The sequence below is a fragment of the Periplaneta americana genome, chromosome 16, assembly GCF_040183065.1.
Source record: "Periplaneta americana isolate PAMFEO1 chromosome 16, P.americana_PAMFEO1_priV1, whole genome shotgun sequence".
Classification (NCBI taxonomy): Eukaryota; Metazoa; Arthropoda; class Insecta; order Blattodea; family Blattidae; genus Periplaneta; species Periplaneta americana.
The window spans coordinates 101,805,646-102,382,361 of NC_091132.1; the positions used below are offsets into that span (position 1 = coordinate 101,805,646).

At 35.5% G+C, this 576,716-nt stretch overlaps 2 protein-coding genes and 1 non-coding gene across 6 annotated transcripts in view; all 3 read left to right on the forward strand.

Annotated features, from left to right (window-relative positions):
• The first annotated feature begins 17,520 nt into the window (after window positions 1-17,520).
• rau (RA domain-containing protein rau) lies at window positions 17,521-393,683 on the forward strand. Its single transcript, XM_069812601.1, has 7 exons — window positions 17,521-17,668; window positions 194,744-194,891; window positions 380,098-380,275; window positions 380,857-380,999; window positions 382,766-383,014; window positions 385,868-386,054; window positions 393,544-393,683. The coding sequence occupies exons 2-6, from the start codon at window positions 194,745-194,747 to the stop codon at window positions 386,030-386,032; spliced, it is 882 nt and encodes a 293-aa protein (XP_069668702.1). The 5' UTR covers window positions 17,521-17,668; window position 194,744; the 3' UTR covers window positions 386,033-386,054; window positions 393,544-393,683.
• Window positions 266,576-266,649, forward strand: TRNAS-GCU (transfer RNA serine (anticodon GCU)). Its single transcript has one exon. It is a non-coding gene; the product is annotated as a tRNA-Ser (tRNA).
• Window positions 393,684-449,002: 55,319 nt separating the features above from the next.
• Cad88C (cadherin 88C) overlaps window positions 449,003-576,716 on the forward strand; it is a 488,883-nt gene continuing 361,169 nt past the window's right edge. For 3 of the 4 annotated variants that reach the window (XM_069812621.1, XM_069812619.1, XM_069812622.1), the window contains exon 1: window positions 449,003-449,113. The gene's annotated coding sequence lies outside the window, so the exon portion shown is untranslated. Of the gene's footprint in view, window positions 449,114-528,532; window positions 528,591-576,716 lie in introns of all 4 variants that reach the window. The other variant, XM_069812620.1, reaches the window with a different exon arrangement.

Here is a 576,716-nt window from a genome sequence, read left to right on the forward strand (position 1 = left end):
CTGTGATTTCATAGAGCAACCGACTTTTCTACCGCACACTTGACACATTACTATTTTTCCATCTGTAGTGAAAGCTTCGTCCATCGCAATCCATGATTTTATTTTAGTCGTTAGAGTTGAAGATACAGGGGCCATTTTAGTTAGTTAAAAGCAATAGATAAACTCAATTGCACGTTATACTGTAAGTACTAAAACTAAAGAACTGAGTGAAATGAATGACACAACAGTACTGCAAGCACTGTTTCGCTTTACTACATTAGGAGAAAATAAGAGGAGATGTGGGACACATGAATTTTAGTTGCTCCCTGTAAGAAACAAAGTACCTACTAAAATCTCAAACTATAGGCATTTACAAACTGTTGTTTGAAAAGTGACATTCCTGTCTCATTCAGAAGAGTAGGATTATTTCAGCCGAGAACCTTACTTTCTAATTGCTCGGAAAATCCCATTTCCGTATATGTCAACTAAATTTAAAGTAAAGAGGTCAAGCAATAACCTGAAAAGCTATTTATTTTAATCTTTCAACATCTTTCCAGTTTGTTCCTTTACTTCAGCTTCTTTTCAAAAGTCGCCTACTTTATTGCGGCTCATGTTAGACTTGACACGGGTTTTCCCTGGAAGGATTAGGAAGAGTGTGGGTAAGGTTGCAAATTGCATGGGAACGGCTTGTTAAGACGTGGGCAGAACAATTATAGTTCGAGACAAATCATGTCCTCGTCCCACTCCACCACATGAAGGCAACGCTACTTTCTGAGTGATTTTTTCAATAAAAGGTAGTTGTATGAGAAAAGTTGCCTTTTGTTCACTTATATTTACAGTGGGTGGTATGGGGTGAGTGCCTCTATTACTTCCTGGAACTAAGAATGTTATGTTTCGTCCCGAAATATATCCTTTCTTGGGTAGGTAAAAAGGCTTTCTTAATATGTGTATTTCAAATTATAAACTTCCCCAGCAGAATTTTTTTCTCCTTTCAGGGAAGTAAAAATGAATAAAACCCCTAAATATGTAGATTTATGTAATACGAAACCATAATATGTAATGTGGGGTAAATATTTAAAAATATGTAGTATCAAATTTTAATATATTAATGGTAATTACAAGATTCACAAAGATTTGTTATATATATAAGATTAGGTTGAAAGGAATATAATATGTAATTACATAAAAATCCGGTCCCTATTTATAATTTTCGTCTTTAAAGGTTAGATTACATTGACTATTACACTCTTACTACGTCATACTACTTTTGACCAATAAAACGGTACGAAAGGACGTATCTCAGCCAATCATGGCTGCTTATCGCACAATTTTATCGCGTCCCTAGCATTTGTTTAATTTTATCGCGTCCCTAGCATTTGTTTCTTTGTTTGCCAACATTTCAACTGCGCTGGTCTGGACGTAAAAAAAATTATAAACCACTCCAGTCGATGCACAGCAGTTTCAAATATGACTCGCATTGGCATTCAAGAACAAGAATTAATAAAAATCACTATGCATCTTCTGAAATCCGATTTACAAATAAACGAAGAGCACCATTCAGAAATCCTGAATAAGTTGAATACACCATGTAGGCCTAAATCAATGAGTTCCACTTCTATTACGCATACGTCCAATATAACATCAATTGAACCACCAACCACATTCAAATTTGAAAATTGTACATTCAATAATTATTCCTTTTAAAATTATTCATGTTTATTTTTTGTCATCGTCGTTAATTAAAACTTTTCTAACAATTGTGTATGTTAGTTAGGTTATGTTGTAGCTTCTGCTATATGGTATTATGGATAGTCACGTATCAGAGATTGTTTAATATTAAGATTTATTGAAAATCATCTGTCAAGTGACGTTGATTACTGGGATTCGGTTAATTGAAGTGGAATGTTGCATTTTAATAAAAGTGAAACTGAATCAACTAAACCTTCTTGACTAGTAACATTGCCATCGTGTATAATAGATCGAGAACTTCTCGACGAGAAGGCATTGCTCACTACTGCCATCTAGCATGCATCTAGCGTAATATTTGTAATGTTGAGATGGTACAATAATACATTTGAAGACAGTTGTATTTTCGTAAGTCAATTAATATTTTATTGTATTGGAGTACTTCTTTACTTCTCATCTTTATATACTTTCTTCTAATCGTGTAATAGTCAATTAAATCCCACTCGAGTTTTGATTTTCTCTAGATAAATCAAAACCTCTAGTGAGATTACTGTTGATAATAATTAAATTCATTTACCCTTCCCAGAAATTTTTCTAGACAAATTTTGCTTCGGATGTTTCTTTACAGAAAAATGTCGTGACTTTTGTTTTTTTTTTTTATATAAAATTGTCATACCGTATTTACTATCTGATACGTATTAACTAATAATAATAATAATAATAATAATAATAATAATAATAATAATAATAATAATAATAATAACGTAGTTTAAATAGAAAGTATTTGAGAACGGCGGCTCATTGTATGAAAACTTTAATACAGTATAGAGAGAGCTGTATGTCTAACAATCCGGAATACTTCACTTCATCTGCTCTGTCTATTGCAGGAAAAATGAAAGCAGAGAAACTGCGTTTAAATATGTTCCTCTCACCAAAAAAGAACACAGCAGACTATTCGTGTTTCCTTCCCTGAGAACTCCAAAGACTTCATTGTGTCGGGTCTTTGTACTCCAGTTTTCTCAGGCTTACCTCACTCGTGGTGAATGCTTCGAATTCCAACGTAATGTCTTTACAGTTCTCTTAATAATTTGATTTTAGGGGTTGGTGAGAATCTCTGCACAACTTCTAACACGTCTCCACTTCTAGAAGAAGCGTTGATAAATAATTGCATCCTTTTTTGTGACGCAATAACAGGAACGCTAAGAGACTTTGTGAACTACTGTCCGTTCGAATGACTATGTCGCAGGGTCGTCGAAACGGGGGAAATCAAGTGACAGTTACTTGACGAGGTCCTTTTCTTTGCATTATTTTAAACAGTTGGATAATATTACGTAGACTTCCAATTCCGTACAGCAAATATTTTCAGGAAAGATCCTAACAGCCACCCAATGGTCTTTACAGAAACGGGTGGGAAACCGGGATGCGACATAACCAGTCGGACAGCAGTACTCTGTAAATTGTAAAAGTAACGTCAGAGATGAAATGAAATTTTGTAAGTGATTTTAAACACTAGCAAATGTCACAAATCAACATAAATTGATCAACTATTAATAAATAAATGTGTAAATAAAAAAGGAGTTATTTAATTCATATATTCCAATTAAAACCTTAAAAAATATATTGATATACAATGTATAAATTGAAAGTGATAAGTAACGTCATCAGCATGATCACCATCACTACCATTACCATAAATCTGTTCATTCGGCGATAAATTCATCATGCGTTAATCGTGAATTTATCTAGCGTGAATGAATGATACTGGTGGCATTTGTTTAAATTCACGAATGTGTAAGTTAATATTCATCATCATCATCATCATCACCATCATCATATCATTGTCATCATCATCATCATCATCATCATCATCATCTCCTTCAAGACTTAGGTCTTCCGACCTGTTACTCCACCATTAAAATTGGTCTCCCCGTCTCTTAACTGGTCTTCCTAGTATTGTATAGCATTGCATTTTATTTATTAATTAGCATTCCATGGTATTCGTACATTGCTTCACAGTTAGAATATGGAACAAGTCAAAAACTTAATACTACTTTCTTAATTTATAGTCACAGTCTAGTTGAATATATACAGAAGAGATTTACAATATAGTCTGCTAGTGCAACACAAAGTTTTAGTATCAATTTCATGAAGTGTTGTTGAATGTCACCTACAGAATAGAAGGCGTGAGAAATTAGATACTTCTTTAATTTGGCCCTAAATAATATTATATTTTGAGTTTCATTTTTTTATATCCATAGGGAAGCTATTAAAATTTTTACTGCCATATAACGCACTCCTTTTTGATAGCACGATAGACTTGCCGATGGAGTATGAAAGTCCTTTTTTGACGCGTATTTATGCTATGAACTGTTGAAATACAACGTTTTCACGATTACACACGAGGAAGATTATTAATGAAAAAATATAGTGACAAGCCATGGGCATTATTTGTAGTTTTTTTTAAATATTTGTACACGATTCTCCAGATTTGGCGCCTACTATTATTCTAATTGAATGGTGAATTTGCAAAACGACTTAAGTCCACATTTGGGAGTTTTGAGTTGAGAGCATGATTATGTTACTATGTGCAAGGGGCATCGTTTAGAGGCAGAATGACTTTAATCCACGACTTTTGCATAGTTTTCCTTAGCAGCAGAATGTTTCGTTAAGAGGTAAAATGACTTTAGTCCTGGACTTAAGTTGTTTTGCCTGTCAAGTATGAAATTTTAATTATACAATCAGCTGACAATTTTTTTTTTGTCTGTTGTCATTGGCAATTCTTTAGTTGAGAAAATTCATTACGTTTGAAAAACAGAGCATGAAAATGAAAAGGAATATGTTCAGTAATCGTGCTAAACTTGTAGCTGAAGTAAAAAGTATTGCAGAATGGAGCCAAGTTAAGTATCGAGAGAGGATTTTCTTGCTGTCACATTTGACTACATGAAACATGTATGCTTGTCTAAACACCAGTTCAGGATATGCACTACTATCGTCAGCTTACTGTCCCAGCTTTCTCTGTGCACAACATGAAAACTAGTGAAATGCCCTTTTATGTCTACCATGAGGTACAGGCCAAGAAAAGTCTTAATGAGGTATGTAATTTTCTCCTGCACACTACTTCGTTAACTGTGTCCCACCCAGTATATTAAAGAACTGTGGTTGTTTTCCTACAGTTGTTCGGGACAAAATAAGAACAACACACTAACAAAATTCTTAATGGCAATAAGTGCTCAGAAACATTTCTTCAACATAATACTTCTCTCCTTCAGAGGTCTGTGCTCTTGTGTTTAAAAAATTGTTCAAAATAATGTTGTTCAACAATTGCAATAAGGTTACTTTATGATTCTGGTATAAATACATTTAGTTAAACATATTTATGTGTCAGTAACCTAGTAGCCTAATTATGATGCAGAATTGAAGTTAATTTGCGGAACAACTTAAGTCCTGAAGATAATTAATTTTTTACGACCTGAAGAAGAGTACAAAAGTATGAATTTTTATACCAAAAAAATTTCTCTTACATATCTCTTACATATGAAAAATTATATTGAACAATATATGGTTCAGCGAGGCCAAAAACAGTTTTCTTTAATTTTCTCAAAGCTACTTCTAGGGACTTAAGTTTTTTTTTTTTGCAAATTTACCATTAAATTACTCTTTTATGTAGGAGGAATATACTGTTACTATCTGTGGAATTTTCCCAGAATATTATTCCAAAAATCATTACCGAGTGGAAGTACGCAAAGTGTATTATTATTTTAAGGTATTGATATTTACTGTCTTTAATTATTTCTTTAATGTGATTTTTCAAATGTAACACATCGATTTTTAAGCCAAGAAATTTGGTTATTGTTGTTTCTATTAGGACCTATTGTTAATTATTGCGCTTGAAATTTAGACAGGATTTAAAATCGATTATGGACAGCATTTAAATTGAATTATACCTCCTCTTTCCTCTTGGATTATGGCTGCTCTAGCAATACGTGTAGTTGGAATTCTATGTATGTGTTCTTTCCAGTCCTGTTGTTTTGTTCTAATTATTTCTATTATACGTTATATATTTAGTTCATTTCTAATATCTTCATTCCTCTTTCTCTCTAATAAAGTGTAGCGAGCTAGGCCTACATATCTCAAAAACTTCATTTCTCCTCCTTCGATTCTTCGTTTGTGGTCTTTGGTTAGAGTCCAGCACTCACAACCGTACAAGAAAGCAGGAATTGCCATGACTTTATAAAATTTCAATAAAATTCCTTTCGCACATTTTTACCTGAAGTACGGCGAATTGTACCACAAAAATAGTTAAATATATTTAATTTATTATCAATTTCAAACTTTTTCTCATAAGTTATAGAGCAACCCAAATATTTTAATATTAACTTGTTTCATTATTTTACTATCTATAACTATTTTTGCTCTAATTGAGTTCCTAAAAAAGCCATTGTTTTTGTTTTATTTATAGATATTGTCATGTTAAAACTAGTCGCTGTTTGATTCAACTTGAAAATTCTTTTTTGTATAGTATTTTCATTTTCACTTGTGAAACCTGGTCATTGGCAAATTTACAGTTGTAAGTTGCAAATAGTACAGTTGTAAGACTTATTTAATTTATTTTAAAATACATTAAATCAATCAACCAAATTTCTATGACCTCGTCCAAATATAAATTAAAAAGTGTCGTTGATAAGGAACACTGTTGTCGGACTCCTTCATTTATTTCTGCTGTATCATTTCGGAATGTTTTTATTTGCATTGTATTATATCTACAGGGATTCAACTATTGGATTTTAGCGTTATACAGGGACATCATTTTACTTTTACTTCAATTTTTATTGTACCTGAGTTTTTGAATGTACTTCACGACCACCCCCTCTACTAATGAAGTTCAACCGTCCTCCACACAGATCCAAGACCGCATATACAGTCATAGTAGCCTTACGGTCATAGTGAACAGTACGTTTCAGAAATATGTTCGCGTTTTCCAGTGACGAAAGAGCTTTCAATATTGCAAAAAATAAAGTGCCTGAATAAAGGATTATCGTGATAGGATAAATAAAGTAATATAAATTACCTTTATTACATTTAATAGAATTAAACTATTACCTAAAATATCAAAAATTTTTGTGCACCATCTTAAAATAACAAAAAATAAAGTGCCTGAATAAAGGATTATCGTGATAGGATAAATAAAGTCATTTTCCATTTGCCTACGTCGCATCCCGGTTTCCCCCACCTGCATCTATTCGCCTCTCTGTAAATGCTAGTGGCTGGGCTGTCTTACCTATTTTCTGAAAACATTAATTTCTGTTAGGAATTCGACGTCTACGTAATATTATACCCATACAATTGTTTAAAATAACTTAAATAAAAGGGCCTCGTTAAGTAATTAACTGGCACGTGATTTTCTCCTTTTCTACGACGCTGCGACGTAACCACTTCAACGGACAGTAGATAGCATGTCTGAATAATCTTATCCTTTCGGATCGGGCAGAAGTGAAAATTGAATTTACAGTACGTAAGGTCTCTTTTATAGAGTAGCTACAGAATTATTTCAACATGAGTTACTAGTACGAAATACGAACCTGGTAATTGGAATTATGCACAATAGCCTATAGTGCGAAAATATGCACATTAGAACTGCAGCCTGTATCGAAATGAACGGCTACCATTTTCAAAAATGTGTTTAAATATCCATATTATGATTATTTTTCAATTTAACTTCATTCTCTATATTGTACGCTAATGTGCTGTAGACAGTATAATATACACTACCTAATGAATACGTCCGCATGGAAAGCTCAGTTCGTGAGTAAAAACACGTATTGTTAGTACTGTACTGTATTTTTATTAAACAAAAACCTAATGAAAATTATCAAACTCAAAATCGCAATATTTCCTAGTTTACGTAAATGGATGAACTACTTTTCTTCCCTCCTATACCTAGTAAAGTGATTTGTTCGTATATTACGCCAGTATCATCGAATTCCAGTCGTGGAAGGGGGTAGCAAACGGTGTTTCCGCTTCTTAATCGTTGATCCAAAGGTATATCCAGGTTAATATTAGAAATGGTTGTAAAAATAAAATGATGTCCCTGTATAAAGACTCTCTATAGCTCTTATTAAATGAGATGGAATTCCTCTATTTTTTAATATTCCGCGTAGTTTATATGTATTTACTTTATCGAAAGCATATAAGTTAATATTTAATAACATTAATAAGCTAGGTATATCGTCGACTCATTTCTGAAGCCCCATAAGTCCAATTTTTCCCCAACGTAGAAATCTGTGCATATTTTCAAAATGCGTCTGCTGATAACACCTTGTTAGTCTGAAAATGTTTCTAAATTTTATAAATAACAAACGCATGACCTTTGTTAAATGGAGATAAAAAGAGTAAGAAGTTATTATATTCTCTTGTACGCTCATGTTCAAAAATGGCCGGGAAATGTAAACAGATCACTCGCGCTCCAAGACTGCTGTTTGAGACAGAAGACGCTCGAAGTTATGCTAATGATAAGTAAACAAGACATACTCAGCGACGGAAGTCTGTGCGTATTACATCTTCTGTGCAACATTAAAATTCAAACTATAAAAACAAACAAATTAATAAAGTTGAGGGACATGGAGTAATCAGTGCATTGGCGGATACACATTTAGTGTCAACTCTTTAGCAAGATTAATGGCCGATTTCACCAACCTTCGTTATCATTATATCGTCTCGTTAAATAATTTAATGACATGTTAGTCAATTTTTGTGTTTCACCAATCATCGTTATTGCTAACGAATCTTTAAACTCATCGTTAATTTATTAGGACCTAATTCGTCGCGTTAAAACAGTAACGATGGGTTAAGAAGTCAACAACATGGCGGACGTATTCGATGTTGAAATTCTGCAACATGATGGCGAACTTTCATATGTTGTAATAACACTTGGAATAATCATTTTGAAGATTTAAGTGATAAAGAATTTCACGAAAGCTACACATTAAGGAAATAAGTAATAAGAATGATTCTAGAAGAAACTGAATATAGGTTAGAATACGACAGATAGAAATCACCCACTTAACTCCTCTGCAACAGATTCTTCTCGCTTTAAGTTAATGTTACGGGAAGTTTTGAAATAGTAATTGGTTATATGAACGGAATGTCAAAAGCTGTATTGTCTAGATCAGCGATGTCAGGCAGGGACTAAACGGAGCGGAGCGCTCCGCTAGACTGGTTGCGTGCTCCGGTGTTTCCACAGACATAAGCAAGTTCAAGCTCCGATCTAGCTCCACAACCGGTATTGGAGCTTACAACTCTGACACTACTGGTCTAGATATCTGAATAAAGTATCAGATGTACATCAACATTACGACCACAATACATTCATTATCTTTATAATAGGCCTACAGCTAAATTTCCTGTCGTCATTGACAACGATAGAGTGTGTAGGCTACATGTTCTCCTGGCAGTAATATGGCCAAAAGATTCTGCAACAGAAGGTCCTTTTTTTCATTCAAAATTTAAACAATTTCAAAATTGTTACAGGGTACATAAATCTACAATAAATACAGCATAAAAGTAGTATGCAATTTATGGAAGAGGCGATTTCCCATCCTAAATTTAGGCCTAATAATAACAGTATTGTGGCACAGTTCTGAAGCTGTTTACCTTATCGTCCGCAAAACTTTCTTATATTTCCTTTAGAAGTTACAAATTAACTGCTCTACATTCCTATTTACATTTGGAAGCATCTGGTTTTTTTGTTTTTAAATTAAGGTATGACAACATACTGTATTTAGGAATAATATCAAGAACAAGAACTTTTAGATGTTCTTAAAATTACAGCCTCTTACACGTTTGCCTATGATTGTTTCCTTATGCCAAACGAAGTCAGCCATGATCATATGTAACCAATGAAATTCGCGATTTCGAAGCCATGGTAGTATGAGAAATAAAACATGCAGGATATAAGTAAAAAATCTCCACGTTAGTAAACGCACGTTAATTTTAAAGAAACGAGGCATGGTGAAACTGTCAACTTTTAAAGACCTCGTTAAAATTAAATGATCCGTTTATTGACAAGTCATTTGTGCTAATTTAAAGGAGCTTGGTGAAACCGGTCATAAGTATTGTAAAAATGGCTTTATATCTCTCATTGATTGATAAAAGACGCATTATAGGTATATGGGAGGCTTAAATGCCTCCTGAATAACAACTTTGCTCATGACGTACAAAGTTGAAGTCGTATTTCGATTGATGAAAGCATGGCATGAACAAGGAGAAGAAACAGAATTGTATACCAAAAATTACGACTCCTCAACAAGGCGCCACGTTTGGGGAGAGCTTCAGCGTCATCCTAAGTTCTTCGAACATTGAATTAATTCGATGTACGTCGCTTGAGGGCTGTGATAGAGTGCAATGGTAACAGGATTAATTGTTAAATAACATTTGTGTGAGGAAGAAAGAGGAGTTAAATTATTGTTTAGTATCAAATTAAATTGAAGTGTCAGGTGTGAGATCTCTCTGTTGTGTTCATTCATTTCTGACCTGTGGCTTTAAAGGTGTATTTGTTCAGTGTTCTTTGTTTACTTACCGTAGAAGAGGGTAAAGTCGATCAAAATTTTGCAATTTTTTTAATGATATTGAGGTTATGCAATGGAGCGAAGTTCCTCAGAAAAAGCGTTTTGTCTTCATATTCTTCACTTATGAAGGTACGTTACAAGAATTTAATTACAATCTATAGAAAACTGATTTTTTTTATTTGACTTGTGATCGAAGTTACCTGCTTAATTAGGGTAAAGTCGATCACCATTGAATTTTTAGTTTAAGATCGATTTTAAAATATTGCGGAGTAAAGTCGATCACTGTTTATGTTTTTAAAAAACAAATTAAGTGTATCGCATATATTTTATTTGTTATAAGGAGTGTAAAAAACAATAATAATCTACAATATATGCCTATAGCATATTATATAGTGTATCTTTTGTTACTGTGATCATACTATTCGATACAATTAGGCCTATAGGTCTCCACTGTACAATCGTGACTATGATTCCAACTTATAAAACATAAAAACACATATTAATACTTCACGTACCAACAAATAAAGATTTAAGAATTCAAAATTTACATGCAAATACCACACTTCAATTATAATCTAAAATGCAATTCAACATTGCTTATGTTTATATCAGATGTTATTTGAAATATTCCCCTCCTCATGTCATTTTAAAAATTACGTTGTTCCCATAGTCAGGTACAGAGGGGTGTACAAAATATGTTCCTTTGGCAGTGCTTCTCATACGCAAGAAATTCACCACAATTTCGTCTTCCTCTTTCCCCACTATCCCATCAATATAAGCTATATTATGACACTTTTCTGTTTATAAGTGTTAGTTGGAGGTATTTCGGTGAACAATTTATTCTTCCTGCTGGTCCTATCTGTTTCGAGTAGGTCGATGGCATGATCGACTTAACCCTACAAAGGTACAAGTTTTCTTAAAATAATAAGTTTCAATACTAACATTTACGAACTGCAAAACTATTATTTCAGGATACAATCTCAACGAAAAGTACTTGTGTATACTTCCTGTCTCCTTTCACTGCTGATTATAATTTAGAGTTTGTAAGACTTTGTTTTCATTTAAGGAAAAAGTTGAAAATAACAATTTTCACTTCAACGGTAATTACACAGTGTTCCCATTGTTGACATTCGCAGGCTTTTTGTTGTCCCTCTCGCTTACATTTGCAATGTCAGGCAATGAAGTCAGCATAACAAAATTTTAACAAGTAACTGAGAAAATATATCATTTTCAATAAAAATCGCCAATGATCGATTATACACCCACTAATTGACTTTACCCACTTCTACGGTACCACACTTATAACAAAAACTTGCTTGTATCATTAATAGTAGTCGTATAAATAAGTTACAGTTTATCTATATATGAAACTGAAATTGGCTTAATTTGTATGGTTTAAATCGTTTGCCTACAGAAGAGGTAATACTCAAAGATTAACACCTTTCCTACTATCTGCCACTGAGTTCATCGTGTTTACTTAGCAGCGCGCGTGTTCCGTCTCAAACAGCAGACTTGGAGTGCAAGTGATCTGTTTACATTTTCCGGTAATTTCTGAGAATGAGAGTACAATTTTCTCAAATTCAGTTACGGGGTTTTAAAAGTAAGTCAACGTTATAAAGAATAAATAAAACATTGAAAAGAATGCAGTAAGAATCATGATGTTTTTTGACATCCATTTTCTTTTCAATGCAACTGGATCATCGTGGAACTTCGAGTTTGTTCTTGTCCCTTGACATTGTACCAAATACCTTACTATAATAATACCGGACAGCTAGCAGTTCTGCGCGCGAACGACGCTGGTGCTGCTACCTAGGCAGCCGGTGTGGAGATACTCGCGAAACAAGCTGTAATCAATTGCAATGTAAGATATCGTTACTGGGCTAGTTAATAGTTTTACTAATTAGTGCTGTGTTAAAATGTCAGGGTGTATATGTACTGTTTATAATTGCTACAATTACAGCATTACAAATTACTCCAAATTGTACTTTCGATTTCCGACAGTTCATAAAACGTGAGTCAACAACATTCTTCAGTAGGCCTAATGCCTTTGTCTCTGTGTTGATAGAACAATAAAAATTACCTTTTTTATTTAGGCATAATAAGCGAATAGACGTTAAAATATATTGGAAATTTTAAGATTTCAGCAAATTAAATTTTATTGTTGTCCACATCCCTTTACTAATTATTACAAGCATCACATTACTACCATTTTTATCTTTGCAGTTGTCAGCAAAGCGTCATTGTAAATTCATTCTTATAAATGTCAGAATTAATTTTGTCTCACTAAAGCAAAGAAAAAATACGCAAGAATTAACTGAAAATAATATGAAGCATGCAATATTTCTCATAATATGCAGCTTTGATATAAAATAATGTTACATTAAATACGGTAATATTCAACATTTCTTAAGTCTTTCGTATATTATTCCACATTAGTACATCACATTTTAAACAATAGTCCGATTTCCGCTATGTTAATATATTTTGTATTTGTGAACGTAATTCCACACCCCTCCGCTAGATGTCAAGTCCGCGATATTTCGCACTCACGTCAATGCTGCTAGTATACAGCTGTCCGTTATTATTATAGTAAGGTATTTGATTGTACATAGCCAGATATAAACAGACTGAATAGCCCAAGTCACCATTTTGTTGTTATCCGAAAGTTGAAATGTCACTGTCGAAAGTTGTTAGACTATTAAATAATGATATTAAAGGTATTTAGATGTTAATGTTAAACATTTAAGAGGCACTACAATGCTATTAACTTGTCACGATGTCGGCTTAAAAAATTAGCAGACCTTGAAAACTTCGTATAACTGACCTATCTCATATAAACCTATTGATAAAAAAAATACTTAATTTCTATTACATAATAGGAATACGTTGCAATTATGAACTTAACATAAAGAAGCTATTGAAACACAACTGGAGAAAGATCATTCATAAAGAACAAATCATATAAAACAAAATAAACAACAATAGTACATTATGCAACGAACCTGTAATGGTAGGAATTAAGACGCGAGGATGTTTATGAAACGAGCGCAAGCGAGTTTCACAATTTTCATACGAGCGTCTTAATTACCATTATAGGCAAGTTTCATACGACTTTTTATGCTCGACCATATTTCTAACTTGAAATTATTCATAAGTATTCATGTTATTGTTATGTGAGTGAGTGCAATAGCCTACCTCATGAATTGTGACATGTGCGCAGACGCGAAAGTATTGATTTTTTTTCCGGGAAACGAATGTCGACGACCTTGATATGATCTAGAGAATAAGATAAACATTAGTCTTGATATAACCTTGAAATTGAATTCGACATTGAAAAACGAGATGACAAATTGAATTTATTTGAATATTATTTACAATTAACGCTAATTATTATAGTAACAGAACATAACCTTCTGCGACAGTATTGGATTTCCAGCCTCCATGACGTTTCCCTCGTCTTTCGATTGCATATCCGAGAATAATCGAAAACCTGAACTTTAATGAATAGGTGTACTTTAATGACATGCATTAAAGGACTGCTACCAGGTGTATAATTACTACATTTCGGCATGATCGAGCATAAATAATATAAAGTCACAAGTTTCGTTATGTTTTCCCTCTATCGACCAGCCATTTCTGTCTTAGGTCACTGCATTTCGATGCGTGTTGTGACTGATACTACAAAGAACACACACAACTACCGGCTAAGTGCGATAATTAGTATACGATAATTTTGCGTTATTCTATACGAGACTGATTGGTTGAAATTCAATGGATTCTTACAGTGAATGGAAGTATGAGTGAAATAGTCTTCTACAATACAACGAATGCTGATAGTTTCGCGATAATTTAATTGCGCTTCACGAATGTATGTTGTCATGATATTTTTATCGAAACCGAAGGAAGAGAAAAAATTATCTTATGACAACATACTTGAGTTTAGAAGCTCAATTAAATTAGCACAGAGAAACTATCAAGCACGAATTGTAGTCAGTGAGATAATTCCGATGCGAGAAAGATGTCGTTTTGATTGCATATTTATAATATAATCATGATGTTCATATTTATGGCAGCGACTTACCGCTTTCATCATCACAAAACACACAAATTTTATCACCTTCATTGCAAGGAGAAAAACGCTAAATTAATAAATTAATTAATAAATTCATAAATTAATTAATAAATTAATAATGCAGTAATATCATGAAGTACAAGAGCATAGCACCTGGCCTAAAGCATAGGAAGCATGTAAGGCCTATATTACACTATCAAATTTCTGTGTCGCAGAAGTTTGATAAAATAATATGATAAAATCTTTTACAGTGTAATATAGTTATATGATCACATCTAGCTGTTTGATTTAGTTCTTTGATAAAAGTTATGGTCATCATCATACCTTTGATAAAATCTGTGACTGAGAAGGGAGAAAATGGCGGTCATTAAGTATACATGGTCCGTGAAAACCACAAAACTTTTAACATCACATTATGAGTCACATGAAATGTTTCATTATCCATTATTAATTACTTAGTATATATAGGGACATCATTTTATTTTTACTAACATTTTTAATATTAACCTGGTTATACCTTTGAATTAACGGTTGACAACCGGAAACATGTTTGCTACCCCCTTCCACGACTGGAGTTTAGTGATACTCTCGTAAAATACAAACAAATCACTTTACTAGGTATAGGAGGGAAGAAAAGTAGTTCATCCATTTATGTAATCTAGGAAATATCGCGATTTTGAGTTTGATAATTTTCATCAAGTTTTTGTTTAATCAAAATACAGTACTGTATCAACAATGAATGTTTTTACTCACGAACTGAGCTAGCCATTCTGACGTATTTATTATGCAGTGTATATTATACTGTCTACAGCACATTAGCGTACAATATAGAGAATGAGGTTTAATTGAAAAATAATCATAATATGGATATTTAAACACATTTTTTAAAATGGTGGTCGTTCATTTCCATACAGGCTTCGGTTCTTTTGTGCATATTATCGCACTATAGACTATTGTACCTAATTCCAATTACCAGCTTCGTCTTTCGTACTAGTAACTCATGTTGAAATAATACTATACCTACTCTATAAAAAAGTACCTTACGTACTGTAAATTCAGTCTTCACTTCTGCCCGATCCGAAAAGACAAAATTACTCAGACATGCTATCTACTGTCCGTCCAAGTGGTTTTGTCGCAGGGTCTTAGAAAGGGAGGAAATCACGTGACAGTTAATTACTTAACGAGGCCCTTTTATTTAAGTTATTTAACAGTTCTATAATATTACGTAGACGTCCAATTAATGTTTTCAGAAAAGGGCTAAGACAGCCCAGCCACTTGTCTTTACAGAGAGGCGAGCAGAAGCGGGTGGGGGAAACCGAGATGCAACGTAGGGAAACGGACGACAGTACCTGTGCGAAAATATGATTCAATATTGAAAGCTCTTTCGTCACTGGAAAACGCGAACATATCTCTGAAACCTACTATACTCACTAACTCAGTACTGCTTACTATAACTGTAAGGCGACTTTGACTGCATAGGCGGTCTTGGTTCTGTGTGGAGGACGGTTATAAGTTGACTAGTAGAGGGGGTGGGAGTGAAGTACACTCAAAAACTCAGGTACAATAAAAATTGAAGTAAAAATGAAGTGATGTCCCTGTATAAGATTTCACATCTTCATACTGAAGTTCTCTCAGTAGAGTTTGATGGAGTCCTTTTCTATCTTTTCTTCCTACCCCAATCTCTAACCCAAATCGTCGGCTTAGACGCAGGCATGTCAATTGATGCCCACAGGAGCAAGCGCGCGCTTTAGAGCCCAGGAGAGGCTGAGCGCTTTACAGCGGAAAGGAAAGAGACAGTCGAAAGAGGTGGTATATGCCGCTTGGTCGAGCTATATTCAGGGATGGCCAGCACTGATTCAATAGATAAAGGGAAGATAACTTATTAAAACTGTATCCATGTTAATTTTTAGATTTGCCTGAGAAGTATAAGTGCATTATAGGAATGTATGTATTAATTTTAATGCTCATTTTTCACAAATTTGATTTTTTTATTCAAAAGAAATATTTTCTCAACTTTCCGTATAGAAAAATGAAATTTTCAGGTATAGGTCTATTTATTTAGCAGCCTTACAGAATGTTTTCGTAAATGTAATATAGGCTACCGTGTATACGTATTACTGAAGATAGTGTATTGAAAATTTTGAAAATATTGGCATGGAAATTGTTTGTAAGGAAATGAATTAACAAAGCAACTACTGTTACATCATAAGCAAAAGATACATGCCCATGTGTTGTAAAAATGACAGCTCTATAGCTTCAGCAGATTTCGAGAAAATCATTTAATATTCTGATGATAGGAAGTTGCTCACAGTTATCACCTTAAAAGCATAATGCGATAAGAGTTTTGTTATGTAATATTAGTTACACTTAAAACAGATGCAGTACCTAGGTAACTTTGCTTTGTACTGTAATATTGTTTTGATTAGTTTATTGATTACTTTTGTAAGGCTAAAGATACCATCAATCCAACTTATCATGTCATACTCAAGTTCTTTCTTAGGAATATCACTTTCTTTATGAATGATGTGTTTCATCCAATTAATACAGTATAATATTATACTACTATGGAATTTAAGTGAATATTCCTTGTTAACTCTCTATTATGTTATTAAGATTTAAAACACAAGTGCAATATTAAGAAATCAGTGTTAGTACTTTTGTTTTACAGACAATATTGATAATATTAAACAGGAAGAAGCCATATAAAAATAACGACATAAAATTTCATGTTCCGTTTGAAGATTGTGCACCACTGTTTTCTTAATCCAACAGGTTGCTTATTCATATACACAACCCTTCCTCTTTCCATACTTAGCGCTTGCTGCCCGCGCACGACGTCAAGATCAGAAAGATGCACTTGCTTTGACATCACTGCGTCTAAGCCGACAAAATATATTGTTTCTTTGATTTCTTCTTTAGTATTAATGCAATAACCAATTAACCATTAGTGCATATTTTACAGTTACAACAAGCATAGAACTATTGTGGTACGTATTATTAGAACTGTGATGAAAGATATGATCAAAGTTTTGACAGTGCGATGTAGTGAAGCGCTAGTTTCTTTTTACGACCGTACACAAGTCATTGTTTGGAAGAGAGTACACGGGGAGTTGTTGATAACTTTGACGTCATACGAGACAGTGTGATTGGCTGGATAGGAGTGACGTCACGCAGCACAGCACGCGGCTCGACCGAGCCGCGACGGGCGTTAGTTGTCTGTGTGCTTTCTGAGTGAGTGGAGCGTGTGTTAGCGGCACAGAGGGGCCGCCTCCCTGTCTTCGCGACCAGACGCGTTGTGCTGTGCCTTGGATTTGTATTACGCGGATACCCGAGTGCCACTTAACCAACAATTGGAATCGGAATCAAGGTTTGTTTGATTAACTTATAATCTATTAATCAGGTTGACGAGCTTGAGAAGCATGAGAGAGTTCTCTGCAAGAATTCTTAACAAATCTACTTCAGCTGACAAAATAATTTCATATGCTTACACTAGTTTTTTTTGATTTCACTTTTGTGTAAGATCAACCTGCGTGAATTTTATTCCGTAGCCTCCCGAGTTTTTCAGTAATGTAAATAACTCTTGTGAGGTAACTTCTTACGATTTCTGACACTGCTGTCTGATGGCATAGATACATTTAGGTTCGAAATTATTATAATAAGAAACGTTAAGTAAACTAGGCTAGTACGTACTACAGGTTTCTGAAATGATCACTTCTCGCATATTAACATTTTATTTCATATCAGTAACATTATACAGGACATAATTTTATTTTTACAAACTTTTTTAATATTAACTTGCCTATACCTCTGGATCAACGGCGTTTGCTACCCCCTTCCACGACTGGAGTTCGATGATACTGACGTAATATACAAACAAATCGCTTTACTAGGTATAGGAGGGAAGAAAAGTAGTTCATCCATTTATGTAAACTAGGAAATATTGCGCTTTTGAGTTTGATCATTTTCATTAGGTTTTTGTTTAATCAAAATACAGTACATTATTAACAATGAGTGTTTTACTCACGAACTGAGCTGTCCATGTGGACGTATTCATTATGCAGTGTATATTATACTGTCTACAGCACATTAGCGTACAATATATAGAATGAAGTTAAACTGAAAAATAATCATAATATGGATATTTAAACACATTTTTGAAAATGGTGGCCGTTCATTTCGATACAGGCTTCAGTTCTTTTGTGCATATTATCGCACTATAGACTATTGTACCTAATCCCAATTACCAGTTTCGTTCTTCGTACTAGTAACTCATGTTGAAATAATTCTATACCTACTCTATAAAAGAGTACCTTACGTAGCCTACTCTAAATTCAATCTTCACTTCTGTCCGATCCGAAAAGATAAAATTACTCAGACATACTATGTACTGTCCGTCCAAGTGGTTATGTCGCAGGATCGTAGAAAGAGAGGAAATCACGTGACAGTTAATTACTTAACGAGGCCCTTTTATTTAAGTTATTTTAAACAGTTGTATAATATTAGGTAGACGTCCAATTCCTACAAGAAAGTAATGTTCTCAGAAAAGAGCTAAGACAGCCCAGCCACTAGCTGGCGAATAAAAGCTGGTGGGGTGAACCGGGATAAGGCGTAGGCAAATGGATGACAGTACCTGTGCGAAAATGATTTAATATTGAAAGCTCTTTCGTCACTGGAAAACGCGAACATATTTTTGGAACGTACGGTTTACTATGACCGCAAGGCTACTATGACTGTATATGCTGTCTTGGATCTGTGTGGAGGACGGTTGAACTTCATTAGTACAAGGGGTGGGAGTGAAGTATATTAAAAAACTCAGGTACAATAAAAATTGAAGTAAAAATAAAATGATGTCCCTGTATAAGCTTATCCTATGTCAACAATATGTCACCGACGTTAGCCGTTTCGTCACATATATGACTGTTTTATGCTATTAAATACGTCAAAAAAATAATGCAGTAGTGGGTTTTAAATCTGACAGTTTTTAAATCATAGAATTCTTCGTTACACGAGAATACAACCCATTCATCCACCTTTATAATAATAATAATAATAATAATAATAATAATAATAATAATAATAATAATAATAATAATAATAATAATAATAATAAGCGAGCGACATTTCAATCGCAGAAGTCATTTGATTATACCAACGCAGCTTCTACGAAACAGTGTGCGCGCTCACATACACTCACAAGAAAAATAACTACAAGGTACGTTCACAAATTTAATGTATGAAACTATCTCTGAGGAAAATATTTAAATTAATATAAATAACTGTTTCCTAGTTCTTCCCTCTGCTTTCCTCTTTCTTCCTGCAACTCTCCTAACTTCTCTTCTGCTTATTTCCGTTTTCATCTTGTCTTTTTCTTCTTCTTTCCTCTTTACAAAGTTAGTTTCCTTGATTCTTTTTCTTGTTTCTATCGCCACGTGCTTTGTTTTTTTTCTCACTCTATCATTCTTTTCTCCTGATGTTCTTCTTTCAAGACCAAACAAAAATGTATGCTAATTTAGTATTTCGAGATTAGAATAATGACATTCCTATAATTCATCTTTGTATTAATTTTTATTTTATTACTTCTATAAGAAATAGTTTTTTTTTTTTTGTTCTTAATACCGTAGTTGTTTCTTTCATTCTTAATGTGCGTTAACATTATAACAAATAAAATTATCCTGAAAAGTCCTGCATACCTATAGAGCATATTATGAAAGCCAATCTTCAGTATCGAATAGAGATGGGTTCCTTCACAGGTTAGTACGGTGGGAGCGCGAAATTTATAACTCCAATGAATTTGCAGGACGCGTTTCTACATTAAATAACCACTACAATTGACCAATCAGCTACATTTATGTTGTTCGCTATTTAGCTGTATACGTAGTAAAACGAACCAGTAAAATTTCAAATTGTAAGATTATTGTGTCTATTAAGTATATATTACAAAATCATCGTTAAGTTAAGGGTCTATACTAATACTAATACTAATACTATAATAATTCTAATACTAATATGTATATTAATGTGTTAATTTTTATTTTTACTGTGTACATTTTTTTATTGAATTATCGGCTTCTGTTTTTATGTGCTTCGTATTTGATTGTAACAACATTAATATGTATTCCACTATGTTTATTTTTATTTCATGAGGTAAATTTTATGTGACTATCTCTTTTGATCTCATTATGTACCTAAATTGTATCAGTATGTAATTACTTAATTCCGATCCAGTTTTATGTTCAACTGTGTAAGCAAGTTTTAATCCTGGTTGAGTGTAAGAGAAGGCCTTATGGCCTTAACTCTGCCAGGTTAAATAAAGCCATTATTATTATTATTATTATTATTATTATTATTATCAGGGAACGGATTTATATGGACTAAAAATATATGAAATATGTAAATATATATGTAGTTATTTTTACCAAAATATGGAATTAAATATGGATTTTTACCAAAATATGGAATTAAATATGGACTTAAAATTATAAAAAAATGACTATGTACGTTAAATATTGGTACATTTTAATCAAACTAAACAAAAAATATAATGGACGTACCTTATCTTCCAATGTAGTTTCAACAAAACACAATTTTTATTGTCTGTTACCATAACAATAGGTTACAAACATTTCTTTCAAGTGCTGAAAAGTGAATCTTCTTCTATTGTCTCTGAGGATAGATTTATACTGACTAAAAGAGCGTTCGACGTCACAAGAAGTAACTGGTACATAATTCAATTTCACAATGTCTGCTGGGGATAAGTCCAAGTTAATCTTCACTGTTGATTCACCACTCATCACAGCAACAACCTTTTGTAGTTCTTCATATCCAGGGTTTTTTGAAAGTACAGTGTCCACCTTAGCTCTTACTGCATCTGCAACTTTACTTCTACCACGATTCAGTTGTTCCACAGTACTATTTATAATTTCAAAACTTTCAGATAGTGAAAGGTGCCTATTTTGGAGACTTTTGAGCGTTTTTATGATGCATGAAAATGTATGCTGAATGTGAGCTAAGTCATTCTTCACACTTATGTCACAGGTAACTGTTTTCGCAGTATCAATTGAGACTGCATCTTCAGAGTCCAATGCAAGGAGAACATTGTTAATAGAGTCTATATGTTCGGCATAATATTCAACTGCTTCTAGCCATGTACCCCATCTAGTTAAAATTGGCTTTGGTGGCAATGGAATTTCAGGGTACATTTCTTTCAACACGTTAACTCTACTGGGAGCTTTGAGAAATACTTTTTTCACTGATGAAATCAACAAATCTACTTTAGGGAAATTGTCTCTGACCACTTCTGCCACACGATGAAATGCATGCGCCACACAAGTAAAATGAGTCAATTTAGGATATACAACAGATAATGCTTGTCCAGCTTTGACCATATAAGGGGCAGCATCGCTAATAAAGAATAACACATTATCGTACATAATACCCTTTGGCCACAGGATACCCATAGCTTCGTTGAACAGTTTAACTATAGTTTTGTTATTGCACTTTTCTAGAACATCACAATGTAAAAGAATTCGTTCAGAATATTGTTCACTTAACAAACCGATAACTACATTACCAACAAGTCTACCTTCTTTGTCGGGAGTCTCATCAATGGAAACCCAAATTGAACTATCTTTAATTTCATCTCTTATCTTCTGTATTGTCTCATCGTAGATGGATGGAGCATACGTCTTCCTAAGTGTTGACTCATCCGGGATTGTATGTTGAGTATATTTTTCAAGGAATTCCCTGAAGACCTTATTCTTTAGTTTGTAGAGAGGAATATCAGCAGAGATGAGAGAACGACACAGGTCGATGTTAAACTCAGATCTTACATTCGATGTTGTTGGTTGTGTTAAAAACAATTGTCTCTGCTTGGAATTTAGTTGTTTGTTGGCCTGATGTTTACTAGTTGTAATGTGTTGTTGCACCAGGAACTTTTGTGTAGATGATACTGCACACTGACACAAATTACAAAATAATATTTTATTGTCAGTTGATAAACCATCTTCTTTAAATTCTGAAATGTAACTTGTTAGTTTTGATTTTAAATTGACTGAATGACGTACTTTTGGCATATTTACCGTCTTTATAGTATGATTTACAAAACTGAACCTATGTGTACTCTGACTGGCATTTAACTGTTGAGCTGCACAACTGAAGTCTGTTAAAAATTTTAAATTAAATTAGTTTTGTAACTTACTTTCCCATTGTTGATAGGACTGCTAATTTTCAAATAACTCTGATGTTAAAGGGATTACTGAACATGTGTTTAAATCTCTATTGTTGAAATGTATTTTTAAAAGTTAATGGAATTTTGTTTTGTTTTATTGTTAAACCTAATATAATATGGACTGTTTTATATGAAATATGGAAAATATATGGAAATTAACGAAAATATGTACTAAACTCTAAAATATGGAAAAATATGGAAAATAAAAGTAGGATTTTTCAACCCTACACATTGTGAAACATAAAGATAATGCAAAATATAAATTATATTAGCTTTATAAGTAAATATGTATTTACATATAAATCCTTTTCCTGATTATTATTATACATTGCAAATGTAGCCAAACTAAGCTCAGTATTTATAAGTGTATTAAAAATAAAATTATGGTCCTTTAATATCACAAAGACTTACTGTTAATATTCTTTATTTAACAGAAGAAATTACTGAACCATTACAATGTTTCATAGTTTGTATAAATTAGTGCACCTACACCTCAACAGAACAGCTGTCATGGTTGAAATAAATGTATTATGGATTGGGATTTTGGAAATGGAACAGTTCCTGAACATTTCGGTGATTATTACACTTGCTGTCATTTCGGAACTATTCTTTGGAACTAGTACTTTCTTGAAACCGCAACACTGGAAACAGTTCCGGAAAAAGAACGACTTTTCCCACCTCTACGAAGAGGCAGATGTGCAGGATACGCTAGGCTTCAAAGTTGCTGATGCTGTTCGAATCGAAATTACGTGTGATAGCTGGGAGATGTGCGTGGGTTGACAATGGAGAAGTGCAGTAAAACTTGCCTTCCGGACACGTATTCTGGCCGGATGCATGTCTGTCTGCTTTGTTAATTTGCGAGAACGTCACAGTTACTTTCGTCGCACACCCTGAGTATCATTTTTATTGCTGCTTAATATATTCCTCGTGTGTAGTCCACCATTTACTAAGTTGCATGTGTAATAGCGAAGATTCCCGCCTGTGAGAGGAAAATGGGACTTTATGTAGTTTCATATATTGTACGGGTCTGATTAGATTCTGTATCATCTTGCGTTTAATGAATATACTGTAAATGTACAGGGACATCAATTTATTTTTACTAACATTTTTCATATTCACTTGGCTATATCTCTGGATCAACGCCGTTTGCTACCCCCTTCCACGACTGGAGTTCGATGATACTGGCGTAGAATACAAACATATCACTTTGCTAGGTATAGGAGGGAAGAAAAGTAGTTCATCCATTTACGTAAACTAGTAAATATCGCGCTTTTGAGTTTGATAATTTTCATTAGATTTTTGTTTAATCAAAATACAGTGCAGTATTAATAATAAGTGTTTTCACTCACGAACTGAGCTAGCCATTCTGACGTATTCATTATTCAGTGTATATTATACTGTCTACAGCATATTAGCGTACAAGATAGGGAATGAAGTTAAATTGAAAAATAATCATAATATGGATATTTAAACACATTTTTGAAAATGGTGGCCGTTCATTTCGATACAGGCTTCAGTTCTTTTGTGCATATTATCGCACTATAGACTATTACATCTAATTCCAATTACCAGTTTCGTCCTTCGTACTAGTAACTCATGTTGAAATGATGCTTTACCTATTATATAAAAGAGTACCTTACGTACTGTAAATTCAATCTTCACCTCAGTCCGACCCGCACAGATAACATTACTCAGACATGCTATCTACTGTCCGTCCAAGTGGTTATGTCGCAGGATCGTAGAAAGGGGGGAAATCACGTGACAGTTAATTACTTTTATTTAAGTTATTTTAAACAGTTGCGGGTGAGGGAAATCGGGATGCGACGTAGACAAACGGACGACAGTACTAGTGCGAAAATATGATTCAATATTGAAAGGTCTTTCGTCACTGGAAAACGCGAACATATTTCTGGATCGTACTATACTCACTAACTCAATAATGTTTGTGTTTATTACGACCTTAAGGCGACTTTGACTGTATACGCTTGGTTCTGTGAGGAGAAGAGTTGGAAGTTGACTAGTAGAGGGGATGGGAGTGAAGTACATTCAAAAACTCAGGTACAATAAAAATTGAAGTAAAAATAAAATGATGTCCCTGTATAAGTATATGATGTAAACCAGAATTAGAATGACTGTTACACTTTTACTACGTCATACTATTTTTTACCAATAAAACGGCACGGAATGACGTATTTCAACCAATCGTGTCTGCTTATACTGCAATTTTTATCACCTCCCTAGCATTTGTTTTTATCACCTTCTAGCATTTGTTTCTTTGTTTGCCAACATTGTACTTTCAATAATTGTACCTCTTCAAAATATGATTCAAGTTTATTTCATCATTCTTAATGGAACCTTTTCTATCATTTGTCTTGTTTATAATATTTAGGTTATGTTACAGCTTCTGCTGTACGAAATTATGGACAGTCACGTATCAGACATTGTTTAAGATAGCCTTATATTGTTCGAACATGACAGAGGCAACGAAGACGTTAAAAACTTGATATTATTTTATTTAATCGCAAGATCTGTGCTAAAATCCTTAAGCGGTTAAAACATGAGTAGAGGACAGAGAATATTTTTATAACAAGGTGAAACAAACACGACAGGCCTTGTCGGCCTGAGTAGCGTAGTCTGTATAATGCTGTATAGTGTGCTTAAATGCGACAGGCTAATGTCATTAGATTTACTGGCATGTAATAGAACTGTTGCGGAACAAAATTCCGGCACACCGGCGACGCTGATATAACCTCTGCAGTTGCGAGCGTCGTTAAATAAACCGTAGGCCTAATTTAAAATTTAAACGTCAGACCTTCTGCAGAGCGAAATCGGCATTATGTACTTTTTATTTTCTTGCACATCGGACCGTCCTTACGTATTTCTTCATTAATAATTTCTGATGGACAGTATTCCTTTGAAACACTTTTTCCAGTCATTCCCGTCATACTCATAGCCAACGTTAAAAATGGATGTCAAACATTTGGAAATTCAAGACCGTCGTTGAATTAAGATAAAATTATTTTAGACTGGCATCTTAGGATTCATTTAGTCTTAAAGTTTTATATTCCTGGCAGGAAACTTCTAATTTTCTTTTTGACTCGTTAGTTATGCTTTTAACATTTTCAGCATTTTCTCATTTCTTTTGTGTGGCCTGCAATTTGTCGCATAAATCTGATTTCGCATGCTGTAATTTAGAAATGTCTCGTTTCCTAAGAGCAAATTACTAGACCACGTACAGTAGTTATGACAACAAACATGCATAGCGCACCATTCACTATGATGCGCTTCGAAAATCTGTTGTAACTTCGTAATAAGAGTGTAATCTCAATAGTTTATTTACATTTTGTGTTCCAATTAACCTCAGAAATCACTTCCATAAACCGGGGGAGAATTTCAGGTGATCGGGGAGGCCATGCTACTGGACCTCCTCAACCAATCCATAGCTCATATTACCTCCGGTTAGAAAATGGGGTGGTGCCCCGTCGTGCATAAAGAGAAAGACAGCCTACACCACTGAATACTACACGTACTTACTAACTCAAGTAAAATGATAGACTCCCTAATATCTTGGACCGTTGTTTACCACTACATTCTCTGTTTACTTCTGTTGAGGGATGCTATCTACCCTCAAAACATGCACCATTGTTTTGAATTTCGTGAATCACCTTGTATAAAACAAGAGTTCATAAAAATGAGGGACTGGGCACCAAATAACTTGGAATCTGACCGAAATGAGAATGCAGAGACCACGTCGACTGGAAACCTGATATGTCCCACAAGTGCCTTCGTAATAATGCGGAAATGGGAAAGAAGAGGAAAGCGTAAAGACGATGGAGGACGAGTAAATGGAAAAAAAGGACAGGAAGAAGAAAGAATTCGTTTGTAGAATGTGTGATTTTTATCACTATAGACTGCGACTAGAAGTGGAAGGAAAATAAAATGTTGCTTCAGGACAGTTGCGGAAAAGAAGATTATCATAATACCCCGTTCGAAAATAATAGTTACGTGAACAGACAGGAAAATGATAAAAACTGTTAATGAGTTCATGTCGAAATATTCCTTCGAATTGTGCATTCACATCCCTACAGCATATATACAAATACCTGTTAGAAATAAATATAAAGTAAGTACATAATTAAAATAGGACGTTTGATCCAGGGAACATTCGTGTTTGATAGAAGGATAAATCGTTTAATATGTTACTTAATTTAAATTGTATTTAAATAATTAAAATGCGGTCATTTTGGTCCAGAGAGCAATCATTTGGTGCAATGACAATTCCTTTAACTTGTTTCTTAATTGTTATTACATGCAACCATAGTTTAATGAAGATTGACATATCATTTAGTTTTAATGTGTATACTTTATACTTTACTTGCTATAGGTTTCAGAAGTTACTGTAATAACATTGTAGAATTATGTCCATCAAGAGAAACTACACTTCCCAATGGTGAAATAATAATTAAACAATTAATTAGCTTCCGATATTACTTCATACAAACACAGAAAAATTCTCTGTAGGCTATGTTTAATAGATTTCGATTGTTGTTGTCCAAGGCCCCTTATAGACGAAGGCATTTGTTTTTATTTCAGTACAGTGGCTTAGATGGCTTTATTGTAATTTTAAAACTCAGTTATCTCATTAAATATCAGTCCTATCAAAATTTTGTATAGAATAAAACTTATCGGAAATTATTTTTAAAGAACCTTTTGTTATGTAATATTTTTCATGAAAATCAATAATAAGCGAGATATTTCAATTTATTTAATTCAGGCCCCCTTATAGGCCCCCTTTAAATAAAGTATTTTGAATGCCATATAGCCTAAAATCTAAATTACAACGAACTTAATTTATATTCCAATTTTCATATAAATCGGTTGAGCCATTATCGCGTGAAAAGGTAACAGACAGACAGACACAGACAGACATACAAACAAAAATTAAAAGAAAGCGATTTTCGATTTCAGGATGGTTAATTATACATGTTAACTCCAATTATTTTTGCAAAATCGAAAATTACCAGAAAGAATTTGGCTATAGATTTATTATTAGTATAGATTAGTATAGATAACAAATTATCTTATACTAATTGTAAGGGTGAGAAAAATTACTTTGAATGTTGTATTAAATAACAGCGCGAGAACTTCTCCCCAGACGTGTGATAGTATCAAAGTTCCAGAACAGAGATAATTGTTGCGCTCAGGTATGAGTTCGATTCCCGCGTGGGCTAATTACCTGGTTGGGTTTTTCCCGAGGTTCTCCCCAACCGTAAGGCGAATGTCAGGTAATCTATGGCTAATCCTCGGCCTTATCTCGCCGGATACCATTCTTGCTATCACCAATTCCATCGACGCTATATAACCCAGTTAAATAATCAAGTATACACAATCAATGAAGAACTTCGTCACAGTTCTGAACATCCCTCAATCTCCGTAATATTGGTATCTGTCAAACAAGAACGAGGCCTTTTGATAGTAGTCCACAGCAGTTCTTCAGTACCGGTACTCTTTTGGTGTGTGTGTGTGTGTTTCTCTCTTTTTTTTTTTTTAAGCAAAACAGGCCAGACGCCTAGCCCTGAAGTAAGAGAGAGAAAACAAGAAGAGGGACACGGAAGGCAGAAAGGGGAGAGGGAGTAGGAGACTTAGAAGAATAGAGAAGAAGAGAAATGAAAGAAAGAAAGAAAGAAAGAAAAAAAAAAACAGCGAGGATGGTATGGCTACGAACATCGTAGAAGGAAATTGTCTTGAAGATGTTGAATTGACCTTCCTCATCGCCCTTAATGTCACAATCTTTGTGCGAATTAAAAACTTCTCTGCTCGTCGTATTGAACGCTATTATAAAACATTTCGCCCTGCTGGACAGTGAGTTTCTAATTAATATGCAGACCTAATTCATAATCAAAGACAATAAGAGCATAGTACTGTTCTCCAACCCGGAGATTAAGCGTGAAAGGAATGTGCTTACTATTGCGTCATCTATTGGAGCTAAGTACATAGATAATATTACCGTTATAACGTCAGTTTAAAAAACATGCGCTCTCCTGAATATGTTATTTCCTGTATGGAGGGATGAAAAAACCAGGAAATTAACCGTGATCTAATATTGTAACTAGGATAGTATAAATATGTATCAGTGTTATCGTTTGTGCTTTGAGAGTTAGCTAATGGAGATGCGTGTACCCACGTGTGTGACCTTATGGCATCAACATTCATTCATAGCATCACCCCGCTGCCTCTCATTCCCCTGAGACTTTCTCCTGGTTGTAGTACAGTATGGACTACATTTCTACATTTGTTATTTTCAACACAAAATGTGGTGAATATTTTTATTTCTGTATCTCATTTGTACATTACTTTCGGATCGTGTGTGTGTGTGTGTGTGTGTGGTAAAGGTTGACCTAGAAGTTCAATAGCTCTTCCGCTTTTAAATTAGAGTACTACCTACAGTATGTATATTTGTACATTGTCATTATTACAAGAGTATATCTTAAATGGAAAACGCGGCGTCTAATCTATCCCAGGTCATGGAAACCACAGTCAGCAGTTGCAGTCTTCTTCTGCAGAACCTGGAATATTTCTAAACATTAACAGTAGAATGACAACATTTATAAAGTGTACTTTCCTGATAAGAAAGAAACTTTTCCGTCCTCCTGTTAAACATAGCTTCATTTAATTAAAAAATGAAACTGAAAGTAAAATTCTATCTTTCGGAGCTTATATTTTGTGTCTTTAAATTTACTTGCTGATAATCATGACAGTGATATTGATGGACTGTGCGCAAGTGTAGGCCTTGAAAATATTAGGGATGACAATGATTATTATTACAGCCAATAAACTACACATTAAGAAAAGTAACTATTGATCTATTAAAACAATCATTATTATGTCACTTTAGTCGTAATGAGAACAAACACGAAACATAATGCAGCCAGTGCTGAATTGTGGTAGTCGTAACTTAATAATAGTAGTAGTAGTGGTGGCGGTGGTGGTGGTGGTGGTGGTGGTGGTGGTGGTGGTGGTGGTGATAGTTTAGCTTTATTTTGTCTGACAGAGTTAAGGCCAAAAAGCCTCCTCTTCCACTCAAATGCATGCATACATACAGACATACCTACCTACATATAGACAGGGTGTTTAAAAAGTGTCGCATACTATTAAAAGAGGTAGCATAGGTCGAAACTATGAAAAAAGTTCCTATAAATAAGTGTCCGGAAACAAGTATCTGTTGAGATATGGGCCATCTGTATTGTGGCCTATGATCGTCATTCGTTTAAAAACACAAAACAATGGTCCATGTTTTGAGAGTGGATAGCATCCCTCAACAGAAGTAAACTGAATGTATTTGTAGTAGAAAAGAAAGGTTCAGGATACTACGAAGTCTATCATTTTACTTTAGTTAGTAAATACGTGTACGCCTAGTATTCAGTGGTGTAGGCTGTCTTTCTCTTTATGTACGACGGGGCACCACCCCATTTTCTAACCTGAGGTAATATGAGCTATGGATTGGTTGACGAGGTTCAGTAGCATGGCCTTCCCGATCACCTGATTTAAATTCTTTGCATGTCTAGTTATGGGGACATTTAAAGACATTGGTGAATACCACATCAAGGATGAGAATGGTGACTTGCTTGCAGACTCTCCATCAATCCTAAACAGATGGAAAAACTATTTTGCGCAACTACTAAATGTACATAGGCCAAATAGAAATGATCGGGACGAAATTGAAATACAAACTGCTGAGCCATTTATACCCGAACCCACGCTTTCAGAAGTCGAAATTGCGATAGAAAATCTGAAAAAGTAGAAGTCTCCAGGTATCGATCAAATTCCAGCAGAATTAATACAAGAGGGTGGGAGTGCATTATATAGCGAAATTTATAAACTTGTACTTGCTATTTGGGAAAAGGAAATTGTACCAGAACAATGGAAGGAGTCCATAATTGTACCTATTTTTAAAAAGGGGGACAAAACCAACTGTGGTAACTTTCGAGGAATATCACTTTTGTTGACGTCGTACAAAATTTTGTCCAATATTCTTTTGAGAAGATTAACTCCGTACGTAGATGAAATTATTGGGGATCATCAGTGTGGTTTTCGGCGTAATAGATAGACTATTGATCAGATTTTTTGTATTCGACAGATAATGGAGAAAAAATGGGAGTATAAGGGTACAGTACATCAGTTATTCATAGATTTCAAAAAGGCTTATGACTCGGTTAAGAGGGAAGTATTATATGATATTCTTATTGAATTTGGTATTCCCAAGAAACTAGTTCGATTAATTAAAATGTGTCTCAGTGAAACATACAGCAGAGTCCGTATAGGTCAGTTTCTAACTGATGCTTTTCCAATTCACTGCGGGCTAAAGCAGGGAGATGCACTATCACCTTTACTTTTTAACTTCGCTCTAGAATATGCCATTAGGAAAGTTCAGGATAACAGGCAGGGTTTGGAATTGAACGGGTTACATCAGCTTCTTGTCTATGCGGATGACGTGAATATGTTAGGAGAAAATACACAAACGATTAGGGAAAACACGGAAATTTTACTTGAAGCAAGTAGAGCGATCGGTTTGGAAGTAAATCCCGAAAAGACAAAGTATATGATTATGTCTCGTGACCAGAATATTGTGCGAAATGGAAATATAAAAATTGGAGATTTATCCTTCGAAGAGGTGGAAAAATTCAAATATCTTGGAGCAACAGTAACAAATATAAATTACACTCGGGAGGAAATTAAACGCAGAATAAATATGGGAAATGCGTGTTATTATTCGGTTGAGAAGCTCTTATCATCCAGTCTGCTGTCGAAAAATCTGAAAGTTAGAATTTATAAAACAGTTATATTACCGGTTCTTCTGTATGGTTGTGAAACTTGGACTCTCACTCTGAGAGAGGAACATAGGTTCAGGGTGTTTGAGAATAAGGTGCTAAGGAAAATATTTGGGGCTAAGCGGGATGAAGTTACAGGAGAATGGAGAAAGTTACACAACACAGAACTGCACGCATTGTATTCTTCACCTGACATAATTAGGAACATTAAATCCAGACGTTTGAGATGGGCAGGGCATGTAGCACGTATGGGCGAATCCAGAAATGCATATAGAGTGTTAGTTGGGAGACCGGAGGGAAAAAGACCTTTAGGGAGGCCGAGACGTAGATGGGAGGATAATATTAAAATGGATTTGAGGGAGGTGGGGTATGATGATAGAGACTGGATTATCTTGCACAGGATAGGGACCGCTGGCGGGCTTATGTGAGGGCGGCAATGAACCTTCGGGTTCCTTGAAAGCCATTTGTAAGTAAGTAAGTAAGGTGAATACCACATCCATCGATAACGTACAAGCGTTACAGGAGCATGTATCCAATGTATGTGAGTAAATCCGACAACAACCAGGTGATCGCAAGAGTTTGTGATTCACTGAGAAGGGCTGAAGCATGTGTAATAATGCGTGGTAACTACATAGAGCACCTTCTGTAGTGTCTACGTAACAGACAGGTGGGTGTCATAGGCCACAATACAGTATGGCCCATATCTCAACAGATATTTGTTTCCGGACACTTACTTGTTTATAGGAACTTTCTAGTTTCGAACAATTCTACCTCCTGTAAAAATATGCGACACTTTTTAAACACTGTATATACTGTACACACAGTGTAAACTGTATAAGCTGCCAGAAAAATACTGATGAGAGCATAAATAACTGGAGAAAGAATTTCAAATATTTTTTTTTCTGTAACTGTTAAGGTTTCCCTAGGGAAAAAAAAGTGTTTCGCGAGTTTAAAGTTTTTGAAAATGGCAATAGACTGTAAATATTTAATTTTCCCGATACGTACGCCAAAACAGTTGTTTGTTACTCTTTTGTATATTGGTATGTGTTGGGCGCAAGGTCATTGGCAATGGCATTCACATTCAGTCGAAATGTAAACAAATAATTAGAGCATTATCAATCTAAAAACATAGTACAATGTACTAAATTACAAATTAAAAATTAAATTATAAGAATTACATAAATTTCACTAGACATTTTGTTCAATAGACTCTATATAATTTTGGCAGTTTATATCGTTTACATCCTATATAAATGCTGCCACATTGTCGAGCATACTTGTATCACACTTGACTAGGCCCGTAACACACTATACCGAGAACTATGAACTGTGTTTGGAGACCTCAATCAACGAGTTATAATACTGTACTAGTAACATAACTCATTGTTAAGCGATACTTTGATCTTCACACTAATAGCGGGAAATATGTTGCTACAAAGTGGAACCATCTCTGGATAGATCTTTAAAACAGGATTTTTATTACGCCATACGGAAGGATGTGTGGTATGAGTTGATAGAAATTAAATCCGTGGCGCTACAGCTCATGAAGGACCAAGACCGACCAGCCGGCTGCTGGCCTCACGTCCACATGCCGAAGCAGAGATGGAATTTGATAGAAATAATGTTACATAAATTTGAACAGCTGACTTTCTATTAATATATTGTTCAGTTTTACTCATCTAATATAGCCTACTCGTAAATTTTATAGACTAAAATTCGGATAGGTTACCTTGGGAACGGGAAATACAGGTGATGGGGGTAGCTATGTTTTAAAAAATCGCTATGCCTTATTTTGAGCGTTATTACGTGATAAAGGAAAGCATTTTCCATAGCGTGACAAACGCATTACATATTTCTCGCTGTGGTGTGTTATACTGGCCTAACTGACGGGCTCCTAGCAGTAGCAACAAGTTGGTAATGTCATGACATCAAATTCGTAAGCCATGCGGCTAGCGAGCTGTCACAAGTCGAAAGAAACATTAATGCTACTACTATACCCATGTAGTTAACACACACTCACCTCTGTACCAACAGGAAGCATGATTCAACTACTGTACACACAGTAAGCATGCGCTCGCACACAAGGTCACAGTACTATGTATATACGGCATGCGTTGCGTACTACTGCATAACACTTTCAGTCCTGAAAACCTTGGAATTAAATTCATATCTGATCTTAGGGTACGAACGCCGTTGACACGGTAAGCTTGGAGGTAAGAGGTTGATATTAACAAGAACGGATCTGCATTCCGACGAGTTCCAACCACTGGCAGACATACTGTATGTGGTAGAAGAATACTGCAAAAGACGTAATTTTCCGATGTATCGGACATACTGAACGGAAACACATTGGATTACGAAACGCGCGCGGGTCTTATACAGGGACATCATTTTATTTTTACTTTAATTTTTATTGTACCTGAGTTTTTGAATGTACTTCACTCCCACCCCTTCTACTAATGAAGTTCAACCGTCCTCCACACAGATCCAAGACCGCATATACAGTCATAGTAGCCTTACGGTCATAGTAAACAGTACGTTCCAAAAATATGTTCGCGTTTTCCAGTGACGAAAGAGCTTTCAATATTGCATCATTTTCCATTTGCCTACGTCGCATCCCGGTTTCCCCCACCTGCTTCTATTCGCCTCTCTGTAAATGCTAGTGGCTGGGCTTTCTTACATCTTTTCTGAGAACATTAATTTCTGTTAGAAATTGGACGTCTACGTAATATTATACCCATACAATTGTTTAAAATAACTTAAATAAAAGGGCCTCGTTAAGTAATTAACTGTCACGTGATTTTCTCCCTTTCTACGACGCTGCGACGTAACCACTTGGACGGACAGTAGATAGCATGTCTGAGTAATCTTATCTTTTCGCATCGGGCAGAAGTAAAAATTGAATTTACAGTACGTAAGGTACTCTTTTATAGAGTAGGTACAGAATTATTTCAACATGAGTTACTGATACGAAGTACGAACCTGGTAATTGGAATTACGTACAATAGCCTATAGTGCGATAATATGCACATTAGAACTGCAGCCTGTATCGAAATGAACGGCCACCATTTTCAAAAATGTGTTTAAATATCCATATTATGATTATTTTTCAATTTAACTTCATTCTCTATATTGTACGCTAATGTGCTGTAGACAGTATAATATACACTGCATATTGAATACGTCCGCATGGAAAGCTCAGTTCGTGAGTAAAAACACTCATTGTTAATACTGTACTGTATTTTGATTAAATAAAAACCTAATGAAAATTATCAAACTCGAAAGCGTGATATTTCCTAGTTTACGTAAATGGATGAACTACTTTTCTTCCCTCCTATATTTAGTACAGTGATTTGTTTGTATATTACGCCAGTATCATCGAACTTCAGTCGTGGAAGGAGGTAGCAAACGGTGTTTCCGGTTCTTAATCGTTGATCCAAAGGTACGTATAGCCAGGTTAATATTAGAAATGTTAGTAAAAATAAAATGATGTCCCTGTATTAACGAACATTTCTCTGTAGAGATTTAAGTCATTGCCGAAGCTGATATGTAAATTAATATTAATAGTCATTTATGATACAAGTTCATAAGGAATTCATTTTGGCTTCGTCTCGTTTCACAAACGTGCCAAACACATGCCAAAATGATAACTTTACGAATGTGTATCATACAATATTTTTTCTACATTAAATAAATATTTCAAGTTCGAGAGGCACTAAGATCACGATGACCACCTCTGTGGTGTAGGAGTCAGCATGCTGGTCTCTTACGCAGAGGTCTCGGGTTCGATTCCCGGTCGGGTTGAATTCCCTGGTTGAGTTTTTCAGGGTTTTCCCTCAACCGTAAGGCAAATGCCAGGAAATTCGGTCCACAATATCCCTGAATATCACCGGCCTCATTCATCACCGAAATCATATTCATAACAAATCAGTATTTTTTTTATTTTATTGGGTTATTTTACGACGCTGTATCAATATCTCAGGTTATTTAGCGTCTGAATGAAATGAAGGTGACAATGCGGGTGAAATGAGTCCGTGGTCCAGCACCGAAAGTTACCCAGCATTTGCTCGTATTGGGTTGAGGGAAAACCTCGGAAAAAACCCCAACCAGGTAACTTGCCCCGACCGGGATTCGAACCCGGGCCACCTAGTTTCGCGGCCAGACGCGCTGACCGTTACTCCACAGGTGTGGACAAATCAGTAATACATATACAGTTGCCATCTAGTACAGAACAATAGAACCAGTCTCAACAATAGTACACAGGCCTTCGGATTTCACCTAAAAATGATTAACTCGCGATATGACCAAAGATGTTAAAGCGAGTATAAATAACAGCGAGGAAAAAAAAGATCACGATGTCATGGCCGTCTAAACTCAGAACCATTAAGAAATGAGTATCTATGGAATGACAGCCTGTTTGAAATGACAGCTTGTTTTGTTCATGATCACGATTTCATGGCCGTCTAAACCGGCGATAATCAACAATGCTATATCTGATTGCGGTAATTTCGAGAACATTGTATGGTTGCTGAATATTCAGGTTTCGAGCAGGTACCCTACCCAATCCTAGACCAGCCCCTTCTGTGCGTCGACAGCGACGATCTGGGAATGCTATGGAATGATGATGAAGTGGAGATCGATGTTGATGTACAATACATGGAAATGGGAGAACCCGAGAAAAGCTCAAAGTTGTCTATCACAGTGTCATTATGTTTTAATGTAGAATCCCATACCTGGCCGGGACTTGAACGTGGGCCGCTTGCTTATACAGGGACATCATTTTATTTTTACTTCAATTTTTATTGTACCTGAGTTTTTTAATGTACTTCACTCCCACCCCCTTCTAGTAAACTTCCAACCGTTCTCCACACAGCACCAAGGCCGCGTATGAGATACTGAGTATAGTACGTTCCAGAAATATGTTCGCGTTTTCCAGTCACGAAAGAACTTTCGATATTGAATCATATTTTCTCACAGGTACTGTCGTCCGTTTGCCTACGTCGCATCCCGATTTCCTCCCACCCGCTTCTGCTCGCCCCTCTGTGAAAGCTAGTAGCTGGGCTGTCTTAACTCTTTTCTGAAAACATTAATTTGTTAGAAATTGGACGTCTACGTAATATTATACAACTGTTTAATATAACATAAATAAAAGGGCCTCGTTAAATAATTAACTGTCACGTGATTTCCCCCCCCTCTTTCTACGACCCTGCGACAAAACCACTTGAACGGACAGTAGATAGCACGTCTGAGTAATTTTATCTTTTCCGATCGAGCATAAGTGAAGATTGAATTTACAGTACGTAAGGTCTCTTTTATAGAATAGGTACAGAATTATTTCACTATCAGTTACTAGGACGGAGAACGAAACTGATAATTGGAATTAGGTACAATAGTATATAGTGAGATAATATGCACAAAAGAACTGAAGCCTGTATCGAAGTGAACAGCCATCATTTTCAGAAATGTGTTTAAATATCCATATTATGATTATTTTTCAATTTAACTTCATTATCTATATTGTACGCTAATGTGCTGTACACAGTGTAATATAAGCTATACTGCATAATGAATACGTCAGAATGGATAACTCAATTCGTGATTAAAAACACTTATTGTTAATAGAGTATTGTATTTTAATTAAACAAAAACCTAATGAAAATTATCAAACCCAAATTCGCGGTATTTCCTAGTTTACGTAAATGGATGAATTACTTTTCTTCCCTCCTGTACCTAGTAAAGTGATTTGTTTGTATTTTACGCCAGTATCATCGAACTCCAGTCGTGGAAGTGGGCAAGTTAATCCGAAGGTATAGCCAGGCTAATATTAGAAATGTTAGTAAAAATAAAGTGATGTCCCTGTATAAACTGCAAACGCAGTGTCGTTTAGTTATCTGTGATTTCGAACAAAATGTTAACCGTTTTGCTTAATCATCTGCAATAATGAGATGTGGAGTAAGGAAAATAAATCTACTAATTCAAGGGAAGGTTAGTGTAAAGGTTGCTACTATTTGGTCTTTAAGTCAACACCTTCAGAATAAAAACAGCTGTAATATTTGACATCCGGCTTTCTAATGCTCCATGGAGCAGTGGATTTCATTAGATACATTTAAGGCGTGCAAATTTATCTAGTTCCGGTATCGAAAACCAAACAAGAAGTCCTGTATCTTTCTATCATGATTGCCCTTGGATTTAAAATGATTACTATCGGAAATTAAATGAATTTTTTTTTTTCCTTTTTATGATCTGTAGTCTTATCGAATAAAAAAGAGGAATGGAAGGTCGCAATACTTCGGTCCATAAGTGCAACCTAATCATTTTTAAGTTGAAGGTCAAACGAATGGTTGGACGAGAAGCAATCTGCTCAAGTGTGCAGTTTTTTAATGTAAATTAGAAGTTAAAATGATCAACTTCTTTATGGGACGGGAACATCCGATAGAGTTTAATACATTTTTTTCCTATTTGCTTATTCTTATGTTTTGTTAAATCCGTTTCTTATTCGTGAAAGTTAATCGTGTCCTCTACAACACAAGCGATAGTTTTATATTTGAAAATTGAGCGAAAATGGATTGAATTCCCGGTGTGGAATTGTGTTATATCCCTCCAATAGATACTGTGATCCGCTCCGTAGCTGCGTGGTCTAAGGCGTCATGCCTTGGACTAGCATTATGAAATAAATCTTTATTCCAGTTTTCATTGGGGGAAGAAATTTTCCTATGAAATATCGGCCAGTGTATGGGGGCATCGTGATAAATATGGAGAGCTACAGTACAGAGAGTAGCGAAATCTAGTTTCGCAAGTCAGCTATAACAGCAGACGAGAAACGTTGTACAGGGACATAATTTTATTTTTATTAACATTTTTAATATTAACCTGGCTATATCTTTGGATTAAAGGTCTAGAACCGGAAACACCGCTTGCTTCCCCTTCCAAGACTAGAGTTCGATGATTGGCGTAAAATACAAATCACTTTACTATGTATAGGAGGGAAGGAAAGTAGTTCATCCATTTATGTAAACTAGGAAATATCGTAATTTTGAGTGTGATAATTTTCATTAGGTTTTTGTTTAATCAAAATACAGTACTGTATTAACACTTAATATTTTTACTCACGAATTGAGCTATCCATTCGGACGTATTAATTATGCAGTGTATATTGTACTGTTACAGCACATTAGCGTACAATATAGAGAATGAAGTTAAATTGAAAAATAATCATAATATGGATATTTAAGCACATTATTGAAAATGGTGGGTGTTCATTTCGATACAGGCTTCAGTTCTTTTGTGCATATTATCGCACTATAGACCATTGCATCTAGTTCCAATTGCCAGTTTCGTCCTTCGTGTGAGTAACTCATGTTGAAATAATTCTGTACCTACTCTATAAAAGAGTACTTTACGTAGGCCTACTGTAAATTCAATCTTCACTTCTGCCCGATCCGAAAAGATAAAATTATTCAGAAATGCTATCTACTGTCCGTTCAAGTGGTTTTCTCGCAGGGTCGTAGAAAGGGGGGGGGAAATCACGTGACAGTTAATTACTTAACGAGGCCCTTTTATTTAAGTTATTTTAAACAGTTGTATAATATTACGTAGACGTACAATTCCTAACAGAAATTAATGTTTTCAGAAAAGAGCTAAGATAGCCCAGTTACTAGACTTTACAGAGGGGCGAACAGAAGCAGGTGGGGGAAACCGGGATGCGACATAGGCAAACGAACGACAGTACCTGTGCGAAAATATGATTCAATAGTGAAAGCTCTTTCGTCACTGGAAAACGCGAGCATATTTATGGAACGTACTATACTCACTAACTCAGTACTACATACGCGGCCTTGGTTCTGTGTGGAGAACGGTTGGAAGTTTACAAGTAGAGGGGGTGGGAGTGAAGTACATTAAAAAACTCGGGTACAATAAAAATTGAAGTAAAAATAAAATGATGTCCCTGTACTATCCCCACATTATTCCTGTACTGATTGCATGATCGTTTACCTCTGCTTGCTGAAGCGTGTGGATGTGAAGTCAGCATGAGCTGTCGCGCAACAAATTATTGTAATAGATACTGCAGTGTGTCCCTTTGCTGATAGCTGTCCTGTCTTGTATCAAAATTAGGTGATGACGGTTACATTACTCCATATTACTACATTGTTTTTTTACAGATGACTAGGTCGATATAGGAAGATTAGAAGATTAAATTCATGTAGCAGTGAATAAATTAAGTCATGTTGTCAAATAACTCAATGTGAAAATTTCAATTGAGAAAACTAATGTTACAGAGTTTAAATAAGAGTAAATTAAATTAGGACGAAAATTTTAATAGGTTTTTAAATAATACAGTGCTTTTCAAAAGTAACTCATAGTTGCAATTAAAACTGAATGAGTGGATTTTGAAGAAAAATCTTAGGCACGTCAAACCTTGTGTTCAGGAAGGAATATTTCCATGGAAACAAAATATTTTTGCGACTGTTGGGAAAGTTATGGCGTCATCAAGAACATTTTAAATTACACCCGATAGTTTTTAATACCATCTAAAGTAGCATATTTTGTGCAGTACTGTACATTTTTTGTTTTATACAGAAGCTCTATGACTATGGTTACTATTATAATAATTTTATTGTTGATGCATTTTGTTAGCCCTTGTGTTATGAAAAGCATGTTTGTTGATGGAATCAACATAACATAATAATTAATGTTCTTGACACAAAATGAGAGACTTGAGATCCTAATCACAATAGGATTTATAGCGTTACCACTACTGTTATACGAAGTGAAAACTGGATGTTGACAACAACCAAATTAAAACATATGGGCTATTCCATCTCAAATCAACCGAAATATAGAGAAAATTTACCTTGCAATTTTTAAATACAATGAAACTTTTCTGTCCGTTGACAACTGTGATACAATGCTTTGTGCAAAGTTTGAGGCATCAGAACTTCATAGTGTTTAAATTAAAGATATTTAAATTTATCATATTTTCATAAAATTAGCAACTTTAAACTGTTGTGGTTCCGAAATCCTTTCACCCAATGATCAAAATCATGGTTTATTTTGATGCTGAGAAATTAAAGTTTATATTGACATGTAAACAGTTTTTTCTTACTTTTTATGGAAATGGAGAAATTGAGATTTTTCTTCATTAAGACTCCTTTGCCCACGAAAAAATATTTTTAAAATATATGGTTAGATTCCGCATTGAAAGTACAAATAAACACATATTTTGTACTGGTGCACCGCTGATAAGAAAGTATTGAAAATATCAAATAAAGAAAATAAATAGTACGCGCGTGAACTAACCAGCTGACTGTGAGACGGGAACTAGCCGAGGCAAGCAAGGCCAGGAAACAAACACGTGATGTTTCGTCTAGTAGCGCATAGCTGAGCTAACTTCTAGCTTTATCACAAGTTTTCATAAACACAGGAGTAAAATGACGCCCAACGCTCGCTTATCTTCATCTCTCGGCCAGTGCGTGCGATACTGCGCCGTTCAAGTTTAGGCATGTGAAAGTAATTTATTTAATACCCTCGAAACTTATTGCCGAGCCACTAATGAAACAATGCCGAATCCTTCTTAATAATGCAAGGTTTTTTTTTTTCAATATTTTTTACATTTTTACAAATGGGCAAAAAGCCTAAAAGTAAGCAAAATCAGATTATCTGTCTCTCTGCATACAATTAAAATAAGTGTTACTTGTTATCATAACCTACCAAATGTCAGCTTCAAAATGAGCTCCTGTTCAATGTTCTGCAGTAAACGGTTCCAGAGTTCTAAGCGCTGAAAGAGGCTTGTTTTTATAAAATACGCTAAATTTGTCGCTTAATAGTACGAAAACAGTTTGACTTTCGATACTATATTTTTGAAAATGCACTCTCCTCAGCACCTTGTATAAATAGGGAAAAAATTAGAGTATAAAAAATGCGAAGTTTTTTACTGATAGATTTCATATGGAATAGCCCATATATAGAATCAACTGGAATGAGGTTTCTTCACTATGTGTAACTGATTACTCATTGCTTGATCATGAGCTAAGTATAATTAAATTAGGAAAGAACTGACCGTTGAGAGCATCACAGATATAATTACACGATATAGAAATTATTGAATTAAAAACATCGTACGCGATTATAGGATAGCCAGAACGGCACTACAGTGTAAATTGTAAACCTACAGGATAACGAAGCCAAGGACACACTTAGAAGGGATACAGAGAACAAACTTCAGGAACTGGAAGGGGTCTAAGACCTAAACCTTGGTGTCGATTATGATAATGGTGATGATGATTACATGTCCATGGAGTTCTACTGTTTTTGAGAGTCCTCACAAGGATGGGGATGGAAATGATTCAACACATCCTTGAAAGTAGATGATGTTTATAATTATGTTTGTTTTTAAAAGTATACAATATCCCTATGCGTTCACTTGATTTTGAACAGCGATTTATAAAAAAAAAATTATTTAATATAATATGGCACTCTAGAATGCCCAAAGGTTTATTATGAATTCATATTTTAATGATTATAAATCCTCAACTTTACTAATACTTCTGTTTTCGTCTTCGGGATGAAATAAAAATATGTATATCCATATTTAGAGTTTTCTGTTGGCTTGATATTCGTTAATGGATTTAAAATTAATGCCATTCTGTGGGGGGGGGGGGAAGACGATGCATGTACCAAACGTATCTATACGTAAACTTGGGTGAGATGGACACTTATTTGTATTAGAATTATAGCTCACGAATTTAAATACATTCTTAAATATTTTAGGTAATGGCCCACTCACATATAAACGTATCGATACACAATGAACTTTTCACAAAAAACATTGAATGTTTCGGGTTTTGCAGAAACTTAAAACTTGCAAAAATGCCGAGAAACATTATATTCAGGCTTTCTGGACACAAAAGCTTAATTATATATTTTTTTCTTTTAACCTTTAAAAAGGTCATAAACCGCAGACTCAGACTGGAGGCTCTTAACTCCTGTGTATTCCCGGTGCTAACATACGGTTGCCAAACCTGGGCCCTCACAGAGAGGCAAAAGGTGAACATCGAAATATGCCAAAGGAAAATGGAGAGGAAGGTAGTTGGCGTTTCACTGAAAGACAAAGTCTCCAACACGGCACTGCAGAAAATTACAGCTTCTGAGATTATCACAGAAAAAGTGGAAGTGGGGTGGTCATGTAGCAAGGCAGCAACAAGGCAGATGGGCGCGAGAAACCACCATGTGGGACCCATAGATAGGAAGGAGAACACAAGGCAGGCCAAGAAGAAGATGGGCAGATACATTCAAGCAGCAGCTGGGAGGGAACTGGTCAACCATCGCCCGCAACAGGAACGAGTGGAGACGGATAGTGAACAGACTCATATAGATCTAAAATTTGACAAACTCTAGTGTATCTCACATAGTGAATGTGAATGTAAATATTGTTCACATGAAATAGCTTATCATATGAACCACACCAACCGAGCTTCCCCTCCTGTAGGAGGCCCTAGCCCTTCATGGGACACAGTGGCTTCATTCATTCATTCATTCATTCATTCATTCATTCATTCATTCATTCATTCATTCATTCATTCATTCATTCATTTATTCATTCATTCATTCATTCATTCGTTCATTCATTTATTCATTCATTCTTTAAAAATAGTCTCTAAATAAACTTTCGCATACTTTGTCTTTATGATATTGTTAATAACATTAACATATATCCATAAACATACTCTGGGATAGGGTATATCCTATAATTAGACGTTTCTTCACTTTGATTGTAATGCATGCTTCATGGTACCAATATTCTTTGCAGTGGAGAATACAATCAATCATTCGAAAATTTTAATACTTATATTGTCATTACTATTACAGTATTATTGTTATTACTATTACGAACATTCTAGAATAGGTATTACTTGAAGCAGGAAAAAGAGGACGACCGAGAAGATGTTGGAGAGAAAATGTGGAAGATCCAATAAAGACTATGATGCTAGAGAACTTGTATGAAGAATGAAATGGAAACTGATGGGAGGGTCTCTCTTTCCCTCTCTCCGTCCCCTCTCCCACTCTCTTCCTCTTCCCTCCCTCCCTGCCTCACTCGTATACATAGTATATACGTTCACATTCACATACCCATGCCCTCATAAACATTATGTATGTTATACTCATATCCTCATATTCTTCCTCACACTCGCTAGAAATCGATTAATATATTTATTAAAAACTATTGCAATTATTATGTATGATACAACTATTATAGTACATTATGCAACGAGCCTATAATGGTAGTAATTAAGAATGTGTAGTAATTTATGAAACGAGCGCAAGTGAGTTTCATAATTTTCATACGAGCGTCTTAATTACCATTATAGTCAAATTTCATACGACTTTTTATCCTCCCATATTTCTAACTTGAAATTATTCATAAGTATTCATGTTATTCCTATCTGACTGAGGAGCGGAACTGACCTTGTGCAATACCTCGTAAATTGTGAGATGTGCGCAAACGCGAAAGTATTGATTTTTTCCGAGAAACAGATGTCGACATTGACCTTGACATTGAAAAACGAGATGGCAAATTGAATTTATTTGAATATTATTTAAAACTAACGCTAATTATTATTATAGTAACAGAACTGACTTTATTTCAAATATAGGTGATTTATTGATTTATTGTTGTCTTTAGATTGCATATCCGAGAATAATAGATACTTGCGCTTTCATATTGCTACAATGGTATTTTCTGATTGGTGGAACACCTGAACTTTAATGAATAGGTGTACTTTAATGAGGTCTATTAAAGGGCTGCTACCAGGTGTATAATTACTACGTTTCGGCATGGTCGAGCATAAAAATTATACCATAATTATTAGGGCATGATCGCGAAAATAGATTAATTGTTCTGTAATATGTGATGCTATCTTGTAAATTTGTGTTGGCTCATGTTGTCATTATACTTTCTAATAAACATTTTCAGGAATACTTTATATATGGAGCTTAAATCCATCGCACTTATGTGCCATATCAGTCATCTCTCAGTCATTTATACCTATACAGATCTCGCATACATATTTCTTTGTTTGCTCTGATAGGCTATATTTCGTAATTTGAGGTCTGGTTAACGCGCTTCCAAGTGAATTGTTATCAACTACCTGTTACGATATATATTAAAAAAAAACGGAAATTACCACAACAAAAAGCCTGTAGTGCAGAAAGTAGGACTTCTGATAAGCTTCTTATCACATATACTTCATAGTTTCGTTCCTTAGTGAAAGTATCCGTTAGGACCATGCTTTGAACAGAAGTGTTCTAACCTGAATATTGTAAATAAATTTAGTGTACCGGTAACAGTTACTCAGTCACTGTAACTTATTTTTACCTCAGCACACACAACTTGGATACTTCACATTATGTATTATGCAATTTTAAGGAGAGCACGTTACAACGTGACTCAAAATATTGTTTCGATTTTAATATGGTTTATTTCGGAAAGTGTGTAAGCTGTAGGAACGCAGTTAGTCTCAATAGACAGCTAATTTAAGCGTAGGCCATCATATGCACATGCGCTGGCTATTTTTGGAAAATGTAATTGTTGGAAAACGGCACTATCGAAACCTCAGCTTAATGTGCTCTGAATTTCCCAGCACTGTCACTGCAAGAAAAGGAAGAAGAGTTCATTTTTCAGCAAGATGGTGCCTCACTTCTAAACCTTAAAATGTATATACGAGCTATTCCATCTCAAATCGACCGAAATATAGAGAAAATTGACCTCACAATTTCTAAACACAATGAAACTTTTTTTGTACGTAGAGAACTGTGATATAATGCTTTGTGCAAAGGTTGAGGCATCAGAACTTCATAGTGTTTATATTAAAAATATTTAAATTTATCGTATTTTCATAAAATTAGCAACTTTAAACTGTTGTAGCTCCGAAACCCTTTCACCCAATGATCAAAATCATGGTTTATTTTGATGCTGAGAAGTTGAAGTTTATATTGACATATAAACAGATTTTCTTACGTTTTATGGAAATGGAGAAATTTAGATATTTTCCTCATTAAGACGCCTTTGGCTAGGAAAAAATATTTTAAAAATATATAGTTAGATTCCGCATTGAAAGTACAAATAAACATATTTTTTACGTTGGTGGGACGTTGATAAGAAAGTATTGAAAATATCAAATAAAGAAAATAAATAGTACGCGCGTGAATTAACCAGCTGACTTGAGACGGGAGCTAGCCAAGACAAGCAAGGCCAGGAAACAAACACGTGATGTTTCGTCTAGTAGCGCATAGCTGGGCTAGCGTTATCACAAGTTTTCATAAACACAGGAGTAAAATGACGCCCAACGCTCGCTTATTTCAGCTCTCGGCCAGTGCGTGCGGTACTGCGCCGTTCAAGTCCAGGCGTGTGAAAATATTCTAAGCAAACAATGCCGAATCCCTCTTAATAATGCAAGGTTTTTTCTCAATTTTTTTTACATTTTTACAAATTTGCAAAAAGCCTAAAAATAAGTAAGATCAGATTATCTGTCTCTCTGTGTACAATAAAAATAAGGATTACTTCTTAACATAACCTACCAAATGTCAGCTTCAAAATGAGCTCCCGTTCAATGTTCTGCAGTAAATGGTTCCAGAGTTCTGAGCGCTGAAAAGGCTTGTTTTTATAAAAATACGCTAAATTTGTTGCTCAACAATACGAAAACCGTTTGACTTTCGATAGTATATTTTTGAAAATGCACTCTCCTCAGCACCTTGTATAAATAGGGAAAAATTAGAGTATAAAAAAATGCGAAGTTTGTTACTGATCGATTTCATATGGAATAGCCCACACAAAATATGTACACCAAAAGTCCTTAAAATAAGTTATACATGCAAATACACACTAAAAATTTAAAAAGTATGTACTTTTAAATGCACTGAAAACTATGAACCTGACATACTAACCTTGGTGTGGGTTTTTGCAAAAATCTAAACACTGTTCATATGATGATAAATATTCCCATTATAATTTTTCAGAAAAGAAAAATTTGTACAAATTTAATTAATCGTTTTTGTAGGAAAAAATCTCATTTTAAATTTTCGGTTATGAACTTTGGCAGAAAAGAAGGGGCAAAATTTAAAGTCTGGTCCACACTCGGATTGATGTCAACATCACATCAAACCCTCCTGTCACTTTGTTCATCGCTCTCGTCTTCTGCAGTTTCCTCATTCCTTGCCAGCTTCTATTAGCAACTGCTCTTTCCTTGTTGCATACTGTTCGACTCATATTTGACCGCAGCATCCAGCGCCTTAAATTCTTCGTCAGCTCTGAGCACCGTATCTCTAGTAGTTTCATGTTTTGATGGTGATTGAAAGGATGTTTGATAGTTTGATTTTATGTATTCCAAGTTCCTATTCACTCTTTATGCAGTCATGACTCTCTTCGCATCCGCCGCACACATTTTAACGGCAAAAGTGTTTTGTCGGACATTTTAACGCTCTCATGGATAAATAATATTACTGGAGGATTGAAAGTAGTGTTATCTTAGATAAATCAAGGTGGCTTACTTATTTACTGGCTTGTAAGGAACCCGGAGGTTCATTGCCGCCCTCACATAAGCCCGCCATTGGTCCCTATCCTGAGCAGGATCAATCCAGTCTCTTATCATCATATCCCACCTCCCTCAAATCGATTTTAATATTATCTTCCCATCTACGTCTCGGCCTCCCCAAAGGTCTTTTTTCCTCCGGCCTCCCAACTAACACACTATATGCATTTCTGGATTCGCCCATACGTGCTACATGCCCTGTCCATCTCAAACGTCTGGATTTAATGTTCCTAATTATGTCAGGTGAAGAATACAATGCGTGCAGTTCTGTGTTGTGTAACTCTGTCCATTCTCCTGTAACTTCATCCCTCTTAACCCCAAATATTTTCCTAAGCACCTTATTCTCAAACACACTCTCAAAGTGAGAGTCCAAGTTTCACAACCATAAAGAACAACCGGTAATATAACTGTTGTATAAATTCTAACTTTCAAATTTTCTGACAGAAGACTGGATGATAAAAGCTTCTCAACCGAATAATAACAGGCATTTCCCATATTTATTCTGTGTTTAATTTCCTCCCGAGTATCATTTATATTTGTTACTGTTGCTCTCAGGTATTAAACCAAGGGGGCTTACACGTTGAATAGGTAATGATGTTCAGGATTCAGAAGAACTTGAAAATAATTTTAATAGGACATTTTTGGGCAAATATGCGGATAATTTTCCTAACATGCAAGATACTGCTTTTGTTTTTTTATACGTATACCATTAACTTACTGTATTAAGATAGAACAGTATTAAACTTGAAGTCATAGTATCGATTGACTAATTATTTCTCAGTAGGTTCATTTATAGTAGACATTATATATATATATATATATATATATATATATATATATATATATATATATATATTTTATATTATTAGTCACAATTCAACAGTATATGGATCATATGCGGAAACAAAGAGGAAGGCAGAAAATAGGAAAGATTGGAGGAAGACCTGCAGTGAAAGACCTGCCCAAAGAACACTGAATGAATGAATGAATGAATGAATTGAACAGTGTTTTTCATTAAATGACTTGTACATAGTATTGTATTTTAATATTATGTACATTTTAATGATTTAATGAAAAACGCTGTTGAATTATGATTAATAATATAAACATGTCTACTATTACTGTATGAATGAAACTTTTCTTACGTAACTAATGTAAAAAATACAGAAATACTGTAACTGTATTTTTTAGTCAGTTTCATGATGTTCTGAGATTATCCACTACCTTTTAATCCCCAACAAAGAATCTTTAATGAACATTGAATTCGCTTCATTTATGAAGACGTTCATTTGAATATAACACAGATGTAGGCTAAAATGTTCACCAACAAATTTATTAAAAATGAAAGTTAATGTTAATGAATAGCTATTGGGGGCTCACGATAGCGTCGCGGTTAAGGAGTACTGCTACAAAGCCGAGAGATCATGGCTTCTATTCCCGCTGGAGTCATGCATTTTTTCCATTGCTTCTTCCGGCCCTGAAGTCTACTCAGCCTCTAAGAGCAATCAGTACCAGGGGTATTTCCCTGGTATAAAAGCTGCGAGACTGACATCCCTACTGTCATCAATGCCGATTATTTGTGAAAGTTGGAGCCTTTACCTTCCGTTTTATCCTGTAATGGTGTTGGCTTACCTTCAGCTATTTAATAAATATTGAATGAATGAATGAATGAATGAATGAATGAATGAATGAATGAATGAATGAATGAATGAATGAAATAGCCTTTGGATTTCCCGTGAAGGGCTATGGCCTCCTAAAAGGGGAGCTCTTTAGAGATCATGCGGTGAGCTAATCCGCATGACTGTAGATTCTGTTCTATATAAGTTTTGTTCGTCGTTTGTGTGTGTACACTTGCGCTCTCACTCGATACTGGCAAACTGTAGCGATCTCCATTCTTCTCGGTTCTTGGCTGTTCTGGACCACAGGGGTCCAGCTAGGCTCTTGAAGAAGTCCGCCCATCTGGTCCCAGGTCTTCCTCGGTTTCGCCTCCCGATGCGTGGGTCCCACTTGGTGGAAATATGCGCCCATCTGCAGCCTTGGAGTCTCGACATGTGGCCTCCCCATTTCCATTTCAGGCGTTCCCCTTGAAATATTAGATGCCATAAAAACATTTTCACTTATTGTAAAGTAAATGTGAAGTCAATCTAATGACAGGCCAGTTCGGCCTAGACTCTTAGAGGGTGGCGAGAGATTAAGACTTCCTTCCACCTTTATAGACAGTCGGTATTTAATAGCAATAAGGATCTCAGTCCTGGGTACCCGCCGCCTTTTACCCCCAAGGAAATGCTCCTGGTACGTATTTTTGTTAGAGGCCGAGTAGACTCCAGGGCTATAGTGCGCTGAAAGGATTAGATCAATGGGAAACCCCATTAGTCTACTGCAGGCATGTCAATTGATGCCCACAGGAGCAAGCGCGCGCTTTAGAGCCCAGGAGAGCCTGAGCGCTTTACAGCGGAAAGGAAATAGACGAAAGAGGTAGTATATGCCGCTTGGTCGAGCTATATTCAGGGACGGCCAGCACTGATTCAATACATAAAGGGAAGAGAACTTATTAAAACTGTGTCCATGTTAATTTTTAGATTTGCCTGAGAAGTATAAGTGCATTATAAGAATGTAAGTTTTAATTTTAATGCTCATTTTTCACAAGTTTGGTTTTTTTATTCAAAAGAAATATTTTCTCAACTTTTCGTATAGAAAAGTGAAATTTTCAGGTATAGGCCTATTTTTTTAGTAGCCATACAGAATGTTTTCGTAAATCTAATATACCGTAAATACGTATTACTGAAGATAGTGTATTGAAAATTTTGAAAACATTCGCATGGAAATTGTTTGTAAGGAAATGAATTAACAAAGCAACTACTGTTACATCATAAGCAAAAGATACTTGTCCATGTGTTGTAAAAATGTCAGCTCTATAGCTTCAGCAGATTTCGAGAAAATCATTTAATATTCTGATGATAGGAAGTTGCTCACAAATATCACCTGCGATAAGAGTTTTGTTATGGAATATAGTTACACTTAAAACAGATACAGTACCTAGGTAACTTTGCTTTGTACTGTAATATTGTTTTGATTAGTTTATTGATTACTTTTGTAAGGCTAAAGATACCATCAATATAAATTCCAACTTATGTCATACTCAATCTCTTTCTTTGGAATATCACTTTCTTTATGAATGATGTGTTTCATCCACTTAATACAGTATAATATTATACTACTATGGAATTTAAGTGAATATTTCTTTTTAACTCTCTATTATGTTATTAAGATTTAAAACACAAGTGCAATATTAAGAAATCAGTGTTAGTACTTTTGTTTTACAGGCAATATAGATAATATTAAACAGAAAGAAGCCAAATAAAAATAACGACATAAAATTTCACGTTCCGTTTGAAGTTTGTGCACCACTGTTTTCTTAATCCAACAGGTTGCTTATTCATATACACAACCCTTCCTCTTTCCATACTTAGCGCTTGCTGCCCGCGCATGACGTGAAGGTCAGAAAAATGCGCTTGCTATGATATCACTGGCGTACTGCGTCGGGAATTGAACCAGCGACTTTCGGCTTGTAGCGTTACGCTTTCACTGAGACGCTACCGCACGCTCCTTTACTATGTACTGTAATTAACCCAAAATAGAAACATTTTTCTTCTCAAGCATTTGAGTAGTCTATCAGTGTTAAATAAGTTACTCATTTTGTTCTCTCACCCGCGACAGGACACAAAAATATTGTGGCCCTTCAAGGAAAACAATCGGGAACCACTGCCTTTGACAGACGTTTGTCTATTTCGCCCGGTAGTTGCTCATCTTGTTAGGTGCTTTGCAAAACGCTATCTAACATATGATTCATTTCGGAATGACTGGCGGACTTTCTCTGCAGTCCATGAGTTGCGTAAGTCCTATGCATCACATTCAGATACTGCACCTTGAGGTTATCGCCCACTTTCACAATAGGCCTATAAGGAGTTACGTCGCTAAGGTAACCAGGAAATGTAAAATGGTCAAAAATGACATTTTTTTGTTTTTAGACTTAAAAAATCTACATTTCCCTAGGGTTAATTTGATGTTTGATTTATTACAAAAATATTTGAAGCCTCTAAGAGAGTTTCAAATTATTGATGTGAAAGATACAGTATGTATTTAAATGCCACGCCCCCTTTGAGACTTTTTTTTCAATCCTGTAATAGTTTTAGAATAGGATTTTCTCATCATTATCCTGATTCTGGATTTGTGTTTCAAAAATGAACACGTCCATCTCTGTTTGTTTCAAAAAACGGACAAAACTCAATCTTAGTTTCAAAAGTAGACAATGTAATGTTTCTTAATTTTCCGTAAACTTAATTTTTCAAACTAAATTCCAATTTTTCTCAGGATTGGTTGGACCAATCTGCATGAAACTTTGAATTATCCAATCATGTTCGACTTATGTGAACTAAAAGTATTTCAATATTTTAATTATTTCATAGAAGTCCATACCAATAATCACTGCAAAATATGAAGAAAATTACATTACTTTTTCAAATTTCCAAAAAAGAAAATATAGCCTATATACAGTGTGAGCATAAATGATTGCCCTAGTTACAAAATTATTTGTGGACTAACGATTTAACATAGAAAATATTTAGATACACAAGTAGATAGAGAAACTCTCGAAGTTTTTTTAACATACCTTATAGGTGCTCGATGTATGCTCCCCATCAAGCCGGTAGTCCAATTCGTCCCATACACGATGAAGTGTATCCATGTCTATTGCAGCGATGGCGTTGATGATGCGGTCGCGTAACTGTGGCAGATTTGCCGGTAATGGAGGTACAAAAACAGAATCTTTAACATATCCCTATAGGTAAAAATCACAGGGTGTTATGTCAGGGGAACGTGGAGGCCAGGACAATAGCTACATATCGTTTCTGCTCGCACGACCAATCCATCTGTTTGGCAATCTGTTGTTCAGGAATTGCCGGACTTCGTTGTGGAAGTGAGGCGGAGCGCCGTCTTGTTGATAGATAAAATCAACGTTCAACTGTTTCTTGTGGGATGCGTGGCCGACCAGGAGATTTTCCTTCACACAGACATCCTGTGGTCACTAATTGATTGTACCATCGTCTAACGTCTTGGTGTCTGGTGGATCTTTATGGAATCTTGTTCAAAAATTTCGCTGCACTGTTATGACTGATCTTGTGGAATGAAATTCCAACGCTACAAATGCACGCTCAACACCAGTCGCCATTTCTGTAAACTCAGGTCCTCTACCGGTAAGAAGTGGAATTACGCCGCGCGGATAAATTCAAATAAAACTTTGAGAGATAGCCTACCTTATTTGGTAATATCAGTACCATTGTTGTATCATTCACGGTTTGTCTATAAAAAAATCCCCAAACTAGGGCAATCATTTATGCTCACCGATATATATATATATATATATATATATATATATATATATATATATATATATATATATATTCCAAACGCAACATAGAACAGTAATTCTAGTTTAAAAATTAAATTATGACCTTATTCTATGTCAAAAAATTTCATTCCATTCACTCCACTAGTTTCTGAGAATAATTGAGGCGCTGACATGGGAAAGGTAGTAACTGCCAAAAACAAAATTTTTCAGGGGAAGCAAAAAACAAATTTATGAACACTTTCTCACTTACATTATTACAGAAACTGCTTTAAATGAAAGGCATACACTCGTGTTTGTGTTACATATTAAATTTGAAAAATCTGACACAGATTTATCTGTGAAATCCTATTTTATGAAAATACAACATTGAAATCACTCCTTAGCCAAACTGAGAATTAACGTTATTTATACATTATGCACAAATTTTTCGGTAAAATCCATGATACTCTTCATCGAGGAAGTCTAACATAGATAACAAGTCTCTCTTTTTGGCATCAGGGACGACTGGTCTTCATTCAAGGCGTTGCAAGCACTGCAAGTTAGTGATTGACGTTAATGACTGTGCTTTCTTAAAAATCCTGCGCTCTGTCCACATTTCAAGGTCATTAAATGACTGTCTTGTTTTTATTAGAGGAAAATCAGCTCTTGAGAGTCTAATCCAGTTGAGGGTGCTGATTTTGATAGGAGTAGTATTCAAAAACTTGTCACATTCTGCAGAAAAGTCGAAGAAATCCTTATCCTTCATCATTATTACATTATTAGGCCTTACCTCTTCTGGATCCATGGTCTTGCATTTTTTTTTTATTTTCTCTATGATGCCAAATTCCCTATCACATGGCATGTAGGAATGTTTTGAAACCAGGAATTTCAATTCCAATGAATCAAAAAATGTTTCTTGGCAATAATGTAAATCAGGACCATTAGAATCATCCGATTCTTATTCTGCCCTGCACAGAGCCCATATTTGTCTAGACACACTCTGATGTTGTAAAAGGAGTTACTACCTTCTCCGCGCCAACAGCTGTGCACATACAAGTTACAACATCTAGTGACTACGTTTCCAACTTTGTTTCATTACATACGTACATACTACCTTCTCTGTGCCATTGGCATGGCCATTTACTACCTTCTCAGTGAAAAACCTAAAAATTCGAATTTTTGGCAGTTACGACCTTTCCCATGTCAATGCCTCAATTGACATTTATAGCTCATTATTTTCAGTTACATTTCTGCTATATTTATTTCGAAAACATTTTATTAAAATTGTTATATTATGTTTACTAAAATGTTGAAACATATGTAATGTTGATCAGAGTTTTCTTTATGTATTAAAAATTTCAAATAAAGTACTTTGATAGTTTATGAGATACAGGAAGAAATGTGCGCTGCTATATTTTATAGTGGATTTACACTTCTTACTTGAATTTTCTTAAAATTCTGACAAATGAGAGAAAAGAACGAGCGAAATACACCTGTGATAAATGATTATGGTGGTGGTGATGGTGATGCTTATAATGATAATAAATTTCATAAGTTGAGAAAGGTATGGTTAAAGGGGAAAACTGAGAGATTGGATGTGGAGTCGCGGGTGGACGGTCTCGTTCGTGCTGTCGATATTCTCTCGCGTGCAGGGCGTGTTTGAATACAGAATTGGCATGCTACTCTTTTAGATGCTGCTGGCTTGAAGTTTGTGATGCATAGCTTCGCCAGGATGGGCACGTACGTGGGTTTCTTGCGCATTTGTATTCTGCTGCTAGTCGTCAGGTAGGTACAACACACGTCTGTGTTCTCACAGCAGCCACAATGCATACACTAATAATTATTGTGTTCCATTGTCATACGATATAGAAATACTAAAAATACGAAGGAATTATTGCTGTGCGTAGATTTATATAGGCTACAGATGTTCGTATATACAACTCAATAGACATTTACAACTAGATTCATTACTTTTTGCTAGCTCTGGTGGCATCCTCAGAAGATGAATTACAACGTTCAACTTTTAATTTTAACAAAATTGGAATTAAATATGATATGAAAATCAATAAAGAAAAAACTAAAATTATGGCCTTCTGCGGAAAATACCCTGTGCCTAGCAAAATATGTTTAGATTAAAAAATATTAGAAGGAGTAAATTATTTTACTTATCTCGGATACATTTAGCAGACATTCCACAGAAAATTTCTAAATACACCAAAACAATGGGAATAATTAACAACATTATGAAACCTTCCCTAGTACAAAGATATACTAGAATTCGCCTATACAAGACCTTGGCGAGACCTGTACTTTGTTACGGCAGTGAGGCATGGACATTGAGGAAGAAAGACGAAAGCAGAATAACGGCCAATGAAATGAAATTTATGAGATGTACAGCGGGATATACGAAATGGGATCACAAACGCAATGAAGATGTAATTGAAGAATTACAACTAGAACCTGTAATTAATCACGTAAAACATTATCAGAACAACTGGATAAATCATCTGCATCGCATGCATAGAAATAGAATCCCAAAAGTCATGCTCCACTATCGTCCAAACGGGAAGAGATCTCTCGGTCGTCCAAAGAAGCTCTGGATTGAAAATTCAGCTGTGAGATCGTAACAGGCTATTTGGCCTAATTCTTGAAGGGAAGAAGAAGAAGACGAAGACATGTTCGTATAATAATAACAGCAATAATAATAATTGAATACCTGAATTTATTGACATACATCCCAAGTCCAACATTAACAGAATTTGACATTTTAATTGACCTACAGTATGTTATGTTTTGCATATGCTACCATACTGTAAACAAGAATATCCCAGGCAATCATTTATGCTCGGCCCCGGAACAATTTTTCCCTCGAAATTATTCAAGAATATCCCAAGTCCGACTGTAAGCCTGTGTTTTTGAGTCCTACAAATATGTACAATATATCAATACTCGTATGCCAACCAAGCCTATGTAGTTTACATGCTATGCTGAACAATTTACTTCATACATATACATCTTGATTGCACAACTTTAAGTATCACTTCGGAAAACGTATTAGTCTTTCACGTGTTAAATTTTGTTGCCTTGTTAACGTAAAATTTAACACGTGAAAGACTCTAATACGTTTTCCGAATTTACTTCAATTAGGATCTTCAATATGGTTGTAGCACTGAAATCGAAAACAACAACTGCCACCACCACCACCACCACCACCAGTGTTTTCCACTGTACATAAAAACGAACTGAAAGCAAAGCATTCTGTCATATAGCAGAAATTAAGCCATTTACAGACGAGGAGATTGTTAAATTAGTGCCTTCTAGCTGTAGACCTATGTGTCACTTTACTTTCTAAATTTCCAAAACAAAAACAGATTACAGATCAAATAAAACAACTCGACCTGCTTGTATTGATGTGATTTTGCAGAAGAGTAACAAAGTCCGACCTTAAACTTAAAAAATATCAATCATATACCAGTATTATTATTATTATTATTATTATTATTATTATTATTATTATTATTATTATTATTATTATTATTATTGCAGTGGTGATATTTTAATAAATTGTGACGCCGTGCCTATACCTAAGAAGACACATGACATTACATTGGCGATATACAGTTCTTTTTTTATATCTCTGCCAGTGAGTGACCAGTAAATTTCAAATGACGTTTCTTAGTCGTGGGCGTCAGACCATTGAAAAACATTACGAACCCCCCCCCCTTCTTTCTCTCCCCCCCCCCTCTCTCTCTCTCCGACCCTACCACAGACTTGACGTTACACAGAGGCAATGATACAGAATATATAAGATCTGTATGTACACTCATGCCACAGACGAGCTTCAAACTCAAGGTTGTGGATTCCATACAATGTCAGAACCGTGTAACATATATACATAATTTATTCCATATGTACAAGCATTTGTCAGTAACACTTCATGCCAAAGGAGTGCAGCCGAAACGAACTGAATGATCCTAGTGCATGAATGTTGTTAACGCGAGAGAGTTAGATGCATTTGCCATGGTGACCGGAATGAAATGTGCGCCAGCATGCTTCTGCTCTCTTCTTACGTGAAGCTGGGTGACGAAACATTCACGCGACAGCATGTAAATCAGATAGTGAAAGAAACTGTGGGGAATTTTATTTTGCAAGTGTTCAAGGTTAAGCAAAGCAATTTGAAAGTTCCCTGAGAACATTTCTCAACAATGTTTTCTGTGAAATCGATTGTGTCACTGCTTGTCGATGTATTTTGACGTGTTTCAGTGCTGGCGACTTTCAAATGAACTTTATCAACAATCTTAACACCTCTTTTGAAAGTCTCTTCCTAATTCCCGTACTTCTCTTCCGTCTTCTATTACTCTTCATATTTCTTATATTTTCATTTTTAATTCTTCTCATACTTTTTCCTTCTTTTACTTTATTATACGAACATGTTCTCAGCGTCTTTGATACCAAGAAATTGGTTTTGGACATATCGTTTATCTGTTTGTCGCAAGAGTTTATATTCAGTAGATTATCTACTAATACATTTATCAATAAATGATTCAATAAGAAAATAATTTATCATTATTTGAAATCAGCACAATGACAGCTTATTAAAAGCAAAGCAGACAATTTTCTTCGTGATTTTAACAAATCTCCATAATCATCTCATCATAAGTGTAGTGTAGACCAGCCTCCTATGGCGAACCATGGGCAACGACTCTGTCGGTAAATTGGTCTACATAGCCTAACTGGCTTCATGTGGGTGAATGACATAAGTCAAATACTCATCGTTAGTAAAAAAAGAAAAAAGACTGAGATTACAGTATACTGAAAAATGGAATAGTGAGATTCTTGGTAAAGGGAGAATGATTTCTTCAGAGATATTCATTATCTGCAGAATATTATTTTGCTTAACATTTGATTTCCCAGTGCGTCCGCGCTTGTCCTTTATCACTAGGGAGCGGATTTTTATGTGTTAAAAATTTAAATATATTTATTTTTTATGTGCTAAAAAGTACGAAAATATTTGCTAAAAATATATTTTTTTAAATATGACAAAAATACCTTACTTAGTTTGAAAAAAAAATGTTACTAGATACTCACCAACCACGCTTGCGCGCTAGTAGTTGCCCGAGAATTGCAGTGAACAACAAAGATCATTTCCAAATTCTCCATCACAAATGCATGCCGATTATCTCTGGACAACGACTTATACTGTGATCTTTCCACATCACAGGACGTCAGACGTGCATATTTAAAGAGAGAAATGTCACGAACACAAACGCCGTCAATACTTGAGCAATTTTACACATTTTTTTATATCCACTGTTTTTCCCCAAACACATTTTGGAATTTGTTCCTTAGTACTTGTACTTCTGAACCTGGTAGCGAGTCTAGTGTAATTTCCACGACACGCAGCTCCCTGTTTCAGACAACAGGTTTTTGGATGTTTCGAGTTTTTTTATGGTGTCACACAAAAAGCTTAGATTTGCTAATAGGAAAGCCAAATATTTTTAAACAACCATCTTTCAGTATATCTTGAAGGGTATCGATTGACGAAGCCCGATAACAGGGAATCACAACAAGATAATATATATTGCCTTACTTGGTAGACATGAGCGAGAGGCGAGAGATTTGTTTAAATTAAATACTGTTCATACCCGAGCTCTTATCTGTTGTGTTTCACAAACAAAGCGTTGAATGAAATCATCTTCAGCAACAATAAAGATTCCTAATGATGTGTTGCAAGATCTCTCCTCCTTGTCCATGTTAATTTATTCTCTAATAATAGCATTGATATGCTGCCTAGCAGTTCTCAGAACTTGAGGCGATACTATTACAAAAATGTATCACGGGTACACCACACAGCGCTTAGAAACACGAAGCAACCAATAATTCTTAAAAAGATAACATACATCTGAGTGATATAATTGATTTAGTTTCAAAATATTAAAATTTCTTGTAAAAAATTATTTAAGTAAAAATACTCCAAGATTTATGTGTTTATAATAGATTTCTTGAAAATGTGTATTTACATTTTTTTTTTGTGAAAATGTGTTTTTATGTGAAATAAAATTCGGGTTTTAAATTTGAAACTTCATGTTCGGAATTTTTAACTTTGTTAATTATGTTTTATCACACCAAAAATAATATTTAATTACATAGGAATCCGCTGCTTATTTATCACTTCAGTGATGGAAGAAATGTCTCCCTCGGCTCGACGACTGACGATACTGTGGGATGCGGCGATAGTCGCTGTCTTTGCTGTTTCAGGAGCTCGCTCATGCGCGGCTGGCCACTAAACGTTCTAGTTGACGGTCTTTTCGGCTTTCCTCTTCGAACAGTTACTTAGTCCCTTAAATGGGATAGTATGAACGAAATGATGAAGTTTTTAGGCTAGGAGCTCACATAAATATGAGTCCCAAAAGCAAGGGCTCGAAAACTTCGTGTACTTTTTTTTAACTTACACGTCCCTCTTTCTCTCTTTTTGAAACGATATAAAATTAACCACACACAAGAGGTCTGTGTACTCCACTTGGACCTGTCTACTGCTCTCGTCAAATTAAGACTTTTTAATGAATATCGGAAAAGGACAACTAATAGTGTGTTCGTGACAAACATGGTTTCTGACAATGATCGAAAAGAGAACTGTATAGATCTGAAACTTCATTCGTGTTTCTAATAAGTAAATTATGTGTTTAGGGTATGGGAATTGACCACTATCACGTATTTTTACGCTGGTCACAGAAAAAAATGGTGTAATTATTCATGTTATTAATCTTATTTTAACATGTAGCCAATCGGCGATGTATGCAGAGGAGGGGGAAAGGGACTGGTCACCCTAACCCATTATCTCCTGGCCTAGTTGTCGCATGAGTGATGTCTTATTGGTATCTCTTATGAGGTTCAGACCTGTCTTTGGACAGTTAACTAAATAACAACAATAACAGTCTTGCAAATCAAGCTTTCAAGTATAACTCCCTGTAAAGTTGATTTGAATAATTTCGTAGGAAAATTGTTCCGGGGCCGGGTATCGAACCCGGGACCTTTGGTTAAACGTACCAACGCTCTACCAACTGAGCTTCCCCGGGAACTCTACCCGACGCCGATCGAATTTTTCCCACTATATCCACAGACCTCAAAGTGGGCTGACAACCGTCAAGCAACCAACATTGAGTGCACACTAACTCTGACTTAAATTGTGGTTTTCTGTTAACGAACAGTGACGTGTATTATGCAAATCAAGCTTTCAGGTATAACTCCCTGTAAAGTTGATTTGAATAATTTCGAAGGAAAAATTGTTCTAGGGCCTGGAACCGAACCCGGGACCTTTGGTTAAACGTATCAACGCTCTACAAACTGAGCTACCAGACACCGATCCAATTAGTGTGCACTCAATGTTGGTTGCTTGACGGTTGTCAGCCCACTTTGAGGTCTGTGAATACAGAGAGAAAAATTGGATCGGTGTCGGGTAGAGTTCCCGGGTAGCTCAGTTGGTAGAGCGTTGGTACGTTTAACCAAATTGTTCCGGGGCCGGGTATCGAACCCGGAACCAGGGTTCGGTACCCGGCCCCGGAACAAATTTTCCTTCGAAATTATTCAATAACAATCTTCTTTTTTTCTAATTTATTATTTATACTCTTCATTTTTTCTCTCTTACTGGTCTTCTTGCAGTATCTGTTTTCTTGATGTATTCTCCGAAAGAAGTCAGGGTATTACATATTGAGAACACTGTAACAACATAACATTATAATAATTATATATAATTTATCTGTGATCATTGTAACTAATATTGTGCTATTTTCCTGGTTTGCAAGATGTAACAACTCGTGATGAGGAAACTATGACTATTTATGGATTGACATCCAATATCACGTAAACATCTTACTTGCTTGCTTGCTTGCTTACTTACTTACTTACTTACTTACTTACTGGTTTTTAAGGAACCCGGAGCTTCATTGCCGCCCTCACAAAAGCCCCTATCCTGAGCAAGATTAATCCAGTCTCTATCATATACCACCTCTCTCAAATCCATTTTAATATTATCTTCCCATCTACATCTCGGCCTCCCTAAAGGTCTTTTTCCCTCCGGCCTCCCAACTAACACTATATGCATTTCTGGATTCGCCCATACGTGCTACATGCCCTGCCCATCTCAAACGTCTGGATTTAATGTTCCTAATTATGTCAGGTGAAGAATACAATGCGTGCAGTTCTGTGTTGCGTAACTTTCTCCATTCTCCTGTAACTTCATCCCTCTTAACCCCAAATATTTTCCTAAGCACCTTATTCTCAAACATCCTTAACCTATGTTCCTCTCTCAAAGTGAGAGTCCAAGTTTCACAACCATAAAGAACAACCGGTATCCCGTAAACATCTGCTCACTAAAAACTTTGCTCACGTCTGAATATAAAATGGGCTGCTGAGCAGGAAACATACCCAGCGCTTCACTTCTTTTTCTTTATATCCGTAACTTATTAGAAAGGACTTGCTAGTCAAGGGGAAATAACAGATTTTCTGTCGGATTTCAAATCCGGATCTCCAATATGGAAGGCGGACGCTTTAGTCACATTTTCTTAAAATGTGTAAACATATGGATTGCCCGGTAAGTTATGATGCTTCCTATTTGGAGCCCTGATGTACCGTACTCATAGGAAATAGCGAGAGGACGAAGATGTTGCTGATTGAGAGGAATGAAGCAGACCGGCTACACAGCCGCCGGCTGCGGATGCCGCTGGAATGCTACTCGGCTAGCTGCTAGCTCCAGCCTGTGTCAATATTACGTCTTTGCGATACGCTTAGTGCAGGTCGAGTTCGCTACTGTAAGCCTATCATTAAGGAGCAAGTGATATGGTGTCCGACATTACAACACAGAGGGAACGGGCTATTCCATATGAAATCGATCAGTAAAAAACCTCGCATTTTTTATACTCAAATTTTTTCCCTACTTATACAAAGTGCTGAGGGGAGTGAATTTTCAAAAATATACTATCGAAAGTCAAACGGTTTTCGTATTATTGAGCGACAAATTTAGAGTATTTTATAAAAACAAGCCTCTTTCAGCGCTCAGAACTCTGGAACCACTGCAGAACATTAAACGAGAGCTTATTTTGATGCTGGCATTGGAACCATTGCAGAACATTGAACGAGAGCTTATTTTGAAGCTGACATTTGGTAGGTTATGTTAAGAAGTAATCCTTATTTTTATTGTACACAGAGAGACAGATAACCTGATTTTACTTGCGTTTAGGCTTTTTGGCCATTTGTAAAAATGTGAAAAAAATTTTGAGAAAAAACCTTGCATTATTAAGAGGGATTCGGCATTGTTTGCTTAGTGGCTCGGCAATAAGTTTCGAGGGTATTAAATAGATTATTTTAACACGCCTAGACTTGAACGGCGCAGTACCGCATGCAGTGGCCGAGAGCAGAAGATAAGCGAGCGTTGGGCGTCTTTTTACTCCTGTGTTTATGAAAACCTGTGATAAAGCTAGCACAGCCATGACTGCTAGACGACACATCACGTGTTTATGTCTACTGGCCTTGCTTCCCTCGGCTAGCTCCCGCCTCATAGTCAGCTGGTTAGTTCACGCGCGTACTATTTATTTTCTTTATTTGATATTTTCAATACTTTCTTATCACCGTCCCACTAACGTAAAAAGTATTTGTTTATTTGTACTTTCAAATCGGAATCTAAACATATATTTTAAAAATATTTTTTCGTTGCCAAATACGTCTTAATGAAGAAAAATCTAAATTTCTCCATTTCCATAAAAAGTAAGAAAAACTGTTTACACGTCAATATAAACTCTAACTTCTCAGCATCAAAATAAACCATGATTTTGATCATTGGGTGAAAGGGTTTCGGAGCCACAACAGTTTAAATTTGCTAATTTTATGAAAATACGATAAATTTAAATATTATTAATTTCAATACTAAAGTTCTGATGCCTCAAACTTTGCACAAAACATTGTATCACAGTTGTCAACGGACAGAAAAAGTTTCATTGTATTTAAAAATTGCAAGGTCAATTTTCTCTATATTTCGGTCGATTTGAGATGGAATAGCCCGAACGCACGTTATGTGAGGAAAAGAATAAAATTATTGCAGACCGAAAAATAGGAAAGAAGAACTAATAAAAATCAAACATAGAACACATAGAAACGCAGAAAGAAATATGGACGAAAAGACACTCAAATAAACTGAGAGAGGGACAGACAGACAGACAGACAGACAGATTGTACTATAAGAGGAAAGGACCACGTTTTAATATCATTTTATGCAAGAGAAATTATTAAAACATTTATCTCCATGGAGACATTCTAATTTATCCTCATTTGTCTATATTGTATAAAAATCTTTGTTATAAGAAGCTACTCTTTGCAGATTTTCTTATGTAATTGTTCTTTTCAAGGTACTTGAACTATGATTTGATACTGAAAAAATAGCATTTGTGTCTTTATTTCAAAACTGTTGACTTCGGCTTATCTTCAGTGCAATGACGATTTAAACCTCGACTAAAATGACTTCATATAACCCTTTAATATCTATATGCACCATTGTGTCGTTTATAAAAAGAACTTGATAAACTTAAATACCAAATCAATAAATATGCGAAATTTATAACAAAATAAATTCGTAAAAAATAAAAACTCGACTATCATTTTGAAGAGAAGGAAATTCCAATTTCCCTTTAGAGTACTTTAGTTTCTATGTACCTATACACCATGTATCATATAGGCCAGCCGTGGCGAAAATGTGGCTCGCAATGATAGCTATGCATTTCTCTTGCTTACTACCTCCCCCAACTCCCACCCTCTCACTCACTGGAGTCAAACTCCGTTCCATTTGTATTTGTCTGTGACCTGCGAGTGGCGTATCATCGCATTGTCTTTCTCGAACCTATGTACCTCTACAAAAACGAAAGTTTCAAGTAGGATGAGAGGACGCATTTTTTGCTGTCAATATGATGAGAATATTAGATGTATGATTTGTTCACAAGTATTACGAGGAAAACGGTTGCATAACATAAAACGGCATTATACTACATGTCACTCATGAAACATTAAAAGGTTAATAATAATAATAATAATAATATTTATTATTATTATTATTATTATTATTATTATTATTATTATCTCTGTACGTCGATGCTTTTTTTAGTAGATGTACGAATAATGCGGTTAAATCTTCAATTTAAACTCACAGATTTACAATGTGATGTTAAAAATGAAAGCTAGATGCAAGGACTTGACAAATGTTGAACTTTTCAAATCTTAGCCAAAAAATAAATATCCGAAGCTTCGTTCTTTCGCTTGGTCTGTTGAAGCCATGTTGGCTACAACTTAAGTTTGTGCAAAATTATTTTCAACAATGAAAATAGTAAAAACCAAATTTAGGTCACGACTGACAAACTAATAAGTACCTTCGTGATCAACTACGACTGGCAGTAAGTGACATAGTTCCTGATTTTGAAACTCTGTCGCAGAGATATTCTGAAGACAGTTAATTTTAGGTTGTGATAATGTGTCCTATGTTTTCCTATTCATTCTTTTCTTCGTTACACGTACTAAACATTAGTTTGTAGCCTTGTACTGTATAAAATTATATTTAAGTGCTTGACGTTAGGAAAATGAAAATCCGTTAATAAGTCAGACAGTTGCTTCAATTCCCCTTCGGGTGTCCGCCTCCCTCCATAGGTGCTATGCACGTTGCAGGTTACACAGTGGCTCGGCGCACGATCACATTTTCGCCACGGCTGATGTAGGCTATCATACCTGCATTATAAATCTACCTATGATACCTAACCTAAACTATTCTAGCATATATTCTCTGACCTAAACAATTTCATCTATACTGCTCTACCTAACGCGTTATCTACCAAGACAATCTAAACTTTAGATTCTAAAGTAACAAAACTTAACGTAAACACTTCCTTTGCCACCTAAAATAAACCTGCCGAAAGTAACATCAAATAATGTAATGCCCTGATCTACGTAAACCAAAATTTTAATGCAACGTGAGGAATAAAAACAGTTTGTAATATATTAATAAATCAGTTCTTATATCATTCTGTGTTGCAGTACCGTTTGAAACTCACTATGGCGAAAATAGTTCAAAAATTATCTTCAAGAACGATCCCAAGGGCTGAAGAATTACGGGAAAAATACCTTCTTCAGACTTCGAGGAGTGAAAATATTATTTGCGAGGTCGATAGAGAATATGGCTACAGAGCACTGGTTTGATACAGACCCAGAAACAAAATTTGGGCCACACCACTGAGCATGCGCAGTATGTTATAACTGGAACTTGGAAAATTCAGGTGGCTCAAATTTTGTTTCTGGGTCTCTACAAACAGCACGGTATATGCATAGTTAATCAAGAAGGTAGTTACGTTGTAACTTGATGAATTCATTTACAATGTGGAGAAGATGGTTAGCACTTACTGTCAACAGTGACGAAGGGGCAGGAAGTAGCTAACTGTAAGTTTCATTCAGCAGGCGGAAGACGAAGTTACTTTTTGTTTTGTACTTCATAACTTTCACGGAAACTTATAATTGAAAAAGATGGCAAGTGATTCCTAGAATCCCTGTAATTGTGTGGAACGTTTAAGTAGTTGATGCTTGCATGATTTCAAATTATTGTAGGTCACCATTTGATGAGAATCGTTTTAGCATTGTTATAAAACAAAGAATTTGAACTTTTAATGTGTAGGCCTATCGTCACCGGTGCAAGGAAATAAACGCAGCATTCGGTTCTCAAGCCACTAGTAATATCCTGAATGTAATACAAAATACGATGATATTCAAACTTAATTTATTTTCCAATAATGATATGTTGTGGGTTGCATCGGCCTGCTACTGCTAAGGAGCGAGATGCACGTAATTTCAGACTGTTCCAGAAATGGTAACGGACATTTTTTCCGAATGGGTGGCCATTTAAACATTACACTTTAAGAACATGGGAAATTTTGGAACGAAGAGATTATCGAGCTCTTTATTTAATGTAATACAATTCTATATACAAATATGACGAGTACTATACAGTAAATGGGAGAAATAAGAGTTAAAAATATAAACAGGTGTTAAACAGTAGTATAGTTTATCTTCGACATTATTTAATAGGCTTAGGTATACTACTAAGATTTATTTCAAATCATCCATCCTCAAGTGAGGTTGACCACTGGGATCCGGAATTAACAAACATAAAAGATAAAGGGAAATGAAACGAGCAAAATAATGATTCGATTTGTACATTAAAACAAAAATTTACGTGTTAAAATACAGATGATAGTGTAGAATTTGAAGAGAGGCCTTAAGAATTTCCATTACAATCTTCTGAACCTCATAAAAGGGAATTTGAAAGGATTTAAGGATATTACATGTAAATTTTGGTAAACAACCCCTCGCTCCAAATAGTAAGCCTGTAACATCCCAGTTGTAAAGCGAAATCCCATATTTTTCACTGAGGTATGGAAGACAAGGTACATATTTAGCTAGCTTGTCATCATTTATCTGCAGTGCTTGATTTGTGTCTCGTTCAAAGCAAATTGTAGGGTCTAAGACCATCGCTTTCTGGGTTCTTCTATTGACGGCAATTATATCGACTCTTCTATGAGAATCGTCTTCAGACACACAATGAATCTCCTCATGTACTTCCCATCCTCTGTTTCTTAGCAGGTGGTCAATTGCTGTACGGGGACGATGGTGTCTGTTGTTACGCAGTAGCTCTCCCTTCTTACAGAACCCCAGTACGTGGCCAAGTAAGCAAATGGAAACAAGAAACTGAGAAAGGCTTTTCAGGTAAAACTATTATATCTCGGTTTACTTTCATATTCTGATATCTGGAAGTATCATATGACGATGTGGATAAATTTCAACCTGCACTTCTCTATATAAGTTATGCATTGAATATAATCATAAAATATCCAATAAGAACACGAAAGTCATAACTTTCATTAGTAAATATCCTATCCACTAAGGAATAACAGTATACTTGATGGAGATATTAATTAATTCATTCATTCATTCATTCATTCATTCATTCATAGTGTCCTGTCCAATGGAATTGGAAAAGAATTTACGGGAGGGAGGACTATGCCCAGCACTGCGATCTGTTATGATCTATTGCGCTAACCCTCAAGCTAGATGCATCCGCAAACTCACTCCGACTGAATACACTAGGGTTCCGTGTGTAGTGTTTATAAATGATCTTGCCCCCCTAATAAAAGATGTAGGTCATCCCATATTATTTGCAGATGACACAAGTATAGTAATTACAGCCAATAACTCCAACACATTCCAATCCTCAACAGAGGAAATTCTCTTTAAAATATGTGACTGGTTCTCAGTCAATAAATTAGTATTAAATTGTAACAAAACTAACATAATTCAATTTAAATCCTGTCCAAATTCAACGTCGCAAATTTCTAGCACAATAATTAATAATAGATCCCTATTAGAAACAACAAGAACCAAATTTCTTGGCTTAAAAATCGATAATGTGTTAAATTGGAAAAATCATATTAAAGAAATTACCCCCAAATTAAATTCAGCTTGTTTTGCTATTAGATCTATGCAAAAGATAGTAAATATCAATACCTTAAAAACAATATACTTTGCATACATCCACTCGGTAATGAGTTTTGGAATAATATTCTGGGGAAATTCCACATATAGTAACAATATATTTCTATTACAAAAAAGAGTAATTAGAATAATAGTAGGTGCCAAATCTAGGGAATCGTGTAGGGTTATTTGAAAAAAAAAAAAACTACAAATAATGCCCATGGCTTGTCAGTATATCTTTTCATTAATAATCTTCCTTGTATGTAATCGTGAAAACTTTGTAACTAATTCAACAGTTCATAGCATAAATACACGTCAAAAAATGACTTTCATACTCCATCGGCAAGTCTATCGTGCTATCAAAAAGGAGTGCGTTATATGGCAGTAAACATTTTTAATAGCCTCCCCTTCGATATAAAAAATGAAACTCAAAACATAAAATTATTTAGGGCCAAATTAAAGAAGTACCTAATTTCTCACGCCTTCTATTCTGTAGGTGAATTCATGACATTCAATAACACTTCATGAAATTGATACTAAAACTTTGTGTTGTACTAGTAGACTATATTGTAAATCTCGTCTAGATATATTTCATCTAGACTGTGACTTTAAATTAAGATTTTATAATAGTATTAAGTTTTTTGACTTGTTCCATATTCTAGCTGTAAGCATGTATGAATACCATGGAATGTTAATAAATACAATACAATACAATACAATACCCAGGTTTCGAGCAGGCAACCCCCTTCGTCCCTAGGCCATGCTCTCTCCATGCGTCGTCAGCCGGCGATATGGGAATAATGACGAAATGAAGAAATGGTGAGGGAATGATGTAAATGCCTAATATGTGGAAAAACGGGAGAATCCCGAGAAAAACCCCACCTGCGACCTTGTCCGCCACAAGTGTCACTGTGGATTTTCCAATTAAAAATCCCAGGCCTTACCGAGACTGGAACCCGAACCGCCTGCGTGACAGGCTGAAGATCTGACCACTCAGCCACCGCAGAGGGTAGTGTTCTGCCCAAGTCAGGTCTTTCACTGCAAACCCAACATTCTCCAGTCTTTCCTATTTTCCACCTTACTCTTAGTCTCCGCATATGATCCATAGTCTATATCTTAATGTCGTCTATTATTTGATATCTTCTTCTGCCCGGAAATCTTCTCCCGTTAACTATTCCTTCCATTGCATCCTTCAGTAGGCAGTTTCTTCTCAGTCAGCGACCCAACCAATTTCTTTTTTCCTTCCTGATCATTTTCAGCATCATTCTTCCTTCACCCAGTCTTTCCAACTCAGCTTCGTTTCTTATTCTATCTATTTCACATGCTCCATTCTCCTCCATATCCATATTTAAATTGCTTCTAGTCGCTTCTCTTCACTTCGCCGTAATGTCCATGCCCCCAAATACAATACTACACTCCACACAAAGCAGTTCACTAGTATCTTCCTTAGTTCTCTTTTCAGAAGTCCGCAGAACCTTTCTCTATTGAAAGCTTCCTTAGTTATTGCTGATGAAGATATTATGCTAGAACGAATGTCAACTTTTAATTATATATCCTACCATAAAGAAACAGATATTCGGTTTAAACTGAAAATATAGGCTATGAAAATGTATTTTAGCTTTAAGGAGGAATTTAAGGAATTTAAAATACCGAACTAAGAAAGAAATACAACTGATATGTTATAATGTGAAGGTTTTGCTACCAGTACTCTGTTTTACGGAAGTGAAGCTTGAGTATTGTATAAGAAGGATCTGAGATTAATTGAAACAGAATAAATGATATTTTTAACATAGTGAAAGGGTGTAAATTTCAGGATAAAAATCCCTAATGCCAATCGATATAAGAAAAGAACGGAATTTGGAAGGTATGGCTTATAAACTGGCAAAATAGCAAAATATTAAATGCAACATTAGGAAGAATGATAGATATAGACTTCCTAAGCCAGTCATGTCAATTGATGCCCACAGGAGCAAGCGCGCGCTTTAGAGCTCAGGAGAGCCTGAGCGCTTTACAGCGGAAAGGAAAGAGACGAAAAAGGTAGTATATACCGCTTGGTCGAGCTATATACAGGGATGACCAGCACTGATTCCATGGATAAAGGGAAGAGAACTTATTAAACTGTGTCCATGTTAATTTTTAGATTTGTCTGAGAAGTATGAGTGCATTATAAGAATGTAAGTTTTAATTTTAATGCTCATTTTTTACAAGTTTGATTTTTTGTTCAAAAGAAATATTTCCTCAACTTTTTTTTTTTATAGAAAAGTGAAATTTTCAGGTATAGGCCTATTTATTTAGTAGCCTTACAGAATGTTTTCGTAAATCTAATATACCGTAAATACGTATTACTGAAGATAGTGTATTGAAAATTTTGAAAATATTCGCATGGAAATTGTTTGTAAGGAAATGAGTTAACAAAGCAACTACTGTTACATCATAAGCAAAAGTTACATGCCTATGTGTTGTATAACTTCAGCACATTTCGAGAAAATAATTTAATTTTCTGATAATAGGAAGTTGCTCACCAATATCACCTTAAAAGCATAATGCGATGAGAGTTTTGTTATGGAATATTAGTTACACTTAAAACATATACAGCACCTAGGTAACTGTACTGTAATATTGTTTTGATTAGTTTATTGATTACTTTTATAAGGATAAAGGTATCATCAATACCAACTTCAACTTATCATGTCATACTCAATATCTTTCTTTGGGATATCACTTTCTTTATGAATGATGTGTTTCATCCATTTAATACAGTATAGTTGTAGTACTATGGAATTTAAGTGAATATTCCTTCTTAACCCTTTATTATGTCATTAACATTTAACATACAACTGCAATATTAAGAAATTGGTATTAGAACTTTTGTTTTACAGACAATATAGATAATATCAAACAGAAAGAAGCCAAATAAAAATAACGCCATAAAATTTCACATTCCGTTTGAAGTTTGTGCAACACTGTTTTCTTAATCCAACAGGCTGCTTATTCATATACACAGCCCTTCGTCTTTCCATACTTAGCGCTTAATGCCCGCGCACGACGTCAAGGTCAGAAAAATGCGCTTGTTTTGACATCGCTGTCCTAAGCAGATAGGTAGGTCTATTGAAATGTCCTCGTGAAGACCACCGAAATGTGTGAATATCTAAAAAGATATGCTGGGCAGTGTGGATCCAAACAGATTTAATGTCTAAACTGTGAAAGGAGGAAGAATAAAATATTATACATTTTCAATAAAATGTTATAAAATTTTGGATCATTGTGTTAAAATCGCTCTTCACTTTATTCAGCAGTAAAAATATCAACGTTTATGTTCTGTGCTTATAAGTCGATTGCACTAGATGTAGCCTATAAGTGTTTCTTTTTGCCACCAACATCGAGTCACTTGCTTAATCAGTCTAGTCGTAATGGTGACATTGTCGGATGACTACGTAGGTTCCAGTGTCCTAATTAATGTTCACATCAGGATTGCTTGTACATGAAACTGGAAATAGCAGCGTAATCTACAGCTGGACCATCTTTACATCTCGAGTCATGATGCTGGAAAATGACTTGGTCTGCTTACTACTGTGACGAAGTGTTTAGTTTTCAGCTAATCTACTGGATGTGGGTCAGCAGTTACTGCTTACATGACTTGACATTTCCTTGTTTACATTCATATGCAGTGAGTATTAATTTTGTGGCCTTAAAATCATTTTCAGCTTAGAAATGGGTTTGGAAACATCTGCTCTTTATTATAAGTACAAATAACTTTATGCTCGACAATGCCGAAATGTAGTAATTATACACCTGGTAGCAGCCTTTTAATGCACCTCATTAAAGTACACAATTCATTAAAGTTCAGCGTTCCACCAATCAGAAAACATCATTATAGCAATATGAAAGCGCAAGTATAGATTATTCTCGGATAAGCCTATACAATCGAAAGACAACTAGCGAAACGTCACGGAGGCTGGAAATCCAATACTGTCGCAGAAGGTTATGTTCTGTTACTAAAATAATTAGCGTTAATTGTAAATAATATTCAAATAAATTCAATTTGTCATTTCGTTTTTCAATGTCTAAATCAATTTCAAGGTTATATCAAGATTAATGTTTATTTTACTCTCTAGATTACTGTATATCAAGGTCAATGACATTTGTGTCTCGGAAAAAATCAATACTTTCGCGTCTGCGCACAACTCACAATTTACGAGATATTGCACAAGGTCAATTCCGCTCCCCAGTCAGATAAGAATAACATGAATACTTATGAATAATTTCAAGTTAGAAATATGGTCGAGCATAAAAAGTCGTATGAAACTTGCCTATAATGGTAACTAAGACGCTCGCATGAAAATTATGAAACTCACTTGCGCTTGTTTCATAAACATACACGCGTCTTAATTACTACTATTATAGGCTCGTTGCATAATGTACTATTATCACACAATTCGTAGTTCAGATATAATACGCGTCTTTGGCTGCTGTGCTGGGGAGTTGATTCGATTCCTGCTTGAGCTGATTACCTGGTTGGGTTTTTTCCACGCTTCTTCCAAATCGTAAGGCGAATGTCAGGTAATCTATGGCAAATCCTCGGCCTCATCTCGCTATCACCAATTCTATCGATGCTAAATAACTAGTAGTTAATACAACGTTGTTAAATAACCAATTAAAATAATGTGCAAATTCGTGAATTAAATCACTTATTCTCCCAACACGTGTCCCACGCCGTGGCGTCGCGGTCTAAGGCATCCCGCCTAGGACTCGCGTTACGGAATGCGCGCTGGTTCGAGTCCTCATGGGGGAAGAAATTTTCTCATGAAATTTCGGCCAGTGTATGGGACCGGTGCCCACCCAGCATCGTGATGCACTTGGGGAGCTACGATAGGTAGCGAAATCCGGTTGCGAATACCAGCTATAACGGCTGGGGGGATTATCGTGCTAACCACACGATACCTCCATTCTGGTTGGATGATCGTCCACCTCTGCTTCGGCATGTGAAGCCAGCAGCCGGCTGGTCGGTCTAGGCCCTTCATGGGCTGTAGCGCCACGGATTATTATTTATTATTATTCTTCCAACACGCAATGATTTTTGAAGTTGGTAATTACCGTATATTATCTGTATATCGAAGTAGAAAGACGTCTGGTATCGAGATTGGTATAACACATTGTTACATAGGGATTTGTACATTATCGCATGGAAAACGAATTTAAAATCTGCTTATATTTAAAGCGCACATGTTCAAATATTTGTGGCCATAATTTGATGTAAGTTTTACGCGTTATAATTTAGGAATATTTTAAGATGTAATACAAAATGTTTTTTTTAATAGACTTATGACCATAAGTGCACACATTTCGAAAATAATTAAGTAAGGGGCTTGATTTTATACTGGTTGTTCTTAATAAGATAATATTTATATAACTGGTTATTTTACGGCGCTGTATCAACTGGTATGGCTATATAGAGTCTGAGTGAAATGAAGGTGATAATTCCACCGAAATGAATCCAGGATCCAGCGTCAAAAGATGCCCAGCATTTCTCTTATTGGGTCGAGGGAAAACCCCGGGAACACTTCAACCAGGTAACTTATCCCAGCCAGGATTTGAACTCTGACCCGTTCGTTTCATGATCACACATACTAACATTACTTTACAGCGCTGGACTAAGGTAATATTCAAAATATACTATTATGATAGTGGTTCTATGATTAGTTATGTTGACAAAAATAATCATAATTTTCAAATGGCATGTAATAGTGAGTAAAGAAAAATTCAGGAAACTAGAAACCTTTGTCTCACACCTTATATTTCTAAATCACAGTTCTATAAAAATTACATCAAATTATGTCCCTTCATTTGTTATCATGGTTACACCACATGCTTCTATTTTGGTCGTCCTTTGCATGCTGTCTATTGGTTTTGAGTAGAATTATCGTTATTTTCGATTTGACAGGAATTTGTATTCTTCGAATGGGTTTAAGTACCGGTACGGTAATGAGGGATCGCAAATCAAAGTGTCGCCCTAAAGTGGATCGCGCCCTCAAAGAGTTGGGAACCTTGGCCTAGCAATAGGCCTTGTATTAAAAATCTTACTAGTGAGATTTATTTAATGTGAACTTGTCTAGACTGTTGTAAGGAACTCTCACTAGGACAAACTCCGTAAAACATGTTACCATTTTATTTGATATTTTTAGATTTATTCAACAGTTGGTTGGCTTGATTTTTGTTATTTTGTAATGTAATTCCGTCTGTTAACCCCCTGAGTCCTGAGACATTTTTTGTTTCATTTTGAAGTTCAATATAATTCTGCACTTCAAAAAAGAAAAAGTCACAGCTATGAGGAAAAATGCTGAAAAAATTCTGCAGGTTACAGTTAGGGCACAAATGCACTATATTATACTATACTTCGGGTCTTTGCACATACATCTTATCATGGTATAGTATACTATACTTCGGGGGGCAAATCATAAAACAGCAAACGCTAAGCTCCGCCCACGACTCCTTTCCACTTTTCCCCTACAAGCTCACTACACAGTCTAGCGGGAAATAGTGGAAATAGGGGTTTAGGGTGGGGTGACATCTAGTGGAGGAAATTGGAACAAAAAGAGTGAATACGGCATCTATGAAGCAAAAGAGGAACTTCTTCCTGTTTCCCTGTGTCTTTCCTCTCTGCTTCATGTTTCTCTTTTTTTTTTTATGACTTTGCGGAGGGCAGTATTCGATCCGTCGATCTTCCTAACGAAACGCACGCACGCTTTTTGGTCACGCTTTAGACCTCTCGGCTACCGAGACGAGTTGGTGGTAGAAGGGAAAATGAATCTATATTCAAGGGAACTGCCATAACGTATTGCAGAAATACAATGTGTGTCGTTGGATATGTCTTGTTGTCTAATGCACATTAATTTGGTTGTATTGTGTTGTGTTGTAAAATATGAAATGCGTGCGAGGCGGTAGGCAGTGATCCACCGAAGCGGGGCAGATAGTAGAGAGAGAGAGAGAGAGAGAGAGCAGGCGAGCGAGGTGCCGAGCGGCGAGGGTGGGGATAACTTCCCCTACTGGCGTTCGCTGTTTTACGATTTATCCACTTCGGGTCTCTGCACATACATCTTATATGTTATACCCTAGATCATATATGTAACAGATAACTCCTCGCTACGTTAAAATCAGCAGCACTTTGAAGAGAACAACCGCCAGGATCGCCACCCGTCCGCCGTAAACGAACACGAGATGGCAGCACAGTCGCTAATGCATTTCAAATGGGTATTATGACGTGACTTCTTATGTAACAACTAGATGGCAGCGTAGTAAACCTGACAAAAGTTGTTAACCTCAAAACCTATAAGCCCGACATATCTGTTACACATATGATCTAGGGTTATACTATACTCTCAGGACTCAGGAAGTTAGTCTAATAACGCACCCGACCCGCTGTGAGTTTCACTGAACTCATTTCAAATGTCTCTAACTCACTCTCTCCCTGGCATGAACTCGCACATCTCAAATTTGCTAGCAGTAATCTCAACAGATTAACTCCATTTAAGACATTTGTCCATTTTTGCATAGAAATGAAGCACTGTCTTCATTCACTTAATTACTAGTGACTAATGGATTGAGCTACCTCTGATTGAGGTTCTGGCTGATATGTTCATCTATTATCAGGCAGTACATCTCAATTGACGATATGTGTCAGAGGAAGAACAATTGTTTGTATGCATCTGAAGTCTGATTAGTGTAATATGTAGCTAGTCGGCGATGTATGCAATGGAGGGGGAAAGGAACTGGCCACCTTACCCCATTATCTCCTGGCCTACTTGCCTCATAAGTGGTGCCACTGGGTATCACTTGGTATCACTTGCGAGGTTCAGATCTGTCTTCGGACAGTTGACTAAACAGCAATGGATTGATCAGACTTCAGTTAGTCTACATGAGACAACGAAGAGAGAACTGAAAATTGACGACGACAATCTTGACGTCATCAAAGACAAATGAACGAGCACCTAATAACAAGTTTCATAAGATCGCCAGTAGCTAGTTTGTGTAATTCACAGATTGTCGTCAACCATGTTTTTATGTCCAGTTCTTAGAAATTGATACGGACGATGAATTGTGAATACCGAACAGTGACAAATCTTTCCATTAGGAGATATTCTCTAGTTAAGTGTAGACACAAATTTTGGCTGCTTCATTGTTCACTGTAAGACTTCATTTCCTCTTCTATTTCTTAGTTCCCCCCCCCCCTTGACATACTTCTGCCTTGTCTTGTCTTGTCTTGTCTTTGTATATCGCAATTTTTCCTATTAAATTTTTTGACGAATTTTTCTCATATATTCTGTAGTACGTCAAGAATGCCCTTTATTATCTACACTTTTCAACATCTACTAGGAGAATTTAGTGAAGAACTGTTTTCAGAATATAGGAGGCGTGATAGTAGAAGGAAGAAGAATAAAGTGCATAAGATTTTCTGATGATCTGGCGTTGTTAACAGAAGAGGAGATAATACTAAGAGATATGCTACTGGAGCTAAATTACAACTGTGAGCAGTATCAGATGAAGATAAATGCAAACAAGACAAAGACCATGGTCATAGGAAGAAAAATAAAGAAGATAGGGCAGTAGAGCAAGTGGACAGCTTCAGATACTTGGGGTGTACTATAAGCAGTAACATGAGCTGCTGCCAGGAAGTCAAAAGGAGGCAAAGGAAGCTTTTAATAGAAAAAGGAGCATCTTCTACGGACATCTGCAAAAAGAACTAAGGGAGAGACTAGTGAAGTGCTTTGTGTGGAGTGTGGCATTATAATGGGCAGAAACATGGACATTACGACGAAGTGAAGAGAAACGAATAGAAGCATTTGAAATGTGAATATAGAGAAGAATGAAGCGTGTGAAATGGACAGACAAAATAAGAAACGAAGCTGTGTTGAAAAGAGTGGATGAAGAGCGAATGAAACTGATCGGGAAGAAAAAAAGGAATTGGCTGGATCACTGGCTGAGAAGAAACTGCCTACTGAATGATACACTGGAAGGAATGATGAACGGGAGAAGAGTTCGGGGCAGAAGAAGATATCAGATGGTAGACGGCATTAAGATGACTTATATGGTTCATATGCGGAGACTAAAAGCAAGGCAGTAAATGGAAAATATTGGAGAAAGCTGGGTTTGCGGTGAAAGCCCTGCCCTTTGTTAGAACATTATGAATCTGAAAGTCACTTCAAATGGGAGTGATACAGTACAGATGAAATGTATCAGTTTTACGCACATATTAATGGATCTTTATTCACATTCAAAATCGCATAGTAGAATTCAGTTGAAACTGTTCCTGAACAGTTTTGTTTTTAATCCTTCTTTGTACATACAATGAAGTAGAGATAGTTATTTATGCAATGATTGTGGAAAGACGAACTGTTTACATGAGTGGAAAGATTCTTAGCACGAACCGTTCGTAGACCATTTCTAAAATTACACGAATGCAAAAAAGTCCACACCATACAAGTTGCATACGTAATCTTATTTATTACTATACCAAAAATACACATTTTCACTTAACCAGTCGTGCATGGAAGACCCTGTGAAGTTTTGAATTCCCTTATTCGTTCCAAGTTCAGAAACATATGAATTATCGGTACCAAACAAATAGGTGACATTTAAATAGCACTGTGTAACTGTATAATGAAATGTGTGTATATGCTGAAATAGATTTGAATAAGGAACTCTTATTTTCTTTAAATGCGATATTTGAAGAAAGAGGCAAAAAGTTTAAATTAAATTACGACGACATTCGACTATAAGATAATGTTTTCAGTCTGCAAATATGAAAGAACTAATTTCCTTTTGACACAGATGTACTTGTTATTGTTCGTGTTTACGAATGGAAAGCTCGGTGTCCATTTAGCTTAATCGCCGAACAGATCCTAATTAACATATAAAACGTCCAATCTGTACGTTAACGCTTAATTAGAAAGGTACCCTAGCTAATTTTACTTAATGCTATTTTCGTCTTCACCTTGATCGCGGTTGTCATAGCCACCTTCATAATGTTTATCTTCGCTATCGCCCTCTCCGTTACCTTTGATAAGGCAATTATTTCGGTTGCCTTGGTCATAGTCGTCGTCTCGGTCGTGTTCACAGTCTTCTCGGTAGTCATCCCGGTTGTCTTAGTTGTGTGGGTTGTTTTAGTTACGGACTATTGTGGTCTCGATTATCTAGGTTGTTTTGGTTATTGCGTGTTGTAGCCTCTGTTGTTTTGGTTACTGTCTATTGGCATAGTCTCGATTAGCTCAGTCACTATCGTTGTCTCGGTTGTTTTTGTTACAGCCTATACATTGTAATCTCGATTGTATCGGTTGTCTAGATGACTTTCGTCGAGCCTGTTGCTTTGGTTACTTCCTGTTGTGAAATCTGTTGTCTCATAAAGAAACATTATCAGGGGGCAGATAAAAAAAGTCAATCTTTTTTCTTCTACCATGTTAATAATGTCAAAACAAGTGCTTATACAAATTTTGGTCACTCGAGCGCAATTACGAGGCTCCCCCCCAGAAAATAAGTTTCCCTGGGGCCGTTTACACAAAGAAAACACAATTTCATGGTAAGATTTATTGAAAAGATACAGAAATTGTTGAGCATATTCCACATTTGTCATACCGTGGAATCAACTTTTGTATTTCTGTATCGTAGATGTCAGCCGCCTGGGATCGGAACCAGTGTGTGACAGCCGTCTACTCCTCTCTGTTGATCCCACGGTATGAGAAATATCTCGGTATCGATTGCAAATATGTTGAAAAATAGCTCAACAATTATTGTATCTCTTCCAATAAAACTTTCCATGAAATTATGTTTTCTTTCTGAAAACTGTTCCAGAGAAACTCGCTGTCTGGGGGCCCTCGTAATTGCGTTCTAGTGACCAAAATTTGTATAAGCACTTGTTTTGACTTTATTAACACAGTGGAAGAAAAAATAATATATTTGTTTTTAATTTACCCCCACGAGAATGTTTGCTTGTCAGTTATCTTGGTTGCTGTTGTCACGGTTGTCTTGGTTACTGTCTATTATCTCGTTACAGTGTATTGTCTTCGTATCGATTGTTTGGTTACAGCCTATTTTCATGTCTCGATTGTGTTATTTATTGTCTACCGTCGATGCTATCTCAGTTATCTTGGTTACCATCTAATTTCGTCTCGGTTGTCTTCTTAACTGCCTACCGGGGTATCTGTTGTTTTCTTCAATATCTCGATTCTGTTTATCATTGTCAATTCCGCCGTTTGGTATTGTTTTCGTTAACATATCAGCTCGTTAGAATGATACGATTTTGATTTGTGGGTAGTTGTAAAGTCGCATTATTAATTGTGATATTGCAGAAATCCTCTGTAACTGCGCATATCATTCCTAACCAGTTTGGTGTTGTTCTGTGTACTCCGCTTTATTATTTATTATTAGGGAGCGGATTTTTATGTGCTAAAAATTTAAATATATTTATTTTTTATGTGCTAAAAAGTACGAAAATATTTGCCAAAAATAAAATATATATATATAGATTTTAAATATGACAAAAATAGCTTACTTAGCTTGGGAAAAAAAATGTTACTAGGTACTCACCAACCACACTTGACTGTTAGTAGTTGGCCGAGAATTGCAGTGAACAACAAAGGTCATCTCCAAATTCTCCATCACAAATGCTTGCCGATTATCTCTGAACAACGACTTACACTGCGAAAAAGATCTTTCCACATCACAGGACGTCAGACGTGCATATTTAAAGAGAGAAATGTCACAAACACAACACCGCCAATTTCACCTACAGGCACATCCTACAATACTTGAGTAACTTTACACATTTTTTTATATCCACTGTTTTTCCCAAACACATTCTGGAATTTGTCCCTTAGTACGAGTGTACTTCTGAACCTGATAGCGACTCTAGCTTAGTTTTCACGGCACAGGTTTTTGGATGTTTCGAGTTTTTTTATGGTGTCACACAAAAAGCTTAGATTTGCTAATAGGAAAGCCAAATCGTTTTTTAAAAGAACATCTTTCAGTATATGTTGAAGGATATCGATTGACGAAGCCCGATAACAGGGAATCATAATAAGATATATTGTCTTACTTGATAGACATGAGCGAGAGGTGAGAGATTTGTTTAAATGAAATAATGTTCATACCTGAGCTCTTATCTGTTGTTTCACAAACAAAGCGTGCAATTAAATCATCTTCAGCAACAATAAACATTCCTAATTACGTGTTGCAAGATTTCTCCTCCTTGTCCATGTTAATTTATTCTCTAATAATAACACTGATATGCTGCCTAGCAGTTCTCAGAACTTAAGACGATACTATTACAAAAATGGATCACGGATACACCACACAGCGCTTAGAAACACGAAGCAACCAAGAATTCTTAAAAAGATAACGTACTTCTGAGTGACATAATTGATTTAGTTTTAAAATGTTTAAAAGTTCTTGTAGAAAATTAAGTAAAAAACTCCGATATTTATGTTTTTGTAATAGGTTTCCTGAAAATATGTATTTACATATTTTTTTGTGAAAATATGTGTTTTTATGTGAAATAAAATTCGACTTTTAAACTTGAAACTTCATGTTCGGAATTTTTAACTTTGTTAATTGTGTTATCACACGTAAAAATAATATTTAATTACATAGGAATCCGCTCCTTATTTATTATTCTCCGATGAAAATGTAATTAAACGAAATGTGTCATAGCGATACAGTCTTCATAACGACACAGTCTTCATAACGACAATCAATTTTTACTTTTATAATAAAATAAAAGAGATTTGTATGATCTGAGTAGCTGCAAGACTGGTTTTACCAGATTCCATTATATACGTCACTTAAACTTCCAAGTCCTTACAGACGCCTCTTGGGCCTGTAGGCGGTACGGTCGAAAGATGCTTTAGCGTATTGAAATTGCAGATGTAACCGATTAATAGTTTGCTCTGGAGGCTAAGTGGTTTTATTGTAACACCTACTGTGGTGGGAAAGCCGAGACTCGCAGTTTTCGAGGCAAGACTCGTCGCATGGGAAGGGAAGCGACCTATATATATCAGGAGAACGATTCACACTGCGTTACTTAACCAGCATGTGTTGTCTTATTTGTGGTGACCTAACCTGGTTAACAAACTTTAGTTCAAGTGATTATATGCTTGTCATTATGGACGCTTTAATTAGTGATCACGTCTCGTAGCTTTTTAAGGTTGAGAACTCGTTGTATAACTTATAGAAATGCATATTATTGTTTTATTCGGAACCCACGCAAGCAGCCTGTACAACTGAATTAATTATACAGCTCTCTAGCACAGTAGGTTTTTCTTATGAAGGTGCTAAGAAGAGTCGCTGATCTCCGGATCTTGCTATTTCATCCTATACAGTTTCAGTTGCTAGAAATTGGAACTCGCTACCGAGTGATGTAAGGGGTTGTTGGACAATAACTTCATTTAGGTCAAAATTACATAAATTCTTACTTAACAAATTAATTGCTGATTAATATGTATTGTACATATAATGAAACTAACATCTGTCCATTCTTATTATTATCATTAATTTCTCCAAATAGATTTACAAAACCTCTAATGGCAATTACATTAATATTCTCATTATAGAAATATATTATATACTAGCCGTACCCGTGCGCTCCGCTGCACCCGTTAGAAATAAATATAAAGTAATTACATAATTAAAATAGGACTTTGATCCAGGGAATATTCGTGTTTGATAGAAGGATAAATCGTTTAATATGTTACTTAATTTAAATGGTATTTAAATAATTAAAATGCGATCATTTTGGTCCAGAGACCACTCATTTGGTGCAATGACAATTCCTTTAACATATTTCTTAATTTTTATTACATGCATCCATACTTTAATGAAGACTGACATATCATTTAGATTTAATGTGTATACTTTATTTTACTTGCTATATGTTTCCATTGAATTATGATAATAACTTAATTTAAACCCTTGTTTTCTACATATTCAGTAAATGGCGCTTGGGCCACTATGGTTTTGAACCTTCCAAATAACTTAAATAACTTATATTATATTATATTATATTATATTATATTATACTCGTATTATATTATATTATATAAAAAATGTGTTGATAAGGGATGTACACCGATAAGTAAGTTTTTAATTTGTTATGGGGGCTCTTGAATCTCAGGAGGAACAAATTTTATTTTACAACAGCGCAACATAATCTGCTTGGCTCATTACCCAATTTTTTTGCATTGCATTTATGCATATGTATTTTATGTATTTTAACACGATTCAATTGATCATAGTTAAAATTTGGATTATAAAATAATGGAATGCTAAGCTAACATATTATTACTGCATACTAAATCAATACACTCTTGTGGTTCGTTAATTCTCTGAGATAAACATTATTTTAAGAAATACAGGAAACGAATACACAGAATAGCCTGTCAAGTTGTTTGTGCACCTTCCAATGGTGAAACAATAATTAATTACACAAATCGGTTAATTTAGCTTCCGATATTACTTCATACAAACACAAACATTCTCTGTAGGCTATGATTCATAGCTTTCGATTGTTGTTGACCAAGGCCCCTTATAGACGAAGTCATTTGTTTTTTAATTCATTACACGGCCTTAGATGGCAGTTATTTTAATTTTTAAACTCATTTATCTCATTAAATATCAGTCGTATCAAAATTTTTCAAAGACTAAAACTTATCGGAAATTATTTTTAAAGAAATTTTTGTTATGTAACATTTTTCACAAAAATCAATAATAAGCGAGATATTTCGATTTAATTCAGATTCCCTTATAACCCACTTTTAAATAAGGTATTTTGAATGCCATATAGCGTAAAATCTATGTTACAACGAACTTAATTTATATTCCAATTTTCATCGAAATCGGTTCAGCCATTATCGCGTGAAAAGGTAACAAGCATACAGACAGACAGACAGACAGACAGACAGACATACATACAAACAAACAAAAATTTCAAAAAGGCGGTTTTCGGTTTCAGGGTGGTTAATTATATATGTTAGGACCAATAATTTTTGGAAAATCGAAAATTACCAGAAAAACTTCGGCTACAGATTTATTATTAGTATAGATATAGGCCCTATATATATTTTTTTCTCCCTGTTACATAGTTCTAGTAAGCTTATATTAAATTAATTTTTATCATTTTACTAGCTATCTCAAATCTCAAATCTCAAAACTCAAATTAATTATAATTAATTGAATTAAATTAGCTCATAAATTAAGTTACTACTTTACCTTATAGGTTTATCTAAATTTAAATAAATATGAGTCTACTAGTCGTTAAAACTTAACTGAAGAATATTGCTGGAGAACCTTTTAAGTGTAGTGTAAATATTCGTAATTTAAATATGTATTATATTGATTAAGGCTGGTTGAGTGGAAGAGAAGGCCTTATGACCTTAACTCTGCCTGCGAAAATAAAAATTATTATTATTATTATTATTATTATTATTATTATTATTATTACTATTATTATTAATCCTTCTGCATTACAAATTTCAAACATAATCTGATTTAGTAAGCCAATCAGTTTTCTCTGTGATTATCGTACAACATCAGGACTCAAGCGATGCCACCTTCCTCACGAATTCCAAAGGTTACGTGGAATGTGGAACGTTCAACGATACTGTGCAGTAGATTTCTGTTCTTTCCTTCAACCAACGTCAAATTACTGTATAGCGAGATATTCTCTTAAAAATTTAGTTACGTACATTGGTCATGAACTGTAAATTTTGGTGAGAAAATGTGGCTGTGTAGTAGGTTCCTTTCTCAATATTTTGCAGAAATTATGAAATGTGGAAAACAATTAAATGATGGTGGGGAACCGGAAATTTTACGAGGAAACATTTCCAAACTCAGTTTTTCTCCACAACTTCTGTCTTGCATCTCAGGAAATCGGAAGCGAGTACACTGGAAGAGGAAGTTGGAGAAGAATAACATAGCTTTCATTTAACTATTTCTTTGTATCGTAATGCAGTGTGAGAATTTGTAATTAATATGAACTTTCTGCTGGTTAAATCATATGCAATGATCAATGGAATAAAATAAACGATATCTTTAGCTTTATTTCTCAAGCACTGTATATTATTCGTCTTGTTGTCTTCTTTCTTATCTTTTTCTCATATTCGGTGAATGCTGATCGTGTTTAAATTGCGTATCTAATAAGAAATGCAGAGTAAGTAAGTTGTCCATGTAACAAGACCTTCTCTGATACTACTGGCTCAAGAACTCATGCAAGATATCTTCATATGGATTCTAGTGCTCTGCAGTCTTAGCTGTGATCCGCAGATGGAAATGCCATGAATTAAATGAACCATATGTTGATCAGTAGTGAATGCTGTAATACTAATAATATGATGGACATATGTAGTTAGAATGGGGCCAAGAGTGATTCGAACCATTTTAACCACTAGATATGAGGGAATTGACCAACATATAAAATTCAAACCTCTTCCTTGTTTTCCTTATCTTCTCTTACTCATTCTTTTTATTCCCTTGTTCTCATTGTCTTCACTTTATTCATCTTGTCTTCCATTTGTCCGTCCTGTCTTCCATTTTTTCGTCTTCCGTTTTTTCGTCTTGTCTTTCATTTGTACTCCTTTATCTTCCCTTTGATCTTCTTGTCTTGCCTTTGTTCTCCTTGTATTTCCATTTTTTTTTCATTGTGTTCTCATTGTTTTTACTTTATTATCCTTATATAAAGCCTTCTGGGCGCTAAAGTTTATACTCCTCGACAGGTCCATAAACCGCAGACTCAGACCTGAGGCTCTCAACTCCTGTGTATTCCCGGTGCTAACATACGGTTGCCAAACCTGGGCCCCCACAGAGAGGCAAAAGATGAACATCTAAATATTATGCCAGAGGAAAATGGAGAGGAGGGTAGTTGGCGTTTCACTGAAAGACGAGGTCTCCAACACAGCACTGCAGAAAATTACAGCTTCTGAGAACATCACAGAAAAAGCCCTCATAACGAAGTGGAAGTGAGGTGCTCATGTAGCAAGGCACAACAAGGCAGATGGGCGCGTGAAACCACCATGTGGGACCCGTACATAGGAAGGAGAATACAAGGCAGGCCAACAAGAAGATAGGCAGATACATTCAAGCAACAGCTGGGAGGGAACTGATCAGCCATCGCCCGCAACAGGAACGAGTGGAGACAGATAGTGAACAGACTCATATAGATCTAAAATTTGACAAACTCTAGTGTATCTCACATAGTGAATGTGAATGTAAATATTGTTCACATGAAATAGCTTATCATATGAACCACACCAACCGAGCTTCCCCTCCTGTAGGAGGCCCTAGCCCTTCATGGGACACAGTGGCTTCATCCATCCATCCATCCATTCATTCATATCCTTATATTTCTCTTGTTTTCCTTGCATTTCTCTTGTTCTTCTTGTATTTCCCCTTTTCCTTGCATTCTAATTTTCCTAGTTTCCTTTCTCACGTAGTTCTACGTACATATGTGCAGCATAGTACCTATCGACAGGTGATGGCTCTCACATGTAGTTCTATGTAAAGATATACCTGTGGATTTTAATAGTAAAATTAGAAGCAGAATCTAAAGTTATTACAGAAGTAAGAAGATAATAGGTAAAATTGTAAGAACAAGGAATTCACTGAGGTGAATTGCGCCCTGGGAAAGTACTTACATAACTGACTCGTTGATCACCCTTATTGCCACGGGTGCAGTAGAAGACGAAAGTAGTATATCTTCTATGCGACTGTTGTGTTCTTGGGGAAACTAAAGATCCCGTTGAGAAACTTTTTGCCTGACACTTTCATCAACATTCCGAATTCGAACATTCTAAAGTTCGTTTGAAGTCTTGGTTAACATGAGTGGCGATCAAGTCGTAGAGGGGATAGTAGGCCTATATGGGTCCATACACTTGGTCTAAATGCGCATGCTTGTGTCACTCTCCACCCTCTACAGTACAGTCCGTGACACTCTGAGAAACACTTCATGTCTCATCTGGCATCAAGTTCAAGCTTATTCAAACGTACTCTTGTTTCTATTTCTTACTGGGCTTGAGTGGGAGTTCAGATTTTTTCCAGCTGCGTGATAAAAGTATAGATCTCTCACAATGCAATTGCGCTACAGCTTACAAAATGATATATGTATATATATATATATATATATATATATATATATATTACTTTTATAGCACGTTGTATCACACATTACCAAACTTCGGATTTTTAGGTTTTAAAAAAGTGAAATTAGGGTTTTTCAGCTCTTGTTTTAGGATTTCTTAGGACTTTAAATCTTATATTTAGGAATCTATAGGCTTTTGCGGAAAAAATTTAAAATAAGGAACATAGCAATACTATTAGAACTAAAACATCCGTTATTATAACGTTACAAATCTAAAAAGTAACCTGATGATTCACCTAATGATGATAAAATTTTTTATGGAATTATTTACAGTATAGTCTATTCTTCACCTGACATAGTTAGGAACATTAAATCCATACGTTTGAAATGGGCAGGGCATGTAGCACGTATGGGCGAAATGCACATAGAGTGTTAGTTGGGAGGCCGGAGGGAAAAAGAACTTTAGGGAGGCCGAGACGTAGATGGGAAGATAATATTAAAATGGATTTGAGGGAGGTGGGATATGATGATAGAGACTGGATTAATCTTGCTCAGGATAGGGACCAATGGCGAGCTTATGTGAGGGCGGCAATGAACCTCCGGGTTCCTTAAAAGCCAGTAAGTAAGTAAGTATAGTCTATTACGTTACAATACTGTATCTCTAATAAGTTATTACTTATTACACCAGCAAACCATTCATTTAATTAGTGCTCCTAATATGACACTGAGCAATGTAATATTTTGTTTTCAGGAGCAAAACATCCTCAAATAAATCCTCTTTACTGACCAGTGTTGCAGATTGTGAGTGTACTAGTCGCCGTTCTGAAAGTTGCGTGTGGCCTAAGGTTGCCTTAAAATCTAATAATAATCACCGTAGACCTATTCTGAATTCCGTGTAATGAAAGTATACGGCACATATTATGTCCTTGAATTGTATATGCGCTTATCTTATAAAGTACTATATTTGTTTACATCGGTTCGTATCTTTGATGGGGAATAGCGAGAGTAGGAATAACTATACGACTATGAAGGAGCTATATGAATCAAATAAGACAATAGGCCCACCAAGGTTACTATTAAATATTATAAATGGGGCATGAGTATCTTACGTCTGTCTTAACTGTAATCCGCTCGGAGTTGTTACATCTTGAAAGATATAGGGCAGACTCGGCTAATTAGGGTTCAGGAAGTGACATGTCAGCATTTTTACCGTAAATCAATTTATACAATAATTACAAACAAGCAATAGGGGAAGAAGAGGAAAATTCATCATACTAAGGAAATTTTGCATATATTAAAATTACTAGGAACCTTAAATTTTAGTTATAGCCCTAACACACAATAAGGAAACAATACAAGTGTTATCATTGAACCGTGGGGCACCTTTATCGCTTGGTACAGCGATGCCTAACCACCTGCGTTCAGAGCATTACGCAACTAGCAACGCATTTATTTTTAAGAGTAACGTCTCCATTTTACTTCACAATATAGTGAACCTTACTGGCAATGCATTGCTTGCGGTATTTGCCCTGCATGCAGACGGTTGGAAACCAATGACATAGAATTATCATATGAAGAGTTCGCGGGAAAAACGATGAATGTCACATTTCTATTAAGGATTAGATAATGATCTAATTGAGTCTATAACTGCTAGATGTAGTGCTGTTTCTATAGAAAATAAAGGGAAGAATTACTGTATTCGTGGTGATAATGCTCCTTTTTACCATTTTTCATAAAAAACAACATTAAATTTCGTAGTGATCCATGAATTAGATAATGGCATCAACTTTAACAAAACTGTGCCATTCATCGTTTTTCCCGCGAACTTTTCATATGTCATACGCTGAAATGCTCTCTAACTCCTACAAATATCACAAATGAAATTATCTTGAATATTTTCAATGTCACAACACTTCATGAGCCCATTGTTTACACTCATGGCACAGGATCATGTAATTACCTTTCTTGATAAGGAGAAAATGCTCGTTAAAATTGCCCTTTATTTTGGATATGTGGAGCTGGAAAACTTCCTTTATCCAGACTGAAGAGTAGGCCTCGGAATGTTACATTTTTTTGATACAGAATTAACGCTCTTAATTTCTGTCTTATGTTCTAAGAGAGCCTTACGTAAGATCTCTTTCATTATACTTGTCCACCGTTTTTCGGATGTAATTCTCACTATTTTATTATGGTTTAGAAAAATCGTCTTAAAATAATAAAGAAAGAATCATTGTAAAATACGGATTTCATTCACAAAGAGAAGAAAAAAACTGCTTTACTGTTCTATAAAAAGAAACTAGCACGGGGCAAGTTCGGCAGGGGTGATGAACTTTCCCCTAGTAAATACTTTTTCGAAAATAAATTGTAGCCTGTCATAGAAGCCAGACACAAGTATGCGGACAGAAAATTAGTGTAACTAAGAACTGATTTTATCACTAAAATAATTGAATAAAATATGGCATATTATATTCAGTAACAAAAATGTCTTAAAGAAAATAGGCAAATGCTTTCACATCAATGAAAGAGTGATGCCTGATCTGGTGCTTACACCTTTATGGTACTACAGCAAAAATAAATAAATAAACCGGAATGACTCTCTGGTTGGTCAATACCAGCTCCCACGAAGACTGACTGCATAAAGTTATTAGATCTTCCTGGAAGAGGTGACATCAGAAATGCTAAAGTAGCATCATTGGGTGTACATAAAGTTATGTCGTTCCAACGTAATGGTGCAGCTGCTCATTGTGCTGGTGCCATGCGACATCTGGAAGTCATATTTATCACGTGATGGATCGGAAATGGAGGACCAATTTGTTGACCTGCAATTTCTCCAGACGTGTCAGCTCCGTATTGTTTTCTTAGAGGATATATCAAAGAATTGATTCACTCTGATCCAGTAGAATCTGAATAAGATCTTACCGCTAGCGTTGCTGACTATTCACAAACTATCCAAGATGTCCAAGGAATTTTCGAGAGAATACAGTGTGCTCTTCGTAGGCATATTCTTTGTCTGCATTAGAGCTCTTTTTGTATCTAAAAAGTTGAAATTCTTACGTAAAGCAAAATCTACATGCCTTTTCTTTTTTTGCCACTATCACAATGTCATTAATAGCTGTGCAGTGGCACATAATCCACCACACTTTCAATGCTATTCAGGAGGTTATCTAGCCCTACAGCGATCCATGTTGCGAAACTTACACTCACAGTAATTACGCATTTGCGACTCATTGTTTGAAACCTAAATGTCTCTTTTGGTCCAATCTGTTACCTCACAGATTGTTTAAAAAGTAATTTTTCCACACTCTATACGTTACATTATTCAATTCCACCGTGTATTTGATCTTTTAAAAAGCTATAGGCTATATTATCGCCGCGGCCTCATGCTTAACATGTCGGCATCATACAATAACGTGCGGTGTGCTTTTAAAACATAATTTTGCCGACCGATGTTGCTCTGTAGGTTTCACTCTAAGCGTCACGTTGTCACGTCTACTTCCTCGATAAGAATAAGCACTAGTTTGTTATATTGTTAAATGGCTATTATTATTATTATTATTATTATTATTATTATTATTATTATTATTATTATTATTATTATTATTATTATTTCATATTCGAGTACGTTGACATTCTTAACTCTTAATGATAACTCTTTAGTAATAATTTTTAATCACATACCTTAATTAATAATTATATATAATAAATTTTCAGTCAAATACACTTTTCAGTTTGTGAGGTCAGATAATCTGTTACATCACAATATTTATTACAAAGTCACTAATATTTTCGACTTTAAAAAGTCATCATCAGGTGCATGAGATGCAAACAATTTTAAATTAGGTGATAGTTGATCTAACAATTAATGATATATTAAGTAATGCACGTGCTGGCATTTACAAGTATATAAGTTTCGTGCCTCTTGAGGTAAACTGTACATGGTAAAGCTGAACACTGATGCTAGGTTCTCGTATGTGTATAAAACAAGGAAAGGCACAGCATGATATTAACCTTATACAATTAAGGCTAAATATTCTCATTAGGTCATATCATTAAAATTAAATTTGTACAGTTTGATATTAACTATGTTAAAATGTTAAATATAATGTATAAATTTAAAAGGGATGGAAAAAGCTGTGATGCTAATGCTGTTGGTAGGAGAGCACGCAGTCTAATTCGTCGTGGTGAATGCCATATTTGTCTGAAAATATTTAAGTTAATAGCTTATTATTAATTTTGAAAGGTTGTGAGCTGATTCAGCGTTTTTTTTAAAGTTTATTATATTTATACTTACATAGTTGTTCAGTTGTTTACGTCCAGACAAGGAGGCGTGTTTCACCCGACGTTACATGTTTTAGAGTGAGTGATGATGTATGGACAGATAACTGAGAGGGAATGCCAGGAGTGACACTGTTCGATAATATTTTATTTTATTAAGTGATATAGGGGATTACGTAAATTTGGTATTTGCTCATTTAGTAATGGATTATTAGGGTCTTGACTTTTTACAATAAAAAACTCTTCTGCAGTGTTGATAAGGTGGGAATTATTTACTATTTTTTAAATTTTTAAGGTGTTTTGTATACTATTAATTTCGTGGCCTGAATCAATAAGATGAGCAGCAAATTTAGATTTATTCCTGTTATTATGGAAGTCTGATTTATGTTCTTTAAATCTAATATGGAAATTCCGTTTGGTTTGACCTATGTACTTTCTATTGCAATTTTTACATTTTAATTGATAAATACCGCTTTGTGAGAATTTATTCGTTTTACGCAATTTGTTGGGAATGATGCTATTTATTTTGTTGTTAGTTCTGAAAGTAATATGTATATTTTCTTTTTTAAAAAATGAAGTTAAATGATTATTAATTTTTCCAAAATATGTCATTGGGTATCTAATTATATCTTTTTTTGGATTTGTGGGTTGTAATGTGGTGAAGGTTTTATTTTTATTTCCTAGTCTCTTGATTCTATTTCGAATATAGTTTTCAATTGTGTTTCTGTTGAAGCCATTGTTTATGGCGAGTTGTATTATGTATTTTCTTTCTTTTGTATAAGCTGTTTGACTTAAAGGAGTATTTATTAAGCGGTCAATGAGATACCTAAATTTACATAATTTTTGTGAATATGGGTGGTTAGATGTTTTATGTATAGTATAATCAACTGAAGTAACTTTTCGGTAAATATTGTAGGTGAGTTTGGATTTGTTTACTTTAATAGTTAAATCAAGAAAATTGATTGTTCTTTGCACTTCTTCCTCATATGTAAATTTTAGGCTAGGATGTAATTTATTGAATGAAGTAACTATAGAATCAGAAGATGATGTGCCATTGTGTATGATTAGGGTATCATCTACCCTACAAAATCAGCATAACATAAAAAATTATTCCCGATATGTAGATGATACTTTTCTGAACCAACATGTCTTTTAAATACATACCTTAATGTTCGTCCTCAGCAAAAGACATTGCAACCTCGGTTTTAGTCCACGTGAATTAGACAAGTAGGTGTCATTTAATAATGGAAGCAGCTTATTGGTTACAATATTGAAATTGAGGCGAGTGATTGGAGCGGCGACATAAGAAATTGAAAACAATAATGCAATTAAATTTCAAAGACCTGCCGAATATTATGCACGAGGCCGCTCAAATACCTGCCGAATGTTAACCATGAGAGCGCGGCGATAATACCAGACAGTCCTCTTTGTGTTACATGTGAACTGAACTGCACTATTAGAACTAGGTTAACGATTAACTAATTGGACTCCAACGATTGTTACTCTTTGCACATCCAAAGATCAGCGAAAATTAAATTCGCTTTTGTTGAGACGATTGAATAATTGTGAGAATATAGAAGAAATTGATATGATTCTGAGTCACAAATTACAAGTTAAACTAATTATCGAATTCTTGACCTCTAGCGTACTGAGCCACACTCTGAAGTTGTCTCTGCATATTATTACTATTGACAGTGATGTTGTTAAGCATGCCTTGTCATAAATACGGTGTAGTCATTAGTTTCTATTCCATATCAAAATTTAGATGAATGTTCACTTGTGTTCGTTAGTGCAGTGGTATGACATGCATGCTATATAATGACTACAAACAAGCTTTCATTAAAAGCTGTTGAGACCTGGTTTCAACACGGCACGGGCGTCACGCGAAGGTACGAGGTATTAATTGTACACGGCACTGAGCATTGCAATCCTTCACATGAAACTTGGATTCTGATCTCCTTCAGTCACATTATGCTCCTTGTGTTCATTCGTTACACATTATATGTTGGGAGTATACTGTCTTTTTTTTAGTTCCTCTGATTGAAGTTCTGACTGATGTGTACATCTATAGAGGTTCTGACTGATACGTACAGTATATCTGTTGACAGGCAGTACATCTCACTTCACGATATGTGTCAGGGGAAGAACAATTGTTTGTATACATTTGAAGTCTGATTAGTGTAATGTGTAGCTAATCAGCGATGTATGCAATGGAGGGGAAAAGGAACTGGCCACCCTGCCCCATTATCTCCTGGCCTAGTTGCCTCATAAGTGGTGCATTGTTTTCATCACTTGTGAGGTTCAGATCTGTCTTCGCACAGTTGACTAAACAACAACTGTATGAAGTCCTTCACTGTCCGTCAAGTGGTCCTGGCTACAAGTTCAGCGAATTCTGGTTAGATTTTTGATACGAAATTTTATGTTTATTAACCGGACGGAATGAGTTTGTGCCCCGCATAACTTTTTCTGTCGTTAGAGCGTTGGCATTGTGTCGTAATATGTCAAACTTTCGTTATTAGAGTCTGCTGTTTATGGAGAGTTAGAAGAAATTTGTTCAGCAGTGAAAAGTTTCACTTGTAAAAATGTAATAACAATAATGTAATCATAATAATAACAATATGTGTATTTAGGATTTCACGATGGATGTGGTCAGAAATAGAATTCAAAGTATTCCACCATGTCCTGGAACATTAATTTCTAACATTTTGAAATCAAGGCAGATAGGTATGACCAGAGGAATCGCCTACTCTGTTGAACTCGTTATGTGTGACTGCTCCAAACAGCTAATGATGATAATAATAATACAATAATAATAGTTACATTCGCACAACATTGCGAAAGTGCACAACTACAGGTTGGAAGTGATATAGCTCTGCAGATTGAAGAGAACAGTAGAACATTAAAACAAATAAGATCCATTATGTATTTTGTAATTAAAGTGCATGGTTAATATTAGAAGTTCGCATAGTTTGGCACCAGCGCATCGTTAATTCACCTACGAAAACACAGGTGCATTCGGTCTGAAATTGAGCGCTCCGTCCATTAGTCATTGCAATAGGGTTGCCAGACTTCCTAATAGCAAGATACATATTATTTATTTTAATTGCAACAAGAAACCGTCCATTTTATTGGAAAACTGCAAAGGAATAAATAATTCCTTATCAGTTTCTCTAATGCTAAGAGTCATAATCGTACGGGTAGTACTTATCTAATAAAACAGTGTTAACATTTAGGGAACAATAATTTTTTTTCCGAGAAAACTTCATTTGGGACTAATATGTTATAATTTTTGTTGTACTCTATCCAAGGAATAAGATGTTAAAATCTGCACAGTTACAGTATATTGCTTCCAATATGTGTAAACACACAAGAACACTGCTAACATTTGAAAGAATAGTAATTTATGTAACTAGTGTATAATCTTGATTATGGCATGAATGACGCTAGCGCGCTAATTTTCACGAGTGTTTCTAATGAAGATTATACACGTGTTACATACAAAGTTTTATGCTTAGTAGCCTATTACAATATGTAAAATATCTATTATAAATTTAGAACATGTAATGTTATGACGTAGTAGAGACATGAGTACTGGATATGACGTAATATATTACATGGTTACTAAGTAACCGTTTCTAAGACAGTGCTATTTTATTGTTGTTTTGAAGTTTTTTTTTTTTTTACAGTTACGTTGTATAGGGACATCATTTTATTTTTACTTCAATTTTTATTTTACCTGAGTTTTTTAATGTACTTCACTCCCACCCCTTCCACTAATGAAGTTCAACCGTCCTCCACACAGATCCAAGACTGCATATACAGTCATAGTAGCCTTACGGTCATAATAAACAGTACGTTCCAAAAATATATTCGCGTTTTCCAGTGACGAAAGAGCTTTCAATATTGAATCATTTTCGCACAGGTACTGTCGTCCATTTGCCTACGTCGTATCCCGGTTTCCCCCACCAGCTTTTATTCGCCAGCTAGTGGCTGGGCTGTCTTAGCTCTTTTCTGAGGACATTAATTTCTGTTAGGAATTGGACGTCTACGTAATATTATACAACTGTTTAAAATAACTTAAATAAAAGGGCCTCGTTAAGTAATTAACTGTGACGCTATTTCCTCACTTTCTACGACCCTACGACATAATCACTTGGACGGACAGTAGATAGTATGTCTGAGTAATTTTATCTTTTCGGATCGGGCAGAAGTGAAGATTGAATTTACAGTACGTAAAGTAGGCCTATTCTTTTATAGAGTAGGTACAGAATTATTTCAACATGAGTTATTAGTACAAAGAACGAAACTGGTAATTGGGATTAGGTACAATAATCTATAGTGCGATAATATGCACATTAGAACTGACGCCTGTATCGAAATGAACGGCCACCATTAAAAAAAATGTATTTAAATATCTATATTATGATTATTTTTCAATTTAACTTCATTCTTTATATTGTACGGCTAATGTGCTGTAGACAGTATAATATACACTGCATAATGAATACGTCCACATGGACAGCTCAGTTCGTGAGTAAAAACACTCATTGTTAATACTGTACTGTATTTTAGTTAAACAAAAACCTAATGAAAATGATCAAACTCAAAAGCGCAATATTTCCTAGTTTACGTAAATGGATGAACTACTTTTCTTCCCTCCTATACCTAGTAAAGTGATTTGTTTGTACATTACGCCAGTATAATCGAACTCCGGTCGTGGAAGAGGGTAGCAAACGGCGTATAGGCAAGTTAGTATTAAAAATGTTAGTAAAAATAAAGTGATGTCCCGGGTATAAAATTGTGTTGTGAGGCGGTGATGTCTTCGTGGAATACTAGTTGCAAGGTAACCTTTTCTGGCACCAGTGCCAGAATTAGGCCAATTATGCACGATTTGTAACGTCATAACAAGAGTGTTTTAATGCTAGGATTGCATGAAATAATTTATACCTTACAAAATGTGCTTATAAAATTGACGTAAAATTCCTCTGACGATCCAGTTCGATGAATAATACAACCGGTATAATAATATTAATGTACACAAGATATCCCAATATATGTATTATTCAATAACAAAATGACCCTTAATTACAAAAATCAACAGCGAAAGTCCGAAAGGAGATTGATACAATATGCACTCCATTTCTTTCAGAAATTGGAATCTAAAGATTCTATACAAGAAGAACCAAATAATAATTCTTACTGAAATATTGTTCATTTGCTGAACATTGATTCTAGCTATACAAACAAATTAAAATGACGGTACTCAACTTGGTGCGCAATTTTTGTGGTCTCGCACCGTGTCATGAATATAGAAACATCCAAAGATTTGGAGCAACATATCAGCTACATCACCAGGAAAGCAAGGAAAGAGAAAACCTTCGCTACTGGCTTTTGATAAAAAGGGTTCAACAGATGTGTTAATCTTTCATTCCATTTCCCGATAAAAGAACTGACACAAAGCTTGAGAATTTTGGATACAGTGATATGATGAAAATAGCTACCTGCTGTTGAAACATGTGGAATACAGTTCAGCAGACAAAAATTAACGATCTATTGAATGCAAATAATTTAATTTCAGACAATGAAGACAGTTTACAAAGAGCAACCAAAAATTTGAATTAAATTGCAAAAGTTTATTAATTTAAAATAAATATCTAAAACAAGTCACTAGCATTTCAGAGAAAGGATAGTCAATGAGTTAACGTACAATTGAACAAATTTCATAATTGAATTATTTCAGAAACATTACTTCAAATTCATGACATAGAACAGAAAATACATAAATATGCTCCAATTTTGTAAATGACACAGTAGGAAGGAATTTTGGAAAATAGATGTTAAATGAGATCCAAATTAAATGCGTAATATAGCAGCAAAATATGTTGTATAATTCTGAAGCGAAATATGGGCATTAAAATCAATATAAAAACCAAGACTATAGGAAGCGCAAATTATTTTTTCGACCTTTATTAGGATTAACAAGATTTAATTGTCAAAGAAATGAAGTTGTAATGTAAAAATTAAAAAGTTAATATATTTCCAGGAATCGATGATTACAGACAAACATGGAAATCGCATATAGAAAGGATGAAAAATTCCGTATTTCCAAAAACAGCAATGTCATACAAACTAAGAGGAGGTAGAAGAGACCAAGAAAGGCCACTCAAAAGGTGGATGAACCAGTGAAAACCGGAAAAATCAAGTACAGTCTAACCCGGAAACTCGGAAGATCTCTCACCAAATTATTCCATACAGAATTTCTCGCTCGGGTGTGATTGATCACAGTAATACTCAGCCTAGGGAGTCCAGCCGTAGCTCAGTCATCTAGCTAACGACTTTACGTCGATATGACAGAGATTTGTTTCCCGACAGTTCCAGTGAGACGTGGTAAATAAAGCATTGTGGAACAATTTTTTTCAGGCTAGATAAATGTTCGCTATAAGTATTTACATATCATCTGGTCCCATGTCATATTTTCTGTGTCGCATCTTTAGTTTGAAGGGGAAATAAGTAGAGAAGTACCGGCACGTTACATTATTGTCCACCGGAACATAAATTGTTTTATAAGTTTGAGAACAAATAGCATTAAATTATTCTTTGTTGAGTAGTATTTGTAACATTTATGATTTTGAACTTGAAGCCTTGAAGGAACTGAAGCGAAAATCTGTTAGTAAACACCAATAGTAATAAACATGGACCCTTTCGTTCTGCTGCTTATTTTAGTCATTTATCCAGCAAACGGACAGAGTTTACCGCGACATGTATCCAGGAATGCGTCTGGTCAAAGCGAAATGCTACACTGCTGAAGATAGAACGATGTTACATTACTCCGATGTGACGCTTTGGGTGAACCCTTCTCTGCTTACTTGCGGTCCTTATAGCAGGAAATAAGCTTGGATGTAATGGCGGTCTTCCTTCATGGTCTCTAGACTCAATTGTCCCAATTCCCCTGAGTTTCGTCAATGGACGTTCTTGCCCCTACTTTGAGAACATAGCTAGTTCGCTTCGTGCATGTACTGTAGTAACTAAATGGTTCTTCTGTCTATTCACTGCTTCGTTGCTCCTTTTGTAATTGTAATAGCATACTTTCTAAAACGCTGTGGAGAGATCTCCATGAGGGAGAATTATGCAGTTGGATGCGAAAAATTCCATCTGTCATTTTATTACAGGTCAACTTTACCACATTGTTGAGGCTTGTAAGAAGTCTGTAATTGGTGTTTTATCTTCTCCCTTCGTTTTCATTCTAACCCTTCTTTCTTTCTCCCTTAACCTCACATACCCTATTATGTATTGTTTCCTTACTTTGTTTCTTTTCACATTTCCTTTTTTCCTTCATACTTTTCATTTTATATATGTTATATAAAGTACGGAAAACTGATGCTAATAAAGATATACTTTGAGGTCCACACCTGTGGAGTAACGGTTAGCGCGTCTGGCCGCGAAACCACATGGCCCGGGTTCGATTTCCGGTCGGGACAAGTTACCTGGTTGAGGTTTTTTCCGGGGTTTTCCCTCAACCCAATATGAGCAAATGCTGGGTAACTTTCGGTGCTGGACCCCGGACTCATTTCACCAGCATTATCACCTTCATCTTATTCAGACGCTAAATAACCTAAGATGTTGATAAAGCGTCGTTAAATAACCTACTAAAATAAAAACATATATTATATACTTTGAGATTCTCATAGAAATAAGTGACTCGTTTCCAGAATTGAATAGAATATTTTAGAATAGAATAGAATGTTTAATTTTCGCTGGCAGAGTTAAGGCCGTAAGGCCTTCTCTTCCGCTCAGTTAGCCTTCATCATTACAATAGTGACATACATTTTTAAATTATGAATATTTACAATACACGAGAGATTCTCCAGCAGTATTCTTAAGTTAAATTTTAACGACTACTGCATGTTTATTTAATTTGAGATAAAGCCTAACGATAAAGTAATAATTTATGAGCTAATGTAATTCAGTTCATTCTATATGCAATATGATTAAGTTGAGATAGGTAGTTAGTTAAATGATGAGAATTAATTTAATAGAAGTTTACTAGAATTATGTTATAGGGAATAAATATATTGATATAATGAGAATAATATTAATGTAATGAGAATTTGCCATTATAAGTTTCGTAGTCTATTTAGAGAAATTAATGGTGATAATATTTCCGGTATGTCGCGTGTTTTCATGTGTGCAACGATTTCATATAAACTCAATTTGTTCATATTCAGTATCTACAGATGAATTCATCTGGAAAAAATGGACATGAAAAAAAACAATCATTTTCACTAATTTCAACTTGCTCGAAATAATAATAATAATAATAATAATAATAATAATAATAATAATAATAATAATAATAATAATAATAATAATATCAATAGCAGCCTGAAAAGATTCCATAAAAGCTGATACTTTCTCCCAATGGAGAATAAATCTTTTGCAGATATCCTACATATAATTGTAAGCTATGTATGGGATTCTCGTGCACTATTTACATTTCAGACATTCAAAACTATGACACTATCACGTTTCACTTGTTTAATTAGCTATTTAACTGATTATTAATTTGGTTACTCCCTAACTAATAGCTTTCGTATAGTGAAGGATTCTCTCACATAAACCATCATATAAATACAATAACGATACTTGTTCTTCTCTTGTACGGAAGAGTGGCCAGAAGGCTTACACTGCAGCCTGAGGCTTATTGTTCTTACCACTCCTATTCTGTGAATTACTGGGTTGCCGAACGGCCGCGCTCTTGTACCAGTACAGCACGCCGGACCATGAACTTAACCCTGGTTATTGTATGGATGATGATGATGATGGTGATATACTAATTAGATAGCAACAACAATAGCAACAATTTTTTAAGATACGCATTGATTATGCAGTTGAGATATGTCTTTGTGGGCGACCTCTTACTGTTATAAGTTCCAAAGCAGATATTTTCTGCCAGGAGCTGAGTTTTTGAAAGGAGTTCTCGGACCTGCTGGATAATACAACAACACATAAACAACCTTGTTTTTTTTTTTTTAAACTGATGTCCTCAATTTTCGCGATGCACCACTGTCCATTGTAGATGCATGTAACAGTGTCACGTGGCTGTAAACTCACAGGTACGCCTACAATCGTGCTGATAGGTTGATCTTCAAATTATTCTGATTTTGCTATCAAATAACATCTCATAGTGTTTTAAGCAACACTATGAAATTTGTGAAATTTTCGAGTCTGTAATTCTCTGATCAAATCCGTCCTTTAGTTTTTCTGCGTGCTGACATATACACTGTTCACAAATGATTACCCTAATTATAAAATATTATGACTATTTAATGTAGTCTACATTTAATGAAGCAGAAATTTATACATCAGTGCATAACACAAAGTTTTCAATCATAAAGAAGAAACTTAAACTTCAATATGTGCGCCCCTGATAGCCTGCAAATTATCCAACCGATATTCGGCTTCACGCCACACATTCTACAACATTTATGGTGTGACATGTTCAATTGCACGTCTGATGCGCTGTCATCCATGACTTAATTAACTTTACGTCAGCTGGGTTCTTTCCATAACGTGTCCTAAGCATTCGCTGCACACGGAGATTTTGTTTCTGCAAGCCAGACAACACATTGAGCCTTTTCCTGCGCTGAAGCCATTTTGTTGATAAAGCAGCGACGGCGCTCTCAGTGATGAAAATGGTGTACAGATCACACCTGTACAAAACTTTGAGTGCCCAAGTTTACCTGCAACAAAAAATCTTCAGTTACTATCATGGGTAAAATATTATAAATTGCTGTAATCAGGGCAGTCATTTGGGCATGTATTTTGCTCCAACATACAATACTTTGATGAGAAGATAACTGATACCAAAGAAAATGAGCAGCATTATTTGACAGAAGAGCATAATATAGAATTGAAAACCTGAAACAGAAGTGTGCTATCATTCCTAAAGAAAAAGTAAAGATTCTCAATTCACTTCCAAATTCTTGGCTGAGATCTGATTCTGGATGTTTCTCATCATTTGGCGAAACTGACAGAAGAGCTAGTGAGAGATCAAGTTTTATTACCGGAAATGGGTAAAACAAAAGGAGTAGGAATCATTGATGATACTGTAGAGAAAGTGATTAAATTTTATGATGATGATGATGAATAGAGTAGATTATGTTCTGGGACTGAAGGTTGACACAGAGTTGAGATTTTGATCAGACTCATATTTGGGAACTTGATAAATTGTCTATTATCTTTGGTGGGAATTGAGAATAATTTACTTATATTATTATTATTATTATTATTATTATTATTATTATTATTATTATTATTATTATTATTATAATACTTTTATTTTACTTTTCAAATATGATCTGAATCAACACATCACTGCGATTCCCTGTAGGACTTGTGTTCTTTTTCACATAACCCGTAACTTAGTATTTAAACTTTCAGCATTATTTATTATTAAGCGTGTGAAATAGGTCTTCACAGTCATGCAACGAGGCTGCTGTGGTATCAAGAATCTCATCAGCGATGTCTTCATTTTTTCACATGACTGTGGCTAACTTACAATGTGCAACGTCTACCTTGTAATCACTACATTTCGTAATTCAGTTAGTAGAAAATTATCTACTCATTTATCCCAAATTTACAATTAGACTCACTGCAAAAGTTCACAAAAACAAACACGAGAGGAAATCTGAAGTCAGAATTTGTGTTTTGGGCACGAGGTACCGGTTTGTTCCATTATCATCACTGCCGCCTTATGTTATCCTCTGAGCACGAGGTACAGCCGGTTTATCATTATTGTCGCCTTATGTTATCTTTTGAGCACGAGATACCGCCGGTTTGTTCCATTATCATCACTGACATGTTATTTTGAATACGGAATTAACTCAAATTTGTAAAATTTTTAATTGTGGCGTTACTCTTGCCGGGGTGCGAATGTATATTTCAGCTTTTAGTGCATATAAAACATATTTAGTTATTTTTTTAGCAATGTGGTGTTTAAACGAAGGTTAAGAATACGAATAATCGAAAAAATGGATTACATAAGCAACGCCGACATTGAATATTTTATTTATGGCAATCTGACAACATGCAGGCAGTGCACTGTTGTCGGCGAATCATTGTGACAATTCCGCGGCAGTCAACAAAGCACTCCATAATGAAATGCACTGCTGACTGTGTGCAAATGTATAATATAGAGACGTTATGATGGATGGGAATTGAGATTAAAAGAACCGATAATCAAAACAAGAAACCGCGTTTTATCTTCCACATCGCACGTAGGTAACATTTTGACAGTCGTTAGAAAAACCTGTAATATGATCGACGCGGAAGTTACAGGAAGTATTGTTAGACTTCTTTGTGCTCACTAAACTCGAATTTCGCCGCCTGTCAACAAAAGGCCTAATATAAGCACAATAATGCAATCTTGTGTGTGTTATTATCGCCGCACTCTCATGGTTAACATTCGGCAGGTCTTTGAGCGTGCATAACATTCGGCAGGTCTTTGAAATTTCATCATCATCATCATCATCAAATGCTCTTCGGATTAGGCCGTTGGGCCTGTTCCGTCTCCTGGATTCAGCTGGTCCCTCCACCGCTTCTTCGGTTTGCCGCTGTTTCTCCTTTCTCTTGATGTGTAGTTTAGGATATTTTGTGGTATTCTTTCTGGGGGCTTTCTGATCACATGGTCGTACAATTTCTTCTGTATGTATCTAAAATTGTAGTTATGTTTTGTATTTTTAATATGTTGTGAATGTCCTCGTTTCTTTGGTGATCAAGAAGTGTATAACCTGCTAGTGGCCTTAAGAGTCGCATCTCAGCTGCTTCTAGTCTTCTGATCTGCTGTGAGGTGAGTGTCCATGTTTCAGAACCATATAGTGTTGGTACCATTATTGTTTTGTAAAATTTTAAAACAGTCTCAGTTCTAACCTTCTTCAACAGTGTTCTTTTAGTAGTGCTTATGAGTTGCTGATATTTAGCCATTTTATTGTCAAAATCCTTAGGGGAAATGTGAGAGAGGTTGCAACCTAAATAATCAAGAGTTCACTTGTTCTAATATATGATTATCTACAACTATTTTTGATCTGATAGAATTTGACCCAGAGAATGCTAAAACCTTGTTTTTTTTTTTTTGTTGAAATTTTCAAATTACGTATATGTTTTCGAAAGTTTTTTCTAATTTGTATAATGCTCTTTGCATATTATCTTCCGAGTCGGCAACTACGATTTGGTCATCTGCAAACAGTAATGTGTCTAAAGTTGTATCATTTAATTGTTCTTTCCATTCCCTGGTCAACTCATCTAAAATACATTAAATAATAGTGGGGATAGTGGACAGCCTTGTTTCACTCCTTGTGTTGCTTTCCTTGAATTTTTGGAGATTTTATTTTTTATTCTGACACTAATTTCTGTTTTTATATAAAGGCTTTGTATTACTCTTATTAAATTTTGTGGTCTACCTTTCAATTGTAGGATTGTCCATAGCTTTCTCCTGTTCACATTGTCGAATGCCTTTTCATAATCTTTGAAATTTAATTGCATTATTGTTTTCAATTTCTTATGTCGCCGCTCTAATCACTCGCCTCAATTTCAATATTGCAACCAATAAGCTGCTTCCATTATTAAATGACACCTACTTGTCTAATCCACGTGGACTAAAACCAGGGTTGCAATGTCTTGTGCTGAGGACGAACATTAAGGTATGTGATTAAAAATATTATTAAGAGTTAAGAGTGTCAACGTACTCGTATATGAAATAATAATAATAATAATAATAATAATAATAATAATAATAATAATAATAATAATAATAATCATTTAACAATATAACAAACTAGTACTTATTCTTATCGAGGAAGGAGACGTGACAACGTGACGCTTAGAGTGAAACCTACAGAGCAACAATCGGTCGGCAAAATTATGTTTTAAAAGCACACCGCACGTTATTGTATGATGCCGACATATTAACCATGAGAGCGCGGCGATAATACTTGTTGACGTGGCAAATCAGATTATTTTATTCTATTACGGTGACATGTCAAAGAAACTTCGACAGTGTGTTAAGAGTGCATTGTGTTATAGAATAGCTTAGCTGCACGAAATTTTATTATTAATTTTGAATTAGTTTTATCAACGATGCCTAACGATAAATGTGTCAAAAATGTACTGCTTAAGCAATGCGTTGGACACGCAACTTTAACAACTGATGGTGTCTCAATATTCTTACGTAAGCAGAATCATCAATAATAGTAAATTGCTTAAAATAAAATAGTTTTTTTTTTTTGTTTCAACAGTTCATATTCTGTTACTTATAGTGCACACATCCTGGTTTTTAAGTGCATACGTGCATGCATATTTTGCCATTTTTAGTACATATGAATCCTCCCCCTAGTCATAAAATACTTTGCGGCTAATATGAGCCTATGTTGGGTTATTACTATTACTGTTACTGGCACTGCTAGACTATTACAGCTGTTTTATCGGCACAATTCACGAACAACCACTGCATTGACGGCGCATATTTTATCACACATGGAACGTAAACAGCAGCTGTGATTGCCCACTCATGCTCCAGTCCACATCTTGTAAGTCAAGCAGGATGTTTGCCTAGACTGATGTTATCTCATATTGATATATATTCCCTGTGAAGGTGCCGCCAATAGCTAGAATTATTTTATTACTTCCGGAAGCACTAGATATTAATATAATGCTTCAAATAAGTATTTAAGGATTGTAATCCACAATTTTTATTACATACTGAACTGAGGCCTATATTTCATGCAGTGAATTTATGAATATGTGATAATACTATGCACTGTGCTAATATAAAGCTACATTTGTAAATTTAACGTATCGGTACGTAAGTTTCTCAGTTATTCAATATAAACATTTTAACTGTAGATTTTATTGAAATTGCGCTAACGGACTACAGTGAATGTAAAAAGTATTCGCACGGTGGGTAATAAAAATATATAGCAATAATAAATGTCCTTCAAATCATATACTCTTAACTTGTTGGACATGAACACAAGTTACGCACAAGTTATACATTCTCTGTTATTTGTTTACATATAAACACAAAATTAATTGTACAATTCTCACAATAAACAATTATGTTTGATTAAAACACAATGCTACCAAACAAAAATACGAACAAAAAGTATTCGCACACTGGTCACACTTTAGTCAATTCCTTTTCAATTTCAATACTTTGTAAGGTAGCTCTTGCATTTTACAATATCCTCTAACCTTCTGGGGACAGCATTAACTAAATTTGAAGTAATATTTGCTGGAATGTTCCACTCTTCTATAATTGCAGTCTTTAGAGACTCTTTGCTGGTAATATGCCTAGTTCTAAGTCATATTTCTAAATAATCCCAAAAGTCTCGATTGGGTTGATGTCTGGTGACTGGGGAGGTGCCTGAAGGTATGGAGGGATGCTATAGAGAATCCACAGTCAACTATTGTGGGTCGTATGTTTGGGATCGTTGTCTTGCATGAATATGAAATTGTTCCTGATGTCCAATTTTTGGGCATTACATGATCCTTAAGAATATAAATGTAACGTTGGTGATCCATATTGCCCTCTGCAAAAGCCAACGACTCCACTCCTGCGGGACTCATGCACCCCATACTAGTACTCAAACTCCACCGTGTTTTTCTTTTCCAGTTCAGCATTTTTTTTTCTCCATACGAAACTTCTCCCATCAGACTGAAATATATTGAATTTACTTTCATCAGTGAAAAGCATTCTGTTCCAAAATTCTTGGGGCCGGTTAAGATTTGTTTCAGCAAAGTCTAATCTTTTACTCTTATTAACTTTACTTATGTAGTATTTCCTATGGTTGATTCTACCATGGCATTCGCTGCTCCTTAAGTAATTTCGAATTGTACTGTTACATACACTTATACCGAGATCATATTGAAGTTTCTGCCGCACTAATATGCGGATTCTTTTTAATTTTTCGTATGATTGCTCTGCCAATATATTCGTTTTTTTTTTCTCTGCCGGCCACTTCTCCTTAAATTTTCGTTAGATTTTCTTTCCCCGTATCTGTCTATGATTCGCTTGATAGTTGACTTACCTCTATTCACAATCGTTGATATTTCACTCAATGTTTTACAGACGAATAATAGTAGCCCTTTCTTTCTTAGAAGTTTCTTTCTCTCTTTTAGTCCCATTTGACGTGATAGCTATATACTACTTGTGCTGGAATCAAACTGTCTTGGAACATGCATTAGGAGCGTTTTCTTAGTACCATGTGCCTACTGCGTTCCGCATGAGTGCTTTTATTCGTCAACAGAATTGAGTGTGCGAATACTTTTTATGCTGTAATTTTGTTAAGCATTCAATTTATTGAACTATGACAGAACGTACACGCAAAATTATGAAAATTTATTGTATTTGCTATGTGATGCATTATTATTATTATTATTATTATTATTATTATTATTATTATTATTATTATTATTATTATTATTATACATGAACAGTTTATTTCATACCAAGAATTAATAGTACTTCATTTAAGTCTCAATTTGTAGTAAAAATGTCGTCGTGCGAATACTTTTTACATTCACTATATATTACCTTATCTACTGATCTAGCGTTACATGTCACGAAAGAGGAGCGGAATTCGATTATGGAAGATACTATGTGCTTTGTGTAGAGCAGAACGACTATGGGGCAAATTTTTCTTTCCATTTTCATATAACCATTAGCTATTATCACCGTGCCATAATTTTATCGTCTACGAACAGCCTCTAGCCAATTGCAACTGTCAAAGCAATATTCCGTTAAGAGTTCGCTGGGTCCTGATCACTTGATCTCTTTAGTTGAAGCATTTCTTAAGCATGACATTGCTGATTTTTCGGCGATTAATAGTAGGCCTACGCAATAAAAGAAACTTCTTGGGGGTTGCAGAGTGTGTATTAGGATCACACGATCAGCCAGACGGTGCTCACAAGTGACGAACAAGACGTGTCCGGGTCAAAGTTCATGTACCCAGCCCTCACAGGCCGTGTGGGTGGCTATTGATTGTCAGTTGAGCAGCTTCTTTGCTTGTTACATTACCTAATTTAGAACTACGTTGCGTGGATGAATCTAATCGCTGAATGATAATTAAGTTATATTCCATGCAAACATCCAGTCGAGGATTTTGTTGTTCCCTACAAGGACTTACAGATCTGCCACCTGTAGGCCTATCTCGTACAAGGAACAATACTCACAGCCTGCGCTTTGTCTTGTAGTGGGTGTAACGGATATACGTGATAATGCGCTTACGTTTCGTGTTCGGGTGAGGGACCCGGAGATTTTCGAGGAAGAACAATATCGTGTTCGCTAGTGACCCTCATGCTCACTCTGTGGGAATGTGCCGTTATCGGTGTTTCATCAAGGTATCGAGCCCCGTAGTCATGGTGAAATGTACCATCTTTTATATAGAAGTCTGGCGACTTCTTTCCGATAGCTGAGTAAAGAATTTAAATGACCAAATTACGCACAAAGAAAGACCACGCAGATTACCTGTACTGGAATCTTGTCATATGTGGATCATTTGCAGAATTTGTATAACAAATGACGTCCATCAATTCTTACCCTTCCCATTATTGCATTTATAACGATAAGTTATGATTTTCTAACAGTGAGTAGTTTCAATACTAATGTAGTAAACGTCACAAGAATTATTTCCTTCATGTGAAATATTTCGCGAGAATAAAATGAAATTCTCATAGTAACAGCTAAAATGCTGTGTTCATACTAGCTAAGTGTTTAAAATGAAGCATGATTATGTCCAGATAAAGGTTTGTTTAATAATGTAATTGAGAAAAAAAATCAAAGAAACATTAATTGATATTATCGAAACTTAATCATTTATGTCTGAGTTTATATTTCCTAAAATATTATTGCATAATTACTCTAGTCCAGTAAGTCAGTCAATAATACGAACGTGTTTCTCATCAATCGCCGCCACATAATGTGAATAACAACAACAATAATAATAATAATAATAATAATAATAATAATAATAATAATAATAATAATAATAATTTATGCTAGAACAAAGATACATATTGTTTTTATATAATAATAATAATAATAATAATAATAATAATAATAATAATAATAATAATCACCAGCACTCCCATCGTATTCAGTGGGCATTTCACATAATTTTAAGGCTTTTTATTAAATAAAACAGTAAAAAGTAAAAAAAAAAAGGATAATAAAAGAAAAACACATAAGCTTATCACAATAATTGTAACTTTAAATTTTCTCTACAAACAGTAAAATTTTAATTGTTTTTTTTTTCTTTTACATCGGGAGCGTTAGGTAGGCCTAATTGTATGTTTAATGAATATTTCACCTTTTCCTGTGTTTTATTTTAATGTTTCCATTTTTTTTACTAACAACCAAGCAGGTAAAAAAGGTAATTTTTATACCACCATGTTAATAATGTCAGAAAAGTGCTTATACAAATTTTGGCCACTCGAGCGCAATTACGAGGGCTACAAAAATAAGTCAATTACGAGGGCTATAAAAATAAGTTACTTGGGGGCCGTTTACATAAAGAAAACACAATTTAATGGAAAGATTTATTGGAACAGATACAGCAATTTTTGCGATATTTTTCAACATATTCTTTACTGGAACTGAGACATTTGTCATACAGTGAGATCAACTTTTATATCCTTGTGTCGTAGAAGTCCACTGTCTGGGATCAGAACCAGTGTGTGACAGCCGTCTGCACCTCTCTGTTGATCCCACGGTATGACAAATTTCACAGTTCCGTGGGGAATATTTTAAGAAATAGCTCTACAATTGCTATATCTGTTCCAATAATTTTTTCCAATGAAATTGTGTTTTCTTTCTGTATAAACGGCACCAGGAAGACTTTTTTTACGGCCCTCGTAATTGCGCTAGAGTCCCCAAAAGTTGTACAAGCACTTGTTTTGATATTATTAACATGGTGGAAGAAAAAAATAACTTTTTTATCTGCCGCCATGAGAATGTTTGCTTGTTAGCTTGACAGGTTGCATATTTTTAGAAATGGCTCCACAGATTTCTTCAACAATCTTTGAAACTGTCAATCTGTTAATATGATATTATAAAGCCATGAATATAAATGGGAGTTTGTGCTGGTAAAGATAATGATTAGTTCGCGTCAAAGGTCTTAGAGATATTAATATGACAGCGACACGAATGCAAATTACTCTTACATCAGGCATAATACATACAATTCAAGCGTTAAGTAACATAGGTAACACCTAATAAAGTTTTTAGATTGATGGCAGAGAGTACTATAGCTGTTTCGGTAGGACGCATGAAAGATCGTCAACACGGTTCAACCCAGTAACCAACAAATGGAACTGATTGGATGCTGACCCAATTACTTCAAGCATAAAGCTCTACTCGGTTATTTCCTTCTTGCAGAAGTAGATGCACTAGCTCTTCAACTTGCATTTCCATTAGTACAGAAGTAATTACTCTTTCTGTAATGAAGAACTGATGTCAATGCTATACCTGTGAGTGTATGGTTATTTTGTAAACAGTAAACTAAAATTATTTAATACCTGTACATGCTAAACAAAGTCAAAATACTCTTGTTAATGTGCTAGTCTTTGGTATTGCTATTGATATGATGACTAAAGAAATTTAAAACAATCCGCAGGAAAGGTTTAATGATTTTTAAAAGTAGAGTTGCGGTATACAGAGTGGAAGTGGAATAACCCTGCAGATTTTCAGAACGAATAGTTCATGTTGTATGTAACAAAAAATATAATACCATATTGGTGGAAAGTTTATAGTTTTTTCAGAAAAAAAAATGTTTTATCCCAAATGTTTAACACCTTCTTATTCGCGTCATTTTTGTCCATATGGATGGAAAATGTAATAAAGAATCATTTATTCCTCTGGAATATTTCCATAGCGTGGACGGTTTTCGTGTACTTTTAATTCTAAGCTACTGAACGATGCGAATAGATTGCAACATTGCCAGAGGAGAGGTTCACCAAGGGCAGTCGAGAGAGTTGTGGCTCGCGTGGCAATTGCAGCAGCTGTCCCCTATAAGAAATAATCTACTACGAATTATACTTACAAGGGTTACAACGTTTTTACGTTAAATGTTAAATTTATGATACTATACGTAAAATCCAGAATGCTGCATTGGAGTTAAATCGCTCGCTTGAACTCGGTCGAGTGTCGCACCCTCGACTGAGATACGATCGGTCGTGATACGCTCGTAATAAATATAATCACAGTACAAGGTCATCTCACCGACATGTCTTATCTTGTATGGAAGGCGACAGATAAGATACACATATGTTTTGCTCACACGGTAAAAATAAGGCTTTATTTTCTGCGTTTATGATAAACGTTTAATGGAACAGTCAATGGAACGTACCAAAACAGGAACATGAAGTTATAAATAAAATAGTATGAAAAACTTCCATATACAGTTATTATTGCTAATTAATAATTATTCAATATTTGATTTACCACATTATACAGTATAATATGATTGGTCCATACATAGTGTTCCGCCTATATACTGCGACAATGTAGAAACGTTTTACAAAATATTATTGATATAGCAGTAGGTTAATAACAATATTAGTACAGAGATAACGTCACAGAAAATATAATAAAACGAATAATCATGCTGCACAACTGTTACAGACGCAAAGATTGATACACTAATTATTAGAGATTACTATTATTATTATTATTATTATTATTATTATTATTATTATTATTATTATTACTAGAAAACTTGATACAGTTCTTACATTATCGTGATTGTGTCCTCCGTTTATAATAATTACATTTACATCCAATAACATCTATCAGGTGTGGCAAAAACAAAATCACTCCTGTGTGGGGGGGGGGGGGAAACATTCACCTACAACATTTATATTACATTTTAAAGCAAGTTTTGTAGTTGTACTATGGAGAGGTTTGTTAAACACTGCAAAGTTTTGAAATGATAAACATTTATGATGTTACTACACAGTTCATCACTGTAACAAGAACGAATGTCTAACGCTCGGCTTACCCCGTTCGAGGATTTATCGCTCGTGACAATTTTACCCATCATGCATGTGCGCTACCTATCGGATTATGCTATGAACTACTTGGCGCTCGAGCGAAAACGTCCGATGCAGAACTCTGCTGTGTACAATATGTTCGTTTGAAATAGATTGATATAAGCGGTTTACTCCGAAACTGTAATATCTAACATGCTTATTGAAGAATATCTAATTACTTACATAATATATTACTTACCCTCACATAATGAAAAATACATTCTAACTATTGCTATTTTTAGTATTCTGAAGTATGGAAAACAGGTCTATAAATAGATATTTTTTGAAATCAATGAAATTGAATTATTTCACACTTCAAATATTGCACAAGAAAATGTCTACTTCGTTCATAAGTATTGTACTTAAAAAAATCTTTCGGTATTGACAAATTATCAAGGTTGTACTTTTTACTTTCACTAGATAACTTTATTATACAATAATGATACACCTTAAAAAAGTAAACTCAATAAATAGTAAAACAAAAACAAAAAAAAATACAACTTCTGCTTTTAATATGTTTACTATGACAAGAGACTTCGAGCAGTCGAACTCTTAGCTGAGCTGTCAATCATCTGGCCACTATAGAAAAGACGAACCACGGCTATGGCAATTAATGCCATCTATGGCTCACTCTGACAGACCTGAATACGTTGATCTCTTACATATTCTGTATTACGGAAAGAAGGAAGAGGGGTGTGTTAGTGGCGATGTTGCCAGACTGCTGAAACTTCCAACTTAATTTTCTAAATAACCGTGCATTTAATCACAAAACATAATAGTCTATAGGTTTCCTATTCGTTTAACTGTACCGCGTCCACACCTGTGGAGTAACGGTCAGCGCGTCTGGCCGCGAAAACAGGTGGCCTGGGTTCGAATCCCGGTCGGGGCAAGTTACCTGGTTGAGGTTTTTTCCGAGGTTTTTCCTCAACCCAGTACGAGCAAATGTTGGGTAACATTCGGTGCTGGACCCCGGACTCATTTCACCGGCATTATCACCTTCATATCATTCAGACGCTAAATAACCTAGATGTTGACACAACGTCGTAAAATAATCCAATAAAATAAATAAAATTAACTGTACCGTATTGTCCCTTTCAATCTGCAGGGGTTATTTCACTTCCATCCTGTATAAGTTTCTTCCCACCAAATTGTCTTCCTTCTCTTTGTTCCTTCTCTTCTCAAAGGCGGAGCAGCGGTATAAGATGTTTAAAATGAAACACATTACTTTGAAACGTTTAAGGCTCTAGTTTACGCCTGTAAAATACGGAAATATGTAAAATAAAATATAACTGAAGGATATTTCATGCATGGGAATATTTACAATAAAGAACAAAAGTATAGGTATTTAAAAGAAATTTAATGGACTAAAATTTTCATTAACTGGTATTCGATGGAACTATTTCAGGACTGTCGTATAGTTATTATTATTATTATTATTATTATTATTATTATTATTATCATCATCATCATCATCATCGTCGTCATCATCTCGTTTGAAGATATCACAAATCTTAGATATTACTAATTAAATTGTTCATTTTCAATAAAAGTCTTCCATATTTTTCTCATGCTTTCAGGCCTTCATCCTGTTCTCTCTCTTCACAGTGAAGACATGTATTTTAAACAGTTTTTATTTTTCCGTGGTAAATTATTATTTCTGAGAATGAAATCTTTAATTTGGACTGAAATTAGTTCAGAGCCTCTTGATAAATTTGATCTATATTACTTCCGGAACAGTTACGTTGACGCTCTCTCGAAGGGTTTTCAATTCGTCTCCATGTTATGCAGAATGTATTCTTAGATGTACTTGTGATCTTGAGAATTCTTCCTAAGACAGAATTTACTGGAACCAAAGGTCTACCATATTTTGCATCATTATAGTCATTTTGGAAATACGCGTGAACGTGGAAAGTTGCATGGATGTTTGCGTCGAGATAGTAATATATATTCTTATTGAGGAGCTCGCCGTCCTCTATTGAATATTGTTTAATCAATGACTTTATGCACTCATCACGTAGATACATATTAATGGAGAAAACTTCGTTCTGGCACCGGGAATCGAACCCAGGACTCTCAGGTTGGCGCGCTGAGTGCTCTTACCATCTGAGCTATGCCGGAGTTCGATCCACAGCGCCGACCGAACTTTCCTTTTTTGTATCTTCAACGGTCTACTACATGCGTAAGACTCAGGTAAGTCATCACGACTGTTTTTCTTCAATTTCAACGACTTGTAAAATCCATGGTATTCTCTCGATATGGACAAGATCCTCGCACATTATTTTGGGACCTGAAACTTGGCTTCGGTAATGGGGAGGTCTAGACTGTAGCCTTTTGGGGATGGACCCTCACTTGGTCTGTCTCTTGGTACTGTACTTCTTGGTGGAAATCAGATTTGGAATTATCTTTAAAAATATTTGTCTTAGTTCTGTTCTTAGACACTGCAACCAACAAACACTTCTTCATGGAATGGTTTTTTAAGTCTTCTTGCGAAAATGACTTAAAACCATCAAAGTCATCATGAAGCATAGTTTTCACATGAAACGGCGAAGGTTTATTTCGGATAGTACAAATCAGTTTTGTCCATCCTTTAGAACTAAACTTGAACTTTGTGTGACATCATGAAGACTGTAGTCATGTTATGGTAAGACGTCACATACGTAGTTACAAACACGGGGTTTCTATTGTCCCGCTTTTACGTTAAGTTTCATCCCAGATGTAACACTGTGCATCCTGGTTTCCAAATTGTACATCTCAGATTATAAACAGCTGATTTATGGAGGTAAAATATTGGACCTGCCTGCCCCTTTGGTGTATTTAAGACTGCTTGTAGTTCAAAATTGTAGGAGAATACTTTCGATCTTCACAAGATAATGCTTTGTCTTCATCCCTAGCCTCTCGTGCAGAGTTCCTTTTTCCATGTGAAGCTTATAACCGGCATGTATGCATGTTTTTTTTTTTTTTTTTTTTTTTTTTTTGGGAGATACGAGTAACATTGTAATCGTTGATAACCTGCCTGTATTTCTTAAAACCGACGAAGATCTAAACCACACATTTTGCATCTCTACTTGACTTCATCTTGAGCCTTACTAACCAAATGACTTGTACTAAAATGTAAAAAACAATAGTATATTTGTTGAAAATACATGCAACAATGCTATTGACATAATTACGGGATCAACATAGCAATACAAATCTGATGTTAATAAAATATATAAAAATAAATGAATGAATGTGCTCCATTGTTACAAGTCCAATGCCAAAATAACACATGTAGCACATCCGTTAATACTGTCTTACTAGTCTGTTACAATGCTCAGTGCCAAAATCACGAATGTGCCGCATGCTTTTGGCATTGTACTTATTAATCTGGAAGTACATAAGTGTTTTAAGAATTATTGCGAATAACTCGTTCTTGGTTTTGGCATTATATTACTAACAATATATAAAACTCGCATAATAGCCTATGTCATGGGAAATAAAAAATAGCCATACAACTCTATTATTTGCAATAACTTTTATTTTTTTTATTTCTTTAATTTATTTATTGTCGCTTTAACTTATAACAAAAGTCATATCGCGACATACTTTTATTTGTAACTTGTAAAATTATTATTCCATTCTCTTGTACCGATGAAGAAATAACAGATTTATATCTACGAGGCGCATCCAGAAAATAAGTTTCCCGATTTTTCCCCTTGAAAGTAAACGTAATTAGCCGTGTCATTTCATTAGCTAGTTCCATTCACAGGCGGCAGAGTTCTACGACAGAGGGATACAAAAGTTGATCCTACGATACAAGTGTCTCAATTCTGATGGTGGCTATATTGAAAAATAGCTGAAACATTGCTGTACCTGTTGCCAATAAATGTTTTCCTGAAAGTGTGTTCGTTTTTTTTTTAATAGGGAAACTTACTTTCTGGATGCGCCTCGTACATCACTTTCATACTCCTGATGCTGTACAGATAACTCACAGTAATCGATTCGTCTTATTATCTTCACGAACTAATATCCTCATTCCAAGCAGATCACACAAAGAAAATGTTTGTCTGAGAGCGATTGCTATTGCTAGTCTGGAGCATTTTCATCACTACTTCCTCTTTCCACGTGTTGTGTGCCATTAAGTATAGTCCTCTGATTTTAGTCATGGTTTCATTTTCTAACAATTTCTAAGAGTCATAACAGAAAGCCCTTAACAGAAGATATAGGCCTAATGACAAAAGTGACATCAGTAGATAATTGGTGCTCAGTCGAAAGGGACATTATTAGAAGTGCACTAAAGATGATCCTCTAAGAAAAGCGTGCACGCTGTTTGGTGTGACTCAGTTATTAACAATTCTAAACATGCACTGACTGTACTTGGTCTGCTGTTGCAATGCTCCGGTAATTGGCTTCTAATATTTTCACGGCCTGCTGTTAATTCTAATATTTTCACGGCTTGCTGTTGCGAAGGTGTGAAATGGGAGAAATTTAAGACGAGAGGAAGCCAAAATAGCGTGATGGCTATTTGTAATTGAAGGAGTTCTTTGGACTCTTCACATGTACAGAGGATTCGTATTCATAACACCTTTTACTCAAAGGCTATACATGGACTATTTTCACTCATCAGACTGTCACACAGTGCAACTGCGTTAATTTGAAGTAACCATCATGACGGGTTTTCCACCTACAACACATGACGTCACATTAACTGTGGGTAAACATTCGTGATCTAGTCGTGATTTGAAACCATGACAGTGGCTTCCACTCGGGGGAAAACTGCATGTTAATTGGAGTATGCAACGACTGTCTTTTGTGTTTTTAAGTGACTTATAACAGGGGTCCTCAAACTTTTTAGGCCTGAGATCACATTCATGAAATTAAATGCGGTAAAGATCGAATGATATCTATAGCTAACATAATGAACAAAATCTGTCATATAGAGCTATACTTACTTACTTACTGGCTTTTAAGGAACCCGGAGGTTCATTGCCGCCCTCACATAAGCCCGCCATTGGTCCCTATCCTGAGCAAGATTAATCCAGCCTCTATCATCATATCCCACCTCCCTCAAATCCATTTTAATATTATCTTCCCATCTACGTCTCGGCCTCCCCAAAGGTCTTTTCCCCTCTGGCCTCCCAACTAACACTCTATATGCATTACTGGATTCGCCCATACGTGCTACATGCCCTGCCCATCTCAAACGTCTGGATTTAATATTCCTAATTATGTCAGGTGAAAGATATAATGCGTGCAGCTCTGCGTTGTGTAACTTTCTCCATTCTCCTGTAACTTCATCCCTTTTAGCCCCAAATATTTTCCTAAGAACCTTATTCTCAAAAACCCTCAATCTCTGTTCCTCTCTCAGAGTGAGAGTCCAAGTTTCACAGCTATACAGAACAACCGGTAATATAACTGTTTTATAAATTCAAACTTTCAGATTTTTTGACAGCAGACTGGAAGACAAAAGGTTCTCAACCGAATAACAACAGGCATTGCCCATATTTATTCTGCGTTTAATTTCCTCCCGAGTGTCATTTATATCTGTTACTGTTGCTCCAAGATATTTGAATTTTTCCACCTCTTCGAAGGATAAATCTCCAACTTTTATAGTTCCATTTCGTACAATATTCTGATCACGAGACATGATCATATACTTAGTCTTTTCGGGATTTACCTCCAACCCTATCTCTTTACTTGCTTCAAGTAGAATTTCCGCGTTTTCCCTAATCGTTTGAATAGAGCTATACTTAGCTACATATTGTATTACAATTAATCACTTTAACAGTACAAATACAATTTTAATACTAAACTATTACAGATACGTATATTCTTTTTCACATAAACCATATAAAGACCATAACGTTATGTCATTGCATTACGCATTTTCAGAATGAAATTAAATTCCATGATAACCGTCAACATAATTTAGTGAGATGGTTGGCTTTACACAGAAGAAGCAAGTTTATTATGATCTGTTCAGTACTTTGTCAGGGCTAGTCTAACGCAGTCTGAAAGGTGAGAATCTGTTAGTTTGTTCCTACACTTAAATTTTATAAGTTTAATATAGAAAACGACTATTCGCACAGATAACTTGGTCCGAAAAATGACAAGGCATATGACGCCACTTTTAAACTATTAGGATAACTTATTTTTCTGCACTCGCTGAATTCCAGAAGTTGTCTTCTTTGCGTTCTGCTTTTAATGAAATCGGTTTGTAATCCAATTACTGTAATGTCATTTTCAAGTCAGATTCTCTGCCTGAAAAATGCGGAAGGATATTAACATCTTCCACATTCACTTTTTCGAAAGGCTAAGAAAGATGTAGGCTAACTGGTTCCATTGCATAGAAATCCGAAAAACGGGTTTGAAACTCTGTGTTCGTTGCTCTGAGGTTAGCTCCATACCCCTTTGCACCTTAATGGTTCAAAGAATTTTCTTGACGAGTGTATTGAACAGTAGATTGAGGGAAATGTTTCGCATTAAATTTTTGCACTTGTGCTATCCAAAGGTCTAATTTTTGCATAAAACCTTCTATAGATGGCATAATAACCATAATTTGATCTTTTCTCGAAGTTTCTTGTTTAAGTCATTTAATTTAGCTGCCGCTTCAGTTATACGGGGTAAATAGAAACTCAAACAACCATCTCAATCATACAGTTCTGTGTAGTCTTACTGTCTTTCAAACACAAATGAGGAGCAAACTTTCAAAAGAGACTTTGTCGACAAAATAAAAAAATTAAATATAACTTTGTTTTACCATTAGAAGGATCATATGCACTTTTCAGTATACTCATACCGATAAAAAAAGTATTTCTCCTGTATAACGCAATGTAAGAATTGAGTTTTTTTTCAAAAACAGCTAAACTAAATATAATCAAACACGACTGTCACTTCCAGCAAATCACAGCCAGGTTACCATGGAAACCAACGTTTCAAAATTTATTGCATGTGCTCCATTAGAGCTGACTCATGCATTATGGTGAGGTGGTTTGTTGCAATATTAAAGTAAATTGTTGTTTAGTCAACTATCCAAGGACAGGTTTGAACTTCATAAGTTACACCAATGAGGCATCACTCATGAGGCAAGAAAGCCATTAGACAATTGGGTAGGGTGGCCAGTTCCTTTCTCCCTCCGTTGCACATATCCCTGACTAGTAACATGTAACACTACCGTACTTCAGATGTACACAAGCAATATTGTTCTTCCTCTGACACAATATATCGTGAATTGAGATGTACGATTGCATCCTTATTCCGAAGAGATCAATTGCCATGAAATCTGATTGCACTGTGAGTCTAGGGGATGCTAATCAAGAGAGCAGAAAGAAAGGTGAGCGTTTGAATGGAAGAGAAGTTAATAAAATAAGGAAGTACAGTATGGTGCACTTGTTGAACATAGAACTTGAGAGAAACAGGAAATGTGAGGAAAATTCTAGTCAAACGCTTTGGTGAGAATTGGTACAACGATACAAATCTTCAGTGGTATAAAAACTCTTCATCGATTCTGTTTCTAATGTCCCAGATGACGAGGGAAATCCAATGTGTGATGTTTAGAAGACGATTGGTTTTCACGTTTAAAAAAAGGCCTGTGAAGGAATATTTGGTCAGTATAGTTTATTGTTTTCTCGAGTTGAAATTTTGTTTGTTCCTTTTTTGTAAGTGTTCTTTGACTTAGGTCAAGTTGATTTCGAAACTACTTCGTAAAATGACTGCAATAATCTTCTGACATGTATATCCAATCAAAAAGTAATACTGTATCCAGCATTGTGACAAACAATACCAACAATGTATAACCTGTTCCATCAAAAGCAACTCTGTCGAAACTTTTATATTAAATTTCTACAATGGCAATTGAATTTGAGTTGAATATTTTTATACATTCTGAACAGATTGATATTCATAATTAGGTAGTCAGTACACAGTAATTGTAACATTGGGAAGATAATAAAATGCATTTTTTGTTCATATCCTAAAATTCGAATTGAAGGACAAAGTCTCTTTTGAATATTTGCTCCTCAAATACCTTTATATTTAGTAGAAGTTCCATAAATCTGCTTATAACCCTACCTATACTCAGCCATCGGACTTCAGTGTGCAACAGTAAGTATGGGTACTCTTCCAGTTCTAATAGCACTCTGCACGTTTTTCTTTGCAGTGATTCGGGGCGAATCGAATTCGCAGTTTTAATGACAATACTCATAACATGTGTCATTCTCATATTCTGTCCACAAAGAACTTGCAGATGGAGGATACAGTGATAGTTAAAGAAGAGCGGAAAAAGGGTCATCATTACGACAAGACTTAATAAACCCTTTCTGTTTGTCTACCATGGAAGGCGCGCCGTCAGTAATAATAAATGTCAGTTCCTCAATCGGCAAATCCTTTTCAGAGATAAAGAATTTAAATGCACTGTACTGTATATGTCTTCCCTCTCGTATGATATCTTTCAAAGTCATATTGTAAGCCCTCTTTGACACTGAAACCTGCAAATAATAATTCTATGAAAACCATAACTTGAGCTGAATCAACTTGATCTGTTGACTCGTCTAATTGTATCGAGAAACATACAGGATTTGAAATCTTTTCTCAACTAATCTCCCACATTTTCTACCATTAATTCCACTTTTCTTGTCCCTTGACAGCGATAGGCCTTATGTTCTTGATGGCTGCTGTTAGGCCTAAATGCGAATTAGTTTTAATGTGAAAAACAAAGAGTCACTAGCTGCAAGAAGACACTATTTAAAAACTGTGCCGTCGTCAAAGGCTTTCTTATGTTTTATCAGTACTTCTGTTGCACGAAAATATTTTATGTTTGCTGCAAGCGCTGTTTGTACAGATTTTATGAAAAACTATTGTGTTTGCAATTAATTTTTCGGATTGGAATTTTTTTTCTTCCAACAGAGGCTTGCAATTCAAATCTTTTGTGAATTAGTCTATTGTAAAATGGTGTTCAGTATTACCTTTTTTGATATGGCTAAGATGGCATTGCATATGACACAAATTCTCTTACCTTGCTGTAATTATAACAACAAAAACTGTTCCTCCCACTAACTATGAAAATGGTAAGTTTTCTCACGTTTAACATTAAGAGCGCTCGTCATTATATAAATATTCAGTATTTATTTAATATTTAATATTTATTTATCTAACCTGATAGAGATAAGGCCATGAGGTCTTCTTCCTTCTACTAGGGGATTACAACTACCATATGAAGAACACAATTACATACAATAAATTGCAAATACGTAATAATAAAAAAGTAATCACTGTATCAAACAGTTAAAAGACTACTAACCAGTGAGGAAAATGTTTCCGCTTGTAAGTTGTAATGGAAACTAAAGGTAATCAAACACTGTGGCAAGCTGGCAATAGCGAGATTGAGAATGTCGAGAATTTCGAGAACTGAAGATCGACTTCAAAAGTTGTGGCGATCGACGTGTTGAGCATCCCTGCCTTATAATAATAATAATAATAATAATAATAATAATAATAATAATAATAATAATAATAATGATAATGATAATAATAATGATTTATTTTAGCTGGCAGAGTTAAGGCCGTAAGGCCTTCTCTTCCACTCAACCAGCAAAAAGTATACATACATATGTATGAACTTACAAAGAATTCAACAATTTGATTTAGATAAGAGCTACATGTATACAAGAGTTATTTACGAATTAACAAACTACTATGAACTATTAATTAAACACTGAAATACAAACTATGTAGCAGAATTAAGCTAAAATACATAGAATATTAATATATTTCAAATAAAGGAAGGAGTAACAATGTAGAAAGTGATAGTTTGTCAGTATGATTGGAGTGAAATGCTAAGAAGGTTATTTTTAAGCTATTTTTAAAAGTGTTTATTGTCTTGCAGCCCCTAATACTTTGTGACAGGAAATTCCATTGTCGCGCGGTGGATACTGTAAAAGATTATGAATAACGTGATGTTCTATGAAGAGGTATACTTAACGCGCCACAGATAAGTGATATGGTATTTACGTCGTGGTTAGAGTATAGATAAGAGAAACGAGACGAAAGCGAAATGCGGCATTACTAGGGTCTGTACTAGGGTACAAACCCTAATATTGTCAGAGAGCTGGACATAGCCAGTGTAATAGCTCGGCGAATTATATTGTGAATACGCTCTTTGTTATTCTCCTTACTAAAAGATTCCATGCAGAACTATCGAAACGTCGTCGCGTCGTATGGTAATAGTTTAATGATTTAGAAAAATAAAATATCTCATCCTCCTTTCCCAAGGCTTACCAAGTGTTCCGAAACGTTGGATTTGTTTGAAATAAAATAGCTCTCTAAATGTTTTATTCTGTGAATGTAGTGTGTACTCCAAGGTCATTAACATTCCCAGTGACAAGTATTGTTTTATAGTTATGAAATATGAACTTGACTGAATTTCTCTCGAATCTAATACGGAATGTTTTCTATTTGTTTACAGGTAAGCCTACTACTTGAATTCTCAATTAGTTCCACCAGCAAGACAAGCAGGTAATTATACTGGCACATATTATGGTCTTCATCATATTAAATCGTAAGTCTTCTACAGTTTCTCTTTTGTAGTATTTCTTTATCTTTCTTTATTTTTATATATGAAACATTCCAATACTTCCGCCTTGTATTCAGGAGGTCCGGGATTCGTTCCAAGGGGCCGACTATCTTGCCTTTTTTTTTTCTTCTTCCTCTTCTTCTTAAGAATCTCAGGGTGAATGTTAGGCTAGTTATCATCTCACTTTCCTCGATAGGCCAGCCATCTGTCCGAGAAGTATCAAAACAGGCTAAGTGTGCATTACGAGCAACTGCTGAAAAGCAGCGACTTTTAACAGAAAAAATGATTCCAGTGCTTCTCTCTTCGAATTGACATCATGATATCTGGTCATATAATTCTATTTTATGTTCATAGAATTTATTTTCAAAGTGCTCGTATAGTACTTCTCCTTTATAGGCCTCAGTAGACTGCTGAAATTTATGCACTAAAAAGCAGAAAATATGCAGCATTTATTAATTTAGAATTTACTAAACAAGCGGTGAAAATAAATCATATGCGGTAAAATTTATTCCTTAGCCATATTGGTTTTTGAATCGGTGCTTTATTCCGACCAAATATAACATTTTATTATAGATAATGCAATAATGACTTTATTGATATAATGACACAAAGTAATACTAATGTTAAAAATATAGAGTGGATCGGGGGAAGATGGCTAAGGAATAAATTTTACCGCATAAGATTTATTTTCACTGCTTGTTTAGTAAATTCTAAATTCATAAATGCTGCATATTTTCTGATTTTTAGTTCATAAGCTTCAGCAGTCTACTGAGGCCTACAAGGGAGAAGTACTATACGAGCACTTTGAAAATAAATTCTATGAACATAAAATAGAATATATGACCAAGATATCATGATGTCAATTCGAAAAGAGAAGCACTGGAATCATTTTTTCTGCTAAAAGTCGCTGCTTTTCAGCAGTTGCTCGTAATGCACACTTAGTAGACAGAGAGAAGCAAAGTCTTCATGTCAGAGTTGTATAGACCTATTGTTATCCTGATTCTTTGAATTTTTGTTTGTTTAAGATTTTATTTCAAAATTATTCCGCTTTGAACAGGGAATTATTAATCAAATTTTTATTACTCTGTAAAAATTGCACTTGTCATTATCATTTCATCTATTTTGCCAGTTTTGTCGATTAAAATTTATTATTTAAATGTTTAATTACGATTTACCGTCACAGCAACGTTTCTGGCAAATAATAACTCTAATCACTCAGTACTTATATTAACATACAAAGTAAAACTAGGAGAACATACGAATACAGTTGAAATTGTAAATTTATTTTATTTTCTACAATTAAGTGTTATCAAAGAACAGCGAAAAGTCACGTCCGTGGACTGTCACAACTCTCAAACAGATTAAAACAAAAGGTTGTAATGCAAGGCATTTCCTTATATTCCCGGAGACTCATAATGTAAGGCATTTCATAAATAAGTCGTACGGTTTAAATAGATCATGTTAGCAGGTTTAACAATGAAGCATACGTTCATATTTTTGCATTTGTTTATTTCACTGCTTGGTTTATTTTCTTTAACAATATTTTTTAGACAGAATATTTCTAATTTAGTCTTTCCGTATTTTCAGGTTTAATCGATTAACATTTTTTTTCTTAAACTGTAATGCTATTGAACTTCTTTTATTGCGTCCAGGTTTTGCAATGGTACGTAACTGCTACAGCCATGATTTTATATACATTTCGCTATGATTTGTTTTCAGACTACAAGTTAGTCTTTCTCAAACGAAAATTATCCACTAATTTCCTTGTATGTTTGGAATTATTATCTGTTACATACTTCCTGTTTCTATTGTTTAATCTTCTATCTGAAGATTATGATAATGATATTGTAGTTTACATTGAACTAATGAAGAAAGGTGTCCCGTGCCGTAGCGCCGTGGTGTGGAATGAAACTTGCTCGAGGCCTAATGAGTAAAGTATTTTCTCCGTGTATGGACCGTTGCCCACCAAGCATCGTGATGAATTTGGGCAGTTACGATAGATAGCGAAATATGGTTTCGAAAACCTGCTATAACAGCTGGAAAAGGGGAGGGGGGAATTATCGTGCTGACCACTCGTTACCTCTGCTGTGATTGGATGGTCATTCACCTCTGTTGAGGCATATGGACGAGAGATCAGCTGTCGGCTGGGCAGCCTTGGCCCTTCATGGGATATCGCACTATGTAGCCTATTAAATGAATGAAATAATATATTCGTAAATGTTTTTATATCATGCTTTCTTGTTTTTAGTTCTATTCTATAGGATTAAGGTAAACAAATTGACTTTTTTTGAATATAAATTGAAGTAGAGCAATCAACAAGACGCTGTTAGGTGTAAGTTCTACTCCTATTGAGTTTACTCGAGGCCAGGAATATTCCGATCGCAAGACTCTTCAGGTGATATTATCTCAGGCGTGTTTTTTTATAGTAGTGAAGTACTGTTCATGAAACGACAAAATTTATTCATTACGGTGCAGTAGTTAGAGTCGGGCAGACTGCCTTATATTATCTCCCGTTCTCGGTTGCGTAATCACCTCAGTCTCGCCCAGTGCGCGAGTACCTAACGTAGCCAAATGACTCATTGATAGAGAACACGAGATTCTCTTGGTCCCGAGATTACCGATACTAGGTCATTCCCGACAGTCTCGGACGTCTATGCGGGACTGTAGTAATGATAAGAAAGCAGTATCGCTCGGGCCATGCTTCTATAGGAAGCATTGGCTTATACACTTCACGGTTCTTTAAATATATATCATGTCGTAGCTCCTATAATACTTAATCAATCGCGCTGTAATTTTTTGGATTGATAGCTCAATGTCTAAGGAAAGCATAGAAAAACAAATCGAACTGAAAATCTTTTTTGGAAAGTGAAAAAAAATATATATATTAACTTCGATAGAGATTGATCTGTTCAGACTTCACCGCTGGTAAGCGGCAAACTTTTTTGTTTTTCACGTTAGATGGGGGGTCAAAGCGAGAGAAATGTTGAGAAAGGATGGAAATTACTTTTAAAAGTGATGGCAACTCAAAATTTTTACTGGTTCTCGAATAACGGCGAGTTAACCTGTTAACGCGGGACTCATGACTCAAACGTTTGTTCCGTAAAATTTGTACGGAACCCTTCAACGCTTGAAAACTCGTTATTGTACGGATGGTATTAAATGGTATTTTAATACAGGTAGTTGAAAATGAGGCTATACTCGTATAGTCCAAGATGGTTTACTCTTTACAGTAATTAGGCTATCTTTTATAACAACTAAATAAAAAAAATAGTTTGTAACACAATGATATGAAACATGAAAATATCAAAAGCTGGTTCACAATAAACCGAGAACGGAAACGGCAACGAGAACTAGAACGGAAATATTGTTAAAATAAATGTATTTAAAGGTAAGCATTCACAATTATCTATTCTGAATGCTCACATTTAAATACTGTACATTTATTTTAACATTATTTCCGTTCTCTTTTCCGTTCCCGGTTTATTGTGAACCAGCCTATACTATAGAAAACTACACTTTCTATTGGTGTCCACGTTATAAATTATTGTTACAGAACAATCATTATTGCATTCTAGCCATGTTACAATATAAAATTATATAGGCCTATATGGTTTATAATAATTATCCTATACGTTATAGGAACGAGAATAACAAATTAAGAATTAATCAGATTTCTAATACTTGTACCGGTACCTAATGATAACTTACAAGACAGCAATAAATAATAACCATCATAATAATCCTGATAATCATAATCTTAATCATCCTAATGATTACGATAATGATGATGATAACAGTACTAATAATAATAATAATAATAATAATGATATAATGATAATAATAATAATAATAATAATAATAATAATAATCGCTGTAGAGTAACGGTTAGCACATCTGACTGTGAAACGATCAGCTTCCGGTTCGAATCTTGGTTGGGACAAGTTAAGACTGGTTCACAATAAACCGAGAACGGGAACGACAACGATAACGGAAATATTGTTAAAATAAATACATTTAAATGTGAGCATTCACAATTAACTTTCACGTTCCCGTTTCCGGGCTCCGGCAATCTTCTCGTTAATTGTGAATGTTCACATTTAAATATATTTATTTTAACATTATTTCTCGTTGTCGTTTCCGTTCCCGGTTTATTGTGAACCAGTCTTTACCTGGCTGAGGTTTCTCGCCTCAACCCATTGAGAGCAAATGCTGGGTAACTTTCGGCGCTGGACCCTGGACTCATTTCGCTGGCATTATCATCTCATTCAGACGCTAGATAGCTATAGCAGTTCATAAAGCGTCGTAAAGTAACTAGGTAATTTAATAATAATAATAATAACAATAACAATAACAATAACAATAACAATAACAATAACAACAACAATAATAATAATAATAATAATAATAATAATAATAATAATAACCCTCTTTTATTCTCTGTTGTTATGATAAAGCAAATATAAATGACACTCAGGAAGAAACGCAGAATAAATATGGGGGGGGGGGAAATGCCTGTTATTATTCGGTTGAGAAGCTTTTGTCATCCAGCCTGCTCTCAAAAAACTTGAAAATTAGAATTTATAAAACAGTTATATTACCGATTGTTCTGTATGGTTGTGAAATTTGGACTCTCACTTTGAGGAACAGAGGTTAAGGGTGTTCGAGAATAAGATTCTTAGGAATATATTTGGGGCTAAGAGGGATGGAGAATGGAGGAAGTTGCACAACGTAGAACTGCACGCATTGTACTCTTCACCTGACATAATTAGGAATATTAAATTCAGAGGTTTGAAATGGGCAGAACATCTAGCATGTATGGGCGAATCCAGAAATGGATATAGAGTGTTAGTTGGATGGCCGGAGGGAAAGGACGTTTGGAGGGGCAGAGACGTAGATGGGAAGCTAATATAAAAATGGATATGATGGTAGAGGCTGAATTAATCTTGCTCAGGATAGAGGCCGATGGCGGGCTTATGTGAGAGCGGCAATGAACCTCCGGGTTCCTTAAAACGCATTTGTAAGTAATTATGATCAATTTGTGAAAGGATCTACTCTATTTCGTAAATCTGTCCTTCCCCTTGCAAAAGTGTTTCCATTTCACATTCAGCATTTTATCAGTTGGGAAACAAAAATATCTTTTGTCAGAGTCTTTGGTCCTTTATAATAATATAAATAAGTATTATTTTATTTCGTCCTTACACAGCGCAATAATTACCCATGCTGATGAAGATGCCCTTGCATTACAACGAAACATCCAGATGTGAACGCGCAATATAATAATAATACAGTCGTGTGATATCCATTACTGTAGCGTAAACAAAACACTATCGAATGATTAAATATGGAATGTCAACAAAATGCTGATAGCGAGAAAGTATATCATAGCTCCAACCATAACTTGTTATTGTTTTAGACTAGCTTAGGATTAGGTAACGGCTGAAAGTGCTGCATTATTTTGCTTCTCCGGAAAGGCAATAAATAGTTCATTAAAATAGTGTGACTTCTGTAAGAATGTCGACAATCATAATGTGCTGTATTATTTATTGCATACCACACTGCTGTGCCTTCTTAAATTACTTTATGAACATTAATATTTCAGAAAGAGTCACGAATTGCAGTGATGAGCGGCAATTAAGCCGGCAGTCAGTGTACGCATTTCATAACGATAAGTCGTCCGTGCGATAACAGGCCGGGACCCGGTATTCCTCGTTCCCGAGAGTGCCAATCTCGAGAATACGATTCTCGGAACTGGCGTTATCGGCCAGCTAGTCTCGCCTACGAGAACGAGCGGGAGTAAGAGGCTGTTTGCCCGACTCTAGCAGTAGTGTGTTAGAATCCTGCTTAGTGAGGTCCCACGTGATTCAGGATGGGAGATCCTTACAGATACGTAGTGTCGTTCATCCCGGATGTTTTGTAAGTTTGTTGTTTGGAACAAGGACGTCACTCTCACATATTAAATCTGTTTTCTTGGATATGACCTTCTAGTAAGGACCATGTTGTAGACGCTCAGTGCATTTGCTGGAAACCATTAGTGTAGCAGGATGTTAACTGATATTGATGATCTTTTCCGAAGAGCGATCTTTCCACTGCTGTACATCGGTCGCTTTAACGTGATTTTATTGTGTACTTATTTTTGAGACTTACTTACTTACTGGCTCTTAAGGAACCCGGAGGTTCATTGCCGCCCTCACATAAGACCGCCATTGGTTCCTATCCTGAGCAAGATTAATCCATTCTCTATCATCATATCCCACCTCCCTCAAATCTATTTTAATATTATCTTCCCATCTACGTCTCGCCCACCCCAAAGGTCTTTTTCCCTCCGGCCTCCCAACTAACACTCTATATGCATTTCTGTATTCGCCCATACGTGCTACATGCCCTGCCCATCTCAAACGTCAGGATTTAATGTTCCTAATTATGTCAGGTAAAGAATACAATGCGTGCAGTTCTGTGTTGTGTAACTTTCTCCATTCTCCTGTAACTTCATCCCTCTTAGCCCCAAATATTTTCCTAAGCACCTTATTCTCAAACACCCTTAACCTATGTTCCTCTCTCAAAGTGAGAGTCCAAGTTTCACAACCATAAAGAACAACCGGTAATATAACTGTTTTATAAATTCTAACTTTCAGATTTTTTGACAGCAGACTGGATGATAAAAACTTCTCAACCGAATATTAACAGGCATTTCCCATATTTATTCTGTGTTTAATTTCCTCCCGAAGCATTTTCTGCGGACCTCTGGAAGAAGAACTAATGAAGATACTAGTGAAGTGCTTTGTATGGAGTGTGGCATTGTATGGGGCAGAAACATGGACATTACGACGAAGTGAAGAGAAGCGAATAGAAGAATTTAAAATGTGGTTATGGAGAAGAATGGAACGTGTGAAGTGGACAGACAATAAGAAATGATCCTATGTTGGAAAGAGTGTCGAGGCTTAGGATGGATAAACGTAATTCACTTTTTTTTTCCTTGTCTGCTACCCGTGTCAATACATATTTTCGTAGCTGTCACGATGCTATCTTATTCATTCATTCATTCATTCATTCATTCATTCATTCATTCATTCATTCATTCATTCATTCATTCATTCACTCACTTAGTGTTCTGCCCAAGGACAGGTCTTTCACTACAAACCCAGCTTTCTCCAATCTTTCCTATTTTCTGCCTTCCTCTTCATTTCCTCATATGATCCATATATCTTAATGTCGTCTATCATCTGATATCTTCGTCTACCCCGAACTCTTCTCTTGTTTACCATTTCTTCCAGGGCATCCTTCAGTAGGCAGTTTCTTCTCAGCCAGTGACCTAACCAATTCCTTTTTCTCCTCCTGATCAGTTTCAGCATCATTCGTTCTTCATCCACTCTTTCCAACATAGCTTCATTTCTTATTGTCTGTCCACTTCACACGTTCAATTCTTCTCCATATCCACATTTTAAATGCTTCAATTGGCTTCTCTTCACATTGTCGTAATGTTCATGTTCCTGCCCCATACAATGCCACACTCTATACAAAGCACTTCACTAGTATCTTCCTTAGTTCTTTTTCCAGAGGTCCGCAGAAAATGCTCCTTTTTTATTAAAAGCTTCCTTGGCCAATGCTATTCTCCTTTTGGCTTCTTGGCAGCAGCTCATGTTACTACTTATAGTACACCCCAAATTCATTTAGAATTCGCAAGTTTATCTTCTGTACTTTTCTTCCTATGACCATGTTCTTCGTCTTGTTTACATTTATCTTCATCCAATACTGCTCACAGCTGTCATTTAGCTGTTACTACTACTACTGCTGCTGCTACTACTGCTACTACTACTACTGCTGCTGCTACTACTACTGCTACTGCTGCTACTACTACTGCTGCTGCTTCTGCTACTACTACTACTGCTGCTACTGCTACTACTGCTGCTACTGCTACTACTACTGCTGCTGCTGCTTCTGCTGCTGCTACTACTACTAGTACTACTGCTGCTGCTACTTCTACTACTGCTACTGCTACTTCTACTGCTACTGCTACTACTACTGCTGCTGCTGCTTCTACTACTGCTGCTGCTGCTTCTACTACTACTACTACTGCTACTACTACTACTACTGCTGCTGATACTGCTGCTGCAGCTTCTACTACTACTACTGCTGCTGCTACTACTACTACTGCTACTACTACTACTGCTGCTACTTCTACTACTGCTGCTGCTACTTCTACTACTGCTGCTGCTACTTCTACTACTGCTGCTGCTGTTGCTACTTCTACTACTGCTGCTGCTGCTACTTCTACTGCTGCTGCTGCTGCTGCTTCTGCTGCTACTACTACTAGCACTACTGCTGCTGCTACTTCTACTAGTACTACTGCTGCTGCTACTTCTACTAGTACTACTGCTGCTGCTGCTACTTCTACTACTACTACTACTGCTGCTGCTACTTCTACTACTGCTGCTGCTGCTGCTACTTCTACTACTGCTGCTGCTGCTGCTACTTCTACTACTGCTGCTGCTACTGCTACTTCTACTGCTGCTGCTGCTGCTACTTCTACTACTGCTGCTGCTGCCACTTCTTCTACTACTACTACTACTACTACTACTGCTGCTGCTGCTACTGCTGCTGCTGCTACTGCTGCTGCTGCTGCTGCTACTGCTACTACTGCTGCAACTGCTGCTGCTGCAAGAAACCGCGCTTCCTTTTCATATGCGTTTAGAAAACTTTAATTTGCCTAAGTATGAGAGAACCTGCAAGAAATGAAAAGCTGTCCACAATGAAATATTCCTGGTCCTAGGAATGTGCTGCTCTTACCCGTATATCACGGAAACTATTGATATAATGAAGAAACGGGAAAAAAAAATAATAATAGAATGGAAATATAATGGAAAATAATCAGCTTGATTGTACTAATTTACAGTACGATGCTGTATCCATAAAAAAATATGAATACTGAAAATAAACGCTTTCCTCTTTGATTTCACAAGATTTTTTGAGTCGACGATTGTGCGAGGCAGAGTTCAACGGAAAATAGATCGGTTTTATAAGGGATATATTATTCTATAACGGTATTTTAAGGTGACCATTTAGAAAATCTTACAACTCCGATGCGACGAAGTTGTTATGGTCTACAAACTGTCCTGCTCTTCCATTACTCCAGGCACCAGCATTGCGTAACGTTTCGGCACATCTACTCACATTAGAGTCATTTTGAGTTTGGTTCAAGAAACAGTGAGAATAGAAGAGTACTTAAAGCTAATGATGACAGAAGACATCTTATTGGCAACACTTCTTTAGTAATCATTTGGAGAGCCTGTAGCTGACACTTCGTGAATGACGCGGTCTCGCTTGATACCGTGTGAAATTGGCTCAACAAATATTGAGTCCATGTGACGTTTCATGTTCCGTGAGGCAACTATGCAGCTACGTCGAACTTAACATATTTTATATAGAATATGAACTTTTTGCTGTTTAAACACCTGTGTCTATGAAACATCCTGTGGAAGAAACTTAGCCTATGTTGAAAATTTCGTTAATTTTAGTTGCGTGTTGTGTGTATTTCTGAAGAAGTAACTATTCTGCAAAAATGTCAAAATATACAGCTAGTTTTTTTTTAAATAATGTTATTCCTATTTCAAATAGAGAACCTAAGGTTTCATTCTCGAAAGATACTGGATTGAGGAGGCTTTATATAGGTTTGTCTACAAGTGAATTAATTTACGAGTATCTTGCCAGTCGCAATCCATTAGCCTATTGCTTCACAATTACCATATTAAATCGTTTAAAAATAGCCTGTTTAGTGTGAGGCGATTTAAGTGGACGCGCCAGTGAGGAGATACTGGATTGAGGAGGCTTTATATAGGTTTGTCTACAAGTGAATTAATTTACGAGTATCTTGCCAGTCGCAATCCATTAGCCTATTGCTTCACAATTACCACATTAAATCGTTTAAAAATAGCCTGTTTAGTGTGAGGCGATTTAAGTGGACGCGCCAGTGAGTTTTGGTCAGTTTTGGTCATTTTCATTTTTTAAATATGGTGCCAAAAATCTACGGTTTCTTGAGGAATACTGTAGTGAAGATTCACGATATCTTTATTTTAAGTTAAAAATCCAGTTTATCCTATATACTGTGAGTGATTGTTATAATCCGAATGGATATTATAAACTTTAAAGTGGTTTTAACGCAAATCAGAGTTTTTGTATTCTAACACTAGAAATAAGATATCCCATGAATGGTTAAACTTTAGGATAATGAAACTGCATTGCTCATACATTCACAACAGGTATGTGCATGAAATGTTGCATTCATGCACACATATGATTACTAGTATTAAGAAAGCAGTGATTTTTTATGTCGGGCAGTAAAGTCCAACCCTCGCTCCCTAGAAAAAAAGAAAAAAGTCTATTGGTCAAAGTAATTTTTAATAAGTAGGTCTATATTGAAATTTTTTAGGAATGGAAGGGAAACAGTCTAGGTAGGAGGGAGAGAATAGAAGAGGATAGAGGGGGAAGGACATATAGCAATTCAGTCATAATAGAACATTAGAAAGCAATCAAGAAATTCTCGGCAAAGAATACCTTAATAGAAAAGAGTTATATGTATTAAAGGGATGGTGGATCGAAAAACAGAAATGTGAAGGTCCACCATAACTGTGAATTGTAAAGTTGAATGACAAATAAATATCAATATCAATATCAATATCAATATTGAAATTTTATTATAGGAAATCTTGGCTTCGTTTTAAAATTTTACGAAATTGATTATCTTTATGAGGCCCGGGTAAATGTTTACTAAAATATGTTGTTTTCAATTTTTTTTTCTGGGTGCATTTCTCAATGTAACAATTTGAGAAAAATTGAGCACTTGTATTTTAGCAATTTAGACTGATGTAAAATTTTAAAGAAGATGCATACAAAAAAAAATTGTAGAAATTACAGAAGTTCAGTAGCGGGTCGCCTTATAATTCATTGCTAAGACGTTCTTTGCTTCGTTATAAGTAGTAAGCCTATATAAATATGTGCCAGCCCCATGTCAGACACGTGCTTAAATCTTCGCCAGTCGCAGTGAAGCGTGTGGTGACGCCAATAATCTTTCAACACCGCATTATCTTATTCCCTTAAAAACTGTCCGACCTTGCCGTTAAACACTTTAAACCAGCCTCTGGCATAATTATAAATCGTAGTCTGTCTTCCATATGTGACCAGCCACTTTCACTAAAAGCCCATTACAAATAAAATAACACTACTGGATGCCTCCAGTTCCTGGAATTTAAATTATAGAGAGCTTCGCAGTCCAAACTGACTGGCAAAAATGGAGACTTTTGAAATCTGTGATGGTGAATCAGCTCAGATCGTGAAACACTCTCAAGGCTCCCTTTTACGTCACTACAGTGTATCCTACTTGGATGGAGTCTTTGGTTACGTCACGTTCCTATGCCCGTACTTCACTCTCCCAGAAGTCGGCAAACGACCTCGATGCAGTAGAAACAAATCACTGGTATTTATAAGATTGTATCTCCAGACTTCGCGTCGAGTCGAACACACCCAGGAATAGTCCTATAATTTGAGAGACGTCTCATTTAAAATCAGAATGGTTTCGCGAATGGCTTTACCTTTTACGGTACGCCCACAGTAGCAGGTAGTCTGAACGAGCCTGGGCTATTTAACATCTTTGAATGATCTTCTTTGTCTTATGTTACTTATAATTAGGGAACGGAATTTGGAGCAGTAAAAGCTAGTACTGGCATCTATACAGCCATTTGTTTACAACCCTTTATACCAAGTCCTCCCCTCCATGACATACTCGCAGATCTCTGCACGTCAACAACAGGTGAACGGGACAGTTGTCGCATAAGAACCTCAGCGTGCAGGTTTGCAGTTCAGAGTAGTGAAGTGCAGGTACAATGCCGAAAGTGAAACCAACTAACAATAGAAAATTGAAAGACTAGCCTATATTTGTAAAAGCTTCAGATCGAGTATCAAAATTCAAGAAACAATTTTCCAAATTGTCGCTTCCCCCATGTCCAGTTCTTAAGAGACGGGAGTCATGGTTAGAAGCTTGCAATTATTACGCACATCACCTCCAATCTGTGAAGAAATTGGTCCAGCCTTTCGATCCCGATGACGTGGCTGCGATTCAAATACGCCAGGAACTGCTAATTGATAGAAAAATCGTAAAAGATGTCGTGGATATTAAGTAAATTTTTTTGTATTTACCGGATGCCATTATTCGATTAGAAAAGCCAGGAGTAGAACTAGTTGGGCAAATAAATATTATGAGGACTATTGTAAATAAACTGAGTGCAGTAGAAGGTGAAATAGGAAAACGTGTTGGTGAAAAAAATGAACAGAGTTTTGATTAAAAATGATGGGTACAGTATTCTTAGTCGGATTTCAGATGTATTAACAAAAACGTGTCCCAATGACGCCATTCAACATGTGAATTTAATTGACGTGTCTTGTTTCAAGTACTCTTCAATTGTCTCTGCAGATGTAGAGCGGAGTTCTTCGATGTAAAAAATTTCCTACCTTGCAGCAGAGTAAACTTGTATTTTGAAAATGATATTTACAACTTATTATAACAAGGCACAGCAGGAATAATTGTTTCATCAACAAAACATAGCATTAATTGAAAATACCATTTCGTTTGGTTGTACATTTTGTTCAACATTTAATTATAGGCCTACTGTATTAGGCTATATTGTAAATATTGTAGTATATTGCATATATTGTAAATATTGTAGTATACGTTGTATACATATTATCATATTTCATGATATTGTAAATAAAGGTTTTAATTTAACACGCTCCTGACAGAAAAACATACATATTCAGAGGCGAGTTCCATACAGAAGACAACTGTCTATCAGCCATCAATATTTCCACGCGAAGATGCAGAGATTGATATTTAATTATGTATATTTGTAATGTTGTTTATTGATGCCTTGTGCGTTGCCAAGAGAAACACATGTAGTTCAAAATGAAATGCAGATTATGTATGTAGGCCACTATAAGTCATTAAACTATAACATTTGTTTATTCTGCAATATGTTTACAGAACGTTGGGTGTAAGTTTGTATGAGGTGGACTGTACTCGTCCATGCTCAGTGACGCAGATCGCTTGACAGTCACTGAGCTACGAATATCTATACTACGTTTCACCATTCCTTATAATACTCCAAATCCCTTTCCCTGCTTATAATAGTGTCCTGCAATGTTCGAACATGAGAGGGACTATGACAATAACTACGAACTTCGCCCTACTCCATAGGCATCCCAACAGTACGTGAAAGTGAAGCATGTAAACTAAAATAACCGAATCCATTGAAAGCCGGTAAGAGGCCTTATGTTCGGTTCATGTTTGCCGAGTTTTGTAGAGCTGAAGCTTCCTTTGCGTTTGTTCAATCTTTCTCCTTACTTACATATGTTCGGTGCCTTTCCTCTTAGTTCCTCCTCTCCCTGCACCTTTACGCTTTAGCTGCATAAGTATATCAGACACAAATTTGCGAAGTTACGCATAGTAATGAATGTAGGTAATTTTTCTTGTTATTAATATGACTAAACATTCACATAAATATACGTATAAATAAATCAAACAAAATACATTTAGGAAACTCATATGTTCAAAGTACCGACTAGTATGTGTGAAGTTCAAACATGAGCGAGGAAACCAAAACAATGCAAACTTCGTCTTATTCCATATGAAAAAACTAATCGCAAGATGTTATGTTTTATTTAACGACGCTCGCAACTGCAGAGGTTATATCAGCGTCGCCGAATGTGCCGGAATTTTGTCCCGCAGGAGTTCTTTTACATGCCAGTAAATCTACTGACATGAGCCTGTCGCATTTAAGCACACTTAAATGCCATCGACCTGGCCCGGGATCGAACCCGTAACCTTGGGCATAGAAGGCAAGCGCTATACCAACTTGCCAACCAGGTCGACAATCGCAAGATATGTGCTCAAATTCTTAAGCGGTTTAAAATAGTGTCCTGCAATGTTCGAACATGAGAGAGGCAACCAATACATTACAAACTTCGTCTTATTTCTTATGAAAAGCTAATTGCAAGTTCTATGCTTAAATATGAAAGGGTGGGAGTGGAGGACAGCGAATATTTTTATAACATAGTGAAACAAATATGACAGGCCTTCTTCTGCAGAGCGAACATGGACGAATGTCGAACTTCGTCATACTCGACTAACTTGAATCGATTATAGTGCTTGTAATACTTTCTTCATCCCTGTAGTCACACAAATTTTGTTGCCGAACAACTGTGATTTGAGTATTATGTGAAGAATGTAATAATTGCATCTATTTTCTTTCGGTAATTGGTATAGTAACAACTGTCATGTATTTTAAAAACATAATATGATGTACCTATATTTCTGTCGAAGTTTAATCAGTTTTTTTTTGTAATAAAAATTACCTGTCCTTACATCTAAATAAAACTTCACAAGAATTGTTATAATATCCTTTCTCAGCTAAAAGCATGAAGGGTTGTGAGAGGAGTGTAGGAGAGGCCAGCGAACTTAACGGACTCATCGTACAAGGGGCAAGACCGAGCGAGCTGGATACATCCGCTTCTTCAAAGCAGACTTCGGTTCTTGTCGCGCTCGACAAATTTGAACCGAACATAGAGCATGAAATGTACGACACTAACTTATAATCTATCATCGCTCCGGGATAATCCTGCGCACATAAGCAATTACTTAAGTTATTTAGTATGCAGATGGTGAATGGGAATGAAGTTTCATGAAAATGGAACATAATTCATCGAGCATCAGGTTTTGTACATGATTCAAAATTTACAAATTTTTCCTTGTAAATACTAGATACTCGCACAATAACATCAATAATTAATTGTAAAGTATATATTATAAGGTAGGTGTCCCTGATATGGCCATGCTAAGGTTTGAGAATTTTTATAGCCGCCATTTTGAAAAAAATGTAAACCACTTTTTTCTTACTCGTTCTCAGTCTAATGGACTTTCTTAAAACAATTTCCTTTCCTCATAAAAATAGCTTTAATTGTCCAAAAAGTCCCAAATTCCAAAAGTCTACCTAGTGGCCATATCAGGAACATGTGCACATGATATGGCCACCCTTATTCCATGTTCTACAAATCGTGATTGTTTTCAGTTTGATAGCGAAGTTGTGTTAAAATTAAATAATTTTGGTGTAAAATGAATAAAAATGACACTTAATAATCTTTTTTATAATTCAAAAGTGTAGTCAAAACAGGTTTTTCCATAAAAATTAAGCTGTTTTTCTTAAAATACAACATTTTTGCATAATCCCAGCTATAGACATGTAAATTTGTCAGGTGAAAAAATAAAAGTGAAATGAACTTGATATGGCCATGGTGCATTTGATATGGCCATATCAGGAGCAGGTAAGCTTTCACGAAAATCGTTTGATTATGAACAACTCGTAAAAGATACGCCATCAACTACAACACCAATCAACAGAACATTAAACACTGAATGGAGTACGATGGTTTTCATGAAACAAGTCTTTGAAAAACATGCATAAAACAAAGGAAACTTACCAGAGAAAAATAAGAAGAGGTCACATGAAAACCGCAAAACAGGCAACTGACGCCATATTGCTCAACCTGACTGGATGGAAAACGATCAAGTGACATACCAGGATGCCCTTTCAGTGGATACTGCTGCAATTTAGCGGATTTTTTGGTTAACTAACTCACAATAGGGGGTGGCCATATCAGGAACATGGCCATAACAGGAGCAACCACCTTACGTATATATACACACATACACATACACATACACGCACGTAGTGCTGATTCAGGCATGGCGCCAAATCTATGAAAAAATCCTTAAATGACTTGTCCCTGGACATATATCGTACAAAATAGTGTCCTGCAATGTTCGAACATGAGAGATGAAATCAAGACATTAAAAACTTCCTCTTATTTCATATGAAAAACTATTCGCAAGATCTGTGGTAAAATTCTTAAATGATAAAAACATGAGTGGAAGACAGCTAATATTTTTAAGACAAGGTGGAATAAACACAACAGTGCCTCCCCCTGCAGAGCGACCATGAGAGAATATCGAACTTGGCCATAATCGACATACTGGAATCGAACATAGCGCTTGCAATGGACGACCCTAATACAAAGCGTTCACTAAATATTAATATTTAAGTTTTAATCACTTTTCAGCAATTCACAAAATTAGTTCCGCAGATGTGTGCAGATCACGTAAAATAGTAACTTGCAAAGAATAGTGACTTCTATCGCTCAATATTTCCGCTATGTGGCAGACATATAGATTATATATTTTGACACGTAGGCCTAAATCTTAACCGGTGGTGTATGGAAATATGTTGTGACAATTAAGTATCCTGATATTTCAGCATCAAGCAAAGACATATGCCTGCTGGTACACCAACATTTTTAAACTTTGTAGTAGACAGGCCTAAAAGTGGAAAACTCGCTCACTCAAAATCTTATTGACGATGTCAAATAGCGAATGTTAAGATCTTCACAGAAATTTACGCTATATTTGTCACAGCAAATTGAAGCGCCGATTGGTTCAGTACGTACACCTACGAAACCAGTGACATTACATAGCTTATGGGTTTTAAGCTTTTTAGTAAAAATGGGAAAGGCATTAAAACAGCCAGGTTCTGAGAAATACATAATTACTTCGGATGGTTCACAATTCACTTGCAAAATGTGGCCACCTCAGACAAAACCTTTTTCAATATGGAACATGGTTCTATATAAGTTGATACATTCTTTTTTCAGTCACGAATTTGAACAGATGGAATCCACAATCACTACATTACATATCACTTCTGAGAAAAATGTGGTTTAGCATTATGTATTACATCAAACAATTTTGAGACATCTGTTTTCGTAAAACATAGCAGTTGGTGATGCAGAGCTATTATTAACATTTGTAGCACTTTTTTGTCATTTTTCGTTTCATTTATTTTTTTGCATCGATCTTACATTACCACAGCAGCTTTAACCTAAGATCTGGAACAAGTCAAGACGTATACAATTTTTTTGGCGAGATGAGGTGAGGCTGAAGATTCCCATAGATTACCTGACATTTGCCTTGCGCTTGGGGAAAACCTCGGAGAAAAAGACTACTGCCCTACGGTGAAAAATAAATTTATTTCAGAATGTGGTAAAAAAAGACGAAACATCCCTCAAATGAAACGATGGGAATAAATATTTTGGCGATGTTCTTTTAATCACCTGATCTCCAAAATTCGTTTATCACCACGCACACCTCATTTAACTCTATTTGAATTATTTTTGTTTGACTTAAATAAACACTACACACAGATAGTCCTCGCACATTCGACTATTTCAAACAGACAATTTGTCGGTCATGAGACACAAACTGTTTCCGGAATGCTGAGAAGCGTGTCGTGGAACTCTGCATGCGTGTGAACTTGGGAACGACAAACTTTCCAACACACTGTCAACTGCATCAGCACTTCAACACGTATATACCATCCTAAAAACAAAACTGAGAGGCGTATATTTTATGCAGTAAATTCTAAAATTTTGGAAATTTATTAATATTATGTACATAACCATTGAAACCACTGACGGTGATGGCCTATCACGATATCGCGAAGGAGTTTTACTGCTACTTTTTACACTTCACTAAAAATATAAAGATTTGTGAAGATGTAGTTACATTATTGCAGGGGACACATAAGCACAATCCGTGAATTTTTGTCATGTATGTATGTATGTATGTATGTATGTATGTATGTATGTATGTATGTATGTATGTATGTATGTATGTATGTATAGTATGTGTGTATGTGTATGTATGTTTGTATGTTAAGAGTTTGCCTGTCCTTCATTAAACGCATTATTGGTGGTTTAGTGATTACGATACTAGCCGTCAGATCCGAGCTTCGTTGATCCAAACTAGGCCATGGGCGTTAATGGAATGCAATGGAATTGAATGGAATTTACGGGAGGAGGGCACTATGGCCCAGCACTGCGATCTGTTACGATCTATTGCGCTAACCTTCAAGCTGAGCGCATTCACAAACCCACACCGGCTGACTACACTAAGGTTCGCTGCGTACCCAGGTTTCAAGCAAGCAATCTCCCTCGTCCCTAGGCCAGTTCCCTCCGTACGATCGGGGAATACTATGGAATGATGATGAAATGGAGAAATGGTGACGGAGTGATGTACATTGTAGATGCGTAATATGGAGAAAAATGGGAAAACTGCGACCTTGTCCGCTACAAGTGTTATTATGGATTTTTCAATGAAAAATCCAAGTCCCAGATCTGATCGTGACTCGAACCTGGGCCGCCTGCGTGACAGGCTGAAGATTTGACCATTCAGCCACCGCGGGGATACTTTGGGCGGTTGTCCTGATGGATACCTTCAGGAATGAATTAAGTATGTGGAATCCATATCATAGAATCATGGCACGTAAAAGAACCTTGTCAACGTCTGCAGTTGAAGACATCACTAAATAAAATAATACTACTACTACCACTATTACTGCTGCTATGGAGGGAGGTGGAGTTAGATGGTAGAGACTGGATTAATCATCTTGCTTAGGATAGGGACTGATGGCATCTTATGTGAGAGTGGCAATGAATCTCCGGGTTCTCTAAAAGCCATAAGTAACTACTACTACTACTGCTACTGCTGCTGCTACTACTGCTACTACTGCTACTGCTACCACCACCACCACCACCACCACCACCACCACCACCACCACCACCACCACCACCACTACTGTTTTGTGAAATTAGACAGCATATATGCAAGTACTTCATTTTGTCAGTTAAGAAAATATTCTTACCCTTTTTAAGAATGCAGTTACTATATATATGATGTTGCTAACAAGTTTCGTATTACCAACTTATTATTCGTTGAATTCTTTCCGGAAAGTCTTAAGAAGAAGAACTTCCCGACAATAAATGTAATCGAAATATTCATATTTCACAGTAGTAGCAGGAGCAACAGCAGTAGTGCGATTACATTTACTGGCACTTCCTCTTAATACTTTCCGGAAAGAATTCAACGAATAATAAATTGGTAATACAAAACTTGTTAGCAACATTATATATATATATATATATATATATATATATATATATAAATTATGAAACATTAAGTGCATCATATCTTTTATTGTGTATAGTAACTGCACTTTTAAAAAGGCTTAGAATATATTCTTAACTGATTAAAATGAGATACTTGGATATATGTGGTCTAATTTCAGAAAATAGATAATTATTATTTGTGCTGATAATGATTAATGACGGGAGTAACTTGTTAAATTACGTTGATAGTCTGTTGTGTTCGCAGTGACGCCAACTGGGCACATCAAAATACGCGGGATTCTGGCAGCTGTGGGCGATGCTAACAACGCAGGACTGTTCAAAACACTCCTGTTTCGGGAACTGCGGATGGCTGCTTGAAGTGATATCAATTTGGAAGGGTGGGTCCTCCACCAGAAAGCTTTAACACGCGATTTCCAGTCATGCACAACTTTTATACCTGTAGGCCACGTTGCCAATGTAATGTAGTATCGACTACTAATTAATCCAGGTAAAGTAACTGCACTTTGAGAGAAATCTTAATAGCGTTCAAATTATTGTTAGCCTAAAGAATGTAACTCCGTTACCTGCAATACGTAAAATCGTTATTCGACTCGTACATAAGAAATAAAGAACTAGAAATCACTTATTGCAATAAAAAATTCAGTCAACAAAAATAAAATAGAATTGATGTTCCAAGGTACGTTGTGGAAAGACTAGAATTTCATGCAAAAAATCAATAAGGCCTACTGAAGAATGAGTAAAAATGAGAAGAAAGGAAGTTCGGAATGTACTGTATGTTAGTGGAAGGTGAGAGAGAAGACAGTTGTATAGGGAGAAAGAGTTTCAATTGTAAAACACCCAAGAATTTTTTCATTCCCTTTTCCAGATGTATCTTATTTATAGGCTATCATTTATCTCGTTTTACGATCTGATAATGGAATCCTCTGACCTGGGTTAGTACGACACTTGGTTTCAATTTAAGAGTATGGTCTTAGCGACACGAAACACTATTCGCTACTTCAGAACTAAGCAGTTTGGCCTTCAGACGCTTTATCGCTCAGCCAGTCACAGTACTACAGTTCACGACAATAATTGCTGTCACATGCTTGGGTAAAATATTGACTAACCCTCTTTTTGACATTAAGACAATAGATTTTCGAATATAATGTAATTTGTCGTTACGCCATTGTGCAGAAGGCCCGGAATTACAGAACTGCGTTTCCCCATTATTCGACGGACTTTGTCTCATACGATGTTAGCTGGGACGTTCTTTTTCAATGAATTGACGTAATTTGTCCGGGACGTCCTCTTAGCATCGCATACAGTGCGACGAGCTTTGGCTCGAAGAAGTTTAAACTGGACAAAATTTTCTTGGGTCGGATGGCGCTCAAATCGTCCACCAAGGGACAGGGAAGCGTTTTGCCCTGCAGGACGACTGGGGGATAGATAATTCCACTGACTTTATAACCACATTTGAGAAATGTTCTACTTCGGAGTCCACACTTTCATGTCCGTAATCATCGAATGATATGGACTCGGAAATTCCGACCCAGTCCGCCTCTTTAATAACCCAATTTGGAGAGAGATTCCGCAGAACGTAAAGCGGACATACGCATTCGGATGGGGTAGTGGTCACTACCATGTAGATCGTGAATCACAGATCATTCGAAATGCGTGAATAAAACTGAGTTAGAAATGGAGATATCTATCATGGAGTAAGTACCGTAAGCAAAGGAAAGATGTGTTGCTTCTTCCCATGTATTCAGGGTAATTAGATTTAGACGGGTACATACCTCTGCTATTTTATTTCCTCTCATCATCGGAATTTGAGCCCCAAGAGTGGTGGGATGCATTGAAATCCCCCACTACCAGATATGAAGCAGTACCTGTGAAAGAATATGTTGAATTTCATTTACTGAGAAAGGAGTATCTGGGGGCTTATGCATACAGACTATTGAAAACTGAATACTAGGAAGAGTTATTGTTGCGGCTATGCATTGATGAGGAATGGTAACATTGATGACAGAGGAAAAGATACTTTGGCGGAGTAGGAGGGCACAACCTCCGTTAGCACGAATACCGGCAAGGTGATCGTACCGGTGAACGTAGTATCCCGAGATATTAAAGGAGTTTTCCGGCCGGAGGCGTGTCTCCAGAAGATACAAAACAGCAGGATTCTTGTCCTTGTAGTCCTAATCGTGGTCCTTGTTGTCTTTATCGTGATCCTTATCCCGGTCTTTATGTGGTCCTTTTTGTCTTTGTCGTAGCTCTTGTCTTTGTCCTTGTGGTCCGTGTTGTGTTTTTCGTGTTCCTACATTTGTCATATTTGTCATTTTAAAATAGTATTGTTTTTTCCATTTGAAAAGTGACTTTTGTGTCGCACTATACTATATATAATGTTCTGTGATTGTATGTTTGCCTTTGTGACTTCGTTTATGTGCTGACCTTGATTCACGTAAAAGAAAGATATGCCTTTTATAAGGTTTAAAACTTGAATTGGTGAAGTTACATTTTATAGGCATTTGTTTGACATAATACGAAAACATTTACAGGTCGGATTTGCCCTATAATTTTATATTATTATGGTTACCCTCGTGGATTTTCTTCTTTGTAGCATAACATCATGCATCAGTATATAGTTCGTCGTTTTCGTTTCATTTCGTTCCAAACTGTGTAAACAGAACTGTTTCCTCTCTCTTGATCTGTTACATTTGAATCTTTCTTCTTACTATCTGTTTGTTGGAACAAAATTTTACTAAGTTATGATTAGGGCTAGGATTTTGATGAAATTTAATCTTTTTTCTAGTAAGTCAGAAACATAGCTGCTTTAGTATTTATATGTTATGTGATAAACTGAGTGTTTTAAGACATATTTGTTAGGGAATTTTTTTTTTGCATTTTTTGCCTGTTTCAACTCACAAGAGCATATTTTGTTTTATTCGGACATTTTTTAGGAATTTTCATTTAATTTTGGCCATAAGTCCCCATTATTAATATAAAATAATGTTTATTTTCTTTGATATTTGTCTACATATTTTTTATATTAATACCCATTATTTTTTACTTGGTTATTTAACGACGCTGTATCAACTACGAGGTTATTTAGTGTCGATGGAATTGGTGATAGCGATATGATATTTGGCGAGATGAGGCCGAGGATTCGCCATAGATTACCTGACATTTGTCTTACTGTTGGGAAAAATCTCGGAAAAAACCCAACCAGATAATCAGCCCAAGCGGGAGTCGAACCCGCGACCGATTGCAATTCCGGATCGGCAGGCAAGCGCCTTAACCGACCAAGCTACACCTATGGCGAATACCCATTATTTTGTATAATATTTTAATCGTTTTTCTACACAAATATTGCAATTATAATGTAGTACACTCCAAGCACCCCTTCAATATAGACTCCTCTATACCTGCTAATTCCTGATAAGAGTGGCCTTGTGGTGGACTACATGCAAACTACATCAGGTAAAATAATTAAAGTGTACCACTTAGAAAAAAATATGTAAAATTAAATAAACTTAAATGTTGGTAGGCCCTACTACTGGTAGAATTTAATTTAATTACTAGTCTAAATATTAACAGTCTTACTAATAAACCGTGTATGGCTTTTATACGAGACTTATGCAGAGTTGAGACAGAAAACGTTACTAATAAACCGTGAATAAGCTATGGACGTATAAACAGGCTGTAACTATACAAAGGGAATTGCTTTGCTGTAGTTATATACACGAAACCCCTTGTTTAAGCGTTGTATATAGGAAAAAAATGGCCGCCCCTTTAACAGCTGTTCGTATCGACTGTCATTTTATGATGATGTTTACCTTGTAACCACAGAAGAACCAAAGAGCATAGAATTATTAGAATAATATTGCTGTAGCTTGTACTCTTTGACCAAAATGTAGTGTGGTAATCGATTAGAGCCAGTTGTACTATCGATATTTAACACGCCACACTAGAGCGCTCTACCGGATCCAGTAGAGAACCTCAGATATTCTATTACCTTTCGTAACGAAGTAATGACGAAACTATGACGTAGCTGTGTAACAGTTATACTGTTATACACGACGTATGTAGTGATTATTAGTAAGGAATTTACATACGACTTATAAACGAGCTACTCATTGTATAAGTATAAGACAGTTAAACGTCTGTATATAGAGTTTTTATTAGTAAGACAGTAAGTATTTAAAAACCTCTTTTCCTATTAAGCCAATTATGTAAGAACAATTTTTAGGGCATTTTAAGGGCATTTTTGAAACATTTTTAGGTCATAAATGCATTGATTTTAGGACATTTTTTCATGATTTATAGGTCATCAAAATCCTAGCCCTAGTTATGATCCTACAAATAAATTAAACATGCGTAGCGTTGAACACGTTAGATTTTCGGTACGCCGGAATAAGCGAGAGACTCGACAACGAACATTTCGTGAGAGAGGAAAAGCAGAAGCAACAAAAGAAGAATCTGCTTGGCCAGGGTGTGGTTCACTTCTGTGGGTGTGGTCAATTAGCTTAAGAACCACATCACCGGTGCAAGGGGAAGAAGGAAAGTTGGGGTCAGAACTGCAACTCCATAAATGATGCCTTGCTAGAGTGCTGATTTGATTGTTTTGCCCTTCTCCATAGCTGTTAGATCATTGATGCCAACTTGCATGAAATATAAAATTTCCAGAATACGGTTTCCGAAACTCTTATTCTTTCGACTATGGTCAGTTATATTCTTCACTGTTTTTCTTTGATATAGTGCAGTTATTGATTTAAGTCTCCTGATCTCAAGAACTGAGCGGTTTGAACACCGCTAAAATATGAGACATTTAAGATGGACAGAGCTTCTGTGAATTGTGTTCTTATCGCAATATCGTCTGGCCAACTCAGAATGATCTTCGCAATCAAAAGGATAACTAATTATGCACCTGTATAACTGCAGTGGTTACTATAAGTTTAGGACATCTCTCTAGAAATGTTTGTAGCCTACATGCTACATTTTTTAGAGAAAAGTTACATACTTATAAATTCCACACAGACGAGTGTAAAAAGTACATTTGTATGTACAAATGAAAGTGATTTAAAGATGGTCGTGCCTACAAAACATGTTTTAATTAATTTTCCAATTTTTTAAATATGCATTTTTAATGTATCTATTAAATTTAGAAAAATTCGTTCCGGCACCTGGAATCGAATCCAGCATCTTTTTCAATTTAATAGATATATCTACAGTATGACTACTTATAGTCATTGTATTCAATGAGGATGGTGAGAACTCATATATGAATATATATGTATATGGATGTTTAACTCTTACAAATTATTTGTGGAGGTTGTGAACAGAACCAGTCATTTCTACCGAAAAGAAAAAAATGACTTTTTTACGGTTGCGGTATGTTTAGAAAGGCATCTTTCTGAATATGTTACTGTTTTTATCCTAACTCTATCATTTCCATGAGAAAAAGTATGGTAAAATCATTATTTTGAAACAAAACCTGGTAATTTCATACTATACTAATGCCAATATTTTCGTTGCCTTTTTTGTATCAAAAACGGCCATTTCCAACATTTTGTTGGAACATCTTTGGCTCATACATAACAAGCTCGCACTTCTACTGGCATCAAGTTAATAACTTGTAACTTCTAGAGAATACCAACATGCTCCCAGTTGTATCTTCAGATTTCAAAGCTCGAGATTTGTTTTTTATGCATGACTTTCTTGAAAGTCTCTCAAATAATTTCTATAGGGTTGAGATAAAGGCTTCTAGCTGGCTAGGAAAGTAGCGGGCGCCATTCTCACTAGACGACGCCTTACTTTCACGTGAAGTGTGGTTGGATGTTTTGTTGATATAACCACACCTTTCTTGTCCCCATAAGTTCCTTCTTCGATGATAAAGTACAGTTCTCCAATATCATATTCTTCTGATTTTCCTGTGTTATAAATCAAGGTTAATTTCCTACCCCCTTTCCACAAATAGAACCCGAGACCTGGAAAATAATTCTTCATCTTTTTGCATTCGAGCTGCAGCACAACTCTGCTCGTAATTCTTTCACTTCCATGTTTTCGAATTCTCGTTGAACTAGAGAAAAATCATCAACCGGGTTTTATCTTCTAAACGTGCATCTAATGGAATAGTGCCCAATTGAAAGTAGTATTAATAATAATAATAATAATAATAATAATAATAATAATAATAATAATGAACATTAACTGGTGACCGAACGTTGAGGCATATTCAAGTAATTACAATTTGTGATGGAGATCGCAAAAATGCATTAATAATGCATTATGAGACTACTTATGTTATACTTTATTACTTGAATAAAAGTTTACCGAACGAAGTGAGTTCGATAATTTTTACGAATGCAATAAATTGTATATTACTGACGTATAAACCAAGTATGGAAGATAACAAATCAGAAAGAAATCACAATAGAAATCAAAAGACGAAAGTGGAATTGGATAGGGCACACAATCAGGAAAGAAGATGGAGCAGTAGAAAGAATGACTTTGGATTGGAACCCCTAGGGAAGTAGAACAAGAGGAAGGCCAAAAAATACATGGAAGAGAACAGTTTTGGAGGAAATTGCTAGGGAGGGGAAAACATGGAGCGAAGTGAAGAAGTTCGCTACAAATAGGGTCCGATGGAGGCACTTTGTGAATGCCCTATGCTCCTCATGAGGAGATACAGGAGTGTGATTGATTTAACGTATAAACCTGTTTCATATGCTATTATAAAATAATTATAAAAGAAATAACTTCAAATTTGTAATAATGGGTAGTTTGATATCGTGATCTGTGAAGAATGAGTTGCTATGACAGCAGTAATGTATTCAAGTAGCATTGCACGGGAAATCGTTTAATATTATTAATTTTGTGGCACAGTTATAGCTCGCGCAAAAAACGATTACCGAAAAGCAATGGTGGCGTTGCTGTCTGTTTTGACGTGTGTATGTAGGCACGCCGAGGGGAAAGAGGTGCGAGCTGATGGAAGTACTGTCTCTTCCAAGAAGATGAACAAATGAGGACATCACTGTGAAAATATAGAACGTATCAAGAGAAAAATTCGAAGCTAATTAAACGCGCAACATATGTATAGGAATGAAATAATAATACCGTGCGATACAAGATACGCATTCACATGCAATGGAACAAACTAAAGTCGTAATGTAACTATCACAACGTAAGACTGATTCTATCGGTCATTTCTCTTCCGACTGTACTCTCGAATATCAAGTTATCTCGTGACCTTTCCTGTCGCCCGCTCTTCCTTATCGCAATGTTTGATTCGCATTCCTTCCGTCGGTAATCCGTGCTTGCGAGACCTATACGCCGTCATAACAGAATCATTTAGTTTTCATTCTTTGTTTTCCTCCTTGTATTCACCTTGTTCTCTTTGTCGCCCCATTTATCCTTGTATTCTCCTTGTTCACCTTTTTTCCCCTTGTTCTTGTGACCTCTTCTCTTTTTTCCTCGCCTTGTTATCATTGCCTTTTCTTTGTTTTTCTTATATTCCCTGTTCTCCTTGTCGTTCTTTTAAGCTTGTATTCTCCTTGTTTCATTTCTCGCAGCAACCACGCGTTGGATCCGTTACCAAGAATTATACCAGTCCCGGGGAATGAATCTTGTTGACGGATCACAGATAGGCCTCCCAGGCTCCTGTCCCTACACTCCTTGATAATGTAGACGACGTGTTAACTCCAAAGAATTGTTAATTTGATTAAAAGTCCACTGTTCCCCCTGTGCAATGAAATGTGCGCAAACAACAAAACACTCCTTTTCCGCATGGATGTTAACTGGCTATCGCCGACGCTAAGTATAACAGCGCAGTTGATACAGTGTTGTTAAATAACCGGTTGGACTTGCACTGCACCAGATCTCGTTCTTATGCTATTGTTCACAGAGTTGTGTTGCTAATTCAGCGGTTTTCCCGCTAAATCTAGCTTTTTTGGATAATCGTCTCGGGGGTAAAAATATATTATACCGCTTAGCGGGAATACTAGCGGTTTTTAATCTCTGAAGTTTATGCGAAATTTAAACTTGTATGCCATACCACTTATTTTATTATTATTATTATTATTATTATTATTATTATTATTATTATTATTATTATTATTATTATTATTATTATTATGGTGAACGTTACTTATATACCTGACACTATATGATATTGCTAAAATACCTTGAAAATACCTTAGATTTATAGTAAGGAGTACTGGAAATTAGATGTAATTACTGGTAGAGCTAGGCCTATATGTCCACCCAACTCGTCCCAAATACATACCTTACTTATATAATAAAGTGGTTGTGCGTGAATGAAGAACACGGTCATATTTCGTGAATATGACGTATTTGAGGGAGAAAATGGAGGGGGTTTCAGTGTCGCCAAATAGTAATAATACTACACACCTAATCTAACCTAACCTAACCTAACCTCTCACATAATACTACACATCTAACCAAACCTAACCTAACCTAACCAGTCACATAATACACACCTAATCTAACCTAACCTAACCTGTCACATAATAGGCCTACCACACACCTGTAGTAACATTCCGCAAGTTTAGTATAATTTCTTTTGCATATATTGCCAACCCTGCTAGATGCCGTGTCGGGTGTCACCTAGTGGAAGTGGACCGTGATTTCGGGGAGAAACTTTCATCATTACATTTAGTTCGTTCAGTGTGTGTTTTGTAAAATAACGAATGTGTTGATATAGTGGTAAACTTATGTGCAATAAGAACTGAAATGTGTTGTGACTGTGACTAAAGTGTTCAAAATTGCTTTATAGCGTCACATTTGCAATGATAAAAGTGTGCAATATTGGTTACATTGGCGGGTGAATGCTCTACCTTGACCTATGGTTGTTATTATTATTATTATTATTATTATTATTATTATTATTATTATTATTATTATTATGGTATTATTATAAAATAGATAATAAATACGGATTAAAATCTAGAGATTTTTGTTAGAAAATCGCGGGTTTTCGAAGGCATCTAGCGGGATTATATGAACAAGTGTTGGCAACACTGTCACAGAGCAGGACGGTGCAGTTTGAAGAAGGCTACGTGACGTTCTGTGCTGTGCCGCGGAAGTTCGTATCACAGCATTACACTTCATTAGATAATGAAATGAGGAATGACATATTTTCTATTGCAATACGTTTTCCTCCGTTTTATTTTGTGCCTTACTTTCTTCGTGTTTTTCAATTCTTTTCTCTTTGTCATTATCTGCACTTCATTCTGTTTACTTTCCTATCTGTCGTTTACCATTTCTTACAGTTATATTTTGTTTCTTCGTTCCTTTGTCTTATTTCTTTCTTGCTTTCCTGCATTTTTCTTATTTCTTTACTTTCTTGAATTCCAAAATTTGTATTCCTTGTATGTTCTATACCTTCTTCTTTGTTTTTCTGTGTTTCATATTTTCGTTATTAGCTTCCTAACATTAATTCCCATTACATTAAAAGACGTCCTTTATCATTTACCCTATTCGGCATCTAATTGGAGGATTTAGTGAAAAATTCTCAGAACATGGGAGGAGTAATAGGAGGAGGAAAGAATTTATTGATGGTAATGGCGTTGTTAGCAGAAGACAAGATGATACTAAAGGATATGCTACTGGAGCTAAATAACAGCTGTGATCAGTATGGGATGAAGATAAATGCAAACAAGACGAAGTTCATGGTTATCGGAAGAAAAATTAATAAAGAAGATGAACGAGCGAATTCTAAATGAGACACTAGACCAGGCCTGCACAAGGTTTGAGCTCACCGAGCCGGCTCACAGCTCATGAGCGGAATGCAGATAGTAGCTGCGCTCTGTATAGGGTGGACTGGAAGAAGGGGTGATCTCGTACAAAATATACACAAAAGGAAGTACTATTACGAGTGTTTATGAAATGAATTCACGTTCAGCGTTTGCAAAACTATCTTGGGCTATTATTAATTAATAAAGAAACATTTATTTTACAGAAATAATAGAAACTCTATTGCTACTTAAATGTACAGTATCTATTTTTATTTATCAGTACATGAAAACGAGGTTTTATCCTGTTGGCAGCTGAAAGGAACAGTAGCCTGCTGATAGTAATGAAACATCAGTTACAGATGTTCGATGCCTACCTTTATTAAAGTTGATTATAGAAAACAGTTGGTCACAAATATAAATGTTGGGCCACACATAGCAATCATTTTCACAGGCAGCCTGTGTAATCGTGGATATTATTGCTAATGTTAAGTCTTGTAAAACTCAACCAGGCTAGTAGTATTATTCAAACGATCTTTAGCCCTTAGGTCACATTGAAGATCAACAAGTTCGAGCTGTAAATCGTTAAATGTTAAATGTTATGTTCCGTCTTTTAGATTCCTCCATACTGTACTGTAGCAGTAGGTAAGCAACGTGAAACAGTTACTGAGAATAGGCCTACACACTGCACTCCACTAGATAACTGAGAGGTCGTTTCCCTCTCCTCTACCTATAGCAAGTCTACTCATTCTGACGTATCTTTCTTTCCGTTTCGGCGAGCGGTAAACGCGGCTCTCCCGCTCCGAAGGAGCGCGCGCGCTCGTTGAGCGCTTGTGCAGGTATGTACTAGACTATTAGAGCAAGTAGACACTTCAGATACTTGGGGTGTACTATAAGCAGTAACATGATCTGCTGCCAGGAAGCCATAAGGAAGATAGCAATGACAAAGAAAGCTTTTAATAGAAAAAGGGGTATCTTCTGCTAACCTTTTGGAAAAGAACAAGGAGGAAACTAGTGAAGTGCTTTGTGTAGTGTGTAGTATTGTATGGGACAGAAACGTGAATATTAAGACGAAGTGAAGAGAAGCAACTGTAAGTATTTGAAATATGGATGTGGAGGAGAATGGAACGTGTGAAATGGACAGACAGAATAAGAAATGATGGTGTGTTGGAAAGAGTGGATGAAGAAAGAATGATGCTGAAACTGATCAGGAAGAGAAAAAGAAATTGACTAGATAACTGGCTAAGAAGAAACTGCCTACTGAAGAATGCAATGGAAGAAATGGTGAACGAGAGAAAAGTTCAGGACAGAAGAAGATATCAGATGGTAGACAACATTAAAATATATGGATCGTATGCGGAGGCTAAGAGGAAGACACAATTTTTATGCAAGGAACAATACATTTTTATTCATGTTCTATGTACTGCGGTTTACAAAATACATTATCATATTTTATAAACTAATATTTTCGAGTCGGCCTGGGTGGCGCAGTTGGCAGATTGCTGGCCTTCTGTGCCCCAGATTGCGGATTCGATCCTGGCCCAGTTCGATGACATTTAAATGTGCTTAAATGCGACAGTAGATTTACTGACACGTAAAAGAACTCCTGCGGGACAAAATTCCGGCACACCAGCGACGCTGATATAACCTCGACAGTTGCGAGCGTCGTTAAATAAAACATAACTTAAATTTAAATACTTTCGAAATTAAGAAATAAAACATTTACTGGACAAAAAAAAAAAATTGAAGTTGTTTTGTTTTTCTCTCTCCATATCAGAGATGCCGTAAAATAATTCATGCATGAAATTTAAATTTTATAAGAGGAGATAAATTTTGAAAATATGTACGTTTTTATTTGAATAACTAAAAAAACATTGATCTGATCATAATTAAACTTTTATGCAAGGATACTTATAGAAAGGAGATAAAGTATACAACATATGAACTGGGGATGAAGTAAGTTATACAACATATAAATTCTTTACCTGAAAAATTATATAAAATTTAAATTTAACCCCCACCTCGCTTAAAATTTCAATGCCAAGTAAAATTTAACAAAAGAATTCAACACTTTTATTGGTTACGACGTGTCTTTTAGGGAAATCGGTTAAATAACTAATTTATTTTACAAGAATTAGATTAGTACTCGTATTTGTGTATGTATTTATTCACACTGCAAATGGGTATAGGCTATACCTGGTGGCAGTGGTAACTAATTACACTCAATAATGACACTTAATAATAAACACAACTTATAAGAACAATAATAATAATAATAATAATAATAATAATAATAATAATAATAATAAAACAACAACAACAAGGAGCACCCTAAATTAAATGAAGCATGATCACTTAAAATAACATTTAAAGTAACTCTAATTTGTATCTTAACCCTAAGTTCGAACTAAGACCCACGAGTGTGTCAGGTTCATCCCTATACAACTACCTTTCGGCACTAGACTTATTTCGCTGTCAACTCACTCATTGCACTGATTCTATCCTGATTTCACTAACACTTCTAAATCTTTTCACTGTTCAAATACTTTGCACAGCCACTTCACTGACACAAACACACTTCACTTACACAATAGACTTCACTGACACTACACACTTCACTGATACAACACACTTCCTCACTGAGAGAACACTTCAAATAACAAAATATCAATTACACCCTTTAAATAGTGTGTATAATATACTACTATATCTATTAGTAAAGTCCTTAAGCCTATTTTTAAATAGAACTAATAGATCCTGCCTTAGTTTTTCATAGTTAAAATGTGGGAAGAAGTGACATTTAAAACACATAAAAGCATATTCAAAGATAAACCACACATGTTGGGCCAATTATATAGTGTTCATAGATTTGATAAGAAACGTAAAAAATTATATATTACAGTTATATGAACACTAATAAATATAATATAATTATAATAAAAATTAGTAAAAGTCAGACATGTTTCGGAGATGCTTCTCCATCCTCAGTGACTTTACCACGACGGCTGGTTCAGTCATTCTCCTTTAAGCCAAGCAACAACGTGGTTCGATCACCTGAACCAGCTGTCGTGGTAAAGTCACTGAGGATGGAGAAGCATCTCCGAAACATGTCTTTTACTAATTTTTTAATAATTATATTATATTTATTAGTGTTCATATAACTGTAATATATAATTTTTTACGTTTCTTAACATAAAAGCACGTTAAAATGTTAAAAATGCAGCACAGAAAAAGAAATGAATATATTTTATAATTTATATATTCATTATATACATTTTTATTGTTAGTTCGAAATTTTAGTGCCTATTTTGGATATTTTACTCCCTTTTTCCCTGCCTATTTCTTAACGGCTTAAGTGCCTACAGTTTCGAGCTCTAGTGAATAGGCTATATAATCGAAACTATTTTCTCTTCTTTGTCTTGTTAAATGTTGTAGACCTATTCTGACAAGGCAGTTTATCACGGAACTTCCCGGCTTCGAAGTTTTATGTGTAGCCTATGGCACGTGAAGTTAAAATTGCTTGAGTTCTAGGTCTCCCACAACAATTAACTAAAGGATCGATCGAATAAAGTCGGAAAATAAATATAGCGATTGTAAAAAGAAAAATAAATTAGAAGTAAGATGAAAGGGAGAGATGAAGAGGAGAAAACGAAAAAAGGGAAGGAAGAAGTTTAGAAGAGAAAAAAGAAGAAAACTATGTGTATGAGTGAAAAAAGATTATAATTTATGCTACAATAATAATATTAATAATAATAATAATAATAATAATAATAATAATAATAATAATAGTAATAATAATAATAATGTAATAAATAATAATATTCCAGTAATAATAGTTATAATGCATGTGTTACAAGTTGTTTCGTTTGAATTCAGTCTAGAGCGGTGATGCGTTGAGAGATCTGTACGGAAAAAATGCGCCTGCACATCTGGACGACGTTGAGTGAGATTCGGAACTTAAAAAAGTAGGCCTACAGTAGATTTCACCGACTTCACAATGAATAGCATCACAGGAGTTGCAAATTAATCGCATCTCCCCAGCACCCGGATGTTATTTGGTTCAAGGGTGATGTACAGACTCCCCTCCGCATGTCCGGTCATTTTCATCCTCATCTCTTCATGCTCTGTGGTCCAAATGCATGGACTTCCGCCCCCCCCACCTCCTCCCACGTACATGAACTTCCGCTTCCCGTTAGATCAAACCGACAGTCAATATGGGAGCCAACTGGAGTAAAGAGATGACTTTTCCTGTCTACTTGCCAATTCTTCGGCACCATGTGTTGTTGGGACGAGGTCGCTTTTGTAAAATCGACTGCAGCTTTTCGGGTTAGATAACCCATGCATTTGGAAGTACCTCCGGGTTAAGAATTTGGAATATTACTGTGACTCTGCGTCAGTTTGTTATTAAAGTTACAAATAATAATTTTCTCCACAGTTTTCTCCTCCTGTCCTTGCACCTCCTGTCCTGCTCTTACCCTTTTGCCCCTCATTTCGTTCTCCATCTCCTTCCTCTTTTAGGAATACGCTGTATTAAACTAGAAACGCACTCGAACTGTTTTTTTTTTTTTTTTTCATTTTTATTTATTTATTTAATACTTTACACTTGAGCTACATTAGGCATTGCAGCCCGAAAGAGCAGAAGCTCGTGCTCGGGCGCAGTTCAGATCAGTTATACAAAATATATCACAAAATTAAGAGAGTTCATTGAGCACAATAACATTAATAAATGGTAAAATAATACAGCATGTAATAATAGGGTCTATATACAAATAGAAAATACAAAAGTACATAAATATTAGAGTATCAATTTTTAACTCAATTAGCTTAAACAATTAAATAATTAATCTGATTTGTTTCTTAAATCTGTGTTAAGTGTACTTAGCTCAGGGTAAGCTCTAATTAATTTATTATATATTTTGGGTCCAAAATTTCTGCTGTGTTTTCTTGATCTGTCCCCCATTTCTCGGTGCATCACCGTTTCTTCAGACTCAAAATATGTTTTCGTGTCTTAAATTATAAAATTCATACGCCCGTAAATGTTTCCATTTTTATCTGTTTGATTATTCATACGATTTATTTGTAACTTTCATTATGCCTCATTCTATCTGCTGTTGTAATGTGTGAAACTAATTTTATAATATCACCGCTTTATTTTTTTATCTACTTGTGAGAATACATATTTTTTCCTGCCATGTAATACTCTAGGAACGTCGTGGTGTTGTAAAATATTGTTATAGTATCTTTCCTTCTCTATCTTGTTTCCAGTTTTTGGTTAAGTCCAGCAAAACAAATTAGCCGGTGAATTCTAGCAGGTATAGAGCCATGATAGTCAGCGCATCCTTCTTCCCACTGTCTTTCAGTTTAAGATTGGCGTGGCTCTGTCTTCACACTTAGGCATCTATTTATCTGTTAGTCCCCCTTCAGGGGAGGGCACGGACTGGGGCTGTCCTCGCACGCAGGTCGCTGGGATGAGCCCATTGTACTATCAAGGATAGAATGGCAAGCCCGATACAGTGAATGTTCAAGTCCGACAGATGGTTTGTGTGGCTTTCGTGTGCAGACGTGAGATAAGGAAGGAAGACTACTGTGCTACAACCACGAGAAAGTCTCCGCCGGATGAGACGAAGGGGGGTAATGCTGTGAATGAATGTTGATGTCATAAGATGTCATAAGGTCACACACGTGGGGGGGTACTCTTATCTCTATTGGCTAGCTCTCACAGCACAAACCATAACATTGATACACACATATTGATACTACCCTAGTTACAAAATTAGATCACAGTTAATCTCCTGGTCTTTTAATCTCTTCATACAGGAAATAACATATCGATCGTCCAGTTCGAAAGTGCGACAACTCAAAAATTGTCATTTTTTAGTTATTTATACTACTGAAAGCCCCTTTCGGAGCTCTTTCAGATTCAGTATTGAGATAAGTCATATTTACAACCGAAAAGAAAAAAGACTAAATAAACTGCTTCAGAAATAATAATTATAACTATGGACTTTACTAATTCATTATTACTACATTTCGAAATGCATTAATAATGAACTGGAAGATTGTGATAAACTCGTCCTGAATACTGACTCATTTATAATTGTCGTGGTTATGAACCAGAACTCTGTTCCTTTCTAAGTGATTTATTTGAAACTTTCAACTGAAGACATCTCAAAACTTGTTTTTTTTTTTTAGTTGTCGCACTTTTGAACTAGACGATCAATATGCAGGCGAGCGCAGGGTTTTTAAACTGACGTTATAACGGTAATATTACTTATCTACTTCGTTCCAATAGATGAGGCAATAGTAAGCACATTCATTTCACGGTTGATCTCCTGGTTGGAGAACAGTATTTTACCTAGTACGAGTTATAGTACTGTACTCCAACCACGAGAAAGTCTCTGGGGAATGAGACGAAGCGGGGTAATGCTGTGAATGAATGTTGATGTCATAAGATCACACACGTGGGTACTCGTATCTCTATTGGCTAGCTCTCACAGCACAAATGATAACATTGATACACATTTTATACTACCCTAGTTACAAAATTAGATCACTGTTAATCTCCTGGTCTTCTAATCCCTCCATACAGGAAATAACATATTCAGGAGAGCGCATGTTTTTTAAACTGACGTTATAACGGTAATATTATATATCTACTTCGTTCCAATAGATGACGCAATAGTAAGTACATTCCTTTCACGGTTGATCTTCTGGTTGGAGAACAGTAGTAATTGTTGTTTTTTTTGTGTGTTATATCATTTTAATTATTAGTATAGGCTATCGTTTATTAAATAGTTTTATTTTATTCTCAGTGTTGTTATTTATTGTGCATTTTAAAATCAAAGCTGTGTGACAAAACTTTGCACAATAAGGGTCGAGAAATGATTTCCAATGTATACATATAATATTTATTTAAAAAATAAGCGTGAAATGCGAAACGTTATTGTGACACTTTAGGAGCTCCAAGTCCTTCCTGAATCAACATTGTAAAGCCGACGCCGACAGGTAGGTCATCCTGCCTGCGCCCCTGATAGAACCAGGTGCCATTCGCAGACGAGTAGCCTGATCTCTATTGCAGATGATAGATGAAATGAAGAGGCGGAGAATGCTGTTGGAATTATGAAGGGAATCGGGAGTACCCCGAGAAAAACCTCCGCAACGTCTGCTTCGTCCATTCCAAATTGCATCACGACCCGGTCAGGAATGGAACCCTGACTGCCTGGATGGAAGTCCTGCGCGCTAGTAGTTAGCCTCAGACGCGGTATCTTCTGCTTTAAGGATTGAAATTGTCAGCCACAGACGCGGCGTCTCTTACTTTCAGCATCGAGATTGTCACGTGATCTCACACGGTGGCCACCAAGAAGTCCTGATCTCACACCGTGCGACTTTTTTCTTTGGGGATTGGCGGAAGAAAAGGTTTACGTCCTATCATTTCCTAATGATTTAGATGTGCTTTTAGATTACATTTTTAAATGTAGATGAAATGATTTACATTGCATTACAGGAACTAGCCACCCTATTCCATTATCTCCTGGCCTAGTTGCCTCATAAGTGGTGCCTTGTTGGTATCACTTGTGAAGTTCACACCTGTCTTCAGACAGTTGACTAAACCACAACAAAAAATTAGACTAACGCCTTGATGTATGTCGAGTAACACAAGAAGCACATATTGAACACTTTTGAATTCCCAAAGTAAATTTGAATTATTATAAAGCAGTATGAACTGATTCCTGATAACGTTAATAATTTTGGATGTGTGCATTTCTTTTGTAGTAACCTTGTATGCTTATGTTAATGTGTTGAATTTGCTTAATTAGATTATCATTATTATTATTATTATTATTATTATTATTATTATTAACAACAGAAATAGATTTTGCCCCTGAATAACACTCACAAATATGAAATTCATAAGTGTCGTGTAGACAGGCATACTGACCTAGATCGGCCTGTTTCTAGACTTTTTATGGTTCAATAATGTAAACTTAATACAAATCAGATCCCAATGTGGATATTTTAATACTCGATGTTTCTTGTGTAGAATTTGGTTTCTGAAGCGATTTGATTAATATTTTAATACTGTATAAATGTCATACTCATTAGCAAGTTAAAGAGAAATACGGTCTTTGTAATTATATAATAATAATAATAATAATAATAATAATAATAATAATAATAATAATAATAATAATAATGCATTAATTTTAATTAATTAACATCTGTGGCATATAAACTACCGGTACTTAGAGTTTGAAATTTCGAGTTTAATAGGAACTATTAGGCCTATTAAAATAAAAAATTGCGAAGAAAAATACTGTTTTTAAGTTAGGCCTACTGTATATGGATAAACTTCTATAGAATGAAGATTAAAGAATTTGAGTGCCAAAATAGTTTGGCAACTTTCATTACCTTCATTATTCTTTGGTAGTATGTTGGAATGCAAAGGAAGAAGAGGGATGCAAATTTTATTAAGAGTTTTCTTCAGAAGTAACACTTTAACAAAAGAGACAGGTAAAAGCATTAGATCTTTTATTTATTTATTTATTTATTTATTTATTTATTTATTTATTTATTTATTTATTTATTTAACCTGGTAGAGATAAGGCCATCAGGCCTTCTCTTTCCCTCTACCAGGGGATTACAACTACAATATTAAGAATACAATTACAATTATAATTACAATTAACATTAAATTTACAAATACAATAAAAATCAAAGTACTAAAATATTAACTGATTAATAAAAGCTTAACAGTTTATTGTAAAAGTTAAGAAGAGAGAAACATTTTTTTATTAATTAAGTAAAAATTAAACCTACTCTACGCAGTAAGAAAATGCTTAATTAGTTTGCTTTTGAACGCTACTAAATTCTGACAGTCTCTGATGTCACTAGGTAGGGTATTCCACAAGCGCGAGAGCGAGATTGTGTGTGATGATGAATACGATGATGTCTTATGTGTTGGTATGGCTAGTATGCGGCTATTTTGCGTGCGTGTGAAGAGATTATGATATGACAGGTAACTGAAACGGGAGGCAAGGTAGGTAGGTGTAGAAGTGTGAAGGACTTGGAAAAGGAGAACAAGAGAATGAAAATTTCTACGTTCGTTAAGCCGTAGCTAGTTCAGAGTTTGGAAGAATGGGGTAATGTGGTCAGCGCGACGGACATCGCAGACGAAGCGAACACAAGAATTATGAACACGTTGTAATTTTTGGCCGTTTTAAAGATTGAACATGTTTTCTTCTACGTTTAAATACAGTAAAACCTCGTTAATCTGGACCAAGATAAGCCGGAATTCACTTAATCTGGATAGGCAACAAAAAAGATGAGTTTTAAAAACTTACTTTTATACATTAAAACTGTGGAATTACAATAATTACAGGTCCGTCGGGCACGTCATCATAATTATGGGTATCACGTGTGTACTATAAGTATAGTGTATTTAGACATTTGCCCTTTAAACACACCATAATAAACTGTTTTGTTGCTATAAACTGCATGCCAACCGTTACTCCACAGTGGTGGACTTGTTTCATTTCTGTGTCGTCTTTGAGCAGCATTGATCAATGAAATGAATTGTCGTTTGACATATAGTTATGATGAATGGTATACTGTACTGTGCATTTTGATTATACTGTCACTCTGACTCAGGAAATGAACTAATTTACATTTTAACTCTGCGATAAATTTGGCATTTTATAATGAATTTCCTACTTGTACGCGGAGCGGAAGAAATGGTTGAGACGGGAAGGCATCGATAATGTACCTCTGTTGTCTTTTCTCACCGGAAGTGGCGCGGCAGCACGTAAAACTCGTCTAAATTTGCTCTGTGTCTGTGACACCTCTTCTACGTCAAACCATATTTCGTCTGTCTGTCGCCTTTTCCTTTTCACATGCACCAGTAAGCGGCATTCATGTATCAGTTTTTCTGTTCTTATCAGTTCGAAGTAAACAGAAAAATTAATAAATACAGTGGGATTATACCGGTTTTGAACTAGAACAGTCTCTCTCAACGAGTGGTATGAGTGCCCTTTTCTTTGCTCATGATATTACTAATATATCATATTCATTCTGGATTAAGACTTTATGTTGGCAGTGCATCTATCGTTTTGACGAAATATCTTCCCCTTGGCTTTAGAGAGCATGTGAAGTTTTTCATATCTAATTGAAGCGAAAAGTGAGATACGAAGCATTTTAAACACAGAATGATTCAATTGTAGTTATACAGGGACATCATTCTATTTTTACTAACATTTCTAATATTAACCTGGCTATACATTTGGATCAACAGGAGAACAGGAAAAACCGTTTGCTACCCCCTTCCACGACTGCAGTTCGATGATACTGGCGTAATATACATACAAAGTAGTTCATCCATTTACGTAAACTATGAAATATCGCGCTTTTGAGTTTGATCATTTTCATTAGGTTTTTATTTAATCAAAATACAGTACAGTATTAACAATGAGTGTTTTTACCCACGAACTGAGCTGTCCATGTGGACGTATTCATTATGCAGTGTAAGTTATATTATACTGTCTACAGCACATGAGCGTACAATATAGAGAATGAAGTTAAATTGAAAAATAATCATAATATGGACATTTGAACACTTTTTCAAAATTGTGGCCGTTCAGGCTTCAGTTCTAAGTGCATATTATTGCACTATAGACTATTGTACCTAATCCCAATTACACAGTTTCGTTCTTCGTACTAGTAAGTCATGTTGAAATAATTCTGTACCTACTCCATAAAAGAGTACCTTACGTACTGTAAATTCAATATTCACTTCTACCCGATCCGAAAAGATAAAATTACTCAGACATACTGAGATAACCCAGCTCTTACAGAGGGGCGAGCAGAAGCAGGCGGGGGAAATCGGGATGCGGCGTAGGCAAACGGACAGTACCTGTGCGAAATATGGTTCAATATTGATAGCTCTTTCGTCACTGGAAAACGCGAACATATTTCTGGAACGTACTATACTCACTAACTCAGTGATGTTTACTATACGTGGCCTTGGTTCTGTGTGGAAGACAGTTGGAACTTCATTAGTTGAAGGGGTGGGAGTGAAGTACATTAAAAAACTCAGGTGCAATAAAAATTGAAGTAAAAATAAAATGATGTCCCTGTACATACAAATAAGCCAATAATGGATCAAATTGTTTCACGGAAACAGGTTCACAGCCATTGCATAAAATAAGCGAATTTTATCTAAAAAAATTAGGAATAACCTATGTATGAGTAGTCAAATTGAAGCTCGTAACTTATAATAATAATAATAATAATAATAATAATAATAATAATAATAATAATAATAATAATAATAATAATAATAATTAATAATAATAATAATATTTTAGGTTTCAGCAGTTAAACAAATTCGTTTCATGTATACAGTCAGTGTAGAAAATATTGATACACTTAACATATTACAGACAGAAGTAATTAATACATGGGTCATTCACTAATTAGTGGCAACAATGTTTGTATGTGGCGCTATCAGCGGTAAATGATTCAAGCTGACAAGAATGAGAAAGAAGAGTATCTGATGTGTGTTATCTGTGAATTTGAAGATAATAATCTCATTTATAAGACATCTGTAGTGAGTTTAATTTGTAGACTGTTAGCTGTAGTGCTGTAAAATTTTTTACAAATACGAAAAAGATGCTTCATTAAAATACAGATTGCAAGAGGCAAGAATGCTCGACAATACCATACAGCATTACTGGAGGCTTGAGGTAGAGAGACTTCACCATATCGTACCGTGGCTAGGTGCGCATATGCATTTCGCAACGGGAAGGAAGATGTTCATCAAAACATGGAGCTGGCAGACCGCAATCGGCAAGTGATGATGTGCATGTGAACACTGGAAGAACACCGTTGTTGGACTTGTACTGAACTAGCATGGGAACTTGGAATTGATCCTGGTACAATTCTGGCTTGGTGGGTTCCAACCAATCTTAAAGAGGAAAACATGTGACAGAGAATGGAAACAGAGAGATTTTACTTAGAAAGCTATCGACATGAAGGCGAGCGTTTCCTTCGACGTATCATAACTTTAAATGAAACCTGGGTTCGATGCTACCAACCAAAATTGAAGAGACAATGAAATGAGTGGCGGCACAATATTTCTCCATGGCAAAGAAGTATCGGCAAGAACAGGATCCACTTAGTCATGTTCATTGTTGCTTATGACCAACTGTGCGCCGTAAACGTCCAAATCTCCTGAATTCTCATTCTATTGTGCTACATGATGGTGCTCTCTTTCACATAGCTGCCTCTGTGGTTAATTTACTTCGCAGATGGAACTGGGAAATTCTGAAGCATCCTCCATACTCCCTGGATATTCATGTGATTTTGACCTTTTAGCGGAATTGAAATTACCACTTAGAGGGGTTCGCTTTAGAACCAGACAGGCAATTATAGCAGCAGTACAGCAGTCTGTTCGAAGATTTAGTACAACAAGGCGCTGTGGATGGCATCCGTCCTCTCCCTAGGTGTGAAGGCGGGTTCTTCATGTTGGAGGAGATTACTTCTGAGCATTGCAACAATGTGACTATTCGAACAAGGTTTTCTTTGTTGTTAATTCAAATGTTGCTACTAATTATTGAACGACCCCTGTATAATTAATTATTCACTATATTATACAGTAACAAAAATATGCGCTTATATATGAAGAGTCCACTGCAAGAATGATGGATGTCACTTTCTTGTCGAAAATGAACCAAGACTGTCAATGCATAGCTTAAGACATATAGAATGTACATAGAGAGTTATATGACATTAACACTGATAGTCATTGTCCAGTAATGATCGGAAAATCTCAGTTAAGCTTTGAGCGCTAAGCATTTCAAACTTTCATTTGCTTCTTCTGCAAAATGTATTCCAAATGGCATCCATCATTCTTGCAGTGGACTTTTCATAGAATTCCTCTTAATAATTCAAGGTTTTTTCTCAATATATATATATATATTTTTTACATTTTTACAAATGAGCAAAAAGCCTAAAAGTAAGTAAAATCAGATTATCTGTCTCTCTGTACACAATAAAAATAAGGGTTACTTCTTATCATAACCTACCAAATGTCAGCTTCAAAATGAGCTCTCGTTCAATGTTCTACGGTAAATGGTTCCAGAGTTCTGAGCGCTGAAAGAGGCTTGTTTTTTTCTAAAATACGCTAAATTTGTCGCTCAACAGTACGAAAACCATTTGACTTTCGATAGTATAGTTTTGCAAATGCACTCTCCTCAGCACCTTCTATAAATAGGGAAAAAATTAGAGTATAAAAAATGCGACTTTTTTACTGATCGATTTCATATGGAATAGCCCGTACGTAATGAATTTTGCATCTATAACTTGTTACCTGGAGGAAATGGTTTTTTAAAAAGTTTGCAGTTTCATCCTTAGAAAATAAGGAAGGAATCGCGAAGAGGTAAGCAGAACATATGTCCCCTTGTGTACAATGCCCTTGTATTATTATCTAGCTCTTCTGCGAACTAATCCCTTTGATTCTTCCTCTTCTAACTGTAAACAGAAAGAGTTTTTTTCCCCATCCAACCTCAGAGTTTACATAGCTTTCGAGAGATGTTCCTTCTTGCGACACAAATGCGAACAACTGACTTGCAGCTTCCGCTTTCCCGCAACCCCATTCAGCATGCAACCCTTGAAACTCGGCAGCTGGCACTATATCGTATGTCGCACGCACACACCAACATCAAGGAAATTAGTAGGTTGCACAGCTTTCCCTGGCATCCTGTTTATACAGCGTTCCCCTCAACACGTCTGCAATCATAAAGAACTTGTGAAACAATAGTATGTCCTGTGAGATCTCGAGAGTAAGTATTTCGCAGCAAAGATGAGATGTTGAAATTTGGTCAAGTCAAAGTGTCAGAAGCTGGGAGAAATTTTTTATTGATGATGTGGGGGAAGGGTTCAAACTATGAGAGGGAAAGAATCACGACTGTGTTGTTTCTCTGATTCTTGACGACATGTAATATCCTGTGCTTTCTGAGATGAAATTCCGATCTTGTGCAGATCTTACGTCACAGAAATGGCGTTCCTGTTTTAGGATATAGAATTGAATCGCCCGAAAGACCAGGAAGTTTACCTGAGAACAGACTAAGAAAGATACAGATAGGATGGTAGTCTTCACTCTTAGAATTCTTATTCCCTGGTACCTGTTACTGTTTACATATACACGGACATCATTTTATTTTTAATTCAATTTTTATTGTACTCTCCCACTCCCACCTCTTCTACTAGTAAACTTCCAACCGTCCTCCACACAGAACCAAGGCCACGTATGCAGTCAAAGTGCCTTACAGTGATACTAAACAGTACTGAGTTAGTGAGTATAATACGTTCTATAAATATATTTTCGTTTTTCAGTGACGAAAGAGTTTTCAATATTGAATCATATTTTCGTACAGGTACTGTCGTCCGTTTGCCTACGTCGCATCCCGATTTTCCCCACCTACTTTTGCACGCCCCTCTGTAAAGGCTAATGGCTGGGCTGTCTTAGCTCTTTTATGAAAACATTAATTTCTGTTAGGAATTGGACATCTACGTAATATTATACACTGTTTAAAATAACTTAAATAAAAAGACTTCTTTCCTTTCTACCACCCTGCGACGTAACTACTTGGCTGGAAAGTAGATAGTATGTCTAAGTAATTTTATCTTTTCGGATCGGGCAGAAGTGAAGATTGAATTTATAGTACGTCAGGTAATCTTTTATAGATTAGGTACAGAATTATTTCCACATGAGTTACTAGTACGAAGGACGAAACTGCTAATTGGAATTAGGTACAATAGTCTATAATGCGATAATATGCACAAAATAACTGAAGCCTGTATCGAAATGAACGGCCAAGATTTTCAAAAATGTGTTTAAATATCCATATTATGATTATTTTTCAATTTAACTTCATTCTCTAAATTGTACACTAATGTGCTGTAGACTTTATAACATACGCTGCATAATGAATATGTCCGAATGGATAGCTCAGTTCATGAGTAAAAACCCTTATTGTTAATACAGTACTGTATTTTGATTAAACAAAAACCTAATGAAAATTATCAAACTCAAAATCGCGATATTTCCTAGTTTGCGTAAATGGATTAACTAATTTTCTTCCCTCCTATACCTAGTAAAGTGATTTGTTTGTAATTTGCGCCAATATCATCGAACTCCAGTCGTGGAAGGGGGTAGCAAAAGTATAGCCAGGTTAATATTAGAAATGGTAGTAAAAATAAAATGATGTCTTTGTACTAAAAGCCCACTACATTTTGTGCGTTCAGTAGTTTACTTGCAAATTTTCTCTGCCTCATTGCTCTTCTCTCTTTTATTCTAGATTTTCTACAATTTTCTTTTCGCCTTCTTTGTAGGAGATTACTCGATTCCTATTTTTTCGCCATTGTCATTCTGCTACAGAATATACATCCAATAATACCAATAATGTCTGGTTTTCTTTCATGCTCGTAGTTTATCATATTCTTAGATTTAGGGTGACCAGATTCCCAAAATAAAAAACAGGACACTTATTAAAGTTGACGTGAATCAACATTTTATCTACACATTCATTATTAATATCACTGAGCAATAAGATCCAGTTTTATTTATTTTAAAGTAATACTACACTGTTTACAATAACTAGGCTATAATAATTATGCAAGTATACAATAGAGTAGCATGGATACTTGGCTTAAGTCATTGTTAACAATTTCTTATGCTCGACCATGCCGAAATGTAGTAATTATACACTTGGTAGTAGTCCTTTAATGCATGTCATTAAAGTACACCTATTCATTAAAGTTCAGGTTTTCGATTATTCTCGGATATGCAATCGAAAGACGAGGGAAACGTCACGGAGGCTGGAAATTCAATACTGTCGCAGAAGGTTATGTTCTGTTACTAGGCCTATAATAATTAGCGTTAATTGTAAATAATATTCAAATAAATTCAATGTGTCATCTCGTTTTTCAATTCTCAATCAATTTCCAGGGTATACATTCTCTGCATTACATCAAGGTCAATGACATTATTGGTCCTCGGAAAAAATCAATACTTTCGCGTCTGCGCACATCTCACAATTCAAGAGCTATGAACAAGGTCACTTCCGATCTTCTGTCAGATACAAATAAAATGTATACTTCTGAATAATTTAAAGTTAGAAATATGGTCGAGCATAAAAAGTCGTATGAAACTTGCCTATAATGGTAATTAAGACGCTCGTATGAAAATTATGAAACTCGCTTACGCTCGTTTCATAAACAAACATACTTGCGTCTTAATTACTATCATTATAGGCTCGTTGCATAATGTACTATTATTTTGTAACTAGTCTAGATTAAGTTAGCTTATTGTTTACAAATACTTCAGGTTAATTTGACCTTACATTATATCCATGTCACTGTATTCTGAACTTATTTCATAAAAAATTTTTGCCTCATATTACCTTTTAACTATTTTAACATTCTCCATGAAAATCGACTGTACAGTGTGCATAATATTTATTTGAGTGAATTTGCTCTAGAAGTGTTGGCCTTTCCTTCAGGAAACTATAGAAGTTCATGCAAGACACATTTTTCAAATGACATTTTGTGATTAACATGGTCTTTATGATTTAACTAAAAACTGATTCCCTTCGTCAGATAAAATTTAATTAATCAATGAAAACACTTTTTCTGATGAAGTATTGGTGCCAGGTATTCCTAACACAAAACTTACAATCTGAATTATGCTTGTAAAACTAATGTCTTTGACTTCCATAATGTGTAGTGTTTCAGTCCACCTCTCTGTAATTTTAACATTATACTCCTTCTAGTGTTCAATTTTTGCTCCATATCTTCTTCACATGATTCACTTCACTGAATAGGTCATCTTCATCTATCACTTTTAAAATATTAGTGTCAATTTTGACAATAACTTGAAGACATTTCTGTACTTCAGACCAAAAAACCTTTTCATTATCAATTCAAGTTCTGAGATATCGATTATCGAATTGAATTAATTACGGTGACATCTGATGGAAACAGTATATAATTAATCAGTGTTTAACGTGATTATTAAATAAAATAAAGTGAAAATACATTTTTTTAACTACAATTTAGATCAACGAGACGCCATTGAAAAAAACGGAACATTTGGCGTCCCGTGCATACCTTTCTCGGGACAGGGGACAAGAAACTGAAAAAAGGGACAATCCCGCTAAAAACGGAACGTCTGGTCACCCTATTTTAGGCGTACAGACGTTTATTTCATTCATTCTATAGACACATTCTTGATCTTCTTAACATATCAATGTCAAGAGATATTAAATTGTTTCGCTACTTTGTACATGCCAGGTTTCGATTCTATAGTTTCAAATACTTTGAATGGTAGAATCATAAATGTTAAATATTATCCAGATTTAATGAGTTAAGGAAAAGTCAGTATTTTCCTTTCTTGGATAGTAGTGGATTCGAGTTTTAGCCATTTATTTCCCTTAGGCCCGGTTTCTTCTAACTTTGTTAAATTATAACAGTGTGTTATTCCATTTTAATTGTAAACTTAACAGTTGAAGCATTTCTTCAACTACTATTAGTACTAACAGGCTGTTAAAACCCATGTTAATTTGACTGCTCAATTTCATGCAGTTAAATAATTTAACTCTCTGTTAGCATAGAAATATTCAATACTAGCCGTACCCGTGCGCTCCGCTGCACCCGTTAGAAATAAATATAAAATAATTGCATAATTAAAATAGGACATTTGATCCAGGGAACATTCGTGTTTGATAGAAGAATAAATCGTTTAATATGTTACTTAATTTAAGTTGTATTTAAAAAATTAAATGCGATCATTTTGATCCAGAGACCACTCATTTGGTGCAATGACAATTCCTTTAACATGTTTCTTTTATTGTTATTACATGCAACCATAGTTTAATGAAGATTGACATATCTTTTAGTTTTAATGTGTATACTTTATATTACTTGCTATATGTTTCCATTGAATTATGGACTAATAACTTAATTTTAACCCTTGTTTTCTACGTCTTCAGTAAATGACGCTTGGCCCACTATGGTTCTGAACCCTTCAAATAACTTAAATAGTGATTCGTGATATGTAATTATATTTCTTTCTTTAGAAAATGTAAGAATTCACATCTCCTATGTACCATTGCCATGGAATGAATAAATGTGTTTTTTCTTTCCACTCAAAAATTTTATATTTTGCACATAGGAATTACTGCAGGAACAACAACGCTATAATCTGAAGCGGCGGTGAAAATGTATTGTATTGTTATTTTAAAAGTCTTGTATATCCTTAAATATAAGTCCTATCAAAATTTTGCATGGAATAAAAATGTACAGAATAGCCTTCTGTGCATAAGAAGCTATTTTAATCTTACCAGTCCTCGATTCACTGAGAAGTTACTGTAATAACATTATAGCATTACGTCCATCTAGAGAAACTAACTTTCCAATTGTAAAATAATAATTAATTATACAAATCGGTTAATTTAGCTTGCGATATTACTTCATACAAACACAGAAACATTCTCTGTAGGCTATGCTTCATAGCTTTCGATTGTTGTTGTCCAAGGCCCCTTATAGGCTGTCATTTGTTTTTTTTTTATTTGATTACTCCGCCTTAGATGGCAGTTATTTTAATTTTAAAAGTCATTTATCTCATTAAATATCAATCCTATCAAAATTTTTCAGAGGATTAAACCTTTCGGAAATCGTTTCTAAAGAAACTTTTGTTATGTAACATTTTTCACAAAAATTAATAATAAGCGAGATATTACGATTTATTTAATTCAGGCCCCCTTATAACCCCCCCTTTTAAATAACGTATTTTGAATGCCATCTAAGTTACAGTGAACTTAATTTATATTCCAATTTTCATCGAAATCCGTTCAGTCATTATCGTGTGAATAGGTAACAAACATCTAGACAGACAGACAGACAGACAGATAGACATAAAAACAAAAATTTCAAAAAAGCGATTTTCGGTTTCAGTATGGTTAATTATACATGTTAACACCAATTATTTTTGGAAAATCGAAAATTACTAGAAAAATTTTGGCTACAGATTTATTATTAGTATAGATGGCTGGTGTGTTAGATGCTGAACTTTTATATCTGGATTATTTAGAAAATGATATCCATGAATACATAAACAGAGCGGATGGTTTCTGTGATTTGACAGACCAGAATTTTATACAAAGGTATAGGCTACTTTCTGCCAAACCTGACTTTCCGCTTTCAACTTAGATCCGTTTGTTTATTTATTCTCAATAATTGGTTTATACTGCGAAATTGTTTCCAGTAGAAGATAAATTAGTCCGATGATTTTTTGTAGTGTTTTCCATTTAACAACAGGAATACCAATACGGGAATACGCCGCTCCATGCTACTGTGATACAGACGATGGGAAGAAGCATAAGTCAAACCTGAGAGAATAGAAAGACTTCTATCCTCTCTAAGTCAAACAACGGAAACAAGCGAGAATCGCAACTGTCAGAGTTCAGAAAACAGAATTGAGCCTATACTTGATTATAGGTTATGGTTAAATTCTAGAATCTCTGGTGCCAACAGAGTGTTAACAAACAGAATGTTAAAATGTGAAATGTAAAGTTGAAGAAACACAATATTTTTAACAGCAATTTATACTTTTAACTAGCAATTAATTAACGCTATGTTAGGTGCATTTTAACAAAGGTTGAAGAAACCGGACCTTAGTGTGTCTCCTGAGGGCGACCTGTTTAATTATCCATTTCCCAAGATAACGGGTTCTTCCTATTTTGTATGCACATATTTTGTCTTCACTACAGCAGTATATTAGGTTGATGTATGAAGTCGTAGAGTTTTTCTATTAAATCGAAACTTATTTTACATAAATTACATTCTCATCTATAATATATTTCCCTTCATTGTTTATGAGTAACTCTCAATGTTCTGGCAGTTTTTTAAATGTCATGCCTGAAGAAATCCTGTGGTTTGGAGTTGGAGAATTCGTCAAGCCAGTTTTGAAGAACAGCTTCGTTATTAAAGGAGATTGCCTGCAGATTGTTGGACATGGAACGGAGAAGATGAAAATCTGATGCAGCAATATTATGAGAATAGTGTGTATGTTGAATTGCTAAACCGAGCTCTTGGATAACAGCTTTTATAATGTTGGTAGTATGCGGACGAGAATTACCATGTTGCAAAATCACTTGATGCATCTTCCATGTCGTTTTTCTTGAATTACGGCCTTAAGACAACTGAGTGATTCGCAATAAATCTTAGCAGTGATTGTTATGTTCCACAGAAGCAATTCATAATATACGACGCTTTTTCTGCGTTAGCTTACATGGATAGACATCAATTTTTGCATGGTGTGGATATTGTTGTTTTTTTAGGGCTCAACAATTCATTTTTATTTTTGATATTAATGTAAAAACACATTTTTCGTCGTCATTAACAATCTGGAAGAAATCTCATCATTTTTGTTGAAGTAAACGACGACGAGCAAACAAAGAATCACAAATATAGCAACACGCTGATTTCTGTTGTTTTCCCTCAAAACGTACGATACTCACACACCCAATTTTTTAACTTTGCCCATGGGCTGAAAATGTCGTACGAGGGTTTATTGGGTACAATTCGTCATACTGACCAATTCCCGAGTTGATTAACGTGGATCATCGTGAATTAAAACGTTTAAACTGTCTTCATCAAAGTAGGGCAGTCTTCCTGAACGTGGGGGAATAGCCTACACTGAAACGATAAAACCATTTTCTTGTCATATTTACCCGATAGTGTTCTCCCCGTAAATGACACAAAATATTATTCTAGCGATCTCCGATGCCTTTACCACTTAATTAAACTCAAAAGGATATTTCGGAAATGTTTGCTTTTCTTACTTGACTCCATTTTCTTTTGCCGATAAATAACATGCGAAAATTGGAAAAAGCAAGGCGTATTTAGTAACACACTACTAAGACAAAATGACAAATGAAGAATCCCTAACAAATGTCTTTTATGGAAGACAAAAATGCTACGAATTTATGCATCAACCTACTGTAATTTTACAACGAATCAGTAATAGGAAAAAACGTTAGTTATAAGAAAGAGTTTCGTGTTCCTCCCTCCAAACAGGAAGTAACCATCGGCAGTCAATGAAAACTGAGAGACGTCTACGACGCCTGAGAGTGTAATTATAGAACTGAAATACGTGAACTGTTGCGTAATAATTATGCGGAATTGAAACTCATAGCATGACATTCCAACAGAGCAATATTGAGAACTTCAAAGCCAGACCCCACAAGAGGTATATAACTGCATTGTAATTAAAATGAAATACAGTAGCTACTATAGCTACACATGATCGCAGACACCAGCTTCTGGAATAGAAGGCTAATGCTGAGCGTCCTTGACAAGTTCGCCGAAGGCATGCAGGTGCAGACAGCGTGACGGGTATGGTCAGCTGATGTGCTGATTCGCGATGCAATGTTTACGGTTACCATATTTTGAAACGCAGAATTGAGGACAACATACTGTTGGACCTTTCCAACCCCTAAATAACATCTTACAGATACAGATTCACACAATGAAGTCAGATGTTTTATATGCTGCATGTTTTGATACTTAATTCCTAAATTATTATAATCTTATATGAAACTACAAGAATGAACTTCAGTGTTCAATCAAATTGTAGTCACTGATTTTCCAGGAGAAAACCCACAAACTATTGGGGAAAACACGGGAATTCTACTTGAAGCAATTAAAGAGATAGGTTTGGAAGTAAATCCTGAAAAGACAAAATATATGATTATGTCTCGTGATCAGAACATAGTACGAAATGGAATTATAAAAATTGGAAATTTATCTTTCGAAGAAGTGGAAAAATTAAATTATCTTGGAACAACAGTAACAAATATAATTGACACTCGGGAGGAAATTAAACGCAGAATAAATATGGGAAACTACTGTCATTATTCGGTTGAGAAGCTTTTGTCGTTCAATCTGCTTTAAAAAAAAACTGAAAGTTAGAAATTTAGAAAACAGTTATAGTAGCCTATTACCGGTTGTTCTGTATGGTTGTGAAACTTGGGTTCTGACTTTGAGAGAGGAACAGATAAACTTAAATCTTACAAAAAATTATAGGCTATTATTTACCTTAATTTCCTTTCCCTAATTCCTATATAGGCGTTACATACGACCTTAAGGATTTCCTCAAATCCCCTGCCTCTCTTTTTTGTTTGTTTCTTCCATGTATTCTCATGGTTGTCACAACTACCTCTCTTCTCTTCCGACAGAAGGAGTACCTTCGGCACATTTAATGTGCTTCTTTCCGGACACATTTCGCAAGATGGCAGCGACGACATATGAAGTGTCGTGATTAAGGACTATGCGGTATGAGACTTGGGAAACAGTGAAAACTCAAGTCAGGAGTACTGACCCTTGAGATCAAACCCCGGAATACAAGATAGGCGTGCTAACAGCGACACCACAGTGCTCTGTTATAAACTTGCCAACTCTCCGAAATTTTTAGTCTGTTTCTTTAGATCAGCCGTGTCGAAAATGTGACTCACGAGCACATTGTGGCTCGCAATGATAGCTGTGCATTTCTCTTACTTCCTGCCTTCCCCAATCCTCACCCTCTCACTCACTGGAATCAAACTCTGTTCCATTTGTATTTGTCTCTGACCTGCGAGTGGCGTATCGTCCAATGTCTCTCTCGAAACCATGCACCTCTACAAAAACGAAAGTTTCAAGTAGGATGGGAGGAGGCTTTTTTTGCTGCCGATATGATGAGAATATTAAATGTATGATTTGTTCACAAGTATTACGAGGAAACGGTTGTATAACATAAAACGGCATTATAATACATATCACTCATGACAAATTAAAAGTTTAAGTATTATTATTATTATTATTATTATTATTATTATTATTGTTATCTCTGTACGTCGATCCTTTTTCAGCAGATGCACGAATAATGCCGTTAGATCTTCAATTTAAACTCACAGATTTACAATGTGATGTTAAATGAAAGCTAGATATAAGGAGTTGACAAATGTTGAACTTTTCAAATCTTTGCCAAAAAATAAATATCCGAAACTTCGTTCTTTCGTTTGCTTTGTTGAAGCCATGTTCGCTACAACTTACATTCGTGGAAAATTATTTTCAACAATGAAAATAGTAAAAACCAAATTTAGATCACGACTGACAGACAAATACCTTCGTGATCAACTACGACCGGCAGTAAGTGACATAATTTCTGATTTTGAAACTCTGTCGCAGATACATTTTGAAGACAGTAGGTTGTGATAATGTGTCCTACGTTTTTTTGTTCATTTCTTTCTTCGTTACACGTACTAAACATTAGTTTGTAACCTTATACTGAATAAAATTATATTTAAATGCTTGGAATAAGGAAAATGAAAATCCGTTAATAAGTCAGACAGTTGCTTCACTTCCCCTTCGGGTGTCCGCCTCCCTCCATAGGTGCTATGCACGTTGCAGGTTACACAGTGGCTCGGCGCACCATGACATTCTCGCCACGGCTGCTTTAGATGTACTGATGCCTCAAACTAGCAAGCTGTCTCGTTCGCGCAGGCGCATAGAGCACTTCTCTCCTACCAGTGTCCGCCTACTGCTGTGCACTGTGGACTAGAACGGTACAGCTCAGTTCTAATAACAGTTGAGAAGGCTGCATAGGGAGGGTACATCTTGAATACATTGTCAAGCGGTCAACTTTTCAGATAATATGACTATACCTGGGTATCGGAGCCTAGGTGGGGCCCCCTCCGTTAGCTCTACAACTTCCCCTCTCCAGGCAGCTTCCTAGTTTGAGGCATCTGTATGTGTGACAGAGTTTGCCGTATTGTAGCAGTAGGTACTTCACAAAGTGCATGAAGTACCGGTATGCAGTTACAAAATTGTTAGCGAATACGTATAAAGATGCACAATTGTAAAGCCATACGAGTCGATATATTAGGCCTATAATTTGTTGCCATCATCATCATTATCACCATCATCATCATCATCATCATTAACAACAGCTTGATTAAAGAACAGATAAAAATCATGAAAATGATAAGAAGCGTAACTCTGTAGTTGCTCCTATAGCAGTTCGCTAGATGCTGCATTATCTCCATTGCGTGTGGGAAGTGCTGCCCTGTGTGTGGCAACTTCTCGACTCATGTAATTAACCCGTCTTGTGTGCCGACCGTAATTTTCATCGTTATCTCGCGATGCAAGTAATTTAACCCACGTGTCTTTAAGTGTTTATGTTGTAGATTTACGTGGAAGAAAGATCCATGTCTTGAACAGGACAGCAAAGTTTGAATTCCGATACTTACCTTCAGGACGAGGAGTAATAAATTTTGGAAAAATCATATGATAAAATGGAACCTTTCAGAGTGCATTTTTTATGAGAAAGGATTCGTTTTAATTTGGAGAAGATTAACTTGCAGGTCATATCAGTACATTGTTACTGAACAGAATAAATAGGCCTATGTTATGAAACAAGTTTATAATGTTACACTTTTGGCTCGAGTCAATGTTTAGCGAACGAGCGAACGAGTTTCCTAATTTTAACGAGTGCAGTAACCATATAACATTACAAATGTGCTGCATACGTTATTTTTTTGTGCAACAGCGTTGTCGTTTAGTTGAAGGTACCATTTGGGTGCACGCGACAGAGACAAGCGACAGGCGAAAGCGACACAACTCTCTCAGTATTGTAGAAGAGTTTGTTCAGAAAATACGTGCAAATATTCCGTGAAATATGACTACAAAAGTGTTTAATTTCTCAGCAATATCCCTCCAGATGTTATCACGGGTATTCCCATCCTTGTACGACTCGACCTCTGGATCAAACAATGGTGGGTTTTCTGCTACTAATTCTACCAATTGTTCGTCTTCTTCGCCAGTGAATTTAATTTCTGTCATTTTCGACAGGTATTTTACTCCACAAAACACGCGCTGCATAAAGGCCCATTCGCAATGAAAATTAAACATAACCGTAACATAAACACAGAAGTTTGCGCCCAGACTACCAAATGGGATCATTCACAATGATTCACATAAGCATTGACATAAACATTACCGTAAGACGTTAACATGAAAGTTTGCAAACTCCAAACTTTCATGCTTATGCTTAACGTGATTTGCAAACAGAACACAATCGTGGAGCGCTGAAGTATACGACAGGATATGAGGAAGTGGCGTCGTTGTTATGTTTCCATGGTTACCAAGTAAGTTATGTTTGCTGTTATGTTTATATTCCCATCGTGAATGATGGTATGACTTCTTGATTTTACCGTAACGTTTATATTCTTAAGTTAACGCTTACGTTATGTTTAATTTTCATTGTGAATGAGCCTTAAGACTGTCGCAAGACACTACGGGTGCTATTCATAGACATTTCGCTAGCCCGGGCTACGAGCGTGCTAAACAGGATTCATATCATATCGCTAACACTGGTTTATGAATACGAAAAACGTTAATTCGCTGATCATCCACCGAAAGCCCGCGCTAAGAATGTCTGTGAAGACGGCCCTACTATACTGGTCCGAAAGCGGTCTCATGCGCTTTGTCTCGGTCTCTTGTCTCTGTCGCCTGCACCCAAATGGTACCTTAATTGCCCGAAAACAGGCTTGAAACTCAAATGACACCAATAAGGCATCACTCTAAGTCAGGAGATAATGGGGTAGGGACGACAGCATTATAATAGTAATTTATGTGACAATAGACTTAAGTTTCGTGTTGCATACTATATTTTTTCCATTAGTAATATGAAGGCAATATTTCTGTGAAATGAAATATTATACTCATTAGTTATTATTTGATTCATGGTTAGTTCAACTAAATATTACGTACAGTTGGTTATGATTTAATGAACAGTAATGAAGGCAATAATGTCATTCGCGTTGGATACGGAATAATTAAATTTAAAATTTTTGTTCTTCGGAAGCAAAATGTCGTGCAAACAATAAGTTTTCTTACCGGATGAAGTCCTTAATCTCGCCAAAGCGCTGTGTCCACGTTAGTTCTGCAGAAATCTGCATCTATTTATCAGAAAGAATATAAGTTAAGCTACTTTGTGAGCGTCGAGAAAGTATGAACGTGAAAGGCGTTAACGAAGAAATCATATTGACGTACCTTTCAGAAAAATTGAAAAAAAAAAATGTAAGGGCTCTTGCTTGTGGCGTAGTTGTGTGTGTTGTGTCTAGTAATTTTAAATGCATTTCTAGGAGTGAATAAAATATGAGCAGTGTATAAAACAAATTTTATTCACTCTTGCATTAAAGTCATTGTTTAGGTTGCTATGACGGACTAAACAAAGCCCTCTTTACATATAAGTAGTGAAAAAAAAAAACAACAAATAAATAACATAAAATTGTTAATGATGCGTAGTTCGATATAATCTAGTAAGGAAGGGGTTGCTATGACAACTATGATGTATTAAATATAGCACGGAAAATCATTTCATAATTTGATTTTATGTCTTATACATTATAGTAGTTTTACTACTTGAATTATAAGGAAGTAGGTTACGTCCGCGCCGGCATTAGGGACTTATAACAAGCCCGCGGGCCTATAAAGTTTGCTATGGTTACAGACTATAGCAAGAGAGTAATGTTCTCAATTTACACTATAGTCAGTAGCGAAATTCGGTTTCGCAAGCTATTTGTAACAGTTGGAGGATCATCGTACTCAGTACACGTTACTTCTGTACTGGTGAAGTGATCATTCATCTCTGCTGAGGCAATCTGCCGATAGGGTTTGTCCTTTATGGGATGTCGCAAAACGTGTTTTTTTTAAGATTGTAATATTTATTTTCTGACGGCCTTGTCTTTTGGCTCTATCAGGAAATATGGATAGAAAGACAAACACCATAAACGAGACAAAATAATGAAGATATATGAATTGGGCCTAAATACAAGTATTAAAAACAGAACTAAACTGAAGGTTAACAGTCGCGGGGATGGGAAAACATAGGTGTTAAATGATCATGCGAGTAGTTGATTCAGAAAATTATGTTAAAATACTAATTTAATTGCCTTTGTCTTTATTGTTCCGAGATGCATATCATTGTAAGCAAGAATGATAAAAAAAACTGCAGCAGAGAAGCATTCTTTCATTACGAGGAAACAAAAGTGGGGACCATCACTGTAGTCTGAAGTAGCAAACCGGCCTTAGTCTCAGGCTGTGGGCCTCAGCCACTTTTGGGCCGATTACCTGGTTGGTCTTTGTCGAGATTTTCTACAACTATAAGACAAATGTTAATAATAATAATAATGTTTTATTTTCGCTAGCAGAGTTAAGGCCATAAGGCCTTCTCTTCCACTCAACCAGCCTTAATCAATACAATACATATTTAAATACGAATATTTACACTACACTTAAAAGGTTCTCCAGCAATATTCTTCAGTTAAGTTTTAACGACTAATAGACTACATATTTATTTAAATTTAGATAAACCTATAAGGTAAAGTAGTAACTTAATTTATGAGCTAATTTAATTCAATCAATTATAATTAATTTGAGATTTAAGATAGCTAGTAAAATGATGGAAATTAATTTAATATAAGCTTACTATAACTATGTTACAGGGAGAAATATATATATATATATATATATATATATATATATATATATATATAATGAGAATATTAATGTAATTGCCATTAGAGGTTCTGTAAATCTATTTAGAGAAATTAATGATAATAATAAGAATGGACAGATGTTAGTTTCATTATATGTAATAAATGTAATAAATATTAATCAGCAATTGTTAGGTAATCTTATAGCGAATTCTCGGCTTAATCTGGTAAAAATATCATCTCGCTATCTCCAATTCCACCGATACTACATAGATAATCAGTAATTGATACAGCGCCGTTAAATAACCGTAAATGAAGCTTGAGTAACAATTAATTCTTCCTGTGGAGAACGCGCCGCAAAGAAAAAGCGAAAGCTGTGTATATAGAATTACAGAACATAATTTCCACTTGTCAGTCTGATTAAGATACACTTTAGTTTTGCGGTAAACCAGCTTCCGGCTATCATTCTGCAATTCAGTTCAGACTATAGTGTTACTATTTACTAAATTCTGAACAATTCAGTACACTGCAAGACATCTACTCGTAACTCAAGTGTTACCAAGGAAAATTTCCGGTTGATTAGTCAAGAGCTATGTCCACAATCTTATGCTTATAGGCCAGTGATTTGGTTCACTTCATGACCCTGATAATGGGATTAAAGATCATTTGCTTTTAAAGATTTATTTCATAGCTCTTAATGGCCTATAAATAACAAACGAGATAAAAATTATAAACATGTATTGAAATGTATGCATTATCACAAAACGTAAGCGAAAAGTAATTGCTTTTATTAACAAAGTTGCCATTGCAGTATATACAGTACCAAAGACAGTTTCACACAATATCTTCGGAGAAAAAATGTGGTCCCAGAATGAGCCAAAGGACTAACTCAAGGGACGAAGATTCGATTACTGGCATGTCCTACGAGATTTAAGGTTAAAACTCTCATTGCGAAGAAATTTGTATAGTTTTTTACTTAGATATAAATTGGTCTGTCTTAATAGCAACGATAATAATTGATGGCTATCTTAAGTTTTTTTCTTTATTCTATAGTGGTAACAGAATAAGTAATGAAGTTGTGTTGGAAAGAGTGGATGAAGAAAGAATGATAATAAAACTGATCAAAAAGAGAGAAAGGAATTGGTTGGGTCACTGGCAAAGAAGAAACTGCCTACTGAAGGAAGCAATGGAAAGAATGGTGAACGGGGGAAGAGTTCGGAGGAGAAGATGATATCAGATGATAGACGACATTAAGATATATGGATCATATGCGGAGACTAAGAGGAAGGCAGAAAATAGGAAAGATTGGAGAATGCTGCGTTTGCACTGAAACACCTACCCATGGGCAGAAAATGTATGTATGTATGTATGTATGTATGTATGTATGTATGTATGTATGTATGTACAGTATGTACTGTATGTATGTATGTATGTATGTATGTATGTATGTATGTATAGCCATAACGTTCTAGCATGCGCGGTTTTTCAAAGTCTAGCCATGTATTTTGGAAGTTGTCTGATTGCGGTTTTTGTTTCTTCAGTCTCACAAAGATATTACCAGAATACGTTTAATAAAATGCAAAATAAAGATAAATCGAACATAAATCTAGGCATTCTCAGCTATGGAAAAAGTTATTGGATAAACACTATTTAGAAAGCTAAGAAACCTAATTTATCCTTAAAAACTAGGACCTCAGCCTTTGTAATATATCGATTCCCTGACTTACTGTCAGGATAGACCGGGTCAAGAATTGGAATTTAGGAAAAGACTTCATTTCTGTAACAATAGAAGTCATATTGACACCTACACCAATGGTCGTCAGCACTCGCTGAAATGGGTGAAGGTACCGAGTGCAAAGTAATATATTCCGTCGTGCAGAAGGGAGAGATAGAAAGCACACCCGCCAGCAGCCAGGGATGCACGCCAGTGCAATGTCTTATGCGCGGGTAAGAGACGCTAGCCCGATTAACGGGTGAATAACATTGCCTTCTTTCATAGCTAGATACACAGTACAGAAACTGAAGAAGAAGTAGTCGTACGAATTATGTTTACGCAAGTTTCGACGGTGTTTTCGAGGCTACACAACCACGGAAACAGTGCGTTAAATTATTTAATAAAATGTCGAGTAAAAGGTTCCGTTCTCGATAAGAGGAACTGTTATCCGAAGCGTGCTCTAACAAAACGAACAATATAGTGGAGATATGCCTGTGACGAAAAGGCATAGCAGTTCTGTGTGTCTAACAATGGTTAAAAATACGTATTTCTCAATATAGTTCAGACAACTAACAGAGATTTACAATGAAATTTGGCACTAGAATTGTGTCGCTAGTTTAGAACAAAAAGTTATAAGGTAAACTCAACCATTGTGTCCTTTGCCGAGGAAACGAGACGCCGGGAAAATCAACTCACTGTCTGCCATACAATCCCGCAGCTCGGTTAGAATGTCGGTAACTTAGGTTTTTCTGTACGGCTTGGTTTAAGAACCACCAGATGAATGTAATATTCGATATGGTTGTTGCTTTTATTGAAAATGATATTACATTATAAATAGTACTAGCACTATAATTTGTCATGAGCAGAACTTAAAAATGAATCGGCAATCCTGTTATCAATTTTAAGTTGAGCGATTACTATAGATGTTTTGTACATGGACATCATTTTATTTTTACTTCAATTTTTATTGTACCTGAGTTTTTGAATGTACTTCACTCCCACCCCCTCTACTAGTAAAATTCCAACCGTCCTACACACAGAACCAAGGCCGCGTATCCAGTACTGAGTTAGTGAGTAGAGTACGTTGCAGAAATATGTTCGCGTTTTCCAGTGACGAAAGAGCTTTCACTATTGAATCATATTTTCGCACCGGTACTGTCGTCCGTTTGCCTTCGTCGCATCCCGGTTTCCCCCACCTGCTTCTCTTCGCCCCTCTCTAAAGTCTAGTAGCTGGGCTGTCTTAGCTCTTTTCTGAAAAAAATTAATTTCTGTAAGGAATTGTACGTCTTCGTAATATTATACAACTGTTTCAAATAACTTAAATAAAAGAGTCTCGTTAAGTAATTAACTGTCACGTGATTTCCCCCCCCCCTTTCTACGACCCTGCAACAAAACCACTTGAACGGGCAGTATATAGCATTTCTGAGTAATTTTATCTTTTCGGATCGGGCAGAAGTGAAGATTAAATTTACAGTACGTAAGGTACTCTTTTATAAAATAGGTACAGAATTATTTCAGCATGAGTTACTAGTACGAAGAACGAAACTGGTAATCGGAATTGGGTATAATAGTCTATAGTGCGATAATATGCACAAAAGAACTGAAGCCTGTATCGAAATGAACGGCCACCATTTTCAAAAATGTGTTTAAATATCCATATTATGATTATTTTTCAATTTAACTTCATTCTCTATATTGTACGCTAATGTGCTGTAACAGTACAATATACACTGCATAATTAATACGTCCGAATGGATAGCTCAATTCGTGAGTAAAACACTAAGTATTAATGCAGTACTGTATTTTGATTAAACAAAAACCTAATGAAAATTATCAAACTCATTTCCTAGTTTACATAAATGGATGAACTACTTTTCTTCCCTCCTATACCTAGTAAAGTGATTTGTATTTTACGCCAGTATCATCGAACTCCAGTCTTGGAAGGGGGAGCAAGCGGTGTTTCCGGTTCTAGACCTTTAATCCAAAGATATAGCCAGGTTAATATTAAAAATATTAGTAAAACTAAAATGATGTCCCTGTACAACTGTTATCTCTAAATTCGTCAAGAAAAGGACATTTATTGTTCCTTTGATTCTCTGTTAACTGTTCTTCACTCGTTTCTCGCAGCATCTTATTTTCAATAGCTGTTGCATGTGGTATTAGCACAAAATAATGTGCTTTAGAGTTTTCTAAGCCCGGACAGATAGTTAGTATTAACTACGATAGTTGTAATGAATTAGATTGCAGCTAGATAAATTTCTTCTTGTACGTAAACTGATAAAAAAGTCAAAATCTCTAAATGCAAAATCCATGATTGTGCTATTAAGAACGCTCTTGTCGTACTCATTGCATTACCGAGTGTATAATAATTAAGCTGCGGATTTATGCCTATATGCCTATTTTAATCCTTAACCTGAAGGCGGAAGATTTTAGGTTACATATGCATTTTAAGATATTGTATTATATGCGAATTCTATAGTGCCTATAATTGCCTATTTCACTGGTAAATGCTTATTTGCTTATAAATGCCTAAAAGTTGCCTAAATATCCGTATTATATATTATACTTGAATTTACTGACGATTCTATCGATATTTTTTTGAATCTGTAATTTGTTTCTTTTTTATCCAGCAGAGGGAAGTGATATAGAATTATCGATAATTCTGTGTGTTACGTTTTACTGCACCCAGAGCGCGGAGAAATCGAATAATTTAAAATCAACCAATAAGAAAAAATGTATTTCGAAAGCCGCATTAATCATTGTGGTAGTTGACTAGGGTAGTTGCTTTAAACTGTGTATCCGTTTCGTGAGTTTGTGATCTGAGTATGGAGTTGGGTTTTCTGCTGTAATACGTAAAGTATACCGTGGAGATATGCCAAAGCAAAAGTCATCAGAAGCACTGATTGGGAAATACATTGACATTACCGCGTTCCCACTGGTTTGGTCCCCAGCTGAGATCGGATCCCTGAAGTATTGCCCCATCATTTCATGTGAAGTGAAGGGAGTTTCTCCTAATTTAAGAACATTCTTACAGACAATAAGCATTAGTTCTCATTACAATATTTGGACGAATACTTAGTTATTCACTGCCATAATGACATTACTATAGAAAGTAGTGTACAATGCTACGCTATGATTGTGTTAACCATTAAGAATTAGAAATTGTTAGTGACTTTTTAAATGCCTATTTTAGAATTCTGAATGCCTATTTTTCCTGCCTATTTCAACTGTTTTAGTGCCTAAAAATCCGCAGCTTGATAATAATATTAAACATAATTTAATTTCTTGCAATGTTTAGCGCTTGGTTTATTAAACTGTTACAAGTATTTAGATAACTTGGTCATTCAAAGTTGTTCATTAAAAAAATAAACTGCAAACGGAAGGCTGGCTTTGTATTACTTCAGCTTTCTGTCCATATCTCGCTAATTTTCTTGTTCCCCAACTCCAAGAACGCCAGTTGCATGATGTTTCACATAAACACCGAAATAAAAATGTGCCTCAGACTGCATACTCTGTTTTAGCAAGGATGTATTCTTCATCCAAGTTTCTTTGGCCATTTGAGTGTAATGTGCCACTTTTTTTTTTTTAACTGGAGGATCGGCTGTGTTGTCAACCTCACTGGATGAGGACGTCAGTAAACGATTTCTCTTGTAAGTAAATAATATTCAGTCAGTGCAATATTTGTTTACGTAACTAGGACAGAAGTGATACTTTTGTGTACGAGTGAGACGGCTAACGTCTCGTCCGGAATTCAGAAACGAGTGCGCAAGGGACTCTATCGTACTAGTTACGTACAATATTTTTTGGCACAACTAGGCCTACATGGAAATTCTATATTTGCATTTAGGAGTGGTTCTGTTGTTACATTGCTGTTATTCTTCTGATTGTGTTAGTGAAGTATTTAGATTAGCTTGCCCACATGGCACCACAGAAATTTACATTAGAGCGAAGGATTTTCATGGTAAAGATCTATCTGAAAAATAGTGATTGTAGGGAGGTAAAAAGACGATTTGCAAGAAAATGTTCTAATGATACCATTCATATAGCAACAGCGGGAAAAGACCACTCCTAAATCTAAACTTAAACACTTCACTAACACATTCAGAAGAATAACACGCAATCTAACGTCAGCACAACCATTCCTACAGAGAGAATGAACTGGACTGCCGAGTGTGCGAGTGGCGATTTGCCATGTGTTGCACGGCCTTCATGCCGTTCGCGCGCTGTCCGGTCGACCTACACTATGTAAGCGAACGCTGTGTAAATGTATGTGAAATAGAGCTATAAATGATTCATTCTGAATCAATAAAAGTGATAATATTTAATATTGTTATAATATTAGCATAGAGTACAAAAATCATATGAAAGAGTCTTAAAAATAAGTAGCAATACTGCGCGTATAAACTTACTTCTGATATCCGTTCATTGAATTTTATTATCTATGATAAAAACAATGATATCAGTTTTATTATTATTAATCCAGACTGAATTATTTATAGTTCTGTTTCACATACATTTATGTTATATATGGTCATGTTTTTCGGTTGCCAGACACGAGTCCAACAGAGTAAGCGGTGATACCTAGCTGTCTTAATAATTGAACTTGTAAGTAGGTCCGAAAAGTTGGTAATGTAAAGTTATAGGACACGGAAGAATACCCTGAAGTGTATATCTGAACATGTGAACAGTTATTTTAATGAATTAACCAGTAAAGTCTCTCGGAATAAATAAATAAATTAAGTGGCATTCACTTATCTTCAGTTTCAAAACTAGTACTGTGTCTAAGGACATTGTTCCATATATTGATACCTTGATGATACAAAGCGATCACAAGTTTCTGCTCGTAGTTAAAAAATGTAACCTTTTGTGTATTGTACGGAATTGGTGAAATGTCTTTTAAGTATTACATTTATAGTTTATGTGATTAAAAAATGATGTCTCGTGTTTATTGGAGAGGATGGTATTTTTGGTGAAAAATGAGTAAATTAAAACAAAAATTCTTTAAAATACTCTGTGATATGTGTGGAATGTACAGCATAACATTTTGTGGGTATTTGTGCCCTTATCGGATGTTGAGTCGCCATTTTTAAACTTCCTACTTTATGGATTTTGAAATCACTCGCCCACTTTTATTGTTGTTTCCGGTAAATTAAATTAAAAAAAAATTGTTTTTTCTTTAAAATACCCTTTGATATATGTGGAATGCATTGCATAATATTTTATGGGTATTTGTGTCCTTATCGGATGTTGAGACGTCATTTTTAAACTTCCTGCGCTATGGATTTTTAAATCACACGCCCGCTTTTATCGGTTAACTTCATTTTTTGCTACATTGCCAGACAAAAATGGATATAATTTCTGAACTATTAAAGATATATGCATGGAATTTAGAACACACATTCTTTAGACTATTAGGAAACTTTTCTCTGGAACAGAATTTTTTTAATTTATTTCATTTTAAAAATACGTCCGCTTGTTTACAAGAAAAGAAATCAGAAAATTGTTATTAAATTTTAATTGTTTATTTTACAAACGTAGAGACTAATATCAAAATTCTGTTACAGACGGTTTGTAGAACATCTTTTGCAAATACATTGCAAAAAACTTTTTGAATCTGTCTTTAAAAACGGTTTAGATATGTCGGTTTTAGTACAATCCTGCATTGGGTATATTTTTTTTTCAAATCTGACCCCCCAAATAATTTTTTTTTTTCAAAATATTTTTATTTGGTTGAGTTGCCACAGCTATGAGCTCTCTACACACAAAAAATTAATATTTTACACCAAATAGGAAAAAAGTTTTAAAAAATACCATCCTCTCCCCTTAATTAACAATATTATTCCACTTTGCAAAATTAATCTGTCTCCGGTAAGCAAGTGTTAATATTCTCGAGATACCTCCAGTTCTTTCATGTCTCTTTAATTGATCAATATCTTTATTCGTATTATAAAACAATACGACACAATGTGGCCACTATTTAAAGAAAACATTTTGTTGTAACAGTACAGTAACAGTTGTGTCATCATGTCTGTTTGTGTGAATGGCATTGTAGGGGAATCAAATGAAATTGGCTACCGCAACAGTGTTTTGTTCACAGTAGAATTTGCACCTCTTTTCTCTTGCCTATTACACAGCAGCCTGACTGATGTCGTGGTCTAGACAGCCAGTATTCGTTATGGTTAAATAGACTTTGGGCTCTAAACGTACAAAAAACACAAGATAAGTTCACATTGGAATTCACGCTGGCTATATCAATAAATGAGATTCAGAATCAACACACTTAGGCAGAAACAATATGCAACTAAAGGATGACGACAGTGGCAGAAGAATCTGACCTTGTGAAATAATTGTATTTACTTAATAGACTCTTGCACCTTTCTTATTTGTTCTGTTGTGTTAACGTTCTATTTTCATCTTTTTCTCTCATAAATGCAGATAGATACTGCCAAATTGCCTGTGAGGACAAATTAAAAAACAGACTGGATACAAGACGAAGATATGTATTTGGACACATTAGTTTTGCTTCCCATGCTTCATGCATACATGAAACAGCTGTAGCTCCTTATCCTGAGACAACCAACTGCTCTCCTTCGGTGCTTGCAGGAATGTGCTCGCTCGGGCGGATGTGGACCGGTTAACATTATCTAATGGCAGGAAGCTGTTGACCAGCACGCGGTGCGAGGCACGCGTCCGTCCCTCCAGGATCAAAGAGTAGTGGTGCGTAACAAAAATTCGGGACCGCTACATCCCAAATGAAGCGTCCTTCTTACTCTAAAGGAAGTTTGGACACCCGGTCCTATATATTACAGGAGATTTGTGCAATCATTTCCTGTCAACATTTTGGTAGCTAAGTGTCTCGGATCCAGTGTTAATAACTCAACAAATTGGCCTAGTTCTTGTATTGTTTCACACAGTTCCTAGACTGGCCAAATTTCATAGTTTTAGGGCCGATTGTATAAACCATTTAATCTTAGATCAGAGGTTAAATTGATCCTTGTTCTAGCTGAACTTGGAATTTTGTGTTGTATAAAGTCTAATCTGAGATTAATTTGTCTTAAACTAAAGTCAACTTTGACTGAAGAAATTTCTCCGATTAAGTTAGATGATCCAAGTCCAGTTATTTCTTTTCTGTTTGAAATATACGAGTGACTGACTGTGCAAATAAAATATCCATTATTATTATTATTATTATTATTATTATTATTATTATTATTATTATTATTAATAGATATGGTATGTATATATATATATATATATATATATATATATATATTTTTTTTTTTTCAATTTCTTGCCTTAATACACAATCTTACATTTTATAAGGCTCTATCGTGTTCAGCAGTATTAAATAACATAACCTATAATTATATTATGTTTATAACAACCATTAATTATTAATGGATATGATAGGTACATTCATAAATTTTCAATTAACTGTATTACTAAACGAAAATTGTCGTTTTATAAATCTTTATTATGTTTAGCATTATCAAACAGCATAACATGATAACAATTTGGAGAACGATGAACCTTCTTGTTATTGTCCGCCATTATTTACAATGCACGAAACAAACCAGTGTCTCCAACAGAGTGTACGGAAAGTCGCCAAAAAGTAGCTGGAAAGTCGCTAGATTTCTCATTATCAACAAAGAAAGATTACGTTTTGTCACTATGGGGTGCTAAAAAGGTCGCTAAATCCCTATTTAAGCAATATAAAAGTTAAAAAAAATATATATCGTTGAAAAAAAATTAAAGTCGCCAAATTGGGAACACTGAACAAACCTGTACAACATGGCGCGCGCATCACATACTTCACCTGTTTATGCGATGTTGCAAGTGTCTGAACTCGGTTCACTTTCCGATCTTCGATCAAAGTTGATCTTTAGTCAGGGAGTTTTATACAATTGGGCCTTAGACGTACAACTAATCTAAGTCTTTCTCCTCATGAGTTGAGTTTGAACAACTTGTGAATTGACCGTCACCTAAAGATACACCCCTTCCCTTGCTCACCTTGCTTTCCCATTGTTCTCTTGAGTTCCCTCTGTTCTCCTTGTTTCTCCCTTCTCCTTGTACTTATGTTCCCGTTGTTCTTGCGTTTTCCTTGTTTTTCTCTTGTTTTCTTCGTGTTCTCCTTGTTCTCTTTATATTTCCCTTGTTCTCCTTCTGTTCCCACTTTCCTCCTTGTGTTCTCCTTTTATTCCTTGTCTCCCCTGTTCTCTTTGTGCTTCGCCTTGTTTTCCTCTTCTTCTTGTTCTTCCTGTTTTGTCCTTCTGATATATTTTCCTTGTTCTCCTAGTGTTATAGTTCTTTCGTTCTCTCTGTTCTTCTCCATCATTCTTCTTGTTCTCCTTCCGTTCCCATTTTATTCTTGCCTCCCCTTGCTCTCCTTATGTTCCTTGTTCTTCTTGTACTGCCTTCCTTCTCCCTGTCTTTCCGCTATCCTTGTATTCTCTTAGCTTCCTTTCTCGCACCACCCACACGTAGTTCTACGTCAAGATATGCAGCATAGTAAAGTTGTGCACCTGTAACCTGAAATTCAATCAGACGGCTGCTTCCGCCAGAGAGAATCAGAGTTTGATCCTGGTTAGATTCAGTGATATTCATGATAAACAAACACCATCCTAACATTATTATTGTTATTATTATTATTATTATTATTATTATTATTATTATTATTATTATTATATCATCATCATATTGTTTCTAAATAGCCTTTGTAGTGGTAAAGAACGTTGAGAAAATAATTGCAAATTGTCAGTAACTTATTCAGGACCAATAGAGAAATCTAAGTTTATTTATTTATTTATTTATTTATTTATTTATTTATTTATTTATTTATTTATTTATTTATTTATGCCTATAACAGGGCAAAGCCCCAATTACAATAAACAGTACAGATATTCGTTTACAAAAAAAAAAAAAAAAAAAAAAAAACATAGATGACATGAAAAAAGAGATGAAACAGATACAAGTGTAAATACAAATTAAAATGGAAAATGAGAAAAGGAAAGAAAAAAAAACAGACAAATACATACTACCTAAATAAGAAATACAGATATAGATATATGCTGTATATGAAAAATACAAAATAAAATAAATGAAAAATAATTAAATATAGATATCATAGCCAAAAATGTAAAATGTAGCTATAATTGGCAAATTACAGAGTAACAAATAGCAATATGATATAAAATCAACTACCTTCAGTATATTAATAAGAAAATATTTGTATTCCATGTAAGAAATGCAGAATTCTAGATCCCATGTTTTACATATTTCATTGAAATTTGAACACATTTTTAACACTGGTGAATTTTTATGTGATGAAGTGTTTGGTTTTTTATAATATAACAATTGACGATTTCTTAAATGTGATGTTCTAGCGTTAATCTGGATTTGTGATAATATTTCGCTATTATCCAGTAGACCGTTGAATATTTTATATAATAAAAGTTGTTCAGCAAGTAATCGACGACTGGCAAGAGACATTAAATTAAATTCAGCAAGTAGATTGTTGTACGAAATTTTGTTAAGGAGGGCTGAACAATGATATCTTCTAAAATACAGCTATCTAGAGGAGGCCGTGATGGAGCAGTAAGGTCGTGTATGTTGTGCTCCGTTAAATCTGTGAAATATACTGGAATATTATTTTTAAATGACTTAAATTCTAGTTGTGTACTTTAATTAACTTATGTAATTTACACTGATATATAAATCAACATAAGAAACCAAGATTTTACAGCAAATAATCGAAGTTTAAATCAGTGTGTTAAAGCGGAGTGCAAACGGTGGAATGAGTGCGTGCGGTAAGTGCTGCAACAGAGTAACAAAATCCAAGTTAAGCTGTTCTGAATGCTCTAAGGTATTTCATGTAAAGTGTGTAAATTTGACCGAAGAAGATCCAGACCTCGTTAAAGCCAATAATAAAGTGTGGTGTTGCGAAGAGAGTAGTAGCGTAATGGCAGTGAACTCTCCTTCAGCTGATCTGTACAAGTTGGTGCTTTCTGTGAAAGAAGAGTTAGCTAACCTAAAAAAAAAATTAGTCAAGAATCAGAAAAGAACTTGGGTAAGTCACTAGATATATTGCATGAGAAACTCGACGACAATAGCAAATTAAACAACAGTCGGAAAGTCTGAATGCCTGTCTCATGGAAATTGATAAATTAAAGGATGAAAATGCATTATTGCGAAATAAATTAGAACAATCGGAACGTCAGGTTGATGAACTAAGCTAGTATGGGAGAAGAAATACGTTGGAAATATATTCGGAAATATATGGAAATGTATGTTCGGCTCTGAGAAAGTGTCGCCAGATTTGCACTTGGAAAAGCGGCTAGCAATTTCCTGTGAGTAGATGGCTTTTCTTTTCTATTTTTAATCTCGTAGCAACGTATCACATCGTCTCCGAATTACAACTGCTGCTGAAAAAAAAATAAATGTGATTAAGTTACATCGTGTTTGTCAGCATCACATGACTTACAATCCCAGTCACAGCTTTTAGCTAACGGCCTCACAATAAGAATCTAAGGTCGATTCTTCTTCCTGTTTCGGCCACGATTTCATCTGTCGGATCTGCTCCGTGAACGGCCTAGATTCCTTGTGCCGATTAAGTACAACTAACCTGAGGACCATAAATGTGTTGTAGCACAATTTATATCCTCGAGTGCAATGGCTTCCACTGTATGAAACAAAGTCTTCATCGCGTTCTGACCTCGTCTGACCTCAAGGTTAATTGGGTAGATTCCTTCAGATGATAGTATTTATAGACGAGAGTGTCATCAATATTATTTGCATCCTGTCGCCACATGATTATCACATGAATGACGTTGACTGAACCCAATTGGAACGAATAAGATCAGAATTTTTATACTGTAATTGTACTTGAGAGACATTCCATTAGCCACATTAATCATTCATTTCCAGATCTACAGTGAGAGTGAGCAAAAATACTGATATAACAAAAGTTGTCGGAGAAATCCTTTTAAACCAAAGTAGTATAATACAGAATATAAACAGGGGTGGCAAACTCGTGTAGTAAACACAGCAGTCAGTATATGAGTACCCGTATAACAGTACTGTAGCGGGAGAAGCTTAGCTGCTAAGCGCTCCGAGAGCGCTGTTCCCCGGCCCTGGTCTACAATTGAGGGGTCTAGTATCAAAACCTGCCATATCCACTTTTTTAAAATTGAGTTCCCTTATTATTTTGGAGTAGGCTACTTTCTAACACCTACCACATGCACTGACCGGCTTCTTCAAATTTGAACTACAACCCATATATATTGCATAGTAAAAATGGAAGTTATTTTCAAAACCTACCACATCCAACGAAGTAACTGCACGTTTTTCTCATTTTTCTCAAAACATAGCAAAGTGGATGGGGTACGTTTTGATACTAGACCCCTCAATTATGAAGTCTATTAGGTCTATAAGACGTATTAGCTAGGTCACTGACTGAGAAGAAACTGTCTACTGAAGGATGCACTGAAAGGAATGGTGAACGAGAAAGAAGTTTCGGGCAGAAGAAGATATCAGATGATAGACAACATTAAGATACGTGAATCGTATGCGGAGACCAAGAGCAAGGTGGAAAATAGGGAAGATTGGAGAACGTTGGGTTTGCATTGAAAGACCTGCCCTCGGCAGATCACTATGAATCGGGCAGGGCATAGTTGCGTCCCACGGTCAGATAAGATGCAGCAGGTAAAGAAGGGTCCCTGTTTTGTGGGCATAGTTGCGCTCCGTTCCCATCAGGTAGAGAAAAGGAGCATGGCATAGTTGCGCCCCTATGAAATGGGTAGAGAAAAAGACATTACGGGAACTCGAGCCTCGTAATCAACCAACCTTATTGATTTCTTATTCGATTTAATATTCATTATCGATACCGTTAAAATGAACACCATGAAGTTGGCAGTACTTTATTAACTGTTTTTCTACTATTCATGCAGTGATTATCGTTTGCTTACCGTAAAAATGAACACCATGAAGTTGGCAGTACTTTATTAACTGACATATTCAAATGAGTGAGACGCAAAAACCTGTAAGTCACAGTTCAGTTGAAGGCTGAACGGTTCTTTGATGTCAATCCGCAGTTGACTAGTAAGTAGTGCGATATCGGTACTTCCCTTCATCATCAATTAAAATATGAAAATCTTTACTCATTTATGATGTTCAAAATCTTTGCACAAAACTCTGAAAAGAAATGCGGAAAAGGCTTATGTTGGAGTTTCGTAACAAGCTACTTTCTGCGGTGATGAGTTGTTAGCCCTTCGCCCAACCATAATAATAATAATAATAATAATAATAATAATAATAATAACAATAATAATAATAATAATAACCTGTGCTTTTCTTCTGGAGAAAAATGTGGTGGAACACTGTCTAGAATATTTTATAGCGGACTGGGAGATAATTACTGTTCACTGCGCGGGAATTTTGTCGTTTTTAACCTCCTTTTCTTCCAGCTGAGACTTTCAATATCTAAGTGTAATACAAAGAAAAATTATATCAAAAACATAGTTATTCACTCATATTTTGGTATCATGGTGGAAAAATGCAACAAAAAGGTGCCGGAACGCCGTCCCAGCGTTTTCCGAGAGAAAAAAAGCACTGATAACTTCTATGTAATGTCGGACATGCAGTGTTGTAGATAAATCGACCCTCCCAAGTACTAACATTGTAACTCACTTTTTTACATTTTTCAGGAGATGAAAATGAAGTTTTAAAATGATCGTGTAAATTAGTGTATACAAAAAATTTTACATACAATTGGGAAGGTTTAGAGCTAGACAGTGATAGTACTGGGAGAAAAAGAAACAATTTAAGACCATATTAACTAGGACAAGTCAAAACCATAAAAAATTGAGTTACAAAGTTAGTACTTGGGAGGGTCGAAATGTTAACAAGCAATCTAAAAAAAAAAACAGCAACTTTAGTGACATTAGAAAAAAAACAAAGGTATATGCCAAAAATCCCAACCTATCTATGCTGAATGTCTGATAAAAAATTTTTATTAACGTTTTTGAAAACTCACCTATTTAAATTAATGTGAAGTCTGCGCTTGGTGGGTTGAACAGAGTTTCTCTATACGTGGCCTTATGGTTGACAGGCCAACACGTGAATCATCTTCAAGATGCAGCAATCTGTAACTTAGTTTAGATTTCACTATTTCCATGGTATAAAATTCAGATTCACAAAAGTACGACGTTGGGAATGGCAGTTCTAAATGTATTTTTAGTTTATTCGGCACCATCGACTGATATGACAAAACATTTCCGCATATAAGACACTCGGGATTTTGTTTATATTCATCTCCGCGCCACGTAAAACCATGTTGTAAGTATTCATCACTATGTTTACGAAACACAGTACATTTTTTGTGGACCCTGAAGTGAATTTTGGCTCGCATTATTTGAATTAGCACTGTTGTCATCTAACTCAGAACTTAATTCAGATTGTCCTTTTCGAATTAAAAATTTGTCCATGATAAAATCTAAAAAAAGTAATTTTGATAAAATAGTCGCACTATTACTCGCTTACACGCATATATTGAAACTGACCAATGTCTTCTGGTGGCGATTCTAAACTCTGTTTCTTACTAAGTGGGATGAGTAAACGAATTACTAAGCATTGTTGTAGGTATTCACTTTCACTGGAATGATCGCCAGGCAGAAAAATTAAACTGAGCATTGTTGCAGGTGTTAACATTTCATAGGTAAAGTTTGTCTCAAAATAAATGTACCATATCAAAGACTTCGTTGTAAATAAATCTGCGTTGTAAAGAGATTTTCTGGGTAGCATAAAATTTATTTTTCATTTCCAAAATTTTGGGGCTGAGCGACACACCGGTTGGGAACACCTGCTCTAGAATATGCCATTAGGAAAGTCCAGGAAAACAGGAAGGGTTTGGAATTGAACATGTTATATCAGCTGCTTGTTTATGCGGATGATATGAATATGTTAGGAGAAAGTGCACAAAATATTAGAGAAAATACGGAAATTTTACTTGAAGCAAGTAATGAATTTAGATGTCCCGAAAAAACAAAGTATATGATTATGTCTTGTGGCCAGAATATAGTAGTAGTGATAGTGGTGGTGGGAAGGGGTGTGGTGGTGGTGGAGTTGTAGCAGCAGTAGCAATAGTAGAGGGTTATTTAAGAGCTTCTTGACTGTCACACGTCAGCCTCAAGGGTTATTGTGCTACCCTGTAACTTTTCACAGAGGTTCCAGTTCTGAGCTTCTACCAAGCTCCAGGACTTTCATCCCTATCTAAGGGTCTTCCGTACTGTCCAATGGAGAGGTTCCAAATATTTAGAGAACATAGTACGAAATGGACATACAAAAATTGCAAATTTATCCTATGAAAAGGTGGAAAAATCCAAATACCTTGGAGCAACAGTAACAAATATAAATGAAACTCGAGAGGAAATTAAACACAGAATACTGAAAGAATTTATAAAACAGTTATATTTTATGGTTGTTCTATATGGTTATGAAACTTGGACACTTACTTTGAGAGAGGAACAAAGGTTAAGGGTGTTTGAGAATAATTGGCTTAGGAAAATATTTGGGGTTAAGAAGGATGAAGTTACAGGATAATGGAAATAGTTACACAACGCAGTTACATTGTATTCTTCATCTGACATAATTAGGAACATTAAATTTAGACATTTGAGATGAGCAGGACATGTAGCACGTATAGGTGAATCCAGAAATACATATAGAGTATTAGTTGGTAGACCTGAGGGAAAAGGACCTTTGGGGAGGTCGAGATGTAGATGGGAAGATAATATTAAAATGGATATGAAGGGGTGGGATATAATGGTAGGGACTGGATTAATCTTGCTCAGGATAGGAACCGGGTTCTTTAAAAGCCATTTGTAAGTAAGTAAAGGCAAGTTTACGCCATGAAGGTGCTTGGGGGCTGCTGTCTTGACTTCGGCACTGAAATGAGGTGGTGTGCTCTGACGGCGTGAAAAATGCTGTTCTTCATATTTTACAGACACGTCTGCAACATGCAAAGTGTGTTTAGCTACTTTTCTTCAAAGCAGCGTTGAAGGGTTTCAACTTGTTCCGGAATCCATTGATGTATCTCATAAAGCCAGATACCAGTTTGTCCCTCCCCTGTAATTTGAAGCTGAGTTCATTCAGGTGGTCAGTAATATCTGTTAAAGAATACTAGCTCTCTGAGAATATCAGTACTTGAAATCATTTGCTCTAGGTAGCTTACCGTATATAATATCTGATGGAAGAAACTCGTTAGGAAGATTATTTTGTTAAGGTATATGTACATCCACATATGAAAATGATGAAAAATTAGAATTTTCAAAATATAACTATTTTAATAGAGAATTTTCTCCCCTTTAATTTGATATAAGAATTTTCGATTTATGCCTTATGTTTTTTCAGATAAGTCCCATTTTCCAAAATTTTGCGTCATGAGCCACTGTCACTTCTACGAAGGTCACTCCAAAAGTAATGCACAACACGTTTTAAAATTTATTTTTTATTCTAAACCTTTGCAATTTATGGAGGTCATAGATACATCCTTTCCCCTTGTATTCAAATTTAATTTAAGTCGTTCCCGTGAGTGGCGCCAGAGAGTAGTTCAGACGTGTTGGTTCAGACTTTTATCGTGCAGGTATACAGGCCCTCATTCCAAGGTGGCGTAAGGCAGTTGAAAGGTGCGGGGATTGGTTCCTGAAGGATGTATCTACATTCTATGAAAATAGCAAAGCTGTAGGCTAAAAATGTAATTTTTAAATAAATATTGTAGATTACTTTTTGAGTGATTCTCGTAGCAGTCAATCCCCTCGTCCAGCATTGCTTGTAAAATAAACTTCTTTCTAATCCCAAAATAAATTTATAGACCTGTTCCATAATGTTGTGAACTCCATGCCGCACAGAATGAGGGCAGTTGTTGACGCAGGTGGTTTGTGGACCAGATACTAGTCTCCACCACAGGCCTTTTTTGTTAATATATTAACAAATCGTTTGTTTTTTATTTAATTATTTATTTATGTTTGATATGCGTCCGATTTTTTAGGATGGGAAACAAGTGTTTTTTGTTTATACTGACCAGGTCTCGCCTATTAATAGCTCACACATGATGGGCAATAATATTTTTACAAGGCAGGCATAACGAAGTTTATGAACAAACGAAATTTCCCATTTAAACTGGTAAGTTAATTGAAAGCTAAAATAATAATAATAATAATAATAATAATAATAATAATAATAATAATAACAACAATAATAATAATAATAATAATAATAATAATAATAATTTTACCGTACCGGAAGGCGAACTGACAACCTCTGGTACGGAAGTTAGACATCTTACCACTGGGCCACACACAGCTAGTAATGTTAACAACATTGTAGACGGATGATTTTCAATGAAGAGACACCACAGCAATGTCTTGCATTGCGTTGCTTTTACACGAGTGAACCGCGCGATAGAACTTAGCATTTCTATCGACCAAGAGTCGGCCCATTCTTTTTGCCGTTAAGTGTACATATGTATGCGAAGCAAATCTTGCACTCACTGTGAATGGGACGTCACTGAACCTCTGCGTTGTTTTTTGTCGTTCCTATCCAGCTGTCCGCAGCTGGTTTCTGTGTGAGCGCGATTGCGCTCTGAGAGAAGCTTACCCAAAGCCCATATTTAATTCATTATTACCGCCGTTTTGTCCGAGTCACATCAATAAAGAAGTACGAGTGCTTAGTATTGATACGCAGTGTGTAACTGTCCTGTTGCAGAATGCTGAAGCACGTGCAGCTGAGTCCGTTCCGGACACGGGCGGACACGCTGAGTCTCAGCTCCACGGCCAGCTACTCGAGCCTCAGCCCGGAGCCTCTGTCCAGTCGCTCTTCCAGCTACTCCTCCTTAAGCGAGTCTTCGCCCTCGGTGAGTAGCTCATATCTTATTCTTTCTACTAGACACTTAATTCTCGTCTAAATATATTGCTTCTAATAACGGTTTCGGGGAATGAAGAAAATAGCCTATTTTCGCAGCAGTTTCATCTGGGCGCAGTAAAGAGAGGAATGCTTGTTTAGAGTGTTACCCGACAAGATAAGTTAATCTTTAACTTTCCTTCTCTTGAGTTCTTCCTATGTGCTCCATAGTTCTCTTCGGAAATTGTCTGGAGACTTGCAACGGTGAAAAAATAACATAATACGTAATAACAGTAGTTAATTAGAACATAAGCTTCAAATACTAACCACTTTGTTCCTCAGTCTTGTCTTCTGTAACTTCTTGAATAAATTGAATCATATGTAAGTATAAAAATGTACGTAGATACAGATGATTAGTTTCCATAGAATTTACAGTACATATATCGTAATCATTTCCAATATTATTGATTTCTTTTCATGAAAAGGCATTAAAATTGGTATCACTGTTAAATATATGGACATTGCCATAGTCAGTCTAGTGGTTCAATCAATTATAACAATTATATTTACTACAATGAATTTGGTACTTAGAAGAATGAGAAACTATTCTTCCCTTCCTAGCCTGGTATCTCGCGAGAATAAATAAATAAAAAGATATAATTAATGTCTCTAAGGGAAGTTTTCTTTATTAACGTCACTTTTTCATTTGCTTTTTCTACGCAATACAAAACTCGCAAGAAAATCTTTCCATTGGATTGGAACAATCTCGCAATATTTACGTATGTGATTTTTATTTCAAATAAAACCCATTAATTAGTCTAGTAATAACTTGATTATATCGCATGTTTATCATTCCTGGCTGTATTGAGTCGAATAACATTCGTCCAATAAATAGTTCACCAGAAATTTGCGTATATTTCGTATATTGAGAAAGGAAAACATTTGCAGAAAAGATTAATATCTACCTTTCCTTGTTAAGTTATACATCGAGATGCAAAGCGTCATCTTACAAGTACGATTTGAGCGTCTGAACCAGTACGCATGTAAATCGTATTTCGCCGTTCGTTTCATTCTTGTTGCACCACGAACTTCCATTCCGGTTTACGTGGAACCGAAGGTTTCATGGATGGTTGATGTGATGGGAAGAAGTCGTATCTTCCCATGGTGTCACTTGCATTCTTCTCTGCTCCAGTAATATGAATCTTTACTGCCGGTTCTTTTTTTTTTTTCACAAAGGTTACCACATCCCCCGGTACTTTCTAGTTTTTCATCAGGTTGAATACAGAGATCTCCCTCACTCTTCTCATGTACCGACTAACATAACAACTTTCCCTCCGTAATACCTATTCGCCCTTCTTTCAGAATGAGAGATCCACGCACTTTTGCTTCATATCATATCTCTACGTAAGTTTTCAGTAATGTAAATTATGACTTCAAATGGTATAGTAAGTACCGAGAACTGTAAGTAAGACTTACCTGATCGAGAATAGGGCCGAGGTTTTCAAGCATTCGAGATCAGATAAGTCACTTGAATAACGTTTTACAATACTTAAAAAATGTGAAAACTAATAGTAAATCGAAATTGCATTTCTAAATTTTGCAATAGATTCATTAATTCAAGTAACACAAGACTTGGTTGCTATGTTACTTGTTTATGTATAGGAATATAATGTTTGAATGTTTAACAGTTATGAAGCAGTAAAATTTGACTAAAATATTGTAAAAATGAGTGAGATTGGTATTGAAGAAGCGGTCTAGTATGTGCATCACTTTTACCGGAAAAGTCAAAAGAAAGGTATGAAGTAGCTTACAGTGTTTTTCGAAGGTGATGTTTAGATAAAAACGTTAATATTCATACCAGTGAGATAGACTGTGTTATTGGCATATTCTCTTGAGAAATCTAACAAATATATATCTCCAGGCTTACGGTGCGATTATTCATTGTTACGATCAACTATCTCTTTAAATTGAATCGGTTCTTAATGTTAACAACAATGTAAAATTGCACACTTCACATTACAATAAATAAGTAATCAATGCATTTGTAGATTTTGGTAACGATCCATTAATTCAAGTTGTTAGGTTACTATTCTGTTGGGTGCTACCTCATTTCCAACTAGTACTGTAAGTATTTCAGACTTGTCAAACTCGTACTGTAAGCATTTCAGACTTGTCAAACTCGTACTGTAAGTATTTTAGACTTGTCAAACTCGTACTGTAAGTATTTCAGACCTGTTCAAGAATTGTTGCCATGGCAATTAAGAAATGAATTGTAAATTTTACTGTCACTGCCAAAATATATAATATGTTAATAGTACATTATGCAACGAGCCTATAATGATAGTAATTAAGACGCGAGTATGTTTATGAAACGAGCGCAAGCGAGTATTCATGTTATTCTTATCTGACTGGGGAGCAATATCTCGTAAATTTTGAGATGTGCGCAGACGCGAAACTATTGATTTTTTCCGAGAAACAAATGCCATTGACCTTGATATAATCTAGAGAGTAAACTAAACATTAATCTTGATATAACCTTGAAATTGATTTAGACATTGAAAAACGAGATGACAAATTGAATTTATTTGAATATTATTTACAATTAACGCTAATTATTATAGTAACAGAACATAACTTTCTGCGACAGTACTGGATTTCCAGCCTCCGTGACGTTTCGCTAGTTGTCTTTCGATTGCATATCCGAGAATAATCGATACTTGCGCTTTCATATTGCTACAATGGTGTTTTCTGAATGGTGGAACACCTGAACTTTAGTGAGGTCCATTAAAGGGCTGCTACCAGGTGTATAATTACTACATTTCGGCATGGTCGAGCATAAAAATAATTAACTTGCATATCAAGTATTGCAAAAAAGTTATTTTGGTGATATGATCTATAGGCTAACCTAATTTTACCAGTGAACATTGCTGTCATTAATTCATCTTTTGACATATTAGGTTATAGTACTAACTGCAAATATGTTTTCAGAAATTCGCTCATATTCATGACTGGAATTTAATTCCATTTTTATATAAACATCCATTACACGACATTGGACAAAGAAAGGCTGCGGGTAATAAATTATTATTGAAACAATGTTGATTTTAATTGTAAAACAAACTTGTAATTGCTGGGCGCTTTTCATATTGACTTCAAAATTAAAGCTTCATTATTTATTTTAATGTCTTGCGGTGAACTTCGAAAAAATGCAAAGATCAACAGTAGCCTAGTCAATCAAGCTGTCTGCAACTATCCCAACGACTAGAAGTTTAGCACTCCATTATTGTTCACCTGAAAGCGAAGATAGAGCCAATCTTGAAACGTTATGATTTGCTTTTCCATGAACAGCAATGGAAAAAGCCCAATCTGCAGCTCTTCTAAACATTTCGCCGTCTCTTTCGCCCTTATTTAGATCAGTACCCTTACTTTCAGAAGGCAAAATATATCCTTACCTCATTGTAAGTTCTGTGAACAGATTTACGTAGGCCACTGGTATGAAGGAGCTCGGGATTATTAAAAAAGAGAATTTCATTCCATATCAAGTTTAATTATTTCATTGCACGTAATTATGTGAGATTATCACTGAATAATTCATCAATTATAATTTAATATATTTTTAACCTCTTCATGCGTTCAGACAGCTGCATTATTTGCTGTTCGTAGCGCTACGTGCGTTTTGTTATAAACCCTTTCGCCAAATCACAACAAAATTAGTTTTCTCTGTACCAAAAGTACGGTACGTGAACGAATTCGTTATGATTTCAATAGAAGTATTGAAATTGCAGCGGGATTTAAATAACTGCTCATTATAATAAATATGTATGGAGTTATTCAAAAGTAAGTTATATTTTGAAATAGAGAAAACATTTTTAAAAATTAACGTATACACAAAATAGTAACACATTTGTATGTATCGAACAATGGGATTTGTTCATTTATCACACTCATTTTTTTCTTTTTGGTTAATATGATAACTGGTTTTCTTTATAATGTTTCAAAAGTGAATTTACTTATTACTGAATTTTTAAATCACTATTATTGACTGTGTTTTAAAATGGTTTTAACTTTACAAGATCGAATTAGTCTTGTTCAGTGTTATTATGAATTTATTTTTTTATTTAAATTTAAATATACAGAATAAAGAAATATAATTACAAAACAAACAAAGAGAAATACAAATAAAATAATACAAGCAATATAAAAAGAAGATACAGTAGTATTAACAAAATTTGAGACCGAATGAGCAGCGCTCGTGCTCGGTCGCAGTTCAGATATAATATTAAAATAAAAAATAATAATAATATAAATAAATAAGTAAAATAAAATAGGAACTAAAATATAATTACAGCGGCAATGGAATTATATAATATTAACACTAGAGAAGAATAATATCGCACGTGAAAAGTAGGACTAATATATATTTCAAAATTATAGAATAGAAATATAATATAGGTTGATTAATTCATACACATAGGTTATAAATTTATTTAGTCAAATTGAAGATATTAACACGTTTCTAATTTTCTTGTTATATGTTAGTGGGTTACATGTTAGAAGTTCTGGGTGTAATTTAGTTAAAGCATTGTACAACCGAGGGCCAAAATTTATGCTATGCTTTAGACCAGCAGATGTGAGACAAATGTAAAATAAGTTTAACAAACGGCATACGAAAACTCATAACAAAACATAATTTACATAACAGCTGGCCAGCGCGTTCCCCTGATATCAGTCCATCAGATTTTTGGCTGTGGGGTTATTTAAAATACCGAGTTTTTTTAACTATTAACGTATGGAATTTCGCAACAAATTGAAGATATTCCACCAGGTTTATTAATACATGCTGTTCACAACATAAAAGAAAGATTGTTGCTTGTTGAAGAACAAAATGGCGGACATATTCAACATTTAAACTGAATCCAATAAACCCCATATTTCTATGAGTATAAGTGTGTTCTTATTCTGTGTATATCTTAATTCTTAAAAAGGTTATGGCGACGTCAAATTGTAACTCTGTACCTCAGAGCTAGAGTGGCGCAAGTCCATTTTTTTTTCGAAAATATCAGTACACATTTGAAGTGCTCTTATTATGGTGCATGAGTGCCACAATGCAACAAGTCCATAATAATGGTAATAAACGAAATAAACTGTGGTTGGATTTAATACAAATTTTGCTCTTTTTGGTGTACGACGCTGCTGGAGATTTTCTTTTTCCGATTACGTACGTTCCCCCTACTACATGCTTTAATTACACCAGTGCTTTTTTATCTCATTATCTCTCGTCCGTACTAGTAGGGGTGAGAATTTTATGTTCTAAAAACATGCCAAATATTCCCTTGTAAAACAAAAATATTCTCGTAAATATTAAATTGGTTAACGTAATATACGAAATATCACACGTGTGTGTGGTATTAGTCTTCAATATTTACCTTTCTTCTTTTTTTTCTTTGTACAGCATTTACTTCAAATAACATTGTGATACAATTCTCTTCTGAGGTTCTCAGTCTTCTGTCATTTAACATGAATTTATAGGCTGAAGAAGCTTTTTTTTTCCACATCACATAATGTTATTGGACATATTTTATAAAATAGGATGCACTTTGTTGCTAACCTAACTTCACACCTTTCATATGCAATCGGCAAAACTAAGCACAAGATGACGCACCGCGTGCTGATTTTTCCGCTAACTTAAGTCAAAAGAGTGACAATTCTTTACCAGAAGCATACGATCGCGTAATATGTTTGAATTTAACACTACATGTGTGCAATATTCCACTACTGAAATAATCAGGTGAGCTGCCGAAAGAGAACTAGTAAATAAGTAATTAATAAATCAATAGACACGCAGAAAAAATACTTTCAAATACGCACTTATATGCTCTAAAACATAGAGTATTCCTCAAACCTTGAAATATGCATCTAGGCAAGTGATGTCAAAGTAAGCGTATTTTTCTGACCTTGACGTCGTGCGCGGGCAGCAAGCGCTAAGTATGGAAAGAGGAAGGGTTGTGTATATGAATAAGCAACCTGTTGGATTAAGAAAACAGTGGTGCACAAACTTCAAACGGAACGTGAAATTATATGTCGTTATTTTTATATGGCTTCTTTCTGTTTATTATTATCCATATTGTCTGTAAAACAAAAGTACTAACACTGATTTCTTAATATTGCACTTGTGTTTTAAATCTTAATAATATAGTAGTATAATATTATACTGTATTAAGTGGATGAAACATATCATTCATAAAGAAAGTGATATTCCAAAGAAAGAGATTGAGTATGACATGATAAGTTGGAATTTATATTGATGGTATCTTTAGCCTTACAAAAGTAATCAATAAACTAATCAAAACAATATTACAGTAAAATAAAGCAAAGTTACCTAGGTACTGTATCTGTTTTAAGTGTAACTAATATTACATAACTAAACTCTGATCGCATTATGCTTTTAAGGTGATATTTGTGAGCAACTTCCTATCATCAGAACATCAAATTATTTTCTCGAAATCTGCTGAAGCCATAGAGCTGACATTTTTACAACACATGGGCACGTACAATATCTTTTGCTTATGATGTAACAGTAGTTGCTTTGTTAATTAATTTCCTTACAAACAGTTTCCATGCGAATATTTTCAAAATTTTCAATACACTATCTTCAGTAATACACTATATACGGTATATTAGATTTACGAAAACATTCTATAGGGCTACTAAATAAATAGGCCTATACCTGAAAATTTCACTTTATTATTTAAAAAGTTGAGAAAATATTTCTTTTGAATTAAAAAAAATCAAACTTGTGAAAAATGGGCATTAAAATTAAAACTTACATTCTTATAATGCACTTAAACTTCTCAGACAAATCTAAAAATTAACATGGATACAGTTTTAATAAGTTCTCTTCCCTTTATCTATTGAATCAGTGCTGGCCATCCCTGAATATAGCTCGACCAAGCGGCATATACCACCTCTTTCGTCTGTCTATTTCCTTTCCGCTGTAAAGCGCTCAGGCTCTCCTGGGCTCTAAAGCGCGCGCTTGCTCCTGTGAGTATCAATTAACATGCCTGATCTAGGCCTATATCTCTGAGAATTTTTTTATTTTGAAAGCATTTGTGCTGAAAAGCCGTCATACTAAGAATCAACAACGTCTGTGCTTTCAAACAAAATATGTGTATAAGTTACGTAAGATTCCCATATCCTTAGTTATTAGTCTGTGCAGTTTAAAAGCACTACAGTTTCATTTTGTAGGTTTACAAATTTATAGCCATAATTTGTTATATTTGCACATTGATGGTGGATCAGAACAAAATTCCGGGTATAATTTGTTGCTGTACAACAGTGTAAACTTCACAGCTTGTGCCTAACCAAGTGAGTTGCGTGTGGAAGCTTCCGTCTTACTATAGAAACTGTGATGTCCTTGTGTTAGTTTGCAGCGCGTGACAGTTGCTTCTTGTGTTACGGATTTCCGGATACCCTGCAAATTTGTTCAGCTAATGACGTTCACTTCAATGGAATCGAGTTTAGAGAAATTTGAAGAACTAGAGACAAAAATGAAGTTCATTTGTATCTACACGAGTATGCGCGATTTCGTGTATAAAGAGAGGAATTGCTACTTTTACTTTCAAAAGTATAATTTTGAAGAAATATAAGCATTTGTATGGGCAGTCATTGATTGATTGATTGAAGTACACGGTGTAAGAATGTTGGCTGAGTGCTCGGAGAGGGCGGACGAATAACTTTCCGCATAAGCAGATTCATTAAGTTTACAACCCACGGAGGATAGGAACGAGATGAGTGCTATGGGCTGCTTTCCAGTCACGGAGACAGGCAGATTTCAAACCAACACTGAACGATAGGACTGACCGTTGCCGAAAAACAGCAGGACGGCATTCAAACGGCCTGCGAACATGTTCAGTCCACACTAAAGGCTGTGTGATGTATCTTGTCTCACTGTGAAAAGAGAGAGAAAGGAGATATGTCTTACTTCGTCTGTGTTGTTATGGCGATGGGGGAGTGGAGCGATGCCATCCATCTATCCATCCATCCAGTGGCGGAATGGACTAGTTTATACATTCTGTAGCGCAAAATAAAAGAACAAAATATCTCTCTTCGTACTGTGTAGTTCCGTCACTGAGCTTGTCTTTCAAGAAACTGAATTCCGGCAGCCTGTACAATAACAAGATTTTGAAAGGAATCCTGAAAATTTACAACTCTCCTATAATCTCCACCCTCATTTGAAGGTACTTGGTTTTATTGCTACTGAGACAAGATAAACCTTACCAGGTATAGTGAGGAAAGTCACAAAGGCTCTCTCTTTCAGCAACTCATAGTCCTCCTGCGAGTATTTATAGTTTATTTACACCGTATCACTACTAGGTTATTTAGCGTCGATGGAATTGGTGGTAGCTAGATGGTATTTGGCGAAATGAGGCCGAGGATTCGCCATGAATTTTCTGACATTTGCCATATAGTTTGTGGAAAACCTAAAAGAAAAAACAACTAGGGAATCAGCACAAGCGGGAATCGAACCCACACCCGAGTGCAGCCCCGGATCAGCAGACACACCGGCCCGTCGAACTTCCTGTCCGATTAAGGATAGTGGCAGTCCACTGCTGTGGATTGACGGTTTGCACGTCTGACCGTAAAACGAGCAGGCCCGGGTTGAAATCTGGTTGGAACAAGTTACGTGGTTGGGATATTTTTCCGGAGTTTTCCCTCAACCAAGTGAAGCAGAATTGCAGAATTGACTCATTTCGTCGTTTTTATTCCATACCATAGACCGGGTTGAGTTCACGGTGTTGCTTGCTGTACTTGTATAAGAGTGCGGCCGTTCGGCTACCCAATCATTCACACAATAGGAGACAATAAGTCTCAGGCTTCAGTGTAAGCCTTTGTATCCCTTCTCCGTCCATATATATCTATAATATTCTCTCAGCTAGCAGTGCATAATAACTGCGGATTCCCGGCCAACAAGTCACTCAGCTGAGTGCGCTCCTAGTATAATGGCAGTTGACATTGGATACACGTCAACATATATATGCCTAACTTGGAGTCAGGCCACAAAGGGAAACATCGAAGGAGGAGAGTTCGATCCGGTGCTGTGAATTGAATTCGGCGTAGCTCAGTGGTCAGAGCGCTTGGTACGTAGAACCAAGGGCCCGGGTTCGGTCTCCGGCGCCGGAGCGAATTTTTCTCCTAAAATATTAAGTGTCAATATTACATATAAATTCTGTAGGACAAATTAATATATCTATAACATTCAGTAATAAAATTTTTACTCCCATATATTCTTAATTTTTATAACTAAACATCAGCGCAGAACTTTTGAGTGTACAAATACATGCTTTACATGCGTACAATTTACCATATCCATAAGTTGTGAAACTCGAATATGAAGAATGGGATATAATTTAAAGTTACGGCATTTGCTTGACCTCCTATTTTTGAATTCTACAGAAACCCGCATGGCTGAATTAAGCATCAGTAAAACTATCCAAGGTTGAAGCAAGCTGGCATCTAGCCTTGATTGCTCACGACACAAATTTCCTGTTGTCTATTGTCACTGAAGGATATATAATTTGTTAATTATTTGTTTGTAAACCTGCAGTGTTGAGTGATGGGTCTACACATAATTTCCAGGTGAGTTCTAGTCCATGTGTTCTACATAGGCCTATATAAATTTTTCACTGTTGTCTTCGATGTCAGCAGCCGTCGCTGAGTTTCAGCCGATTCCTACCGTGTAAGTTCCTCTATTCTGATACAATTCTAATACATTTATTTATCCAATGGCCTTTAGTAAGTTATTCTGTTGAATATCTCGAGTCTCCCATCCTCAGGATTTCAATTATACAACAATTTTCTTTTGAATTAATGCCGTTTCTATTGCAAAGGGAGGGAAAGTGAACGAGATAATAAATCTATTTCAATTCAACATCACCTCATTCAACTGGCGACTTGTCACAGGAGGACTGGATTTCAATTCTTGATCAATTCTGTGAGATTTTTGGACAATATAGAAATGCTAGAGGAGGCTATCTCCTATTTGGGTTTCTTCTCGTCTTTCTCATTCTATCCGTGCTTGTTATCTCTACATTATGGGCTATTCCATATGAAATCGATCAATAAAAAACCTCGCATTTTTTATACTCTAATTTTTTCCCTACTTATACAAGGTGCTGAGGGGAGTGCATTTTCAAAAATATACTATCGAAAGTCAAACGGTTTTCGTATTATTGAGCGACAAATTTGGCGTATTTTATAAAAACAAGCCTCTTTCAGCGCTCAGAACTCTGGAACCATTTACTGCAGAACATTGAACGAGAGCCTATTTTGAAGCTGACATTTGGTAGGTTATGTCAAGAAGTAATCCTTATTTTTATTGTTTACAGAGAGACAGATAATCTGATTTTACTTGTTTTTAGGCTTTTTGGCCATTTGTAAAAATGTAAAAAAATATTGAGAAAAAACTTTGCATTATTAAGAGGGATTCGGCATTGTTTGCTTAGTGGTACTGCAATAAGTTTCGAGGGTATTAAATAAATTATTTTCACACGCCTAGACTTGAACGGCGCAGTACCGCACGCACTGACCGAGAGCTGAAGATAAGCGAGCGTTGGCGTCATTTTACTCCTGTGTTTATGAAAACCTGTGATAAAGCTAGCACAGCCATGACTGCTAGACGACACATCACGTGTTTGTCTCCTGGCCTTGCTTGTCTCGGCTAAGCTCCCGTCTCACAGTCAGCTGGTTAGTTCACGTGCGTACTATTTTCTTTATTGATATTTTCAATACTTTCTTATCAACATACCATCAGTAAAAAATATATGTTTATTTGTACTTTCAATGCGGAATCTGACTATATATTTTAAAAATATTTTTTCGTGGGCAAAGGAGTCTTAATGAAGAAAAATCTAAATTTCTCCATTTCCATAAAAAGTAAGAAAATCTGTTTATATGTCAATATAAACTTTAATTTCTCAGCATCAAAATAAACCATGATTTTGATCATTGGGTGAAAGGGTTTCGGAGCTCCAACAGTTTTAATTAGCTAATTTTATGAAAATACGATAAATTTAAATATTTTTAATTTAAACACTATGGAGTTCTGATGCCTCAAACTGCACAAAGCATTGTATCACGTAGAAAAAAGTTTCATTGTGTTTAGAAATTGTGAGGTCAATTTTCTCTATATTTCGGTCGATTTGAGATCGAATAGCTCTTATGTTGTCATTGCTTGAGACTGTCATCTTAATTAAAAATAAATAACTGCTAACTATGTACATTATAAACCAGACATGCATACATGTTGTAAAAATTCTCCATTATTTCTTAGACATGTTTCGTAACGCCTCTGAACATTACTGAAAATTTTTTGATTGTCACTGTTGGTATACGGTAAAGAACATGTCTGATGTTTTCACATCTTGATTAGACAAGTTTTAACTTTTATATCACTTAGAATATAATATATGGTTATTACTTTCACGTGTTAATTTGAACTAGGTATTTATAAACTAGTCAACTAGGTATTTACGAGTATAAACTTATATTGTATCCTATCTGATGTTTTGTTTAAGCTCAATAATGTTTGTGTGTGAAGGATCTCTGTACACACGGTCTTTCAGGATACCCCACAGATATGCATTATCGGGGAGGTAAGGTCAGGGGAATTTGCAGTAAAGGGGGTATCCTGTTCTTCTCGAAATCACCCATCGTGGAAACTGCCGGTGCAGAAGTTCTACTGACTATCTTGCAGTGTGTGGGATAGCACCATCTTGCTGCAACCACTGTGAGCGGAAAGGAAGAATCTACCGCGACAAAATCTTCTTAAATATTGAACAAAGAGTTGAATAATCATTTGGCGATACCTTTCCTGGTTTACAATTAAACGATTTCCATGTTCATCTTCAATGAAGCAAGGCCCAATGAGACCATGTTCTGAAATTGCACACCAAATTGTGACTTTGTCGCTATAACAAAAACGTGTAACACAATCGGTTGGCCTCTCGAAGCCAATAAATCGTGCTGTTTGCTTGTTAATGTATCCATACAACGTAACATGACATTCATCCGCAAATCAGATGCTGGAAAGAAAATCTTTATTTTGATATACATTTTCAAGGTCGGAGCACAAAACAGACTCCTTTTATTTAAATCACGTGCTTGTAGACAGTAATTAACCTGTATGCGGTACGCAAATGCACCCAATTCATGATCGTCCGTTGAACTGACGTTCTCTTGAGATTTAATTCCTTGGCCATCCGTCGCTAGCTTTTCATACGAGAATTCACAATTTTGTCAAACAGCATACTCATAGGAGTAAGTGCATTGTCTGTAGCTGTTTTCCTCCTTCAGCTTTTTCCTTTGCATTCACACAAACTTGAACCAGTTTGCCTGAATTTACTCACCAAGATTAATATTGTCCGCTTTGATGGTGGATCTTTATGAAACTCCTCTTCATGAAGTTCACATACCGCCACCTCGACCAAAATAACACTCTACGAGAAACTCTCTTTCTTGGATACTGAGTACCATTTTGATTATGTTTATTTCACAACCTCCTTTAGCAACAACTGAAGTAACAATTAACAATTTTATCACTGAGCTGCGAGTCCAATATAATCAAACTTACTTTTACTTTATTCTGGGCCATATTGTACATAACTTCTTATCCGCGATAAGTTTGTTGCTCATTTTCCGTAATTTAAATTTTCCAAATCCGTTTGCCACATAACTTCCACATTTTATGAGATAAATTTATTAAATTTTGCATGGAAGTGTGTATCATATTGGAGAGAAAATTCTGCATTTAGCACTGATTTATCTTTTCAAATTCTTTCTTCTTTAGGCCTAACAATTATTTGCGTAAAAACATTTATCATGAATAAAATAAAGAAAGCACTTAAAATATTGTAAATTGTACAAGATATCAGAAAAATATTCTAAATTGTACAAGATATCAGACAAACCAGCTTTCCCTGCACAAATTGAACCCTAATTTAAAAATATAATTACCCTTAACAATAATAGTAATTTATGTAACTACAGTATAATCTTGGTAATTATGACACGAGTAATGTTTAGCGCGTGAGTGTAAGCGCTTTATATTGCAAGGTTGCTAAGTGAGCGTTTCTAAGACAACGTTATTTTGTTGTTATTTTGAAGATTTTACAGATATGTTGTATAAAATTTTCTTTTGAAAGCCAGGAATAGGCCAATTATGCACGATTATAGCGTCATAATAAGCGTGTGTTAATGCTAGGATTTTGTAAAAGTTTTTTTTTATTCTAAAAATTATTTGTTAATCTAAGACAGCGATGGGCGTTTGAGTGCATTTGCCCTCAGTGCGCACGGGGAATTCCAAGTGCGAGCGCTGCAGCGCGCTGTAGTGTGCCAGCAGCTACAACAGATCTTACAGCTTTTAAATGAGCTAAATTTAGGACTTCAGGGAAAAGAAATTCTTAATACACGATTTGCAGATAGAATTGCAGATTTTAAGGAGAAATTGCTGTTATGGATACGTCAAATGCAAAAGGGCGAAATATATCATTTCCCATCCTTATCTAAGCGCATAGAATTTTGAACGATGAAAATTTCGAAATGTACGCATGTTCTATTAGGATAGAGGAATTTACATCAAGGTTCGACGATTTAGATTGCCTGGAAATGGATTTGCGTATTTTTGCTACATGTTCTGATTCCAACTGATTATTGATAACGTCCCCCTTTCATTATAGTGTGGATTGATTGACCTGCGATGTGATCGAGAGATGCGAGCGAAATATGATTCAAGGTCGAGTCTTATGCAGTTTTATGACTGATTTCGATGAGGACGCTTTCCCAATCTGCATAAGCTGTGTAAGAAAGTTTTGTGTTTATTTGGTTCCACTTATAGATGTGAACAGTTAGTCTACTTTCTATTACGAAAATAAACAAATCTCATACAAGAAATGATGGGCTTTTAACGGCAGTTCTTCGCATAGCTTGTGCTAATACAGTTTCTCCAAATCTTGATAAATTGAGTAATATGAATTAATGTGCAACAGACATGTTTTGTTTTGTGTTTAAGGAAGAGTTTCATTACTTTGTGTTCTTATTTATTTTGGTAGAATAACATTTTCTTTTGAAACATACAGTACGTACCGCAACTTGAATAAACCGGTTTTCGTACACTCTATAAGCACACTCTCTCGTAGTACACCGTGCTAGCACAGAGTGCATAATTCTGCCCAACCCTGAAACAGTAGAAGTTCTCAGTATTTCGGATGCCCAGAAAGCAATTTTGGACGCAACGCCTGTCTTGGCTATCTTCTTCTGACGCACTGGACGAATTTTGTCCATATTCAGTATGGTAATTTTTAACTAAAATTTATGGGTCGTTATTTAAAATAAAAAAAAAAAACCGGCATGACAATCCTCTTTCAGAATCGACAAGCGATTTTACTTGTGATTGTTTTTTTTTTGTATTGTGTTGGCTAAACTGACACAAGGCTATGAAATGAATATAGACGTAACTAAAACATCAATTTATGAAATAATTTGTTTGTAATATGTACAATGATATTCTTATTGAATTTGGTATTCCCAAGAAACTAGTTCGATTAATTAAAATGTGTCTCAGTGAAACGTACAGCAGAGTTCGTATAGGTCAATTTCTGTCAGATGCGTTTCCAATTCACTGTGGGCTAAAGCAAGGAGATGCACTATCACCTTTACTTTTTAACTTTGCTCTAGAGTATGCCATTAGGAAAGTCCAGGATAACAGAGAGGGTTTGGAATTGAACGGGTTACATCAGCTGCTTGTCTATGCGGATGACGTGAATCTGTTAGGAGAAAATCCACAAACGATTAGGGAAAACACGGGAATTTTACTGGAAGCAAGTAAAGAAATAGGTTAGGAAGTAAATCCCGAAAAGACAAAGTATATGATTATGTCTCGTGACGAGAATATTGTATGAAATGGAAATGTAAAAATTGGAAATTTATCTTTTGAAGAGGTGGAGAAGTTCAAATATCTGGGAGCAACAGTAACAAATATAAATGATACTCGGGAGGAAATTAAACACAGAATAAATATGGGAAATGCCTGTTATTATTCGTTTGAGAAACTTTTATCATCCAGTCTGCTGTCGAAAAATCTGAAAGTTAGAATTTATAAAACAGTTATATTACCGGTTGTTCTGTATGATTGTGAAACTTGGACTCTCACTTTGAGAGAGGACCAGAGACTACGGGTGTTTGAGAATAAGATTCTTAGGAAAATATTTGGGGCTAAGAGGGATGAAGTTACAGGAGAATGGAGAAAGTTACACAACACAGAATTGCATGCATTGTATTCTTCACCTGACATAATTAGGAACATTAAATCCAGACGTTTGAGATGGGCAGGGCATGTAGCACGTATGGGCGAATCCAGAAATGCATATAGAGTGTTAGTTGGGAGGCCGAAGGGAAAAAGACCTTTAGGGATACCGAGACGTAGATGGGAAGATAATATTAAAATGGATTTGAGGGAGGTGGGATATGATGATAGAGAATGGATTAATTTTGCTCAGGATAGGGACCAATGGCGGGCTTATGTGAGGGCGGCAATGAAACTCCGGGTTCCTTAAAAGCCTGTAAGTAAGTAAGTAGGCCGTCCGGGTTGAATCCCGATCACATGTGGGATTTTTCATTTGAAGGGGTTGGTCTATATATGAGTAGGGTTGCCTGCTGGAAACCTGGATACGTAACGAACCTTAGTTCAGTCGTCCGATGTGGGTTGAGAATACGCGTTTCGCGAGGGTAAACGTAATTGATTTTATAAGTTGGAACGCTGAGTCGTAGTGTCCTCTCAAATACAATACAGTGCAATAGAATTATAATATAACTGTGATATAAAATACATTTATTTCTACTTTTTTAACCAATTTTAGGAGGTCTCCTCCTGATCGGTAGTCAGGTAGTAGAAGGAAGAAGGGGAAATGGTTTTGTTTAGCACTACACAATAGTTATTTATGTAAGTGTGTGCAAGATGATTAGTTACTGTCTTCCTCCGACGAGTTTAGTGCTGTGACCCGAGGTATTCTTGCCATCGGTGCGGGGGGTTGCAGGTAGATTCTTTTTTTGCTACAGCCAAGCCGAGCCGAGCGGAGAGGGAAGTATTAATCGTCAAAAAATATGCAGTCTTCAGTTTGTAGTAGTGTGTGACTATGTGCACGTGTCAGGTGCTCTATATAGCCTACGAGTGAAATGTTTTCAGTATGATTGTACTTCCTTCCAGCCTGCCGCTGTCACTGTTCCCTCCCACTCCAGTACCGCGCTAGACTAGTCGAAACCGCATTCCTCTCAGCACTAAACTCCACAGAGGATGACAGTACATATACAGTACATGCTTAACCGCACTTTGGGGATCATGAGAATGGTTTTCGTGTACAATCCAGAGAACTGAAGTTAATCTTGTTAGACTGGTGCATATTACAGATTGCATTTATGTATGTCTTTTGAATAATAGTTGAAAATAAACTGTCACAACAACACAATAGAACAGAATTTTACTGTTACGTAACTTGTAGAAAGACGAAGTGTGTGCTATCTGCATAACCCCCATTTTCCATGTTGCTAAAACAGTAGTAAACGTTCATTTTCTTGACTTTTCAAATCAGACGTTTATACAGTATTTCGCTCTACACCTTAGCAAGAATATAAACTTTTCTTTTCAGAACTGCATACACAAGGTGACGAGGCTTTCTTTATAGTCGTATTTGAGTTCCTTCATAAATCATATGGTTAGGTACACGTATGCCATTAATGTTGCATAACTTTATATATAAAACACGTTCTCGTATATTGGAATAAAGTGTAATATCATTCTCCTCTTTACAAAAAGCGATACAGTTGTCAGTATTATTAGTAAATTTATAATGATTCTCTGTGCAAGCTCTTCCTTTCTTTTGAAGTTTCGTAATAACTTGTTTCTGAATAAATTCTCTCTTGTGACAATGGAGCTTTACAACTAGTTAAAAATAATCACTTAAGAAAAGCTCTCGTCAATACATTTGCAGCTATCTGGCTGGAGGGGAAAAGCTCAAAGTAAAATTGGAACGCAATACTAAAATTTTCTATCAGGCGATTTTGTTATGAATCATACCGTCTTATTTCTCATTTGTAATGAAAGAACGTTACAAATGAAATCTATATTAATAATAAATCTGTAGCCGAAATTTTTCTGGTAATTTTCGATTTTTCAAAAATAATTATTGGTCCTAACATATATAATTAACCACCCTGAAACCGAAAATCGCGTTTTTGACATTTTTGTTTGTATGTCTGTAATTATTATTTCACCATTGGAAAGTGTAGTTTCTCTAGATGGACATAATGCTATAATGTTATTACAGTAACTTCTGAGGGAAACAAGGACAGGTAAGATTAAAATAGCTTCTTATGCACAGAAAACTTGATAGGATATTCTGTATATTCGTTTCCTGTATTTCTTAAAATAATGTTTATCTCAAGAATTAGCGAACAACGAGAGTGTATTGATTTAGTATGCAGTAATAATATGTTAGCTTAGCAGTCCATTATTTTATAATCCAAATTTTAACTATGCTCAATTGAATCGTGTTAAAATACATAAAATAGATATGCATTAAATGCAGTGCAAAAAAAAAATTAGGTAATGAGCCAAGCAGATTATGTTGCACTGTTGTAAAAGTTGTTCCTCCTGAGATTCAAGAGCCCCATAACAAATTAAAAACTTACTTATCGGAGTACATCTGTTATCAACACACTTTTTATATAATATAATATAATATAATATAATATAATATAATATAATATAATATAATATAATATAATATAATATAATATAAGCTATTTGAAGGGTTCAGAACCATAGTGGGCCAAGCGCCATTTACTGAATACGTAGAAAAGAAGGGTTAAAATTAAGTTATTACCATAATTCAATGGAAACATATAGAAAGTAAAATAAAGTATACATTATAAATCAAAATGATGTCAATGTTCATTAAAGTATGGTTGCATGTAATAAAAATAAAGAAACATGTTAAAGGAAGTGTCATTGCACCAAATGAGTGGTCTCTGGACCAAATGATCGTATTTTAATTATTTAAATACAATTTAAATTAAGTAACATATTAAACGATTTATCCTTCTATCAAACACGAATGTTCCCTGGGTCAAACGTCCTATTTTAATTATGTAATTACTTTATATTTATTTCTAACGGGTGCAGCGGAGCGCACGGGTACTGCTAGTTTCATAATTTTTCTTGACGTGAATCGCCGTTACATGCATTTGTTTCGAAATAAAGACTAGCTAATTTTATAACAATAGTTATTTACAATAAAAGTGTCAAAAATGACTTTATTTTGTGAGTAGTGATGTTTGCGAAACGAAGCCGTAGACCCTACGAATAAAATAAAGTCATTTTTAGTTGTATGTCGTACACTATTTTTAAGATAGCCGTTCGTCCGTGCTGGTACATATAGAGACAATTCCCCGGACTTGTCCATTATAGCTTCGTCATTGTACTTCATCACATCAAAACCAAGCGGTGGTTCAGCTAGTGATGGATGAAAGGCACATACAGTAGTTCAAACCCAGATACTCCACAATTTTATAATTAAATTTAATTCGTAATTCTATATAGTTATGAATAAAATTATTGCTGAAGATATGTATTTAATTACTGTACATTTCTTAACCAAAAACAACTATTATCAAAATAGGCCTGACATGTTTGAATCCTTATCGATGTTTCCAGCGTCAGAACACTTCGGTAAAGTAAAATGAAGCAGGCACTCCTTAGTGCGTTGCAGTGCTCATGCGAGGTTGCCGACCCCGGTTAGGACCTCCTAGTCAAGTGTATTAATTACACCCTTCTTAATAGAGCGATGAGTTGCTACATGTGTTACACTTTCGTGGTCTTGAAAGCGGAAAATGGAGATGTCACAAAATAATTGCTATTGTTGAGCACTACGCATGCGCCACCTTTCGCTCTGGGAATTTGCATTTCCACAATGTGTTGGCCCACCCGATTGTGTCGGCAAAGCGTAATTAATAGCCTACAAAATATTTCGACTTCTGCTCGGTCGGGCTAGAACAATGAGCCGTTTCCAGGCACAATCAGGTTTTGCTTTGCTTTCTAAAGTTTCTTTTCAAAAGCAATAGGTTGCTATTACTTCTCCTGACTAAAGGATTCGCTGCTCGATTTCGGAACGCATGAAGCACCTCTAGCTCTGTTCGGCTGGTTCGTATTCAGTGCTACTGTTCACGCACACTCAAGTGGATGTGGAACTCAGGACATTCTAATTGCCCGTTTGTTACGTTATTTTGTATGTCTCTGCTTGTGTGTCTATATTGTATGTCGACCAGAAAAACTTTACTTTGTGCCATTGTCTAAAAAAGAATCTTATTCAGACGGGTTGCAATGCCCCATTTTGATTATTGCGATTCCTTGCTAACTAATGTAAGTCCACTCTTAGCTGAGAGACTACAACGTGTTCATAATGTGTGCATACGATTCATCTGCAATACTCGTAAATTTGACCATATAACACCTTCCCTCCAGTTACTTTCATGGGTGCGTCTGAAGGAACGAAGAACAATACATTCACTGTCTCTTCTGTTTAGAATCATGCATACTTCTACTCCGAATTATCTGTTATCGCGCTTTCAGTTTCTTACAACTCTTCGAAACGGACATCAAGCACTTCTTTCTATCCCTAATCATAGAACGTCTTTATACTCATCTTCCTATACTGTAGAAATACCTCGCCTCTGGAATTCGTTACCTGATGACGTCAGGGACTGCCGGACTTTATCACAATTCAAAATTAAATTGGAAAATTTTGTCTTAGTTAATGTTTTTTTAGGTATTGCTAGAAGTACTGATTTGTGTTTTCTTTTTCTTTTTTAATCTAGATTAAAATTGCAAGTTTCTTGTTTATGTTAAGTAATTAGTTAGGATACAATTAATTATGATACTTAATCACTCATTTAAAGTTTGTGTGACTGCATTCTGTGTATATTTTTGTGTGGCTTTAGTTTGTTTTAGTCTCTCTCTCTCTCTCTCTCTCTCTCTCTCTCTCTTGTGTAGCTTTACTTTGTATATAGTGTATTTTTTCTGTTTATTTCTATTATTGTATTTGTATTCCTGGTGTTGTGGAAGAGAAGGCCTGATGGCCTTAACTACACCAGAATAAATAAATAAATTATATCATTCTCGAAAAAAAAAATGAAGTTCAAACAAACGATAAGACTTGGCTTTTCTTCCGCTTAGGGATGTACAAAACTAAAGCTGCATGCCATTACATTACGAAACTCGAGTCTCCTTTGTTGAAAAGTCGTCAGCTGGCGTGGCTAGATTGTTACGAGTTACACTGGACTGGACAGAATTTTCTCAGAACAGTTTGATCTTCCCTGATTCTACCATTTCCCCATATCAACACGTCACAACTATGTTGAACAGAGACATTACGTAAACAGCTTAATAACTTCCTGTATAGGCCTACAATCCAGAAGCCGACGCGTAGGTTCACATATTATGAAAAGCCTGCATACAAGCGAATAACCTCATTGGTAGCCTACAGACAGTAGTGCAATGTAATAGTATATTACGATACAAGGTTGAGAAGTGCTTTTTACAAACGTGAATTGTACAGTATTTTTGCATGATAGTGTATTTTGAAAATAAGATTTTAAAAAATCTTAATATACGTTAGGTACATTATACTATGAACGGCTGACTGAAGGTTAGCAGTCTGGCCAACGTACAAACTTCAATGTGAAGGAGTAAAATTGATTCAAAGACTTATAATATTTCGTGTTCAATTGAGATAATTTTTATTTCTTTTTGTTAAGTGAAGTTTGAATTGTTTAAATAAAGTTCAGTATATTTCAAATGCAGTGATTTGTTTCGTAACTCTGAATTCAGTAAAATCAATTTTCGATCGTGGCGTCCGTTTGCCGTAATGACGAGAAAACACACTATCGTGCATAAAGTACTACGAGTATGTATGTAGGCTTACTTATGAATCTATCCTGATTGTGCTCACATATCAGTACCGGTAATATGTTTTTGCCTACAAAGTTGAAGATATCCGTACGCCTATAGTACATTTATTTGGAAGATCCATTAAATAGTATTGCGCCTAATGGTAGAAAGTAAGTGGAATGCTTCATTTTTTTTTCAAATTCTAATTCAAATTTAAATTTATTCACAATTTAACATTTGAAATGATACATATGAATAGATACCCGAAATGAGCATATGCTCGTGCTCGGGTACAGTCCAGTAGTCTACATAAATTTTACAGAGATCAATGATAATGTTGGTGATAGTAATAATAGTAATAATAATAATAATAATAATAATAATAATAGAATAACCGTGACGGAGGTGATACTAAGATAGTAATACAAATTAATTCAATAAAATAATAATAATAATAAAACAAAAATATTTACAATAATAAAATAAATACTAGGACGGATAACATCTATACTAATAATAAATCAGTAGCCAAAATTTTTCTGGTAATTTTCGATTTTCCAAACACAATTGGTCCTAACATATATAATTAACCACCCCGAAACCGAAAATCGCATTTTTGAACTTTTTCTTTGTATGTCTGTCTGGATGTTTGTTACCTTTTCACGCGATAATGGCTGAACCGATTTATATGAAAATTGGAATATAAATGAAGTTCGTTGTAACTTAGATTTTAGGCTATATAGCATTCAAAATACTTTATTTAAAAGAGGGGTTATAAGGGGGCCTGAATTAAATAAATCGAAATATCTCGCTTATTATTGATTTCTGTAAAAAAAATGTTACATAACAAAAGTTACTTTACAAATGATTTCCGATAAGTTTTATTCTTTACAAAATTTTGATAGGACTGATATTTAATGAGATAAATGAGTTTTAAAATTAAAATAACGCCATCTAAGACAGTGCAATGAAATAACAAATAACTTCGTCTATAAGGGGCCTTGGACAACAACAATCGAAAAGGGGCCTTGGACAGCAACAATCGAAAGCTATTAAACATAGCCTATAGAGAATGTTTCTGTGTTTGTATGAAGTAATATCGGAAGCTACATTAACCGATTTGTATAATTAATTATTATTTCACCATTGGAAAGTGTAGTTTCTCTAGATGTACATAATGCTATAATGTTATTACAGTAACTTCTGAGTAAATCGAGGACAGGTAAGATTAAAATAGCTTCTTATGCACAGAAAATTTGATAGGCTATTTTGTACATTCGTTTTCTGTATTTCTTAAAATAATATTTATGTACACACTCATTTTAATCTCAGAGAATTAACGAACAACGAGAGTGTATTGATTTAGTATGCAGTAATAGTACGTTAGCTTAGCAATCCATTATTTTAATTCAAATTTTAACTATGCTCAATTGAATCGTGTTAAAATACATAAAATAGGCTCTATATGCAATAAATGCAATGCAAAAAACAATTGGGTAATGAGCCAAGCAGATTATGTTGCGCTGTTGTAAAAGTTGTTGCCTCTGAGATCCAAGAGCCCCACAACAAATTAAAAACTTACTTATCGGAGTATAACCGTTATCAACGCACTTTTTATATAATATAATATAATATAATATAATATAATATAATATATACTAATAATAAATATGTAACCGAAAATTTTCTGGTAATTTTCGCTTTTCCAAAAATAATTGGTGTTAACATGTATAATTATTCATCCTGAGACCGAAAATCGCTCTTTTGAAATTTTTGTTTGTATGTCTGTTTGTCTGTCTGGATGTTTGTTACCTTTTCACGCGATAATGGCTGAACGGATTTCGATGAAAATTGAAATATAAATTAAGTTCGTTGTAATTTAGATTTTAGGCTATATGGCATTCAAAATACTTCATTTAGTGGGGCCTGAATTAAATCGAAATATCTCGCTTATTATTGCTTTTTTGTGAAAAATGTTGCATAACAAAAGTTTCTTTAAAAATTATTTCCTATAAGTTTTATTCTATGCAAAATTTGGTAGGACTGATAGACTTTTAAAATAACAATACAATACATTTTCACCGCCGCCCCAGATTGTAGCGTTGTTGTTCCTGTAGTAATTCCTATGTGCAAAATATAAAATTTTTTAGTAGGAAGAAAAAACACATTTATTCATTCCATGGCAATGGTACATAGGAGATCGTGAATTCTTACATTTTCGAAAGAAAGAAATATAATTACATATCACTGTTTATGCTGTATCACTATTTAAGTTATTTGAATGGTTCAGAACCATAGTGGGCCAAGCGCCATTTACTGAAGACGTAGAAAAGAATGATTAAAATTAAGTTATTACCATAATTCAATGGTACCATATAGCAAGTAATATAAAGTTTACACATTAAAACTAAATGATATGTCAATCTTCATTAAACTATGGTTGCATGTAATAACAAATAAGAAGCATGTTAAAGGAATTGTCATTGCACCAAATGAGTGCTCTCTGGACCAAAATGATCGCATTTTAATTATTGAAATACAATTTAAATTAAGTACCATATTAAACGATTTATCCTTCTATCAAACACGAATGTTCCCTGGATCAAACGTCCTATTTTAATTGTGTAATTACTTTATATTTATTTCTAACAGGTGCAGCGGAGCTAGTAAACTATAAAACCACTTAGCGAGAGTTAACACAACTTAATGAACTCGAAAATCAACAGAAAAGTTCGTTGCATCGCAGACGACAGCAACCGCCGTATTGACATTGTATTATGCATTATTGATAGTAGGGGGAAGCCGAAGGTCTACGTAACTGCCGTTCTCTTCGAATCTTCTCATACAATCATGGGAAGGTAATGCTGAAAAACAAAATATCTGCGAGTCAAACTGTTCATTATTACCAGGATAAATACAAATAATACTGAAATATATTAATCAAGTTTCAGTTATAGATCTCCCCTTTTGTGCAAGAGGTATCATATCAAAATATTTTTTGAATGGCGGGGAAAATATAAATTTCAAGAACTCTCTAGTGACAGAGATAGTGACAAGTATAATCAAGTGTATCTGTGACGATGCTAAGAAATCATTTATTGGAGATATACACTTATTAATTAAGAAAATGATCTATTTATATTTATTACAATGTTTTATCTGATAGGTTACATGCATCAGATAAATACAATAAATATTAGTAACATATAATGCTAGTAACACTTGATTCAGGCGTTGGCGTCAAGTCTAGGAACGTATCTTACTATAGCAACTGGCAAGACATCCATGGATAATGATGCACGAGCATTTCTATAAATGAGTGCACATACAGTACATACTAGTTTAAGCAACAAACGACATTGACCCACATTGGTTTTCAAGAGGTCTCCATACTTGTCAAACCATTTTTTCCACCGACATACCAAGGCAGTGTGATCTTAGAATAGAAGAATGTCTCAAGCGCCTGGAGACAGGGCATTACGGCTTGCTGAAACTCTTCGTTAGTTGTTCAGGTCGTCTTACTTCTTGATGTATGGAAGGCCTATCCTACTGTTGTCGAAACTACTGCACCAAATCCAAACCTGTTTTCGTAATATGCTGTTGGATCACACGTCTTCACTGCATGGCGATGAATTTCACTTTGCACCCAGAAAAGTGATTGTTTGAGAATGCTTAATAGAATATGAATATATATATATATATATATATATATATATATATATATATATATATATACTGGTAATGGAAATTACGGAAAAACGGCTGAACGGATTTTAATGAATGACCCGTCATTTTGAAGCTTGGCATCCAAGGATTTTCATAAAAATAGCAACTTTCAGTGAAGCATTAGTTTTCCTACATAATTTTCCTATTTTCCAAAATCCATCTTTTGTCGGTTTTGAGAACTAAGTAATTGCATTTCAGTATAAAACAAAATACACACTATAATAAACAATACGATTTTACACGAAGACCATGATTTGCAGGATTGCTGACATAACTATTTAGAGCTCAAATTCAATTGGTTATTAAAAACTTCAAGACTTACTAAAAATAATTTACAGGTCTGATTCTGCGTTGTGTAATTTTCTGAGTACAGCTGTGTATTGGATATTAAAATCTACAAAACTTGAGGTTGATGACATTATTACCATTAGAAATGAAACATTATTATAGTTAATGCCATGATGTGACTATTTTTCATTAATTATACATACTTACTTACTTACTTACTTACTGGCTTTTAAGGAGCCCGGAGGTTCATTGCCGCCCTCACATAAGCCCGCCATAGGTCCCATACATATTAATGCTATATTGATGATATTATGAAAGTGAAACGTTTTGGGGTTATGTAAGTAGATGTAGAGAATATCTTAAATTAGATCATCATTTCTATAATTTACTGAGTGGCTATATATATATATATATATATATATATATATATATATATATATATATATATATATAACTTACGTAAGATAATACTGTCATTAAAAATCAAATATTTTTATAGTTATTAATCACGTGGGATTGTGTTTTTTTCATATACATAATGGCGGTGTAGTGTAGATATTTATATGCGTTATTCTCTTCAGTATTGGCTCGAGAGAACGCAAAAATTACAGTTTCTAAGGAAAGATCAGAAGGTATTATTTACTGATAAAATAGGAGGCCTACAATATTTTGTAGTCTCCCGATCATTTCAGCAAGATCTCTTAGCAGGATAAAAATTGATTTTACCCTCTACATTTAAAACTCTACATGCAGCAGCTATACCAAGAGCCATGTCTATTGTTCGAAAGCATAGCAAACCTGACTTTTTTTAACTTTCACCTACAATCCACAATGACCTGAAATAGCTATTGCTTTACTCCCACATGAAAAACCCACTGATCGTCCTGACATTGTTACTTGCGTTTTCGCGTTGAAACTCAAAAACTGAAGGTGAATAGGTTCAAGAAAAATTAATTGGCATAGAAAACCATTCAGAGGGAGTATGTTTCATTATTATGCAAGCAAATAACTTTCAAAATATCTGGTATTCTTCATTAAAAATAAATCTGAAAAATTTTTATTTGAACGTCTAATGAACTTAGTTTGCAGCATTTGCTGCACAGGCCACTAGTATTGTCATAGTTTTAAGTTATACAGAAAGTTGAACAAAATATCATGTAAACGCTTTTTCATGTTCATATAAATCTAGCTATTTTCAGCCGGGATAGTCTGTGAAGCATGGCGCCAGCGCTAAAAAGCAGCGCCCTCCAAATGTGGCCTGGCGTTATTTTTGGTATTTTAAATAAAATGGGTGATTTAGTCATAAAATAGATCTTACTTTATCATTCAAACGCCTTCGTATCCAACAAGATCCTCCTTTGAACTGCACCGGAAACTCAGCGGCATTTTCTATTTTATGCGTGGCACAGTGTCGTGAAATCGACCGCCGTTTCTGTGGTAGTAACTAGTTTATAGCGAGGAACGTGTTATATATAAACAATTCAAAAATGAATACAAGTGCATCTTACTTGTGTCGTGAGAGTTGTTCAAAGTGTCTTCTTTAGCGTTAATGTAATTTGCACATCACCGAAGATTTATGTCAAATACTTGTATAATCTCTTCTTGGGAAATGTTCGAAATGACTTTCTTCCACTTTGTGCACAACTTAAAATTACCCACAAACTCGCTGCAATATCCTATATATAGGAGTGTGACTTTTTGATATTAAGGATATATGCGAAATGTCTTAAAAACTTACTTTATACAATATGTAAAATGCAAATCCCTTAGTGAAAGTCCAAAAATTAAGTAAATTATATCCGCGATTTTTCGCGAAATTTATATGAATTCATGAAATTACTTCATAATCACGATATTTAGGAAAAAAAAAAAAAAAAAAACAGGTTTCATGGAGAATTCGCATAGAAATGACTCTTTCTTCCAAATAAAAAGTGGAGATTTTTGTTACAAAATATACATGAGCATTTCTACATATTGATCTTTCAGCATTGCGTAGGCCTACAAGTGGTATCTGGCGATGATGTACACATACTGTACTTTGAGGCACTACTTCCAATGAGCAGTGCAAGCAGACAACGGTCATTCCTGTTTCCTGCAAACACTGCTTTCGTGAGATCAGGAAGGCAGTGCCGTCACCCTCTCACAGTCGAATGAAATTGAATTATCAATTTAATTGGTGATGCAAACAATAATTTTCTGTTAGTTTCAAAGGAATAGTTTCAATAATTTTAAAAATCGTTATTTAATTATTGTTCAAGTTTATTTGGAGTGCAAAATGTGTAGGAAATTGCATGTCTATGTACGAAATAGTCACCGAAATCAAACCATTTTAATCACCGAAATCAAGGAAAAATAATCAACGGTAATCTCACTAGAGGTTTTGATTTATCTAGAGAAAATCAAAACTCGAGTGGGATTTATTTGACTATTATAAGATTAGAAGAAAGTATATAAAGATTAGAAGCAACGAAGTACTCCAATACAATAAAATATTACTTGACTTACGAAAATACAACTGTCTTCAAATGTATTATTGTACCATCTCAACATTACAAATATTACGCTAGATGCATGCTAGATGACAGTAGTGTGTTAGCTGTCTTCGAACATAAAATATACTTCAATGCTCGAAGTTAGCTGTTATCTTGCTATCATTTGTGCCAACTATGGAATCTTCATTGAACTCTGTAGACGATTACTAGCAATGTCTTCTCGATCTAGATCACGATGGCAGTGTTACTAGTCAAGAAGGCTTTGTTGATCCAGTTTCATTTTTATTAAAACAGTTGCATTCCATTTCAATTATCCGAATCCCCGTAATCAACGTCACTTGACAGATGATTTTCAATAAATCTTAATATTAAACAATCTCTGATACGTGACTATCCATAATATCATATAGCAGAAGCTATAACGTAACCTAAATAATATATACAAGTGTTAGAAAAGTTTTAATTAACGACGATGACATAAAAAATAAACGTGAATAATTTTAAAAGGAATAATTATTATTGAATGTACAATTTTCAAATTTCAATGTTTTAGTGCTTGATGGTTCAGTTGATGTTATATTGGACGTGTGCGTAAAAGAAGTGGAACTCGTTGATATAGGCCTACATAGTGTATTCAACTTATTCAGGATTTCCGAATGGTGCCCTTCATTTATTTGTAAATAGGATTTCAGGGAAAATGCATCGACTGGAGTGGTTTGTAATTTTGTTTTTTTTTCTTTTTTTTTACGTTCACACCAGCGCAGTTTGAAATGTTGGCAAATAAAGAAACAAATGCTAGAGACGCGATAAAATTAAACAAATGCTAGGGACGCGATAAAATTGTGCGATAAGCAGCCATGATTGGTTGAAATACGTCCTTTCGTACCGTTTCATTGGTCAAAAGTAGTATGACGTAGTAAAAGTATAATAGTCACCATAAAATCACAGCCCTACCTATATAGTACTCGTATATTACCATTCTCAAACAATCAGAAAAAACATAATAGCTTGCACTACATTACGCAAGAACAGACTGAGGTGAACTGCATAATGCATCGCCTGACAAGCGCCCTCGAACTTCGGCGCACTGAGGGAGCCAACTTTTTCTGTACATCCTGTAGAGTCATATAAGGAGGACTTTATAGTTTGCCATTGTGAACAAGTGACGTGAAAGATACTGGGTAAAAAAAAATGGTGAAAACATTAGCAGAGGAAATTGTAGTTCCGCATCAAAAGCTTTTATGTTGCGATGATTACGTTGGTAATAATGACGACAGGTGTGTCGATTACGACCATGATGTTGAAGATGGCGCCATCTTGCTGAATCATAATTAATTAATGACGGTGATAGTGACCATTAGGCTACTTTTAATTCCCGATGTTCTCGTTTTGATAATAGTAACAAATTATTTGTTACTGTTTCACTTAGGCCAGCGTTTCTCAAACTATGGTCCGCGGACCACCTGTGGTCCTCGAGGTCTGCCCTTGTGGTCCTTCAAAAAAGACAGAAGAAAAAATAAAATTCAATCGAATTGCGTATCACACTATAGCTGAAAATCTGAGAGTTTGTAAATGACACATGGCAATCGCCTTTCACTTTTTCTCCTAGTACTGACATTTTATGAAATTTATTTACCCAAACAGTCTATCGCCTTCCCACTCTACTCTCAGCAACAAAAGAGGGATTTAAAGCACTATGAACGTGGTGTTTCTCGCCACCTTTTCCATGCAAATCTGGCGCTGTGCCTGTTACCCAGCTAGGGACCACCCGAATTCATAACAGGACCAAAGTACCGAACCTTTTCATGTATTTATGGCTTTGTTAATAGTTTTGCTGACACCCAGTTTGCACATTCAAATGGTCACGTATTGTACGTCGTACACCAATAATAGAACATGCAAAATTGCATCTTTACTTGTTGAAAATCGGGCATGTTTCTGCATTAATTTTTTTTTATTTCTGTTTTTGCAAATGACGATATAAGAAATTTTCTTCTATTAATATTAACTTAATTAGTTAATACAAATATAAAATTAATTGAATTAAATTAATTTTAATTCATTTTCTACATTAAAATGTAAGTATACTGGTTTTAAAATATGCTACATAAATGATAAATTTGCTTCCGAAGGGAACAAGAGTAAGGTGGTCCGCGGAACTGTTCTGACTTAAAAATGTGGTCCCCACTTCAGAATAGTTTGAGAAACGCTGACTTAGGCTAATTTTGCTTTGTCAAATTCACTTGTTTTCATATGATTTCAGTGGGAATATATTCAGTTGTGAATAACAAGGACTCTTTACTCCAACTTTGAAAGACGAGATAATAAGACACTCAAACATATGGAAAATGAACTTCATCCTAGGTGCCCTAGATTGCAACATAATATCTTCAAATTAATTTTGTTACAAAAAACTATAACGATTTTACAAACTGAATTAAAAGAAATTAATTTGCTGACTAGATCTTGATTAAGTATTTTTTATGTGTTACATTTTGTGAAGATCGCCCTTACATCATTTTATTTTCGCCACTACGATGTGTACTTCATCATTATTCCAGCCCAAAGAACTATGAGATGTGCAGGTTCTATTAGGTATGGTTGTGCCCCATGATTGCAAGGAAGGATGTTTTAATGTCATCAGACTGTCGGTTTTTGTTTGTCCGCGGTCTAATGGTGGGAACCTACCGATTGTTCCCACACACACGTTTCTGCTCGGCACGCCACGTGAAGACGACCTTGCTGTTGCTCCGGGCATTCTACAGCAAGGTCGAGTGCCAGAAAGGCCACTGTTATTCCTCTTCCTCAAGATGTAGGTCAGCACGCCTGCCTCGTGTAACCCTGGATTAATCTTCTTGCATTGTTATTTCAAGCTCTTCGTGAATAGGATATTGCACACAAGGAAAATGTCATTTTGTGGGTAAAAGTGGCTTTTCCTGTTCATCGGTCATCTTAATCTTCTCCGGATGATTTTGACAAAGTTTAAAATAATAGTGTGGAGAAAGACATTATTAAGTGATTAAAAGGATAAAACCTGGAATGATAGAGAACTTCGGAAAATATTTCCGAGACCGCGAAAAACTGTGAAAAATTATCGGATAATGATGATGGTTAGCCGTGATGAAATTAATAAGAATTTATATGTAAACGGTATGGTTCGCGGTTAGGTCCTACAAATCTATCGGGCCTGGATCCGTTTCCCGATTTAGGACTTTATAAAATCGAATTTAAGACTTTTAGGAGTTAGCTATATAAAGAAAGACTTCTAAGACTGAACCCATTGAGCCCGGGTTTTATAGGTTCAGTCCAGGCGGGACCCAAGAAAGCCTGCCTGTTTGCTCTTGTTATAAGGTAGAGTGACTTGCATTCAAGGAAGCCAGTGTGTGCTGATTAAGATGAAACAGTACTAGTTTGAAACCTAAGTTCGTTGGCTATTTAGTCACTTCAAAAAATCTTTATCTTTATGGTCCAACACGGCAGAAAATTCTTGATTAAATAAACACACTTTTACGATTTATTGCGCTACAGAATTCATAAAATAATAAGATAAATATTATACATTTCATATTCCTGCAAAGTGATCTGACTCAACAAAATAGTAACATTTCGTAACTTGTGACTAGTTGAGAAGGGAAGGGAAGGGAAGGGAAGGGAAGGGAAGGGAAGGGAAGGGAAGGGAAGGGAAGGGAAGGGAAGGGAAGGGAAGGGAATATGTTGAAAAGATATTGGTAACAATTATTATGAATATCAACAACTATTATAGAAAAATATTTCATTTTAACTTTTTCCTTATCAACAATTAAAAGCCTCATGAATACCTGTAAAGTGTATAAAAGTTTTTCGTTCTTCAGAATATTGATTTGCTATTTAACTTCTGAGGGACAGATTTCTTTTTATTTATGAAGCTGAAAGTTTGAATGGTTTGCATTAAATTTATATTACTACGATGAAAAGGAAAGTGCAAGTAATTTATAATAACTGTTGGAATTTAATGGATATTATGTTGACGGAAAATAGTTTTCTTTGTTTTTATTAACAGTACGTTTCAGAAGACAACAAATTAAGTTTTCAGTAGTTTATCTATATCTATAGGCTTCTTGTTAGGTTTGAATGACTTGGTTGATATTTATCATGCATCTGAAAGCAGATCAGTCTGGCGCAGGTCGGCGGAACCCAACAGTCCTTTCGGGTCACTCTTAGGACTGTTTGGGAGTCACGTGCAACCACACTGCCTGCCTGCTTATGAGGGAAGGTTGCAGGCGGGCGAACGATACAAAGCGTAAGCCCGCCTACGGACGTAAACAGTCATGGGCAAGCATGATAGACATTTTGCCTGTCTCTACTAGGTAGGTGGAGGGAGAGATAACTTGGGATTTCACCGTGACTTAAAAATACAACCCACTCTCTTGTTCGCCTAGTCTTCCTCGTGTTACTTTTTCTTCCTCTTGTTCTCATTGTACTCGCTTGTCCTCGTATTCTTCTTGTTCTGCTTGTATTCCTCGCGTTCTCCTTTTTTCCCCCTTGAACTCCTTGTATTCAATTTGTTCTCCTTAAATTTCCTTCATTCTCCTTGTATTCCCCTTTTTATCATTGTATTATTACCCTCTTTCTCCTTGCATTCCCCTTCTTCTCTTTCTATTCCCATTGTTATTCTTGTCTTACCCTTGTTCCTCTTGTATTTCCTATTCTCTTTGTGTTCGTGTATCCCCCTTATTCCCCTTATGTTATTACTGAACGTCTTGTCTTTCTCCCCTTCAGCGTGTGTTCCCATTGTTCTTATTTTCCCCTTGTTCTCCTTTCATCCTCCCGTTATCATTATCTCCCCCTTTTCTCCTTGCCTTCCTCTTGTTTTTCTCCTGTTTTATATTCCTGTTGTATTTTTCTTGTCTTCCCGCTATCCTTGTATTGTCTTCGTTTCATTTCTGGCATCACTCACACGTAGTTCTACGTAAAGATATGCAGCATAGTGAACTATGCTCCGTCGATTTTATCCTCAGAACAGTGCGATAAAACTGGTTAACCTCATGCTCCATAATTATGTTAAATGTGGATATTTTAGAGCAGGCATGTCAATTGATGCCCACAGGAGCAAGCGCGCGCTTTAGAGCCCAGGAGAGCCTGAGCGCTTTACAGCGGAAAGGAAAGAGACAGACGAAAGAGGTGGTATATGCCGCTTGGTCGAGCTATATTCAGGAATGGCCAGCACTGATTCAATAGATAAAGAGAAGAGAACTTATTAAAACTGTATCCATGTTAATTTTTAGATTTGCCTGAGAAGTATAAGTGCATTATAAGAATGTAAGTTTTAATTTTAATGCTCATTTTTCACAAGTTTGATTTTTTTCTTCAAAAGAAATATTTTCTCAACTTTTCGTATAGAAAAGTGAAATTTTCAGGTATAGGCCTATTTATTTAGTAGCCTTACAGAATGTTTTCGTAAATCTAATATTCCGTATACAGGCTCCGTATTACTGAAGATAGTGCACTGAAATTTTTGAAAATATTCACATGGAAATTGTTTGTAAGGAAATGAATTAACAAAGCAACTACTGTTACATCATAAGCAAAAGATACGTGCATATGTGTTGAAAAAATGTCAGCTCTATAGCTTCAGCAGATTTCGAGAAAATAATTTAATATTCTGTTGATAGGAAGTTGCTCACAAATATCACCTTAAAAGCATAATGCGATAAGAGTTTTGTTATGGAATATTAGTTACACTTAAAACAGATACAGTACCTAGGTAACTTTGCTTTGTACTGTAATATTGTTTTGATTAGTTTATTGATTACTTTTATAAGACTAAAGATACCATCAATATAAATTCCAACTTATGATGTCACACTCATCTCTTCCTTTGGAATATCACTTTCTTTATGAATGATGTGTTTCATCCACTTAATACAGTATAATATTATACTACTATGGAATTTAAGTGAATATTCCTTCTTAACTCTCTATTATGTTATTAAGATTTAAAACACAAGTTCAATATTAAGAAATCAATGTTAGTACTTTTGTTTTACAGACAATATAGATAATATGAAACAGAAAGAAGCCATATAAAAATAATGACATACAATTTCACGTTTCGTTTAAAGTTTGTGCACTACTGTTTTCTTAATCCAACAGGTTGCTTATTCATATACACAATCCTTCCTCTTTCCATACTTAGCGCTTGCTGCCCGCGCACGACGTCAAGGTCAGAAAAATGCGCTTGCTGTGACATCACTGTTTTAGAGCAATACATTATTAGAAAGAATAGCGCATTTTATATAACATATTATGTTATTATTAACCCTTTTGTTTGTGTCATTTTGTCACGAAAACCGTCCACAAAATGTGAGCAGGAAACAGTTGTTCATTGTTGAACCAATTCAAATTTACTCCACGTCAGATGTTAGATTCTACAATGAATAAATTTCACTGAATGTCAATACAGTTAGGACAACACCATAAAAAAGTTATGTTCCAAAAATGGAACGACGGTCTCATATGGGGACACACGCGACAGGTATCAAGTGTACGAATGAAAAATTCTTTACTATATTTAATGAAAAGTGTATAATTGCAGATGTAGTCTTGAGTGTTCAGTATTTATTTATGTATTTCCATCTTCAAGTAGAAGCTTTGTGCAATTATTTATTCAGAGTATTTTCTCATTCATTCATTCATTCATTCATTCATTCATTCATGCATTCATTCATTCATTCATTCATTCATTCATTCATTCATTCATTCATTCATTCATTCATTCATTCATTCATTCATTTTATTCCATAGATCTTACATGAGCAATGAAGCTTTAAGATGTGGAACAAGTCAAAATTTTACAATATTACAATTACAATTTTTACAAATTCTTACAGTTTTACAATTTTGTAATTTTCTACAATTTTTACAATTTTGTGCAATTTTTTACAATATTTTGGCGAGATGTAGTGAGGACTCGCCATAGACCATCCGGCTTCAGTCCCACGGCTGTGGAAAACCTCGGAAGAAACCATAGACCAAAGGGGGATCCAACCCAAGCCCGAACACAGCTCCGGATCAGCGGCCCAGCGAGTCTGCCGACTGAGCTACATCGATGTCTCTACGAAAAGTATACAATACATAGCCAATCAGATTATTAAATTTACAAACGCAAACGATCATTCATAAGTTGATCTATAACATATAATACAAAACAAGCAAGTTAATTAGATTTAAGGCATAAACAATTCAACCAGTTGTGATATACATAAATTGATAATACATATCATGCAAACTACTTAAAATTACAAACACAAACAATTTATCAACAGAGCTATACAGATTACTATTCAATTTAAAGCATATACAATTCATCGGCCAAAACTCTACAAATATACACAATACAAAGTAAGCAGATTAATTCAATTTACAAGCATACTTTCATTAAGCTATACAAATTTGTGCAATTAATATCAAGTAGATTAATTCAATTTATAATCATAAACAATTCTTCAGTTGAGCTATACAGACTACTATACAATTTACAGCATATACAATTCATCAATTGAGCTATACAGACTACCATTCAATATACAGTAGGCCTATATACAATTCATCAGTAGCTACACAGACTAGTAATCATTTTAAAAGCATATACCAAAAGCATATACGTGATGCTTTCAGTAAATAAATAGGCCTAAGTTTTACGTTGATTCCTACACCGTATGAGTCGTGGCTTTTAATTATCCTTCGATTGTTCAAGGACCGTCAGGAAAATTAGACTGTGTTTAACGGTGAGGAACGCCTAATTTTCCACACAGGAGTTTTTGCCGATTATAGTGAAGCGTGGAGGCGTTGTCTGAGAGCGACGCCCGTGAGCGGAACAAAAATGTAAACGCTAACAATTTGTGCCAAAATAGCGATGACGCCATTTCGTAGGCTTCGCGTTTCATCGACCGCTTTAGTCGTTTAGTTATGTTCAAGGAACCGCTTCTAGAGCAGCGCTTGCATTTAAGTCGCATAATAGTATAATTTGTTATTCATATCGACTCGGTGGGCCCGAGTACTCTTCTCAACATTCCTGAACTATTGTTCTGTGTGCTGTATTTTTTATTAGCCTATTTATGAAGTTTCAGGTTACACTTTTCACATAGCGAACTTTATACTGTAACGTCCGCCGAGTTAGCTCTGTGGCAGCGCGTCTGCCTCCGGCTTCAATTCCCGGCGGGGTCAGAAATTGTCATGTGAAATTTCTACCTCGAGACTAGGAGAGGTAACGGTGCAGAGCTTCTAATCACTAGATTGTGACCAATATGCCTGGGTTAAGGGGAGAGGATGGTATTTTTTTAACTTTTTTCCTATTTGGTGTAAAATATTAATTTTTTGTATGTAAAGAGCTCATAGCTATGGCATCTCAACCAAATAAAAATATTTTGACAAAAAAATAATTTGGGGGCCCAAATTAAAAAAAAATATATACCCAATACAGTATTGTATTAAAAGCGATATATGTAAACCGTTTTAAAGACAGATTCAAATGTATTTGCAAAAGCATGTTCTACAAACTGTCTGTAACAGAATTTTGATATTAGTCCCCACGTTTGTAAAATAAATTAAAATTTAATAACAATTTTTTTATTTCCTTTCTTGCAAACAAACGGAAAAATTTTTTTAATGAAGTCAATTAAGAAAATTCTGTTGCAGAGAAAAGTTTCCTAATAGTCTAAATAATGTGTGTTCTAAATTTCATGCATGTATCTTTAATAGTTCAGAAATTATATCCAGTTTTGTCTGGCAATGTAGCAAAAAAAAAAAAGTTACTGGAAACCGATAAAAGCGGGCGTGTGATTTAAAAATCCGTAACGAAGGAAGTTTAAAAATGGCGACTCAACATCTGATAAGGGCACAAATACCCACAAAATGTTATTCAATGCATTCCACACATATCAAAGGGTATTTTAAAGAATTTTTTTTAATTCAATTTACCGGAAACAACAATAAAAGTGGGCGTGTGATTTAAAAATCCGTAACGCAGGAAGTTTAAAAATGGCGACTCAACATCCGATAAGGGCACAAATACCCATAAAATGTTATGCTATGTATTTCACACATATCACAGAGTATTTTAAATAATTTTTTTTTTTAATTTACTCATTTTTCACCAAAAAATACCATCCTCTCCCCTTAAATCCCAAATCTCTCCGCAGTGAATATGAAGAGAAGGCATATGTCACTGTTCATAGTGATTCGTCCGTCGGATGGGGACGTTAAGACTGGCGGTCTCTTGGTGCTATTCCACAGAGTAGACTGCGTGCCGGCACCGGGTTTCTCCTTCTCCCTTCATCTTCATCATCATCTTCACCCATTCCTTACACTACACATACACTCACCCTACTACACGACATAACTCTCCACAGATACACATCATGTACAGTCTGTGTACAAATTGAAAATAGGTCACAGTTCTGCGATCTATCCGCAATATGTAGAACCCGAATCACATAAGTGAAGTGGGTAGGCATTACATACACACACTTTATAACGTAACTGTACATCATCATCATCATCATCATCATCATCATCATCATCATCATCGTCAAAAAATAATATGTTTTTAATGTTTTCACATATTGAAACATCATTTTACGTAAATCAGTCACAGAATAATGGTACGAAATCTGGTAACAGTAGCAACGACTTTTCTCTGTTAAACTATTTGCTGTTCATCATAGGAATAGAAATTCAATTCTTGGAATCATTAATAACCAAGGTTATCACGAAACGCTTTCGGACTTCATCTAGAATTCCAGATTGGACACTATTTTTTTTAAATGGTTAAAATCTTCGCTTCAGTTATTGAAGTGTAAGCTAAAAAAAATTCGAATTAAATGTGAATTTTTAACATTTGTTTAAATTGGAATTTGAATGGCAATCAGCATTTGTTCGAATTATCCAATTTCGAATTAACTACTGTATTTACAGTCATCACTCAAATACTAAGGGATAATGTCACATCTGAAAGTCACAATAATATTTTCAAACTGAAACTGGAGGTGACATAAGGTAGAATTGACAGTTAAATCCATGAACTTTGACTCGAAGTGACAGCTGAGGAATAGCCGACAAAAACTTGCTTCTGTAAACTTTAATCTAACATCCGGTTGAAACGATTTCTGTAACTTTACTATTGCTAATGGTCAATTAGCACCGGTGCTTCTAGAAGAGTTTCCTGGAAAAATGCCGACATTAATGGTAATTTTAACTTACGTGTACAAAATCGTATAAAACATCTGCAATAATAAAATCATTTGGAATTGGGGTTAATTTTCAAGAAGTAAATTTTATTACTCGGTATATAAATGACTGTTTTATTTAGTTTAAATCGCCAACGTGTCGAAACGAGAACGAAGCAGGTCAGAGTTATTAAGAAACACTCTGTTTGTGACAGTTTCTTTTTTATTTTATCTCTGCCTCTGTTCAACGTCACAGTTTGTGGTGAGGGGAAAAAGAGATACCAGAAAGCTGCAATGTTTTTAATGCTCTGACGCCCACGACCAAGATAAGCCACTGAAAATATACCGGTCACTCACCGGTAGAGCTATAAAATAACTGTATTATGTGTTAAATCACAAATATGTACACATCTCACGGTCGCGGTATATCTTGAGCTCTGCATGACGTTAGTGGACATGTTAAACTAAGAAGGGCGCTCGTATATGACAAACTACAGATATAGATCACGTATCTCATCTGATGTAACTTATGTGTTGTAGCTACCGTGTAGAAATCGGCGTAACGCATGCGCAGTAGGTACCAACTTCCAATCTAACGGCCGCTGTCGCTCAAGACATCCGCCGAGCGACACTTACACAAATTCACACTATAGGAGAGCGACCATTTTCTATGTCAAAGAGTGTACATTTCACATACCAATGATTTAGTTTATTTTTTACTGCATGGGCTATATTTAGAATTTTCAGAGCATAACTGAAGTACCTTTCAGTGGCTAGTTGCACGTTTTGAGATTACTAGTTCATAAAATCCCGTGATCTAATCATCACTATCACCACCACCACCACCACCACCACTTTCATCATCATCATCATCATCATCATCATCATCAATAGCAGCACAACAGTACCACCACCGCCATTGCTACCATAATCACCATCATTACCAAGATCTTCTCTTTCACCTCCCTTTCACAGTCTTATTCATCTTCATTTTATAATCTTTATTGTGATGTTACTCACACTACTACTACTACTACTACTACTACTACTACTACTGCTGCTGCTGCTGCTAGCCTATAGTACTAACAATACTTACCACAGTGTTTTCTAAATGGTTCAATAATAATTTGTGAAAGAGTATATTTTCCTCCTGGACTTCTCGCACATTATGTTGGTAGTTAGTAGATTAATATGTTCTAATATTAAAAGTATTTTGAAATTCATTGCTTTGACTAAACAGTTTACGATTCACGAGACCTAACCTAAAAATATATTTTGTTTGATCAGGTGAAATCATTAGTACGAATTCCGAAAACCGAATGCCACTTTGAAATATATGCTTAAGAATACTTAACTTACTCTTGATAATTTTGCTATTCTAGTTTTAATTGCTATGTCCGTACGTATAATAATTCCTTCTTCATTATCTTCTTCCTTCAGTTCATTATACGTATGTAACTATAGATTCCTGAAGCCTACTCTGAATGGCACACGCTTTCTTTCTTGAAAGATCGCTGCCATGCTATTTCCTATCTTTGACATTATTGTAATCAAAATCTAAACATGAAAGAAATTGATTAAAATGCGAAATGCTATTTCTGTCGATTACCCAAGTACATGTATCACACCGAGTAGGTTATATTTATTGACACTTATCTGACTATAATCTTGAATTGTAACCACAACACAATGCAGCACATAAAATAACTTATGTATTAATATTAATACTGATATTAATTAATTATTAGTATGTTCAAATTTCACTAGCTTCCAGTAATCGGCTCAGAAATTTAGACCATATTAAATTGTCTGAATTTGCACTACCGACAACTGCTGTCGCTGCTGCCAACATAAGAATTAGAAAATCACTACCACGTTGTATATTTCTCAGCACCGAAATTCGAAACGAAGTTGGCAAAAGAAAATTCAACTTTAAAGCTAGAAAATCACCATAATCCACTAGCATACGTAGTGATTGGGGGGAAAAATGGTTAGGTTTCACCCTTTTGGTATTAAGTTAGCTGATCCGAACTATACCCATTACTATTCCTTACAACTTTATCGTAATTTAATTGCATCTTGGTTTGCAATGGACTAAAAAAAAAAAATACCGTACTGTTATACTCGTAATTCCCGTGAATCATGATTATATTTTGTATTCTTTAGTATCGCTTCATTTGAAGAATCAAGAAATATAAATATAATTATGTACTTTCTAAATTCAGTTTATAATGTGATGTTGATGGAAGACAGAAAATAAAGAACTGTTCCACATTGCATTGCCTACAACCGTTACTGAAGTCATAAGCTATATTCAGCATATCGTGTGCAATGAGGAAGAAAATGTTATACCGACATCCTTCCTGCAGTGACAAACAGCGTCAAGGCGAATTATTTTTGTTATTTTCATCTACAATCTTTTGTGGTTTCAGCAGCTGTGAAACAATCGTGACGCATATGAAGTCATCTTTCGAATGGATTAAGTCCATCTTCTTCTACAACTATTACTGAGTGACTTTGGAAATAATAAAATCGTCTTGTTGCAAATATTAAAGAACCAACGGCTATGACATGCTGGATTTAGCTTTAATTTGGATGTTGCCTTGCAGTTGGACCGACTTTACAAGTTCAGTAATTACGAAGTCATTCATCCGGAAATACAATACGTTGTACAGCATTTACTTGAGTAACTGCAGTTTGAGTTCTCAGATAAAAATTATACAAACTTTGCTCTAACAATTCATCCTTTTTTCACAGGGAAAGATTTTGGATACCCAATGTGCATTTTAAAATGGTTCCTTCGTTTTTTTTATGGTGGTCTGGAACGATCCCATTTTTATCTCTTCGACAGGCATGCTGTTGTTAAAGTACAACACATGAAATATTTATTTTTCTGAAACTATTTTTATAATGAACTATTACCCCATTGACTTAAAACTATTCCATTGTTGATTCTTTGTTGTTCATAATTATTATGATGAGCTTGATTTCCTTTTAATAAACTTTTTGCAGTTGTGTTAGTAAAGACTTGGTTTTCTGAACCGACGCATGCGAGGTGCGAGGCCCGTCTCGCACAAACCCGGACTACACGAGAGATAGTGAGTGGTTTCTGTATAACTGCGATGTGCTTGATCTACGTACCTCGCAGTTATAGAAACCACTCACTATCTCTTGCATAGACTGGATTTGTGCGAGGCGGTTCAGAAAAACCAAGGCTTTAGGGCTATAAAAGGAAGGTGTATAGCATTGTGAAAAAAACGCTCACCTGCTCCTGTAATAAAACTGAATTTACTGTACTTTTAGGATTCTGGAGTTGCAATTGTAAGAAATTTTATACATTTCCTTGGTTTGAGAATAATAATAATAATAATAATAATCATAATAATAATAATAATAATAATAAATTATAAGTAACGTCCATATTAGTTTATACAAAATAAAATACTGATTTAGCTTTTTTATACTATATAGATATCTGCAGAGGGCGTAAAGAAAAGTATGAAATATTGCTCGTAACTTTATAATTTTCAATTTTACCACAAAATGTGTTTACAAAAGTTGTTGGAAATAAATCAAATAATATTATGGCAATGTTTAGAAAATTGAATTTTTATATTCGGCGTTAATCATCATAACTAGTGCCAGGAAGTTCATGCATTTTCATATATTTTTTCATTGGCTGTAATTAATTGCTGGTTAATTACCTTCACAAATCATCAACATTTAAGCTTATCAAACCAAATTTTATATTGCATATATTTGCATATTTTGGCTTTCTTTAAATAAATGTACAATATTTCATGATATTTATATTATTGTGGCATATTTTGGAGTTTAAGCTCATCAGAGCAGATTTTATGTTGCAAAAAATGCATAGTTTGGATTTTTTAAATAAAAGCACCATATTCTTTTTTTAACTGATACTAAGTGAAATTATTATAATAAAATTATTTTTATCAGAAAGGTATTGAACGTATCGCGGCACATCTAGCGAATCTCACAGCAATAAATATAAGTTTAATTCAATCTAGTTGACGTATATTTATTATTATTATTATTATTATTATTATTATTATTATTATTATTATTATTTATTGCTTATTTATTAGTGATACCAAGAAATACAGAATTTTATTAATGCATATTCATTCGCATATTTTAAGGTTTTTGAAGGCATACGTTTATGCATATTCAGTAGGTTTTTAGGGCATGTCTTCCTGGCCCTATCATAACTCATAATTTTGTCGATACAGGTCTCCTGACAACCCTCATTGAATGGCACAACAGTAGGTATAGGATCCTCAGAAAGTCATTGTGTTGTTAGATTTAACGAGAAAGAATCAATTTGGTAATTTTATTTTCTATTTTTTTTTAATAAAAAGATAAATTTAAACTATTTTGTCTACAGCTCCTTCGTGATTATGTTGTCCAGATTGCACAGCTGTTATATTTTCGGTGTCCTTCAGAAAAACATGTGATTTCGGCAAGGTGGTGCTCCTGCGCATTTAGGGAAAGAAGTAACAAATTTTCTTAACGAAATATTTCTTCTGATGTATCGGAAGAAGAGATCACATTCAGTGACTGCCTGGAGCCCTAGATCATCTTATGTCAGCCCTATGCACTACTTTCTGTGGGGCTACTAGAAGTCCAGAGTTCATCGGAATAAACAAAAAATGTTGAATATTCAAAGGAAAGAATTAGAGATGAGAGTAAGTGTGATAAAAAATCAATAATTAGTTTTCATGAAAACTTAGGGCAATTTAGTGTTCGCTATGAATGGGTCTCATTTTGGGAATCTTTTGTAAAAATTGTAAAGCGAACTCTTTTGATTTTGTTATGGTTTGATTAAAGTGCAGAGATCACGAAAGCATAGAGTTATATTTCCACACTCTCTATGCGTCTAAAAGAGAAGCCTTTTTTATAACACGAAAAAAAAAAAACTTTATTTTAGAAAATTGTTTGCTGTTTTGCTTGTGGAGGACTGCATGGAAGTACAGTATAGCTGCTGCTGTCACATATGTGACCCCACACTGTGTTGACAGCGCTTGTTTGTACACTTGTGGAGTGTGAGACTCCCGCCTCCAACACTTTTGTTTACAACTTTACTCTTCAGGATAGCCCTAGCTCTGCAGCAGCTGTCTTCTCTCCTGCAAAAAGATATGTCTCTTGCTTTGCTCTTATAGCCTATAAAAGGCATGATCTTAGCACACCATGTGGTCTTCTTGACGTCACTTCGTAGTTGAGATTGCAGATCCGGTATCACGGCTTGACTCACGTTCTGTTGCTCTTGCTCGCATGGATACGTACATAGAGAGTCTGTGTTTTGGTGTAATCACGAGAAATGAATTTCTAAACAGAGATGGTCTCTATAGTCCTCTAGCACTGCTGACCAGAGCTAGGAAGTTGGTACCAAAACTATTAAGTTGTCTTTGCTTGGACTACTATAACTCTACCGAATGAACAGTAGTGACGCAGCTCCAAACGTCAACAAACCAGCACAAACGACATGTATAATCGGGTACAGTGTTTTGCCAACTCAAAATTCCATTTACCGCTGCACAAGCTTAAAAAAAAACGCTAAACTGTAGTTGAAAAACTCCAGATTTTTCTTAACACATCACTTCCAAATTTGAAATACAAACTATACAGTTTTAGAAACCGGAGAATTTTATAAAAATGTAGACTAAATTATGGAAAGTGTGTATCACTTTGTAGGCTCTATGTTCTATGTAAAATCGTATGGACAATTACATCTAAATATTTTGCATTCAGTATCACCTTACATCATTTACATCGAGCTTTCCAACTATCACCGGCAACTTCTTCCACCCAATCTTTCAACGCAATATGTTTTTTTTTTCTTTTTCTTTTTTTTTTCTTTTTTCTTTTCTTTTTTTTTTCACATCACTAAACCTTTGTACGTGTGGAATTTTACGCAGCATATTTGTTCAAAATTGAATAAAGTAGATCATGAACAATACTGCACACTTCGGAAACAGTCACACCAGTCCGTTCGAAATCTGATTTCACACTGAGCTGGAGATATGCCTGCCAACAATGAGTCTGGTTTTAAGTTTTAAGTATATCTGTGTTACATAAATTATAATGCGAAATAATAAATTAAATAATTATTGTATAAGACGACATTAAGATAATATGGATCATATGAGGAGACAAAGAGGAAAGCAGAAAGTAGGAAAGACTGGAGAATGCTGGGTTTGTAGCCAAAGACCTACCCATGGGCAGAACACTATGAATGAATGAATGAATGAATGAATCATAATATAAGTTATCATAAATGAAAATAATAATTGAGTTCATTATCTACTCTTTATGATTAAACATATCAATTCATTTACAAAAACAATGCATACATGATTAGACTAAGAGTTTAACGAATGTGACATACCTTGTTTGTACAACAAAATGGATGAGGCAGGAAATGGACATGGTTGTACGAAATCGAGTTAACATAAGACATTGATATTAAATTGCATAAGTTAGGTCAGATGCAACAGTGTTCATAAGTAGGATAGTTATATACAATAGAAGTAATTTAATACAGCTAAATGAACACTCTTTATGATATGTATTAAATTACTTCTATTGTATATAACTAGACATTGATATATTTTTATACTCGTACAATGGAAAATTGTGATAATACCATATTAATCTCTGGTTTATAATTAACAAATATTGTTGTATGTCCGTTAGTACATATAAAACAATTATAACATCTTTACAGAAAAAAAACTTCGAAATATTATCTCCCTCTGCCGAAATCATAAAAAAACCGCCAAATAAATAGCTAGCCGCTGACGGTAAAATTCTGTAGGTGACCATAGTCTTGAAAACACCAGATTTAGCTACAAAACCGCTGATTTGGCAACACTGATCGGGTAGTAACTAAACTTATCTTTGTGCCAGTGATTGTGCCAGTGATTCATGGGCGTAGAGCAAGAAACACAAAAAGCAAGTAATATAAAAAACACAAATTGGAATCTTCGTAATTTTAAATCTAAAATAATTTACGCATAACTACAAAAGTAACAATGTAGTGATATGTCTCTAGACTTGTTACAATACTTACTAATGTGCGTTTTCAGTTTATCAAAAGAAATACTCCTTCTAAGTTCAGAAAAACTACAGTATTTATATGAAGAATATATTGGTTCTGTGTTACAACACGTGACTTGACAAATCTGAAGCATGATACAGTATTTCTTACTATATCATCAAGTGAACAATAGCTATGTGAATCTAATAGTGAATTTAGTATGTAGCGTATATTAAACCCATAATTATTTTCAAGTTTGTTTTAATAAATATTGGGATTTTCATTGCTATATATACTTAACAATATTATTCTTTCACACATCTCACGACTTTAGTCGTTTCCACAATAATCTGAACTACAGCAGAATTTATTGCTATAGTCAATTAAATTGTTTGAAAGGATATTGCAACATACATTATAAGTGTGTTGAAAAAGAATTATGTATGCTCGACTTAAGTTTTGAAGAAGACGATTTATCTTCATTGCTGAGTTTCCCATGTAAAGAGAGTTGTCTCGCGTGTTTTTTCATAGTTCCTGAACTACTATTCGTCTTGTATATTAAATTTGCACATTATGTAATTTACAGTAAAATGTTTTTCCTTTTGAAGAGTCCACTGCAAGAATGATGGATGTCATTTGGAATAATTTTGCAGGAGAAGCAATTGAAAGTTTGAAATGCTTAGTGCTCAAAGCTGAACTGTGATTTTCCGATCATAACTGGACAATGACTATCAGTGTTAATGCCATATAACTCTCTATGTACATTCTATATGTCTTAAGCTATGCATTGACAGTCTTGGTTCATTTTCGACAAGAAAGTGACATCCATCATTTTTGCAGTGGACTCTTCAATTTGTTACTAGGTCACCAGAAAATTCGTGAAGTATTGCATTCAACGTCTTGTGATTTGAGGATTTAATTTCTGTCACGTTGAAAACCGCTCATTAAACTGCATAACTCCACTGCGAACATTAGCACGTAATTAAACTGCTTCTCTACTATGCATGTTATTGTAATGTAGTGACTGAAGTCATCCACCCATAGTTGTGGATATACTCTGAGTTATTTACATGAACAAAGTATAGTATGCTAGTGTAATAGATCTATATGCTTGGCTCCACTCAACCTGAAAGCAATATTTTGGTACCAATTTCCTAAGACTGCTGCTGACTTACTTCTAGAGATCTAGACTGTAGACTTATTTCTCCGTGTACAGCTCATGACAGTTCATAATTATTAGCAATCTTTTTTGACATGTAAAGTTTATATTCTATGCACATTAATAGGAAAAAGTGAAAGGATTTGGTAGAACGAAAATTACACTAGTCGCCATAGAAATGCTTACATCATATCCAACAAACTTAACAATGTTGAAGTGTCCATTCCTATACACAAAGGAAGTGTGCATATATACGTACTCAACTTGGGGAGGATGCAATATAAATTTATTTAAAAATATGTTATTCAGGTGTGCTTTGGCATGTAGGAGGAGGTTAAATGCATAACTATCTGTGTATGTCTGTTATTCTGCGCATCATTTTATCCGAGGATAATAAATTATAAAGTTAATGTTGAATAGAAACACAATAAATAAACGTATAAACAATAAAATATAAACTAGACAATGCCATTCAGGTTAAATGCTTAATGTTTAAAACGTCTTGATAACTAGAGAATGCAGTAGTGGCTCTTGTGCTTTTTCCTTCCAATTTACTATATCTTCATTTTAATTTTAGATTTATATATATTTTTTTTTCTCCCTGTAACATAGTTCTAGTAAGCTTATATTAAATTAATTTTCATAATTTTACTAGCTATCTCAAATCTCAAATTAATTATAATTGATTGAATTAAATTAGCTCATAAATTTACTGCTTTACCTTATAGGTTTATCTAAATTTAAATAAATATGTAGTCTACTAGTCGTTAAAACTTAACTGAAGAATATTGCTGGAGAACCTTTTAAGTGTAGTGTGTTCGTAATTTAAATATGTATTGTATTGATTAAGGCTGGTTGAGTGGAAGAGAAGGCCTTATGGCCTTAACTCTGCCAGCGAAAATAAAACATTATTATTATTATTATTATTATTATTATTATTATTATTATTATTATTATTATTATTATTATTACACAATGTTTTTCTTTACCATTTCTTATCTTATAGACGGCTATCATTCCATGCTGATGGCCCACCACATCACGTCCATTTTAACTTTCTCTTCATCCCTGCTATTTATCTTGCGCCATTCCCTGTAATTACGAAAATAGATACACATATTTTATACATCTGCCTGTTCAAAGGTATAGCCATTTTTCGTTTTTAGGACTACTACTACTACTACTACTACTACTACTACTACTACTACTACTACTACTACTACTACTACTACTACTACTACTACTGTTTGAGAATAAGGTTCGTAGGAAAATATTTGGGGCTAGGAGGGATGATGTTGCAGGAGAATGGAGAAAGTTACACAACACAGAACTGCACGCATTGTATCCTTCACCTGACATAATTAGGAACATTAAATCCAGACGTTTGAGATGGACAGGGCATGTAGGACGTATGAGCAAATCCAGAAATGCGTATAGAGTGTTAGTTGGGAGGCCGGAGGGAAAAAGACCTTGGGGAGGCCGAGACGTAGATGGGAAGATAATAATATAAAAATGGATTTAAGGGAGGTGAGATATGATGATAGAGACTGGACTAATCTTGATTCACTGTAACGTTTATATTCTTAAGTTAACGCTTACGTTATGTTTAATTTTCATTGTGAATGAGCCTTTACTCTCCCTCTTCAGGATAACAGAGAACTCGAGATGTGAGCAAGGTGTAAGGTTGCTCTTTTTGTAATGCTATACTAGCCTTCTCAATTGATTTTGTTGCTCTGTTAGATGTCCACTGAAGGCCGACTGGCAATGAGAGAGACATTGAGGCATTGTGCAATACGAGTACGTCAGGGGTGCCCAAGCCTCATTCTTCACAAGTTCCGGCTAAAGTGATATGCTTGAATCTATAGGCCTACATGAGGAAGAAAGAGCATTGCTATTAATCCATGGAAAGCATTATTTGAAACTTAGGATCATTCACTGCATGATGTACGATGTATATCAGCTATAATATCTCGTCTTGTTAAGTCGTACATCAAGACTCTGGGTTGGATTCATAGGCGGAGTTGTGGGGGGGGGGGCATGGGGGGGCACTGCCCTCCCCCAAACTTGTGCGAACTTTTTTTTTCTATTAACGTTGGAAAGATTTTTCTTGCTGTTAAATGATTAAGTTTCTGTGCTTAAATTGACGAATTAATGTCTTCAGATCATGTGTCTGGACTATAATATTTATTTTAAATTCCTGAATGTATAACAATTTCTATACCTCGTTTGAGGAATGGAAGCACTGTAATGTTTCTTTTGTAACAGCCTGTACTCCTGTTAGAAGTGTGCAGGTGTTCAGGCCGCCACTTGGAGAAATATGAATAACATACTGCACAACAATGCAGAAAAAAAAAGTTATTCTGGTGTATTGTGTAAACTTAAATACGAGAGATTAAATAAAATAATAATTAGAGTTTACATTTCAAATGATATCTGCAGGAAGGTAAGCTTCAAATAAAAATTATTCTGTTAGCATTGTTACGTACAGTAGTGTTATTGATGTATACATGTGTTTGTGTATGACAGAGAAAAAGTAGGGAGATTGTTAGAAGTAGAGCATTCACTTTTAGCCCCATAACACGACAGACAGCGAATGTTAAGTTAGCTGTACGGAGTATGGATGACGTCACTTGACCTTGCGTACGTACGGATCACATACAAAATAGTTGCGGAGTTGTAAGACAGACCGTCCACGTAGAGCACGCAGCGAACGTACCGTGTTAATTATCTTTCGTTGTACAAGATCAGTGCATTTACAATGCCGAAATCAAAACGTTCTTTACAGGATCGTTTGAATAAGATTGTTGAGGACTTTGGAAATGAACATATAAAGTCACATGCCGACTCTATAGTATATGTTCTGTGTAAGACGTCATTAAGGGAAAGTAAAAGTAAGTACTTGAAACAACATTGTAATTCGAAGAAACATATTTACCATGTAAATTTGTTCACCAGGGTAGGCAATGAACAATCGTCCATCTCTACTGACAGTCAGGTTAAGGACTCGGAATTTTACAGAGATTTATGTGAAATGATGGTTAAATGTAATGTACCATTTCACAAGCTCGAAAATAGTTATTTTAAGGACTTTCTGGAAAAATATACACAACGAATCGTTCGAATCGTTGCAGGTCTTGGTAGTTTCAGGGTTCTCGAAAACAATTACACGTTTAGAAGCTCGCGATCTGAAAATGTCAGACGCCCTTAATTTAATAGAATAACTTGAAAGAAACGTGAATGTTCTAGATGTACAGGGTAATACTGTTGGCGAAAAAGTTAAGAATAAACTTACAGGCGTCCTATACAAGATCCCTCGTTATTCGGCATTGTGGCAAAAAACTGGCACAAGGTGGAGTAAAAGACAGTAACGTTCCTTATTTTCTGTTTGCTCCAGTAACGTCTTGTGGTGTTGAGAGAAGTTTCTCTAAATACAAACTGTTGTTGAGTGATCGCAGAGAAGCTTTAATTTCGATACTTTACGCATGCACTTAGTTATAAATTGCAACAGTTGAAGTTCATTTGTTTCGCTCAAGAATGATTAACAGAAGTGACTCACCTTTATATTAATGCGAGTGTACGTGTCCAGTGTGTCCCAGCGGGTACTCCACCCCTTCGATCTGATGTCAACAAACAACGACATGAACTCCATGTGCACACAACTTAAAGGTAAGGGGCTAAAAGTGAATGCTGTAGTTATAAGTAGGGGACGGATGTTGATGACCTAAAAATCTACTTAAAATGATCATTAAAATGCCCTTAAACTAATGAAAAAATGACGTCAAATTAAAAGAAAATGACATTTAAATATTATTCACATACTCACACCACAACCTCTTAAAATTAGTCACTTTGTTTCAATGACTGCCCTGCAAATCTCTGAGGAGAAAACTTCCTGGAATTTAGCTAAGATAAAGGAAAGGAACATGCAATAAAGTGAAGGTTTTAAGGAAAAACTATAGATTTTAATGAGGGTTTATAATGTGTTTCAATCAGGGGTGATCGGTCAAAGCTCTCACTTAAACTAAGCTGTTGCCAATCATATTATATTACTTCCGTTGTGTGAAGTGAAGCCTTCAGTGGAATGAGGGATGGACTTTAGAGTCTGTTCCAAAGCATAAAACTCAAACTTCACTGTTATTCGAAATTTATTTTGTTTTCTATTATATTTTTTGTGGTATTTGAGTTTTTTCTTCCAATCGTAAGCATTTACTTATTACGTTATTAAGTCTAGAATTTATTGTTTTAATTTTATTTTTAATATTATATATTTATTTGAATGGTTTTAATTATGAATTGTTTCTTATTTAGTAGGTAATTACTACTGACCTATTTGCTTAGAAAATGATGTAACAGATCTATAGGTAAAGAAGAAAGTAAAATTCATTTGAAATGATCTAAAAGTTCTTCGAAGTATTAAAAATGACCCAAAATGCCGAAAAAAAAAATAAAAATGACCTATTAGTTCAAAAACGTAAAAAAAAAAAAAAAAAAAAAAAAAAATGCAATATAAGATTTCTATATTAATAGGCATCGTCCTAATGTGAAAAATAAGATGGCTTTTCATGAATATTCGCCCCCTAGCTATAAGTTATGCTCTATTATAATTTGTATTAGACCTGCAGTTGTAACTATAGAACTCGGTTCGAAACATCGCGGATATGCCCCCCGAAAATACATTTATTAAATGATCATATTCTTATATACTGTACCACGGCCAAGCTATAACGGAGGGAGAAGGTAAATAATGTCCCCCATAACCTTGTTATATCCGGATTCTTGGTTTCGATTTGCCCCCCCCCCCCACCAAGGAAACTTTTCTCTCCACCTACGGTTGGATTTCATGAGACCTTAGTTTGTGGAACGTTTGCTTAGTTCCAGTTGGTTTCATGGAAAGAGTTTAAGGCTATACACTACTGAAATTTCTAAAATCCACAATTTTTTTAGCTAGAGAGTTGAAATTTTTACTGAATATGCTTATCAATATCATAATGACACATTGCAAATTTCAATCTTTTCTCATGAATCTCTCATAATATTTCCAAATTATGTAATACGCTTTGTCAAATCTGGCTACCTTTTCATAAGGGAAGCTAAATTTATTGTTATTGTTATTATTATTATTATTATTATTATTATTATTATTATTATTACGTTAACTGTAGTCACACATATGAACACTACTCTCTTATATCAGAAAGGGACTTCCCCGTTGTTTTCTATTAGGAATTGCGTAATTTCTGATTACATTTCCTCACTTCATTTTCTCTTGTTGCATTACCGCAGTAGACCCAAATGTATCACAAGGTCGTCTGCGTAAGTTCAGCCTTTCTTGTGATGCGCATGTGAATATAGTAGTTTCTTAATCGTTGTACATTTGAGCCATTCAGAGCAGAAGTGGTGTAAGTCAAAATTGGGTAATGAGGGTTAAAGTAAACATTCTGTAAAATACAGCGCGAAGTAGCAATTAAATTCAGCTTATTTAAACTATTAGTAGTCAATGGATAGCAAGAAGGACATATTAATTGCTACTTTGCGCTGTAGTTCACAGAATTTTTACTTTAAACCTCATTACCCAATTTTGACTTACACCACTTTTGCTCTGAACGGCTCATTTATTGTTTTCCATTATGAATTTTTCTGGCGACGAGTCAGGTTCATCTACTCCCAAGAAGAAAAGAGAATATTGAGTTGTGAATTAACCGAAGTAGGTAAAAGTGAGAAATCGTGGCGTGGTCAGACATTTCGAGATTTCTGGTAATTGGAACCAGATTTTAAAGGTTTGTTTTGCAAGACTGAAAACGTTAATAAGGCTAAGTGTAAAAAAAATACAGAAATGAACTCTTAAGTTACGGTTTGGTGAAACTAGCGCTGAGGTAGTTCCGGTGATTTCGGAAGTGAACATATATAAGGGATTTTGTTGTTTTTATGTAGTTTATCGTACATGCAAGGCATAATTAAAGACTAAACTAACGAAACCTAACCTGTCACAGATTCGTAAATGCGAGGTGTAGCCTGTACGAAGGCAACTACCTCAGCGTTAGTTTAGCCCACGGTTTATCAAAAGTTCACAAAGAGAAAGCAGCATAAGTACATTTATTTCAAATGTACCTGAATATTATGAAGAGGTTAAAAAGTCTGAACTTCGGAATGTTTTTTTTTTTTATGTAGATGAACATAATCGTAGTTTTAATTTAATCTACCACTTTGTATAAATCAATCAGAGCGCTCTTCCACGTAGAAAAATTGTGAAAGATACTTTAGAGATACTGTTGAAGAGGTCCAGTTGGATCTGAGGGGAATCTTCAATACTAAAGGTAAAACATATTCCATTATTATTTATTAGTTTAAAAACAGTTTAATTTACAATAGCTTACATTACCTAAAATAATTTTTGTAGTGATTTTTTGCGTTAAGTAGGGATAAGTTATAAGGGCAGTAGAGATTTTTGATTACAGCAACTCGGCAACACTGAACAGGTGTCAGTTTCAGTAGTTGATCTGTTCAGTAAAAGCGACACGCTGTGTGTGCGGTGCTGTAAGTGAACTCCTGATGTGAATACTCCCGGATAAATTGCTACTTGGCAACGTTCTGTATTAGCTAATTCTCCGTGACATTCTTGTGGCATGATTTTCCTCACTCGACACTTTCACCACTTAGACGTAGTCGACCTCCGCAATGCGTTAGCAGTGAGATGACTTATTCAAGCCACAGGAATTCACGATAAAAATTGGAGCACTTGTTCGGAGAAAGGAAATCATTTCTATGAATATATTCTGGGTTATTCTAATGTATTATTTAAATCTGTTATTATAAACCGGACTCCGATTACCATGAACTGTTTTTTAGGATGTGTACCTTGTCAGAGGAATGAATGCCAAGGATAGTCGTTAGCTTGATTGCGAAAGTTATTGAGATCCTGGATTTGACTTGCGCCGTCTGACAGCGGAATAATTATCAACAGACAATATGTTTAGTGAATTGTACGAAGACAGGTTTGGACCTCATAAGTGACATCAATAAGGAACCACTCATGAGGCAACTAGACCAGGAGGCAATGGAGTATCTGTACCGTTCACGCAGCATCTTTTATCTGCGTTCTTTTCCTGATGTATGTGTTCTGAGGAAAGTAACTGTGAGCTGTGAATCATATTTTCTCGTAGCTCTTCTATTTCTTCTATGATTTTAATTTCACTGTTGTCGATTATCGCCTATCATAATTTTGCCGTCTCTTTAATAGTCTCTGCAGTTGAAACAAGGCGTTAATTAAGAATAAGTGTGTCGTATGATCATTGATTACTAGGAATAAATTCGTGAGGCGATATGTTCACTACGATACGAGTCATGATGGATTTGTGGTATAGTTGACCATTATTAAGTGTACGTGAGTTACTGTCACTCAATCGATAGGCAATACCACTAACATAAACAAGATAGGCTTATAATCATTAGGATTGATGATTTCGCTGCTGCTAACCTAACCTTGCCATTGAGTCACACGTCCACATTAGAGAGCTGCTAAATAGCGCTTACAACCGGTTTAGATTCAATAGGTTAGAGAATATCCGTCAAGGTCGGGCATCAGACCGAATATTCGATTTTCAACCGGTTACCCCTTATGTTTTGCTGACTAGACAGAACGCCAGGCGCACTTCATCATACATGAAACTGACATTTTCGGAGTACACTAACAGAATAACAATTGAAGAAAATTTACTTTGTCTTATTAAAAAGAATGTGTTGGCTTGATATAGATCTATAAATTGATTGGACATTTTAATGCATATAACTAATACATAAACGAACAAATGGACACCGGTAATAACAAAGAAAGTAAATGTAATGCAGAATATGAAATCTGGTGCGTAAAGAAATGCAAGAATAAAATAAATTATTACAATTACTAAAGAGGAGAGGAAATATATACATAGTCCTATATTCTAGTGTAATATTTAAATTTTAAACTCGAAATACTTACCTCTAAAACAGTAGTTGTTAATATATAATGCCTTCTAATTACTCTAAAGAACTGCATTATTATTTCATTAGTAAATCATTTTTTTAAGAAGATAGAGTTTTATTAACGAAAAGTAAAGTACTCTGAAGTTCAAATGCTTGTACTTTCACGAAGCATGTTGTTGCCCTTTAAGGTATCCAACTGTAATACCTGGACTGGATGAATGAATCAATGAATCTGTAAATGAATCAACTAATGGATTAATCAGCGAATCAAATGAATCAAATAGTACATACATGATTGAATCAATTAATCGATGTATGAATGAATCAATGAGTTGGTGGATGGATGAAAGGATGGATGATGGATGGATCGATATATGATTGATTGATTGTACTGAGAGATGAAGAATTATCAATTAAATGGTAGGCCTACACGATGATAAACATGTCCTTGCAAGGGCTCTTGTAACTTCTGATCAGTGTGGTCTGCCTTTATTGTCTATCCACAACTCGAATGAGCCTATTCGATAAACCGAAACTGAGATACTGCGAGACGGGAGAGCTTTGCATAATGACTATAGCGCCAGGCGTTCACTATTTTTCGTAATCGGTTGTGCATATTATGGGTTTTGTAAAGCTATGGTCACAGCACTATTTTTGCATCGGCTCCGCGCCGTAGTACGAAATGCCGCGCAACTCTCGTACTGCGACAGCGCTACTCGGAAAGAGCGGTTGGCGAACCAACAACCAGCTGTTTCTTAGCGTGCAGCACAGAGAGTTCCCAGGGTTGCAGCAATAGTACTTTAATGTTTTTTTTTGTTAACTTTCGCAGCTGTTGTGAGCAATGCTGTCGCCCAAATGTGCCATTGATTTTTTCTATTGTTTTTATACTTCATTGTTTCATGTGTTGAAATTAAACTATTAGTTTGATGCATTAAGTTCGTAGCGTTATCACAACACTGCATTGTTATGAGATTGTTTATCGTTTGTCATTTGTTATTTAGAGTGTTGTAAATACGCCCTGAATTGTGAGGATTTGAAGAAAGTTTGTGCTGTTTGTGGGCTAAACAAGATGGAGTGTCTAGTGTAAAAAACGGACACATCCGATATATTCTTATTTGAGTTTAATAGAGGAGGAAGGCGTCTATAAACATTTCTGCCGATTACGGAGAGAATGTCATCGGAGAGAGCACTGCAAGAAAATGGTTCTGTCGTTTCAACACATAACGCCCCATAAAAAAGTTAGTGTTCATCCACAGAAGTTGTTATGCGCCTAGTGGGATAAAAAGGCGTCATATAGTATGAATTTCTTCCCAGAAATGTAACCATAACTGCTGACACTTATTGCCAACAACTCAGACGCAATTGAAGAAAAACCACCGGGAAGACTGCATCAAGTGCTGCTGCAACACGATAATTCACGCCTGCACTCCGCTAACATGCCGAAAGCACGTATTCACGATGGGTAGTCATCGCATATGAAGGGTACACGCGAAAAACGATCAAGGTCCATCAAAAATCGAAATTGTGTTAATAATGCCATCTTATAGAGGAAAAGGAGTACTATCATGTGATCTAGCTAGTTTTCTGTCAAAACGATCATTCTCCCCGAAAATGAGCGTTGAAGTTTTCATGTACTTCAGAAGAATGATCAAGCTCCAGTCGGTTCTGTGGAAGAACGATCAAGGTCCATTTTTCTACTCTACTTTTCCTCCTATGCTTTGCCGTATAATGCTGCAGCTTTGTGTTGCTGACTTTCCGGCAAGTTATGTAAAATGATAATTCCATTACATTTCCACTGTTGAGTAAGAATGCAATGATTTTTTTTCGCACTACAGTAAACAAGGTCTTATTTGCAGCTTGTTTCATGGACATTCTTTCAGACTTGTGTTAGTTGTTCCGGATGTTGCCTTAAAATTAAGTCCTAAGTGAAATGGAGGTACCAGAAATAACAGAGAATATAGCTATGCAAATGCGAGTACAAAGAAAATAATTTTTGACGTACTTCTAACTCATCGAAAAGAATACAGACCATGAGTCAAATTACAGGAGACACTTGTTTAAGTGTTCAGGATTGAGATGTTCTCAGAATATTTTACTTTAGAAAAGAATAGATTAATAAGGGGATGAAATCTAATGGCTTCCTATGTTACATAGAATGCTCACCTGACAGGGTTTATCATTGTAAATACTATGAAGTTATACGAGAAATATCCATTGATTTTTGTGAATTAGTAGCTACAATATAAGTTTTGGGTATTACTGAAGTGACGCATGTATTTGCGATAAATTTAGAGCCAATAACCTATATCTCAACTTGAATTAGAAATAAACAACGATAAAGATGCAACTCATAAACAATTTGAATAGACAAAAACCATATCTCACAACGACTCAAAATGAACTACATAAGAGGAAAGGAGATACTTTGTATGAGGTAAAGCGTTCTGAATGTTTGGATACATTTGAAATCCAGAAGGTATATGATTAAGGAAGCAGTTTGTGTAGATTACCAGAAGAATCTTCCGATTCCTAAAATTTCAACAAGTGAAGTATATTACCGCAGACAACTATAGTTTTTTCGTGCTAAGTCCATACACTTTCTACTGGGAGATCATTATATGCTCCGTGAACACAGTAGGCCTAAAGTTAGCAATTCTCACACATACTGGGTTGATGCAGAAATTCGTAGCGTTTTTTTGCTGTGGCAAAAGTTTTAATTTGAGATGAAGAGAAGACAGAAATTAATGAGTAATATATTATCCTACTTTGTCTAAGACTGTCTGCCAACACTGGAGTGGATTTTTCGATTCCGCGTCTGAAGAAATCCGCTGGCTTGGAGTTAAAGAAGTCTCCAAGCCAAGTTTGTAAAACATCTTCGTTATCAAAGGACTTTCCTTGATTGTTGGAGAACGGGAAATCTGAGGGCGCAAGATCGGGAGAATATGGGGGATGTGTAATCACCTCCTAACCAAGCTCCTGGCAAAGGAAGGGTTTGCTTTTTAAGCTCATTTCAAACATTGACAGACACAAGACATGACTTCGCTCTTTGAAATGGTGGTAAGATCATGAATTTATGTTCAATATTGGTGAAAATTTAACTTACTGAAATCTTCTAATAATATGTAACCACGGTGTAATACTCTGAAAACTTTATTGTCCTAATGTACATTATCACAAAAACTATTTGTTCCACTTTGCCCTGACGTATCCCACCTATCATTTTAAAATAACTTAATATTGGCTGAGGAAATCATTAATATGATTGCGGTTCGAGATTCCCAGCTTCCGTTAAATCTGTAAGCTTCCTCTAATTTTTTCGTGTAGTTAATTTCCAGATAAAATTTATATTTAAATTCTGATTCTAATTTCGAATTGCATGTGTAAGTTATAGTATTCGTTTAGAAAAATTTCCCGCTTTAAAATTGTCCGAGAAATTTTCATCGTTATGTGGTCTACGTACGTTACATCACAACCGGTTAAAATTTGATTTCATAAATAAAATCTAATTAAATGTTTGTAAAAGGCTAAAGAGAAGTTTATTGTGGAGGGGAAATGCACTATTGCTTCCCTTTTGGGATTCAACTATTGGATTTTAGCGTTATACAGGGACATCATTTTATTTTTACTTCAATTTTTATTGTACCTGAGTTTTTTAATGTACTTCCCTCTCACCCCTTCTACTAATGAAGTTCAAGCGTCCTTCACACAGATCCAAGACCGCATATACAGTCATAGTAGCGTTACGGTCATAGTAAATAGTACGTTCCAAAAATGTGTTCGCGTTTTCCAGTGACGAAAGAGCTTTCAATATCGCATCATTTTCCATTTGCCTACGTCCCCCACCTGCTTCTATTCGCCTCTCTGTAAATGCTAGTGGCTTGGCTGTCTTAGCTCTTTTATGAGAACATTAATTTCTGTTAGGAATTGAACGTCCACGTAATATTATACCCATACAATTGTTCAAAATAACTTAAATAAAAGGGCCTCGTTAAGTAATTAACTGTCACGTGATTTCTTCCCTTTCTATGACGCTGCGACGTAACCACTTGGACGGACAATAGATAGCATGTCTGAGTAATTTTATCTTTTCGGATTGGACAGAAGTGAATATTTAATTTACAGTACGTAAGGTACTCTTTTATAGAGTAGGTACAGAATTATTTCAACATGAGTTACTAATATGAAGGGCGAAACTGGTAATTGGAATTAGATGCCATAGTCTATAGTGCAATAATATGCACATTACAACTGAAGCCTGTATCGAAATGAACGGCCACCAATTTAAAAAAAAAAATGTGTTTAAATATCTGTATTACGATTATTTTTCAATTTAACTTCATTCTCTATAGTCTACGCTAATGTGTTGTAGACAGTATAATATACACTGCATAATGAATACGTCCGCATGGACAGCTCATTTCGTGAGTAAAAACACTCATTGTTAATACTGTACTGTATTTTGATTAAACAAAAACCTAATGAAAATTATCAAACTCAAAATCGCAATATTTCCTAGTTTACGTAAATGGATGAACTACTTTTCTTCCCTCCTATACCTAATAAAGTGATTTGTTTGTATATTACGCCAGTATCATCGAACTCCAGTCGTGGAAGGAGGTAGCAAGCGGTGTTTCCGGTTCTTAATCGTTGATCCAAAGGTATAACCAGGTTAATATTATAAATGTTAGTAAAAATAAAATGATGTTCCTGTATTTTGTTGATGTTGAGGAGAGCAGAATGATATCCTGTTAGCTGCAGTTTGGCTATGACCCTAAGGTCGACCCGAATAGGAGGAGATCCCAGTTTGGGAACACTTATCTGTAGATAAGACTCGTTTTCCTTCCTTAGATGAAAAGACTGGTTGTGTTCCCTCGCACTTCGGCTAGCTATAAAGAACAGCTCTTTCATTCCTCGTCTCATTGTACAACTTAATTCCGGCTGTTTTGGGCGCTCGGAATAACACACAGAAAGTACATTTCTGTTCTAAAACAGGACAGTCTCTGTATGGTAGCGGTCTTCATGAATTCAGGCAAACTGCTGTCGATCTGTTGTATTGAACACACAGGATTTCTGCCTGTGGAGTTATATCGAGGCGAAAAATTGCACGGTTTATTATTTTGATTTTTTTCTGAAAATACATTTTCTTTTACTCTGATTCAAACTACCAAAATTTGCGTAATGGTAAATAGATCATTTTGGGAAGTTTTACTGCGCTCTTTGCTTGCGTTAGAAACGTTTCATCATTATTCTTCGTTAAAAGGCGACGGCTTTGGAAAAGAGAACATATTAAAAATGGGGAGGGGTTTGAGGAAATCCTTGAGATTGCGTGTAACGTTTATACAGGAATTAGGATAATGGACTTAGGATAACTTGTTGTCAGATTTAAGTATGTGTAATTTTCGAAATGAATTAAGTTGTGATTAACAGTTAATTTTCCAGTAACTATAATTAGAGCCAGGAAGTTCATGCCCTAAAAGCCCACTAAATATGCATGTAAGTATGCCTTTAAAATTCTTAAATATGCACTAATAAAATTATGTATTTCTGACATATCACTAATAAATAAGCAATTAATAATAATAATAATAATAATAATAATAATAATAATAATAATAATAGTAATAATAATAATAATAATAATAATAATAATAATAGTAATTTATTTATTTATTTATTTGTTATTCATATTTATGTCCTGGACAACAGCCATTGGCCAATAAAAGTCCAGCAGAGTGATACAATTAATACAAAAATGTACAACTATGGTACAAATTACATACTTGAGTTAACAACAAAATAAAGAACTATAAATTATTAGAGAAAGGAGTTGATTCATACTACCAATTTATGTATAAGTATTATGCAAATAATATTAGCAAAGACATTGCCATATTCTGATACTTCTATACATTGAATGGATCGAAATCGCCTACATGTAAGTTAGCATGTTTAATACATCTGGAGACCGGCGAAGAAGATTTAGAATTTCTACTATAGAAGAGTTTGTGATGTCTCATGTCCTTCATAGGAATACGAAGGCTGACACTGTTTAAGAAAGATTGACAAATAATGTCACCTTCAAGGACCTTACATAAGAATAAGTAATCGAGATCATGACGTCTGGCTTACAGGCTTCGACATTTAAAGTGCTCGCATTTTTTTATCATAGTTATACTCAGAGTTATTAGGCAGAAATCTTTACGAACACAATGAAATAATCCAAGTTACAACGAACTTAATTTATATTCCAATTTTCATCGAAATCCGTTCAGCCATTATTGCGTGAAAAGGTAACAAACATCCAGACAGACAGACAAACAGACCGACCGACAGACAGATAGACAGACAGACATACAAACAAACAAAAATTTCAGAAAAGGGATTTTCGGTTTCAGGATGGTTAATTATACATGTTAACACCAATTATTTTTGGAAAATAGAAAATTACCAGAAAAATTTTGGCTACAGATTTATTATTAGTATAGATGAGGAAAGATTTCTGATAATTCCAGTCAGAAACTTATCGAAATTGTACGATGTCACCCGTAGGTCTATTTATATGAGACATGGGATGAAAACTATAAAAACACGAAATTTAAAGAAGAAATCTAGAGACATATATCAGATACTCTGGAAATAAATAGGGCTATATGTTATTTTGATCAGATTCAATAGTATTAATTATAACATTTGAAATAATATATCTATATATCTTAACAGTATACATAATTTTAATCAGAACATAGCAAAGGATCCTCTGTCATATCATGAATGGCAAAAAACTGAGGTCTATTCAACCTGAAATAACGCCTAAACGAATCATCATCCAAATCGAAATCAGTGTCCGAAATTCGCCCTTATTTTCATAAGATACAATGTGATTTCCAGATATTTCTGGCTTTAATTTTAGCCCTACTTTTTCTTTTCATTAACAAAATATATTCACCTAACTCCCATTTCCCTCGTCATCTGAAGATTCAGATTCAACATAGTAGCGTTCGTACATAATTTGTAAAGTACGAAATTATACTTACAGGCTATATATTTAAGTACGAAAATATACGTAAATACATAACCTATAATATTTCCCCCAACGAGCCATTACTATAATCAGAAAAATGCTCTCTGCATGAAGGCAGTGCATAGATGATCATAGCGAGGTGTGATAAGTATAAAAGCTGAAGGAGTCGACTGCATCAGCATTGTTCTACTGCGTAAAATCATAGACGCAATACTGCCAACTGTGACACACATCTTCAATGCCTCGCTTATGATCTCGACGTATCCAACTCTATGGAAGAAAGCTTATGTACGCCTCCTTCCTAAATATAAAAATCCTTCAAACCCAAATGATTATCGGCCTATAAGCATCCTGCCCACCCTGTCAAAAGCATTGGAACTCATTGTTCACAAACAATTGACGGACTTCTTGAACGAACACAATTTACTTGACGAGTATCAGAGAGGCTTCAGAACTGGACATAGCACAAATACAGCATTACTTAAAGTTACGGAAGACATACGGGAAGCCTCCGACAAACAAACATTGACCATTTGGACACTTCTTGACTTCAGCAAAGCCTTTGACTCAGTCGACATAGATCTGTTACTATGCAAGCTCCGAGCCCTTAATTTATCAGAAAGTTCAGTGTCGTGGTTTACCTCCTACCTTCAAGTACGCCAACAATGTGTGCGGGTCTGTGATCGTTTGTCTTCCTGGCGCACTGTGGATGCAGATGTACCAAAGGGCTCAGTTCTTGGACCTCTACTTTTTACGATCTAGATAAATGACATATCACAATCTATTAAACACTGTAGACATATCCTATTTGCTGACGACATACAAATATATACCTCTGCACCTATATCGGCACTAAATTACGCAATAAATGAAGTAAACAATGACCTAAAATCAATTATTTCATGGACGAAAACGTTTGGACTCAAATTGAACTCAGAGAAATCACAGGCAATTATAATGGGACATCAACGACTTTTAAGTAAATTAAACACAGGTGACTTATCTCCTGTTAAAATGAGTGAAACTATTATCCCTTCAAGTGATAGAGTAAACAATCTAGGAATTTGTATTTATATATTTTATTTAATTACTTTTCAAAGTTATATGAAGTTTACTGTGTTAAATTCAGTGCAAATGTTGCTCAATAATGAAAAATTTAGTACACATGCAAACTTTGTTCCCTGACCTGCTAGAAGATTTTTCATCCGATTGTACCTGTATACACGCGAGCACTGCTTCCGAATGGGATCGTAAAGATATTCTCTATTTCTTTCTTTCATCTAGAAACATAGTCGCCGCGTCCTTTACAGCACCGCGCAGGTTAAAGGAATGTCAGCTCTACTTTTGTCTTTTGTATTGGCAACTCAAGACAAAATAGTCGATTTCATGTACAATCAGACAACTTTACTTATGAAATAGGCCTACTGTATAGTAGAGGTAGGCATCACTGTAACTTCTTCTCCTTTGCTTAATATGGTACCGTAACAAGGAATAAAGTGTGTCCAATGCATCTGAATTGTCTTACAAAGCGCAATGCAGCCCAGCTTCACATACTATTGCAAACAGTAACTCATACACGAACTAGGACAGCTTCAACAACACAATAGGTTCAACGCAAGTGACATTAGAGACACGCCCCATTAACGTCACCAAATACCTGTGATTTGTAGTGATATACTTTATTTTGCTTAATACGGAATTGCCTTTGTTAAGAGTTGACACAGTGTTGCTACCCGGACAGCTGGTATCGTGTATGCCAAGGCCGTTACTCATAGCTACAGTATTTAAAACTTTTCATGGGTTCCTTCGTTTTCAGTTATCCTGTCGTAGAGGGATTTCCACATCAAGGTGCATAGGAGAGTAGGAATTAGTGTCGTGCATTTCAAGCTTTATATTCGGTTAAAATTTGTCAAGCATGACAACCGAAGTCTACTTTGAAGAAGCGGATCTATCCCGCTTGCTCGAATCTGCCCCTTCAAGCTCGCTGACCTCTCCTAGCCTCCCCTCCCAACCCTTCATGCTTTTAGCTGCGTAAGGATTTTAGAACAAATCTTGTGAAGTTTTATAAAGATGTAAGGACAAAATTATCATTAAACATCGACAGAAATAGACATACATATAGGTAAATCACATTTTGTTTTAAGAATATATGACAGTTTGTACTATACCATTTACCGACAGAAAGTAGCTACAATTGCATTCTTGACATAATGTTCAAATAAATCACAGTTGCTCGGTAACAATAGATGTGTGGCTATATTGATGATTTAAGTATTATAACATGAATACTTAATATGAAATAAATTGTGTAAGTCCATAAGAATAAAATAAATAATTTAATTTTCATTCTACACATAATTATAACTTATAATATTCAATCTGTTAATAAATAAAATATTTCATTTCATTTTCGTATTACACATAATTAGTTGTAGCTTTCAATATTCAACCTGGAAATAAGTAAGATTATTTAATTTTTATAATACACATAATAAACTTACAGTACCCTACCTGTTAATAAATAGAAAAAAAAATCATTTTCATGCTATATATAATTACAACTTATACTATCCACTCTATTAATAAAATAATAATATCCAACATGTTAAATAAAGGTTTTCATTTTCATAATATTATGCATAATAATTATAACATACTATCCAGCCTGTTAAATAAATAAATAAATAAATAAATAAATAAATAAATAAATAAATAAATAAATAAATAAATAAATAATTTCATTTTCCTACTATACATAATCGTTGTCCATGACAGACACTATATTCGGTTCACTTTGTCGAGTATGGCGAAGTTCGATATTTGCCGATGTTCGTTCTGCGGTAGAAGGTCTGTTGTGTTTGTTGCATCTTGTTATAAGAAAAAAATCTCTGTCCTCCACTCTCACCCCTTCATGTTTCAACCGCTTAAGGATATTAGCACACATCTTGCGATTAGTTTGTCATATGAAATAAGAGAAAGTTCTTAAAATCTTGACTACCGCTCTCATGTTCTAACATTGCAGTACACTATTTTAAACCGCTTAAGAATTTCAGCACATATCTTGCGATTAGTTTCCATATGAAATAGCACGACGTTTGTAATGTTTTGGTTTCCTCCCTCATGTTTGAACATTGCACAATACTAGTAGGTACGATGAACATATGCGTTTTTTCTTTAATATATTTTGTTTGATTTCTTTATACGTATATTTTTGTTTAGCCATATTAATAACAACAAAAAATACCTATATTCATTATTATACGTACCTTCGCAAGATATGTGCCTGGCTTCCTGCAGCTAAAGCATGAAGGCGCAGGAAGAGAAGGGACTAAGGAGAAAGGCACCGAACGTATGTAAGGAAGGGGAAAGATTGAACAAATGCAAAGGGAGCTTCCGGTCTACAGAGAATCCGCAAACTTGAGCCGAACATAAGGCCTCTGACCAGTTTTCAGCAGACTAGATTATTGTAGTTTACATGCATCATTTCCACGTACTGTTGGGTTGCCTAAGGAATAGGGCGAAGTTCGTAGTATCGTGATATCTCCTCTCATGTTCGAACATTGCACGAAACTAATAGGAATAATATATTACCTGTCCTGTTTCTGTACCTTCGCCATGATTGCACAAACTCCTTTCTTCACAATTTCTGAGGTTTGAAAGCAAGTACAGATAAATAATTACTATTACAGTTTCAATCATGAAACGTTACCATCTTCTGCAACCCCACAAATCCTTTTCATTGACGATGGAATTATCATTATTATCATCACCTACTTCATAATCATCATTACCACAAAGTTTTTTTGCTTGGTTATTTAACGACGCTGTATGAACTACTGGGTTATTTAACGTCGATGACTTAGTGATAGCGAGATGGTATTTGGCGACATGAGGCTGAGGATTGGTATTTGGCGACATGAGGCTGAGGATTCGCCAAAGATTACGTTACATTTGCCTTACGGCTGAAAAAATCCTCGGAAGGAAACCTAACCAGATAATCAGCGGGAATCGAAAACTCACGCCTGAGTGCACCTCCAGATCAGCAGGCAAACGCGCTACCACCAGATTCGTCATTACCACATGTACTAAAATTATCATTATTACGTCTACCATAGTTACAACCATACATCTATCATCATATCTACCATTATTATCACCATTACCACATCTACCATCATTATCACTATTAGAACATCCACCATCACTACCGTCGTTACCACATCCATCGTCACTATTACCACATCTGCCACAGTTATCAGTGCCACAAGGACCGTTGTTCTTACTGTTTCTATAGCGGACTCTACTTGTAATAATGATTTAATATTATTACAATTATTTTAGTTTCGGAATGGTTCATTATATCAAAACGTAACTTTTTAGGCCTATTTTGTAATCCTTTTTTTACCGGCCGCCATGTTATTTACGGATCAAGCTCACTCAGTGACAAACCGGTCGTTGATCCGAAAGTCGCCTTGGCATGGTTTGCTCTATCAGTCTGATATTGTGTACTGTCTTACATAAAGGCTCGCGGTTGTGCTGCCGTCTCGTTAACGGAGTTCCGCCGTGTGTTTAATGTAGCCTATGAAGTTTAAATCGCCTGAAGGAGAGAAGAAAAGCCGAGCCCAGACAAAAACAGAATGCCTAAAAAGAGTACAAGTTTCTGTAATTGTAATCGTAATGCAATGGCGGAGAGTTAACTACTGGATGTATTGTAACTGCCCTATTTAAATGTGGAGTTTTCTTTCTTACATGGACGACCGGGGCCGGGGCAGAAGGCATGGCATGTGCAGAGAACATAAACGGAACCACGTACTGCAGTGCTATTAATACAGTGTGACATAAACTGACAGACAGTCTCTGTGATGAAATGCTTTCCTGTTTCCATACGAGCATATCTAATACTTAGTTAGGTAATTACTTGATATGTTATCAGGAACTTCTTCGACATTATAGAAAGAGAGGAAGTCGCGACTTTTATGGCATCTGTTTTATAATTTAGTATTTTTATTCTCTTGATTCGACTATCGAAGTTCTGTTGTTTGTTTCTTCAATATATGAGTAATGTATTCTTTCAAGCGGTTAATAACTGGACAATTCTTGTACGGAGGTTGTTTTAGTTGACAGGTTTACTTTTATGAAATGATTAGAATACGTATATACTGTACTTTAGGTCTACCGTATTTCAAAAACGATAGTTTACTGTACACAGCATTGGTACTATGCATTATGAATACATTAAATGAATGGAATGCACAGAAGCGGATGAAGTCCGGAGGGCCTATCCACTATCCTTACCTATCCTTCAAGTTTGGGCCTCCTGGGATCTTCAGAGATGCGAAAGAGTGGGTGGAGTGCGGAAAGCAACGGGAAGCTACAGCATATATATTTTGCAAGAAAAAATTCGAATTAAGGGGAAGGCGAAACATATGAAAGATTGGAGAATGCTGGGTTTGCAGTGGAAAATCTGCACTTGGCAGAAAATTATGAATCCTTCACTGTCATGTTTTACCGCTAAATTATAGCGGAAAATCTGAAAAAAAAAAATTCTCTATGAAAATACGCCAGTGGTCAATTTTATTAAAAGTCGACCATTACAGAATAGTCTGTTTGCTAGAGCGCTTTCAGAATAAGAAGGCATATAAGGCGGAGCTAGTTCAGGCCGGTCTATGTCGACTAGCCAGTGACAGTGAAGCGGTGTTGCCTAGTTAAATCGTCGCGAAGTCTCGCTGAAGCGTCGCGTATTAGTTTCTTTCTTGCGCGCACAATACTTATGGCTAGGAATGAATTTTAAGCTATCGCATTCGATAGAGCTACGAATTCTGAATCCAACAGTACAAGAATGGCAATTGTATGTCAACTGGTTCGCGTGTTATCGCTTTAAGACTAAACAGAGATATCCAACCTACAGCATAGAACATATTTTGCTCTGAATTCCGTCTCTGTAAACGAAGATAGAATCTGTTTATTTTCAAATTCAGATGTGGACTGTTTTCTCTTGTGTGATGCGTAACTTACCGTAACAATGTCTCTTGAAGGGATTGCAATTGGCTCTGGTGTTTCATCTGTTATACGCAAAGGGATAGTTCTACACTCACAGGCGAGGGTTATTGTATTTTTGTACATAATTTTTTTCAGTGCGTGTCAGTTCTTCACAAACAAAGAATCTGACTGCAGAGACGTGTGGTTTAGAAGTGCATACGTTATCTCATATTCTCGGACAGGACAAAGAGACAATTAAAATAGGTGGTATACTTGAATTTACCTCTCCTGGAAAATAACGCAAAACAAACGTGTTAATTATTTGTACAATTTTCAGAACCGTGTATTACTTCATCGTACGATATTTTAAATACATTAGTAGTATTTGTTAGCAGTGCCATTGTAATAGAACGTGGAAAGAAGAAGAAAGCTGAGAATAATCATAGCTACGACTTTTACTTTTCATTTGAATATTATACATGGTATAAGACAAAATATTGCATAAACATGAGATATTTGGATGATATTATAAACATAAACACTCCTGCCTCTTTTTCCATGAATTATACGAAGAGCATTAACAACACTTCCTTAAGAGCATTAGAAAACTTTATAAAATGAAGCACATTAAGTACATTTCACTTTTAAAATAAATACAAGCATGCTAGGAACGAGGAGATTTTATAATTCCAAAACTCAATTTTTATTTTAAAAACCTTTCGTTATATATATTACACTTTATACGATGTTTTCTAATATACAATTTTATCTTCAATATATTAACGATATTATTGGATTACGGTTTTCATATTCGCTTCTATACAACTACCTTCACTCGTAGGTTTATATTGCCACAGGCCAGAGTGATAGAACATAGAATCCTGGACTTCTAGGTAGGTATAAGCTAGAGGATTAAATTAAATTAGATAGGCTTGATTTAATAAAGTAAAAGGAAGTAATCTTCAGTTTCAATATGAGTACTGAATTAGGCCTACATATGAACAGATATGCTTATATCCTTACAGCCGGATTCTTAGCCAGAATATGGAACACTGGACCTCTAGATATGTAAAAATTATATGATAAAATAAAATTAGATAGACTTAGTTTATCAGAGAAAAATAAAATAATCTACAGTTCCAGTATGAGTACTGAATTATGTATGAACACACATTATGATTACGTTGCATTATAGCCAGATTCGTAACCAGAATGTAGAACCCTGGACCCCTAGGTATAAGCTAGAGAATTAAATTAAATTATATAGGCTTCATTTAACGGAGGAAAAATAAAATACTTTCCAACTTCAATACTAAATTACGTATCTACAGATATGTTTTCGTTTTGTTATCGCTAGATTCTTAGGCTGCCCCTACAAACAAACTGTACCTTATCTTTCCTCTGGAGAAATAAACAATAATAAATTCAGCTTTGCTGTACAAGGAAGTCTGAGTAAGAATTAAAACATTCTTTCTCAGACATTAGCAAAGTAAATTTCTACATATCTGTCACTTTATTTCGCAAGTCATTGACTCCAAGAGCTACTGATCTATGAAGCGAAGAAGTAATAAAAATTGAGATGAGAATTACTTCAGTAAGAGTAATTATATTTAAACATTACACACAATGAAGAAACAGGTCTCGACCCGCTCGCGCAGCGAGAGAGCTGCAACTGATATGTTCTGTCCTTATCTGTTGTCTCTGTCTTCCACGTCTCGTGCACCGTGCACTGTGTGACAACGTCGAACTGTTGCTAGCACTCAATTGGCTTAGGCCATATGCCTTCTTATTCTGAAACCGCTATAGACCTTGCGTTGGAAGAACACAAACAACGAAATGCTCAGTTACCACTTGGTTATTACCGCGGGAAAAACTGTTAACAAGGCTTGTAGAATTTCGAGGCGAAATGGTCATATTTCTCCACGATCAATAAACTTCATTCACAGACATTTTACAACATAACGAGTCTACTGGGTGTTCATTTCAAAGTGTGTCATGACGTCACTGTTGTGAGTCAGCGATTTGAAGCGAGTTTCAACTTTTATGTCACAGAAGTTGCCTATTAATCAAGGCGTTCAATCTGAACTTGAGAACGTGTACGGTAAAACTTGAACGTCGTAGCAACAGATGGCGGTCTGTACGGTCTGTGTGCTGTCGAACTGTGTTTTGCGCGGGCAAGTCGTACGCAGGGTATTTGTTATCATCGGTTGCGTACGGCAACATTCCACAACACAAATCAAATGCTCCGTGTCCATGTTGACCGTCGAAGTTAATGTCAACAAATACTGTACGTAAGTAATCGTCTTAACCCTCTCCCCATATCCCGACAGTAAGAAAAAACTCACCTTAGTACGTGTTTCCAAACAGTTCACATTCCTGCCACTACCGGCGTTACCGTACGTATCGGTACGTACTCTTCAGAATGAACGCCGTACTTGCTAGGCAGCTTCTCTGACACATACGTAATACGCCTCTGCGGAAGTGTAGGAAGATTGAATTCTCTAGGATCATCGGCTAGCCACATGACGACATACAGCGAGCCACGACACACTTTGAACTGAACACGCAGTATATGGCTGTTGGTTTACTTAGCTGATTATATTTCGCATTTAAATGGTCCGAATTTGTATTTACAAGGGCGTGACAAATTCATTCTGTGATGACGAAGTCAATGTATATCATTAAAATGCTTTTTTGGATTATCCACCTCAATATTTACACTCACAGTGAGAAAAATATGGATCAAGAACACACTATATTGACGTACATCGGAGAGCATGAAGACTCATTCACATGAGCTGAAAGTTCAGTTATCGGATTATTTCCCGAACTACAACTACTATCTTTCCAAGAGATGAGCAGTCAGTCTGGTTCATGAAAACATTGTTGCACCCAGCAAAGTTACCAGTTGAGATCACAACTAATTCACCGAACTACAGTATTTATTGTTAAAACATTATGGTTTAGTAAGTTTTTGGCATGCCCGTCGAAATGAATACGGAAATTTAGTTACAGAAGCTTTGCAAATAATTATTTTGCCACGTCTTACTTATGTCAAAGGGCTTTTTGTATACAGAAAATGAAATACAGGAATCGTCTGTTATTGCTTGGAAACAATTTGATTTTCTGTGTTTATAATGTTGACATACATATGGACACACTTAAAAAAAAAAAAAAAAAAAAAAAAAACTCATCCGTCATATTAAAGAGAATGAAATTGGATTTTCAACTTTAGTTTCTAATAAATGTGTTTTAAAAATTTAGTGTCTGATGAAAGTGTTCTTTTTTCTGTTTTAGAAAATGTGTTTCATTGCTTTTTATATGTTTACCGTATTTTTAATTCGCCACCCAATTGATGTGGCACGATGACACTCTTGTAGGTAGGTCGCGATCCCAGTGGATATTAAAGAGTGTTGTTAAAAGGGGTAAACTTGTCTTACGTCCTCTATTAATATGTGTAACTTTGAAAGTAGCTAATATATTTTACTTATTACCTGCAAAATTGGATTTGGAACATTTCTATTGCGAAATATATCAAAATACGATACTTTTGAACTATAAGTTTGGTCAAAGTGTTCTCTTTCAATAAAGAAAACGTGATAGTCTGAATTAAATTCTTTTCTATTTTCAGTTAGTGCTTTTAATATGAAAGTGGAATTTATTTACGGATTACTTTTTCTAAATTCACAGTTAAGTTCTTCTAGAAACGTTCCTCCAATATTTTGTCGTGCATTGGGTAGCAAGTATTTAATAATTATTCCTTCATAATTTTATGTATCTCTTCCATTGCAAAGTTTACATATTAGTATTACTATCGCATTATTCTTGCGACATATATATATATATATATATATATATATATATATATATATATATAATATGTACATTATTGAGGAAGGTAGGCCTAAGTAGCCTTTTCTTGAAATCCTTTGAAGAGGATTTATATAATATATTGTGAATCTGAGCGTCCTCTCCTTGAACTCTTTCGCTTTCTTTATGAGGCAGAGGGAATTACTTCCGTTACTTCCATGTCTTAATTTAGACGTTTTAACAGTTTATAAGTATTCGGTTGCTGTTTACACAAGTTGTGTTCCTGCTTTGTTCAAAATTCTTCTCATAACATTCCTTGCCTTTTCCTACTTTTTTTTGTAGCAATAGCTGACAAGAGATGATACTCTGTATTGTCTTCAGTATTTTTTTAGCCGTCTGTTTTTCTTTCAAGGATTAAGTATTATTATTTGAATGTTTACAATGGCTTTCGTCGTCTTAATAGAACATTTGTTTGCCACCTCACGTGAAAGCAGCATTCCAACTTGAGCATTGAAAGGGGAGATTAAGTTTATCGGATACAGAGATGTTGATGTATTTATTTGTGGCAAAAAGAAAGAAAGAAAAAAGGAAAAAAAAAGAATGACAGAAAAAAGGAAAGAAAGCTGAAAACCGAATAGACCTCTTGTATTTATTCTCATATAAAAACAACAGGTCTATTCGGTTTTCAGGTTTAAACATTTCTTTTTACAATGTTATAATTTCTGTAGTTGGGTCATTCTCATGAAACTCGTCACTTTTGGAACCCGAAAATGGCAACAACTAAAATTGTATAATTTTATTATTTATTCAAACCTGCTTTACAGGGAGCTATTACGTGAAAGCCAGATTTGCATATTACATTCGTTACTGTGATACGTTAACAGAAAGCCACAATTTAAGTCACACAGAGTTTGTGTGCACTCATAGTTGAGTTCTGGCGTCTTGTCAGCTCACTTGAGTTGTGTGGATACAAAGGAAAAATTGTGACGGTGTCGTGTATGGTTCCTGGGGTAGCTCAGTCGGTAGAGCGTTCGCGCGCTAAGCGAAGGGTCCCGGGATCGATACCCGGCCCCGGAACAAGTTTTCCTTGAAATTATTCAAACCTGCTTTACAGGGAGCTATTACCTGAAAGCCAGATTTGCATAACTAAAATTGTGATGAGATTAATTTTTGATAGGCATTGGTTAAAGGTGTGAAAGATGAGTCAGGTGTGTTAGTGGTCATGTCTAAATCTTCGTGTGCTGTGAGAAATAAAACAAAATTAATTTTCAGATTTCATGTAGGCTACACTGTGTGTGTATTTGGTTTAGTAAAATGTGTTGTGTGCCTGGCGGTTACCGATCGTGGGAACTGTGTCTGACTGCCGGAACAATGAACCATCTTAACGGAACCGTCGCCACCTCCCAGCTGGAGGCTCTTCATCTGCAGTCACATACATGTTTTATCTCCCCAGTCTTCCTGTTCCTAATATGAAGGTAAAAGAAGTAGAGGAGTAACAATGCCCTGTGTCTCCATCAAACCTTGTTTATTTAGTTGTTTGTGTCTATACTTGTTTATTTCGTAGTGCATTACACCATCTGTTCTACGATTCACAATTCCATTAACCCATCAACAAATCCTACATATACGTACTTAGAGGCTCATTCACAATGAAAATTAAACATAACGTAAGCGTTAACTTAAGAATATAAATGTTACGGTAAAATCAAGAAGTCATACCATCATTCACGATGGGAACATAAACATAACAGCAAACATACTTGGTAACCATGGAAACATAACAACGACGCCATTTCCTCATATTCTGTCGTATACTTCAGCGCTCCACGATTGTGTTCTGTTTGCAAATCACGTAAGCATAAGCATGAAAGTTTGGAGTTTGCAAACTTTCATGTTAACGTCTTACGGTAATGTTTATGTCAGTGCTTATGTGAATCATTTTGAATGATCCCATTTGGTAGCCTGGGTGCAAACTTCTGTGTTTATGTTACGATTATGTTTAATTTTCATTGTGAATGGGCCTTAACAGTTCATATATTTTTCTGCCTAAATGTGAGATCTCTAAAATGTTTCAAATAGGACTTCAGGCCAAGGATCTTTGAGGGCCATAAAGTCGTAGACAGGTGATCTGAAAATAAAAGGATATTGCTGAAACAAGGCAATGAAGAAGGAAATACTAGGAAAATATGTTCACGTCCCTTTGTCTACCATGAATCTCACAGGATTACAAATTAACCATTAAAGAATATCTATCAGATACACAGCCTTAACAGTGTTCACATTAAAGTTAATTAGTCTTACATTCCGTTTGCTTCAGAATAATGGTGCCTTGAAATACGTCCAAGTTCTCTCTCTATCCATTATCCATTGTTATATCTCACAGGCTCTGCGTATTTACAAGGAATGAATTTCTATCAGACTTATACCCACGTACAGTTTCACTGTTCATGTGTAAGTAACTTTAGTTATTCATAAATCTCGTTTGCTTTAGGATTATGTACTTCGAAACACAACCAAGGCCTCCGTCCACTATATTGGCTTATATACAAGAATTCCTTGTGTTCATAGCGAAAGAATTCTCTCAGACTTACAACCTTAACTGTGGTTGTATACAAGTTAAGGATAATCCTACTATGCATGTTTCTTTCGAGTCATGTGCTTGAGCATTGCTGCTGCCGCTTATGCTTCAGTTTTGTATTTAGTTTCGAGAAACTCACATTTGAAAAGCATATTAGAAATGTATTATGTTTTATACATTTCCACTGGATTTGAAAACACTTATGTACGGGCTATTCCATATGAAATCGATCAGTAAAAAACCTTGCATTTTTTTATACTCTGATTTTTTTCCCTACTTATACAAGGTGCTGAGGACAGTGCATTTTCAAAAATATACTATCGAAAGTCAAACGGTTTTCGTATTATTGAGCGACAAATTTAGCGTTTTTTTATAAAAACAAGCCTCTTTCAGCGCTCAGAACTCTGGAACCATTTACTGTAGAACATTGAACGAGAGCTTATTTTGAAGGTGACATTTGGTAGGTTATGTTAAGAAGTAATCCTTATTTTTATTGTACACAGAGAGACACATAATCTGATTTTACTTGCTTTTAGGCTTATTGGCCATTTGTAAAAATGTAAAAAAATATTGAGAAAAAACCTTGCATTATTAAGAGGGATTCGGCATTGTTTGCTTAGTGGCTCGGCAATAAGTTTCGAGGGTATTAAATAGATTATTTTCACACGCCTAGACTTGAACGGCGCAGTACCGCATGCACTGGCCGAGAGCTGAAGATAAGGGAGCGTTGGGCGTCATTTTACTCCTGTGTTTATGAAAACCTGTGATAAAGCTAGCACAGCCGTGACTGCTAGACGACACATCACATGTTTGTCTCCTGGCCTTGCTTGTCTCGGCTAAGCTCCCGTCTCACAGTCAGCTGGTTAGTTCACGCGCGTACTATTTATTTTCTTTATTTGATATTTTCAATACTTTCTTATCAACATACCATCAGTAAAAAATATGTGTTTATTTGTACTTTCAATGCGGAATCTAACTATATATTTTTAAAATATATTTTCCTAACCAAAGGCGTCTTAATGAGGAAAAATCTAAATTTCTCCATTTCCATAAAAAGTAAGAAAATCTGTTTATATGTCAATATAAACTTTAATTTCTTAGCATCAAAATAAACCATGATTTTGATCATTGGGTGAAAGGGTTTCGGAACTACAACAGTTTAAATTTGCTAATTTTATGAAAATATGATGAATTAAAATATTTTTAATTTAAACACTATGAAGTTCTGATGCCTCAAACTTTGCACAAAGCATTGTATCACAGTTCTCTACGTACGAAAAAAGTTTCATTGTATTTAAAAATTGTAAGGTCAATTTTCTCTATATTTCGGTCGATTTGAGATGGAATAGCTCGTACAAAAAAAAAATAAACCCAATTCCAATTAGTGAGGAAAGTAAGGAATAATAAGTCGAACTAATGAACCCAAAAATAATCTAAAACAGAAGCAAAGTAATAACGTAAGTAATTACACAAAATGAAATGTTTGTTTCTTGCTTAAAAGCTTCATTACATCTTTGCATTCGTCATTATGAATTTCGATTACGACTTGTGCGTCATTGAGTTTGAGTACTGTGTGTGTGTGTGTCCAACGCTTACCCACTTCACTTGTGTGATTCGAGTTCCGCATATTGCGAATAGATGGTACACTGTGATCCATTTTCAAATTGCACACCACTTCGGCGGACAACGCTATGCATGATGTTTATCTGTGAAGAGTTATGTCGTGTACTAAGAGGAGTGTAAGTGTAGAGAATGGGAGAGGATGATGATGATGATGATGATGATGATGATGAAGATGAGGAAGAGAGAAGGGAAATTCCGGTGCCGACGCGTAGCCTGCTCCTGTCGAATAGCGCCAAGGGGACCGCCTGGTTTAACGTCCCCGTTCGACGAACGAACCAGTGACATATCCAACAGAGAGATTTGGGGTTTAACCCAGGCTTATTGGTGCACAATCTAGTGATTAGGAGTTGTACACCGTCATCTCTCCTACATGAAAATTTCAGATATCGCCGGGAATCGAACCCGGGCCGGCTAGTCTGGAGGCACGCGCGCTACCACAGAGCTAACTCGGCGGACTATAGTACGATAATCTTTGTTGTATAATTTTAACTACTATTGAAGACTCTAATCTTGGAACCTGACAGGAATGCGACGCGACCCTACAGTTCGTGATAGTGACCCCTATTAATAATGCTAGCCTGCTACCAGCTATCTAAAAATTATGTTCTGTTCCTACCTCACAGCGGAAGCTGTTGAGCAAGTCTTGTCAGCATCACATTCAGGTGCGGTGTCACTGTTCTCACTACTTCTACTGCCATCACCATCATCAGTATTAGTAATGTTATCACCAGGGAAAGGATTTATATGTAAATACATATTTACTTATAAAGCTAATATAATTTATATTTTGCATTATCTTTATGTTTCACAATGTGTAGGGTTGAAAAATCCTACTTTTATTTTCCATATTTTTCCATATTTTAGAGTTTAGTACATATTTTCGTTAATTTCCATATATTTTCCATATTTCATATAAAACAGTCCATATTATATTAGGTTTAACAATAAAACAAAACAAAATTCCATTAACTTTTAAAAATACATTTCAACAATAGAGATTTAAACACATGTTCAGTAATCCCTTTAACATCAGAGTTATTTGAAAATTAGCAGTCCTATCAACAATGGGAAAGTAAGTTACAAAACTGTATTAATTTAATTTAAAAATTTTAACAGACTTCAGTTGTGCAGCTCAACAGTTAAATGCCAGTCAGAGTACACATAGGTTCAGTTTTGTAAATCATACTATAAAGACGGTAAATATGCCAAAAGTACGTCATTCAGTCAATTTAAAATCAAAACTAACAAGTTACATTTCAGAATTTAAAGAAGATGGTTTATCAACTGACAATAAAATATTATTTTGTAATTTGTGTCAGTGTGCAGTATCATCTACACAAAAGTTCCTGGTGCAACAACACATTACAACTAGTAAACATCAGGCCAACAAACAACTAAATTCCAAGCAGAGACAATTGTTTTTAACACAACCAACAACATCGAATGTAAGATCTGAGTTTAACATCGACCTGTGCCGTTCTCTCATCTCTGCTGATATTCCTCTCTACAAACTAAAGAATAAGGTCTTCAGGGAATTCCTTGAAAAATATACTCAACATACAATCCCGGATGAGTCAACACTTAGGAAGACGTATGCTCCATCCATCTACGATGAGACAATACAGAAGATAAGAGATGAAATTAAAGATAGTTCAATTTGGGTTTCCATTGATGAGACTCCCGACAAAGAAGGTAGACTTGTTGGTAATGTAGTTATCGGTTTGTTAAGTGAACAATATTCTGAACGAATTCTTTTACATTGTGATGTTCTAGAAAAGTGCAATAACAAAACTATAGTTAAACTGTTCAACGAAGCTATGGGTATCCTGTGGCCAAAGGGTATTATGTACGATAATGTGTTATTCTTTATTAGCGATGCTGCCCCTTATATGGTCAAAGCTGGACAAGCATTATCTGTTGTATATCCTAAATTGACTCATTTTACTTGTGTGGCGCATGCATTTCATCGTGTGGCAGAAGTGGTCAGAGACAATTTCCCTAAAGTAGATTTGTTGATTTCATCAGTGAAAAAAGTATTTCTCAAAGCTCCCAGTAGAGTTAACGTGTTGAAAGAAATGTACCCTGAAATTCCATTGCCACCAAAGCCAATTTTAACTAGATGGGGTACATGGCTAGAAGCAGTTGAATATTATGCCGAACATATAGACTCTATTAACAATGTTCTCCTTGCATTGGACTCTGAAGATGCAGTCTCAATTGATACTGCGAAAACAGTTACCTGTGACATAAGTGTGAAGAATGACTTAGCTCACATTCAGCATACATTTTCATGCATCATAAAAACGCTCAAAAGTCTCCAAAATAGGCACCTTTCACTATCTGAAAGTTTTGAAATTATAAATAGTACTGTGGAACAACTGAATCGTGGTAGAGGTAAAGTTGCAGATGCAGTAAGAGCTAAGGTGGACACTGTACTTTCAAAAAACCCTGGATATGAAGAACTACAAAAGGTTGTTGCTGTGATGAGTGGTGAATCAACAGTGAAGATTAACTTGGACTTATCCCCAGCAGACATTGTGAAATTGAATTATGTACCAGTTACTTCTTGTGACGTCGAACGCTCTTTTAGTCAGTATAAATCTATCCTCAGAGACAATAGAAGAAGATTCACTTTTCAGCACTTGAAAGAAATGTTTGTAACCTATTGTTATGGTAACAGACAATAAAAATTGTGTTTTGTTGAAACTACATTGGAAGATAAGGTACGTCCATTATATTTTTTGTTTAGTTTGATTAAAATGTACCAATATTTAACGTACATAGTCATTTTTTTATAATTTTAAGTCCATATTTAATTCCATATTTTGGTAAAAATCCATATTTAATTCCATATTTTGGTAAAAATAACTACATATATATTTACATATTTCATATATTTTTAGTCCATATAAATCCGTTCCCTGGTTATCACTATCACTAACACTGTCGTAAGCCCTCTTAAATTTATAACTAGGCTTGTAATGTTGGGGACCGATAGGTTGCGTTACAATGGCTTCAAGTTGACCAGGCTATCCGTTCATCAGTCAGTACTCTAGCATGCATAAACAAATGAACCTGCAGAATACTCCGTTCGCCAGTCACTACCGTAGCATGCGTAAACAGCGTACCTGCTGAATAATGCCGGAGGTGTCCAATGAAAAACCAGCCCTTGGGCAGAAAACTATTGATGACTGAATTATATCGAATGTAAGAAATAATCTCGGTGTATATGCATTTTGCTGCTGTATTAAATTATAGCGCGTCATTTTCCATCTAAGCGATAAATACGGAAGACGATGTGAAGCAAGTGGTAAATGACAGAGGTGGTAAATATGCTATCCGTTGGTAATACTGCAAAGGAATAATGCAAGCAATTCACATTCAAATGATTTAAAATAGAACCAGAATTTCCAGACTTACCGCGGTTTGTGTATTCTTGAAGATTAATTGAGAAAGGAGAATCTAGATTATTAAAATAAAATGGCTCTAAGAAAATAAAAATCCGAAATATAACTTATTAAGGCAATAAAACTATTTCGAAAACCAGGTATGATGGCTGAGGGGGGGGGGGGATCATCGTGCCGATCACACGCATGTGGACGTGAAACCGACAGTCGGCTTGTTGGTTTTGGCCCTGGCCCTTCATGGGCTTTCGCACCATGGATCGGATCTGGCCGAGGAAGATCCAGCCAAATAAATAATTAAGAGTTTGAAGTACTTCAAAAGTTCTTTAAGGCGAGTCAACTAAGTGTTCAGCTACGGTAATCTGAACTCGAGCTTGATTTCGAAGTATAAATAGATTATAACTTCGGTTTACAAGCAAAACACATTGTCAAAAGTATTCCTCTGAGAAAAAAGGCATTTTCAAAGTTTTTGACAAAACTGAATCGTCAAAATATTATTTTTAGTAACTTGCTTCTCTTTGTGTGTATTTAATTTTCCAATTCTAAGTTCATATACATATATAATGTACATTATATACGACTTTTTTTTTAGGAGTATATTTGACTTAATGTGTTTTGTAAACCGACGATATAGCCTATTTTTACGATGGATAAGTGGACTTTAACATATTATGTTGTTTGAAGAACCGTGTATTTAAGTGTTTTGACTATTAATTTTCTGATAACTCTCAGCGTTCTTCATCAATGATGATATTCAATCAACAGCGACTATCAATAAAAAATAGAGAACGTTGATAGGTTTTTTTGTTCTTCATGAAAATGAGCAAATCATTTAAATGATAATTTTCGTTAAATATACAGACGATTTAAAGGTCTAGAGGAATTTCTAATGATATTTATAAAATATTAACAAGAGAAACCGTGTTATTCTTAACCTTCAATTAGGTATGGAGGTAAAAGTTACATAGGTAGATATGTGTGTGTTCAGAGCACCCCAAATTCAAAACGGTTATTAGGGACGTAACAATGCTTCAGACGTCTTGAACAAAGTCATTGTCGTTACTTAATGCATTAAGGGGCAAATGTTATTAATTTCGTTAGAGGAATGTCTTGGGTTCGATAAGAATATTCAATGAAAAGTGAAAATCACTTTTTAACACTTTTTAAAACCTAGAAACTTGTTATTAAGTGCTTTCACCAAGATTTGTTTTCAGCTAAACCATTGTGTTATTTTCACAACCACCACCGCCAGGTTGTTTATTTTGAGTCACATGATCACTGACTTCACAATTCTCCGTTTCACTGTGATCTGATTCCCCAAAAATAATTACGCCATCATTTGATAATATTGCATTTATAATCTTGCCATTATTTTCACCACTACCATCATCATCACATTGTTCACTTTTAGTCACGTGATCACTACATAATTCACTGTTCTCTGCTTCATTGTGATCTGATTCTTCACAAGGAATTAAGTCATCATTTGATAACAGGCCTACTTCATTCAGAAGTGCTCAGATCTTTGTTTGCTATTTATTAAAAATTATGAAGTTCTGAATAAAATCACAAGTCTTGGAAAAAAATCATCCGCTTATGCAGTGCATATCCCTTTCAGTTCTTCGGTAAAAAATCTTGGCATTCACATGGATAATCTCATCTGGGACATGCAAATCACAGAAACCTGCAGAAAAGTATATTCTATTATCCATGTGCTAAAAAGGGTAAATATTCATCTTCCCTCTTGCTTAAAAAAGTCCCTTGTGCTTGTGCTTGTATTTCCCTATTTTGACTATGCTGACATTTTACTGACTGACCTTTCCAGCGACAACAAAACGAAACTTCAACGTGCTCATAATTTGTGTATACGTTTTGTAACCAATGTTCGTAAATATGATCATATTACTCCATCCCTGGAAACAATAGGTTGGCTTAAACTAGATAAGAAAATAAATTTACATTCATTTCTTCTTCTCTTCGAAATCTTGAACTCTTCTATTCCTTCGTACCTGTCGTCTCGCTTCACTTACCTTTCTTCCCACCACATCTGAACACACGCTCTCGCCATGAAACAATACTAACAATACCATCCCATCGGACCTCCTCATACACAGCCTCTTTCATAATAGCCCTTCCAAGACTCTGGAATTCGTTACACGCTAGCATAAGGGACTGTCGAAATAAAATTGAATTCAAACTCAAACTTATTAGGCACTTGGTCAGTAATTGAGATTCGTTCAGACATGGTTTCTTGTAAATAGTTCTCTTAATCTATTACAAAATATCTCAATATATGGTAATTTTATCACTATAGAATTTTGTTATTCTAGGTTTAATTTGTAATTCAGTAAATACAAAAATATTCTTTGTTCTTAACTTCTATGATAAATTGTCTAGATTTCATTAATCAGGTAATCTTGTCGTACTTTAATTTTTATTGTAATTGTAATTGTAAATTTAATATTAATCGTAATTTTATTCTTCATATTATAGTTATAATCCCCTGGTAGAGGGGCAGAGAAGACCTGATGGCCTTATCTCTACCAGGTTAAATAAATAAATACTAAAAATAACTCATCAGCAAATGTAACAGATGTGTGTAGGAAGTCGTAAATCTGTAAATGGGTGTTCAAAGGAGCCACCGAACTGCACTCCATGAAATAAAATGAACTTTACGTGGGGTGTTAACATTGAAATGTCGCACTGAGAGTGATCAAGTGGCAGTGAAATTGACCTAACCGTTTCAGCACCAACAGTGATCCTTTTCAAGAAGGTAATAAGCCCGCCAGCAGTGTAGACAATGACGTTTTCAGAATCAGTGATGATTTAGTAATTGGGGTGTGTGGCCACCCACATATCTAGTTAAAGGTTAAGAAAACTATCCTTTCCGTCCGACAGAAATTTCGCAAAATGTTCCGGGAATCAAACTCTGACCCTGTTTGATTGGAAGCCGTTAGTTTGTTGAGTAAGCTGTGACAGCCCACGAGCCTTTCAACACATGTGACAGAGAACCTTGCCATTTGTTTCTTGCAGTTGCCGTGGAACTCGAGTTGAGTAGCCCTCGTTCTTTACCGGTGCAGTGTTTCCCGTCCGAACCCCTTGTTCCGGAACCCTGGCGTTGCCCTCTCCTCTAGAGGTCCTTGCCCTTCCGGTCCCCGCATGGCAGCTTCGCGTCTTATAAAAGAGCCATATTGTGGATCGGAGACGGCGACAGGCCTGGATAATTAAGATGCCTGGAAGTCGAGTCACCTCTCTTTAGTAAGAGCAAATATAAAAAGAATCTCACGATTTTGCGGTTTTAGGGAGGTTTACTTGTGGTTTTAAGAAATTCAATACTTGAAAGTTTCTTTTGTGTATACGTAGGTATAAGATTGTTTAGAAGTCCCTTTAAATTTCGTGGAGAGTTAACCTGATTTTCGATTAAATTGAACCATTCTGGCATGTGTCAAAATAAAAAGACGTTCTGCCTTCCTCAGAACTACGTTCCGGTTGATCCATTGTTTCATAACAATTACATTTATTCCAGACTTCTATATCTAAAAAGAAGTGAAGCTGCTTTTACGTTGGTAGACAATTCAGAGTGTTGCATTGTAGTTAAATCGCTCGCTTGAACTGGGTCGAGTGTCGCACCCTCGAGTGAGTTACGATCGGTCGTGATACGCACAGTATAAGGTCATCTCACCGACATGTCTTATCTTGTATGGAAGGCGACAGATAAGATACACATATGTTTTGCTCACACGGTAAAAATAAGGGTTTTTTTTCTGCGTTTATGACAAACGCTTAATGGAACAGTCAATGGAACGTACCAAAACAAGAACATGAAGTTATAAATAAAATAGTATGAAAAACTTCGATATACAATTATTATTGCTAATTAATAATTATTCAATGTTTTATTTACAACATATATAATATGATGGGTCCATACATAGTGTTCCGCGTATATACTGCGACAATGTAGAACCTTTTACAAAATATTATTGATATAGCAGTAGATTAATGACAATATTAGTACAGAGATAACGTCATAGAAAATATAATAAAACGAATAATCGTGCTGCACAACTGTTACAGACGCAAAGATTGATACACTAATTATTAGAGATTATTATTATTATTATTATTATTATTATTATTATTATTATTATTATTACTACTAGAAAACTTGATACAGTTCTTGCATTATCGTGATTGTGTTCTCCGTTTATAATAATTACATTTACATCCAATAACATCTATCAGATGTGGCAAAAACAAAATCACTTCTGTTGGAAAAAAAAAAAAAAAAATTGCCTACAACATTTATATTACATTTTAAAGCAAGTTTTGTAGTTGTACTATGGAGAGGTTAGTTAAACACTGCAAAGTTTTGAAATGATAAACATCTATGATGTTACTACACAGTTTATCACTGTAACAAGAATGAATGTCTAACGCTCGGCTTATACCGTTCGAGGATTTATCGCTCGTGACAATTTTAACCATCATGCATGTGCGCTACCTATCGGATTATGCTATGAACTACTTGGCGCTCGAGCGAAAACGTCCGATGCAGACCTCTGGTAGATATCCTTGGACCTGACACTTGACAATCAAACTGTAGAAGTCGGCAAGGTACTGTTCGCCTTCATATTCAAATCTCATCGGGCATTAAAAACAATATTAATGAAGAGTTTTGTATCTTCCGTTACCACCCCGTTCTCTTCTTCAACCAGGAGGATAATAGTGATCTTATGGAAGAAAAACTGTTAGGGCCGTATTCATAGACATTTTTAGCGCGGGCTTCCGGTGGATTATCAGCGTTTTTCGTATTCATAAACCAGTGTTAGCGATATGATATGATTTCTGTACTAGTAACCAGTGGATAACCGGGGCTAGCTTAGTACGCTCGTAGCGCGTGCAGTGAAATGACTATGAATAGCACCCTTGAAAATTAGAGTGACTAAATAGTTATTGACGGTCTTTTTTGATCATGCTTATTGCCCTCTTGAAATGTGTTTCCTCTTTTAACCATTTTCCAATATCGTCGCAAAGTGCTGCGGTTATCGTTTTCACAAGTGGGATTTGTAAATAAAGACCACTGGGGTAGTGAAGGGGTGACAAAACGATTCCTGCTTCAAAACTGCGCTTGGATTTATGTTTGAATCCCGCCTCTACACCGACCGCGAATTTTATATAATGAAATCTGCTACCATTCTTAACTTCCTTTTTAATGAACTGTATAAAATAAGAACAATGGAAATTTTAGTAATTATCTTTCGACATTACTGTGGATAATAATCTCTGATAGGTGGGCAAAAAGGGCTTAAGTCACGCCATGAAAAATTTACAAAGATTTCAACCAGCGGTCACCAGCACAGTGCACCCTCGGACTAGCGTCTCTTACCCGCGTATACGAGATGCACTTGCTGGCGGGTATGCTTTCTCCCTCTCCTTTCTGCACTTCGGTGCATATTCCGATACACTCCTTACCCGTTACCCATTTCAGCGAGTTCTGACGACCACTGATTTAAACAACTGCTGTAAATCCGAAAAGTGACATGTTTCGGCTATTTCATAATTTTCTTTATTTTTATTTCACTGGTTTTACGATCTCTTTTAGGAAACGGGTATAATGAAGGGATATAAAATTAAAATCTTATATCACAAAAATTAATGACTTTAGCTCTTTTGCCCGCCCACCGGAGAATTAGCGAACGCGAATGTTTATTAATTCGCTGGTGATTAGTATTTGCTCCGAACAGAGAACGAATAGGATATATTCGTCTCTGTCATTCTTTCGCTATTAGTTCGGTAAGTTTATGTCCATCTTCATGCGTTGTCTTATGTAGAAGTTCAGCGTCTTGCAGGGCTTACAAAAGAACTGCTGTGTTTCTAATTAAAAATGTCCGAAGTAAAAAAAAATCAGAAGTGGTCCGAGACTCTTTGAGATCGGAATCATCAGTGAGTGAGAGAAACAGGGAAGGAGAGAATGATCATCATTATCATTATTATTATTATTATTATTATTATTATTATTATTATTATTATTATTATTATTATTAGTCTACTACACCTATAGGGGAGAAAGCTTTCTTCTACAATTGAGTTGTGTCCATTATTATTGAAAAGCTGCTCCTCGTAAATTAGTAATTATATTGTATTTGTTATTTATGTAATATCTTTGTCATTTGTATTCATTGTGAGAAAGTGAAACCAATGTTTAAACCGTTGGGTGGGGAGAGTTAATCTGTTTTATTAGTGAAAGTTTTAAATCGCCACACTGATATGATTCGATCAGAAGTAGCTTATACAACAGCAGTCGCTATAGATTAATTATACAATTTAGAAATCATTGTCATCTGCAACCTGTTCTGTTTTTTAGCTCACAGACACTGAATAAGAGAGAGTTGAATGAAACTGTTGCTTGAAGAATGGTTTGAAAACAAGACTTACACCTGCTATAGCGAGCAAAAGTTTAAGACTACTCTTTGAAAACACTGTACGGTGTATTACGATTTGATTATGTTTGCACTGTATAGAGCAGGCCTGCACAAGGTTTGCGCTCTCCGAGCCGGCTCACAGCTCATGAGCGGAATGCAGATATTAGCTGCCCTCTGTATAAGGGTGGACTGGAAGAAGGGGTGTTCTCGTACAAAACAGAGCACTGGTACAAAATATACACAAAAGGAAGTACTATTACGAGTGTTCATGAAATGAATTCCCGTTCAGTGTTTGCAAAACTATCTTGGATTATTATTAATTAATAAAGAAGTATTTATTTTACAGAAGTAATAGAAATTATATAGCTACTTAAATGTACAATATCATTTTGTTATATTTTTATTTATCAGTACATCAAAACGAGGTTTTATGCTGTTGGCAGCTGAAAGAAACAGTAGCCTACTGATCGTAATGAAACATCAGTTACAGATGTTCGATGTCTGCCTTTATTAAAGTTGATTATAGAAAACAGTTGGTCACAAATATAAATGTTGAGCCAAACATAGCAACCATTTTCACAGCCAGCCCGTGTAGTCGTGGATATTATTGCTAATGTTTAGCCTTGTAAAACTCAACCAGGCTACCAGTATTATTCAAACGATCTTTAGCCCATAGGTCACATTGAAGATCAATAAGTTCGAGCTGTAAATCGTTAAATGTTAAATGTTATGTTCCGTCTTTTAGATTCCTCCATACTGTACTGTAGCAGTAGATAAGCAATCTCAAACAGTTACTGAGAATAGGCCTACACACTGCACTCCGCTAGATAGCTGTGTGGTCGTTTCCCTCTCCTCTACCTATAGCAAGTCTGTCATTCTGACGTGTCTTCCTATCCGTTTCGGCGAGCGGTAAACACAGCTCTCCCGCTCCGAAGGAGCGCGCGCGCTCGTTGAGCGCTGTTTGTGCAGATATGGTATAGAGAATGCAACTGATTTAATACTGGAAAGGCAAAGACTGTGATCATTTCACTATCTGCGTTTTATCAGAAGTTAAGTTAATCATATATTTTTCTGCGTATTTTTACCTGCAACCATCCATTAAAAATTTTGGATTACCTATTTATTGGTTAAGTATTATCTAATATACATTTTTCCCCTCAAGTGAAAATTAAGATAAAATATGCAAACTATTGAGATAAGACGCTGGACTTTTAACACAAAATAATTAATGTTATTACATTTTCAGTGTTCTATGTTAATTTAGTATTGAATCAACACATCTCAACACACAAACACCACAAACAAATAAATACAACCACACAGGCGTATACAAGCTCACATGCAATAATTGCTACAGTTTCTACATTGGACAGACAGGCAGATCATTCCAGACTCGATACAAAGAACACATTAAAGCAATAACCAGAGGACACAATACATCTACATATGCCGAACACATAACTAATACCAACCACACATACAATAACATAAATACAGACATGGAAATCCTACACATACAACCCCAAAACCAAAAACTCAACACACTAGAGCAATATGAAATATACCGACACACTAAAACACACCCTAGTCAAATACTCAACACACAGATCAATTTCAGAACACACACACTATTTGACACAACTCTTCTTCACACGAACGCACCCACACAACAGGCAGCGAAGTTGAGATGACGGCGAAACACAGAAGGCTCTGAGATGGTGTCAAGTAGCACCGAAACAGCTGTAAGCCGCACATGCTTACATAATTAACACGAGTAAGATCGCTATTTAATCGATTATTTATAGTTCGATTAATTAAAATGTGTCTCATTGAAACATACAGAGAGTCCGTATAGGCCAATTCGGATACTTTTCCAATTCACTGCAGTTTGAAGCAAGGAGATGCACTATCACCTTCACTTTTCAACTTTGCTCTAGAGTATGCCATTAGGAAAGTTCAGGAAAACAGAGAGGAATTGATCGGGTTACATCAGCTGTTCGTCTATGCGGATGACGTGAATATGTTAGGAGAAAATCCACAAACGATTAGGGAAAACACGGGAATTTTACTTGAAGCAAGTAAAGAGATAGGTTTGGAAGTAAATCCCGTAAAGACAAAGTATAGGATTATGTCTCGTGATCAGAATATTGTACGAAATAGAAATATAGAAATTGGAAGTTTATCGTTTGAAGAAGTGGAAAAATTCAAATATCTTGGAGCAACAGTAACAAATAAGTAACTGTCACTCGGGAGGAAATTCAACACAGAATAAATATTGTAAATGCCTGTTATTATTCTGTTGAAAAAATTTTGTCATCCAGTCTGCTCTCAAAAAAGCTGAAAGTTAGAATCTATAAAACAGTTACATTACCGGTTGTTCTTTATGGTTGTGAGACTTTGACTCTCACTTTGACAAAAGAACAGAGGTTAACGGTGTTTGATAATAAGGTGCTTAAGAAAATATTTGGGGCTAAGAGGGATGAAGCTGCAGGAGAATGGAGAAAGTTACACAACGCAGAACTGCAGGCATTGTATTCTTCACCTTACGTAATTGGGAACAGTAAATCCAGACGTTTGAAAGGGACAGAACTTGTAGCACGTATGGTTGAATCCAGAAATGCATATAGATTTTAGAGTGTTGGTTGGAAGACCTGGTGGGAAAAGATCTTTGGGGAGGCCGAGACGTAGATAGGAGGATAATATAAAAGTGGATTTGAGGGTGATGGGATATGATTGTAGAGACTGGATTAATCTTCGTAAAGATTAATTTTGTGGTTCTTCAGAATTTAATTTATCTGTTATGGTAATAATGGTTAGCAGAGGAGAAAAATTCGCTCTCACAAAGGGAAAAGCACTAGAGAAGAGGGATTCGATCCGGTGCTGTGGATTGAACTTCGGCGTAGCTCAGTGGTTACAGCACTTGTACGTAGAACCAAGGACCCGGGTTCGATTCCCGGCGCCGGAGCGAATTTTTCTCCTCTAATAACCATGGATTAATCTTTCTCTTATGTGAGGGCGGCAATGAATCTCTGGGTTGCTTAAAAGCCATAAGTAAGCAAGTGAATGGAGTTGAGTAGTGTATTTGAAGTAATTAAATGCTTACTTAGCGAAATTATGTGAATACTTTATACTTACGCTGCGTGTATCATAATGAGATTTCCTTTCATTTGACATTGTTTCAATAGTTCTCTGCAGTCAGTGTATATCGCCACGCATAAACGACTCATGTTGCCACTAATGAATGTTTTTATACCATATAACTAATGGCTTGTTAAATTACTGTTATATTAGCGTAACTAACTACATTAAAAGATATCGTGCACGTAAAGTGCAAAACACGGAGTATATTACGTAACCAATCAGTTCTTAATTAAACGGTAGCAGAATTTAGAACACGAACTATAGACGTTTTAAATAAATAAACATTTTAAACTCCGTGTGACTTTAGTTTATACATAGATGTATATACAAACAAGTGCCGAAAATGTCTGAAACTCTTCGAAGACTGTAACTTCAACACAATAAAATATGGGAGACACCGGCGAAGCTCAGGCGGTAATGCTTTCGCCTGCTGATCCGAAGTTGCGCTCTGGCGTGCGTTCAATTCTCGCTTGGGCTAATTACCTGGTTAGGTGTTTTCCGAGGTATTCCCCAACAATAAGGCGAATGTCAGGTAATCTATGGCGAATCCTTGGCCTCATCTCGCAATCTAATTGATGCAACGAGCGTCGTTAAATAACAAAGTAAAAAAAATATAAAAAAAGAATGGAGTTGCCTCTGAGCTTTCCTTTATCTCCATACAATTGGTTGATGCACGAGTTCGTAGCGTGTTTGTTTTCCGCGGCAAGAGGGTCATTGTAAGAGATTTGTTTGGGATGTGGTGTTTGTCATTTTAATGTCATAGTATTATATTACTGAATACGTCTTCAACTTTTCAATTTTAAAGAAAGTTAATGTTAATTATAAGCTAAAGAATTGGAGTGTTAATTAGAAAAGAAGAACAGTTACCACATATCCTTTTGTTTGAATTTAATCGAAGAGTAACAACATTGGAGATCCTGCAATAATCTGTGCTGTTTACAGGGAGAAAGCTATCGGGAGAATACGACACGAAAATGGTTGTCTCGTTTCAAATAAGTTCATTTTGACATGAATGATTCTTAACGTTGAGGAAGGCCATGCGATTTTGATGAAGACCGTTTAAACGCTCAATTCCTATGATCCACGTCAGTCAACTCGTGATTTAGCCAGTATGATGAATTGTGACCAATCAACCATCGTACGACATTTGCATTTCATGGGCAAAGTTTAAAATTTGAGCGTACAGAGGTGCCAACTATTACGGATTTCTCTCACTATTACGGCATTACGGTGAAAGAAAAAATTATTACAGAAAAGCAGAATTGTCACGGAAAAATGTAGCTGTATATTTTTCTTCCGGAAAGGAGAGGAAAATATGTCGAGAGATTTCTGAAGCTTGCAGAATTTGCACATAGGCCTATTTCATAGTCATCTGTTGAATATTTTAATCAAAATTTTCCATATTTGATTAATTATTTTTTTGTCTAACATGGTACATCTAGTAACACGAAGTGCTCCGAGAAATGTAACCATCACTACTGAGATTTATTGGCAACAACTCAGTCGCCTTGAGGCCGCAAGTCAAGAAAAACGACCGGAAAGACTGTATCAAGCGATTTTGCAGCATGATAATGCCCATCCGAATAGGCCTACTGTTATCATTACAAAGCGGTTATCCAAGAGCTCGGTTGAACGATTGCCACATCCATCCTACTGTCCTGATCTTGCTTCATCAGATTTTAATATTTTCTAATCTCTATTCAAAATCTCCAGACAATCTCCTTTAATAACGAAGGTACTCTTTAAAATTAGCTTCACGATTTCTTCAGGTGCGGAACTGGAAAACTGCCAGAACGTTGGGAGTTAGTCATAAACAATGCAGGACAAAATATTATTGATTAATTTATGTTTCGTGTATGTAGAATAAATGATTTCGGAATTCATTAAAAACGCACGGAAGAAAATTGACGTGGCATAAATTAGTTTTTAAGATAATTGGCTGGATATAAATTATCAACAGTAATCTCACTAGAGGTTTTAATTTATCTGGAGAAAATCAAAACTCGAGTGGGATTTAATTGACTATTACACGATTAGAAGAAAGTATATAAAGATTAGAAGTAACGAAGTACTCCAATACAATAAAATATTAATTGACTTACGAAAATACAACTGTCTTCAAATGTATTCTTGTACCATCTCAACATTACAAATATTACGCTAGATGCATGCTAGATGACAGTAGTGTGTTATGATTAGCTGTTATCTAATTCAGTTTCATTTCTATTAAAACAGTTGCATTCCACTTCAATTATCCGAATCCAAGTAATCAACGTCACTTGACAGATGATTTTCAATAAATCTTAATATTAAACAATCTCTGATACATGACTATCCATAATATCATATAGCAGAAGCTTTAACATAACCTAAATAATATATACAAGTGATAGAAAAGTTTTAATTAACGACGATGACATAAAAAATAAACATGAATAATTTTAAAAGGAATAATTATTGAATGTACAATTTTCAAATTTCAATGATTTAGTGGTTGGTGGTTCAGTTTAGTTATATTGGACGTGTGCGTAAAAGAAGTGGAACTCGTTGATGTGGGCCTACATGGTGTATTCCTCAACTTATTCAGGATTTCCGAATGCTGCTCTTCATTTATTTGTAAATAGGATTTCAAGGAAGATGCATAGGTATGACCAGTGATCTTTATTATTAATTCTTGTTCTTGAATGCCAATGCGAGTCATATTTGAAACTGCTGTGCATCGACTGGAGTGGTTTGTAATTTTTTTTTTTACGTCCAGACCAGCGCAGTTTGAAATGTTGGCAAACAAAGAAACAAATGCTAGGGACGCGATAAAATTAAACAAATGCTAGGGACGCGATAAAATTGTGCGATAAGCAGCCATGATTGGTTGAAATACGTCCTTTCGTACCGTTTTATTGGTCAAAAGTAGTATGACATAGTAAAAGTGTAATAGTCAGATTAAAACTAATAAACAAGAGCAGAACATATGTATATGTATATATGTTTAGTAAATGGTAAACTAGATGAATACCCTTATAGGCTAAGTGGTGAAAGAATGCAAGAAGATAGAATACAATTACTTCATTATGTATTCATTTATTTATTTATTTCTACTGGCAGAGTTAAGGTTATAAAACCTTCTCCTCCATTCAACCAGTAAAAGAACAATAGCAGACATAATTATGGCAGAAATACATGAACAATATACAATTAATAATAACAATAATATAATAATAGTAATGATAATAATAATAATAATAATAATAATAATAATAATAATAATAATAAGAACAACAAATGAAAACACATACTTCAAGGATACAGAAACCCTGGAAGAGCGGTCAGAAGATGGATAGAACAATAAAATTATTGATGTGATCTGGAACCGAAACAGGTCTAATGGGCCTAAACATGATGATGATGATGACAATGACAATGATAAAAACGCTACGAATTATGCATTAACCCAATATAAATTCCTTAGGCCTATTATGGTGGCTGCAATTCGTCAATGCATAAGTTTAGTTTCCATTGAAAAGATGATGGAGCGGGATAAAAATGTGCAATACTGTTTATTTAAATTAGTTATAAATTCGGCGAAACGAAGAGAATACTAATTACAGACGCAGTGTGAAGAATTTTTCAGCGAAACACCGAACAATCCGGCAAAAGTGCAGTAGCCTATATGGAAGTAGGCGACTTAGCTCTACAAAAGGTGAAGTGTTGGATATTTGAGATGCAGAATTTAACCTTCTTGTGTCTGTGGGCTGTATTTTGTTTGAATGGTAAGAGATTGTGTACTTTTAAAATGTTGGGCAAATGAAGATTATTTTGCAATGTTGCATAGATCATATTAAAATGTTCGCCCTGTCCTGTTCAAAATTGATTTTGTTTCGTTACATTTAATATAGCCTACGTGCTTAACTGTCAAATATAAGAATTGCATTTCCTCCTATGCTATTTATTTTAGTTTACCTTGAAATGTAAAATTGTTTATGCTCGACCACGCCGAAATGTAGTAATTATACACCTGTAGCAGTCCTTTAATCCATGTCATTAAAGTAAACCTATTCATTAGAGTTCAGGTTTTCGATTATTCTCGGATATGCAATCGAAAGACAACGAGGGAAACGTCACGGAGGGTGGAAATCCAATACTGTAGCAGAAGGTTATGTTCTGTTACTATAATAATTAGCATTAATTGTAAATAATATTCAAATAAATTCAATTTGTCATCTCGTTTTTCAATTCTAAATCAGTTTCCAGGTTATATCAAAATTAGTTCATGTTATTCTGTAAATTATATCAAGGTCAATGACATTATTGTTCCTCGGAAAAAATCAATACTTTCGCGTCTGCGCACATCTCACAATTTACGAGCTTGCACAAGGTCACTTCTGCTCTTCAGTGAGATGCGAATAAAATGAATACTTCTGAATAATTTCAAGTTAGAAATATGATCGAGCATAAAAAGTCGTATGAAACTTGCCTATAATGGTAATTAAGACGCTCGTATGAAAATTATGAAACTCGCTTGCGCTCGTTTCATAAACAAACATACTCGCGTCTTTATTTACTATCATTATAGGGTCGTTGCATAATATACTATTAAATGTAACTATGTAGTATATCAAGTAGCAGTGTAACATAATCATGAGCCTATACTCTCCGTAGAATTATTATGCTGTCAGAAATGAATCATTCTGTATACCCCTGAATTGGAAGCATTCTCCATGATAAGAATATCTTAATTAATTAGAAATATTACTGTCCTATTTCATTAGAAAATGTTTTTGTGTGTAATGCTATTTATAATTGGTGTGTAAAAACGTTCACTGCATAAACTGCAATCACATCCTGTGCTGGACTTTCCACATGTCAAGGCATTCCTGCTGAACCTGTTCTTGTTTGAGCACAGTAGCTTATTGAATTGTTTTACTACTCTATTTATCAATAATTGGTTATTTAAAATAGGGCCTTATATATATATACTTATATAAAATAAATAATTGTTGGGGTATAAATATTATTAGTAGTAGTATTAAACCTTTAGTGTATAAATAATAGTAACAGTATAACTACAGATCTGTAGTTATATTGTACTATTATTTACTATTACTATGAGATTACTGTTGATAATTTATATCCAGTATAACTACAGGTCTGTAGTTATACTGTACTATTATTTATACACTAAAGGTTTAATACTACTACTAATAATATTTATACCCCATCAATTATTTATTTTATATAAGTATATATATATAAGGTCCTATTTTAAATAACCAATTATTGATAAATAGATTTAACAAGAATATATTTTTTATATAAATAATATATATATACTAATAATTTAGATTTATATTAATATAAATCATATATATATATATATATATATATATATATATATATATATATACGTGTCTGTAATCTTCCCTACACTCGCCGTGGACACTTTGTTTTAGTCTCTATGCTTGGCTTTACGAGGACTGAACCAGAGACGGGTCCGTACACAATACGGAATACGCAAATCAGATATATCTATATACAAAGTTTTCTCTATCATACATTCCTTGAAACGCCTGAAAAATTTCCTTCCTACTAAACTCAAATTCTAGTACAGACCCTTGTAATGCCTCACTTTGACTATTGCGATGTTTTATATAGTGACCTAAGTGCTGAACTTTCTCAAAAACTTCAACGTGTGCATAATGTCTGCGTCCGATTTATTTTCAATATCCGCCGACATGATCATATATCGGAATAATTTCTACGACTCTCCTGGCTCCGCTTGCAAGATCGACGTTTAGTACATTCTCTTTGCCTGCTATATCGAATTATACATGATTCCACACCCAACTACCTTGCCTCTCGGTTTACTCTCCTAGCTTCACATCATAATCGTAATACACGTTCACAGCACAATCTCACAATCTGTTGCTATCAATATCACATCATCAGACATCTCTGTACTTAAGTTCTTTCTTAATAGCCATGGCCCGCTCATGGAATTCGCTGCCGCTGGAAATCAGGGGTAGTCTTAGTCCTCAGTTGTTTAAAATTAGGTTGTTTAGAAATATTTTAAATGCACAGAATTAGTTTTTTAGGTATAATTTTTATTTGTTATTATTATTATTATTATTATTATTATTATTATTTTACACAGTCATTACTTTATTTTTCCATTAACACTAATATCTAGGTAATTGTCATTGTCTCAATGTAACACGTGCTGTGCTGATCATACTAATTCTACTACGCCTTTAGTTGTGAGATTATATTCATATATATTAATTCTTTTTTTTAAGTTAATACTTGTATATTAGAATGTATTTTCCTGTTTGTGATTATGTATTCAGTCTCTTTTTTATTATATATATTTTTTATTATTGTTATTTTAAAGTTAATACTGATTGTGTATATGTATTCAATCTCTGTTTTTTACTTAATTATGTTTATTATTATTTTTAAGTTAATATTTGTATACCGGTATGTATTTTTCTGTGTGCGCGGATTATTATTATTATTATTATTATTATTATTATTATTATTATTATTATTATTATTATTATTATATAAAGTAACAAATTACTGGGATTTTCAAGTTGAAGAGCTGACTCTGCTACTCTTCTGCAAAATCATATCAATACGAATAAGTTATTTTTCATCTGCATTGTTTTTAATTTGGAAATTTAGGAAATAAATTGCCACATATAGCTAGAAGGCACTCCGCAACAATCTCCGAATCTATAAATGGCTTAATTTCTGTTCCGTGGTACGATGCTTTTGTTGTTAATTCGTTTTTATGTACAGCGTAGTAGAATACAATACTTCCTGTCCATATATTATCGACATTTTTTACATTTTCAGTTTTTCTGTCCTTGATTGAAAATGTTTTGAATACTCGGTATCAAAATTTGAATGCACGCTATTGTAATGTCTATTAAGGTGAAAATATTTATAAACTCTTTATTATAACAAGGCTTATAATACGTTCTAGCTGATATTGTGCATCTATTATATCAGGCAGTATATCTCATCTGACGATGTGTCAGAGGAAGAACAATTGTTTGTATCTGATTATTGAGATATGTTACTAATCAGCGACGTATACAATAGAGAGGAGAAAGGAACTGGTCTTCCTATTACATTATCTTCTGGCTGTGTTGTTTCATGAGACTATGAGTGATGCTTTATTGATGTCACTAATGACAATGAGGTTCTAACCTGTCTTCCGACAGTTGACTAAACAACAACATAATACCCCTGACCACCTCGTATAACAGATTGGTCATCCTCATGCTAAAGCGGTAACATGTGGGAGTGAACAACCACCAGGATCGCCACAGTCGATCGGGAACGATCGCTAGATGAAAGTACGGTCGGTCCATGGATTCAAATGGCAGTTATAACGTGACTTTTAATCACATTTTTTTTTTTTCCAGTTGTACATTATTACAGAAATTAAAAAAATATTTCTCACAAAAAAGTAGTAATAGGCCTAGTAATATTGGTTCAAGAATCACAATAAATGTCTGTGAGAGCCTCATGCGTTCGCGGGCCGCGTAATGAGTACCACTGATCTACTCTCTCTCTCTGTCTCTGTGTGGTGTGTGGTGTGTGTGTCTATATATATATATATATATATATATATATATATATATATATATATAATGAAGATAAGTGTAATAAAGTATGCAATCATTTGTAGTCCTATATTAAGCAAATGCATTTTTTAAATTACACATGGTAAATTTTCTTCAATTGTTACTCCGTTTGTGTAAGTACTCAGAAAATGTCAGTGTTCTGTCTAGTAGGAGCAACCGGTTGAAATTCAAACATTCGGTCGGATGCTCCATTTTGACTAATGCTTTCTGACCGGTCGAATGAAAAGCGGCTGTAATTTCTATTCTGCAGCTCTCTATACCAAGTGTTATCATCGACAGCAGTTGAAAGCAATATATACTTTTGTACATATTCGTTTAAAAGTGTTGCAATACTTTTCGACGGTACATCGTGTGCATACTGTAAACCAGACGTCTCAATAGGGCCTTCTCGGAGCACTTCCACCTCTCTCTCTCTTTTTTAATGTAAGAGTGGAACAAGATGCGGGAGCAGTTCGTGTATCTCCGGATGACGTCATTGACCGCTACGATGTTGTCTCCATCTCCGAGAAAGAATGTCCTTATTACCGCAAATATATGAAGAAATAAAAGCTTTCATAGAGAAAGTGAAATTGTGGGAGTCAATTTACCACTTCATTAATCTAATTGTTACCTAATTTGAATCAAGATCAGTAACAAATATAATTAAGTACTGAAGGACTCGATGAGACCAGATTTAAGATTTGAATAGTTCTAATTTAAAATAATTGTGAATTTCTAAGATGTTTTGGTATTATTAATTATTGAAAACATTACGAAACATATTATTTAACTATTATTGTAATTATTATATTAATATTGACGTATCGTAAGAATACGTACCTTAACAACCAACATGTTTAATTGTAATTTTATTATTACTATTTAATTGAATATTATTTTATTAAATATAGTATAGGCCTAAACTTAAAAAAAAAAAGACATACCAAAAACCATTTACTAGAAATGAAGTATTGTTGTTGTTTAGTCACTGTCCGAAGAAAGGTCTGAAGCTCACAAGTGATACCAACAAGACACCACTTATGAGACAACTAGGCCAGGAGATAATGGGGTTCCTTGTGCTTAAATAATTACGTAACATGTATGGTTATTCATGCTTCAGATTTCATTTTACCGATTAATATATAATTAGAAAATAAAGTTATTATGATTAGTATTATTATTGTTATTATTATTATTACTATTATTATTATTATTATTATTATTATTATTATTATTATTATTACTACAAGCTACTTAAGAAATTTTATTCCTTCCGAAAACAACCGTCTATTGTGACAGTACAGCTCAAAAGTGCAGCTTTGTAGAATTTCTCCCGCAACAGTTACAACTTAGCTCACTCATGCGTGTGACATGAATCAGCGATCGGCTTTCTTCGGGTATTGCGCTTATCTCTTCAGCTGACTACGCTATCTACACTTGCTCTCTGTAACAATTTTTATGCGTTGGCCTTGAAACGCCTGCTGTAAACAAAAAGGGAAATACCACAGTCACTTTCCTGCTTCAACTAGCGTATTAATCGAAATTTTTGCTAGAATGAAGCCCCGAAAATTGAATCTTCTCTTTACAAACTACGTATAAGGCTTAGTAGATATATACATTACGCCTGTTCCAAACCGTATAGGCCTATATACTGATTATGTATATGTTCAGGATGATTTACGAAGAAAGGTCATTACTTTAGTATATCTTCTTGAAACAGTCGTAAGTAAAAAGCTCACGAAGTGTAAATTTTATGGCTAAGCCTCTAGCTATTTTTTTAGATTAAATTAGCTGCAGTTCTGTAAGCTCTCGAAATCAGGCTCACATTCATATGAGCATTTTATTCAAAATCATGTCCTAATGTTACGACCATTGTATGCTATGATTGTCCAGGTCTGACAGGTGACCTGGTTGTGAATCCCATGCTGACAGTGGGCCTTCCTGCCTCATTCATAACAGAGAATGTACCATCTCCAAAGAGTGAGTCCCTGATTAGCCCAGGGCACGGAGCTTAAATCCTTTGCATATCAGCATCGGAAACCCGTATTGCCCCTAAGCTTTCACTCCAACCTATGTTGAGCTGATGCAGATGATAGATGTAATGAGGGAAGATGGAGATTGTTGGTGGAATGATGGATGGAAACGGGAGTACACCGAGAAAAATCCTCTACAACGTATGCTTAGTCCACCACAAATTCCAACAGTAGCCAGGGATCGAACCCGAGCCATCTGAATAGAATATCGGCACGCTAGCACCTGAGCCACAGACGCGTAGAGTTTGGCAAAGATAAAATTAATCTCTTTTGTGCTTGAGGTGTGTGCAGAGTTGCGACTGTTTAGCCCCGGGTGTCAAGTTCTTCTCCTTCCGACCGACATTTTGTGGGCGTGCATATCCCAGGGTATTTCTCACTCACCCTACTAATTGTGGCCTCATCCGTCCATATGGTGAACGTAAGAGAAATGTCGGCTGGGATTAACAACAATCAACTTTCACTTCCACCGATGTCCTCAGTTTGTATTATAAAATCATCTTGAACTAATTGCTGCATATACAATTGACCTACTATTTCTACAGAGGATTTCCGATTACACTTTACCCTCCTCCTTTGCAATATTAATAACTTGAATCAACGTTTTTGCGTTAGAATTGGTTATGATTATGATTTTAAAGTCTTAATCACAAGAAATAAGCAGTGAGGATAATCATTTTACGTTCCTATTCCTTTTTTTAGTAGTTTATTTTACGACGCTTTATCAACATCTTTGATTATTTACCGTCTGAATGAGATGAAGGTGATAATGCCGGTGAAATGAATCCGGGATCTAGCACCGAAAATTACCCAGCATTTGCTGCGTTGAGGAAAAACCCCGGAAAAAACCTCAACCAGGTAACTTGCCCTGACCGGGAATAGAACCCGCGCCACCTGGTTTCGCGGCCACACGCGCTAACCGTTACTCCGCAAGTGTGGACCGTTCCTGCTCTTACTTCTTGTAGTGTAGGAATGGAATTTATATCAAATCAAAAACAACACGCTAGCATGTTTTCGTACGAAATCAAAAACCTTAGTTTACTGTTATAGGAGGGAGTCGGACATCGGGTAGTATCGGACAGTGCGTTTCTTTCATCTACCACCATATGGTAGTACCTGAATGACAGGTTACATTTCTCTATGCGACGTCACAGAAACGTAACCATGTCAATCAGGTACTATCATCGTGTGGTAGATGAAAGAAACTCGCTGTCCGATATTACCCGATGTCCGATACTACCCGACTCTCCCCTATGTCATAATTTTGTGTACTAAAATTTCTATTTTATCAATTCTTACATATGTATCTTTGCTGCTTTATATTTCAGAATAAATATTCCCATGATATTTTCTTCTTTCGTATTGAAAACATACAGGTAAACATACGAATAAAGTTAAGGGAAACAAAAAGAAGATGCAGAAGGCAGTATTTAGAAGCATGGGATCAAGAAATTAAAATAGCTAGAGAAAAAAAATACACTTACAAAAATATCTTAGTTAAAAAAATATTGAAGAAAATATAGAATATAAACACTTGCCAGCTATTTCTACTCCATAAGGAAGATCAGCTTCTTCAGTATTATAAACATAATTTAATATGGGTCAATCAAAACTTCGAACAACGTTAAACATACACCTATGACAAACCATTCATAACAATGAATGAAAATAGAATAGTTCTGAACTACAGTAATTTGAATAACCGTGAAGGTTCATGGGAGGCAAATCTAAATTCAGAATTATAGGAAACCTCTCCAGAATATTTCAAGAGAATGTTACGTACCTTCTTCATTCTTTCATTCATTGTGTGTCGTGAAATTTTGGAATTGAAAAATAAATTTTATGTCATCCAGGAAATCTCTTTAGAACGATTTTTTTTATTTAGAACAAAGTCTCTGATATGGCACATTTTATTTTGAGACATAGGCCTACTTCACCGATGAAACTTGAACATTGTAACAATCTACGTAAAGATTATTATTTTTTGGTCCTACAGAATACATCTGTTATGGTAACAATTAATATCATAGGAAAAAAAATTCACTCCGGCGCCGGGATCGAACCTGGGTCCTTGGTTCTACATACCAAGCGCTCTCACCTTTGGGCTACGCCGAAGTTCAATCCACAGCACCGGATCGAACCCCTCTCCAGTGTTTTTTCCCTTTTGTGGCCTGACTCCCAGTTGGGCATGTATGTTGACATTTTGTATTAAGTCAACTGCCATTATACAAGGAGCGCACTCAGTTGAGTGACTTGGTGGCCGGGATTCCACAGTAATATGCACAGTAGTCTGTACAGTAATATGCACTGTTGCTCGAAGAATCTACATAAAGTTTTTTTGGTCTACAGAATACATCTGTTATGGTAACTTATTAACAAAAGGGGAAAAAACACTGGAAGAGAGGAGTTCGATCCGGTGCTGTGGATTGAACTTCGGCGTATCTGAATGATGAGAGCGCTTGGTACGTAGAACCAAGTACCCGGGTTCGATCCCGGCGCCGAAGCGAAGTTTTTCCTCTAATATTAATTGTTGCCATAAGAGATGTATTCTGTAGGACCAAAAAAATTATAATCTTTACGTAGATTGTTACAGATTTTCAAGATTCGTTGGTGAAGTATGTCTCAAAATAAAATGTACCATATCAGAGACTTTGTTCTAAATAAAAATACGTTCTAAAGAGACTTCCTGGATGACATAAAATTTACTTTTTAATTCCAAAATTTCGCGACACAGTCCATGGGGCTGCGCGACACACTGATTGGGAACCCCTGCTCTAAATTAATATATGGCTTCCCCACGTTCACAGCCCTTCTTTGCCATGCTCAGTCCCACATTCTGCTGGTTTTGTTTCTGTACCTCTATAGGTAATCTAGTTGCACGTGGTTTTTTTTTTTTTTTCTCATTTGCTGCAAAAGATGGTCATGGTCCAAATCACAAGACTCAGAATGTAAAAAAGAGATAAAAGCGAATATCATCTCCATAAAAAGGTTTACACTCAAAACTAGAGACAAAGTTTGCCTGTTAATTGTCGCAGGCTCATATTAGCAACGCAAATATTGCAAACGAGAGCATGATGGAAAAATTAATTATATTTTAAATTGTGAATTAATAATTGTTGTAATTTTTTTTAATTGGATTAATTTACGACGCTGTATCAACGTCTAGGTTGTTTAGCGTCTGAATGAAATGAAGGTGATAATGCCGGTGAAATGAGTCCGGGGTCCAGCACCGAAAGTTACCCAGCATTTGCTCGTATTGGGTTGAGGGAAAACCCCGGGAAAAACCTCAACCAGGTAACTTGCCCCGACCGGGATTCGAACCCGGGCCACCTGGTTTCGCGGCCAGACGCGCTGACCGTTACTCCACAGGTGTGGACAATTGTTGTATATAGTGCTGACGTGATATTTATCTCCTTTTTACGACGTATGCAAAAACAGTACCCTTTTCAGTTTATATTTTTCGTGTTAAATATACCATGACTCAGATACTGTACATGGCCAATGTACACCGGGATTTACAGACCCTAGAATATAACTTTTGGAAAACCATCTTTGAAGACGAGAGTTCGATGGTACAATATAGGTCCAGTTTGTTCAGCCTTGATACGGTTTATGACGACATATAATAATAATAATAATAATAATAATAATAATAATAATAATAATAATAATAATAATACTGCCATTACCTGGACATTACATTTCCTCTCCCGCACTTTGAGGACATCATACGTCCCGGAGTAGTTTATCAGGACGCAGGAATTTAAAAACAAGGCTGTCTGCATAAAGCGGGATGGTTGGCCATTCTATTTAAAATCCATTTCGAATGGCCAATTCATAATTCTATTATATCGTCTCGTTCATAGAGAATTATTTAAAGACGCCCGCAACTGCAGAGGTTATATCAGCGTCGCCGGATGTGCCGAAATTTTGTCCCGCAGGAGTTCTTTTACATGCCAGTAAACCTACTGACATGAGCCTGTCGCATTTAAGCACACTTAAATGCCATCGACCTGGCCCGGGATCGAACCCGCAACCTTGGGCATAGAAGGCCATTGGAAATCAACGCATTTAATAACTCCTTTAAATCTACTTCAACATGGGGAAATGTTCATACAGGGGTCCCACAAGGATCTATATTAGGGCCTCTTCTTTGTCTAATTTTTATAAATGACCTTGGCCCCATAATGAATAGGTTATCCTATACTATTTGCAGATGACACAAGTATCATAATTGCAGACAAGAACTTTGCCACATTCAAATATAAAACAGAAATAATTCTCCTTAAAATTTATGACTGGTTTACAACCAATAAACTAGCATTAAACATTAATAAAACTAACATAATTCAATTTAAAGCCACTTCAAATTTAATCTCTGAAACATTGGACACAACTATCAACAATTTACCTCTACTAGAAACATCAACAACCAAATTTCTTGGTTTGCATATTAATAATACAATAAATTGGAAAAATCATATCAAAGAAATAACCCCCAAACTTAGTTCAGCATGCTTCGCAATTAGGTTGTTACAACAATTACTAAACAGCAGTATCTTAAAGACAATACAGTAGCGTGCAAATTAATCCGAATAACGTAATTACTTTGCAAAATCACTCAAACGGGATAAAAAAGGATCTAAGGCATACCTCAGTAATCTATGTGGCCTCCCTTGTTTATAATAACAGCTCTGAGACGATTTGGCATGGATTCCACTAATTTTCCACAAATATTCTTCATTTCTTCATCGCGAAACCATACACCAATGAGGGCAGAAATCATCTTCTCTTTTGTAGAACAATCCATTTTTTGCATTCTTCTTTTGCAAATTGACCACAAGTTCTCAATGGGTTGATGTCGGGTGAGTTGCCTGGCCAGGGGAGTACCTGAATATTCTTATTGTTGAAGAATTCTGTAGTTTTTCGAGACGTATGGCATGGTGCCAGGTCTTGTTGGAACACACCTCTGCCATCCAGAAATGATTTTTGCAGCTGGGGTACGATTCTAGTTTCCAATAAGTGAATATATTTGTCAGAATTCATCATTCCCTTGATAGGTATTAATGCTCCAGGCCCTTCATGTGTAAAACAACCCCAAAACATTACTTTAGGGGGGTATTTGGGTGCTTGTTGGAGATGAGCTGCTGTTACTTTTTCGAATCCTTTCCGTACGTAAGAAACACGGTGGCCGTGGACCCTTAAATGAGACTCATCGGAAAAAAGTACATTCTTCCAGTCACTCACTGTCCAGTGTTGATGTAATTTTGCCAACATTAAGCGTTTTTTGCACATAACAGGCGTTAGCAGTTGCTTCTTAATAGGCTTACGAGCCCTTCGTCCAGCTTCCAAAAGCCTACGCCGCACTGTTGTGAGTGAATATTCGCCCCAGTGGTAGCCATTAACTCGCGGGTTAAGTCGACAGCAGTTAGTCTAGGATTTAATTTACTTTTCCTGACAATTAAACGATCATCTGCAGGTGAAGTCTTCCTTTTCCGGCCACAGTTTCCTTTTTTCTGGGATGTGATGGATGCAGTCTCCCTGTATCGTTTTATGATCGAATTAACAGTAGCCAAACAGATGTGACATTCTGCAGCAATTCGCCTCTGTGTCATAGAAGAATGTTCTGCTAATGTTATAATTTTAGACCGTTTTCGTGGAGTTGTATCCATTTGTGAAGACGACAGAATGTACACAGGACTGCAGTATTAAGTCTTCAACACAACTGAAATGCTTACAAGTACAAAACGAGAGGCAAAATGTCACATATTATAAAAAAAAAAAAAAATAACGACAGACCTTCAACAATGGAATTACACGTACTACAGATGTCAATTAAAGCGGTATGAGCAGCTGTGAGGCCAACAATGACAGAAAATGTAAAAATATGTCGTGTTCGGATTAATTTGCACGCTACTGTATATTTTGCGTATTTTCATTCCATTATGTCCTGCGGAATAATATTTTGGGGAAATTCTGCAGATAGTAAAAATATATTCTTATTACAAAAAAGAGCCATTAGAATAATAATTAGAGCAAAGGCTAGGGAATCATATAGATTATTTTTAAAAAAATTAGAGATTCTAACCTTAACAAATCAATACATATCTACAATAAATTTCCTCTTATGTAATAAAGAAATTTTTTCCAACTAACTCAGCCATACATGGTATAAATACCCGCAGAAGGAATGATTTTCATACGCCATCATCATATTTATCATGCTTTCAAAGGGGAGTACGTTACATGGCGATAAAAATGTTCAATAGTCTTCCTGAAGACATTAAGAATCATAGCCAAAATCCTGCATTATTTAAGGTAAAACTAAAAAATTACTTAATATCTCACACTTTCTATTCTGTAGATGAATTCTTGACATTTCACAGTACTGTGTAAATATTATAATATTATTAAATGGTAAACATATTACATTGTATAAAATATTATTGTTATTAAAGTATTAATTCTGTATTTTATATTTGCATTGTATTGTTAAACGTAAGAATTGGACATGTTCTTTATTCTATACTATAAATCAAATGTAAGAATATTATGGAACGAATAAATCTATCTATCTATCTATCTATCTATCTATCTATCTATCTATCTATCTATCTATCTATCTATCTATCTATCTATCTATCTATCTGTCTGTCTGTCTGTCTGTCTGTCTGTCTGTCTGTCTGTCTGTCTGTCTGTCTGTCTGTCTATACAAACTCGCCAACCAGGTCGACTGTATGTAAGTATGTATGTATGCGATTATACCGTATGTATGTATGTATGTATGTATGTATGTATGTATGTATGTATGTATGTATGTATGTATGTATGTATGTATGTATGTACGAGATATGAAACAATCCAGTAGCTCTGGTGATAAAGTGATGTATAAATGCCAAGTAATTTGAGAGAATTCCTTACATTGCACCTCCTCTTAAGTAAGCCAACTTACGGCATCATTTTGACAACGCACAAACCGTCATTTCCTGGAAGAGGTTTAACGTTCGGCCGCGATTTCCACGTATCGCGTCGTTACATTACTTCAGAGTCAGTATTCCAGCGACCACTGAAATATGATCTCGTATAGGTGCTCCTATTTCCAGTACGTCCTTCACCGCCTGCCTGAGGGCAATGTTTACTTTCGAAGAAGGAATTTTTTCCGTGGGGGAAATTTATGCACAGACAAAAATAATCTCCTTTAATCCAGCCACTTAAACGAGTGTGGAGCAATACAGGATCTGAGCATCCGGTCAAGAAAAGAGCCCGACACGATCGATGTGATTAATTAAATTGTAAAACATTAATACGCTTCCACTTGTGAACCCTGCCTGGGGCTTGTGGATTGTTCATTATCATTATTATTATTATTATTATTATTATTATTATTATTATTATTATTATTATTATTAACAACTGAACTTTTCCTGGATGACTGTTGGAGATCAGAGGAAGTAAACTTTCTCAGAATTAAGTTTCATTCACATTAGTGAGGAGTTTTATTACATAAGATTAGAGGATTATGTTTATTTCCATCCAGGAAGTGGTGGTAAACAAAACATAACAAAACCAAAGGATAGAAGAGAGAATGAATGAAAGTGGATAAGAAGGAGCTAAGCTGAACAGAGAGAGTGAAAGAAAAAGTGGAAACAGGAAAATGAGATATGATGGGGTGAAGAAGAAAAGGATATATGGGAAAAAGACAGGAAAAATGATAAGACAGAAAAGGAAGAAATAAGACGGAGCGTGATAGATAGAAAAATAGTGGATAGAAATGAAAAACTAAGAAAGGAAGAAACTTAAAGAGGAGGAAAGATGAATCATGAATTCATGAGTATAATTTTTCTCCGTGTATTTCATATTACGTTTCTGTCCTGACCTGATTAGAAACTTTCATTTTGTGTACTGTATTAAATCGTGAGTATTCTCTCAAAATATGGAGCATTCTTAGGCCTATAGGCTATACTCGTAAATTTAAGTGTCGTCTTGACGTACTGTAATTTCTTTGTGTGAACCATCATATTAATATTAAGTGATAGATGATGACTTTTCCACATTGGGGACGCAATTCGAAATCCCACCGAAATTCCTTTCTTTCCACCTCGAATGTAGGCGAACCTTTAATAGCACTAGACTTCGTACGCGTAGGCCAGTCATGTTAACTGATGCCCATAGGAGCAAGCGCGCGCTTTAGAGCCCAGGAGAGCCTGAGCGCTTTACAGCGGAAAGGAAAGAGACAGACGAAAGAGGTAGTATATGCCTCTTGGTCGAGCTATATACAGGGATGGCCAGCACTGATTCAATGGATAAAGGGAAGAGAACTTATTAAAACTGTATCCATGTTAATTTTTAGATTTGTCTGAGAAGTATAAGTGCATTATAAGAATGTAAGTTTTAATTTTAATGTTCATTTTTCATAAGTTTGCTTTTTTATTGCAAAAGGAATATTTTCTCAACTTTTTTACAGAAAGTGTGAAATTTTCAGATATGTTTTTTAGTAGCCTTACAGGTACTAAAACAATGTTTTCGTAAATATAATATATCGTAAATACGTATTACTGGAGATAGTGTATTAAAATGTTTGAAAATATTCGCATGGAAAATATTTGTAAGGAAATGAATTAACAAAGCAAATACTATTACATCACAAACAAAAGATAGCCTATGTGCCTTTGTGTTGGTAAAACGTCAGCTCTGTAGCTTTAGCAGATTTCGAGATAATTTCATATTCTGATAACAGAAAGTTTCGCACCAATATTACCTAAAAGCATAATGTGATAAGAGTTTTATTATGTAATATTAGTTATAGATAAAACATATACTTAGACAACGTTGCTTTGTACTATAATATTGTTTTGATTACTTTTATAAGGATAAAGATATCATCAATATCAATTTCAATTTATCATGTCATATTCAGTGTCTTTCTTTGGGATAACACTTTCTTTATGAATGTTGTGTTTAATTCACTTAGTACAGTATAGTTGCAGTTATTATGGAATTTGTGTGAATATTCCTTCTTTACTCTTTATTATGTTATTAACGTTTAAAACACAACTGCAATATTAGGGTAAGAAATAGGCGTTAGTACTTTTGTTTTACAGACAATATAGAAAATAACAAACAGAAAGAAGCCATATAAAAATAACGACATACAATTTCACGTTCCTTTTGAAGTTTGTGCACCATTGTTTTCTTAATCCAACAGGCTGCTTATTCCTCCTAGCATACCTAGCGCTTAATGTCCGCGCACGACGTCAAGGTCAGAAAAATGCGCTTGCTTTGATATCACTGGCGTAGGTCTATGTCTTTGTATCCTAGCGACTTTGAGGCCTGTGCAAGTTAGAAAGATTCAAGTCTGAGCCCAGACACAGATAGACGATTTTGTCCTCCATGTTGATTCGGAAAGAAGGTTTTAGCCTCTGCGTACAAAAACTATTCATAAGTTTGGTAAAGAGATACTTCATATTCTTCTTCTTTTACATGCTGCAATGATCTGTCTTCTTTGACTCCTTGCACGTACAGGACAATCCAAAAAATGTGCTGAAACTGAAAGAGCTTACACAGGGGTTGGAATATAGCTAACAATTTTTCAATAAGAACTCATTGTGTAGGAAGTAATCCTGAGCAGTACAAGGCTTTGAATGACAAGAACTACATGATGGACAACATTCCAATGTATTAATAGTAATTATGCAAAAATTTAAATCGGAGAAGATTATATGAACTTAAAAATTAATTTTGTATTATACCAAAAGTTGTTAGAACTGGGTACCACCACATTCAGTGCAGACATTGCATCCTCGAAGGAAACTGACGTGCTGACTCAAATAGCCCAGGCACTTCCCGAACCATAAAGATGCTGCAGACTAGAGCTGGGAACGGAGCGAGTAGAACTGTTGAGTAACTCGGTTCTAGCGGTTTAATGTGCTTGGGACAGTGAATTGAATAGTGTGTTACTGAGATGTCAACTTCCTTATAAATATAATTGTGTACTTTAACGTTCATGTAAGAATATACATTTAATACCAGAAAATGATTAACAATTTTCATTTATGTACTACTTTTTACGAAAGTATGTTCTTTTAGATCAAAAAGGGGATTTGTCAGCAGTTTTCAAACATATATTTCTCTATATGTTCCGATTTCTGAAAAACAATGATCCTTTGTGGACAAAGTATACTATGTTGTTATGGGCGACGTAATAATGCCAAAAAACAAGGGGTTAAAGCATATATAGTGCAGTTTGTGCTGTTTTTTTTTTTGTGTTTTTCTCAAATTGACTTCTGCATGACTAGTCCTATTTTTGATCTCATTGTCTTAAATATTTCAAGTTATTCGGCATATAAAGAGCGCTACTGCGAAAGTAAGACCATTGCTGACAAAAAACATGACGACAATGAAGCCGTCCAACAGCAGTTAGTGGAGTCTGTTGGGAATAGAATTGCACAATTCTCTTTTGATCTTTACAAAGATTTCTAACGACCGATATTCCTTTACATTTTTACAATAACGTAATGCCAGCCACACATAAATAATTAGAGAAGAAATTCCTGTGGGTGCCCATGTGATAGTGGGTGCTTCAAATCAACAGTAATCTAATACCTTTCTTATTTTCTCCTTCTTTTGTTTAACCTTCTCCTTTCCTCTTGACATAATTCAATCCGATGTAGGCCAGGATATATTATAGTTAGGACCAACACTTGACAGACACACATTGAGGGTTTCGTTGGTCGTATGGTCAACGTAGCACAGGGCCACCACTGAGACAATACAGGACAGCACATGACAAGGTATCAGCACTCAGTTCCATCGATGAAAGATGTCTCTTCCATTGCTCACACCGGAAATAGAACGACGGACAGAAATTTTCCGTTATACCTTTAATTTAAAATGCTTTCTTCATGCATTTCAGTGCATTAAAAAAATTACACTGTGTTCTCCTATTGAAGATAATTTAGTATCCATTGCAAAAGAAACCTTTGTGAATAGTGGTATACAAGTGTTAAATGTTTGTAACAAAAAAACCAAAGAGATCTCTCTACTGCTGACGTGACGTTCATTAAACAGTAACTTACAGAATGTCCAAAAAGTTCCACACTGTAGGACAAATATACAGGGCATATCAAAAGTCCGGTAATACTTTCAATATTTTATTACACAAAAACTACTAATGATAGCACTTTCAAACACACGTCAGTTTAAAGTCAAACTCTCAAAGTTATTCAACCGCTTAATTTTCAGCGACGAAGCGACATTCCATACGAGTGGGAAAAATAACAAGCACAACTGTCGTGTTTGAGGTACACAGAAACCTCACAGAATTATTGAACATGAGCGTGATTCACCAAAGGCGAATGTTTTCTGCTCGTTGTCACAACGAAAACTATACGGACCTTTCTTCTTCATTGAGACTACTGTGACTGGACATTCATAACTGGACATGTTGGAGCAATGGTTGGTGCCTCAACTTAGACAAGATCTCGATGACGATTTCATCTTTCAGCAAGATGGGGCTCCGCCACATTTCCACAATGCAGTTCGTGCTTACCTGAATACGGAGATGTCTGATCGTTGGATAGAACTTGCTGGAGTAAGGGACAGATGTTTCATAACATGGCCACCAAGATCACCCGATATGATTGCATGTGACTTTTTTTATGGGGTTACTAAAGGACCGTGTGTTTGTATCGCCTTTGCCACGTGATTTGGAGGAACTAAAAACCAGAATTCGAGAAGCTGCCGCCACGGTCACAGAGGATATGTTGAAAAGGGTATGGGAAGAGTATGATTATCGTTTGGACATCTGCCGAGTCACTCGTGGTTCACACATTGAATCTCTGTAAGATGTAAAACGAACTTTGAGAGTTTGACTTTAAACTGACGTGTGTTTGAAAGTGCTGTCATTAGTAGTTTGTGTGTAATAAAATATTGAAAGTGTTACCGGACTTTTGATATGCCCTGTATAATAAATGTGTTTTATGTATGGTTGGACGGTAACGTTTCCGTTGAATTAATCGCATAGGTCACCACGATTGAACTCCACGCTCGCTCGACTTCATCCCCTGGACTTTGTTTTCTATGGATATGTCCGTTTTGCAGACAGAAGTTCAGACTATTTTTTCAAGGTATAGAAATGTTAATTTAAAGATGTGTGAAGTGTGGTGAAGTAAAGAAGACTATATTGAAAAGTGACATAGGTATTTTTTTTTCTATTTGCTCCATAAGTAGGTCAGGCCGAAAATGTATGGAACCCACTTCGCAAGTCACGGGTCTACAGCGTCAACATTGGAGATATGGCACATTTACGTCAAAGGATTGAGGATGAGTGCCGCGCATTATCAACTGACTTTGTGACTCTTGTTTTAAACAGATATGTGTGGATCTTTTTGGAACGCATATAGTGAACAGTCCTGTAGTGCGAAATGTTTTGAACACTCTGTATAATCCATCTACAGTATGTAGTAACAATCAATAAGCACGTTGGACAGGCACAGGAAATCAAATGTGAAAAACTGTATAATTTACAGTCAGCCAACTGAACTCTTGGAGCGTGAAGCTATTCACATCAACTGTCTGACTTTCGCGGCACCTGCCATGCTGTACAACGTCTTCATGTACAGTAGAGGTATGATTTAATTGTAATATTAATAGAATATTGATACATTGTACCATTTTGTAGAAACATGAAATTAATGTAAAACAACATTTTGCATCGAGTGTTGGTTGATAGGAAAGGACTACAGATGCATTCCACATTTCTGCAAAAGAAAAAAAATACGCACTTTTAACGTTAATAATAATAATAATAATAATAATAATAATAATAATAATAATAATAATAATAATAATAATAATAATAATAATAATAGTTTTATTTTCCCTGGCAGAGTTAAGGCCATCAGGCCTTCTCTTTCACTCAACCAGGATCTAATCACATACAGAAAAATACATACCGGTATACAAATATTAACTTAAAAATAATAATAAACGTAATTAAGTAAAGAGAGATTGAATACATATATACAATCAGTATTAACTTTAAAATAACAATAATAAAAAAATATATAATAAAAAAGAGACTGAATACATAATCACAAATAGGAAAATACATTCTAGTATACAAATATTAAATTAAAAAAATTAATACATATGAATATAATCTCACAACTAAAGGAATAGTAGAATTAGTAAGATGAGCACAGCACTTGTTACATTGAGACAATGACAATTACGTAGATATTAGTGTTAATGTAAAAATAAAGTAATGACTGTGTAAAATAATAATAATAATAATAATAATAATAATAATAATAATAATAAATAAAAAATATATTTAAAAAAACTAATTCTGTGCATTTAAAATATTTCTAAACAACCTAATTTAAATAATAAAGAGAGCAACATGAAACTGCATTTTAAAAAGTATTCTCCGAAGACGGGCACGGGTGTTGTGGTGCGTTGTGGTAATTAACAGGCGGGGAATATCATTCTTTTTCTTGAGCAACAGATGGCGATGCGTACTTTCAAGGCCACCCATCTTCGAGACGTCATGGCCTGCTGCACTTCGAACTACATGCTAGATAAAAATACCAGAGGTAATCCAACCAGAGACCACAGCAACGTGGGAACGGGGTGTTGCCACGAATTAGGGGCTTCGAGAAAGGTGCAATGTGAGAAGAGTCGGAAGCCTTTCCGCATAACTTCAGTACTGGCCTATCCAACGAATTGATTTTTTGTGTTAGAATGTATGTAGATATCAAGTGGCAGAGATTTGAAGAATTAACTCGAGACAGAATTCACGAAATATTCAAATTATCCAACTGTCTTCGACTTAGTACATAAAAGATTAAATTCATGTATGTACGTCACATACGAAGGAAAGTAAAAAAGTATAATATAAAACATTTTTGGTGTCGTCTTGACCACTCCTATGACACTAGTGCGGAAACAGAGAAACCGAAAGAATAATTATAAATTGTGTATAATAAGGTTCGGAAATGCATTAATTACGGAATTATTTCCAAATATATAAAACTAGTGGCTTGTGCAGCAAATGCTGCAAACTACGTTCAAATAAACATTTTTCAGATTTATTTTCAATGAAGAATACCAGGCATTTTGAAAGTTATTTGCTTCAATAATAACGAAAGATACTCTCTCTCTCTCGAGCCAATACTGAAGAGAACCACGCATATAAATATCTACACCACACCGCCATTAAATATATGAAAAAGACCCAACCCCACTCGATTAATAACTATAAAAATATTTTATTTTTAATAATATTATCTTACGTAAGTTTTATAGCTTCCGGTAACATATACTATATATACTATGTAGCCGCCACTCAGTAAAATATAGAAATCAAAATCTAATTTAAGTTGTTCTCTACATCTACTTATATAACCCCAAAACGTTTCACTTTCATATCATCAATATAGCATTAATATGTGTAATTAATGAAAAATAGTCACATCACGGCATTAACTACAATAATATTTCATTTCTAATAGTAATAATGTCATCAAACCACCTCAAGTTTTGTAGTTTTTAATATCCAATACATAGCTGTACCCAGAAAATTACACCACAGAATCGAACCTGTAAATTATTTTTAGTAAGTTAAGTTTTTAATAACCAATTTAATTTGAGCTCTAAATATGTCAGCATTCTTGAAGATCATGGCATTCGTGTAATATTGTTTACTGTAGTGTGTGTTTTGTTTTATTCTGAAATGCAACACGGCCGACTTGATGCTCGCTTCGCTTCTCCTGAATGCAATTAGCTAGTTCTCAAAACTGACGACAGATGGATTTTGGAAAATAGGAAAATTATGTAGGAAAATTGACATTTCACTGAAAACCACTATTTTTCCGAAAAACTTAGGGTTCCAAGCTTCAAAATGAGGGGTCATTTATTAAAATCCGTTCAGCCGTTTTCCCGTAATTTCCATTACCAGTTCAAATTATATATATATATATATATATATATATATATATATATATATATATATATATAGATAGATATGCACCATTGTACTGAAAACAGAAGAACACTGCGCTGACAAAATTTAAGAGGAATAATATTGTAACAATAATGTGCTGATATTTATTATTAAAATGTTCTTTTCCTTATAGTTATCTTTGTTGTAATGCGTATGTATGAATGTATTTTTTTTTTTGCAGGTATGTAATGTATGTAACCTGTGTATATGTAGCCCGTGTATGTATATTATATAAGCGTATGTGTGTATGTATATATCTGTCATAGGATTGTTGTTTGGAGGCCGATAGTGTCCAGAAACGAGTCTGTTAATTGATGAGTCATGTTCTTCAAGGTTTGCAGTAGTGGGGAAATTATTTCATTGAGTTAAATGCTTGACATCTTAAAGTAACAAAGGGAAAAATTTTTTTCAGCTACTTTAGATTGAGCATTGAGATCGAAAGTAACTTGGTATTTCTTGTAAGGCCTTTCATTTCATATCATAACCAGAATAAAGATATTCTGTGGCATTAAACTAAGAATGTAAAATGCAAGTGACAGAATCATTTTGTTATTAAGTAGGCGAAATAATATTGATGACAATTAAAGAAATGAACTTTATCACAGAAGAAATATCTGAATTGTTATAATCCTTAAGTGTTAAAAAATAAACACAATTCACAGCAGAACTTCAGTGTTAAAGCAAACCGAGTAATGTTAATAAAATATTACTGTTTTTTTTTATCTATACTGTTTTCGCTGTAAGAAAAATCCCAATGTAAACATAAGCACGTTGCTGTCATACCCGTGATTGGCTTCCAGTCGAAACACTCACACGACGCAGGAAAATATAGTTGGTATTTGGAAACCACAATCTTGTATTATTTGAAAATAAAAAAATTGAAGTCTAGTTGTTAAATACGATGAAACATTTAACTTTACTCGTAAACTTTACGCTATGTAAAAGAAAAGATACTTTTAATTTTGTTATGTACTATGAACGCGGATGAATCTTATTAATAAAAACTCTAGTTAAATCTTACAATTCAGAAAACAAATTACTGGAATCAAATTACATGCATGTTACTTGTGCATTTATCAAGATTTCCTTCGCGCTTTCTGCACAGAGAAAGCATTGATGATGTCATCAAAGTCGATCTGACGAAGCACATCAGACTCGACGCAAAGAAACATATTCAGACTTATGCATTGTTGAAATAAAATTGATTTGTTAAAGACAGGCTGTGGTTTATTTTTAAGCATTGGTTTTGTTGGTGGAATAATTCGATGTCTGGGAACCAGACTGTTAAAGTCAAACTTTTTAGAACAAGGAAAGTTCTGTTTCATTGTGTTTCATGTCCTTGTCTGCATAATATTGTATATGAATCGAACAAATTTGTAAATGTTACTCCCCATAAGCGTGCCATGAGGCTATTTAAAGTCTTCCATGTTCAGTTTTGAAAGTCAGGAACTTACAATAGATCTCCTAAAAAATAGTGAAACGGACTTGGGACAGTCTAGTTCTGAGCCATCGAATTATTACGAGTATTTCTTACTTCGATAGGAAGTATAAAGTAAATTGAAAAATGAACTCCAACTCTTTGCCGAATAAACCTTTCGTATAGAATTATACAATATAGTGCACATGCTATAAAGTGATTAAATAGTATTGTTGACAGTGTTGCCAATTCAGCGGTTTTCTCGCTAAATCTAGCTTTTTTGGATAACCGTCTCGCGGGTAAAATTATATTATCCCGCTTAGCGGGAATACTAGCGATTTTTTATTTTTAAAGTTTCTGAAATGAAATTCATATTAGCTTTATTGTTGTTTTTGCAAGTTTAATACCGATCGATTCTAACAATCGGACAGTAATAAAATGTAAGTGTGGTGTCATTCTAATCAAACGTTAAAAACCGAACATCTGCTGCCGCCGTATAGTACGTCACATAGACATGATCAACAAAGACAGTAATATATAGATACTAGCCGTACCCGTGCGCTCCGCTGCACCTGTTACAAATAAATATAAAGTAATTACATAATCAAAATAGGACGTTTGATCCAGGGAACATTCGTGTTTGATAGAAGGATAATTCGTTTAATATGTTACTTAATTTAAATTGTATTTAAATAATTAAAATGCGATCATTTTGGTTCAGAGACCACTCATTTGGTGCAATGACAATTCCTTTAACATGTTTCTTCTTTGTTATTACATGCAACCATAGTTTAATGAAGATTGACATATTATTTAGTTTTAATGTGTAAACTTTATATTCCTTGCTATATGTTTCCATTGAATTATGGTAATAACTTAATTTTAACCTTTGTTTTCTACGTCTTCAGTAAATGGCGCTTGGCCCACTACGGTTCTGAACCCTTCAAATAACTTAAATAGTGATACAGCATATATAGTGATATGTAATTATATTTCTTTCTTTAGAAAATGTAATAATTCACTTTCTCTTATGTACCATTGCCATGGAATGAATAAATGTGTTTTTTCTTCCTACTAAAAATTTTATATTTTGCACATAGAGTTACTGCAGGAACAACAACGCTATAATCTGAGGCGGCAGTGAAAATGTATTGTAGTGTTATTTTAAAAGTCTTGTATATCCTTAAATATCAGTACTATAAAAATTTTGCATAGAATAAAACTTATCGGAAATAATTTTTAAAGAAACTTTTGTTATGTACAGAATATCCTATCAAGTTTTCAGTGCATAAGAAGCTATTTTAATCTTACTTGTCCTCGATTCACTGAGAAGTTACTGTAATAACATTATAGCATTATGTCCATCTAGGAAAACTACACTTTCCAATTGTGAAATAATAATTAATTATACAAATCGGTTAATTTAGCTTCCGATATTACTTCATACAAACACAGAAAACATTCTCTGTAGGCTATGTTTCATAGCTTTCGATTGTTGTCCAAGGCCCCTTATAGACGAAGTCATTTGTTTTCATTTTATTACACCGCCTTAGATGGCGTTGTATTTTAATTTTAAAAATCATTTATCTCATTAAATATCAGTCCTATCAAAATTTTGCAAAGAGTAAAACTTATCGGAAATCATTTTTAAATAAACTTTTGTTATGTAACATATTTCACAAAAATCAATAAGCGAGGTATTTCGATTTATTTAATTCAGGCCTCCTTATAACCCCCCTTTTAAATAACGTATTTTGAATTTCATATAGCCTAAAATCTAAGTTACAACGAACTTAATTCATATTCCAATTTTCATCGAAATCCGTTCAGCCATTATTGCTTAAAAAGGTAACAAACATCCAGACAGACAGACAGACATACAAACAAACAAAAATTTCAAAAAAGCGATTTTCGGTGTCAGGATGGTTAATTATACATGTTAACACCAATTATTTTTGGAAAATCGAAAATTACCAGAAAAGTTTGACTACAGATTTATTATTAGTATAGATTACAGACAGATTAAATTCAATTGCTTAAATAATATTATTTGTGCAAGACATGTACCGTGACAGTGTTAACTATTACATGTTTTATAAATATACCAGTACAATATCGTTAAACTTTTCTCTGTGCTATTTATCCGTAAATAATTGAGATATGGGGCCTCAGTAGCAGCAACGATTTCGTAAAGAGTGGCTACGTGAAGTGCAACTTAAAGACAAACACAATTGAATTCTGGAATGATGTAGCCAGTTATAGGGACGCATCTAATATTAATCCTTTTCAAGAGTTGGTTGATCTTATTGTGTTTTCTTGGTCTAATGCTCAAGGAGAGAATATTTAGTATGATGAATATCGTGAAGTCTACGAAAAGTCTAAAACGGATGGGGACAATTAATGAATGCAATTCTGACAATACGGGCAGGTCTGGGCGTGTGAACAAGTGTTGCAAGAATTGTCAGATGCCACGAGAGATTTTGAAGAAAATATGTACCTTGGTTACGTACAGAAATGAAAGTGTCCAGGCTAGGAATAACTTACTACCCCTGGGACCTCACAGTCACAGCATTATATTTCTGCGTTAGAATTCAGATGGAAATGATCCGGAGGAGCTGCTACTTTGAGTGAGTGATTTTTAAATTGTATGTTTCTTATCAATACTAATTGCATGGGTATAAAATTGACTGTCTTACATTGTGCCGAAACGAAAGCTTCATTGACCAGCTTCTGCGAAAGTTAAACTTGTACACTTATTTATTATTATTATTATTATTATTATTATTATTATTATTATTATTATTATTATTATTATATACCACAAAATATTTATGTCATGATTAAGTATCATGCTTTCTAAATTAAGAAATATTTCTTTTGTGATCGCAGTATGAAATATTCTACATTAGGGCACACGCTGATATTCACATTCGGCTCATCTCGGCCACTTTCTTTACCTTCAAGTTGTTTGACACGTGACAACTGAATAAATTCTCTGGACATTTGCTGCAATATTAGCCCATGTCCTCTGTATGCATCAGTATTTCTTCTACGCATGTCGTGCCGATATTTTCGATGTGACCATCCTGAAATAGAGATACACACGCAAACGAGCAACTCTCACTTGTGTCTTAGTTGTTCAAGTGGCATAACGGATAACCTGCGTTGCATTACGCACATTTCACATTTGTCAGTCCGAATCTGGGAAAGTTACGTGTTCTTTTGCCCAGTACGTAGAGAAATTCAGAATTAGAATGTAGGGAAGCTGTAATAGTTAAAATAATAATTGCTTTAGTCCTTGGGTTTAATATTTTAATAACAATAAAAATCTATATATCTGTTATTTGTAGACTTGAAAAAAGCATATGGCAGCGTACCAGTTCAGAAACTTTTTAGTATGTTGCATGATTTCAACGTAAATATAACTTTAATAAATCCAATAAAAATACTGTAGGCCTATAGTTGCTGTATAACAAAAAATATAGTTGGAAATAAGATATCTCCAAGTTTTGGAACAAGTAAAGATTTAAGGCAAGGCTGTAACATGTTTCCTATATTATTTTATAAATCCAGGTTGAAGCAGCTTATACAAATTGGAAAAGGAAATGTTAGAGAATGAGCTGTTGTTTAGTCAACTGTCCGAACACAAGTTGAAACTCATAACTTCATAAGTGACGCTAATAAGGCACCACTCATGAGGCAACCAAGCCAGGAGGTAGTAAGGTGGGGTGGCCAGTTTCTTTCCCGACGCATTGCATATGTTGCTGACTAGTAATATATTCCACAAATCATAATTAATATATACATACAAACAACTGTTCTGAATTTAAATATTTAGGTTTTAAAGTTGGCAGGGATGGTACACATAACAAATAAATAGAACGAATCAGTCAGTCCCGTAGAATAGACCAATAAATGCTTTAAATTCTGTAATTTGGAGTAAAGATGTAACTGAAAACAGAAAACTTCAAATATTTAATGCAGTAATAAAAGACATTAACTTACGCTTCATAAGTATGGAAAATGCCAAATACACTAAGCGAAATTAAAACAATATAAATGCACTTTGTGAGAAGATCCTTAAGATTATCTAGGTTTGAAGAAATTAGAAATGAAATAATAGGATAGAAAAATGGGCGTGCTAAATAAAAAGGCGTCATAGAAGGAATAGAAACTTAATAACTGGAATACTACGGATATGTTAAGCGCATGGCAAATTTGTAGATTGTCTAGACAGGCATTGAACCGGATACTACCGGATAGAAGAAAAAAAGGAAGACCGAAAAGAAGTTGTCTAGAGAGAACCCTGCACTGTATGGAAGGTAGACACCTCCGAGGGCAGTGAAACAATAGAGGAGAGTAAGCTTTGGGCATGGGAAGACATTGTGAACCGTAATAAAACGATTATTGTTATTATTATTATTATTATTATTATTATTATTATTATTATTCTTATTATTATTATTATTATTATCATTATTGTTATTATTTATTATCATTATCATTATCATCCATCCAAGTGTTAGACCACGTGGTCAGCTATGGTTTCATGCCATCTCTTAGCCGGGCGTCCAATGGGTCTTCTTCCTCTCCTTAGCGTAGGCATTCTGTCTACATCAGGCCTGCACAAGATTTGCGCTCTCCGAGCCGGCTCACAGCTCATGAGCGGAATGCAGGTATTAGCTGCGCTCTGTATAAGGGTGGATTGGAAGAAGGGGTGATCTCGTACAAAATGTACACAAGGTGTTCATGAAATGAATTCACGTTCAGTGTTTACAAAACTATCTTGCACTATTATTAATTAATAAAGAAATATTTATTTCACAGAAATAATAGAAATTCTATAGCTGCTTAAATGTACAATATCATTTTGTTATTTATTGTTATTTTTCAGTACATGAAAATGAGGTTTTATGCTGTTGGCAGCTGAAAGGAACAGTAGCCTGCTGATCGTAATGTAACATCAGTTACAGATGTTCGATGTCTGCCTTTATTAAAATTGATTATAGAAAACAGTTGGTCACAAATATAAATGTTGAGCCAAACAGCAACCATTTTCAGAGCCAGCCTGTGTAGTCGTGGATATTATTGCTAATGTTTAGTCTTGTAAAACTCAACCAGGCTAGTAGTATTATTCAAACGATCTTTAGCCCTTAGGTCACATTGAAGATCAATAAGTTCGAGCTGTAAATCGTTAAATGTTAAATGTTATGTTCCGTCTTTTAGATTCCTCCATACTGTACTGTAGCAGTAGATAAGCAACGTGGAACAGTTACTGAGAATAGGCCTACACACTGCACTCCACTAGATAAATGAGTGGTCGTTTCCCTCTCCTCTACCTATAGCAAGTCTATGTCATTCTGACGTATCTTTCTTTCCGTTTCGGCGAGGAGCTGTTTGTGCAGGCCTGGTCTACATGATCTTTCCTGTTATTCCTTAATCTTGTAATGTACTCCAGTACCGATTTTATTATTATTTACTACATTTTAATGGAGTATTTAATTCGATCTGAATACGATCCCTGTTTTCATGCAATTTTCGATACATATTGAAAACGATCTGAGTACGGAACTGAAGTTTCGAAAGTAGTTATGTTGGTTAACATGTCATCGACATATTAGCGTGTTGGTCACTCTGCAGGCATTAGCTATAAACAATGTTGCGTTTTCCAAATGACGCGCATGAAACTTAATATTCTGGCTGTTAATGAATAATGGTAATATTGACTTTTAAGAAAACACGAAATATTATGTTTTACAACACTCTTTTTCAACATACATATTTCCCTCGCTGTCGGTAAAAGAGCTGACACATCAAACAAATGACGATCGATCACGCGCTTAGCGTATTGAGATCGAATTGAATACGATACCCGTTTTCATGGAACTCAATTCGAACTGAATACGATCCGATCCCACTCTTTAGGTGTATCGACCTTGAGACTCAGATCGAACTGAATCCCCGTTTTCATGAACATTTGAATACTGTAAGTGTATTCACATCGATCTGAATACTCCATGAAAACGTAGTAATTGTTTTGTTTAGTCAACTGTCCCAAGACAGATCTGAACCTACCTCACAAGTGATACCAACAAGGCACCACTTATGAGGCAACTAGGCCAGGAGATAATGGGGTAGGGTGGTAAGTTTCTTTCCCCCTCCATTGCATACATCGCCGACTAGCTACATATTACACTAATCAGACTTCAGATGTATACAAACAATTTTTCTTCCTCTGACATATCGTCAAGTGGGATGTACTGTCTGGTAACAGATGTATGTATCAGCCAATAATTTATTGCCATCAAAACAAAAGCGAGAAATCTCTAAATTGAAAATGATATCTCTGTGTCTATGTTGAGTATGTAGCCAGATTTCTGAGGCTACTTTCTGAAAGAATAGGCACACTTTTCACATTAATTACTTTTTACATTGTAACTGCTGAAAGATGTTTTATTTTTTGTTCCACTTCATATTTATAAATACCGCATAAAGTAAGATAAATAATGTTAATAAGGCGTTTTTGTACAGGGACATCACTTTATTTTTACCAACATTTTTAACATTAACCTGGCTATACTCGGAAACACTGTTACCCCCTTCCATTACAGGAGTTTGGTGTTACTAGTGCAATATGTAAACAAATCATTTTACTAGCTATAGGAGGAGAGAAAAGTAGTGTATTCATTTATGTTGCAGGGAAATACAGTAGCCTATTACGATTTTCAGTTTGATCATTACTTTTACGGTATTTTATAAAAAAACAGTAGAGTAGTAACAATTTTTTTTTTTCACAAACTCAACTCTTCAGGCGGTTATATTCAATATGTAACGTTTACTTTATTCAGCATATTACTAACCTAATTTATTCCTGAGAATTTTGTGAGCACTCCCGTAAAAAAAAACAATTTCTACAGTTAACTTCTTGAACGACTTATTAGGACTTCGCTGCATCCTTTCTTTAGCATCTTCTACAGTATCTTCTGCCATCTTTGTTGGCCATCTTACACTTTTCTTCCTTTCTATACACACTGTTGCTCTAAATTTATCTACCAGATTAATTACATTTCTACGAAAGTATTCCATAATGATATAATTAGGGAAAAAAACTGTTGTTCACTTTCGGTTATATTGTAATTCCAGTTTTCATCATCGTCCTTCATACATACAAACAGTAAAACAAAACTCTTGTTTAAATAATGCTGTTAAGTACCGTACCATATTATAGGGTACCGTACTTTCGGTAACTCTTATCTTCACTTGTGCTCAGTCCACACAGATAAATTCAGTTATGCTACACACTGTACCTGTGTGAAAATAAATTTCAATAATGTAAGCTCTTTCTTCTATAGAAAATGCAACATATTTCTGAAACACAATGTACTCTGTACTGTTTACTTCACTGCTAGCAACAGCGGCCATAAGTTTGCGTGGCTGACGTTAGCAAGGATATTAGTGAAAGGGGTGAGAGTCAAGTACATTCAGAAACGCAGGTACAATAAAAATGCAAGTAAAAATAAAGTGATGTCCCTGTATTATTTTGTCAATCGTCTCGCAACCCCCTCAGCTCTTTACACGACCCCTACTGGCACAACTTAATATGATTTTTCCATGTAAGTTTCTTTAGTTTTAAACACGCTTATCGAGCAAAATATTGGACTCTGACATTGAAACGATACTATAGAACTGGCATTGGAGAGTTATCGCAAGCTTGAACTTTCCGAGAAAGGGAGTGGAAGTATTCGCACGAGCCTTGTATGAAATACTGTATGCGTTAGTCATTATTGTCGTACTCCTGCATATATTAACTTGATGTCACAATGGATATGCAACGATTAATACGCGAAGAACAAACTGGGCCTGCACTGTAGGATGCGCCTTGTGATCACTATAAAGACATGAATGAGAGAAGCGTACTTTCAACCAGCCATATTTTTTATTTCCAAATATTGCAACAAATAACCAAGCACAGTAAAAATTGATAGGCAAGCACACATTGTTTCATATCCTATAGTTTCTGCCTTGGTATTGCCTACGTTTTCCTCAAAATCAGAATCTTCAAATCCAGCATTAGTAATAGATAATCCTCGACGTGACAACCCATAGAGGGACAAGGCCGTCAAGTCGACTGCTGGCCTCACGTATGTTGTTTATGTACGTACACTCTTCATAGTAATTGTTCAAAATGTCTGCCACCCTGATCCCCTAACATCCATGGCTGCACGGAGACCGACAGCACAGCTGAGAGACATACAGGCTTATGTAATTCTTTGTGTCTTATCTTCTCTAGTTGTTGGATGTACTTGATAGAACATGTCTTTAATTCTCCCCCACAAGAAGAAGTCATTTGGAGCGAAGTCAGGAGATCGGGCAGGCCAGGCTACTGGTCCTCCTCGTCCAATTCACCGTAGGGAATAACCGGTTAATAACTCACCGAGCCCTACGTGAAAAGTGAGCCGGGCAGCCGCCCTGCTGAAGCCACATCGTTAATCGAAGCGCAAGGGGAACATCATGAAGCAACTGGTGCAAAATGTTTCGGAGGAAGCGTGCGTTCTATCATTCAAGTTCTCCTCAAAAAAGTATGGTCCTATGACTCGGTGTCCGAGGAGGCCACACCATGTGTTGAGCTCCACACGTGTCGGTAATCCACTTCACGTAGCCAGTGTGGATTAACCGGAGACCAGTAATGGGAATTGTAGAGATTCATCTGACTATTACTTTTGAAAGTTGCCTCATAAGTCCACAGAATTCTGAGCTCGAAAATCACAGTCCGTGTTTGGAAACCAGTTGCAGAAATCAACACGAATCTGGAAGTCATGTCCTCCAAGTTCCTGATGGAGATGAATATGGTATGAATGAAATTTGTTGTCTTTGAGAATTCTAAACACTGTATTATGATGCAATCCTGCTTGTGGTGGAGAATTAAAGGCATGATCTACCAGGTGCGTCCAACAACTAGAGAAGACATGAAACAAAGAATTAGACAAGCCACACCAAGTGTGTCTCTCAGCTGTGCTGAAGTGTTCTGTGCAATCACGGATGTTAGGAGGAGATCAGAACATTGTTTAGCACAGGTTGGTGGACATTTTGAACACTTACTATGAAGAGTGTACGTACATAAAATACAACATTTCTCAGAAAATAACATTTTTGTTGCTTTGTGAGTAAACAATAAAAGTTAGAAAAAAAAAGTTTCAGTAAAAGTTGTTTCTTTTTAAAAGTAGTTTGCAATGGCATGTTCAATGATCCATATTCCCATTTGAAATTTCGAAGTTGACCACAGGTACCCCTACTTCCGGTTTGTTACGGGAAATAGTACTACCACCAATCGATTCTTTACATAGGTTTTGCCTATCAAATTTTTTTTATGAACAACCAGTATCATATAGTTTTCGAGAAAAAAAGCCTGATACGGGTGGTCTGAAACATCCGGTATATGGGTCATGTGAGCAAACAAAGAGGAAGGCAGAAAATAGGAAAGATTGGAGAAAGCTGGGTTTGCAGTGAAAGACTTGCCGTTGGGCAGAACACTAAATTAGTGAATGTAGTAGTGTAATTATCAGGAATTACAAAACAGTTTTAAGGACGTGAGATATATGGAAGTACGTCTGTGTTCTGTGGACAGGAGAGTTCCATGCGTGTGTGATATCAATTATGTTTATTTACGCCAACGTGTATGTAATGCTACTTGTAACGGCCACAGAGCTGAGTAGGATGTGGCTGATTCATCCCATTTAAATGTCTCTCACTCAGTTTCTCTCTAGAACAATTGAGTAACGGTAGAAGGCCGGCACAAGTCATTATGCTGAAATATCGTCTCCATTCAGTAACGTATTCACAAGTTAATGTATTTCTTTCTTTTTTTTTTTAGTATAAATGGTGTTCTATTATGCTGCGGTATCATGTGAATAAACATTTAATGTATGACATGTGACCAGCAAGATGCACAGAATTGAGATGTGGAGGGATTCGATTCTTCGCGTCAGCAGTGACGTCACTGATGATGTAGTGATCACATACGCGTAAGGACGCTCTTGACATTGGAAAGAACGAAGGAGTGAGTGATGTGACTCAGCCACATCATTATCTAATACTCTGTTGAAATTCATAACTACATTATTACCAATAGGTATTAAATAGTAACTACCAACTGTTCACGCAGAGATTATAATGCTGAATACTCGAGTAGGTTTGTGTGAAATATAATTAGGCATTGCATCGCTTCTATAGTTCTACTGCAGTCATGTCAATTGACGCCCATAGGAGCAAGCGCGCGCTTTAGAGCTCAGGAGAGCCTGAGCGGAAAGGAAAGAGACAGACGAAATAGATATTACATGCCGCTTGGTCGAGCTATATTCAGGGATGGCCAGCACTGATTCAATATATAAAGGGAAGAGAACTTATTAAAATTGTATCCATGTTAATTTTTAGATTTGTCTGAGAAGTATAAGAGCATTATAAGAATGTAAGTTTTAATTTTAATGCTCATTTTTCACAAATTTGATTTTTTTATTCAAAAGAAATATTTTCTCAACTTTATTTTATAGAAAAGCGAAATTTTCAGATATAGGCCTATTTATTTAGTAGCCTTAGAGAAGTTTTCGTAAATCTAATATACCGTAAATACGTATTACTGAAGATAGTGTATTGAAATTTTTGAAAATATTCGCATGGAAATTGTTTGTAAGGAAATGAATTAACAAAGCAACTACTGTTACATAAAAAGCAAAAGACATGTGCCCATGTGTTGTAAAAATGTCAGCTCTATAGCTTCAGCACATTTCGAGAAAATAATTTAATATTCTGATGATAGGAAGTTGCTCACCAGTATCACCTTAAAAGCATAATGCGATAAGAGTTTTGTTATGGAATATTAGTTACACTTATAACATATACAGCACCTAGGTAACTTCGTTTTGTACTGTAATATTGTTTTGATTAGTTTATTGATTACTTTTATACGGCTAAAGGTACTATCAATATGAATTCCAACTTATCATGTCATACTCAATCTCTTTTTTTGGGGGGGAATGATGTGTTTTATCCATTTAATACGGTATAGTTGTACTACTATGGAATTTGTCTGAATATTCGTTCTTAACTCTTTATTATGTTGTTAACATTTAAAACACAAGTGCAATATTAAGAAATCAGTATTAGTACTTTTGTTTTACAGACAATATAGATAATATTAAACAGAAAGAAGCCATATAAAACTAACGACATAAAATTTCACGTTCCGTTTGAAGTTTGTGCACCAATGTTTTCTTAATCCTGCAGGCTGCTTATTCATACACACAACCCTTCCTCTTTCCATACTTAGCGCTTGATGCCCGCGCACGACGTCAAGGTCAGAAAAATGCGCTTGCTTTGACATCACTGTTCTACTGTATCGCTATTCCAAGACCGCATGTGACGAAGCTTCATTGCTCCCTTGCAACGTTCCGAGGAAATTATTATTATTATTATTATTATTATTATTATTATTATTATTATTATTATTAATGTCCTTTCTTGGACAAATGCAATGGTTTGCTGTGTATTTGAAAAATAAATATAATAACATGAGTTCTAAAATCAATATCTTCCGAGACAGGAGTAGCCTACTTGTTCGTCAACATCATGGGTACGCTCAGTGTGATTTCCATTCATTGCAAAAGTAACAAGGTGTGATTACCATGTCTGTCAGACTTTCAATTTTATCTTGTTTTGATTAATACCACTGTACCTTACAGAATATTGAATGTGGTTTTTTGTTTAATGAAAATCACATTGTGCACATCCTATGATCATGAACAAGTGTCGGCCTCGGTAGCGTAGTCTGTATAGCGCTCGGTTTCTGTGCTCGAGGTTGCGGGTTCGAACCTGACCCAGGTCAATAGCATTTAAGTGTGCTTAAATGCGACAGACTCATGTCAGTAGATTTACTGGCATGTAAAAGAACTCCTGCGGGACAAGGCACACCGGCGACGCTGATATAACCTCTGTAGTTGCGAACGTCGTTAAATTAACCATAATTTTTTCATGAACAAGTACTACTATCTCGGAAGATATTAACCCATCGCGCGTAGGTGTGACCGCACCGTGAATGCACACCAACACGTGCACACGGTCAACAATTCAATAGTTGAACTGCAAGAATAGGATGTCCCGAGTCGCTATCAGAATAATAAATACTAGGTGGTACCAGCGTATCTTGCATGAAGTCACTTTCGTCACTGTGAGTCATTTCGTTGCAGATTTATAATAACCTTTCAATAGTTTTGTTACGATTTAGTGCTTACGCTTACAGAACAAACTCTAGCCGCAAGTTGCGTTGCATATCTGTGGTATTTCTCACTTTTCAGAAAATCTAAATCTAAACACGTTATATTAGTGTATGACAGTTTTTCCGTGCTTATGCATGATTATGTTTGCATCTACTATTCTTACTGGACTTCTATACTGTAAATAATGTTGACTATTAAAATGTGAGCAACGAATATACAAATTTATAAGAATGTATAACTGTATTGTTAATTAACGAAGCCCTTGAGGTGAACACTATGTCAGGACTTCATAACGAAAAGAATGTGTGTCAGAAAAGTGACTATTTTCTTACTATTACGCGTCTTCCATGTTTCTCGACAATTCATTTCCTTCGTCATGTTGTGAATGATATTAAGTTACATTCTGTAAAATTAATTTTTTATTTATTTATTATTAGACATAAATTAAGTCATTTATAATGTATATGTGATATGTATATATATATATATATATATCTGTGTGTATGTATATATAATACGGCTATAACTTGTAATGGGAATTACGGAAAAACGGCTGAACGGATTTTTAATGAATGAACCATCATTTTGAAGCTTGGCATCCAAGAATTTTCAGATAAATAGTAACTTTCAGTGAAGCGTTAGTTTTTCAACATAATTTTCCTATTTTCCAAAATCCATCTTTCGTCAGTTTTGAGAACGAATTGCATTTCAGAATAAAACAAAACACACATTTCAATAAAAAAAATAGGCTGTTACACGAGGGCCATGATCTGCAGGATTGCTGACGTATTTAGAGCTCAAATTCAATTGGTTATTATAAACTTCAAGACTAAAAATAATTAAATAATTATAGGTCTGATTCTGCTGTGTGTAATTTTCTGAGTACAGCTGTATATTGGATATTAAAATCTACAAAACTTGAAGTGGTTTGATGACATTATTACCATTAGAAATGAAATATTATAATAGTTAATGCCATGATGTGACTTTTTAAAATTAATTATACATATTAATGCTATATTGGTGATATGAAAGTGAAACGTTTTGGGGTTATATAAGTAGATATAGAGAATATCTTAAATTAGATCTTCATTTCTATAATTTACTTTATATATATATATATATATATATATATATATATGTTTGGTAAATCAGTATTGACTGGAGGAAGCGCAAAAATTACAATTCCTAAGAAAAGACAAGAAAGTATTACTGTACTTACTGATAAAATAAGAGGCCTACAAGATTTTGTAGTCTCTAGATCACCTCAGCAAGATCTCTTAGTGGGAAAAAGTGATTCTACCCTCTACATTTCAGGGTAGTTCACGGAACATGCCGCAGCTATACCAAGATGCTATGTCTTTTGTTCAAAGAATGACAAACCTGACATTTTCTTAACTGTCACCTACAATCCGCAATGACCTGAAATAGCTACTGCATTACTGCCACATGAAAAACTCGCTGATCGTCCTGACATTGTTGCGTTTTCACATTGAAACTCAAGAACCGAAGATGGATAGGTTTAAGGAAAAGTATTTGGTCTAAAAAAACATTCAGAGAGAGTATGTTTCACTATTATGGAAGCAAATAACTTTGAAAATGTCTGATATTCTTCATTGATAATAAATCTGAACCATTTTTATTTGAACTCCTTATGGACCTAGTTTGCAGCATTTGCTACACAAGTCACTAGTTACTTTTATTATTATTATTATTATTATTATTATTATTATTATTATTATTATTATTATTATTATTTATTTATTTATTTTTTTTTTTTTGCAAAATCAGTATTCAAAATTGATAATATGAAAACATCAGTCCTATGTAATAAGTTTTTGGGTTACTTCGGAACAAATCACACAGTATGCACGTTTTCTTTCAAATATAAACCAGTTGTTTACATAAAATTATGAGGTATAGGTTCTGGTGGCTACCTCTTCGATAGAAAAGTCGATCCAAATTTTTACTCTTCTACTTTTAGCGTCTTCATTTTAGTTCTCTTTCCGTAAAGGCTAGGGTAGCGTTAGTTTTTTTTTAATTAATTCGAGTTGACATTTTTTCTTGTAGAAGTAGGCTATTGACTTGGACGTATAATTATGTATATTACTTAACTACTGGAGAAAACTTACAATATTCTTCCACCTCTGAAATTTTTCTGTTGACCAATAAACCGTGATGGTATTTATAATGGACAAATCAGACGTTGTTTGGACATGCAAAAGATTTGAAGAGACTGGAAATGTTGAGGACAAACCACGAAATGGTCGCCATAGGTCGACTACAGGGGTTGAAGGTCGCTATGCATTGATGATGGCTCGTAGAAACCCCAGAAAAAATGCAACGGAACTGCACCAGTGAGTTCTAGAGCTCACTGAACTGCACCTACAGTTGCTGGAACCAACGGGAAGGGGTATTATAGACGTTAAGAAATCGCCTTCGCTATTGTATCCTATGTCCTTGGATAGCACCAGCATTAACCCCAATTCTACGAGGTGCAAGGTGCCGGTTGACAAGAAATCATCGTTAGTGGACTGTAAAGCAATGACGCTATGTTCTCTTCACCGACGAAGTGCGCATTGCAGTCATATCAGGTGAGAGCCAGGGAGAGATGGCTCGACTGTAACACCCAACTCATATTCGGCAGTTGGGTGGTGCGGTCCTGCTCTTGGCTTGTCCGTAGGGTGATGAGTACAGTGCAGTCCCTTCCATCAAAATTATGGGGGTGACTTATGGATGATCTCGATGTCGTTCTATGCCACGTCAGGGAAGTTGGAATTTATAGAATGGAATGGCCCTCAACTCACCAGACATAATAAATCCTATTGAGCATGATTGGGACCAGTTGAAAGGGGCTGTAGGGCACAGAAGAAACCTCTCAAGTACCCTGGCAGAGATCAAAGATTCTGCCATTCAGGAATGCGACAGACTGAACCAAGAAGATCTTGATAATCTCATAGACAGTATATAGCAGGCCTGCACAAGGTTTCCGCTCTCCGAACCGGTTCACAGCTCATGAGCGGAATGCAGATATTAGCTGCGCTCTGTATAAGGGTGGACTGGAAGAAGGGGTGATCTCGTACAAAATAAACACAAAAGGAAGTACAATTACGAGTGCTTATGAAATGAATTCCCGTTCAGTGTTTGCAAAACTATCTTGGACTAGTATTAATTAATAAAGAACTATTTATTTTACAGAAGTAATAGAAATTATATAGCTACTTAAATGTACAATATCATTTTGTTATATTTTTATTTATCAGTACATCAAAACGAGGTTTTATGCTGTTGGCAGCTGAAAGGAACAGTAGCCTACTGATCATAATGAAACATCAGTTACGGATGTTCGATGTCTGCCTTTATTAAAGTTGATTATGGAAAATAGTTGCTCACAAATATAAATGTTGAGCCAAACATAGCAATCATTTTCACAGCCAGCCTGTATAGTCGTGGATATTATTGCTAATGTTTAGTCTTGTAAAACTCAACCAGGCTAGTAGTATTATTCAAACGATCTTTAGCCCTTAGATCACATTGAAGGTCAATAAGTTCGAGCTGTAAATCGTTAAATGGTAAATGTAATGTTCCGTCTTTTAGATTCCTCCAAACTGTACTGTAGCAATAGGTAAGCAACGTGGAACAGTTACTGAGAATAGGCCTACACACTGCACTCCTCTAGATAACTGAGTGGTCGTTTCCCTCTTCTCTACCTATAGCAAGTCTATGTCATTCTGACGTATCTTTCTTTCCGTTTCGGCGAGCGGTAAACACCGCTCTCCCGCTCCGAAGGAGCGCGCGCGCTAGTTGAGCGCTGTTTGTGCAGGCTTGGTATATAGTATAACAAGGAGGATACATCCTTGATGTTTCATCAGCGGGGACACAACGGGGCACTAAATTCACTATACGGGGTATAAAAACTCTTTTTAAACACAGGTCCACACCTGTGAAGTAACGGTCAGCGCGTCTGGCTGCGAAACCAGGTGGCCCGGGTTCGAATCCCGGTCGGGGCAAGTTACCTGGTTAGGGTTTTTTCCGGGGTTTTTCCTCAACCCAATACGAGCAAATGCTGGGTAACTTTCGGTGATCGACCCCGGACCCATTTCACCGGCATTATCATCTTCATATCATTCAGACACTAAATAACCTAGATGTTGATACAGCGTCGTAAAATAACCCAATAAAAAACACAGAGTCAATACTCGTATATGTAAGGTAATTTTACTTTTATTTTGTATGATTTTGTTCGCGGATTTTTTAAATAAATTTTATGTTCTGTATTTTCATATCCTTATCATAAATTCAAAGTATAGGCTACTCTACAATATTAGTAAAGCACTAGTGGTGCAAAACTTTTTTGCATATGTTATGTGTACGATTGAGTAATAATGGAAGCAGAAAAGGATAAAGGAGTGAAGGTAAAAGGTAGAAATGGAGGAAAAATAGAGACAGTTGGAAACAGAAAAAGTGAAGGATAAAAAATATAGAAAAAAGTAAACATAGAATAAAAGAGCGGAAAGAAGAGGGGAGGCGGGAAAAAATTAAATGTTGTAAACTCATTAGTTTTTATCGGATGTCAAATTAAATTACAATATTTCGATATTTGGAGCTCTAGAGTGTCATATCACCTATCTTCTACATTTAAAAATAAGTCTTAAGATGTTTACGCCACTGACTTCTGAATTATTGTTGGAAGCACGCCAACGATTCCCTTTCAGCACCCGACTCTGGCTACTATATTGAATTGTGTATACAGTCTGCATCCGTTCCGAAGAGTCAACTGAATGAGAATTTGAAATAAGGCTGAATTTTGTATTGTTTATTTATTTATTCGTTTTCTATTAACGGCTCGTGGAAGCGCTTTGTATCCCACGGACGCTGTCGGTGGTCTCTGTGATTTTAAGTATAATTAGACCAAACACTTCTGACACAAGAGAGGCACCATCTCGCTTACAGCTAGCAGCACCAACATCTCACATTATTTCCTCATTAACATTTACGTTGCCGAGTTCCGATTTGTTACATTTTTATGTCCGGCATGCACATACCTGTGTAGAATTTAACCAACTTCCTATAATACTTAACGGCTTTATATTAACACTAGTAGGTTGTGCAGCAAATGCTGCAAACTAAGTCCATTAGACGTTCAAATAAAAATTTTTCAGATTTCTTTCAATGAAGAATACCAGACATTTTGAAAGATATTTCCTTCCGTAATAATGAATATACTCCATCTGAGTGTTTTTTTTTTCATGCCAAATACTTTCTCTTGAACCTATCCACCTTCAGGTTTTGAGTTTCAACGCGAAAACGCAAGTAACAATGTCAGGACGATCAGTGGGTTTTTCATGTGGGAGTAAAGCAATAGCTATTTCAGGTCATTGTGAATTCTAAGTGAAACTTAAAAAAATGTCAAGTTTGCTATGCTTTCGAACAACAGCATAGCATCTTGGTATAGCTGCTGCATGTAGAGCTTGAAATGTAGAGGGTAAAATCATTTTATCCTGCTAAGAGATCTTGCTGAAATGATCGGGAGACTACATAATTTTCTAGGCCTCTTATTTTATCAGTAAGTAATACCTTTTGGTCTTTCTTCAGGAACTGTAATTTTTGCGCTCTCTCGAGCCAATACTGAAGAGAATGACGCATATAAATATATACAACACATCGCCATTAAATATATGAAAAAGACCCAACCTCACTTGATTAATAACTATAAAAATATTTGATTTTTAATAACAATATTATTGTCTTACGTAACTTTTGTAATTATACACTATATAGCCGCCACTCAGTAAATTATAGAAATGAAGAACTTATTTAAGATACTGTATTCTCTATTCTATAACCCCAAAACGTTTCACTTTCATATCATCAATATAGCATTAATATAACATTAATAAAATATAGTCGCATCATGGCATTAACTATAATAATATTTCATTTATAATGGTAATAATGTCATCAAACCACCTCAAATTTTGTAGCTCTTAATATCCAATACACCACAGCTGTACTCAGAAAATTACACACCGCAGAATCAGACCTGTAAATTATTTTTAGTAAGTCTTAAAGTTTTTAATAACCAATTGAATTGAGCTCTAAATATGTCAGCAATTCTGCAGATCATGGCCTTCGTGTAATTTCCTATTGTTTATTGTAGTGTGTGTTTTGTTTTATACTGATATCCAATTAGTTCTAAAAACTGACGAAAGCTGAATTTTGGAAAATAGGAGAATTATGTAGGAAAACTAACGCTTCGCCGGAAGTTACTATTTTTCTGAAAAACGTCGGGTTCCAAGCTTCAAAATGAGGGGTCATTTATTAAAATCCGTTTAGCCGTTTTCCCGTAATTTCCATTACCAGTTCAAATTATATATATATATATATATATATATATATATATATATACACGTAGATAGATTGTTTGTCCTTTGTTACTCTACCACGCAGCAGTAGCTCAGTCAGTACCTGACCGTTTCTCGCCGTAGAGGGACGAGAAGTTGTCAGAAAAGGTAAGCCACGAGTAAAAGATGTTGAAGGATGCATTCCTTAAACTGAAGTCCGACAGTGAAATTACTTTCGGGACAAACAGGAAGGGGGCAGATTACAGTGATTGTGCGTTTCACCGGTTCTCACTCATGACCTGGAACAATTCATTAAGGTTACGTAGTAAAACACAGCCGTCGAGAGCTAAAGAGAATTTGCCAAGATTTTCTTTTGTTTAAATTAAAAATTAACGGTAGTTACCAACATTACCGTTGTAAACTACTTGAGACAGATTACATTTAAAAAACTCGAGTTCCTCGCCTATGATCATGGAATATGGACCAGACAGCGGATGTGTCTGACAAATCTCGTTTTATATCAAGTTGCATAATTACGCAAGTGTCCTTCAAACCAGCCCTTATAAATGCAGTGTTACTTTTGTGTTGCATATAAAGGACTAATTCTCTAACTTCCTTTTTTACATAGGGCTACAATGATTTCCTAAAGAAATAAATTAACTTTATTCACAAAATAATGTCTACAAGCCGCTTCTTCCGGAAATATTGCACATGAAATGATGGGTCTATATTCATTTCAGTAAAAATATAATGAATGTTCGCAAAACGTTACTTTATTTAAAATATAAGCGTAACATGTCTGTGTCTAATAGAGTTACTATATATTTGGAAATTTAATAAAAATAATAATAAAAATAATAATAATAATAATAATAATAATAATAATAATAATAATGATAATAATAATAATGATAATAATAATAATAATAATAATAATAATAATAATAATAATAATAATAATAATAATAATAATAATAATAATAATAATGGACTTAGTGCTAGTACAGGTATATATGCCACATAGTTGATTTGCAGACCAGGAAGTGGAAGACAGCTGTGACAAGATAGAAAACATAGTTGAGAAGAAAAAGAAGAAGGGCGCATGCATAATCCTAAAGGGCAGTTACAGGAGAAGGACAAGATGGAAGTACAGTTGGAAAATATGGATTTGGAAAAAGAAATGATAGAGGAGAATATTTGGTGAATGTCTGTAAAAGAAATGCAATGATTGTTTATTATTAAATTCTAAATTATAGACATCAGCTCAAAAAATTTGAGTGACCACAAGGGTCCTGAATACAACAGACATGTACAATATAATGTGATGTAATACATTAAAGAAAAAAGAAAGTTAATTGTTGAAGGTAAATAATATAAGTGGATTAATTGAAATAGCGATGATGATGATGATGATGATGATGATGATGATGATGTAATATTTGAAGAGAGTCCTTGATAATATTTATAAGAATAGACATTACGTAATCAAAAGGAATGTGAAGTTCCTTAAGATACTTCCATGTGAATTTTGTAATCGAACCTCTACAGCCAAACAGCAAACCAATAACAGAGCATTGTTTAAGAGGAATGTTGTACTTTTGAGAAAGATACGGCAGATAAGGTTCATATATAGATTTTTTCTCAATATCAACTTCGGTGGCCTGATTTAGGTTTCTTTCGAAACGGACAGTAGGGTCAAGAACAAAGAGCCCGTTTTAAGTGTCCGTTAATAGCAATAATGTCTACCCATCTGAAAGAACCATCAGATGATACACAATGCACTTCCTCATGAATCTCCCAATTTAAAGTTTTTAGCGATGTCACCAAAGCATGTCGTACACGATGATGTCTAGCATTATTATTCCAACAACATAAACGAAGAGATACACATGGACATGTCGAAGGGACCAAAGGAGATATCAGATAGACTACATACTGGAACAGGAAAGATTCCGAAATTGCTTAAAAATGCAAAGACTACCAGAGCGGATATTAACTCTGTTCATGTCTGCTGATAGGTGAAATTGATATTCGTCTGAAGAAGAGAAGAGGAAGAGAGGTGGCGAAGAAATTGAACATGGAAAAACTGAAGAACGAAGAGGACAGAAGAAAATTTCAAGCAAATTTTCAAGAGAAAGCGCTACATTAGAATTCACACCTGAGAATAGTAATGAGTACTGGATTCATTATATACAGACAACAGCAGAAGAAACAATAGGATATATATATATATATATATATATATATATATATATATATATATATATATATATAAAGGTGTGAGAATTAAGAAAACTTGAGTCACAAGGAAAATATTGGAAAAGATGGAGCAGAGGAAAAAAATGGAAAAACATCAACACAGAAGAAGGTAGAAGAAACTACAGGGAAACTAAACGAACTAAGAAGAGAAACTGATAAAGCAAAAGAAGACTGGATGAAAGAGAAATGTAAAGAAACAGGATCTAGAGAGAAAAGGAAGATATGATTTAATGTACCGCGAAGTAAAATGTTTGGACTTCACTAATAAGAACAGGAAATCCATATGGTTGATAGAGGACGACATAGGAAATGAAATAACAGACAAACAAGGAATACTAAACAGATGGACGGAATATGCAAAAGAGTTATATGAAACAAAGAATCGTCCAGATGACTTAGCTATAGAAGACGAAGAAGCTGCAGCAAAAGACGAAAAAGTAGTTTCTGTTTTAAGCGAAGAAGTTGAACTAGCGCTTAAGGAAATGAAGAATGGTAAAGCAACAGGAGTTGATGGAATCCCTATTGAATTAGTGAAATGCTTGGTTGAAGACAAGAAACAAATTCTATCATTATAGAAAGGCGAATGGCCTGAAGATTTTACGGAGACAGTGTTGATTCCAATACCGAAGAAAAATAATGCCAATAAATGTAAGGAGTTCAGGACTATCAGTCTAATATCGCAGTCGGCGAAGATTCTCTCGCGAATACTGAATCGACGTTTATATTCTAAGATGGAAGAAAAGTTGGAAGAAGAGCAGTTTGGCTTCAGGAAAGGAAAAAGTACGAGAGATGCAATTGGACTGATACGGACAATCGACAAAAGATACCTAGAGAGAAATAAGGAAGTGTATGTAATTTTGTGAACCTAGAAAAAGCTTTTGATAGAGTGGATTGAAATAAACTGATGGGGATCCTAAAGAAAATAGGTGTGGATTGGAAAGAGAGAAGACTTTTCAGCAATCTTTATATGAAACAGCGAGTGAAAGTCAGGATAGGAGAAGGAATGTCACAAGGAAGTGAAATTGGGAGAGGAGTACGTCAACGATGTCCTTTATCACCTACCCTATTCAACATCTACTTGGAGGATTTAGTGAAGAACTGTTTTCAGAACATGGGAGGAGTGATAGTAGGAGGGAGAAAAATAAAGTGCATAATATTTGCTGATGATATGGCGTTGTTAGCAGAAGAGGAAATGATACTAAAGGATATGCTACTGGAGCTATCTGACAGCTGTGAACAGTATGGGATGAAGATAACTGCAAATAAGACGAAGAGCATGGTCATAGGAAGAAAGATACAGAAGATGAACTTGCGAATTCTAAATGAGCCAGTAGAGCAAGTGGACAGCTTCATATACTTGGGATGTACTATAAACAGTAACATGAGTTGCTGCCAGGAAGTCAAAAGGGGGATAACAATAGCAAAGGAAGCTTTAATAGAAAAAGCAGCATTTTCTGCTGACCTCTAGAAAAAGAACTGAGGAAAAGACTAATGAAGTGCTTTGTATGGAGTGTGGAATTGTATGGGGCAGAAACATGGACATTATGACGACGTGAAGAGAAGCGAATAGAAGCATTTGAAATGTGGATATGGAGAAGAATGGAACGTGTGGACAGACAGAATTTGAAATGAAGCTGTGTTAGGAAGCATGGGTGAAGAAATGATGATCTTGAAACTGATCAGGAAGAGGAAAAGGAAGTGGTTCGGTCACTGGCTGAGAAGAAACTGCCTACTGAAGGATGCACTGGAAGGAATGGTGAACGGGAGAAGAGATCGGAGTAGAAGAAGATATCAGATGATAGACAACATTAAAATATATGGATCATATAAAGAAACAAAGAGGAAGACGGAAAATAGGAAATACTGGAGAAAGCTACATTTGTAGTGAAAGACCTGCCCTTGGGCAGAACACTAAATGAATGATGATGATGATGATGATGATATAATAATAATAATAATAATAATAATAATAAATATTATATAGGCTGTGAATTTTGTCTTTGCGATTTCATCACTTGAAGCGAGTAATGGGATTATACGAACAGGACGTGAGTTTATGAAATATTTGTGTATTAGAAATGAAATTTTATGCAGTTTATTATGCTTTTAAAGTGGCGAAATGATTTTGTATGTATGTCTATGTATGTATTTATTCACACTGCAAATGGGTATATACTCGGTGGCAGTGGTAACTAATTACACTCAATAATGGCAATTAATAATAAACACAAGTAATAAAAAACAATAATTAATGATAATGATTAATAATAATAATAATAATAATAATAATAATAATAATGAGCATCCTAAATTAGGCATGATCACTTAAAATATGATCAGTTTTTAACATACTGTTTTATTAAAATTAATCCAGTCGCATTATTCATTCCTTGGAATTGTATAAATGGTAGTAGGCCTAATGATGATAATAGCAGTAATAATGTAGTAATGGTAGTTCTAGTATTTTGTATAACGATGCTTCCAACTGCAGAGGTTATTATTCATTTTAGAAATTCAACGTGGGCGAGAAATGGCTGGCAAAATTCTTTCATGTGGAGCTCTTTATCGGGAACATCGCTCTTTTACATGCCGTAAGGAGGGCCTTTCAGCTTCTCAAGCCGTCACGAAGTCCATTCCTCACAGTTTTATAAACTGGATCTTCAAAAGAGCAGCCGACGAGAACGGGTGTCCCGCCACTGCTACTCCCTGAGTTCAGTTTAAATTCCTTCGCTTTCTCGCTGTGGTCGGTGCCATCCCAAGAAATAATCCCACTCTATTTGCCCAAAATCCACGATCAGATAGAAGAACGATCGTCAAGCTTCACTCTCTTTTCTTCCTCCAGGAGAATTTAGCAGATTTACGAGTACAAACATCAATATAGCGGAACTTCGATTTTAATATCGATGTTTCTATTGATCGTCGGTCACTGTTTCATACAATAGAATCTATTTTCGTCTAAATTCTACAAATCATCGTCTTTTATTGATTCTGATTCACGTTAACACTTTGTTTAAAAAAACTTAAAATTGTTTAACGACACGTTAAAAAAAAAAAAAAAAAAAAAAAAAAAAAGGTTATGTATCTTAGACAGACGGCCCGTTTCGACGTCGGTTCTGCATCATCTTCAGTGTCCTACGAACTACTGATGTTCCTGTTGATCTTGCATACTGCCATTTGCATTCGTCAGTTGTAGGGGTGGGGGTGTGTTGCTCTTGTGGTGGTGGGTGGTTGTTTGTGTCCTATGTATCATGTTGTCGAATAATGTATAGGCATTGAACTGTATATAATGGTGTATTAAGTATATGTCGTGGGTATGTTATTGTATGTTTGTATATTTCGTATTGTTCTAAGATGTTTTAACTGTGGACTTTTTGGTGTGATATGTAGAATTTCCATAACTGTTTCTGTATTATTGTAGTCATGATTATTGTTGATAATGTGTTCTGCGTAATTTGATGTGATGTAGGGTTTGATTATAGCTTTAATGTGTTCATTATATCTTGTTTGAAAGGTTCTTCCTGTCTGTCCTATGTAAAAATGTGGACACTATTGCATTTCAGTTTGTAAATCCCAGTTGAATTATATTTATTTGAATGTTTAATGTGATTATTTAGATATTTCTGTCTTGTGTTATTTGTTTTGTATGCTATCTTGTATTTCAGTTTTCTGAATGAAGTTGCAATTTTGTGAGTATTGGTATTGTGATATGTTAATGTTATGTATTTATTCTCACGTGGTGTTTGTGTTGGTTTGTTCTGTTTTTGTTTTGCCTTTTTTATTAGTGTGTCTATTATGTTAGGGTTTTATCCATTGTCTTGTGCTATATATTTTATTGTGTTTAGTTCTTCAGTATAGTTGTCTTTGTTCATTGGTATGTTAATTAATCTGAGTGTCATTAGTGGGTGATGGACATTGGCACAAGCTCGAGAACCAAGTCACGCGCCCATCTTCCGTAATCGCAATGTTGAGTCACAGTGCCATGCCTGTGCTTGTGATTATTACCGACGAATTGAAGCATACCAATCAGTGACTGCAGCTGCAGTAGTGATGTTATTTTACGCAAGATTGCTCCAAAGAAGTGGTACCAGTGTGAAAGCATTAAAGAGATGTAGAAGTATTCCTTTTTTAGAAGTTAAATTAAAAACTGTTAGTAATATTGAGGAGGATAAATGAATTGTCGAAATAATTTGTGTGTATAAAATTTTACATACAAGCATTCGAACACTCTTAAAAATATTAAAGTCTTATAAGCTATGAAAGCTCTTGGCTGCTGAGTTAACAATAGAATACCATTGCAACCTGTCCTCACAAACAGTTTTTCAGTTATAAATTTCTAAACTTTTAGGTCCTCCTTCAGAGTCTCCAAATATTTAATAAGGATAGGTTTTCCCAGTGATCTTTTCCGTGAAGAAGTTTGTGTTCACCTCCTTTTTACAGAACACATTTTCACTGCATCGCAGTCTTCTTACTTTAATTCTGGCCACAATATCAGATTCATTGTAACAATAACAAATTTCTTTATTGTGCAGCTTCCTCAATTCCAAACTATCTGCATCTCGAACTGCTCCCAATATTTTTCTCAAAACTTTTCTTTCAAAATGTTTGAATTTTTTTGTCGTCTGTTTTTGTGAGTGTCCATGTCTAACAAGCATAGATTAATACAGGCATAATTAAATTCTTGCATGTAATATGCCATTTTGCTTTTTAGTAATAATTTACTCTCTAATATTTCGGTTGACGCATAATAACATTTATTTGGTTTCTGTATACCGGAATTTATTTCTTGTTTGACATTAATGTTGTAATTAATGCTCCTAAATAGTTTAACTAGTTTACTTTTTCAAATGCGTCAGTATTAATTGTGATGTTGTTGACATTTAAATTACGAGTAGGTAAACAAAAGTATTTTGTTTTGTTAATATCTAAGACCAGTTCCTTGTAAAGCTTTAATAACAGTACAGTGAGCATTTTTATTTCATGTAAACCATCTGTATATGCCAATATATTCATTTTGCTCTCTAGCTTTGTACCAAATTGGGGAAACTTTATTACCTGATTAATTTTTTCAATAACTAAATTAAACAAAACAGCTAATAAGCACCCTCTCTGTTCAACTCCAGTAATAACATTTAAATTCTTGAATATACAATTTTATTCTGTATTTTAACTTTATAGTTGGAATTTACTATAGACCTACACATTTTAACGCACAACATTCCATTATATATATATATATATATATATATATATATATATATATATAGAGAGAGAGAGAGAGAGAGAGAGAGAGAGAGAGAGAGAGGCCTATAAACTTGGGGAAATTAGCAGTGCCTGAACAATTATTGGTAAGCCTAATGGAAACTCGTGGTGTCGTAGTAAAAATGGAGCATGTTCTATCGAAATATGAGATTAGGTCTTTATTGAATTTTACAGTTGCACTCGAGCATGGGTTCGATTCCCGCTTGGGCTAATTGCCTGATTGTTTTTTTTTTCCAAAGTTTTATCCAACTGTAAGCCGAATGTCAGGAATTTATGACGAATCCTCGGTCTCATCTCTCCAAACACCATCTCGCTATCACTAATAGTGTCGTTAATAGCTAAAAAAATATAACTTTTATTAAGCTTTTCTATGAAGACCGATAAGAAGTTGAAAGATTTAAATTGTTAAGATAATTCAGTGGAATAGTGTTAAGTGTTGATATTTATTAATATATCAATTTTGTCAAAGTTATAATCTAAAAGAAAATTGTTTATTGCATATGCGCCTACGTTTTCTTTCGGAACGAATTGTCGCTGCGACATAGGTTTGAATGATTCATCCATTGTTCTTTCGATAACAATCGCAGTGTTGTGGAGTGAATCAGCGGCGATAAATATAATCGAAGATCCACTGTACTTGTTCTGAAGCATGAAACTGAACAAAGCTATTTCTGAATTCATTTGCCAGGGTTTGGAGGATCTGAATGACAAGAAAGAAAGTTACACCCACCACTGACAATTTATAAAAGTGATTTAAATTTAGGAATTTACAAAACTGATTTAAATTTAGGGAAGTGCAAGAACTAATCTCTTTTAAAGTACACGGCTCAAAATTTCTTCTTCTTCTTCTTTTTGAAACATATTTGCTGCATCTATGAAACTTGGCATAATAAAGTTTTTTTTTTTATTTTTTTATTTGAATTTTAAGATTTGTGTGATTCATTCAGTTTGTTGATATCTGTTACGAAAGTCAAACCCTACAGCACATATTACTATTACGCCTCACACAGTGCCCAGCCATCGAATTAATGAATTCTCTGATCTCGTTAAAGGTGATTTAAAGTTAGGCACCACGAAAGTGCTATGGGAGCATGGAGGTAGGTGTGATCGACACCACGCTCCGACCGTCTTTTGTCCCCGGGAAAGATCCGATACTTAATATGCAGGACACATCGTTGTGAGTGGATCTCGGGGCCATTCTGGAAGTTTTGACAACGAGGAAAATCCTGCCCTCACCCAGGATTATATACGGTGCCTTCCAGTTCGTGCCAGTTGCTCTGTCCAGCTGTCCTGATAATTAAAGAGAGTACAAAATCGTTGTTACCGAACCATCTCATCTTCTCCATAAAGAATTACATTCCCGTATTCAACATTACTTCATCCAAAAGAGTTCCGAGCGAGTGATGGCGTGTGGAAGGTATCCAGTTTGGATCGCCATACAGTATCTATTACATTTAACACCTTGGCATCTCTAAAACTTTCCTGATTTAATGATGAGATAGAAATTGTGCATCATTAGTTGTTCCTGCAACAGTTTCGATAGAGGAAAGTTAGATCTAAAAAAATACATTAAAAATATGTTCACCCTTGGTAAGTTGACAGAGACGAAGTAGTTCAAGAAATTCTTTCCTTACTGTAAAATTTATGAGTTTCATCCTTACAAAAACAAGCTGCTTGCATGGAATTGGGGCGAGAAATGTTCACTTGGCTCTAAATCATGTCGTAGCCGAAATTTGATACCATTAGAAACCTGACCTGAAGATTTGTTTACACGAACAAATTTGAGACTTTTCTCCATATCGATCTTAAAAATAACATACATACATACATACATACATACATACATACATACATACATACATACATGTTCTGTCCATGGGCAGGTCTTTCACTGCAAACCCAGCATTCTCCAATATTTCCTATTTTCTGCCTTCCTCTAAGTCTCCGCATATGATCCATACATCTCAATGTTGTCTATCATCTGATATCTTCTTCTGCCTCAAACTGTTCTCCCGTTCACCATTCCTTCCAGTGCAGTGCATCTCTCAATAGGCAGTTTCTTCTCAGCCAGTGACCCAACCAATTCCTTTTTATCTTTCTGACCAGTTTCAGCATAATTCTTTCTTCACTCACTCTTTCCAGCACAGCTTCACTTCTTATTCTGTCTGTCCACTTCACACGCTCCATTCTTCTCCATATCCACATTTCAAATGCTTCTCTTCATTTCGTCATAATGTCCATGTTTCTGTCCCATACAATGCTACACTCCATACATACACTTCACTAGTCTCTTCCTTAGTTCTTTTTCCAGATGACCGCAGAAGCAGATGACCGCAGAAGATGCTCCTTTTTCTATTAAAAGCTTCCTTTGTCATTGCTATTCTCCTTTTGACTTCCTGGCGCTCATGTTACTGCTTATAGTACACCCCAAGTATTTGAAGCTGTCCATTTGCTCTACTGCCTCATTTAGAATTCGCAAGTTTACCTTCTTCATTTTTCTTGCGACAACCATGGTCTTGGTCTTGTTTGCATTTATCTTCATCCCATAATGCTCACAGCTGTCATTTAGCTCCAGTAGCATATCTCTTAGTATCGTCTCCTATTCTGCTAAGAACGCCTTATCTTCAGAAAATCTTATGCACTTTATTCTTCTTTCTTCTACTTTTGCCCCTCCCATGCTCTGAAAACAGTTCTTCACCAAATCCTCCAAGTAGATGTTGAACAGGGTAGATGGAAAAGGGCGTCCTTGTCGCACTCCTCTCCCTATTTCATTTCCTTCAGACATTTCTTCTTCTATCCTGAATTTGACACGTTCTTTCCTATATAGGTTACTGAACAGCCTCCTGTTTTTCCAGTCCACACTGATTTTCTTCAGGATGTCCATCAGTTTGTTCCAATCCACTCTGTCAAACGCCTTTTTTAGGTCCACAAAGACTATATATACTTTTTATTTTTCTCTAGATATATTTCGCCGATTGTTCGTAGTAGTCCAACTGCTTCCTTCGTACCTTTTCCTTTTCTGAAGCCAAACTGCTCTTCTTCCAACTGTCCTTCCATCTTAGAATATAAACGTCGATTCAGTATTCGCAGGAGAATCTGTGCCGAGTGTCATATCAGGCTGATAGTACTGAACTCCTTACATTTCTTGACCTTATTTTTCTTCGGTATTGAAAGCAACACTGTCTCCGTAAAATCTTCAGGTCATTCGTCTTTCTCATGATTTCGTTGCATAATTATAGAATCTCCTTCTTGTCTTTATCAAAGCACTTCCATCTTTATTCCCTCTTATTTCAGACAAAGTCACTATTGAATTGTAATGTTGTGTGGGAAAATCTCGCCTAGTGTTTCTCTTTTTAAAACATAAATTGACATTAAAGTTACACACAGCTATGCTTTAAATTCAGTGAAGCATCCGCTATGCTCCTAGTCAATATTAAAATTGTAATTTCTTCGCCACATAGGCAATTAAAACCAGTTCACACGAAAATATATTTCAGTAATCACTATGATCTTCATAGTGTACTGGCGAACTAATCCTACGATATACTGAAAGAGATAATAGCGGCAGATCAGTTTTTATTTCCGACAGCCAGTGAGCAATCAGTTCAGCACATTCATTTGATGGTAAATGAATACAAGCGAAAAGCAATCACTCACAGTTCTCTTAAGGGTGATGCCATCTTCTAATTCAGTATATTATTGCAAAATCTATTGCTGTTCCTAATGAAAAAGTAGCAAAGGATGACTGTATCCGTGGTGATAATTCTCCTTTACCACTTTTGATAAGGTAATCACTAAAGTTTGCAGTAATATACTGAATTAGATGATGACATCACCTTTATGAGAATTGTGACTGTTTTTCCCCTGTATTCTTCAAATGTAATAATTCGCTTTTCCTTAACAGTTTTTCGTTATTTAAATGTACAAGAATATCTAGAAACCAAGATCCTTCCAACATTCATTTTAAAACGCCAAATATACATCGTGAATTATAATTGAGTTTAGAATATAAATTAATTGCCTCACATCATCAAAATATGCATCCAGAGATCGCTCGGTACTAATAATGAGCTATTTCTCTCATCAACAAAAATGTCGTCATGAAAAAGTATCCAGAAATCAATCCAAATTTTCCTGTGGTTTTGAATAGCATTGGAAATGAAAAATACATACTGTACATCTATGCTATGCTTAGTACAAGCTTGTCGGAGGTGTTAGGGACATCGCATTGAGTAGGACTGTCGTCATTTTCTGGTATTCCATAGAACGGACCACAAGGCTCTGTATCACAGTTTGAGGATATTCTTCGAAATTTTAAGGGGACATTAAAACATTTCTGACTGGAGTGTACGCAACAGCTAAGACCATAGTTCGAGACCCGTTGTCACATTTTCACCATTCCATTCGAAATTATCTCATTATAGAGTTATGAACTTCAAGCCTCTTTGATGGTTATTAAAAGTGCAATAGGAAAAAATGTACAATTAGCTGTAAGCATTTAAGTGCTGAGGGTAAATCTGTCCCACAGCTTATGTTTATCGAGGGATTCCTACGATACAAGAGTATTTGAACACTTGAGACCTCGTTTCAAGGATTAACTTCTTCATGATCTGTGTAAGATCCTTGGTGTTGAATAGCAGCTGTCGAACAGACAACGAAAGTAAGCTTGGAACTCGAGAAGCTAGGACACATTCCTGTGGAACTACCGTCACACCTACCTCATTTCCTGCTACTCCACTCCACCCTTCCCTGCAGATGTCACCCACGTGCCTGACAGTTCGAGATTGCACATGTGGACAAGAGTTGTTTGCAGTGGCATTCAAAATTCCGTGGGTTTCGATTTGGATCACTGTCTATTTCAGATTTAAAATTAAGATATGGAACTTCTGCACTCATGCAATAAACTAGCCGTGGAATTGGTGATGGATAATTTTGTGCATGATACACAGGTGATTGTGATTGTCGTTAGGAAGCTCACGCTCTAAAACTTTCATAATATCGCACCCCCACTAGAAGAGTGTTACATCTATGAAATTGTCGATTTTGAGATAACACCATTTTCGTATGTAGAAAAAAGTATTCTACCATCTAAATTTATTAACGTTGTAACTCTAGTTTGTCAAATAGGCGCTAGAATGCTCTTCGATTTTGTATTGGGCAAGGTCCGTCGATAAGACTAAGTGCTGTTCGGCAGCAACATCTAGGGTGCTATGCATAGACATTTCGCTAGCCCGCGCTACGAGCGTCCTAAACTAGCCCCGGCTATCGACTGGTTACTTGTACATGATTCATTTCATATATCGCTAACACTGGTTTATGAATACGAAAAACGTTAGTTCGCTGATCATCCACCGGAAGCCCGCGCTAAGAATGTCTATGAATATGGCCCCTAGAGACCTTGGTATTGGGGAATTGACGGAAGAGCGACTAGTGTTACATTTCGGAATAACTCGGTGCTTTGTTAGTTTTCATGGTTGTGAGGTAGTTGATAGTGTTACATGTAGAGTTACAACGTTCTTCGGTTTTGGATAAGTTGCTTTTTGTATGCCTTATCCCAGATGACTGTTACATGAAGAGATACAACTGTCTTCCGCTGTAAAAAAAATCCGTTCAGCCGTTTTCCCGTAATTTCCATTACCAGTTCAAATTATATATAGGGTAAACATTGGTAATTTCGTGGCAGTGGTTATTTCGTTATACTTTTTCTTTGCTCTTTTGTGAACTAACCAATGGTGTTACGAGAATTTTTCAGAAAAATAGTAGTTTTCAGTGAAATATCAATTTTCCTACATTATTTTCCTAAATCCATCTTTCTTCAGTTGGGGAACTAATTGCATTTCAGCACTGCCGTACTTTCAGAATAAAACAAAACACACACTACAATAAACAATAGCTACTACACGAAGGCCATGACCTGCAGAATTGCTGACATATTTACAGTTCAAATTCAGTTGGTTATTAAAAACTTCAAGACTTACTAAAAGTAATTGACAGGTCTGATTCTGCGGTGTGTAATTTTATGAGTACAGCTGTGTATTGGATATTGAAATCTACAGAACATGAGCTCGTTTGATGACATTATTACCATTAGAAATGAAATTTCATTACAGTTAATGCCATGATGTAACTATTTTTCATTAATTATACATATTAATGCTATACTGATATGAAAGTGAAACGTTTTGGGATTATATAAGTAGATATAGAGAATGTTTTAAATTAGATCTTTATTTCTATAATTTGCTGAGTGGCAGCTATTATATATATATATATATATATATATATATATATATATATATATAACTACAAAAGTTACGTAAGATAATGTTGTTATTAAAAATCAAATATTTTTATAGTTATTAATCAAGTGGGGTTGGATCTTTTTCATATACTTAATGACGGTGTGGTGTAGATATTTCTTGCGTCATTCCCTTCGTTATTGGCTCGATAGAGCGCAAAAATTACAGTTCCTAAGGAAAGAAGGTATTACTTACTGATAAAATAAGAGCCTACAAAATTTTGTAGTCTCTCGATCATTTCAGCAAGATCTCTTAGCAGGATAAAATGATTTTGCCCTCTACATTTCAAGCTCTACATGCAGCAGCTATACCAAAATGCTATGTCTATTGTTCGAAAGCATAGCAAACCTGACTTTTACAATCCACAATGACCTGAAATAGCTATTGCTTTACTCCCACATGAAAAACTCACTGATCGCTCTCGCATTGTTACTTGCGTTTTCGCGTTGAAACTCAAGATACATAGGATACATAGGCTCAAGATAAGTATTTGGCATAAAAACTATTGAGAGGGAGTATGTTTCATTATTATGGAAACAAATAACTTTCAAAAGTCTAGTATTTTTCATCGAAAATAAATCTGAAAAATTTGTATTTGAACTTCTATTGAACTTACATTGCAGCATTTGCTGCACAAGCCACTAGTTTTAAATTATTGTTATGAGAGAGGATTATCTGATACATGACGAAAATGTTAGTAGAGAGAAGAAAAGTTTAAATTTGGCCTACAGCGTGTACCGATACCAGAAATCTGAAGCTGTAAAGAGAATTGACTTTGTAATCCGTTAATAAGTTGAAAAAGGATTATTTTCACGAATTTGTTTCAACGTTTTAATTGTTTTTACGTGCCATTATCAAAATATCCGATATTAGAATGCATTTATTGAAATAGGCCTATGTTGCAGTTACAACTTCATAAGTAGGCTGCACAGTAAAATTAATGCAAAGCTCTATAAAATGTGTGATTCGCAAAGATGATTAATAAGTTTATCTATAACAATAATTGAAAACAATGGAAATGAATCGATCATTGTTAAAAGGCACTAAATGAATTCTGACGTTATGTACATTTTTATGGTTTTCGTAATTTTTTCTGCATTTAATAGAGGATAAAACAAACTAATTATACTCTATGAGAGATGCTTAAACACAACACGAATGAAGCTTTACAATTATTATTAGGCGAGTAGAACAGTTTTCTTCGATTATCTCAATATTGGGGGGTGGGGGAACTTAGTGACTTTTATGAATGACCGATTCAAATGCATTAACTTCCTAATTCTACTGATGACTTCTCACCGAGATCTGTGGTACACGAAGAAAGATAAAGAGAGAATTTTATTGGAGTAGGAGGCCATACGTCGTCCTCTGTGGTCTCGCGTGTAACATGTTAACCGTTGGACTCGAGGGTTTTTAGTTCAAACCCTGCCGAAGGCGATAGATTTTTGAGGCGAATCAAATCCTTAGCGTGGCTTACTCTGGAAAAAAGTAAATCTGTGAATTCGTGTCGTAGATTTACGGCATGTAAAGGAGTCTCTGATAGAGGGCTCTAGACAAAATTAGTTGGCATTTCTCGTCCACGTTGAATTTTGATGTTGAACAACGCGTGCAGTTGAAAGCGTCGTTGCTGAAAGCTGCTGTCCATAATAGAGTCGGCTTTTCCTGCCATTCTTTTCCCACCAAGGTCCATTACCTTTGTATCTCCCATCATCTTGAAGCAGCCAGCCTCTGTAATTGAGACGGTTTCTCTCTGGTTTTTCTATTGCCGGTATTGTCTTAACATTTCGTCGCCTACAGAGTTATGTTGAAGAGAAACATTAAATAGTTTCTTTTACATTTTACAATGATAACCTTAATCATTAAGGAGAAAATAATAATTACTATCACAATAATTATTAATTACAGTATCATTGAGGTATTCGTGTATGGAGATTTAAATTTGCTATACGCGCTGAGATTTATTTTACTAAATGGAATATATATGAAAACAGAGAGAAGGATTTGATTACATTATCAGCTCTCCGGTGAGGGTGACCACAAGGATCCTGAATACAGAGCGATTATGTTTTTTTTAAGTCGATTAATTAAAAAAACTACTAAATTTTGAATTTAGGATTCGCTTGATACCAAAATTTCATATTGAAAAAAATTATCTTTCGTGAAAATACAGGGTGTCCGGGAAAGACCTGACGAAAAAGAAATAATTACATCTCTGAAATTATTACATTTATTGTCGTGATGTTTAGACAGTTACAAAGGGAAACACAGTAAGTTTTAATGCACCTCCATATGAGCACCATTTGTGACCAGGGCTATGTCCAGGCGATACTCAATCTCCTGCCACACACGCGAAAGCATCTCCGGTGTGACTAGTCCTATTGCTTCGTAGATTCGGCCACGTAACTCTGCAATATCGGTCACAGAGTGCGATACACTTTGTCTTTCACAAAACCTCACAGAAATAAATCCAGTGGAGTTACGTCCGGCCGTGGTGGCCGTGGCGTAGGTCCGCCTCTTCCAGTCCAACTGTCAGAAAATGTGCGCACATGGTTAGCATAGTGTGAAGGGGCCTCCATCCTGTTGAAACACGGCTTCTGGTGGTAGTTGTGAGACAGCGTAATTTCGCAGCATATCCTGGTATGTGTTACCTGTCAGTGTGAGCTCTTCTCCGTTTGGAAACGACGTTGTACACGCTTGCTTCCTCTACTGTGATAAATATTGTTCGGCTGTTCATTTGATACACGCACAATTTTCATTTCCAGCTCTCAGAGCAAGACTGACTACATATGCTGTGCAGAACAAGCTTCTTCTCGTTTTCTCCTCGCGCAATGGTATGCGCACGCGCGTAACATGCTGCTACAGTAGGTAACAAAACGTATTGAGTTCCTCTTTCTAACTGTGAAAACATTGAGATAATAACTGTAATAGTTTCAAATATATAATTACTTCTTTTTCGTCAGGTCTTTCCCGGACACTCTGTATAAATGATATTGGATGATATGTAAAGAGTCGCTAAGAATTTGTAATGGAATGTTTTGTATTTGAAAGACTTACAGAGAACTTACCTTAAATATTCGGAGCGCATGATGCAGAAGAAATACATATTACTTTAAGTGCTTAAATATGTATAAACCTAGCTGCAAATAAGATAGACGAAAAAAAATATCAGCTCCAAGTATGATCTGTGAATCTAAAGAAGAGAAACGTTTACCCTACTCTTTCCAGTATTATCGGACATTAATTATATTTTGCAGTTATTTACATTTTTATTCATTAGGAATCTTAGTTTACCTAAATTTCATGAACTTTGCTAGGCAAACAAAATATAAGCTATGACTTACCATTAAAGTGCAAAAATCTACAGAAAGTCTATCTTTTCCCTTCTGTTTTTGATCTCCTGGTTTTTTTTTTTTTTTTTTTTTTTTTGCCATTTCTCGGATTTTTCTTCTTCAAGTACTTTATCCAAAACTGTAGGCTTTGACTTCAGTTCTATAAATTCCTATTGGATTTGAAGCTGCGGAATGATACAGTATAGTAATTCACTATGCTCCCTGCACTGTTACACGCGACAGAGAATAATGGGAGAATGATGACTGGTGGAATCCCCTTTTTGTTTAGGAAGAATCCACCAGGAAGCACCAGGAATAGGATTCGAGTCTGCGATATGGGAAGAAGGAAATAAAATCTAAGACTGGAAAACTGAGTTGCGTTCTATCTTTACCACTCTTTCGTATTCAGTTGCAAAGGGCTGTGATACCGAACCTGGTTCGAGATGAAAATTAAAAGAAGAAGATGTGAAAGTGTAAATCTTTATTAAGAACTTCTTCAGTTTTGTATCGGATCAGACAGAAGAACAGCGAGCCCGGAGTGCAACAGAAACTATTGTTAATCATTTATGATAATTATGTTGGTTGTAACCTAGATCATATATACCCCTGATGGGTCGGCCTTATAGGCTTTGGGGTTAACAACTTTTGTCAGGTTTACTACGCTGCTATCTAGTTGTTACATAAGGAGTCACGTCATAATTCCCATTTGAATTGCATTAGCGACTGTACTGCCATCTCGTGTTCGTTTACGGCGGACGGGTGGCGATCCTGGCGGTTGTTCTCTTCAAAGTGCTGCCGATTTTAACATAGCGATGAGTTATCTGTTACATATATGATCTAGGGTTGTAGTTAGTTTTCTTGTTTGCTCCACTGAAGAGGGTAGGTTGATGTTTGCATGCCTTTGAAATAAAATGGCAATTCTCGAATAACAGGACTTCGGTTGTTAAGACTGCATCTGTGCAATATTTTTATGATGCAGAGTAACCTTATTCTCACAAGACTGTTGTGTCGGTCTGGATAATAAAAGCTCAAATAAAATATATTAACGGAACTTGAATCTGAATGAGTTATATTTTCGTATTTGTCTGCCGCGCTTGATGTCCTTTTCCGCATCCTACGAAATATCCAGGCGGCTGAATTTGAAAGTAGGTCGGCGAAGTGCAACTCTGATAGACGTGGGAAGTAGGTCTGCGCAATTCCCACCGCAATAACAATTGTGTGGCAGAACCCACAATTGCAGTCGGTTTTTATATACATTTAAGCATGGGAACGAGGAAAAGAAATGTATATAATCTCGCATATGAAAACAATGTACAGTAATTCTTCTGTTTCACACTGCCACCTCTTGAAATTTCCAGAACTCTTTTAGTCAGTGGCGTATCAAGGCAAAACTTCATTTAGCGTTGGCTCGGCAACTTCGTTTACTTTCAGAATTTTGTTCGGGATAATAAGCGTGAAGAAAGATATCACACAATCTTATAGGGGAGAGTCGGGTAGTGTCGGACATCGGGTAATATCGGACAGTGAGTTTCTTTCATCTACCACACGATGAGAGTACCTGATTGACATGGTTACGTTTCTGTGATGTCGCATAGAGAAACGTAACCATGTAATTCAGGTATTACCATATGGTGGTAGATGAAAGAAACGGACTGTCCCATACTACCCGATGTCCGATACTATCCGACTCTCCCCTACGTAGCATCACATAGGCCAGCGTTTCTCAAACTATGGTCCGCGGACCACCTGTGGTCCTCGAAGTCTGGCCTTGTGGTCCTTCAAAAAAGGCAGAAGAAAAAATAAAATTCAAACGAATTGAGCATCACACTATAGCTCATCTGGCGCATGTAACCCAGCCAGGGACCACCCGAATTCATAACAGAGGACTAAAGTAACGAATCTTTTCATGTATTTATGACTTTCTTAATAGTTTTGCCGACACCCAGTCTGCACACTGAAATAGTTACGTTCTGTACTATATTCGTACACCAATAATACAACTTTGAAGTCACAATTTTAAATTTATTTTCGAAGTAAATATGATGAATTTTCATGGGTTCGTGATCCCTTCCATTGCGATATTGAAACTATCAAACTTTCATTGAGTGAAAGAGAACAGTTAATTGAACTTTCGAATGACACCGGACTCAAAATGAAATTCCAAGCGGTAGATATGGTTAATTTCTGGACCTCGTCACAATGGTACTATAGAGATTATAATTTAGTTTGCTTCTACGTATCTGTGTGAGAAAGGGTTTTCATCACTAACTCTAATAAAACCAAAGTACCGAAATCGACTCGAGTATGTGACGATCTCCGACTTAAGCTTACCAGCATGCATCCAAACATAGAACAACTGTGCAAGAATCGGAAGGCTCATCCATCTCATTAATGTGAGTACCAATATTTATTTATTTTTTTTAGTTAATTAGTTAAATATTATCCAAACTCTAATACCTTGAATTATAAAAAAAACAAAATGAATTTTCTTCTATTAACATTAACTTAATTAGTTAATACTAATATAAAATTAATTGAATTAAATTACTTTCAATTAAGTAATTATTTTTTAAAATATAAGTATACGGTATTAAAATATGCTACAAAAATTATAAATTTGCTTTCGAAGGGAACAAAAGTAAGGTGGTCCGCAGAACTGTTCTGATTTAAAAAAGTGGTCTTCACTTCAAAAAAGTTTGAGAAACGCTGACATAGGCAATAGCTTAATTTTTGTTTTTCCTCCGTGATAAAGATTATCGTTTTTATTTTTTATTTTTTACACCTTAATAATCACTGCTTTCATCATCATCATCATCATCATCATCATCATCATCATCATCATCATCTTCATCTTCATCTTCATCATCTTTAATATCAACCTCAAACTACAGGTCTAAACGGACAGTTCAGTTAAAATTAATATAGAATTGTTCCTGAATTCTCCCTACATAACTTCCCACAGGAGTAGCTCAGTCGGTAGACCCTTGCCTGCTGATTCGGGGCTGAGTTCGGTCGTGGGTTCGGTACCCGCTACGGCTGATTATCTGATTGGAATTTTTTTAGAGATTTTCCCCAACCGTAAGACGAATGTCAGGTAATCTATGGTACATCCTCCGTCTCGTCTCGCCATATACTATCTCGCTATTACCAATTCCATCGGCGCTAAATAACCTAGCAGTTAATACAGCATCATCAAATAACAATATAAAATAAAAAGTTGTTCTTACATTTGAAATGTAGTGGTACGTTATTTATTATTATGGAAACAAGAGCTACTAGAAAATCCTTCCCAGCATATTCCTGCATCTTAAATTCGCCGGTATTTGATGTTCTTCGGTGTTGGAAGCCAAAATAAAAAGTACACTCTAAATTAAAAGTTTCATATCTCGTTTGCGACTCTGATTGTCTTTAAATTTGTGTATTTTTATAGAATGGAAAGGCATTTAAGGAATTGATTCATTGCGATTTTCTGTGATCTAAGAGTTAAGTAAATGTACTTATATGCAGCAGCTATCCACTTGAATCATACGTGACACAATCACTTAGCTAAAGGCTTCACACTGGAGTTCTGTCTTGGCCAGATCTAGTAAGAAGTTTAATGGGCAATGGTTTCTTCTGTAGCACTCTAGTTTTTCCTGTCATTATTCCATGGTCCATAATTTTTAATTTGAATTTTTTCATCTCTAGGGGGCTCTGTCGTTGAAAAAGGAAACAAATAATATTAAGCGACAAAAACTTTGGAAAGTATTCAAAGAAAATAACATTCCTAAAATGCTAATCGAAAACCTTAAGAATCAATACATGAACACAAAAATTAAAATAAAGTTATAAAATTCAATTTCACAAACAATAATTACAATAAAGAAATTCGACAGGGATGCCCTCTAGCACCGATACTGTTTAACATATACAACATATCAATTACATGATAGAAAAATGGCTCCCTTTGGCACGAAATTATGGAATAAAACTAAATAGACATTTAGAAGTTAACACTCTACTATCCGATATTAACGACTGGTCATTTGCATACTGTAAAGATAATTTACAAAGATTAATTTAAAAATTGAATGAAATTGCAGTAGATCATGGAATGAGAATGAACACATCCAAACCAAAATCGGTGGCCTTTCAAGGAAAAGAAACAAAGAGAGTAAAAAATGTGGTGAATAATAAAATAATAGAGAAAGTGTCATCATGTAACTATTTAGGGAATATTATATAAAATTCATGAAATGAAGACATAGCCTAGAACAAAAACTACATAAATAAGGTATAATGCAGTGAATGGAATTATAAGAAGACATTTCGGAAAGCAAATGTTAAAAGAAACTCAAGTCAGATTACACAACATTACAGCAAAGCAAATGCTAAAATTTGGCAGTGAAATATGGGTCAAAGCAAAGGGAGAAATCTAGAATACAGACAGCTCAAATGAAATTTCTCAGATCAATTTTAGGATTCACAAGATTAGACCTCCACAGGAATAAAGATATTAGAGCAAAATTAAAAGTTAAAAGTATAATAACAGAAATAATAGAGAAATGGAAATAACATGTTGCAAGGAAGCAAAATTCCCGTTATCCAAAGACAGCTTTGTCGTACAGACCAATGGAACGAAGAGAACAGGAAAGACCACAAACAAGATGGTTAGAACAGTGAACGGAACGAGCCCCTACAGCCGAGGCTGCGCAGAAGTTTAGAGTAGGGACAAATTGAAGCTTGTGTCCGCCGCCATGCTTTGGGAGAAGCACCGACTAGCAGACGGCTGTACTATACAATGCTGAATGTTTAATATATATGTTTGGTGTCTCTTATAAATCAATCTGAATGGATAAATGAAAAAAATCTTATTTACATTTAAAGCGACCACGTTATGGACATAATCAAGCTTAGTTACCGTTAGTTTGACATGAAACGAAAGAAAACTGTAACAATTTGATACCTTCACTAAAATATGTTGTATAGTTATTTGACAACATATACAGCGAACAGAAATACAAATGCATACTGTAGTAATAGTTCAGAAGAAAAGAAAATTATTAGTATTAACTATTATTAAAAAAACATTGCCTGTGTAAGACGTTCCATTAGGCCTACATTGTAAACACGTTTGCTTTAATGTGGACGAGAAATGAACAATTATTATTTATTCGCTTCCATATCACATAATATAGGCCTACACATGTAAAATAGAAACACGTACCTAATGTTTTAGTTTGAAATATAAGTAGGCCTACCCTGCAATAGCTTATTATCACAGCTGTAGTATGAAATAAACGTCACATGCATGAATTAGTCATACAATATTATTATTGACTCTGTCCTGTCTTTGTAATATAATTTAAATAAATCATTTACGTATTTTCTAACGTATATAAAATAACATAAGTAAAAATATTCCATGTATTCGGTCATAGGAAATAGAAATAAACTAATAAGTCTATTTATGAGCAATATAAGGCGTTTATATTTAAAACGATGCTTAGTTACAGTATTTAGATTTGCTTCTGTTATTTTATATTATACGTTAGAAAATACGTAAATAAGTTTAGTTATATTACAGTGAAGGAGGAAATCCACTAAGAAAACGCCTATATACTCAATGATATTTTCTAAACTCCGAATGCTTTATAGAAACAATCATTCGTGCTCCCCAAACATGGCGTCGCGCGAACCTACGCGAGAGGTTTCAAACTTGTACACTACACCAGCGCCAATTGTGTGTCTAGATATATAACTACAAGGTCTTTGGAACGGAAACAGACAAAAGTTTCTAAATCGGAAAGTCAGAAGAAGAAGAAGAAGAAGAAGAAGAAGAAGAAGAAGAAACAGAGGAACCGATAGAACCATTGCTGTCCCTTGTCGCCTTAAAGACTCTCTCCGATGCATGTTCTTAGAGCTGATCGGTGGACTTCAGTACCGTGAGTAAAAGCGACATTCCGACGTAAGCCTCAATATGCAGTGCTTGGTCTTGTTTACTCTCTGTCGTCAGATGGTTTCCATATTGAGGCACGCGCTCACACTGCGCCCGGAAGCGCTCCACCTCTTTGTGCCGCAGATGCATCCAGCCGCCGCGTCTTGTGGCTAAGTGATTGCACGCTGGTCTTCCATCTAGGCGACCAGGGTTCTATCCCTGGCCAGGTCATAATAGAATTTGTGGTGAACAAAACAGACGTTTTAGAGAGTTTTTCTTGGGATACTCCCGTTTCCCTCTCATTCCACCAACACATACAACTCTCCCTCATTTAATCCATCATCTGCAATAGGTTGGAGTGAAGTCTGAGGGGTAGTACGGGTTTTCGATACTGATACACTAGTGAGGGCTTGAGACTGAGGTCCACTCGGACTTATCAGGCTATAGTCCGGGTCAGCTTACTTCATACCGTAAGGGTGAAACCTAACCATTTTTCCCCCATTACTACATATGCTAGTGGATTGTGGTGATTTTCTAGTTTGCAGGTTGAATTTTCTTTTGCCAAATTCGTTTCGAATTTCGATACTGACAAATCTACAAATGGTAGTGATTTTGTAATTGGTATGTTGGCAGCTGAGACAAATATCGACAATATTTGTCGGTACTGGAGTTCCATGAAATTGAAATTGTACTAGATTTCTGAGCCTGTTTCTGGAAGCTAGTGAAATTTGAACATACTAATAATTAATTAATATCAGTGTTAATATTAATACATAATAGTTATTTTATGTGTTGCGTTGTGGTTATAATTCAAGACTATAGTCAGGTAAGTTTTCGGAGTTAGTACTAATAATTTCATGTGGTCAAACAAAATACATTTTTAGGTTAGGTTTCGTGAGTCAATTGTTTAGTCAAACCAATAAATTTCGTAATGCCAGACAAAATATTTGACATGTTGATCCCTTTCTCGTATAATTTGCCTATGAAAACATGTTACAAATTATTGAATTATTTAGAATAATCTTCCAACATAAAGTACGGTAAGTAAATAAGTCATTTAGTACGAAGGATCGTGTGATATCTGGTAACAGTTGGCAACACTGACAAGACGGAAATATTTGCTGTTTGGGAACTGTTCTTATGTGACCTTCACTATACTCGCATACGAACGGAACCTGGCTCTAGCAGGGGCTGAGGAGGGATGGTCCACCTGTCAACGTCGGATGATCAGGAAGGGTTTCGGGCTTCGGCCGCTGAGGTTTATCAGACAACTCGTCCGGGAAACGAGACCTGGTTCTATCAGGAGCCGAGGCAAGATGGCCCTTCTGTCAGCATCGTATTCACGATTGTCACCCAGACCACCTGTCAGACTTGGTTAATCATCGTATAGGTATAGGGTGCACAGTGGGCCAAATATACAGACCCGTAAAGCCAAGTAGATACTAGTGAAACAGTGTGAAAGTGTTTCCTTCACTCAATCGAATATTTAATAAATGTTCAAATTTCACTTGCTACTGCGCGCACATAAAATCAATCCGTTGTTGTGCGGTACATTAAGACAGTGTTCCTCAAAATTGTTTCTCGGTAAACAACGTATCAAAAGAAAATATTACGATACTACAAAACTCTGATCTGATATTTTCACGAAAATGCACCTTTTCAGAATTTCTGATATAATTCATACATAATGAGTAATTTTGGGCATGTCTTCTATCTCTGAAAAGCGATTTCTATTAGAGTACTGAGCGGTTGGTGTTGATATTCAGTATTAAAGAATCAATTTATGGGAAGCTTATGCACAAAAATATAAAAATGTAGTGGAGGATTCTTTTTGATATTTTATATTATGTAAGTTAGAATAAATTGATAAAGAAAACTGAGAAGTTCGTATCCAAGGAAGATAACATTATCATTACAGAAATTAATTATTATAGATACATTGAATGTCCCGTCGCTCTAATTTCCGGCAGCCAATCGCGTTGCAGGTCGCCTACATTTAAACGTGTGCGTCTTGTGATTCGCTGATTCATTTCTTAAGGCTCGATAAATACTTAATATAATCGTCCGCCATTTTAGCTCTTTCGTTGGCGTTCGCAGAAAGCACACGAAGACGTTATTTGCCGCTCAATTATTTGCTGAATTACATTGCGTTTGATTTACTATCATAGGAGCTACGACATGATAATGTTCAACGGTGTAGCAAATAGATTCCTTGTATGGTAGCTCGCCAACGTAAGAACAAAAATGGCGAACGATACTACCTACCTAGACTTTATAGAGCCTTCACTTTCTAAGACGTAAGCAAAGCGGCGGAGTCAAGCCGGAAATAACAGCGTCGGGACTGTAGTTGATTTATTGATTATGATTTCACATCCCAGCTACATCGCTACGGCGTACAAGTATCATTAAAAAGTCACTAGATTAGAATTGTCACATAAGATGTATATGGGCCATTCCATATGAAATCGATCAGTAAAAAACCTCGCATTTTTTTATACTCTAATTTTTTCCCTATTTATACAAGGTGCTGAGGAGAGTGCATTTGCAAAAATATACTATCGAAAGTCAAACGGTTTTCGTATTGTTGAGCGACAAATTTAGCGTATTTTAGAAAAACAAGCCTCTTTCAGCGCTCAGAACTCTGGAACCATTTACTGCAGAACATTGAACGAGAGCTCATTTTGAAGCTGACATTTGGTAGGTTATGATAAGAAGTAATCCTTATTTATATTGTATACAGAGAGACAGATAATCTGATTTTACTTAGTTTTAAGCTTTTTGCCCATTATTAAGAGGGATTCGGCATTGTTTGCTTAGTGGCTCGGCAATAAGTTTCGAGGGTATAAAATAGATTATTTTCACACGCCTAGACTTGAACGGCGCAGTACCGCATGCACTGGCCGAGAGCTGAAGATAAGCGAGCTTTGGGCGTCATTTTACTCCTGTGTTTATGAAAACCTGTGATAAAGCTAGCCCAGCTATGCGCTACTAGACGAAACATCACGTGTTTATGTCTCCTGGCCTTGCTTGCCTAGGCTAGCTCCCGCCTCACAGTTAGCTGGTTAGCTCACGCACGTACTATTTATTTTCTTTATTTGATTTTTCAATACTTTCTTATCGACATACCATCAGTAAAAAATACGTGTTTATTTGTACTTTCAATGCGGAATCTAACCATATATTTTTTCGTGGGGGAAGGTGTCTTAATGAAGAAAAATCTAAATTTCTCCATTTCCATAAAAAGTAAGAAAAACTGTTTACATGTCAATATAAACTTTAACTTTTCAGCATCAAAATAAACCATGATTTTGATCATTGGGTGAAAGGGTTTCGGAGCCACAACAGTTTAAAGTTGCTAATTTCATGAAAATACGATAAATTAAAATATTTTAAATTTAAACACTATGGAGTTCTGATGCCTCAAACTTTGCACAAAGCATTGTATCACAGTTCTGTACATACAAAAAAAAAGTTTCATTTTATATAAAAATTGCAAGGTCAATTTTCTCTATATTTCGGTCGATTTGAGATGGAATAGCCCATATGCAAACATCAGACATAGAACTCCGTATTTTTTCGACAAAATATATTTTGTTATATATTTATTGAGCGTATTTTAAGCGCAAAAGCACATATTTAGTATTTTAAAATCCCAGGTATAAATTAATAATGTTATAGTCGTATTATTGATAATGACAGTATTACGAATACGAGAAGAATGCATTTGTGTTTGTGAAGTAACTGAGGAGTGGGGAACATGGTCAGCTTGTGACACGGACCGAGGGTATGGATCAGAAAGCCGCGAATGCCGCAGGTCTCTGCGGGGCATAGACAATGTGCGCCAGTACACGTGTGCGTTGACAGCTGTACGGCGCAGGGTGCAGTTAACCTCGAAAGAACGACAGGAAGTTGGGGGACTTCTGAAGCCTCGACTGCGGCAAGACAACCCCTCCTCGAGATGTGCCTAGCAATGGTTTAATTATTGAACTGCGTAATCCAGAATATACCATTGTTATTCTTGAGAGAGTCATTCATTAATTCTTAGTTTTCTGCCAAGGGAAGGTCTTTCACTGCAAACACAAGATTATCCAATCTTTCCCATTTTCTGCCTTTCTTACAGTCTGTGCACACGATCCATAATATATCTTAATGTCGTATATCATCTGATATCTTTTTCTGACCCGAACTTTTCTCCCGTTCTCTATTTCTTCAGTAATCTTCTCAGTGACTCAGAGAATTCCTTTTTCTCTTCCTGATCAGTTTTATAGTATTATTCTTCTCCCACTCTTTCTAGCACAGCTTCGTTCCTTATTCTGTCTGTCCACTTCACACACTCCATTCTTCTCCATATCCACATTTCAAATACTTCTATTCGTTCCTCTTCACTTCGTCGTAATGTCTATGTTTCTGCCTCTTACAATGCCACATTCCACACAAAGTAATTCACTAGTCTCTTCCTTAGTTCTTTTTCCAGAGGTCTTGCAGATGTTCCTTTTTCAATTAAAAGCTTCTTTTGCCATTGCCAATATCCTCTTTTTGATTGAGAGAGCCATGAATTTATAATGTAGTATAATACAATAAGTCTACACAAACACAATGGAACTCGTGTGATGTGGAGTTAGCACGACTCAGGCGCTCACCTAACGTTAAAGCTGCACGCCGTAACTTTCCATATGGCATATACGATATTATATGTATAATATTGTACAACTTATTATCATGTAAATAATGGGTTATGCCGTTCGGCTGTTCCAACTCCAATCAGAAAGCTTACCTCGGTTGGATATTTTAAGTAGTTTAATATAGAATGATTCGCTCGCTAGACCCACAACTATAAATTGTATGATGAAAGATGAGTGGAACGGAGAAAAATTCTCTCCGGCACCGGGATTTGAACCCGTGTATTCAGCTCTACGTGCTGACGCCCTATCTACTAAGTAAGCCACACCGAATTCCCATCCCGATGTCGGATTGAATCTTCTCAGTTTAAGTTCCACCTCTTGGGTTCCCTCTAGTGGCATACCCTCATGCACTGCGCCATAGATGTATGGCAGTGGCACAATGTCCACACATGTGCAGAGGTGCACTCGTTATAAGTGACTAAGTGGCCGGGATCCGACGGAGTAAGCGCTGTCTTAAATCACTAAGTGATTATTTTTCGCATGTCATATATTATTACGATTTACCGAAGTACATAAGATATTTCCGTCGGCTCCTTTAAGCTCGTGGTCTTAGCGCCATATGGTGGGGAAATGAAGAACTGACTTGTGTATTGCCGATTGCCTAGTAACGAGAAAAGGCCAAGCAAAGCTCGAGCCGTTCTCATCTCTAATCTGTATATGAAATAATTTCATAAGCACACGAATTAAATTAACTTTCATTTTCAGAATTGCACACAAACCAGAGATACAGTCACACGCAGAACAAATATGTTTATGATAACGGAATGCTATACAACTACAACTATGAGGCGCTCTTCACCGAGGTAGTGACTATGGGTTGACCTTCTGAAGTGTGGCCACTAAAGGTAGAATTAATTCTGCATGTATTCATTATTTCCTCTGAAAGGCAGGGGCTGCTAATTTCATTTATTTCTTCATCTTATGCAAGGAACGAAATATAAAAGTAGCAGGATATTCATAGAATGCCTATAATTACGTGAACCGTCTATGCTCTCTGTTGGTTGTTACTGTGACATTTAGATTTTTGACGAATTGGTTTTTGTTAAGTCTGAAAGAATGTTATTGTAAATATCATTGAGAGTGGAACCAATTTAATGCAAAAATTTATGTGGTATATTATTAACAATTGTTTTTCCTTTATTCCTTTATGAAATATATGCCATGTATCTGTACAAGTATTTATAAGGTATTATCATGTATTTTGGGCTATGAAGGCTATCACCGAAGCCTACATCGAAATAAAGAGTAAGGGAAAATTAAAATTATTTATAATCTAAAACTTTATATAAACTTTTCATCTGCAACTACTTTATATAGCAGAATACGTTCAGTTCCATGAAGAAGGCTTCCGATGATTGTATCGCGGCTCTCTCAAGAGGAAGGATTCGCGCGAAAGGGATGAAGTACAGTAAGGGTGGAGAGAGCAGGAAATAGTACTTCAAGGCTTCGCCCTTCGGTTTCTCGAATCACGACCTCCTCCGAGCCGCTCCGAATATACGGAACGATTCTAGACCGTGACACTACAGAGAAACCTGAAATAATTATGTGAAATAGTTTTTGAAATTTTCAGCAGAAGTGCGCAATGAAGAATGAACAATATTGGATCTTGATAATTAATTCTGTAACAAAGATATCTGACACAGTGTGTGGATGTGCCTATAAACATTATATTACTCCATAGAGGTTGTAACCATCTTCAAACAAGCAGAAGCCACGGGCCACGTGTTATTGTTGTGAAGTGATGAAGTAAAGCCTACTGTTGTAAGCGTTGAAACGTGTGCAGTTTTCTTTCTAGTTAACGTTTATTATAGCGGCAATCGGGCAATGTATTTATAATATTTTTGTTTAATTTTATGTGGAGTTAGTTTCTTCTTAGATGTGTCTGCAACATACAAAGTGAAACAGTTGCTGGGTAATCCATTTTCCCAGCTTAAGTACAAACACAAACTAGTAATCGTAAAGAGTGTAAAGGCTACTCCAAATCATTAACTGGAAAGTAAACAAAAGGAGAAAAATATGAATCCCTACGAAAGGTATTTTAATGCAATCACTGATGATCTGAAAGAGGGAGAAGAGCTTAGGTCTGAAAGGAGGGACTGTAATTATGCAGATATTTGTGTCGTGTATTCAAGAATATTTACGTGAGAGTCCATGCCATTATTCCAGAATACGCCACTGTTATAAGAAAATTACTGTGTTTCATCTCAATGATCCGATGCAAGCAAGTGACGTCAGAATACTGTGATGTAACTCATTGCCGTTGGTAAGCAATTGACGTTATTTGATAGCATTCTCCGATCGACAGCCAGCCAGTGTTGCCAACTGGACGGAAATTCCGTCAAAACTGACGGAATTTCAACGTAGCGGACGAGAAAAAAATGGCTTTGGCGAGTGACGGATTTTCTGGCGGAAATTGCGATTTGCATCACCTTTTGACATTTTTAGCTACTATTATTTTTAATTGTTTAATTTTTGCAAAATTTTACTTTTTATTTTAACAGTCCTGCCTGTTTCGTACTATGTTTAAGAATCCTCTGTTTCAAATTTCCTTGTAATCAAGTTAGATGTTGACGAATTATTATTTTAATCAGGATTAGTAAGTTGTGTTAAAATTTGCTTTATTGGGTCCTCTTTTAATTTTGACGGATTCTGACGGATTTCCAAGTGTTATACTGACGGGGATACAATTTATGTATTGGCAACACTGCAGCCAGCAGAGCGCGAAGGAGACTGGCCTAGCGTAGAGTTCACATTCTGCAATGTCGCTAAATCTTGAGAATTCTCAACAAGTCTTGTCAGCAAATTTTATGGAATACGATTAACGATTTTTCTACCGATTTTCTTGCTAGCGTAGCTACAAAATATAAATACAGCTTTTATCCTTGTATTTCATCCTTAGCTTTCGAAGAATGAAGTTTTGTGTCTTCTCATGTTAGTGTCAAAGAAATATTCTCTGGACCCGTGGTTGTATTGAAGTTTCGTAATCAAAAATAGCTGCATCATGCATCGGGAAGTGGGATCAAGACAGGTTACGTAAACACTGCCGCCCCGTGCCTGCTCGGTGGCAGGTGTTGTCTGTTCTTCATCGTGTTAGCCATGTGATCATCGTCTAGTCTAGATGACCGTATCCAAGTTTAAGTTTTAAAATGAGAACCAATAGCTATTAAATGCTCAATATCGGTGATATTCGCTAGAAATAAGAGGATACAGAAGAACATTATCATTATTATTATTATTATTATTATTATTATTATTATTATTATATAAAATAATTCAGTTATTTTACATAACCTGTTACTAGTGTTTTGAAATAATTAAATGGCAGACTTTGTTATTCTTTTGCAGGTTGATTTGATGCAGCAGATTTTTCAGGTTCACATTGGCAAGACGAGATCTGTGTTTACACTTTACGAAATTATCTTGCAAAAAATCACTTCACAAATTAATGTTAGGCCTAATCCAAAAACGGTTGCACTGGGAACGCTAATTCTTCAGACATACACCAAGTCATGTGACAAAACGTAATCTTTCTTTGTTGATAATGAGCAATCTAGCAACTTTCCAGCTACTTTTTGGCGACTTTCCGTACACTCTGTTGGAGACACTGGTTTGTTTCGTGCATTGTAAATAATGGCGGACAATAACAAGAAGGTTCATCGTTCTCCAAATTGTTATCATGTTATGCTGTTTGATACTGCTGAACATAATAAAGCTTTATAAAACGACAATTTTCGTTTAGTAACACAGTTAATTGAAAATTTATGAATGTACCTGTTATATCCATTAATAATTAATGGTTGTTATAAATATAATATAATTATAGGTTATGTTATTTGATACTGCTGAACACGATAGAGCCTTGTGAAATATAAGATTGTTTGTGTATTAAGGCAAGAAATTGAAAAAAAAAAATATATATATATATATAAATGTACCTACCATATCTAATAATAATAATAATAATAATAATAATAATAATAATAATAATAATAATAATGGATATTTTATTTGCACAATCTGTCACTCGTATATTTCAAACAGAAAAGATATAACTGAACTTGGATCATCTAACTTAATCGGAGAAATTTCTTCAGTCAAAGTTGACTTTAGTTTGAGACAAATTAATCTCATATTAGACTTTATACAACACAAAATTCCAAGTTCAGCTAGAACAAGGATCAATTTAACCTCTGATCTAAGATTAAATGGTTTATACAATCGGCCCTTAGTGACTCATAAAGAAACTCCATTTCAGTGCTGTCAAGCAATTCGCCAATTGTGCATTGATTTACATTTCCTTAAAAATTACGAGCCATATTCACAGATATTCTTAGCGCGGGCTTCCGGTGGATGGTCAGCGAACAAACGTTTTTCGTATTCATAAACCAGTGTTAGCGATATGATATGATATGAATCCTGTACAGGGTTGCCATATGTACGACTATAGTCGTACGCATACGACTATTTTGACTACTTGTACGAGGTACGACCGAACTCTATTTCGTACGCAATTTTGTACAACTATTTCACTGAAGGGAAAAAATTATTTTGGAACTTATAATGTTGGTTTATAATTGAAATAAAACTGATGGTTAATTAGTCCCTTTTAGACAAGTTTTCTTCATTCAGTAAGTCCTTGTCTAATGTGAAAGAAACATGCTTTTTAAGGGAAGAAAACGGTTTGAAACTCGATCTGGTAACTATGCTTGCCATGCAAGTCATAATTTGTCATCTTGAGCTCTAGGTTTCACGTATACTGCGCGGTTGTATCAAAGTAATAGGCCTACATGTTTAATTTTATTAACTTCCTTGTTTGTTCGACAAAGGAAGTCTTTTATCAATTAAATAGTATCGCAGTAGCATTAATAAGTCTAAACGCGCCGACATTATATAGGTGTCGGGTTTGAGTCGACTGTAGATGAATTTGATATAATTTTCAGCTGCCGCATTGATTGATATTAAAATATCTGCCGCCGCGCCGGCCAAAGATCACATTTCTGCTGATTTTAAATATAACAAAGCTGTTTCCAACCAAGCGTCATCGTGCACGCTTTATGGCGATAACAGTGTTGATGATGAAGAAATGGGTATTGATTTGTTTCAGTCCTGAATGTCATTGTGGATGTGAACAATAATATTACACAGTAGTAAATTCTTAAAATTTGGAACTGAAATTGACTGGTAGACATGTATAATATATAGGTTATTTTACGATTCTTTATCAACTGCGATGGTTATCTGGCGTCAATGACATGAAGGTGATAATGCCAGCTAAATGAATCCAGAGCCGAAAGTTACCCACATTTGCTCTTAATGGGTTGAGGGAAAACCCGAAAACAACCTCAACCAGATAACTAGTCTCAACCAGGATTTGAATCCGGCAATATCAGCTGCTTGTCTATGCGGATGACGTGAATATGTTAGGAGAAAATCCACAAACGATTAGGGAAAACACGGGAATTTTACTGGAAGCAAGTAGAGATATAGGTTTGGAAGTAAACCCCGAAGAGACAAAGTATATGATTATGTCTCGTGACGAGAATATTGTACGAAATGGAAATATAAAAATTGGAAATTTATCTTTTGAAGAGGTCGAGAAGTTCAAATATCTTGGAGCAACAGTAACAAATATAAATGATACTCGGAAGGAAATTAAACACAGAATAAATATGGGAAATGCCTGTTATTATTCGATTGAGAAGCTTTTATCATCCAGTCTGCTGTCAAAAAATCTGAAAGTTAGAATTTATAAAACAGTTATATTGCCGGTTGTTCTTTATGGTTGTCAAACTTGGACTCTCACTTTGAGAGAGGAACATAGATTAAGGGTGTTTGAGAATAGGGTGCTTAGGAGAATATTTGGGGCTAAGAGGGATGAAGTTACAGGAGAATGGAGAAAGTTACACAATACAGAACTGCATGCATTGTATTCTTCACCTGACATAATTAGGAACATTAAATCCAGACGTTTGAGATAGGCAGGGCATGTAGCATGTATGGGCGAATCCAGAAATGCATACAGAGTGTTAGTTGGGAGGCCGGAGGGAAAAAGACCTTTAGGGAGGCCGAGACGTAGATGGGAAGATAATATTAAAATGGATTTGAGGGAGGTGGGATATGATGATAGAGACTGGATTAATCTTGCTCAGGATAGGGACCAATGGCAGGCTTATGTGAGGGCGGCAATGAACCTCCGGGTTCCTTAAAAGCCAGTAAGTATGTGTGTGTGTGTGTATATATATGTATATGTATATATATGTGTATATATATATATATATATATATATATATATATATATATATATATATATATATAAGGAAGCTGAGAAATGTACGACAATTTTATGCTGAAGTACGACAATTTTCATAAGTTGGTACGACGGTTGCGATTCCTTTATCTGGCAACCCTGATCCTGCACAAGTAATCAGTCGATAGCCCGGGCTAGTTTAGCACGCTCGTACCGCGGGCTAGCGAAATGTCTATGCATAGGACCCGTCATGTCGCCTAGTAGACCACATCGCACCATAACTTAGGCGCATCAACGTTGGTGGATTCACGCAGTCAGTTTGGATTATATGAGGGCCACTCGTGTATTTTTGATAATAAAAAGACTTGAACGTCTTCATCCAAAAATAATAATTTCTCACTGAACAGGTCATCCTGAAGATAGAGTGCTCCCAGTAAGCAAACGCTGTGTCATCCACTGCATTGTGTAAGCCTCTTCTCTGTATTTCCATCTTACACTTCGTGTAAACGCCTTAATTCGTAGGCGTTGAAACATGCCGATTTCAATATCCCTTACTGACACCACTCCCTCGAGCCACACAGCGCACTGATATTTTCGGGACTGACCTGCCATCTTTGCAATCACTGTGTGTTGTTCGCTTTCTGTCTATTGGGACGAGCACTTCCTTTTGTGCCGGCTACACTGGACGTTATTTCATTTTAATCAAAAACTTTAGTGCGATGATTTTGGAGTGTCAGGATGATGACGATGAATCTGCAGCCTCCCTCGTTGTCCTGTGTCGGTCTTCACAGAGCAGTACTACTCTAGTTGCACTCGCTATTCGGGACTTAACATGATCACTTCGTTAACCTTTAATCTGCAAACAGGGTCGCGGGTATAAATTTTTCTGTATAATATTTCTATGAAATAAATTTATTTTTCTCTGATGATATAGTTACAGCTCAAATTGTCGGTCTGAGTTTCAGCTATGTTCCAGATAATGTTTCTATACAGACAATCAATTTCTTACAACTCTTCGAAACCGACATCAAGCACTTCTTTCTATCCCTCATCATAGAACGTCTCTATACTCATCTTCCTATACTGTAGAAATACCTCGCCTCTGGAATTCGTTACCTAATGACGTCAGGGACTGCCGGACTTTATCACAATTCAAAATTAAATTGGAAAATTTTGTCTTAAGTTAATGTTTTTAGGTATTACTAGAAGTATTGATTTGTGTTTTTTTTTCTTTTTCTTTTTTAATTTAGATTAAAATTGCAAGTTTCTTGTTTATGTTAGTTAATTAGTTAGGATACAATTAATTATAATACTTAATCACTCATTTAAAGTTTGTGTGACTGCAACCTTTGTATATCTTTGTGTGGCTTTACTTTGTTTATAGTGTTTTTTTCTCTCTCTTTATTTCTTTCGTAGCTTTATTTTGTATATAGTATATTTTTTTTTCTCTGTTTATTTCTATCATTGTATTTGTATTCCTGGTGTTGTGGAAGAGAAGGCCTGATGGCCTTAACTATACCAGAATAAATAAATAAATAAATAAATAAATGAATAAATCTTTGTAAGTTGACCACTAGTCAACATATAGAGGTGGTCATATTAAAGAGTTTTTCAATGACATTTGAAGACTATGCAGATCTGCCTAGTGAATAGAACTTATAACTACATACATAGTAATAAATATTCTTTTCATTTCAAGTAAATACTTATTATTATATTCAAAATGTATTAGACTATATTCATATTCAAAATTTGTATTACCAGATTTCTGAAATTACAGTACAGTAAATAATAGTAGGCCTACTACGAAAAAAAATCTTTAATATTATAGCCTATGTTTGTTTCATAGTCATTTTAGGTTTAAGCATCCTCATTTGAATATCTGTATTCATACAGCATTTGAACAATATTATTGGCATTACAATATTTCATTAACTGGTTGTTGGAAATGGATCCTTTGTTTATTCGTTTTTTGCACGGATTTCACTGTCATCATCACTACGTTCTTATTTCTCCTTATTTGTACTAAAATGTTTCTCGAGCACTTCTTTTGGGGTTTACGACACTTCATAAACTATAAATTCGTCGTCTAAAGACCCTTACAATTAGCTTTCATGTTCTTTTACAGAAGGAAAGGGTGGATGATCACTTAACAGCAGTTTAAGACAGTAGCTACTGCTGTTTCAAAGCACAAAGGAATGTGTAAAAGTTTTTAAAATGCTTGGAGATTGACCTTTCTACAACTTCTGTTTGTTGCTGTGATTAAATTACACAGGTGAAATATGCAAAAAATTATTACAAAACTGTGGTCACAACTGAAATTAGATATGTGGTCAATTTACAGAGTCAATTCTATATATAGCCAAATGGAAATATGCCGGTTCCATAAAAAATGTTGTCAGTTAAGATAGGTGGTCATGTTACAGAGATGATTAACCACAGATTTTACTGTACGGGGTGACTGTTAAAATAAGGTCAGACAGAACTTGGTAAATAAGGAAATAAATACATCTCTGTACCTGGAAAATATACTTAGCTTCTTAAGGTTCTACTTTATTTATTTATTCTGGTGTAGTTAAGGCCATCAGGCCTTCTCTTCCACAACGTCAGGAATACAAATACAATAATATAAATAAACAGAAAAAAATACATTATATACAAAGTGAAGCTACACAAGAAATAAAGAGAGAGAGAGAGAGAAAAAAAACACTATAAACAAAGTAAAGCCACACAAAAATATACACAGGTTGCAGTCACACAAACTTTAAATGAGTGATTAAGTATCATAATTAATTGTATCCTAACTAATTAACTAACATAAACAGAAAACTTGCAATTTTCATCTAGATTAAAAAAGATAAAGAAAAAAAAACACATCAATACTTCTAGCAATACCTAAAAACATTAACTAAGACAAAATTTTCCAATTTTGAATTGTGATAAAGTCCGGCAGTCCCTGACGTCATTAGGTAACGAATTCCAGAGGCGAGGTATTTCTACAGTATAGGAAGATGAGAATGAAGACGTTCTATGATGAGGGATAGAAAGAAGTGCTTGATGTCGGTTTCGAAGAGTTATAAGAAATTGAAAGCGCGATAACAGATAATTCGGAGTAGAAGTATGCATGATTCTAAACAGTGAATGTATTGTTCTTCGTTCCTTCAGAGCACCCATGAAATTAATTGGAGGGAAGGTGTTATATGGTCAAATTTACGAGTATTGCAGATGAATCGTATGCACACATTATGAACACGTTGTAGTCTCTCAGTTAAGAGTGAACTTACATTATTAGCAAGGAATCGCAATAATCAAAATGGGGCATTACAAGCGTCTGAATAGGATTCTTTTTTAGACTAAGTGGTAGAAATTCTTTCATATGGAACAAGGAGTGAAGTTGAGAAAATATTTTTTTGCAAATGTGTGTTACTTGAGTGTTCCAATTTAGATCGCTATCCACAAAAATGCCAAGATTTTTAACTGTTTCACTGTATTTAACAATAATCCCATTCAATATTATATGTGGTATAGTACTACTATCAAGAGTGCTTCGTAGACGATTATGTCCCATTACGATTGCTTGCGATTTCTCTGGATTTAACCTTAATCCAAATTTGTGTGCCCATAGTGAAATCGAATTCAAGTCTTCGTTTATTTTGTTTACTGCGTCACTAGTCTCGTCAGGGTGGAAATACAAATAAATTTGCAAGTCGTCAGCATACATATGGTACTTTGTCTTTGCTCTTAGGTTGAAATACAAGACTTTTGAGTACTGTAGATAATGTTACAAGCATTAGATTTTGAGTCCGAATGCAGTCTGTTTGGAGCCAGTGGAGGTGAAGATGCGGCAACAGATGTGAGAGGAGCCCAGACCCTCCAGTAGGGGAACTCATTGCAGCGCGGTAACTTGAGATCTCTCGAAAAAGAGAAAAGACTGGCGCAGGAAATAAGAGATCGGGGCACGTGACACTCATCTTTAAGGGGGGACGTAAATAGCAATTGAGTGCGGAAGACCCTTCATCACAGGTGTAAAAATAATGCGCAAGGAATGCAATGGGTTAAGCTTCCTGAGTTTGATGTATCGTTTCGTCTGTGGAAATGTGCGTGCTGAGTGGATTGGATTTTGTCGTCTTGTAGTCAACACCATGGATTTCATGACTACCAATAAGACAAGCATTTTGGTTCCCAACATATAATTTTTTAAGTAAATCGAATTTTAACCTATTTCAGCTTTGTACATTAAAATTATTCTTTGGATTTCGCCACCATTAATTCATATATCATATCATCATCATCATCATCATCATCATCAATCATCATCATCATCCATACCACAGACCGGGTTAATTTCATGGTACGGCGTGCTGTACTTGTACAAGAGTGCGGCCGTTCGGCTATTATACTCGTAATATCATTCACAGAATAGGAGTGGTAAGCACAATAAGACTTGGTCTGCAGTGTAAGCATTCGGGTCCTTCCTCCATAAAAGAGAGAAAAATGGGGGGAGGGGCAGAGAGCTGTTAATATTTAATTTACAGAAGTCCACTGGGTTTCGAGTAACGTATTATTCTGAAGATATTGGCCACGTGCATAGACAGATGTCATCATTCAAGCATCTGCTATAAATATTTAATCGCTAAATCGGATTACAATTAATCACCGGCAGATGGCTCATCGCTATGCGTAGCAGTACAATGTATAAACAGCCAATATACAGTACGTAGTAAGACAGAAATCCCATCCGGCCCGCCAGTGGGAAAGTCCGCGTCCGGAGACAATTGCAGTGAAAGTCTCCATGTTTACAATTTTTTCTCTTAAACTGCTCGATAAAGTTAGTTCATATTGCGTGTGTACTTCGTCTAGAAGCTACGCACATGAAATATAATTGTGTTAAAAGAATTAATTAATTTATATTTGATTTATTTAATATGCACTCTAAGAATTCTTTTCTATGTTTTCTTTCCTTTCTTTGTCTGGTATACACTCAATCAAAAAATAAACTTACGGTACTTGCTTTCTGCCACGCTATAGCACATCTGGATTACACAACTTTTAACACTATATTACTTAGGAATATATATATATATATGACTTTCACGTGTTAACTTTAACTAAGTTTAAAAATACCTAGTTGACAAGTTTCGGCATGGGAGCTATCTTCAGAACTGTCTGGTCCTTGCACCTTCCTCGGTGGGGGTGCGTTTGTGTTGAGTAGTTTGGAGTCAAATAGTGTATGTGTTCTGAAATTCAGTTGTGTGTTCAGGTTTTCTTGTGGATGTATTTTTGTGTATCTATATTTCGTATTGTTGTAATGTGTTTAGTTTCTAGATTTCCGGTTGGATATGTAGAATTTTCATGTCTGTGTCTATGTTGCTGTAGGTGTGGTTGGCGTTTGTGATGTGTTCTGCATATGTGGAAGTGTTGTGTGATTTGGTTATGGCTGTGATAATAATAATAATAATAATAATAATAGTAATAATAATAATAATAATCATCATCATCATAATTAAACCTCTGGTTGAGATTCTGGCTGATATGTACATCTACATATCAGGCAGTACATCTCACTTGACGATATGTGTCAGAGGAAGAACAATTGTTTGTATGCATCTGAAGTCTGACTAGCGTAATATGTAGCTAGTGGCGATGTATGCAATGGAGGGGGAAAGGAACTGGCTACCCTACCCATTATCTCCTGGCCTAGTTGCCTCATAAGTGATGCCTTCTTGGTATCACTTGTGAGGTTCAAACCTGTATTCGCACAGTTGACTAAACAAAAATAATAATCATAATCATAATCATAATCATCATCGTAATAATCATAATCGTAATCGTGCCACCATTATTGTTTTTATACTCTAATTCCTGACACATTATATTTTGAGGTAGTACTTAGTTTGGATTTCTCTCTCTCCTGCAGTTTTCTCGTCACCGTGCAATTTTTTCAAAGTCTTTAAAAATCTACGTACTGAAATTAAAATGGAACTAGTAGATGAGTTATCAATTGGATTAATATTATTCTTTATTATTTATACTAGAGCTCCGTTCAAGCTTTTACCGTCATATAAGCATTTATACGAATATCTTTTTGAAGTTGATCACATCAGCTTCTACGAAGGGACGATAGTGCTTGATGAATTTTCATAGTTTAATTTTATGAACATCTCCAATCATTCGTATTACATAATTTTTATTATTAATTTGGTTACGTTTAATCTCCCAAGATTTCTCTTACGTTCGACAAAATTGTTGAATTTATTTTGATGACGTGTGAAACATGAGAATCTTAACTAGCTGAAATGAGATGAAAGACACGTGGCTTGCTTCTTTACTCTTGACTTCTCTCTACAGAATTCAATTAAGAGTCTCAACAAAATGTTCCTACATAGAAAGATCCATTATACTTCTGTTTTACTTAGTCCTACAAACAGAATTTTTGCCTTCGTCTTAATTGAAACCAACCCCTCCATGCTTGCTACAAGTGTGCTGTGTTATTGAGTTCAGTGCTCTGAAAAGAAGCCTTGAAGTTCGTATAAACACGTGTTGATGTCTTAGCGTTATCTCTTACACTATTTACTGTCTTTTAAGAATGTTGTGTGTACTAACTAGTTCTCGGCAGGGAAGTGGAAATTTACATCCATCTCTTACATAATAGGAAAAATTCTAGAAGATAGTAAATTTTAAGTGTTTGAGGGACAAAAGATTAAATTATGAATATAAGGATGGTATTAGAAGCCCTACAGATCAGAGGTACAATATTAAAATACATTTAATGTGTGCATGGCTTATAAATATATCGAAAATGTCTGCACCATTAGATTAATTCCAATTTAATCGTCTAATATTGACACTTTAAGTCAGTGGTTGCCAAACACCACGAAATTGTGACGTAATAGAAATGCAACCCGCACACCACTATCGCAGGGAGAGGGGTGGAGTGGGTATCTCCTCAGGTAATGCAGAGAATAACAGTGCAGAGACGGACTGTGACCAAAAAACGAAAGCAATACGAGTATAATATTCTTTTACTTATTAACTATACACACTTTTTTCCATGTTAATTTTTTATCCTCCTATTAATTATTTTTGTATTATTAATAAAATAACATAAATTTATTTTATTATTTAACATAGAAAGAGCGTGTACTTTACATCAGCAGTAATTTGAAATTAGAAAAACGTACCAGGCTGGTCACGAAGTTGTAAATTACACTACATATTTTAAAAAATGTTGAAGTATTTTACTCCCTGATTAAGACATAGAAGCCGATATTTTTTATTGTTTATTTATTAATGAAATATTCAAATTACACTCATACGTAGAAAAAAAACGTGGAAGTATTTTACACCGATTAAAACTAAAACATAGAAGCCAATACTTTTTATTGTTTATTTATTAATTAAATATACAAATTACACTACATACGTCGAAAAAAAACGTCGATGTATTTTACCCCGATTAAGACATAGAAGCCGTTACTTTTTATTATTCGTTTATTATTCAAGTTACAGGTAAGGGCGTGGTAGTCTTCATAACAAGAAAAATAATGACAACTTGCATTGTTTTTTATCCTTCATTTAAAATTTTACAACAAATTAAGTATCTCATATTTTTGCCATCTGCACAAAATAAATACTTTTCCTCCCATGCTCCTTAAAATTAAGTTTTTACTTACTATCTGTAGTGGAAAAGAATCGAAACATATTATCCTACACACTTGTAACATTACATGTGTACGTCCGCTGCTGATAAATGTCTTTACTTATATCGAAGTGATGGCTGTAAACAGAGGGTGGGGATATGATGCCATGGTTACGCTTGAGTGGAGGCAGGGGCATGTGTCGCGACACAGCTTTTGGCTATCACTGCTTTAAGTATTCATGCAAGTAATACCGTATTATCTAACAATTATGGAGTTGACTACATTGTGCTCAGCAAATTTTAAAGCTACAGTTCGGAAGATCGCTTTGACTTCTACCGTCAGATGACTTGTACAATTTCATTAGCTGAATTCAGATTCTATAAAATGAAGTGTCCACCGCTGTGGAGTAACGGTTAGCATGCCTGACCGTGGGACGAGCGGGCCCGGGTTCAAATCGTGTTTGGGACAGGTTACCTTGTTGAGATATTTTTCGGGGATTTCCCTCAACCCATTAAGAGCAAATGCTGGGTAACTTTCCGCGTTGGACCCTGGACCCATTTCGCTGGCATTATCACCTTCATAACATGTGGTGGTGAGAGTGTGCGGCAGAACTGTTTGTACGGCATGTGTTGAGGTCGGTGGGCGCCACTTCGGACAGTTGTGAAGTATTTTGAAAATAAAGGAGGTTAAAAAGAAAGACGTCCCACACATTTGTTACAGTATTCACGAGCGAGTCTCAGAGTTTGTGGCGCATCAAATGGCATCTTCGACCATTGTTTTCCTTATCTCAAAATACTCATGTTGAATCACTCTATTACAGCGTTTCTCAAACTTTTTTGAAGTGGGGACCACATTTTTAAGTCAGAACAGTTCCGCGGACCACCTTACTCTTGTTCCCTTCGAAAGTAAATTTATAATTTTTGTAGCATATTTTAATACCAGTAGGCCTATACTTATATTTTAAATTATAATTAATTAAAATTAATTTAATTCAACTAACTTTATATTAGTATTTGCTAATTAAGTTAATGTTAATAGAAGAACATTTATTTTCTTTTTTTTATATAATTCAAGGCTATTACAGTTTGGATAATCTTTAACTTATTAACTAAAAAAAAAATAAATGTTGGTACTCACATTAGTGAGATGGATGAGCCTGTCGATCCTTACACAGTTGTTCTAGATCTACATGTGAATGACTAGATATTTCTTTAATGGCACTAGAATCATTGATATTAATATCTTCACACACAGCTTCTGAACTATTAGCAGAGCCTAAATGAAGCGTATCATCACGTTCCTTTCTTTTCAAAGATCCGGATCGAAGCCAGTTTTTCATTATGTATAATGGACACTATTTAACAGAGACATAGAAAACTACTAGCGTGTACCACATAAGAAAGATTTAAAGTCATAAATACATGAAAAGGTTCGGTACTTTGGTCCTCTATAATGAATTCGGGTGGTTCCTGGGCTACAGGTGCAGCACCAGAAGTGCAGGGAAAAGATGGCGAGAAACACCAAGTTCATAGTGCTTTAAATCCCACTTTTGTTGCTGAGAGTAGAGTGGGAAATCGATAGGCGGGTAGGGTAATAAATTTCATAAAATGTCAGTACTGGGAGAAAAATTGAAAACGATTGTCATGTGTAATTTCCAATCTCAGAGATTTTCAGCTATAATGTAACACGCAATTCGTTTGAATTTTATTTTTTCTTCTGTCTTTTTTGAAGGACCACAAAGGAAAACCTCGAGGACCACAGGTGGTCCGTGGGCCATAGTTTGAGAAACGCTGCTCTATTACATTCTGTTAATCTGGAAGACCTAGAATATGGAATATTGAAGGATTTCGTTTCTGAACAAGTATTGCAAATTAGTAAATGCAATAAGATCAAAAGTATTTGTTCACCGTACACCAAAATGTATCCAAACAAAATATATCTTAGAAAAATTATTTTGCTCCTATTTTTAAATTATTTTATCTTTGTTAATTTGATTTTTAATGCCTTATTTTACTGGTTTGTCATGAAAAAGGAAACATTTGGAAACCTAGGAATAATGTTCGGTGTAATGCTGTTTAATGTTGCAGTTGGATAAGAAAGTTGAAGTTGATTTTTGATATGACTTTATGAGACGATTATACAGAGGAAAACTCACTTTGCCGAGAGACTAAACTGTAGTATTAGTGTGACACACAGAGTTTTTCGCAGTACAGAATTTGTTGAATATATATATATATATATATATATATATATATATATATATATATATATTGTAAAATGTTGATAACAGTTGTCTGTGCTATGTAAACTATGATTAAATTAACAAGGTCTAACATTGTCAACGAAATATTAACTGCATTCGCAAGAATATACACATATATACATATATATATATATATATATATATATATATACATACACATATTAGCCTTTTTATGTGTGTAATGCTTACAAATATTTTCTCGATATTTCCGATGAGAAGTGTGATGAATATGATAAACTGAACACATAAGTTTATGATATTGAAATTCGTTATTTTGTAAATATTGCATAGCCCTAGTTGGAATATTTGTATAACGTGTTGCAGAAAGCAATTTAAACTTAATATTGACACTATTTGTGTAGTATGCTTCTCATTAATAAGGATACCGTAATCAGAACAGAGGCACTACTACAGCGACCAATAATATTTTAAAAACAGATGACTGCAATAATTGCTGATTACCTGCAACTGTTCACGGGCCATCCACGATCAATTCTGACAAACAATCTTCAATGTATCTTTCCTTTCTTGCTATCGGATAATACGAGAGAAGCACAAAACGGAGTAAGCGAAATGTTGTTGTTGAGATTTATTTACTGGCAATGTCTCCAGCGTTGAGTCGCAAACAGGGCTCCAGAATAAAAAAAAATAACTTTGTAAACACTTTAAAAATTATCTTATAATTTCTCCGACAGCCGACGGCAGTTTTTCCCCTCTTAAAACTACCTAAAAACCATCAGATTCTGTGGAAAATTGACAACAGTGCGCAGGAGTTAACGGAATATAAATTTAAATATAGCTTAACAATGAAGCTCCATAAATCTGGTTATTTAAACCACTAAATTATTTTTCCCAAAGTCGAAACCCAGCTTTCTCGCACTCGAAGACGATAGATCCACTTTATTTCATGGAAATCGTTAGTCCGTTTTCAAAATAAAATTTACAATTATACTCGTACTACCGGTAATACGCAAGAATTGCCCGTTTAATAGTATCCGAAACTTAGGAGTTTGGTGACTGGGCCTATTATGTAGCTCATTTCATTGATAGATTTCTAATTTATCGTCGTTATATATTTTTATTTTAAATGCCTATTATGTTTAAATGTTATACTAAAAATGTAATTACAGGATGTTTACGAACTTTACAGACAAACTTCAAGGGGATATTCATCCGAACATTTTGAGGTTCTGTTTCTGCAACAATTTACAGATACGCACGGCTGTACTAGATTCACGGATTCAACTGAAAATCATCATGTACCACATAGTCTAATTACCGACACATAGTAACTGTATCAATGATTTTCACAGTAGTCAATATGAACAACATAATTTTAAAAAAAGTGATAAGTCTACAAAGACTCCAATAACACATAGTGCCAAAACTATAGATAAATCAGTGAACAAAAAAGTGCGTTATTAAGACAGTGATTTTAACTACGATCAGCTTTAGCAGCCCAATTCAACGACACAACAGGCTAACACGGCCAACCATATAAGTGTACAAAGTGTTTTATAGTGTTTACAGTGTTTCATAGTGTTTTATAGTGTATACTTCACATGTTTTATATTTATATGTTATATTATTGTTCTCACATAATTTTACATTGTCCTACATGGGCCTTCATAGTGAATTTTAACAGAATCTTAACAAGTAACTAGAGACACTGAATCAGGTTAATTCACAACACGATCAACTCCAGCTAGACTAGGAAATCATGATAGGTTCTATGCATTTGAATAATCCACAACACAATATGAGGCTAGGTTTTCATCACATATGTTGACATAACATCCTAACATCTGAAGATGATACAATAAAAGTATCGAAAACGTTAATGTAAACTAAAAACATTAACGATGAAAGAGTAATGGAACGGAGAAAAATTCTCTCCGGCGCCGGGATTTGAACCCGGGTTTTCAGCTCTACGTGCTGATGCTTTATCCACTAAGCCACACCGGATACAACCCCGGCGTCGGACAGAATTGTCTCTGTTTGAGTTCCAACTCTTGGGTTCCCTCTAGTGGCCGCCCTTTGCACTACGTCATAGATGTCTATGAACATAGGACCGAAGTCCACACATGTGCTGAGGTGCACTCGTTATGAGTGACTAGTTGGCCGGGATCCGACGGAATAAGCGCCGTCTTAAATCACTTCGTGATTTACGCATATCATATATTATTTCAATGTACCGAAGTACATATGAGTGCATCTCAGCACATGTGTGGACTTCGGTCCTATGTTCATAGACACCTATGACGTAGTGCAGAGGGCGGCCACTAGAGGGAACCCAAGAGTTGGAACTCAATCAGAGACAATTCTGTCCGACGCCGGGGTTGTATCCGGTGTGGCTTAGTGGATAAAGCATCAGCACGTAGAGCTGAAAACCCGGGTTCAAATCCCGGCGCCGGAGAGAATTTTTCTCCGTTCCATTACTCTTTCATCCTATGATGACGCAGAATATCTGCATGGAAATATCATATGTACCTCGGTACATTGAAATAATATATAAATAATAAAAACATTAAGATAAGCAAAGGTGGAAAATAAAATTGCTATAGTTAAATTTCGGGTGAAGATTTCATGCTTCAAAAAATTGTTTATCCTCAAGATTTGTGAGGGTTGGATTCGCTGCGTGACGTACAAGTAGTGGATGTGTGGTGTATGCAACGAGGAGTCAAGGATCCATATCATGGCTGTGAAAAATGTAAAGATGAAATGTGATTATGATGCTCTTTATGTCTTTCAGTATGATTCGTTCTTATAATTATTGTTTCATAATTGTACCTTGCAATTCTTACATTCCTATATGAAGAGTCCACTGTAAGAATGATGGATGTCACTTTCTTGTCGAAAATGAACCAAGACTGTCAATGCATAGCTTAAGACATACAGAATGTACATAGAGAGTTATATGGCATTAACACTGATAGTCATTGCCCAGTAATGATCGGAAAATCACAGTTAAGCTTTGAGCGCTAAGCATTTCAAACTTTCAATTGCTTCTCCTGCAAAATATATTCCAAATGACATCCATCATTCTTGCAGTGGACTCTTCATTTCTGTTCATCCTACTGATGTGCTACTTTAATTAGCTTTTCTTTCTATTAATACACACATTCAATGACGTTGATTGTGTTGCATTGCTAATTAAGTTAGATAAGTCCAAATAAGTCGAATATAAGCAATCATTTTGTCCTCCTTCGAGTACAAATATTTCTAAAACAAAAGTTGGTGTCATAGTAGCACGTAGAAACGACATTTTACATTATATCAACGAAAGTTACAAAAGTTACATAAAAAACACTTAAAACTATGTCAAAGTAACCCCGGTTTACGTTAAGTCATAAAAATGAGTTTTGATGTAAATGAAAATTAAACTTCAAACCATTTTGCAAATAATTCTCTACGCTAATAAAAGACACCAAATGCTAGTATTATTTTGTTTTCTCCACACCCCATTTGTAGAATTTAATTTCTGCATTCACCTGAGGAACAAAACTCGATTTGCAAAAAAAAAAAAAAAAAAAAAAATATATATATATATATATATATAAATTACTCAACCTCCTTTACCCGAACACCATCGAATGCATCGATCTACACTTTCATTCGTAAAATTACGTTCAACTTTGATAGGTACTACACACTAGACAGACTTCGATTGAAGTTTGAAACACGAGCTGTGACCAAACAGAAAAGTCTCTTCGTCATCTATCAAAGGACTATATTCCGACAAAGGCTGGTGTGTGACCCCGAGTGAACCCTACTGGAGGGTCAATAAATTCATCAGTTCTTGTGTGTCCTAATTGGGAACAAACTGCGAATTGGTGGGTTGAAATATGGACAGCAATAACTTAGAAGTCCTAATTGCGGAGATACGGGAGTTCTCTCTCAATTAACCTTAGGTTAACATGAGGGATCAAGCTGTGGACGTAACCGTTAAACGCTCGCGAGTGGGCCGGAAAGTAATTAACCCAGTCGAGTATGAGGTGAGTAAGGTCCAACTTGCTCCGATTACGAAGCGACGTAACCCGGAATGCGAGAGGAATGAAATTATAGCTTGACATCTGGAGAAATATGTAACTTCAGTATGTCTCTCTTAAAAAAGTGAGGCCCGACCACATACTAGCAGTGATATTGCGTGATAAGAATAAACATGAGTATATAGTATATACTGTACTTTTTTTAGTATGCATATACTAGAATATACTCAAGCGTCCATCTTGTACAGAATATATACCCAAGCTTGATAAGAATAAAAGCTAGTATATTCTCATATTTATAAGTTCGTTCTCATGTTATTCTGAGTATGGTTTGTAGCAGGCTCAATTCTGAATATTTGTTGATTTGTGTCCAGTTTAAAGTTAAATAAAAAAAAGGCAGAATTTATGAACAATGTAGTACCTCATGGAAAAATATAGAAAAAGACGTGAACTTCAGAAGCCTTTAACGCTTCACAAAAGTGAATGTGAAAACGGTTAAACACGTATTTGTTCTTCATAAAAAAAACATCCGGTAACCTATAAAAATGTGAATGGCTATCAAATTATAAGGTTAGATTGTATTGTTAAATATAATTAACAATTACAGTTTATTTTGTAAAATTTGAATTGCAAACTGCAATTACTTGTAACTTTAAATTATATAACTCTCTATAATAAAAAAAAATAGAATTAACATAACTGGAATTCTAGAAATGGATCGTAATCTGTCTCCAACATCCCGTAATGACGATTTCCCAGTACTATTTTCTTGTTTCCTGTTTATTAACGTCACTTATCTGATTCACTCTCTTTTTCATGTTTATTTATTTATTCATTTATTTATTTACTTATTTATTTGTTTATTTAATTTATTTTATTATTTAATTAATTTCTTTATTTATTTACTTATTTAATTATTTAATTAATTATTTATTTATTTATTTACTTATTTAATTATTTAATTATTTATTTATTTATTTAATTATTTATTTATTTACTTATTTATTTATTTATTTATTTATTTATTTATTTATTTATTTATTTATTTATTCATTTATTCATTTATTCATTTATTCATTTATAGAAAGCAAAACACAAACCACTACAGCATGCGGATAGCATGTGAAAGTCTATAAAAAAAAACTGAGCATCATGGTGCGATGTGGTCAAGGAGGATAGGTAACACGAATAGATACTAACTTTTAAACGATCAAGAAGGCTGTAGAGATGAGTATATATTCACGTTAGGTAGAATGTCTTTATTCTTGCGAATATGAGTATGTTCTAGTGGTTACGAGTATATAATCACAGGAAATACTCATACTCAAAAGTATAAACCTTGAGAAAGTACTTAAGCTTTATTCTTACTACCCATTGTGCTTATTGGGCTAACGGCGAAACAAGTGCCTAACAATGATCGCGCGCCCTCTTTCATGCAGTTTCAAAAATGAGTATGCAGTAGCTATAGCAAGGAAAGAAAGAACTAGCTCTTCTAAACTTGTTTGAAAGGGATGAAAGCAATAGGGGGACGAAGAGAGAAACTGAGGATTTAAAAAATATTTTGAATCTTTGACAGTGACTCTCTTTTGCGTGGAATAGCTGGCGTTGTATGAGACGGGTTGCTGACAAACCAGAGCGAAAGGAAGAAATCTCTAATAATAATAATAATAATAATAATAATAATAATAATAATAATAATAATAATAATAATAATAATAATAATAATCCGTGGCGCTAAAGATCTTTAAGGGCCCAGACCGTCCAGCGGCTGCTGGCCTCACGTCCACACATGCCGGGGCAGAGGTGGACGATCATCCAACCAGAATGGAGGTATTGTGAGGTTAGCACGATGATACCCTCAGCCTTTATAACTAGTTTTCGTAACAGGATTTCGCTACCTATTGTAGCTCCCCAAATGCAGCACAGTGCTTGGTGGGCACCGGTCCCATTCACTAACCTAAATTTCATGAGAAAATTTCTTTCCCCATGAGGACTCGAACCAACGCGCATTGTGTAACGCGGGTCCTAGGCAGGATGCTTTGGAGCAGCGTTTCAACATTTGACACACTAAAGTTGTAATTTAAAATTTCTTTGCCCTCCCGTATAGTCTAAAGCAGTGATTCCTAACCAAGAGGAAATTTGTCATAAAAACAAGTGGAGTATGATATTTTTAAGGTTGGCACGGTATTTTAACTGTACTGAGTTGGCAAGCCTGGCTGAGACTGTCACTCTCTTCTCTGCCGCTCTGACACATCGCTGTGCTGCGTTCGCTGAAAGTTGACTCTTGTGGACTCACTTTTTTTTTTTTACTTTTATTTTTCATATTTTTGCTACGACAACCTACAGTATTTTCATTTTCTTGTGGCACACCGGTTAAAAATGGCTGCTTTAGAGGCTTAGGTCATGACGCGACGACCCGGGACAGAAGAAAAACTGATCATACAAAAATCTAAGTCGCTCCAAGCGTGGTATTCCGGGGTGGACCACAACATGTTGGTAGTAGTAATCTAGAAAACACGCTTATTCTCTGGGCAAACTTTTCAATACACTTGACAGTGTGTCATTAAAATATGTTAGTTATTTATTGTTATGGCTAACGTTTCCTAATATAGGCTACTTTGTACTTCGACTTTTAGAAAATGTTTTATAGGTAAAGAAACGACAGCACTGACCAGAATGTCGGAGTGTTGAATTTTCATTATCTCGTAAATTAATTCATGATCAAAGAAATGTTGGTTTTCAGTACATGAAAGACATTACTAAGGCTAGGATTTTGATGACCTATAAATAATGAAAAAATGTCCCAAAAACAATGCATTTATGATCTAAAAATCTTTCAGAAATGCCCTTAAAAATGCCCAAAGAATTGATCTTACATAATTGGCTTAGTACGAATATTAATAGACTAGTAATTAAATAAATTCTAGTACCAACATTCAAGTTTATTTAATTTTATATAATTTTTCCAAGTAGTACACTTTAATTAATTATTTTACCTGATGTAGTTCCATGTAGTCCACCACAAGGCCACTCTTATCCGGAACTAGCAGGTATAGAGGAGTCTATATTGAAGAGGTGGTTGGACTGATCCATTACACAGGGGTGTACTACGTTAAAATGACAATATTTGTGTAGAAAAACGATTAAAATAATATACAAAATAATGGGTATTAATGGACAAAATATGTAGAGAAAATATCAAACGAAATAAATCATATTTTACATTAATAATGGGGATTTATGGCCGAACTTAAATGAAAATACACCAAAAATGACCGAATAAAACAAAAAATGCTCTTATTAGTTGTAAGAGACAAAAAATACAAAAAAAAATGTCCTAACCAGAGGACTGCATCGGACGTTTTCGCTCGAGCGCCAAGTAGTTCATAGCATAATCCGATAGGTAGCGCACATGCATGATGGGTAAAATTGTCGCGAGCGATAAATCCTCGAACGGTATAAGCCGAGTGTTAGACATTCGTTCTTGTTACAGTGATGAACTGTGTAGTAATATCATAGATGTTTATAATTTCAAAACTTTGCAGTGTTTAACTAACCTCTCCATAGTACAACTACAAAACTTGCTTTAAAATGTAATATAAATGTTGTAGGTAAATGTTTTTTTTTTCCTCCCCACACAGGAGTCATTTTGTTTTTTCCATATCTGATAGATGTTATTGGATGTAAATGTAATTATTATAAACGGAGAACACAATCACGATAATGCAAGAAATGTATCAACTTTTCTAGTAATAATAATATAATAATAATAATAATAATAATAATAATTAGTGTATCAATCTTTGCGTCTGTAACAGTTGTGCAGCATGATTATTCGTTTTATTATACGTATTTTCTGTGACGTTATCTCTGACTAATATTGTTATTAATTTACTGCTATATAGTAATATTTTGTAAAATGTTTCTACATTGTCGCAGTATATATGCGGAACACTATGTATGGACCTATCATAATTATTATATATGTGGTAAATCAAATATTGAATAATTATTAATTAGGAATAATAACTGTATATCGAAGTTTTTCATACTATTTTATTTATAACTGTCGACCTGGTTGGCGAGTTGGTATAGCGCTGGCCTTCTATGCCCAAGGTTGCGGGTTCAATCCGGGCCAGGTCGATGGCATTTAAGTGTGCTTAAATGCGACAGGCTCATGTCAGTAGATTTACTGGCATGTAAAAGAACTCCTGCGGGACAAAATTCCGGCACATCCGGCGACGCTGATATAACCTCTGCAGTTGCGAGCGTCGTTAAATAAAACATAACATTTAACAACATTTATTTATAACTTCATGTTACTGTTTTGGTACGTTCCATTAGACGTTTGTCACAAACGCAGAAAAACGCAAAACATATGTGTATCTTATCTATCGCCTTCCATACAAGATAAGACATGTTGGTGAGATGACCTTGTACTGTGCTTCTATTTATTACCAGCTTATCACGACCGATCTTATCTCACTCGAGTGTGCGACATTCGACCGAGTTCAAGCGAGCGATTTAACTCCAATGCAGCACTCTGGTCCTAACAAATATGTTTTAAAACATTCATTTATCACATGACGTATAAATACTAAAGCAACAATGTTTCTGACTTATTAGAAAAAAGATGCAATTTCATCAAAATCCTAGCCCTAGACATTACATAGAAATATGAAATAAGATTTGTGGAATATTTCATTCCGTCAAAACCGTTCATGTTAGTATATAATTAACCAAGTCATTTATGAAGCCGTGTGTTTTTCTGATTGCAGACAACTATTAAGGTGTACGCCCGATGCTTGCGCCCCGACATCGAGTACAAAACTTTAAGCATCACCTTCCAGACGACGTGCCGAGAGGTCGTGACGTCTCTCCTCAACAAGTACCGCATGCGTCACCGCGACCCCAACCTCTTCTACCTGACCATGGAGGTTACCGTCAGGAAAGCAGGTAATACCACAGTCTACTATATACAGTCGCGAAGCTTAATACTTGCTAATTATGCATACATAGACAGTTGAAATATGCATCCATAGATAGTTGCTCACCACCAGGATCGCTACTATCGCCTCATCACAGACTCTTTCCCTAGCAGACCATAAAATGTATTGTACTTTCGATATCGTGTTCTTTTGAAAAAATTAACACCTTCCTTCCACTATTGTAATATGAAATACATAAGGTTTATATATCATTTTCATAAAATATATATTATATTCTATAAACTCACCTTCCTGGATCTTTCGGAAGAAGGATAAATCTAACCTCTTTTTCTTACAATTTATAGTACTACAAACGTCTCCTTGTCCCATAGGCTATTATTATTCAAATTATTGTATTTTAGCCATTTACAGTTATTACAACAGATAACGAACATTAGATTTTCACTACACTTTAGATGATGAGTCATAGCGAGTAGTGAATTGAGCATTACGAATGCATTGACACCTTGGTTTTTAAGTTTCATAGCATATATATGATGATGGGGCTCATTTAAGAACTCTACAGTCAGCTACTTCGACTTATTCCAGGAGTGCGAACAGTGCTGGTCCTGGATGAGGACGCCCGTCCCGCGGTGCTGCAGTCTTGCCACCCACGTGGTGACTCCCGCTTCTCCCTCCAGATGCGCCACGGCGGCCTCGTCAAGATCTACGACAGCGTCCTCATGTCAGGAGTAAGTACGCCTTCGAGATAACTACTAATTGATGAATTAGTATTTAATGTTTTTACATAATTTGTTTGTTGAATTTTAATTTTTTCAGTATTGCGTATAAATAGTACAACCTGCCCTTCAGTGGTGTTCTTAGAAGTGTATTCTAAATCAGTAATAAATATCAATTATTTTAAATACATATGTACCGATTTCTGTACATTAAAAGTAGCATTACAAGTTATTGAAATTTGGCATAGAAAATTCAGTGTTTCTGCTTACTGAAATCTGGTATCAAAAATTCAATGTTGATACATGTGTTGCTATTTCTGCTTACTGAAATCTGGTATAAAAAAGTCAGTGTTGATATAATATATATGTATTCCTATTTCTTCTTACTGAAATCTGGTATCAAAAATTCATTGTTGATACATGTGTTGCTATTTCTGCTTACTGAAATCTGGTATAAAAAAGTCAGTGTTGATATATGTATTCCTATTTCTTCTTACTGAAATATGGTATCAAAAATGCAGTGTTGATACATGTGTTCCTATTTCTGCTTACTGAAATCTGGTATAAAAAAGTCAGTATAGATATATGTATTCCTATTTCTTCTTACTGGAATTTGGTATCAAAAAGTCAGTTTTGATATATGTATTCCTATTTCTTCTTACTGAAATATGGTATCAAAAATTCAGTGTTGATACATGTGTTCCTATTTCTGCTTACTGAAATCTGGTATAAAAAGTCAGTGTAGATATATGTATTCATATTTCTTCTTACTGAAATCTGGTATCAAAAAGTCAGTGTTGATACATGTGTTCCTATTTCTGCTTACTGAAATCTGGTATAAAAAGTCAGTGTAGATATATGTATTCATATTTCTTCTTACTGAAATCTGGTATCAAAAAGTCAGTGTTGATACATGTGTTCCTATTTCTGCTTACTGAAATCTGGTATAAAAAGTCAGTGTAGATATATGTATTCATATTTCTTCTTACTGAAATCTGGTATCAAAAAGTCAGTGTTGATACATGTGTTCCTATTTCTGCTTACTGAAATCTGGTATAAAAAGTCAGTGTAGATATATGTATTCATATTTCTTCTTACTGAAATCTGGTATCAAAAAGTCAGTGTTGATACATGTGTTCCTATTTCTGCTTACTGAAATCTGGTATAAAAAGTCAGTGTAGATATATGTATTCATATTTCTTCTTACTGAAATCTGGTATCAAAAAGTCAGTGTTGATACATGTATTCCTATTTCTTCTTACTGAAATGTGTTATCAAAAATTCAGTGTTGATAGATGTGTTCCTATTTCTGCTTACTGAAATCTGGTATAAAAAAGTCAGTGTAGATATATGTATTCCTATTTCTTCTTACTGAAATCTGGTATCAAAAAGTCAGTGTTGATACATGTATTCCTATTTCTTCTTACTGAAATGTGTTATCAAAAATTCAGTGTTGATAGATGTGTTCCTATTTCTGCTTACTGAAATCTAGCTACTCTAATTATACGAGCAATGCTAGTCTTGTTCTGGTAGAGATCAGCAAATAATTTTTCCATCTCTCGCAGAAAAAAAAATGACAACCGCACCCTCACTTGCCTATGTGGAAAATGTTGAAGTGTTACCGATGTAGTTATGTTCCAACAGAACCCCTGTACTACTATACTACACTCAAAGCACAGTATAATCTGCGATTTGTGGACACACATTTTGAGATTACAACACTGCATTTCGTGTTGCTTGGCACAAGTTGAGTTTACACGATTGTGTTCTGTGCGTAGTCCCAGTACAAGAGTCTGCTGATATCCGACCGCACGACCGTGGATGAGCTGATACAGATCCTGCTGAGCTGCTACAACAGCAAGGAGCGCGTGGAGCAGTTCTCTTTGTACGAGGTGTGTCGCAGCCAGGAATACCAGCGCAAGTTGCATCCCGACGACTGTCCCCTCAACGTACAGCACTGCTGGAGCAGCTCCAACGAGTTCCACTTCCTAATCAGACGCAACTTGGACTTCAGGCCTCGCAGAAAGGTGAAGTAACCATGTCATAACCATCACTAACACTATACTTCGTTCCACGTTCTCTGACAGGAGATATAAACATTGCCAATAAAGGAGAAGAGAAGTATAATTGCTATTCAACCAATGACGGAGGTCTCATTCCATGCTTGTTTTGAACTTGGCCGGCGATAGAACGCTTCAGACCGCCCAACTTCAAGACAAGCGTGCAATGAGATCTCTGTCATTGGTTGAATAGCAATATAATAATTCCCTCTTCCTCTGCCGGCAATGCTTACTTCTCCTGTTAGACATTATGTAACGAGTATAGACTTCAACTATTACCACTGCTACTACAGCCATTGTGACTTCCAGCTACACCATTGCATTCCTATCACTACCATCGCCACTACCGCAGTACCATGACGATCATCACGACTGCCGTAACGGCCGCTATTACTGTCACTACCACCATCATGATTTCTGCTTTTAAAAAACTACAACTACAACTGTTAGTGTTGTTAGCGTCACCAGTACTATTACCACCATTACTACTGTTACTACATCACTACCACTACCAACGTTGGTCAGTAACACGATTAATATCACCACCACCACCAAACCACCACCACCACTATTACTACTAATGCTACTATTATTACTATTATTATCAGCACTATCACAACTACTCCGCCCATCACCACAACTACGTGTGGGTGCAATCACCTGTCGATAAGTGCATACTGTATCTTTACGGTGCTGCATATATTTACGTACAACTATATGTGAGTGCTGCGAGAAATTAAACGAAAAAGATACAAGGAGAACAAGGGAAAGACGAAGAGAACAAGGGGAATACAATGTGAACAAGGAGAAGACAAGAATAACAAGGGGAAAACAATGAAAATAAATGGAAAGCAAGGAGAACAGGGGGGAGATTAGGAAAACGGGGAGAATGCAAAAAGAGTAAGGATAAGACGAGAAGAACAAGGACAAGAGAAGGAGAACAAGGGAAAAACTCCAAATAGGACAAAGATCTTTTTTTATAGAAGCAAGACAGCTTATCTGCAGTACAATTTCGATAGCGACCCCAGGAAAGTTTTGCCTTAATGCAAGTCTTTCCTTTCTGACCTTCAGTTCCACATGATATTTCAATACTCTTGATCATTTGCTCCAAATCGTTTCTTTCATTCACCAGCACGTGGTACTTTTTGTCTTCCCACATTTCTGTTTCCCATTCTCTTATCCCACGCAATTAATCTATAGAATCATTGCTTGTAATTCACTCGCATAACATGACAAAATCATTGCCATTTTATACTTCTGTGAAAGTCAACAACGTCCTTGAGATGATTTAAGACTTTAACGGTATTGTATGATAAGAAAGGGGAAACTTATTTATTGGATCCATTACCAAGAGCTAATCTCCAAGAAGATACATCAGATATTTGATATTGGTGATGATTGTGATGACGATTGAAAGGGCAGAGAAGGAATAGTTTAAAGGCACATGAAATCGTAGCGAGTAACAGCTCCAAGCCCGTTAGCCCTCTTCTCTCTCTGAAAGTCAATGTTCCACTGAATGAATTAAGAACATTTTGGAGGGGAAATGGGTGAAAAGGATGCAACCTATTAGGTTTAACTTAATGAGATATAGAGAAGAAGAGCGCTAGGCGATTCGTGAGAGCAGCCTCAAAGATGCTGATCGCGATAGGCAGCTGTAGGCGAGCAGGGCAATCCTTATTCCGAGGCAAAACAGAGCGCGATGTTCGCTACATTCGCAAAATATAGCCTCTTTATTCCAGTTGGACTGGTCACACAAAACACGATGTTTGCCACATTCGCAAAATATAGCCTCTTTATATTCCAGTTGGACTGGTCACACAGAGCGCGATGTTCGTCACATTCGCAAAATATAGCTCTCTTTATTCCAGTTGGACTGGTCACACAGAGCGCGATGTTCGCTACATTCGCAAAATATAGCTCTCTTTATTCCAGTTGGACGGTCATACAGAGCGCGATGTTCGCTGCATTCGCAAAATATAGCTGTCTTTATTCCAGTTGGGCTGGTCACACAGAGCGCGATGTTCGCTACATTCGCAAAATATAGCTCTCTTTATTCCAGTTGGACTGGTCACACAGAGCGCGATGTTCGCTACATTCGCAAAATATAGCTATCTATATTCCAGTTGGACTGGTCACACAGAGCACGATGTTCACTACATTCGCAAAATATAGCTCTCTATATTCCAGTTGGACTGGTCACACAAAGCTGCATACGCGATGTTCGCTACATTCGCAAAATATAGCTATCTATATTCCAGTTAGGCTGGTCACACAGAGCACGATGTTCACTACATTCGCAAAATACAGCTCTCTATATTCCAGTTGGACTGGTCACACAAAGCTGCATACGCGATGTTCGCTACATTCGCAAAATATAGCTATCTATATTCCAGTTGGGCTGGTCACACAGAGCAAACCTGTATTAAATCTTCCTTTTCATATGTTTATTGTAAAACATTTTTTGTGATGTACATCACTCTTCTGGTTCATATAATGCAGATATGTTCCTAACGACGGTCTGTGCAAGAGACCATACTGATTCAAACGCTTTAGTTCAATGGTGACCAACTGAGCTGGTCTTACTAAGCAGTGAGTGTGCACTCACGAACAAAAACGAGTGACGTTGACATTGCAAGCATTCAATCTGTTCCCGCAGACCCGCATACTACTCGTGTGTCGCGAAGAATGCTCTTGCACAAAGGGCACGAGTTGGTCACCACTGCTTTAGTCTGTAAGCTCTGACCTGGAATCATTTTATATTCCAGTCTCCAGGTGGACTAATAAATTAATAATACCATGTTTCTCACTCTTCTTCACCAGGGTCCGTGGACGCCGGAGCTGCCATCTATCCCATCTACCTCACGACAAAACGAGTCTGCTACGCCGCAGCAGAGCTCTCTAGAGAGAGAGACGCAAAATAAAAGCAGTTCTTCGTCTTCGTCGTCGACGTCGTATGCCGATTACGAGAATTACTTTTATATTTGACAATTTCAGCGTGCAGGAATACGTAAGTTATTCATAAGTAATTAATTACATTTTGATGAGTTATGTTATTTTGTACTATAGAACTTACGTATATATCTATTTATTTTCCTACATGGGTTGTATTAGAAATAGGTTTGTATCGCGGGCCGCACTTAGTGATTCATGAATAAAGATTATGTTGTACAGTATGAGCCGAAACAAACAGTACTGAAATTATCGCTTATCTGCTGTCCACGTTTCCCTGGCAACGACGTATTTTATTTATTGTATACAATAGTTTGACATATTGTGAATTCAGTGTTGTGTTGATTTCTGCAATTATGGTTCTCGCAACAGAGGAGAAGGCGTTTAATGTCGAGCATGGGGCGTCAGAATGGGCCGAGCTGCGTTACGTTGAAGAACAGTACCAGGAGCACCAAATAACAACAATGTTAGCTGTCGTTGAGAAGTTCCGTCGTACGGGATCAGTTTTATGTCGACTTGTATGTTATAATGACTTATCTTGATTTTCATAGTATATTTGTAATTTCAGTACTCCGTTTGACCGGAAATAATGCTCGACAGTAAACAACATCTCCTCTCTTGTGAGAACCATTGCAGAAATCAACACAACACTGAATTCACAATATGTCAAACTATTATATACAATAAATAAATATTTCGTTGCTAGGGAAACGTGGACAAAAAATGAGCGATAATTTCAGTACTGTTTGTTTTGTCGCATACTGTATTTTCCAAGTTACATGAAAAATTAAATTTATAATATCATACTTCTACATTACCTGGTTGCAAGCAATTCTCAGTTAAGAGACAAAGTAACACAATCGTACGTACACTAATTTCATAGGAGTGGTATGGTAAATGTTTTGTCTAAAATTAAGAAAGGTAGATGTGCTAAATTGAAATCACAATATAAATTCTTTTTTATTAAACCTCAAAATAGCTTCCATTCTAAACTTGATTATGTTAACATGTAAAATTCACTTCACATTAAAATAACACAGTTTTGTAATTATTTCTGCAACATATATGCAACAAGAAGTAAACGGAACTTGTGGACACGTTACACTAAATAAAACTTAGCAATGATAAGCAATAAAGTTATAATATAATATTTCACTGAGCTCCATACATTGAAATAGAAAACTCGAACAAACATTACGGCCTGGTATAGATCGAAAAAACATTGATTGTGCCGTATTTCGCATTTTTGTGAAAAGCTATGTAAATTGTGAAATGTTCGTTATCGGTTGTAATAAATGTAAATGGCTAAAATACCGGTATAATAATTTGAATAATAATATGGGACAAGGAGACGTTTGTAGTACTATAAATTGTAAGAAAAATAGGTTAGAGTTATCCTTCTTCCGAAAGATCCAGGAAGGTGAGTTTATAGAATATGATATATATTTTATGAAAATAATATATAAACCTTACGTATTTCATACGTATTTCAATAGTGGAAGGAAGGTGTTAATTTTTTCAAAAGAACACGATAATCGAAAGTACAATACATTTTATGGTCTGCTATATAGGGAAAGAGTCTGTGATGATGCGATAGTAGCGGTCCTGGTGGTGAGCAACTATCTATGGATGCATATTTAAACTGTCTATGTTTGCATATTTAGTAAGTATTAAGCTTCGTGACTGTATATACTAGATTGTGATCACACCTTCTTCCAGTCCACCCTTATACAGAGCGCAGCTAATATCTGCATTCCGCTCATGAGCTGTGAACCGGCTCGGAGAGTGCAAACCTTGTGCAGGCCTGGTCTATTTATAACAGTGGCGGCTCGTAAACATTTAATGCCTAGTGCCAGAGAGTAGGATAATAATAAACAGTAACAATAATGACTTTATTATTATTATTATTATTATTATTATTATTATTATTATTATTATTATTAAACTCACCAAAATGTATACAACTGTACACAAAGTCCAGACAAATTAGAGGAAAAATGCACACTCGTCGCTTAATAGACAGGCATTCCATTAATAATGTAACGTAATTTATTTATTTAGACCTACTTGGTTTTTAACGACGCTCTATCAACTACGAGGTTATTTAGCGTCGATGGAATTGGTGATAATGATATTTGGCGAGATGAGGCCGAGGATTCGCCATAGATTACCTGACAATTGCCTTACGATTGGGGAAAACTTCGAAAAAAACCAACCAGATAATCAGCCCAAGCGCGAATCGAACCTGCGCCCAAGGGCAACTCCGGATCGGCAGGCAAACGCCTTAGCCGACAGAGCTACGCCGGTGGCTCGTAACGTAATAGTAGGAGGAGTCGAAATATTAGTCGTATGGTAAACAATGATAGAAACATAGTCTATAATCATTAGTTCTTTTTCATTTGTACATGGTACACTTTCAACATGCAGTCAAGCAACTCGTTTTGAATGGGCCCATAACCCAGAGGTCCGTGGATCGAAACCACGTTCTGCTACCATTTGAAGTGTCATAATATAATTACCATTACCATTTACCATTTAGAACGAATGGTACCGGGGTGTTATTCGCCAGGTGGATGGTGTATCGGATGATTGGGATATGCCCAGTGGAAGACTTACAAATAAATAGTGTGAATTTTAGTAACAAATATAATTAACAAATAATGGATAACAAATACATGAATTGATTGAATGAGAGTAACATCTAAGCATGAAGTTAAATGAAAAGAAAAGATATTGCAAATTAATCTCAAATATACAATAAACAAATCACTGAACCGTGGAAACTTTAAGCAAGCTGGGCCAATATACCTACAAGTCATGATACAATCTATTTAACCAATTCCCAGGAATAGGTTCCTGACCTACTGAACATTTAGCCGCTGGAACATTCTCGCAATATATACTCAACAACATATAAGACTTTAACATGTATACCCAGCCAGTATGATAACTCTTAACACGTGCCCCATTAGATTACAATTACTATGAAAATGCAACTAACAAGTTCAATATATATTGACTCAGTATTCCACAAAGAAGTAACCCCAGATAAAGCTGTCACATGGCTGATCAATGCACACATAACTAATTAAACATTAATCTAACATAATCTCTACACATAGTAATAATCTCTGTACTATTACAATCAACCTAATGCCCAAGAGAGAGAGAGAGAGAGAGAAACGGTGGATAATATATATAACTGACGATAACTTCGAATACGCGTACTTGTTTAAATGCCAACGGAAAGTCAATACACTCGGATTCAGAAATAGCACCGCGTAGAAAATAATGATAACCAATTTGGAATAGTAAATACTAGAATAATTACGAAACCCATACTATTCTAGTTCATTACACCTCCTATTACGATGTAAGCAGTAGAGATCGTAGTCACCGCGATTTCACCAGACTGTCTGTGAATTTCAATTTGAGGTAACTCATCACAACTATATAACCTCACACAATCCCAAATACATAAACCAAGATCTATCATCAGCGAGTGATTTCCATACACGATCCACCAGTATATCGCAAACACATACAAGCAAATATCAAAATAATATCACAAGTTTAATATAACTACTCCAATGATAAATCTAATATAACCTCATCACACAGCACTGAATCCCAAGATAGATTCCAAACAACCTTTCGTATCGCCCGTAGATTCCTAAGTATAGTTAATAATGCACAATTCTCGGAACAATCTTACACAGCGAACTTAACTTGCAAAGTGTAGTTTACTATTCAATCGCTGGTTCCTAAGTGTACTTATCTATACGAGCCCTGGTTCCTGAGTAACGTCAAATATAACTGAGCGTAACCAAGAAACCTCGCCTCCCTCTCTCTTTTGTTTAACAAACCCAACCAGCCAATGGGAAAATTAGGTACAAAAATGAAAGGATAATTGCCGCTATCTATGATATGCTGTCGGAGTGAACTCTGTCGGGAGGGATGGTGTACTAACTGGATGACTTACGCGTCGAGCTCGGCTCACTCTCCCCCACTACGCTGAATTTCAACCGGTGAGTACGCAACGGTTGAAATTATCCATGGACGTTGGGTATAATTTCGCTGAAGCTCCATAATGCCACGCTATCCCTGCGCGGCGTCGATCCGGCTCCAACTATTGGGAAATCGACATCCCCAATTTGGGCTCCTCGGCCCCTGCGATTCCCAGCGACCGAATTGAGGCCCGAGTCACTCCCCGGCACCTCCTGACTGCACTCCAGCAGCCACAGCCGATGCCCTATGCTCTGGAATAGATGTCCGGAGCGGCATCCTGCCAATCGCTGTAATCCACGATTCCTGGACCCTAGGTCCAAGCTGGTTCCCATAAACCAGCCGTCGCTCGATGAACTGCAACTAGTTGAAGAAAGATAAGCCGTAAGTCCAAGAAGCGCTTGGAACATGACACAGCTTCCAACTGGTCCCCATAAACCAGTGGTTGCTGTTTGTGCACGACCACATAAAACATGAATCGTGAGCCACAATTCCAGAAGTCGTGCGGATCCAATAATTATGCGAATCCCCAGAAAACATCCAGGACGGTTCGCAAGTCGAGAAGTGAAGAGGCTCGAGTATCACAGAATAGAAACCAGGCGTCCCCAGGATCCGTTCATAGGCCCGGCCATAATCGGACGAGTGCCCGCTCGCCAAGTCCTCGATGCATGATGATCCCACGATGATATCACCCTCACTGACAGCACTCAATTAAGGTAGGAAAGATTAGGAAAAATTAAGGTAATTAGAAAGGAATATAGGAGAGGAATCGCCGGACTACAAAATCTGCAAACATATACATAACACATATAGTACAGAGTCGTGAAATTTGACTTTACACCCGTTAAAAATAAACAATCACCAACAATTTAAAATCAACAAATAACGAGGACACACACAAGATGCCCCCGGACTCAGGAACTCAATGCTATTTAGTTACGGTATGGTCAGCTTTCTCCTCTCTCTGGGCTAATTTTACACGTGTGACCTGGGGTTTTACAAAGTCGACGGCCTGTATCTGAGCAACTTAATTCAACGGTAATAAGACAAAGAGTCCACACCTGTGGAGTAACGGTCAGCGCGTCTGGCCGCGAAACCAGGTGGCCCGGGTTCGAATCCCGGTCGGGGCAAGTTACCTGGTTGAGGTTTTTTCCGGGGTTTTCCCTCAACCCAATATGACCAAATGCTGGGTAACTTTCGGTGCTGGACCCCGGACTCATTTCACCGGCATTATCACCTTCATTTCATTCAGACGCTAAATAACCTAGATGTTGATACAGCGTCGTAAAATGACCCAATAAAATAAAAAAAATAAGACAAAGAAATGTAGAAATCGTCAAGGGTTGGGACCGTCTAAACATCAACTTGCCCGATAGTTGATTTGGAGCTGAGGTTTGCGGGAAAAGCCTTACCCTAACTCTGTCTCCCATCAGAAACTTATGCGGTTGACGAGAAGCATTGAATCGAGCGGCAGTCTTTCTGCTCGCCTCGCGCAAATTGCGGATAGCAAAGCGCCATTGGGCCTCTAACTCAGTTTGCGTCATGTATTCCTCCAACTTCAATTTCCACTGTAGTTGTAGGGGATGATTTAAACTCCTTCCCAAAAACAGTTCAGCAGGGGTGGATTTCGTGGCCTCATGATACGCCGAATTGAAACCCATTTGAAGGGCATGTAAGTGTTCATCCCAAGGCCAATTGGTTATCATGATGAAATACAATTAAGGCAGATTTCAAATTCCGATTGAATCTTTCCACTAGATTCGGTTGGGGATAATAAGGGGAAGTATTTATATGTCTAATCCCCCACTGAAAACAGATGTCATTAAACATCTTCGAATTAAACACAGTGGCATTGTCAGTAATTATGCACTCCGGAACCCCATGTTGGGCAAACACCTGACAGTTCAAAGTCTTAACCACTAACTTCGATGTCATTTCCCTCAACGGGAATAGCCAAACAAATTTGGAGAAGCCGTCAACCATACCCAAAATTACTTTATTTCCATTACGAGTTCGTACCAAATGCCCCACAAAATCAATGAATAGCCTCTGCATAGGTCTAGAGTCCGTTTCCACTGAATACAAACCGACTCGAGTGTTGGAGGGAGGCTTGGCCCTCTGAGAAAATTCACACTTGGTGTGACTTGTGCCAAATGAAATTATAGATCCAATAGATGATACTACATTTCATGCTGTATAAGCATCTTGGTTAAGTGCTCTTTTAACTTTTTAAGTCTTTATCTAACTCAGAACTGAAGAGAACTAATTCACGAAAAATGCCCCTGTATTCTAGTCGTCGGATTTATCGTACCTTGTTAATACTAAATCTAATGCTGCTTAAAATTTTATACAATTATTATTAAATTTAGGACGTATCTGTTTTCTTCAACTTGCTCGTTGTGTTTTGCAATCGCGAGTCTATAATGTAAGTTTAACTGAATTTCAATATTATCTTTAACCAGCACAGACAAATTGAAGACGTTATTCATACAAAGCTTTGATTTTTTGTGTTTTAGTTTATCCCTTAACTCTAAGTGTAGTAAATCTGTAAGACCACTTTTGACTAGTTACGTTCACCTCGGAACAGAATACACGGGAAACAGAAGAACACCTCTCCATATCTCATCCACACAACCAATTGTTTTTTTTTATAATAAACATCAAAGTTGAATTTGCCAGATCTGTTAACTTTAGCACTTTGCTGTTTTTGGTGAGTATTTAAACGTCGTGTAAGTCACTTATTTAACAGGAATTTAGTTTTCATAATATGTTAATATTGAAAGCGGAGATTTTAATAAAGTGATAACTGAACTAATTTCTTCACAAATTACATAACACGATAACACTTCACAGGTTTATAGTTTCGCACTACAGTTAGAAATATACTGAAATAAAAGCATTCTTAAAGTATTTTAAGAAACCGGCAAGGATTTTATTAGGCCTACCTTATTTTTGCATCCTCCCCTCTAAGAAACTTATTCCAACAAAGCGGGAGAACAGACAAGAGTGCGAAGTAAGGGAGTGAGATAGTAAAAGGGCTTGCATATAGCTACCCAAGCATTTGAACACGAAAGCGGTAAACTGTGCCTGGCACCTTTTAGAAGCTGAAATGGACGGGAGAAGACGAAAATTGCGCGCGCATCCCATTATATTTCTTATGGGACGTAGTGCCTGGCTCAGATCCATGCTGCAAACACTGGTTACAACGTGGTTGGCGGCAACGATAATATTTGCGGTAGAGTTTGCAAATACAAGCGTAACTTGTTTCTCTCTGGTTTTGCGCGGAAAATATTAATTCTCGTTTTTTTTTCTTGTGTTCTGGTAGTGCCATGGCACGATGGCACTGCCTCTAAAGCCGCCCCTGATTTATAATATACTTTATGTTGGTGATGGTAGTAGTGGAGATGAAGATAGACTGTAGATCTATAATATTTGCAATATTTTTTGACAAAAGGAATTTTCCTTAAAGAAGATACCTGTTCCTAATGTTATTACTGAAAACAAAAAAAGTGTACTTAACCAATGTTATGTTATTGTTTTAGGTGTGAAATCTAGTTGAGTTGGCTGTGAACGTGATATGGAACTGGATGATGCACTGGAATACAACAAACGTCACCTTAAGAGGAGGAACACATGTGGGGACCGAAGCAGCTACGAGGATTGTCGACGTCTGAGAGATGTGAAGTGACATGTGTGTTTATACCAAAGGGCGTATCATGTGATGACACAGCAGTCATTCTGATACATCGTTAACACTAATTTCAAAACATAATGTTTCTTGGAGTTACATTTTGAATGTGAATGTATATCGTTTGCAATATTGTATAATCCTATTATTATTATTATTTAATGCAAATTGACCCATCGTATATTTTGAACCAAAGTCTGAATTGTGGGCACGATAAATATCCTAATGCGAGTCATGTAAGTAATAGTAGAAATACTTTCTGCAGAATGTAAGCTGGAACATATAATGGTATACTTTTACATAGCGTGAATTACATGTACAAGTCGACCATTACTTGAATGCGTGTGGCAAGCAAGCTCAGTCAAATTCCATGATCAGCAGGTACAGGCAACATGAATAAGAATCACGAGTGGTTCTCTTTAGGCTCAACTGCTCACTTGTGCTTCCGTAACTCTACCAGTGAGTCACATTTCGAACCTGCTAATCCTTCCCAACGTCTCTGCTCTAGCAATATTTGTATAGCTTATTTTATTTCATGGAGTGCAGTTTCATAGAAAGGACTTAGCCGACAAACCTTCTACTGCCCACTACTAATTGGTTGTCATAAATAAATGTCTTGCTTACTGTGACGGAAATCTTATCTTCTCCTGTTAGTAACCAATCACAACCCTCGTTCAGAAGAATTGACAGGCTCCCGTCAAATTCACGTGGAGGCAGAGTTGCCGCATCTTTTCCGAATTCCAAGAATCCCATCAGTCTCACTGTCTCATTTCGAGGGTCACCAGGATTGTGGCAACTGTGCAATGTTAGGACGAGGGGACAGGATGGAATTGTCAGAGATGTTTGTGTAGGAAGTCATAAATCTGTAAGTGGGTGTTCAAAGGAGCCACCAAACTGCACTCCTTAAAATAAAATGGAGTATACTGTGGATGCAACCACAACACTAACGTCATTATTCATTAGAGACGACCACAACACGGCAAGACGAGTGAATTCCTGAGGATGAGCACTCCACTTGTTCGTTTTTCCTAATGGCGCTAAACTTTTGTTTGTTGAACTCATCATAACTCAGAAATTGAAAGAAAAATTATGTTTGTAATATAAACATTAAGTAGAGAAATTTTCATAATTTAATTTTAAACGTATTCAGTGTAACTGAAGTGGAATAGTCCGAATATAATACGTTTTTGCATTACTTGTCTAAAACAGGAAGATTTGTTATTGTCATTAATTCATCTAAAGGATCATACTGTACAGTTTGACTGTGGCTCAAGCGCTCTCCAGCTCGTGAATGAATTTGTGTTGGACGAATCATAGAGATTTTCTATTAGGGAGGGCTGAGGCTCACCTGTCAGCGTCGGATTCACGAATGCCACCCAGACACCTGTCGGAATTGGACAGTAATCGCTTATATAGGATGCACAATGGGCCAAAACAAACCTATGTACAATGACGTTCAAAGATGTCTACCCCTACTAATTTGTTGGTGTAAGTGTGGATTCTTTAGTGATTACTTCTATGAATGATGGCGAAGATAATAGTCACTGTTGTCAATCGTAATTCAATTCAATTTATTTGGCCATTAGACATACAGTTTTAGGCTTCGTCAGAATACATTGAAAAACATATAAATACATTAAAAAAAACAGTTAATAGAAGAAACAGTAGAATACCCATGTTATAGAATTCAATATTTCATCCTACTCTACTGATTGTAAAACAACAATGAGTTTGATTGGAAAGCGCTGATATTGTCTATTAGAAGAATAATTTATGTTTAATCTACATAATCATTTTTCCAAACACTTTTTAACGGGGGTCCCAATAATGGTGCCACCTATTGAGAACTAGCGGAACTCTTTCAAAGTTTGACAATTTTTCATATCTTTGGTTTTGACTTATCCCGTGGTTAGAAAGTTCGCTCACACGATCATAAAATCGTAAGTCGGATACTTTGAACGTCAGTGTACAAGGATCTATATGTCGGGTCTGCCCCTCGAAAAGCCAAGTCAGCTGTACAGTTGGTAACAGGAAACACTGTGAATGTAAGGAATGCATCCGTAATTGTTAAAGCGAAACACGTGATGAACATTAATGGTAAACGGTGCGTCCAGAAAACACTCTGCATACATTCATGTATATATTGCAGTCTATTGAGCTGTAATATATTTACTTTTATTTTTGTCAAGATGATAGTTTAAGTTAATATCTTTACATTCACAAAAAAGCAGTGTTAATTACTAGCACACACAAAATGAAAAGTAGCCAATGATGACGTCATGATTATCGATACGGTTACCGTCTTACACCGTTCTCTGTTAAAAAATGCAATCTCTTCTTCTCCTATGAATTTGCACCACAAATTTTCAGTCTTAAATTTTTTAGTGAAAAGCAACGCTATACTGTTAGCGTGTTATGTTTAAATCTTTTAAAACTAAATCCATTATAAGTAATTGATTAACTAGCGGACTTACTCGTTTTAATTATGTAAGTCTGTGCGGCTTACAGCTGTTTCGGTGCATCACACCATCCTCAGAGCCTATTAGATCTCGGCGTTATCTGGAAATTCTCTGCCTGTTATGTGGGTGCGTTTGATTGTTGAAAGGTGTTGAAAAGTGGAGTCAAATAGTGTGTGTGTGTACTGATTATCAAGATAAATTTGCAAGACGTATTTTAAATCTTTTGTTACTTTTCATCTGTGAAAACTTTATGAATATTCGTTTAGCTTCACCCCTTTTGCGACTCTGTCTCTCATATTGTTTATTGTCACGAAACACGAGTTAATTTCTCAGTATAGAGACTCACATGCTTGTTGTGAATTGTATATATAAATTACGTAGAACGGGATTCTTGAATTGAAAGTCTAAATTCAACAGGTATATAAGAATCACGCTTTAATTATTTAACAACTTTCCATTGTTCACCACTTTCTTCAGTTTGTATGGTTGCTTATTAATTTTTAAATAGCCGACTTGTATGGAAAATCAAGTGATTTTCTTCTATTATAACTACAAGATTTTGTAACTTAAAAATCTTATACTGTAAAGTTGACGCCATCGATTTAGGCAGATGGATTTTATTAATCAGAACTCCAGAGCGAGTTACTCTTAGCTGCAAGGTCGGTTGTTATCTTCGTCGCAAGAAAACTGCAGCTGGGATGGGTAAGACATAAGAGTAAACATACATTCCTAGTGGACTCGGATGGACAGTCATCTCCAAAAACAATTCACATATAACCACTTTTATACAACTGCAGTAATCTATGCAGTATGTGTGCATGCGTATGAAAAGAGAAGTCCCCGGCACACTGTTTTCGAGATAATTCCAGTTGCCGCTGCATAATCTTTTCCTCGTTACTATAAAGTATAAAGACAATCTACACACACACACACACACACACACACACACACACACACACACACACACACACACACACACACACAGATTATATATACTGTGTATATAAAAAAACTATTCTATAATCAACGGACTGACTAATCATCTTAAATCTCCTTAAACCCTGTGTGTAGGTTTCTGTTAATCCTTAGTCAAAAGATAAGACGTAGTTTTACGAAATACGAACATTAAGGGATGTAAAATAGGAGGTAATAATGATCAAAATATACTGGTTTATTTTTTGAACCAGCAGCCATTCAGCCCTTAAATTTAAAACAAAGGCTCCTTTATAAAATTGAGTTAGACTGTTCATCTCATCTCTCAGAATTGTTTCTAAAATGTATAAGGAATGTAAAAAAAATTCAACTTCATGTAATACATTCGGATAACTTTTGAGGATTTTTTTATTCCCCAAAGAGCAGAGAGGAGAGAGAAAGGAGATGACAGTTTAAAAATTTCACTAAGTATTTGAACTAGCCGACGTAGAGACGTAATATTTAAAATGAAGGTTACTGTCAACAATTCTGATTAAACATTTTCCGATTTTTTAAATACCATCTCATATTCATCTGCTTCCATTAATACTTTTGGACCATGAGGTTTCTTGCTTGGTTTATCGAATTACCACAGGTTATTAATTGAGAAAAATTCACTCCGGGGCCAGGTATCAAACTCTTGACTCCCAGCTACACGCACTAGGATCTCTAACCACTGACCTACGCCGAGACTCAATCCACAGTATTGGATCGAATCTCGTAGATTATCGAATTACGTGTTTCCTTATTTCAGCATACCTGTTATTTCGGTTATTTATCTAACGTGTCGATTCCTGTCGCTTCCGCAACTTATTCTCGTACTTCATGACTGTTTGTTATTAATGAAGACAATTCGACACAACGCATATCTATTTTTCGCCTGTCGCTTCATGAAGTAATGAACATTTGCAATAATTTCTTGGTTCTGGTTATGCAATGCTTTTTTCCTCTTAATTTAGAAAATGCAGGAGGCGAACGAAAGTCATTTATGGCACTCCCATGAATCGGACTGTACTGTGGTGTGTTTATTAATTAATAATAACGATACAAGAGGCGAGTGTGAACATATAAACAACGACAGACAGCCTTATTGCAATTCATTCTTGCAGTTCTCACAAAACATTGGCTCGCCTACTGGAAATGTCATTGAGGTCATCTGCCAAAATCGGTGCCTCCGACTATAACTCTTTAGCCTTGCGATTCATTGCTAACCCTGAGCTAAGAGGACAAGACGGAGGTTTTTTTGTGGACGCAGCGTTACATTACTGTTGCAGTTCGAATGTCGTCTGGTTTTCAATTGCTTTTGCCGTGTTGTAAAGCTGATCGAGTTAAATTAAAAAAAAAGTTATGGTCATAATCAGTTTATCATTGTGTATACCTACTTTTTTTTAGAATATAAACAAACCTTGTAAATTAAGTAAGTAAATCACAAAGAAAGATGATGGCAATGTAGTGTTTTATAACAATAGTACAAATCTATCTTGTTGCAATAATGCATTGAAAGTTAAATCTATTAATATATTTCCCCATACGATTTTAATCGACGAAAGTAACACAATTTAGTGACGAAAATACATACCTTGTTTTTCGAATAACGAGTACTTGAAAAATTGAAATGAATGTAAGAATTGATATCTGGCGAATATAGGGTTATTATTATTATCATTATCATTATTACTATTACTACTACTACTAGGTAATACCACAACACTGATTGCACCTTTTTATGAACTATAGTTTCCTGTTAATGGTTTAGTAGGACGGTGCATCAGAATGCCGAGTTCGCTGCCATCATAAAATTTCCATATCACTACAGAAATATTATATATGATTCTAATTGAATTACCTCTTCAGTAATTAGCGTGGCTTGTTCCAGACTTCCCGTTTTGTTTGTAATTTCTCATTCATATTTCTTGTGTTCTGTAATGTATTATGATTGGATATTTATAAATTCCAATATCATTTGAATTGTAATAATTTTCAAACATGATAGATAATAGTGTTCTCTCGATTATAATTTTATTCTTTTATTAGGGAGAAAATGTATCGTTCCTGAGGCTATAGAATATTCATACCAAGATAATTCATAGTAGCCAATTTAAAAAATAGTAATTGCTTTAGAATAATATTAACAATGCTTCATTTTTGTCTGTCTTCATTCCGTCAAGATGCATAGTTCAGACAAGAGGTAAAGTAAAAATATTTGTCGTCATTTTGTACATTAAGAAACCAAATTGTATAACATATGAAAATAAGATAGGCCAATGCAGGTTTTTAAAACATCACTGTTACATATCCTATAAATGGAAAGGACTTTAAACTTTAAATGTACATGAACATGTCACTTTGGTAATTCTATATCATAAAATATTATAAAATTATCAAATATTCCACAGAGACTATTTACAGACAGTATAAACAGACTTTTTCTCCAAACATTTCTGTATGGTACCTAGAAATTGCTTGCATGTTTTAAATGATATTGTAATATTAATGTAATTTGTCTTCACTTACGTAATTGTTTATGTGATGAGTCAGTATTCACATCCTAGCTTTTTTGTGAAAATTTAGTTGAAGTACTGTAAGTGTTCCAGCATGTATTGTGTATATCAGTGTCGATTGTAATTTCGTTGTAATTTCATGGGGTGCAATGCACCCCTTGAACTTTTCAAGAGGTACTTTGTCCCCTAAACACGTATATGGTTGGCATCTGTTTATTATTGGTTGAATATCCTATGTTTTATGCACAGGAGAAAACGTTAGTTTCTATACACAACCGAGGAAGAAATAAGAGAAGAAGAAACGTAATTTTTAAGATGTAATGAATCTATTTCATTTCAAATATTAAAGTGTCATGCAAATGTTCTCCGTAAAATTTTTGTTTTTCCTCTGACTCACAATTTTTATGACTTACTAGTTTTTTTTAATAAAACAGTAATTAAAGAAAGAGAATTAAGAATAGTAGCGCTGTTAAATTAAATAATTAATGTGGTAGTCCCATAGTGATAATTATTTGCATATTTTTTTTAAGTCTCTTGGATGATATTTTTAAAGAGACAGAATATAAAATAAATTTCAATGCATTTCTGTACGTATTGCAAAAATGTTTTCTTTTAATTCATTTTAGTCTATATAAAGTAGCAATACCAACTACTGTTACGATTAAAATTACTAATACCACGATTACAACGAAGACGTTTTTCGTCTTTTTCGCCTTTCTCCGTATAAATGTACTCTAATGTCAATTTTTTGCACCTGTGCTTGGTTCATCACAACTGTTTAACTTGTATGTTGGCTTTCAAAATTGGAAAATAAATACGTAAATAAATTAAATCTCATTACCATATTATGTGTGTTACGCATCTTTGTTAAAAATGTGTAAATATTATAAGCACACAACAATTTACAATATTTCTTGAGCGTGTTCAATTTTATGGATAAGCAGCATTTACCAAAGCGATTGTGCTTAGAAATTTATGTTTGTTAATGTACCGTAGTTAGTAATGTGATGTTCATTTGTATGTTATACTTCTTGTAAATATTGATTGTATTTAAGTTCACTTTGTAAAGTCCAAAGAATTTTGTAGTTAATGTCCGTGAGTTGTGTGATCCAAATACTTTGACAGGTATAAATGGTATTACATACATGTGTGTTGGCAACAGTAGAAGCATATGCCAAATTAAATATATTGGATGGTATGCACAAAGTTGTAGTATTATCTTTTGCTTTGACTGTAGAAGATACTTGAAGTAGAAATATATACTTAATTTTGTATGCGTAAACCAGATACGTACTACAACGAAATATTACAACTCGGCAGTAGTATAAACTTTCAAGAGTATTATATTTTATCGACTATATATCGACAGTACTTCGGGTTTATTCGTGAAGATTTGTTAGTTTTCGCCTTCCATGCATATATGTTAATTTCGTTGTGGGAAAAATTGGTTGTCATCCTTAAAATTTAGTTAATTTAACAAGAAAATGGACAATTACGACGAAGTGGGAAGTGGAAAGAGAAAGAAGGAGAACAACTGCTGTTTGTTACTGGTGATCTACTAAAGGAATACCCAGCTTTATTAAAAAGTTGCCGTAAGAAAAAAAGCCACGCAGGCTATTAAAGTTCAGGTGGAAGTTTACAGCGGGAAAAAAATTAACAAATAGCAAATTATGAAGAAAATAAATAACATGAAATATAAAGTGAAATCAAAATCAGACGGGCCCAAAACGTTATTCATTAAATTGACATGTAGGCTAACCTAGAATATTGTAGGCACACGGAGTTTTTTCACGTAAATTAGATGTAGACTATTGTAAATACACCATAGAATCATTTCGCTAAAATATACCTATTATATTTAATAGCAATAACATAACTAAAATAACAGAATTCCAGTTATTTCAAAATCATCATTTGAATAGTCAATTACAAAAATTGATCATATGACATTTTTTTATTTGTAAAACCTATGTAACTTATAATCACGTTCTGATGGTTCTCGTTTTTCCTTGTAAGATTTTTTAGCGCGAATTTGCATAAATGTTGCTATTTCAAACTGTAAAAACGCTTATGCTAAGCTAACGAAGTCTCAAACAGGACATACTACGATTTTAAGATCATGCTTAGAAGTAGAAGTATATATTTCTTGTTATGCATACTAATAGTAGTTTATACTACCAATTCCAGCATAAACGAAACACAGCTTCCAGATAAACTTTCTGCTACGCAGAAAATAATAATGTACTATGGGTTATTATGTATATAGGCCTACGTACTATGAAAACCTTAGCAATAGCATTTACTTCAACTTTATGTATACCACCCATTGTTCTCGTATTTATGGCTACACATTTTAGTAAATTATTCAAAATACAAAATGATTTCTTGTGTTTCTTATATACTCAATTATCTTAAAGAAAAAATTCACATTGGCCATTTAAGAAAAAAAAAGAGAGAAACATCGATATTTCAAATGTGTTTTCCTTTGTGATGCCGACAGAACTCTAAAAGAAATAGAACAATTGCTGTAATAAAATATATTCCATGTTCACAACACATATTGAATTGTAAATTCTGATCGTATACATGTTTAAATAATTTGTAAACTAATTAGACTTATGTTAAAATATTCTCCATTTTGATCCTGCAGAGTTATTGTATTTAAAATAGGCCTATACACTGCAATTGACAAATTGAGTAATTATCATTAAATTATCAGTAAAACTGTGGTAAAAGTTAATTTCTACATCCTACATTTACTTTTCCGTAATAAGGACACTAATGATAGGTTAGATTCACTTTGAAAACGGAACAACCAAATTGCCTAATGCTAGGACTGGAGAAGGTGAAGAATTTCCATTGTTTTTGAAACCGTGGCTCTACTTTTAAATAACAATAACACTAGTAGCATGTATGAAGACGGATCCTAAATATTACTGTCATTGGAATTTATGTTGCATAGGATGCATGTAGATTTTCAACGTTCTTTTAAGGCACAAAAGTCCGTTTAACACCGGAATATACCTACATCAACTAGTGTCGTAAAGCTTAGACGTTTCATTTCAATTAATATTAAACTCTACTTTAAAAACAGTCCAAAACATTGATGAAAACATAAATGACTACCAAATAATGATGAGAAAAGGTTACACTATACACCATATTTTCTTTTGTGTAGGATTTTAGACACTGCTTCCAGGAGACCACGAATTTCACTTAAATATCAATATTATTATTATCACATCAGCTTCCTTCTATTGAGAACGAATTTGAAATGGAAATTTTTGGGATGTTAATTGACTGAAGAATAAAATTTATACTACAGGGTGGCACACGAAATGTCATACCATTTAATTATCACATAAAAATTTTAATATTGTTGTTTCGATGTTTCTAACTGCGCTAGTGGATGCCAAAATTCATGGAAAATCCGATAGGTAGCATCACAGTTTGGATGTAACCATAGCTATGAGCACAAACATCAATTTGTGAAATAGCGGACAACTGGCGATTGACTGTTGAACACAAGGTGAAAGTTATTCTGTATTGTGAGTAAACAAAACGTTCGATTATGGGCTAGGGAACCTCCTCGCATGCTGCATGAAAAAGAAATGTTTGGGGCAAAAGTTTCTGTATGGGCCACAATTTCGATTCACGGAATCATCGGTCCAATTTTCTTCGATGAAACTGTCAACCAAGTTCGATACAAAACCATATTGGAAAGCAGTTTTATCCCCCATCTCATGGCAAAAGGTCTCACTATGGAAACTCAGTGGTTCATGTAGGATGGAGCCCGTTCACACATTGCAAACACCGTTCTGGATTACCTGCACGAGATGTTTGATCTTCGTGTGATGTCACATCGACATGGATGCGGCAAAATGTGGCCGCCTCATAGCCCGGACATTAATCCGTGCGATTTCTTTTTATGGGGATTCCTGAAAGAGAAAGTGTACCAAAGGAGGCCAGAAAATGTGGTGCAGCTCAGAGCCTTTCTAGTGGAGTTGTTCCGTGCACTATCTGAATACTTGTGTCGGTGACGAATGTAAGGGTTCGTTTGCAAGAGGTTGTGAGGCAAAACGGCGGTCATATGGAACATGTTCTGCATTAGAGATAAAATTCCAAATCCTAATTATCAATTCTGTATAATTTTGTAAAGCTTTAATACAAATCAGTAGGTGTTGCGTGTAAATAAATGGTATGACATTTCGTGTGCCACCCTGTATATTTTTTAAAATATTTTAATATTTTATTCTCATTGTTCTCAAAAACGGACTAGAGAAGCAATAGTTACTTCACTTGCTTCCATGCAATACACACCACTGAAATACATTTAATTACTGCATTAATATTCCTTAAATTCCTCTCAAACCATTATGTAACTTATTCCTTTCAAAATTATGATGAGTTTTTTATTAACTTCAGAGTCCTGTATGCTGTTTAGAAAGATATAAAATGTAACTGTTAAGTGAATTTTTTACATTAATAATAATAATATCCGTTAGAAGCAGCTATTGGATCAGAAATTACATTAGTACTATATTTTAAAGACTGCTCACGGAATTTAAGTTCGCAGTATTTATCGCGTTCAGGTACGCACATATTAAGTTGATTTGGTATGTGTTTCAATTTGTAAAACCAAGGAAAACATGTAACTTATCTCATTTTAATATCATTATAAAAACAGTATTTTTTTTATTTTAGCATTTATTTCTATTACTTCTTGAAGTTAACATGTTACTGCACAATTATTCCATTTGATATGTTGCATTTACATTTTTACAGTACGAAATTATTTTTGTATTACTGTCTATTTTCAAAACCTTGTATATTTTCATTATTTCAAATACGTGTTGTACAAAGACGTAGTATATTTTCCTCTCACATAATTGCCAGTATTGTGCATGATGTTTTGTGGATATATTTTCAATTAGTTGTAAAATTAATAATTATTATAGACCTGTTGATTTGAATTCACAGAGTGAAGAAAATATATGGGTTACCTGAGGTATAAAAGTTCATTAAAATTAAAATATAAATACGCTACATAGAATATCTAAACACGATAGTTTTATGTAAAGTATATTAGACTGTGTTCGTCATAAGTGCGAAATTTTTGGGGTCAGTCCTAGAGAATTACATTGTGCAAAAATCCAAAAATCTCGAACGCAATTGTTTTATTTTAATTTGCAAAAATCCAAAAATTTCGCACATAGTTGTTTTATTTTAATGCGTGTTAAAATGCATTTTAAAATTACTTTCGTTGTATGCAGTTGCACTTTCTATACTGTAATCTATGTGTGGTCTTGTATATTTTACTTTTGTGCAATTATTCTTTTTTTTTTTAAGACACAAAGTTACCATTATTATACACGCTGCTGTGTTTTCATAAGTGAAGAAAGATGTTCTTGTTATTTTGAAGCCGGTAAAAACCCACAGTAATAAGATGGCTAGCTGTAAACTTTATGATTATGCTTTGGCATGTGATGGAAATTAATTTCTTATTACCAGATTGCCAATACTGCAAACCAGTGTATCTCCAAGGTTCATCTTGTAAGAAGAAAATTACGTGATATAGAGTTTCATTTAATTTTATTTTGGCCAATTCTTCCTTCCGATTGATACATAATATTGATTTGAAATTCAACGTACCGTAACATTATTTTCTTGCAAACCAACTGAATCAAACAGGGTCGTCGGAGTGATGTGGAAATCAGTTGTATGTTCACCTAAGATTTCACATTGGCTAGTTATTTATTTTGTGCCACTAATTCCTTTTTGTTTGTGCCTTTAAAAGGAAATATTCCACACCACTTCGAATATTGCTAATATTTTAACAAGTTATTATGTATCATCATGGGCTTCTTCAGCTCCACTGACTTGGGTTACGAAATCAATGTGTTGTAAATGTATCAATAAAGCATGTTTTTTGTGTGGTACGAAATCAATGCCAAAGATTATATATATGTATATCACTTCTGTAATTATGAAAATGGTTTACAAATACTGTAATAATATCAGCATTTTGTCATACTGCTCTGTACATATTTAATTTTGTGTGTTATTGTGTAGTATATGTAAGCTATTCAGCAAAGAAATACTGGCAATACAAAGTGTGTTTCTATTATATCCATTTCGTGTTTTTTTAACCTTCCTTTCATATATTACTTTTTCGTCCATAAGTAACATATCACAATTGTGGCATATCTCACGCCTTCCCCTTTACCTCAGGCCAGAGAATCATCTTGTTGCTTGTGACACAGTATAAATGTTCACTTCAAATTATTATTAAAACATGAAAAATAAATAAAAATATGATTAATTCATTCATAGTGTTCTGCCTAAGGGCAGGTCTTTTACTGCAAATCCAACTTTCTCCAATCTTTTCTATTTTCTATCTTCCTCTTTGTCTCCGCATATGATCCATATATCTTCTATCCATATATATTCTATCATCTTATATCTTCTTCTGCCCCGAACTCTTCTCCCGTCCACCATTCCTTCCAGTGCATCCTCCAGTAGGCAGTTTCTTCTCAACCAGTAACCCAGCCAATTCCTTTTCCTTTTCCTGATTAGTTCCAGAATCATTTTTTCTTCACCCACTCTATCCAACACAGCTTAATTTCTTATTCTGTCTGTCCACTTCACACGTTCTATTCTTCTCCATATTCACATTTCAAATACTTCTATTCGATTTCCTTCACTTCGTCATAATGTCTATGTTCCTGCTCCATATAATTCCACACTCCATACAAAGCACTTCACTAGTATCTTCCTTAGTTCTTTTTCCAGAGGTCCGCAGAAGAATCCTGAATTTCTTCAAAACTGCCTTATAAATAGTTGGGACCACCATTTCGTATTTTTTTACTGACCTTAAAATCAACAAATCTTGATTTTAGGTTTACAGCTGACTGACACATAAGCTAAGGTTCAAGTTAAACTTCTAGTATGAAAAAACAAATGTTTATTAATGCTTGGTGATCTTTATCGGACAGTAAAAACATTTTTAATGAATAGATTGTTCTTGTCATCCAACAGGCCTGGTGCATTGCATCAAGGTTTTTGATTTTCTTCTCCAATTATTCTCCTAAAAATATAAGGGTTAACACAATTAATATACGATAATCATCTCTTAATATTACATTTAACAATTCGTCTTGGAAAAATTGCAGAATTTAATATCATTTTCATTGAAGTTAATTTAGATGAATCTTTTATCATTGTTAAAGTTCTTTATGTTTGTATTTTTCCAGCTTTCTCTGTATTCATTTTTGAAAAACTGAACATCACGACTGTTTGAAGTCAATGATATTTTACTTTCAATATTCTACGTTAAAGTATTTCGTAAATATGGTAGCGGCAAGGGAAAAACCAATTCTCTATCCAACTTTGCTTAAATGCGACAGGCTCATGTCAGTAGATTTACTTGCATGTAAAAGAACTCCTGCGGGACAGAATTCCGGCACACTGGCGACGCTGATATAACCTCGGAAGTTGCGGGCGTTCTTAAATAAGACATAATTTAATTTAATATACATGCACCATTAATACGGCTAGTATTTGAAGCAGTTGTGCCACAACCAAGGATTTTAAATTTTGGAAAAAACACAAGAAGCAGAAGATGTTTATGCTAATGTTTGATGTTTACATCACCTTTCTTCCTCTCTTATTTTCTTTTGTTGCCCCTTCCTTTCCTCTCCGAAAATTTTCAGTCTGGAAATAAGGCAGCAAGTGTGAACAAGCAGTGTTTCCAAATCGGTTTTGTAGCTAAATCTGGTGTTTTTAGGACTAGGTCAGCTACAGAATTTTACCGTCAGCGGCTAGCTATTTATTTGGCGTTTTTTAATGATTCCAGGCAGAGAGAGATTATATTTTTAAGTTTTTTCTTAAAGATGTTATAATTTTATATGTACTTGCGGACAATGTTAATTAATGATAAACCAGTGTTAACACACTTTTTCATTGTGCGAATATACAATACCTATCAACGTTTTATGTGAACCCGATTTGGTGCAAACACGTCCATTTCCTGCCTCATCCATTGTTGTACAAATAAGGTATTCCCGGTATTCCGCATTCGTTAACCTATTAATCTAACGGATGTATTGTTTTTGTAAATGAATTGTTGTATTTACTCATAAAGAACAGATAATGAACTGAATTATTATTTTTATTTATGATATATTATTTAATTTATCATTCGCATTATAGTTTATGTATTACATACATACTTAAAACTTAAAACCAGGCTCAATGTTGGCAGGCACGTCTCCATTTCAGTGTGAAATCAGATCTCGAACCGACTGGTGTGACTGTCAATGTGATTATTTCCGAAGTGTCCAATATATTTTTGATCTAAGGTACTTCATTCAGTTTTGAAGAAATGGTGTAAGGTGATATTAAATGCAAAATATTCAGATTTAATTACACATGCTGATAATTATACATACAAAAAAAGAGTAGCGAGTGTTTTTCTCTTGTTCGACAACATAATGTTGCCATTCACAACAAGCTTCTGGGCAGAGGTGAGTGTTATTTCAATTTTCAGAGTATTATAAATATTAGAATTTTTTTTAAATTTAAAACCTAAAATTCCCCAGTTCCTGAAACTATATAGTTTGTATTTCAAATTTGGAAATGATGGATTAAGAAAAATCTGGAGTTTTTTAACTACAGTTTAGCGTTTTTTTTAAGCTTGTGCAGCAGTAAATGGAATTCTGAGTTGGCGACACTGTGAACAAATTCAAAGTCAATTCGGCACGGCTTAACGTGGTTTGATCATCGAGATATTTATATGATAATAAAAGGCACGAAATTAGTAGGTATACGTTCCAAAATTTGAAAGTCAAGAAATAAAGGACATCTTAAACAAACACCAGCATGCTATGGTGCGCATCCAAGAGCGTAAGTGCAACCAGAGGGGTCATAGGCAACCCAACCATAACTGTTGGCTATCTTTTTTTAATAATAATATAAATAAATTGCGCATAATGTGCATTGGTTTATATGTCCTTTACAAGTTCACTGATGGAGCATATTCTTGCTGGACATCTCGTGATATGGTATCTGTCGCACGGTTGGGCACACAGTTTACACACGCATGTATCCCTTCGGTCATGAAAACTTGTTGTCACACACTTTGAAATGGAAACCATGCACAGCCAGTCCTGTTACAAAGTGTCTCATCTGAAAGTTTGTCTCAGTCCACTCGCGTCGCGTCATTGCCTCAGTAGTGTAGAACTCCTCCCATACTTCATCCTTCTTCCTCCGCAAATCTTCTAGCAGCTTCTTGTAGCACTCTGTAGATGGCAGCTGCAGGTTGATCCTCATATCCTCCACTAGATATGTCTCTCGGGCTAGTATGTAGGTCAATCTCGATGGTGCAAATTTTGAAATCTCCATTATCCTCTTCAGTCTTCAGAGGCCTTGAGACCCTCCATTGCCCTCATTTGACTTAAAGTTAGATGATCCCATATAAGCTCTAGCCCATACGTGAGTGTAGGACACACTTTCGCTTCGAAAAGCCTCATAGCTGTATTTAGCGACAATAGAGTTGGAGATGTAATGTCATAAATTGCACGAACTGCTGCTATTAATCTGTTCTTCAGATGTATTGAGAACGATTTCCCCGTCGTCTGGATTGTCAGCCCCAGGTATTTGCAATGACTTCTAATGTTGAGAATTTTCCCATTGCATGTCACTTTATCTCTCTCGGAGACTTTTCCACCTCTTCTGAACACCACAAGTTCTGTCTTATCCTCGTTGATTTTGACTTCATTTTCTATTGCCCACTGTGACAGATTGTCGATTGCTTTTTGCAGGTCATCTATACTTTCTGACCCCAGAGCCATATCATCTGCATAAATATATATTCGTGTCTGTGTGTTCTGCTTTATCTTCAGTCCTACATCATGTGTCAATACGCTGAACAGTGGAGGGCTGAGGGGATCTCCTTGGAGTACACCATTCTACTGGGTGTTCAGTTCAAAATGTGTCTTGGCTCGCTGTACGCCATCATGTGGCTAGTTGATGAGCCTAGAGAATTCAATCTTCCTACACTTCCGCAGCTCAGGTGTATAACCTAAGCGGCAGAGAAGATGGCTAGCAAGTACGGCGTTCATTCTGAAGAGTACGTACCGATACGTACGATAACGCCGGTAGTGGCAGGAATGTGAACTGTTTGGAAATACGTACTGTCGGGATATGGGGAGAGGGTTAAGACGATTACTTACGTATTTGTTGACATTAACTTCGACGGTCAACATGGACACGGAGCATTTGATTTGTGTTGTGGAATGTTACCGTACGCAACCGATGATAACAAATACCCTGCGTACGACTTGCCGGCGCAAAACACAGTTCGAAAGAGGTTATGGTAGCACACAGACCGTACAGACCGCCATCTGTTGCTACGACGTTCAAGTTATACCGTACACGTTGTCAAGTTCAGATTGAAGAACGCCTTAAATAATAGGCAACTTTTCTAACATATCAGCTGAAACTCGCTTCAAATCGGTGACCCAACAACAGTGACGTCATGACACACTTTGAAATGAACACCCAGTATTGTTTGGCTATCTTTTTCGTACAATGTAGTGTTCTCAACATAACCCTGGGACTTCTTCGGTTTTCTTCACTTTGAAGTGAGATAATGTTGGCAACTTGGCACGCACGCTATTTCAATTTTAAGCTTTGGTTCCGCTACGGCGATCATCGCCGAGCGAACAACGCTGACGATGATCGCTCAGCGCTCAACGTCGGCATATGCGGTTTCCTTTGACAGCGAACATCGCCGTCTTTGCTGTAGAGAATAATCGATTTCTAGGAATCGATAATCAGTCGATCGAGGACATCGCAGATTAATATCGATTGTCTCCAGTTGTTTAACAATGAACTTGAGAATTCACAAGTTATTAAAATGGCTTTAAATAGGGAAAAAATAATGACTGTATTACTTCTTGAGGAAGAAGAATATGATCGAATTAAATATAATGTAGCACCAATAGACAGAGACTCCAAACCAATTATATGTTTAAAACCAGACATACAGAAGGATGTTTCAATGCGCTAATTTGTAGACATATACTTAGGCCTACTGGTCAAATTAAATTCAAAGACTATTTTATACTTGCCATAGAGCAGTTCAAGTTTATTTTGTCTGTAATTGAAAGTGATGTCAAGAGAAATCCTACTTCATTTCTTAAAAACCCATCCAGCGAGAAATTATCTATTACTTTAAGGTAGGCCTACCGGTACCGTAAAATGATATTGCAGTTATGTTAAAACAATTCATGTTTATTAAATTCTATAATTTTCAAAATATGTAGCTTTCCCGTCTGCTTGTTACAAATATAATACTCGACAGGTGCAGGAGCAATACTAAGGAAACTGACCACATGTATAGGCCTACAGTAATTATTCTTCCTGGATCTCTCGCATGTTATGTTGGTAAATTAACAAGTGGGGTGGGGCTATGACAGTGCATTAGAATATACAGGAAGGCATTAAACGATTTTTATTCCGTATTGAAAATACATGTGGCTGCAGACTAATACTAGGTCCTTGTTTATCAATATACAGTATGTAGCTAAAGCTCACAGAAGTCAGTGAAGGGAAAGAATATTGTGCCGTCTTTGTTATAGCTTTTCTGGAAAAATACCTGTATTTTCCGAGCGTGCAAATCATGTCAACATAATAAATTACATTGTTCGTTATAAATTCTAGTGGTTTCAATATTCAAGCTATGGCCAAGCTATTCAACTGAAATCTAATGATAAGACACACTTCATTTGAATTTTAAAATAGTCTGAAGTAGGCTAATTAATTAGACCTAAATTACTGCAATCGTCGTTATTAAAGGTTGAAATTTCATGGAAGAGATTCTCTTGACACACTATTTATACATCCCTCCTTAAAACACTCAATTCGGCATTTTTATAACCGCTATCATTGAAAAGTTCATTTGTAATATTGTTTTTCTAATGTACCGGTACCTATTCGCATATTATCCTATCTCGAAAACAAGTTACTTTACCACCCTTCCCTATAATTTCACCAACTTCCTTCCACAACATTTATTTTTATGGGCATCTCTATATACTTTCTAACCCATATCATACAGGCAGGATATGACTAGAAACAAAATTAATTAAAATATCACTTATTGTTGAGAAGTTCTAAATACACGTTTTGAAGCCATATTGTTTTACCGTCATTCTTTTGTTTTCTGAATGTACGACGATCATCGCTCTTAATTTGAAGTCAAATCAATCCAGAGCGATGAACGCCGACGCACATCGCTGCAGCCAGCGATGAACGTCGTAAAGAAACCAGCTGCGTATATTTACACGTAGAGCTAATCGAGTGGCGTTGTTCGCTCGGCGATGATCGTCGTAGCGGAACCATAGCTTTAACGTCATTACGGTAGTTATAGTGTTGTCTTGAAAGTTAGCTCTTGGTGTGCTGTGTCTATAATAAATTAATATATTATTATGTGATGTGTGCGGTTGTTCGTAAGATTATAGTTATTTCGTGAATTATGAAGAATCCAACGGATGTTTTAGTGTGTTCTTTTCTCCATAGTCCAGTCCGGACACCTTTTTTCTCTATGGCAAGACGAACACAAACGTAGTGTATTAAACCAAGACTGAAGCTTTGCGTAGAGGACGTTTGCAGTAATGTAGAGATGGCCGATATTTTGTCACAGATAAACCTGTGACAGATGACGCCAAATATCTGTGACAAAATATCGCTATCGAAATCTGCTCCGTATTCAGTACTCTGTGACTGATATTTTCTCCTCTACAGTATGTCCAGAGTTTGTGCATGCGCATGATACAGTAACAGCAATCGGGCGGTGATATTTGATTATTTTTCGTGATATTTTGTTCAATATTATTTTTTGCAAAGTGATGATTTGTTGCAAAGTTATTGGCGGCATTATAATAATATAATCATGAGTCTGACATTTTGTTTTCATAGTCAGTCTGTATGTTTTATAAATGTTTTATGTATTTCCCGAGATTTTTACATTTTCATATAACTGTGAATTTATATGAACTTATACATATTTTCCACTTAATTTTTTTACAGTAACAGTATTTTTCCAGTTATAGCCTACTTTTAATTACAAACAGAATAGTTAAAGGAGCCTACAACATTAGTTTAATAACTTTACCTATAGGCCTACTTCTCTCATATGTATGATCCAGTTTTAATGTATAGCTCTAACACGAACAGTGCATAGTAGTATTAATGAAAATAATTAAACTTAAAATAAAATTATTTGTAATAAGTTCATTATGTTGTTTATGGTTATTAACTCTTAGGAAATCGCGCAGTGCTTCCTAACATTGGTACTCGTGTGGGGTGTTATTCCACCCCAATCAATAGGCCTAATCAATGTTCTAAACTTGATATTTAGTGATATTTGTCTAGATATTGTTAAAATCATTAACTTACAAGTAATTTTCAACTTTTAAATATAATAATATGGGGTAGTTAGCAAAAATTGGCAATTTTATAAATTCCAAAAATATCTGACATCTAGCAGACACTGCTCCATCAAATCGTTCTCATTGCCCTTGCACACTTTTAAAATAGGCTTACTCTTACACATAGACGAGATAATTAATTACATTTGAAAATAAGGGGTATCAAAATGTAAATCATGTTAATTCACTCTGTGTCACTGAACGTTATGCTCTTCCGAACTTTCGAAGCATTTCTCACAAGCCGGCAACAGTACCTATAGTATTAAAACCGAACGAGACAAAAGTGGCTAAAATGGTGGGCAACTTATTTGGCTAAACTAACCTTGAGGTAGTTTCCTTCGTATTCCCCTTATACACCTTGCATATGCGAATCTGTGAAGGTTAGTTTAAGCTTTTATTATGCCTAGACGTATATGATCAACGACTAAACTAGCGTTGAGGTACTTCCCTTCGTACTCCGCATATACACCTTGCATATACGAATCTGTGACAGATTAGTTTAGGCTTTGTTATGCCTTGCATATAGGTACGATCAACTGCATCTCCACAAAAAATCAAATTCAACGATTTTCACTTCCGAAACCACCGAAACTACCTCAGCGCTAGTTTAACCCGATCAACTTCATCTCCACAAAAAATTCTTTATAAATGCAACGATTTTCACGTCCGAAACAGCCGAAACTACTTCAGCGCTAGTTTCACCATCTTATTATAAATGATGTAGTGATTACACGATTTAAATAATACCAGTACTTTATCTTGTGTAAAATCCTGTCTGATCAACTGTTTTGTTTTGTAATTATTTTCCAATATTTTTCCGAATACTTACAGTATGTTTCGTTAATTTTTATTCTATGACTCAATATTATAATGTTAATGCACAACTTAAAATAATTTATCCATTATAATATATACAATAAAAAGGATCAATTTTTAAAACGATTAGGATAATCACATAACCTCAATTTCTCCATACCCAACTACATTTAAAAATTATCAACTGATTCACTATCTACAATATAACCTCTTGGTACATGAGGTTAACTTTCGACATGTTACTGCTTAGTTAGGTAAGTATTTATTTGTAATGGTACATGTAGGCTACATAATTTATTTATTGGATTTTCCGATATAAATCACTGATGTGTGGTGTGTATAGAGAAATCGTATTCACATTTCATTGCTCTTCAATATTTTCTGTTAATTTTTATCGGTGTGACAAAATATCGGTATAATTCATGCATACTGTGCTTACTTATCGATATAAAATATCGGTGTGACAAAATTACCGATAAAAGTCATAGATATTTAATTGTCACAGTCACAGTTGTCACAGATACTTGAAAATATCGTTTAAGCTCATCTCTACAGCAATGAAATGTAACTTCTAAAATTTTCATTGTAAAATTTAAACCTCGTCGGTATGAGAAACACGTGGCTGTGTGACAGTAGTTATTTTCTAAAGCTTTATTGTTTGCTGTGTTTACTAATCGGCGCGTGGAACTCTAATAGCATGGCAGATTTGAACAATATTACACTAGCATTTCGCAAACACGAGTCTTCTTCGCATCATATAAAGAACTGTGCCGGATTGAAAGAGCAGAAAAAACTCTAATAAAATTTCAGATGCAATTAGAAAAAGCTTACGACTGTACATTGACATACAGACACTGAGGTGAGTTTTATTTTAAATGATAAAGTAGTTTTAAGTAGTAAACTCGTTTCTAGGTGACATGCTTCCCCCACCCGGTTACTTCTCACCTTCCGCGATGCAAGAGCACTTTTGGCCGAGTAGCCTACACCACTCTCGGTTAGAATGCGTGGTTAGGTACTTATGGTTAACTAATAAGATTATTAATCGATGCACAAACTTCGCTTGGTTACGAAACCGCGGTTAGTTGACGCGTGTTTATTTCGCCATTATTTCGCTCCGGAGCAAGTCGTCATAGTATTCAGGAGACAGTGACTAGTTGAGTTTTTGAAGCGGGATTATAAAATATTGTATAAATACAGTAGTTGCAGTTTTGTATTTATTTGAGTACATATAAACGTAGGGCTCTTTACTATTTATAATTACTTATTTACTTACTTACTGGCTTTTAAGGAACCCGGAGATTTATTGCCGCCCTCACATGAGCCCGCCATTGGTCCCTATCCTGAGCAAGATTAATCCATTCTCTATCATCATATCCCACCTCCCTCAAATCCATTTTAATATTATCTTCCCATCTACGTCTCGGCCTCCCTGAATGTCTTTTTCCCTCCGGCCTCCCAACTAACACTCTATATGCATTTCTGGATTCGCCCATACGTGCTACATGCCCTGCCCATCTCAAACGTGTGGATTTAATGTTCCTAATTATGTCAGGTGAAGAATACAATGCGTGCAGTTCTGTGTTGTGTAACTTTCTCCATTCTCCTGTAACTCCATCCCTCTTAGCCCCACATATTTTTCTAAGCACCTTATTCTCAAACACCCTTAACCTATGTTCCTCTCTCAAAGTGAGAGTCCAAGTTTCACAACCATAAAGAACAACCGGTAATATAACTGTGAAACGGCCTGGGTCTGGTTGCTCAAATAGATTGTTAAAAATACTAAATATAAAAAATATTTTAAAGTATCGAGTTACCCTGCCATGGAACGTTACGATCAGGATGGTAATCTGCTTGTCAAGGTAATTGAGTAAAAACACATAATATCACTTCAAATTCCCTCAATAAACATTTATTAATAATTCAACAAAAATAATGACGTTACTGCGTCGTCACATTAAAACACCCGTGACTGATAATTTGCGTTATAAAGCAAATTGGTTGTTACCTTTCATTCATGGACGTGGCTTTCGTCAGAACTAGGGCTAGCAATACCATCTGTGTTCTCCCCACAAAAATGAATAATAGATATGGAACATCAAACTTATCTTTCACAGCATAACTTTAAATAACGAATCGCCCTACAATTAGTATAGCCCCGTTTGAGGAAAACCATGTACAAACACTCCACAATGTTGATACCTTATTTGTTAGGATAACTCACACATAACCAACTCTGTAAGCACACATCAAACCTGTTACAATCTGGTTGGAAAGCCCTCACGGTCCACGCAACAATGGGTTTCTCACTTTCGATGTCCAGAATGGTCACACAATCCATGTAATGATTCAAAAACAGGGAAAACTGTTATAAATACCAAATAACAGACCTCGTTCGACTCTCGGTTGGCCCGATGTCACATCACAGCTTAAAATAAACAATGCACAAATCTAATACCCGCCGGTATTTAGTCCGAGACGACTGCACTCCTCCCTGAAAAGATTATCGAACCGAGTTCGATTCTCGTTCAACTTCAATGCCCGTACTTTCCACAAAAACCACCTCCGCAATCCAATCGCGGATTCTCACAACCAGCTCGGCTACGCTCCTGCCTGTAGAAATATCGAACCCCGTTCGATTCCCGGTCTACTTCAGTGCACGTACTTTCCGAACTTTTCACCACCGCGATCCCATCGCGAATTCCCACAACATCAACCCCGCAGCTGACCCTGCTGCGACACGTCCTTCCTCAACGAGCCTCTCCACTAGACTGACGCTACTACAAAATATTTAATGCGCCCTCAAAAAATATTTTATCCTCCCTTGGTCTAAAGTGTCCAATAATATACAAAATACTTAATGCCCCCTCGAAAAATATTTTATGCTCCCTCGGTCTAAAATGTCCAATAAAAAATCAAAACTAAATCACGTGATACACTACTCGCTACTTCTACGAGAGGAAATAGAGACCTCTAATGGAAGAAAAGAAAACAACTAATTTAAAGGAGAAAGTAAGACGGAAAATGGAGAGGACGTAAGCCATCTATGAAGAGTAAGGAGAACTAAAACAAAAGAAAAAGATAACAAGGATAGAAAGAAAAGAGAGAAAAGGGAAATAAATGGTAGTGTGCCGAAAATAAACGGCACAACTCTTTTATAAATTCTAACTTTCACATTTTTTGACAGCAGACTAGATGATAAAAGCTTCTCAACCGAATAATAACAGGCATTTCTCATATTTATTCTGTGTTTAATTTTCTCCCGAGTATCATTTATATTTGTTACTGTTGCTCCCAGATATTCGAATTTTTTCACCTCTTCAAAAGATAAATTTCCAATTTTTATATTTTCATTTTGTGCAATATTCTCGTCACGAGACATAATCATATACTTTGTCTTTTCGGGATTTACTTCCAAACATATCTCTTTATTTGCTTCAAGTAAAATTCCCGTGTTTTCCCTAATCGTTTGTGGATTTTCTCCTAACATATTCACGTCATCCGCATCTTGGACTTTCCTAATGTCATACTCTAGAACAAAGTTAAAAAGTAAAGGTGATAGTGCATCTCCTTGCTTTAGCCCACAGTGAATTGGAAACGCATCTGACAGAAACTGACATATACGGACTCTGCTGTACGTTTCACTGAGACCCATTGTAATTAATCGAACTAGTTTCTTGGGAATACCAAATTCAATAAGAATATCATATAAAACTTCTCTGTTAACCGAGTCATATGCCTTTTTGAAATCATTTTTCTATTTATAATTCCTTGAAATAAGTGATGTGGATAAATGTGAGATTGAAGGTGCATCTCAGAATTTCAAGATCAGTCTCATTGTCAGGTGGATAAAAAATCACGTGTCTCAATTGTTTCTTGCGGTCATTGAAATGAAACCCCAATAGAATTCCGCTGACAAGATGTATCTGAATTGAGCTGAATAAAGTTGAGATTGATCTTAAAAATATCTGATTTGCCTCACTAGGTGTCTCATTGTTGGTAGAGAGAAGAAGGAAAATGTGCAAGATTCAGAGGGAATCTCATGTTCAGTCAGAATCATAAAGAATTGTATCGATTTGTAAGACGTGCAATGGCTCTCGGAACACTTTCTAAATTCACTTCATGAGAAGAGAGATAGGACTCAGTGCAGAACAAAAAATGAACATTTTCTTGCGGCTATCACGTGGCGTGGCAGAGGATAATTATGGTATGGATCGGAATACAGTGTCTGATACATTTTGGGAAGTTGTCCTGTGTATTGCAAGGGAGTCAGAAAACTGGATTAAGTTTCCATCCACAACCGAGACATTGGAAAATGCATTAGAGTGGCAACAGCGGTACAGAAAAAAAAATGTTCATGTATGTCAAACATTAGAAGTTATCATTAGGTATGTTTTTTTTTTAAGAAAAAGTCGCCTAACTTCCAAACACCTTTGAAAATAAACATTTTTTGTCCCTCCTGAAAAATTTACTAAAATGACATGTAGAGTTTCTGTAATTCACGATACAATTACTGTATACAGCTATCCTAAAATTTCATTCTAAATAAGAATGTAATAATTTAATCTCACCTCTCATCCTGATTATTGACGGATTTGACTCTGCATCCATTATGCTCAGTAACTATTTCTCCCAGTCTTTAAGATTTATGGGCTTACAGTCCGTTTTTGTCACACCTGATTTTGTCATGCTTATAATTTTTATGGACAGTACTTACTTGTGTTTCCGACAGTTCAATCCCAATTTTTTCCCGGTATTTAAGTTATTCCTTATTTCCAAAATTGCTGCAACCTTCCTTTGCTGATCTTTGATAACTGAGATTTTGAAAATATAACTTGTTCTTTAGTAAATTTCAATGAAGGTAGAGTTAAATTTTGTCCTGCCTTCGTCCATAATGGTAGTCTTACAAATGCAAGAAAATTAATTTTTAAACTAGAATAAACAATTAACTTTTATTTCAGATCAGATGGCCACGCGACGCAACAATGGAGTTGTAGGCCTATTAGAAACACCTGCTGTTTTAACAACTAGATTTACTTACATTTCTAGCTGTAAAGATGCATCTCACTCGAGGAATCGTTGTTTTACCCACGTACAGCTGTCAAAAAAAAAAAAAAAGTGGCCGCACTCGTGAACAGCGAATATTTTCAAAGTCCACTTCGGGTCGCGGCGATGTTACACGATGCATGTGCTTGTACAAGCAGTTCCGGAACTAGGAAAGTATTCCATATCTGCGTCTCGTAGACCAGCGGTAGAGTGCTTGTTTAAAGATTCAAAGGTTGTGGGTTCGGGCCTTCTTCAAGTTTTAATTTTATTTTTTTAATCGTTCTTTAGCGATGTAAATGCTATTCAAATTATCATTTATATTCAGTTATCGTTCTTTATGGATATCACGTTATTTATATTTTGTTATCGTTCTTTAGAGATATGAATAAAATTCAAGTCATCATTTTTATTCTGTTATCGTTTTATAACGATATGAATAACAATTATTATTATTGTATCTCCAATGGGGGTTAGCCCTATTTTACATATGTATGTTAGGGCTATAGTTCCATACACAAAAAAAGTAAAGCATAAAGAGAAATGGAAAAGAAAATTAAATTAGCTTACGCGATGTAAACAAAACATAAAGAATCCGTAAATTAGGCATTGCGATTGCAAAACAAATATCAGGTATCAATTTGAAACATACAAAAACATTAACAACACACATACGTAACACTTCTATAACACAAATACGCAGCTTTCCGTACCATACATCATAAATTAATACACAATAGTCACACAAACACAATCAAACTATAATTACGACATTGCGACGACATCAAGCATCCCATAACTGACTCACATACATAACAAATCAAGCATCCGTTACAACACATACACTTCAACATAGTAACCACACTTTTAAAAGTTACAAATTTGGCTCCAAGAAGAATAAATAGGACACTGTTACTAATTACTATTCTTCTACAATTTCTTAAATACATCTGTAATAAATCTGTGAAATTCCGATATGAATAATATTCACGTTTTTTATATTTTGTTATCGTTCTTTAGCGATATAAATAATATTCAAGTTATCATTTATATTCTGTTTTCCTTCATTAGCATTATAAAATAATATTCAAGTTATTTATATTGTTATTGTTCTTTCGCAATATAAATAATCTGTATTTTATGTAAGTAATTATTATAACAAAATTAAACATCTTTCTTTGTAAAATAGGTTATTTTATTTAGATAATTAAATACGTATTATATAATATCTTATATTAATTAAACAAACCGATATTTATCATTTATGTTCTGTTATCGTTCTTTAGTGATAATGTATAAATAATATTCAAGTTATTTATATTGTAATCGTTCTTTAGCGATATAAATAACATAAATTTAATATTAGGTTTGGAAAAATCCAGTTGCATAATACTGGTATTAGTTTTTCTTTTTGTGTTATTACATTATACTATCTTGAACCACAATAAAATGAAAAGGAGTAATGAGGAATTGAACCTGAGACGTTGACATATAAATTTAGACGTCCGTCCGCTGAGCTACGAGAGCAAAAGTGTGGAAACATTTTCGGAAAAATTGGCCCTATCACACTCTAAGATTTTCTGATGATTCTTAGAAGCTAGTCCAGGATGTGGGGGGCAAAGGCTAATTGAGATTTCCCGGTCTCTTATCGGGTCAAACATCCTGATAGAATTAATATTTAACCCTTGCCATGACTTTCGTTGAAGTCCGGAGAGCCCAATTAGTCAAATTCACTCTCCTCATCTCCACGCTTGGGCCCCCTGGAATTTAATAAGATGCGAAAGAGATAGTGGTGTGCGGAAAGCAACGGGATGTTACCGCATTTAGACCTATCCTTCCCAAGAAAAACTGCAAACATGAACAAAGGAAGCTTTTAATAGAAGAAGAAGAATCTTCTGCGGACCTCTGGAAAAAGAACTAAGGAAGAGGCTAGTGAAGTGCTTTGTGTGGAGTGTGGCATTGTATGGGGGAAGGAACATGGACATTACGACGAAATGAAGAGAAACGAATTGAAGCATTTGAAATGTGGATGTGGTGAAGAACGGTGCATGTGAAGTGGACAGACAGAATAAGAAATAAAATTGTGTTTGAAAAAGTGAGTGAAGAAAGAATGATGCTGAAACTGATTAGAAAGAGAAAAAGGAATTGGTTGGGTCTCTGGTTGAAAAGAATAATAGACGACATTGGGATATGTGGATCATATGCGGAGACTAAGAGGAAAGCAGGAAATAGGAAAGATTGGAGATTGCTGGGTTTGCAATGAAAGACCTGCCCATGGATAGAACACTTATGTATGTATGTTCAGAATGCCTGGAATATCGTGTCTAAGAACAGTCGCTATTTGCAAAGACTAGTCGATTCCATGCCCACTCGACTGCAAGATGATCGAGATAAGAGGAAGATAGACTAAATATTGAATTGTGGCTTTTTGTTTTGTTTTTTGAACGCTTAATTGTTTGAATGTTTTAAGGTCGACGCCAGTAAATTTGTTTTGTTTATGCCACGAAAGATATTTTTATTGAGAATAAAATATTTTTTCTTTCCATTTGCAGCCACAATATCATAATGATAAAGTCATGGCATAATATATTAATGAATCTGATGTTAATTACTAAAATAATCGTGAAAGAGAAAGGAGCCATTAGGTATATAGTTTGTCTCTCTCAAAAACAGAACAAAAAAAGAACATAAACAGCAGGAGGTTGTAGTCGAACGCAGGACCTCAGGAATAAAAGGCCTGAATGCTACCATTACGCTATCGAATACCACACAAAATACTTCAATTATAACTGTAGATATCAGGCAACGTGGTCCAACAACATGTAACATCGCCTGTCTCCGAATTGTAGCGAAGATACCCGAAGGGAACTTTGTTTCAGGAGAGCGGCCACTTTTTCTTTTGACAACTGTACATTGCGAGATGCATCTCAAAGTCGACTTGAATCTCAGCTAGCTAAAAACTTCAATGCAATTCATTGCATCTCACTTTTATCCACATCACCCACATCTTAATAATGAAAAATAATGGGAAGCATATGCTTGTTAACATCAGTGGCGTTAGAGTTGCCAGATTTTGAGATGGAAAGTAAGGAACTCCTTTCATCCAAATTCGGTTTCTTAGAAAAAAACGTTGAGTATATAAGAAGAGTATTCATTCATAGTTTTATATTCAAATGTAGGTCTTTCACTGCAGACCCAGCATTCTCCAATCTTTCCTATTTTCTGCCTTCCTCTTTGTCTTTGATCCATATATCTTAATGTCGTCTATCATCTGACATTTTCTTCTACCCCGAACTTTTCTTCCTTTCACCATTCCTTCCAGTGCATCCTTCAGTAGGCAGTTTCTTTTCAGACAGTGACCCAGTCAATGTAGACCTATTATATATTAATTAATACAATTAATCTTATTATAATTTATGCTTTTTATAAATTGTAATTATTTATTACGTCACATAAATAGGACTATATTGTGAACTTAGTCTTGCATTTTATATGTATATTCCCACTTATGTCGTATATAACTATTTATTTATAGAATAACTCCTCTCGGGTTCTCAGCCAGGTGAGTTGGAGATTTGCTTCCAAGCTTTTGACGGGTAGCTCTGCCATCTTCTTCAGGGAATGAAGTGATGTGGGACCATGTCTAGCCGGTATGTATGCAATAGTAGGGCTTCCCGCTGCGGGCCAATCAGGAGCTAGTTCCTAGTCCTGACCGCCAACCGCATTCTGGTTGGTGGAAGTCGTGGCCAATCAGGAGCTAGATGCTAGTTTCGACTGCCTGCCGCATGCTGGTGATCGAAGCGTATTGATGGCAGGTTTCCATGCTGTACTCATCTGTAGACCCCCGTCTCTGTTGAAATTATTGCCATCTAGCTGGATTTCCCAGTAACCTGATGTCTTGTCCAAGATGGTGGTGGTTCTGAAATCTATCTTGTGGCCCGTTTCTAGGCTGTGTTGGGCTACTGCAGACTTATCGGGATAATACAGTCTTATGCTGCGTTGATGTTCCTTGCAGCATCTGCCCGATGTAGACACGGTCCCACATCACTCTTCAGTCCCAGAAGATGGCAGAGCTAGCCATCGAAAGCTTGGAAGCAAATCCCCAATTCACCTGGCTGAGAATCCGAGAAGAGTTGTTCTTCATCAGACATTGGGAAAGTCTCAAGTCATATTTATTTATATAACAAAATCTTCTTGTAAAATCACTACATTTTTCATCATTTTTGAATTATACAAAAAGTTAATTTTTACAAATTTACTTTATTACAAATACTGTACAATATTTTCGATTTTTGTGCACCAGTTTAATCTACATAATACATCAATTTTTTGGTATTGCCATACATACTACTACACCGCCACCAACCACACTGCAAATGTGACGTAGGTACTGAGCACGGAATTTGGAATTTGAAAACGGAAAATGTGGCGTACGATTCACTACTCGCACCGAACGCGGAATAAAAAGAGCTAAAACCACATTGTTGCGGGTAAAACCGTACACCTGGCCACCCTAAGTGGAGTACGCAGAATTTTGTCAAGGAGGGTCATTTTTGAAATTGTTTACTATTTACATTATCGGTATTTTAATGTTGTGCTTATTATTATTATTATTATTATTATTATTATTATTATTATTATTATTATTATTATTATTAGCATTATTATTATTATGTTACGATATATTTATTAATAATAATATTATTAATGAATATGCTTATAAAATTTTTGAAAAGCAATTTTTTTAATATCCATCCAATTTTTAACAAACAAGTTAAATTTCATATTGTGTCGGCTTCTTTTTATTATAATGTCGGTACTAGGCGGTAGATCTCTCTATAATAAAGATAGCATTGTTATAATTCAAACATGCCGCAGCCTCAAGCACAGGGATTGTGAAGGAGGAGTAGGAGGACTATGGCTTAATTATGTCGATGTAAATTTTGTTACTCTGACAATTAGAGAAAGTAAAACCATTATGTATAAAAATATTCAAATCTAAATATGTCATTTTTATTAGTTCGGGGGAGGAGGTTCAAACCCGGTAACCCCCATTGGCGTACGCCCCTGGGTAACAATAATCTGAATAACTCAGTCATTTCTGAGAGGTGAGTTCTCGGCTTTGTTTCAGGCACTTTACAGAAAAAAACTGAACTACAACAATATTAATAAAATTGCTGAGAATCATCTGGAAATTTTATTCTTATTTTATTGGGTTATTTTACGACGCTGTATCAATATCTAGGTTATTTAGCGTCTGAATGACATGAAGGTGATAATGCCGGTGAAATGAGTCCGGGGTCCAGCACCGAAAGTTACCCAGCATGTGCTCGTATTGGGTTGAGGGAAAACCCCGGAAAAAACCTCAACCAGGTAACTTGCCCCGACCGGGATTCGAACCCGGGCCACCTGGTTACGCGGCCAGATGCGGTGACGGTTACTGCACAGGTGTGGATTCATCTGGAAATTATTGTTGCACTACATTAAATTGATGTGTAATAAACTTTTACAAACTTTTATACTACTAAGCAAATTATGGTATTTTTGCGTACCATAATGGAAGTATTATGGTAAAATTACCTGAATTATGGTATACGTACCATAGATAAATGAATAGAGTGATATGTACCATTTATTATCCGAACAAGCAGTGTATAATTAATATACACTGCTCTGAAGCTGCGTAGGATGTGCTGCCATCTGACTAAAACCAGTGCTACTCCTTTTAACTACATTTAGTCCAATAGATGGCAATGGTGTCAGAAATAATGCTAATGTTTCATTTTCATGACACGCGAAGGCTAAGTTGTTGATATTTGTCTATGATAGAGACATTTGTCTATGATTGTTAGTTGTCTATGATAGAGACGTAGCTTGGTTATCTAGTGAAATATTTCAATTTATAAGGGAATTATAATTTAACTACTGGCTTGTGCAGCAAATGCTGCACACTAAGTTCATTACAAGTTTAAATAAAGATTTGTCAGATGTTTTAAAAGTTATTTGCTTCTATACATACTGCACGAAAGATGTAACATTGAAAGCAACGTACTAACTCAATGAGTGTAACCTTGTCAAAAATATCTCTTTTTAAAAAACATCCCTCTGAATGGATTTTCTTGGACATATCCTTCTTCATTTCTTTGAGTTTCAATGCGAAAACGCAAGTAACAATGTCAAGACGATCAGCGATGTTTTCATATGAGAGTATAAAGTAGTAATTATTTCAGGTCATTACGGATTGTTGGCAACAATATGACATTTTGGTGTGTATTAGATACTAGTAAATCATTTTGACCAAGTTAAAACGTTAGCATAATACTGCATATTCAATAAATGACGTATTTATTGGTCATAAGCTCGTAATGAGTTTAATTGTTGCTCGTTGAAGATCAGAGATGTAAGTTATTTAATGTATTTTCAACAGTAGAGGCTGTTATGGGGATTCATTGTTGAGATGCTGAAAATGAGGCGAATGCTGTAGCAGAGTTTTAGAGCTCCTTCACACGAAGCCACCATGGTGGCGCCATCAGGTGTTTGCATTGGTTCAAATGCAAGTTTTCAGACGTGGTGCTGGCCACGTGTCTGGTGGCGCGGCCAGAATTCCTGGTGGCAGGCAAGGCGATTTTTTAAGCGGCCAAGCTACGAACGCACTATATATTAGAGCAAGAGTAACAAATATAAATAGCACTCTGGAGGAAATTAAACGCAGAATAAATACGGGAAATGCCTGTTATTATTCGGTTGAGAAACTTTTGCTGTCAAAAAATCTGAAAGTTAGAATTTATAAAACAATTATATTACCGGTTGTTCTTTATGGTTCTGAAACTTGGACTCTCACTTTGAGAGAGGAACAGAGATTAAAGGCCTCCCCACACCGACGCGAAATATTCGCAGCGGTGGCGAATGTTTCGCTTCGCAAAGTTGCCACTGCCTCAGTGTGCATTGCGGTATATGCATGTGCTCACACCGACGCAAAAGTATCGCCGGGCGGCTGCGAATCTGCAGCGTTGAAATTTAGATTCGCCGCCTGCGGGGTTTTTTTCGCTGCCACCGCGAATTGTTTGATAGTGTTCTGCGAGAAATTGTAAGGAAACGTCCAGTTTTATACGATTTATTCTAGAGGAATACAAGTAAGTATGGAAAAAGGGCAATATGAGTTGCAATCCAACTGGAATTTAATGAAAGTGGTAAGTTATTCACATCTTTAACATATCTTAAGAGAAAAATTCTAGCCTACATACGGCCTGTCTATAAGGAATGATTTCATATTCGCATCTTTGTTGCCTTTTATCAGTCCTTCAGAATATCATAGCATTGCTTAGTACAGAAATATATTTCTAGAGAACCTACCTATATGAACTTTGCGTCATTTAACATCTTATTAAGGTTTAATAATTCAAAGTTAATAATTTTCTTAGTTTAGGGAAGGTTTCATTCTTAAAAGCAAACATATAAGCCTATATTTATTAGCAATTTTGTCAAAACTAATCTCATTCATATTTTATTCCTATGAAATACTCTATGAACTTTTGTATTAGCTAGTACAGAAGAGTTGTTTCTATAAACATAAATAGGCCTATTAATTGTTTTCATTAAACCTTACGGATTCGCGCTGTATCTCCTAACATTAGTACTCGCGTTTGGTGTCACTACAACTCAATGAATAATAATCAATGTTTTGGACTTAGGCTAATATTTTTATTTTATTATGCGATATTTGTCTACATAATGTTAAAATAACCGACTTGCAATTAATTTTTAAATATTAAATACAATATTATAGGATTGTTGTTTAGTCAGTTTTCCGAAGAAAAGTCTGAACTTCACAAATGAATCCAAGAAGGCACCACTTATGAGGCAACTAGGCCAGGAGATAATGGAGTAAGGTGGCCAGTTCCCAAAAATCTACACCTAGCAGATACTGCTTCTCACTTACACTTACACACAAACAGGATAATTTTATTAATTATACGCGAATATCACTACTTGTGGGACAAATCCCTCTCAGATTTTAGACTTAGCATCATCTCTTGTCTTCTTTCTCTTAATGGACGCATTATAACAGAATCAAAGAAAAGGTAGAAAAGACGAGACGAAGTAGAGACTCTTCTGTTTTCGAGATTTTGTTGCGCACTTAACACACGTGTATTGTAAACTATTTTTGCACGATCATATATTTAGAACTGCAAATACTGTATGAATTTTATGATACTTTTTGTGTTGAGAGCGCATTTTAGTGAATGTAGCCATTATACATTCAAGGGAGTATCAGTTTGCTAAAAAGTTTAATAAAAGTCAGTATGGTTTTCTTTTTGTATCTAATGATAAAAAAACATGAAAAATATGTTATTGAGGGGGTTTAGATGTATCATATTACATTATAATAGAAACGCGTACAATTAAAATATAATAATTGTTTTCAACTGTGAATGTATTGATTTCACGACACTAAAATGTGATTTATATCGTGTTAGGAGTTTGTTGAACGTACTCTCATCAATTCCTAGAAAATTGCTAAATGACCGAGAATCTTCCAATGTCATCTCTCTGAGTAGGAATAAAAATATATTACCAATAAAGGATCTTTTATTTCATTTCACTATTTTCAATTATTTATATGTCCTGGGATGGTAATTCATGTTATGAGGGATTCTCTGAATATTCGTTTCATAGGTAATTTATCTTTTCAGATATCTTTAACTTCTTGTTTTTGATGCACTTTTGTATTTTTCTATGTGGACTTCACTTTCTCACCCGCACTTCTTTCTTTTTTCTATGTGTTCTCTCGTCCAGAGCTCTAAGTTCTTTGACAACGTTTGCAATTGCACGTACAAAATCTAAGGCTAAATACTAGGTATCATCGTTCGCCATTTTGATTCTTTTCTTTTAATAATGTAATTAAATGTATTCTAATATTTCAGTTACATTTATTTTAATATTGTAACTACATTTATTTTAATATTGTGATTACATTTATTTTTAATTGCATTATTTATAATTTAATTGTATTGTAACATTTCAAAACACATACAAGTAATTAAAACAATTTAAGCGATGGAAGTATTTTGTAAGCGGATTTGAAATCAAAGGAAAGATTTCTGTATTAGCAGACAAGAGGTTATCTTGAGTTCTTCGCCAAGTAAAAAATACTCTTTTTTTTTTAACTCGCCGTAACTTGATAACCAGTAAAGATTTTGAATTTCCATTCTTTCTCAACATTTCATTCGCTTTGACCCCCCCATCTAACGTGAAAAATAAAAAAGTTTACCGCTAACAACTTCTGAAGGTCTAAATGTCTATTTAGAACATATCACTTCCAAATTAGTATCTTTCTTTTCCCCCGCGTTTTAAAAACAATTTCGATTTCAAAATTTGTTCCATGCTTTCCTCAGACATTGACCTGCCAATCATAAAAATAACAGTGCCATTGATTGACTATCATAGGATCTACGATATGATATTCCTCTGCATACGCGAAATTTGGTGTCCGTCAGCGCTGCGAATATTTCGCGTCGGTGTGGGGAAACGTGCGAATTTCGTTGCCGCTGTATACGCGAAATATTCGTCGCCGCCACGGCTGCGAATATTTCGCGTTGGTGTGGGGAGGCCTTAAGGGTGTTTAAGAATAAGGTTCTTAGGAAAATACTTGGGGCTAAGAGAGATAAAATTACAGCAGAATGGAAAAAGTTACACAACGCAGAACTGCATGCATTTTACTCTTCACCTAACATAATTAGGAACTTTAAATCCAGACGTTTGAGATGGGCAGGACATGTAGCGTGTATGGACGAATCCAGAAATGCATATAGAGTGTTAGTTGGGAGGCCGGAGGGAAAAAGGCCTTTGGGGAGGCCGAGACGTAATGGGAAGCTAATATTAAAATTAATTTGAGGGAGGTGGGAGATGATAGAGACTGGATTAATCTTGCACAATATAGGACCGATGGCGGGCTTATGTGAGGGCGGCAATGAACCTCCGGGTTGCTTAAAAGCCATAAGTAGGCTATAGCTTCTTCTGTATGAGATTATGGATAGTCACGTATCAGAGATTGTTTAATATATATTGATAAATAATTGAAGTAGATGCAACTATTTTAATAAAAATGAAAATGAATAAAAAAACCTTCTTGACTAGTAATCGTCCATAGAGTTCAATGAAGATTATATAGTTGGCACAACCGGTAACAAGAGAACACTGATTATAACACACTACTGCCATCTAGCAGAATATTTGTAATGATGAGACGGTACAGTAATACGTTTTGAAGACAATTTAGTAAGTCAATTAATATTTTATAGTAGGAGAATACTTTATTTCTTCTGATCTTTATATAAGTTCTTCTAATAGTGTAATAGTCAATTAAATCTCACTCGAGTTTTGATTTTCTCTAGATAAATCAAAACCTCTAGTGAGATTACTGTTGACAAAGCTGGATGGATTCGTTCAGAAACGTGCGGTTTACGATTCTCAAGTCGCACATAATGTTCTAGACGCGAAGTGCACAGTCGAAACCATTAGTTAAAACTGACGCTTGGACTGAAGACTCCACACAACATTAAAACAATAATCCTGTTCAAAATTTTATAACAGCAAAGCAACAATAAATACCAAAATATTACAAACAAAAGATTCATGCAGTTTTTTTGGTGAAATCAAATAAGTACATCGATATTAATGAAATATTATCATCTGTATTAATTTTGTATGAAATATTCACCATATTAATCGCGGTATGGTCGGTATGGTGAACGAATTATCCAAATCGATCAAGTATCTTCTGAGATTACTTCATACAAACACACAATACTCTCTTTACCTATTAATATTAATAAACGTTTATATGCATATAATAGATGACAATGATATCCATATAGAATAGTGTTAAATTAATATCTTCCATTTGTTGTGCAAGACCGCCTTAAGTAAGCGCATAGTCATTTATTTTCACTTCATTATATTAGTCTGAGGCGGCACTGTTATAAAACTTATTGCTATTTTGAAAGTCATATGTCTCGTTATAATATTGGTCCTTTCGAAATTTTGTATAATTAAAACTTGTCGGAAATAGTTTTTACAGCAACTTTTGTAATACAATATTTTTATAGAAGTCAACAATAAGCGAGATAGTTCGATTTATTGACTTCAAGCACTTTTGTAACCCCCATATTATAGAAGGTATTTTAAATGTCATATAGGCTAAATTTGAAGTGCGACCCAACTTAATTTATATACTAATTATCATAGAAATCTGTTCAGCCATTATTGCGTGAAAAGGTAACAAACATCCAGACAGACAGACAGACAGACATACAAACAAAAATGTCTAAAAGGCGATTTTTGGACTCAGGATAGTTAATTATACATATTAACACCAATTATTTTTGAAAAAGCGAAAATTACCAGAAACATTTTTGTTATAGTCGCGACGCTGTTATTCCCGGCGTCACTCCTCTTTGCTTACGTCTTAGGAAGTGAAGGCTCTATAAAGTCTAGGTAGGTATTATCGTTCGCCATTTTTGTTCTTTCGTTGCCGAGATATCATACGAGGAATCTATTTGCCACACCGTTAAACATTATCATGTCGTAGTTCCTATGTTAATCAAACACACTGTAATTGAGCAAATAATTGAGCGGCAAATAACATCTTAGTGTGCTTTCTGCGAACGCCAACGAAAAAGCCAAAATGGCGGGCGATTATATTAAGTATTTATCAAGCCTTAAGAAATGAATAACGTCTTCATCAGCGAATCACAAGACGCACACGTTTAAATGTAGCCGACCTGCAACGCGATTGGCTGCTGGAAATTAGAGCGACGGGACTATAGTTTTATTATTAGTATATATTGTTGTTTTACTTACGTAGCCTAATTAACGTTGAATAGTATCCACTGAATTGCAATAGCATCTCAGTTGTGATTTGTTTTAATTCTGTAATGGAACGTATTAAAATATATTAGAAATAATAATATTGTGTTTTATTGTACGGAGGCTTTTGAACATACTTTCAATGTTAATGATGATTGACGTGTGAGATCTAAATGTTATCCTAGGACTGTCTGAACTATAATGGTAGGTGAATTTAATTGTACTGTACTCTAGGCAATTAATCTTTACAAAACATTTTCATTCTATTTGGTAGGTTTAATAGTTTGTCTCCAAATGAAGTAATGGTGTGAAGAAGGGACGAAAAACCGAAATAAGTGCATCTTCTCATGTGGTGGAATACCGCAGCTGTGGGGTTTATTTAAGTCATAATGATATTATCAGAAGTCCTTCATGAAATTGGAAAGTACTGCAACTTGTTGTATGCTGCAGTTTGTTTATTTCAATGATTTCGAAATAACAGTAAGTTAAAAAAATTTGTGTTAACTATTTCACTACATTGTACCATTCATAATGTTCTTCAACTAAATAATATATAAAATATAATAATCTTACATTAAATCCACTGGTTAATAATAATAATAATAATAATAATAATAATAATAATAATAATAATAATAATAGTAATAATAATTATGATATTAATAATAATAAATATAATAATAAATAATATATTTAGCGAGTTATATTTTTTATGTCTCACTTTGAGAGAGGAGCAGAGACTAAGGGTGTTTGAGAATAAGATGCTTAGAAAAATATTTGGGTCTAAGAGGGATGAAGTTACATGAAAATGGAGAAAATTACACAACGCAGAACTGCATGCATTGTATTCTTCACCTAACATAATTAGGAACATTAAATCCAGACGTTTGAGATGGGCATGGCATGTAGCACGTATTGACGAATCCAGAAATGCATTATAGAGTGTTAGTTGGAAGACCGAAGGGAAAAAGACCTTTGGAGAGACCGAGACATAGATGGGAGGATAATATTAAATGGATTTAAGGAAGGTGAGATATGATTGTAGAGACTGAAGGCAATGTGAAGGCGGCAATGAACCTCCGGGTTCTCTAAAAGCCATTTGTAAGTAAGTAAATATTTTTATGTAGTATGTTTAAATTGATTTTCGCGTCCAAGCAAATTTGGTGCACGACATGTGGTAAGTTATTGTTTATTACACGATGACAGACATTACTTTATTGCGACATTATCGCGTAAATTTGATACTGTATTCAACACCAAAAAACGAAATTTAAAAATGACACGCGAAATTTTAAGAAAATTATCTATAGTAATTGCACGAATGCTGTTTCATCTTATCGTAAAATGAAAATCGAGTGAAATTATGCTAATAATATGAAACCACGAGTGCAATTTAATAACTTGTATAATAAGATTATTCAACGAATAAAATTAAATAACTTGCAAAACCGAATTACTTACGTAAATTATGATTATTATATTGTAAACACATAGTAATAAGACATTATTATGTTTCCTTTTATGCGTAATGAAGTTGTTTTCAAACTGCTATCTATCACGGCATACTAAATACTATTGCCAACCACTCAGAGCGGAAATACGAAACAACAATACTTAACCTCAAAAGTGTGTGTGTATCTAATGCTCTGGATTTAACAATGAAGTCATCATCCTTCTTGCTCCCCAATATTTTGATGGAAGGTCCACAAAAATGTCCTAAGAGTTTCACAATTAGCCAGGTGCTCCATCTCCATGTCCTCTTCTCTGGTGCACGGTATGCATTTAGGTAAATTCAGTACTCCAATACGATGGAGGTGTTTACTGAGGCAATCATGACCAGTAATCAATCTAAACATGGCCACGGCAGATTTTCGAGGTAGATCAGGAATTAGTTTTGGATCTTTGAGTGATTCTTTCCATTTTGAATTTTGATGTTTTGCGTGTTCGCTGTTACTTACTCTTTTTATGACTCGTTTAATTGATACATATGGAAACTTAAAATTTGTTTTTAAGTTGATTTTAGTTCTTTTCTTTGCTAACATGTCCGCTTTCTCGTTACCGTTTAGTCCACAGTGGGCCGGGATCCATTGGAAGACCACTTTTTTATTTAGCATTTGAATTTGTTTTACCATGCAACTTGACCTCAAAAGTAAGATAAGCTGAAATGTTGCATTTTCAGAATAAAAACAGAAAAGGTTTTCACAGACATTTATTTATTACTTGAAGTTACAGTTATTGAAAACGCAATTTTCAAAATTAAATTTTATTCGCATTTCTTAATTTTCTGTGATTAATACTGAAGTATTATACGAGGCGTCTTATCAAGAAACACATCTGTGACTGGTTGATTTTAAGGAGGTTGTGAAACGTTATTTGCCAATATCGTAAATTCCTCCTGTAAGTTGAATAGTTACCATAAAAATACGTCTATGATCGTAACCCTTTTCAGCATAAATGATAACGAATTCGTGTAAGATATTTACATCCTTTCGGAAGTGGGAGAAAGCACTGAAGTATACTCATACTCTGAGATCTCAATGGGGTCATGCGAATGTACTCGTAGCTTGTTAGAGATTGACTAGCTAAAGACGTAGGCCTACACTTCAGCGCCTTAGAAACAATAAGAACCTGATGTCAGTGTATACTTGTTAATGTAAAGTAAACCGCAGAATAGTTTCCGTCTTATTAATAAAGATACGTAAGAGCTTCCGACAGTCTTTGTTCACACACTTAGTAGGTTGTAGCAGATTTGTCTTACAAAATTATTATTAAACATGAGATCTCTGCAGCTATGATAATGTCCTGAAAAGCAATGCTGGTTTCTTTTTTCAGGCCAAAGCCATTACAGAATTACGGAATAGCATGTTAAACGAATATCTGAAGAACGATCATGGGCATACAAAATTTTATTTTTTCACCACGTTTTGGAAATAATAAGATTCGTATTTAAAAGAGTAACAGATGACTTGACTCTAAATCATAACAATAAACTTAAAAATAAAACCACCCAAGATGACACATACTTTCTCATGATAAACTTTACGAGTTACATAACAATTAACTTCAATATCACATCTGCAACAATACTCCTGTTTGTAGTTCATTTTCTTGAACTAGCTACTCAAAACAGAAGCATAAATTAAATAATTTCACGTGCACCATTAATAAAAGCAACTGTAATTTATCTCATTCCACACAAGAGTAACATAGGTCACCAAGTTTGCAGAAATTGACATAAAATAGCAATACGTTTATTATAGTCTCTTCAAATATTATTTTCCTATTTACGATGATATTAGAACACTTAATGGTTCGTAATGATATTATAAGCGTAATCTACTTGTTAACTATTTAGCAGTAGGTCTATGATGAAAGTATATCTCACTATTTTCTCCTTTCCCAACGTAGAAGACCCGGCACGGTGAATAATGAGTAAAAGGTAACCTGTGTGTGATCTGTGAGAGTAACCATCTTACAGTGAGCCATCATCAGTTGTCTCTCCTCACTTTTATATCATTTGTAGGGAAAAGAAATTTGGATCCTAAGACTTTATTTCGACTACGCAAACATAAACTTGTCATATAACTAATAAATTTTCATAAAGATAATGTGTTATATTGTTATAATGGCTAGGTTTAGGTTAGTTTTATAAATTAATTGCTCTAGATACCTTTAAGCCCTGAAATACTGTATTCAGGAAGTTTTCATTTGGGAGCATAATTCTGATGAAAATAAATTACATTTTGCAGTAAAATTCAGTTCCTTTTATCTGCATCGGACGTTTTCGCTCGAGCGCCAAGTAGTTCATAGCATAATCCGATAGGTAGCGCACATGCATGATGGGTAAAATTGTCACGAGCGATAAATCCTCGAACGGTATAAATCGAGCGTTAGACATTCGTTCTTGTTACAGTGATGAAGTGTGTAGTAACATCATAGATGTTTATCATTTCAAAACTTTGCAGTGTTTAACTAACCTCTCCATAGTACAACTACAAAACTTGCTTTAAAATGTAATATAAATATTGTAGGTAAATGTTCCCCCCCGCCACAAGAGTGATTTTGTTTTTGCCACATCTGCTAGATGTTATTGGATGTAAATGTAACTATTATAAACGGAGAACACAATCACGATAATGCAAAAACTGTATCAAGTTTTCTAGTAGTAGTAGTAATAATAATAATAATAATAATAATAATAATAATAATAATAATAATAATAATAATAATAGTCTCTAATCATTAGTGTATCAATCTTTGCGTCTGTAACAGTTGTGCAGTATGATTATTCGTTTTATTATATTTTCTGTGACGTTATCTCTGTACTAATATTATTAATCTACTGCTATATCAATAATATTTTTAAAACCCTTCTACATTGTCGCAGTATATGGGCGGAACACTATGTATGGACTTATCATATTATATATGTGGTAAATCAAATATTGAATAATTATTAATTAGCAATAATAACTGTATATCGAAGTTTTTCATACTATTTTATTTATAACTTCATGTTCCTGTTTTGGTACGTTCCATTGACTGCTCCATTAAACATTTGTCATAAACGCAGAAAATAAAGCCTTACTTTTACCGTGTGAGCAAAACATATGTGTATCTTATCTGTCGCCTACCATACAAGATAAGACATGTCGGTGAGATGACCTTGTACTGTGCTTCTATTTATTACGAGCGTATCACGACCGATCGTATCTCACTCGAGGGTGCGACACTCGACCGAGTTCAAGCGAGTGATTTAACTCCAATGCAGCACTCTGGTGTGTATACAATAGCCAGCGGCGCAACGTTAAGGTCTGCAGGGCCCGGGGTTTTAAGGGGCCCCACAAACACCACGCGAAGAAGAAGAAGAAGAAGAAGAAGAAGAAGAAGAAGAAGAAGAAGAAGAAGAGCCCAATCAATCGCAGCCTGCATGGAACTGATCAGATCACTGTTCAGGACGGTTTCATAGAATCGGACTAAGTTGTTGCTGAATCCAGCACAGCTGTAAACAATGCTTGCCCTGTGCCAGAGCCTTCTTTAGTTACAAGCCGGAGCCATACGTCGGCAACACTGTAACTAACTGTCACCCGGAGGCCGAGCATACAGGACACGTGTTTGTGCTAATGCCGATTTTCAATGTAAATTAATGTTACAATATAAGTGTATGTCGATGGAATTATGTTTGCTGTCGTACCAAACGTTAATTGTTAATGTATTATAAACTAAATGCGCGTTGGTGATAAAAAAAAAAACAAGACAATAAATGAAAATAAAATGGTAGCAGTCTTTGGGAATTTTTACGGTTATTGATGACAAAGTAACTGACTATTATACTAAATATTAAATATTGTATAACTACAATTTTTATAGTCTTATTTGTGGTTTGTGTGTATCAGAATTCTAGCCAAATTGTTGGGTCTCGCCTCCTATATCAATAAAGTTACGCCGTTGGTTTTCAAATCCGTTGTAAACAGTTGTTTTGTGATCCCATAAATGTTGCAGTTTTGTTGAAGATTCGGAATGCCTACTATACGTCAGAACTACCTATAATTTGTAGATGCATATAATCACTTTGTTGGTTTTCAAGGTTTGTTTATTAATATTATTTATTTTGTAATAAATTAGGTATAAACATGTTTCTTTTCACTTCGTATTTTTTTAGAGGATTTAAAGTTCACTGAGTTTACTCTAATTGACACATACAGTACACGTACTTCATGATAATGTTGCGTTTTGTTACGTATTATGTTGAAGGTATGTTTTTTTCATTTTTTCATAGATTTTTTTACTTGGCTTAACTGTATTTACATCCTCATACTTTTATTATAATAGGTATGTCAATAGTTTCTTCTGTTTACATTTTATTTAGGCCTATTTGCATAATTTACATTTTTAGCTTATTTTCTGTAGTTATATTTATTTAAAATTATATTTTAAAAAGTTTATAACAAATAATTTAGGATAACAGTATTGTTATGGTGACTGGCCAGGTTCAAACTAAAACTGGCTTCCTGGACATCTAAATATATACAGAAAAACATGACATAATCCCTATCACCACGGCATGGCGCGTCCTCAGGTTGCGGATAGAGGAGACGGCCTCCAGATATGGAGGGTAGCTGCGAATATATTGAATAAGCAGTCGTGGACAGCCGATAAGGGGTGGTCCTCCAGCTTGGGGGTTGGGCGAAGGGCTAACAACCCATCACCGTAAAAAACAGCTTGTTACGAATCCCTACAATAAGCCTCGGAATAGGACTGATTCTCTGGCATGGACACAGCAAAGGAATAAGGTTTTGAGATTTGGCACTTGGAACGTAACTAGTCTTTATAGAACAGGAGGGATAACATTAGTAGCAAAAGAACTAGCTAGATATAGAATAGACTTCGTGGGAGTACAAGAGGTTAGGTTAGATGGGAATGGCATATCACAATTAGGAGATTACTTGTTGTATTATGGGGAAGGAAACAATAATCACCAATTAGGAACAGGATTCTTTGTTCATAAAAGAATAAAATCAGCAGTAAAAAAGGTCGAATTTATCAGTGACAGGTTATCATATTTAGTACTTAAGGGTAGATGGTGCGACATCATAGTTATAAATGCTCACGCCCCTACAGAAGAGAAAGACGACCATATAAAGGATAGCTTCTATGAGGAATTGGAACACACTTTTGATCAGTTCCCTAGATATCACATGAAAATTTTATTGGGGGATTTCAACGCTAAAGTAGGACGGGAGGATATTTTTAGACCAACTATTGGAAAAGACAGCCTACACGCAACTAGTAGTGACAATGGAGTTAGATTAGTCAACTTTGCCACATCGAAACATTTAATTGTCAAAAGTACAACATTCCCCCATAAGGATATACATAAATATACTTGGACTTCTCCAGATGGATTGACACACAACCAAATAGATCACATCTTGGTAGATAAACGGAGACATACTAGTATAGTAGATATTCGAACTTTTAGGGGTGCAGACTGTAATTCTGACCATTATTTGGTGAGTGGAGAATTAAGAGAAAGATTATCAGTAGCCAAGCGAGTAGAGCAACAAGTTAATATTACTAAATTCAATATTTTGAAATTAAAGGACGAGGAAGCTAAGCAAAATTATCAGGTCGAAATTTCGAATAGGTTTGACACTTTAGAACGTTCCGACGAAGTTGAGAAAGAATTAGACGTTAATAGCGTGTGGGAAAATATCAGAGATAGTATCAAAATTGCAGCTGAGCAGAGCATAGGTTATTATGAAACTAAGAAAAAGAAACCGTGGTTTGATGAAGATTGTTGCATGGTAGTAGAAAGAAGGAAACAGGCAAAATTGAAATTCTTACAGGATCCAGTTGAGGAGAAGAGAGAAAATTATTTCAATGAAAGACGGGAAGCAAGTCGTACACTTAGGAATAAAAAGAGAGGTTACTTGAAAGAAAAACTGAATGAGGTAGAAACAAATAGTAAGAATAAAAACATTCGAGATTTATATAAGGGTATAAAGGAATTTAAGAACGGATATCAGCCAAGGGTAAACGTGATCAAGGATGAGAATGGTGACTTGCTTGCAGACTCTCCATCAATCCTAAACAGATGGAAAAACTATTTTGCACTACTACTAAATGTACATAGGCCAAATAGAAATGATCGGGACGAAATTGAAATACAAACTGCTGAGCCATATATACCCGAACCCACGCTTTCAGAAGTCGAAATTGCGATAGAAAATCTGAAAAAGTACAAGTCTCCAGGTATCGATCAAATTCCAGCAGAACTAATACAAGAGGATGGAAATGCATTATATAGCGAAATTTATAAACTTGTAGTTGCTATTTGGGAAAAGGAAATTGTACCAGAACAATGGAAGGAGTCCATAATTGTACCTATTTTTAAAAAGGGGACAAAACCAACTGTGGTAACTTTCGAGGAATATCACTTTTGTTGACGTCGTACAAAATTTTGTCCAATATTCTTTTGAGAAGATTAACTCCGTACGTAGATGAAATTATTGGGGATTATCAGTGCGGTTTTCGGCGTAATAGATCGACTATTGATCAGATTTTTTGTATTCGACGGATAATGGAGAAAAAATGGGAGTATAAGGGTACAGTACATAAGTTATTCATAGATTTCAAAAAGGCATATGACTCGGTTAAGAGGGAAGTATTATATAATATTCTTATTGACTTTGGTATTCCCAAGAAACTAGTTCGATTAATTAAAATGTGTCTCAGTGAAACATACAGCAGAGTCCGTATAGGTCAGTTTCTATCTGATGCTTTTCCAATTCACTGCGGGCTAAAGCAGGGAGATGCACTATCACGTTTACTTTTTAACTTCGCTCTAGAATATGCCATTAGGAAAGTTCAGGATAACAGGAAGGGGATTGGAATTGAACGGGTTACATCAGCTTCTTGTCTATGCGGATGACGTGAATGTGTTAGGAGAAAATCCACAAACCATTAGGGAAAACACGAAAATTTTACTTGAAGCAAGTAAAGCGATCGGTTTGGAAGTAAATCCCGAAAAGACAAAGTATATGATTATGTCTCGTGACCAGAATATTGTACGAAATGGAAATATAAAAATTGGAGATTTATCCTTCGAAGAGGTGGAAAAATTCAAATATCCTGGAGCAACAGTAACAAATATAAATGACACTCGGGAGGAAATTAAACGCAGACTAAATATGGGAAATGCGTGTTATTATTCGGTTGAGAAGCTCTTATCATCCAGTCTGCTGTCCAAAAATCTTAAAGTTAGAATTTATAAAACAGTTATATTACCGGTTGTTCTGTATGGTTGTGAAACTTGGACTCTCACTCTGAGAGAGGAACATAGGTTAAGGGTGTTTGAGAATAAGGTGCTTAGGAAAATATTTGGGGCTAAGCGGGATGAAGTTACAGGAGAATGGAGAAAGTTACACAGCACAGAACTGCACGCATTGTATTCTTCACCTGACATAATTAGGAACTTAAAATCCAGACGTTTGAAATGGGCAGGGCATGTAGCACGTATGGGCGAATCCAGAAATGCATATAGAATGTTAGTTGGGAGACCGGAGGGAAAAAGACCTTTAGGGAGGCCGAGACGTAGATGGGAGGATAATATTAAAATTGATTTGAGGGAGGTGGGGTATGATGATAGAGACTGGATTAATCTTGCACAGGATAGGGACCGATGGCGGGCTTGTGTGAGGGCGGCAATGAACCTTCGGGTTCCTTAAAAGCCATTTGTAAGTAAGTAATCACATGAAATTTAAATGCATATGATATCCTACACCTTTCACGTCAGAGGTGAAACAACATTAAGCGGCAAATCATTGTCAATTTACTAGCCACAAATTTGTTAACTGAATGGAACTTAAGGATACTGCGTAGGAAGTTACGTCTTTATTGCATTATTGATTTTATTATTATCGGTGCAAGGAATATCTTTTTTATTTATTTATTTACCTCCGTACTATCAATAAAAACATGTTTTTGTAATTATTTTAAGTGGCAGCCTTTGTATGTAAGTAGCCTACTTTCGCCGTATTCTGAAATATAGCTAATTGATTGTAATAAAACACTATTTTCGAACCCGTAATAATTTTTTACATCACTACTCTGAATCTTGATCTTACCTTTGTGCATGAAGTAATATTGAAAAAATACGCGTTATGTATAACGAAAGCAATGAGCAAACACAATATCACTTTAAAATCTCCCGCCTCCACTCTGAGTTGCCATACCTACCCATGCTCCGCCTTGTAACTAAAGAAGGCTCTGCCTGTGCCCTTGCCGACTGCCGTGTCGTATGAAGCCGCGTTCATTCGAGCCCAGGTGCTTTTTCTTTGCAAGCGACAATGAAACATTTTTCACTTTTGACCACCTTTCTACTAATTAAAAAAAGAGGGGATTCAGTTTTTTTGTGACGCGTTGCTGCCACACTTTATACTTTATACTAACAATTAATTAAATTATATTAAATTAAATTCGCACTGTTTTTCTGTCTAATTAAAAAAAACTTGGCGGTCTCCGAAATTGACCCTTTTCCTTTATTGTTTTTTTGAACATACTCGTGCGTATTACAAACAAATGTTTGACTTTGTTTATTGAAAGTTTTTGTCGCTTTCCTTTTCTTTGGGGCACCGGAATCACTAGTGCTAGGTTAAGGGTCACTTTGTTCATTTTCAATAGAAGGGATTTGGTTGTTTCCCAAGGCCTCTACATATTGTTAAACCTATTCGCACTTAATTGCACACTATGCAATACAACTAGCTAAATTTCTTCACTTTTGAATGACCAAAACAGTTTTCTAGCAGATTATTTGAATGATCAGGAATGGTTGTGCAAATTATGTTACTTGGCAGACACTTTTCCAAAAATGAACGCATTCTGCACATGCATAGGCCTACACGGGAAACGGAAGACTATATTCGATTCTAATGACATAATTGCAACGCTGAAGAAAAAGTAAGCGTTCTACATAGAAGGTGTCGAGAATAATGATCTGACATGTTTCTCATTGACTTCAAACTTTATAGAAGAAAATAACATAACAATGAATGACACATTCATAGCAATACTAAAAGAATACCTTGACAATTTGCTTCAAAATATGAATTCATACTTTCCTAAAGATACTCAGGAATCTATTCGAAATAAATATGAGTGGATTGTAGATCCATTTTCAGTGAAGTCAAAACCAGCAGCCCTCACTGCGGCAGAATATGAGGTCTTTATAGACATGGTTTCTGACGGCAACTGTCAGGCATCATTTAAAAGCAAACCACTTCCCGAATTTTGGGCTCAGTTAGGGGAGGATCTTTCGATATTAAGTTCAAAAGCTAAATTGCTCTTACTGCTTTTGGTACTATGTACCTCTATGAAACGGCCTTTCGAGGTACACGGCATGGATGAATATAAATTCATCCATGTACACGGCTACAAAAACAAACTATCGAGCTCGTTTGGACTTCTGTGACACCGGGCATTGAAAAAACTCTGCCGCAAGAAACAGGAACTTCGGGTTTTTTTACATGTAACACTGTAACATTTTTTTTAATATCGTAACTAGTTATATCATTTTGTAGATTTAAATAATATTGCCTCCAGGTCCTTTTTTACTATTTTTTCCTTTATTAATATATTTACACTTCCGTATATGTTTCCTGTAAAGTATGCTTCATAGAACATAGACAGATAGAACTAAACACTAAACATATTTTGGGGCTCCACGAGAAACTTTTGTTTCAAAAAGGGCTCCGTGGCTGAAAACGTTTGGGAACCGCTGGTGTAATGAATGACTTGAGTTCCGAGTGTTTCCTGGAAAACATCTCTATTGCTTCCTTCTAACATCAGTATTTTTATAGGCCTAAATATTAACAGAGAGAGAAAGTAGTGTAAAAGATTTAAGAAATTTGGAGGCGAAATATGATACATTTTGGCATTAATTGCATTCTGTACATCGTGTATTGTGAAAATATTTTTTGCCATAGCATGGTTTAGAATGTGAAATTTCATATTTTACCTGTCTCTAGTATTAATGGAGGGAAGTTCTATTTTTTTTTTCTGGAAATCCTGAGAGTAAGATATCCAGACCGTCATGAAGGAAGTATTAGACGGCCGTAATTATAAATTCCATGTATTTATTTTTAATTTTTTAATCATAAAAGTCAAAATGTTGAACATCTTAGTACTTTTCCCGAAATCTTGCAATAAAGCCTTTTCACTGATATAAGACAAAAAAGTATTTTCAGTTTTAAGGGAAGAAGTTGAACTAGCGCTTAGAGATGTGAATAGGATAGTAACAGGAGTTGATGGAATTCCCATTGAATTAGTGGAATCCTTGGGTGAAAACAAGAAGGAAATTCTATCATTATGTAATGAGAATGGCGAATGGCCTGAAGATTTTACGAATACAGTGTTGCTTTCAATACCGAAGAAAAATAATGCCAAGAAATGTAACGAGTTCAGGACTATGAGCCTGATATCTTATTCGGCGAAGATTCACTTGCGAATACTGAATAGACGTTTATATTCTAAGTTGGAAGAAGAGCAGTTAGGCTTCAGGAAGGGAAAAGGTACGAGAGATGCAATTGGACTGCTACGAACAATCGGCGAAAGACATTTAGAGAATAATAAAGAAGTGTATATAGTGTATGACTAGAGGCTTTCCCGGCGTTTGCTATAGAATAACTCTTCTCGGGTTCTCAGCCAGGTGAGTTGGAGATTAGATTCCAAGCTTTCGACGGCTAGCTCTGCCATCTTCTTTAGGGATGAAGTGATGTGGGACCATGTCTAGCCGGTATATATGCAAAAGTAGAGCTTCCCGCCCAACACAGCCTAGAAACGGGCCACAAGATAGATTTCAGCGTCACCACCATCTTGGACAAGACATCAGGTTACTGGGACTTGGTTATCAAGGAAGCCATCGAAATCCAGCTAGATGGCAATAATTTCAACAGAGACGGGGGTCTACAGCTAAGCACAGCATGGAAGCCTGCCATCAATACGCTTAGACCACCAGCAAACGGCAGACAGTCGGGACCAGCAAGTAGCTCCTGATTGGCTGTCACGTCCACCAATCAGAATGCGCCTGGCTGTCGGGACTAGGAACTAGCTCCTGATTGGCCCGCAGCGGGAAGCTCTACTTTTGCATATATACCGGCTAGACATGGTCCCACATCACTTCATCCCTGAAGAAGATGGCAGAGCTAGCCGTCGAAAGCTTGGAATCTAATCTCCAACTCACCTGGCTGAGAACCCGAGAAGAGTTATTCTATAAGTGTATATAGTATTTGTAGACCTACAAAAGGCGTTTGATAGAGTGGATTGGAACATACTGACGGATATTCTCAAGAAAACAGGCGTGGATTGGAAAGAGAGGAGGCTGTTCAGTAACCTTGATATGAAACAACGAGTCAAAGTCAGGACAGGAAAAGAAATGTCAAAAGGAAGTGAAATAGAAAGAGAAGTAAGTCAAGGATTACTTTATCACCTACCCTGTTCAACAGCTAGTTGGAATATTTAGTGAAGGACTCTTTCAAAACATGGGAGGAGTGATAGTAGGAGGAAGAAGAATAAAGTGCATAAGATTTGCTGATTATATGGCGTTGTTAGCAGAAGAGGAGATGATACTAAGGGATATGCTAGAGGAGCTAAATGATAGCTGTAAGCAGTATGGAATGAACATAAATACCGACAAGACAAAGACCATGGTCTAAGGAAGGAAAGTAAAGAAGATAAACTTGCAAATTCTAAATGAGGCAGTAGAATAAGTGGAGAGCTTAAAATACTTGGGGTGTACTATAAGCAGTAACATGAGCGGCTGCCAAGAATTCAAAAGGAGAATAGCAATGGCAAAGAAAGCTTTTAATAGAAAAAGGAGCATCTTCTGCGGACCTCCGGAGAAAGAACCAAGAAAAAGACTATTGAAGTGTGACATTGTATAGGACAGAAACATGGACATTATGGCGAAGTGAAGAGAAGCGACTAGAAGCATTTGAATGTGGATATGGAGAAGAATGGAACGTGCGAATTGAACAGAGAGAATAAGAAATGAAGCAGTGTTGGAAAGAGTGGGCGAAGAAAGAATGATGCCGAAACTGATCAGGAAGAGGAAAAGGAATTGGTTGGATCACTTGTTGAGAAGGAACTGCCTACTGAAGGATGCACTGGAAGGAACGGTGAACGGAAGAAGAGTTCGGAGTAGAAGAAGATATCAGATGATAGACGACATTAAGATATGTGGATCATACGCGGAGAGTAAGAGGAAGACAGAAAATAGGAAAGACTGGACAATGTTGGGTTTGCAGTGAAAGACCTGTCCTTGGGCAGAACACTATTAATGAATGAATGTTGGTAACTTTACGATTTCTTACAATGTCTGGTGCAAATTATAGGTATGGTGGGGGAGTTATAGAATCCGTGCTGATAGAAGAAGCTACAGATTTAATCCAGATTTTTGTCATGTAATTCATGTGATAAAGAATTCTCAAGATATTCCTTTTATATGTAATTTATCCTTTCAAATGCCTTTAACTTGAACTTGGCTTCCCGAGAGCCGGATGGCCTTGATAACATTCGTGAATCCCATGCTGACTGGTGGGCCATTCTGCCCTGGCTCAGCCAGGCCCCATCCTCCGTATCCCCATGGCCTTCCTATATCAGCAACGGAAACCTACACTACCTCGAAGACTTCAACCCAGCTACATTTCGGATCAGCTTACTTAATGCTCTAAGGGTGAAACCTAACCATTTTTCCCCCCATTACTACATATGATAGTAGCTTGTGGTGATTTTCTACTTTGGAGGTTGCACATTTTCTTTTGCCAACTTCATTTCGAATTTCGATACTGACAAATAGCCTACTACAAATGATAGTGATTTTGTAACTGTTACGTTGGCAGCTGATACAGACAATGTCGGTACTGGAGTTCCTTGCAATTAAAATTGTGCTAGATTTCTGAGCCGGATATTGGAAGCTAGTGAAATTTGAACATACTAATAATTAATTAATATCAGTATTAATATTAATACATAATAGTTATTTTATGTGTTGCGTAGTGGTTACAATTTAAGACTGTAGTCAGGTAAGTCTAAATAAATATAACATACTTGAGTGTTGTAATACTTGTGGGTAATCGATAGAAATACCATTTCACTTTTTAATTAATTTCTTTCATGTTTACATTTTTATTACAATAATGTCAAAAAGAGAAAAATGCATGGTAGCGATTCCACCAAGAAAACGTAAAGCGTGCTGCAATAGTGGGGATAACTTCCCCTACTGGTGTTCTGTTCTTTTAGATTTAACCGAAAGAAGATAATGAAGAAGAAATTATGCTCAGGGAGACAACAATTATAACCAGAATAGCAAAATTATTAGGAATATGTTCTCTTAAGCACACATTTCATGGTGGTATTCGGTTTACGGAGTTAGTACTAATAATTGCATGTGGTCAAACAAAATACATTTTTAGGTTAGATCTCGTTAATCAATCATCGTTTAGTCAAACCAATGAATTTCATATTGTCAGACAAAATACCTTTCTCGTATAGTGTGCCTACGAAAATATGTTACAAATTATTTAGAATAACCTTCAAACATAAAGGTAAAGTACGGTAAATAAATAAGTCATTCAGTACGTAAGATCGTGATTTAATTCATATGGTGATATCTGGTAACAGTGGGCATCACTGACAAGACGGCAATATTTGCTGTTAAGGAACTGGTCTTACATGACATTACTATAGATGATAGATGAAATGAGGGTAAGATGGAGAACATTGGTGTAATTGTAGGAGAAACAGGAGTACCTGAGAGAAACCCTGTACAACGTCTGCTTTGTCCACCACAAATTCTATCACGTCGTGGCCAGGGATCGAACCCGAGCAACCTGGATGGAAGACCGCACTGGTCTTGAGCTTGAACTATAGACGCCGATCTTATTCTTACCAAAATATATAGTATTAAATTCCAAGCACGTGCCCAAATATTCACCACAGAAGAGATGTTACGGGACAGGGTTTGAAAAAAGTGTGAAATTCGAAATTTCCTTCCGTTGCTTCTCAAGAAGAATTTAGTGCAGTCGCTCTTGATGCCTCATTTTGATTACTGTGACACTCTCTACACTGACCTTAACATGAGACTGACAGACTACAGCGTGTTCATAATGCATGCGTTCGATTTATTTGCAACGTCCGTAGATCTGACCGTATCACAACTTCACTAAATATGCTGTCCGGAGTCCGTCTCAAGGAGCGAAGAACTATTCACTCTCTCACTTTACTCTTCAGTATTCTCCAAACCTCTAATCCTAGCTACCTAGCTTCTCGTTTTCAACATTTGTCCTCATATCACGAAATAGATACTCGCTCGCAACACCATATCACATTCTCCATTCCTAAACACAGAACATCCTTCTACTCTTCATCTTTCACCGTCTCTGCAGCTCATCTCTGGAACTCTCTGCTACAACATGTCAGAGACTGTCGGACATTGTCTAGTTTCAAAAATAAATTAAAATTGCAGTCTTTTAATTAGATTTATTTCATAGTTTTGTAAAAATATAGGCTATATATTTCTTTTGCCTTCCTTTCCCCTTTTTGTTCTCTTTATCAGCCGATTAATTTATTATCATAGCCTTTTTATCGTGAATTTTATTTAATTTTCGTATTTCTTTTCTTTTTTATTATTATTTTATTACATTCCATTTTTGAAATATTCTTCCTTACGTTTTTCCATATTAACCATTTATACTAAATGACTTGCTTTCACTATATTCCAATGTATTTTACTATCTTTTTTTCTATTATGGTATTATTTGCATGTTGTTTAGTGTCGATTTTATTATGCTATTATTATTATTATTATTATTATTATTATTATTATTATTATTATTATTATTATTATTATTATTGAAAAGGAAATTGTACCAGAACAATGGAAGGAGTACATAATCGTACCTATTTTTAAGAAGGGGGATAAGACTAACTGTAGTAACTTTCGAGGAATATCACTTTTGTTGACGTCGTACAAAATTTTGTCCAATATTCTTTTGAGAAGATTAACTCCATATGTAGATGAAATTATTGGGGATCATCCGTGTGGTTTTAGGCGTAGTAGATCGACTATTGATCAGATTTTTTGTATTCGACAGATATTGGAGAAATAATGGGAGTATCTATCTGATGCTTTTCCAATTCACTGCGGGCTAAAGCAGGGAGATGCACTATCACCTTTACTTTTCAACTTAGCTCTAGAATATGCCATTAGGAAAGTTCAGGATAACACAGAGGGTTTGGAATTGAACGGGTTACATCAGCTTCTTGTCTATACGGATGACGTGAATATGTTAGGAGAAAATCCACAAACGATTAGGGAAAACGCGGAAATTCTAGTTGAAGCAAGTAAAGCGATAGGGTTGGAAGTAAATACCGAAAGGACTAAGTATATGATTATGTCTCGTGACCAGAATATTGTACGAAATGGAACTATAAAAATTGGAGATTTATCCTTCGAAGAGGTGGAAAAATTCAAATATCTTGGAGCAACAGTAACAAATATAAATGACACTCGGGAGGAAATTAAATGCAGACTAAATATGGGAAATGCCTGTTATTATTCGGTTGAGAAGCTTTTGTCATCTAGTCTTCTGTCAAAAAGTCTGAAAGTTAGAATTTATAAAACAGTTATATTACCGTTTGTTCTGTATGGTTGTGAAACTTGGACTCTCACTTTGAGAGAGGAACAGAGATTAAGGGTGTTTGAGAATAAGGTTCTTAGAAAAATATTTGGGGCTAAGAGGGATGAAGTTACAGGAGAATGGAGAAAGTTACATAACGCAGAGCTGCACGCATTGTTTTGTTCACCTGACATAATTAGGAATATTAAATCCAGACGTTTGAGATGGGCAGGACATGTAGCACGTATGGGCGAATCTAGAAATGCATATAGAGTGTTAGTTGGGAGGCCGGAGGGAAAAAGATCTTTGGAGAGGCCGAGACGTAGATGGGAAGATAATATTAAAATGGATTTGAGGGAGGTGGGATATGATGATAGAGACTGGATTAATCTTGCTCAGGATAGGGACCAATGGCGGGCTTATGTGAGGGCGGCAATGAACCTCCGGGTTCCTTAAAAGCCAGTAAGTAAGTATTATTATTATTATTATTATTATTATTGTTATTATTATTATTATTATTATTATTATTATTATTATTATTATTATTATTATTATTATTATTGTAATATTTTAGTATTCTGTTCTTTAACGTTTTGTTAATTTTTAACTGCTTGTATACTTTGTGACCTGGTAGAGTGTGAGAGAAGGCCCTATGGCCTTAACTCTGCCAGTATAAATAAAGAATTATTATTATTATTATTATTATTATTATTATTATTATTATTATTATTATTATTATGCTTCCTCTGATAATTTCTTTCGTTGTATGTTACTATTTAAGAGACACCACAGTTCATGAAGACCGAACTTGCTGGCTGAGGTATGTAACCTTCAAATGTCGCCGCACGCATGTTACTCAACTTCCAGTTCGAGTTTCTGGAACGTACGCAACAGAAAGTATTACAACTCGCGGAGGATGGAATGGCTGGCAGCAGCGACGATGTGTCCCGGATGCGTGTTGTAGCTTCCTGCGAAGTGGCGCGCACTGAATGATGCAGGTGGGGCAGGTGCTGGAGTACGAGCAGTGTTGTGCCGCCTCTCGACTGGCGAGGTTCGGGTTGTGTGCACCGCGGCTGTAGTGTAGCGCGTCTAACACAGGTAAGACTCATTGTCCGTGTATTATTTGTGTACCCACATTCTTAGCTATGACTGCTAGTTAATACTTGTTTATTGCTATCAGCAAATAAACAAAACAATGAAATTAACATTAACGTAAAACTTCAGGAGACTTTTTTAATCTATAGTGACGCATAAACATATCGTTTTTGTAAGTTTTGCATTCCTCCCTCACATAACTTTTTGGGGTTTGCGCTTTATAAATCAGAAAGTGTGCCAGAAATGCGATGTGTGACAACGACTAAGGAGCAACAGAATATTCGGAGGGAAGTAATAAGCCTACATACAACAGACGTATTTCGTCTTTAACCAAAAATGCGAAAGTAAAGGAAAATTACGCAGGAAGCTTTCTGTGACTTTATTGAGTTTTAGATTTCGTAATTTTGTTCTCTTCTTCGTAAGTTTTAATATTTAATTTGAACTTGCACATCAACTCATATTACACATTTCATTCATTCATTCATTCATTCATTCATTCATTCATTCATTCATTCATTCATTCATTCATTCATTCATTCCTTATTATTACAGAATTTAGTTTACATTGTAATATTGTCTTCATTACTGAATTGCATAGACTTTTTTTGTTTATTTTTATTCTAATTTTACATCTCGTGTGCTATGCTGCCAAATACTTGAAAATTAGTCATGTTTGTGATTAATATGCATTATTGTTTACACACTTTACTAATGTTTAAATAAATATAATCAATCCAACATAACCTATAATATGCGTGTATGTGCTCTCGTGGTTGTATAAAAACTTAACACATTGCTCCTGATTTGCGACAATGTCAAGATAAGCTACTTCCGAAGCCAAAGTAAACCTCTATTTCACACAGTGTATTCTGTGGTAGTTGCTACTTCACAAATACTAACAAACTCACAATTTGTAATGATAATTTCTATGAATATTGTTCAAGAGATACTAATAATAATAATAATAATAATAATAATAATAATAATAATAATAATAATACATTTATGAATAAGGAAATTAATAGTATTCTGTATTTACTCCTATCAGCTTTTGTTAACGTATTGCCAAAGTCTGACATTCATAAAAATGTCGTAATGTGTATACGTAGGAAGTTCGTATCAAAACAGTAGATTTCAGTTGAGTACAGCGAGGAGTATAGATGTCACCCGCGCCTCGCCCTGCTTCCGCTCGCTACAGATGATACAGAGTATGTACACATAAAGAACGCATAGTGGGATTCTGTGCAGCTGTGTAGAGTCTTAAATAGTTTTAAGAATATTGTTAATTTATATTCATATTTTAGGTTCTGAACAAAGTGAGCTATTCTGTTATTGTATTATTTACGTAATGATAATATTATGCATGATTCCAAAAAAGTAAACCAATCTGTTATTAAATAATTATGCAAACAGGAGGTTATAACACGTTTATTTTTTCCCGGATTATTCTTCGTTAAATCACAGTCTACTATATACAGTCGCGAAGCTCAATATGTAGTAAAAATGCAAACATGGGTAGTTGCCCACCACTAGGATCGCTACTATCGCCTCATCATCGCAGATCTCTCTCCTACCAGACGACAAAATATGTTACACTTTCGTTGTCGTGTTCTTTTGGAAAAATTAACACCTTCCTTCCATTATTGAAATATTAAATGCATAAAGTTAATTTATTATTTTAATGAAGTATATTAAATTCCACCATAAATTCGAAGATACCTGCAAGAAATAAGTAATATAATTTTTCTTTGTGCAAAACGAACTGAAATTTACTATAATAGCTTCACTCATTCAAGATTATAGCGATAATTAACTATGAAACCAATAAATATTAATTTGCATTTCCCTTTACAACAATAATAATGGAAATATGAATTAATGGAGTAACTTACGTGTACCGGTACTTGTAGTGTAGGCTTACGTAGTTAACAAAGTGGGAAGAGGTTAAGCAATAATAATCACACCAGAATTGGAAATAAAACGTGATCAATAAATTTTATTGTAACAGACTTTTTCTACGTCTCTAGTAAAGCAACAAACAAAAATAACAACAAAATTAACAGCTATAATTAAAAACATATCTTTTGAAAAAAATAAGCCTAAGCAATAATCCCACCAGAATTGAAAATAAAACGTGATCAATAAATTTCATTAAACCAAACTTAATTTTTCTACGTCTTTAGTAAAATAACACATAAAAATAATAACAAAATTAATAGCTACAATTAAAAATATATCCTCTGAAAAAAAAGTAGACCTAACCTTTATTTCTCTGGAAATTTAGCAGCCTAAGTGACAGAACTTTAACCGGTATCTAATGTCCTTTCGGTTAGACTGAAACATTTCATTGTGAAATTTAAGGATATAATGTATTCTAACAGTCACAAAGAACTTCAAAATTAAGAGTTTTGTTTCTGCACAGCATTCTTGTGGAAACCCAGGAACCTTTCTGAGTCTTTCGGAAATCGGACAAAGGATAACTCTGGCCTCTTTCTCTTACTGTTGCTACAATTTATAGCACTACAAACGTCTCCTCCTTGTCCCATATTATTATTCCAATTATTATATTTTAGCCATTAACATTTTCATTACAACCAATAAGGAACATTTCACAAGCATCAATGTGAAATACGCAACGAGCTAGCACTCGATAGAAATACGACACAGTCCAAAGTCGACCATGGACAGTCTATTGTTTCTAGTTGCTAACCGCTTGGAGCGCTTTATCACGAGATTTGCAAAAAAACATCTCAAGCTTCGCGACTGTATATAGTAGACTGTGGTTAAATATTGACGTCTCGTACTGCTATGCATTCCATTGCGTTACAGTCCAAGTTTAACATCGGAATTATGATACGAAGTTCCTAGTTGTCATTACAATAGAAATGAAAAATTTTCTTGAAGACAATTATGGGTTTAATATTATATTCCACATACGAGATACACTATTAGATTCACGAAATAGTTGTCCACCTTATGATAGTAAGAAATACTGTATCATATTTCAGATATGCTCCCGTAAATTCTTGTGACGTAGAACGAATTTTTCAGAGTACAAATATTGTTTTTATTTTTTTTCTAAACATAAAAGGAGTATTTCTTTTGACAAAATGAAAATGTTCATTGGTATTTGTTATAATCATAATTGTATACTTTGTATGTTATTTTTATATGTCAGAGTAAATTATTTTAGATTGAGAGTTACGAAGTTTATAATTACAAATTATTGCTTTTCATATTATTCATTTATTATTTTCTTGTTCTAAGACTGTGGACGATTGGAACACATGTTTGGTTACCACCCAGTCGTTCTGGATCATTGACATTGAGAGATGAGCGATTACTTTTCATTCGGTAGAGATGTAGTCCAAGCTCGCACAACTAACTTCTCTATATTTTCTGGCAAATGATTACACCTTCTGTGACTCTGTAAGGTGATATTGTTTTTTGCACGATCGTGTTTTTTTTTTGCTGTATTTACAACTTAACAGTTTTGATACCAACTTCCTAGCTCTAGTAATGAGATACTTTACCACACTACGTAGTTAGATAAAACGATATTTTACCGCACTAATGTGATAAAGTGAAATGCTCAAACTTCAGATGTGATTTCATCAACGTTTGAATAACCGAATTTGCTGCTACTCGATATCTGAGGCAACACTTTTCTTCGTATGTGTCACTAAATTTTACAATGATGCAAAAATTCTGAGAAAAAAAAAAAAAAAAGAAAAATATTTGCCTCGTATTAATTTGTTTATAGTAATTTATTGATGAGGAGGCGAGACTTGTCATGTGAGCTGTGCGAGAGAGGAAAGAATGAGCTATCAGGAGGAGAGAGTTTGTTTCATGATGTCTAATATTATACGAATCTACTGACACGGAAGTTGGTTTCAGACTAAAACCTATTCTCCTCCATACCCATTGGTGATAGTCACGGCGCATGATAAGTTCACAGACAGGTCTTGCCTCCTCTACAGGAGTTTCTAACGTAAATTCATTATTTCAATAATCGCGCTATAAACAAAATTCTGTCATCTCTCTCTATGTCTCTCTCTTTCTCCCTCTCTTTCGAGAGAGAGAGAGAGAGAGAGAGGGAGCGCTTGTCATATCTAACAAGACGTGAAAGTTTCAAATTAAATAGTGCGAAATGGAATATTGAGTCAAATAGTGAAATTGAAAGGGAATAAAACTTTGTACGATATGCATATCCTATCATATTACTATACTCGATGGCTTATCAAATTTTGCCTTTGTCCTCGTTTAACAATTTTCACATCTTAGCGCTATGATACGATACGTCAGCAGTGGCGAAAATGTAATCGTGCGCCGAGCCACTGTGTAACCTGCAACTTGCATAGCACCTATGGAGGGAGGCGGACATCCGAAGGGGAAGTGAAGCAACTGTTTGACTTACTAACGGATTTTCATTTTCCTTACGTCAATCACTTACATATAATTTTATACAGTACAAGGCTACAAACTAATGTTTTGTACGTGTAACGAAGAAAGAAATGAACAATAAATGAACAATATCACAATCTAAAATTAACTGTCTTCAGTATGTCTCTGCGACAAAGTTTCAAAATCAGGAATTATGTCACTTACTGCCAGTCGTAGTTGATCATGAAGGTACTCGTCTTTCTCTGTCAGTCGTGATCTAAATTTGGTTTTTACTATTTTCATTGTTGAAAACATTTTTTTCGCAAACGTATGTTGTAGCGAAAATGGCTTCAACAGAGCAAGCGAAAGAACGAAGCTTCGGATATTTATTTTTTGGCAAAGATTTGAAAAGTTCAACATTTGTCACGTCCTTACATCTAGCTTTCATGTGACATCACATAGTAAATCAGTGAGTTCAAATTGAAGAGCTAACCGCATTATTCGTACATCTGCTGAAAAAGGGTCCACAGGATTAGAAGTCTAAAGCTCTAGCCACATGATGATGATGATGATGATGACGACGACGACGACAACAACAACAACACTTAACCTTTTAATGTTTCATCAGTAACATGTAGTATAATGCCGTTTTATGTTATACACCCGTTTTCCTCGTAATACTTGTGAACAAATCATACATTTAATATTCTCATCATATTGACGCAAAAAAATGCGTCCTCCCATCCTACTTGGAACTTTCGTACATGGTTTCGAAAGAGACATATGGCACTCGCAGGTCAGAGACAAATACAAATGGAACGGAGTTTGACTCCAGTGGGTGAGAGGGTGGGGGTTGGCGGAGGTTAGAAGCAAGCGAAATGTACAGCTATCACTGCGAGCCACAATGTCTCGTGAGTCACGTTCTCGCCACGGCTGCTCTAAGGGTAGATGTGTGTACGAGTAAGTTAATAATATTGGAATATTTTTTTAAAGTATTTTAACACTGGATTCTGAAGAAAAAAATTCCGTTCATTTACCCATATGCAGCCAGTTGTGTAGACGAATTTACCCACAGGGTAAATGCTCAGGGTGTGCCATAGGATGCTTTTCTACGCTAGAGATGAGATGAGATGAGATGAGATGAGATGATGTAGATTTGTTTGGAATACCACAGGGGAACCGAAGCTCCCAGAGAAATCCCCTGCGTTATCTGGACCACGGGCTGGCCCAACACAACTCATAAATCTGGGTACACCGGAGTTCGAACCCGGGTCCACAGGATTAGAAGTCTAAAGCTCTAGCCACTGACCTGTCTTCGGACAGTTGACTAAACAACAACAAACAACAACGTAAGGAAAGTGAAACCGGGGTCTGGTGTTTGGTATTTACGACACGTGAAAGAACTCTATTCCTGTCTCGACCAAATCTCATTCATTCATTCCAAAGTCAAATTCTGCTTTCCATTATTTTCGCCTAACATATTATACGTTTATAAGAGTAGTTGATGAACTGAATCAGTCTTACAGGTATACCTAGCACCGACCGACATCAGAAATGGAATTCCTCACATCGGCGGAATATTCGATTCGAGTGTCGTCAGCAAACTAATAAAACGTTTCATCACTCCTCAGAAGTTGACAACGTACAGTCTGTAACAGATTGTCAGCTTTTGGTGAAGGAATAGACCATCAGAAGCCTTCTCCAGGAATTTCTCGCTTCCCCTGACATTTATGACTTCATAATTACCTTTAATGGCCATATTATCGTATGAACTTCTCTCAATGTTCTCCATAATTTAAGACGGAAATTAAAATAATATTATAAATATGGGAAATGCGTGTTATTATTCGGTTGAGAAGCTCTTATCATCCAGTCTGCTGTCAAAAACTCTGAAAGTTAGAATTTATAAAACAGTTATGTTACCGGTTCTTCTGTATGGTTGTGAAACTCTCACTCTGAGAGAGGAACATAGGTTAAGGGTGTTTGAGAATAAGGTGCTTAGGAAAATATTTGGGGCTAAGCGGGATGAAGTTACAGGAGAATGGAGAAAGTTACACAACACAGAACTGCATGCAATGTATTCTTCACCTAACATAATTAGGAACTTGATCCAGACGTTTGAGATGGGCAGGGCATGTAACACGTATGGGCGAATCCAGAAATGCATATAGAGTGTTAGTTGGGAGACCGGAGGGAAAAAGACCTTTAGGGAGGCCGAGACGTAGATGGGAGGATAATATTAAAATGGATTTGAGGGAGGTGCGGTATGATGATAGAGACTGGATTAATCTTGCACAGGATAGGGACCGATGGCGGGCTTATGTGAGGGCGGCAATGAACCTTCGGATTCTTTAAAAGCCATTTGTAAGTAAGTAAGTATTAAAATAATATTAGGTCTAATGTATTCGTATACGACGATGTAGAAACACAGTTTGAAGAATATTGATCTTGGAAATAGGCTATAGATTAACTTACATATTGTTTAGATTATTGCACTTTCTCGGTCAAGGAAATCGTCTTGACTCTAGCGCTGTAGATTCGTTTACGAAAGGTGATTTCGGCAAGATATTAGGCCTACAGAATTTTGGTGGGAGCCTACACGAGACAGCTGACTGCATATACATGCTTCCTACCGGTACAAAAGAAAATTCTCTAACTTAGTTACTCAAAATCTCCTGTCGAGGTACATGTATTTCTGCATTTCTTATTCTTAGTCCCGTAACACACTTGCATAGTTTTCGCTAGCGAGAAATGTGTTGCGAGAAAGAGGCGAAGAGCCTTCCTCCACACACTTGGCGAGTTCTCGCTATCACAGATCACACCTCGCTATGATCGTCTGTGCACTGCCTTCATGCAGAAAGCATTTATCTGATTATAGTAATGACTCGTTGGGGGAAATATTATAGGTTATGTATGTATACTTGGCTCGGAAACATGACGGCCTTCCCTCATCCCCTTCACCAGTTAACTGCAGGCACGCGCAAGGGATAAACCCTTAGCCGAGTTGCCAATTCTTGAAGTCATTGTGATTTGCGAACTTTTTTCAAACTGTGTTCCGTGAAACCGCGATTTTCAGTGAGACTATATTATCTTTGTAAATATACCTTAATTTGTAATTACTAAAACAAAATTGGTGTGAAAATGAACAAACTTATTTTAAAAACACTTTATATTTATATTTTCACTAACATGTTTTGCCTAATATTTATATTTTCACTAACATGTTTTGCCTAAATAAACAAAAAAATGCAGACTTCTATAATAAGTGTTAAATTCTCATGTTATTGAAGTTCCAGAATTTTATACTTAATTAAGAATGTTGCGCCGGTAAAATTTTCTGAAACTGTGATCATTGAATAGTTATAGAATTTATAGTACAAAAGAGTAAAGTTAGATTTTATCAGCTCAGCCTTGGATGATAATTTCCACGAACGCGTAAAATCTGTTTACTCTAGTGTGCTGTACAATATTTTATTCATTACTGGTATGTAAATTTAATTTTAAATTGTAGGGCTTTTCTTGGTAATGTGTTGTTGGCGAAGAAGTTCATTTTACTATTGCTAATATGTTGGTTGTCATGTAGAGAGTGATTTAAAAACATTTAATTCACTGCTGTAAGTTAGAAAAGTTTTAAGCACTGCTGTGAATAATGTCATTATTTAGGTTGCTAAGGACGGTGTTGCTGTTGGCGATATCTCTTTCGCGTGCTGTTCACATACTGTTCGGCGAAGTAAATCACGTATAAAATCGTCTATCTTACCGAATTCTGTTTTAATTTGTTTATTTTCTCTTTAGTTGGTGAACCGTAATTCTTAATTTCTATGGCTATATATCCAACTCCGCCGGTTGCGTCCGATGTTAAGTGGTTAAGATTTATACTTATTAAACTGCCTGAACTTTCGATTACTTTATGGATAGAATTTCTAACGTTAGACACAATTTTAACACTTTGTTTTCTTAGCTACGCTCCTCTGCAAATAAGATATTCTGTTTTCTTCGACGGTGTTATTTGTTGTTCTTGTCGTGATGATCCTGGATCTTCAGGTGAATCAGGAGGCCTGACTGCGGATCATCTGCTCCAACACTCATTAATCATGGCCGGAATAAATTAGACATATTGAAGCGCACAACGGTATAAAACAACACGTCGACAAAGACACTGAGAATGGGTGAAAGCCAACAGGTAGAGGCAATGACTGCTAGATTTGGCAATGCTGGGGTCTATTGTATTTCTGCCACGCGGCTAGGGGTTGAGTAGAGGATGGGGGTTTATGAGGGATTACCAATTCCAAGAAGAGAGGCCGTCATGTTTCCGTGCCAAGTATACGTATAATGTCATACTTAAATATACAACCTGTAAGTATATTGTCGTGCTTTACAAATTACGTACGAACGCTATGTTGAATCTGAGTATTCAGATGATGAGGAAATGGAGTTACATGAACATATTTTGTTAATAAAAAGAAAAAAGAGGCCTAAAATTAAAGCCAGAAATATCTGAAAATCACATTGTATCTTACGAAAATAAGGGCGAGTTTTGGACACTGGTTTCGATTTGAATGATGATACGTTTAGGCGTTATTTCAGGTTCAATGGACCACAGTTTTTTGCCATTCATGATATGATAAGGGATTCTTTGCTATGCTCTGATTAAAATTATCTAAACTGTTAAGACATATAGATACATTATTTCAAATGTTTAATTAATACTATTAAATCTCATCAAAATAAATTATAGCCCTATTTATTTTCAGATAATCTGATATTTGTCTCCAGATTTCTTCTTTAAGTTTTGTGTTTTTATAGTTTTCATCGTACAATTTCGTTATATTTCTGACTGCAATTATCAACATCTTTCCTCATTTTCATATAAAAACAATACAATTCATCGCCACCTGTGATATCTTTTTCTACATTCAATCGTCATAAAGAGTATAAATGTCAAACATCTTTGATAAATGTGTCAAGAAAATTCACTGAGCTACCGATTCCAGCGAGAAACTCGCGCAAGGTTTTTGCCTCGAACGAGAATCTCTTCCAGTGCGTGGACGTCCATTAGAGTCCATGTTATCAATCTTTGAATTTTCTCGCAACACATTTCTCGCTAGCGAAAACTCTGCAAGTGTGTTACGGGCCTAACCGGGGGAATACAAGTAGAATATGAGGAGAACAAGGGAAATACAAGAAGAAGGAACATGCAAGGAGAACATGGGAAATAAAAGAAGATAAAGTAAATACAAAGAGAATAAAGCAAATAAAATCAGAACAAGGGGAAGACAAGAAGAACTAAGGGAATATAGAGAGAACTAGGGAAAGACGAGAACAGAGAAAGTGGGTTGCATTTTATGTGACGGTCAATTCTCAAGTCTTCCTCCCATACGTAATGAGAAAAACCATTCTACGTCGATCACTGAGTGGGCTTGGACTCAGGCTATCTCGTTTAATTATTGTGTCATATTGATATGTTTTGTGAGGAAACGAAAAGCAGAATGTTTGTTTTCATGATGTGTAACTACTGGAGAAGGAAACGACTGTGTGCATGACGTCATGGCAAGCGAAGGGGAGAAACGGGTGGGGAAATCTCCCTCATTTGAACAATGAGAGCGAGGCATGTGGGTAATTTGAACTAAATTACAATATTGCTTATATAAAAAAGGCAAAACCAAACACATGTAACAGACGATAGTTTGTTTGGGGCTGTATTTGTCTTCAGTCTCACAACCTAGACAGTTAGGGCACCACGATGCGCTTCTGCTCGTGCCACGTGCTCGTTATTATGTCACCGTGTCATTATTATAATTTACTTTTAAGAGTTTGGTGTGTGAAGTCTTTTGTCCTCATTATTTCAAAGAACCTGATCTACATTAGCCAGCCATACATAAATGGTCTGCTGCTCGTGTATGTGACACAGTGGTGGTAAGTCCTTTTGGCAAAATTTCCTCTTTCCTACACCTTAAATTCCCTTTTAGAGGGCAAATATTCCCTACGTTAATACTACTCAAGAAAAATATCTAAGAGAGCCAAAATTGGCAACTCTACTGATCTAGTGATCAAGCGGGTATGTAGCCCATAAACGTTGGATTTTTCCATCTATAACATAGTGAAACGATTAAAAAAACATATTGCACCAGCTTTTCAAAAACATTTTCACATTTGCTCGCAAATCAGTAGCTAATATATTTTTCAGTATCATTCTGCTTGTTTAACAACTATTCACACTCAACTTTCAAGAAAGTCTAGTTTTAAGTAATTTTATTGCTGACTATTACACTTTTACTACGTCACACTACTTTTGACCAATAAAACGGTACGAAAGGACGTCTTTCAACCAATCATGGCTGCTTATCGCACAATTTTATCGCATCCCTAGCATGTGTTTAATTTTATCGCGTCCCAAGCATTTGTTTATTTTTATCACTACCCTAGCATTTGTTTCTTTGTTTGCCAACATTTCAAACTGCACTGGTCTGGACGTCAAAAAACAGAAATTTACAAACCACTCCAGTCGATACACAGCAGTTTCAAATATGACTCGCATTGGCATTCAAGAACAAGAATTAATAAAGATCACTGGTCATAATATGGTCATATATTTTTATGAAGAGCATTATTTGGAAATTCTGAATAAGTTGAGGGATACACCATGTACATGAACGAGTTCACTTCTTTTACTCACATTTCCAATATAACATCAACTGAACCACCAACCACTAAAACATTCAAATTTGAAAATTGTACTTTCAATAATTGTTTCTTTTAATATTATTCATGTTTATTTTTTATTTCATCATCGTTAATTAAAACGTTTCTTGTTTATTTCATCATACCTAATTAAAACTTTTCTAACACTTGTTTTTATTATTTAGGTTATGTTACAGCTTCTGCTATATGATATTATGGATAGTCACGTATCAGAGATTGTTTAATACTAAGATTTATTGAAAATCATTTGTCAAGTGACGTTGATTACTGGGATCCGGATGATTGAAGTGGAATGCAAATGTTTTAATAAAAATGAAACTGAATCAACAAAGCCTTCTTGATTAGTAACCGTCCACAGAGTTCAATGAAGATTCCATAGTTGGCACAACTGATAACAAGAAAACATAATCATAAAACACTACTGCCATCTAGCGTAATGTTGAGATGGTACAATAATACATTAATTTGAAGACAGTTGTATTTTCGTAAGTCAATTAATATTTTATTGTATTGGAGTACTTTGTTACTTGTAATCTTTATATACTTTCTTCTAATCGTGTAATAGTCTATTAAATCCCACTCGAGTTTTGATTTTCTCTAGATAAATCAAAACCTCTAGTGAGATTCTGTTGATAATACTCAGAAGTCACAGTTTGTTGCACAGTTGGTTAAATAACATTTTACACGCTTAAGTTATCTATTGTTGAACTTCATTATTTGTTTTATTTTCAGACATGTCTAGTGAATGTTAGTAACATATTTGTTTTGTTCTAAACTCGTAAATTTCCCTGAAATATACACAAAGTGATAAACATTTCCTTTTCTCCATCCTTTTCAAATCGAGAACTGAATTTCTTCGAAGAGGGGAAATTTCACTCTATTTACCATCACTGAGACAACAAAGAGCAGACATTAAACAACGCACATCTAGCACCTAGGCAGCGACAATGCGAGACACTTTCCTGTTAATAAAAGAAGTGTGGATTTCATCGGATTTCTAATTACAGTCAATCATGTTTGACTTCGAGTAGAATGTTTTCCCTTGTTCTTTGCTTCTTTCGGAATTGCGTTTAATGAAGGATTTTGGAATTTATGTTAGAAGGGATATCGAACATTTTACTTAATGACTCTGAAAGGTTAACCTTATGTCAGATATTTAAAAAATAATATCTCCATCCAGATTATGTATGAACAAAATAACGGCAACCTGGTAATACTATCCGTTACCATCAGTTTAGGCCTAAGTCATCGTTTCCCAACCTGTGGTTCGCGAACCCCCAGGAGGTTCGCAAAATATTTCAAGGGGTTCGCCAAAACTTTTCCGTAATGGCGGGTTTCGAGGTTAGGCCTATTATTGTTTCCTTCATTTCTGCGGAATTGTCATAATAATAATAATAATAATAATAATAATAATAATATTATTATTATTATTATTATTATTATTATTATTATTATTATTATTATTATTATGAAAATTATGAAACTCGCTTCCGCTCGTTTCATAAACAAACATACTCGCGTCTTAATTACTACCATTATAGGCTCATTGTATAATGTACTATTGATTTTGCTCAGTAAATTGAAAGAGAGTTCGCATGCTTCTAAAAAAAAAACGAGAGGAAACTACGTAGTATTGAAGTAAAAGAGTAAGGTAATTCTTCGCTTTATGTCATAATGGTTACTTATTGACATAACATTTAGTTTAGCATAGCCCCCCCCCCCCGCTCTTTAGGCATTTCCGATTTCCAGTAGTTGTCTCTAACGGTTTTTGCTCGTATAAAGCCAGTTGCGATACTTCTCGGACAGATGTCCGGCCTGTCGCGGAAGGCGAGAAGATGACGTATGAAATTGTGTTATGATGGATTGTAAGATTGGAAAGGAATAGGGTCGCAGCCCTTGTAATTTTTTACTGTCTCAGCTTTCGTATGGAGAGACTTGGGAAACAGAGAGACCCTGGAATCAAACCATGGATCTCCCGAAAATAAGGTGGACGTGCAGATGTACAGATTATATGAGTCGCCTAGATTCAAAACCCTCCACATCATTCCCTAGGCATGATTTTATAGGAAATGCAAATGTTTATATTTTCATGAAAAAATCAGGTTGTATCCAGAATAGCTATATGGTTTATGAAAATTATTAGGTGTCAAGATGAGTTTTATAAAAAGATTCAAAATGGATTATAAAAAGAATCTGAATTATACATATCAGTAAAAGAGCTACATAGACATTTAAATTGCATACATAGTGGGTTTTGTTCCTAAATTGGTGAGATTGGTTTTGAAACTCAACATGGCTCAAGGGTCAGAATATAGTGGAGATTGAAATTCAAAGCAGCACAATTTATTTTCTACGATATCAATAGCAATACCTTTTTTTCTCTCTTTTCCCAACAGTTTTTATGCAACTAATATTTAATTTATTTTAAATTGTATTACTTTTGCGTCATATAGATCGGTGCAATATGCGCTAGTTAAATATAGGCCTAATGTATGTATGTATTTATGTATTTATTTACACTGCAAGTGGGCACGCACTCGGTGGCAGTGGTATACACAATATAAACAATACCCAATAAAATTACAATACACAATACAATTATACAATACAAATACAATTATACAATACACAATACAATTATATACACAATACAATAAGAATACACAATACAATTGAACACAATAATTACAATTATTAATAATAATACATAAAATAACCTAATTAATAAGTGAACCTATTTTACAATACAACCTACATAAGTATAGGCCCTACATAAGTTTCACATTGGTACTGATAATAGTCTTTCACTTTACTCTCATCTCACTCACTGTAGTGGCACTATGACGCATTTCACTGACATTATAGAACACATTTCATTTACACTATAAATTATCACTGATCGGAACTATTCACTGCACTGTAAAACCATAACTTCACTGACTCACCACGCTTCACTGATACAACAGCTCAAATAAGACAAATACTTACACCCTTATGCATACTTATAAACAGAACTACATCTAAGCTAAACATTTCTAGTCTAAGACCCTCTTACAAGCTGTTTTTAAATAATTTACAATTCAAACCAAGGGAATAACTCGTCAGGCTAAATAAATACAAGTCGCCTTAAAAAATTAAATGTTAAATGTCACCTTAATTTTAATTTACACTTTATACACAACTTAAGTTATTCTTGAATCTCCTTAAGGGAGGACAGCCCTCAAAGACCGCTGCAGGTAGGTCATTCCAATCATTTATAGTTCTATTTAAAAATGAGAATTTACCTACATTTGATTTTAAAATCATGATCGTTCCTACCATAGTACGTTGGCTTTTCTAACCGAGCCGTTATGTCTACCTATGCTTTCTGACCTAGATGTGCTCTATACAATGATGTTATTATAGTTTTCCTACATCTGTTTTCCAAAATTTCCCATTTAGGTTCTTTTATCGTATGGTTTCCATCTTCTCTTTTACCTTCAACAAATTTAGCTGCCCTATACTGGATTCTTTCTAAGGAATTTACCTGATATATTCTATAGGGATCCCAACATGAGTTACGTATTCCATTAACGGTCGCACTAACGTTAGATATGCTATTTCCCCCGATTTGGGGCTAGCCTTTCTCAAGATTCTCATAATAAAGTGAAGTGCCTCCCTGCTTTACCCGTAACATTATCAACATGCTCTCCCCAAGAAAGTTAGGAGTTTAGATACACTCCTAGGTATTTACAACATTGTTCTTGCGGAATTAAAACACAATCATTATGAATCTTGGTTCCTCTTTGATTCCGGCTGAAGGTAATAAATTCACGAATTGTTTCGGATAGGAAGTGAAGCTGGGGGCCCGGTCGTAAATTTAGGGTAAATAAAAGAATCGTGTCCTGAGAGAGAGCTGAAGGCAAAATTTGCAGGTCATTTCTTGTCCGCGTTGAAATTTGAAGATAGCGCAGTGGGGATCAGTAGTGCAAGTCCGCGCGATCTTGTACGCCCGTAAAAAAGTGCACGAAACATTCCACGGGTGTTCGTTTTGCTTATCAGCGAACTTGGCGATCACCTGGTTCAGCGACCGCCATGGTATGGAACAGCTTGCAATTTTGGACACCCTGGCGTAGTATCGTGCTGCGGGGAGACATACATCGCTCGTGACCCGAGAAAGGCTGTCAGACATGTGACCGCAAACAAGCTCTGTGGAAACTTATCCGTGTGTACATTCGCTATGTCGTTCACAATGAAGTTTTGATGGACACATGAACAATAATTGTGGTTGCTGTACAGCACTCTTTCCCTAGAAACAAATACTATAATTGTAATATGAAAATCTGTCTTACACATAAGGCCTGTTTGTGGTTTTTGCTGACATAAGAGCACTACTTTGCAAATAATCGTACTGAATACAAAGCTCCACATACGAAATCACGCGAAAAAATTACACTTAAGGCTGGTTCACAATAAACCTGGAACGAGAACCAGAATGGAAACGAGAAGCAGAGGACGTGAATATGAAAATTTTTGATTCACAATAAACCGAGAACGTAGACGACTATGCATATCGATATGCATGTCAATAACGATATGTAAAGTCGATATTACGCATTCTGATGTTATTTGTGTATAATTGACCAATGGCGTTCTCTCATGAATACAAGGCAGCCAACATAAACACAGGTTAACAAACTTCGAAATTTCAATTGAAACATTTCATTAGGTACGGTACTTTAAATATGCCCATGCTTCTTTATTATCACAACCTATTTTAAGTCTACCATGACGTAAAATAATTAGAGAAGAAACATTAATTGCAATAGAACAAAAATGAATACAACAGTAGTTATTGAATTGAAGCATGAATATGTAGTGTGTAATACAACCAATACAGTAATAAAATATGATTCACTTACGATCGGTGTTCAAAGATGCAGCTATTTCTCATCTTTGTACGAGGCGCGCCGCTTATCGTAAACGTGATATTTTCCTCAACACTCAATATTAGAATCTCATCAAATAAAACTTGCTCCATGATGCAAAGCACAGAACAAAATAATACATAGGTTATGTCACGGTCTTCTTGCTACAAAATATACGACGACAAAATAGCTTTTAGATGGCAATAGAATGAATCTAGTGGGCTGTGATCGGAAACGTGAACGCCGAAGTTGAAACTTTGCCAACTCTCCGTTCCCGATCTCGGGCTCCGGCAAGCTTTTCGTTAATTGTGAATGCTCATATTTAAATGTACACATTTTAACAATTTTACCGTTTTCGTTTTCGTTCCGATTCTCGTTTCCGGTTTATTGTGAACCAGCCTTTAGTTTTTTTTTATATGATATTATTCAGCGACGCTATAATCAACTAATAAATTAATTTAACGTCGATGGAATTGGTGATAGCGAGATGGATTTGGCGAGATGAGGCGAAGGATTCGCCATAGTACGATCTGACAAGCTCCTTACAGTTGAGAAAACCTCTCAAAACTCAAGCAGGTAATCAGCTCAAGCGGGAATCAAACCCACTCCCATGCAGAGCTCCGGATAAGCAGGCAAAGACACTACCGCCTGAGTTACGTCGGTGGCTTATCATTTTGTTAAGAGAACTGATAAATGGAAGTAGACACCAGGAGTCCACCGTTGTGGAGTAATAGTAAGCGAGCCTGACCGTAAAACCAGCGGGCCCGGGTTCAAATTCTTGTTGGGACAAGTTGAAGTTTCTTTCTTTGTCTCCCCCCCCCCCTGAACCCATTAAGAGGAAATGTTGGATAAATTTGGGCGCTGGACCCCAGACTCATTTCGCTGGTATTATCACCTTCATATCATTCAAACGCTAGATAACCATAGCAGTTGATAAAGTGTCGTAAAATAACCAGTTTAAAAAAATATATCTCTCATTTTGGGACATGATTCTTTTTCATGACTTTAATCTACAATGTAGGTCCCACAGCTTGAATTTTTACTTGGTTATTTAACGATGCTATATCAACTACTAGGTTATTTAGCGTCGATGGGATTGGTGATAGCGAATGATATTTAGCGAGGCGAGGTCGAGGATTCGCCATATACTACCTGTGATTCACCTTACGGTTGAGGAAAACCTCGGAAAAAACCCAACCCAAGCAGGAATCTAACCCACGCCCGGCGCACATTGAATCGGGAGGCTAGCACCTCAGCCGACTGAGCTATGACGGTGGTTAGCTTGATTCATCTTGAGTAAGAATGCAAGAATAATATACGTCTATTATCAGGCAGTACATCTCACTTCACGATATGTGTCAGAGGAAGAACAATTGTTTGTATGCATCTGAAGTCTGATTAGTGTAATATGTAGCTAGCTAGTCGGCGATGTATGCAATGGAGAGGGAAAGAAACTTGCCACCCTACCCTATTATCTCCTGGCTTAGTTGCCTCATAAGTGGTGCCTTATTGGTATCACTTGTGAAGTTCAGACCTGTATCCGGACAGTTGATAAAATAACGTCCTTAAATTCATCGTCTTCAGCGGGAACCTCGGATCCAGTTGTAACTAGGATAAACGTAGTATGTATTATATCGCCGAAAACTATCACTCTGCTATTATAGTCCCGTCGCTCTAATTTCCGGCAGCCAATCGCGTTGCAGGTCGGCTACATTTAAACGTGTGCGTCTTGTGATTCGCTTATGAAGACGTTATTCATTTCTTAAGGCTCGATAAATATAATCGCCCGCCATTTTGGCTCTTTCGTTGGCGTTCGCAGAAAGCACACGAAGACGTTATTTGCCGCTCAATTATTTGCTGAATTACAGTGCGTTTGATTTATTATAATAGGAGCTACGACATGATAATGTTTAACGGTGTGGCAAATAGAATCCTCGTATGGTAGCTCGGGAACGAAAGAACAAAAATGGCGAACGATACTACCTACCTAGACTTTATAGAGCCTTCACTTCCTAAGACGTAAGCAAAGAGGCGGAGTCACGCCGGAAATAACAGCGTCGCGACTATAGTATCCACATTCTTAGCATTTGAGGACTCGATAGGAATAGTTCAGTAGGAAGTCTTCAGAATAGGCATCATCTTAAGGTGAGATCTGTCAAAATGGTAAAAAATCACAAAAAAAGTTGTATTGTCTCATTTATCTACACATTGGACGAGGAATATATTACGGATCATATAAATTCTTACATACCTGATCAGTAGGTGTAATCATTTTATTCCTAACAATAGCATAGCTTTTACAGGTTATGTTCTCCCATGAGGGCAAATATCATTTTGAGGTGCAACTGTAATTACAAATCTTTTATCAGCAATTCCATATTTAGGTATTGATTTAGTACAATGAGTATGAGGTGGTTTTGCAGTAGATAATGCAACACTTAATCGATTCTTTACATTTCATTTTCTACTCCCATTTATTGTAATAGCAGCCGTAATAGTACATCTACTATTTCTACATCAGACAGGATCAAATAATCCCACAGGTACTCGTAGATACGTTTAAGAGAACCTTCCCTCAAGATTTGAGGGCCAAATTCGGTCCTGATTATGGATATGGACAATTTTAAGGAATATGCTAAAGTGAATGTTTAACTTAGTATTTTCCGTAACTTTCATTTTTAAATACGTATGTATCGTTTCCTCAGGAAGCATTTGAAGTGACTGGATGAAACTTTGCATGATAATTTTTATTGAGTAAATTCTCTTTATCTTGCAATAGAATAATTGTGAAATATGCTCTCTTTTATTTTTTACATTATAAAGAAGATTGATTTCTAATACAAATTTCTTTTAACTAAATTAAAAATGTATAAACCAGAGTGCTGCATTGGAGTTAAATCGCTCGCTTGAACTCGGTCGAGTGTCGCACCCTCGAGTGAGATACGATCGGTCGTGATACGCTCGTAATATATAGAAGCACAGTACAAGGTCATCTCACCGACATGTCTTATCTTGTATGGAAGGCGACAGATAAGATACACATATGTTTTGCTCACACGGTAAAAATAAGGCTTTATTTTCTGCGTTTATGACAAACATTTAATGGAACAGTCAATGGAACGTACCAAAACAGGAACATGAAGTTATAAAAAAATAGTATGAAAAACTTCGATATACAGTTTATTATTGCTAATTAATAATTATTCAATATTTGATTTACCACATATATAATATGATAGGTCCGTACATAGTGTTCCGCCTATATACTGCGACAATGTAGAAACGTTTTGCAAAATGTATTATTGATATAGCAGTAGATTAATAACAATATTAGTACAGAGATAACGTCACAGAAAATATAATAAAACGAATAATCATGCTGCACAACTGTTACAGACGCAAAGGTTGATACTTGATACAGCTCTTGCATTATCGTGATTGTATTCTCCCTTTATAATAATTACATTTACATCCAATAACATCTATGAGATGTGGCAAAAACAAAATCATTTCTGTTGGGGGGGGGGGGGACATTTACCTACAACATTTATATTACATTTTAAAGCAAGTTTTGTAGTTGTACTATGGAGAGATTTTGCAAAGTTTTGAAATGATAAACATCTATGATGTTACTACACAGTTCATCACTGTAACAAGAACGAATGTCTAACGCTCGGCTTATACCGTTCGAGGATTTATCGCTCGTGACAATTTTACCCATCATGCATGTGCGCTACCTATCGGATTATGCTATGAACTACTTGGCGCTCGAGCGAAAACGTCCGATGCAGACCTCTGGTAGAAACTATAAAAGATGAGAAATGTGGAAGAGTCTCAGCGTGATATGTTATACATCGTGTTTCATGCAGTCTTGAGGAGTTATAAAGCTTTATTACAAGCAAACTATTGAACTTAGGTTAATGAAACCAGTCCAGAACGAACGAAGAATTGAAACATTTTTTTTTGACAGGAATGTTCAATGTGTGTACCACGGATGACACGGCACCATCCAAACAATGGTCTAGTTCTTGCCACACGTGTCGATAGTGTTAATCGCTGCGATGATACGCTCCCTTAAAACTGCGATATCACGCGGTGGGACGAATTCTCTGTCTTTGATGCAACCCCACAGAAAGAAGTTACAGGGTGTGAAGTCTGGTGATCTTGAGAGTCACAACATCAGGTGCTAGTCATTTTCATGCACGTCTTATCTAACGCGTTAGAAGCAACGATTTCTTCACACAGCCAATGCGCAGCAATGAGGAATGCGAGCTGCAGCTGAACAAGACGAAAAGGCCTAGCGGCAGGAATGTGGACTCTCGTCTTAACGAAACATATACACACAAACTGTTTGAGTTCTTCGTTCGTTCTGGACTAATTCCATTAAAGTAAGTTCGGTAGTTTACTTCCAATAAAGTTCTGTAATCCCTTGTGAAACACGGTATATTTGTGTTCTCTTAAGCCAGTGATGTCAAAACAAGCGTATTTTTCTGACCTTGACGTCGTGCGCGGGCATCAAGCGTTAAGTATGGAAAGAGGAAGGGTTGTATGAATAAGCAGCCTGTTTAATTAAGAAAACAGTGGTGCACAAACTTCAAACGGAACGTGAAATTTTATGTCGTTATTTTTATATGGCTTCTTTCTGTTTGATAGTATCTATATTGTCTGTAAAAGAAAAGTACTAATATCAATTTCTTAATATTGCACTTTTGTTTTAAATCTTAATAACATATTAAGAGTTAAGAAGGAATATTCACATAAATTCCATAGTAGTACAACTATGTATACTGTACTAAATGGATGAAACACATCATTTATAAAGAAAGTGATTTCCCAAAAAAAGGGACTGAGTATGACATGATAAGTTGGAATTGATATTAGTCTTATAAAAGTAATCAATAAACTAATCAAAACAATATTACAGTACAAAGCAAAGTTACCTAGATGCTGTATAAGTTTTAAGTGTAACTAATATTCCATAACAAAATTCTTATCGCATTATGCTTTTAAGATGATATTTGTAATCAACTTCCTATCATTAGAATATTAAATTATTTTCTCGAAATCTGCTGAAGCTATAGAGCTGACATTTTTACAACACATGGGCACGTATCTTTTGCTTATGATGTAACAGTAGTTGCTTTGTTAATTCATTTCCTTACAAACAATTTCCATGCCAATATTTTCAAAATATTCAATACACTATCTTCAGTAATACGTATATACGGTATATTAGATTTACGAAAACATTCTGTAAGGCTACTAAATAAATAGGCCTATATCTGAAAATTTCACTTTTCTATTAAAAAATTTGAGAAAATATTTCTTTTGAATAAAAAAATCAAACTTGTGAAAAATGAGCATTAAAATTTAAACTTACATTCTTATAATGCACTTATACTTCCCAGGCAAATCTAAAAATTAACATGGATACAGTTTTAATAAGTTCTCTTCCCTTTATCTATTGAATCAGTGCTGGCCATCCCTGAATATAGCTCGACCAAGCGGCATATACCACCTCTTTCGTCTGTCTCTTTCCTTTCCGCTGTAAAGCGCTCAGGCTCTCCTGGGCTCTAAAGCGCGCGCTTGCTCCTATGGGCATCAATTGACATGACTGTCTTAAGCAGAAAAAATGTAAGGTTGTTTCAGTAATTATTTTCCATAAAAAGGGTACATGTGCATACAGTAGTAATACATGCATTTTTTAAAATTAAATAATCACTGACCATCACCACGCATTACAAATGAGTATAGAAAATATCATAGTTTTTGTGTATCACAGAAGATATTAATGATTTTCTGAAACCTTGCGTTTTGGCCTACGTTTCCCCTTAATGACTTCGACTTGGGTGAACATTTTTAACAGGCTATTTAAGAACGTGATCCGTATGAACTGCGAGCTTGTTTACTGTCGTGGAACTGGTAATAGCGAGATGGTATTTGGGGAGGCGAATTCAAGGATTGGCCATGGGATTACCGGACATTCATCCTGTATTCAACCCAATCGGGCTTCGAACTTACGTCTAAGCTACACGGTGGCTTCTAGACGAAGATACCCGTATTTACATCTTGCCTTTATGACTCCGTACAAACTGCTTGTATGGTATTTGGGGATAATATTAATAATAATAATAATAATAATAATAATAATAATAATAATAATAATAATAATAATGGCTTTATTTAACCTGGCAGAGTTAAGGCCGTAAGGCCTTCTCTTACACTCAACCAGGATTAAAACTAGCTTACACAGTTGAACACAAAATTGGATCGGAATTAAGTAATTACATACTGATACAATTTAGGTACATAATGAGATCAAAAGAGGTAGTTACATAAAATTTACCTCATAAAATAAAAATAATTTGTGAAATACATATTAATGTTGTTAGAATCAAATACGAGTGACATAAAAACAAAAGCCGATAATTCAATAAGAAAAATGTACACATTAAAAATAAAAATAAACACATTAGTATACATATTAGTATTAGATTACAATTAAGGATGATTTACATAATTGAACCAGAAACCGAAAATTGAATAAAATGTAGACAAAAAATAGATTAATAATAAAAAAACAACAACACAGCGGGATACATATTGGCGTTAAGTGATAAATAAACACGATTTAGATAATAAAAATAAGATACAAAAAAAATAAATAAAAATAAATACAGTGGAACACATTCCATTAAATATTTGCAACGCGTTAGGTCTGGCAACTCATCATAAGATATTTTTCTAATTTACATTTAAAGGAAATTAAAGTTCGGCAGCCCTTGACTTCAGGCGGCAGAGAATTCCAGAGACGAGAAGTAGCAACAGTGAAAGATAAATAATAAAGAGATGATGTGTGGAGTGGTATTTCTAGCGTGTTATCATGTTGTGACCAAGTATTTAAGTTATGATACCGAGAAAGACTATGGAATCGGACCGATAAGTAAGAGGGAGTAGAGGTGTGCAAAATTCGGTATACGAGAGAAAGGGAATGTAACTTTCTCCTCTCATAGGTAATAGGTTACACTAAGTTTGAACCTTGTCGCACCTATGGCTCAAGCGCTAGCGTGGCCAGGTTTGATGCCCGGCCAGGTCGTAATGGAATTTGTTGTGGAGAAATTAGACGTTTCACATTTCTGCAGTTTTCAACCAAAACTCTTCACTTTGCCCTCATTTCATCTATCAACTCCAATAGTTCAAAATAGGCTGGAGTGAAGTCTTGGTGGTAGCAAGGGTTTCCGATGCTGATATAGGAAGGGTTCGAAGCTCAGAGCCTTGGAGCTGATCAGTTATTCGTCTGACTTTGGGACTTGGCAAGATGGTCCATCTTTCAACAACGGGTTCACAAAGCAACCCAGGTTATTTGTCGGTCTTGGACAATCCTCGAACATATAGGGCACAAAATGAGTCAACGTAAGCCAAGTTCAAAGATCTATCCGGTCCCGTCCTCGAAAGCTAGGCCACGTTCTGATCTTGTTAACATCGGAGACGGTAAATTGCCTCTCCAGGTCAAAAGATCAATCAAATTGCCTCCTGTTCACATACAGCGGCCATCAGGACAATGGTACCTTGGGCTAGCGTCTTTACTCGCGGATAAAGAAATTGCACTGGCGTGCATATGTGGCTGCGGGCAGGTATGCTTTCTGTCTCTCCCTTCTGCACGACGGAGCATATTACTTTGCACTCGTTGCCATTTACCTATTTCAGCGAGTGCTGACGACCACAGAACTAGTACGTAAATTGCCGCCTCTTTACATGAGAAAGTGAACGTGCTTCCCGTTTGTAAATACGCCACTGTAAACAACATTTTCCTTCCCACTTGTAGACTTATGACCAGGCTTCGAGACTTCGGACCCAATAGAGCAGTTCAGTGGGAAATCCGCATAACGGCGTACTGAGTGCAGTGGTAAAGCGTACAGTGGGTAGGGGGTACTGTAAAATGAATGCCAACAAATACGCAAAGGAAAACGCTCTGGATTTACAGGTTCTGATGAATAATTTGGTTTTCATACAAACCTATTTTCAAACTATCTGAAACTATTACACGGTTAAAAAAGTCAGAGCAAGAGATGCTGGAAGCCCTCAAATTAGTTGAGAAAATGACACGCACAATTAATGAGACACCAAGTACACCGGTTACTGAACGTGTAAAACAGAAGTGGAAATCAATTTTATGTAAAAAAAAAAATAGCGGATATGGAACATTGTGTAATATAAACAGCAAATTAGTGGACATACAGTCGCCCAAGAATAAAGGACTGTTTCTTAAACACTGCAATTATGTTAGGTTTCTTCGTTTTGCTCCTATCACGTCATGCGACGTAGAGCAAAATTGCTACATGTTTATTTCCACCATTAACACTGTGTATAATTAAACAAACATGCTTATAAAAGACAGGAGAATAAACACTTTTCACATTCTTTTTTGACATTGTCATTGTGTAATGTATATTTACTTTCAGAATGTACATATTATGTGTGTGTTCCCCCATACTACCGTGCTCTGCTCTAAATAGCCACGTTGTTACCTCAACACATCTCTACCTTTCACTCAGTGGCGGTTCCTCGGTGGAGGGAAGGGAGGAACGTCCTCCTCACATTTTTCTTCTTTTGAAAGTAAATACCAAATAAAATATGTGCCTTGAAATTCAAGGAAGATTCGGTCATTTTTAAGTTCACAGCTATAAGAAAACCTCGGTTGATCGAGTTTTAAACGATGCGCGCTCATGTGCTGCTAGAAAACTGTGAGAAAGATGCAAGATTGTTTGTGTGGAGGAAAGCCAATCCATTCCTCCTATATTGCAGTTAGCACACATAGACAACAGCGCACTAGCGGCCAGAGAAAGAAGCAGAGTTTTAAAGCGAGTAAATGAACGGAGAGGGAGGATATCCTCCTCTGAATCAGCGCATGGGCGGGAAATAGAAACCGACTGGTCTTGCAGCAAGCTCGCTACCTCTGCCATCTAACGATCTTGCATTCAACCAGACTACAACACATCTAGGAGGAGGCACAAATAAACAGTTTTAACGCAACGCTATGAAAGACACCATAGAAACTTTTTTTTTTAATTATAAATAAAAAATTTTATTCATTGCACTTTATATAGGCTATTATTCATGGTTTGAAATTTTCAAAGATATTTGAAAGTTAAAGTCGTGTTTATATAAAACAAAGAGGAAGTAGTTCTACGTTAGTATCGCAGATCTTTTTGGCCCCTGAAATTCACTTTCGTTCATTGTGTACTAGACAGGGCAACAGCCAAATTGTCAGTTTTGTACGAATATATTTGAAATTGAAAGTAAATAGGTATTCCAAACTACATTATTTTTAACATAAAAAATTGGGCACCGGCAACTTTGAACAATAATGGTAGTATGACTTTACAAGAACTGATATTCTTCAAAAGCATGTGATACTGAACTTGTATAATGTACATGTGGTAACACAGACCACGTGGGTGGGTGCTGTCTTCTCGCTTTCCTCAGATTATTTCCCATTCCCATTTCCGTGGTTCCGATTACGTGTTAGTTGCTATAATCTCTTCCAACACGTGTGATGCTTTAGTGTGCTCAAAAAATGCTGCAAGATGAATTTCCTTGTAATTGTTAATTTGTGCAATTATTCAACAATGAATGGAAGTGAAAACATTATATTTTAAGAAAATTTAGGAAACTCAGTTTACAAGAACAGATTATTGCTATACAGAAGGGAAGGCCAACCCCAACACTACCTAGTCTTACATGTGTGTAGGTTGGCTAATTTGTAGCATGTTTCATTCAAGAAGGTGTCATTTCGTCCTGTTACCGTCTTTCCTCCTCTTAAGAAATACGCAGGAGCCGCCACTGCTTTCACTACCTGCAGCGAGTCAACAACCTATAGTACATGCACAGTAAACTTATTGTATCGGGTCCCAAATCTCGAAGCCTGCTTATGACTATTAGTATTCATTATAATATGACACAGACATCAGTTTACAGAAATGTAATGGCCACAAGGATCCTGAAATTAGAATACATGAACAATATGTTGAGATAGAGAATTCCAGAAGAGTTTAGTTATAGGTACCTATAGTATATATTAATGAAGTGATAACAATTGAGTCGGTAAAAAATATAAGAATGTGAAATAAATAACAATGTTAACATAGTCTACCCATTATCTATACGGCCCAAACTTCGGCGATATCATTAGGCAGCATTAACCAAACATACTACGTTATGATTTTGTAGCATTTGATTACATAGAAATGCACCGTATGATAAAATACACTCTAATGTAAGCAACAGAAACTGCAGCTTGGGTAACACTAACTCAGTGGAATGCATGGAATGTTGTTGGTCGTTAAAATTCAAGTGATATCAGAAACGATTTGAATTGCAGATAACGGTATAATATATACTAACAGGAAGTGCAGCATTTTTTTTTTGTTAATTTCTGTGCTTTATTCGACACGCTCTTGGAAAAACTTACGAGTTGCAGAATTAATACCGAATCATCACTGCTAATTCCTCGCACAATGTATTGCGACACTTTGTGATAAGACTACCTCTCCTCTCTGTTGGATTCACTGTTACACCGAACAATTAGTGTGAATGCAGGCATTCGTTTTGAACAAACTGTAGTGCTTATTCCCAGTGGCGAAACTAAGTTGTAAATGCGCGACAGATAAATGCTAGGGAAGAAACCTTTTACTTGTACTAGTATTTCATTTTAACTACTCTTTCTGCTGTAGCCTGTACGATGTTCAACATGAGCGAGAAATGGCCGGGGAATTTTGTTTAGCGCCCCTTATCAGGGTCGAGTTCTTTTATGTACCGTAAACCTACGACACGGGACTCGCAGACATGGGGAAGGCCATGTTGAACATTTTAATTTTCTTTGAAAACTTCGTCCTCTGTTGATTTGAACCTTTGACCAACGGATCCCACGGTCTCATGATAACCAAAAGACCACCTACTCTTTCAAGAACTACGACCATTTCTTACTTCAAAGGCCAGAAGGAAGTAACTCCATTTTGAGATATGGTGAAATGAATGTTCCACTTTGCATACAGCTTTGACTTGCTTCCTTTCAATATCGAAATATACAGTATACACAACTATCCACTCCTGCAATTCTTGAGTACCAACATCAAACAAGCATAAAATACTACATATGAATCAACTATAACCTGAAAATCCAAGTTCTGGCGCTTATATCCTTTTTCTCTCTGACGCAAGATTCGTCTGACTTCTTCCAGTTGACACGTTACAAGCACGAGGAACCTAATCTTTCCCGTGGATGTAAACTGATTGGAACGTCGCCCTGACCAAAATACCACCAATTTTTTTTATAGACCCCAAGCTTCGTGTACATCTCGATGAAACATAAAACACAGAATAACTTTCATATCTTCTTCTTCTCCTTTTTATTTTCTCCTATTTCTGCTTCTCCCACTTTGGTCCCTCTTCTACTTCCCCTACCTCTTTTCCTCTCCTTTTAAAGCCCATAGCATTAGTTCGATTACATTTCCACTAGGGTATTACTATTATGAATAGAATTACGAAATTCATGCACTTACACTAAATACACTTTTTTTCATTCATTCATAGTGCTTTGCCCAAAGGTAGGTATTTCACTGCAAACCCAGCATTCTCCAGTCTTTCTTATTTTCTGCCTTCCTCTTTCTCTCATCGTATAATCTATATATCTTAATGTCGTCTATCATCTGATATCTTCTTCTGCCCCGAACTTTTCTCCCATTCACCATTCCTTCTAGTGCATCCTTCAGTAGGCAGTTTATTCTCAGCCAGTGACCCAACTAATTCCTTTTCCTCTTCCTGATCAGTTTCAACATCATACTTTTTTCATCCACTCTTTCCAACAGAACTTTGTTTCATATTCTGTCCACTTCACACATTCATCCTTTTCCATATCCACATTTTAAATGCTTCTATTCACTTCTCTTCACTTCATCGTAATGTCCATGTTCCTGTCCCATATAATGCTACACTCCACCCAAAGCACTTCATTTAGCCTTTCCTTAGTTATTTCTCCAGAAGTCGGCAGAAGATGCTCCTTTTCTATTAAAAGCTTCCTTTGCCATTGCTGTTCTCCTTTTGACTTATTGGCTGCAGCTCATATTACTGCTTATAGTACACCCCAAGTACGTATTTGAAGCTGTCCACTTGTCTACTGTCTCATTTAGAATTCGCAAGTTTACCTTCACTTTTCATCCTATGACCATAGTCTTTGTCTTGTTGGCATTTATCCTCATTCCATACTGCTCATAGCTGTCATGTAGCTTCAATAGCATATCCTTTAGTATCATCTCATCTTCTGCTAACAACTCCACATCATCAGCAAATCTTATGCACGTTATTCTTCTTCCTCATACTATCACTCCTCTCATGTTCTGAAAACAGTTCTTCACCAAATCCTCCAAGTAGATGTTGAACAGGATATGTGATAAAGGGCATCCTTGTCGTACTCCTCTCCCTATTTCACTTCCTTCTGACATTTCTTCTCCTATCCTTTGACTCGTTGTTTCATATAACGGTTACTGTACAATCTCTTCTCTTTTCAATCCACGCCAATTTACTTTAGGATCCCCATCAGTTTATCCCAATCCACTCTGTCAAAAGCCTTTTCTAGGTCCACAAATACTATATACACTTCTTCATTCTTCTCTAGGTATTTTTCGCCGATTGTTCGCAGCGGTTCAATTGCATCTCTCGTACTTTTTCCCTACCTGAAGCCAAACTGCTCTTCTTCCAAATGTACTTCCATCTTGGAATATAAAAGTCGGTTCAGTATTCGCAAAAGAATCTTCGTCGAGTGTGATATCAGGCTGATAGTCCTGAATTCGTTATATTTCTTGGCATTATTTTTCTTCGGTATTGGAAGCAACACTGTCTCTGTTAAATCTTCAGGTCAGCCGCCTTTCTCATTGTATTTCGTTGCATAATGATATTAAAGATTACTATTAACGTGCAGATTGGTCATCACACATTTTCTAGTGTTCAGATGACCTATATTGTTCAGGGTCCGGCAAAAACAGACGATTTAAAGTTGGCATCATTTCCTCAAGGTACGTAATTGTTGTACGGAACAATGTGTCTAGTAATTAGCACCAGCTTTGCCTACGTCAGCAGGGTTACCAGATTAGGAGATTTATCACAATTTAGGTTACATAAAAGGTACAATCGGCGAGTAATAAAATTGTCAATTCTCTGAGTTGTCCTTCAGGCTAACTCAAAATTCGAAAAGGCGAAATTAGACTATGTTATTTTCTTTTACGTTTATTTATTTATTTAATCTGACAGGATTAAGGCCATAAGACCTTCTCTTCCATCCTGCCAGATACGATGTAGGCCGCTATTATTATGAAAAGGTTTTCAGATCATTTTTTTTTCAGTCCTAAGTCATTGTTTCTCTCTATTGACAATATGCAACGTATGTTACTTCGTGTTTCCTTCATCTCTGTATTCTACGTAAGCAACGGTATTCTATGACCAAATCTTGCATTGTGACGTCACATTATTACAAGCGTGGCTAAGGAGAAAGACAGGCTACGGCGCGACGTCACATTCTTAGTCATAACATGGCCAACATTGATCAAGTTTATATATAAATGCACATTTAACATGAATTTAATATAGCAATTCCTTTGTTTCTTAGAAGTGTCAACATGTGTTTATATTAGGCGATTGTCAAGATGGCCATGACTAGACCATGATAATCACGTGACTGATTCGTGCCGAAGCCTGTCTTTCTCGTTAGCCACGATTACAAGACCACAAAATACGTTAATATCGTTCGCTGTTCGTTTGTTTTACGCATTTTTTACTACGAAATTATTGCTCTACTAGTGCTAGCTGCAAATAATAATATTCATGGGACAATGGAAAAACACGGTAAATGTGATAAACTATATGGCAAAGATTGGGAGAATTTACGAGAATTTAAGGGCAAGTAAAAGTTTTCATGCATTAGGAGTTATTAATGACAATCATTGTATTGCAACCAAAAGTGCGAAAAATTGAAGATGATATAAGTTATTCCTAAGTACTGGGTATATCTTTTCCTTACTCGCACGTGCCACGTTCGCTCTACATCCGTCAGCGGATTCACTGTGTACGCCTAACAACCCCGAGCGGATTACAATCAAGGCGGATATAAGATCTTATGCCCTATTTTTGAATAATAATAATAATAATAATAATAATAATAATAATAATAATAATAATAATAATAATAATAATAATTATTATTATTATTATTATTATTATTAAATACATAATACGTATTTCTCACTCTAAGTTTGTTGGAGGAAGCACCAGATAATGACAAGGAAGTCGGTAAAGAAGAAAGATGTAGCTAATCTGATAGCTCACGGAACTGATTTAATTAAACATAATGCTATACATAAAATATACATGCAAAAAATAAGTAAAAAAATTCGTGTTGCCAACTTGATGCGAACAGGGTATTGTTGTCAACTAGCCGTAAACGTATCTGAGCAGCGGCTGAGGTGCAGAGTAAGAAAGGGATATCGCAACAATGATGGAAACGCGTGGAAAAAATGCGTAAGTGCAGGGACCACTAAAGTTTACCATTGCCTACATTGATACTGCTGTATTTCTGTAACCCAAAATGTAAAGTTACCAGTAGCCGACTTAAAAATGTTTAGTGTTGTTCTAATGTTCTTGAGTTTCTAGTTGCAAACCTATGTAAACAAATTCAGTCCTATACAGAGCGATCCAAAAGTCGCGCACATCTTAAACACTGAGGCTGGTCCAGGAGCTTTTGGGAGTTACCTGTATGTACCTTAGAAAAACAGCGTGCGTTAGCACAGTCGACTGTTGTGGGTGAGAACGTGCCTATCTGGGGGTCAGTACTATGGACCAGAGGATAGTCTGAGAGATAAATCGCCATGACCCTATATTCGATCAGTTGGTCAGTCAGCAGTGTCCGCAACATTTACTCGTAAGCTGCACAATTTAGCTGTTATGCAATATTCTGCGCTATGTTACAGTATTTATTTTCTAACACTGTTTTCGTGCTATTATGCTGTTATATTCCAAGCGAATTATTTCCAAAGTGTATCCTCGAAGAGTGGTTGCTCCATAAAATGACCCCAGCTGGTAACGGGTTGCTTTTGTTCAGGCAGTAAAATGAAACAATGGTGATTTTCCTGCACACGCAAGAGATCCATGCCCTCATACAATTCACGAGCCTTTTATTTGGGATGAAATATTTAAGAGAGACTGGATTGCTTTAGAGACGTATATTATTAATAAATTAATTATTTTATAATAATGGAGTGCACACAAATAATGAGCATAAAATATATTTTAATTTTTTTATGTTGGCAGCCTAATGCATATTGAATGGGCATTCACGCCAGAGGAATTGGTTCGTTTCCCAGAGAGTACAGGCGAATTTTATGGTAAATGAACATGGTTTTCTTTCGGCATTTGTCTTTTTGAGCGTCGACCTAAGACACCAATTAGATGCTTTCAGTTTGAAAGAAATCATTAATTAACAATAAAAGTTGCTCGCAAGACAAACATATTTTCTTAAGCAATCTCACATTACCAACCAGTAGGAAGAAGAAATATCGGTAGATCGAAAAAATGCTAGTCATAACAAATAAGTGAAATGCCTTATCGGACCATTGGATTTAATGTTAGAACATAGAAGAAGATAGCTTTAAAAATTCCGTTTATTTTATTATTTATTATTCCACCAATTATCATATCACCGCTCATTGGAAAAATTCAAAGTAAATACATACGGTCTTACTAATAAAAAACTCTCTATACAGAGGTTTAACTGTCTTATACTTATACAATGAGTAGCTCGTTTATAAGTCATGTGTAAATTCCTTACTAATAATGACTACATACGTCATGTATAATAGTACAGGGATGTCATTTTATTTTTACTAACATTTCTAATATTATCCTGGCTATACCTTTGGATTAAAGGTTGAGAACCGGAAACTCCCTTTGCTACCTCCTTCTACGACTGGAATTCGATGATACTGGAGTAAAATACAAACAAACCACTTTACTAGGTGTAGGAGGGAAGAAAAGTAGTTCATCCATTTACGTAAAGTAGGAAATATCGCGATTTTGAGTTTGATAATTTTCATTAGCTTTTTCTTTAATCAAAATACAGTACTGTATTAACAGTAATTGTTTTTACTTACGAACTGAGCTATCCATTCGGACGTATTCATTATGCAGTGTACATTATACTGTCTACAGCACATTAGCGTACAATATAGAGGATGAAGTTAAATTGAAAAATAATCATAATATGGATATTTAAACACAGTTTTGAAAATGGTGGCCTTTCATTTCGGTACAGGCTTCAGGCATAATACAAGTACAACAGTTGCAGCAGGACCTCCTATATTACCGGACCTGACACTGGCATCCAAGATGGCGGCCGGGAGAAGGATTTCGTAGATTGCAATGAGTTAAAATAAATACGGCATCGATGAGATTATTTTAACAAAATTCTCAATGAAACAATTAATAATAAAGTTCCTTACCTACATAAATGAACATAGTGCAATCAGTAACATAAAAATATGCCTACATACACCAATAATAAAAGAAAACAACTGATTAAAAGCTTCAATACGTTATTATATTAGGCCTAGGCCTATATGTTTTTATATATGAATATTGGCAATTGCCCAATTAACTCCTGTTAAATTCAGATTTGTGAGGAAATAGAAGACAGTAATACAATACTGAATAGCTGCTACTTCAGGATTTAGGAAATCTTACCTGGATTATACAAATAGATTTCATCAGCAACTGGAAATTATATAATATGGAGTCCTGTCTTCCTAGTCACTAAACTCTGTCACTGTATTCACTGAGATTGATTAAAAATAAAACTAGCTATTCACTACGTACAGTTTAACACTGTGCCCACTGATGTTGATTTAGAATGAAATGACACTATCCACTGTATCCACTGATGCTGATTCAGAATGAAATGACACTATTCACTGTAGTTTCTCACTATATCCACTGATGTTGATTCAGAATCAAATGACACTATTCACTATGGTTTCTCACCATATCCACTGATGCTGATTCAGAATGCAATGACACTATTCACTGTGGTTTCTCGCTATATCCACTGATGTTGATTTAGAGTGAAATGGCAATATTCACTATAGCTTATCACTGTAATATCCACTTATGCATAGGCCTACACAAGGGATTAGATAGGCTGTAAACTAAAAACGATGAAGAATTCACAGCTTGGAGAGCACAGCACTGTAATTTCTCACTGTATCCACTAATGTTAATTCAGAATGAAATGACACTATTCACTATAGCTTATCACTGTAATATCCACTTATGCATAGGCCTACACAAGGGATTAGATAGGCTGTAAACTAAAAACGATGAAGAATTCACGGCTTGGAGAGCACAGCAGCCTATTTTTTGAACTTGGAACACTTTCGGTGGGTTTTATTTTTGTCTTTCAATGGACCTTGCAGTAATTATTAATAAATAAGTTGGCCAAAACCTTGCTGCACTTCACTGCTAGTTTTCTTACCACTGAGTTGTTTGTTGGGGTAAAATGTTCACGATGAATGCTTCTTGTCCACTTATCCCTTAAATCTGTATCTTTTGGAAACAAAAATACATGTACAAACGGACTTTCTTTAGTAATTCGATTTGCAACCTGGTACACTACACGTGCGAGACATTTTAACTTTAACAACATAACACTTTCAAGCTTTCTCTACGAAAACAATTTATATTAATCATAATGTCACAATTCTATTATTATATACTAACTTATAAACCCTTCAACGATTACACTAGAGGCAAATGATACAAGAAATACAATAAACATTCACATGAAGTACGTATACTTTCACACTTGCGTTACCACTCTATTGTCCACCATGTTTGTTTACTTCCGCTCACAGTGTCAGGTCCGGTAATATAGGAGGTCCTGGTTGCAGTCCTACTATAGGAATGCCGTTACTCACAATCAAGACTGTGAGAAAAAAAATGGCCAGAGTTGTTTGGGCTACCTGCTTTCATTATATGCCAAGTGACGGTCATCCTTCACATCAACTTTGTCTCCCAGGTGAAGACACATGGTGCAAATATAAATATAACAGGGCAATTGCAAGAGGTGACCAGTACACCCATAAACTGAAAATACTCAAGGCCTACGTGTTAGCTATCAAGCCAATTTACAGGGATCTGGCTCATCCTGATCTGCTGGAAAAGTGTATGTTTGGGAGAACTCAGAATCCCAATGAGAGTTTCAACAGTGTAATTTGGCTGCGACACCCTACAACTGTGTTTGTAGGTTCTGATACACTCAAATTGGGTGTATTGGATGCATTGTTATGTCTCAATGGAGGTGAGCGAGCAAATATTCAAGTTTTGGAACAATGTTTGTAGATAAATTGGATGGATGGATGGATGGATGGATGGATGGATGGATGGATGGATGGATGGATGGGTGGGTGGGTGGGTGGGTAGATAAGCCCACTACATCCCATTAGGGCAAGGGCTTCCTGCAACAAGTAGGATAGCTCTCCTTATACTCGCCTGAGAAGCTATTCCTGACGAGTCCATTGTACTGGTTAAAAAAGTTATTACCCTCATGCTTAACGATTGTTCATTTACTGTAGATAGCAACACAACATTTATCCTCACGCGTTTCGATCTACAGCTAATGAGCAAGAGTAAAAATGAACTGAACAGAAACGCCGAGCAGGTTTTAAAGTACTATATGATGTGAAAGTTGAAAAGAGGAATGAAGAACGGTTTGCAATATCATGAAGGATAATGGAAAAAATACTAAGGAAATAATTAACATATTTCACAACCTTTAATCTCCTATTCCTGCTGCCGCTAATGCAGTGTCAGGGCGTGCCAGGAGGGGCTGTCACGCCATTCGCTGCTAATACATGGAAGACGTTTAATACAACTCATGCTATTGACGGTTGGGAACGTCTCTTGGAAGGCGAAGGCTCACGTAACACGTGTCAAGTGCCCAGAGACAGTTCTGTTCACTTTTGTTCTCGTGATCAGGATCGGTAGCACGCAACTGACAGCTTCATACGTTGCGTGCTCGAAGATCAGCGACTAACCTACTAGCTAATTTGCCATCCGATGTATTAATTCATTGTTATTAGATATTATGTCCATCGCTCCTTTGGGTTAGTTATCCTTCTTACATTTGCGCGAATTAAGCGAGTCGATTATAGAAAGGGTATAAAACTATTTACTGTTTCATAACTAATTTGTCCTCAAGGATGGGCCATTTTTACGTACCATACTTTGTTCGGCTTCAATATTACGCTCAAGAATATGGGACTTTCCAGCTCTGTAGTCGCTGTGGTAACAGATCCTCTTTTTCTCGATCTGTGGAGACCAATGAATGGTAAGGACGAAAGTAATTTAAATCGTATAATACAGCGTTTCTCAAACTATGGTCCGCGGACCACTTGTGGTCCTCGATTTCTGCCCTTGTGATCCTTCAAAAAAGACAGAAGAAAAAATACGATTAAAACGAATTGCGTATCACAATATAGCTGAAAATCTCGTAGTTTGAAAATGGCACATGGCAATCGCCTTTCACTTTTTCTCACAGTACAAATATTTTATGAAATTTCTTACCCTACCCGTCTATCCACTTCTCACTCTAATCTCAGCAACAAAAGAGGGAATTAAAGCACTATGAATGTGGCGTTCCACGTCATCTTTCCCTTGCATATCTGGCGCCGGGCCTGTAACCCAGCCAGGGACCACCTGAATTCATAACAGAGGACCACAGTACCGAACCTTTTCATGTATTGACGACTTTCTTAATAGTTTTGCCGACACCCAGTCTGCACATTGAAATGGGCACATACTGTACGTCGTACACCAATAATAGAACTTGCCAAATTGCATCTTTACTTGTTGAAAATCGGGCATGTTTCTTTATTAATTTTTTATTTGTTTTTCCAGATGACGATATAAGAAATTTTAGACTCCGCCTATTTTAAAATCCGACAGGTTTACTTTTTACACTTGCGTGTTTCGTGTCTAAGTGCCGTTTCAATGTCGCGGGTTTCATACACTCGTTTGAAAGCACTTCGTAACAAACAACGCACTGAGGTTTTGGTTCACTCTCATTGCCATATCAATTAAATCCAAGTTCCAAATAACTCTTGTCATATTTACGATAATATTTTTTCTTTTAATAGCTACCACTAGGACTAGATATTTCTTTAATGGCATTATAATTAATACATTTCTTCACACACAGCCTCTGAACTATGAACGCTGTCTAAATGAAGCGTATCATCATGTTTCTTTCTTTCCAAAGATCCGGATCGAAGCCAGTTTTCCATTATTTATAATGGGCACTATTTAACAGAGACATGGACAACTACTAGCGTGTATCACATAAGAAGGATTACAAACAACTAACTGCTAGCAGGCAAGCGATGAATCAACAATGTACAGAATTTTTTATAAATTACATGTGATTGACTACAAGAAATTTAATTACAAAAGTATTATAATTAATTATTCTATTTTAAAATAGAAGTATAAATACAGTATACTACAAAAATGATAAATTTGCTTTCGAAGGGAACAACAGTAAGGTGGTCCGCGGAACTGTTCTGACTTAAAAAAGTGGTCCCCACTTCAAAAATGTTTGAGAAACGCTGATCTGGAGGATGCAAGACAATAAAAGAGGCAGGAAGAAATATATTGTCATGGAAAATCTGTCCCCAAAAACTACAGTAAATGAATAGCTAACGAGCATTAATCCTTTTCAGTTTTCTCCTCCTTAGAATTATAAAGAAATAACAAAGAAGACAAAGTTGTAAACAAAACTGTATACCGTGCATGTTGCTTCCATCGCCACGACCGGATGAACCAGTACAATAGAAACCCCAGCCGCTACTCCATGTTTCGGTGTGGACCGGATGGAAGCCTTACGAGCCAGATAATCAATGCGGGATAAACAATGGTCTGGTGTTCCGAGTTTAAAAGTCTTGCTTTAATAGTCAGACAGCCTACTTTTCTGTGTTAACCAGGATTTCAGCAACTGCGTTGAAATCAGCGTGAATTATTAATGAAACTAGTTCCTTCTTGTTCTCTGCTATGGCAGTACTGTAGGCCTATCTTGCTGCAAATGCTCTTATTACCATCAGATAGAGATTCATATCATTTTCATAGGTAGGCCTCCAAATTTATAAGCTTGTACTTGCTATATGGGAAAAATAAATTGTACCAGAACAATGGAAGGAGTCCATAATCGTACCTATCTTTAAGAAGGAGGACAAGACTAACTGTAGTAACTTTCGAGGAATATCACTTTTGTTGACGTCGTACAAAATTTTGTCCAATATTCTTTTGAGAAGATAAACTCCATATGTAGATAAATTTATTGGGGATCATGAGTGTGGTTTCAGGCGTAATAGATCAACTATTGACCAGATATTTTGTATTCGTCAGATAAAGGAGAAAAAATGGGAGTATAAGGGTACAGTGCATCAGTTATTCATAGATTTCAAAAAGGCATGTGACTCGATTAAGAGAGAAGTTTTATATGATATTCTTATTGAATTTGGTATTCCCAAGAAACTAGTTCGATTAATTAAAATGTGTCTCAGTGAAACATACAGCAGAGTTCGTATAGGTCAGTTTCTGTCAGATACGTTTCCAATTCACTGTGGGCTAAAGCAAGGAGATGCACTATCACATTTACTTTTTAACTTTGCTCTAGAGTATGCCATTAGGAAAGTCCAGGATAACAGAGAGGGTTTGGAATTGAACGGATTACATCAGCTTCTTGTCTATGCGGATGACGTGAATATGTTAGGAGAAAATCCACAAACGATTAGGGAAAACACGGGAATTTTACTGGAAGCAAGTTAAGAGATAGGTTTGGAAGTAAATCCCGAAAAGACAAAGTATATGATTATGTCTCGTGACGAGAATATTGTACGAAATGGAAATATAAAAATTGGAAATTTATCTTTTGAAGAGGTGGAGAAGTTCAAGTATGTTGGAGCAACAGTAACAAATATAAATGATACTCGGGAGGAAATTAAACACAGAATAAATATGGGAAATGCCTGTTATTATTCGGTTGAGAAGCTTTTATCACCTAGTCTGCTGTCAAAAAATCTGAAAGTTAGAATTTATAAAACAGTTATATTACCGGTTGTTCTTTATGGTTGTGAAACTTGGACTCTCACTTTGAGATAGGAACATAGGTTAAGGGTGTTTGAGAATAAGGTGCTATGAGGGATGAAGTTACAGGAGAATGGAGAAAGTTACACAACACAGAACTGCACGCATTGTATTCTTCACCTGACATAATTAGGAACATTAAATCCAGACGTTTGAGAGGGGCAGGGTATGTAACACGTATGGGCGAATCCAGAAATGCATATAGAGTGTTAGTTGGGAGGCCGGAGGGAAAAAGACCTTGATGGAGGCCGAGACGTAGATAGGAAAATAATATTAAAATGGATTTGAGGGAGGTGGGTTATGATGATGGAGAATGGATTAGTCTTGCTCAGGATAGGGACCAATGGCGGGCTTATGTGAGGGCGGCAATGAACCTCCGGGTTCCTTAAAAGCCAGTAAGGCCTACTTAATGTTTATTCCTGGGCTTCTTCCCTTTTTTTGTTTTGCGTTTTCATCATACGAAATACGCTATAAAGAGAACGTATTGTAATGCTGCAAAATTCAATTTTGATAATTCCTAGGAAATCACGTTTTCATCATTCTTGTTACCGAAAATATATAGTCTGACATTATTCTTACACAATACTATACTTTGCATTAACAGAAAAGTATATTAATCCATTCATAGTTTTTTTGTCTAAGGGCAGATCCTTCACTACAAACTCAGCATTCTCCAATATTTCTCTGTTTCCAACCTTCCTAAAAGTCTCTTAATTTTGTCTATCATATAATATCTTCTTCTGCCCCGAACTTTTCCTCCCGTTCACTATTCGTTACAGTGCATCCTTCAATAGGCAATTTCTTCTTAGCCGGTGACCCAGTCAATTTCTTTTTATCTTCCTGCTCAGTTTCAGTATGTCTTTCCTCACTCTTTTAGTATAGCTTCATTTCTTATCTTGTCTATTTCACACTCCCCATTCTTGTCTATATAGGGTGATTCACGAGGATTTACCGTTCTTTACGGAGCTTATTTCTGAAGACATTTTGAGCAAAAAAGTCATATAAATATATAGTCCCGTCGCTCTTATTTCCGGCAGCCAATCACGTTGCAGATTGGCTACATTTCAACGTGTGCGTCTTGTGATTCGCTAATAATTACGTTATTGCAGTTCCTAAGGCTCGATAAATACTTAATATAATCGCCCGCCATTTTGACTCTTTCGTTGGCGTTCGCAGAAAGCACACGAGGACGTTATTTGCCGCTCAATTATTTGCTGAATTACAGTGCGTTTGATTTATTATCATAGGAGCTACGACATGATAATGTTTAACGGTGTGACAAATAGATTCCTCGTCTGATAGCTCGGCAACGGAAGAACAAAAATGGCGAACGATACTACTTACCTAGACTTTATAGAGCCTTCACTTCCTACGACGTAAGCTAAGAAGAGGAGTCACGCCGGGAATAATAGCGTCGCGACTATAGTTCCTATTCCCAATATTTTCAGGGTTACACTAATTTAAAGTTGTTTGTAAAATATCTTTTTTCTTTAGTTTGAAGGTAAAATAATAATACAAAAGGAGAATGAACCATTCGGAAGTATCATTTCTTTAATAGTCAAGTATTATGAAGCTAACAGTGTGCTGTGAAACCCTTAGTTGCTTCGTACAGACATCTTTTGCTATTTTTAACTTGAAAGTTACATTATTCTTATGCACTTATCACAACAATTATTACAAATCACACCACTTCCACCGACTTAATTATTTGCAATTCAGTTTTGCATCCTAATTTAGTCTTGGAGAGTTTACAACACATTTTTAAAAATGTCATCGTCCGCCTGAGTACACTTGGCCGGACGCTTGTGAACGGCACTCGTCGCGCTACGTAACTGCATACGTAGCGCTCGCGCTGGCTGCTGACTGCACGCTTACCAAGATCACGCGTTCACGGCAATGCGTTCCAATAACGAAACGTAACTTTGTAAATATTGAGAATAGGACCCATTTTTATATGACATTTTTTGCTCAGAATGTCTTCGGAAATAAGCTCCGTAAAGGACGGTAAATTCTCGTGAATCACCCTGTATATTCACATTTCAAATGCTTCCAGTTGTTTCTGTTCATTTCTTCGTAATGTCCATGTTTTTTGTCCCGTACAGTGCCACACTCCACACAGAACACTTCACTATTATATTCCTTAGTTTTTATTTCCAAAGGTCCACAAAAAATGCTTCTTCTGCTATTAATAGCTTTCTTTTTCATTGCTATCTTCCCTTGACCTTCTGGCAGCAGCTCATGTTACTGCGTATAGTAGATCCCAAATATTTGAAGCTGTCCACTTACTCTATTGCCTCAAACAAAAGTATAGGGACTGAAAATTGTTATAAGTTAAATTCTCGAGATACATCACTGGATACACGAACATAACATTCACTATTCGGAATGAACTGGAAGTTTGAAATCAATCATTTGGATGGAAAAGAGAGAGAAAATGCGAGTACTATTTTCTGTATGCACTCTGCTAGAAATCTTTCATAAGTATACGAATGCATGAGGAAGGAGAACGTTGAATGTCTTCGAAGAACATGGAAAGAGATCTGAATTACTAGCTAATAGAACGAACCGAAAAGTCGCAATTTAAGGAAAAATAATAAAAAATAATTATATTGATGGTGGTTGTGACGATATTATTTTATTATTATTATTATTATTATTATTATTATTATTATTATTATTATTATTATTATTATTTCATAAATACTGTCCAGTTTTTACTGTGAGACTTGCCAGTAAGTAAAATTTAAAATACATGATCCATTAAGACAGTGGTTCCAAATCTTTTTTGACTGACGACACACTTATTTGTTTTTATTAATAATGATAACAACCAGTGTTTTTCTTCTGGACAAAAGATGGTGGAACTCTATGTAGAATATTTTATAGCGATCGGGGAGATGATTACTGTTCATTGCACGGGAATTTTGTCTTTTTAAGCTCCTTTTCGTCGATATTTCAAGGTCTAAGCGGAATTCAAAGAAAATTTATATTAAATCATAGTTATTCACAAATATTTCGGTTTCATAATTGAAAATGCAAGAAAAAGGTGTCAGAACACCGTTCAAGCGCGTTCCACCAGAAAAAAGCACTAATAACAATTTTTTTGTACTGTCGGACATCCAGTGTTAGAGACAGGTCGATGTTAACATGCAATCGAATATTCTTAAAAAAAAAAACCAAGCAGCAACTTGAGTGGCATTAGTCATTAGAATAAAAAACGAAGTTACCTATCAAAAATCCCAACCTATCTATGCTGGATGTCCGATAAAAAATTTGTATTATCGTTTTTGAAAACCCACCAATTTAAATTAATGTGAAGTCTGCGCTTGGCGGGTTGCATAGAGTTTCCCTATACGTGGCCTTATGTTTGGCAGGCCAACAAGTACAGGGACATCATTTTATTTTTACTTCAATTTTTATTGTACCTGAGTTTTTGAATGTACTTCACTCCCACCCCTTCTACTAAGGAAGTTCCAACTCCACACAGAACCAAGACCGCAGATAGTAAGCAGTACTGAGTTACTGAGTATAGTACGTTCCAGAAATATGTTCGCGTTTTCCAGTGACGAAACAGCTTTCAATATTGATCATATTTTCGCACAGGTACTGTCCGTTTGCCTGCGTCGCATCCCGATTTCCCCCACCTGCTTCTGCTCGCCCCTCTGTAAAAGCTGGGCTGTCTTAGCTCTTTTCTGAAAACATTAATTTCTCTTAGGAATTGGACGTTTACGTAATATTATACAGCTGTTTAATTTAACTTAAATAAAAGGGCCTCGTTAAGTAACGTGATTTCCTCCCTTTCTACAATCCTGCGGCATAACCACTTGGACGGACAGTAGATAGTATGTCTGAGTAATTTTATATTTTCGGGTCGGGCAGAAGTGAAGATTGAATTCACAGTACTTAGAGTAGGTACAGAATTATTTCAAAATGAATTACTAGTACGAAGGACGAAACTGGCAATTGGAATTAGATGCAATAGTCTATAGTGCGATAATATGGACAAAAGAACTGAAGCCTGTATCGAAATGAACGGCCACCATTTTCAAAATTGTGTTTAAATATTCATGTTATGATTATTTTTCAATTTAACTTCTTTCTCTATATTGTACGTTAATGTGCTGTAGACAGTATAATATACACTGCATAATGAATACGTTCGCATGGATAACTCAGTTCGTGAGTAAAAACACTTATTCTTAATACAGTACTGTACTTTGATTAAAGAAGAACCCAATGAAAATTATCAAACTCAAAATCGCGATATTTCCTAGTTTACGTAAATGGATGAACTACTTTTCTTCCATCCTATACCTAGTAGAGTGATTTGTGTTTTACGCCAGTATCATCGAACTCCAGTCTTGGAGGGGGGGAGCAAGCGGTGTTTCCGGTTCTCTAAACGTATAAACAGGTTAATATTAAAAATGTTAGTAAAATAAAATGATGTCCCTGTATATCATCCTCAAGGTGCAGCAGTCTGTTCCTTTGTTTAGATTTCACTATTTTAATGATAGAAAATGCTGATGCACACAATTATGACGTTGAAAACGGCAGTTATAAATATTTTTTAAAATTTATTTCGGCACCATCGACTGATTTGATAAAACATTTCCGCATATAAGACACTCGAGATTTTGTTTATACTCATCGCCACGCCACGTAAAAACATATTGCAATATTATTCGTCACTATATTTATGTACAAAACTGTGTTTCTTACTAAGTGGGATGAGTAAACGAATTACTAAGCATTGTTGTAGGTTTTCACTTTCATTGGAATGATCGCCAGGCAGAAAAATTAAACTGAGCATTGTTGCAGGTGTTCAAGTTTCATGGGTAAAGTTTGTCTCAAAATAAAATGTACCATATCAAAAACTTCGTTGTAAATAAATAATGCGTTGTAAAGAGATTTTCTGGATAGCATTAAATGTATTTTTCAATTTCAAAATTTCGCGACACACTCTATGGGGCTACGCGACACACCGGTTGGGAACCCCTGCATTAACAAGCAAAATCGTTATCCAAACAGAGTAGGCCTAATAGAACAAACAAACAAACACGTTGAACTATTTAGGAAATTTGATCTCGTACAAAAGAGAAAAGAATATTAATAGCAAGCCGAACAATTAAAAAAAAATAACAGATGCAATAAAGCATATTTAAACCAATGACAGCATTAAAGAAAACTCGGAATCAAATTATATAACACTCTGCCTCTTCCTATACGTCTACGTATATGGTAGTGAATCTTGAAGTATCAATGGAGCAGACGCATCAAGAATTAAGCCTTGGTTTTTTGAACCGACGCATGTGACGTGCGAGGTGCGAGGCCCGTCTCGCACAAATGCGGACTAGACGAGAGATATTGAATGATTTCTATGACTGCGAGGCGGACCTCGCATCTCGTACGTTTCATGCGTCGGTTGAGGAAAACCAAGGCTTTAGAGTAACAGAAATGAGAGTCATAAGAAAAACACTCGGTTATTCTTGATCAGACTACAAAACTAACGTCCATACATGTGGAGTAAATGTTAGCGCGTCTGGCTGCGAAACCAGGTGGCCCGGGTTCGATTCCCGGTCGGGGCAAGTTACCTGGTTGAGGTTTTTTCCGGGGTTTTCTCTCAACCCAATATGAGCAAATGCTGGGTAACTTTCGGTGCTGGACCTCGGACTCATTTCACCGGCATTATCACCTTCATCTCATTCAGATGCTAAATAACCTAAGATGTTGATAAAGCGTCGCAAAATAACCTACTAAAAAATACAAAACTAACGCAGAAATAGCAGAAGAATTGAAGTTAATCCCAGTCTTAAAAAATAAAAAAAAAAAACAATGGTTACAGAATGCAGACAAAACAGGCCAACAAGCGGTTTAACTCCATAAGACTGTACTTAAGTAATAATGATCATAACAGTGACGTTCTCCCTCTTTGTTACAGTAAATGTATTTATAGAACAATCTTCTTCCATTTGCTGTATTGAGAAGCGTCAAAGTTTAGTTATAGCACAAAACAATGCACCTACGTGTGTTCACCGATACACAAGAACTCAGAAAACACAGACGCGGCTGCCAGCTTCTTGCTGCCTCACGCGATCGACGAGCTTAAATTACAGTATTTGAAATCGCATATCACATATAATTTTGTTCTTCAGTTAAGTTACGGTACGGTCTACCCCGATAATATTAAATCAGTTAATTTTAAGAAATTTTTGTCACGAATTACGAGAAATAAAACATTACATTTTTACAGATTTTCATTAAGTTTCCTCCTTGAACTATGACACGAGTATTTTGTAAAAATATTCAGTTTCTTAACATACAGTACTGTACATACCGTATTATATGTATACGAGTACATTAGCCTATATAGGATGAATATATTCGTATACTACATATTATGTAGACCTATATAATATGGAGAATGTTTCATACTTATAGGTAGAAACCTCATAAGAGGACAATTAAACAAGACAAAAAAATTCTAATAGACATAATATCTGCAATGCTTGGGAAAAGTGGCTTAAGTCAGTTTCCACAAACATTTTTTATTAATTTATTGACAACCTACGGAACATCTGCTCGCTTGGCAAAAGAAACATAATTTATCTCCCATTACAATAATTCATACAGAAGAAAATCAAATCGACATAAACCAGTGTGAAGACAGTTTTTTTCCGTCTCCTGTAAAATTAACATTTTTGACTTGTGCCACTTTTTCCGAGCACTACAGATATGTCCAAGCCATTTCCGAAATCTAGACGGTTTTGTTGTCTCGTCAGTACGTGTTCTCTGGGATAACATAACATCACATCCCATGCGCACTGAAGAAAGAGACCGCTGTAATATGTGTTTAATACGGCTGCTGTTCATGATGAGGTGGCATCAGCACGTCTCCGCATCGACGACAATCGTACACGTTCGAAAATCCCTGGCGTGGCGTTACCGGAGTCCGTTAACATTAACAACAGGGCTGAAATACACAATGCATTTCAAATAATCCACAAAGAATAAAATTCCAAAGAACTGAAGTCGGGGGGTCTCGGAGGCCAAGATGTTGGTAGGCCATTACTGATACACCTGTTGTGTAAGCTTGTGCGTAAAAGCTCTCGAACGTTGGAAATGAAAGTTGTCTGTCACGCATGTACCACAGAACCTGCCTTTCCCAAAGAGTCGCATCATCCAAAAGGTCAAGTTGTAAAAATAAAGGTACGTACGACCATTAAGTCTGCCAGGTAAGAAATGAGGTACTTATGACTATTGTGCAACGTATTTTTTTTTTTCATACATTTGTATGTTGAAATAGTGTATAAACGATGCTCAAAATTAAAAGTAGATTTCTGGTTAATAGTATGTATTAAAAAGTAAAACTACAGTAGTGTCTCAAAGAAGCCTCATAAACAGCGACGTTTGTTTCGTGTTTGTCATCCTAAACACTAAAGGGGCACATTGTAGGATTCCTGTGCCTTAAAATGAATGAAAAAAGTTTAATAAGGTATTAAATTTTATGATTTACTCTAACCAAGAAATAAACTATTAAAATCTGCAGTTATATTACTTCCCATTTCGAATGTGAGTAATTATATTAAATCTAAATGAATTCAATGAATGACAGGTCTGAATGAGCCAAAATGTGAGATTTGAGGCAGGTTGTGCTGTAACATTTGGTTGTTTCACTAGTGTAGTGTTAAAAGAATTTCGTTTTCAGGAACAAAGAATAGGAATCAATTGCATTAGTAGGTTGTATAACGTCAATTGACGCCCTAGTGTTACGGAATTACAAAGTTACAAGATTACTTGAAATAGATCAATAGCACTTGTTCCCAAAATACTTTGTTATTCGCAAAATTACGTTTTACACATTTTATGTAAATTATGCAGAAAGTCACTCAGATGAATTCATTTATAAAGGTTGTAAGGCATATAAGTGTCATTCTTTTCACAGTCTTCGGGGGACGGTCTACAGGATCAAAAAATTTCCATACAACATAGGTTCAAAACTTGATAGTTTTCGCAGAAAACATATTTATTTTGTTATTTTATTTGGGTTATATTGCTTATATCGTTAGTAAAATTACGAAAACAATTACATCAGTAGGTATATCTAGCAAAGAGTTAATATTAGTTTAAATAAATATTTGTCTGTTCTATTACGTTTTCGTGAAATTAAATAGTAATGCACACTTAAATATTCTGGCGTGAGAGACGTGGCAACATATTGAGCAGGCAGTACTCTGCACAGACGTACAGTTACCCTGAAAAAGAATGAGACGATTCTTGGTCGTCGGAAGTTAAAGTTCTACAGCGCGGTTCACTCGATATCGACGTAACGATACATAACATGACAAATAGTACAAGAATTGTTACAAGGACCACAACAAGGACAAGGACCAGAATAAGGATCACGAAGTAGACTGCCATTTAAGGCCAGGATTTCACAACATAGCTCGAGTCACAAAATATCATTGCTTCTCTGTACCGAATGGCAAATGCTTGCTAAGGGATCTACATTCTGGACTGCTGCTGTCACTGTCTTGTCTCGGTAGCTCATATAGTAGCGTGTCGGTTCCACTGTATAACCGAAACGTCTCGTGTTCGATCCCGGGTAAAACTTTTTTTTTTATTGAGGTGTAATTAATTTGTTCAGAGTTCCTCGGCTGTCTAATTTGTCGAAAAATATGGAATAATTTATGCCCAATTTCTGGGTCTTACAAGTGGGCTGAACCTCGTCAAAAAAAAATAAATCTTTCTTGGAAGTTAAAAGTATTCTTCCTCAAACAAAAATCATAAGAAACAAAAAGAGACCTGTTAACATAAAATCTTGTCCACATGCCATCAGCTTCTATTACAGCTCTAAGTCGATCCGGTATGGATGTCACGAGATTGTGGAAGAAGTTCTGATCCCCGGCGAGATCTTCCCAGGTGTCAACAACTTGATCCCACAATTCGTCTCGATTTCGAGGGCGTCGGTGGGCATAGGTGGCTATCCTTCTCTTTTTCAATTCCGCCCATAAATTTTCGATGACATTCAAATCAGGTGACTTCGGAGGCCAATTAATGATTTCGATCTCGGGTCTCCTTTGAAACCATCTTTGAATGCTTGCAGCATGGTGCACGGGATGGTTATCCTACTGGAACAGCAATGTTCCTTCGGGAAAACGTTCTCGGGCGGAGGGAAGGAATGTATTTTCCAGAATGTGCTCGTAAGTTCCCGCATTAAACCGGCCATCGATGCGTTCTATAACGCCAGGTCCATCGTAAGACATCCACCCCCAACACGATATGCTAAAGCGCCCCGATCTTTCACGTCGGTGCACATAGCGCTGGTCATGTCGGAGACCATCCTCACGATAGACACGGACAGGACCTTCGTAATCACTGGAGTTGGTTGTTTCGTCGGAGAAAATTACATTTCTCCAATCGAAATCCACTCGATTGGTAGCGAAGGCAAGCTTGTGCTTCCCGCAATATTTCAATTTGCGCAGGCCTCCGGCTCATAATACCGCGGTTCCTCAACCTGCTGATCACAGTCTGTGAAGAGCCGGGAAAGTTAGATGCTGCTCTTATTTCGTTAGCAGTCAGAAAAGGGTCTTGTCGAACTGTCTCGAATAAGATAGCATCCTCTTCCAATGAAGAAATCCGCGGACGCCCAGGAATAGGGCGAATTTCGACCTCCCCTAAATTTTGGTAACGATGAACCCACCTCGCGGCTGTACTTCCAGGAACACCGACCAAACGGCCAGCAGATCTAGCCCCATATCCAGCCTCAACTAGAGCTATAACTCGCTGTGTCATGTCACGTCGGTTCGCCATTACGATGAGAAATGAGGGATGACGATAATACTTTAGTGTAGACAATGACTATTTAACGTGATATAGAATTATTGAAATAAGAGGCATCTTGCATAGTAAAAGTTAATAAATCAACCCTAAATTAAATATCTAAATAACAGGATATAACATGAAGTTCAATTGTTGCGAAACTAATCTAATTAAATCTAATTACATTAAGTAAACAATCCCCAAGTTATGACACCACATTGCTACAGCTAAATTGTAGGTTATTAACATAAGCATTGAATAGGTCCGTGGTTGTGCGTTGGACGACAAAACCATAATCGAAAGTTCGAATCTTGCGGAGGAATGTAACTTCTTGCTTTTATAATGTAAATCAGACTTATAACTACAATCATTCATATTTCTTACATTATTTATTAATATTTATAGCCAACATTGAATTTGTAAAGAAAAGACTTTAGAAATCTCATATGTAATTTGTGATCTGTAGTGACATAAACATAGATTATCTCTCGGAACTTTTCCGTAAAAGTAAATTAAATTCACTCCTTGAAACTGGAAACCTTAGTCGCAGAGTCATTTTCCCACAGCATACAAGCTGAAGTAGCACAGCCATTGATAAATGTTTTGTACACAGAATTAGACTGAATTCCTATTCGACAGAACCTATAATCAAGGCTTGTCTGAACATGATGAATGTCACTGAACAATTTCAAAATATTAATTTAAAAACTAAGAAAGGATCGTAAATGCTGTATCTAGTTATTATTTACATTTATGTCTACAAAATGAATCTTGGAAAAACATATATGATTCTGGTACTAGTGATATTAAGAGTAAATGTATTGAATTTTTCACTTAATTTCATAATCACTTCAGTGGATGTTCTCCACTCAATGTTGTGAAAAAATTCAAAAGTAAAAACCTGCAATTAACGCAGGGACTTCAAAATCTCATGTATTAAAAAGAAGAATCTATATGTAATGAGTTGCAATGTAATGATCCTCATGTTCTTAAATACTGCAAGACGTACAGTGTAATTTATCAAAAATTATGAAAGAGGGAAATAGAATATATTTGAATAGAAAAGTACAAAATTCAGATAATGCAATTAAACCTATTCGGAATATTATTAAATTTAAACTTGTAGATATCCTAGGAAAGAAAATATTTTTTCATTAAAACCAATGATTATAAAGTAGAGGATCCCAAATCTATTGCACATTCTTTTAACGTATTACAGTATATAGTACAGAAATATTATTGACAACTTAAACATTCAAGATTTTGCAAAAGATACTGCAATTGGTTACTTAACAGATGCATTTAATAATTAGTATTAATATATGTAATTAGTCAATAACTGCAACAGTGCTTTTTCATTCAATCATAACATGAATAAAATTGAATGCTCATTAAATTAAACACTATTGAAAACACGTAGATAAAATAGTTAAAACTAACTGAAGAGGCGAGAATGAAATAATCCAAAGCCACACTTTTAACAAAAATTGTTTTGTGCGAGTGCATTTCTTACACATATGGGAAAGCTATTAATAAAATATTGTAATAATTACTCAACAAATGACATACCCTAAGGACTCTAAACCTTTGTGAAAGTTTGTCTATTATATATATATATATATTATAATTTAATTTCAATTGTTAGTTTTCAATATATATGCATTTACATTGTATACGTGTGTGTATAAATGCATTCATTAGATTAACGTTTATAATATTATAACTTGTAATTTTGTATTATTTGCGATCATTAACACTTAATCTCAGGACTTTGTAAAACTCTATTTCAACGTTACTTAGCTATTTCAACGTTATTTAGACAAAAAAAAAATGTTGTGTAGACTAAGAATCGAACTCGCACTCTTCTACACAACACGCAGAAGTCTTAGCGTCTGAGCTATTGAAACGACATGAAAGCTTTCCTTTCTGTGCGGAGTGTCGATCTAGTCATGAAGGTCCATTGTCGATTTAACTACACGATTTATGTATACATTTATCTTTTATTTACGTAATATTATCATATTTTTTGCAGTTTTTGAAGTGAATTTCGGAACGATGTTAGTAACAAACCAAATAGCCTGACTTTAAGTAACTCAATATTCATTATCTTGTGTGTCAGTGCTCTGGTCTCCGATCATGCGCAGTGTCTTACATCTGAGACTTAGGAATATTCAATCGTCTCATCCTTTTCCAGGGAAACTGTACGTACATGTCAGCTGAGTTCAAGCTCCCTGTCCATAGGTCTACTGCCGAGCGGATGGCAGTTCGGTACAGGTATTCGATAAACAACTTACAGTGTCATTCACAGTTTAGGAGTATCATATACTATTAATTTATGGAGAAGGTCGTTGTAATTCAAGTGAGGCAAGAAGGATGTACCGACAACGTTTTCCGCAAAGAAGGTTACCTAATCTGCGAACTTTTGTAGCAGTTTCTCAACGATTATTAGAAACTAGGAGTCTCTTACTCCTTTCCTCACACAATAAAAAATTTGTTTAAAAATGGTCCTGCTTTATGGAAGCGGGAGGGATTAAAATGTTGCATTAGAAAAAAAGTTCGTGCGATTTTGTGCAGTAAACCATTATTGTTTATTTTTTATATATACAATAAAAAATGGAGCAATATTGTTAAATAAAATAGAAATTTACTATAATGTTCTATTAATGAGATTGAAAGTTCGTATTTGCTGCTCTTTTTATGTATACAACAGTATTGTCATGGTCCGCCCCTGCGTTAGAACAGAGCATCTATTTTGTACCGTATGTCTGTACCCGCTTGAGCTGTACTGTGTACTTGTAAACCTCCTCCCCATCCAGCAACGTTGTCAAACAGTGTAAACTTTAATAATTAGTTAAATATTGTAATTTGAAAAAATTCAGGACTTTTTTCTTCCTTTTGACATGATTAATCATCAGTTAAAACAATAGCACTTATACCCCTTACACACTATATAGAACAAAATAAACACTTTGTGCTATTTTAGACATTTTATGGATCCTTCTTTACAATTTTCCAATAGCTTTCGTCGCTTTAAAAATATATTTCTTGAGGATCTATACAAATTAATACGAGTAGCATGTCTGCTACTCGGCGATTTTCTGAAACCAACACCTCGAATAAGAAAGTGTTTGCTTTCCTTCGCAGCTCATGCGCAATTTCTCATATTTGCATTCTCTGGTCGAAACGAAATGTAGTCAGCATTTTCATTGACATTAATATTGATGTTTCCATTCCAAAGTCCTTGCGGTGTCATCATGAGATTTTTACATTGACCGCCATGACTGTATATACATTATGAAATCTCTTGACAGTTTAAGACGTGTCGACCTTCAGACCATAAAACAAACTCAGATTTGTTTAGTTTGATATTCAGTTAAAGCAACTGGTCAGATATATTGCTTCCATTAAAGTGCAGGGTGAAAATGCTAAGAAATTGTTCAAAAAAGGGCGCACTACTAAAAAAAAAAATCACATTCAATAACCACCTATACATTGCATCTGCCACAACGTAGTGAAGTGGTAAGAATAAGTTAGATAATTGTTTTCAAGTTTTATTAATATTTAAAAAAATGTGAAATAATATTAGTTATTCAAATGGGTCTTGAGTTTTAAATATCATGTACTATCCTTGTAAGTTGCAATAGTATCTACATTTAAATGTTCTTAAGTGTCATAAAGTGATATGATAATGACTTATTAAAGTCGAAAACATTCGTCATTGTCATTATGATTCAAAATATGTCTTGTATTTAGATGCATCTATGTGTGATAACCTAGACGGTTCTAACAAAAAGTTTGTTAGCTTTAACTAGGCCAAGTAGGGGTGTGGTGGGTACAGTGAGACACAAAATATTGAGATATATGTATGCAAGTGAAATTTCAAGTATTTTTAAAATCAAGTGCAACAGAAATATACATTGAAATATGGAGTACAATAATACATAAACAGAAATGTTAGTAGATAAAGGACATAATATACAATGCGTGTTTGTCAAAAAATGCAAATGTCTCACTGTTCCCATTCAGGAGGGTACAGTGAGACACCAGTGTCTATTAACGGACATTGAAATGATTGACATTTATTTCAAAAGAAAAGAAAGCTTGCTGTCTCTTTATCTTGTCATGTTCTGTAGGCTTATTTAGAATCATTTTGATGTCTGACTTCGAAACCATTGAAACATCTGGAACATTTGGAAAAGTGAATTTTCCATGACTTTTCAAACTTTTGCTAAAAAGTAAAATGAATTTTTGGTGACAACAAAGCTTATAATTATAAGAATTTAATTTAATTCTGCATTAGTTTTTAATATTTTTTTAAATTTTGTGAATAATTTTTTATTTAAGAAACCATTAAAATGTAATGTATCCATTATTTTAAGCTATAGTTCCTAAATTGGTTACTAGTATGTTCATTTTTAATGTTAGTTACCGGTAAATGTAATATAATTACAGTTTATTTTTGCAAATCATTGGTAGCCTAAATGGGAACAGTGAGACGTCTCAGTGTACCCTTCAATGGCATGTCTCACTGTTTCCTTTACGCATAGTTCGTTTAAAAATGGCACCATCACTTCAAAATCAAAACAAGAAAGACGAAACTTTGCAAAACATAACGTCAAATACCATAGTATTAGGTAACAAAACATTCATATTTCTATTTCATTTGTATATCCAATATAACCTTCATTAAACACAAGCCAAAATTTTACTTCTAGAGTGAAAAATTACGAATTATTTTTTCATCACTCACCTTCATAACTAGAATCAAATCGAGTATGAAAATACTGTTACTTTACTCATGCAACATACAACTCCACTGTTACAAACATTTCAACATCAAAATTTACCATCTAATAAAAAATGTCTCACTGTTCTCCCTGTCTCACTGTACCCACTTCTCCCCTACGTAAGAAACAGAGCATTAAGGTGCCACATTATTCTGTTCATATTGTGAGACCTTCGAACATGTTAACCACAGGTACGTATCACTGACCCCCCGAGTTCCATAGCTACACTTGTGAGTTTACACCTAGCCGAATATCAAAGTAAAGCCATATTTGTCTTGAAATGAGAGAATCGAGAATTGTGCAGAATTGTGCACTTGAGGCAGTGAGACTCTTCAGCAGTTACGTGTCAAGGATCTTCCTTGGCACATCGCAGCAGCCCACTTCGCTCCGTGAGAAGTGTATTTGCTTAGCTGCTGAGTGCTTGTGTACTTATGTTTTTTCTTCTAAACTTACAAAATAGTGATGTACTCCCAACAAATTAACGTCTTAATCATCTCGTAAACCACTTAAATGTGCAACAGAAATCTGCATTCGTTTCCTGAATTCGGATTTAGGGCTTGCTTCTTAATACCATTGTCTGAGTTTCAATCTAGAACAGACGAATGCAGTGTTGTTCCTCAGAAAGATGTTTATACTAATGCTAAGACATATCCTATAAATGCTGTTGCTCGTACTCATGACGTCTTTGTAAATTTATACAAATATACAGATCACATACTGAACAACTTGAATGATTGTAATTCTGTATAATGTTCTCGTGGGAAGAAAGAGACCGGGAAGATTCAGAAAGAGTTCGACTTTGTCAATGGGTGAAAGCAGTTACAAACCTATTAAGAATAATAATGAGAAGAATATCTAACATGGGTAATGACAGAGCCTTCTTCAGTTACAAGCCGGAGCCATACGTCGGCAACACTGTAATTAACTGTCAACCGGAGGCCTACCACACAGAACACGTGTTTGTGCTAATGCCGATTTTCAATGTAAATTAATGTTACAATATAAGTGTGTGTCGATGGAATTATGTTCGCGGTCGTACCAAACGTTGTTGATGTATTATAAACTAAGTGTGTGTTGGCGATAAAAACAAGACACTAAATGAAAATATGGCTGCAGTATTTGGCAATTTTTACGGTTATTAATGACAAAATGATTGACAATTCTTCTAAATAACGGTACTAAATATTGTATAAACTACATTTTCATAGTCTTATTTGTGGTTTGTGGTGTATCAGAATTCTAGCCAAATTGTTGGGTCTCGCCTGCTATATCAATAAAGTTACGCCGTTGATTTTCAAGTTCATTGTAAACAGCTGTTTTGTGATCCCATAAATGTTTCAGTTTTGTTGAAGATTCGAAATGCCTGCTATATGTCAGAACTACCTATAATTTGTAGATGCATATACTCAATTTGTTGGTTTTCAAGGTTTATTGATTAATATTATTTCTTTTGTAATGAATTAGTTATAAACATGTTTCTTTTCACTTCGTATTTACAGAATTTAAAGTTTACTGAGTTTACGCTAATTGACACATACTTAATAGATAATAATGTGTTTTGTTACGTATTATGTTGAAGGTATGTTTCTTCATTTTTTCATAGATCTTTATATTTGGCCTAACTGTATTTACGTCGTCATATTTTATTATAATATCTCAATAGTTTCCTTTATTTATATTTTTTTTATTTGTATAATTTACATTCTTAGCTTGTTTTCTGTAGTTATATTTATTTAAAATTATAACTTAAAAAGTTTATAACAAATAATTTAGGATAACAGTATTGTTATAGTAACTGACCAGGTTCAAACTAAAACTGGCTTCCTGGGCATCTGAAATACGGTATTTATAGAAAAGCACGATAGATAATCGCATAACATAATATTAAAATGTATCCTAGACCTTACACGTTACAGGTGAAACACCATAAAGTCGCAAAACATTGTCAATTTGCTAGCCACAAATTTGTTAATTGAATGGAACTTTTGAATACTGCGTAGGAACTTACATCTTTATTGCATTATTGATTTTATTATTTTCGGTGCAAGGAATATGTTATTTATTTATTTACCTTTGTAGGCCTACTATCAATAAAAAAAAAACATGTCTTTTTTTCAATGATTTTAAGTGGCAGTCTTTGTATGTAAGTAGCTTACTTACGCTGTATTCTGAAGTATAGCTAATTGATTGCAATAAAACACTATTTTCGAATCCATAATAATTTACATCAATACTCTGAATCTTGATCTTACCTTTGTGCATAAAGTAATATTGAAAAAACACACGTTGCATAGAATGAAAGCAATGAACAAGCACAATTACATCAATATCACTTTAGAATCTCCCGCCTCCACTCAGCGTTGTCAAACTTACCCATGCTCCGGCTTGTAACTGAAGAAGGCTCTGGTAATGAACAACATTTCACTTCGATAATCGTAAACTGTATTTCTGCATCCTATTTTAGAGTCAACGCCAACTTGCCCAACATTCATGATATACAGTCGAGCCGTTTGGGAAAACATGAAATAAATTTGCTATAAAATTTGTATCAGGAGTGATACGAAAGTTATTACAGCCTCAATATGACGTTAAAACACGGGTTTTTGTATCATACTTTATATCAACAAAAGAAATCAGATTATCTCTTAGCAACTACTGAATAAACAAAATGTCGTTTACTGCAAGGCAGTGAGTTAAATGCATGTTGTGTTACTGAATCTGAAACTTAACGTTGTTTTTTCCGCGAATATGGTGTTGGAGAGCTCAGTATTACAAGGTGATAAGCAGGGACGACACTTTGTCCCAGCGTGGACGGATTTTAGGTTGATTGTTGCTTGCCTATATTGACGTCACAGAGGTCATGGGTTCGAAGGTACTGCATTGTGACAGGAAAAGGCAACCAGTGTGTGCTGCACCGGAGAACGAACGTACTTACGTTTGATTTGTTTAGGATTCGAACCTATGGTGCTTGTTTTTCATTGTAGTGGCTTACCTACAGCACTACTGGTGCCGTTGTCACTTATTGGCAAGGTGGTTGTGATCGTGATTCTGTGTGCAGTAGTGTAAACATAATACAATGTAGTCAGACAAGAGCTCTGAACTGAATGCAATTGCAACTGCGTTTGGAAGTGAGTATTTTAGTGTGGAGGGCGACAAAATACGCTGAACTAAAGGTAAAAGTTCTTAAAAATTTGCAAAAGCAGTGTGAAACGAAAAAGCATAATGAGCGTTTGCCGTTATTTCTATCATCTGCTTGGTTTACAAACTTTGAGTTTTATAATGATTTGTGCGAGATGATGATAACGGCGAATAGTCCAGTACACAAACTCAGTAATCCATATATTCAGCGGTTTATGGAAAAATACATGTCTAGAAAACTGCCTAGTATAACATCAATGCGTACAACCTATTTATCATCTGTATACGAAAAAAACTCTGAACCCATTCGAACAGCTATAGTTAGTAACAAAACATTTGTATCTATAGATGAGACATCGGATGCTGTGGGACGATAAGTAGGAGAAATGTCCTCCAATGAACCAGGAAATAAATTTTTGTTGACATTGGAAATAGCTACTAGAAAAAGTAAACAGTGCAACCATTGTTAATCTTTTTGAGATGCACCTATGTAGCCTATAACATCGTGCGATGTTGAGCAAACTTTCTCGCAGTACAAGCATATTTTTAGTGAAAACAGAAGGAATTTCTCTTTTTCACACTTAAAAATGCACATTGTTATATATTGTAACGGACTACAGTTTGTATCAGAATAATGTAAGAAACTCGATTGCAAATACTTGTGTGTAATTTGACTAACTCGTCGTTGTTGTAAATATGTGTAAGTAATATTGTAAACATGTAACTAATCAAGGCATATGCGATGGCAGTGGTAACCTGTAGAAAGGTTGCATTTTCGTTCCGCCGTCTGTACCAGCAATCAGTCGCGTGCTGTCGCTGGGCTGCTCCTATCAACTAGTAAACACAGGTACTCTATACACCAGTACCAGTGAACCTTGTGGCGAACTGGGACAAAGTGTCGTCCCTAGTGATAAGGTTACGTTATTGAAAGTTCAAAGAAACTGGGTCTGTTAACATGCCACGCATTGGTGGATGTAGGCATGTTCTCGAAACCGAAAATGTTGTTAGCGCTAGTATGACAGCAAGTCGCAAGAAAAATTTTAAGAGTACTGTCCGCAGAGATGGCTATGTCATGCACAACTTATCAATGTTATATAAATTTATACTACTGCCACATGAAACGTGTTTAGGCAAAACACTGTCTGCAGAAATGGGTCACATTTGCTCTTCATACCACAGCTGCAAGGTGAAAACCATATGGACACGGTATTCCAACGAAATGGCACATCACTTCATTGAGAAAAGAAGTTCGTGAATTTCTGTCTAAAATTTGACATCAATTGGTGTGGTTGTGGTGGATCAATTAGTGCCCCTGCTGCCCTCAATTCAGTGTCATATATTGTATTTATATTTTTAAGAAATGATCTGTATAGCGCTAAATGCGCTGATCAATAAATTGTTAAAAAAAAAAATTCTCCACACCGTACACCACCTAATTTCGTTTGACCTTATTAAAAAATGGTTATGTACAGCAACCCAATGATGTTGATGCTTTCAAAGCAAAGATTCTCTCTGTTTTTTTTTAATTATTCTAAGATGTACGATCACACACAGGAGGGATTAGCCCAATAATCACGTAGTCAAAACTCCCATTCTTCTGGAATGTACTCGTACAGTATTGACAGATTACTGAAAAATAAATAATAACTGTACTCATGTTACAGTGATTTTTATATAGGCCTATATATAGGTCGACAAGTTATCAGTTGTGAGCCAGCTTTTGCAGTGTTTTTAGGTACAGTGCAGTTTCTTAACACAGTTGGTTAAATATTCAGCGTGTGTGTAAAATTTGTGAACAATACAAAACCTAAAATTCACGCTTGAACAGAGAGTTTTTATGTATGATGCATATGTGAAAACAGAGTCATGTAGAGAGGTGCGTAGGCAATTTGAAGTGAAATATCCGGGTGCTCCAGTTCCGTGTAGAGAAACTGTTAGACGTTAGACGTCTTGTTAACAAATCAAGGACAACACGGTCGCTAAATGTTACAATTCCTAAGCGAAAACGAAGAGTATTGACGGAAGAAAAAATTGATGAAATCAGATGAATTGAAGGCGAATATAACAAGAGAGATTAGGAAAATTACCGAAGACGAACTTATTCATGTGATTGATAGGTAATTTTATTAAAAGATGCCAGAAATGTGTGGATTCAGATGACATCACTTCCAACATCGCTTATAACAAGGTTAGTTCTATGTAGAAAAATTCTCGTGTGCATGCTATTAGTATAGAAAGCGGAAGCTTACTGATAGACGATTCCCGCAAGCGACACCGCAGGCAGGCCGCTTTCCTGGCCCCACCTGTAGGCGAACGCTCTGTATATTCATATATGAGGTTTCGCCGTCCTCATTGAATATCAAGACTTCCTTGTATGTGCATATCTGAGAGATCCTGGGTTCGATTCCCGGTGCCGGAACGGATTTTTCTACAATAATAGGTATTTACAGTGATTTTATTTTATGTCTTCTCAAACGGATCATCCTGTATATCTTTGTGTCTCTAGGAAAGTTCTGTTACCAGTTCACAGTTCTTGGTATTGCCGATGATCAAGAGTTTTAAATAAGTTCGCGCATGCGCAGTCCAAATGAATAAGGCGGTGCAATTATTTGTCACTTTCTGAGCTCGTACGATTGTTCATCGTTGATAAATTCATTCATTTAGTGTTATGTCCAAGGCCAGGTCTTTCACTGCAAACCCAACTTTCTCCAATCTTTTCTATTTTCTGCCTTCCTCTTCGTTTCCTCATATGATCCATGCCACGCGGCTTCTCTGTAGCTACTTCTTTTCCTATCTCGAAATGGCTCTTTTCAAAGGAGCCCTTTGACGTCTTGTAAAAGAGAGAAAACATCTCTCTCCGTCTCAAAACTCTCTGTAAAAATAGAAGGCAGATAAATTAATGCTTTTAGAAAGTGGAGTATTATACCACGAAAGTGCCACATATGAACGGGAAAAGAGTTCGGGGTAAAAGAAGATATCAGATCATAGACGACATTAAGATATATGGATCATATGAAAGCCAGTGACCCAACCAATTTCTTTTTCTCAATCAAGAAAAACAAGACGTTATGTTTAAACATCCGATGTAGTCTTTTGTGCGATGTGTGACATCCTAGCTCTAGCAATCAGCTATCGGAAGAGTATTTAAATTAGGATGATGATAATAATAATAATAATAATAATAATAATAATAATAATAATCATAATCATAATCATAATAATATCATCATCAACACCATGATATATTAACATATGTCCACTTATTTATGTCATGGATAAATGATTCCTTTACTAAAGGTGGGAAGTTGTTGAGCAGGTTAACCTTGTAGGCTATATTCGCTTTCCCATGGGAGCTCTTCACTGAGTAGAGAACACGCCTTGGCCTAAATTTAACAATACTCACACGCTTCTCACGGAGCACAATCCCCGCGTGGTAACAGGGCCGCTGGGTCAGTCCTTAATCTTCACGCAACTTCTCAGTTTGAAGGAGGTCAGTCTCGAGGGGGATCCACCCCACAGTTATTTACAATTAGTTTAAACATACTTCAGGTAAATTCTTTTACTAACAGCACGATCCTTATTTATTGCGATTAATTAATGTTTAGCAGTGCAGTAACACAAGAAGTTCCGGTTGATTGTAAATTCATGAAATGACATCATACTCGATATTATTTTGTGTGTACATCTTGATTACACAACTTTTAACACTGTATCACTTCGGAATATGTATGGTAAAACTTTCCTGTGTTAAATTTCAACGTACCTCGTTTACATGTTTCGACCTATTTATGGGTCATCTTCAGAACTGGTCGTTGTTGGTCTTGGCGCCACTTGTTCTGTTTCCTGTGATGGTGTGTTCCTGTGGTATAGTGTAGAGTCAAAGAGTGTGTGTGTTTTGAAGTTGAGTTGAGTGTTGAGAATTTCGTTGGGGTGTGTTTTTGTGTGTCTGTATATTTCGTATTGTTCTAGTGTGTTTAGTTTCTGGCTTTTTGGTTGGATGTGTAGTATTTCCATGTCTGTGTTGATGTCTCTGTGGGTGTGGTTAGCATTTGTGATGTGTTCTGCATATGTGGAGGTGTTTTGTGATTTTGTTATGGCTGTGATGTGTTCTTTGTAACGTGTTTGAAACGATCTGCCTGTCTGTCCTATGTAGAAGTTGTTGCAGGTGTTACATTTGAGTTTGTACACGCCTGTGCGGCTGTATTTGTTTGTTTGTGTTGTTTGTGTGTTGAGATGTTTTTGTAGAGTGTTATTTGTTCTGTATGCGATGTTGTAATTTAATTTCTTGAATGAGGTTGCAATTTTGTGTGTGTTTTTGTTTTCGTATGTTAGTGTGATGTATTTTTTGTGTTCTTGTGTTTGTGTTGTATTCTTATGTTTTTTGTGATTATGTTTTGTCTTACGTATTATACTGTATATTATGTTAGGGTTGTATCCGCTTTCTTGTGCTATGTATTTGATTGTGTTTAGCTCTTCGTTGTAATCCTGCTGGTTCATAGGTATGTTGAGTAGTCTGTGTACCATTGTTCGGAATGCAGCTTGTTTGTGTTGTGGGGTGGTTGGATGTGTTGTGTATGTTTGTTGTTTGTTGTTGTGGGTTTTCTGTATACTCTACACTATACCACAGGAACACACCCTCACAGGAAACAGAACAAGTGGCGCCAAGACCAACAACGACCAGTTCTGAAGATGACCCATAAATAGGTCGAAACATGTAAACGAAACGAGGTACGTTGAAATTTAACACAGGAAAGTCTTACCATACATATTCCGAAATTATTTTGTTATTATCAGCGAGCCGCGGTGAAATGAACGGCGAGTGGTCTTTAATTTAAGTGAAAAGTTTGGTCGTGAATTCGATTATCGTCTGAAACTTCTTCGAAGGAAAGTCCATTCGGAAAAGTGGATTCGGAAAAATTAGCGGAAAGGATCACTGGTGGGAACTGAGGAAACCCCAGGATTGTGGCCGCTGAATGAAGGAATGACGGAGTTATCCCTTAACCCTTTCATACCCAACAGGTTTTGTTGATAGAAAAAAAATCACTTTTTCTATATTTGTGCTTTGAATGAATGCTTTTAAATGATTTTAGATTGTTTTTAAAAATTGACAGGAACATATACCAGGGACCCATAACTTAAAAGCTATATTGTGTCTGATTGACACTTGTACGAGTTCATAAGAGCTTCTAGCTTTCAAACAACATAGAGCTTACAGACTACGCTGGGAGCGAAAGAGATAAATGTCTTTTTTTTCAATACCGCACAGTGTGCAAAAAACGGAAATCTAGCTGAACAAAATTAATAACCTCCCTGCATTCTGACGGAGTGCTATGAAACTTTGTACAGACCTTATATATGGCACATGTTTTGTGTACAAATTCTGATTACGTTTGTGCAAGACAAACTACCCCTTTATAGAGAATGGTTTTAGACAAAATTAATAACCTCGTATCTAACAGATTTTTTATGAAAGTTCTACGAAAGTTAAAGGTAGCATATATTTTTTCTGTACAAACTCTGATTACATATGTATGCTACCTGTAGAGCTAATTATTTTACAAAGTTTCATAAAACTATTGTGTATTATATTGGAGAGGCGTGTGAAATGGACAGACAAAATAAGAAACGAAGCTATGTTGGAAATAGTGGGTGAAGAAAGAATAATGCTGAAACTGATCAGAAAGAGAAAAAGGCTGAGCATAAACTGCCTACTGAAGAATGCACTGGAAGGAATGGTGAACGGGAGAAGAGTTCGAGCAGAAGAAGATATCATATGTTAGACGACGTTAAGGTATATGGATCATATGTGGAGACTAAGAGGAAGGCAGAAAATAGGAAAGACTGGAGAATATTGGGTTTGTAGTGGAAGACCTGCCCTTGGGCAGAACACTTATGTATGCATGTATATCGGAGAGAAGTTATTAATGTTGTTTAACAGCACCCCTATAAATGGGTAGTTCCTCTTATGGACCCGTAAATATAGTTTGTACTTACTTACTTACTTAGTTACTTACTTACTTACTTACTGGCTTTTAAGGAACCCGGAGGTTTATTGCCGCCCTCGCATAAGCCCGCCATTGGCCCCTATCCTGAGCAAGATTAATCCAATCTCTATCATCATATGCCACCTCCCTCAAATCCATTTTAATATTATCTTCCCATTTACGTCTCTGCCTCCCCAAATGTCTTTTTCCCTCCGGCCTCCCAACTAACACTATATATGCATTTCTGGATTCGCCCATATGTGCTACATGCCCTGCCCATCTCAAACGTCTGGATTTAACGTTTCTAATTATGTCTGGTGAAGAATACAATGCGTGCAGTTCTGTGTTGTGTAACTTTCTCCATTCTTCTGTAACTTCATCCCTCTTAGTCCCAAATATTTTCCTAAGCACCTTATTCTCAAACACCCTTAACCTGTGTTCCTCTCTCAAAGTGAGAGTCCAAGTTTCACAACCATAAAGAACAACCGGTAATATAACTGTTTTATAATTTCTAACTTTCAGATTTTTTAACAGTAGACTGGATGATAATAGCTTCTTAACCAAATAATAAGACATTTCCCATATTTATTCTGTGTTTAATTTCCTCCCGAGTATCATTTATATTTGTTACTGTTGCTCCAGGTATTTGAATTTTTTCACCTCTTCAAAAGAAACATTTCCAATTTTTATATTTTCATGTCGTTCAATATTCTCGTCACGAGACATAATCATATACTTTGTCTTTTCAGGATGTACTTCCAAACCTATATCTTTACTTGCTTCAAGTAAAATTTCCGTGCTTTCCCTAATCGTTTGTGAATTTTCTCCTAATATATTCATGCCATCCGCATAGACAAGAAGCTGATGTAACGCGTTCAATTCCAAGCCCTCTCTGTTATCCTGGACTTTCCTAATGGCATACTCTAGAGTAAAGTTAAAAAGTAAAGGTGATAGTGCATCTCCTTGCTTTAGCCCACAGTGAATTGGAAACATATCTGATAGAAACTTACCTATACGGACTCTGCTGTACGTTTTACTGAGACACATTTTAATTAATCGGACTAGTTTCTTGGGAATACCATATTCAATAAGATTATCATATAAAAATATAGTTTGTACACATAAAATATATGCTATCTTTAACTTCCGTGCAATGTTTCATAAAAATCTATTAGGAGAGAAGTTATTGATAAATTCTGTCTATATGTACTCGCTATAAAGGGGTATTTTTTCTTTTGCAAACGTAATCAGAGTTTGTACACAACAAATATGTGCCACCTGTAAGGCCTGTACAAAGTTGCATAACAATCCGTTAGAATGCAGAGAAGTTATTAATGTTGTCCAGCTACTAGAATTGCGTTCTGATTCACGGTGCGTTTGACAAGGTTAGATAAAAATGTATCCAATGTATTTTAATTTGATGTTCAATGTAATGTGAATAACTTTGCAGGCCTAAAACACACACACAGTGATCAAAAACGTCCTTATTCCATGATTCTTTTCTGCCGCTAAGCCAAACATGGAACAGTTGCCGCCGCGTTACCGTATGCACCACCACTGAAAAATGTTAATGCGCAAGAACGCGCAAACTTTAAAACAAGGATTCAATACTATATGATGCTGTGTTAAATGGTAAAAGAATTTTTCTAACCGAATGTGACCGGCTATACTAAAACTCACATTATGTTTAGTAAAATTTAAACAAATATTTTTTCAATTGCAATATTTAAACCCTACTGTAAGAATAAAGATACTTTACAAACTTGAAATTGAAGTTACATTAGTAAGAACGTACCTTTCTGAACAATTCCATGTTTCACAACACAATAAATCACTAACAATTGGCTCTTTTTTCACCCACATATTGTCTCTCTGTCTACGACTGAACACGAGCAAGAAGTGTTAAAAAGAAATCGTTGTTTATACCCTTATAAAAATAGCTTGCCGCTGCTAAAACAGTAAAAGCTATTCCTTGCAACATTCTCCAAATACTAAAGAAAATGAATTCATTTTCTAAAGAAGTCGAAATTTGATTATTGTCCACCTAGATTTGGAGAATTGCACACTGTGCGTCGGTTTGAAAAATTACAAAGACAAGTGAAATTACCGATGTTAGAAAAAAGTATATAGGGTAAACTAGGGTCTGTTGGACAGTCGGGCATGTTGGACACTCCGTACTTTAACGTGTTACCACGCCACTTGTGGGCACCACATTCTGCTAGAAGTCAATGACGGAAGTAGCCCCACTCGTGGCTACTTCCGTCATTGACTTCTAGCAGAATGTGGTGCCCACAAGTGGCGTGGTAACACGTTAAAGTACGGAATGTCCAACATGCCCGACTGTCCAACAGGCCCTAGTTTACCCTACCAAATATATGCACTTCCAGATATAGAATGCTTAGAATCAATTTTAAATCAAAAACTGAAATGACTGACGGTGTTAACACCACCAGCTGATTGGTTGAAACGGCGCGGCAGCTAGGAAGATGATATAACAGCCCTTAGGCCTGTTTCTTCCGGAAAATACCAAGTCTTAATGAGAGTTTAGCAGATCGTTGGTGAAGTAAACTTTCTCTTTCTAACAGTCTGTGCCAACATGAACCAATTGGGATTTAGCATTGAATTACATGAAAAGCTAAGAATAATGGAATACTGCTTAGAAAGTAGACTGAATCTTAATTAAATACAAAAGAAGCATCATTTTCCAATAGATATACACTCTGAAAAAATGAGATTGAACTGCAGGGGAACTAGAAACTTTCAATTAGGGCCTAGGCCAGGCATGTCAATTGATGCCCACAGGAGCAAGCGCGCGCTTTAGAGCCCAGGAGAGCATGAGCGCTTTACAGCGGAAAGAAAAGAGACAGACGAAAGAGGTGGTATATGCCGCTTGGTCGAGCTATATTCAGGAATGGCCAGCACTGATTCAATAGATAAAGGGAAGAGAACTTATTAAAACTGTATTTATGTTAATTTTTAGATTTTCCTGTGAAGTATAAGTGCAGTATAAGAATGTAAGTTTTAATTTTAATACTCATTTTTCACAAGTTTGATTTTTTTATTCAAAAGAAATATTTTCTCAAATTTTTGTGTAGAAAAGTGAAATTTTCAGGTATAGGCCTATTTATTTAGTAGCCTTACAGAATGTTTTCGTAAATCTAATATACCGTATATACGTATTACTGAAGATAGTGTATTGAAATTTTTGAAAATATTGGCATGGAAATTGTTTGTAAGGAAAGGAATTAACAAAGCAACTACTATTACATCATAAGCAAAAGATACGTGCACATGTGTTGTAAAAATATCAGCTCTATAGCTTCAGCAGATTTCGAGAAAATAATTTAATATTCTGATGATAGGAAATTGCTCATAAATATCACCTTAAAAGCATAATGCGATAAGAGTTTTGTTGTGTAATATTAGTTACACTTAAAACAGATACAGTACCTAGGTAACTTTGCTTTATACTGTAATATTGTTTTGATTAGTTTATTGATTACTTTTGTAAGGCTAAAGATACCATCAATATAAATTCCAACTTATGATATCATACTCAATCTCTTTCTTTGGAATATCATTTTCTTTATGAATGATGTGTTTCATCCACTTAATACAGTATAATATTATACTACTATGGAATTTAAGTGAATATTCCTTCTTAATTCTCTATTATGTTATTAAGATTTAAAACAAAAGTGCAATATTAAGAAATCAGACAATATGAATAATATTAAACAGAAAGAAGCCATATAAAAATAACGACATAAAATTTCACGTTCCGTTTGAAGTTTGTGCACCACTGTTTTCTTAATCCAACAGGTTGCTTATTCATATACACAACCCTTCCTCTTTCCATACTTAGCGCTTGCTGCCCGCGCACGACGTCAAGGTCAGAAAAATGCGCTTGCTTTGACATCACTGGCCTAAGCTATATGAAATATATCCAAAGAAACGGGAGTTACTTTAATAACTACTCTACCCTTGCGAAAGAGTACAGCCAGGTTTTTCATTGGCGGAATCGAGATGTTTCATATGCAGAGAAAGAGTTGTGGAAAACGTCTCGAAATGAGATATGAAAACCATTCGTTAGGAATTGAAATTAGGACTGAATATTTCGACAAAAACTTAATGTTTTATAGTTTTAATTGTTCTGCGGGATCGTCCGTAAAGTTTAGATTGAGTCCTTCGCTGACTCAGAAGTCTTGGCTCATCCGGTGATTGTGTAGAACGCTTTCGCAGTTGTGCAAATTCTTCACGTCCCGGGAGAAGTTGTTCTCAGACAACATAATGGAGTCGTTGATCCACTTTGCGTCTTAATTAGAATCTGCAGACTCTCTTTTGTTTGAGATTTTTCACATGGATTGCTGATTCTTCAGAAATCTTTCTGACGGAGCGTATGAATGAATACAACTTGTTCCAATTATTCAGCTGCCGATGTCACAGCCACGTACATTATTGTTCGCTTTTTCTAAAGGAGACATCGCTAATATTCCATTCTGTTCTTCATATTATATGGCTAGGGAAGCTTTTTTTTTACATTGGGGAATTTCATTGAAGTGAATGTATTTATGGCTGGCAGAGTAACTATCTCATGCCCCCATGTTTTAAAGTTGCTACCTGTGCACTTCATTAGAACCAGGTACCCAGCCTCGAAGCCGTTAGCCCTGTGAACTTACAGTATATTTATTTTCCCCTATTATCATATTATAGGATTATCTAAGAAATTAGCAAGTTCTTTGTGATAGTAGAAGAGAAAGAGTGGGGGAAGGGAAGTGGTCCGTGGCCCATTTCTTTTAGGGCTCATCCCGACATTTGTCTTATTACTCAAGGGAAACCACGGAAAAACCTTGAGCAGGATGAGATGTCGTGCTGACGACAAGCCAATTGCCTTCTGTAGGGACTGTATATGTTGAGGTGGAAAGTTGTCGTTTAATCATGATTTATAATACAAGTAGAATAAAAAGTACATAAAAATTATATACAAGAAAATATGTAAAATGCATCTATACAGGGAATAACGTGATGACCCTGAAACAGAGAAATAACATTATTAGTGCATTAATAGATTTATGTCTGTCTGTAGAGTCAAGTGGTGGTTTAGTGTTCAAGTTGGTATTCGTCTTGTACGTTGTCGTTCCAAGCTAGACGGTGGAGTACGCTCTTAGGTCTTTTATGTTTATCTAAAGCAGGGTTGTAGTTACCCAGGGAAGAAATTAGTGGGTTGTTGCTGCTGTAAGACTTGGTGTATGTGCAGCGAAAATCTGTATTTTTTATCTTGACAGAGTATTTACTTACTTACAAATGGCTTTTAGGGAACACGGAGGTTCATTGCCGCCCTCACATAAGTCCGCCATCGTTCCCTATCCTGAGTAAGATTAATCCAATCCCTAGAATCATATCTCACCTCCCTCAAATCTATTTTAATATTATCCTTCCAGCTACGTCTCGGCCTCCCCAAAGGTCTTTTTCCCCCACAGGTCTACAACTAAGCATTTTTGGATTCACCCATACGTACTACATGCCCAGTATGGGCATCTCAAACGTCTGGATTTAATGTTTCTAATTATGACTTGACAGAATACAATATTATTGTTTAATCAGTTTCTTCAGTAAGATATATACTAAGAAAAGAAATCTTTAAAAGAATTGTCGTCTCTTTCATAGTGAACCTGAAAATTGAAAAATAACTGGAACAGGTAAGAGATTAAATTTCTCCTATGTTTCTCGGTACACTAAGATAATAAGTTAACACTTTACTTTATAATTATCGTAGTACTCTTATAGCACAGCTACATTTTAGACAATTTCGTTTGAAATAAATTTTTCGCTAGATAAACTCTGTCGTTACGTAAAACAATAAATTAGATTCCGATATAGAATTTGTAGCCTATACTTTCGCTATTGAAGAACCTAATTTCCTGGCGTTATTCCACCCTCGCTAGAATCACTATTTATTTTAAATTATTTGCAGTGAGTATAGGTTAGACTTTTATTAATATAACTAGCTAAAATGGCAAGGCTACCAAAGATTCATTGGATAAAAACATTTCTGCCACTACTGTATTTGTGAAGTTGCGAACAAAACCGGTCATTTCCAAAATATTTTTTTTTTCGGGAATTAAAAAAAACTGTATCCAGCCTTCACTTTATCCCAAGTGAACGATAATTTTGTGTCGTGCAGGTTACGTCTGTTGTTCTAATGGTGTCAATAATCTTGATTATAGTCATTATAGATAAAAGACACTAGATATCTTGTCATAGAACACCAAACTTTTTGTTTAGGACTATAAAAATTCAAACATATTGAACCTAAGCATAATGAAATACATATAATTAAATCTGCAGTTTGAAGGACATGTTGGTTCAGAAAAGTGTGAATACAATTAATAATTATATATAATAAATTTTCAATCAAATACACTTTTCAATTGTGAGGTCAGATAATCTATTACATCACAATATTTAATACGAAGTCACTAATATTTTCGACTTTAAAAAGTCATCTTCAGGTTCATGAGATGCAAACAATTTTTAAAAATAGGCGATAAGTTAATCTAGCAATTAATAACATAGTAAGTAATGCACGTACTGGCATTTACAATTATATAAATTTCGTTCCTCTTGAGGTAAACTGTACATGATAAAGCTGAACACTGATGCTAGATTCTCGTGTGTATATAAGACAAGGAGAAGGCACGGCATGATATTAACCTTATACAATTAAAGGCTAAGTATCTCATTAGATCGTATCATTAAAATTAATTTTGTACAGTTTGATATTAACTATGTTAAAATGTTAAATATAATGTATAAATTTAAAAGAGATGGAGAAGCTGTGATGCAAATGCTGTTGGTGGGAGAGCACGCAGTCTAATTCGTCGTGGTGAATGCCATAGTTGTCTGAAAATATTTTAATTTGAAAAGATATTTATCAATTACAATGTAAAAATTGCAATAGAAAATACATAGCACAAACCAAACGAAACTTCCACATTAGATTTAAAGAACATAAATCAGATTTCCATAATAACAGGAATAGATCTAAATTTGCTACTCATCTTATTGATTCAGGCCACGAAATTAATAGTATACAAAACACCTTAAAAATTTTAAAAGTAATAAATAATTCACATCTTATCAACACTGCAGAAGAGTTTTTTATTGTAAAAAATCAATACCCTAATAATCCATTATTAAATGAGCAAATACCAAATCTACGTAATCCCCTATATCACTTAATAAAATAACATGTTATCGAATAGTCACTCCTGGCATCCCCTCTCAGTTATCTGTCCATACATCATCACTCAGTCTAAAACATGTAACGTCGGGTGAAACACGCCTCCTTGTCTGGAAGCAAACAACTGAACAACTATGTAAGTGCAAATATAATAAAATAAACCTTTAAGAAATGCTGATATCAGCTCTCACAACCTTTTCAAAATTAATAATAACCTATTAACTAAAATATTTTCAGACAACTAAGGCATTCACCACGACGAATTAGACTGCGTGCTCTCCCACCAACAGCATTTGCATCACAGCTTCTCCATCTCTTTTAAATTTATACATTATATTTAACATTTTAACATAGTTAATATCAAACTATACAAATTTAATTTTAATGATACGATCTAATGAGAATACTTAGCCTTTAATTGTATAAGGTTAATATCATGCTGTGCCTTCTCTTTGACTTATATACACACGAGAATCTAGCATCCGTGTTCAGCTTTACCATGTACAGTTTACCTCAAGAGGCACGAAATTTATATAATTGTAAATGCCAGTACGTGCATTACTTACTATGTTATTAATTGCTAGATTAACTTATCACCTATTTTTAAAAATTGTTTGCATCTCATGAACCTGAAGATGACTTTTTAAAGTTGAAAATATTAGTGACTTCGTATTAAATATTGTGATGTAATAGATTATCTGACCTCACAATTGAAAAGTGTATTTGACTGAAAATTTATTATATATAATTATTAATTGTATTATTAATTAAATCTGCAGTGCTCGGGAAAAGTGGCATAAGTCAGTTTTCACAAACCTTTTTTGATAATTTATTGACAACTTACACTGGTTTATGTCCATTTGATTTTTTTCTGTATGAATTATTGTAATGGGAGGAATACCTATGCATTTTTGTCCAAGCGAACAGATGTTCCGTAAGTTGTCAATGAATTATCAAGAAAGGCTTGTGGAAACTGACTTGTGTCACTTTTCCCGAGCACTACAGAAATATTTCCGGCATATAACACGTAGGCTATGGATACAGACAGAATAACATATACTATAGAATAATGCATTTGACTTCAAGATTTTGGACGTCTTTGATTAGGATGGAGCGATTCCTTTAGAGACGGAACGGGCTGACTAACATTTGTGTGGTGGTGGTGGTGGTGGTGGTGGTGGTTTTTATCAATGCCAAATGGTGATGATAATAGTGATTATTCGTTGAACTCTTTTTCAAATACAGAGATGATATGATGACTGGAAATAATGAGACACTTGTAAAAAAAAAAAATTACTACCTACGTTCCAGGTCATCAGCGCATTGATGGAAACGAAAGATCAGATATCCTAATCAAAAGAGAGCGAAACATTTTGTCAGTCCAAAATCTGTCTGCAACACGAATAGGTAGTAAATGGATCGAAGAAAAACGCCAAAGAAACTGGAAGTCATTCCCTGCTCTAAGAACTACCGAACTACTATATGAATAACGCATAACATGATGGAATCTGCAACATTGACTAAACGAGAGATGTTTCTAGAAATTTTATGGTTCTTGTTGCACTTTGTTTTTCTAGTTCTCTGGCTTTTCATAAGTCATTCACCCTGCCCATAAGATTCTTCTACTTCACCTATTGTAGAATTTTTTGCTCTTAGTGTAGTGTGATACCATTTCGCTTACACTGGTCAACATTTTAAATTCTTTTTCTCAACATAGATTTTAGAGTAAAAATGTTCTTTTTAGCTGACTTCTTAGTGTAATACTATAGAACATTTTTCTATGTGGGCATCGATTTTATGAATTTTATCTTTTAGAGTTTTATTTTTCGACTGGCTTTTCCTTTTGGTACAGGAGAATAATTGTGGGAATCCTTAAATCCGGAAGTTTAATTTTATACCTATGATAAACTATTCGCAAACCTGATTTATTTTTATCATTCTTGGAAACGTAGTACTATTTAGAATACATTTTTCTTTGCTTTCATCTTCATTTTCTTTTACCTATGGTCCTTAGTTTCAGTGACGTCGCCAGGATCAGAGCAAAGGGAGTGCGGATGGGGTGCGAGTTGTAAAAATTGGGTGCGAGCTATAAAAATGTGGTACATAAAAATCCAAAATGTTCTCTCATGCAGTTGAGCGCATACTATACGTCTGTTTATTAACATTACTATGTATTATTATTATTATTATTATTATTATTATTATTATTATTATTATTATTATTATTATTGGCGGCCGGGTAGCTCAGTTGGTAGAGCAGCTGGCTATGGACTGAAAGGTCCGGGGTTCGATCCCAGGTGGTGTCAGGATTTTTTTCTCGTTGCCAAACTTTCAGAACTGCCCCGAGGCTCACTCAGCCTCCTATAAAATTGAGTACCGGGTCTTTCCCGGGGGTTAAAGGCGGTCAGAGCGTGGTGCCGACCACACCACCTCATTCTAGTACCGAGGTCATGGAAAGCATGGGGCTCTACCTCCATGCTCCCCAAGTGCCTTCATGGCATGTTACGGGGATACCTTTACCTTTTACCTTCATTATTATTATTATTATTATTATTATTATTATTATTATTATTATTATTACTTCTCTGGGAATGTGTGTTGAGTTTCCTAATGTAAAGCTATACGTCGATTACCATGGGCAGCATCAAATTTGTCGATAAGATCCTCAATATCCAGCGCCTTTACGAGATCCTGCTCTACAGCGAGGACTGAGAGATCACTGAGACATTCATGGCCCGTTCTGTTCCGCAAGGAAGTTTTAATGCAACGTAAACACAAAAATGCACGTTCACATCCCGCACTAGATGCTGATGTTACGGCAGAAACTATGGAAAGTTTATGAATTTCGTGAAATGCCAATTTATACTCCTAAAGAAAATTAACAAATTTTTAAATGTTGTTAGTAGTGACATCATGTTCATTCTCATAACATTCAATTGTTTTAGCGATTAGTTTCACTTCGGCTTCCACACTTTGTTCATTACATCCATAACGATGCACTAAGGGACGTAGTTTTTTCACATCCAAGAAAATTCTTAGATCCGGGTTGCAAACACTTCATGCCTTTAATTATTGAGCTGTTTTCAGAAAATCTGCGTTCTAATTCATTTAAAATTTTATCAAGAATTGACTGAAAGCCATCCGCATAGTAATCATCTTCTGACTCAAGTTTCTCTTTATGGCAATGCTGTACGTGTCAAATGTTATGTATTGAATAATGGCTACTTTTTATTTCTCGCGTTTAATAAAATTTGTTTTACACTATTACAGGAATATGTTTGTTTTTTTCTTCAAAATAACTTATGCCTAGTATTTTTTTAAATAAATTGTTGAAATCAGGACTTTAAATGTCCTTTGGGGTGCGGAAAGGGGTGCTCCGATTTTTATGGGGTTCTTGCGTACCCTTTCGCACCCCCCTAGCGACGTCCCTGCTTAGTTTCAATCTTCTGTATTGTTAAGTAGAAACCACTGAAAAAAATCTCTGTAATTTGAAAATTACTTCTCTTTCCTTCTGGATGGAGTGCGTAACTTGTGCACCAAGTCTGCATTGAAGAAATTGTACAGATTGCAAACATTTTGGATTGTTCTCCAGGTAGTAGCCGACCCAATTGTTAGACATCCAATTCTATTATTTTCTTGCTTCTCGACTATGGTTTTAAAATAATTTAGCACATCTTGCAGTTTCTGTTGTAATTCATATTGATTTAATGAGGTATTCTAACTACCAAACTCAAGAACATTAAAATAACAGGTTACAAGCAACAAAACAGCTCAGAAAGTTATTCCAGGCGGCATAACACACCCATAACAACAGCAGCAATACAAATAAAACAAAACTTACATAGGACTCGATGAGCTTTTCCAACAAGTCTGTGATAATTAGGAACCGGATTTTTATGTAATATCAAGGTGTGAAATATGTACATATTTATGTAAGAAGAATAAGCTGAATTTGTACCAAAATATGTAAAATCATGAAAATATTTAATATCAATATCTGGCAGGTATACGATAAGTAAGACTCTCCACTTGTGATTTCATAGAGCACCCGACTTTTTTACCGCACACTTGACACATTACCGGTACTATTTTTCCATCTGTAGTCCATCTGTAGTCCATCGCAATCCATGATTTTATTTTTGTCGTTAGGGTTGAAGATACAGGGGCCATTTTAGTTAGTTAAAATCAGTAGATAAACTGACTTGCAGTTTATACTGTAAGTACTAAAACTAGAGAACTGAGTGAAGTGAATGACACAACAGTAATGCAAGCACTGTTTCGCTTTACTGGATTAGAAGAAAATAAGAGGAGATGTGGGACACATGAATTTTAGCTGCTCCCTGTAAGAAACAAAATGCCTACTAATACCTCAAACTATAGGCATTTACAAACTGTTGTTTGAAAAGTGACATTCCTGTCTCATTTAGAAGGGTAGGATTATTCCAGCCGAGAACCATACTTTCTTTCGAGACTAATCATGTCGTCCTCGTCCCACTCCATCGCATGAAGGCAACGCTACTTTCTGAGTAATTTTTACAATACGTACAAGGTAGTTGTATGAGAAAGGTTGCCTTTTCTTCACTCATAGTTATAGTGGGCGGTATGGGGTGAGTGTCTTTATTACTTCCTGGATCTAAGGATGTTATGTTTCGTCCTGAAATATATCCTTTCTAGGGTAGGTAAAAAGCCTTTTTAAATCTATGTATTTCAAATTGTAAACTTCCCCAGCAGAAGTTTTTTTTTTTTTTTTTTTTTCCTTTTAGAGAAGTAAAAATGAATAAACCCTCTAAATATGTAGATTTATGTAATATCAAGCCATAATATGTAGTGTGGGGTAAATATGTAAAATTATGTAGTATCAAATTTTAATATATTAATGGTAATTACAAGATTCGCAAAGATTTGTTATTTATATACGGTTAGGTTGAAAGGAATATAATATGTAATTACATAAAAATCCGGTCCCTAGTGATAATCTATCCGGAAACATTAAGGCAAGGCGTGCGTGTGCTCGCCATTCAAGCGCACAGGAAGCTAGAAAGTAGAGTTTCCGTTCTTCCTTGACCTCGACGCAAGAAACAATGATCTGGTCAATGCCGTTTGTCGGTCGAGATTTACTTCCGGGAAAGATCCGGCATTTGATTTCAATTTTCTAAGTTGCTGCGAAGATCCTCGAAGTCATGAAGACATGAAAAATCCCACCTTCGCTTGTGCTTGAGTGGTCATTCAGTCTGAGTCATGTTATGCGGAGTTTGTCTTTCGTTCTGCATGCACACATCAATAGGCAGAATTTACTTTAACTGTCTCCACCAGGAAATGGGTCTTAATTTCCCTTACGTCACACTTCTTAAGGAAGGCGCTGGGATACAGTTTTCGGGTCGCTCTTAAGTGACAATGACCCTCTGTCGGTTCCGACATGCACGGTGACTCCGCATCCGTTTCCGGCCCCGATCAGCGGACTGGACGCTCTCTGCACACATCTGTCCGGAAACAGAGCAACGACCACTTTGTTTCGTTCAATTTATTCTGGACCCCACAGACGAAGACATACTACCCACTTTGGACCTTATGCTCATGACTTTAATCCTCCAGGTATGACCTCTCAGCACCTTAAGTTAGGTAACCTGATCACCAAGAAATGTCGTATCAGAGAAATAGTCTGCCGGTAATCTAGCATGAATGGGTAACCTGCCTTAAAATGAACGCCAATTTAGCAGCAGTTAGAGGAGTACCTGGTCGCTCTTTGGACGGATCCCGGTGCAGACATGGATGCCCGAAGATTGAAACCCTTGCCCACGTCCAAGGTCAGTGTAACAGAGGTTTACTCCTCCGAAATGCCAGACATCATCATGTTCGATCCTTACTGGCAACTGCTTTGAAAAAAAAAAGTCTTGGACAGTAGAAGAGGAAGTCTTTTGCCTTGCTACTAATGGCTCCTCTAGACATATTGACATCATAGCGTATTCCCAGACTACCAAGAAAGGTTATATAATTGATCCTACCATAAGGATTGAAACGGGGAGTAGCCAGCCGGAGGATGTCAATCAAGAAAAGATCAACATTTATCTGCCAACAGTTGATTACTTCAAAGCAAAATACCCACTTGAAAACATTGAGGTGATTGGTCTTCTTATTGGTGCTCGTGGTGTGGTTCCTAAGTTCTTTGAAAGCTTCAGGAAGACTATTGAACTACCACAGACACTTACTACTGACATCATAATTTCAGTTTTGCAACGCTCTTGCCAAATTCTGAGTCATCATATTCACTCTGTTTAATTTATTTTTCTTCACTTCATAATTCATATATGTTTATTTTAATTTTCTGTCAACAAATTTATGTAAACATTTAATATTGTAAAATTCATGTAGGAGAGTATACTGAGTCCTTCTGAGGTACCTCCAATGGGAGGCAGTTAACAATTTAAAAAATTTAAAATATTAGAGGAGAAAAATTCGCTTCGGCTCCAGGGATCGAATGCGGGTCTTTGGTTCTCCGTACCAAGCGCTCTAACCACTGAGCTACGCCGAAATTCAATCCACAGCACCGGATCGAATTCCTCTTCTCTAGTGTTCTTTCCCTTTGTGGCATTACTCCATGTTCGACATATGTTGACATAGTCAACTGCCATTATACAAGGAGCGCACTCAACTGAATGACTAGTTGGCCGGGATTCCACAGTATATGCACTGTTGAGCGAAGAATCTACGTGAAGATTCTCCTCTAATAACAATTATTACCATAACAGATAAATTCTGTAGGACCAATTATTAATTAATCTTTACGTAGCTGCTTAACTACGTCGGAATGTCGTCGTATGAAGCTGGAGAAAATATATATGCAAATAAATATATCAATGCGCATATGACTAAACAGAAAACTGATTAAATAACTTAAGTAACTAAATAAATATGCAAATGCATCGCTCATGAATAATGAATGAATGAATAATGAATATGAAAATAAATGCATCTTAAAAGTGCGTATATATTAGCTATATTACGATACAAGTTTGAGAAGTGGTTTTTACGAAACCGAGGAAAAGTTTAAAAAATGAGAAGAGCGAATTTGTCAATTTCGGAGATTTTGTAATGTACTTCACAAACGTATATTGTATTGTACAACATTTTTGCACGATCATATGTTTAAAATTGCAAATATATACAGTATATTTTGCATTGAAAATTTAGAGCGATATTATTCCAAAGTCTTCGCAAAACTGTATTGTAATGGTAACTAAGTAACAATAAGTTCACTGTAGTGGGTCTATTTCAATATAGTTTTATGTTATGAAGAATGGTTTCCCTAGCAACAAGTTTGTGTGGAAATTCTAACTTTCAAAGCCTAACAACAATTCGCTGTAAATACAACAAAAAACACGATCTCGCAAAAAAATAATTGCCAAATGAACAAACAATTGTGTATCGTCAAAAATACGTAAATACATCATACAACACTCTATAAATATGTAAATAAATGACAAATAAGACTGAACAAATGCGTTAACAATTAACTAAATAAATGAAGAGATAAGTAACAAAATGCGTGTGAAAATTAATAAATATTGACATAAACAAATAAGTGATTATAATACAAGGACATCATTTTATTTTTACTAACATTTTTAGTACTAACCTGGCTATACCTTTCGATTAACGGTTGAGAACCGGAAACACCGTTTGCTACCCCCTTCCACGACTGGAGTTCGATGATACTGGCGTAAAATACAAGCAAATTACTTTACTAGGTACAGGAGGGAAGAAAAGTAGTCATCCATTTACGTAAAATAGGAAATATCACGATTTTGAGTTTGATAATTTTCATTAGGTTTTTGTTTAATCAAAATACAGTACAGTATTAACAATAAGTGTTTTTCCTCACGAACTGAGTTATCCATGCGAACGTATTCATTATTATGCGATGTATATTATACTATCTACAGCACATTAGTGTACAATATAGAGAATGAAGTTAAATGGAAAAATAATCAAAATGTGAATATTTAAACACATTTTTGAAAATGGTGACCGTTCATTTCGATACAGGCTTCAGTTCGTTTGTGCATATTCGAACTATAGACTAATGCATCTAATTCCAATTACCAGTTTCAACCTTCGTACTAGTAACTCATGTTGAAATAATTCTGTACCTACTCTAAAAAAGATTACTTTACGTACTGTAAATTCAGTCTTCACTTCTGCCCGACCCGCACAGATAAAATTACTCAGACATGCTATCTACTGTCCGTTCAAGTGGTTATGTCGCAGGATTGTAGATAGTGGGGAAATCACATGACAGTTAATTACTTAACGAAACCCTTTTAAGTTATTTTAAACAGTTATGTAATATTACATAGATGTCCAATTCCTACCAGAAATTAATGTTTTCAGAAAAGAGCTAAGACAGCCCAGCCACTAGCCTTTTCAGAGAGGCGAGTGGAAGCAGGTGGGGGAAATCGAGATACGACGTAGGTAAACGGACGACAGTACCTGTGCGAAAATATGATTCAATATTGAAAGCCCTTTCGTCACTGGAAAACGCGAACATATTTCTGGAATGTGCTATACTCGCTAATTCAGTACTGTTTCCTATATATGGTCTTGGTTCTGTGTGGAGGACACTTGGAACTTCATTAGTAGAAGGAGTGGGAGTGAAGTACATTAAAAAACTCAGGTACAATAAAAATTGAAGTAAAAATGAAATGATATGTAAGGTAACTATAAGTAATTACATAAATGAAGTACGCGTGCAACTGAACAGTTGCGTGAATAAGTGCAAGGACCACGTATGGGGACGAACAAAGGGCCCGAATTCTGAAGGAAGCTAATTACGGACCTAGTGATGGTGTTGGCGATGATGATGATGATGATGATGATGGTATTACATAATTACATAAATAGTTGGTTAAATAAATACAAATAAATAGTGAAACGATTGTGTAAATACAATTGACGTCTTGAATGCAATAAAGGCCCTTTTTGCGTTCAATGGCATTACCCTATATGTATAATCTTTACGCTTCGATTAGCATGCCTGAAAAATTTGGTTTCAGTATTTTATCACCATAGGCTAGGAGAGACCTAGGATGAACGCTTGTTTACTGTTATTTTCGGTCATTTCTATAGGTGGAGTTGTGTTTATGTACAGTAACTTAATATTGACAGAGTCCTGTTAATATTATAATTGCTAGTCATTAACTTATAAGGGCATATAAATGATTAAAAAGAAGGGTATTTCACAAATCTGCTACATAATTTGTCCCAGAATAATGAGTAAAGAGCATAATATTGCATACTCTTCGAGTGATGAGCTTGACTCAGAAGATAGTCAGGAGCAAGGACATAGGAAAAAGACTAACTAAAGAATAAAAAGGAAAACTAATAGAAATGGGGCACTTGTTATGTGAACAGAAGTGACAAATTCTAAGCTTGTTAGTAGGCCTAAGTGTTGCCCTAAGAAAATTCTGATACAGACTGATATTTTATATGTATTTTAAATGCTTTCTATGATTCTGGTGAAAATGTTGAACAGGATGTTTATCTAGTTGATTGCATGATGACACATCCTATAAAACGAGCTACAGCTGATGCAGACAAAAAGAGAGCAGTTTCCTGGGTTCAGTGTTAAAATTGGACAGACAGTTGTAACATGCTAAAAATTTGTTTAGGACCTCTATCTTATATCAGAAAGAGGATTTCTTGTGATTCAGAAAAAAGGCCATAGAGGGCAGTTCATTCAAGAACATGATAGGTCGTCACAAAATTTTTTTTAAGTAGGTTATTTTACGACGCTTTATCAACATCTTTGGTTATTTAGCGTCTGAATGAGATGAAGGTGATAATGCCGGTGAAATGAGTCCGGAGTCCAACACCGAAAGTTACCCAAATTGGGTTGAGGGAAAACCCCGGAAAAAACCTCAACCAGGTAACTTGTCCCGACCAGGAATCGAACCCTGGCCACCTGGCTTCGCGGTCAGACGCGCTGACTGTTACTCCACAGGTGTGGACCACAAAAATCGTTCCATTAAGTTTGAAAGCAATGTTTGAGATTTAGCAATAAAGCACCTGCAATCACTATCACACAAAACATCCTATTAGGCAAGGGAATTATTGATAAAGAAGTATTTCGAAAATCCAAACTTTAATTTTAAAATAATTCTATTTGAACTTTTCAAAAGTTACTACAATGAACATATTGGATTAAAGCTGGAAATTTGTTACAGACGCTACTTCAGCTTTTGAAAAGACTTGTGGAATCCATTCAAGACTCCAAGAACGGAAGTAAGTGATTTTTGTAGAAAATATGTTGTGAAATTAAAATAGTAATTCAAATGACCTATGTAAAATATATACCTTATACCACCCCGGACATAAGAGGAGAAGTGAAAGGGATGTAAAAGACTCCCGCCCATACCTTTTTCGCTTACATTCCCTTATAAACAAACGCAGAGTAATGCTCTGTGCATCAGTGGTGGGACTTAAGCTTTACTCTATTTTATTTCATAGAGTGCAGTTTCATAGAAAGGACTTTGCCGACAGACCTTCTACGGCCCCCTACTAATTGGTTGTCATAAATAAATGTCTTAGTATTAGTAGTAGTATTTATTTATTTAACCTGGTAGAGATAAGGCCGTCAGGCCTTCTCTGCCCCACTACCAGGAGATTCCAACTATAATATGAATAATAAATGTACAATTAGTATTAGTTTTATAGTTACAATTACAAATAAAATTACAATATTAAATGTACAATTACAATTACAATAAAAATTAAAGTACGAAAAGATTACCTGACTAATGAAAGCTAGATAATTTATCATAGAAAAACAAACAATATTTTATATTTACTGAATAACAAATTAAACCTAGAATAACAAAATTCTATAGTGATAAAATTATCGGATATTGAAATATTTTGTGATAGATTAAGGAAACTATTTACAAGAAATCAATTACTGACCAAGTGCCTAGTTAGTTTGCGTTTGAATTCAATTTTATTTCGACAGTTCCTGACGCTAGCAAGTAGCGAATTCCAGAGTCTTGGCAGGGCTATTGTGAAAGAGGATGAGTATGAGGAGGTGCGATGGGATGGTATTGTTAGTATTGTTTCATGACGAGAGCGCGTGTTCAGATTATGGTGGGAAGAAAGGTAAGTGAAGCGAGACGACAGGTAAGAAGGAATAGAAGAGTTCAAAATTTCGAAGAGAAAGAGAAGTGAATGTAAATTTTTTCTCTTATCTAGTTTAAGCCAACCTATTGCTTCCAGGCATGGGGTGATATGATCAAATTTACGAACATTTCCTTACTGTGAAGGAAATCTTGTCTTCTCTTGTCAGTAACCAATCACAAAACCTCGTTCATAAGAATTGACAGGCTCCCGTCAAATCCACGTGGAGGCAGAGTTGCCGCAACTTTTCCAAATTCCAAGAATCCCGTCAGTCTCACTGTCTCATTTTGAAGGTCACCAGGATTATGCAACTATGGAATGTTGAGACGAGGGGACAGAATGGAATTGTCAGAGGTGTTTGTGTAGGAAGTCATAAATCTGTAAGTGGTGTTCAAAGGAGCCACCGAACTGCACTCCTTGAAATAAAATAGAGTATACCAGCGAGAGCCGGAAGTTCGTAAAAGATATGATGCCCGCTGATGCAATCCGTCACTGGCTGTTTTGCCTGCTCGTACAGCACCAAAATTACTTTCTCAGCCGAGGAAGGTGGAGTGGGGAGTTAAGGGTTGGTCTACAATGACTCAGTCGAGTTATTTACCCCCAGGCTTGCCTTATACACATTAAAGGAAATTTGAAGTCACTAAAGCAGTGGTCGGCATTTCTTGACTCGCGAGTGAACCCATTAGCACACAAGCAGAGTGGAGGGTTAAGGCATGATCTCCCTCCCTTCCCTTAGCCATCACTTGTTCATTCAAAGTTACTGTGTATAAAATAACAGAAAATAGAAATCGAATCACACAAAAATGAAAAAGATATGTTGACTTAAACTTAATTGAGCGTTTCCTTAGTTTGGATAGGCTATGTTCAGTCACCGTCTCTGCGCACGCAGAACTTACAACAGTGAAGTGTTTTGTGACTTCTCTCCTTATACCTCCCTCCTTCCACCTTCCCGGTTGCTGTGTTTTGCAGGCCGTATTTCATATGACGTCATATTTGGCGACCACTGCACTAAAGCAACGAACATTAAGAAATATTAGGAATATCCAAAGGCCTAATTGTGATCAGTCACCGTGACAGCCTAAAAACGCATATATTCTTCATGAATATTTTGTACTAGTTTCTACTTCTTTTCCTTGCTCATTGTATTTAAAGGTTCAGACTAATTTATATACAACAGTTCATAACATAGTTGATTACAAAAAGGGGCCTTTGAAAGGTTATTTTAATATAATTCTTCAAATATTTTAGTAGTATTAAAAACCAAATTGAAGTATAATCCGCCACAAATTGTTGAAACTAATGCCATAATTTATGTTAGTACGGAATATGTCCTAACATTTCTATGGCGGCTTAAAAACTGAAGCCTATTATCTCAAAAACAGATATTTGTGGGTTTGGTCCTTATTGCATTCAACTCCTCAATTGCTATAAAGACCTGCAGTAATACAAATAGATGTGTAGAACCTACAGGCAAATACTCGTACTATCTCCGCTCCTAAATTATTTGGATCTTTCCGAATTCTCGTTCATTTCTATTCGTTGATGTAAGCTTGACTTCTGTGCGATGCTGAATGTCAGTAAAGCCAGGGTTCTCACATAGGAAGGAACGAGTCTCATGTTCGAATCTCAATTACTTTTAGATAGGGTGCTGCCGACGAACAGTGCGTTACGAAAGTGTGACTAAAAGAATTGTGCCTTGTCGACCAGTAATGCTTGTTCAATAATCATTTTTGCCAATTCAGCTCTTTTCCCTCTAGATCTAGCCATTCTAGTGTATTTCCACGTTAATTCAGTTCGTAAAATTCATCACATTTTGTGTTGTCGGTATAGGAATTTAGTGGTATTTTTAATTCTCACAGCTGTAAAATAATCTTTTACATCGATAATGTATAAATTTTTGTTCTGTTTTACAGTGAACAACACTGTCAGTGTTGGACTGTCTTCTCTTATGTATTCTAATCCGTTATTGCGCTGTCTCATCTTCATAGTTTATAAATTTCTTAAGTCCCTTGGTGAGATTGGTAGCCTAATTTTGGAGTGAGATGTGTGACTACAGGCTTACAGAGCTCATAGCTAGTTGAACACATACAGGGTACTTTGCAAAACCACGATAATCATTCAGAATATTTCCCTTCCGTTATGAGGAATCTGGTTAAAGTTCATATCTATAGCATCTTCGAACTTACAGGACAAACGAAAAGACGGTGAATCCAATATAAATCAATGGGGACCATACGTATCCTAGACGGGATATTTGATCACACAATAATTACACAGGGTTGCATGACGAAGGGTCATTTTGAATGATGTTTTCATGCTCTCTGCAAAAATAAAATCAGTTTTCGTCAAACAACTACTGTTTTTATACAATTCCTTAAGTGCGGTATATTTACATTTCGCGCGTAATCTTATACTGCAATCGATATAATCTATAGCAGTGGTGGGCAAAATGAACGCAACCCACAAGACAGGATTTAAATGGCAACTACATACTGTGGGAGGGGTTGTACTCTACAGTGCAGTGACGGATTTACAGACAGTTGCACCACTACACTCCTATCTACCATATGTAATTAGAATAATCCATTCACGTGATATTTAATTAATCATTTTTCAAAGCAATTTCTTCGAAATTGGGATTTATAGAGGAGAAGGTGGAAATATGGGCTAGGATGGTAATATGGGCTACCTCGTTTTTTACTATATATGATGCTGTTACCTAGCGAAAAAGCTCTAAAAGTACATCTCGTGTCCATCAGTCTGCGTGCACAAAGAGAAAAGCCAGTTGCCTTAGTGGTGTGGATGTCGTGTGTCCTTTATGTTTTTCATCAATTTCAAAGTTTTTGCAGGTATGTAGGTTCAATTTTATTGAAATAAATATATTTCATGTTTATAAATCACGCTTGATGTGTTACATTGACGAAGAATAGCTCTATCACATGGCATAAGAGTAATATTTATTTAGGACAACAATTGCCATACATAATTTTAGAAACCTTCATGAGTCGATGCTGCTAATATGGGCTACCGCTATGTGTCAAATATGGGATAGGTAGCCCATATTACCAAAACATTAACACGTCCCGTATTTTCACTATCGTTATTAGTTATAGAATATTGCCATTGATGTGACACATGTTTCCTACGTATGTTTCTTTGTTTTTTCCAATTTTATTTTCAAATTTTTGTGGTAGCCCATATTTAGACCCTACTACCTGTAGAGGACCAGTTCGTCTTACTTTCAAAAAGTAATTATATGCAAATATCTATTGCAACTATTGACCTTTAAGACTGGAAAAATTGTATATGAATAATTACTCTGTATGTCAATAAAGATTTCCAAGCAGTATGCCACACCATTTTCCATTATTACGAGGAAAATAAAATGGTAGCCCATATTTCCACCTTCTCCTCTATCTGTGCGTGCTATTTTTAGTTGCGCAAGGGGATGAGCATCGCTTAAGCGGGATCTGTGGCTGAACTTTATAAATTTCATTTTAGACGACAGCTGTTCGCACTGGTAGGTTGATGAATACATACCGTCATTTCCCATAACTATTGTCCTGGAACACAACTATGGTCCACGATACAACCATTCAAAGATCATTGTAGAAGTAACATAGACCGTTGTAGATAGCTGCAGTGACTTGAATTCAAACTACAGTACAGCAAAAATATAGATAAACGAGGTACTATGTTATGGAGTACAAAATTTGATTAGTTGTATCGTGGACAATAGTCATGTTCCAGGACCATAGTTATGGGAAATGACGGTACTCATTATTTTTGAAGCAAACTGTCTAAGCAGTGTATATGTAGTACTAGACATCTTTTAAAAAAATTTAACCCCCAGTAGACCTTCACATTTTGCTTTCAAGAGGCTATCATTCCGCAAATCCAGTACCTCTAACTGCAATTCTGGGACAACATTTTCAATTTAAACATGAAAAGAAGTGGCAAAAATATTGAAATCTTTCTCCACCCTTTGAAATTCACTTAATCTGTGTTCTTTGAACTCGTATAGGTGATTTATTTTAAGAATGTACATATTTAAGTTCGCGTCCTGAATATTTGTAACTGATCCTAAACATGAGAAATGAAAGAACCGCCTTTCTTGTAAGTGTGATATCCTCTCGATTCATCTGATTCTGCGAAAGACATTGTATCACTAATGAAGCTCCGAAGTACAGCAATCCAGTATATTCCGCCACGTACAGTTTCCCTGGAAAAGGATGAGACGATTGAATATTACGAAGTCTCAGATGTAAGACACTGCGCATGATCGGAGACCAGAGCACTCCTACACAAGATAACGAATATTGAGTTACTTAAATTCAGGCTATTTGGTTTGTTACTAGCATCGTTCCGAAATTCACTCCAAAAACTGCAAAAAATATGATAATATTACGTAAATAAAAGATAAATTTATACATAAATCGTGTAGTTAAATCGACAATGGACCTTCATGACTAGATCGATACTCCGCACAGAAAGGAAAGCGTTCATGTCGTTTCAATAGCTCAGACGGTAAGACTTCTGCGTGTTGTGTAGAAGAGTGCGAGTTCGATTCTTAGTCTACACAACGATTTTTTTTTCTAAATAACGTTGAAATAGCTAAGTAACGTTGAAATAGAGTTTTACAAAGTCCTAAGATTAAGTGTTAATGATCGCAAACAATACAAAATTACAAGTTATAATACTATAAACGTTAATCTAATGAAGGCATTTATACACACCCATATACAATGTAAATACATATATATATTAAAAACTAATAATTCAAATGAAATTAAAAAATATATATAATAATAGACAAACATTTACAAAGGTTTAGAGTCCTTAGGGTATGTCATTTGTTGAGTAATTATTACAATATTTTATTAATAGCTTTCCCATATGTGTAAGAAATGCACTCGCACAAAACAATTTTTGTTAAAAGTGTGGCTTTGGATTATTTCATTCTCACACCTTCAGTTAATTTTAACTATTTTATCTACGTGTTTGCAATAGTGTTTAATTTAATGTGCATTCAATTTTATTCATGTTATGAATGAATGAAAAAGCACTGTTGCAGTTATTGACTAATTACATATATTAATACTAATTATTAAATGCATCTGTTAAGTAACCAATTGCAGTATCTTTTGCAAAATCTTGAATGTTTAAGTTGTCAATAATATTTCTGTACTATATACTATAATACGTTAAAAGAATTTGCAATAGATTTGGGATCCTCTACTTTATAATCATTGGTTTTAATGAAAAAATATTTTCTTTCTTAGGATATCTACAAGTTTAAATTTAATAATATTCCGAATAGGTTTAATTGCATTATCTGAATTTTGTACTTTTCTATTCAAATATATTCTATTTCCCTCTTTCATAATTTTTGATAAATTACACTGTACTCCTTGCAGTATTTAAGAACATGAGGATCATTACATTGCAACTCATTACATATAGATTCTTCTTTTTAATACATGAGATTTTGAAGTCCCTGCGTTATCTGCAGGTTTTTACTTTTGAATTTTTTCACAACATTGAGTGAAGAACATCCACTGAATTGATTATGAAATTAAGTGAAAAATTCAATACATTTACTCTTAATATCAGTAGTACCAGTATCATATATGTTTTTCCAAGATTCATTTTGTAGACATAAATGTAAATAATCACTAGATACAGCATTTACGATCCTTTCTTAGTTTTTAAATTAATATTTTGAAATTGTTCAGTGACATTGGAAACACTTAGGATTTATTTATGGTGTTCAGACAAGCCATTGATTATAGGTTCTGTCGAATAGGAATTCAGTCTAATTCTGTGTACAAAACATTTATCAATGGCTGTGCTACTTCAGCTTAGATTTAATTTGATTAGTTTCGCAACAATTGGACTTCCTGTTATATTCTGTTATTTAGATATTTAATTTAGGGTTGATTTATTAACTCTTACTATGCAAGATGCCTCTTATTTCAATAATTCTATATCACGTTAAGTAGTCATTGTCTACACTAAAGTATTATCGTCATCCCTCATTTCTCATCGTAATGACGAACCGACGTGACATGAGACAGCGAGTTATAGCTTTTAGTTGAGGCTGGATATGAGGCTAGATCTGCTGGCCGTTTGGTCGGTGTTCCTGGAAGTACAGCCGCGAAGTGGGTTCATCGTTACCAAAATTTAGGGGAGGTCGAAAATCGCCCTATTCCTGGGCGTCCGCGGACTTCTTCATTGGAAGAGGATGCTCTCTTATTCGAGACAGTTCGACAGGACCCCTTTTCTGACTGCTAACGAAATAAGAGCAGCATCTAACTTTCCCGGCTCTTCACAGACTGTGATCAGCAGGTTGAGGAACCGCAGTATTAGGAGCCGGAGGGCTGCGCAAATGGAAATATTGGGGAAAGTACAAGCTGTCGACCGTCTTGCCTTCGCTACCAATCGAGTGGCCGGTTTAATGCGGGAACTTACGAGCACATTCTCGAAAATACAGTATATTCCTTCCCTCCGCCCGAGAACGTTTTCCCGAAGGAACATTGCTGTTCCAGCAGGATAACCATCCCGTGCACTATGCTGCAAGCATTCAAAGATGGTTTCAAAGGAGACCCGAGATCGAAATCATTAATTGGCCTCCGAAGTCACCTGATTTGAATTTCATCGAAAATTTATGGGCGGAATTGAAAAAGAGAAGGATAGCCACCTATGCCCACCGACGCTCTCAAAATCGAGACGAATTGTGGGATCAAGTTGTTGACACCTGGGAACATCTCGCCGGGGATCAGAACTCATTCCACAATCTCGTGACATCCATGCCGGATCGACTTAGAGCTGTAATAGAAGCTGATGGCATGTGGTCAAGATTTTAAGTTAACAGGTCTCTTTTTGTTTCTTATGATTTTTGTTTGAGGACGAATACTTTTAACTTCCAAGTAAGATTTATTTTTTTTTGACGAAGTTCAGCCCACTTGTAAGACCCAGAAATTGGGCATAAATTATTCCATATTTTTTCGACAAATTAGACAGTCTAGGAACTCTGAACAAATTAATTACACCTCAATAAAAAAAACGTTTTACCCGGGATCGAACACGAGACGTTTCGGTTATACAGTGGAACCGACACGCTGCTATATGAGCTACCGAGACAAGACAGTGACAGCAGCAGTCCAGAATGTAGATCCCTTAGCAGGCATTTGCCATTCGATACAGTGAAGCAATGATATTTTGTGATTCGAGCTATGTTGTGAAATCCTGGCCTTAAAAGGCAGTCTTCTTCGTGATCCTTATTCAGGTCCTTGTCCTTGTTGTGGTCCTTTTAACAGTTCTTATACTATTTGTCATGGTATGTATCGTTACGTCGATATCGAGTGAACCGCGCTATAGAACTTTAACTTCCGACGACCAAGAATTGTCTCATTCTTTTTAAGGTAACTGTACACGCACAGTATTTTCATGGAGCGGGGGAAGGGGAAGGTAGGGGGTAAGTTTGATGCTTCGCTTAGGTCTGACATCACTGCGGCAATGCCGCAGGAATGCCCGCCATTGATCTATAGTAAAGGGATTGAACACGATCGACTGTGAAACATTTAATACTTCTAGAGTTGTCTAGAAGGGTACTCAGAATCATTACAGTCATACGATAATAAATTTGAAGTGAAATTTATATGTGTAAACATTATCAAGTTATATCAAATCGGTGTAATGATGGCGACTTCACCACGAAGATCATATGCAAGTGACCGTAACGTGTTGGGTTAGAAGAGAATGGCCTGCTGTAACAACAATTAATCCTGGGGAGAAAAATATCATTAGAGACTGTCTGGTGAAACGAGAGATCATCTTGCCGCCTCTTCACATTAAACTGGGAAAAATGAAACGGTTTGTGAAAGTATTGCATAAAGATGGTGATTATTTTAAATACATAAGTTCCAAATGTGCCTTATGCTGTTGCTTAAAATCGAACTTCGGGTGTATCATTGGTTTTGTAAAATTATAGTTGTTTAAGATTTTACAGCGATTTGTATTTTTGGAATGGCGTCAAGAACCGGTACAGTAGTGTCGCAAACTGAAGTCTCGCCCAAAAGTGGGTCGCGCCTCCTCTACATCAGTGATGTCAAAGTAAGCGCATTTTTCTGACCTTGACGTCGTGCGCGGGCAGCAAGCGCTATGTGTGGAAAGAGGAAGGGTTGTGTATATGAATAAGCAACCTGTTGGATTAAGAAAACAGTGGTGGACAAACTTCAAACGGAACGTGAAATTTTATGTCCATATTTTTATATGGCTTCTTTCTGTTTAATATTATCTATATTGTCTGTAAAACAAAAGTACTAACACTGATTTCTTAATATTGCACTTGTGTTTTAAATCTTAATAACATAAGAGAGAGTTAAGAAGGAATATTCACTTAAATTCCATAGTAGTATAATATTATACTGTATTAAGTGGATGAAACACATCATTCATAAAGAAAGTGATATTCCAAAGAAAGAGATTGAGTATGACATGATAAGTTGGAATTTATATTGATGGTATCTTTAGCCTTACAAAAGTAATCAATAAACTAATCAAAACAATATTACAGTACAAAGCAAAGTTACCTAGGTACTGTATCTGTTTTAAGTGTAACTAATATTACATAACAAAACTCTTATCGCATTATGCTTTTAAGGTGATATTTGTGAGCAACTTCCTATCATCAGAATATTAAATTATTTTCTCGAAATCTGCTGAAGCTATAGAGCTGACATTTTTACAACACATGGACACGTATCTTTTGCTTATGATGTAACAGTAGTTGCTTTGTTAATTCATTTCCTTACAAACAATTTCCATGCCAATATTTTCAAAATTTTCAATACACTATCTTCAGTAATACGTATATACGGTATATTAGATTTACGAAAACATTCTGTAAGGCTACTAAATAAATAGGCCTATACCTGAAAATTTCACTTTTCTATATGAAAAGTTGAGAAAATATTTCTTTTGAATAAAAACATCAAACTTGTTAAAAATGAGCATTAAAATTAAAACTTAAATTCTTATAATGCACTTATACTTCTCAGGCAAATCTAAAAATGAATATGGATACAGTTTTAATACGTTCTCTTCCCTTTATCTATTGAATCAGTGCTGGCCATCCCTGAATATAGCGCGACTAAGCGGCATATACTAGCTCTTTCGTTTGTCTCTTTCCTTTCCGCTGTAAAGCGCTCATGCTCTCCTGGGCTCTAAAGCGCGCGCTTGCTCCTGTGGGCATCAATTGACATGCCTGCTCTAGGCAGACAGGAGTATGTGACACAACACAAGACACAACAAACATCCATAGCCACAGCTGTGGCTTGCATCTAACGTTACAGCTGCGTGTATATACCCTGACAAGTTTATTTCACTTACCATTATGAAAATAATGTGTTACCGAGTCACGAATTACGAAGGCAGTAGAGACGGCTGCACGCATCGATACAAGAAGCAACGCCTAGATCTGCATCCGTACCCATTCCGACAGGTTTATAACCACTTTATATCTCGTCACCTTTTTGTAAATCCGAACATTCTCAGAATAATTTCAATCATATAGCTTGTATGTGGAGAAAGGAGTGAAACAGATGATATTGTGGTACAAAGAAAACGAAGGAAATTACCTGTTAAATGTTTACATATGCATTCCAGCGTTGTGTGACAACATATCTGTGAATCGAAAGAGTTACGATTAGTGCTGCTCATCGGAGTGACTACTACCGCGGAGGAATCGGAGATTACGAATAAAGCTCTCCACCGGTGATCTCCGATACTATCGTAGGTGGAACAGGGGACATACGGAGAGATGCAGTGGTTCTGAGCGAAGCGAAGTTGTAGGACGTAGAGCTCAAGGACGACCGGCGCGTACGGACTGAGGGTAGTTGTGAGTGGAATAGGATGGCACCAAATCGTATATCCGTCGCATGGAAATTCTTTAATTTAGTTGAAGATAATAATAAAATCGCACGCTGTGAACTTTGTAGGCGAATTTACTCTAAGGGTAGTGGTACTTCGAATTTGTTACACCATTTGAAGCGATCGCACAATCGCGAACTTGAAGAAAGTAAGTAAATTTAACTGTTCAAAACACTTTTGAATTCTTTTAAAAAGCGTGTTTACTTTGATTTATATATAAAAGTTCTAATAAATAATTTCGTGGTTTTGTGTGCAGATAGAGTAACAATGCGAATGAAAAACTGAAAATCACAAGAATTTCAGCAAAAAAGGATCCTGTAAGATTGATCCAGCATATTGTTACGAGATGAAACTCCAAACTTCAGTGATGAGCCGCTTACTTTAAACGAAATATGAGTTGGTGATTGTGTTGCCAGAAAAGCCAAACGCTCCTAGGACGCTAACAGATCCATATTTGGAAATGTCTATGGCGTGGACCAGGTTAGATAGATTCTATGAGTAGGTCTAAATTTTAAAATGTAGGTATGTAAGGCCGTATTCATAGACATTTTTAGCGCGGGCTTTCGGTGGATTATTATCAGGGTTTCTCGTATTCATAAACCAGTGTTGGCGATAGGATATGATTTGAATTCTGTACTAGTAACCAGTGGATAGCCGGGGCTAGCTTAGTACCCTCGTAGAGCGTGCTGCGAAATGTCTATGAATACCACCCTAAGTGTTTAGGCTAACATTAAGAGCCGCGGTTGTGGTACTCGTACTTGCTGTCAAAAATAAATTATTACCATTCAGATACACATTGACGGTTAATTAGTGATATAATCGTTTTCGTAGTTTTAAAATTACGCAAAACATTTGATACGATTTTTAACTGCTTTAGTGATATTGTTCCAAAGGCCCACAGTCTAGAAAAAAAGTCTTGAAATTTCTATAAAACGTAACTTTCGAGGCAATAAAAATCATACATAACTTATATGGAATATTTAAAAGGCAACTTGAGTTATTAGATTAAAATATTGAGTTTCATTCTGAAACTAAAGAAACGTGTGGTAATAATATAATAACAATTATCCTTAAGTTAATATCCGCTTATATTTTTTATTACACAGGAAGAGTAACGCGTTTTAGAAGAGGCAGTTCAAATACTGACGCCCTTTAACAAAATGATCACAATCCTGTCTGGTGAAGAATCTTAATAAAATTATTTTGGACAGTAAACTTTAACCCATTGATACCACACGTTTCTTTTGTTCCATTCTGAAACTCCCTTAATATATTTTACGTTAAACTAAACCGATTAGAATAATAATTGATAAAAACTGTTTGTGAATAAACGAGTGTTTCCAGGAAAATTATAAATGTTCACATTAGCTACTGAAAAGCTTTACTTCTGCGTTAGTTTTCAGTTAATTTTAATATTATTAATTTGATCAATGACATAAAACTAATACGCCTTTCCTACTATGAATTTCAAAACTAGAAAAAAACTGTCAGCTAACATAGTACTTCAAGCAAAACAAGAAAAAAAGAAGAGCCGGAGAGAGAGAGAGAGAGAGAGGGGTGGGGGAGGGAGGTAAATAAAAAAGAGAAAATAAACAACAAAATATTACACACTTATTTTAAAGAATACGCAGACGTCAGCGGACTCCAACCACTACCTGATCCGATTAAAGGAATGCTCAGCGGAAAATATATGTCTGCGCCGCAGCACATATACAACCTGCGCGGCATCAATCGGAGGTAACCGGAGGTCTCCGATTGAAAGCGCACAAACAACCGCTCCGGAGAAAAACCTAATCATGAGCAGCACTGGTTACGACAGGGATGAGACGATATTAGCTCCCAATCATGGTAGAAGAGCTCGACCTTGATCACGAGCGCATAGCGCATCCACTACGTAGCGTCGTAACGTAGACAACAGGGATGTACAGTACATGCACATGCAACGAATAAAGGCAGCAATTATTACAATAACTTGAGTTACTAAATTTCTATCTATCTAATAGGACTAATTACTAAGTTATTTAATATACATGTACAGTACATATATAAATAAATCGCAAAGGGAAGGGTTTTTTAGGAACAAAAAGAGAAATAGGAAAAGTTTATTCTATGTAAACCATTTTATTGTTAAAAGCAATTATTTATTATGTAAATACTTCACTTCATCCGTTAGGAGAAACTAATAGGGTCTACCTGCTCGATGTGTGTGATCTCTAAGTACTTTTGAGTATTTGTTGAAAAAATAATAATGGCAATATTGATTGAAATAGAGATTGTGTGATTGTAAAAATGTAGTCCTTACTCTACAGTCGTGATTATGTAATGAGTTTTCTTAGAGTGATTTGTGAGATGCACGTAACACGAAAAAACAAATTGATTAAATTAAGATATTGAGAGCCATCGTAATTTTTGGGGTCAATCATTTAAGAGGATATGTATGACTTTTAAAACTTCCACAATTTCGGCCAAAATATGTGAAATTTAAACTATATAAACAGATCGATCTATAATAATATCATCTGTACAAAATTTGGTGCAATTAGGTCTAATAATTTTTAAATTATATTTTTAAGTATATTTTATATTGACATTACTAAAAAAGCTCCTTGCATCAAAGTTTTCAAAATGTTTAGTTTATATTTGCTCAAAATCCTGAAAATAGGTATTGGAATTAAACTGAATTAGCATTTTGAACTTAGTAATAGTATAAGTTGAAGTGCAATCAAAGATAAAATATTATTTCTAAATTAAAGAAACACGTAGTCTAATAAAAGTAAATATCCAGAAACAAGCAACAAATAAAACATCAACAATACATTTAAAATAAAGAAATAAAAGGAATCTACAGTAGATACAATTTACTGACCCAAATGTAAATTAATTTACCTTCGATGTCAATTCCGAATGAATTTATTTCTCTCTTCTCCTGAATAATGCCTATATATTTTTTCATGTTGCGTCTCATAATGCCGTTTTATGTTGCTTTTTTTTGCAAATGATATTTTTTTTACACAACAAACACTGGACTTCATCACCATGTTCGAAGCATAAATATTGTATCTTCCACTCTTCCTTGAAAGCTTTAAGCGCTTCCGTCCCGTCATGATGCGCTGTGTTCTAAGATATGTTCATCCTTTAGCAATGTTTACAGGTAAAAGAGCTCCGCTCTCGCTCGCAATTATTAGTCACCATCGCAAGACTGAGTTACGAAGACCTACTTAAACTATCTCATTGCGCGCTTCATACCGTCGCTTCCTGAGTTAAGTGAATAGAAGCCATCGAGTCATTCACTGTTACGGCGCTTGTCTGAAACCGCTATGGAGACCGATCGGATCATTGAGGTATTAATACGAAGTCGACTGCAACGGATGAGTTTCCGGTGTCTGTGCAGCACAGCGCGTCCGATCCGCACCGTAAGGACTGGAAAAAATACTCTTTTTCATGGGTTCATAAGAAAACTTTGTCTTCGTTCACTGAATAGGAAGACAACGATGTCTTAATGTCAACGTCTCTCAATGAGAAATCCATAAAGAATTTTCGACAAGGAAAGAAATACTAAGAGATCTCACGATCCTCCTCTTTGTCAACATTCTAGAGTTATCAACTAAGTCAGAATAATAGGATTAAAGTGACTTTTACTACATCAAACTACTTTTCACCAATAAATCGGTACGTATCGACGTGTTTAAACCAATCGTGACTGCTTTTCCTACAAATTTTATCACCTACCTAGCGTTTGTTTATTATAGATATATTAATTAGTCCTACAGAATTTATCTGTAATATTGACACTTAATATTTTTAGGAGAAAAACTCGCTCCGGCGTCGGGGATCGAACCCGGGTCCTTGGTTCTACGTACCAAGCGCTCTGACCACTGAGCTACGCCGAATTCAATCCACAGCACCGGATCGAACCTTCCTCCTTCGATGTTTCCCTTTATGGCCTGACTCCAAGTTAGGCATATATGTTGACGTGTATCCAATGTCAACTGCCATTATACTAGGAGCGCACTCAGCTGAGTGAATTGTTGGCCGGGTATCCGCAGTTATTATGCACTGCTAGCAGAGAGAATATTATAGATATATTAGTCCTACAGAATTTATCTGTAATATTGACACTTAATATTTTAGGAGAAGGAGAAGGCTTCTGTGATTGAACATATTATGCATTGCTTCCCACACCAGAACTAAATATCCATTAACATCTGATATCAGATGCGTATGGGGGCGTGGTTAAATATATACGAACTAGCAATACTCCTTTATAGTGCATATACTTCCGACCTCTACAGCCTTACCTTTTATAAGAGGTTGACATTTCTGTACAGTATTATTCTTGTATTGTAGGCCTACAGTAATCGTCTTTGTATCGTGAGTCCCAAAGAAAAATTTGAAGGGAAATCTTAAAAATACTGTGTGCGTAGTTTTCCTGTTATTTATGACGTTAGCAAGAGTCGTAGAAGGACAGGATTTCCAAGGGAAATGCCTAGAAATGTAGCCTTTCTTTCTATTAAAAATATTTGTGGCACACTCAGTTGCACAGCAAACTAGTAGGGCTAATCTTGAATCATTATCATCATCACGCTCTTCCTCTTGAAGCAACAGCCAACAGTGCAACAAGTGGGTCCATGTCAACACGAAACGCGCGAATTTCATGTTACTCCTAGCGAGATGCACAGATTGACGGCCTGTTGAAAACAACGACAGTGCGCGCCACGCACACGTCAAACTTTTGGTTTCACGTTGTGCCGCAGCACGTTCACGTAGGCGCCATTACTTGGTTGTTAAAAACTAAGGCTTTAAACATGAGAAAACACGCCAGCATGTTTACCCAGGAGGATCTGTTCACCTAGTGACACTCAACTCAAAATATTGCCTCAGGCTTTTCCCATTATTTTCGTTCGTTAATACCTTGTAAGCTGTTCCATGAACTTGACCTTCCTGCTGGGAGAAAGTCTCTATTTTGTCTGTTTTGATAGGTCTAACATCTGTTGAAATAAAAATGTCATATAGGAAACTTCATTCTAAAAAATGGCACACAAATATTAATTATAAACATTTTGTCCTTGAAAATAAAATAGGACACTTATTTTTAATATTGTTCCTATCGCTTGCTTAGAAGCAATAATATTTATTGCTACAAGATTTCAACGTTGTATGTGGGGAGACTCCACTTTTCCTTGTTTTATTTCATTTCATATGTTATGTATTTCCTTAGAACTACTCATTAATATAGAATGAATAAAGTCTCATATCTATGACTTAATTGTTATGGTAATTTCAATCATTCTTCCATGCGTGATGTCTGAAGCAGTACATTTTGTACTTTTCCATTGTAAGAAGTACAAAGACAAAGTTTTGTAATGTTTCAGAAATATATTTCTGGATTTTTACGGAAATATACATTTTTATAATCAATTATGTCGGAAAAATCGTTCTTGACCATGCTGTCTGTCTTCAAATTATTGGACTGATTCATATTAAATATCTATGAGTCAATTGAAGCTAGAATGCAGCATATAAAATAAAATTATTTTACCAAAAAATGATTGCTTGTTATCTTGAAAATAGTACGGAGTGCTGATTTATTCGAAATAAGGCCTGACAATCCCTTTTCATCATTTTGTACCTCTTACAAAATAGTGGTACGAGTTAATGAAATCGTGTAAGCAGTGTGTGGCAAAATTCAATTTCTTTGGAAAAAGAAAATACAGTATTATATAGTTATTCTTCAAACGAACACCGCTTCAGAAAAAACTCGAATAATGATATGTGTATATATATATATTATGTGTTTGTACATACATACATACACATACATACATACATACCGGTACATACATACATACATACATACATACATACATACATACATACATACATACATACATACATACATACATACATACATACATACAGAGTGACTCAGGAAAGCTATTAGTCCGCTGTTATGCTGTAGAGCAGTGAAATTACTCTCCGATCATCACGTATGTACAGTACATCTCAACTATCGTTCTACAGCAGCTGTGGCGAAAATGTAATCGTGCGCCGAGCCACTGTGTAACCTGCAACGTGCATAGCACCTATGGAGGGAGGCGGACATCCGAAGGGGAAGTAAAGCAACTGTCTGACTTACTAACGGATTTTCATTTCCCTTACGTCAAGCACTTAAATATAATTTTATACAGTATAAGGTTACGAACTAATGTTTAGTACGTGTAGCGAAGAAAGAAATGAATAAGAAAACATAGGACACATCACAACCTAAAATTAACGATCTTCAGAATGTGTCTGCGACAGAGTTTCAAAATCAGGAATTATGTCACTTACTGCCAGTCGTGGTTGATTACGAAGGTATTTGTCAGCCGTGATCTAAATTTGGTTTTTACTGCATTCATTGTTGAAAATAATTTTTCACAAACGTAAGTTGCAGCGAACATGGCTTCAACGGAGCAAGCGAAAGAATGAAGCTTCGGATATTTAACTTTTTGACAAAGATTTGAAAAGTTCAACATTTGCCAAGTCCTTACAATCATCTAGCTTTCTTCTAACATCACATTGTAAGTAAATCTGTCAGTTTAAATTGAAGATCTAACCGCATTATTCGTACATCTGCTGAAAAAGGATCGACGTACAGAGATGATGATGATGATGATAATAATAATAACTATAATAATAATAATAATAACAATAATAATGATAATAACACTTAACCTTTTAATGTTTCATGAGTGACATGTACAGTAGTACAATGCCGTTTTATGTTATACAACCGTTTTCCTCGTAATACTTGTGAACAAATCATACGTTTAATATTCTCATCATATTGGCAGCAAAAAATGCGTCCTCCCATCCAACTTGAAACTTTCGTTTTTGTAGAGGTACATGGTTTCGAGAGAGACACTGCGACGATACGCCACTCGCAAGTCAGAGACAAATACAAATGGAACGGAGTATGACTCCAGTGAGTGAGAGGGTGGGGGTTAGGGGTGGTAGGAAGCAAGGGAAAAGCACAGCTATCATTGCGAGCCACAATGTGCCCCCGAGTCGCATTTTCGCCACGGCTGTTCTACAGCATCAGCTGACATGTAATATTTTAATGTTGTAAATGAATTCACTGAAATGTATCGTACACTGAACTTTTAATTAATTAGTACATAATTCGAATACCGTAGGACAGATAAATTGTTCCTACAGCTACTCAAAAGCACCGTTCAATTCAGAGCGAAGTTGATGGCACCGTCGCGTCGCAGTTATTTATTTATTTGTATGTTTGCTTGTTTATTCTGGCAGAGTTAAACCATGAGGCCTTCTCTTCCACACTGCCAGGAGTGAAATATACATTCAGACAATAACAAAAGTAATAATATTAATAGTAATACTTACCGGTAGAAAAAAAACTGAGATAGGCCTATCGCAAATATTGCCAAATGAAGGAATAATCCTGTCCATTAAATCCTCTCCTGTAGTCTCGTACACGAGAATTTCGTTATGTTTCTTCAGAAGAAACCTTAGGTGTCAACTCTGGTGATCATGCCGGTCAAGGTTTATAACTTCATACCGTATATTAATTCATCTACCAGGATACTTTGAATTTTCGGAAAAATAACACTTTCTCACGATAATTTCCTAGGGCCTCGTCGCTCTGAATCTGAATTTCCTGACGTACTCTCATTGAAAAATCCTGCAGAAGTCCTGGCAAAGTATGTTCTAGAACTGCCAATAGATGTAGGTCTACTTCTCAGGAGGAATGTCATCGAACGTGAAGACAGCATAAATATTTACTTTTAGTGTTCTTCAGTAAAGGAACCAGACATCCCCCATCTCAAAATAAACTTGCAGGCTTCCCGAATCACTTTTTTTCAAAATAGTCGTTAACTCAATCTCTTACGGAAAGAGAGAAAAAGATATTAATACATTTTTCCGAATATGTATTACATGTCTTTCTCGTGTTAAATTCTATCGTACCTGGTTAACATGTTTCGGCCTGTTATGGGCCTTCTTCAGAACTGGTTGTTGCTAGTCTTGACGCCTTTGTTTCCTATGGGGTGTGTTTGTGTAGTGTAATGTGGAGTCAAAGAGTGTGTGATAAGCAGGAGATAAGTGAACAATGAAAAACATGCATGCCGCGATGCTTGGTGAAACTCCTGAAAAGATTTTTTTACTCGAGATTAAGTGAAATGTCATTTCAAAAGAATTAGTTCAGGCAGAACTGTCCACGGCACAAAGCATCGCCCCTCAGAGGTGGGCCGGCCATGTCAGAGGCTACAGGTTTCACTTCTGCTCGGATCACGCAATGCAGGGTTACCGAAAAGAATCGTACTTGGCCTACATAATACGAGAAGCGGTACAGTTACTGTTGTGATGCGTACTCGCAAGGTCGGACGCTCAGTTACACGGGGATCTAGAGTGCCTGCACACACGCTGCGCGCGCCGGCCGTTAGCTCAGCATAATCTCCCATATTGATGTAACTTACAGTAAATAAAAATATTAATATGTATCTATCTCTATTTTCAAGATTGAAGTAAAATGCTTGTACGTATCTACACTTGATAAGAAATACTTCCATTAAAATAAGTCACACTTCAGTTTTACAGTCAGACGACCCAAAAAACAAAACAAAAAAAAAAAAACAAAGCTATGTTATTATTTTAGCTAAAACATCGACAGGTGTATACTATACAGCAGTGATGTCAAAGCAAGCGCATTTTTCAGACCTTGACATCGTGCGCGGGCAGCAAGCGCTAAGTATGGAAAGAGGAAGGGTTGTGTATATGGATAAGCAACCTGTTGGATTAAGAAAACAGTGGTGGACAAACTTCAAACGGAACGTGAAATTTTATGTCGTTATTTTTATATGGCTTCTTTCTGTTTAATATTATTTATATTGTCTGTAAAACAAAAGTACTAACACTGATTTCTTTATATTGCACTTGTGTTTTAAATCTTAATAACATAATAGAGAGTTAAGAAGGAATATTCACTTAAATTCCATAGTAGTATAATATTATACTGTATTAAGTGGATGAAGCACATCATTCATAAAGAAAGTGATATTCCAAAGAAAGAGATTGAGTATGACATGATTAGTTGGAATTTATATTGATGGTATCTTTAGCCTTACAAAAGTAATCAATAAACTAATCAAAGCAATATTACAGTACAAAGCAAAGTTACTTAGGTACTGTATCTGTTTTAAGTATAACTAATATTACATAACAAAACTCTTATCGCATTATGCTTTTAAGGCGATATTTGTGAGCAACTTCCTATCATCAGAATATTAAATTATTTTCTCGAAATCTGCTGAAGCTATAGAGCTGACATTTTTACAACACATGGGCACGTATCTTTTGCTTATGATGTAACAGTAGTTGCTTTGTTAATTCACTTCCTTACAAACAATTTCCATGCCAATATTTTCAAAATTTTCAATACACTATCTTCAGTAATACGTATTTACGATATATTTGATTTACGAAAACATTCTGTAAGGCTACTAAATAAATAGGCCTATACCTGAAAATTTCACTTTTCTATACGAAAAGTTGAGAAAATATTGCTTTTGAATAAAAAAATCAAACCTGTGAAAAATGAGCATTAAAATTAAAACTTACATTCTTATACTGCACTTATACTTCTCAGGCAAATCTAAAAATTAACATGGATACAGTTTTAATAAGTTCTCTTCCCTTTATCTATTGAATCAGTGCTGGCCATTCCTGAATATAGCTCGACCAAGCGGCATATACCACCTCTTTCGTCTGTCTCTTTCCTTTCCGCTGTAGAGCGCTCAGGCTCTCCTGGGCTCTAAAGCGCGCGCTTGCTCCTGTGGGCATCAATTGACATGCCTGATGTAGTGCATTACTGTGCTGCATATCTTTACATGCGGCACGAGTTTGCGTCGTGGTTGAGGCGTAATGCAGATTTGATTCCCAAAGGGTCCATGGATTTTTTCCATTGATGCAATCCTTCCGGTCGCAATGTGGCCCTGCAGTTTGCTCCTTGGAGCAAGTAAGATACATACTCAGCCTGTAACAGAAATTGTTGCATTTCCTTCATTGTAAAGGCGACGGGCACGTGAAACCCGACATCCCTACTGTCATTAATGCCGATTGCCACCTTCAAATCTGGGAGTCTTCACCTCCAGCCACCCAATAGGCAGATTTAACTTATAATGGAGTTGACTTTATGTTTACCTTTATATCTTTACATAAAACTACATGTGGGTGAGATCAACTTTCGGCACGTGCATTTTACTATGGTATGTATCTTCAACTAGAACAAGGGGAATACATAGAGAATGGTGGGAATTCAAGGAGTGCAAGGGGAATATGAGTTCAAGTGGAGGAATACAAGAAGGACAAGGGGAATAAAAAGAGGGCAAGAGGAATACAAGGAGGACAAGGGGAATAAAAAGAGGGCAAGGGGAATACAAGGAGGGCAAGGGGAATAATAATAATAATAATAATAATAATAATAATAATAATAATAATAATAGACTAATGATTTATTTAACCTGGCAGAGTTAAGGCCATACGGCCTTCTGTAACACTCAACCAGGAGTAAAACTGCGTTACAAAAAACACTACAAATTTACAAAGTACACTACAATTTACACACAAAACTGAATAAGATAATAATAATAAAATGTAAACAACAAGTAAGTAGAAATCCGACATAATATATAACAAACAGAAAGAAAGAAAAAAAAACATAATAAAATGTGAACAGCAGGTCAAAATAAATGAGACATACAAAGTATAAAAAATAAGACAATTATTGATAATAATAATAATAATAATAATAATAATAATAATAATAACAATAATAATAAATAAAAATAGGAATAATAATAATAATAATGATAAAAATAATAATAATACTAATAGTAGTAATAAAATGGTGCAGTACAAAGCATACAATGAATACGATATTTTTAAGTACACATAGTAAGGAAAATTATGATTATATATTATATAGCTCAACTTATCACATTATATACCATTATCGGAAAATATGAAAACAAAAATATAAAATAAGTTAAATATCACTAGAATATAAAAAGAAAAAATGTGAATACGTGGAAACATGCAATACAACATTTGTCATAATAGTAAGTTAGTTTGGCAACTCGTCATAAGATAATTTTCTAACTTGAATTTGAAAGATTTCAATGTTCGGCAGCCCTTGACTTCAGGCGGCAGAGAGTTCCAGTGACGAGAGGTAGCAACAGTGAAAGATGAGGAATACAGAGATGATGTGTGAAGTGGAATTTCTAGCGTGTTATCGCGTTGTGATCGAGTATTAATATTATGATAGCTAGAGAGAGTATGAAAACGAGCGAATAAATAATAGGGGGATGAAGTGTGCATAATTCGATATAAGAGAGAAAGTGAGTGCAGATTTCTCCTCTTATAAAAGAGGGCAAGGGGAATACAAGGAGGACAAGAGGAATAAAAAGAGGGCAAAGGGAATACAAGGAGGGCAAGGGTAATTAATACAAGCAGAACAAGGGGCATAGTGCAAGGAGAACAATACAATGAGAAAAAAGAGAATACGTAGGGAACAATGGGAATACAAGGAAAACAAGGGGAAAGGAAAGAGATCACATACATACCAACAGAGTTTGTTGACTTTATCTTTCGCTTTAACACTGAAAAAGACATTCTCAGAAAAGTATCGTAGAATATGTTAACCTTATTTCAAACTTTACATGGTACGCCTTAAAATTGTATTTATAAACACAAACGTATACTTCAGCTTATAGATCAGATTAATTGAGTGTCATTCTGCAGGGGGGGGGAAGAAATCTGTAATGTGGAAACTCGGCAAAAGTTTGTTAAATTTAGTTAAGTAATAAATCTCTTTCCACAGTTAGGTGCTTTTCAACTCAAACCAACTTCAAAAATCAGTCGAATTCTTCAAAGAAAAAGGATTTCAAAGTTTGGAAATAATGTTGGCTCCTTCACTAATCAATTGCGCCCGTCCAGTTTTAGTCTGAATGGATAATAATTATGGTGACGTAGAATAATAAACTACCCAAGTTTGTGACACGGAAAGCGATATTACTTACAAGCAAACGTTCTGATGGTGGCAGATAAAAAAGTTAAAATTTTTTCTTCCACCATGTTAATAATGTCAAAAGAAGTGCTTATACAAATTTTTGCCACTCGACCGCAATTACGAGGCCGTCCAGAAAGTGATTTTCCCTGGGGCCGTTTATATAAAAAAGCACAATTGCATAGAAATATTTATTGAAACAGATACAGCAATTGTTCCGCTATTTGTCAACATATCCCCCACTGGAATTGAAACATTTGTCATACCATAGGATCAATTTTTGTGTCGTAGAAGTCAGCCGCCTCAGATCAGAACCAGCGTTTGACTGCGTCTGCACCTCTCTCTGTCGATCCCATGATATGAGAACTGTCTCAATTCCGATGGAAAACATGTTGAAAAATAGCTGAACAATTGCTGTGTCCGTTCCAATAAATTTTTCCGATGAAATTGTGTTTTTTTTCTGTTAGCAGCGCCTGGCAAACTTATTTTTTTACGGCCCACGTAATTGCGGTCGAGTGGCCAAAATTTGTATAAGTACTTCTTTTGACATTATTAACATGGTGGAAGAAAAAAAAATACTTTTTTATCTGCCCCCATCAGAACGTTTGCTTGTTAGATAAAGTCTGTCCACAAATTTCACTTGACTCGCGAAGACTGAAACTTACACGTCCGTCCTCAGCCATTCGTTTAATGCAGAGGTCGGCAAAGATTAGCCTACACCATATAAAAGCTGTAGAACACCTTCACTATCGCAAATGTTGAGTGCACAGAGACAAACAGTGAATATACCCAAACTGCTTGACCTTGAATGAACAAGTAATGGCTAAGGGGAGGGAGATCGTGCCTGCTTGTGCATTAAAGGTTTCACTCGCTAGTCAAGAAACGGCGACCACTGGTCTAATGGTACTTAGGTTTTTGTGTCAGTTTTTCATACTACACCTTTTACACTCTGAAATTTATGTAATTCTGAATCGACATCTCCTATCCTTTTTCATAATTTATTTCGAGGGCTCGCCCGCTGCTTCATATTAGGAAGAGTGCAGCTTGTAGAGCTCTCATTCTTATAGTATAATGCTTTGCTTGATGCTTTGTTCATCAGAGCTATTTTGGATCTCATGAGTTCATTATTCTACAGACGTTCGACCTCAGAGGCTCAGAAAGTGGTGAACTGCTGAGGTGAGAAATAGCTGGTCGGTAAACTATGAAGGACATGCAGTCAATTTGCAAACAGAAAACTGTGTATTTACCTTCCTTCCTAAAGAAGCCATATATGAAGAATCTTATCATCTTCGTCGTAGTCCTCATCATCGTTATTATCACCATCACCATTACCACGATCACTGTCATCATCAGCTACCATAAAATTTAAACCTTGTGGCGTATTCCGATAGAATAAGGTGCCTAACATTAAAACTATCTTCTCATCATCTCCTTGTTCTACTCGTATAAATAATGTTACAGTTTGAAACTGAAAACTTGCGATTGTGTTTAAACATAGTAAACATTAACCATGATGGACGACTGTCTTCTTTGGTATTATGAATTCAGTGGCGTGTGGTGATAAATAATCCTGGTGGTGCACAAATAGTTATTATGATTATGATTATCATATTATTATTATTATTATTATTATTATTATTATTATTATTATTATTATTATTATTATTATTATAGGTACCGTACTAACTACTACATAACTATTAACATAGCCTATGTTAGTAGGTATAGATTTACATAATTTTGTTAGTCAAGAAATTGCAGTTAATTAGTTTCCTATGTAGGTCCAGTAATAACAAAGTAAAGTGTTCAATTTCTATTGCAGCACACCGTAAATAATATTGTTTTCGCTATATTGCGTTTTATAGCACAGTTCACACGTTCACAAGCATTCGATACGTGTGTCGTCTCATCAGCCTTAACTGCTAAAAAGTCAGCAGCTTTCTTTATTTCTTTGAAATCTCGTCATGGCATACATCAAAATGGCTTGAAGGACTTCGTTCTGTATAGTGTTTGATGTGCTCTTAAACACTGTTCCTCTTTCCAAATGTTCCTTAAGAGTGCGTCTAATTCAGAACTGAAATTGATGAGGCCAAGAAAAATACTAGCGTTTAAAGATGAGTTTTCGTCTTCGTGATCTCTTAAAGCCTACTCAGAAGCTCCACAAAACCGCAAGCACATAATATCTGTTCTTGGTAACTTTATCATTGTGAAGTGCAACAATCCAATTGAATCCAATTGTGTCTATATATTTGTTTGACCCAACACTGCTAATTTAACATTGTTGATGTGTGCTGAAGAATCGTGGTTTTTAATTATTTCATTCATGTGCTTCAAATCAATCATATCTGCAGAACGATAATCAGAATTATTTAGTTACTACTCACAGTCCTAAATTCAAACAGAAAAATAAATAAAATTCATAAAACGTACTTATTTTTGTCAATAAATGTTCGCCGTCGAACAATAGGCAAGGAAAACAAAATACAGCGTATTTTATATTGTAGCCGAATATTGCATTTTTCGTAAGTCCGAATGTTGAATTTTCTTGTCACTTCTCTATTACTGTTCTTCGTCACTTATAATTTTAATTCATGTGTAGATCTACCCATCTTCTTTATTTTGGTCTTTTCGTGTAAAGGTCTTATAGAAAATTACACATTTAAAAGATTTTGCACAGTATTCATTGTAACATTTATTATGGAAAGAGCTTGAGAACACATCTGAAAGTGCTCTTAACCCCTCCTACGCACACTGTACTGCCTCCCTACCATGCTCCAAAGCCTGCCAGTGAAACAGTACTACTGCGCATGCTCGAATGAAACAGTGTGCCACAAGTGTTGAGCGGTAAACGTAAGTCCCAGGCGTCAACAAGAACAGTACACATGCAGTGTTATTTTTACACAGTATTATAATAAAGAATTATGTCGCTCGCATAGTCTACTGCAGCTCATTGATATAAATTTAAAAACATGTGTTAATTGAAGAGGTGGTGCACTGCTCCTGTGCTCCTTAAGAGAAATCGCCACTGATTATGATTCAGATTGTACTTTATGCACATTTTTTGTCAGTTCTCGACGTTAATTATTATATCAATTTTTATATTAATTACAAGAACTCGTTTGATATTATTAACCTAGTACTGAATCCGACATGAAGAGGTCTGATATCGTGACGAGCCGGAGTGAAGGTGAGTGTCTGCGTGGGTCAAAGCAAAGAACTCTTAAGCTTATTAGATGCTTAAACCAAGCCTGGATTACAGAACCGCATCGTTTAGAATCAGTGATCAGCAGACCGATTGAGAGGAACACTGCATGCAAGTTAACTGAATGCTGGAGCATAAGCTTGTGTATAGCAGCAAGAGCGGCACATGTACACAACAGACTATGTAGGGAGGAACACTATGAAATAAACAACTGTTTGTTCACCACGACACACACATAGTTTGTAACTACCCGTGAATATGCTACTTATTTGCATAGATAGTGCATTTGTACTACATCATGACGAAGAAAAAGGGATGTAAGAAGCATCAATTTGTGATAGAATTTGGAGGCGCGTGTTTTGAAGTGAATGGGAAATATATTACATGCAAATTGTGTAGTGTAAAAATGCGGGCTGACAAACGTCAATATATACAGAGACATTGTAACACTTGAAAACACACAGAAAATGGAAAACTTGCATCGAAAAACGAAAGTGAAGATCTGCCAAGAGGTAATTCCACTTCAAATAAACATCACAATTTTGTGTGACATCCCGTTCTTTAAACTACAAAATCTCCACTTTAAAATCTTTATTGAAAAATACACAAATATGCGTTCCCAATCTATGTAATATCAAGGCAAAATTATTTTAAAATATGTTACGATACCACATTGCATTAAATAAGACAGACGTAGTTATTTTAGGACTTTACATTGGCAAACGGATAGCTTCTTTAGTAAGAAAATACCAATTTTTTTTAACATAGGAGGTCTTTTCTTCACATTGTCCCTACCAATTTGTCGACGCTCGGAAAGATTCGGATTTAATATTCATTACGAAAACGCAGATCACCAGTTCTGAAAGGCCACATTAAGCACCTTCAGGAAGAACTAGCTTCAACTCTCTGTTGTGACTCTTAACTGAAATTTTGTGGGGTTCGTGGCTTTTTTCCCACAAGTCCTCTATTTCCTGGAATGAAAAAGAGAATGCGACAATTCTATTACAAATGGATTATTATTATTATTATTATTTTTATTATTATTATTATTATTATTATTATTATTATTATTATATTCAAAATTAAGTTGCAGAGTATATTTTTCAAATTCGTTAGCAGTAAGAACAACACACACAAAAAAATAGTGCAATTCACTGCGTATGTAGATAACCCATAGACGAAGATCAATTTCGTCCACACCTATGAAGTAACTGTTAGCGCGTATGATCGCGAAACCAGGTGGCCCAGGTTCGAATCCTGGTCGGGGCAAGTTACCTGGTTGAGTTTTTTCCCGGAGTTTTCCCTCAACTGAATATGAGCAAATGCTGGGTGACTATCGGTGCTGGACCCTGGACTCATTTCACCGATATTATCACCTTTATTCCATTCAGACGCTAAATAACCTGAGATGTTGTTACAGCATCGTAAAATAACTCGCTAAAACAATTCTTAAGATATATATCAAACACAATATTCCTTATGAAACGGAGGTAAGACTTCGTTTCCTTGCAGGGAAATGCTGAATCTATAGTCATGAAAGCTGACCATAGCTTGTCTGGATGTAAGAATTGGAAAATGCATAAAACTTTTCACAGTTTCTATTGACGGACTACACTAATAATTGAACATATGAAACGTAATTTCACCTGATATCCATTCACATGTGCGACGAATGTGCGCAGTGAAAACAAATGACAAGCGGCAGATGCGAGTCCGAGTGGCCTAGAAATGCAAAAATTTAGTAAGTATGACGTCAGCTCCAATACCTGGCTAGTGAAGAACTTATTCCAGCATACAGGTGACGAGATTCAATTACATACAACAGTTTGTTTTCACTATCTCATTTACACTGAATGGCAATGACTTTAATTTAGTATGAAGCACATCTGCCACAGAATTAAACACAAATGAAACTGATTTATCATGCGATTCGCTGCCTAAGGACATCTCTGGAATGTTACGTGCTGTCAACCCGCTTATATCAAGTAGCAGTAATAATAATAATAATAATAATAATAATAATAATAATAATAATATATTATATATAGACTATTATTATTATATTTATTATCATTTATATAATGATAATAATAGTCTATAATGATGATGATGATAATAATAATAATAATAATAATAATAATAATAATAATAATATCACTGCAGTCAAGAACTGTATGTACAAATAACAAAATATGAGAACAAGTAAACACCAACTAAATTTCTTAAATTGTAAATCACATGTTGGAGGAGTATTTTGTGATATCGCTAAAGCATTTGACTGCAGATCATAATGTGCTGATAAACACAATTTAAGTTTTTATGGTTTTAAAGGTGAGATCTTAGATTGTTTACATTTATTTATTAAATAGGAAATAAAGTAGAAATAAATATATCAAAGTTATTAACTTATAATTTAGGAATATTAAATATGGCGTTCCCGAAGGATCAATTTTAGATCTATTATATTGTTTCCAGTTTACATTACTGATTTAGCGTCGATCGTAAACAATTTATTTAGCCCAGGTAATTTTACTTGCAGGTGATAACAATGTCATTATGTCAAGTAAACAATACGATCACTTTATAAAGACAACATTAAATACAATGAGTGAAGGCTTTAGACAGTGTTACATTGAAGAACAAAAATTTCAAATATTTGAACACAAAAATTGTTCTTAAAGTACTGTACGTAGCTACAATGAAACGTTAAAAGGAACTGTTCATATTCCAGTACAGAAGTGGACATTACGAGTCCCAGAGACATGCATATTACGACGAAGTGAAGAGAAGCGACTAGAAACATTCGAAATGTGGACATGGGGAGGATGGAGCGTGTGAAATGGACAGACAGAATAAGAAACGAAGCTGTGTTGGAAAGAGTGGATGAAAAAAGAATGATTCTGTAGCTGATGAGGAAGAGAAAAGGAATTGGTTGGGTCACTGGCTGAGAAGAAACTACCTACTGAAGGATGCACTGGAAAGAATGGTGAACGGGAGAAATGTTCGGGGTACAAGAAGATATCAAATGATAGAAAACTTTAACATATATGGGTCATATGCGGAGACTAAGAGGAAGACAGAAAGTAGGAAAGGTTGGAGAATGCTGGGTTTGCAGTGAAAGACCTGACATTTGGCGGAACCCTCTGTATGTGTTCTACTCTAAAATAAAATATTTACGTCTTTTATGATTAAAGACCAATATTTTGTGTCACTGAATAAAAAAATAATTTCTACATTGCCTGAAAATCGATCCGTATATGTGGTTTTCGGATAATTTGAGTTCTAATGGATTTAAGTTTTACAAAATGAAACTGTAAAGATAATGAAAGATGTGCATAAATAGACACGATGTAAAAAAAAATATATCAAAATTTAGGTAGACCTATTTTGGTCTTACATTACATTCTTTCCCTGGTCATGTTACGTATTAAAATCGATTAGTCATCATTAGTCAGAATATTCATAATTTTAATAAAAGGTACAAATCAGATCTCCATAGATTTAGATTTATTTAATAATAACATATATATAAAAACGTTACATTAAAGTACCCCGAAAGAGCAAAGCTCGTGTTCGGGGACAGTTCCGTTACATAGATATACATACTTTGTAGACAAAATACTTAAGAAAAAAGGTCACATAAAGATGATAATAAAGTTAGTAATAATAATACTGGTAATAACTGAGTGAAAAAAGAGACGATGTTGAGATTGGTAGATTAATATTAAATTACCATTAGTAGTATAATTAGTACAGGTCATGTTGATATAGTAACCAAGATAAGATAGAAAAAATATACTTAGGATAGAAATAAACTTGTTTTACAATACATGGTACATAATATATATACAGGGAAGTCTGTCATATAAATTTTTTAATTCTGGATCTGAAAATTTCATTGCTTAAAGTAGTTAATTCTGGATGAAATTTTATTATCGAATTATATAGACGTGGACCATAATTTGTACTGTGTAGTAAAGCAGCAGATGTGAAACATTTAGGTTCAACTAAATTAAGAATTTCATTTCGTCTTGTATTATGATCATGTGGCTGAGCTACAAATTTCATTCTATTTTTATGATAGAAGTTCATTAAAGAGTATTTATAAATTTGGTCAATTCTAAAAACATTCAATTCGGAATGGATCAAATTTGTTGGATAATCCAGTCGCCTTTTCAAACAAATTTTGATTATACGTTTTTGCAACATAATTAGAGGAAAAAGAGCAGTTTTTGTAATGCCTCCCCATCCAGTTATACTATATTGGATAACAGATTCAACTCTAGCCAAATAAACCAAACGTAATACATGTGTAGGCAAGTAATGGCGAAGGTTTACAAATTTGTAAATTGTTTTACGTATCCTGTTACATAAAAAAGTGATTTGTCTAACCCATTTCAAGTGCTGGTCAACAATAATTGCCAGGTATTTCACATCTACAGATTCTTTCAGGCAAGGGCATTTACAGGTTGTAGAGAGTTTACAAAATGAGTTGTGGATTATTAATTTTAAATGAGAAAGTCATTGCAATTTGTTCAATCCAGAGACTGTTAAAGAAAATGGCACCAAAGTAGTTTTAGTTATGTGTATATCTTCTGTTCATCCCAGCTATTATAAAAAGTAGTTCACTGTACATGTATTACAACCTTCAATGTACTGCCTAATTACTTCAAAGCTTTGGGGGGAGACAAGAGAACATGTTTAGAACAGAATTAACAGAATTTTCCCTTATTCATGCTTTCTACTCAACTGATGACCTGCTTATGCTTTTAAATTAGTTCAACGTATTTATTATGTGTTATACCTATGTATACCTATATTAATTTTTTTTTCCTTATTCCACTTCTCAAAGCTACAATACTGGTGTAACATCTAAGGAATAAGATAAATGAAATATGAAAATTTATGAAAACAGAAGCATCGTAATTCAAATTTTGAAATAAATGTACCAACTCCGTATAAGATTAAATTTTTACAAAAAAAACCTAGTATCACCGATATTGCCCTGCGAAAGTATGTTGTGGACAATTCAAGAAGTTTGGTAAAAGGACAGCTCCGGCAGGAGAATTAAAATTGTGAATAATATGCTAGAAGAGTGAAATCATAAGAATTGAAAGAAGAAATTATAGAATATCAACCCATATGCTCGTAGAAAACATAGGAAACCATAATAGGCCACATGAGGTAATACGTGACAGAAGTGATGACGTCAATGATAACTTTACGAGTATCCGTTCCTTAATAATTGTATTTTCTATAATTAATATATTTATGAACTGATTTCTTTCCCATAAACGCCATCACTTTAGTTTCCTCTCTTAAATAAGGATGCTGTTGTATTCTTGTGTTACCTTGACTACTTCAGTAATGTTCCTTTTGTCAAAGTACCTTCATTTTCGGAAGATCATCTGTTTCCAAGAAATGTTTTTATTTTTATTTTATTTTACTTTCTAATTGTTAAATTTTCAACTGTAGTTTTCTATATCTTATACGTAGGTTCGTCTCGATATAAGTTAAATAGAAAGGATGACATGTTAACGGCGAAAAGGATAAGCGCCGAGTTTTATTTAGGTCCATTCCAGCAGACATCGACTCTCCTTGTTCCTGCCGCGAAGACCTCCACAGTGTGAAACACCTTCTGTTTGACTGCCCCATTATTGAGGTAAAGAGATTTCAACTAAATACACATCTCCTGGACTGTAACACCGAGTACAGGACTCCACTATGTGAAGTGATCAAAAAACCCTGTTGCTACAGAGAATTTATAGATTTGTTAAACTTCATCTTTAAAAGACTGTAGAGCTATTTTTCATCTTTACCTGTTTACATAAAATAAGTAGTGTATATACGTAGTATACCGTATAACCAAACTAAAACCCTAGCATACCGCTTGGTAAATAGGGTTCTTTTGCACGGATATTTAATAATATTATATTATATTTAACAGTATATAATCCCTAATATTGTATAATCATCATCATCATCATCATCATCATCATCATCATCATCATAGAGTCTAATGAGAGAAACAGTTACAGGAAATGAGTATACCTGATAGTAGTTTCTTAAAACTAACTGTCATATCAAAGCTCCTAGTAGATGTAGGAAGCATATTATACTCATATTACATACACTCTTACACTTTACGTGCTCACATTGTTATTATCTTATTGTATATTTCACTTCTGGTAGTGTGAAAGAGAATACCTCATGGCCTTAACTCTAACAGGGTTAATAAATAAAAAAAATAATTAATTAATTAAATAAATAAATAAATAAAGTAAGTAAATAAGTAAATAAATAAATAAGTAAATAAATAAATAATTAAGTAAATAAGTAAATATCTGAATGAATAAATAAATAAGATGACGGTGACCTGAGAAGTAAGGCCCTTCAGTTCCTGTATCACGAGCTTGCCATCGAAGTTGCGTACGGAGTTCGTCTTATGCGTGTCTTCCAACATTTCGTCTCTTCCCTGATTTAGGCTATTCAGGAAGGTTCGTTTTGGCAATCTCCCGTTGTCCATTCTCGTTATTTCTTGGAACCTGTTTTTCTGGTGTTCACTTATATTTATAGCCTACAGGCTGCATGTCATTTCCTCATAGTATACGTATATTCTTTTAGATAACTTGTGAAAATTCCTAACATCGGTCTGCGTTAAATTTCTCATTTGTTACTTGATTTAATCACATCAGCAATCTTACCATGTAATTAATCGCAACTAACTTAAGAAAAACATTTAAAAGCAGTTTTTCTTTTCGGGACACTTAAAATGTATTTGAATAAAAAGTTATGTTTAATTAATTGGTATATCGAGTGAATAATAATAATAATAATAATAATAATAATAATAATAATAATGATAATAATGATGATGATAATAAAAAAATAATAATGTATATACAGTAGAGAAGAACTGCTATCGTTACGGATTCATAGTAAAATGTAATTCTGGGAGACCGAATGAAATATGGAATAATAAAGTTATTATTTGGTCAGGGCAGGATGGAAGAGTTTTTCTTTCATACTGCTGCGATGATGATGATGACGATGATTATTAAGATGAAAATAATGGCAGTGAAAGTAGTTAAATCGACGGTGATACTGATGGCAGCTATGTACAGTAGGTAGTGGTAGCAAATACCTTACTATAATAATACCGGACAACTGTATACTAGCAGCATTGACGTAAGTGCGAAATATCGCGGACTTGACATCTAGCGGAGCGGCGTGGAATTACGTCTACATATACAAATATTAACATAGCGGGATTCGGACTATTGACTATTATGAGTTACTAATGTGGAATAATATATGAAACACTTAAGAAATGTTGAATAATATTTAATGTAAAATTATTATCTTATATCAAAGCTGTATATTATGAGAAATATTGCATATAAAATTACAGGAGATTAATCGAATCACTATAATTGCGTTCTTGGCGTTGTTTTGGAAGAAAAGAAGCTTAAAATATAATAATAGGCCTAGAGGTATAAAATAATCGTGTGTGTGTGTGTATATATATATATATATATATATATACAGACGTGGACAAATTATTAGCAAAATTGAAGATTTTTACAATATATTTTTACAAAATATGATTCTTCAATTTAGACTACAGTTGACATTTTCTGCGTATTTCCAAATTATTAGCAAAATTGAAGGTTTGTACTGTATATTTTTAGAAAATTTAACTCTTCAATTTGGACTACATTGGATATTTTTGCATATTTACAAATTATTAGCAAAACTGAAGGTTTTTATTATACATTTTTACAAAATTCGATTCTTCAATTTGGAATACAGTTGACATTTTGGATATTTTCAAATTATTAGCAAAACTGAAGATTTTTATTTTATAGTTTTACAAAATTTGACTCTTCAATTTAGACTGTAGTTGACATTTTTGCTAATTTATAAATTATTAGCAAAATTGAAGATTTTTATTATACATTTTTACAAAATTTAACTCTTCAATTTAAACTAAAGTTGACATTTTTGCATATTTCTGTCTATTGTAATGATAGAAATATGCAAAATTATCAACCGTAATCTAAATTAAAAAGTCAAATTTTGTGAACAGAATTGTCATAAAAATCGTCAATTTTGTTAATAATTTGTCCACGTCTGTATATATATATATATATATATATATATATATGATAAAAATGACCAAATGGACTGAGCGAGTTTTGGGGTCACACTCTTCAATTTTGCATTAGATTAAAACTTAGTTCAATATTTCGTTAAACTTTTACGCGTTAAAAAACTTTTCACGTGGATATTTTCCGAGTGCTTTAGGTACCGACATCACACCTCTACAGCAACTGTTTTTAAAACTGCCCTCCTTGTATAAAAATATAAATCACTGAAATAAAGAAGAATCAAGATGCATTATTCATGTATTAATAATAATTCACCTTTTTTTTAAAATTACCTGTATAAAGATACGACATCCCGGATGGTGGGTAGTTTCTTCCAGGAAATGCTGTGATGCACGGCTGGCTTTTAAGGAACCCGGAGGTTCATTGCCGCCCTCACATAAGCCCGCCATTGGTCCCTATCCTCAGCAAGAATAATCCAGTCTCTATCATCATACCCCACCTCCCTCAGATCCAATTTAATATTATCTTCCCGTCTACGTCTCGGCCTCCCCAAAGGTCTTTTTCCCTCCGCCTCCCAACTATCACTCTATATGCATTTCTGGATTCGCCCATACGTGCTACATGTCCTGCCCATCTCAAACGTATAGATTTAATGTTCCTAATTATGTCAGGTGAAGAATACATGCGTGCAGTTCTGCGTTGTGTAACTTTCTCCATTCTCCTGTAACTTCATCATTCTTAGCCCCAAATATTTTCCTAAGCACCTTATTCTCAAAGATCCTTAACCTATGTTCCTCCCTCAAAGTGAGAGTCCAAGTTTCACAACCATAAAGAACAACCGGTAATATTCTAACTTTCAGACGTTTTGACAACAGACTGGATGACAAAAGCTTCTCAACCGAATAATAATAGGCATTTCCCATATTTATTCTGTGTTTAATTTCCTACCGAGTATCATTTATATTTGAATTTTTCCACCTCTTCAAAGGATAAATTTCCAATTTTTATATTTCCATTTCGTACAGTATTCTCGACACGAGACATAATCATATACTTTGTCTTTTCGGGATATACTTCCAAACATATCACTTTACTTGCTTCAAGTAAAATTCCCGTATTATCCCTAATCGTGCTGTGGTGCACATAAAGCCTTAAAAATAAAAACAAATGACAATGGATTCGCTAACAAAATAACTATAGGTGGCGCATTCAATTTGATCACAATTGTTGTAGAAGCATAATCTGTGCCATGAATGAACTCAAATCTTATTAACGAATACATGGCGGATGGCATCGATGCAACTCCCATACGTGGGCAGTGTTTTAATTTTTGTTACAGTTTTTCTCGAGTGGTACGTACGTAGAAATACGTTACATGTTGAAATACACATATTCGCCAAACACAGTATATTCTTACAACAGATGGTCAGCAGGCATAGGCCCTACTGTACGGCAGTGATGTCAAAGCAAGCGCATTTTTCTGACCTTGAAGTCGTGCGCGGGCAGCAAGCGCTAAGTATGGAAATAGGAAGGGTTGTGTATATGAATAAGCAGCCTGTTGGATTAAGAAAACAGTGGTGCACAAAGTTCAAACGGAACGTAAATTTATGTCGTTATTTTTATATGGCTTCTTTCTGTTTAATATTATCTATATTGTCTGTAAAACAAAAGTAATAACACTGATTTCTTAATATTGCACTTGTGTTTTAGATCTTAATAACATAATAGAGAGCTAAGAAGGAATATTCACTTATACACATCATTCATAAAGAAAGTGATATTCCAAAGAAAGAGATTGAGTATGACATGATAAGTTGGAATTTATATTGATGGTATCTTTAGCCTTACAAAAGTAATCAATAAACTAATCAAAACAATATTACAGTACAAAGCAAAGTTACCTAGGTACTGTATCTGTTTTAAGTGTAACTAATATTACATAACAAAACTCTTATCGCATTATGCTTTTAAGGTGATATTTGTGAGCAACTTCCTATCATCAGAATATTAAATTATTTTCTCGAAATCTGCTGAAGCTATAGAGCTGACATTTTTACAACACATGGGCACGTATCTTTTGCTTTTGATGTAACAGTAGTTGCTTTGTTAATTCATTTCCTTACAAACAATTTCCATGTGAATATTTTCAACATTTTCAATACACTATCTTCAGTAATACTTATTTACGGTATATTAGATTTACGAAAACATTCTGTAAGGCTACTAAATAAATAGGCCTATACCTGAAAATTTCACTTTTCTATATGAAAAGTTGAGAAAATATTTCTTTTGAATAAAAAAATCAAACTTGTGAAAAATGAGCATTAAAATTATTCTTATAATGCACTTATACTTCTCAGGCAAATCTAAAAATTAACATGGATACTTTATCTATTGAATCAGTGCTGGCCATCCCTGAATGTAGCTCGACCAAGCGGCATATACTAGCTCTTTCGTCTGTCTCTTTCCTTTCCGCTGTAAAGCGCTCAGGCTCTCCTGGGCTCTAAAGAACGCGCTTGCTCCTGTGGACATCAATTGACATGCCTGCTGCACGGTATGTGTTGAACGATTAATCTTTAGAAAGGTGAAAATAAAGGAATGCATAATTATAGTATAGGCTACATAGGCCAATTATAAATAAATGGAACTCGTAGTTTTTAATTCAGAGGACAGAAAAACGCTGGACTACGAAATTCAAATCCCGTCATTTGGACCGATAACGGATGGGTCAAGTGACTCTGATCCCAGTTCACAGCGACTAGTTGTGACTGCTTAATGAAGTAAGGGTCGGAATAGAAATTCTTTGCATTTCGTTGTCCGCCTTCTCCGAATCTTTGTGATCCTGACAATGCTCGGAAAGTGGCCCAGGCCGTAATTTCCGGTGGTCAACTTTCGCGGAAGTGAACTCGCAGGGTCGTGTGTTCAGCCACTCGAATCAACTTGATCCCCTCGGGACAACTTGATGCCCACAGTCAAACGATTTCCTGCAACAAATGCACAGTTACGCTCATATCCCGGCATTCGGCGGAAATTTGTAATAAATTAACGAAGTTATGAAGTGCGATCAAGTGATCATCGTTCGGCTCCTCAAGACGCCCGGAGCTAAGAAACTTCCTCTCGTAATGAAGAAGGATCTTTATAATAGTACCACGCGCTACGTTCGTTTGCTATATAAACATTTGCGTCACACGTAACCTTATTACACGTTTTACAGCACGCGTCTTGCAACAGCTCAGTTCCTTAATCACGTTGCGAATCATAATACGTTTTATAATGTATTACGGTAAGTGAAGGTATTAACGCTATCAATTCAACAAATAATAATTATTAATTTATTTATTTAATCTGGCAGAGCTAAGGCCAGTACGCCTTCTCTTCCGCCCAGCCAGACTCTAATTCTAATTGAATACAATTGCTTACATAGTTATTACCAAAGCTCGGAACTTGGGGACTTGTGTCTTTGCACGTGACTAAGCGACCGGACTTCAATGTCAACAAACTCCCGCTTTCAGCACGGAGGTACTGTCAGGTCTGCTACAAAAGTGGTTTCTGGCTGCAACAACATATTGATAATATTATGGTAGGTTGAAACACATAATTTCATAGCATATATATAATAAAAATAAACATGATAAATATATCAAATTTACTGTTCTGCTGTGTACATTTTATTACAGTGTATGACTACCTACATTCGAAGATTTTTCGGTAGCAGACTTAAAATACTGAATTTTTTCACTGTTACTGTTTTCTGTTCGATTTTCAGCAGTTGCTAGCTGATATCGTATCTGAGAAAGATAAGTATATCCTAAATTTTTCTCGAAAATAGTTTTCAATTAGTCCCTCTACGTCTCGATCCATGGCTATGGACAGATTTTTCTCCAACTTGAGGGACTGCAATGTCTTTCAATGAATTTCGTTTCCAGCCTCTAGTTTGTGTGTGGCACAACTTACAAAATATAAACTCTCCATTCGAAAAAAATTATGTATCTCCTCCGAATTCTCCACGAAATTCTGTATCTAAAATTAAAAAAAATGTATTTTCAAACTTCTATAATACCCATTGGAATAACACGTATTTTCTAATTCCTCAAACAGACCGTTTACCTTTAATTCTCTGAATGTCATTGGCTTCGACATAACAGTTTCTTCGTCCGTCTTCCTGTCATTAGTTGTGGCCACTTTCTTAGTACACACGACTGTCCCTGAGCACTTGCAGCGTGAGCTTAGTGTACGTTGTACCTGTAACCTTACTCATGCACACGACACAAGTCCCCAAGTTCCGAGCTTTGGTTATTACATTAATATCTAGACCATAAAACAACATGAAAGTGAATAATGAAAGTTGGATAAATAATGTTAGTGTGACAATAATAAACATGGGTAAGAAATAGTTATAATAATAATAATAATAATAATAATAATAATAATAATAATAATAATAATAATAATAATGAGATAATTTAGATATTTATCTGTAATATATATAACAATTAAACATTGAGAAACCTGAAACAGCTATTATTGTTAACAAGAATTGTTAGAAAAATATTTCGTTAGCCTATTCTTAAATCGGTTTGATGTCTGACAGTCCCTGACATTACTCTGTAGGGAATTCCAAAGCCGAGGAACAGCCACAGTGAAAGAAGATGAATATGAGGATGTTCGGTGGGAGGGAATGGATAATATTGAGGAGTGTTGTGGTCGTATGTCTAGGTTATGGTGGGTGGATAAATTTTGAAAACGAGACGCAAGATAGACAGGAGTGGAGAAATGCAATATGTGAAAGAGAAGGGAAAGACAATGGATTTTCCTACGATCTTCTAGACGGGCCCAGGACAGCATATTTAGTGAAGGTGTGATACGGTCAGATCTACGAACACATACATATGAACACGCTGTAGTCTGTCTGTCAGTCTCATGTTAAGGTCAGTGTAGAGAGTGTCACAGTAATCAAAATGAGGCATCAAGAGCGACTAACTATATTCTTCTTGAGAGCTAACGGAAGAAATTGCTGATTCTTTTTACTGTGTGAATTTTCATAAAAATTATTTTACATATGTGTGTGATTTGAATATTCCAACTTAACCCTGGACTGCTCACCCTCTTTGGACATCATTACTGCTCTCCTGGGGTATGTTGTCACCCTACAACGTTTTCCTCCTCCCTCACTCCTCTACAGGTAATTGAAACTTTTATTGTCTTTAAATAATCCAAGAAACTATTAGATAATTACACTAAACTACAGAAGAAAATGGAGTCATCGTCACTCCAGGGAGCATTATAGGGTTATGTTTCTGTCCATATAAATTCCTAGATTTTTTACTCTATCACTGTAAATAAAAGTATGACGCATAGTAGCATTATTACCTGCAATGAAGGTAATAACGCCACTTATTTTTAAACAAAGGAACATGTTTATAAGAGGGTAATAATAATAACAATAATATTAATAATAATGATGATGATAATAATAATAATAGTAATAATAGTTTAAATCTCACTTGTAGTGAATAAAATTTTAAATTTAAATTGTTCTTTATTTAACGACGCTCGCAACTGCAGAGGTTATGTCAGCGTCGCCGGTGTGCCGGAATTTTGTCCTGCAGGAGTTCTTTTACATGCCAGTAAATCTACTGACATGAGTCTGTCGCATTTAAACACACTTAAATGCCATCGATCTGGGCCGGAATAGAACCCGCAACCTCGAGCATAGAAAGCCAGCGCTATACCGAGTACGCTACCGAGGCGGACTGTAGTGAATAAACGTTTTTAATTTACTTTTAAGTTATTTGCAGAGAATGATCAAGGTAATTCTTCCCCTCCACTTCTGGCCATGTCATATTCAATTGTTCTATTTAGTAAAGTCAATCATTTGATTTTCGAACAAAGTTCTCCTTTCAAAATTGGGTATAAGCTTTCCCATGGAGATTCTGAATTTTCATGTTGTTAATTTGGTGTATGCAGCAAAAATATGTCAACCAAATAATGTGGTTAAACTTCTACAGATACAGTAAACTACTAACAGGCCTAACTTATAAAAGAAAAACTAGCTGACGTTCTGTCAATGTACTCGTATATTTTAATGCCAAGGATTGATAAAACTTATTTCGAAAACCTCTTCAAAGAGTAATCATTTTCTGTACAAGGAAATATTATCCAGCATTAAGAAGAAAATGTTGTAATAGCTTTTTTTATCTTAATATTAATGCTATAAAGTATTTAAAAATTTAAATTACGGTTTGTTTAACGACGCTCACAACTTCAGAGGTTATATCAGCGTCGCCAGTGTGCCGAAATTTAGTCCCGCAAGAATTCTTTTACATGTCAGTAAATCTACTGACACGAGTCTGTCGCATTTAAACACACTTAAATGCCATCGACCTAGGCCGGGATCGAACCCGCAACCTCGAGCACAGAAGGCCAGCGCTATACCGACTACGCTACCCAGGCCGAGTATAAACTATTTTAAAAAATAAAATATGATATTAAAACAGAAATAAATTTGATGTTTGTTTAGAAACACTAATGCCGTATTGTACTTAATGCAAAATGTTTAAGGTTGGAAGAGTTTATCCCCATGGAAAAATAGTGGTTAAAATTGAACTTCTTAATTCTTATTCTGTTTTATTTCTGTATTATGTTTGCAAAGCGATAACTTTATCAAACCAGTAACATTTTGTTTATGGATACAAAGTTAAAAATGATTTCTTAACAGTTTTATATACAGGAACATCATTTTATTTTTACTAACATTTTTAATATTAACTTGCCTATACCTCTGGATCAACGCCGTTTGCTACCCCCTTCCACGACTGGAGTTCGATGATACTGGCGTAATATACAAACAAATCACTACTAGGTATAGGAGGGAAGAAAAGTAGTTCATCCATTTACGTAAACTAGGAAATATCGCGCTTTTGAGTTTGATCATTTTCATTAGGTTTTTGTTTAATCAAAATACAGTACAATATTAACAGTGAGTGTTTTTACCACGAACTGAGTTTTCCATGTGGACGTATTCATTATGCAGTGTATATTATACTGTCTACAACACATTAGCGTACAATACAGAGAATGAAGTTAAATTGAAAATAATCATAATATGGATATTTAAACACATTTTTTAAAGTGGTGGCCGTTCATTTCGATACAGGCTTCAGTTCTAATGTGCATATTATCGCATTATAGATTATTGTACCTAATCCCAATTACCAGTTTCGCCTTTCATGCTAGTAACTCATGTTGAAATAATTCTGTACCTACTCTATAAAAGAGTAGGTCTACCTTATGTACTGTAAATTCAATCTTCACTTCTGCCCTATCCGAAAAGATAAAATTACTCAGACATACTATATACTGTCCGTCCAAGTGGGTATGTCGTAGGGTCGTAGAAAGGGAGGAAATCACGTGACAGTTAATTACTTAACGAGGCCCTTCTATTTAAGTTATTGTAAACAGTTTTATAATATTACGTAAACGTCCAATTCCTAACAGAAATTAATGTTTTCAGAAAAGAGCTAAGTCAGCCCAGCCACTAGCTGGCGAATAAAAGCTGGTGGGGGAAACCGGGATACGACGTAGGCAAATGGACGACAGTACCTGTGCGAAAATGATTCAATATTGAAAGCTCTTTCGTCACTGGAAAACGCGAATATATTTTTGGAACGTACTGTTTACTATGACCGTAAGGCTACTATGACTGTATATGCGGTCTTGGATCTGTGTGGAGGACGGTTGAACTTCATTAGTGGAAGGGGTGGGAGTGAAGTACATTCAAAAACTCAGGTACAATAAAATTAAAGTAAAAATAAAATGATGTCCCTGTACTTTCCTTTTCATTATCTTAACCTATATTGAGATGAATGTAAGAAAATAAGACATTAACAGTAAATGTGACTATGTAAAATGACATGCTGATCTCTTTTGTTTTATGACTATAATGAAACTAGAAAAATCAGTTTGGAAACACAAAGTTCTTTTGACACTAAAAAATCACAATTTGGAAACACAAGGTTCTATATGAGAACAATTATTTTATTTTTTATCTCATTTCACTGTAAATAATTCAATTACGAACATTTTACATTTAATATATGTTAAACAATGACTTTAACTACCTAAAAGTCTAGAAATGTTTTTAAAAACTTTATCTGCATTGATTTTATTAACAACCAAACTTTTAAAATGCTCTCCTGTAAAATTTACTAAACACTAGATAGAATTTTGTTATTCTGAACCCGCGAAATATTCAAAGCATATTAAACTGTAGTCACTATTTAAACCAACACTAATATACACTAATATACAAATAAATGAAAATAATGTAATAATATATTGTATAATATTTAATGATGTTAAAGTCAACGTTTTCGAAACAGGCAGTTCAGTACCTAACTTGGTCAACGACAGAAAAATACTGAGAAGAAAGAGAGAAGAGTGAATGGCATCGGCGTTGCTAAGTTTACACGTACAGTGAATCAATTTAATATTGGGCGAATGTCGTACTACCACTTTCTAGGTCTTTATTTGACATTTGAAACAAACATATACTGTACAAGAAATTCAAGCTCAGAACATTATTTCAATCTAAACAACATAAACTTACTTCGTAAAAAAATATATAAATTGTTACTTGAAGAGATACGACGACTCACTGAAGAAAATAACCTAATATATATGCACGCAATTTAATATTGGGCGGGCCAGATAAATTAAACGTTTCCTCGTACGTACAAAAATTTAATCCCTACAATTTAGTTTGATTCCCTTTCTGTCTAATGATCGCCCTCAACCGATGCGGCATATTCGCAATTATTTTCTGGGTATAATTTGAATCAATAAATGCTCACTATTTCTGCAGTCTCTTTTTGAGCTCACGTTTTGATTTTATTAGTCCCATTTTCAGCTGTTGCCAACAATTTTTCGATTAGGTTTAAGTATGGACTTTGTGGAGGTGTTTCTATTACTTTCGGGCAGTTATATAACAACCACATTCTGTTCTTCCAAGCTTTATGCTTTGCGTCGTTGTCCTGGTAGAACTTAAAGGGTCGATTTCTAAAACACGGACTAAATCGTGGTTCCAAACCTCGGCTTTTAAACCGCGATCGAGGTCTGAATCCTTATGCGATTTCTAAAACGAAGTCGAGACGCGGCTTGAGAAGAAACCGAGGTTTGTGGGTTTTATATATGGCAACGCTGCTTAGAATCGATTTTTATTTGTGTAAACAGTCGATATTAGAAAGAAATGAACATCAGGATTAATATTTTTATTGAATTGTGCACAACATTTTTTATTTTACTGTTTCTTCATATATTAGCTCATGCGATAAGTATAACATTGTAAACTAATTTCATAATAATGGTCCATGGGCGTGAATTTGAACTGCCACTGGGGGAGACCCTGGTGTACCAGCATCATGCGGAAGTACTGCGTGAAGTCTGCAGCCAGGTAGTGCCACTCGAAACTTCTGTCCAGCAGCCAGATCTTGGGGTCCTCTCGTTTTAGATCGGATTCGCACTCGCTCTTGTGAAGGTACACCAGACACACCTTTCCGATGCCTTGGCAAGCGTCCAGTTCGAAGATCTTGCACTTGACGCCGAAGTTGGGGCGCTGCCTGGGGTCGTCCTGCTCGCTGCAGATCTCGCGTGGGGCATTCCGCATCGCCCATGCTCTTGACGCCGGCCAGCCGTCGTAACTCAGACATAGAGTTGATCTTCATGTTGCCGATGGGGAGCACCTCGCCTTGTGGAAATTCTCGACCATGGCTTCATTAAAGATCGGACATCCTCTCTCCTTTCTTCGTGGAAGTTTTGTTCTTGTGAACTTTCTACCCGTGCTCAAGCAGGTACGCTACACATTAAATGAGAAAGATCTCTTCTAACGAAATAGAGTTAGGAAATGATCCCAGGATGGAGGCAGCATTCCCTCGCTGAACCGCTATTCCAATGCGTTGACGAAGGAAATTGATACATCTAGGATCGCCGGTACGGGACAGTAGGCGTGTACCAATTTGGGTGAGTAGATCTTTAGCGTCTCTACACCACGGACCAAAGGTCTCAACTGCAAAAGCGACGAAGATGTAATTTGATGTTAAATGTTCATATTTGCGTCGTTTAGCATGATAAGCGGATTCAGCAGCAGATCCGGCACAATTGACAGAAGATTTTAAATGGGAAAGGGCTAATGTATCTACACATGTAAAATCCCAGATGAGTGATTTACCTTTGGACCAAGGAATTAATGTCAAGCCGTCAGGTCGTTTACCATCCGACCGGCTAATACCAGATGGTTCAAGAAGAGTTGGAATGTCACAGGAGGTTAAAGATCTACTAATGATGTTATTAATAGCAGAATGCCTAGGAAGGCGGCCTTTACTTCTGGCACAGCTTAAGGCATGATGTCCAAAGGAATCCACAGTCTCTCCGCATATACATTGGTGTACATGGCAAATTTTGCAGCCCAGACGCAATGCAGTAGCGATTTGGAAAGATTTACCGTCCATCAAGGTACCAACATAGGAGGAAGGCAGAGCATGGAGCCAAGATCCAGATTCCTTCTCTTGGAGAGCTTTAATACGAGCGATGTCCTTGTCAGATGTGAAAGAGGATATAAGAGAATCAAGTATTTGACCTGCAATAATCTCATCCCAGGCTTTTTGAATGGCTGGATTCTGGGGAGGAGCAAAGTTATTCGTTTTTTCGTACCACTTATTTAAGGCTTCAGGAACATAGCAAATGTCGACAGCATCACTGTAAATAGGGAAAATAAATTTGATGAAGTCAATAACGCCAAAGACTGAAGATAAAAAAGCTGGTATACAAATATCAGTAAGTGTACGAATACCGAGGCCTCCTAATTTAATTGGGAGAGAAGCCTGTACCCAACTGTTGTTGTCAAAAGAAGTATTTAAAATAGATTGTAAAGACTGCTTTAATAAATCATCTGCCTGCTGGAGAAAAGTAGGAAAAAGAAATAAGGGTGTAGTTCTTAAAAAATAAGTGAATTTAGGGATTAATAGGCAATTTTTGACAATGAAATAAGAGACTTGGGGGTGAAAATGTTCAAGACGACCAAACAGAGTTTTCAGGAGCTCCAATTTTTGAGTAGCTATTTCATCAACAGAATCTAAAAAGATGGGAGAACCCAGGACGGACAGATTTGACTTTGTGACAGTTTTAATGCCAGGAGCAATATTCTGGAAAGAAGATAAAATATTTGGGTTAATAGCAGAACAAAAATAAATTTCACATTTATTAGGATTAATCTCAAGACCAAGTTCGGACCCAAGATGAATGATTTTCTGTAGATCACAAAGAACATCATGGGAATCTCCAGCTAAAGTCCCATCATCCAAATAAAAGAGATTTAAGTCACTAGTTAAGTTTTCGATGAGGGAGTGGACTGTAAGACTGAAGAGTAAAGGCCCTAAAGGGTCTCCCTGCTGACAGCCTGTTTGTGATAAAATAATTTTGGAATTAAAAAAAAATAGATTGGACGAATATCTATAAGACTGCCAAACAAAAGGGTAAAAGCTGGGGAATTTTTCTAAAAAAGAGTTTAACATGATATCACGTTCAATGCTGTTAAATGCGTTCTTAAAATCTATCTTCAATAGAATTTTATCTGAGTTATCATAAGTATGTAAGAAGGATCGTACAGAGTGTATAACAGATTCACAACCTTTAGGAGAACCAAATCCTAGTTGATGAGGTCGAAAAATATGACCACTTTCAATCTTAATAGCGTGACAAATAATTTTAGAAACAAGGCGCCTGAAAGTATTACCTATTGCGATTGGGCGTATGCCACCGCCAGGTTTATTAACTGCAAGCAAAGAGGCACCAAAGAAATTTGTACGTACATTATCATTTAATTTACCTTGAGACAAAAAATTGCAGAGATTAGTTATGGATGAAAGGAGCTTTTTACCAGAGTCACCAGCTGAAATGGACACTAAATCAACTAGATGCTGAGGTCGCAGACCATCAATACCAGAAGCAGATCCTTGAGGGAAACTTTTAATGGCGTGTAGGACATCAGATTCAGAAAAAGATGGGTGATTAGCAGTAGTAACAGGAGCAGCAGGAAAAGTAGATGGTCGAGAAGGAGGTGGGTGTTTTGATAATAATTCTTCGTAAGTAAGTTGATTGTATTCAGCTATCCCCATATCGGATGATAATATACGAACAGCGTTGCGAATATCTCCTTCAGCAATTTTCCTCTCTATACGTTGCACCAGGGAGATATGTGGTGACTTCTTCTTAGTACGAATAGACTCGGTAAAAGAAGGATTTTGAAAATTGTTTATGTTTTCCTTAATCTTGGAGATTAGTGATTTATTAGTAGACTTTTCAGGAACACGAAGAGCAATGTAAGCGTAAAGCATTAAATTGACCCAATGGGCTTCGGAATTAAACGATATACAAAGGTCAATCAGATGTCGAAGTCGGTCCGCAGCCAATGGGCGAGCTCCCTTGGGGATTCTGCGTATGACAGCAACAGATTTCTTGCACTGTATGAGTATGGAGTGAAGCTCTTCGTGGGTGATATTTGAGGATGGAATTGCATCTTGAATGTCAGAATGCACACGTGAGTGATGAATGCGCAGACCACGAGTACCTCTAAAAAGTCTAGTATCACCTGATGGACAATGTGGGCACGGAATATATTCATCAGGTTCAGTGGTAGCACTAATATGTGTAGAAATATCAGAAGAACTTCCTGCTGCAGATGGGGAAATATCCAGCGAAGAATCCTCTGATGTATGACATCTCGAAACGTGGGTATTGATGCCTCGATGAGTAAAAGATTTACCACATAAATTACAAGTCACAGAAGAAATGTTAGTAGATTCAGAAGGAGTACACAGAGGGATGTTGGTTGACATCACTGATAAATTAAAGTAAAACGCGTAAATAAACTAAACGAAGACGAAAACTGAATGAAATTAATTAGTTAATTAATAACTGTAAGCACTGTTGCTATGTAAAATCAACAAGTCTGTAAAGTCACTAGAAAACACACTGAATTTCTTGAATATTCACATGACGAAAAACATTCCTAATACACACATGAAGAAACAAAATAAGTAAGTCTTCAGATAATCAAGAGTTAATCCACTTAAGGATATTAATCACATAATAATAAACTTTTGAAATGAAAGAGAAAACAAAGCACTCATTATTAAATCATGGCCTTCTATAGTACAATCTATATGGTTGAATTGCATAAGTCACATTCTTTTGTTTTCAGCTAAGGTATTGTTATATTTACTATTTTACAGAATATGTGTGCTTTTGAGATACTAGCATTACTTTGTATTTAATAGGGAACGGATTTTTAGGTACCAGAAAGATATTGACCAAATCATTAGCACAAGTCGAATGTTTATGTTGTAATTTATCATTTGTTCATAACTACTACCAACATTTACTACCTGAAAACCGGTTCCAAGGAATTAACCTAAATATAAACTGAATTAAAATTTCAATTGAAACTAAAATGTAGTATGGTTCTATTTTCACATAGGCCTATAATAGGCCCCAGTAGCATAAGAACTTAAAATAAGAAGACAAAATCATGTTTGCTTCATATTCTTGTAGGTCCACATCATTTTCGATATTAAGTAAAATATCCAAAACTACTGTAAAGACTAAGAATTAAGTTATATCGTCTTATTGACATAAAGGTATAATTAATATAAAATATTACTGTATATCTTACTTCCCTCAAAGCAACAAGAAGGTGTAAAAAAATTGTCAGCCTGCCGCTTTTTGCATTTCTTTGCAGATAATTATTTAGCATTCTTGCTCAATTTTGCGGTGATTCCTTCGAAAATCGAAATATTCGCCTGAAATTATCGTCGTTATATAGTTACAAATGATTATTTCTGTCTCTTATCAATCTAATCTGGGGATTTAATACTCGT

Coding starts and splice junctions, on each gene's coding strand:
- rau (XM_069812601.1), top strand. CDS start 194,745: ATGCTGAAGCACGTGCAGCTGAGTCCGTTCCGGACACGGGCGGACACG. Junction 381,000..382,765: donor ACAGCGTCCTCATGTCAGGA/GTAAGTACGCCT, acceptor TTCTGTGCGTAG/TCCCAGTACAAGAGTCTGCT. Junction 383,015..385,867: donor ACTTCAGGCCTCGCAGAAAG/GTGAAGTAACCA, acceptor CTTCTTCACCAG/GGTCCGTGGACGCCGGAGCT.